Source organism: Mytilus californianus, unplaced genomic scaffold (genome assembly GCF_021869535.1).
Source record: "Mytilus californianus isolate M0D057914Y unplaced genomic scaffold, xbMytCali1.0.p SCAF_9, whole genome shotgun sequence".
Lineage (NCBI taxonomy): Eukaryota > Metazoa > Mollusca > Bivalvia > Mytilida > Mytilidae > Mytilus > Mytilus californianus.
Window position 1 is genome coordinate 31713953 of NW_026262745.1, and position 576716 is coordinate 32290668.

Sequence of the window (576716 nt, forward strand, 5' to 3'; positions counted from 1 at the left end):
TTATATATGGAGAGTTCGTATTGCTGTCTCATTGGCTTATTTCATCCACATCATTGATGTATCTTTTTAATCCTTAATTTCTAGGCCACGTCATATCATGTCGGAATGTTGATGTTTAAATCGATGCCTCATGTCGGGTTATTTACATGGTCTTTGCAGGTTTCATTGCAACAACTCGCTGAGGAGTCGGTACAAGATCTGTTGCAAGGCAAAATGTCTATCCATTTCCAACATATCCTAATTTTCTAGTGGCAGTCAAATTTTCCGGCCTTTATTCGGGTCGTCTGCCTTGCAGACTCTACGTATTGTATTGTATTAGATGTTAAACTGTTCTCGACCTTACTATGCATGAAATAATCGCTACTGGACTTTACACAAGCAACAATCAATTAATCAGTCATTGAACAAATTATTACTGGTAACTGAACAATATTGGTATAGCTTGTAAAAAATAGCAATCACTGCATAATTAAGATATTTACAATCGCACACATACACACTGAAACCACATATGCCTTGCTCCAATGTGAATGATATTAAATCAGATACAGAGGCAAATCAACGAAGGTGTTTTTACAATGCCAATTTTATTCTTTTAAGTTCACAAAAAGATGGAATATATGATTTTGTTATAACATATGTAATGTAAAATGTACATTAACTTTTATGATAACAATATAACAGTTTTTGCTATAATTGTAAACTTATCTATCATTATTTTACATTTTAATATACACATTTCTATAATTGGATTAACATTGCTAAGCTTTATAAGGTATGCCACTGCCATTATCGTAGTTGTATCCGTAGTCATTGTTAACCTGTGGTTGTCCATATGACGGCGGTCCTTGTGTATACGGCTGTGTTTTTTGATAACCGGTCATTGCAACATCCGAAAACACCTGACGCCCTTGGGCTGGCCTAGCAGCCTTGTGAAAGCAGTACATGCATCTTGTACATCTCATTATGACCCCACAAAAGATGGCTCCAAGACCACTAAAAATTTAAGAGTATGGAACGATCATTGTTATGTCTGTGTAAGTTGAAATAAATATCACACCGCTAAGCCAACGTCCGACTGCTACAACTGTAGATATTCCTGAAAAAAGATAAGAATTTGAAGATGCACTGGTAATTTTTTACTGCAATTATACTTTTGAAATTGAGAATGGAAATGGGGAATATGTCAAAGAGACAACAACGTAGCGAGAAAATCCCGCATCCGGAGGTGGTCCTCAGCTGCCCCTTAACTAAAATGGTGTACTAGTTCAGTGAAAATAGAGGCTCGAGCCATGTATGCCCATTTGCATCATGGTATCAACTGCTTGAGTCAAATAAAATATATTGGATATATAGGCTTGATCTAAAGAGACAGAAATAAGGACTTCCAGAAGTTGATATCAAAGTGTGCCTTGATCTAAATCTTGACAGAGCTAGACACGTCGGTTGCATTGTACTCACTGTGGCATTGTTTTCACATGATCAACCTCCTCCCCCATAAAACTGATTTCGTTTCCACTTTATAAACTCATGCGATAAATAGGCGTTAAAAATGATTTTTATTAAGTAAAAAAATATCATAAATGTCAAAATCAAAGTTCACGCAAACCCCAAAAAACTGCACAGACCGGAGGTTCAAAATTCGCACATTCCGAGATACTAAAAGAAAACAGAGTTATTTTAAATATTAAGTTAAATTTACCAGACATGGTATTATTTTTAATGGCATCTGGCATTTTAATAATCAGATACATAAACATAGATCGTATGCTCTATTATTATTTCTAATGATTCTCCGGAAAAAACCTTCAAAGGGGATCTGGAAAATTTCGCAAATGAGGAAGTAGTGACAAAAATACATGTGAAAAGATCAAGGATTACTTGACAGTATTGTCCTCTTTAAATACATTTATTAAATGTAACGGAGATAAACAGATTACGAAATGGTGTTTTAGACAGGTGCTGATTGTGAATGTGTCCTCTTTCATGGGTATCACTTCCCACTTACTATTTTTAAAGAAAAATCCGTATTACATAAAAAAAACATTCCCTTCATATACACTACATGTTATTCAGTGCAACATGTTGCTATTGAAACAGAATTTTGATACAGATTGCTAATTTTACACTTTCTTGTCAAATTTTCCATAGTGGGGCGTAAATGAATTGATTTGTATCCGACAGACAATGCATGGTTTTTCTTCCAGCAGTATTATGGGCTTGGTAAACAATGTCCTTATACATATTTTTTTTCAATAAATACTAAATATTTGCCATAACTCTATCAAAATATTGTTTTGGGCTATGTTAAGGCGTTTAAAATTTGACAATCTGTTATACCATAAGCCATGATATTGTTAGGACCTTAATGTACGCACATTGGGATGTGGTACTATAAATCTAAGTAAATCTTCAAAAACTTTTTCAAAATGGTCATTGCCTGAAACAAATGCAGGTGCAATTGTCCCTACATGTGCCTCTTTGTGTCTTTTGGCCACCAATTTGACGGGAAAATCAAAGTCGTTGTTAAATATGAGGCAATGATGGGAACATAAACAAATTCATTGAAGTCACAGAAATGACTTGATTAAATACAGTAAATACAGCATTTGTAAACTTTTCAGGATAAAGGATATGAAAATAAGTCCCGTGGTACAATATTGTCAAATTTTAGAGCAAACAACTGTTATACCACTTGAAACAAAACCCCTGAATGAACAGAAGTATGAAGATGTGAAAATTTTAGAGCATTATGAAAATGTGGTTGATGAACTTCATCAGAAGGCAAATGTTGATCTTAAAGATGAAATTTTTTTCCATATTGGTAAGTTTGCCCATTATTCATAATTCATCGGTCATTTTTCAAAAAATATGAATAAGTTTCTTCCTAATTTGTTTATTTTTATTTTTGCAGAGTGTCCATGTTAGGCTGATTTTTTTAGAAGTTAAATGGATATTTACCTAGTGAAAATGGTGCACATATTTGTCTTTGGGATTAATGTATGGCTAATTCTAAAGATAATTTCAACTCTGCAATATTTATGTTTTCCAGATTTTTGGTTTGTGTAATTGGGAAGGAATAGCCAATAGTGGGATTTGGAGGATGGATTTATACCACAAAGTAATGTAAACCTAGGGTGATTTATTCAGCTCTGTCAATAGACTCAGATACTTGACAAGGTGTTTTTTATATTGCCTTGCCAACTAAGCTTAATCTGTTGTAGAGCATTTGTTTCAACAAAGTTTAAAAGATGTCTGGTTTCTTTATGTACCTCATAAATAGGTTGTGACCAGTTGACAAGAGAGATGTTTTCTGGAGCCAAGAGATTAAGAGCTGGGACAGACAACATACAAGACAAGTTTGGACATCTTCATCCAATAACCTTTGAATCTTTCCATCTTCTCATGAATTTCATGATAGCATTCAACTTTTTCTTGTTTGATAAAAGCAGCATCCAGGTAGTATTTAGTAACAATAAGGATTGTCAAAAAGATACAAAATATATATTTATTTGTCTGGTATGTTGTTTCTTTCCATATATAAATGGATACAGTATTGATGGTTGATTGCTTAACTTCTAGTCGAAAATATGTCATGCATGTTCAGGATCAGATAAAAATCGTGAAAAATGACTAATTTCATATATATCATTTAAGTACTTTTGGTATTATCTGTTAATTTAAAAATAAATAAAAACATAATCACAGAGAACTAAATGCATGTAAAGAAAGTCCATTTAATCCCTATAACAACATACCGGTGTACATACAATTTATATACACTACTAGATATTAAGAGAGAGGGTTTTAGATGCATCAGAAGACACATCGTCTTCACCTTTTTACATAGAAATACACAATAGAAGATACAAAATCTAATTACATATACATATTTCATAAAAATTAACGTTTTCTTCATTTGTGCTCATAACCATATATTACACAGATACACACAATTTTGTTAAAGAGTAGAATGAAAATCAAAATGTACTAAAAGTATAGCTAAATATAAAAAATATATTTTCAACCTATGAGGAGAAAGAAAATAGATTTACAAAAATGACACTTGCTGTAGCAAAATATTTCACTTGAAACCTATTTTTACAAACTATATGAGTTGCCTTTATACTTTATTGTGCAATTTAATTATTAAGGAAGATTGAACTATGATGTGTGAAATAAGCAGAATAAAGCGGACAAACCTTAAAAAAGATGTCAACTTTGCATATGATGCAGACAGGGATTTCATTGTGAGCTTTATCGATGCACATATCATAGAAATGAGTTTTGGAATCTTTTGGAATTGAAACAATACACTCAAATCAAACACGACACATCCCTTCTGAGTGTATTACAGATGAAAACAAAGAAACTGGGTTTACTTGACAATGGGTAAAACAAATTTTGGGATGTTTAAACAAATACTTAATTCTGTTTTGATCGATTCAATCTTTCAACTTAGTCATATAAGGGGATATAACTGTTATATCAAAACATTTATAAAGGAATGTTAATGAAATTTTCATTTAACTTTCATTTAGTATTTACAGCAAAAAAATCAAGTTCATTTTCTTAAAGAATATTATAAAACATATCTTATCATATTTAATTTCAAATTCTATCTGGTCCTTTTCATTTTATTCACATAAAAATGTTTTTTTTTCAGGAATAATCTATGCAAAATGGACAATTTTACACAACTAGTTGACAAATAGCAAGGTGACCCATACTTTTTATTATGTATGTTTAAATGGAAAAAGCCACATTTTGGCAAAGAATAAGATGCCTTAATTGGTATTTTGGTTTAATTTGTATGAAAAAATTATAGTTATCTCCCTTATACCACAATGGATGTTATTCTTTCACGCAACAATTTTATATTCCTAACATGGCACATTATATATTTTTAGGAGACTTATTGGATGGATACTTGTTCAAGCTAAAGTCAGAGTCTCATTGTAGTACTGGTATCTATGCTTCAAGGGAAGTTAATAACGAAGGTGTTATTTAGTTTAAACATATTTTATTGTTCAAAAATGACAAATGGATTAGACACAAGTTTTTCAACTTAGTAACGTCTTCTCCAAGATGTTATTGGTAATGCATAGTTATTAGTTAGATTTAAGAAGATGTGGTATGAGTGCCAATGAGACAACTCTCCGTCCAAGTCACAATTTATAAAAGTAAACCATTATAGGTCAAAGTACTGTCTTCAACACAGAGACTTGGCTCACACCGCACAGCAAGCTATAAAGGTCCCCAAAAATTACTAGTGTAAAACCATTCAAATGGGAAAACCAACGGTCTAATCTATATAAAAAACGAGAAACGAGAAACACTTATGAACCACATCAACAAACGACAACTACTGAACATCAGATTCCTGACTTCGGACAGGTGCAAACAATTGCAGCGGATTTTTACGTTTAAATGGTACCAAACCTTCACCCTTATCTGATATGTACATTTTCAACAAAAAAACAGTTTCATAAAAACTGTCGAAAGAATAAATAAATATTGGATAAAGGCATCCACATTCCTGAAAAATTATTGTACTTGTCAATTTTTTTTACTCTGACATCTAATTCAAAGGAAAAACATTACCAATACTAAACAAACACAAAAACCCATAACATTCCTTAATTTCATTGAAGTAAAAAAAAATGTTTATAAAAAGTGTTTTAAATGAGTCAAAATTTTACACAATATTATTATTGATTTCTGAAAAATCACAAATTGATGTCAAGTCAACAAACACAAGTTGCATATATCTTTTCACTCCACAAAATGAAAATAACTTTTATGGTTAGGATCTTATTCAATTTTTTTTTACTAATGACTAATTTCCAATTGGCTTTTCTCAGACTTTTGATAATTTTTTTTTGGTGAATTCCCTGTTGTTACGACTAAATAGAAAATTTCTCATTAAACTTCTTAATAATTTAGAAATACACTACAGTTATGTAAATTTCTAGCAAAAGCAAGAAATTGTGTACTAGTATAAAATGTGTAAGAATAAATATTGAAACGTATCATTGAATTTTCCCTAAGAAATTTTGATTGTTTTAAATGCCTTTTTGCAGAGGAAGCTTCTGTTATCACTATCAATTTATCAGATGGAAAAAACTGTAGAGATACAAATACAGAAGGATGCAAAGAAAATCATATAATTGCCAATGAGACAACTATCCACCAGAGTTTAAATGAAGTAGATACATAAGCAATTATAGACCTGAAGCTACGATATGGCTTTCAAACATGACAAAACCCATACCAAATAGTCTGCTATAAAAAGCGCAGTCATGAAAAATGTGAAACAATGAAAAATGAGGTTGAATACCCATTCATAGCATGATTTTTCCATACAATATAAAGTTTCTGCCCGATCCCTTTTCTTACATGTAGACAAAATAGTTTTTCTGTTTGTGTGACAACGATTATCTTAGCAAAAGCCTGTCAAGGTGCTGATATGGAAGAACGGCTAAAATTACCTCAACTCTCTCAACTTTGAAAAGTCTTTCCGGAAATCCATCCCCCACTTCTCTACACAGTGAGCTTCGTCTATGACAACATGTGTCAGCAAAGACTGGTATCTTTCACGTCTCATTTCCATAAATAAGGTTTAGTTAATCATTTGCTCTGGGTGGCCAATGAGGAACATAAAGGTCCCAGTTGTAAATTGTTAAACCACACCTTGACATGTGCAAGTAGTATTTCTAGTTATATTGCATATGGACTGGTGTATTTTCAATCTATTGAGAAATTGCTCATTGACCTCAATGGCAAAATCATTATACCTGGAGACCTGCTCCATAATGATTAAATTCAACGGGGAAACTAAAATTATAGCTGACGGTAAATTTCTTGACAGAGAGACGACTCGAGGTAAACACTCGAAAATTAAACTTTTGCCATCCGGTTGGTAATATGGACAGGACGTCATTTTCTATCGAGGTCAATATCGTTCTACATTGTTGGGGTTTTAGTGCCTTTACGACGTGTTTCTTTTTTTTAATTTATAGATGATAGAGCTATTTTCAGATTTTACTGCGTTGAATCGGGTCAACGACCTCCGTTTTCTGTCAAGGTGAATTTCTGGAAAAGGCGCGAGGAGTTACGAAAAAATGTCGACTTAACGTTAATCAATCAAAGTTCAAATGGAAGTGCTGGTGACCTGGTGTTGTATTTGAATTGAAGCTTGTAAAATCGAAAATATTTCATCAGAATTCTAGGTTATACGTTTCATTATAGTACGTGATAACATTTTGTGAGGGAATTCGATGTTTGCTATACCAAGGTTCATTTCAACGCACTCTATGACAATACAACTATACCAATCAAAATTATTTTTTTGCAGTGTTTTAGGAAATGATTTTACTTTGTATCCATGAAATAATTGTGAAACATTAAATGTATGAAAAGGGCGTATTTTCTGTATAAAGTCAATAATAATATAGACTTTTGAAGCCCAAACTTTCTATTGCCTCAAATACGCAAATGAAAGTTCCGAAAACTATACCAATACAGATTCTAATGCAATCTTTATGCAACAAGCTTTCTCATTAGCTCTTGTCAAGCGTAAAATTTACAATGTATCCGTCGGAGCCGCTTCACAAAATTCCTCGCGTATGAATCTTGTGACATAAATACTTTGCATAACAATAACAATGGCTACGGCAGATGATTTTGACATGTCAGATCTCGATGACCTGGATCTTTTGGGACCGTTAATACCATATTTTAACTTAGAAGCAGATATACTGGAAGGTTTGGAGTCCACTGATTTACATGTATCTGAAGAAAATAATGGGGGAAAGTCAGACGCTGACCAACAATCGACGGCAGTGCCAGTGGAATTTACAGCAGACGATGCGCTGGACAGTGGTGTTTTTGGTGATGATACTATAACTGATGGAGCTGCTTGTAGGTTTCAAATTAACAATTTATAATCAGATTTTAATCTGCACAGCTAATCCCTAAAACCCTGCCATACTTCACCATTCTTTCTCTCTCTCGAGCATGTCACACAACATCCCTTAGCAATATACGGGAACCGTTCAGGCGTTCTATATTTTTGCAGTTCATAAATCACTTTTCGTTAAAAATGCATTATTCATGTTTTAAAATTAATCACTGTCAGTTGTTTCAACCTTTTTATTACTTTCTCTGTCGATTCAAGTTAATCTTTGGGGAGGGGGGAAAAGGGGGGGGGGTATTTAGGAGATGACTGTATTGTATTTTAAGCTTTGCCTTAGATTTTACTGTTGCAAATTGATTTTACCTAGCGACGCATAGCAGGGCTAGGTAAACAGGTATTTGTGACAGTAAAATCAAGTTTTACTGAGGCATAGCTTGAAATACAATTCCGTTATCTCCATTCAAATGCCACATATTAAAATAAAAATACTCAATAAATATTTTGGACTTAAGGGCATACGATACAGTAGAGATCCCTCGTTGATTTTTTCTTGAAATTTTGGTAGAAGGTCAATTTCGATGTGTCCTTTTGAAATGTGCAAAGAAAAATATACCTTCATGAAAAAAAAAAAAACCCTGAAATTTCATATATAAGGACTTTTAAGGAAAGTACCAATACTTTTGAACGAACAGTCATAATTTAACTGGGTTTTTTGTAAAATGTTCCCTTGATCCATGGCATCAGCATGCTGTAACAAGTTAGCTGTTGAAATAAATAATTATATCCTTAATTCTTTTAATACAAGTGAAATAAAGAAATTGAAAATATTTTTGCGTCTACACAGAAGTGCAGAAAAAATTCTATCGTTGATTTTTTCTTAAAATTTTGACGGAGCGTTCTTGAAACAGAATTTGATCGATTGCAAAAGAAAAAACTGGGGGTCCATGTACTTGTTTTTTCAATAAAAGCAATAAACCTTAATTTTTATTGCCAAACGGGACGTTTGCCAATAAGGCGCCAAACTAAATTGGAATAAGTTTTAATCGCAACAACGTCGTGAAATCTTTCCCGCCGTTCACTACTATGTTGTCAATTTCAGTGGTAGAGCCAAGGTGTTTTTTTTTAAACCAATGGTATTATTCATGAAAATTAATAAAGCTGGCTCCTCGTAAAATAGCATCATATTTGCCAAACCTTTATGAATTGTTACGAATTCAAACTTGGATAGAAAAAGTATTCTCGTAAATTACTTTTAGAGAAGAAATGTTCGGAAACAAAACAGATATATATATAATAAAAAAATTAATTTGCATCTCTGTCCGACATTAGTCATACAATTCATGTAGACAACACAGCTTGAACATAGTTTTAATTATTCAAAAGGCCCCGACATGACAAAATGTGCAACAATTATAAAGTAAGGGGGATGATATAAAAATAAGGACATTTGGTATGATTGCAAAAAAGACAACTATCAACCATAGTTCAAATGATAAACGCTACTAAAGGTCACCCTACGGCCTTCAACACACAAAAAAAAGAAACAGAAAAAGCCACACCATAGGCCTATAGTCAGCTTTAAAAAGCCCCGACATGAAAATGTGAAATAATTCAAACAAGAAAACTAACGACCTACTCTATCATGTCTATAGACATTACATGAACACAAAATCATACCCACATTAAATCGGGTCAGCTTAGTCTATTACAGTGTAGTATAACATTTCATACAGCAGTCGATATTAGAGCATGAAATTTAATGATTCTGTATCAATAGATAAGTTACCTAAGCTTGTCTTCAGGGTATTTTTTTTTATTACGGTACATAATTATAATCATTGAATTACTTGTCTGTATTATATCTTCAATCTAAGAGTGAGTGCAACCACATTGTGTGTCCGGTCCAACAAATATTTTGTTCCTTATCTGAGAAACTACTTTACAAAAAGACTTCGTATTTGGTCAGTAACTTAACATCAATTAGTTGCAACTCTGGTCTGTCAAATACCTAATTCCTGTGTGACGATTTTACTCTCTCAATATGTACATAGAGGTATGCTTAGCACATCAACGCATGCGTTTTTGTTTTTGGTCTATAATACGGGGCTTAAAACTGAGTCATTTTAACTGACAATTCTTCTTCATACACTTATATATTCCACGGGTTAAATTCTAAAATGCGGATAAACTCTTTAATGTACCTTTTCAAAGTCAGGAACAGTAAGATGCGCAGTCATTATATTTTGTCATTTTGTTGATAGTCTCTGTTTAATTTATCCGTACAATTCTCATTACGATTTAGAGTTAGCCAAATGGTGAAGTTACTATATAGATTACTTATGTTGGTTTTTTTTTTTGTGTAGTTGGGTTTCTCTCTCATCGACGTCTTATGTTTTTCATATCTCATTCATTTCCTATATGAAATAACAGACATGCAAAATTAAGAATGTGGATTTGATTTTTTTCCCATTCGAAGTTAATATTGTTGACTTCCTTATTAATGAATAAATATAACAATTCTCGTGATTTGGCCGATTTTCATTGCAGGTACTTTTTTCAAATTCGCGCAATCGGGATAATGACGTCAGTGGATTTCCACAAATGTGACTACATCTAAAGCAACGTCGCGAAATGTAATCGTTCTTATCAGAAACATCGCGAAATTACAACATTCTGATTAACAACGACGCGAAAACAACACGAAAAGTTTTGAAAACGTTATTATCTGCCCCTGCTACTGTATCGTATGCCCTTGAAAATGCCAGTGGTGGATCCAGAAATTTTCATGCCCCCACTGACTGACATAAGAGGGACCCGCTTAGTCATGCTTCAGTGATTCCCTAAATAATCAACCAAATTTTTCCCACAAAAAGGGGGGGGGGGGGCAGACACCCCCCCCCCCCCTTTCCAAATCCGCCTCTGAATGCTATAAATAAAAAAGTCTGCCAAACTGTTGCATCGTCTTTAGCATCTAAACAATGTGACGTCATATGTATACTCCGGATGTCAAATATGAACACTAGACATACATGTATATATACTTTTGTATGCTTCTGATAATTTCAATGTTGACAAAAACAAGATTTTGAGGCTTTTTTTGAGAAATTACATTCCAAACAAAAATCAGATTTCAAAATGGTGGCTTTCTTAGTTACAGATTGATTCAGTCGGAAAGCTGACCCCGGTTTGACCCCATTTCTTAAAGCAGCAATGGAAGTCATGTGACTACCATATTTTGGATCATTTTTTCTTCAACTGAAACGACTCTGTTTCCTCCAAAAAGTCATATCAAATGAAACCAAAGCATGCTGTACGTTACAAATGCCAATTGTGTATACTTTTTAGAAGTTCTCACATAAAAATTGTTTTGATTAAGCGTACTGAATTAGAATACGAAGCCTTCAAACCAAAGGTCGTCACTCGTCGCGTCAAGTTTTTTCAACACATCAGTTGAAATTTCTTTCTTAACTTCTGGGGAACCTATGCTAAATTTAAAATATGTGATGAGGCTTTTTATAAACTGGCCCGCGTCAAATTTGTGCCACTTAATACGCTGTAATACGTAAATGTGCCAGTTCGATGTGTCGATATTTCTGACGAAGCGGTGCCGATAGTAATTTACGAATTACGTCCCTGTGTTGACACTTTTCATGAACAAACCTATAAGGTACTATTATTCTGGATCACGTTATCAATTGTATTTGCTACGTCATCTATTGGATTGAATTTTCAGACATTCATATTTTCCGGAAATGATCTGGACTTATCCGTATGTTAACTACCGTTTACTTTCTCTTCCTCGCCTGTATATTACAAATGGATGTCACGACAAAACTGCTCCTGTGGATATTGTGACAAATCACCGTCAAGTACGTTTCAAATCAATTATAAACTGTTAAATATATATTCCGTTAATTCCGTTAACTTGACAAACACGTTTATTCAACAAATATGAACTGTAATTGTTTATTTCTATGAATTGAACTGAGAATTCTACTTTCGTTTTTGACTTGATATTAATATTGCCTTGAACGTTCATATATTTCTTTCGTGCATATTGTAAAATATTGTATTTTTATTTCTTTCAGTTTACCAAACAATACACACTCTGTAAAAACTCCTGTATCCCTTCTGGTGGAATTATAATCTACAATCTTCACACACAAGTTGTCATTCTTTATAATTTGCCGAGATTGCGATACAATCACATGGTTATACTAGCTGAGTCAGGCTCAGCATAGTAAATTGATGACAACCTGTCTTTACATATCCAGACAAAGAACGACAACGTAGCAACGTACATACCTTTACCCTGACAGTGGACTACATAACTTGTGTGTACTAGGCAGCAACCCAACAACAGCCATCATGGATCCCAGTCACGTGGAACAGCAAGACGAGGTTCAACCCCCAGAGGGAGATATTTCTGAAGAACTATTAGAAAATCCATCTAATACCACACATTTAGATGATAATCCCGAGACTAGGCGAGTACGTGATCTCATCGAAAAAGGACACGAAGCATTCGCAGAGAAACGTGACAAGTTCTGTCAGGAGCTAGAGGCCCTTTGGTCAGGTTTAGAATTCCAGTTATTGGAAATGACCACTCCTCCAAACGAGCTCCAACAACTGCTTACAGCAGAGGACAAAATCGTACAAGCCTGTACTCATTATCGCAAGCGCATAGATGAGTACCTGAACTTTTTGAAGAAGACCAGAACGCCGGAAAGTCTAAAGAACATAGACATATGTAATCAGTCATCAGAAATTCGACTGTCTAAAGTGGACCTGGCTCTGACAAAGGCTAAATCCACCAAAACAAAAACATCCAAGGGTAAGAAAACCTCGAATAGCGGAAGCTCCAACGTCTCCGATATGTCAAGCCTGGCACGGAGGAAGCGTGTCAAAGCAGAGGCTGCTAAGTCAAAAATAGCCTTTGCCGAAAAACATGCCTTGATCATTAAACAGGAGGCATTATTAGAGGAACAGGCTCTATTCAGACAAACTGAAATCAAATCCAAAATGGAGCAACAAGCCGTTCAAGCAGAACAAGAAGCCATTCGCAGAAAAGCTCAACTAGAACAAGAGGCTGCACGTGTACGCCGGGAAAAGGCTGAACTAAAGGCCAATTTGAACCTTCTCGAAGCACAGAAAGAAGCTGCAGCCGCAGAAGCCGAGGCTCGTATCCTGGAATACGATGGCAGCCAAGCATTTAGCCACCTCCCTGACGAAACAGAAGACCCGCTCCAGCGTGTGAAAGATTTCGTCAATAAGTATCCTGTACCAACTGCTGTACGGGAAGTAACAGGACCTCAAAAGATAAAGCAAATTCCATTTAAGATTGAGCTGAGTCATGAAGCACCAGCGTTCGTGCCATCCGTGGCACTGAACTTGCCGTCACAGACATCTGCTGTCTTGCCTTCCGATACTAAGTCACCGGAAGTTACCTTTATCCCAGATCTGAGAATAGTAACCGGCATACAAAAACTAGGCACTTCAGATGAGATCCCTGCTGAACACCAAAAACAGGGTGTTAAAGAAGAGATCCCTGTTGCACACCAGCAACAAATCAACCCTACATCGGAGATAACTAGATTTCTCTTGCGTAAGGACCTGCTTTTCTCCCGACTTACAAGCTTTAACGATCGGGCAGAATCCTTTCATACATGGAAAGCAAGTTTTAAGAACGTGACTGACGAGTTGCAAGTCTCTGACTCGGAACAGATTGATTTACTGATCAAGTGGCTCGGTCCAGAGTCTGCTAAACATGCCATTAGCATAAGAGCGTCGAACGCCAATAATCCTACAAAAGGTATACAAAGACTATGGAAGAGGCTTGACGAGCGGTATGGTGCTCCAGAAATGTTGGAGTCCTCACTCACGAGTAAACTTGCCAAATTCCCAACCTTGACGAATAAGGACAACGCACGTCTCAATGAACTGTCTGACATTCTATCAGAAATAGAATATCACAAGGAAAATCCCAAGCTGGGATGTCTGCTAGCTTATTTTGATTCACCGTCCGGAATAAACCCTGTCATTGAAAAACTACCATATGGACTTCAGGAAAAGTGGATTACAAGGACGTCTAGATACAAATCTAACCACGGCGTTGCCTTTCCTCCTTTTACAGAGTTATCTGCATTCATCAGTGAAATCAGCAGAATTAAAAACGATCCTGGATTCATCTTTGGGTCAAAAGTCAAACCAAATACAAAAGGTGCTGCGCCAAGGTTCACGTCTTACCCCAAGACTAAAGTTGGTACTCATAAAACAGCGGTTGAGCAGCAATCTGGAGACGCCAGGAAAACAAGGTCTTTGTATTCTGCACAATACAAAGCATTCCTCAAATGAATGTCGAGCGTTCCGAGCCAAATCAATAGAGGAACGCAAAGGTCTTTTGAAAGAAAACAATGTCTGTTACAAGTGTTGTGATTCTACCAAACACAGGAGCCGGGAATGCAATGCACGCATAAGTTGTAAAGAATGTGGAAGTAAACGACACACTACCGCACTTCACATAACTAGACCACAGAAACCTGAAAGTTCTCAGTCTAGCTCGCCCAAGGAAGCCTACGACGACCTTATCAACATGCTCCGGCAGAGTAGTCACTTTCGGGAAAAGAGGAAGAGGTTTCGTCATGGAATCAATAAATGGCAATGACAAATTTAACCTGCCTGTACTGATAGAATGTGATCATATTCCTAATAATAGGGACGAAATACCGACTCCTGAAGTCACAATGCATCACCCTCATTTAAAAGAACTCAGAGGTAGCATTCCACCAATAGAGGAAAATTGACAAATTCTTCTCTTAATTGGCAGAGACCTTATAGAGGCACACCACGTCCTGGATCAGTGCCTAGGACCACCCAGAACTCCATATGCACAACAGTTGAAACTGGGTTGGGTAGTGATAGGAGAAACTTGCATTAACAAGCAGCATGTGCCTCTTGAATTAAATGTCAAAATAACCAACATTTTACCTACAGGACAACCGTCAATGTTTCAACCATGTAAATTCGACATTCGGGAAAACTACACAGACCCCGTTAAGAAAGATTTACAATCGCCTCTCTTTGAAAAAACTAGGGACGATGATAAACCCGGAATGTCATTTGAAGACAAAATGTTCATTAAACAGATGGACAACGAATTTGTCAAGAGACTCGGAAGGAAGTTGGGTAGCACCGTTACCGTTCCGAGTGCCAAGACAGTCTTTGCCTAGCAACAGACCACAAGCTCTTCATCGTGCTAATATGTTAGACGCAAGCCTGAATAGAAACCTAGTAAAACGGGAACACTTCCTCACATTTATGAGTAAGATCCTAGACAATAATCATGCAGAGCTCGCTCCACCGTTGGACGAACATGAAGAGTGCTGGTATTTACCATTGTTTGGTGTTTATCACCCGAAGAAACCCGATCAGATTAGGGATGTGTTTGATTCATCCGCCAAATGTAACGGAGTTTCACTCAACAGCGTCCTGCTGACAGGTCCAGACTTGACCAATGATCTCTTGTGAGTACTGCTGCGTTTCAGGAAAGAAATGGTCGCAGTAACGGCAGACGTTCAACACATGTTTCACTGCTTTGTAGTAAGAAAAGACCACCGAAATTATCTGAGATTTTTATGGCATAAAAACAACGACCTACAAGAGAACCTTGTCGAATTCCGCATGAGAGTTCATGTTTTTGGAAATAGTCCGTCACCTGCCGTTGCTACGCTTGGACTCAGAAAAGCAGCTCAGGCATCAGAACAAGAGTTCGGCAGTCACGTGACTAGCTTTGTTACAAGAGACTTCTATGTCGACGACGGTCTTACATCATGTCCTACAAAAGAGGAAGCTGTTAAGCTCATGAAGGACACACAGCAAGCATTGGCAAAGTATGGAAACTTACGGCTTCACAAGTTCGCCTCTAATTGTGCGGAAGTTATGTCTGCGTTTCATGCCAGTGATTTGGCTTCAAATCTGAAGGATCTAGACTTAGAATCCGACAGCAAACCCCTACAACGTAGTCCTGGGCTCAGCTGGGACGTAAACACTGACAACTTCTTATTTCAATTATCATCAGAAAACAAACCGATCACTCGGAGAGGAATTTTATCAACGATAAACAGTCTCTACGATCCTCTGGGATTTTTGGCTCCGGTGATTATACAAGGGAAACTCCTATTATGGAAAATAGTATCAGAAACCGTTGATTGGGACCAACCTCTCTCTGATGAGACAGCAGCTGAGTGGAAATCTTGGAGAGATACTCTAATTGCTATCGAAACATTGCGCATTCCACGTACCTACGTGCCGTATCTCAGCAAAACCGCAACAAAGGAGTTACATGTCTTCTCTGATGCATCAGAAAAAGCCATAGCAGCTGTTGCATATCTACGCACGACCGACAGTAGTGGTGAACCAAACAGGTTTCATTCTTGGGAAAGCCAAAGTTGCAACAACAATTGGTCATACTATTCCACGACTTGAACTATCAGCTGCTGTATTATCACCCAAACCGTCATGGATAATTTAGATTTACATATAGACACCGTAAAATTCTACACAGACAGTAAAGTGGTTCTAGGTTACATCAGTAACGAGACAAGAAGGTTCTTTATCTACGTCGCCAATAGTGTAGAGAAAAAAAGGAAATTTAGCTCTCCAAGTCAATGGAATTATGTACCAACTAACCGTAATCCCGCAGACTCGGGAACAAGGTCCGTACCAGCCCATGAAATTCATAGCATCAGAACAGAAGAATTCTGAGGACATATATCAGCTTATAGATCCAGAAGATGATGGAGAAATCCGTGCAACTGTGAATGTTGCAAAAACATTTGCCACACCTGAGCATAAAGGTATCAGAACTGATAGATTCAACCGATTCTCCAACTGGACATCACTTGTGCGAGCGATAGCCTTTTTGGAACGTTTCTCCCGTTTACACGGGTCAAAACAGGCATCATCAGTGACTTCTTTGGATAGTTTTTCGAATGCCGAAAATTTCATCTTAACATCTGCACAACATGAAGTTTATGGAGATGAAATAGATTGTATAAAACGTCAGGAACAAATTAATAAGCGGAGCCCGATAGCTAACCTAAATCCGTTTTTAAAAAGAAACCATTGATCGTCCCTGGACGCCATCATATAGCGACGTTATTAGTTCGACACTACCACGACAAGATAAAACATCAAGGTCGCCATTTCACAGATGGAGCGATTCGATCCGCAGGATTCTGGATCGTCGGAGCAAAACGCTTGATCTCTTCTATTATTCACAAATGTGTAACATGCCGTAAACTCAGAGGAAAAACCGAGTATCAAATCATGTCTGATTTGCCAGAGGACCGTCTTGAACCGTCACCTCCGTTTACTAACGTTGGAATAGACACCTTTGGACCCTAGACAATTGTTTCACGTAAAACACGTGGTGGATACGCCAACTCTAAACGTTGGGCAATTTTATTCACATGTTTAGTGACAAGAGCTATTCACATCGAATTAATCGAAGAAATGAGTTCTTCAGCCTTCATAAACGCCGTCAGGAGATTCGCCGCTATAAGAGGCCAAGTTAAGATTTTCCGATCTGACCGTGGAACGAACTTTATTGGCGCAATCGACGATTTAAAGATTGACTCAATCAACGTTGAAGATGGACCCTTCAAGAACTTTCTGTATAATTCTGGTACAACTTGGATCTTCAATCCGCCGCATTCGTCCCACATGGGTGGAGCCTGGGAGAGGATGGTTGGTATTACCAGGAGAATTCTTGATTCTATGCTTCTAAACGCAGCCGGAAGAAGCCTAACACATGATGTGCTCAACACACTAATGGCAGAAGTTTCAGCAATAGTGAACTCTAGACCTCTGGTACCGGTATCAACAGATCCAGAGAATCCGTTAATATTAACTCCGGCTATGTTATTGACACAGAAAACCGACTACATTTTCACTTCAGATCATCTTGGAGAATTCGACAAACGAGATCTCTGTCTTGCCGAATGGAGGCGAGTACAGGCTCATCGAAGGAGACGTCATTCTTCTAAAGGATAAAAACCTTTGCCGTACCCAATGGCCCGTTGGAGTTATAGTGAATTCATTTAAAAGTTCAGATTACAGAACATGTCCGAAAAGCAGAAGTGCGAGTAATCGTTAATGGAAAAGCCACAACCTACACACGTCCTATCGTGGACATGATTCTTCTCGTAGAGAACAACCCTATGTAATTATGTGTATATATATATATATATATTGGATTTAGATAGGACATTCACATGTGTTATATTTTATGGAATAGTGATATCAGATAGATTTCAGACGGGGAGTAATCTGTATCACGTTATCAATTGTATTTGCTACGGCATCTATTGGATTGAATTTTCAGACATTCATATTTTCCGGAAATGATCTGGACTTATCCGTATGTTCACTACCGTTTACTTTCTCTTCCTCGCCTGTCTATTACAAATGGATGCCACGACAAAACTGCTCCTGTGGATATTGTGACAAATCACCGTCAAGTACGTTTCAAATCAATTATAAACTGTTACATATATATTCCGTTAATTCCGTTAACTTGACAAACACGTTTATTCAACAAATATGAACTGTAATTGTTTATTTCTATGAATTGAACTGAGAATTCTACTTCCGTTTTTGACTTGATATTAATATTGCCTTGAACGTTCATATATTTCTTTCGTGCATATTGTAAAATATTGTATTTTTATTTCTTTCAGTTTACCAAACAATACACACTCTGTAAAAACTCCTGTATCCCTTCTGGTGGAATTGTAATCTACAATCTTCACACACAATTTGTTATTCTTTATAATTTGCCGAGATTGCGATACAATCACATGGTTATACTAGCTGAGTCAGGCTCAGCATAACTATCAAGCACCATATGCTGTTATTTACAAGTAGATGTTATTAAAATAATTTATTGTCTTTTTACTAAATATATATTGATTTTAAAGACATATGTAAAACAATTAGGTAAACACGTTTTATCATTTTTACAACAATTTCAGTACTGAAATAGGGCTTTAATATTACAGTACAGTATATGTTATTCTGTGCCATAATATATTATTCCAAGAGTAATTTAATATTTATATTTTGGTAAATATTTTTACTGCTTTAACCAAATTATATAAACACAGAAATAAATTTCTACTACATATTTTATTTTTTGCAAAACATGAAACCCTGGCGGGTTAAAATGCAAACATAGTACATTATATACACAAGTGACAAGAAACATAATACATGATAAATATTTTAAACAAGTCAAGTTCATATTAGTAATATATATATATATATATATATAATAATTGACCAATGTGGACCTTATTTTCGCAATTCCATAGATTGTTTTATATAGTCTACAACACTAGACAAAATATCTTTATTGGGATCTAGAATAGTTTTAAGTTTAGAGTTTGAGTCAAGCTGGTTAAAATTAGGATAATGGGTTTTAATTGCATTTATAAGGGAATGTCTTACATTACTGTTAATTTGGCAATGAAGGAAAAGGTGTTCCTCATCATCTAAAATTTTACAAACTTTGCACAGTCTGTGTTCTCTTTGAATTTTTTTATAACGTCCTAATTCAATTTCCAAATTATGATCACTTACACGTAATTTTGTTAAAAGTTGACGACTATTAAAATTGTTTAGATTGTGCAAGTAGTCCTCCAATTTAATTTCATTTTTAAGTTTACTATAAAGATAAAGTTTTGAACTGTTTTCAATATTTGAAAGTTTTTCAAGAGTGATGTTATTATACTTTTCCTTCACAATATGTTTAAAAGTTTTTTTGAGTGAATTTTTTATAAGTTCAAGACTTATTTACTGCAAAAGCTTCTTTAACAAGAGGGTTTATTTCATGGCAGTTTATTCTACAAAAATATAATAAAACTTGAGTTTTAATAAAGGAGTCAAGCGGAAATCGTCCTAACTCAGACTTTGCAGCTATATTACATGAGGTTTTTTTAATTCCAAGAACAGTTTTACAAAATTTATAATGCACTTTCTCAAAGCTGAATCTATCTGTCAATGATAAAATATCACAGTTAGTTCCATGCAAAGTGGCTCTATTTATGGCTCTAAAAATTGAGTAATAATCTTCCATAAACCAGATCTCGCTATTATATAAAATTATGGGTTTAATTAGTGAATCAAATAATTTACATGATAAATCAACAGGGACATGATGAAAATTAGACATATATTGTTTAATGAAAATAACGCTTTAAGCGCTTTCTTGGATAGTTCATGTGTAGATCTCTTAAATTTTCCTTTATTATCAATAATGTTCCCAAGAAAATTATACTCTTTAAATTCAGTTAACTGATTTTGTTTATAAAAGAAATTTTCACTCAAAAGAATTTCTAGAATGAAAAATCATAATTTTTGTTTTACTTGTATTTACAGTCAGTTGCCATTTGTAGCAATATTTTTCCAGTTTATTCAAAGCAGATTGTAAACCGTTTTGTGATTTTGATAATATTAAAAGATCATCAGCAAAACTAAGACTACTTATTGATGTTTTATCTTAGGACACAGGATCACATGTCCCATCAAAATTGAATGGAGATCATTAATAAAACAATTAAACAATGTGGGGCTCAAACTGTCCCCTTGTTTGACCCCTTTATTTATTTCAAAAAATTCAGATTGTTTATTATCTATTTTAACTGAAGATTCACAATACTTATATATATCTTTAATTACTTCAAATATTTTCTTTCCAACATCATCAAGACAAGGGGTAGCCAAAATATACTTGAATACTTGACCTATTAAAAGTACTTCATAGCAGTTTCTGAGTGCTAAGTCAACAATTATGTTTTAGATCACAAGTCATGAGTAAGTCACACTTAATGTAAGTATGAAAATGCTTTGAATAAGAGTGATTAAAATGCAAGTCTGAGAGAGATTGTTTAAGTTCAAAGGACAACCCTTTTACAGGATTCCTTGATCATCACCAAAAAAAAAAGATATTCCCAACAATGAATGGTTTTTTTTTTAATCATCTTAAGGTTGTGCACAGACAGTATAAAATTTCCTTACCTTATTGTTTTAGTTAACGTCAAACATTTCACTTAAAGAGAAAAATTAATCCAGTCAAATTTACAGCTGAACTCGCCATAGCTTTTTTAAACAAACACACTAAATGACATTAAATGTGTGTACATTCTGTTCAGATGCATGTTGACATCGATGTGTTAAACCAAAAAACTACAATGTCAAAAAATGTCTTTCTTTTGGAATTTAGTTCAAACGGGGTTTCCTAAGGGGTGACAGAACGTTAGACTTGATTTTTTTTAAACTTTGAGATACGTATTATTAATTTGTTTTATAGTATAGATCTATATTATCTTTGTTTATCTGTGAAAAAAGAAGAAAAAATAACTGACAATTTCGAACAATTTATTAACGTAATTGTTAAAGGAGGGCCAATTTAGGTATTATTTTCTTTAATAATAAGACACATGCTTAAAATATAGAAAGAAATCTATTTCTGACCCCAATGGCATGTTAGAAATAGAAAATTTTAAAAAAATCCAAATTGCCGCCAAAATATTTTTTCCGCGAAACTAACGCATTTTCAGAATGGCGGGCTTTAATATCAGTCCATTGTTGTCTTCAGAAAGTAGCAACAACGGTCGTTTCTAAGGGCTTGCTTTCCGACTGAGAATGTGGAATCTTAGACTGGTACCCGCCCGTTATTGAAATTCTTGACAATACCGTCCGGTATGGGCTAATTTTACTTTTTCAAATGGCCAATATCCGAGCATGCGCATTCACCCTGATCGTTTAAATTCTTCGCTTCAAAGATGTGAGAGCACGACAGAAAGCCTTTGAACTGTTGACTGAAGTAATTTTGAGTTGCCCAAATTGAAAATAAGACACTTACAATCTTCTAAACGATTTCATTCAGTCTTTGAATATGAAAATTCAATATTCTCAGATGGGCAAGCTTTTGAAGTGGTCAATTTGTCCGTTGTTTATGTTTAACGGTGTAACCCCAGCTGCAATTATACAGATAGGAGAGGAAACGAACAATATTAACTATTAATTATCATTATGTTTTCGTTTTTTTAACTTTTGGTCATGTATGGAAATGTATAAATTTGCTACTTTAAAGGAAAATGAGTTGAAATACATTTTGCAATCGTACTGATATCTCTTTCCCTGTAGTCCTGATGTGTTTTCAAGAATTTCTTGCAATCACCTCCAGCCCACTATTTTGTTTTGCTATTTTATTGGTATGAATATTGGGTTACAATTGGGTAGTGTTGTGCTTGTACAATTATGTCCTCAGACGATGGGTTTCGTCTGATCTACTTGGAGTCAAAATAACTAAGACATAAATTGACATCATGGAAGGAGCCAAAGCAAAAAAATTAAATAGATCTTCAAGGTGTCATAATTATTTGGACTTAGGGTTCATCAAGTATTTCATAAAAGTCAGTGAGAACCGTTCTAATCCATAGGCTGACAATCATAATTATGATTGTTCCCAAAATTCTACTGCCAAAAACAAATCAAATAATTTTACCCTTGCAAATAAAAAAAATTGTTATGAAAAAAAAGACAGCAGGACAGAGGGAATAGGACAGCTAATCTAACCTCTATTTTGGGGCTCTCTTGGATACAGATATAATATAGACCCCAGTTTTATGAGTAATCCGAAATGTGAAATTACTTGGAAGAGAAAAACAAAAGCCTGACATATAATGCACATTAATTTTAAACATTACACTATATGTGTTCATTGTGTCCTGATCAGGATACAATCATGACTCTGTTATATAAACTATCACAATTGAACAGTAAAAATTTTTCAAGAATTTATTATCACTTCTAAAGTTAAGTTAAAGAATAAAAACCAACAGAATGAAAAAGGCTGTGACTACCATCACTTGACAATTAAACAAAATTTCCATTTTCCTCCAAATCATCAATCTGTGATTATCATTGCATCTTCTGGGTGTAACATTCACCAAGGTCAATGTTAGCTTAATACCCAGTCCCCAATCATGTATATCAAATAACTGAAAATGCCAAATGTGCAATCTACTGTAATAATTACATTAACTTCATGCAGGCAATGAAAACCTTACTTCTTTATTTCTTTTACCTTTGAAAGTTTTTACAATGACACTAGGCTAAACACAACTTAAACATGAAAACAATAATACATTTTTGAAAAAATCAAATTTGAACATTATTTTTTCAATACCTGTTGGTTTTTACATTTTGGAGTTGGTAGGTCCTCTAAATATTTAATTATTTCGTCGTCAATTACAATGGCTTTGTCTCCAAATCTTGTTTTTTTGTTCTTGAATAATGCTTGTGAGTCCATTAATAATGACAACAAAAGCATTTTCAACTGTCAGAAATGGAAGAGCCTGTAAACACAAGTTTTCATGTAAGAATGCACTCAAATCTTGAAAGATAAAATAACACTCATAGTCAATTTGGGGATAAGATTTTTTCAGTATTTAACTGAACACACAAATAACAAAACTCTTAATATCCAGAAACGAATTCTCTATTTCTTTTCTATTAATACCGTTGTCTTCTGACATATTGCTGTCATAAAAACAATGTTAATGAATGAAAAAAAAAAAAGAAATCAATTACTAGTAAAAAAACTACTGAGCGTTGAAGCTATCAGTTGTGAAATATTTATTATCAGAACATGTCGATTCCCTATTGAAAATTAAAATGATAGAACTTGAACAAAAAATATTCGGATTGTTTCCTTATTTAAGAATTAATAAACTAAAAGTTTGACAGCATATGAGAGTATCGGCATTTGCCTGTATAATAACGGCTTTGCCGTATCCTGTTGGCAAAACTACAAGTACATCCTTCTTCTTTTGGCATTCTGCTATTGTTGAGGTTTGTTTATCTTTTAAAAATAAATATTTAGTTGTCATTACTGAGTTCATTCTATTTAAAATCAAAGAAACAGACGCAGACGACATTTTTAACTGGTACCGTTTATCGACGTTGACACACCAGGAACCGAAACGTTCAAGTTCAAGGTCATCATTAGCTCATACCGACCGTTAATATTTGTATATTCCGAAGGCATACTGAATATTTTACGGAGGGAACCAACCTAGTGGAATCTAACCCTTCAAACGAATTGTATTAGAACGAAAATTATCGTTCCAAACAAATTGCATTAGAACATACAATAATAAAATAAAAATGTGTATAAACAAAAAATGTACATGTAAATTCACAAATAAATAGCCAGTTCATAATTTGACCACAGTCACATTCACTAGTTACAGTGGAACTAGTGAATGAACCAGAAAACGACCAAGACTTAATTGAAATGATGGAGGTTGTTGAAGGTATTACAACAGAAGAAGACAAAGAAAAGCCAATTGGGAGGTTCCCGAAACTATCATCTGATGACGAAGACAATATACTTGACGAGGCGCTTAGTAAATCAACCAAGAAACAAACAAAATATGGAGTGAAGATATTTAGGCGTATGTGTTAAAATAAAAATAAATTTAACATATAAAGATTTGTATATATTCACTTTCCCCTTAAAAATAAATAAGACGAAATTAAAGAATGAAATATAATCATAATCAAAATCTATCCGTCTATCCACTTTCACTGCTTCCTGTCCATTTTGCACATGGAATCCTTTCATTTAGACTTAGTTTTATACATTGCAAAAGCTTAATGGGTGAAATTGCAAGTGTTCATTCGTCATCATGTTATCATGTTATATTTCCACATGCATAAGATTCAAATTTCTGTTCACCAATAATTTCATGAAATTTGCTGAATAAAAAATAACGGTATATATCCCAACATCATGTTTGCTCAAGTTTCTTCCTAATGGTATTAGACGCTTTGAAATCCACAATCAATTCAACTACCAATTATAAAACTTCCTCGATCTTTTCACTGCAATTAGCATATATATACATGTACATGTATATGCATCTGTTCCATAATGCTTTATCTTGAGCAACTGGTCCATTCTATTTATACATTTTGTTGTTTCAAAAACAATATAAACATTATAATGTTTTTTTTTCTGTTCTGTCTTCCAATATTGCCTTTTGTTTGTATTTCCCGCATCCAATTTATACATGACGTACTGTAAGTGTATGTTATTCATCATTTACATGCACCTTAGTTTGACGGAGTTTTGGAGACTTCCATTACTATCTAGCACCTTATTTGTTCACCAGTACTTATGCAGATTATCTGAAAAAAACAAATTTATGATATTCTTTTTAGCTAAAGTAAATTGAATTTTGAATAAATTCTGAGGATTTTTATTCATAAATATAAGCAATTTGTTTAAGCTTAAGCAATTGTTTTATATATAGCATTTTTGACCTAAACAAATTGAAACTAGATATACACATGTAGCTGTAATTGTGAATGGAGCTTGTCTAATGCAAATAGACAGTGTTACGGTCTCAAATTGGGTTTACCTAGTGACACATAGTAGAGCTAGGTGAACAAATATTTGCCACTGCAAAACCATATTTTTATATAGGTAAAACTTCAATTCTAATGCAATTATGTTGTGTGAATGTTTCTGATTGGATGACAATAAGCGTAAAATTCTCTATCTCCCTGTCTGTAACTAAGGAAGCCGACATTTTGAATTTCGGAATGTATTGACATGTAATTTTTCCATTAATAAGCAAAAAACTCACATTTTGCACCTAGAAATCTTTTTATCATTTTTTTTTACATTTTGAAGCGGACAAGAAGCCAGAAAACGCCCGGTGTTTACATTTGATGCCGGAAGCATACATATGACGTCACCTAGCTATGGCGCCAAATAAGATAACATCATTTCACGGAATTTTCGTTTAATGAAAATTTTACACTGAAATAACGACTAAAATTGAATGATTTGTTTATTTTGGTTTAGAATAGAAATAACTGTATTGTATTTGAAGCTTTGCGCGTCGCCAGGTAAACTAAATTTGCGACAGTAAAACTACCGATGGACGTCCGCAAAGCTTCAAATACAATACAGTTATCTCTAAAGTACATTACAGTAAAAGGTCAGCTCTGTCTATTTTAATGCAAAATAAATAAAGAAGTTCATTTTAGTCATTATTTTGATGTAAAATTAAAAAAAAGAAAAGAAAATTACACTTAACAGTGCTTCAACAATTAATAGTAAAAAAGAGTGGCATAGATTTTTTGCCACATGCATATAAAGTATAACAAATACATGTATCATAGTTCTAAATTTCAGAATGGTTAACCGATAGAGAGAAAGATGCAACCTTTGAAAATTATATAGTTGAAAGATTGGATTGTGCCTTAACTGAATTCTATGCAGAGGTCCGTAATACAGACGGAGAATATTATGCCAAGAGTACTTTAGTTGGTATACGTGCATCTATTAATAGATACCTTAGGGCACAACCTTTTATTAAGACATATTCCATCATGTCTGATGATTCTTCCTTCCTAAAATCAAACAAAATGTTCCTAGCCATGATAAAGAAGGTTCAGAGGGAAGGAATGGACATGACCAAGCAACACCCATCCATTTTTGAAGGCGACTTGCATAAACTGAGGTCATCAGATGCCTTATCCACTCATAACCCAAGGACTCTTCAAAGAAAAATCTGGTTCGACTTAGTTTTGATTTTTGGAAGGAGGGGCCGAGAAAATCAAAGGGTTTTCACTGATAAAACATTTGTCTTTAAATAAGATGATTGTGGTCGTCGTTTTGTAGAAAAAGTCAGTGAGACGACAAAAAATCATAAAGGGGGATTAGATGACAACCAAAACATAATAAAACCTAGGATGTATGAAACAAAAAAGCCCGGCTGTCCTGTTTGCTGCCTTGGAAACATATCTATCCAAGAGGAATCCTACAACAAGTATCTTCTTTCAACAAGCTCGAGTAAAAGTAAGTGACAAGGACGAGATGTGGTATACATCAAGGCCTGTTGGGAAAGACTTTTGATCAACATGATGGTCGACATATCAAAAAGTGATGGACTAAGTCAGGTCTACACCAACCATTGTGTCAGAGCAACAACTGTGACTGTTTTGGCACAATCAGGTGTACCAAAGACAGATATAATGAAAATCATAGGACACAAGTCAGAGGCTAGTTTGGAATCATATTATCAGGACTCCTCCGAGAAACAAAAGAGGCAGTATTCAGCCATTCTTCTCGGCAATTCAGAAAATGACAGGGATAAATCGGGCTCAACCGCACCTGTGCCAATTTGTACGCAGCCTAATGCAATGCCCTTACCTCCAAACCCAGCCATGCTAGCCCCTTCTTTCAACATGTTTTTGAAATTATAGCAAAACTTTTGTTTGAAATTTTTTAATTCGTTATTGCAAAAATTGAACTTAAAATATCTGTCATTTTCTCCCTATCCAGTTTACCCCTATTACTAATTATGATGTGGACCGGTCATTGTTATTTAATCTTACGCAATTAGATTGGATTAAGTTATTATTAGTTTACCTTCAAACTGTTTCTATTTTTCATACACGTGTATTGATTAAATCAGAATATGCATGAATGTGTAAAGTAACTTAAACGACCTTCAAAGTGGACACTGGACGAGTCCATATTATTTTTTATCGATGAAACTAAAGGTAAGAAAGGTAAGAATTCACTCTTCTTATATTTTCATAAAATATTACAAATAAAGAGTAGATAAATTATTTTTTAATAGCCTATTCGGGAGAAAAAATAGAAAGTTTGCAAATCAGACGTTTTATTCCATTACACGAGTCATTTTTCGAAGAGAAATGCCGAAATACATTTTACGCACGGCTACGCCAGGTAAAATTATTGTTTATCTTAACAAAAAAAAAACATTTTTCAGTCTCATTATAATGTTATAGTTACAATTAATCCCAAACAAAAGTAGTCAGTAAATAAAGTCAAAATGTGTCCGATCTGCCTTTTTTTGTACATAAAAATTCAAAACGATCGTTTTAATGTCAATTTCGTCTACCTCACAAAATCTTGTTAGGCACTATAGTAACTGCTTTTTACATGCTTTATATTCCTTAATCGGTACCAAGACGGACGAAATCGTGCTTGCTTTCTATATAATCCTATATTTATGTACGTATTGAGAGCGACAGACATGATTAACCTTGAACGTTACCGACCTATTTTCTTACACGCCAGGATAAGTGTGCTTGGTGATGTAAAAAGGGGATTTCGAACTGTAAAAACGAATTTGAACTGAGGATCAGAGAATATAGGTAAATACTTTGACATACAAACACAAATACCGAAAACCGTTAAAAACATAGTGTACTTCTATTTATTGTATTGATTTAATGATAATATAATTTCTATTTCCTGAAGATAGTTTAGTTATTATTTTGTAAGAAAATATTAGCAAACGTATTTAGGCGTTGATTGAATTCATCTAAAAACTATTGTTGTCCAAAAAAAGGCAACAATTATAACAATTGTAAATAGAAAATAGCAGTAATAAAGAAAAACATATATTGTTTATAAAGTAAACATAAAAGGCAAGCATCAATTCCTGGTACCTTACTTAAAACATGTTAGAACTCAAAACTTTTCGAAAAGTCGATTCTTAATTTTGAAACTATTCTATTTTGTGTTTTCACCCCGCCCACTTTTCTTCCTCTCCCTACCTAACCCAATGTTTTTCTAGGTTTTAGGTAAAGAAATTTGACCAAGTGTTTTCCCCGGTAAAAAAGGGACGTTAAACATCGCTTGTTTAGAGTGTCATACTTGCAAGAATTCTATGAATAGTCCGTAGATGACAAAGCCAAATCAAGTAGCAGCCAAAATTTCCCATTCACTCGGACGATCCTATTTGAAGAACCTCTCTTAAAGAACTATTGCTAAATGGCGTTGTCTTGGATATGTATAATAAGTTTGCAACTGATTGATCAGCAGTCAATCAATTATATCATCAATGATCTATGATTAAACTTCTTATGTATATTTCATTAAACGAGAGGGTACACGTGATAATGCTAACACTTCTGACCCCTTGAATTTGATAAATTCAAAGCATTTTAGATGTATCAAACAACATCCTTCAGAATGCTATTCACATAACATCTATAATTTATAACAAGAGATTCATCAGAGCCTGAATCGATCAACTCTTCCACAGGGCGTCAATTTATGTATAGTTTGGAAACTGGTCATATAGTTTATAATATTTCTACGTATTTATACATCCCTGGGTTTGAGCTTTTTTGATGAAGGTAAATCCAGAAAAGCGCTTAAGGTAAATTTATAAAGAATTATTTTCATTTGATAGTTACCACTTTTGGTGGACTCTTATATTCCATTGAGATTAAATTTTCGAAGGTGTACCACAAGGTTCTATTCTTGGACATATATATTTCCAGTGTATCCCAAACTCTGTCTGATCGACAAAATGTCAGACAAAAAATCATTCGGTCAGACAGAACTTTTAAGAATTTTTTAGTTGAATATATAGGAAAAAAGTTTTTTTTTCTTTTTCGGTCAGACAAACTTTAAAACAGTTTGGCACAGACTGTATTTCTTACACAATATCTTCAACTTCACTTCACACAGTTCATTCTAAAATTATGCTGACGACAATACTCTTTCTTATGCAAATAGGGATAGGGATTTAAAAACAATTATTTTTACACTGGAAAAAGACAGTTTCCTCTGATAGACTGGTTCTCTTCTAATCAAGTGAAGGCAGATTCTGAAAAATTTCAAGCTTTGGTGATTGGGAAACAAAACAATAGACAAAACATTACATTTGACCTGGCAGGTATGTAAATGAAAATGAAATGTGAAAAAAAGGTTAAATTATTAGGCATACCTTTTGATTGTGAATTAAATCTCAACACTCATAGCCCCAATACCTGCAACAAAGCATCTAGACAGCTTAAAGTCATTTAAAGACTTGTCAAATACTTTAAATAAGTTTCTGCAGCGATACAAACACTAAAAAATATTTTAAAAATCTAGTACGAGCAGTCCGCATTATTTTCCAGGATTACAACAGCACATATGATGATTTACTTTTAAAATAAAAATGCCATGCATTTTTTTAAAGTAAGACGCCTAAGAACGATGACGAGAGAAGTATTTAGAACAGTGAATAATCAAATTCCAATATAACTACATAATTTTATATACATTACAGAAACAAAATATCAGAACTTAGCTCAAAATGCATGCAGTTAGAACCACAAGGTACATGTATGGCTTGCCATCCTTCAGATATTCTGCTGCCAAATTATGGAATGAGTTTCCAAACCATTTTAGAGAGCTGAAACATATTTTACTCAATTTAAAAGACTAGAAAACTCCTGGAAATGTAACTCATGCCATTGCGATGCATGTGCTTAGTATTTCTTTTTTATATTCAAGTTACAGCTTTGAATTATAGTAGTGCTGCTTATCATACTCCCGTTCTTATTTGTGTTTTATCTGCTTAGCGTTATTTATAATTTAGTGCTGACTTTTCTTTAGTGTTTTGTGTTGCTGCTTTTATGCTTAGTATAGTCTAGCTTAGTGCTCTTTCGTGCATGCATTTAATGTGTATTGTTGCGTTAGCCTAATTAAATCAGTTCAGCTTTGCCTAAATGTGCTTGTCTCATTGGCACTCATACCACATCTTCTTATATCTATGAAATATATGTTGAATGTCTTTTATGCTTTAATATCTGTATTGTGTATATAGAAATAAGAAGATGTGGTATGAGTGCCAATGAGACAACTCTCCATCCAAGTCACAATGTGTAAAAAGTAAACAATTATAGGTCAAAGTACGGCCTTCAACACGGAGCCTTGGCTCACACCGAACAGCAAGCTATAAAGGGCCCCAAAATGACTATTGTAAAACAATTAAAACAGGAAAACCATAGGTCTAATCTATATAAAAAACGAGAACCGAGAAACACTTAAGAACCACATCAACAAACGACAACCACTGAAATAGGTTCCTGACTTAAGACAGGTGCAAACAAATGCAGCGGGTTTAAACGTTTTAACAGGCGCCAACCTTCACCCTTACATGAAATAGTAGTGTAACATTACAACATAGAAAGATACACTATAAAATATCAATTGAAGTGGCTTAACTCAATCAAAAAGACATATTAACAAAAACAAGTAAACATACACTGAACGAAAAAAATTGATCTATAACACAATGTCAAAAAGACAATTATAACCTTGGACAAAATGGCGTTAAATAAAATAACGTACATTTAAATATAATAATTTTGTTGTTAGAAGTACGGAGACATTTTTTACAAAATAAATAAATTTCTTGTTCATAGTACGAGAACAGCAGTGAAAATGTATCAACATACTAAATACTTATCAAAGGTGGTACATATTAAAAATAGTGAGACGAGATATAACACAAAATAAGTAAACATTGAATAACAAAAATGCATTACTAATTGTGTAACATTTAAATTATATGCATGTATTTCTCGGTTATAAAAGCTAAAAAGCTTATGTAATTGTTCTATGACATGCCGACTTCAAATAAAGATTTTGATTTAATTTGAAATTAATATAAATGTGTACCATAATAAGGTTTTAATTACAATTTGCATAATTTCGAATAAATTACATTTTTGAATCATTATAATCATAATAGAAATCTGATTTTTTGGTTGTCATTATAAGGTTCATAAACACAGACAGAGGTCACAACTTTTAGAACCAATCTGATACCTTACAAGTTAATTGAGATATTTTTTTTCCAGTTATTGAAAGACATAAATCGATAGTTATTTGACGAAAACGGGATGTATAAATACGCAGCCATGACTGGTCGGAGTGGGAATAATATCTAGATGCCTCTTTAAAGTGTAAATGCCACGATTACTGCATGAGCTTGTACCTAAAAACAATGCATACAATATTTGTCTCTCTCTCAGTTACGTATATTATAGGACTGCACTAAAACATGTTAGAACTCAAAACTTATTGAATTGTCGATTCAATATAATTGAAACTATTCTATATTTGAGTTTTTTTTTTTCTCTCGCCCCTTTTTCCTCCTCTCTATCTCTCTAACCTTATGCAATCTTTGGGTATAGAAATTTAAACAAGTGGCTCCCCAATTAAAAAAGGGACCTTAAATACATCCAGAAAAGTGTTTCATTTATTAGCGATGGGTCTATACTGCTGCTGTTTAACTGGTAGTCCACTAGAGTATCATTTGCTTAGTAGTTAGTGATTTATAACCTGTATACTTATTTAAAATGTCTCGTTCATAAATTAAGAAATTATTGAAAATCAAGGTTAAAACTCCCTCATGCAAAGTTGACCTTAGATGAATTTGAGTATTCTGAATAGGTCCTAACGTTGCAACGTATTTACGCATCCCTAGCTTTTAAATGTTTAGTTTAGAGCGTTCCTGATGAAGGTTCATCCAGAAAAGCGCTCCAGGCGCTTAACCTCTATTACCTGTTTATTTCATTAAATAGTCTGCATTTGCACGCTTCCAGACGAATCAATGGTTCCCTCCAACTTTGATGAAATATAAAGCTTTTTAGGGTTTCCAGACAGCTAAAATATGACAATGCAATGTTCCATATGCCTCATACCTCTCTAGGTCATCCCTATTTGAAAAACCTGCAATTTAAATTTATTCTTAATTTGTAGCAAGCCAATTACTGTTCATGTCGTGAATATGAATGAAATATTTGCCACTGGACGTTTGCCAACAAAGAATGTACATTTATCATGACAAACTTGATATTGATATACCAATTATTGTCTACGATTTCAGTGAATATTACGATAAAATTAAATATAATAGTAACTTTGGTCAACTAAATGAATTTTCTTCTTGTAAATGTATATTCGTGTTTATAAACTTTTCCTTATACCTTTGGTATAAGTGTCATGGATGAATCAAATGAATTAAAACATTTGGATGTTCGCTACTCTGTTTCCATGGATAAAACTAGAGGATTTCGAATATCTGACAAAAAGTCAAAAACAAGAGTAGCGAACATCCTTAATAGGTTGAACGTCATTAGTGAAAATTTCTACGAGTATAGTTTTCATCAAGTCTTCATATGCTGGACTAAATTGATTGTAACCGCATTCTCCGCAATACTAGTTCTCAGTTAAACGGAATTATACTTGTCACAATCATACTAATATGTCAAAATACAACCAAAAGCTGCAAACCCTGTCAACAAAGTAGTCTGCTTTCTATAAACATATGTTATTGTCAATAAGTGTTTTGGCGCACTTCTCTTACTATGATTACACAAGAAAGTCATTTTCCTCCGAACATGTAAGAGATACTGACGGAAATGCACATTTAATTTTAAGTTATTGTATCATTCATACATACCTCACAAGAAAAGAAAAACTATTTTATTATTTTATCAAAATATTCAATCATTTAAGTCGTGCTGAACTTTCTAGAAAACAAGTTTTTCTCTTTATAAAATATAAGCAGTTGATCTCTTAAGACTCGAATATGAAAAATTCTCGAGTAAGCAATACATAAAATATTTACATCAGAACTGCATGTTATGTGTGTTTTCGTCAATTTTCACTTGCCTTGAGTTTTTTCCACCTGATTATTATTGCGATATACTGAATATTGCAGTATTTTAGGAAAGCTTGCACACTTTGATCTCTTGTGATGAAATTAACTTTATTTTGTCTTTATGGTTCACAACAGCTTGTACCATAATTTTTTCAATATATAAATTTAAGCATGGCAGTTTTAGTTACAATATATTTTTTTAATGTTGTGCATTGGTATATGTCACTTTCAGTACAAATTCTTTGCATAAAAAAACCAGTAAATTCTAAGCAATGATGTGCAAAGTGTTCTGCAGACTGCCGTTGACAGCGCTCATACCGATTATATTTGACTTTCTCAATGTTCCCTTCATATTTCATTGTGTGTTCAACAGATAGTTCATGGCTGGAGAACGATACGTTCTCTTCGTTAAGAAATTTAAAAAACCTTGCAACAAGTCTGTGAGGGGTCCGTAGTAGGCGTGTTGCAATACAGTAGCTGCAAAACGATACCATTGCAAAATTAAACAAACATTAAAAAATGACCAACGTAGATACAAATATCTTGTTTAAGGGAGGATAAATCGTACTTTGTAAAAAACAAACTCCTACTCAAAGAAAACGTTCTAAGAAACTGACATTTTCAAGATACTTGATTTATAGATTGACAACATATTATTTTACGTTTACAGGACGTGTTAAACAAACAATCGGCATCTCATTGGAATCCAACTGTGCTCCTCTTCTTGCCAACTTGTTATCTTCTACACCTATGTTTCGTTTACGGTGAACGGAAATAGAACTTCACATACGTCATTTCTAGATTTCATTTGGCTGCCTTTGTAAACATCTGATTCTAGTAGTTAGAAGCAAGAATGTTCAATTTTACCCTGGATCGACATGTTACCCTAAAATCAAGCTGAGATGGTGTCTTTTCAACAACTTTCTCGAACAAGACGCCATCTGTTTGAATAATATATTCGAACATAGTTGCAGTATTAAATAACGTCGGTTTGGTTATATGTGCGTATGTCTGTGGTGTCTTACTTCAATTGTGATATCTTCATGTTTTTGATATATGGAGAGTTCGTATTGCTGTCTCATTGGCTTATTTCATCCACATCATTGATGTATCTTTTTAATCCTTAATTTCACGGCCACGTCATATCATGTCGGAATGTTGATGTTTAAATCGATGCCTCATGTAGGGATGTTTACATGGTCTTTGCACGTTTCATTGCAACAACTCTCTGTGGAGTCGGTAGAAGATCTGTTGCAAGGCAAAATGTCTATCCATTTCTAACATATCCTAATTTTCTAGTGGCAGTCCAAATTTCCCGGCCTTTATTCGGGTCGTCTGCCTTGCAGAACCTACGTATTGTATTGTATTAGATGTTAAATTGTTCTCGACCTTACTATGCATGAAATAATTGCTACTGGACTTTACACAAGCAACAATCAATTAATCAGTCATTGAACAAATTATTACTGGTAACAGAACAATATTGGTATAGCTTGTAAAAAATAGCAATCACTGCATAATTAAGATATTTACAATTGCACACATACACACTGAAACCACATATGCCTTGCTCCAATGTGAATGGTATTAAATCAGATACAGAGGCAAATCAACGAACGTGTTTTTTCCATACCAATTTTATTCTTTTAAGATCACAAAAAGATGGAATTTATGATTTTGTTATAACATCTGTAATGTAAAATGTACATTAACTTTTATGATAACAATATTACAGTTTTTGCTATAATTGTAAACTTATCTATCATTATTTTACATTTTAATATACACATTTCTATAATTGGATTAACATTGCTAAGCTTTATAAGGTATGCCACTGGCATTATCGTAGTTGTATCCGTAGCCATTGTTAACCTGTGGTTGTCCATATGACGGTGGTCCTTGTGTATACGGCTGTGTTTGTGGATAACCGGTCATTGCAACATCCGAAAACACCTGGCCCCCTTTGGCTGGCCTAGCAGCATTGTGGTGGCAGTACATGCAACTTGTACATATCATTATGACCCCACAAAAGATGGCTCCAAGACCACTCAAAATTTAAGAGTAATGGAACGATCATTGTTATGTCTGTGTAAGTTTAGATTAATATCACACCGCTAAACCAACGTCCGACTGCTACGATTGTAGATATTCCTGAAAAAAGATGAGAATTTGAAGATGCTTTGGTAATTTTTTACTGCAATTATACTTTTAAAATTGAGAATGGAAATGGGGAATATATCAAAAAGACAACAACGTAGCGAGAAAATCCCGCACCCGGAGGTGGTCCTCAGCTGGCCCCTAAATAAAATTGTGTACTAGTTCAGTGAAAATGGACGTCACACTAAACTCCAAAACATATAAATGAACTAAAATTAAAATTAAAAAACATGTTTTGTGAGATCTCAACCCTCCCCCTATACCTCTAGCCAATGTAGAATAAGGAAACACATAGTAATACGCACAGTAAAACTCAGTTCAAACGAAGTCCGAGTCCAATGTCAGAATAGGTAACAACAGAAACCAAACCAAGCAAAATGGCAATGATACATACATGAACAAAGGATTACTAGCAGTTACTGACATGCAAGCTCCAGACCTCAATTAAACTGATTGAAAATTATGTCTTCATCATATGAAAATCAAGTACAAATGTACAATCCCTCCCGTTAGGGGTTTAGTGTCATACCATCATAGAATATATGAGAAGAACATAACCCGTATCATGCCAACTGGTTTTAGAATAAATGTGTTTATGTCTGATGCAAAGACCCTATGAGTGAATCAATATTAATACCAAAATATGCAATCCTTAATGTTCTCTCACATAATAATACAAAATTTGGTGACTATGTTTAACGAATCTATCCCATCGAACTAGAGATAAAGAATACTACAGATACAGTTAAGTCTGCCTCATATCTTGACTTACATCTAGAAATTGACAATGAGGGTCAGTTGAAAACAAAACTTTACGCCAAAGAGATGATTTCAGCTTCCCAATTGTGAACTTTCCATTTCTATGTAGCAATATAAATTTTACGGACGCCATCACGAGTTGGTTGACCGTTATGGAATAACCGTTTCACAGTTGATATCGGATATGTTCCATATGTCGTTACTACAATACCCTTCCCTTTTCACGAATGTGACCTACCGAATTAGACTATTTACCGGATTTGTAATAACATAAGCAACAAGACGGTTGCAACATGTGGAGCAGGATCTGCTTACCCTTCCGGAGCACCTGAGATCACCCCCAGTTTTTGGTGGGGTTCGTGTTGCTTAGTCTTTAGTTTTCTATGTTGTGTCATCTGTACTATTATTTGTCTGTTTGTCTTTTTATTTTTGGCCATGGCGTTGTCAGTTTGTTTTCGATCTATGAGTTTGACTGTCCGTCTGGTATCTTTCGTCCCTCTTTTCTAATGACTTGACAACAGTATTGTAACTATATCCTTTCCGAATAAATCTGTCAAAAGGTTTGGTTAGCTTTTGATGTGAATGCCGACATTTTTGTGCTTTGTAAAGAATATTACCATAAAATATTGGATGTGAAATACCTGAACGTATAAGATGTCTCCATGTTGATTTATATTTACGAATGATGTCCTTTTACCGATGATACAATTTAGTAAATGTTTTGACTAGTTTGTGATATCTAAAACTCTGGTGTAATAATTTTTCAGTAATACAGAGATTTCTTTCGTTGAAATCAAATACGTTGTTACACACACGAGCATATCGAACAATTTGAATGATAATTTCGACACGATCACCAGAAAATGTATGTCATACACTTGAAAATAGAGAGTTCGGTTTTGATGGTATATGCATTTACACTAAAAGAGTTGTGCTCCTAAATTTCTTAAAATTTTGTTTTTGTTTCTGGATGATAGTAAAAGGTCCACTTCAGAGAATTGTTTTGAATTTAAACATAATGTCATGAACCATAGAAATATACAAGTCGTGTTCGATTTTGACATTGGAGATTTACCAGTTATGGTGCCAAGGATTTTTCTGTGATTACTAGTTCAACTATATCTGGTTGGGGATAATTGGGGATTTTTTTAGGGGGAGGGTTGCATGTCGCATTCATATTCATACTAAAATTCGAGTAAGTACATACTTTCTTTTACTGGGAGTTATCTTTGACATACATGTATAGGAAATGTAAACAGATCGTTTCAGAGGATTTGCCAACATTGAACTTCAAACATAGAGGCCCGAGCCATGTATGCCCATTTGCATCATGGTATCAACTGCTTGAGTCAAATAAAATATATTGGATATATAGGCTTGATCTAAAGAGACAGAAAAAGGACTTCCCGAAGTTGATATCAAAGTGTGCCTTGATCTAAATCTTGACAGAGCTAGACACTTCGGTTGCATTGTACTCACTGTGGCATTGTTTTCACATGATCACCCTCCTCCCCAATAAAACTGAATTCGTTTCCACGTTATAAACTCGTGTGATAAAAAAGCGTTAAAAATGATTTTTATTAAGTAAACAGATATCATAAATGTCAAAATCAAAGTTAACGCAAACCCCAAAAAACTGCACAGACCGGAGGTTCAAAATGCGCACATTCCCAGATACTAAAAGAAAACAGAGTTATTTTTAATATTAAGTAAGATTTGCCAGAAATGGTATTATTTTTAATGGCATCTGGCATTTTAATAATCAGATACATAAACATAGATCGTATGCTCTATTATTAATTCTAATGATACTCCGGAAAAACCTTCAAAGGGGATCTGGAAAATTTCGCAAATGAGGAAGTAGTGACAAAAAAATACATGTGAAAAGATCAAGGATTACTAGACAGTATTGTCCTCTTTAAATACATTTATTAAATGTAACGGGGATAAACAGATTACGAAATGGTGTTTTAGACAGGTGCTGATTGTGAATGTGTCCTCTTTCATGGGTATCACTTCCCACTAACTATTTTAAAGAAAAATCCGAATTACATAAAAAGAATTTTGATACAGATTGCTAATTTTACACTTTTTTGTCAAATTTTCCATAGTGGGGCGTAAATGAATTGATTTGTATCCGACAGACAATGCATGGTTTTTCTTCCAGCAGTATTATGGGTTTGGTAAACAATGTCCTTATACATTTTTTTTTCAATAAATACTAAATATTTGCCATAACTCTATCAAAATATTGTTTTAGGCTATGTTCAGGCGTTTTAAAATTTGACAATCTGTTATAACATAAGCCATGATATTGTTAGGACCTTAATGTGCGCACATTGGGATGTGGTACTATAAATCTAAGTAAATCTTGAAAGACTTTTTCAAAATGGTCATTGCCTGAAACAAATGCAGGTGCAATTGTCCCTACATGTACCTCTTTGTATCTTTTGGTCAGCCAATTTGATGGGAAAATCAAAGTCGTTGTTAAATATGAGGCAATGATGGGAACATAAACAAATCCATTGAAGTCACAGAAATGACTTGATTAAAAACAGTAAATACAGCATTTGTAAACTTTTCAGGATACAGGATTTGAAAATAAGTCCCGTGGTACAATATTGTCAAATTTCAGAGCAAACAACTGTTATACAACATGGCGTTGTCAGTTTGTTTTCGATCTATGAGTTTGACTGTCCCTCTGGTATCTTTCTTCCCTCTTTTATACCACTTGAAACAAAACCCCTGAATGAACAGAAGTATGATGAAGATGTTGTGAAAATTTTAGAGCATTATGAAAATGTGGTTGATGAACTTCATGAGAAGGCAAATGTTGATCTTGAAGATGAAAATTGTTTCCATATTGGTAAGTTTGCCCATTATTCATAATTCATCGGTCATTATTGAGAAAATAAGAATAAGTTTCTTCCTAATTTGTTTATTTCTATTTTTGCAGACTGACCATGTTAGGCTGATTTTTTAAGAAGTTAAATGGATATTTACCTAGAGAAAATGGTGCATATATTTGTCTTTTGGATTAATTTATGGCTAATTCTAAAGATAACTTCAACTCTGCAATATTTATGTCTTCCAGATTTTTGGTTTGTGTAGTTGGGAAGGAATAGCCAATAGTGGAATTTGGAGGATGGATTTATACTACAAAGTAATATGAACCTAGGGTGATTTATTCAGCTCTGTCAATAGACTCAGATACTTGACAAGGTGCTTTTTAAATTGCCTTGCCAACTAAGCTTAATCTGTTGTAGAGCATTTGTTTCAACAAAGTTTAAAAGATGTCTGATTTCTTTATGTACCTCATAAATAGGTTGTGACCAGTTGACAAGAGAGAGGTTTTCTGGAGCCAAGAGATTAAGAGCTGGGTCAGACAACATACAAGACAAGTTTGGACATCTTCATCCAATAACCTTTGAATTTTTCCATCTTCTCATGAATTTCCTGAAAGCATTCAACTTTTTCTTGTTTGATAAAAGCAGCATCCAGGTAGTATTTAGTAACAATAAGGATTGTCAAAAAGATACAAAATATATATTCATTTTTCTAGTATGTTGTTTCTTTCCATATATAAATGGATACAGTATTGATGGTTGATTGCTTAACTTCTAGTCGAAAATATTTCATGCATGTTCCGGATCAGATAAGGTGAAAAATTACTAATTTGATATATATCATTTAAGTATTTTTGGTATTATCTGTTAATTTAAAAATAAATAAAAACATAATCACAGAGAACTAAATGAATGTAAAGAAAGTCCATTTAATCCCTATAACAACATACCGGTGTACATACAATTTATATACACTACTAGATATTAAGAGAGAGGGTTTTAGATGCATTAGAAGACAAATTGTCTTCACTTTTTTACATAGAAATACACAATAGAAGATACCAAATCTAATTACATATGCATATTTCATAAAAATTAACGTTTTCTTCATTTGTGCTCATAACCATTTATTACACAGATACAAACAATTTTGTTAAAGAGTAGAATGAAAATCAAAATGTACTAAAAGTATAGCTAAATATAAAAAAATATATTTTCATCCTATGAGGAGAAAAAAAATAGATTTACAAAAATGACACTTGCTGTAACAAAATACTTCACTTAAAACCTATTTTTACAAACTATATGAGTTGTCTTTATACTTTATTGTGCAATTTAATTATTGAGGAAGATGGAACTATGATGTGTGAAATAAGCAGAATAAAGCGGACAAACCTTAAAAAAGATGTCAACTTTGCATATGATGCAGACAGGGATTTCATTGTGAGCTTTATCGATGCACATATCATAGAAATGAGTTTTGGAATATTTTGAAATGGAAACAATACACTCAAATCAAACACGACACATCCCTCCTGAGTTTATTACAGATGAAGGCAAACACACTGGGTTTACTTGACAATGGGTAAAACAAATTTTGGGATGTTTAAACAAATACTTAATTATGTTTTGATCGATTCAATCTTTCAACTTAGTCATATAAGGGGATATAACTGTTATATCAAAACATTTATAAAGGAATGTTAATGAAATTTTCATTTAATTTTCGTTTAGTATTTACAGCAAAAAAATCAAGTTCATTTTCTTAAAGAATATTATAAAACATATCTTATCATATTTAATTTCAAAATTCTATCTGGTCCTTTTCATTTTATTCACATAAAAATTAATTTTTTTTCAGGAATAATCTATGCAAAATGGACAATTTTACACAACTAGTATCTTGACAAATAGCAAGGTGACCCATACTTTTTATTATGTATTTTTACATTTTGGCAAAGAATAAGATGCCTTAATTGGTATTTTGGTTTAATTTGTATCAAACAATTATAGTTATCTCCCTTTTACCACAATGGATGTTATTCTTTCACGCAACAATTTTATATTCCTAACATGGCACATTTCATATTTTTAGGAGACTTATTGGATGAATACTTGTTCAAGCCAAAGTCAGAGTCTCATTGTAGTACTGGTATCCATGCTTCAAGAGAAGTTCATAACGAAGATGTTATTGGTAATGCATGGTTATTAGTTAGATTTAAGAAGATGTGGTATGAATGCCCATGAGACAACTCTCCGTCTAAGTCACAATTTATAAAAGTAAACCATTATAGGTCAAAGTACGGTCTTCAACACGGAGACTTGGCTAACACCGCACAGCAAGCTATAAAGGGCCCAAAAAATTACTAGTGTAAAACCATTCAAACGGGAAAACCAACGGTCTAATGTATATAAAAAACGAGAAACGAGAAACACTTATGAACCGCATCAACAAACGACAACTACTGAACATCAGATTCCTGACTTCGGACAGGTGCAAACAATTGCAGCTGGTTTTAACGTTTAAATGGTACCAAACCTTCACCCTTATCTGATATGTACATTTAAAAAAAAAAAGTTCATAAAAACTGTCGAAAGAATAAATAAATATTGGATTAAGGCATCCACATTCCTGAAAAGTTATTGTACTTGTCAAATTTTTTTACTCTGACATCTAATTCAAAAGAAAAACATTACCAATACTAAATAACAACAAAAACAAAAACAAAAACCCATTGCATTCCTTAATTTCATTGAGGTAAAAAAAAATGTTTATAAAAAGTTTTTTAAATGAGTCAAAATTTTACACAATATTATTATTGATTTCTAAAAAAAACCACAAATTGATGTCAAGTCAACAAACACAAGTTGCATATATCTTTTCACTCCACAAAATGAAAATAACTTTTATGGTTAGGATCTTATTCAATTTTTTTTTACTAATGACCAATTTGCAATTGGCTTTTCGCAGACTTTTGATTATTTTTTTTTTGTGAATTCCCTGTTGTTACCACTAAATAGAAAATTTCTCATTAAACTTCTTAATAATTTAGAAATTCACTACAGTTATGTAAATTTCTAGCAAAAGCAAGAAATTGTGTACTAGTATAGAATGTGTAAGAATAAATATTGAAACGTATCATTGAATTTTCCCTAGAAAAATTTTGATTGTTTTAAAAAGCCTTTTTGCAGAGGAAGCTTCTGTTATCACTATCAATTTATCAGATGGAAAAATTTGTAGAGATCCAAATACAGAAGGATGCAAAGAAAAGCAAAAATGTTGAGAAAACAGGTGGGATACTAAACTGTGCTATTCTTGTGTTGAGGTTTGAGGTACAAGGAATTGCTGAGTGTTTGTATGCTTCCAGAGAGACAAAGTTTAATTCGCTTAATGAAGCAGTGTTTGATTGTTTTCAAGACTAAAAGCAATTTAAGCAAATATGCTTTAGAAGTTTTGCGTTTTTTGATGCAGCGCAAACAGTTTTGCCTGGGGGAAAAAGTGCAACTATGACAGTGTATTCCATGTTTGTAAACACTCAAGGGAAACCCGATTCCCATATTCCAGCCGATTTGCAGATGGAATACTTAGTAAAATTAACAAAGAACCATATTAAGCATATGTTCTCAAATAAATCAAGTCAGAATATTTCAAACAAAAAAAGAGCTCTGTCAAGCATTGAATCAGTCTGTGGTAATTTTTATCAAATTTCAGATGTGAAAGTACGATGTTAAAATCATTCACATGCATCATATCATGACGATGAACTTATGACGATTGTTGATTTAAGATATGTATGGCCATTTAAGAAATGTCATGAGCATCCGTCTTTTATGAATATAAAAATGGAAGCAAGTGGATATCTGGATGCAGCACATTTTCATGAGTGGATTCAAAGAAGGATAGGTCTGGATGGAACTGACCTTAGCATATAGGCGTTTTTCTTCAAAGTCTATAAATTGACACATAACAATGTGTAATGTATTTGAAATCTGTTTTTAAGGTAGCTGGGGTGTCTAAATGTTCGATAATAGATTTTTCATTAACTTCTGAAAAAGACTTCTGGGTCAATATACTTTCAAATTTCATAGAAAAACATGAGATCGTGGCCTCTTTTCTTTTGGAGTTAAAATACATTAAAATTAACGAAAATAGTTATTTTATATAAGAAACTGAATTTTTTGTTATCGAGTAAACATTAAACGATGGTATTGGTTAAAAATCAATTAGTGAAATTGCTTTTCGTAAATACCTCTGAAATATGAATTTAAATTGGAGGACCAGGACCTTATTTTGTTGAAGTATCAACAAAACACGAGTCATCCTATCAAATTCAATATAATTATCTGCCCTTGATTTTAACCCAAAAAAAATGTTTATGAACATTTTAAATGCTCTTAAAGGCACTTAATTTTTTGGATAGTTTGATCTCTAAATATCAAGTTTTAGATGTATTGTTATTTAGTGAATAATACTTAGGTAAAATATTTTTAAACCAAAAAGTATTTTTGCAACATGGCCAGAAGGGATGTGCAAAAAAGAAACCCCATCTACCTTTAAAGAATCTGATTTCTAAAATGTGCTTTATGGGCTCAAAGTACTTCCATGTCAAAAGTCAAACAATTATACAATGTATATGCTTTTTTATGGATGTTTTAAATATAAGGCCTTATGGAAACAACTCTGTAAAATGTAAACCATTTTCAGGTCTGAGAAATTGTTCATATTATTTAGGATATGTGATAAAACTCTTTAATTAACAAAATATCTTTCTACTGTACCTACATGCTGTACTGACACACTCAAAATTGTCAGTTTAAGGGCAAACGATGCAGTAACAGGGGAGGTAATGTCATTCAGACTGATTTAACTTGAAAACGACTTCATGGACCCCTCTTTTTAAAAATGACAATTACCTTGATTATGTGTGAAGATTATTTGTGCCAATTTTAATGATCAAATCAAACATGAATTTTTTTTTTAAATTAGATAGATATACAACAAGAAACGCTGTTTCTTTACTAAAACAAGGAAAATATGATACAAATAAATTACTTCCAAAGAATTGTTAAACAAATTCAAAGCAAAGTAATACGGAGAAGATATTCAAAATGTTTTTACAAAAATCCGCTTGCGTTTATCTTTTAAAACAAAAAATCGACTTTTCCAGTAAATGCTCAAAATTTCTACCCCATTTATCTCTAAAAGTAGCACATGAAGGTATATTTTTTATTACATATGTGAATTGACTAAGTGCAAAAATAGCTTGTATGCAAACTTTCGTCAAAAATTCACCGTGGGATCTAAACTGTATTGTTTGCCCTTAAGTAGAATAAGTCTGTACAATAGCTACGATATTTCAATATAATTGGAATTTAAATAGGCTAATTCATTTTTTTAAATCACGCCTTTGTTGGACAGATTTGACAACTTTTTCTGCCAGTTCAATAGAGAGTCCAGTATGCAGTACAGGATTTTGAAGGGTTAATATCCCGTTTTCAGCCTCAAAGAAGGGTAGTAAAGACTGCTTTATACACATCAGTGTTGTAGCTGATACTTCCAATGTCATGCTAACAATTGGTCTGTCATATGCAAAGTAAGCAATGCATTTAATAATACTATATATGATAAATTTAAAAAAACAATATCAATTAATTATTATGGGGTCGCTAAATCCTTACCAACATTATGTGGAGATGTGCCAAAATGGGTCTTAATTTCAAGCTGTAAATTATACATGTATGATATAATTTCCACCTTATACATTGTATATTTCATTAACTAATCATTTTAATCTACTAAAATATACATGAACCAATTGGTCATAATGCAATACAAAACAACAACTTCTATTTAATTGCTAAGAAAATATACTAGTAATATATGGTTAAAAACATATATCACGTACTGCAGCTAATGCTGGAAAATGGGTATCATTATGCAGTCTCAGTAAAACTTTATCACTGTGATATATTATTTGTCCTTAAATTACTGTATTGAGCAGGGCATATATGTCATAGCAGTGAAACTAGTAATATCTAAGCACACTCATTTTATACTGACAGAGCAGTACATTCTTTATAGAACATGCAGGAATTTTGTAAGTAATTGCATGTTAAAAATATTTGTTAAAGTGAATTATTAATTCTAATGTAATTATTTTGGCATATCTGCCCATGCAAGAACATTCTGGACAGGAACACAGTTATCAGAACACATGTGATCTCTCAATGACCTTTCTTGTGGACATTCCAAATGGTGACACCAGAAATTCCACCTGCACTCCTCTGTTCTTCCAAAATCTGGTATTTTAATGTCAAGGCCAACTACATTCTTTGCTACATCATTGTTGTTGTAGTACATGATAGCTTCTGCATAGGTTCTATCTCTGCCAGCTCTCCCTACCTCTTGGATGTATTCTAAACGTAATTGAATTTACAAGGTAGTCTGACAAACATAGACATAACATGTCAAGTTGGAACAACCTGTAGTGCAGAACAAAATATACATGTAGGTAATAGAATAATACAATTTTGCAATAATTAACGATTTCATGTGGAATGAATCTGCTATTGAATTATATTTGATTTCATTTATTTTATTTTGAAGGTTTTTATTTTAATCCAAATCAAAATATCAATCAGTAATGTCTTAACACACTTAATGTACCTCTTACCATTTTAGAAATATACAAATGGTAACAGTTTAATTTTCATAAAAACTTTATGGTTATGACTAAATTGGAGATAACCCCTTCCTTCCTTCTCTTTTCTTAGTGTGTGAATAATCTAAAGAATTTACAGGAAATATTAGATGTTGCTATTATCTATAGGGGTGAAGAAACAACAATGGTATTTTAAGTTCAGTGTGATTTTAAATTATGTATTGATGTTAGCATATATAAGTACTCATTGATTATTAGATAGACTATTACTTTATTATAGAAACTTACATTCAACAGACTTTGGAACACCAATGTGAATAGTCCTTCTTATGTTTGGGGTATCTGTACCCATACTATAAGCCTCAGTTGCAGATAAAAGTCTGGTTTTCCCAAATTCTCCCATAGAATGAACCACATAGTATTTCATCTGCAAAAAACACAATGAAACATAACTAGATGATGTTGGTGAAATATGTATGGTACATGCATACAGTAATTGAAAATTGCTCTCTTAATTACAGAATAATAGTATTGAGATATATTATATTAATATATATATATATACATTTATATGGAATATTGGTTTCATTTAACATCATTTCAACAAATATTTTGACCTGTTGACCTTTTATTCTTTTTTGCTTTCAGTAATTCAGCTGCATTTTACACACTTTATAATAAATATTGGCCTCATTCAAATACACACATTTTACATTGAAATTTCCTTTTTTTTATTTTTATTATTAATTAATATTCAATAAGACATCGTCTATTCCGGATGCTCAATAACTGCTGCAAAAGAAATAGAATTACAAAATGAAAAACATAAAAAAGAAACAATGTGACATAAAAGAAGTTTAAATTTTGAAATTAAACTGTTTTTTTAAATAAATACCGTTTAGTCATCTTCCATTATTTGTCTGTCCATGAGCATGGAGATATCATTGCATATTAATGAATCAAACATAGTGCAGAAAAATAAAACATAAAATCTGACACAATATTTAAACCAGTGAAAATGCTTGATTTGGTCTTCCTTTCTTTACAACAAACACAAACATAATCAGTACAAAATGCAAGAATATTTCAAAATAATAAGGTAATATATACACAAACTCTTTTCAAATGTTAACCTGATTTGTACAAGGAGCATGATACTGTGCTACTAGCTGCTTCGTGTCATCTATTGTCAAGTGTCTCTGACATTCTTCGAACCCTGCCCCACACCATTTCAAGTTACAATAAATTACTTTTTTGGAAAAGAATCTTTTATTTTTCTTTTAAATCCTCAACAAATGGCTCAATTGTCACCTATAACATTAGTTTTGTACATTTAATTATATTAAAAACCTAATAATTGCTAAATTTTTCATTTAAAAATATTACTTTCAGGTTTTTGGTAAAAAAAAATCACCTTGCCTTTTTCCAATTAAAAGTAAAACTTTTTCAATGATATAAAAATTTCAGAAAAAATTGTAAAGATGCAGACAAGAATTATCAAATAAATGTGCAATTGTGTTCATAGCTTAAAATTGTTTGTATTAAACAGAAAGATGAATTATACTTCATAATGTAGTTTTTTGTACTGTGTATGACATTGTATTTACCATTAGTTTAGTAATTATTATTACTGCAGCAGTGCAGTAGTTTTCAGTACTGTGTGTGACATTGTATTTACCAGTTGTTATCATTACTGCTGTATTTTTGGGTAGGAGTGAACATCTTTATTTACTTGTTAAGATAACCAAATGTACAATGTATGTGCAATACTACTAGTAAATTGATGCTGTGATATATATCACAAAACTTTCTTCAATTCCGTCCTTGTAACTTGGTCTTCTCCTTATCAATAGTTTTATATTTGTACGGGCAATACAACTTTGAAAGTAACTGCATCTTTCATAAGCATAGCTACTTTTATACTTTTCTGGGTTTCTGTACTAGCTGTGACGGTCAGAGCCAGTACTTTTGCTTTAGGTAGAATAGACCTGTTTTAAAGATACATTTACTTTTAATATAGGTGTACAAAATATGTGTGTTTCTTGTTTTGTGTAGACTAAATAAAAAACACAATATTGTTATAAAGATAACTGTGTAACATTATGGCATGTATATATTTCCAGAAAGATATTATCAAAGTAAATTGTAAAGTATACTAATGACCACATCTACTTTTGGTATATAATGAGAAGGATTCTATTATTTAATAGTCAATTATTTTTTTAAATATTATAATGAATGAGTGCTTTATTACAATGTATACAAAATAGCTATAGAACTGAAATAATTCAGTTCTGTAGACTATCTTGGATTATAAGGAACCACACAATTTTAATTGGCCTGCATATTTAATGTAGCCTATGTTGCAATTTAAAAGTTAAGTCAAGAACAAAACACTGTAGATTTTACAATAAAAATATTTATTGCTAGTCATGCTTATATCCAATTCTAATTGTTACAATTACTTGACCATATCATTTAATTATGTTAATTGCAGCTGGACATGCAATGTAAGGATTTTATGCAAAATTATATAAATAAGACAATGTCCATACAGTATCATTATGGAGTCTGGCTTTATATTTTACATGTATACTTTCCCAATGCCATGCCTCTAAGTTAACATAACACCTCAGTCAACTTGACTATGGCCTTAAGCAGTGAAGCACTATTTGACAATTACCTTGTGTCATAATTATGTTTATTTAAAAATAAGGAGATGCAATAAAATTGCCAATGAGACAACTATCCACCAGAGTTCAAATGAAGTAGATACATAAGCAATTATAGACCTGAAGCTACGATATGGTTTTCGAACTCATAGCAAATAGTCTGCTATAAAAGGCACAGTCGTGAAAAATGTGAAACAATGAAAAATGAGGTTTAATACTCATTCACAGCATGATTTTTCCATACAATAAAAAGTTTCTGCTCCATCCCTTTTCTTACATGTAGACAAAATAGTTTTGCTGTTTGTGTGACAACTGTTATCTTAGCAAAAGCCTGTCAAAGTGCTGATATGGAAGAGCGGCTAAAATTACCTCAACTTTCTTAACTTTGAAAAGTCTTTCCGGATATCCATCCCCCACTTCTCTACATAGTGAGCTTCGTCTATGACAACATGTGTCAGCAAAGACTGGTATCTTTCACGTCTCATTTCCATAAATAAGGTTTTGTTAATCATTTGCTCTGGGTGGCCAATGAAAAACATAAAGGTCCCAGTGGTAAATTGTTAAACCACACCTTGACATGATCAAGTAGTATTACTAGTTATATTGCATATGGACTGGTGTATTTTCAATCCATTGAGAAATTGTTAATTGGCCTCAATGGCAAAATCATTATACCTGGAGAGTTGCTCCATAATGATTGAATTCAATAGGGAAACTAAAATTATAGCTGACGGTAAATTTCTTGACAGAGAGACGACTCGAGGTAAACACTCGAAAATTAAACTTTTGCCATAGCCGGTTGGTAATATGGATAGGACGTCATTTTCTATCGAGGCCAATATCGTTTTATATTTAGTGCCTTTACGACGTGTTTCTTTTCAAATTTTTAGATGATAGGGCTATTTTCAGATGTTACTGCGTTGAATCGACCTCCATTTTTTGTCAAGGTGAATTTCGGGGAAAGGCGCGAGGAGTTACGAAAAATTGTCGACTTAACGTTAACCAATCAAAGTTCAAATGGAAGTGCTGGTGACCTGGTGTTATATTTGAATTGAAGCTAGCAAAATCGAAAATATTTCATCAGGATTCTAGGTTATACGTTTCATTATAGAACGTGATAACATTTTGTGAGGGAATCCGATGTTTGCTATACCAAGGTTCATTTCAATGCACTTTATGACAATACCACTATACCAATCAAAATATTTTTTTTTTTTGCAGTGTTTTAAGAAATGATTTTATTTTGTATCCATGTGATAATTGTGAAACATTAAATGTATGAAAAGGGCGTATTTTTGGTATAAAGTCAATAATTATGTAGACTGTTGAAGCCCAAACTTTCTATTGCCTTAAATACGCAAACGAAAGTCCGAAAACTATACCAATACAAAATGACAAGTTTTTGAAATTATACCAAAACTTTTGGTTGAAAATGTTTTATTCGTTATTGCAAAAAATGAACTTAAAATGTCTGTCATTTTCTCCCTATCCAGTTTACCCCTATTACTAATTATGATGTGGACTGGTCATTTTTATTGAATCTTACGCAATTTGATTGGATTAAGTTATTATTAGTTTACCTTCAAACTGTTTATATTTTTCATACACGTGTATTGATTAAATCAGAACGTGTATGAATGTGTAAAGTAACTGAAATGACCTTCAAACTGGACACTGGATGAGTCCATATTATTTTTTATCGATGAAACTAAAGGTATGAAAGGTAAGAATTGCCACTTCTTATATTTTCATAAAATTTTTCAAATATAGAGTAGATAAATTATTTTTTAATAGCCTTTTCGGGAGAAAAAATAGAAAGCTTGCAAAGCAGACGTTTTATTTCATTACACAAGACATTTCAGTAGTCAGTAAATAAAGTCAAAATGTGTCCGATCTGCCTTTTTTGTTACATAAAAATTCAAAACGATCGTTTTAAGGTCAATTTCGTCTACCTCACAAAATCTTGTTAGGCACTATAGTAACTGCTTTTTACATGATTTATATTCCTTAATCGGTACCAAGACGGACGAAATCGTGCTTGCTTTCTATATAATCCTATATTTATGTACGTATTGAAAGCGATAGACATGATTAACCTTGAACGTTAACGATCTATTTTCTTACACGCCAGGATAAGTGTGCTTGGTCATATAAAAAGGGGATTTCGAACTGGAAAAACGAATTTGAACTGAGCATCAGAGAATATAGGTAAATACTTTGACATACAAACACAAATACCGAAAACCATTAAAAACATAGTGTACTTTTATTTATTGTATTGATTTAATGATAATATAATTTCTATTTCCTGAAGATAGTTTAGTTATTTTTTTGTAAGAAAATATTGACAAATGTATTTAGGCGTTGATTGAATTTATCTAAAAACTATTGTTGTCCAAATAAAGGCAACAATTATAACAATTGTAAATAGAAAATAGCAGTAATAAAGAAAAAAATATATTGATTATAACGTTTTTCGGTCAGACAAACCCTAAAACAGTTTGGCACAGACTGTATTTCTTCAACATTTTCTAACACAATATCTTCAACTTCACTTCACACAGTTCACTCTAAAATTATGCTGAAGACAATACTCTTTCTTATGCAAATAGGGATATAAAACAGTTATTTGTACACTGGAAAAAGACAGGTTCCTCTGATAGACTGGTTCTCCTTCAATCAATTGAAGGCAGATTCTGAAAAATGTCAAGCTTTGGTGATTGGGAAAAAAAAACATTTGACAAAACATTACATTTGACCTGGCCGGTATGAAAATGAAACGTGAAAAAGAGGTTAAATTATTAGGCATACCTTTTCATTGTGAACTAAATCTCAACACTCATATCCCCGATAGAGGTAGAACAGTGAATAATCAAATTCCAATATACCTACATAAATTTATATACATTACAGAAACAAAATATCAGAACTTAGCTCAAAATGCCTGCAGTTAGAACCACAAGGTATGGCTTGCCATCCTTCGGATATTCTGCAGCCAAATTATGGAATGAGTTTCAAAACCATTTTAGAGCTGAAACATATATTACTCAATTTAAAAGACTAGAAAACTCCTGGAAATGTAACTCATGCCATTGCAGTGCATGTGCTAGGTATTAATTTTTTATGTTCAAATTACAGCTTTAAATTATAGTAGTGCTGCTTATCATACTCCCGTTCTTATTTGTGTTTTATCTGCTTAGTGTTATTTATAAATTAGTGCAGACTTTCCTTTAGTGTTTTGTGTTGCTGCTTTTATGCTTAGTATAGTCTAGCTTAGTGCTCTTTTGTGCATGCATTTAATGTGTATTATTGCGTTAGCCTAATTAACTCAGTCCAGATTTGCCTAAATGTGCTTGTCTCATTGGCACTCATACCACATCTTCTTATATCTATGAAATATATGTTGAATGTCTTTTATGCTTTAATATCTGTATTGTGTATATAGAAATAAGAAGATGTGGTATGATTGCCAATGAGACAACTCTCCATCCAAGTCACAATATGTAAAAAGTAAACAATTATAGGTCAAAGTACGGCCTTCAACACGGAGCCTTGGCTCACACCGAACAGTAAGCTATAAAGGGCCCCAAAATGACTGTTGTAAAACAATTCAAACAGGAAAACCAACAGTCTAATCTATATAAAAACGAGAAACGAGAAACACTTAAGAACCACATCAACAAACGACAACCACTGAAACAGGTTCCTGAATTAGGACAGGTGCAAACAAATGCAGCGGGTTTAAACGTTTTAACAGGCGCCAACCTTCACCCTAACCTGAAATAGTAGTGTAACATTACAACATAGAAAGACACACTATAAAATATCGATTTAAATAGCTTAACTCAATCAAAAAGACATATTAATAAAAACAAGTAAACATACACTGAACGAATAAATTTGATCTATGACACAATGTCAAAAAGACAACTATATCCTTGGACAAATGGCATTAAATAAAATAACGTACTCAAGTAAATTTAAATATAATAATTTTGTTGTTAGAAGTAAAGAGACATTTTTTAAAAAATAAATAAATTTGTTGTTCATAGTACGAGAACAGCAGTGAAAATTTATCGTCATACTAAATATTTATCAAAGGTGGTACATATTAAAATAGTGAGACGAGATATAACACAAAATAAGTAAACATTGAATAACAAAAATGCATTACTAATTGTGTAACCGGTCAAATTATATGCATGTATTTGTCGGTTATAAAAGCTAAAAAAAAAGCTTATGTAATTGTTCTATGACATGCCAACTTAAAGTAAAATAAAGCTTTTGATTTAATTTGAAATTGTTATAAATGTGGACCATAATAAGGTTTTAATTACAATTCGCATAATTTAGAATAAATTACATTTTTGAATCAGTATAATCATAATAGAAATCTGGTCCTTCGGTTGTCAGTATAAGGTTCATAAACACAGACAGAGGTCACAACTTTTAGAACCAATCTGATACCTTACAAGTTAATTGAGATATTTTTTTTCCAGTTATTGAAAGACATAAATCGATAGGTATTTGACGAAAACGGGATGCATAAATACGCAGCAATGTCTGGTCGGAGTGGGAATGATATTAAGATGCCTCTTTAAAGTGTAAATGCCACGATTACTGCACGAGCTTGTACATAAAAACAATACATACAATATGTGTCTCTCTGTATTAAAAATACCCCAATCGATTAGTAAATGGAAAATAGCAGAAACTAAGAAAAGGATAATAAAAATGAATATAAAAGGCAAGTACCACTTCCTCAGACACGTATATAATAGGACTGCACTAAAACATGTTAGAACTCAAAACTTATCGAATTGTCAATTCAATATATTCGAAACTATTCTAAATTTGAGGGTTTTTTTCTCTCGCCCCCTTTTCCCTCCTCTCTATCTCTCTTACCCAATGCAATTTTTGGGTATAGAAATTTAAACAAGTGTCTCCCCAATTAAAAAAGGAACCTTAAATACATCCAGAAAGTGTTTCGTTCATTAGCGCTGGGTCTATACCGCTACTGCTGAACTGGTAGTCCACTAGAGTATCATTTGCTTAGTAGTTAGTGATTTATAACCTGTATACTTATTTAAAATGTCTCGTTCATAAATTAAGAAATTATTGAAAATCAAGGTTACAACTCCATCATGCAAAGTTGACCTTAGATTAATTTGACTATTCTGAATAGTTCCTAACGTTGCAACGTATTTACGCATCCCTAGCTTTCAAATGTTTAGTTTTGAGCGTTCCTGATGAAGGTTCATCCAGAAAAGCGCTTCAGACGCAAAACCTTTATTACCTGTTCATTTCATTAAGTAGTCCGCATTTGCACGCTTTCAGACGAATCAATGATTCCTTCCAACTTTGATGAAATATAAAGCTTTTTAGGGTTTCCAGACAGCTAAAATATGACAATGCAATGTTCCATATGCCTCATACCTGTCTAGGTGATCCCTATTTGCAAAATCTACCGTTTAAATTTATTCTTATTTTGTAGCAAACCACTTACTGTTCATGTCGTGAATATGAATGAAATAATTGCCACTGGACGTTGCAGTACTTCAGATTGAACCATCATTTTTTCAATATATAAATTTAAGCATGGCAGCTTTAGTTACAATATTATATTTTTTTAATGTTGTGCATTGATATATGTCACTTTCAGTACAAATTCTTTGCATAAAAGAAACCCAGTAAATTCTAAGCAATGATATGCAAAGTGTTCTGTAGACTGCCGTTGACAGTGCTCATACCGATTATATTGGACTTTCTCAATGTTCCCTTCATATTTCATTGCGTGTTCATGGCTGGAGAATGATACTTTCTCTTCCTTAAAAAATAAAAACCTTTTGCAACAAGTCTGTGAGGGGTCCGTAGTAGGCGTGTTGCAATACAGTAGCTGCAGAACGATACCATTGCAAAATTGTACAAATATTTAAAAAGAATGACCAACGTAAATACAAATATCTTGTTTAAGGGAGGATAAATCGTACTGTGTAAAAGAAAAATACTCCTATTCAAGGAAAAAGTTCTAAGAAACTGACATTATCAAGCTGGTTGGTTTATAGATTGACAAAAAAAGGCAACAGTAGTATACCGCTGTTCGAAATTCATAAATCGATTGAGAAAAAAACAAATCCGGGTTACAAACTAAAACTGAGGGAAACACATCAAATACAAGAGAACTACGACATAACAGAAACACAACATTAAAATGTAACACACACAGAAACGAACTATAATATATATCAATGGCCATTTCACTGACTTGGTACAGGACATTTGAAGAAAAAATGGTGGGTTGAACCTGGTTTTGTGGCTAGCCAGACCTCCCGCTTTTATGGCAATGTTAAATATAACATTAAAATGACAACATTACATGACAGGACTACAATACAAATAAATGGGAGAACATATAGGACAGAGAAACATACGAATAATAGCTAACAAAAGGTACCAGTTTAAAATTTAATACGCAAGACGAGCGTTTCGTCAACACAAGACTAACCAGTGACGCTCAGATCAAAAAAGTTCGAAAGCCAAAACAAGTACAAAGTTGAAGAGCATTGAGGACCAAAAGTTCAAAAAAGTTGTGCCAAATACGGCTAAGGTTATATGTCTGGGATAAGAAAATCCTTAGTATTTAGGATAATTCATACTTTAGCAAACAGTAAATTTATAAAAATGACTATATAATAGATATACATGATAACACCGAAGTGGTGACTAACTATAGAATAAAATCGGATACATAAAGCAACATAAACCAGCACATAAAAATTCACAGCCGAGTTAGCCAAAGAGATCTACGCAAAAAAAGTGAAGTCACATTTGAATTTCTGAAATTTACCCAAAAAAGGATAGAATTAGGATAGAATTCAAGATTTGGTTTATAATACTCATATAACATTTATTAATAACAAAGAAAATTACAATACTAATTAATATAAAATGTGGTAGTAATTAGATAATAAATAGTATTATCTAGCTATTTCGGTGTTTCATCTAAATCAAACTGTAATCCAAATGTATCGTATTAATTTAGGTGACCCAAACTAAAATCTAATTAATGAACTGGGTGATTAATTATCTTAACCATAACACACGAATACAACAGAAAAAAATAAGATTTACAACTACAAACGATAAGACATTTGACAAAATCCGATGAGAATAACAAATATAACATCAAAACTAAATACATGAATTTGGATAGAATAGTACCGTGACACGTCTTATAGCAATGCGAATTCACACTCAGCAAAACAGTCACAATCGGAAATAAGTCACGTTCGGTAATTAAAAGATCAGACGACGTAATGTCAAACCACAATCTAACACGTGGTAAAAATGTCCTTAGTTATTTTGGACAAAGACACATCGTATGGATCGAGCAATTCGTGATGGTGTCCGTAAAATTTACGGAGTGTCATTTTTAATCTGTCCTCCTCATAACTTTGTTGGAGCAGTTTCTGCGTTAGGAGCACACTCCTGTATATGAAGTCCGTATAGTGTGAACATGCACGAGCATAACGTATCAACTGAGATATGTAAACACCATACGAAGGGGCAGAGGGTATGTTACTGCTGAGAAATGGGAAATTGATAATTGGGAAGTTGAAATCGTCCCGTTTATCATAGATTTTCGTGTGAAGTCGTCCATCTGTGTCAATATATATATGTATCTGTTGTAAATAAACATCGGTTTGGTTATATGTACGTATGTCTGTGGTGTCTTACTTCAATTGCGATATCTTAATGTTTTTGATATATGGAGAATTCGTATTGCTGTCTCATTGGCGTATTTCATCCACATCATTGATGTATCTTTGCATTCCGTAATTTCGCGGCCACGTCATATCATGTCGGAATGTTGATGTTTAAATCGATGCCTCATGTAGGGTTATTAACATGGTCTCTGCACGTTTCATTGCAACAACTCTCTGAGGAGTCGGTAGAAGATCTGTTACAAAATTATTTTATGTCTACCTGTGCGAATTTCAAACGCGCGATTTTACGCCAGTACTTAAAACCTTCCATCCTTTATGGGTTGATTTCACATAGATAAATAAAATCGTATAATAAAAAAGCAAAAGGAGGATGTTGAATTTGATGTATGCCTTTGTGTGCTTCTTCGTTACATTTTTTTGTTTTTATAGTGATTAAGATGATAACACAATGTTGACTGCTGTACCCCTATTTTTGACATTTTTACCTATTGTGTCTGTTTGTTTTGTTCACGCATCGTTGTCAATATAATGGAATTTGATGCGACTGTCATACAAGTGAGAGGTTTAGCTAGCTATAAAACCAGGTTCAATCCACCATTTTCTACATAAGAAAATGCCTGTACCAAGTCAGGAGTATGACAGTTGTTATCCATTCGTTTGATGTGTTTGAGCTTTTGATTTTGCCATTTGATTAGGGACTTTCCTTTTTGAATTTTCTTCGGAGTTCAGTATTTTTGTGATTTTACTTTTTGCAAAGCAAAATGTCTTTCCTTTTCCAACATATCTTTATTTTCCAGTGGCAGTCCAAATTTCCCGCTCTTTGTACGTGTCGTCTGTCTTGCAGAACCTACATATTTATTGAATTCAATGTTAAATTGTTCTCGACCTTAATATGTATGAAATAATTGCTACTGGACTTTACACAAGCAGCAATCAATTAATCAGTCATTGAACAAATTGTTAATGGTAATCTCAACCGTACATTATTGGTATAGCTTTTAAAGAATAGCGATCACTGCATGACGAAGATATTTACAACTACACACCTACACACTGAAACCAAATATGCCTTGCTCCAATGTGAATGGTATTAAATCAAATACAGAGGCAAATCAACGAACGTGTTTTTTCCATACCAATTTTATTCTTTTAAGTTTACAAAATGATGGAATATATGATTTTGAATATAATATCTGTGATGTAAAATGTACATTAACTTTTATGATAACAATGTTACAGTTTTTGCTATAATTGTAAACTTAATATTCATTATTTTACATTTTAATATACACATTTTTCTATGATTGGATTTACATTGCTAAGCTTTATAAGGTATGCCACTGCCATTGCCGTAGTTGTATCCGTAGCCTTTGTTATCCTGTGGTTGTCCATATGACGTCGGTCCTTGCGTATACGGCTGTGTTTGTGGATAACCGGTCATTGCAACATCTGAAAACACCTGACCCCCTTGGGCTGGTCTAGCAGCGTTGTGCTGGCAGTACATGCAACTTGTACATATCATTATGATCCCACAAAGAATGGCACCAAGACCACTTAAAATTAAAGAATATGGAACGATCATTGTTATGTTTGTGTAAGTTGAAATTAATATCACACTGCTAAGCCAACGTCCGACTGCTACAACTGTAGATATTCCTGAAAAAAAATGAGAATTTTAATATGCACTGTTAACAATTATTTACCACAATTATACTTTTGAATGATAATTTCGACACGGTCACCAGAAAATGTATGTCATACACTTGAAAAAAGAGAGTTCGGTTTTGACGGTTTTTGCATTTACATTAAAAGAGTTGTGCCCCTAAATTTCTGAAAATTTTGTTTTTGTTTCTGGATGATAGTAAAAGGTCCACTTGAGAGAACTGTTCTGAATTTAAACATAATGTCATGAACCATGAAATATACAAGTCGGGTTCGATTTTGACATTGGAGATTTACCATTTAAGGATGTACTTTGGTGAAACTTAAAAAATCTAGAATTTAGAATGATACTATAAGTCAAAAAAGCATTAGTTAAAGAACAAAATAAGCTAAAAATATTGATAGGTTATGGAGCTCCTTTTCGAGATATTTATTTTTTTTAAATGGCGGGGAAAGGCTGACTCGGACTTTTACCTTATATTTGCATTGGTATTATTTGGGTCTCAAATCGAAAGAACAGAAATCTAGAATCTGCTTGAATTTTAATAAATGACCTTTTATGAGCTATTGAAGTCTTATATGAAAAGAAAAATGGGTGTTATGAGGCAAAATATTTTACCCTGTATCGTAGGAAAAAAACCAAGCAGTCCGAACATCTGATAAAAATTCCTAAACCTTACCTATGTACATCCTTCAGAGTTATGCTGCCAAGGGATTATCTGTTATTAACTATATCTGGTTGGGGATGTATATCGCATTCATACTAAAATTCGGGTAGGTACACACATGCTTGTCCTAAGCGTTATCTTTGACATATAGGGAATGCTAACAGATCGCTTAAGACGATTTGCCAACATTGAACATCACAGCAAGAAGCTCGAGCCATGTATGCCCATTTGCATCAGGGTATCAACTGCTCGAGTCAAATAAAATATATTGGATATATAGGCTTTATCTAAGACAAGAAAAAGGACTTCCCGAAGTTGATATCAAAGTGTGCCTTGATCTAAATCTTGACAGAGCTAGACACGTCGATTGCATTGTACTCACTGCGGCATTGTTTTCACATGATCACCCTCCTCCCCCATAAAACTGATTTCGTTTCCACTTTATAAAATCGTGTGATAAATAGGCGTTAAAAATTATTTTTAATAAGTAAAAATATATTATAAATGTCAAAATCAAAGTTCACGCAAACCCCAAAAAACTGCAAATACCGCAGGTTCAAAATGTGCACATTCCGAGATACTAAAAGAAAACAGAGTTATTTTTCATATTAACTTAGATTTACCAGAAATGGTATTATTTTTAATGGCATCAGGCATTTTAATAATCAGATACATAAACATAGATCGTATGCTCTATTATTATTTCTAATGAAAACACCGGAAAAACCGTCAAAGGGATCGATCTGGAAAATTGCGCAAATGAGGAAGTAGTGACAAAAAAACATGTGAAAAGATCAAGGATTACAAGACAGTATTGTCCACTTTAAATACATTTAATAAATGTAAAGAGGATAAACAGATAAATAAATGGTGTTTTAAACAGGTGCTGATTGTGAATTTGTCCTCTTTCATAGGTAGCACTTCCCACTAACTATTTTAAAGAAAAATCCGTATTACCTAAAAAAAAAAAACATTCCCTTCATAAGTACTACATGATATTCAGTACTACATGTTGCTAATGAAAAATAAATTTGATACAGATTGGTACTTTTACATGTGTTTTGTCAAATTTTCCATAGTAGGGCGTCGTTAACCAAATGAATTGATTTGTATCCGACAGACAATACATAGTTTTATCTTCCAGCAGAATTTTGGTTTTGGTTAATAATGTCCTTATACATTTTTTTTCAATAAATACTAAAAATGTGCCTGAACTCTATCAAAATATTGTTTTGGGCTATGTTCGGGCGTTTAAAATTTGACGATCTGTTATACCATAAGCCATGATATTGTTAGGACCTTAAAGTTATACCATAAGCAATGATATTGTTAGGACCTTAAAGTTATACCATAAGCCATGATATTATTACGACCTTAAATTTATACCATAAGCCATGATATTGTTAGGACCTTAAAGTTATACCATAAGCCATGATATTGTTAGGATCTTAAAGTTATACCATAAGCCATGGTATTGTTAGGACCTTAAAGTTATGCCATAAGCCATGATATTGTTAGGACCTTAAAGTTATACCATAAGCCATGATATTGTTAGGACCTTAAAGTTATACCATAAGCCATGATATTGTTAGGACCTTAAAGTTATACCATAAGCCATGATATTGTTAGGACCTTAAAGTTATACCATAAGCCATGATATCGTTAGGACCTTAAAGTTATACCATAAGCCATGATATCGTTAGGACCTTAAAGTTATACCATAAGCCATGATATCGTTAGGACCTTAAAGTTATACCATAAGCCATGATATCATTAGGACCTTAAAGTTATACCATAAGCCATGATATCGTTAGGACCTTAAAGTTATACCATAAGCCATGATATCGTTAGGACCTTAAAGTTATACCATAAGCCATGATATCATTAGGACCTTAAAGTTATACCATAAGCCATGATATCATTAGGACCTTAAAGTTATACCATAAGCCATGATATCATTAGGACCTTAAAGTTATACCATAAGCCATGATATTATTAGGACCTTACAGTTATACCATAAGCCATGATATTATTAGGACCTTAAAGTTATACCATAAGCCATGATATTATTAGGACCTTAAAGTGCGCATATTGGGATGTGATACTATAAATTTAAGCAAATCTTGAAAGACTTTTTAAAAATTGTCATTGCCTGAAATACATGCAGGTGAAATTGCCCCTACATGTACCTCTTTGTATCTTTTGGTCAGCCAATTTGACGGGAAAATCAAAGTCGTTGTTAAATATGAGGCAATGATGGGAACATAAACAAATCCATTGAAGTTACAGAAATGACTTGATCCAATACAGTAATACAGGATGTGAAAATAAGTCCCGTGGTACAATATTGTAAATATTGATAAGAAAAGACGACCGCTAGATTCTGGAAGTGTTGAATTTTATTTTCCGAAAGCATCCCGATGTTGCTGTCTATTTTTAGATGCTTCAAACCCATTTTTGTGATAAAGCCCTTTACTACTGACCTGCTATAATGTACATTATGATAATAGCAACCAAAAATCCATTCGTCCCTTCTTTCTTGTATATAAAAGTCAGTATAACTGATATAAAACATAAGACTATTCCCAGGATAGTTTCTATCTGGTATTCAAGAAATCCCAAACCTGAAAATAAACAGAATTTATGTTTATGACAAAATTATAAATATGATTGCAATATAAAATACGATTGTCTCTGGTTGCTGCATGTTTCGTAACAGACATAGTAGCACGAATATTGTCCTCCTTTCCTCGAATGTGAGCTACCGAATTAGACTTATCACCGGATTTGTACTTGCATGGGCAACAAGAGAGGTGTCACATGGGGAGCATGGTCTGCTGACCTTCCGGAGCACCCGAGATCACGTCAGGTTTTTGGCGGGGTTCTTGTTGCTCAGTCTTTAGTTTTCTATGTTATGTTTTGTATACTGTTGTTTGTCTTTTGGTCTTCTTCGTTTTTTGCCGTGGTGTTGTCAGTTTATTTTCGACTTGTGAGTTTGAATGTCCCTTTGGTATCTTTCGCCACCCTTCAGTTTGAGTCTCATATTTGACTAACTACATCAGCATCAACTCTTCCCCGACTTGATCCAAATTATCAGTTAATTAAGATTCATTAGTGTAAAGATGACCACAAATTCAGACACTTTGTAAATCAGTGTATTACATTTGCGCGAATCACCATTACATTTGCGCGTAAAAATAATTTTTATTACAGCTTCAGCTTTTTATTACATTTGCGCGCATTCATTTTTCCAGTAAAGATAGGTCAACTATTTTTATTTATTTGTTTAATTATCTTTTTCAAGTACCCCTTTATAGTCTTAATCTGTTTCTCGCTAACGAGGAGACAGAAGTCGGATTACGAGCCGGATAAATCTGTTTAATTATGCACAAGCATTAAGTCCTGGAAATATACACAGATAGAAATGTAAAAACATATAGCAAATAAGAAGAGTAAAATTACTGAGTTCTTACATGTCGGTACGTGCTGAATATTTAGAGCCTACTGCTTTAAGAAAGTAAACTTGGTCAATATATATTCAAATAGAAGCTGCTAGAATTATTACTGGACTACGGCGTAATTCCTCAAGACAAAAACTTTATATTGAATTAGGATAAGAAGCTCTGGAGAATAGACGAAATAACATAAGCTTAAACTGTTTTATAAAATATTAAATAGGATGACACCTGCATACTTATATGAGTTAGTACAGCCATATTTTCCCGGACAAATCCCTTATACTTTGAGGAATGAAAATAATACATTTCACCCTTCTCTTGCTAGAACTAGCTCTTACTATAATAGTTTCATTCCTTCTACTATAAGACTTTGGAATAGTCTTCCTCTAAGTATACAAAAATCCCCAAGTTTGTGTATATTTAGAGGTGGACTGGAGAAGTTTTTTAGGACTGATGAAAGATTCAAACCTTTCAATTATGGGATAAGGAAACATAATATAAGTCATTGTCAACTCAGAAATAATGCTAGCAACCTAAAATCTCATTTGTTTAATCAGTTCTTATCAGAGAACACTATTTGTGCAAACTGTAATCACCCTGTTGAGGATAACCAGCATTTCTTTTTTATTTGCCCTCAGTACAATGATGTAAGACAGATTTTACTTGTTTCCATTTACTCAATTGTTGATAATGTTGACATAAATATTGACTTATTTGCTATTTTAAAATCTGTTTATAAATATATCAGTGACAATCATCGTTTTGTTTGAAATTTTCTTAATTTTTGTTGTATTTAGTGTTTACTTTATTTATTCATTTTTTTTTCTTCATTTCTTTCATTTTTTTCCCTTCAACATTAATTCATTTATTCCACTTAGGAAGCTTAGTGTCTCTTCCAAACCTTATATATATATATTTTTTTCTAATGACTTATAAAGGATATTTACATATCTCAAGTACTCGAATAAACGATGATTATTTGCATACATACTTAACTATACTTTACATTTAGTAATTAACACTGTAAATATATATATGCTTATGTGTGCTCATAAGTAGCATGCATTTTCCACTATATTGTATTATTTCAAATACAGTTGTTAATATTTGATGTATACCTTGTACATGTAATATGGAGAGAGCTTTTATAGGCTGTGCCTGTTGCTCAATCCTTTTCATATCTTTATGAATAAAATATGTTTAAAATCAAATATATATATATATATAGTCATTAAACACAGAATGACAACCTGAAATTCTAAAATAGGCCATTTCTAATAATATAAGATAGCTCTGAAGATTGGATTGTAATCAAAACTATTCGTGTTGTAATTGTAATAACTTATTAATTTTAACACGTTGTTAATGTTGACAGAGTATGTTCAATTATGCCACAGTGTAGTCTGATTTCTAGCTAAAATTGTAATGTTTTATTAGATGGCCATTGTCACAATGTATTATTGTTAAACAATGACTAAAAAGAGAAATATATGGGATTATAAAAAGTAACGTATCATCGTTAAAATGTGCACGAATGTCAATATTTATTTTGTCGCATAAACTTCATTTGCTTGATCATGCGAAACTAATGTCCTATTAAGTTTAAAGTTTCAATGTTAAAGGATTGTTGTTTTCAATGAGTACATTTGAATGTTTCATACGTAAATTGTATGTACTGCGTTGTTAAAAAATATCGTTTCTTTAGGGCATATCGCTTTGCAATGACCTTGATCTGTTTCTGTATTTCGATATTTCACATTAAATACAAGCTTCTAATGTGTATAATTTTGTGTTAGATGTAGTCTTCTAATATCTGAGAGGCGTCAGCCACAAAGATATGAGATGAGTTCATCTGATTTACATAAAGATAATTAATAATGATTTTATTTTTTCGATTGTTCTAAAAAGAGCAATTATTTTTTTTACAAAACAGGAAAAGTGTCATTATCTCAAATTATCCAGATGCAGGAACATTTTCAGAAGATGTTTGGAAGTTGGAATGGAATCTTAATTGCATCAAATTTGTACCTTATCACTGCTTTTGTATGGAAATATGAATGGCTGCACTATCTTGTCTTTTTCTAGTCTAATTTCCAAAACTTGAACTTTTTGCTAATAAATGTTAACACTTGTAGATTTTTGGGTTACATTTAAGTCTGTATGTATTATAATTGACACTTTGACTGCTTTATACGCAAGACCGTTACAGATTTATTTACACGTGTTTACAGTTTGAAATACAGGGTAAGACTGTCTAAGCAACAATTTACAAAATATATTATTCATCGGAATAACTCGTTAAAGTTGATATCAATAATCGAATTCGGCTTTTAGAATATTCAAACACATTTGAAATAAATAAATACACAATTTAAAACCATAGTAATGTTAAGCACTTTTCGAATTCTGATAAAAAGTTCCTCAACCTCACTTTTTCTCGTTTTTTTTTTTTTTGGTTCAAATGCGTAAACAGGACTAGTACCTAGGCTATAGAGAATTTTCAACATCTTGACATAATAAGGATATTAGCGGTCGGTCAATTCAAAAAGTATCCAAAGTATCAGAGACGTTGACGTATACGCATCTGGGGGAATATGCTCAAATAATTACCCTGATCGAGAGTATTACTTAAATATACCATTTTAAAGAATAACGGGGATCAAACTTTATGTCGCTGATTTATTTGCATCTGTTTATTTCTGAATGCCTCACTTCAACTTAACATATAAGATATTTATATTTAGCTTTGAAACATCAAAAGGGTACATAATCCTTAAGTCTGGGTTTCATATCAAAGATCTAAGTCTAAGTTATGTGTTATGCTTTTTAAGGGAATGAAATGTTATTCTATGAATATATGGAAATCATATCAAAGTCCTGCCTAAAATATGTTGAAATAATTTTAGCATCAAACGAGTAACTACTATTGCTCCTAACGTAATTACTATTGTTTATCTCATTTTTTTTTTCTCTCTAAAACAAATATGGTCATGTTTTTATCCAATCAAGATTGAAAAACTCTGAATACATGTACATACTTAAAACGCTAAGCCCTCTAACTTCACCATATCCCACTACTGTTGTAAAATCTTTCCCAACAACAACTAGATAAAATAATCCCATATGTACGTCAACACCGCCTGAAGTATCATGGCCCTCAACTCCACTTATGCTAGAAGTGTCACCTACAGCAATCCATCCGGGAGAGAAAGCTCCAGCACACAATAAAACTAATGTAATTATTCCAAGTATTGCTGGACACAGTTTTTCCATTTTATTTATTCTGTTGATTTATAATGAACTGGCAACGTTTAAAGTGTATATGTTATAACTGCGTTTTTAAATAACAGGTATTTCACAATATTAAAAAATATTTAACCTTAACGATTTCACCAATGTTCCGGAATGGATGATTTCATATCAATGGGACAAGAAGTTTTTCAACGTTTTACATTTAACATAAATAGGTGCAAGTTCCATTGACCTTTAATGTTGTTTATTCCCTGGGTAAAAGTAGATCTACGACTTCCTTGTGGTTAAATGGTAATGTTATATTTTTTGGAATAGGATGGTAACATGGACTTCTGTTATCCGATAGTTTTACCCGTGTTTGAATGAGTGCATTTTTGCTTAATGCGATGTATAAATACAAAATAGATATAATAACATGTCAGAAAGAGGTGGTCAATTCAATCCCCTTTGCTTGGATATGCATCACGCTCTCTATTTATGTATAGCTTTGAGCTTTGGGTTTTACTCATTGCTGAAGGCCGTACGGTGACCAATAGTTTTTAATTTCTGTGTCATTTGGTTTCTTGTGGAGAATTGTTTTATTGGCAATCATACCACATCTTCTTTTTTTTTATTTTTAGTTAAGCTTATGATGAAAACTTGGCCGCAGAAGACTACAGAACAGAACATGAGCACAATTTACAAAATATTTAATACCACATAATACATGATATTGGTAGTATATTCATCTACAATATCATAATTCAAGATATTTATTAGACATTACATTTTTATACTCCCGCAAGGGACCCATTATGGTATACCGTAGTCAGTCGGTCCGTCCATAAATAAGTCCGTATTTCAACTCAACACTTCATACATACACCAAATTTGCAGATAACAATTCACATAAAATTTTAAACTTGACGATGTTATTGTGAGTGATTAGGAATTCCCTTTTGAGTTTGATTTTTCTTTTTCTGGTAGGGCTGTCAGATTTTAGTCAACGTTGACATGTTGTAAACTAACTTGGGTGGTTCTTGGATATATGTACTTGAAATATTGAAATATTAATGGAATTGGTAAAACGTGATTTTGAAAATTTTCCGATTTATGTTCCAGAGTTATGTGACTTTAACCGTCATATTTAAAGGTGAATTTTCACCTGTCACGTACTGTCACGTACTGTCACGTACTAGCTTTAGGATAGGCGTGTGGATCAAATTACTACAAACATCATACTGTTGTTTGGATTGGTGATGAATGCAAAGTACAAAATGATTGTCCCATTGCCGACAAGCTTTTTCTGAAATTATTTTCTCAATAGACTATTTTCATATTACCGACTTTTGACTCCGGAGTATATAATTGTTCGGTATGTTACCTACTGTTTGGTAGGACATGCTGGTACTCAGTCTAGTAAGAGCAATTAATAGAAGTAAAACCTCGTTTAACAAATAACTGTTTTCCAACGATTTTGTCGAGTATAGAAAACATTAGGTCCTTTGGACTCTGATTAAGTAAATGTAAGTTAATCGGCCAATGAACTGAAAACGTTTTAAGTGCATATGTTTTTAACTGCGTTATTTAAAAATAAAAAATAATTAAAACTTTTCCATGTGGTCGGTGTTCGTTACGGTTGAATTCATTGGATTGAGGAAGGATTTTTTTAAACAATTTACATGTATTGTTCATAAGTATAGGTTCAAGTAATAATGAACTTAATTGTTGGTTATTCCATTGATAAAATAAATTGTATATCCCCTTGTGTTTTAATGTTAATGTTATATTTCATGGAATACAAACACAAACGGTATATAGACATTTGATAACATGAACTTCTCATACCCGAGAGTTGGACTCGTAATGGTATGGGTGTCTTTTGACTGTATGCAATATTCCAAATATGACATGTCAGAAAGAACTGGTTATATTCAATGTCCTTGGCTGGGAATATGTGACACTCTTTCTATTTAAGTATTTTAAAACCTTTAGGATCAGAAGGCCTTTTATAATGCAAATTAATGTTCCTATCTAACATTCATTCCTTTTTCGAACTAACTTTACAGAACTTACCTTACTGATTAATTGTCTAATTATAATAAATCTGTGGCTTCTATATATGCTAGAGATCCATATTAGGAAGGAACTCGTGTACTCACTGCAATAGATATATAGGTAAAGCAGTTGACCTATCACCTATTAACTTATTGTCAGTCTTTTCATCTGTGCAATGAAGACTTACACGGATGTGGTTAATATTAACGAATTAACTACTTCTTTTAATTGTTTTGTGTCTTTTACAGTTTAGTTTATTAGGAAAAACTCAGTCGCAGAAGACTGCTCAACAAGAGCATAATTTACATTATTTTAAATCAATACATTAGATATAACATTTGTATACGCCCGTAAGGACCGTATTATGGTATGCATTAGTCAGCCCGTCCGTATGTCAATACTTCGTACAAACACTAAATTTGTTTGAAACAATTCTCATAAAATTTTAAAACAACATTACATGAAAGCTCCCTTTCAATTTTGATTTTTATTCGGTATGTCATCTCAGAGTAACGCGACTTTAACTATATCAAACACTAATTAGGAGTTTGAATCGATCATTTTATTAAGACTACATTGTTGTTTGAATTGATAAAAGAAAGCGCCTTCCTTTACGATTTTGAATTTTGTTTTATTGGTAGTTCCAGTGTAACGGGAATTTAATTGTACGATTAAAGGCAATTTTTCACATATCGCACACTTTGTAGAGTATACTTTTAGTGATTTTAATACACGAAACTTCACGCTGTTGTTGGGATTGACAAACGGAAACTCCCTTTGATTTTTTTTCTGGTTTGTTGTTTCAAAGTAACGCGACTTACACCGTTCAAGAGACTATTTATTTTTCACGTGTTGAAACCTAGGTATGTATGCTTGAATAGATTTAGTTGAAACTTTGCACACTTGTTTGAATTGGTAAAAGTAATTAAGATACCAATTTTCCGATTTTTTTTATTCTAGAGTTATGGGACTTGAACAGTTCGATTTTATATATAGAGATGATTTTTCACATGTCACATACTAACGCTAGGATGCTTGGATCAAATTACTGTTGTTGGGATTGAAAAAAAAATAGATTAACGTTTGATTCTGAAAATTGTCTGGTCTAATGTTCGAAAGATATGGGACTGTAAACACTTATATATTTACGCAAAAGTTATTCAAGTATACTTGTCTATCGTTTGGATAAAAATTCAATGATAACCGTCCTTTATATAAAAAAAAATCATTACAAAATTTAAGCACACCTTTATCACGTTTAGATATATGGTATACTATAGAGTTATCAGTGAACTTCAACTTTAAACTATACAAGGGTTGGCGCCTTCAAACTAGTTTAACCCCGCCACATTTTGTATGTGCCTGTCCAAAGTCATTATTTCGTACATAAATAAGGCCGTTAGTTTTCTCCTTTGAATTGTTTTACATTTTGTCATTTCGGGGCCTTTTATAGCTGATTATGCGGTATGGGCTTTGCTCATTGTTGAAGACCGCACAGTGACCTATAGTTGTTAATTTCAGTGTCATTTGGTTTATTGTGGAGAGTTGTCTCATTGGCAATCATACCACATCTTCTTTTTATAACTACTTTTATATTCACATATAAAGTGATAAGAATCACAAAACCAGTTCCACAAATCGGACTAATTCTCTCATTTCTCGGTATATTTCTCTTCGCTCTCGCTCTATATAAAATTCACCGACTGCAAATATACCTTATTAGTACACTGGCGGCCTGGGTAATATAGATACTATATAAATAGTCGTTCTCAGAATCGATATGAATGACATGATACAAATATGCTCTATGCTACTGTTTGCGATTAAGTTAGTTAACAGAATTATTTGAGAACAGAGATGGGTCTACCTGTTTTTACAAAAAAAAAGAAGTTACGACGGGATAACTGTTGGGAAAAGCCGAGTGATCAGTTTATTTCCATAAACTTTAGAATAAAATGTCGTGGTCAGGAACACTCTCCTTCATATACTATATGAGATCTGACTATACAGTTGCACATTATCGATATGACTTTGCCAAAGTTCATTGGCGAATCGACCGAATAGCATCTTTGTGCACTTGTTGTTTATATAATTCTTATATGGTTTGCATATCTATACAAATACTTTAATGTGAATGGTCTTTGGTCCGTATGAAATTCCCCCTTTCGTTTACAACTCGATGACCAATGTTGCCAAAACACTTTTTTTTCTAGAGGTTATTGGTGTGTTAACTTGACCGCTGACTTACAAATTTACAAAAATGTCCTTTGGACATTTATTCAGTTTATACATCAAAAACCTCTAGAAAAAAATGTATTAATTCCTATAAGAAACCATCTGTGAGAAAAGAGTTAACTCGCTTTAACCTATTACCAGTGTTACCAGTTAAGAATACAAAATTAATCTATATATATATTAAGTGACTTTACTACAAGATTCGAATCTTAACCCTAAAAGTTTACTAAGAACGGAGTGCCCGTTTTGCTGTACAGGATGTATATATACACAGTCACACCCGGTCAGAAAGGGAATGTTAAGTCCGATGCCTCGTGTAGGAAAAGTGTTGTGGTCTCTGCAATCTTAAAGACCTTTACAAAAGAACATTAAGGGTTCTGTAGGGGGCCTGTTGAAAAATGTCTATCGCTGTCTAACATACCAAGTGGTAGTCGGTATGTCAATCCTTCAATCCAATCGACACACTTTGCTAGCGTATGTAATGGTTTTAGTGTTTATTTGTCCGCTTCCTGAAATGCATAAAATATTTGCCACCGAGCGTTTAGCAAACTACTATCATCAATCATGTAATTCATTACAATATTTTGTTAAAGATAGTAGGTTGATTCTTCTGTATCAAAAAGGTAGGTTCGGTATGCATGAATGAGACAGCAACCATAGGATACCAAAAATCAAAAAGACATAGATATCAAAATGTGGCCTAAACACAAGACCAAAAGACTGACAACAGTATACAAAACTAAACATAGAAAACTTAAACTGAACAACACGAACCCCACCAAAAACCACGGGTGACCTCAGGGAAGGCAGATCCTGCTCCACATGTTGCACCCTTCGTGTTGCTCATGTAAGTACAAACCCGGTGATAAGTCTAATTCGGTAAGTCACATTCGGGGAAAAGGAGGGCGGGATTGTGGTTAGTAAGTAAGTAAGTAGGTGCGTTTTATTTAAAGTCGGCATATATGTACATAATAACAGAGAAAACAATGGCTCTGGTGAGCTCTTTAACCGACTTTCATATAAAAATCATACAGCTTCATGCAAATACTAATAAATTTTAAAAAAAAATGGTAACGACGATTGGAACATATCCGTCGTCATCTGTGAAACAGATATTTCGTAAATATTGTCATTATCGGCTATATCGACATTGATTATTTCATGCGCGCCATCATGCAGTCATCGCCGAAATGGATATTTGCATGTTTATCTTAAAGGTGTATCAATTCATCATCGATAACAATTCGATTATGTCAATATCGACATCTTAGTACTTCTTGGACATGTATGCATATAGTTGGTATTCCCTTTCAGGATATGTGCGAAATGTCTCTTTTTATTAGAGATCGGGAGGTGGAATTCAACTTCCTCAGTTTCTCTATTTTTGCAATGAGATTTAGTTAAAGTTTTGATCAATTATGAGGGTCTGGATTGGGTTAACGGAATAGTATATTATGGGCAAAAAGTGCATAATCATAAGGGCAAAAAAAAATAATAAAGAAAAAATAGGCTAAAAAATAAAGAATAGAGAATAATGTGGTGCTACAATATAAAGAATAGAGAATAATGGGCAAAATGAATAAAGAATAGAGATAAAGAATATGAAAAATTAAAGATTTAAGAGACGAAGGACTCCCATCCAGGCCCTCAATTATGATATAGTTGATTGCAATATAGCCCCCATTTCAAGAGTTGGGATACAATTATGTTGATGTTCACAGTCGAGTAAACTGAAGTGCTCGATTGTATGCAGCGGTCCGACGGGGGCTTTTGAAAACTCCCTGAGGTTACGGTACGACTTATATTGACCTTCTTCAAAATCTGTTGTTTTGAAATGAAAATGCATATATAATTTCACAATTTATAAATAACTACTCAAACGTTTGTCATATACTTTCGATTTTAAATGCAATTATTTATTGCAATGTGTGTACCTCAATAGCTAGTTGGCTCTTCTATATGGTAAACTAAGCTATCTAGGCAAAAAAATGATTTTTATTAACAATTTTAGCCGGGGAAATTGAGAAAATAAAACAACTCTTTCTTCGGTGCTAAAATACGGTGGAAAAATTCGGACTAAGCGTAGCAATTTTCTATTATATGGAGTCAGAATTGGTATATTGGGTTGTATTCTCTTAGTGAACTCTTTATAAAGTAACCAAACATTTTTTTTTATTTATTTTTTTAAGTACAGCGAGTGCGGCGAGCGAAATCAAATTCATTTGGAACTCGGTATACTCGCAGGAACATTAATGAAACAAAAGTTAATCTGAAATAAAGGGTAAATATTTTATCTGAAATATCTTTGAAATGTATTATGCTTTAAAATTCATTGTCGACTTCATTCTGTGTTTAGTTTACAGCAATTTTTAAATCAATAATGATATTTTTTTGTATCTATTCTTTTCTTTTCTTCAAAGAATTTCAAAACAAACAAAAGTTTGTAAAATTATAAAAAGCGTGCACGTGCCATCCAGATTAAGTTATATACCATTTTATTACTATTTTCATCATTTGGGATAAATTACAAGAGTGTTTAAAGTGCTATCATCTTAATAGAAATCTGGCTCTTAGTCGTCAGGATCCGATTCATCATCACAGACAGAGTTAATAGCTTTAAAGAACCAATCTGATACCTCACCAGTAAACAAAGCTTCTTCTGTTTTATCAAGTTGTAGAAAACCATTAAATTTACAAACAGATAGGATATTTAGTGAAGACTTAGCACATCCTAGGGTAAGTTTATAATATTGTTAGTGTTAAAATATTTGAATACATTTAATTCTGTTTTACCTTTTACACATCTTTTCAAACTTGTAACATTTTTTGCCAAAAAAAAACAAAAATGACATGCAAAGGGTGTTTCCTCATTGTATAGTCCATTACCATCACAATTGCTGTTGTTTTTGTTTATGTTTGAAGTCTTTATCAGGCCTAATACTGCTTAATTGCAAAGAATTAACACGCGGTCAACGTACATGATATAATACTAGAAAATGCAAAGATGATGATTGTGTTTACATCTATTTAATGTCTAATAGATTGAAAATTATCATTAAGTTGTAAACCTGAATAAAGGTTGAAGATGTGAAGTTTATATCTCATAACAGATGGGATGCAAAGGCGGGAAATACATGTAACCCACCCTATAGTAAATTCGCGATATACCTCCTTAATTGATCATAAAACCATATGTTGTTAACTTAAATGTCTATCTAATTATTATCATGAACCGTGTAAAACGATGGTTCTGACACAATGCAACCGATATTGCAAAAAGTTAATCTATTGTTTATTAGTATCAAACTGTAACTGTAGCATCTTGCATCAATATTTTAATTTTTGAAGCTGTTTTGGCGCCATGTTGTTTTATCTGGAGATAGAAAATTGCTGTTAGCTGGTTGTAAAAATAAATCGGTTCAAATGGTGCAAACAGCGTGTGAGATGTGGCAAGATTATCAAAAGCTTTACACTCTTTTGAAAAAATACACGTAAAAAAGGTTTATTCATCAGGTGTTGCGGGTCACTAGGAAACTTAAGGAGCACCTGCTGGTTAATCGCTTTGAATATCTTCTTTTAAAAATATCATTAGGAATGAAAATTTTGAAGAAGATTATCATCTTCGCTATATGACAAAACTACGAATGGTTGATTAGGGTGAGAGGAAACGAGCAGAAAAAATGATTGGCTGTTAAGATCTGTTATGTGTTAACCATCGCATCCGAGCATGTTCACCTGTTCCCAGGCAAAATCTACGAAAACGTTAACAATATCATTATATTACCGGATCCCGTTTTTGAAAAGTACTAATTTCTATGGTCCAGATTGTTGAAACACCTTATAGATACCAAAAAAATATGGAGCCCCCCCCCCCCCCCCCCCCACCCCGGCTGAATGGGGAATAGAAATATGGTCACTTGGTCTTCTTTCGACCGGCAGTAAAACCCTTGCCATGCAAAGTGAGGCGTCCGTTTGGCTATGCTGGATGTACAAGTACGCAGTCGCGTCCGTCAGATTTGGGATATTAAATCCGATGCCTCGTGTAAAGAGAGTGATAAGCTCTCTCCACGTTAAGAACCCTTGCAACGACTCTTTGAGAGGTCCGTAGGTGGTCTGTTGCAAGATCAAGTTTCTGGCTCTATCCAATATACCATCATTTTCCAGTGGCAGTCCAAATTTCCCTAACCTACATCCATAACGGCCTTCATTGCAGGACCTAACTATTGTATTTATTATAATTTGTTCTCGTCCTGAACATGCATGAAATATTTGTCACTGGACGTTAAGCAAACAACAACCACTCAAACTTCCGCTTTTGAAGGGAATAGTCATCAGTCCAATGTCAAAAATTTACTTAATCCTATCAATGGAGAATATTAAGACACTTTGAAAATAGCCAATGGTCATGCACAGTATCTACCGATTCTCGCCATTAAAAGGACAATAGTTTAACAGCAATAAAATTGAGAATGGAAAAAGGGAATGTGTCAAAGAGACAACAACCCGACCAAAGAGCAGAATACAGCCGAAGGCCACCAATGGGTCTTCAACACAGCGAGAAAATCCCGCACCCGAAGACGTGCTTCAGCTGGCCCCTTAACAAAAATGTGTACTAGTTCAGTGATAATGGACGTCATACTAAACTCCAAAACATATAAATGAACTAAAATTAAAAATCATACAAGACTAACAAAGGCCAGAGGCTCCTGACTTGGGACAGGCGTAAAATGCGGCGGGGTTAAACGTGTTTTGTGAGATCTCAACCCTCCCCTATACCTCTAGCCAATGTAGAATAAACAAGAATAGCTGTTTAGCAGTAAGTAAAGAATTATACTAAATGTAAAACCTTTATCCTTTCAGGTATACTGATATCAATAATAAATAATTTAAGAATGGCGGTAAGTAACGTTTAAAAAAAATCTTATATTGCTAGTTGAAAAAATATGTATTGGTGCACATTTGTGATTGGACTTAATTTATTTTTTTATATATATATAGTTACAAATGTACCGCTATCGATCTTTTTCATTATAAGTATTTATACATGCAAATGAAAGTATAACATTAATTTACACACGCACCAAGATAATGGAAACAACTTGACCATGACGGTTTTTTACACTATTGCTATGGTCAGTGTGTATAATTATGTTTAATCAGCAACTCTGTGTAGGGTATTACTTCAATTCAATAATGTTAATGATCTATCTTTTATCACAAATTGCGATCGGGGAGGTAAGTGCCTTTGTTTTGGAATTTTACCAAATAACTTTAAAAATCAGATGAAGAGAAAATATGCGCAAGTACAAAATTTTTAGTGGATTATTTCAAAGTTTGTTGTATTCATTAGGTTTGGCATGCATTGAAGAAATCATTGTTACAAATGTAGAACAACAAAGTGTTTAAGTGCAATTTCTTTCCTTCGAGTATAAAAATCCACCGTTCTCTTCAATCTGTTGATCGTTCGCCAATATTTGAATAATTCAAATGTGCTTCAAACTTGTAAAAAATAAAACAGTGGTTATATACTATCTATGTATATCTTCGTCTGAACGGAAATCTTGTAAACAGTTGATTTTGTGCCAGATTTTAATGAAATGATAGCTATTTATTTTAAAATAAAAAACGTCTAAGATAGCAGAAAAATCAGTGAAATTATAAAATAATAGTAATTTAGACAAATGTTAGAATTAAGATAAATTTATCAAAGATTTATGAATATTAAGCCTTTTATTTTAAGCTAACCGTGTAACTTAAAGCTTATTACTGTAAAGTAATAAGTCACGTGTGAAAATTGCTATCTATCAGATTCATAAGGAATACACATCTTGATAATCAGCATCCTTGAAGGTATCTATTAGTCGATCAGTACATCATTACCGACAGTTGTGGTAATCCGCAAAGTCCTAAAACAGATCTCTGTGAAAACAACCTGATAAAAACTTGATATTTAAAATCTATTAATTGCTGGTGATGGTTAAACTGCATATATTTCTTAAGGATATTTAGAACAGATGTTTCACGCCAAAAGATTTTTTCTTGACGGATCTTAGAACATATGGAAAGAAGTAAAACCATCGTAAATCCATGTCCTTTCATCTGTCTTTCATTAATTATCAGAAAGAATTGTGAGATTTACGGGTTTTGTATTTTGTTTCAATAGCTGGCCATTAGAAGCGATAATTGTAATTCCGGCGAGAGATGCGTCGTTCAGGGGTTTACATTGTAAATGAACCAAAGCAAGAAGATTCTGAAGCTCTTACAGCAGGAAACGGAAGTCCGGATCACGTGTTTTTAAATAAAATGGAAGAAGAGGGAGACGATGTCCAAAATGTACTTACAGAAGAGGAAACACTACCTGTAGAAGCATCCACCCCTAAAAAGAAGAAAGAGAAAAAGAAGAGATTACCTTCAGTATACAGGTATGCATGAACAAAATGGTTACCAGTATAGTTAGCTCCTAACGTTTCTTCGTACTTATGCATCCCTCAAAAATTTAGGTTCGAGCGTTCTTGGTGAGTGTAAATCCGGGAAAGCGCATCAGTATGTAAAATTTATTAACTGTTATTTTCTTTTTCAAAACTTTCTATTGTTCAATAGCTAACAGATTAAAACGTCGATGACGATATCAATCACAAAAACTAAAATTTTTATTGTAGAAAAGTGAGCTTGATTTTTTTAAAATTGTATAGAATACTTTAGAATGTAACCAGGTAACTGTCGCATGAAAGCTAAACCTTATAATTCTTCACAATATTTATAATGGCAAAACCAATTAATAAAAACAATATTGTTAATGGCATACGTAATAATCTTAATAATAATATAACCAGTACAGACGTATATTTACTCGTATGTTTACATATGTGTTTACATAATTAAAGTATCTGATGGTGCTGATGATATCCAATTAACTCGCAATTAACAATGTAGATTGGTATTGTACATATATAAAGAACAATTATCATATAGATAATACACGCAACACGCTGCAGAACCGTCTCCTTTGGTTATTTTTGACTGATCTATTATGAATCATTGTAAAAGAAAGACATACTTTCTGGCTTTTGTACTGCAAATTCTCTAAAGCATTAACATCTTTCTATGACATTTTATAACATTATCAATGTATCCAAATTTTCTCACGGTGCATTTGACGATAATAATTGGAAAAAACTGGGTTCCATGCACCGAAGGCTTTGTTAGATCCTAGGTGAGCGGAGCATAGTTACCATACGCTGACTTTGTAGTATTGGTTTTACTTATTGTTGTTTTTAATCTGTTACGGATGGCCTATTGTTCTTCTATATCATTTTGTCTATGGTGAAAGTTGTCTCACTGGCAATCATACCACATCTTCTTGTTTTCATATTGTCGTATAAAGAAATCATTGACAGCTTACATTTATAGAAAGGTGGATGCAGAAGGCTGATAACGTTGTCTCTAATTTGTTCTGGCCTAATTGTTTCAGCTTCTTTTAACTTGTGAAATTGTTAGACCATGATACCGACATGTGTGTTTACAGGTGTTATGTGTTGTTTATCAGATACCGTAGGTTGTAGACGCTTTGTGTCAATAACATAATGTAACAATCTGAACGTTTCAATTTTATGTAATCTGCATTGTTTTTACAGTAAAAACGGAATTACTGCAAATACATCCTATTTTTAATACCTCTACTAATTTCTATGATATACAAACTGGGAAGTGCCCCTTTAAAAAGTCCCCTATTTTAATAGGAAAATATGGAAAATGGAAATGACGGTTATCCATGAACATAAACCTCTACAAAATATTTAAGTTTGCTAGTGACCATGGAACGTTTGTGTGAGTTTTCTAAAACATAATGTGCGGGTATTTTGCCGTGGTCTGTAATACATACATATACGATATAGGAATGTTTACATTCCAGGAACATGTGCTTTTAGTACAACAGCGATTTTTATATGCCCAATAACATTTATAATGAACCATAGGAAAGAATGGAATGTGCATGAAGAAGAACTTTGTAATAATGCGGTTTACATGGTATATGTAATTAGTAAAATTCAATTTTTAAAAGCGTTAATTCAATGCATTGTGTCAAGTTTCTTATCTTAAGTCTTTTAACCATGAATTTCGAAGCATTCCGTTAGTCTGTCCCTTGCTAAAATAAAATATCAATTCAAGCCCAATGAATAAAAATGTGCACCAAAATGAAGCCTTTTAACATTTATCATTTGTGTAAATAGGAGAAATCTTAAGAGCAAAATTTATTTGAGCCAAGAAAAAAATATACGCCTGTTTCGAGTAAAATTAGTTACTAAAATGGTTGGTTTGCAGTGAATATCAGTTTACGGGGTACTTGAATTATAAATACAGAAAAACTGGACTTGACGGTATTTGACCCAAAATCCTAAAAAGTGGAAAAGAAAGGGCAGGGAAATCCTACACACGCATTTTCTTTGTGGTTAAAACGAAGTCAGTTGGTATTATATTAATTAGGAATGCCACGGAATAATGACCAGTTTGGATGGTACTTTATGACGGCAGTTGGCTCCGCTTTTAATATACAACACTACAGTGGTAGTATCGTTAGCTCTCTCATTTGTTTATAATAAATCTGGAATGTCTAAGTTTGTTGATATTTAACTTATCTTTGATTGAAACATACTGGTTCGATACTGTCGTATTTATTCAAAGAAAAATGCCAGGAATTCCATGTTAACAGTATACTTGTTGTTTATTATCTGTCCAGAGAATTGAGAGATAACTTCAGATGTCAATCTGACCCCCGTACAACGTTCGATCAGCTTTATAGTACAAAGTTACAATTCGATCTATGAGTTTGACTGTCCCTCTGGTATCTTTCGTCCCTCTTTTACAAGATACCGAAACCAATTTGAGAGAGTTTATATAAAATAATGTCTCGCCAGTGATGCTCGAAATATTTTGGAAAATAGTAAATGTTGAAAAGAAAAAAACTCAAACTTTAACTAAAAAGGGGACGTCAAAACCAGCCATAAAGAGCACAATGTGCATTATAATAAATTTGATCAATTTACTTTGTGATAAGGTTAATGGTACCAATTTTAATGACCAAGATGCGCATTTCGACAATTAATATATCTTTAGTGATGATCGAAGTCAAAATATTTAAAAATCCAAAACTTAATACTAACGTTGAAAAGCTGATTGATTGATTGATTCTGTTTATTTCCTCCATTATACTGAAGATTTACATTTTCAAACACAAGTATACTAATTACAAGAAATGAACAACATATAAATACAGACTACAATTAAAGCACACACAAAAAAAATACATTTTACATATATATGTATATATGTACATGCTACATTTGTTTGATGCAAATATTTTAGTGTCCAAAATTAAGCCTATGCTCAGATAATTCGCCTTTAAATTTTCCATACAGATGAAATATATGATCTGCCAAGCAGCACATCATGTTTCTCCAGTTGTCAGAGATCACAGATTGCATAAAATCTGTAATGCCACTAAGTAAAGCTACGATTATATTGCACTATCATCTTGCTGAAAAAAGCGTACAGATTCCCGGACTGGTAAACCAAACTCGGAAAACTCCTTTACATATATGTACTGTTCATGTTGACCTCTTATTATTTTCACAGCAAATGAATGTTATTGAATATTTCCTAGCTTTTACAGTCTTCGTGTGCGCACAGTGACGTTCTAACAGCATTATGACTGGTTATTACCGAATTATCTATGCTTAAAACTGAGTTAAAACAGCATTTGTTTTAAGATTTTAGCATAAATTTATTTCACAACAGGGTCATTAGCAAAATGTCTTTCAATTAATATTATACTAAAAATCATAGTATTACAGCTTCGTGTATGTATGTTTTGGTTCATATAATTGCCTAAAGATATCTCAAACTGCAATTTTGAAAGCTTTCAGAAAATTGACTTTTTATCCAAATTTGAATGTTAGATTTTCCTATTTGGTCATATGAAAGGTTAATTCGCAATTTCTTATTTTGAGGAAGAATAAATTTGATACTGTCGATAAAAAGGTTACATCAGGTAGGTTTATGTTTTTCTATTTGGTGTGGACCTCAAATGAGTAAGTTCGGTAAGGGCCAAATTTGGCCCCGATTATTAAGTTCAATGTTTCAGGATTAAACGTGTTTTAAGTTTGCTAAAAGACCTGTGAGAAAGTTAAATAAAACTATTTTTGCCAAAGTTTTATTTTCAAGCATTGATTTTAACATCCCAAATAGGTTAAAAATAGAGATTTTTGCGATATTAGACAAAATCGTCCGGATTTCAACCAAATTAAGACCTAGGAAACATAGAGCGCAGGCGTCGACAAACAAAATATTCAAGTCAGATATGTAAAATTTCATAACAAACATCAGGCTAAAATTTCTTTGTTGTCGACGCATGCGCTGTATGTTTCCTCTCCAAAAAATCAATGTAGATTTATCCGTTTTCATCGAATTTTCGCGGAAAATCAAAATGAGTGCTATTTTTGACGTCATGAATAGAACGCAAAAACATAAATTTTCAACAAAAAGACGTTTTTCCAATCTAGTCACTATATTACCTATGATCCTTGTGACATTGGTCAATAAATCCAAATTTCAAATTTCAGCTAGAATTAGAGGCCATTTAAGGGCCTTATCGAACCTACTCCTTTCGTATTTTTATCGTTTCTTTGTTCGTTTTGTTTGACTAACTTAATATAACTAAAACATTTCATCAGTTCTTTGGTTTTTTTATGTTGTTAAGAGATTAAAGTAATCTGAACCATTATTATATAGACAGAAGCCATGGTAAACAATTAAATGAACAGAAACAGACATGAATTTTTATATTTTTCTAAGATGATGTTAAGAAACATTTATTATCAATTTTGAGAACAAGAACATTCCATTATATACTGTTAATGATTTTTGAAAAAGAATGTGTTAATTGTCTATTGCAAGTAATAGGTAGTCTCGTCGACATGATGTAATAAGTCATCTTTATAATTCTTTTTCGATTGATGATGGCGTTGTTTTTCCAGTGTCATAATTGGCTTTCATTTGGAGGTTCGCTCTTGAATTCCTTTTCCCACAAGAGTAATTATCAAAAATGATAATTCTACAAACCAGTGGAGGTCGTTTTTCTGATGATTTGTGTTGAGATAGCATGCAAAAGTTGACGCGACTCCAATTAAGGGTACCGTGCCGGCGTGCCATGCATGCTTGATATCCCGTTTTGACCCCCACAATGAGGCAATAATTTTTTTTGATGGATTTTTGATGTAGGTACGGTAAATGATTTTATAGAGTATTCCTGTTTTCTCTCTAGAGATTTGTAGATGATTTTCTTTGTAAAGTTGTTTTGCGGTTAAGTATTTAACTATTGTGGGATGTGAAACATCTTCTAAAAGCATCGCAAAGTAGGTGAAAATTAATTACACGTGCAACTTTATTGGTTTTCATTACTTTATATTCAAGTAACATTCGTAGAAATGGACGTGAATAAACACTGGAAAGCAATTGCAAAGTAAGTCTCAGAATTATATAAATAAGTTGACATACTAATAACAAATTTTAATAAACAAACGACAACATTATGACAGAACTTCAATTAAAAGTGTAGTAGTATACTTTAAAAAGATTGGGTATGAAGCATATAGATGTTCATGCAACAAAAAAGAGGCGGAATATACCAAGTGATATTCAAACGTATATAAGTCGAAGACAAACTGACCACACCATCGCAAAAAAAGAAAAACGACAGAAAGACAAACCGCATAGAAGACTGAGCAACACGAACCCCACCAAAAACCGGTGTGATCTCCGGTGATCTGGAAGGGTAAGCAGATCCTGCTCCACATGTTGCACCCGTCTTGTTGATCTGACAAAATAAGGAAATAATCAGTATATCAAAGAAATTTTTTTTTAAATAAAATTTGTTATTCTTTATCTTGACGGTAGTTGGAATCTATTGAACGACCTTAACGGTATCACACCTTACATCAAGGCCAAACGATCCCTAGCGCTGCTAGTCATGGGTCTAATTTTGGAATTGTTGGTTTCAACCCTCATCAGCTTTATAATGCATTTGGTCATCTAGCTGTTTTTATTAGAGCGCCACTAACGAGTCTTTCGTAGACGAAATGTGTATCTGGCTTGGCTTACTGAATCTCAAGCCTCATATTTTTGGTGAGTTTTTTTACTTTACATTAAATACATGCGGGGGCGTATAAAAGCAATAACAGCAACAACCTCTTCTGTAGAGCGTCTGCTCGGCTGTGGGGATATAATCTAGTGCATAGTCATGCCCTATTTCAGTTGCTAGCTACACTGTCATACACATTTGAGATGTGGTGCCGTAAACGTTCAATCATTTCCATTCATTTGAACAGTACCTGTACCAAGTCAGAAATATAAGTAGTTCTCCAATTGCTTCAATAATAAAAGTTAAGTGAAACTGTTCCCGAATTTGACCTTTATTTATATGGATTCGTTTTATACACTTTAAGGTCAAGTAATTTTGCTACTGCGTATTAATGCTTATAAAAGTGTAGATTAGTTCATATTTAAGTGGAGATTTTTTCTACAAACCTTCTTTAAACATGTTTATAGCTTTTGATGAAAATGTCGTTAAAGCCAGGATACAAACTGTACTTTTTTTATTCACAGCAAACATTAAAATTAGAATATGATATGATTTTACCTTAAAGGTAATTGAAAGTTTATATATTGAACTGTACACTTAGTTTTGAACAAATGTGTTGCAAGCTGCAAAATAGCAAAGTACAATGTATAACCAGAGACATGCATGTATATAGACTTGCTACATGTCCCTTCCTAATTTATTTATTTATTTATTTATTTTTCAATTTTACCTCTAACAATTTACTGCTAGATTGCCATTATATTGACACCTGCAGAGAAACTGGGGCATTCAGTATCATGGCAGTTTTCAGTAAACATATAAATTAGTAAGAAAGAAATAAAAGAAAGGGAATTTTAGCAAGTCTAGCATGTATAGTATTTTATGTTATTTTTGTCCTTGTTCTTTCACAGAGCATGTCTTAGGCTTCATTAATGCAAAATAGTGGTAGTTTTATTTTTAAGTGTACTTTTAAGATGTGATAATTTTTAAACTCTTTTATTTTTAGATCTGCACTTATCAAGCTTGTATGTGGAGTGTACGCCTTAATCATTATTGTGCTAGGACTTGTGTTTTCTATAGCTTCATCGTTAACGGCAGAGGAAAGGGTTCATAAATATTACCTTGAGGTATGGTTTAAGCAGCTTACTACTGTTTGTAAATTCGTTTATACTCTGTCCTACACAAGGGAATAATATGCTTGTATAGTAATAAAACAATGATCAATACAAACTAATTAAGATTCTATTTGGTTAAATCTACAGACAACGTGTCAAGATACTTTTAATTATATTTACCTTTCTTTAGTAATTTATTTCTACATTTCCTTTACTTTTTGCACTACCGGCTCGGAACGAACTTTGGAGATGTTAAATTGATATGGTTTGAGATTAAGATCTTCTATTCTATGTTGTTGCCATGTTTGTTTAAATTCTTTTTGATTTTCTTATTCAGGCCTTCCTAGTATACTTGTATGTTTTGTCCCTTGGAATAGTTATATATTTTCAACTATTTCTGTTGAGTGGAGTTAAAGTGAAAACAAACTACTTCGAACCGAACATCCGGGTAACAGTAAAACAAGATGGCAGTGCCAGTGTACAAAAGTCGCCAACAGCTTCGCCGTATCCCGGAAGAATTACAGAAAATAACCACGAAGAAAAATCATCTCTTACAGAAGATGTTGAAAGAAATGGGGACCAATTATCTGTGGGAAGTTATCACAGTCATTTCGAAATGCCACCAGTTGGAGGCGTTGCTCATGTCGGCGAAGGAATAAATTTCTATCTTCGCCTTGGTGCTTTAGGTATACATAAAGATATAATGAAGTAATATTCAGATCGCTAATTATTTATGTCTACATTTTTGTGAAGATGCTTACATTGTCAGTTGGTCCTAAGTAAAGATTACAACATTACATTTCATAGATTATTTTAAATTTTCCATAGATATTTTGTAGATTTTATTTGAAATTTTCCAAAGATATTTTGTATTTTTTCTGTCTATTAAGTATCTTCAGTGGTAAATATAAGGAACAAATTTTCTCATGCAGTTGTCATTTATATTTCAGCTTTTGCCTTCGGGAGTGTAACTCTGGATGGTCTTAACATTGCCACATATTTTGAAACACAGATGACAGAAACATGCGAGAGCCAAATATTTATCTTGGTGTATGCACTCCACCTATTATTCACCTTCGTTCAGACATTTTTCTTGTTCAAGAACCACAAGGTACAAATTTTAATGGAAACTCGTGACTGTTTATTGCTATACTACTACGGGGGTTAGGTGCTTGCTACCCATGAAGGTCTCGAACGGTCCGTTTAGTAGAACTATTAGATAAGCCATATTGTGTTATTTTTCAATGATTTAAACCAAAATAAAGAAATCAGAAGCACAGAAAAACAATGACGACCATCAAAATATCCATAAATGAGGATTACAAAAGTATCAAATCATCTTTTAAATAGTTAACATTTTAAGGGAGAAGGTTTGATAAGAGCCATTATTTGGTACAATGTACGTTAAACTGCAAACACAACAGGAACAAGTTTCAATCTTTCAAAATTGCGGCCTTGTTTTTGCTGATTTATCATATGCATATTTATATTTTTCATTTTATTTGGACAATCGACATTTATCCAATATATAAGATATGTGTTGCTTCAATGGTAATAGATCAAACGAAACAATCAATTAAAAGACATCTTTTAACCCCTTCGCCCCAATCCCGCCTGTAGTCGTGATGGCGACCACCATTCTTTGATGGCCTGTATAACCCTCCATACTTTTTCAGAACTGTCCCAGCTCAACTGCCTTTACAGCATGGACTTTAACCATGCAATTCATGGTGCATAAACTCTTCTCAGATGTGTGATTATGAAAATATGGCAGCTTTAATGGCCTTTTTAGACTTCAAAATAGGAAAAACGTGTAAAGTAGCCAAAATCAGGTGGGGTGGGAGTCTTTTTATGGCGCACTACGTAACAGGTGTGGGCTGTAGGTATCAACTATTATCATAATTACATGCATAGATGGAACAGGAACACAAGGAGGTATAATATGGCCAATAAAAATGTGGTCTGTAAAATCTAGGTCAGCGTTTTGTCAGAAATCGGTAAAAACGGACATTTAGGCATACTTGGCTAGCCAATAATAATTCCCCAGCAAGATTCTCAAGTCACATTTACTTCCATTCAGTATGGATAGACTGCTGTAACTGTAAGGTACTACTTGAATGACAAAGAAACAGTTTAGTCAATGTTCACCTCTCAAGGTCGTATTAAAATTAAAAAATAGACTGAAAATGACCTTTTTTCAGTAGGGGTGGGTTGAAACCCACCAGAAAATATACCACTTCCCACCCCATCCCCCATCCATGCCATCAATACAAGGTTTAATAGATCAGCATCAGTTACAGCATCAAGAGTCTACTAATTTGCATATAATTTGAATTAGTTTGCTAATTTTCGAAAATGCCTGATTTTCCAGAAATCTCTTGGGGTCGAATGAGTTAAATGTATATCCATATTCATAAACACCGATCGAACAACCATCAATCTGATCAGATTATTTTTCAGTTAGTATTCTAGAGTTACATCCAAATCATGGAACATATAAAACATCTGGCTTAATTATGAGTAAAACAATACATGCATTCGAATTCACGAGATCAATATTCAGATTTATGATAAAAAATGATACGAAAGCTTTGCCTAACATTGCTTAATATTACTACGGTTGATTACAATTTTAAATAACATTCTCCATAATACAGACGATACTTAACAAGTATCTTTGAGAGAAAGACAGAAACAATTTAAGCCATACACTAATTGCAAATATGTATGATTTATCACTGTATGGTCTCTAGCAATGAGTGACAGATCCTCTGGTACTGAGTTTATAAGTTTGTTTTTTCATATCTTTTGTTTGTGCTTTGAATCGTAGAATACAAATATTTTCGGATTGTGTTCTATAAAGTTAACTTACCTTCAATTTTTTAGCAGTCTTTTAACGAAAGAATCGGTAACTGTAAATCAACAACCTCTATATTCTCAAATGAAATAAACCCGAATTTCTTATTTATTTATTTTCAGCTTGTTATTGACAAGAGTAAACCAATTGTACGGTTTGGAATGATGCACTTAATGGCAACCAATATATGTGTTGTTATTGTAACTATCATTACGGAAACTGCCGAAGATTATCGATTTGATTCATTTGCTGCTCTGAATATAACATCAGGTATTTGTCACAAGTCTCATGTGATTATTCGGTTAAATTATATTTAGCAATCACAAAACAATCATACTATCTCTTGCATATTTTCACCAAGGATTTGTATAATACTATACGGGGGGGGGGGCTAGTATGATATGAAGTCGGATTCAAACATATCAATTTTGTAAAATAAGAATAAAAATATTTGAATTCCACCAGAGACTAAATGACGTCAGAATGGAATTACATTTGTTTTGATCTATAGTCAGGAAAGAGGTTGGACAAATTTCCTCTGAGTTCATTTCTCTCACAAAATCTTTCAATATTAACTTACATTCACAGTATCACAGCTAAATGTGTGTACTATGAAGTTCTCAGAATAGTTTTGCCAGAAATCAATATTATAAACGCTACAAGATAATCCAAAACCGCTAAATGATAGTGGGATTTGACATTTTAAGATGTCAGCCCTGTGTCAGGCTGTGAGTGAAACACATAAGAGGACAAATTGGCCCTACCTCTCAACGATAAATCTAAATGACCAATATAAAAATAAGAAGATGTGGTATGCAGAGGCGGATTTAGAGGGGGCAGGGGGCCCGGGTCCCCCCTTTTCTGGGAAAAAATTGGTTGATTATATATATATATATAGAATCACTGAAGCATGACCGGAGCGGGGCCCCCTCTTATGCAGTCAGTGGGCCCACACTTATGGAAATTTCTGGATCCGCCACTGGTATGATTGCCAATGAGACAACTCTACACCAGTAACTTGTTTTGTTTTCTATGAATGCATGGTTGAATATTTTAACGTAACATAAAATACATTTTAACGTTCTTGTTGTAGGTCTTGTAAAGAGCTGCTACGAGGAAGTCACACTAGCAAGATCAGCATCTCCATACTTATTTCCTTGTACAATTATTTACAGTATAATTGCTGCTGGGATAATTTATCGTTTGTATCAGTATATTGGAAAACGAGTCAAACAAAGATGGCCGAGTCATACATCCTTGACTAGCTCCGTTCCTGCTGGTGCAACGTCAATCGATTGCGAGAAAGCAAACAAAGGATTATTTCTCGGTATGCTAATTGCGGTTGTCACCCTTATTGCGATTGCCACTTTCTTTGTTTTTGAAAGTAGAATAAAGGACACCAGTACGGCCATTAAAATCCTTTTCACTACGGAAATTGTTCTCATGGTGATAACAAGTATTGGAATTATCTGGGGATATGTCCGTCTGGCCAAACTGAAATTTCTACAGAACATGTTCTTCTCTGTTGATTCAGTGCTTCTGTTGGTTGCACTATCCGGGTCGTTCATTTACCTTTTCTTCACGTTGATTTCGGTGTGTTCGATTACTCAGTCGTTCGATTCTGTTGTTATTATCAACCTGGTAACAATAATACTATCGGTGTGTCAGATAACTGTTCAGACAGTTTTCATACTTGATGGATTATGTCGCTGCTCTAAGAATGATGACCAGTGCGCAGCAAAACCTGGACGCGCTGTGGTGACATTTTTATTAATATGTAATCTGGCGCTTTGGTGTGTTAGCATGTTTGAAGTGAAGAAGACAAAAGTATTATGGTTCCATGATGAATTTTATGGAAAATTAGCTTGGAATATCATTACTCATCATTGCGTACCTACTGTAATTTTCTTCCGTTTCCATTCAGCTATCTGTCTCTCTAAAATCTGGTACAATGCTTATCAGAAAGAAAAGGCGTCTTAGCTTAGCAATAATGAATGCAAACAAAATACATAAATGGCATATGACAATTTTATAATGCCTAGAGGCAGCATTATGACATTTCTTTACTAAACATTTTACTGGAGGAAAACGGGCAAATTAAACTTTTGGATATAAAACATTTTACACATACTATCAATGCAAGAACTATTTTATTGACAATTTCTTAATTGTATGATATTGAAAACATTTCTTTGAAATTTTGTTTATATCAGTATACAGGAAAAGTGACGATTTATATGATTAACTTTGAGTTGAGAAAAATATGTATATGCTTCTCTTTTCATTGGCGCGTGTATATATTTGGTGGATTAAGATGAAAGCAAACGTTGCCTTGTTTACTTTATCCAAGAAAACTTGAGAAAAATATGCATATGTTTCTCTTTCATTGGTGCATGTCTCTATTTGTTGGATATAGATGAAAGCAAACTGTCACGTCTGTGCCTTGTTTATTTTATCAAGGAAAACTATGTATATCAACTATAAACTGTAGATTTTGTATATATAGTTGACGTTGTTTTTCATTATTTATTCCTATGTATACTGGCAAAATCTATCATGTGTGGAAGACGGAAAGACAGAAGACATTTATATGATTGCAGTCATTTCTGTGGAATAAACACTTTTGAAATGACTATTTCTTTACCGAATATCAAACATTTGTCAAATGATGGTTTAATAGAGTTCAATACATATTTTAAATTTCTTAAGTTAATTATGCAAATTGAGAATGAGTGTAACCAAAGTTCCGACGTGATTGAATGTTTAACCTGGCATCCTGGCCAAACGTCCTCTTCGTGTCAGTACTGTCGAGTAGTGAGCGAGGATCCCAGGCTATTGGATGTTTAATGAGAATGAGTAGTTCGAAGTGTTGGAATGTCCATTTTCATTTGTGTTTTGTAAAGAGCTTTTGATTGCTTGTCATTTGGATACCACCAACTTGTGTATGAATGTACTCTGTTGCATTTACCTCAAATCATGTCAACTTTAATAGTTTAGATCCATTATAAATATAAATACCGGTATTAACTGTATTTTTATGTAGTTCATAATTTGTATTTTTATAACAATAGCTTAGAATAAATTATAAATGTAGACACATTGTCCTTTAAATGCTTTTTTTTCATATATAAACAGAGTTAATCTTGAAATAAAACGAAATGTGTTTATTCATGATAATGTTCCAACAATTATGCAAAGACACGTGAAGACTATTGCAAACAATTTCACACATATGAGCTATTCTCTTGGAATTCAATCAAAAAGGGCGGAATTATGTGTGAAAAAAGGTTCAAATGTGACATAATGATACTCTTGAAATATTTTCTACCACACATCGTTAAGGGACGGCCATTTGATTTTCTGGGGATAAAGGGGGAGGAACATTTGGGATTAAATTTGTTGGCCTAGTAAAAAAAGGAATTTAATAATCTTGTCCAAGACATGATCAATAATATTCGGCCCACATCCTATAAATGTGTACAAAATCGAAAACTATAAGCCTGCCTAACAACATGTGAAAAGATTCTCCAGTCCCAATCTATGAAAAAGAAAATCATACAGTCCTACACACAGCCCTCAAATTGAAAAGTTTTACACAACTACTGTTAAGATAAAAACAACATAAAACTCTTGTGGCTGTGAACATTCATTAAATGAAATTTGTCAAATTTGTAATTTTATCAGTAAAATTAACATTACACAGGTTGGGTCGGTTCAGATATCTTGCTAGCTACAGTGATAATTTCTGCATCCTTTGTGAGGTGGACTGCATATGGTCTTCCCCTTATATGTAGTCAGCTTTAAGAAGTAGTATACATTGAATTCCATTCGTCGATTCGTCAGAATTGTAAGATTAACGCGACCATCAGCATTTGGAATTTAAAAAAAAAATCTCTCCAAAAAACCTGCAATGTTTCCTGCACGTGCTCGGTTTGACCTCACATCTGTAAGAGGTACCACACAAAGGTTTGGTGTAATTACAATTTACATTGTGGTGTCATTCTATGTTATATTGAATTGGTTTTGTCAGCTTAGATACATCAGTAATAATAATAACTTACACTAAGAAGTAATTAAGCACAGCTCTCGCGCTGTTGTAAGGTTAAGAGAGCACATTCAATTATCTATAGAAAATATCTTTTAAATGAACTGCTTAATGGAGGCAAAACCTGATTGATATATGTTCGTGATTTGTTCATTTCGAATAATTTTTCATAGCTTTATGGCACTTGAAAGACATTAAGAGCTTGCAAGAATTTCAGCAATGGTGATAGCTTTAAAGATTCATAAATTTCTTATCTGCAAAACGTGGCAGCTGTAAACATCTTCAAAGTTGTATTCCCTTGTCGGTCATCAAGGAAATGCCTGTTACAAAAACTGATAAAAACAGGCAAATTTAGAGGAAGAAATATTATCTGGACAAGATAAGCGAGCAACTTTATCAAAAACTTCATGTTAATTATGTTAGCCATAAACTATATTTTCGACATAAAATTATTTATCAATATCATATTTAGCTGTTTATCTGTGTGTATCTCTACCAGCTGAGACTGACTACGGCATCATTTTACAAGATTTTAATAAAAGATTCGACATGGTCGCTTGCTATGATTAATTAGATGATAAAGCTTCTGTTTTACACACAAAATTCTCTATTTCTGAGCTGAACTACCAAACTTTGCAAAATAATCCGATATATAACAATCTTTCAACTTTCTTTAAAACTTACGGATTAATCTGTTTTTATTTTACGTTAATTGCATCTCCTATGAACATTATATTCAGTAGAGTGAGAAACGTTTCCCTTAGTTGCTCTGACTGACGTTCTGGTGAAGTAAGAACCATACAGTCAAATAAAATACCCTATGTTTAAGACTGTGTCAATGTGAACCAACCAACCACAAATATAAGTTGAATTTATTTATGTAATGATTACAACTCATTAAATTTACAGGTAGACGACTATAGGTAAAAAGCGCAAATGCCCGGACAATTTGATACAGGTGTATCAAAATTTAAAGCGCAAATGTCCTATCGTGTTACAGGTAAAAATGCGCAACCGTCCTGTGCCCATTTTCGCATACAATATCAACAATGTAGTGTTTATACCTGTATATTCTACATTCTGTTCCAATGGGATTCCTGTTTATTAGAAAATGTGCATTGTGCTAATAGATTATGTATGATGTAGTTCACTGTGTCTAAACTACTCCGGCGAAAAATGTTTGGACTCAATAGTATCTAATGTCCGGTACGATGACGGACGATCAACAGACAGAGAAAGGTAGAAATTCTGTTTATTTATATGTTGTTTTAATTGTATTGAAGAATATACATACACATATAACTATTTTCGATAGTGTGATGTAATATTTTCTACAACCGTTCTAGATTTATGGAGAAATAAGTAAAAAGGCACATCAAAATGGTGAATTGAGTGAACCCTGCCTCGAATTTGTTTAATTTCTCTTTAAATTGAGCACATTGTACGGAAAGAAATGTACGGAAAAAAAGATATTAACTCGGCGATTTCAAGACTTGTCACTATGAACACCTCAATATTTGCATGTCTGTGCATGGAATGAAAGAAGTGGGTCATGTCAACATCGAAGCACCCGGTTTTGTCAATGTGTACGACCCGGTTTTGTCATAGAAAATAATGCATAATCGCATGACGAAAATTAAAATATGGCGTTCAACACCAGTTTGAGGGATCGTTGAAAAACATTTTCTTTTAGAGGATAACTTATAACCTTTTTGAATCCGCAAACACTTGAATTCCTGCTATATTAGAACAAAGCAAATTTCAATTTTGTTTTGTATAAAAAAAAAGGAAAAATTAAAAAGAAATGAAGGTTTTGTAACGCAATTAGATTTTTTTTTATCAACTATGTAAATTTAAGTGTTCAAACTTAAATAGTGTGCGGCCTTGAATATTTAAGGACGCACATTTGATATGTGATTTTCTGGGACAACAAGATGGTTTTCTTAGCGTTCCGCGCTCTACTTAAAGGGAGAGACAGTATGATCGTTTGAAAATAAATATTCTGAATCTAAACGTTCATTATAACGCAAGAGAATAAGAAAAATGTATATGCATGCAGAATCGCCCAAGAAAAGGAATTTCCATGCGGCGCTAAGGATCACTGACAATAATAGTGCGTTAAAAATCTGTTTACACCTCCTTGTTACAATAATTCTAAGTACAAGTTAGTATAATAGTCGTAGGCCATCCGGAAATTGCAATGATGATTATTTGATTAGTAATTTTATAAATAAACGTTGTTTTATCTCTTTTTTTTTCTTCTTTTTTTTTTTTAAACATTAACAAATTCTTTAATGCACTAGTATCAAGTTGTTAACAACTGCCCTATATGTACAACTATTATATATAGGTTTATCTCTTCATTGTATAATGAGTATCGTTCATTGACAAATGTTCTACAATTTAAGCACGTTAGTCAAGTTTAAAATTGTCAATATGCAAGGGCGGACCGAGGCCATGATTTTTGAAAGGGGCGTATTCATAAAAGGATTTTATACCGCCGAGCGTAGCAAGGGGAGCTTTTATTTAACGATGTTATGCTAAAAAAATCATATATAAATCGTAAAAAAACATGATAAAATAATTATTTCTAGCCACAAAAAAGGGGGGTCGGCGTACTCCCTCTACCCCCTGGATCCGCCACTGATATAATGTAACTATATCGTATACCATCATAAAATTTAATAAAAGACGAAAAAACAGAGACAGTCGCCAATCGCATATTTACTATAGGGGCTCTGTAATCAAATGAGTTAAGCCTTTTTCAACTCACTGATTTTTTGTTCATATGTTGTGCTGTTATACCAGTTTTTTTCTTGTTTGTTTATTTTTTTTTTTTGGGGGGGGGGGGCGCTTACACGTTCAACCCCGCCATTCTGTATGTGCCAGTACCAAATCCAGGAGCCTGTAAATCGGTGGTTGTCTTTTGTTGCTGTATATCATACATGTATTTGTTTTTCGTTTTTTATTTTGTACATAAATCAGGTCGTTAGTTTTCACATTAGTTTTTTTTTACAGTTTTCATTTCGGGGCCATTTTTAGCTTGCTATGCCGTATGGGTGTTTCTCATTGTTGGATGCCATACGGAGTTCTATATTTGTTAACTTTTACGTCATTTGGTCTCTGATGGAAAGCTGTCTAATTGTCAATTTTCACGGGCTAAATTGCCACTTAGGTTGTTCTACGAAGACGAAGACGAAGACGAAGACGAAGACGAAGACGAAGATATTGGACGTTATAATGTTGCAAACCAACTTTTTTTTATAAAAAGAAATAATTCTTTCATGCCATGCTCAATGCTCATTTTAACATAGGTAGGCATTATATTTGTAAAATTTTTTAAACCAAGCGTTAGCAAGGTATAAAATATTGACAAATATAATGCCTACCTACCCATGTTAAAATGAGCGTAGAGCATGGCATGATATAATTATTTCGTTTCTATTAAGGAAGTTTAGAACTTGTGTATTTTGAAGCGGACATAAAATACACGTTCGAAAGGCAACCATTTTGATTTGAGATATCCAAAACGTTCTAATAGATATAAGAAGATGGGGTATGAGTGCCAATGAGACAACTTTCCATCCAAGTCACAATTTGTAAAAGTAAACCATTGAATGCTATATGTATACCTTATTGAACTTATCTTCGAACTAAATTTAAATGGAAATAAATAAAAATGTCAAAGTACGGCCTTCAAAACGGAGCTTTTTCTCTCACTGTCCGTCAATGGATGAACGAATGAGTAAATATATTGTAAACATAGCGTATAGTATAGTAAAGTATACTATCCTTACTCTTTTGATAAATTGATATGGTAACATACATCATTACAGTAGTATAGAAAATAAACAAACATTTGTGAGATGTATTTTTATTTGTATCCACCTGATGAGTTAAGCCTTTTTCAACTGATCTTTATAGTTCGTTCTTATGTTGTACTGTTACACCAATTTCCCAGGTAAGGGGGAGGGTTGGGATCCCCCTAACATGTTTAACCCCGCCATATTCCGTATATATGTTACTGTCCTAAGCCAGGAGCCTGTAATTCAGTGGTTGTCGTTTGTTGCTGTGTTACATATTTGTTTTTCGTTCATTTTTTTTGTACATAATTTAGGTCGTTAGTTTCCTCGTTTGAATTGTTTTGCAAATGTCAATTCGGGGCCTTTTATAGCTGACTATGCGGTATGGGCTTTGCTCATTGTTGAAGGCCGTACGGTGACCTATAGTTGTTAATTTCTGTGTCATTTGGTCTCTTGTGAAGAGCTGTCTCATTGGCAATCACATCACATCTTCTTTTTTATATCATAAGGAATTAATGTAAGTACATGCTATAAAGTATTTATTTCAATTTAAATTTAGTTCGAAGCTAAGTTCAATAAGGTATACGTATAGCATTAAAAAATGTCTACTCTTTTTTTCGAAAAGTTTCCGTTTGAAATATATTTTAACACGACATGTTTGTATTGCAATAACATCTTTCAGGAACATATATATTGATATAGATATACTGTTCCCAGCATCTTTATAACATCTTTTTGACTCACATATTTAATTTCTGCCGATGGGCAATGTTCAGATCCGTGTTAACGTAGCTTTTCATAAATTTGTGGTTTCAAAACAAAACAAAACCGGGTCCTATACTGAGACAAAACCGAGTCCTTATGTAATAAACAACATTGACGAAACAGGGTCCTTCCATTTTGACATGACCCATTTCTTTCGTTCCATGCACAAAAATGCAAATATTGAGGTGCTCATAGTGACTAGCCATGCAATCTCTGTGTTAATATCTTTCTTTCCGTACTTTTCTTTCCGTACAATGTGCACAATTTAAAAAGAAATTAAACAAATTCGTAGCAAGGTTCACTCAATTCACCATTTTCATGTGCCTTTTTACTTATTTCTCCATTAATCTAGAACGGTTGTAGAAAATATTACATCACACAATCGAAAATAGTTATATGTGTATGTTTATTCTTCAATGTCATTAAAAAAACAAATAAACAAACAGAAATTCTACCTTTTCTCTGTCTGTTGATTGTCCGTCACCGTGCCGGACACTAGATACTATCGAGTCCAAACATTTTTTGCCGGGGTAGTTTAGACACAGTGTAGTTACACATGTTAATTAATGTTATAACGAGGAATAAATCAACCCGAACCTTTGCGTGCGTAATACTGAAATATAATTAGGACGGGGTAATTAACCTACATATATCATGACAACATCATACATTGATGCCTAATTATAAACCAAATTATCAACACTTCAGCAGAAAGTGCAGACGATTGTTTACTATAGTCTCAAAAAATGAAGCATGAAATATTCCATGAAACACCAGCACCCATTTTATTATTTTATACGAATAAAAAGAACATGTGAGGTATTTGCTCAAAGAGACATTATCAAATCAAAAAGACTGCTGTTTCAAATTTCGTAGTAATCATTTACAACATCTAATAAATTATTTCAATGTTATTGTAAGAGATTCATTCCGTGTCTCTTGTATAAAATATAATTAAAATTGAAATAACTATAACATTTGAATCAATTTCAATGTAATAATACCACGCTAATAATTGCTACACGCGGGATTGGAAATTGGCACAATTCACAAAGAGAGATTCTTTATGTGGGAAAAAAAAATCCAAAATTTTATGACACTATGATAAAAGCTGAAGGGCCGATTTTAGCTAGTACTGAGTATATGGTATAGAAACTTGTCGTTTGTTGACGACCTTAGCCACACCTCCCTCCTTTGATTGGAAAATACATAATTTTTTTGCATAAAATCGTCCAAAATATTTTTCGACTAGCTACGATCGGTGGTATTTCTTCCGTCGTTTTGCGGAAAACGCCCCTTTCAAAAATCCTGGATCCACCCCTGTTGTTTAAAAAGGATTAAATCTGCTATAATTATACGAATATACGAATACGAAAGCTTTATTTAAATTCGGTATAGTTATGAACTACAAAACATAAACTCTAGGGAGCTTTTCAACCGAATACAAATAAACATTTACAACAACATAAAAAAAAACCAATAATGCAAGCAAACTAAAAACACAATACAAACATGAATAAGCAAGATATACATGCAAGCATAAGCGATAAACTAGCACAATAATGTAAACTAAGCAGGATGAAACAAACTGAATGCTTATCTACATACAGAACAGTGACATTCCGAGCCATTCCATGAATGCTTATCTGCATACAGAACAGTATTATTCCGAGCCATTCCATGAATGCTTATCTACCTTCAGAACAGGCACATTCCGAGCAATTCCATGAATGCTTATCTACATACAGAACAGTGACATTCCGAGCCATTCCATGACTTTATAAGACTTTTTTAACTGAGGAAAAGTGTTCTCCGTCCTGAAATGGTTCCGACGACTATTCGACAATGTATAGCAGCAGGAGATTTGAAACTTTTCTTACATAAGTATAGTAGTTTATACATATGGATTATCCAATATATATCGTTATTACGATTGTTTTACCTTTAATAAGTCATGAAAACATATGCAGGTGCCAAGTTATTAGTAATTCCAAAAGTTTCAATTGCTATTGTTCTCATTCTTCTGACATGCAGAGAAAGCATCTTCGCTTTTTCTAGTTAATTCTCATAGGAGCTAGAAACGTCCTCATATATATATACAACACAGGAGTTAGTGTTCTTTCTTGCATTTTGTGAATGCTTTAATTGTTTTCCCTGTGCAGAAATGCCATGTCAAAGGGCAAAAGTATAAATTACTCAAGATGAATGAATGAAAAATGGTTAATTTACTCAGTTTATTCAAAAAAGATGCCTGAACGTTGGGGGATATTCACTTTATTTGATGGGATGCCTTCCTGCAAGTCTTACTTATATGTACATCATAATTAAATTGGTAATCTGCATCTTTACCAATTTCTAGTAGTTGAACCGTAGTTTCAAATGAAAATTCAGTGATTTTAATACGAATACAAGGACTTTTAATGTAAATGTTGTTACCAACATCCAAAATTTGAAATTTATCAGGGTTTATTTGCATCTTATTTACCCTGAAACAGTTTATAAGTTGAAGTGACTCAAATTCAAATGTTTTTCAAATTAAAGTATTATAATCAGGGCTAGAATAAAGCATGCATGTATTCAGTTAAACATCATGTATAAACGGACCGAGCGTATATTGTTGGATAACTGTTTAAAGCTGTGTCCTGATTGTATTCCCTCTTCGTTGTATATAAAAACGGCTGGATCCGCCCCTGGGACCAGAAAAGCTTCTACAAATGACAGAACACTCAGAAGATAATGCATGATGGGAGCAATAATTATGATTATAAATGACAAGTAGTCTCAAAACAGACAGCAAACAAATAATAAAACCAAAGCTGTATCTCTGGTGAATTAATTATGGGAGAAGTGAAGTAGTAATTAGCCTTATTTAGTGTACGCTTGAGGACGAGATGGATCTATATCACTTTTGGTCCTTGGCCCATTCCCTTTTTGTTTACTAGTCATTCTACCGAATTACGAGTACATCTGCGATTTATACTTCATTCTTGCATTTATTGTTCTCTGCCAAAACTTGAACACGAACAATGTGCTATTCAATCTCATGAAAGAAGTTGTGTACTTGACATTTGGAAGTTGCTTAGTCTGTATGCATCTGCATCAGGCCAAAATAAACACAAATATACATTTCTTACGAATAACTGCACCTTTCCCTGTAAACTATTTTTGAGCATTTTATGAAACCCAGATATCGTATGTTCATATCTTAAAATCAGTCCCCGATGGTATCATCAAGCGCAGTAGTCAGAACTTCGGTCTTGTTATTATTTATAACAAATAATTCCTAAATTGTCCGTTTATAAATTTAGAAATTACAAAGAAACTAAGGTTTCAACCCTCTTAAGCAAAGTTGACCTTAGAGGAATATATGGCTATTATTTATAGGTCCTTTTTGGTCATATAGCTCTTCAACTGTTAAGTTCTTATATATCCTTGGATTTCAAATATTCCGGCGGCTTTGAGCGTTCCTGATGAAGGTAAATCCATAAAAGCACTTCGGCCGCATGAAATTAATAAAGTGCTGTTTTCATTTAAAAAAAAGACTATTATAAATAAATAAACTTCTATGTAATAAGATTTTATCGCCACTTTTACACGTGCTCTTCCATGATATGGACTTCTAAAAGTATTCATGATCATTAGAACACCTATGTTACTTTTGGTTGGGTGTCAGCTTTGCAGACTTTTTTCTGTAATATATTTTGTGTCAACTGAATTGTTATGTTTTCTTGTTGTTTTCGTATTGTTTTAACCTGTGCTGATTGACCCCAACTTGCTCCTTTTATTCTGACATTGAAAATCAAGAGTCGGTTTTTTCCTATGACTAATTGAATTCTACCCAATTCTGCCTTTCAGTATATTTGTTATTGACAAGGTGTTACCTATCACCGACGAATAGATGGAGGCGGACACTAATCTTCACGCATGTTAAAAAAAAACATTTCTGTTTGCAAGAGGATGATAAATGAGAATTGTTCAATAAAGAGTCTGCATGGTGTGTGATGTGGGGGTCTTTCATTTCTGTATTCTTTAACGTTTGTCCATTGTCCTGTATTCTTTATTGTTAGGCCGTTATTCTCCAATTTCATTTTTTAGCACCCTATTTAGTCTCAATTCTAGACACCCCCTTTTCTATATTCGTTCACAGGGCCGAATATTCTCTATTCTGTAAACCCCATCCAACACCTCTTTGATTTGGTAGTGAAAAACATTCTGACAAACAGCCAAATCTAGACAATGAACAAAAGTTGTTGAATAATGCATATCACTACTACAAATTTTATAATGAATTTTGACTTTGATATGATAGTACATCATTATTACGCTACATGTTTAATTCATTTCATTACATAATAGCTGCCATCACCACCATCAGTAAAGATTACATCACGCATGAAAAAAAAATGACAGCAGTAACAATTGCATTTGTATAGAATTGTTGCATCCATGAAATGTGTAGCAGCCAATAACCCCATAGTTCTGGCAAATTGAATGAAAAAGTCATTCACATATTAAACATCTCAATGACGAAGTTGATCGACTTACTTCTACCTGTAAAAGTGCAGTTAACTTCTGCATATCAAGCCTCGTCCTTCCAAGGATTTGTATAGTAAGACCTTTCTTACTATACAATTACTATACCAATCCTTGGTCCCTCCAATCAATTACTATTCAGAACAAGATGCTACATACATGTAATAAAGATTGCAATATTAATTTGTTTAGTCAGTGACTGAGCAACAAAGACTCCTGTTTACCAATTTAAATGATCACAATGAAATCGTTCAGACGTGTAGAAAGCTTTTCAACATCAAGCACTGTACCCTGAAACTCAACCAGAGTAAGATTTGACCTGTTCTCTTCAAATCATTCCGAGTAGGGTTTGACCTGTCACTAGTACCAATGAAATCGGTCGGACTAGGTTTTGACCTGTCACTTACTAGTACAATTGAAATTGGCCGGACTAGGTTTTGACCTGTCCTCTTGAAATAGTTCTGAGTAGGTTTTGACCTGTCACTAGTACAACTGAAATCGGCCGGACTAGGTTTTGACCTGTTCTCTTGACATCATTCCGAGTAGGTTTTGACCTGTTCTCTTGAAATCATTCCGAGTAGGTTTTGACCTGTCACTAGTACCATTGAAATCGGTCGGACTAGGATTTGACCTGTTCTCTTGAAATCATTCCGAGCCGAGTAGGTTTTGACCCGTCACTAGTACTATTGAAATCGACCAGACTAGGTTTTGACCTTTCACTAGTACCATTGAAATCATTCCCAGTCGGTTTTGACCTGTCAATAGTACCATTGAAATCTACCGGACTAGGTTTTGACCTGTTCTCTGAAACTTAAACTATAAACAAAGGCAATATAGGAAGAGAAACATCCCACAAAACAAAGAAGCCCTTGTTACAGCAGAAGTAAAGTTTGAAAATGAAAAGGAGAAAGCTATGAATGATTGGAGTGAACGCTTAGTAGACCAGATCAATACATCCAGAAATTCAAAAGAGGTATGGACTACTTATAAGAAATTGACCAAAAAGAAAGATTGCAACACCATCCTACCATTAATAGAACAAGACGAACCACCAGCCTTTTCAAATCAAGAAAAATGTAAAATTTTGCAAAAAACATTTTTTGAGGGTAAACATCTAAAGACCGATGAATTTGACGAAGAGTTCTACAAACAGACTCAAGAGGAATACAAAAGAATATGTGAACTGGAGAAAAGATTGACAAAAAGAGAACATAAACTGGACTATGAGGTTACGACGGACGAAGTTGAAGCAGCAATATACCTACTAGAAATAGGTAAATCACCTGGAGCTGACAGCCACTTCCCAGAACTATTTAAGTTTGCAGGAGAAAACCTCATAGAAGCAATACGAACTATGGTGAACCTCACACTAAAACATGGCCGGTTACCACAGGAATGGAAGACAGCAAACATCAAATTCCTGATGAAACAAGGGAAAACCAACTACTACTCACCATCATCATACCGCCCTATAAGTCTAACCAGTGTCATGTGCAAAATTACCGAAAGAATTGTTCTTAACAGGCTGGTAGCGTTCATAGAAGGAATGAAGCTTATAGAAGAAAAACAAGAAGGATTCAGGAAAAAACACTCAACATCAAACTGCCTGATCAGATTTATCCAAAACACGATAGAAAAATTCAATAAAGGAGAAATCACCCTTGCATGTCTTATTGACCTAGAAAAGGCATATGATTCAATCTGGCGAGAGGGACTATTAGTGAAATTACACCATCTGGGTATTAGAGGAAAAACATGGGCCTGGATTAAAGATTTCCTAAATAACAGAATGGCAAGATGCACCTTTGAAAACTATGTAGGCGAAGAATTTGAAACAAAGATAGGGCTGCCACAAGGATCAGTTCTTGCTCCCACATTATTCAACATCTTTATCAACGACCTACTGGGAGATATTCTAGGAGACTACACAAAATTTGCTGATGATGGAACACTCTGGCAAACAGCTAAACCAGACCAGATAATAGAACTAAAGGATAGAATGAAGGATGACATCACAAAAGCAGTGAAATGGACTCAGAAATGGAGAGTAAACATCAACCTGGACAAAACTGAAATATGCATCTTCTCAAAAAAGACAATCGATGAAGAGGACAAACGTATTTTGATTCAAGGTAAAGAACTCAAATACAGCTCGACACCAAAGCTCCTTGGAATCATTATGGACGAGAAAATGACCTTTAGCAAACACATAGATGCCATTGAAAAAAGAGCAAACCGGAATTTAACTATTCTGAGAGAAGTGAGACAGATTAGCAAAGTAAAGACAGAAAAGCTATTACAATTATACTACAGTCTAGTTAGATCAGTCATGGAATACTGTAGCCCAGCATGGCAAATAGCAGATCCAAAAGACCTGCAAAAACTTGACAGAGTACAGAGAAAAGCACTAATCCTATGCATGGATATGCCTACAACATCTGGCAGAGAAGCACTAGAAGTCGAAACAGGAGTTATGCCAATAGACCTTAGGCTAGAACAAATAGCCATAAAAGAGATAGCAAAGATTAAATCCAAATCTGCACAGGAACCCATCAAACAGCAACTTGTGAGGTATGAAGATCAGGACACCTATGACAAGTACCCAACACCAATGGGCAAAGCACTAAGCCAAGCAGCAGAAATGGACAAACAGACGAAGATTAACATCAATCTCATAGAACCTGAGTTTACCTACAGACTGGGAGAAACTCAAATGACCCAATCAAAACCTTCATATTGGAGTCGACTAGGCAACTCAAAATCAAGGACAAGTGAGCAACAAGAACTTTGCCAGGAAACCATTAACCAACTCATGGGAGATTGCGCACAAGAACAAGCAATATCGTTCACAGATGGATCATGCTTAGGGAACCCAGGACCCTGTGGAGCAGGAGCAATTATTTATGCTGAACACATTAAACCTGCTGCAAGACTACACAGACCTGTGGCACAAAGAGGATCCATCCTCCTGGCGGAACTCATAGCGATTCTCATGGTCCTTGAATACTGCATTACAGAAAATATGTACAACACAATACAAAAAATCAAAATTTTCTCTGACAGTCAAAGCGCCGTGGGATTACTACCACTGAACTGGGCCCCAAATAGCTACATCTCCGTAATAAGAGAAATAAAAGAAAACATTGAGCATCCTAGGCAAAAAGGACTAAATGTAATCATATCATGGACACCAGGACATGCCAATATAGCTGGCAATGACGAGGCTGACATCCTTGCAAAAACAGCAGCACAGGAAGCAAAAGAACTACCACCGGAAAATAACGTCATAACACTACAGGACGTCAAACAGGCAGCCTATAAAAGTACAGGAGAAAAATGGCAGAGAAGATGGGAAATATCTGAGAGAGGCAGGGACCTTTACGAAAAAATACCAACTACGAAACACTCAATTATGTATGATTTTCCCACTAAAAGACATTTCAGTATATTCGCCCAACTAAGAACTGGCTATACAGAACTCAACTACTACAAGAACCGAGTAGGCCAAACCAACGGCATAGAATCATGCAACTGTGGAGCACCTGAAACACCTCACCATTTCCTTCTGGAGTGTCCCTGCTATGAGAACGAACGAGCAGATATGTTACAACAAATATCCAAAGAGGTCGGGATCAGAAACCTGAATTTAGCTACTATGCTAACGAATCTAGACGGCGAGAACACCGAAGAGACAAAAGCAAAACTACAAACAGTGGCACATTACATTGACAGAACAGGCAGATTTGATACTGCTGTTCCTCAATCCCAATCTTAACCAGCGCATACTAAATTAAAGCACAGAGAAGAAAATACGCCGAGAAAAACGCACCAAAGAGAAAACCTGTACATTGGGGGTTACACTAATGTCCTGACCAATGTCCTGACTAATGTCCTGACCGATATGAAAAATACTAATAACTTTTTTGTTCTTCAAAGGATCGACTTCAAATTTGATATCAAGGAAGATTATAACATTAAATATAGAAATATAAGAAAAAAAATTGAAAAAAATAATTTAAAGAGTTAGAAAACTTGACCTGACCAACGTCGACACTGCCCTGACTAATGTCCTGACCGATAAGAAAATGCTAATAACTTACTTTTTAATGAAAGAATTTACTTCAAATTCACTACCAAGGAAGATTATAACATTTAATATAAGAATTTAAGAAAAAAAAATGTTTTTTAGCTTTTGAAATGGTAGAAAACTTGACCTGACCGACTTGGTCTTTGCCATGACGAATGTCCTGACCGATATAAAAATGCCAATAACTTTTTTGTTGTTGAAAGGGATATTATCAAGTTTGGTATCAAGGAAGATTATAACATTTATTATAAGAATATAAAAAAAAAATGAAAAAAAATATTTAAAGGTAATAAAAAACTTGACCTGACCAATGTATACCTTGTCCTCGCCAATGTCCTGACCGATGAAAAAAGACAATTAACTGGGTTTTTTTTCTCTCAAAAGATTGATCTTTAAACTATATTAATATTTATTTTTTTTGTTAAATAGAGTTAAGAAAGAATGTGCACTTTTTATTTTTAAGCAACATGAAACTTGATCTGACCACATATTACCCCCCATCAAACTTTCACACAAACGGTTTTAATTCTTACCTTGTATAATCATGAAAATACATTTATCCAATCCCCTCAAGAAACACAACACACAAAGCAAAATATTTTTGTTAAAATGAAATGATATGATAAATATGAGTATAGGTTGCTGACGGTGAGTACTGTTTACCCCTACTTTCATAATTCTATAAATTTGATTAAGTGTAAATAATTAAACTAATTACTGATTTATTAAACCAAATTAAATAATTATAGAAGTGATTTATGATCAGATACCTTTATGAATGATGATTTAGATAACTAAGTACATGCACTATTTCCTACATTTATAAAAATTAAAATGAAAAAGATGTACAGAATGAAGTCAAAAGAATGTGATATGAACAATTAAAATTTAATCACACTTATATTAATTACCGTTATCACAAATTGGAGTGTTAACTTACCTATCTTTTTTTATTATTTCAATCAATTTTTGTTTATTTAGTTAATGTGTGATTAAACATGTCAAATAACAAGCAGGAACAGGTGAGGACGTGGTGGTAGGAACATGCACAGTGTTAGAGGTAGTTGAAGTGTTAAGAGAAGATACCAGATAACATACCCTTGGAAGAGCAGGCCACTCTTCAATCACCTGAATACCTGTCGAAGTTGGTGTTGGTGTTGGTGTTGGTAAAGTGAGTAGTGCAGTTCGGTACGGTGATTGGTCTACAGCTGGTTCAGTCGGGTCAGGCATTGGTGTAGGTGCTTTTGGTGTTGGCGTTGGTAGGTCCCAGATGCTGTCATGAGTAACCTTGGTTTTGCGTAGGTGACGAATGGCGCTCTCGATTTCTTTCACCACAGTTGATGTACCACGGTAGCTTAGATGAAGACCATCTCGACTGAGTAGGTGTCTCTGAACAGTACCTCTCTGGGCGAATGACGGGTGACCAACGTAATGGAGTCTTGGTACTCGGGTAGCTAGTGACTGTAGTTTGGTATTGAGTAGCCGAGCTCTCTGATTGAGTTCTGTTAGGTAGTTGGTGCGTAGAAGTGCCCCTGGGAATTGGTTGTCGGCTCTGGGTAGGATACCAGATATGATGATGTCTGTTGTTGGGTTGGTGTTCCAAATGTCTGATGTCAGTTGTTGATACTTCCTGAGTAAAGTCTTTACTGATGAACCACGGGAGAGGTCGTTGGCGCCCACGTGAAGTACCACGGTGTTGTAGTTGTCAATGGTTGGTTGTAGTTTGCTGAACATCTGGTCAATACGGAAACCTGAATAAGAAAGCACATTAGTTTTTGATAAAGATAAATATTGCTCAAAATACTTGGCCTGGGAATGGCCAGCAATCAGCACTGGAAATGAAGACATGATTAGAATTATAAAATTATAAAATGAACAAAAACACAGAAATATATTTACAATTTTTTTACAACTAATTACACTAAACTAAAGTAAAGAGATTTATATACAAAGAAAATTAGAACTGAATCAATATATCAATACGAATAAAAAGCACTGAGGTTGTATGTATGATAGCACTATATGAAAACTTTTGAAAGAGACTCGAAATGTGTAATATATTTATAACTGTAGGTAACCAATGTTCACCTTTGAAGAAGAGTTCAATACAGCTTGTAGAAGCCCATAAATATCAATATATTGTTTATCATAAATAATCATTCTTTAATAATAGCTGATCACAGATCACGTTCATAATTAATTAATTGGATTAACAAGCAGGTGATTAATCTAATCATGATTAGACCATAATCAGATTAACTGTTCTCTTGAAATAGTTCTGAGTAGGTTTTGACCTGTCACTAGTACAACTGAAATCGGCCGGACTAGGCTTTGACCTGTTTTATTGAAATCATTCAGAGTAGGTTTTGACCTGTCAATAGTATCATTGAAATCGGCCGGACTAGGTTTTGACCTGCACCATCAATTTCAGCTAAGATTAGTGGTGGATAGTTGTCTCATTGGCAATCATACCACATCTCCCCTTATTTTTATATTGTATAGCATTGAACTTACCATGACTATGTTTTGACCAGTACTCTTGAACTCAGTTAACTGCTGATACAGTGTATACCTTTACCCTGGGACTCAGCCTAACAATGTTTTGACCTGTACAAATGTACTCCTTCTAATCAGGTTCTGACTAGAACCATTGAAAACAGCATGATTAGGTTACGAACTATACCCTTGAACTCAGCCTTACTAGTTGCTGACCTGTACCCTTGAAGTCACTTCAGCTTAGACCGTGTATATCTTTCAAAAGAAACAATAATCAGAAGACAATATATGTACTGTAAACAAAATTATTGGCCTTGGTTTCTATCTACTCAAGAATTTACTACTATACTATGTAGGGATTATATCAGGGGCGGATCCAGCCATTTTTGAAAAGGGGGGGGGGGGGGGGGGTTCCAACCATATATCCCCATTCAAAAGCATCGATCATCAAAAAAAAACCCGCCGGAACCCACCCCTGGATCCACCACTGTATATAACACTATAACACTGTCTAAGTCTACTTAAAATGAGTTGGGAGTTGATGGTAATCCTTAACAACATTTTGTTTCAGACTGCATTTAGTCTTCAGCTGAATCATATTACATCCCCTTATTTTATATTCCATCTACAATGGTTCTTTCTGGGAACAGTATATCTAACAATATATATGTTCCTGGTTCTTGAAAATTTACTTAATACATTGATCAAGCACAGCCAGTTGTAACTAGGACTATTAGATAAATGTGTTAGTCCGAGGTTGTAAAGGTTCATCTAAAAATCAATAATATTGCATACCATTTCCATTCTGTTTAGGACCTATACCCAAAACTTTTTGGCTCATCAAAATAAAACCTTTGCCTCATAACAAATTTTAATAAATATAAGAATTTAATACATATCATTGTCTTCATAACATTTGCCCAAACATGTATACAAGTTTACATTTAAGAAAAAATGCATTTTCCAAAACATCATAAAAACACTTGTCGCCAATATATATGTTGACATGATGGGCACATATATGATTAATTATACTCGTTTGCCTTTATATGAAAGTTCCCCCCATTTTCATAAGTCTGTACCGTCCTGAATATGCATGAACTATTTGCCACTGGACATTAAGAAACAAGCACTCAATCAATCAACCATGAACAAAGGGAAAAAATTAATTAAGATGAATGTATATGACAAACACTATAGCTATTTACTCTGATTTGACATCTCTCATTGTTCATTTGTTTGTTTTTTTAGTTTTAGTTGTTTTTATTTTTTGCGTGACATAAATATTTCATAGTATTTTTTTAGCAAGATTTACTCATCTATCGAGCTATCTTCAGAAACAAGTATTTTATTAGAATGGCACTGGTTTAAAAAAACTTCAATTAACAACATCTACTTTTTCCAATGTAAAATATGATTGGTATGATAGAAAATGAAATGTGAAATGATTTAAAATGACAATATTTTGCATGGTAATGTGGACGTGACTTTCTGATACAAATTTAAAAAGTCCTAGATTTCTTCAAATACTAGCTCAAAGATGCAATTCATTTTGACAGCCAAGATATGCAACTAAAAAAAATTTGTAAGGGAACCCTGTATCTCGCCTATGATTGCTGCTGTCAGTGTAAAAGTGTAATGTTGACTTATAAAGTGAGTCCATTTATCAGTAAAGTACAGAATTCAAAAAAAATTCAAACTTTTTCTTTAGATGCTATTTCTTGGTCTTGAAGATTAGCTTCTGTCCAATTTTCATAACAGTCCATGAAGGTTTACAAACTTATCATGTCAAAAAAATTAAATCCCAGACTGTCTGTAAATGTTAACTGTAAAAAACTAAGTCCATCTATCAGAAAATACTGAAAATGAAAATATATTTTCAAAAGTTTGCTTCAGACATTATCTCTTAATCATAAAAAAGCTTCTGCCAAAGTTTCATAAAATTCTATGCAGGTTTGACAAAGTATTTGATGTGTAACAAACTTTAACCCCAGACTGTATCTACTTGTTAACTGTAAAAAAACTAAGTCCATTTATCAGTAAAATACAGAAAAATGAAGAAAAAAATTTCAAAATTTTGCTCTGGATACTGTTTTTGGTCATTAACGAGCTTCTGTCCAAATTTCATAAAATTCCATGAAGATTTGACAAAGTTATTGATGACTGAAAAAACTTTAACCTCAGACTGAATCTGAATGTTAAGTGTAAAAAAAAACAAAAAACAAGTCCATTTATCAGTAAAATAGGGAAAAACGAAAATAAATATTTTCAAAATTTTGCTCTGGATACTGTATTTTGGTCATAAACAAGCTTCTGTCCAAATTTCATAAAATTCCATGAAGGTTTGACAAAGTTATTAATGTTTTAAAATGACTACAGACTGAACCTAAATGTTGACGCTGCTGCCACTGACGTAATCTAGGATCGCTATGTCACGCTTTCTCGACAAAAATGAAATGATTAATAAATAATAATAAATTGCATGGCCATGTGTGACAGGTAAACTTTTAGATCTGTATGATACAAATTTAAAAGTCTCAGACTTCCTAAATCACTTGTTTAAAAGCTTGGGGGCAATTCAATTCTTTTGTGGTAAAGATGAGCAGCGGAGACATCCAGACACATGCTTTACATCGTGTTCAGCAAAGATATCCCACTTTAAAAAATGAAATGATTAATAAATAACAAAATCTTGCATCACCTTCTATTCGTTCTGTATGATAATGATTTTAGTCTTTGCCTTCTTCCAGCACTAGCTCAAAGATTAATAACATCTTGATCTTCCAGCACTAGCTCAAAGATTAATAACATCTTGATCTTCCAGCACTAGCTCAAAGATTAATAACATCTTGATCTTCCAGCACTAGCTCAAAGATTAATAACATCTTGATCTTCCAGCACTAGCTCAAAGATTAATAACATCTTGATCTTCCAGCTCTAGCTCAAAGATTAATAACATCTTGATCTTCCAGCACTAGCTCAAAGATTAATAACATCTTGATCTTCCAGCACTAGCTCAAAGATTAATAACATCTTGATCTTCCAGCACTAGCTCAAAGATTAATAACATCTTGATCTTCCAGCACTAGCTCAAAGATTAATAACATCTTGATCAGCATAGATATCTGACTTCTTATGTGTATAATGTACCTTTGAAGAAGCCTTTATATTAAAGTATCATTAATCATCATTTATACCTTTTTGTAAACTTAAGTTTTATTAATTGTACCAATCATACATCATAGCCATCTTACCTGACTGAAACTATATTTATAACATTCAAATAAACAGCAGTCTCTGATTAACAAGATTTCTACTAAAGTTAGAACATCACAAAAGTGTTATAGCAAATACAGTAAGAGCTATTGTATATGAAAGTGTTTTGATAAAGTAAAGAAAAATATCTTTAAAATCTACAGATGATGCATTTAAAAACAGAAACATTCATATAGGTGGAGCCACATTGTCACAAGTGAGTTAAGTAGCTGTGAGATTTTTTAACTTATTGGTTGTTTTAAAAAGTGACTCAACAGAAATTTGCTTACGAAATGTACAACACTGTTGAGCTCACTATTTATGCAAAACCTAAGGTAGTTGAAATTATGAAAACATGATGAATACATAATAAAAAAAAAAAAGCCGAAACATTGTAAACATTTCTTCTGTTATATGTTATTGACATGCAATACCATTGATAAATTATTCTTTGGATGTCAATAATCCTCTACAACAATACTTCACACAATCTTATTTCTTATAACTACATACATGAATATCTTATAATCTAGAAAATCATCATCATGGAATGCATCATATAAAAACAAATAATATGTATAAATTGTAGGAAAGGATATTGAACTTTTAAACATGGACACTAAAAATACAGCCCAATTATGAAGCACTTGTATGCATTGTGTGTATTAATGAGCTAGAAATACAACATATATGGAAAAAAACAAACATAGGATACTATATTGAAATTTTACATGGGTTATTTTTGCTTTAATATTTCCCTATCACATAAGATGCATGAAAATAGTTAGTACAAATCAACAATATGGATGTGAATGGCACACTTACTGTTCAACTTGGAAATGTAACCCAAGTACAAAAATTTTATCATTAAAATCAGGAAAAAATCAACCTGTCAAAATATCAAGGTTTACAGTCGAGACATTTTTTTCTTCAAGTAAATGATAAGTTTCAAGAAAAATACTTCATGTCATGTTTTTTTGACGTCATAATCTATAAATGTCCCAACATAAGCATTTAAGATATTACAATTTCTCTAACATTACGTTGATTAGTACATTTCAATTAAGTTCTGGTTTAATTGCAGAATAAAGACTTTTGAGAGAACATAGTACCCAAAAACCTCAATAATTTCAGCTGTACCAGGATACAAGATTGTTGAATTATGGTAAGCTGACACACCTATATTTCGTTGATTCCTTTAAGTGCAAATATAAATAGTCACACTTGAGCTATCAATGTATGCTTATGTCTTTTATGTCTAAGATCTATTAAACCATTAACCTCAGCCATTAATGACACCTGTAGTTAATGATTTTAAAACAGAAATACTCTTGTATTGAAGCATACACAAATATATTCCAATTTGCAAAATACCGTCATGAACTGTGGTCTCCGGTACCACTTAAATAAAAAAAGTACACAATGACAGTCACAGTCATTAGAAATATGGTCTTTGATGCCACTTTTAAAAAAGTAACCAGTCATTTGAACTGTGGTCTAGGTTACCACTTAAAATTATAAAAAAATCTTTCATTGACCACTTAAAAGTATATAAATAAACCATTAATTAAAAACACTTTCAGTAATACTGAAATTCAGTCATAACATATCTTTCAAAATAAAACCTTTCACCAATATCTTTTAACCCCTCAAATCTACATTTGTAGAATGCAGTAACAAATTCTGTCCACAACAATCCCTGAATAAGATCACCTCTGGTAGGTGCTTTCATTTTTATGGTCCTTCTTAACTCTCTTAGATCTGAAAGCTTCATGTAAGTCTATATGTAAACAACTGTCACAGCTCAGTATGACTCAATCTTGGTCCTTTTTTCTTCTCCTTCTTTTTCTTTGTTGATTTAGACTTTGTTTTTGACTTAGCTGTTTCCAAAACATCTTTCATTGCCTAAAAATATATAACATGGATATACATCTATATTCTTCCTTCAGAAATGTAAACATCTATTTGTTTATTAGTTATTGCTCGTTTATTATTCATGTACGTGAAATTCTAAAGATCTAAGTTTTCAGCAACCAGGAAGTAGAACATCTTAAGAACTTAAAACATTTTACATAGTATGGAATAATCAGATGGTAATCTAATTATCAAAAAGCTGTGACTTGTAGTTGCTGAGAATAAGGTGACACAAATGTTTTATGGACAAACAGACTGATGGACTGAGGTAATAATTGAACTAGTCTACGTCTCCTTTGAAGCTGGGGTATAATTATCACAAAACCTTTATCAGGAGTCATATTGGCTTACCTTTTTTATGAGTGTCAAACCTCAACTACTCTCATATTAAGATGGTTATAAGTAAAACAATATTTATCCAGGAAATGCAGGCTTTGATAACACTGGCCAATAAGGAGCCAAAGATCATTTAGATGGATAGAATCAACATTATTATGGCAATATACATTTGTCTTCATTTTCTTTTTGTATACATTAAAATTTGCTCTCAAAACAAATTTGAATCATTGATTCCCAAGGTAATGGGTTATATAACAAACTAAGGTGTTTTAAAAAAACACCAATTGACACATGAGAATTCAGGTATTTTTACTGTTTTTATTTGCTTGATCTATAAAGGATCTTCCTCTCTCCAGAGAGGCTTGAGCTACCTATGATTGGTAAACATACATATATTTTTCCTATTTAATTAAATGTTCGTTTGGTAAATCTGAATGCAAATATTTTTTATGCAACTCATTTAAAGCCTTCTTCTCTAATGAGAAAGGTAAATATTCTAAAATATTTACTGGAGGTGTGATGAGATGATTGAAGCTGTTAGTTTTCTCCTTGATAATATTTATGTACGTTTCAGCAATAAAGTTTATTGACAGGTTGTAGGTATTCCTATGGGCACCAAGTGCGCCCCTTTAATAGCAGACTTGTTCTTGTACTATTATGTATCACAGTTTATGACCAAATTCAGTAAAGACCCTTCTAAATTGCATTTAATTGATAAATTCAACAACACTTACCGTTATCTTTATGATATTTTTAGTTAAATAATCAAGAATTTTCTAAATATACTGCCGAAATTTCCCCAAAGGAACTTACTTTAAATGAATCTAATATAAATGGTAATAACTGTCCTTTCCTTGAATTAGATATTACAGTTTTACACGGGAAACTCTACACTTAAATTTACGACAAAAGGGATGAATTTTCGTTCCCTATTGTTAGTTTTCCTTTTTTGGACGGTGATGTTCCTTTGGCATCATCTTACGGTGTTTATATATCACATCTCTTTCGCTATGGCCGTGTCTGTTGTGATGTTTTGGATTTCAATGAACGTTATCTATGTATTACTGGTAAATTATTAAGTCAGTGATTTCGTTACCACAAATTACTTAAAACCTTTACTAAATTCTTCCATAGATATAAAGATTTGGTTTTGAAGTTTGGTTGTACATGTAACCTGTAGAAAACTTATTTCAAACGATAGCACATCCTAATTTTTACGGATATGTTGTTTACCGAACCCGGAAATTTAGAAATGATCAGGGTAAACTTATCGATCCTTTAAATAAACTTATTCTAAAAGGTTACCAATTCAACACTGTAATAAGATCTTTGAATATTGTTTTATTGGTATTAATATTGATTTTGTTATCAGTAAATTAAAATCAAAATAAATATTATTTTTATATACATATACGCATTCATGGCACTACAATCTGTCGATACCTGTCATTGTACAAGGTCGTGTTTTTCTCTGACTGTTAATGACGTCTTTACACTAAATCCATTGGATGTTGGATGTATACTGATTGATATTTTAATCTTAGATGCATGATTTTTTTTTATTAGTTGTTATTGGCTTTGAACAAGCTATCAGTAGCTGCGAATACCTCAGATCTGTACTTAGTGTCTTTTTGTTGTAGGGATGTATAAGTATCCTGCCACATCCACTGTATATTTGTATGACGTTGGCGTCGTCGTCCTCTTTGTAGTTCGAAGACACATTGGTTTTCGCACAATAACTTTAGTTTAAATGAATGGATCTCTATGAAATTTTACCATAAGGTTCAATACCACAAAAGGAAGGTTGGGATTGATTTCGGGGGTTATGGTACCAACAGTTATGGAATTAGGGACCAAAAAGGGGCCAAAAATAAGCATTTTTGTAACTTCCAGACAATAACTTGTGTGTTAGTGTATGGATCTCTCTGACATTGTACCACAACGTTCCATATCACATAGGGAATGCTGGGATTGATTTTTGGGGGTAATTGCCTCAAAATTTTAGGAATTAGGGGCAAAAAACAAGCATTGTTCTAGTTTCATGACAATAGCTTGTATGTAAGTGTATTGATCTTTCTGAAATTGTACTACAAGGTTTCATATCTCAAAGGGAAAGCTGGAATTGAGTTTGGGGGTAATTGCCCAAAACGTTTATGAATAAGGGGCCAAAAATAAGCATTTTTACAGTTTCCAGACATTAACTTGTGTTCAAGTGTATGGATCTCTCTGAAATTGTAATGCAAGGTACCATATCACAAAGGGAATGCTGGGATAGATTTTGGGGGTAATTGCCTCAAAATTTTAGGAATTAGGGGCCAAAAAGGGGCAAAAAACAAGCATTTTTCTAGTTTCCAGACAATAACTTATGTTCAAGTGTATGGATCTCTCTGAAATTGTACTGCAAGGTACCACACCACAAAGGGAAGGCTATTGTGGATTTTGGGTGTAACTGCCTCAAAATTTTAGAAATTAGGGGCCAAAAAGGGGCAAAAAACAAGCATTTTTTAAGTTTCCAGACAATAACTTGTGTTCAAGTGTATGGATCTCTCTGAAATTGTACTGCAAGGTACCATACCACAAAGGGAAGGCTGGGATTGATTTTGGGGGTAATTGCCTCAAAATTTTAGGAATTTTGGGCCAAAAAGGGGCAAAAAACAAGCATTTTTCTAATTTCAGGACAGTAACTTGTGTGTAAGTGTGTGTATCTTTATGAAATTGTACTACAAGGTTCCATATCACATAGAGAAAGCTGAGTTTGAGTTTGGGGGTAATTGCCCTAAATGTTTAGGAATTTGGGGCCAAAAAAGGGTAAAAAAACAAGCATTTTTACATTTTCCAGACAGTAATTTGTGTTCAAGTGTATGGATCTCTCTGAAATTGTACTGCAAGGTACCATACCACAAAGGGAAGGCTGGGATTGAGTTTGGGGTAGATGAATCATAAAGAGATTAAAAAAATAGGGGGAGGGATTTTTTTTTCCTTTTTTTTTGTTTAAAATTACCATTATAATTTAAGTTAGTTATTTTTGATTTATACATGTATATAAAAGCAAATAATAATGATATGGTTTGATTTCATCAAAAATTGAAATATTGGGGTTCTTTGATATGCTGAATCTAACCGTGTATTTAGATTCTTAATTTTTGGTCCCGTTTTCAAATTGGTCTATATTAAGGTCCAAAGGGTCCAAAATTAAACTTAGTTTAATTTTAACAAAAATTGAATTCTTGGGGTTCTTTGATATGCTGAATCTAACCGTGTATGTATTTAGATTTTGGATATTGGACCATAAAAGGTAAATTAAAAATTTTCAAGTTCTTAGACCACATTCATTCTGTGTCAGAAACCTATGTTATGTCAAATATTTAATCACAATCCAAATTCAGAGCTGTATCAAGCTTGAATGTTGTGTCCATACTTGCCCCAACTGTTCAGGGTTCGACCTCTGCGGTTGTATTAAGCTGTGCCCAGCGGAGCATTTTATTGTTATATGTATTTCTATTTGTAACCATCTGATGAGTTAAGCCTTTTTCAACTGATTTTTATAGTTTGTTCTTATGTTGTACTGTTACACCAATGTCCCAGGTTAGGGAGAGGGTTGGCGCCTTCAAACTAGTTTAACCCTGCCACGTTCTGTATGTGCCTGTCCCAAGTCAGGAGCCTGTAATTCAGTGGTTGTTGTTTGTTGCTGTGTAACATATTTGTTTTTCGTTCATTACTTTTAACATAAATTAGGCTGTTAGTTATCTTGTTTGAATTGTTTTACATTTGTCATTTCGGGGCCATTTATAGCTGACTATGCGGTATGGGCTTTGCTCATTGTTGAAGGCCGCACGGTGACCTTTAGTTGTTGATTTCTGGGTCATTTGGTCTCCTGTGGAGAGCTGTCTCATTGGCAATCATACCACATCTTCTTATTTTTATATATAAATGTTATCCTCTAACTCATTTCTCTTCATATATTACTGTCCAGAAACCTGCAGGACTTCTTCTATTTAACAAGAATATTATCTATTCTAATATGACGTGCTTCTTTCGCTTTGTAAACAACACCGTGATAAAATTCTCGATATATCTATACTTAGCGCAGACTCAGAGATGTGCATATTGGTGGCTGTTACTATGTACCTCCCATTTAAATGTTTGGGTTAAGAATTATGAGAATTGAACACATTTTTTCTACTGCTTATTTGAGAAATAATTCATGTAAGACTTAGATTTATATGAAATTTGTAGCTTTTATCTTACAGGGGGTAAAATAGAACAGCCATACACACGGCAATCTTACGTTCGCTTCAGTTTTTAAATTACCGTATTTGTCCTATTAGAATCGAAATAATTCATGGAAGCCATAGATTTGTTGGACATTTACACATGGCCTGGGCCGTGATATTCCAATTTTATCCTGAGCATTTGTTGGACATTTACACATGGCCTGGGCCGTGATATTCGTTAATTTTATCCCTCGCTAACGCTCAGGATAAAATTCGAATATCACGGCCCAGGCCATGTGTAAATGTCCAACAAATCTATGGCTTCCATGAATTATTTCTTAATTTTGTCATACCTGTTCCTTTAACTTTTGATTTTCTTCAGTGAAAGGATTTATATAATCATCTTCTTTTGGTATCAGATTTATCTCTTGAGACATCTGAAAGTACAAATAATATCTAAGGATAAGTCTTAGAAATCTACCAACTACTAACGTCTATCTTTAATGAAACAGCATTCCAGAGACGAAAATAACCAAAAGAAAGCTAGTGTGCAACATACAGTCTTCAACAATAGACAGCTGTCTATGCAAAATGTCAAGCTATCAATTGTCCAAAGTATTTTACTGGTTGTTTGCTCTTGTTGAGTCATGATCATTAACAAAGTGATAAAAGTTTATACTTTTTTATAGTTTGTATAATGTTAATTTGGAAGTTCTGAATATTAAGTGTTCTCCACAGTAACACTGATTGGGAAAATACATCCTTATCTGATAGAAACAGTAGTTAAACAGATATTAAGAGTGCCAGATGTTTGGTATCCATACCTCCTGGGTACAATAGTTAACAGTATTAGTTTTCAGAGTGCAAGATTTTCTAATAACATTGGCCATTTAAGATGATAACCATGCCTTCTGGTTACAATAGTAACTGGTATTAGTTTTCAGAATGCAAGATTTATTTCTTACATTGAGGCATATAACATAGGATACAAATTTGATAGTTTTTTAATTTGTATGACCATGGCAGGTGCATTCGACTCCAATCTTAATTGACCAGGATTGTCAGTTCTCTCCAAGCACTCCAGCTTCCTTCACCAATAAAAATTGACAGCCAAAAAATAGCGAATAGTGCTAAAAGTGGTGTTAATATCAATCAATCAATCATTCAATTGGTATGACCTGTAATGGGTTATAAATGTAGTAATTAATCTTTAAGCATGAATTACGTGATATCAAAAGTAACTTGGCAATATAAATACATAAGGGATAAAATGCTCCGCAAGGCGCAGCTTGATACGACCGCAGAGGTCGAACCCTGAACAGTTGGGGCAAGTATGGACACAACATTCAAGCTTGATACAGCTTTGCATTTGGATTGTGATTAAATATTTGACACAGCATAGGTTTCTGACACAGAATGAATGTGGTCTAAGAACTTAAAAAATTTAAATTGGACATTCACCTATTATGTTCCAATATCCAAAATCTAAATACATGGTTAGATTCAGCATATCAAAGAACCCCAAGAATTCAATTTTTGATGAAATCAAACAAAGTTTAATTTTGGACCCTTTTGACCTCAATGTGGACAAAAATGATAACGGGGCCCAAAAATCAAAAATCTAAATACATGGTTAGATTCAGCATATCAAAGAACCCCATATATTCAATTTTTGTTGAAATCAAACAAAGTTTAATTTTGGACCCCAATTTGGACCAACTTGAAAACTGGGCTTATAATCAAAAATCTAAATACATGTTTAGATTCAGCATATCAAAGAACCCCAATAATTCAATTTTTGATGAAATCAAACAAAGTTTAATTTTGGACCCTTTGGACCTCAATGTGGACCAATTTAAAAACGGGGCCCAAAATCCAAAAACTAACTACACGGTTAGATTCAGCATATTAAAGAACCCCAAGAATTCAAGAATAAAACCCCATTGAAATTGGTCAAGAAATAAGCAATTTATATGAAGTATTTTCTTTTGCACAATACTGTGCAATTAAATATTTCTTGCTATTGCGCAATACTGTACAATTGACAATTTCTTGCTATTGCGCAATATTGTGCTATTGGATATTTCTTGCTATTGCGCAATACTGTGCAATTGAAGATTTCTTGCTATTGCGCAATACTGTGCAATTGAAGATTTCTTGCAATTGTGCAATACTGTGCAATTGAAAATTTCTTGCTATTGCACAATACTTATTATATAATAATTTACACATCCTGTTTGGTGTGTATCTCCTACCATATCATTATTATTTGCTTTTAAATATAAATCAGAAATAACCAACTTAAAATGGAAAATTTTAAAAGAAAAAAAAAAGGAAACCACTCCCCCCCCCCCCCCCCCCCCCAATTTTTTGAACCCCCTTATGATTCATCACCCCCAAACTCAATCCCAGCCTTCCCTTTGTGGTATGGTACCTTGCAGTACAATTTCAGAGAGATCCATACACTTGAACACAAGTTATTGTCTGGAAACTAGAAAAATGTGTTTTTTGGCCCCTTTTTGGCCCCAAATTCCTAAACATTTAGGGCAATTACCCCAAACTCAAACCCAGCTTTCCCTTTGTGATATGGAACCTTGTAGTACAATTTCAGAAAGATCAATACACTTACACACAAGTTATTGTCATGAAACTAGAAAAATGCTTGTTTTTTGCCCCTTTTTTGGCCCCTAATTCCTAAAATTTTGAGGCAATTACCCCCAAAATCAATCCCAGCATTCCTTTTGTGATATGGAACCTTGTGGTACAATGTCAGAGAGATCCATACACTAACACATAAGTTATGTCTGGAAGTTACAAAAATGCTTATTTTTTGCCCCTTTTTAGCCCCTAATTCCTTTACTGTTGGTACCATAACCCCCAAAATCAATCCCAACCTTCCTTTTGTGGTATTGAACCTTGTGGTAAAATTTCATAGAGATCCATTCACTTAAACTAAAGTTAGAGTGCGAAAAGCAATGTGTCTTCGGACGACGCAGGACGACGACGACGACGACAACGACGCTAACGTCATACCAATATACGACCACAAAAATTTTTTTGCAGTCATATAAAAACTATCAAAGGTGTGAAAATCTAACACACTTGAGGTTCCAATAGGGAGACAGTGAAATATATATGATCTCAACTCATTTTTTCCACTGTCAATTTTGCATTATGTTTTTTTCTATGACCTACTCATAAAAAAAAAACATCATATAAAAAAATCTCATGAATAAAAACTAAAATTTCTATGAACATGTGTTAAAAGTTTGCTGTCAGCAAAATTAATGAAACCACCTGAATGGAGAATTCTAAATTATAAAAACATAAACTTTAGTGTAAAGAATGTTGAAAAGACTGGTTTCCAATTTCGTTTGAAAAGCTTAACATCATAACCACACTTTAACGTTGCAACATGTCATGCTAAACATTTTATTTATAGTTACACAACATTAAAATAGACATGAAATGCACTTAATATTATGATACAACGATGCAATTGAAATTTATTGGATCATAGAAAACATGTAACATATGCAAAAATTTACAATTACGAGTTTGTAAAATGGGTGTAAATAGGTCATAATTTAGAGATTATTTACTACTTAACCAGATGGTAAATAAATAAACAGTTATTTTTATACGACTGCAAAAATTAAAAATTTTTTGGTCGTATATTGGTATGACGTTGGCGTCGTCGTCGTCGTCGTCGTCGTTGTCGTCGTCGTCGTCGTCGTCGTCGTCCGGCGTCGTCTGGCGTCGTCCGAAGACACATTGGTTTTCGCACTCTAACTTTAGTTTAAGTGAATGGATCTCCATGAAATTTCACCATAAGGTTCAATACCACGAAAGGAAGGTTGGGATTGATTTTGGGGGTTATGGTACCAACAGTTAAGGAATTAGGGGCCAAAAAGGGGCCAAAAATAAGCATTTTTGTAATTTTCAGACAATAACTTGTGTGTAAGTGTATAGATCTCTCTGACATTGTACCACAAGGTTCCATATCACAAAGGGAAGGCTGTAATTGATTTTGGGGGTAATTGCCTCAAAATTTTAGGAATTAGGGGCCAAAAAAGGGGCAAAAAACAAGCATTTTTCTAGTTTCATGACAATAACTTGTGTGTAAGTGTTTGGATATTTCTGAAATTGTACTACAAGGTTCCATATCACAAAGGGAAAGCTGGAATTGAGTTTGGGGGTAATTGCCCGAAACGTTTAGGAATTGGGGGCCAAAAAGGGGCCAAAAATAAGCATTTTTCTAGTTTCCAGACAATAACTTGTGTTCAAGTGTATGGATCTCTCTGAAATTGTACTGCAAGGTACCATACCACAAAGGGAAGGCTGGGATTGAGTTTGGGGGTGATGAATCATAAGGGGGTTCAAAAAATTTGGGGGGGGAGATTTTTTTTTTTTTTTTTTTTCTTTTTTTCCTTTTTTTTTTCTTTTAAAATTTTCCATTTTAAGTTGATTATTTCTGATTTATATTTAAAAGCAAATAATAATGATATGGTAGGAGATACACACCAAACAGGATGTGTAAATTATTATATAATAAGTATTGTGCAATAGCAAGAAATTTTCAATTGCACAGTATTGCACAATAGCAAGAAATCTTCAATTGCACAGTATTGCGCAATAGCAAGAAATCTTCAATTGCACAGTATTGCGCAATAGCAAGAAATATCCAATAGCACAATATTGCGCAATAGCAAGAAATTGTCAATTGTACAGTATTGCGCAATAGCAAGAAATATTCAATTGCACAGTGTTGTGCAAAAGAAGATACTTCGTATAAATTGCTTATTTCTTGATCAATTTCAATGGGGTTTTATTCTTGAATTCTTGGGGTTCTTTAATATGCTGAATCTAACCGTGTATTAAGTTTTTGGATTTTGGGCCCCGTTTTTAAATTGGTCCACATTGAGGTCCAAAGGGTCCAAAATTTAACTTTGTTTGATTTCATCAAAAATTGAATTATTGGGGTTCTTTGATATGCCGAATCTAACCGTGTATTTAGATTTTTAATTTGGGGTCCCGTTTTTTAAATTGGTCTACATTAAGGTCCAAAGGGTCCAAAATTAAACTTAATTTGATTTTAACAAAAATTGAATTCTTGGGGTTCTTTGATATGCTGAATCTAAACATGTGTTTAGATTTTTGATTATGGGCCCAGTTTTCAAGTTGGTCCAAGTTGGGGTCCAAAATTAAACTTTGTTTGATTTCAACAAAAATTGAATATATGGGGTTATTTGATATGCAAAATCTAAACATGTATTTAGATTTTAGATTTTTGGCCCAGTTTTCAAGTTGGTCCAAATTGGGGTCCAAAATTAAACTTTGTTTGATTTCAACAAAAATTGAATATATGGGGTTCTTTGATATGCTGAATCTTACCATGTATTTAGATTTTTTATTTGTGGGCCTGCTATCAAATTGGTTCATATTGAGGTCAAAAGGGTCCAAAATTAAACTTTGTTTGATTTCATAAAAAATTGAATTATTGGGGTTCTTTGATATGCCAAATCTAACTGTGTATTTAGATTTTTAATTTTGGGTCCTGTTTTTTAAATTTGTCTACATTAAGGTCCAAAGGGTCCAAATTTAACTTAGTTTGATTTTAACAAAAATTGAATTTTTGGGGTTCTTTGATATGCTGAATCTAAACATGTGTTTAGATTTTTAATTATGGGACCAGTTTTCAAGTTGGTCCAAGTTGGGGTCCAAAATTAAACTTTGTTTGATTTCAACAAAAATTGAATATATGGGGTTCTTTGATATGCTGAATCTAAACATGTATTTAGATTTTAGATTTTTGGCCCAGTTTTCAAGTTGGTCCAAATTGGAGTCCAAAATTAAACTTTGTTTGATTTCAACAAAAATTGAATATATGGGGTTCTTTGATATGCTGAATCTTACCATGTATTTAGATTTTTTATTTGTGGGCCCGCTATCAAATTGGTTCATATTGAGGTCAAAAGGGTCCAAAATTAAACTTTGTTTGATTTCATCAAAAATTGAATAATTGGGGTTCTTTGATATGCCAAATCTAACCGTGTTTTTAGATTTTTAATTTTGGGTCCCGTTTTTTAAATTTGTCTACATTAAGGTCCAAAGGGTCCAAAATTAAACTTAGTTTGATTTTAACAAAAATTGAATTCTTCGGGTACTTTGATATGCTGAATCTAAACATGTGTTTAGATTTTTGATTATGGGACCAGTTTTCAAGTTTGTCCAAGTTGGGGTCCAAAATTAAACTTTGTTTGATTTCAACAAAAATTGAATATATGGGGTTCTTTGATATGCTGAATCTAACCATGTATTTTGATTTTGGACATTGGACCATAATAGGTAAATTAAAAAAATTGAAGTTCTTAGACCACATTCTTTCTGTGTCAGAAACCTATGCTGTGTCAAATATTTAATCACAATCCAAATTCAGAGCTGTATCAAGCTTGAATGTTGTGTCCATACTTGCCCCAACTCTTCAGGGTTCGACCTCTGCGGTCGTATCAAGCTGCGCCCAGCGAAGCATTTTATTTTATATGCTATAATCTTGGCTCTCTCAATGCATTGATGATTTCAGATGTTACCAACATCAAACATTGGTTATCATGTGTATTGATAATAATAAAAGTATTATTCAAGGTTAAAATTCTCATTCTTAAAGCTTAGATAGATTTTTTTTTTTTATGAACTGGATATAATACACACTTACGGTATTTTATTTATGTTTCTGCATTACAAAGAAGAAATTTTCAGATACGATTTTAATCAAAAGTTCTTATAACTCAGAAGTGCTTTACTGTAAAAGGGGGAGGGATTCACATGGTTACCACCTCTATTTTTATTCATATTATTTTATAATTAAGATTTTTTTTCATGAAAGTGAAGCTTGAAACTCCTTAATAAAATGATACTCCTTATTTTTGAAACTTTCCTGAATCTACCCATCACGTACATCAATCCTTGGAATGAGTTGTGTGCTTAAATCTGCTTTAAATTCTTTGGTTTAAGGTAGATCGGGTGTCTTTTTCTGAGCATCTCTTCTGGGCATGTTGCAAAAATACTATTTTGGTTTAAACAAAATTTACCAAGTATCATTGAATATATGAAAAATTAAGGGCAGATAAACATATTGAATTTGATAGGACAATTTGTGTTTCTGGATTTTTCAAGAAAATAAGGCCCATGACCCCCATTCTTATTTGATACTTCAGAAGTATCTATAAAAAGCAATTTTCTCATTGAACTTTAACCAATAATACCTTTAAAGTTTTCTCAATGTGGAAAAATTAAGTTTCCCCTATATAAACCATATAAAATAACTGATTTCATTAATTTCAATGTATTTTAACGAAAAAACATGTCAGTGACCCCCAGTTTTTATACTGAAATTTGAAAGAACATTGACCCAGAAGTTTTTTACAGAAATTTAAGAAAAATCTATCCTCAAACATTCAGACACCACAGCTACCTTAAACACGAAGAATGTGTTTCTTACTAAATTGAGTAGTTTTTCACTTCCACCATCAAACACTTTTGATTCTGCAGAAAACCAAACACACCATCCCATTAAGACATTCCATTCTGTATTCTTATCAAACAGACCATGGACTACATCAGGAAGTCTTAGAACTAGGTCACCAAACATTGCAGTGTTCTCAACAACCTTGGAAAATGCTGAAAATACAAAACATAATTATACAATCTACATAACTAGAAACTCCAAGGAGATGCACTGCTTGCACTGGTATTTATTCGCAGTATTTACTAATGTTCCTGTAAAATTTAAAAACTAGAGGCTCTAAAGAGCCTGTGTCGCTCACCTTGGTCTATGTGCATATTAAACAAAGGACACAGGTGGATTCATGACAAAATTGTGTTTTGGTGATGGTGATGTGTTTGTAGATCTTACTTTACTGAACATTCTTGATGCTTACAATTATCTCTATCTATAATGAACTTGGCCCTGTAGTTTCAGTGGAAATTATTTTGTAAAAATTTACAAAATTTATGAAAATTGTTAAAAATTTATTATAAAGGGCAATAACTCCTTAAGGGGTCAATTGACCATTTTGGTCATGTGACTTATTTGTAGGTCTTACTTTGCTGTACATTATTGCTCTTTACAGTTTATCTCTATCTATAAAAATATTCAAGATAATGACCAAAAGCTGAAAAAATTTCTAAAAATTACCAATTCAGGGGCAGCAACCCAACAACGAGTTGCCTGAATGGTCTGAAAATTTAAGGGCAGATAGATCTTGACCTAATGAACAATTTTGTTTTTGAAAGATTTGCTAGAAATGCTTTGGGTTTAGATATATGAGCCAAAAACTGCATTTTACCCTATGTACTATTATTAGCCATGTCGGCCATCTTGGTTTGAGGGCGGGGTCATCAAACACAATTTTTAAACTACATACCCTAATGATGATTGTTTACAACTTTAGTTAAATTCATCTTAGTAGTTTCAGAGGAGAAGATTTTTGTAAAAGATAACAAAAATTTACGAAAAATTGTTAAAAATTGACTATAAAAGAGCAATAACTCCTTAAGGGGTCAACTGACCATTTTGGTCATGTGACTTATTTGTAGAACTTACTTTGCTGAACATTATTGCTGTTTTCAGTTTATCTCTATCTATAATAATATTCAAGATAATAACCAAATAAGGCAAAATTTCCTTAAAATTACTAATTCAGGGGCAGCAACCTAACAACGGGTTGTCCGATTCATCTGAAAATTTCAGCTAATAAACATTTTTACCCTTTGTCAGATTTGCTCTCAATGCTTTGGTTTCAGAGATATAAGCCAAAATCTACATTTTATCCCTATGTTCTATTTTTAGCCATGGCCGCCATCTTGGTTAGTTGGCCAGGTCACCGGACACATTTTTTAAACTAGATACCCTAATGATGATATTGGCCAAGTTTGGTTAAATTTGGCCTAGTAGTTTCAGAGGAGAAGATTTTTGTAAAAGTTTACGGACGACGGACGACGGATGCCAAGTGATGAGAAAACTCACTTGGCCCTTTGGGCCAGGTGAGCTAAAAACTGGTGTTGTTGAAACAAACTTCATATGCAGTGAACACCTTTGTTAAGTACAATTCAGAAAAGCAGCTGTTTCCAGTCTACCTGGGTCAGCCTCATATATTCTACCAATAAAAATATGTGAAGTGTTCACACATCACAACTCACCACTACTAAATAAGCTCAGTCTTCATGATTAACTTTTAAATCTACTGGCCCGAAGCTGAATTTCACGAAAATTTTAGTTAGATTCTTTTGGCTTGTAGAGATAATTTTTACAGGCCCGTCTGTAACCTGCGGACCAAATATGAAGTCATTTATGTTTAGTAGTAAATGTACCTTATAAATGTGGATAGTGTCCACATGTGGACAAAGATGATGCCCCCGCTTGCATATCATATAGTTATAAAGGGACATAACTGAAGAACGGTAAAAGTGACGCTATCCAAATTTGAACTAAAGTTAGAGAACGGAAACAGAAAATTCAGCAATTTTTATGTTTATAAAGGGACATAACTCAAGAATGGTAAAAGTGTCGCCACCAAACTTAGTACTTAATCTGTATTATGTAGTAATAAGCATTGTGTATAAGTTTAATAACATTTGGTTGAGGCAAACTAAAGTTAGAAAACGGAAACAAAAAATTTATACTTGATCTAAGTTTTGTGGTAATGAATATTGTGTATAGGTTTCATAATGTTTGGTTGGGGCAAACTTAAGTTACAGAATGGAAACTAAAAATTTTGCAATCTTTCGATTTATAAAGGGGCAAAACTCAATAATGGTTAAAGTGACACTACCCGAATTCAACTTGATCTGTGTTTTATCAGTGGAAGTCAAAATTAATCATTGCATTGTTTAAAGCATTGACTGTTGTTGATTCAACTATTATCATGGACAGAGGAAGATAACTCCAATTTTAAAAATTACTTGATATTAAGAAGAAAATAAAAATTTTGCAATTTTTCCATTTATAAAGGGGCATTACTCTAGAACGGTTAAAGTGACGCCACCAAAATTCAAACTTGATCTGTGTTTTGTGGTAATAAGCATTGTGTATAAGTTTCATAACATTTGGTTGAGGCAAACTAAAAATAGAGAATTGAAATGAAAAATTCAGCAATTTTTCCATTTGTAAAGGGGCATAACTCTAGAACGGTAAAAGTGACGCCATCAAAATTCATACTTGATCTGTGTTTTGTGGTAATAAGCATTGTGTATAAGTTTCATAACATTTGGTTGAGGCAAACTAAAGTTAGAGAACAGAAACCAATTTTGGGACATACGTACAGACGAACAAGGGTAGAACTTAATGCCCCCTCCACTACGGTGGGGGTATAAAAACCTGAAAAAAAGTGAGACAGAAATGATTGTTTTACAGACAGAGGGACAATGTTTATGCAATACAGCCCTGTACTCCTAGAGTGGGTGTATAATATAATATCATTTAATATCTTATTACTTGTAGCTGCCATTTTGGTTGTCTGTAAAACAGTTGAGTGAAAATGCATGCTCTTTCTATGAGCAGATTTTTATTGTTTATTGTACTCCAAAAATAATTTAAGCAAAGTTACATGTAAGTCTGCCTGTCCTAAGTCAGAAACTTGTCAATGGTTAGCATTTCAACCTATCTCTTAGAGTTTTGGAAGTTACTTTTGATTGCAGATGTAGGGTACTCTCAGTGGTATATTAATTACAACTTGTCTAGACCAAGGAATTGATTGATTGATCAGTGTTTAACGCTACTTTCAACACTATTGTGCTATTTTGTAACAGTCAGTTTTTATTGATGGAGTAAGCCAAAGTGCCCAGAGAGAACCACAGACCTTTGGTAGGAAATTTGACCAGAGTGCCGGAGAGAACCACAGACCTTCGGAAGGAAATTTGACATCCTAGTTAATTAAGATTGGAGTCGTGTGCACCTGCCACATGGGGGATTCTAACTCACAACCTCAGTGTTGACAGGCTAGTGATACAGTAGTTCGACTACTTAGACTAAGGAAAATCAAGAGTTTACCAAATGTATATAGCAAGAATCTAGCTTGTGACGTTGTCTATTCTTGAAATTTGATGTACATGTATTTCTAGTTTCATTGTGTAATTGGGTTGCTGTCTCAATGTCATATACTCCATATTCCCTTTATTTGTACTGGACTCCAAGGAAAATTTTAAAAGCCTAAATCCAAAACCTTTTTCCTTACTGCTAATCTGATTAGAATACAGATCCTGTGTGAAAGCTTTGCTTACAAGGCTTGTTAGAGGGGGGGTAGGTCCTTTATCAGGACTCCGGGATCAGGTGTTTTTAAGCTCAGGATTTCAGGATTGATCCTTTCGGGATCCAGGAATTCTTTTTTAGAATTTCGGGATTTAATTTTTTTTAAATTCGGGACCTCGGGGTTCCATGTTTTTAAGCCCGAGATTTCGGGATCAGGACCCCTCCTACCCCTCCTCTGTAAGGAAATCTTAGACACAGGATATGTATTTCAATCAGAGTTCTTTTCTACCGACAATCAATAAAATAACTATTATATTCCTAATAATAAAGACAGTTAAAATGGTTAAGATTGTTTTAAACTTTAAATAGAATAGCAATAAGACTTTCAGCAAAAGGATGAGATTCTATTGAAACATATATGTGTAACAGTATTCTAAAAATACATGTATTTGAATTGGCTTGCACTACACAGTCTGCTCTACAACTTTTTTTTGTTTTATATTTTCTGGCATAGTTCAACTTGCACTGCATGAACAAGTATGATTTAGATTCTTACAAAGTTTATGCACTTTTAATGTACAGTTCTCATAGTTTAATTGAATATTCTAAAATAAAGCCCATCATATAAAGCAAACTTGTTTGTCTGGTATTATCACTTTGTCTAACATAACATGAGGTAAATCATATTATAAACAATTTCCTTGTAACATCAGTGCCTAAATCTTTTCAATGGAACTTTCAATTATTTGATGAATGCTAAAAATGCAGTAAATAAGAAAAGTTTACAGGAAAGTTATTAACCCTAATAATATATTATTTCTATGGCTATCAGATTATATGATTTAAAAAGATAAATTCATTTCCTACTTAAAATACCAGTACATTATAAATGATAAATTTTACTTTTCAAAAATAACATACTTTAGTGCATAACAATAAATGCAAGAAGTTACATGATATAATGCATTGGTTTTTTTTAATTTTTTAATTCAAAGCATAAAAAACAGCTTGGTGGTCTTTGGGTGACCTGCTAACTAAAGTGTGGAAGGTGGTGGGTTCCATCCTGGCGAGGACAATCAAAGACTTTGTATTTACTGCTTCTCTGCCAACCCTGAAGCATTTATAAGTGAAATCAGACTAAAAAACCTATCAGGAGCATATAGTTTAGTGGTTGTTGTGGTTGCTGTGTGCCAAATTCGTTTTAGTTGATTGTTTTAGCATAAATCTGGCATTCGTCTTTTGAATGCTTCACATTTTGTCATGTCAGGTATGTGTTTGGCTCATTGTTGAAGGCAATATGTGACCTATAGTTGTTTACATTCTCAACATTTGGTTCTCATTGGCAATAATACTGCATCTTCTTATTTTATATAAACAAAATGCATACACTATTAACAACTGCTTAAAAGATCAATTAAGTGTAAATATCTGTTTCCAGAGGAGGTTTTGCAGTGGTAAATCGCAGAATTGGTGGTAACACTCTTGCAAATTCTGAAAAGTTAAAATATAAAAACACTAGCCAGCAGTAAAGGGAATTCCGAATACTTGAATGTCTTCTTTCCCCAAAAAATCCATCATGATGTTCTTGTGGTTGCTTGCTTGAATACTTGTATGTGGTAGTTAATGGCATAGGTAAAGTCCCCTTTAAAGTGGTATATGCATTTTCTACACTGAAATCTGCTAAGCAAGGAACATTTAGGAGTGAGAGTTAAGAATGGTAGTCGAATGAAGATGCCTGATTCTAATGTATTTTATCTTCTATTGAATGCATATGTACTTATTCAATATTTAAGCTGCTATATATAACTGTCTTATGTATTTTATTTTGTTTGTATTTTTGTCTTTTCCATTCGTATTAATAGTTTTTGCAATCTAATTAAAATTAAATCTCCTCACTTGCTCCTCGTTGTTTATATGTCGCGCGTGGGAGATGATCTCCCACGCGCGACATATAAACAAGAGGAGCAAGTGCAGAGATTTAATTTTAATTAGATTGTAGTTTTTGAAGCCTCATGGAAGATTAACCTCAGAGATTAACATGTCATTGTTAAATGTGTTACCTTCGTTAAATAAAGAATTTTATTATTATTATTTATTCAAAAAGTCAGAGAGTATGTTTGAATGGAAGATATATCTTTATAGTTATCTAGCACATTAAAAATCAGACAAAGAATGTACAAGCAGGGCAGCACATTATAAATCTGACAAAGAATGTACAAGCAGGGCAAACTCTTCATGTTTGTTTGATATTGAGTTTTAAAGTTATATCTAAAGCTGAATATAATGCAATCATTTAATACTATCTACTCATTTGTTTAAAAAAAATAAATTTATATTAATACCTGCTTAAACTTATTTCCTCTGACAGTGCAGTTTGTTCCAGGCATGATTATTTTTTCATTAAAACCTCATTAACAAGTGTCCAACTTAATCAGTGCTAAATTTAACATGTTTCACACATAACCTTGAAACTAAAAAACTGCATAAAAAACTTTCTGGTATTTGTTAGCTGGATAAGAGATCCATTATTTGGTACAGATCAGATAAAAAGAGGCCAAAAACTCAAAGTACAAATAATTGTAAACAAATTGTAAATGAGATAATATATCAAACAAGTCTTCCCAATTAGTTTTATATGTTATCTTACATCAACAGAGCAAAGGAAGCTACTGTTTACAGAATGATGATGTCAAGTAACACTTAATAAGTTTATATATATTGCACCTGTCATGCATGATAAACTTAAAACATCAAAGAGAGGCTTCAAGTTTCTTGGAAAAAAGTAAAACATTGATAGAAAGAATCAATGTTTCAATGATGTATTTTACAATTTCTTCTTGACAGATGTTGCTGCTTATAGAATGCCATCTTGACAAGCTGAAAGAGCAAATATAAAATCAATTGTGATTTCTATTTTGCCAAGTAAAACATGCTGCTAAGTTATATTCCCTTTGTTCTTATGATTATATACCAAAAAAGTAGGGATTTTTATAATTTTAAACCAGACAAAAATTCAGTTTTTTTTTAAATTCACTAGACTCTTGTAAATCCTGAGTTGAACAAAGTTACATGCAAATGGGTGAAATTTTCTTTCATGGTCTCAAAACTTAAATTAAGTTTCCAAAATGATATATTACCTGACATTATAATAATATGAACTGTATTTTGAAAAAACAATTATTCACCCAAATTAAAAAAAATGTTAATTTCCATAGCTCTTAAATTTTAACCACATTGTACCAATTCCAGACTTGTGCATGGTTCTAAAGCTCTATTTTACCTTCCAATTATATCCCTACATGTCCACATGTTTAGTTACATATATGAATACTTAATTACTTGTAATTATAGCTATTTAATATAAATTTTCACTTATGAATACTTAATTGCTTGTAATTATAGCTAATTTAATATAAATTTTTGCTTATGAATACTTAATTGCTTGTAATTATAGCTAATTTAATATAAAATTTCACTAACTGCAACACAATTTAACCAATAAGCTCAAATTTTGAATATTGGGCCAAATTCTAGTTATAGTATGAAGTGTGTCCAGCATTGTATCCTAGTGTAGTACTAGTGATGACATTTGTTACAGGTAAATGTCACCTATAATAAATTAGATACTTATTCAAGAAAGTTATATTACGGTAAGGAGATGTGGAATGATTGACAATGAAACAACTATCTACCAGAGTTCGAATGTCATCGATGTAAACAACTATATGTCACTGTACAGCCTTCAAAAATGAGCAAATCCCATACTGTGTGGTCAACAATAAAAGGCTGGACATGAAAAATGTGAAACAACATAAACAAGAAAACAAACAATAAATGAAAAACAAATGTGACTGATAGCATCCAACGACAATCACTGAATTACAGGCTCCTGACTTGGGACAGGCACATACAGAATGTGGCTGGGTTAAACATTTTCTATAAATCATATGGCCGTCCATCATCACTCAATTATTTATATCAAATGTACCAGTCATATAAAGAATTTCAAAGTTTATCAAAGGAGTCAAGATCTTTACCTGATAATTACATTTTCTTTATATCTTAAACTTTTTAATAGAAGGGCAGCTGATCAAGATATTTATTTTTTCAAACCAGAATCAGATAAAGAATGATTCAACGTCATTAAATATTTCCTACTGGGAACTCAAGTCAAACATAATCTAAACTATAAACTTAGAATACACAAGGAAAACAAGAAGTAATTTTTGGTTCACAAATAATATTAATAAACTTCCTGTGAATAATCAGGTTTTTTTTGGCACTGCTTTGTAGGACAGATCACACCTTTACAACATAACCCACACAAGAAGACATATCACCCATGAAATACTGAGTCAACCTGTTTTTGCTCTTACCCTTAAATACTATTAAGTATTTGCTTAGGGGAAAAGCAGAACATATAAATTTTCAAGTCTTTGGTTTGACCATCCAGGGATTAAACCCGCTATCTCCCTTTCTTGAGGCGTGCACCCTTCCACTAGCTTTGACCCTGTTCGATAAAATTTATTTTTTGCTTTTTATAATTTTTAAATTTTTACTTTACATTTCATTTTTTTTTATGCAAATAAAACACAAAGTTGTAAAAAATCAAATTGTCTTTAGTAAAAATACAGTTGATTCGATAAATATATCATTTTTTTTACCGAATAAATCCTTCGTTGATGGCATTATTGTGACTTCTAGATGTGTTGTTGTGATGCAGTAATTTTTACTACCATACACCACATCTCATTTGTTCATCTAAACATAGTACTCATAAACTGATGACATATCATGACTTTTTACCAAAATTCTGATTATGGAATATGTATTAAAATACTCTAGCTTCAATAATGAATACAGAATTATAAACTGGAAAAAAAATCTTTATTTAAAACTATTTTTATACTATATTTTCTAGAAAAATTAAACGATTTTCTAACAACCTGACTCAAAATTTGTACTGACAAAAACATCAATTAAATCAACATTATCAAGGAATTTCCTTAGAAGATTAATGAGGCTTATCTGTCTTATACAATCAAATCTAAATATCTACAGAGGTGTAAGAGTCAGGATCTTTGGCATCAGTCTGTGTTATAGGATTTAAAGTTCTTAAAATTTAAATGGCTTATGGCATTTGTGAATGAAGTTAATAATAGACAGCCTCCAGAAATCCCTACACCAATCAATACTTATCTCTAAAGTATGATTTTCCTAATTTTGTTAATTTCAATATAAAGATGATGCTATTTTTTCATCCATTTATCAAGATATGAAAGATTTCCTCAATTGAAGCCCTCTTTTGTTAGGTGTTTCTTGTTCACATGAAGTCTAATAGTGGCACAACTGTCCCAAAAGTATCCCATAAACATTAGCTGTTTGCTGCTTAGTAATCATGGCTCTGATGACAAAACACAATTTTTTGCATGGACAAATGTGTAACCATAAAATTTTAAATCAGAAATAAATAACACAATTAACTGATGATTATACCTTCGAAACTCCCAAATTTTTCACAGTATTGACCATTTCTAGAAGTTTTTCACCCAAATAAAAAAAAAGCAATGGATGCCTTGAACATAAAATATCTAAGAAAGACCACAGTAGAATACAATTTTGGATATTTTATTTCGATGTGTTGGGAGAATTTTGCACATTCCATAAATCTAATTATATAACCAGGAAATGGTCTTTTTGTCATTAGTCAACAATTTAAACAAAGATAGACATCTTGCAAAAAACTATTATAACTTTACAAAAGTTATCACAACAGAAAACTCAGTCCCCTGATTATGCAAAGAAAACACTTTATATCCAAATTTATAAAAATGTGTTCTTAAAATATTGAGAAACAACTCTTTCTTACCTTCTCTGACAGTTTCATTATCTGGAAAAGGATCAATTCCTGGCACAAATCCCCATTGAGTTAAATTTTGCTTTGCTTCACTCAAAACCTTAAATGATATATATATGTATTTGTAAGTTACAATATGAAAAAAGAATGCCTTTTGTGAGTGAAAACTAATATGATACACATTTTTTATAACTAAATCCATAAATATATACAATTTCTTGTCAGGTACTAAGACCAAAATTGCTCAGGTGGCAATCCAGTCAGCAATATGGTAAATCTAGTACCAAGTCACAAATAAAATAAGCTTTTTTACCGTAGATATATTGATATAAAAATCTTACAATTGTATGAATGGCTCAATAGCAGGAACAAATTTAAATATATGTATTGTCTCAACTGTTATAAAACTGTTAAACATTATTCTTTTTTATAGAATTCAGTGATCCATATAGCCACAAAAAAACAAAAAAATCCTACATCACACATTACTGCATAAACTGGTAGCTAGCTAACAATATTTTTGTACTAAATGAAATGCTTATAAATTCCAAGGATATCAAACAATAAGAAATACATTTATATGTTTTTATTTATACAGAACCTTATATCAAATAGTGTCTTTTGTTTTTTCTCCTCATTGTGTAACACCACTAATTTGAGCCCAGTCAGAAAGAACTTACGAGAAAGTAGTACATACTTAAATGAAATAGTCCTACACATGGAGTACACTCTTATATGCAATTTAGGGTATGTTGATTTTTTTTCAGCACAATACAAGCTAAGGTAGAGCTTTGAGAGAAAATATCTGTCACTTTATTTGAATTAAGACAAAAGAGCTATGAATGATTGAAATTGAAAAATTTAACATAGAAAGCAATGGTGCCAAGAATTATTGGTGTGCTTCCTCGTGTGAAGAATAGGAGATAACTCCAGCAAACATAATACTTTCAGCAATCAAATGTTAAATTATTGGCTTCTACAATTAGATTGCATTGAAACACAATCATTTAACTTTATCCCACTGAAATTTCTCTTGCAAATTGACTTTGAAACAATGCATGTTTACTGGAGAATTTTTACCAAAATTATCTAGACAAAATAGAAAACTCAATACCTAGGAGGAATATGGAGGTAAGAAAGTACCTATATAAGACACAGATGTTTGACACTAATGTTCATATTAAAATGTTGTTAAATTTAATCACCATTCATTCAAATAATTTGAATGTGTCATATCATCAATTATATACAGGTGTATGTCAGGTGTATGTGCTATAAAATAAAATACAAACAAAAAATAGAACTGATTTCATAGACAAATTAAACTTGTTAAACAAAGAGTATTTCTGAACTGTCAGAAAACAGGAGGACTATACTGTTTTATTTGTTATTTTCGTTTCATAAAAGAAAAAAAATCATCAATCATAGCATTAAAAAGACAGATCTATCACTATGGACACTAAAAATAATCTTTTCTTACCAACCAGTAATAACCGAAAGAAATGTTCCTTTTCTGAGACAGTAACAGTAGAAGACTTCTATGGGTTTAGCTCATTGTTGAAGGCCATATGGTGTCCCATGTTATCTTCTACGTCATTTGGTCTCTAGTTGAGAGATGTCTCATTGGTAATCATACCACATCTTCTTATTTTTATACTATACCTACCAAGAATAACTTCTGTAACATAACATTGACTAGTTTATATTTTCTGGTATTGTCATCAAAACCTTGTAATGACTTCACCGCCTCTAATTGTATGTGTCTGTGTTCCACAAATAATCTTTTATCTGAAAAGGAAATAATAACAGTCATACAGAATTCAAGAAAATGGTTTTATGCACTTTAAAAATCTAAATACATTACATGGTTTCAAAGTAAATTCAAAATTGTTCTCATGGCAAATGTATCTTCTGCAATGGTAGCAATCTTGGATTTTAGATATCTATTAACATCTACATTTTTAGGACGAACTATATAATTGTTATAGTATTAATTTTTTTTTAAATTTTCTGTTGATATATATATTTTAGAATTATTTAGAAACTTAGTAGACCCAAGGTGGATTTGGCTATTCTATTTACAGTAGGTCTTTTCACCGCTGAACACCACCGCACACCAGCGAACACCGCAAAACACTGCAGAACACCCCAAAATGATCTTAAACTATGGAAAAAAAAACAATATTTTATTATGTTATCTTATCTATTTCACGTATTTATAAAATGATATTTCGATGGAGTATCATTTTTGTCCAGAATAAAAAAGACAAACTTTCCTTAAACGACATTTTACCGTAATATTATTTGAAAAAAACAGTTGCTGTCATCCAAGCTCTCGTGCTATAAAATTGTTAAGTAAAATAATATTGTACACGACTTCTCTGCACTAAACATTACCTCCAGAACAAAGTTGGAGCAGATGATAAGAAAGGACCAAGTTGATGGATGTCATTTTTAATAAATATCTATTAAGAACTATAACTTATATTTCTTTGTTAAAAAACCAAGGATTTGTATAGTAAGTACTGAGTACTCTCAGATCTATACTTTGTGTCTTACTATACAAATCCTTGAAAAAACTAAGGAAGGATCAGGAAGGAGAAATTGAACTACACAATGACAAAACAGACCCTAAAAATTACATAAATATTTATATTGAAAAAATTTAAAAAGAATTCATCTGCCCAGAACCAAAAAAATACCTTCAATAATTATATTGAAATAGACATTTAATCTGGAAAAAAAATCAATAATGACGTTGACTGGTGCACGACCAATATATATATAGTTGATTTACTGAAACAAAAGCTAAAATAAAGACTTTCATTACCACTGTGTGTATTCCCCTTTTTAATTATTCTTTGAAATTGCAATAATTAAAAATATCAACAAATTCAACAGTTTTCTGCTTTTATTGACACATTATTGTTTTTTCGTAGTGTTAATTAACTTTTAGGGTGTTCCGTGGTGTTCGGCTTTGAAAAGACAGACCCTTCTATTTAGGCCATTTCGGTCATATATAGCTGTTCAAGTATTCAAGCATTTATAAAAATCCTTGGTTTTCCCATTTTGATTTCAGCATTCCTTGTGTTCAAAGGTAAATCCAGAAAAGCGCTTGTGCTGTACCAAATCTATAATGTTTTATTTTCATACTCTGTGATAGCAGTTTTTACCTCAGATGTCAAGTGATGTTGACATGTTTAACCCCACCACATTATGTATATGCCTGTCCCAAGTCAGGAGCCCGTAATTCTGTGTTTATCGTTTGTTGATGTACATGTATATCATATTTGTTTTTCGTTGTTGTTTTGTACAATAACAGTCTGCAAAAAAATGTTTTCTAACTACTAGTCCGAAAACCAATATTCTGACATTTTTCTTATGTTTCTCAAACTTTTGAAATACTTTAGTCCGAATAAAATTAAATTAACTAGCCTTTTATAGCTTGCTATGTGGTATGGGTTTTGTTCATTGTTGAAGGAGGTATGGTGACATATAGTTGCTAACTTCAGATACAACAATCTCTTCAGTCAAGGGTCTAACTTAAATGAGTTATTAGAGAAAAATAACATACATGTGTTATTACAGTTACTTTCATGAGTTGTCTGCTCTTTATTTCTTAATCTGTAGTAACATATGTTTGTTATTAGTTAATATATCAAAATATATTTTCATTTTTAGTGGGCTCTTGGGTTTTTTTTTAAACTTTGCGCAGAAACTTAATGCATAACCTTGATAAATAATTTTCCAATTCAATTAATACATTTTTGATCAACCGTGGTAAATCAATGAGACAAGGCTTTTAAGGGATACACTAAGCTGTAACAAGAAGGCTTAGTTATTACAGGCATGTAACTTATAAAATGAGACACTTGGGAATTACTGGGAAGCTTGCTCAGAACCTCATTACATGCTCTGATCATTATTTCTTACAATGAATTAAAATACATTGTGATATATGTCTGAGAAATGGCTTTGAAGAGATGTAGAAAAGCTGTAATAACACCCTTTAGTTATTACAGGCATATATTTTCTGTAATAACATAGGTGTACTATACATGCAGTCAGAGGTACTACTTGTACAAGTAATTTTTATTTACTCGAAGAAGTAAATATTAATATACTTATATAAGTAAATTTGTAGGATACTTACACAAGTGTATTTTATTTACTTGTATAGGTAAATTATTTTATTAGCCAAGTTATGTCCCTTAGTTATTCAGATTTTTTTACTTATACAAGTAAAAAAGTCATACTATATTCTTTTCTTGAATTTCTCAGGACTTCTTTGCTCCAATAGAGTTTTTAATAGTCTGTCCTTTGCAGATGTCTTTACTAATCATTTAAGTGGTTCATGGACAATGAAAATCTCATTTGTCTGTTATCTTCAGAACACTGCTCATTTACAAGCCCCCAAGGGGCAATTTTTGAAGGCCATGTGCAAATAATTAAGATCTTTGCACAATTAGTTTCTTTGTTGAATTAATGAGATGAAACATTGAACTCTAATTAAAAATTATGAGCTAACCTGAGAAAAATTGTTAAAGGCTTGTTTTTTACATCTGAAAACTTGAGAATTTTAGGGATTGTAAAAAAAATTTACTTATACAAGTAAATTTTTGAGAAAATTAAGGGGAGATTATTCAAACATTATAAGAAAAAATGAACATAACAAAATTTACTTATATAAGTATATTATTATTAACTTCTTCAAGTAAATAAAGATTACTTGTACAAGTAGTACCCCTGACTGACATGATAGGCAAATTATAAACTGTTATATCTTTCTAAAGTTTAGTATACATAAAGACAATAATTATACCAGTAGAACTTGTATACAATTTAACAAAGTAAAGGATGTATATTGCCTCTTTGAAACATGTAACATACATATGTTATCACAGTTTTTTGATATTTTAGCCCACACTAACGACATGTATGTTCCTTTTCTCTAATAATTCTTATATGGTTTGCATATTAGGGAATACGTTAATATGATTGGCCGAGAGGGCTTCCGGTAGTGGATCTTGACGTTGTTTATTTTTCGATAGACGACGTTGACCGAACTACTTTTTGTAACCAATTTAAACAAGATGGTGGCGATGATCACACAATCTGGCTCGACGTTAAAAATATTTATGTTCACTACGCGCTAATCGTTAAATTAAACAATAAACACAAAAACATTCATTTTAATGATAACAAGTTATTTTTGTAGTTTCTTTTTTATCAGATAGCAAATTTCACGGAGTACATATTTTTGCGTTAACCAACACATATATTCATGCACCAGGCCAATTCAATAACACAAATATACAATAAACGTGTGATAGAGGTTACGAATGTGGAAAAATCAATTCTTTATCTCCAATTTTAAAGAATTATAAGGATTAAACGCCTTTTTAAAGGAATTTATTGGTGTATAAACTGGACCAAGCCACTCACAAACATATCATAAAAGTCCTTCGGACTTTTATTTGTTTGTGAGTGAATTGGTCGAGTTTATACACCAATAAATTCCTTTAAAAAAGCGTTTAATCCTATAATAACTTATTTAAATTAGACCCTTCTTCTAGACTTATGACATCAAAATTTTACAGAAATGTCTGAGATGGCCAGTAATTGCGAGAAAATAATGATAAAGTGTATAGACCAATTTCACGTTGTTTTTTTTTATGAATTAATAGATGACTTCTGAATTCGTGCAATTTCCCGTAAATTTCCTATGTCACAATACAGAAGTTTATATACATAGTAAGAACAGATATTATGATGACATCATTTACACCAATTGATCTTGGGTAAACGGGTGTAACTCATTCATAAAAAACAACTTGAGATTGGTGTATTACATCGTGGACAATAAATGACTTCAATTGTTCTTACGATGATGTAATATCAAAAGCATTGCAACATAGGAAATTTACGCAAAAAATGAGCTGAGTTGAAAATCGATTATTACAAAAAGCATTTCATGATTAAAATTAACAGATTTTTAAAATCTGTTAATTTAAAAGAGACTCAGTGAGAATTTTCTTACATCTTTCCAGTGGCATTATTTTCCCTGAGAATACTGTCTTGTCGTCATCGTTTGTGCAATATGTTAGTGTCAAAACAGACAGGAGATACACTGCAAGAAAACCACTTGTCACCATTGCTCTTTTTGCATAGTTTGAAAAATTAAAGTAATGCCAATTTTTCACGTTGTCTGTACCATATTTGCATCGGTTATCTCCCATCGGAAATTCCGGTAATTTCATTCTGTACTTCTTTAGACTGTGGTGTCACTGTCAATGATAGTTCATTATGCATCATTTATCGAAAGGCTAATTTGCTGTCATGGCTGACGTGGATTTTCATGAACAGGAGGTTAACGAAATATTAAGAGTGTTCTCAGCCCTATGAAACACGGATGACATTGCTCCTCTTTTGATGTCGTAAATGATTTCATTTCGACAATTTCAATCTATGAAATATTCCCTCGAACATTTGCCTCAACATAAAAGTCCAACACCAACACGAGACTACTATGTTTTGTCTTTTGAAAGCACTGGCTATCACTAGTATTACACCACCTGACCAAATAGACAAGTCTATACAAATTATACTTTTTTTGATTTGAAAAAAACAGCCCAACAAGTTAACCTATCGTACTTGTTTCAACATCACGGACACCATCTCAAAGGAATCCTGGTCTTTTTATCCACGAATAATATATAGACAACTCCAAATTTTTATTATTTGTGCACTTTTCCGTACATTTCCTATGTCACAACACTTATGTTATTATGTCACAGTAAGAACCGATTGTTCATTGAAGTCATTTACATCGATTGACCTCAGGTCAACCAGTGTAACTCATTCAGAAAAACAACTATAGATTGGTGTATAGACCCTACATGCCCTATCAGTATTCACTTGACCCTAGATTAAGAACTATTGTCGTTAAACAACAATCTGTTCATTGTGGCATCAGACATTTTCTCTTATGGCGTGTTAATATATTACAGGAACATTTGTTGGCCAGTAATGGGGACACATAGCTATAAGGGGTACCAGAGTTCACTAATATATTTTGTTTTGTTTGCAGTGTTGTACATGATATACTGTAAACCAACTAATGTTCACAAGTGATTTATTTTGGTGAGAAGAAAAATAACCTACTGTAGTTAGCCCAATATACATGTATGCATCAGGGATGTCATTTGAAGCCGGGAACCAGCAAATTCAGCCAGTTACTTCTGCTTTAGCGCAGGTTACTTCAAAATTATCAAAAATAGTATTTTCACAGATATTTGCCAAGTGTTGCGTCTTTAGCTTTGATCATGTTGATTTCTGGTTTGTCGGTTGTTGCTGACTTTACAACACTGTACAACACAAGATCGAAGAGCTCTTACTCTGGTTTCTGTATTTAACATAATTGCGAACAGGGAACCATAATTTCCGGACATTCTCTGTCTTGTATCTATTTTAGAAAGAAAAAAAGAGTTGTCACCCATACAAAATTCCATCATTTAAGAGTCAAGATACGAAGACGAGCAAAATTGATCCGTTCTGCCGACAGATGTCGAATTTCATTAAAATATCCGACTGCTTATAAAGAGGGATGATAGCGGAAAAGAATCATGCCCACTGACCCGAAGCAAATTAAATATTTTACAAATTTGGATTCCTCATAGAATTCATGTAGTTAAATAGGTGGTAAGGTACGAAGCGAGATACCTTCTCTCTATGTTAATCAGTGACTGCAGTGGATAATAAACTTGGAATTAATTGATTGTAAATAGCAAATACAAGTTATTTCTAATATATTTATGTTCATATGATTCAGAAAAACATGAAAATAATTGGAACTAATAGATAACAAAAAAATTGCTGATTTTGGAATTAGGCTTATTAGGGGGAGGGTTAAAAAAAATGGCCTGTCCCCAAGTACCTATGATCTTTTTGCCTGAAACATTCTAATTCACTATTTGATTTATTGTCATTAGTATGTGCAATTATGAATACTGGTATTAGAAATTAAAAAAAAATGTTTGTCTATGCGAGACAGAATTAATTGATTATAATTGCCTGACTCAAGTTAGAAAATATAACATAATCTTTTAAGATAAAGTTTTAATGAACAGGAAAGTAAATGATTCACAGAAAGAGGGGTGGTGTTGGTATGGTTGATATGTATTTTTTTGAAACTACAAATATGAAGTTGATTCATCTCATTACAATTTTTTATTTCTTTTTTAGGGGATGAATGATGTCCCCTTAGAGGGTGACATTTCAGCTCCAGGCTTGAAAACAGATGAAGATGAATTTAATACCCTTGATGAACCTGTCAAAGATACTATTGTAAGACATGCAAAAATAAGTTGATATACATTTACGGGTAAAAACATGGTAAAAAGATATATATTTTTTGTTATGCATGGTTGATTTTGGGTTTCAATTGATTTTATGTTATATTAAAGTTATTATTTTCCCATGAAGGATGTCTAAAATTGTACAGTACATTTGGACTGTAATGTATTTAAATCCTATATATGTAATAATTACAATAAGTTACATAGGTTTAGTAAGATAATATTTTATAAAGATAAAAGATAAAATTTCCTGTTTGAATTTAGAAAATAAATTTTAAAGAATGCTCACTGAAAAAACATCCTCTAACCAATTTGGATTGTGCAATCACCAGTAAAGATATTTGCAGCTGTAGCATGTCGATATCAATCTACTATTTAGTTTTGAGATCCTACAAGACTAATGATAAGACATTTTAAACTTTATCTGCTGTCTTGTGAATGTAAACTACATTGTACATGTATCTACGGTGACCTGTTGTTGTTCTTATCCTTGTCTTTTGTTTTTTGAGGAAAGCTGTCTCAATGGTAATTCTACCCTACAATGTCTCCTTACTTTTTTTTTTTATATAAATGACTTTTTATTTTTGGAAAGAAGATCTTGATTTTATCAAAAGGCTATAATTGTATGGTATACCTCCATTATACCTTTTTGTGCAAGCAAATGTTTACAACACCCACTAATTTACACATTTATGATACTCATTTTGTGGTGAAAATGATTATTAAAGTAATTGATGGTAACTGTCAGAAATTTTCTGATATATCATACCTTGAATTAAAATGTTGTGATTTAAGAAGAAACTGTTAGTGGTACAACTGACATTGTATTAGATAGTCATACATGTAACTGTATGTATTTGTGCATTTCAGTTACGAGATCTGAAAGCAGTAGGAATTAAATTTTGGCATGTGTTATATCCAAAACAGAGTAAAACATTATTAAAAGAATGTAAGTATCATTTAACTTTTCTTAATTACATTTTGTGGGAAGGTGAGGATAACATAGTTGAATCTAAAATTATTTAAAAAAAAGGACCAAGCAAATCTTTAGAAATCCAACAATCGCGAAATTTCATTATCATGATTATAGTCCTGACCCATTTTATTACAGCTAAGCTGTCAAAAAGCTGATAAAACTTCCATTTAAGGTCTCAGATCTTTCTTAAGTTTTCATTAACCGGATTTTCGAAGGAAAGATAGGTTATTGATTTGGGGATGGACGGCGGGCGGGCGGGCAATTTTCACAATTTTAGCTTTTCTCGTCGTTGAGTTGTAGACCTTTCAGTAGCCAAAAGTGATTTATTATATGATTGAGTTATTTCCCTTTGAACAGAAATGGTGTAATCAATATGTTTATGTATAGATAGTCTATCAATGATTGTATCTGTTCAATTGATTTTAGTCAGGAGCTGTCAAAAATTTCTTTATAACTATTTTTTTTAAGTCATGTGTGTTTTGAAGGTAGATGTCACAGTTATGTGGTATTTTATTTTTTTTGTGTGTGTTAATGTTTAATTTTTACTTGATCCTGTTTGGGGGTCCAGATTTGCAAATATCATTTTCATTAGATAATATTCTATTATTATAAAGGGTAAATTTCATTACATTACATGGTGTAGATAAAGTTGTTGACATTGATTGATAAGTTGCAGATCTATATTAGTTTGTGACAAATGAAAGAAAAAATATTGGGAACTATTAATTATATATATAAAGTTACATAAAGTGTTTTTAAATAATTTTCATTTGTTATCAAATAAGAAAGCATGTGGTAAATATCAATCACACAATTATAATTGGAGTGACAGATTTATTTGAAAATTTTCAGTTTCCTAAATGTTGATGATGATAAGCATGATAAGCTCTGTGGGACGGTATAAATATAATTTGAAATTTACTGTTCATTATTAGACATTTTGAAGATAATTACAGATAAGTTTTTTAAAAGACATTGTATTAACGATAAATGATATTTTGGAATGATTTTTTTCTTTTCTTTGGTAAATTGTTTGAAGAATTTTGTGGTAGGTTTGTTTGTTATTCTGTTTAAACCAATTTTCTGAATGCTATATATATATGTTTTTTTTTTATGAAGCGAACTCCTTTAAAAACTAAGCTTATATTGTCTTTTAATAAACATATATTTAGATTTCTGATTTTGGGCCCAGTTTTCAAGTTAAAACTAAGCTTATATTGTCTATTAATAAACATATATTTAGATTTCTGATTTTGGGCCCAGTTTTCAAGTTGGTCCAAATCGGGGTCCAAAATTATACTGTGTTTGATTTCTACATAAATTGAATATATATAGGGTTCTTTGAAATGCTGAATCTAAACCTGTATTTATTTGCATTATTAATTAGATAATACCACATTGAGGTCAAAAGGGTCCTAAATTAAACTTTTGTTTGATTTCATCAAAAATTGAATTCTTGGGGTTCTTTGATATGCTGAATCTAACAATGTACTTAGATTTTGGATATTGGATCATAATAGGTAAATGTCTGATTTCAAAATTTTCAGTTCTTTGACCACATTCATTTTGTGTCACAAACCTATGCTGTGTCAAATATCCACATTTATTTTGTGTCACAAACCTATGCTGTGTCAAATATCCACATTTATTTTGTGTCACAAACCTATGCTGTGTCAAATATTCAATCACAATCCAAATTCAGAGCTGTTTTAAGCTTAAATGTTGTGTCCATACTTGCTTAACTGTTCAGGGTTCGGCCTCTGCAGGAAAATCCGGTTTGCTATCACTCTGACAGCCTCTTGTTTTAATGTTGAGTTGATTGGTGAGCAGTTTTATTGAAATCTTTTATATTTGAAAAAAAAAATCTACCAGAGTATTTATTAGTTGTCCATGACTAATCCTGTCTGACAAGTCCAGCAAACCAATATGATTAAAATGAGATGTGGGTATAAGTCAACGAGACAACAACCAAACAACAAATCAAACCAAAAGACATTTTGCTATCAGTTTTCTTTATAAGACAAGTCTTTACAATATGTCAAGCTCTAAATGGCCTGGAGTTTAGAAAAGTTATGAACAAATTTAACATAGACTTTAATAAAAGCCATAAACACACAGTTCCATAAAGGACAAAAACATCAAGATATAACTAAAGAACCCACTGACAAGGTTCCTGACTTGACAGGTGCATGTGCCTCAGTTGAAATTGAAATCTGGAATAACAAAAGGTAAATAGAAGAACGTACAAAACAGATCAGTTCAGAAATAGCACTTAACTCTATGAAACAGTCAAGAATAAACAACAACTATTCTGAGCCAGTAAAACAATACAATACTAGAGAATGCACACGTTTTCCGAAAGTAAGCTTATATAAAGTATTAAACCTATTATATTAAAAAAATGCCATTGAAATCACTGAACCCTCAATTCACTTTTCTATTTGACCTAAAAAAAATCTGTGTATGGTATAAAGTTGCACTTAAGGTATTCTTCAAACAAGTATGAATTTGTTTTGGTAAAATTTAGATTCTCTTATGTTTTCATGTACCGGTATATAATAATTTGGACATTAAAATGTAAAGTATTATAATTGAATATTTGAAGTCAAAACAATGTTTTTATGTAATTATAACAAATAATTTATATTTCAGGGGATCTGTGGGGACCTCTTGTTTTATGTGTATTTATGGCAATGTAAGTATGTCAGGAGGACAACTAGTTTGATTGATATACTGAGACATTATAACTGTTGTGCAAGTTAAATGCTTTAAGACATGTTTTTGTATTATTCTACAATTCAAGTGTTTTTAACTTGACACTATAAATTTACACAATATTTAATAAATAGTTTTTTGTTTGTTTATTTGAAAACCAAAAGAATGAATTGTGCATTGACACAAATATTTTCACATTTTACTGTAGTAGTTTCATTTATAATTATTTGATAAAAAATTAAAATTAAAGTCCATAAATCTTATTTGACCATTATTGACCATCAGTGAAATGAACATAAACTTTTTGTTACTGTGACTTGACTGTAAGTGTTGCTCTCCACTTATTGCATGCAGTTTACTAAAAATTCAAACAAAATTGTTCAGCTGGTCAGAAATTTTAACAAACTACTGTAGAAAACCAGTCAAGTTGTGAGAGTGCAAGGTCGAATTGGATTGTAAATATGCTTTATTTTATCACTTTGCACTTTCATGACTACACTGTGGTTTTCTACAGCAGTTAGTTGAAATTTCTGACCAGTTGAACAGTTTGCTTTGATAAAATAAATTGCAATTTGGTCAAAATTTTGAATAAACTGCAATAGGTGGAGAGCAACACTCAAAGTCAAGTCACAGTAATTGTCCAAAAAGCATAGTAGTTAAAAATGAATTGTTAACATAAGCCCCTCAAAAGATATGTATGCTTCTTTTTCTGCAAGTTTCAGTAGTCCATCAATGTAATGGAAGATTATTAACTTTTAATTCTGTAATTATGAGGTGACAATTAAACCACATCTGTCACACTTTAACATCTAAAATACGTTTTTTGTCTTGTCTTACCAGGATGTTGGAGGGATCACATGGTAAAAATGACAAAGTATCCGACGGTGGACCTCAGTTTGCAGAAGTTTTTGTAATTTACTGGGTTGGCGCTATGGTTGTCACATTAAATACAAAATTATTAGGGGGAAATATGTAAGTAGACTATAAATATGTGTCACAGGTCACCAGGTCACTTATAAGCAAACAAACCATTTAAATAAATTGGTTTTTATACGCCGGTCAATTTTTGACGTAACTTGAGAATGACTTATCCAAATTTCATGAAACTTAACATAGTTGTTTCTTATGATGTTCAAACGATCTGTATACTTTGTGGTGAAAATAAGATTAAAACTTTTTGAGTTACGGGACTTAGTAACTAAAACAGGTGTGTGTTTTTTTTCACATGTCGCGCCGTATCTCAATAACAATTTATGATTATTGCTTAAAACTTTACACACTTCTTAGTTATATTAATCTTAAGATCTGTATACTTTTTGGTGATGATTCAAAATTTCATTTTAGAGATATTGAGTATTATGATAAAAAAGGGGGAGGGGTCTTTCACATGTCGCGCCGTATCTCAAAACAGTTTATGATTATTGCTTAAAACTTTACACACTTCTTAGTTATATTAACCTTAAGATCTGTATACTTTTTGGTAATTTCAAAATTTTATTTTTGAGTTTTTGAGTATTTTGTAAAAAAAGGGGGAGGGGTTTTTCACATGTCGCGCCGTATCTCAAAAACGATTTGTGATTATTGCTTAAAATTTTACACACTTCTTAGTTATATTAATCTAAAGATCTGTATACTTTTTGGTTTTGATTCAAAATTTTATTTTTGAGATATTGATTTTATTTTTTTAAAAGGGGGGTTTTCACATGTCACGCCGTATCTCAAAAACGATTTATGATTATTGCTTAAAATTTTACAAACTTCTTAGTTATATTAATCGTAAGATCTGTATACTTTTTGGTTTTGATTCAAAATTTTATTTTAGAGATATTGAGTTTTTGGTAAAAAAAAAATGGGGTTTTCGCATGTCACGCCGTATGTCAGAAACTATTTATGCTTATTGCATAAAAATTCACACACAAGACGACGGGCGTATCATGCGCTCATGGCGCAGCTGTTTATTTACATTATCAAAGGTCACTGATTCTTTTAAATGATACATCAAGGTTGTAAGGTCGACCGCCAAACCTGCAAGGTTTTGTTACAATTTCTGGATTAACCATAAACTCGAGGGGATAGATCAACAACACCTTGCTATTTGTTTAAATGATCAGGATGAGTCCAGACTCTTACCTTATACCATTGTGATGGTAAGCTTAAACTTAGCCTGTAGTTTAGTGGTTGTCGTTGGTTCATGTCGATCATTTTTTTGGTAAATTGTTTTGTTATAAATTTGGCCAGTAGTTTTCTCAATTGAATTGTTTCATATTTTTTATGTCTGGACCTTTTATAGCCGACTATACGGTATGGGTTTTTCTCATTGTTGAAGGCCGTACGGTTTCCTATAATTGCTTACATCCACTTCATTTGAACTTTGGTGGATAGTTGTCTCATTGGCAATCATACCTCATCTCCTTATTTTTATATTAAGGACAAGTGAATATATGTTTCATGGGAAAAAAATGCATTTCATAATTTGACTCTAGTACATGTACATGACCATTGTATGGTATAAAAGCACACCAAAAAAAGAAGAAAATTGTATCGCAACATTTGTAATATTCAAGCTAATACACTAACGTCATTTTGAGTGCTCATTGTAATAGGAGATATACATGTCAAGTAGTCCATTCCAATTAAGAGTTGGTTTACTTATAATATAATATATTTTGAAGTTGTTTTCAAAGCCTATTAAAAAATAGCTTAGTCAGTATTGTATGGTTGATTTTAGATTTAATAGGTTTTTTGCAGTAACTATAAAATGGTATATGTCATTGAATCAGACATCCAACAACAAAAATAATGGGTAAACATCTAGAAGTTTTATTTAAGAACATTGTCTTCAACAATAATCAGATCTATGCTTGTACAATATATGTCAAGCTCTGAATTGTTCAGATTCTATAAAAGATCAATTATGTGTTGGGAATATTAGATATTGTGTTGACAAATACAATTGCTTGAAAAGTCTTACTATTTTGATAAGCCATCATAAGATATTTATTCTGTAATGATTTACTTCTGTATTGATACTCTCTGAGCTTATGTTGGTGAATAAGACTTGAAAAAAAAAGAATGACACCTAAGTAAGACAACATCCAAAGAATTATCAATACATATTAAGAATTATGAGGCTACTTATATCAGAGCAGCAATCCAACATTTGACTCAAAGGTAATGGAAAAAATAAAATTTTGCGTTTAATAATATGAAGCAAGGAGAAGGGATATGATTGCCAATGAGACAACAATCCATCAAAATCATAATGACATGGATTTAAGCAACTATAGGTCATTATACAGCCTTCAACAAGGAGCAAAACCCATACTGTTAAGTCAGCTTTAAAAGGCCCAGACATGACACAATGTGAAAGGAAAAAACCAACAGCCTGATCTGACAAAACATGACAAAACTAAAAATAAATACCACCAAATCTGAAAGACGGCAACCACTCAATTACACTTGTTTTACATGGTCCTGACTTGGGACAGTCACATTTAGAATAAGTTAAATATGGTATCCTTTATAATACCTGAAGCTATTTTCTGGTTTCTACAATTGTGAAATATATTTAGTTGTCTTCAGGGATTAAGAGATTGGTGGTTTAAACAACACAGATTCACATGTAGTTACAGAAATAATATCCTTTATTTCAGATCATTTTTCCAAAGTATTTGTGTATTGGGTTACTGTGTGTGTCCATTAACTGTTTCCTTGATTATATGTCGACTTATATTAATTGCTCAGCAGACAACACCACTTTTTGTCATTAGATTTATTGTTGTGGTCGTAGCATTTGCATGGTCAACTTTTGGTAAGTATAAAATCTTATTGAAAATTAGATATGTCTGTGTTAATAATTTAATTTTGGATGTAACGCGTTTTCTGATTGGCTGACGTTGTTTTGTTTATCAGCTCATAGACATAATTTTGTCATGTGACCGTGACGTCATCAACGTTTTTTCATGGTTTACCCCGATTAAAAATGGAATTTAGAATTAAATTATAAGAAATGACTGTAATATTTTTTCTGTCTATTCGAAATAACATAAAAAATGTGATGCACACTTTAAAATAACCCGCTACGCGGGTTATTCAGTGTGCACCACATTTTTGATGTTATTTCCTCATAGACAGAAAAAATATTACAGTCATTCCTTAAATAATAATTGCAATAGTTAAAAGAAAATATATTGCTAATTTATCTTTTCAATAACTATATGCGTATAATTTAAAGTTTCCATGATCAATGTCATACAATATGATAATGAAAAAGGTTTTTCCTCAGAAATAAAGATTTTGAAGGTTAAAAAGAAATACGTTGTATGATCAATAGTTGACCATAAAAAAGGACAACCACAGAATTTCTTGATTATGACAAACTATCAAACATTATGATTAACAGAAACTTGACACTTCCAATAAAAAACATCAGCATTACACCACTGAATATAAGGAAGAGAAACTAGTTTCACACACTGATGACCATAAGCTAGCATAGGCATACTATTTTAAAATGTTTATCCCCTGTTATGGGTTATGCCTCTTAGCAGATATTAGTGATTAACCAATGGGCATCCATACTCAAAACATCATTTGTAGATTATTTACTAGAAACATAGACATACATGTGGGTTTTATCATTTTATAGGAACTACTTAATTCAGTAAGAAAAAGTGCAAATGAACAATAAAATATTTGTTTATGTGTTAATTTGAAACTAGAGAGTACCTGAAATAGTAACTAAGCAGAAGACGTCATTTACAGTGCATTTCATATGTGAAAAAAAATTGTATAACATTTCAATACTCCCTTATGTAAACCAAGGGGACATTCATAACTCAAAAGACAAAGAAAAATCGATAGTGTCATTGCAAAAAAGGGAAATGGCGTATAGAGAACTAAATCCGCAAAACACAACGTAGAAGACTATTAAAAGATTGAGCAACACAAAGTTACATGTTCGGTAGAAATTTTCACCTATAATAAGATGTTACTTTTCTTCTTTTCCAGCATCTACAGCATTTTTAGCAGAATCACAGCCTCCAAAAAGAAAAGCTTTAGCAGTATATCCAATTTTTCTGTTTTATTTTGTAATAAGTTGGTTAATTATTTCACATACATGAGGAAATATTTTATTCTATCTAACGAATATTTGTGATTCACATACTGCCATAATATGGAGATCTATAAAACATGTTGTTAGAGATTATTGTATATATGTGGGGAAACTTTGAAATATTTTGTGTGTATCTGAAAGTGTTTATTTTTGAGAAATTTGTATGGAATCTAATTGTGAAATAAATTACATTTTTTTTTATGTTTGAATTAGGACCATTCCATTAAACTAAATGTGGTATGGTAGGAAGAGAAGATAAATTTTTGGATATTGGTACATCTTTTTGTAATAGGTGTAGTATGTCCATTTAGTGTATTGAAATTTACTCAAAACTAAAATTGGTTGAAGATTATTTTCAGTGTCCCTTCCTACTTTCCCACATTCATTTAAATGGAATAGCCTATTATCATATTTTTATTATTGATCAGAGGACATGTAAAAGAGTATTTCTTAATCTTGGCAAAAGTAACTTTTTGATCCAATTGACTAAAGAAAACATAGAAGAAATATTAATCCTAAATAGGAATTAAAATGCCTTGAATAAAATCTTAGTCTTTGTCAGTTTGATTATCCATTTTTTTCCACTTTTTGTTTAAACTTTTAAATAGCTTGATACTGCTACATGTATAAGTAATCTTAATTTGATGCATAAAAAAATGATCATGTTGTTCTACAAAGGTAAATTTTTAGTAGTTAACTTTGTTAACAGTTCTGATTGTACATTGGTGGAATATTTTAATTTTTTAAAAAAGGAAAATCATTTATAATTGATTGAACAAAGTTTTCTTGTTTTATGTCATAAGAGAAGAATGTTTGTATCTATAGTTGACCGATTAATTACATGGGCGTTCATTATATTTCATTTTAAAAAGTAATAATACTTGCAATTTATTAGTCATTTCCATGTTCTTCATCTTAAATTAGCTGAGATTTCTTTAAAAAATTTCCAACAGTATGAAATGAAGATGAAATGACCTTTGACATATTTAAATTGTTAAAAAAATTGCATTATATGATTGGTTAATTTTTCTACCCTCAGTATGCAATATAGATAAATAGTCAACATGGATGGAAAGTGTTCTTTTAACATATTCCTATATGAACATGTAAAAAAGTATGTTTGTTGAATATTTCTGTACTCAAAACACACAGCATAAATTTGCATAGAAATATTTTCGTTTACCGAGAATTTTGTTGACATTTTTTTCTGTGACTAAAACCATCAAATTCAAACATCAGCCATACATTTAACACATCATTGGCTCTTTTCTACCAAAAAAATCTTTATAGTGATAAGTCATAGTGAAATGTCATTGACTTAAAGAGTAAGATATTTGTAAAGAGAATATCTGGTCTTTCTTACCAAATAGAAATATTACTCCTAGGAATATTTACAATATTTTAAAATTGAAAACATGTTTCAATAACAATAGTGTTGATTTTATTTATTACAATTAGCCTTATCTTTAACCATATACTATCTAATATACATCACAGTATTAAATATGTTTTAGATTTTCATACTTAATAATATGTTAGATGTTAGAATATTTCAATAGAAATTAAGCACATTCTATATACAAGTGTAAAATTAATATTTACAACATAAAACATGTATGTGTTAACCAACTAGCAAAGTGTCAATTCTATTTGATTTAGAATGTCCAATATTATAACCAAAATAGTACAGGTATTGATGGGGAGATACTCTGATAAATCAAATGTAAAGTCACTTGAATTGAGCTCTTTCACATAACAATATTAATTTCAATATCAAACAGTTTTTTGAAAAGCTTATAATAAAACTAGAATTGAACTGATAATTTGCAAGACAATTAGTGGACACATGAACAGGTTCTTTTTTAATTTAATGATGACATTCTGCTACTGTTAATAGACCCTTTTGGTAATATAGGTCTAAATGTATTTTTGCACTTGAAGTTTTTCGAACATTTGGCACTTAATTTTCCTGAGGAAGGTAAATCTATTTATGTTTTACTTTTATTTATTCCTTGGCCACAATACTAATCTGATGTGTCAAGTTCTTCTCTAGTTGATTTTTACTGTTTATTTCTACTGTCATTGTTGATCTTATGTCATAGAGAGGGTAAAACAATCAGAAAACTTGTACAGTCTTCCCTATTGTAATTTTGCGTCCCATGCCTAAGTGTTCAAAATCATAAATTTGAGCATTTTTTTCAGTTTTGATATAGACAGTCCCTTTTTAGAATTATATAAGAAAATTCTGGTATATACCATTGAATGCAATACATTTTAGTTATGGGAATTTCATGTTCATGAACAAAATTGAGGCTTTGGCTCCTTATTATTCTGTGAAAAATCAACAATATAGCTTGATTCATTTTGTCTCCCCTATAAAAAGAAAGTTGCCAAGTTGATATGCAAGTAACAATTCGGAAATTCCAACAGGAAATTTATTTATTTAAATGAATGTCATTAAATCTATAAAGAATGTTGTGAAAAATTAAGAGATTATGTGCAAAATTAGAGAAAAAGTTATCTCCCATTTTAGGTACTGTTATACAGAAATTTTTGAAAGCATTTATTGCAATTTTGACAAAATTCAAGATTAATTATTGGGTATTCAGACAGAGATATGCATACAGAAAAATGTATCAGAATGCAAGTTCTTATTTATATTGCAATAATCACCCAGTAGCAATATTCGCATTTATGAAAACCTTACAATAATTTCTGAATTTACAGTAACTATTCTGGATTGTCTTAAGACTAATAATAATCTTCTGTGACAATGAAAGTTAGTGCTATTTTACTAATGTGTTTTTATAGATTATGAAAATCATGCAAGAGGTTCACAGCCTGACTTGGTGTGATTAATGTATTATTGTTTATTAGTTTGTTATTTGTTTAAAAACTTAAGAATTCCATAAGACTGCTTGATCTGTTATTTTATATGAATAAGTTGTATATTTTGTACATACATGTATATCGAAATGATATGTATATAATGACAAATTTTATTTATAAATATTACAATAAATGCAATAAAATGGCATTCTCAAATAGTTTTATTTTAAATCACTAAAATCTAGGTACGTGTATTATCCATGTGAGGGTTTGTGCTTCCTTTGCCTCAGATAAAAAGTTTGATCTATTGATTTATGAATTCCTTAAGGTTTCATCAGTGCCAAGAGATTGTATTAGGATTATACAGAGAAAGATATTACTACAGATGCTGATAAATACAGAAAAATTGAGTTTCCAGGTTATTATAATCTTACAAAAAATCTTGTAAAAACTTGTTTGCTGTTTTGTCCATCTCTTTCCATTGTGAATAATTATAGTAGCCCCTTTTGTATGGCCTTTAGAGGCAAAACTCTAACATTTCTAACAGAGTCCTCATCTTGTGAAATGCCAATTTACCCAATAGAAACTTACATTTTAAGACCCTAACACTTACATGTGTGCAAGACAATCAATCTCAGAAAATTGATTGCAAGATTTCCTGTCTGTACCTCAACATATATCCTTCTGACTTTCACCTCTTTTTTACATTCAAGTGATTTGCTAAGGTCTGTACATCATTTATAATTTGACACAACTCAGTAGTAATATTTGATATGTAACTGGTCTTTTGTTGAAAACCATGTTGATGTGCAGATTTTTTTGGTGTTTTCAGTTTCATTGATGTATACCCCCCACATCTTTTATTGTCTCACCTGCAGAAAAGTTTCAGAAATTAGACATAGGAATGCTTATCAAGCCTAAACTATTTGTATAAAGATTTATACTTCAGAACAACCAAGACCTGGATGTTTCACACCTTAATAGATGAATTTCTGTTTGGCACATATCCATTGTCCATGACCTCATTTTCATGGTCCAGCGACTGCTTAATAAAGGGATTTTTTTTTTCACCTGAATTTCTTGCTAATGAGTAATAGATAATTTGGACTGCAAGGTCAACTATATTTGGTGTATTGCAAGGTACACATATATCCCAGCAAAAAATATAGAAACAGATCAGCTTTCCATCTGAACTAAATAATGGAAATCTCAAGAAGCATACAATGTAGTTGGTAATTATCTTCTTTAGATGCATCTATTGACAAATAATAAATTGCACTCCATAAAGTATCTTCAGGTCTAATGTTCGCCTCAAGTGTTGGAGGGACTGGTTCAAACCAGACTTGAGAATTTGCATTTGCTGCTTTTCCACTTTGTTCATGTCATAACGGGGTAAGAGTAGACAGGTTCCTTAAAAGTCAGAAATGAAAATAATGTGTCCAAGTACAGTTACTCGTCATCCTATGAATTGTGACCTCATGAAATAGCACCCATTTAAAAAATCTAGCTCAGCATGTCATGCTAAATAATGTACTTATTTTCTATTTTGCTGTGGAGATGTATAAATATGCTGCCACGTCAGGTCTGTGTTTTTTGTTTCGCCTGCGATGAAAGTCACAGTATGCGATTGATTGATTGTTGGCAAATATTTCATGCATATTCAGGACAATTGCAGTATGCGAGACATAGGTATTACTATCTGCTGGCAGTGGCGTAAACTATTTGTATAAAGCTTTATATTTTAGAAGGTAGAAGACCTGGAAGCTTTATATCTTGTATGCAGATACCTTATGTTACGAAGTTTCGGTCTATTATATGTCCAATGTCCTTGACCTCATTTTCATGGTTCAACAACTGCTTGAAAAAAAATTTGAGTTTTTTTGTCATGTGAATTTCTCACTTATTACGAGTAATAGGATAACCATATTTGGTATATGGGTTCCTTGCAATGTCTACATGTCCGTCAGCCAGGGTTCACCTGACCTCAACACCATTTCATGGATCAGTGATCAAGATTAAAGTTACTTGATTAGGTCCGTTTCTCAAATACTATAAGCAGCATGTCAACTATACGTGGTGTATGGAATGACTAATGGGTAAATGTCAGTCTAGCAGGTTTCATCTGACCTTGACCTCATTTTAATGGTTCATTGGTCAAGGTTAAGTTTTTGTGTTTTGGTCTTTTTTCCAAGTACTATAGACAACAGGTCAGCTATATTTGGTGTATGGAACGATTGTAAGGTGTACATGTCTGTCTGGCAGGTATCATCTGACCATGACCTCATTTCATGGTTCATTGGTCAATGTTAAGTTTAAGTGTTTTGGTCTGTTTTTCAAGTACTATAAGTGATATGTCAACTATATTTGGTGTATGGAATGACTGCAATGGATACATGTCAGTCTGGCAGGTTTCATCTGACCTTGACCTCATTTTCATGGTTCATTGGTCAATGTAAAGTTTTTGTGGTTTGGTCTGTTTTTAAAGTACTTTAATCAATAGGTCAAATATATTTCGTGTATCGAAGGATTGTAAGGTGTACATGTCTGTCTGGCAGGTTTCATCTGACCTTGACCTCAATTTTATGGTTCATTTGTCAATGTTAAGTTTTTGTGGTTTGGTCAGTTTTTCAAGTACTATAAGTAATAGGTCAAATATATTTGGTGTATGGAAAGATTGTAAGGTGTACATGTCTGTCTTGCAGGTACAATGTATCATCTCACCATGACCTTATTTCATGGTTCATTGGTAAATGTTAAGTTTTTGTGTTTTTGTCTGTTTTTTCAAGTACTATAAGCAATAGGTCAACTATATTTGGTGTATGGAATGATTGTAAGGTGTACATGTCTGTCTGGAAGGTATCATTTGACCGTGACCTAATTTTTATGGTTCAATGGTCAATGTTAAGTTTTGTGTTTTGGTTTGTTTTTCAAATACTAATAGCAATAGGTCAGCTAAATTTGGTGTATGGAATGATTGTAAGGTGTACATGTCTGTCTGACAGGTATCATCTGACCTTGACCTCATATTTATGGTTCATTGGTCAATGTTAAGTTTTTGTGTTTTGGTATGTTTTTCAATTAGCATACGCAATAGGTCAACTATATTTGGTGTATATGTCCGTCTGACACAATTTATCTGACCTTGACCTCATTGTCCTAGATTTTTAAAAATGTTAAGTTTCTGCAATGCTTTAGGTAATACCCGGTAACCTTTATCATCAAGACTTTCAACATAAAATCAATGGTCAGTAAAGCAGGCGACATTTCAGCGTGTGCACTCTTTTGTTAGATGTTTTTCTGCTTTGTATCGATCCGAGGAGTAAAACCCTTTTCAACTGATTTTTATAGTTTGTTCTTATGTTGTACTGTTACACCACTGTCCCAGGTTAGAGGGAGGGTTTGGCACCAACAAACTAGTTTAACCCTGCCACATTCTGCATGTGCCTGTCCCAAGTCAGGAGCCTGTAAATCAGTGGTTGATGTTTGTTGCTGTATATCATATCTGTTTTTTGTTCATTGTTTTGTACATAAATCAGGCAGTTAAGTTTTATGGTTTGAATTGTTTTACATTTGTCATTTCTGGGTCTTTTATAGACGACTATGCTGTATTGGTTTTGCTCATTGTTGAAGGCTGTACATTGACCTATAGTTGTAAACTTCTATGTCATTTGGTCTCTGGAAGCGAGTTGTCTCATTGTCAATCATATCAAATCTTATTTTTTTTATAGAATAAAAGAACAGAGTTCCAATGTCCAAAGTTGCATATATTTTATCAGTCCAAAGGCAATAACTGAATTTTTTTTTTCTTTAAAACTTTTTATAAATACCTTTATAGAGAAATGATGGCTTGAGAGCATATGCAATGATATTTCCGAAATAATTAATTTTTCCACAGGATATCACTCTTTTATTGGTATTGATTTTCGGATCTGTCGGAGACATTGCTGATATAAATTTGATAAAAATATGGCAAGAATTGTACACCTGAGAGCGCTAACAATGTAATTTTCCATTATATAATTGATATTTTCAAGGGCAAAACTCTTTTAAAAATAGTTGATAGGCACTGATTTTTGAACTTGTCTGAGACATTGCTGATATAAACCTCTGATACAAGTTTTATAAAAATCTGGCAAGAATTGTACATGTGAGAGCACTAACAAGACTGGACAAACAGACTGTAGGTATTTTTATGTCCCCCGCAATGCATCATGCGGGGGACAATTAAGCTGGCTTATATCACATTGACATGTTCTTGTCTGAATATGCATTTAATTTGGCATTGGAAATTAATCAGCAATTCATCATCATCAAACTGAACTTGACAGTAACTTTCAAAATTTCCTCAATGCCAGTGAACCTTAAAATAAATTGTCAAGTCACTCCCAACTTAGAACAGCCATCAGTTTATGTATTAAAGATTTCTGAGACCTACCTGTGGTTGCACACAAAGATAAACTGATAGAGATGCCAAAGGTACTCCAATGGACTACCTCTACTTCATTGAGACAAACTATGGATTCTATGGAAAACCATGTGCATAAATGTCGACACTCCAAGATTTCAATAGACTTTTTTCATATTACCGACTTTTGACTCTGGATTACATAATTTTTCTACAGGTTACTTACTCTGTGGTCGGACATCCTGATACTCAGTCAGGTAAGGGCAACCAAAAAAAGTAAAATAAAACATATAATCAGGGCAATTTTGGGGGGAAAGTTTACTGTTTTCTGATGATAGTCGTGTATAGAAAACGTAAGTTAATTTCCAAAAAAAAATTATACCGATTGTAAGCTCGATTTTACTTCTTTAAGTTGCTCTTACTTGACCAAGTACCAGGATGTCCTACCACAGAATAGAGAACCTGTCAAAAAAATATAATTTCTGTGGAGTCAAAAGTCGGTATTATGAAAATAGTCTATTCAGGACTGGAAAAAAATGGATCATCTTATTATGTTCATTTTTTTAGTTATTTAATGTGTGGAAGTATTTTTTTGAAAAAGAGAACTTTTTAAATTAAAGAGATAATGGACAATGATGGACACCAAATGATAAAACATTTGTGTGGAACTAAAATAAACATTGCTGACAGTGGAAATCACATTGCTGAACAGACTGGAAACTACTGCATTTAGACTTGTACTTCCAGTAATTCTGTAGACAAATAGCGATTAGGCAACGCATAAATCATAAACTAAACACATAACTTGGTTCCTCACAAGATTTTAATAATAGTTTTTTACTGTACTGTGGTCTTCTCTGACACATAGATTCCATCCAAGAATTTTCTGATATCCTTGTCCTTCACAGTTGTAGATTGCTGGATCAAAGCAGCTGTAAAAAATAAAAATGTTATTTTAATTTTCAATTCAATCAAGACTTTTCCACAAAATTATTAAATAGTGGGATCTGAAAGGCTTTTTTTTGACTAATTCTTATGTAATAGATCCCACCCTGATATATACATGTATATAAACAATACTTTTTTGTTTTGTTTTTGACTTTTCTCCTTTTAAGCACATCATTCCTTAAGACTTGTCAAAACTATATAATGGGAAAGAAGGTGTATGACACATAATCCTTATAGACACTCCATTAAACAAATTAAATGAACAGTGCTTTTATTGCTGTTCTTCATCTTGAAGTTTATATGAGACACATAACAGAGAGCAAAAGCTCATACCTCACAGCAACTTCAAGAAGGCCAATAAAAATGATGTTTTTTGTTATGTTGGTGTTCTACTTCTGTACACTGATTAATATATATCAAGGATATATTTGTGGATACTTTATCTAGCTGTAAGTTCTTTATAGCCGATATTGCAGCGATTCATTTTTTTTGCGATATTCTAATTTTTCTGATGTATTTATAGAAGGAAAGACTCAAGTTTTAAATATTAACTTTCATTTCTACGCGAAAAAATTGTGATAAATAAATTGCTAGCAAAAATTTGTTAGTTTACAGTATATCAATTAATAAGACTTCATCAAAGACAAAGATTATGCAACTTAATCTTAATATTTTTTCAAGAAGCTGTTTTAATAAATATTTATTAAGGGCTGTTCCATTAAAACATGGGAAGGCACTTTAAAAATAAAATGCTTCGCTGGGGCGCAGCTTGATACGACCGCAGAGGTCGAACCCTGAACAGTTGGGGCAAGTATGGACACAACATTCAAGCTTGATACAGCTCTGAATTTGGATTGTTATTAAATATTTGACACAGCATAGGTTTCTGACACAGAAAGAATGTGGTCTAAGAACTTGAATTTTTTTAATTTACCTATTATGGTCCAATGTCCAAAATCAAAATACATGGTTAGATTCAGCATATCAAAGAACCCCATATATTCAATTTTTGTTAAAATCAAACAAAGTTTAATTTTGGACCCCAACTTGGACAAACTTGAAAACTGGGCCAATAATCAAAAATCTAAACACATGTTTAGATTCAGCATATCAAAGAACCCCAAGAATTCAATTTTTGCTAAAATCAAACTAAGTTTAATTTTGGACCCTTTGGACCTTAATGTAGACCAATTTAAAAAACGGGACTTAAAATTAAAAATCTAAATACACGGTTAGATTTGGAATATCAAAGAACCCCAATAATTCAATTTTTGATGAAATCAAACAAAGTTTAATTTTGGACCCTTTTGACCTCAATATGAACCAATTTGATAGCGGGGCCCACAAATAAAAATTCTAAATTCATGGTTAGATTCAGCATATCAAAGAACCCCATATATTCAATTTTTGTTGAAATCAAAAAAAGTTTAATTTTGGACCCCAACTTGGACCAACTTGAAAACTGGGCCCATAATCAAAAATCAAGACACATGTTTAGATTCAGCATATCAAAGAACCCCAAGAATTCAATTTTTGTTAAAATCAAACTAAGTTTAATTTTGGACCCTTTGGACCTCAATGAAGACCAATTTAAATAAAATGCTCCGCTGGGGCGCAGCTTGATACGACCGCAGAGGTCGAACCCTGAACAGTTGGGGCAAGTATGGACACAACATTCAAGCTTGATACAGCACTGAATTTGGATTGTAATTAAATATTTGACACAGCATAGGTTTCTGACACAGAATGAAAGTGGTCTAAGAACTTAAAAAATTTTCAATTTACCTATTCATACATGTGATGGACTGTGAAACTCAGATCAGGAGATTGGGAAATTTTGGTCAGGAGATTAGGACTCAGATCAGGAGGTTTTTAATCGACATTAATTTTGTTGTAAATGTAACCGTGTGCTGTAAAAATGGTCTTTTAAAGTGTGTTTTCTTCAACTTTCCATCCAATTTATTATGTTTATAGTACCCTTGTACTTATAAAGTTTCTCCATCTTTATATTCTACATGTTCAATCTAACATTGTTTTTTTCCAGTATGTTCTTTAAATTTTTTACTTCATATTCTATAAAACAATCATTGCAACCAGAACATTTGTTTAGCTATCTGCAAATAGTTATTTTTTTTTTTTCTCTTGCAAATAGTTTTTATTTGCAAACTCAGAAAATCATTCTATCTGTGAAATTAGGGTCATAGTTATTATATAAATTTCAATTTAAGCCTTGAAAGGAAGTATAGAATCCTCAAATAATTTTCAAATTATTATTTTTTTATTTGTCCTAAGACATTTAAAATCATTTAATAACCATCCTTTTATGATTATTTGTTCAATTTATATTTTATTTATATTCTTTTAAAAATTTTCATTATTAAAAGGAAAGTAACTTAAAACAGGATAAATCAAGGGAAGTAACCCAATAAATACACAGTTTTTGTTACACAACGGCAGTTAGCCTGAGGTAAAAATCGTTGATTACCAGTATGTTTGACACCCAAGCTGACAAGTGAAGCCATATAATTATGCATGTTAATTGATTTACAGGTAAAATATAACTTCAGGTAATGTCAGTTACACCAGATGCCTGAGATGATATGTTGGGCAGAAATTTTTCATTCATGAAAAATTTCATACACGGGATTTTTTCCTCTTCAACGGGAGGTCGGGAGGAGACCCCTGAAAACGGGATTATTGTACTCCCGTCGGGAGGTTCACATGTATGCCTATTCAAACCATATCATTATTATTTGCTTTTATATATAAATCAGAAATAACCAATTTAAAATGGAAAATGTTAAAGAAAAAAAATGAAAAAAAAAATCCCCCCCAATTTTTTGAACCCCCTTATGATTCATCACCCCCAAACTCAATCCCAGCTTTCCCTTTGTGGTATGGTACCTTGCAGTACAATTTCAGAGAGATTCATACACTTGAACACAAGTTATTGTCTGGAAACTAGAAAAATGCTTGTTTTTTGGCCCCTTTTTGGCCCCAAATTCCTAAACGTTTAGGGCAATTACCCCCAATCTCAATTCCAGCTTTCCCTTTGTGATATGGAACCTTGCAGTACAATTTCATAAAGATCCATACACTTACACACAAGTTATTGTCCTGAAACTAGAAAAATGCATGTTTTTTTTGCCCTTTTATGGTCCCTAATTACTAAAATTTTGAGGGAAAACCCCCAAAAAAAATCCCAGCCTTCCCTTTGTGATATGGAACCTTGTAGTACAATTTCATAAAGATCCATACACTTACAAACAAGTTATTGTCATGAAACTAGAAAAATGCTTGTTTTTTGCCCCTTTTTGGCCCCTAATTCCTAAAATTTGGAGGAAATTACCCCAAAAATCAATCCCAGTATTCCCTTTGTGATATGGAACCTTGTAGTACAATTTCATAAAGATCCATACACTTACAAACAAGTTATTGTCATGAAACTAGAAAAATGCTTGTTTTTTGCCCCTTTTTGGCCCCTAATTCCTAAAATTTGGAGGCCATTACCCCCAAAATCAATCCCAGCATTCCCTTTGTGATATGGAACCTTGTGGTACAATGTCAGAGAGATCCATACACTTACACACAAGTTATGTCTGGAAGTTACAAAAATGCTTATTTTTGGCCCCTTTTGGCCCCTAATTCCTTAACTGTTAGTACCATAACCCCCAAAATCAATCCCCACCTTCCTTTTGTGGTATTGAACCTTATGGTAAAATTTCATTGAGATCCATTCACTTAAACTAAAGTTAGAGTGCGAAAACTAATGTGTATTCGGACGACGACGCCGGACGACGACGACGACGACGACGACGCCAACGTCATACCAATATACGACCACAAAAATTTTTTTGCGGTCGTATAAAAACGGGACCCAAATTAAAAATCTAAAAACACGGTTAGATTTGGCATATCAAAGAACCCCAATAATTCAATTTTCGATGAAATCAAACAAATTTTAATTTTGGACCCTTTTGACCTCAATATGAACCAATTTGATAGCGGGGCCTACAAATAAAAAATCTAAATACATGGTTAGATTCAGCATATCAAAGAACCTCATATATTCAATTTTTGTTGAAATCAAACAAAGTTTAATTTTGGACCCCAATTTGGACCAACTTGAAAATTGGGCCCATAATCAAAAATCTAAATACATGTTAAGATTCAGCATATCAAAGAACCCCATACATTCAATTTTTGTTGAAATCAAACAAAGTTTAAATACTGGACCCTATCTTGGACCAACTTGAAAACTGGGCCCATAATCAAAAATCTAAACACATGTTTAGATTCAGCAAATCAAAGAACCCCAAGAATTCAATTTTTGTTAAAATCAAACTAAGTTTAATTTTGGACCCTTTGGACCTCAATGTAGACCAATTTAAAAAACAGGACCCAAAATTAAAAACCTAAATACACGGTTAGATTTGGAATATCAAAGAACCCCAATAATTCAATTTTAGATGAAATCAAACAAAGTTTAATTTTGGACCCTTTTGACCTCAATATGAACCAATTAGATAACGGGGTCCACAAATAAAAAATCTAAATACATGGTTAGATTCAGCATATCAAAGAACCCCATATATTCAATTTTTGTTGAAATCAAACAAAGTTTAATTTTGGACCCCAATTTGGACCAACTTGAAAACTGGGCCAAAAATCAAAAATCTAAAAACATGTTTAGATTCAGCATATCAAAGAACCTCATATATTCAATTTTTGCTAAAATCAAACAAAGTTTAATTTTGGACCCTTTGGACATTAATGTAGACCAATTTGAAAACTGGACCCAAAATTAAAAATCTAAATACACTGTTAGATTCGGCATAACAAATAAATAAATGTGATCAAAGATTTTACAAATCTAATGCGCCATACTGTGCAATTAAAGATTACTTCTTGAAATTTTTCAATATTTGAAATTTGAAAAAAAAATAATATTTGAAGAATAATTCTTTTTAATTTCTGAAATCTGAAATGAGAAAAAATTGGCCCCCCACAATTTCTTTTTATCCCCCCCCCCCTTTTTCCCCCAAAAAAATTCTTTCCCTCAAGATATGGTCATAATCTCAATTCAAATTTCCAATGGAGTTGGCAACCATAATTACCCATTTAAATTTACCATAGTGCTAACTTAATCTATTTTATAATAGCATTAATAAAAATATAGTGTCAAATCTTTCATATGGATTTTTTTGTAAAAAAAAAAGATGAAAACATTTGCAGATATTTTTACTGGTCTTCCTTTATAAATATGCATTTCTTTAAACATAATTTAAAAGCAGTGTAAGGGAAGTAACCAAAACGTTGTATTTGGATTACCTCCCTTACACTGTTTTAGATTATCTTTATTGTTCATTAACCATTACTTTATACATAATTTAAAAGCAGTGTAAGGGAGATAATTTCAATGATGTATTTGATTTATCTCCCTTACACTGCTTTAAATTATGTTTTGTACTAAAGTATTTGTCCATCAACCAGGACAACCTTGTTTTTCCCCCTTTTTTGCCCCTAATTCCTAAACGGTTTGAGCCATAACCCCCCAAAGCAAATCCTAACCATCCCTTTGTGGTATGGAAACTTGTAGTATAATTTCAGAGAGATCCATACACCGTTCCACAGTTATTGTTTGGAAACTAGAAAATGCTCATTTTTGGCCCATTTTTGGCCCCTAATTCCTTAACTGTTGGTACCATAACCCCAAAAATCAATCCCAACCTTCCTTTTGTGGTATTTAACCTTATGGTCAAATTTCAAAAAGATCCATTCACTTAAACTAAAGTTAGAGTGCGAAAACCAATATGTATTCGGACGACGACGCCGGACGACGATGACGACGACGCTAACGTCATACCAATATACGACCACAAAATTTTTTTGCGGTCGTATAAAAAGGTAACCATCTATAGATTCAATTAGATTTGCACTGTAAACAACGATATTTGACAAAGACTCATACTTTTCAAAAAGTTTCCCCACTCTCTTTTAGGACAAAAAAAAAATATTGAAGATAAAAAAAAAGATGAGAGAGGACACTGACTACCTTCTAGACTATTAGACTATAGAATTTTGCTTTGCTTGTCACTTTCAGGCTACTCCTACGTCATCATATTATTCCTTTCATATTTAAGTATATATGCATGTAGAGTAGATTGAAGAAAAATAAAACATGCAACAAATTTACCGGAATGGAAATAAAACATGTGACAATCTATTTGATAGTCAAAAGCTTCTTAACTAGCTTTACACAAATATAAGTATGCATGACAGACAAACATAAAGGTTTTTTTGTATGGCATATATATATATATGTACATTTTTTATTAAATAGTCTTAATTTCTAACTGTTCATCTACCTGATCGGGAAACTAATTCAATATCATTGCCTTCCAGTAAAAATTCATCTTTCTGGGATGAGGCCTTGATGGTTACACCGCTCAACATGCTCACTTTTCGGTTGAACTTTTCACCAAGAAAGTTTCTGATTTCTACAGCTGTTCCATTGTCAAGTAAGACAACATTGATGGGGAAATGGGCATATACTGATCTCATTTTGTACAAATAGCCCTGTAATAAAAATTATTTTACTGTAAGTATCATCATGATAATAAAATAAATGAACATATACTTTCTGTTATTGTTTTATACATAAATTAGGCTTTTAGTTTTCTCGTTTGAATTGTTTTCATTTGTGATGTCAGGACCTTTTATAGCTTGCTATGTGGTATGGTTTTTTTTCATTGTTGAAGACCGTATAGTGACCAGGGATGGGCACGATTACTGACAAATGTAATCGATTAATAATCCATTACTTGGGGAATTTTTGTGTATTTGATTAATAATCGATTACTCTGATTTTTGTATGTAATTGATTGCAATCGATTACATAATCAAAAGTAATTACATTACTTTTCGATTACTGTCAATTACATGCTACAAAATTACAAAAGAATAATAAAGAAAGTTTAACACAAATATGTTGTTCAACGTATGTATAGGGGAAATTTGGAACTTTATAAAAACAGCATTTAAAGCATTGTTTTCAAATTTTAAGTTGACAGTTGTTTTCTAGATGGAAGCTCTTACTGAGGATCCGAAATATTCAAAAACTCTTGAAATTTTGGTTTTCAACAGGAGTGAGTGGTGATAAAGTTCTTGCAATGACATCACATGGATTCAGTCACTTCTTTATATTTTAGGTTATTTTCTCCATATTTTGCAATTTTTTACTGTCATACTGACTTATGTTAGGTATTTTGTATTTACTCATTTTTAACTATATTTGAATATAGCTCATTACAATGTTGGAAGTTTCCTCTGAAAAAATATTAAAAAAGTAGAATAATTAACTAGTTCAGCTTATTTCAAAGATGTAAATTTATAATTAATACATGCATGCATTAATCCTGTTGTTTGGATAACCTCCCTAATTACAGGTTATAAAACTGCCAATGGAGAACATTTTATAACCTGGGGCAATATAATGTAAATCTGTTCTTAATAAGACATAATTGAAATCAAAACAAAGTTGGCATCTCATTGATTAGAAGTCCTTGATCATCTGATTAGTAAAGACAAGAAGTTTGTTGAGAATTTTTTATGCTCTATTAAAATTATAAACAATATGTATTTTTAGTGTCAAAATGGGATACATGTATCTATTTTTGAACAAGAATTTCAATGCATAGCCATTGGTACATTGTCAAAAGGATTTTGTATACTTTCTAATTTTGTATATCATAATATTATGACGAATCAACTGTTTATCTATTCTAGCTAAAATTCCAACTCTTATTGATAAATACGCTTTAATGTCAATGTAGTACAGAACTTAACATAAGACTCATTTATTATTTTAATCTATTTTCTTTTTTCAAAATAAAAGGTCTTTAATTTATTGAAAAGCATTGAAGACAGTAAAGTCAATTGTTTCAAAAGCTGGATAAACAGTAAAATTTGGTGGGAGATCTGGTTGATCATAATCCAGCTTGAGACAATAGATACAAATAAGGCATTTGATAGACTCTGAAGTCTTATTAATACATTCTATTATATACGTACTATAAAGTGAATTCATACATATTTTCATTTGAAAAAGGTTATATTTCATCAAACTATTTTACTAAAGTAATCGAAATGTAATCGAAAAGTAATCGATGATTACATCATCATTTTTGCTGTAATCGATTAAATTACGATTACATGTAATCGAAAATGTCTTCGATTACAGATTACTGTCGATTACTGGAAAAAATGTAATCAATTACAATTGATTACGATTACAGATTACGATTACCCCATCCCTGATAGTGACCTTTAGTTGCTAACTTCTACCGTTAAAAGGCTTGTATAGTCCACGGTTTTATTCTCCAAAATTGAACCTGCCAGACAGGGTGAGGACTATAGAGTACGATAAGCAAGTAATAAGAGAAAAAATCAATTTCGCGAGGTGGTTAATTTACGTTCCGCCATGTTTGTTATTGATATTGTAGAGGGCACTCTTATCGTTTTCAAAACTAAAAATTTTACCTAATCCATAGTTATATGTTATTTTTATTCAATATCAAATATATACTGTAAGATTAAATAAAATGCTCCGCAGGGCGCAGCTTGATACGACCGCAGAACAGTTTGGGCAAGTATGGACACAACATTCAAGCTTGATACAGCTTTGCATTTGGATTGTGATTAAATATTTGACACAGCATAGGTTTCTGACACAGAATGAATGTGGTCTAAGAACTTAAAAATTTTAAATTGGACATTCACCTATTATGGTCTAATATCCAAAATCTAAATAAATGGTTAGATTCAGCATATCAAAGAACCCCAAGAATTCAATTTTTGATGAAATCAAACAAAGTTTAATTTTGGACCCTTTTGACCTCAATGTGGACAAAGTTGATAACGGGGCCCAAAAATCAAAAATCTAAATACATGGTTAGATTCAGCATATCAAAGAACCCCATATATTCAATTTTTGTTGAAATCAAACAAAGTTTAATTTTGGACCCTTTGGACCTCAATGTGGACCAATTTAAAAACGGGGCCCAAAATCCAAAATCTAAATACACGGTTAGATTCAGCATATTAAAGAACCCCAAGAATTCAAGAATAAAACCCCATTGAAATTGGTCAAGAAATAAGCAATTTATACAAAGTAAGTTCTTTTGCACAATACTGTGCAATTAAATATTTCTTGCTATTGCGCAATACTGTACAATTGACAATTTCTTGCTATTGCGCAATATTGTGCTATTGGATATTTCTTGCTATTGCGCAATACTGTGCAATTGAAGATTTCTTGCTATTGCGCAATACTGTGCAATTGAAGATTTCTTGCTATTGTGCAATACTGTGCAATTGAAAATTTCTTGCTATTGCACAATACCTATTATATAATAATTTACACATCCTGTTTGGTGTGTATCTCCTACCATATCATTATTATTTGCTTTTAAATATAAATCAGAAATAACCAACTTAAAATGGAAAATTTTAAAAGAAAAAAAAAAGGGAAAAAAAAAAATCCCCCCCCCCCAAATTTTTTGAACCCCCTTATGATTCATCACCCCCAAACTTAATCCTCACCTTCCCTTTGTGGTATGGTACCTTGCAGTACAATTTCAGAGAGATCCATACACTTGAACACAAGTTATTGTCTGGAAACTAGAAAAATGTGTTTTTTGGCCCCTTTTTGACCCCAAATTCCTAAACGTTTAGGGCAATTACCCCCAAACTCAAACCCAGCTTTCCCTTTGTGATATGGAACCTTGTGGTACAATGTCAGAGAGATCCATACACTAACACACAAGTTATGTCTGGAAGTTACAAAAAAGCTTATTTTTGGCCCCTTATTCCTTAACTGTTGCATTGGTACCATAACCCCCAAAATCAATCCCAACCTTCCTTTTGTGGTATTGAACCTTATGGTAAAATTTCATAGAGATCCATTCACTTAAACTAAAGTAAGAGTGCGAAAACCAATGTGTCTTTGACGACGACGACAACGTCATACCAATATACGACCGAAAAATTTTGCGGTCATATAAAAATGCTCATTTTGGGCCACTTTTTGGCTCCTAATTCCTAAACGGTTGGGACCATCACCCCCAAAAACAATCCCAACCTTCCTTTTGTGGTATTGAACCTTTTGTTAAATTTCATAGAGATCCATAAACTTAAACTAAAGTTATTGTCCGGAAACTAAATGTCTTTGGACGACAACGACGTGATAGCAATATACAAACGCAATTTTTTTGCGGTCGTATAAAAAAAGTATTTTCATTGTGATGAGTATATTTTCACTTCTCCATGGAAAAGGAATCAGAATTTTGAGAACTATTGAAGTTTACAGGAAAATCCACAAATTTTGAATTCGAATACATTTTTAGACTAAATTCACTTTAAAAGGTGATTGAAGTTTGGGTAATATCTGTACAGTAGTTTACTGTGAGGTGTTATATTAAGGAATTTTACACATTAACAGATATTATCAACACTAAATAAAAGTGTTTTTCCTAAAAATTTTATGTGATGATTTTATATAGTATAGGACGAGTAGATTCTTTAATTTTAAATAAAAGATAAAATGTAAATTTCATAATGAATAAATCAAGATTTAAATTCATCTTCGGCATGCCGTTAGAGATACAAAAAAATAAAACAGAGAGATGTCAAGTGATTGTACCTAATTCACAACTATCTTTTGTACCAGGTGAACTTAATATTTATCTGAATGCAAATGTGTAAAGTGCTGAGTGTCTTTTTCACACTAAAATATATGACATTGAAATTACATTCCACAGAAGAAAACATACCTTTGTTACCCCTTTTATCATGTTTTCAATATGACTGCATACAGTTCTCACAGCAGCCAACTCTTTCCTTTTGCCAAACCACTTCTCTACTTGAATTGTATTTGACTTGGGCATACTGATATCCACAGCCAGATGGCGGAATTCTCTTACGAGGGTCCCTCTTGGTCCAGTGATAGTCACCTTACGGGATCGTACCTTCCCTGTAACTGTAACAAAAATTGAAAATTAAAAGTTTTGCCATTCAAAAGACCCTGCTATCATTGTTAAATGAATTAAAAAAAAAAAAAAAGCAATTGAGGTAAAAAAAAATTCCCTGGATAAAATAGGCCCCTTTTGGCAAATGATGTACAGTTCTACCTTGGACAAACTCTGATAAAGGTGGCTATAAAAACAATGTCCACCATTATATCACCGTAATGTAAATTACATGTGTTATAAGTAATAAACTCTCATGACCTCAGTTCAATTGACTTCTCTATGAAGGAAACTGATTTTTTTTTTAATTTGATAGATTCAGGTTTTATATTTAAGTATTAATTTTAGTAAGCTTGTTTCATCTATATTATCAAAACTTTAGAAGCGTCCATTCCATATACTGTCTAAATGTTTTTTTTTTTGTTCACCATAATTTGTATACATACATGTACTTTGTCGAAAATCTAGCCCAACAAAGTTAGATCTGCAAATTATTTACAAATTTTAGTTCTTCCCTTAGCAGGATTTGAGCCCATACTTTATATCATAAATATATGCTTTGTATGATAAAACAATGATAATTATTCATTTTAAAAAACTTATGAACAATTTCCTACATTCAGGCCTTTCATAAAGAAGTGGTTCTTTTACACTTCTAAACAAGTTATTGATATATATGCCCTAATTAAGAAATTTTCATACAAGGTATCAATATTATACATACAAAAGTACCTCCTAAATTCTTAACATCTCATGCAATCCACATAAAAGATAATGGAATCCTTGTCATGCCTGTGTTACAACAATGTACAATGACCTTTTTTCATTAAAAAAAATAAAGATATAATTTCAATGGTTTTCTGTTTTGAGTTTGAATGCTAGCAAATTAATAATTCTTAATTTTGGTCCAATCAATTTTAGGGGGTCTCGGTGGCTGAGTGGTCTAAGTAGTCGAACTATTAATCAACTAGGATTGTCAGTTTTCCTACAAAGATTGGTGGTTTCCTCCACCAATAATAACTGACTGCCACAAAATAGCACAATGGTGCTGAAAGTGGTGTTTAACACCTATCAATCAATCAACTAATCCAATCAATTTTGAGACTTTCTATCTGTATACCTATATTTCTTACCACCATGAAGCCAAACGACAGATTGTTTCGTATAAATCATTGTAAATTATTTTACAGGAACAACCTATTGTATTTGTTTACTTGTTCTTTGCCCTGTGATTCCTTCTTACTGAACTTCGATTTTTAATGTGCTGCAGCACATATCTTTTCAGAGATATACTTACGTCCATCAGGAATAACGACACACTGGTTAGAGTTCAGGATCTTCATGTTGACTCCTAAAATATATATAATAACTATACATTAATGGTTGGTCACAAAGAATATAACATTTACTATCAGGTTCTCATCAGACACTTGAACCTTATGAGAACTTTATTATAAAATTAAAGCATCAATAAAATTATATATATTCAAATTATACCAATTCTTTGTTTCAAACCCAGGGCGAACAGAATCTATACCCTTACAAAAACTGGACAAACAACCAATACCACAAGTACATGTAACTTAGCCAAATCTACCATATATACAACACTTAAAAAAGATATGCCTAAAATACAGTCTCAGAGGGAAGGCAGATAAAAAAAATATTGGATTGTAGTTTGTGAAGTTTTTGACTAATTAAAACAAGGAAACAGTCAAACTTTAATAGTGCTTGTTCGAAAATGACAAAAGTCCTTATGGTACATGTATGCACTTTTTGAATTATGGAAAGAAGGGCGAGCAGAAAATTCAGTTTTTTTTCCATAGGCTGAAGGCTAAATAATTGAAGGTATTGTTGTTTTGCAAATCAGGAAATTTGGTACTGATGACAGAACATTATTTATATCTAAAATTTGTTCTTCTTATGTCTATTGCTATAGTCGTTTGTTTCTGCATCTTGTTGCAAAATGATGTGCCACTGGGCGATATTCTGTTATGTCGAATTCGTCAACACCCTCAGATTTGGTGACATTTGAAATGGTCAGAAAGTTGTGAAGCTCATACGACGGTTATAATAATACGCAGGTCTCAAGAAAACTACCGTTCAACCTATACTTTCATGCTGAAGAGTGAAACGGTTGTGAAAAGAATGCTGTATTATTCCTTCTACACATCAATTGGCGAATTTGAAGGTATGAGGTGTTACTGTATATGTGTGTGAAGATATAGGATATTCGCTATTGTCAGATGATTCATGTTATTAAGGGATATTTAAGGATAGAAATCAGTTTATTTATTCCATCGCACCTGATTTCGTTTCACGACCGGAAAAGGCAGAATAAAGGAAGTGGGATAAGAAGCGCGACTGTACGAACTTCCGGTAAAAACAAAGCACACGTTGAAGAACAAGTCAGATTTTTAAAAAATGTAAAGATATTGACGTTTTATACCATTTAAGATCGAAATGGCTTAATTGACTAGGTTAAATTTACTGTGAATCAAAATTTGGAAAGATATGCAATTTTTTTACACTATTTTCTCATTTAAACACTTCCACAAATGAGTTCTGTCACTGTCAGTGTCACTGTATTTCACTATTTGGAGATTTATGACGAGAGACCATATATCTTTATGATTGGGTACATTCATTAACATAAATGAGCAATTTATGATTAGTTAAGTGTTTATTGTGTAAAAAAAGTCATATTTTGAATGTCTTTCTTGAACTACTATAAGTGTTGGACTTTGAAATCAATTTTTTTTCTCAGGCAGGCTGATACATGTATCTTTAAATTCAAAGATTTTTGGAGTGCCTTTAAAGTGCAAAACTATATAGAAATGAAATGAATCAGAATGAATAAAAAAAATCAAAAACACGAAAAGAATAGGCCACTTAACAGCAATGCAAGACTTTTCGACTTCACTGCCAATTTGGCCAAAGTCGTATCGGCCACACAGTCCTTTCGGCCACAGTTAATTCGACCATACTGCCAGTTTGGTCATACTTTGTAAAGGTGTTACAGCCAAGGTTTTTATTGTTATAAAGGGAGGAAAATGTAATTGAAATTGAAAAAGTGTATCAAATTATGCATGCAATAAGACTATTCATTAAATGGGAATTTTTATTATAAATGAAGTTTTTAATATACCGAACAATAACGTTCATTATCATCAGAGACTTGTCATTTCTTTGATATATGTCTTAAGTATTAATCATGCTTTTGTCAGTAATTGTTGAGAAAATACAAAACAAGATAACTATAATAATAACTCTACTTCAAGCTGATACAAAATTACTGTTGATGAATATATTCTGTTAACAATACATAAGGCTTGAGTAGCTCTTTGAAGTTTTGACCTTGTGGCATAAATGGAACCCAAAATGCTTGATTAGGAATAAATAAATAATCATAAATATCCATTGAAAAAACCATAAAGTCAGCTCGCACTACATGCATTAGTGATGGCTTTAGGATTTTATGCAGTCGTTGGTGTCTATGTTTCTCATACTTGTGTTTGTTATGGAATAAATATTTACGATCATTTACATGATAATTGATTCAATTTTTCTAATCATGTGCTAATGGGAAATCTTTCTTTCGTTAAAGAATGACACAAATGACATATTGTTATTTTCTATTCTCTGTAATGAAAAAAATATATCATTCAAGCAGCAATGTCAAATTGAAACGTTAAAGTAAATGTGTGACATTATGAGGGAGCAACCATTTAACTTCAAGGGGGGTTATGGTTTTTGTCTGAGTAAATTTTTTTTTTAGTTTTTCGATGCTATCAATCAAATTATTTTTTTTTCAAAATTTAACACTATAAGGTATGGGGAAAATCTGGATTCAGAATATTTTTTTTGTCATCTGCCTGACCATAATATTTTTTTCATCAAATTGGGGATCAGAATATTTTTTAGGAAAAAACCATAACCCTTCGCTGAATTCATGTGAAATATAATATAATAATAATAATAATAAATACTTTATTTAAAGACGGTAAAATCAGTTAGTACAATACTAATCTCCCCTGATGCCCTCTGAATAACTCAAAATATAATAATATAATAAATACATATACATACATACATGTACAGATTTTTATGCAAATCAAATGGTGAAAAACATACAGAATCGTTTCATGAACATATTTTCTTAATGATTTACAAGACAAATATATGGATTTTTAAAATATAGATAAATTTCTGTGATAATCGTTATTGTTAAATAATTCACACAGATAATCAGGTGCGATACTATTTACACACTTATACATTAATACTCCTTTGTGATATGTGATTCATTTTTGAAAAGTTAACCATCCTTATTGTTTGAATAAAGTTTTTGATGGAGTATCATGTGCTTTGTTAAGAATGATTCTGGCTGCCCTTTTTTGTAATTTTAACATTTTTTCCATATTTGAATTACTTGTTTCTGTCCATATTGTACAGCAATAATCAAAAAGAGGAAGTACATATCCATTATGAAATAAACATAATCTTTTTGTGGAATATAATGCTTCAATTGATTTAGTAAACCTAGTCTGGTTGAAATTACAGTACATATCTTAATTGTTGATTCCATAAAAGACAATCATTGATTAAAATGCCAAGTAATTTTTCACTGTTTACATTTTGTAAAAGAATTCCACTGTATTCTATCTTCAATGTTTCTTGTATGCTTTGAAGCTTCCTATGTGATCCAACCAACATAGATTTTGATTTTTTAATATTTAAAATCATATCATTATATCACACCATATTTTAAAAGTTGCTATTTCGTCATTAAGTTTATCACATATATCATCAACGGAACTTGAAGAGTATTTAAGTGTTGTGTCATCCGCATACAAATCAGTCTTTGTATGATTTAGTTGAAGTGGGAGATCATTAATATATAAAAGAAATAATAAAGGGCCTAGAATACTGCCTTGCGGTACACCAAATATTACTTTTTTACCTGAAGATATGTTGGTATTTATTTTTACTTTTTGAGACCTGTTTGATAAATATGATTTGAACCATTTAAAAGAAAGAGAATCAAACTTATACATTTCTAATTTTAATAATAAAATTGAGTGATTTACAATATCAAAAGCTTTTTTAAAATCTAAGAATACAACTCCCGAATAGTTTCCTTGATCCATGTTAATAAACAATTCTTCAACAATTTTCGTTAGAGCTGAGTGACAGGAATGGCCGTGTCTAAACCCAGACTGGTACTTATAAATCAAATCAAATTCTATCAAATATTTGTATATTTGGGAATAAATAATCTTTTCAAAAATCTTCGATAAAATTGGAAGTACATTGTACAGATATTGGTCTATATTTGTTCATATCTTTTGTGTCACCACTTTTATGGATAGGTGATACCCTTGCACACTTAGATGGAAATGTACCTGAAAAAAAAAAACGGTCTTGACTTATATCTTGTACCAGATTGGCATGATGAACAAAAAAAAAAACAACAACAAAAAGACAAGAGAAGCTTCTACTTCTAAAAAAAATTGTTTCAATGGCCATGTTTGAAAATATTTTCCTTATATAATGATTTCAACTCTTAAACATGTTAAATAGACCTTATTTTTGTACATTATTGTATAACATATATAGTAATGGACTGTAGTTAATAGATTCTGCTGTAATCACATGCTGAGGCGAAGGGTTTCATTCAACCCTTCCAAATTTTATAAGCATATCTAGCCAAAAGGGTCATCTGAGCTTTTGTCATCACTTTCTGTCCCTCTGTCTGTTCAGAGTAAATTTTACACATGTTCATTTCTGCAAACTCAAGCTGAATATAAGTTAACCAAACCAGCAAGAATTCATGAATTTCAACCAATCAACAATGGGCTTAGGAAATTTAGTTGATGGAGACTTTGGTTGATTTCCTTACTCAGTCTGCCAAATGAATGTAAAAGCAGGTATGGATCTGTTAACTTTAAAAAAAATCAACATGGGTTGTGTTTTCCTTTTTCCCAGGATTCAGCAAAATCTCTAGTACCCTACAAAAAAATATGAAGACTTAAGCTTAAATTAGCATTCGTTGTATGTACTAGGACACACCCGTGACATCCCGGCTCCGTGACTGCATTTAAGTTCCTACTTGTACGCCTTATTTTTAGCCTGGATTTTTAGTATTCGTATTGTCATTTGATAAAGTCATGCTGATTATAAGGGGCACAGTTTTCTCTGCTTTCAAAATCTTTCTGTTTGAATCCCGCCCAGGGTTTAAGCCAGGATTTTGAGGGCTTTAGTCACTTTTGCGGGAGATGAAAATCAACCTTACAATTCCCGCCTGGTTTTCTTATTACAACTGGAAACTTCTTGTAGATATATTTTTTTGGTCAATGTCAGTGATTGAATTTAGTAGTGTCAATCACTATATACTGACGCAGTTCAGATGTGATTATGACCCGTGTATAGAAAATCCCAAATTCACCATTTGGTGGTGCACCTGACAGAGACGGAACATAGAGTTTAGGTAATGCCATTATGGGTAACAGTTACTATTGGTATTGGTATCGGATTCGACCCAGAACTTGTTAATTATTGGTAATATTAATTATGTGGAAAACAATAGGGACTGGAATGATGTAATTTTTAATCAACACTATTGTCCCATATTAGTTATATATAAAGTTGAATTCTTTGATTCGTTGTTTTTACGTCATCCCGCCTTACAAATTGGACCTCGTTATTTTAGTAGTATAGATATATAGAAAAGTAAATGAAATTTATTTAGCTTAGGGGTCAAATAGAGATGTTTCATTTATCTCAGGGGCCTCGGTGGCCGAGTGATCTAAGTAGTCGAACTACTGTATCACTAGCCAGTCAACACTGAGGTTGTGAGTTTGAATCCCGCACTGGGCAGGTGCACTCGACTGCAATCTTAATTGACTAGGATTGTCAGTTTTCCTACTGAAGGTCGTTGGTTCTCTCAGGGCACTCCGTCTTCCTCCACCAATAATTTGACTAGGATTGTCAGTTTTCCTACTGAAGGTCGGTGGTTCTCTCCGGGCACTCCGGCTTCCTCCACCAATAAAAACAACTGACCGCCATGGAATAGCACAATAGTGTTGAAAGTGGCGTTAAACACCAATCAATCAATCAATCAATTTATCTCATTTCTTATTTTTCAGCTTAAAATTTGGAGATGGCTGATAATTTTGGCCAGGATGAATTTTACAACTTCAACTATGATCAGCAGCAACAGTCAGCTGGTTATGATATGGGTGGCAATAATTTCGGACAAGATCCGTAAGATATTAATATGTTACATATAATATTGAATACATATAACATTTATATAACAAAAACATGAACCCCAGTGCACTTAAAGATAAGAAATTTATGAGCAGTCACATCTTACCATCTTGCAGTTGCTTATTATATTCTGTAGGTTTTATCACATACCTTAGTGTAGGGTGTAAATGTAAGTAATCCTTACTTGAATTGTTCTGTACAGTCTTGAGGAGTTCAGTTTATTCTGACCTTTCATGTCTTGTAAATGGTTAATATAATGAATAGTACTTATGAATAGTTCATTTTGAACCCTGCTTCCAGATTCATGTGCCCTTTCTTACCTCTTTGGTCTCAGTGGACATCCTGCATTTACCATTATGTATTATTACACTGAATGACACTGAGGGAACAGAGATCTAGGCAAAATTTCTTATAGAGTGAATAAGAATAAGCCAGATTCTTACCAATCACATAATAGAGTAACTGTTTGGGAGAATTTGCATTATTTATTTATTTCATGAAAGCAGAACCAATGCAGTCTCTTTCAGAGAAAGATATTTATTAAAGAAAAAATATTTATTTACTTATTCACTGCCATTGCACCCAATATTGGGTACATCTTTGCTACTAAGTATCTAGTATGAATATTTGTGATGTCACATGATTCTAGAATATAAGACAATTGGGAGAATTCCACATTCAAAAATACAAACAAAATGCATCTAAAGTATATGCCTGTAATACGTGGTTCCAAATGCGAGAACAATCTGTACAATCTTAACTAAATCTCTTTCAGTCTGACCCAGGCGTTTTCCGGAAAAAATGGTGAATTTGTTTTAAAATTTTAGATGATAATACTAAAAAGATGAAAAAACATTGAATATTTCTTTTAAGCATTTTACAAGAAAAGATTACTGTTAGTGCATTCCATAATATAAAAATGCATGATGTAGGAATTGCTTTTCATAGAAATACAACACCAAGACTTATTCAGATAGATAGTCGTTTTGGAGAGAAAAAATCCTTTGAAATAATGTTTGGATTCAATCTGATTAAAATACAGATCCTATGACCATAATTGTCTATAACGGATCGGACAAAGATCTGTTCTACTTTCTGTTTTGCTCATTTTTATGTCAACCAATGAAATATCTGCCTCCAAATTTGTTTAATGTTTGTATCATTAGATCTAGATCCCAGAACCAGGAAAAGGTACAAATAAAATCTTTTGTTACTCTGCTTCCATGTTGAGCAAACGGGAATGTGAATATTTTTTTTTGAGGTGACAGTTCATTTTGGGGTCATCTTCTTGGTCCACTTGTAAAGTATGTTAAAAAAATCAGTGACAACTATTTAGATTAAAACAACTAAACTGTAAAGTGCTGGGTGTAAGTTACAGGATAAAAACAATATATGTTCATTGTCAGAAATACAGAATTTATTTGTACTCGCTTTGAAACAGGAGAAGAGCATACAAAGTACATATATATATAAACAAGTCTAAATTGAAAACAATGTTCAGACCTATGATTGTGTTGGATATATAAGAACCGCAATTTTTATACGTGTGCATGCAAAACAAACTTCCTGGTAGAGGGGTCTAAATACAGCACAAACAACACTTTCCAAAAGACCAAAAAAGTGAAAAAGTATATTTTAACAAAACGCATTTGACTAGCAGGTCGAACAACAGATGTTCTTAAACACTGCTGACTGCCATGGCGATTGCCAAATAAATGGATCACCAGATGTAACAAAATGGATCTTAATTATTAATTTAATACCAAACATAAAAACAATAAACTTGTGGAAAAGATGGTATACGATATATATATATATATATATGTTTTAATAAATTCTTTCAATACTTTTTTAAAAATTTTTATGGAATGAGGTTCCAACTACATCAGGCAAAATTGAACTTTGATAAACTATAAGCTGTATATATGGGATCAGGATTGAAAAAAAGTATGCTTTATTTCTTTACAGACAATTTGCACAGTTTGATTATGGACAACAGCAAGGATATGGGGACCCAAATGCCTATGGAGGCAATAGAGACCAGTACTCAGGTCATATTTTGACTCCAGAGCCTGTGCAACAATATGATCCAAATGCTGGTGGCGAGAACTATGATGAGGAACCACCTTTGATGGAAGGTACACAAAAAATATAATTGCAATATTATATTCAGTGTCTTACAACCCATGACAATGTTTGCTACAAGACACTATATTTATATATCTTCACAGACCCTTTTTGGGGATAGATTAAATTGCTGTTCAAGTGTTAAACCTCATAGTCCTCTGTTGGAATTTGTATACCGGTAGAAATCAATATATATAAAAAATAAGATGTGGTAAGATTGCCAATGAGACATTATCCACCAGGTGTTAAAAGAAAGTGGATGTAAGCAATTATAGGCCACCGTATGGCCTTCAAAAATGAGAAAAACCAATACCGTATAGTCGACAATAAAAGGCCAGTGAGTGACATGAAAAATGTGAAACAATTCAAACAAGAAATCTAATGACCTAATTTATAACAAAAATTTATGAAAAACAAATATAACAGACCTGAACCAACATCAACCACTGAACTATATGCTCAGGACTTGAGACAGGCACATAAAGAATGTGGCAGGGTTAATAAACCTTTTAATTCTGAAATGTAGAGAACCAAATGATTACTCATTCATCAAACAACCCCAAATTCACAAAGAAAAAAACATCTAATTCGTAAAGAAGTCTGCAACAGTTAGCAGTCAAGATATCTTCATTGTATTGTAAAACATTGATTGTTTTATACGTAGATAGAGACAATTTTTGAATGTGAAGTGAATTACTAGACTAACAATAGTTGTATCAATGGTAATCAGTGCATTTGAAGAGACTTTTCCAGAAATTAACTAGTTTGTATGGACTTATATATTCAAAATCTATCTTAATGCTAGTACAATTATCATTTTCTACTCTAATTAGCTTTGCTTCAATTACTTAAATTACAACATGTGGCTCACAAAAACAGTATTATTGTCTCGCCTGCAACAAAAGTCACAGAAAGCGAGACATAGGGATTGCTGTCTGGCGACGGCGACGATGATGACGGTAAATTAGCAATTTTCAATGTTAAGTTTTCTGCTTAATTTGTTTGATAGGATCTACTTGTGATAGATCAATGATATTTTGTATGAAGTTGCATTACTATCAGTACATATCAGATTGATGACTAAGTCATTGTCCAGTGACTTTGAATTAATTAGCAATTTTCAATGTTAACTTAAGTTTTCTGCTTAAGTTAGTTTGATAAGTTCTACTTGTGATAGATCAATGATATTTTGTATGAAGTCACATTACTATCAGTACATATCAGGTTGATGACTATTTTGAGGCCCTGTCCCCTAGGTTATGGTCCATTCTGCTTAAGTTAGATTGATAAGAACTACTTACAAAAGACAACGATACTTTCTATAAAGTTACGTTACTATCTTTACATCTCAGTTTGTCAACCATTTTCAGTCCCTGCCCACTAGATTATGGTCCAGCGACTGAATTAATAAGCAATGTTGCTGTCCATCAGATTGTCTTCATCTGAATTTTATGCTGACAGGCAAGACATATCTCTGTGTCAACAGTTTACGTATCATGGCCTTGTTGTCATCATTTTCTAAACCAATGTGACCTGACATGCAGTAGTTAAGTTAACCCTTGATGTTGCAATCAATAAACTTTATAAAAATTATTGAAGGTATACTGATCCTTATGTCGGTTTGTCAATTCAAAGAATTTTTCATAAATAATTATAATTTTAGCACCTTCTATATTATTTTTTGAAAAAAATTACTTTTCAAGATTTCATTGTCATATTGATGTACAAAAGGGGTAGGTTAGCTGTAAAATTTCACCAACAAATGATTGGGTATCAATGAAAATATAAGAATTTTTGGTACCTCATTGCCATATATATTTCAAATGTTTTGTCCTAATTGATTTGGGTATTAACCTCAGGTAAAACATTGTCTTTGTTAATCTATTGAAAGGATGAGAACAGGTGTTTGCCAGGTCTAATCACTGCATTTATTAGTTTTAAATTAAATTAAGAGTTGTCTCCCTTTGACTAAATACTTTTTTTCCCTTTCTTTCAATTATAAACTATTTTCTGCATAAAAGTAAAAATTGAGGAACTTATGTACTATAAAAATGTATGCTTATAATGATAGATCATTTTGTGATAACTAATTATAGCATTCTAGAATATAGTATGTGAACTCAGTAAAGGTTAATAAATGCAATATTTTCAAAAAAGAAAACAGGGCAAATTTTCAAATTTACATTGAAAGGGTCTACAATAGATATTTTAAAATTATTTTTGACATCATAATTAAGGAAAGTATTGTCATTTTCTTGATTCAAACAGAAACATATTTTTTTTCAGAACTAGGAATCAACTTCGACCATATTACACAGAAGGTAGGATTTACATATTTGCATAGTACTGTGTATTTATATTATTTATGTGTGATATACCAAATTCCATGTTGACAGACAAACCACAAGCATATAAAAATGAAAGAAAATTCTGAAATTGTGTCCTAGCCTTCCTACAGGGGTAAAGATTATATAGATATTTTCATATATGGGTATAATGAAAATTAGATATTTTTGTGTGTACATGTATATTATTGAAAATATGCAGATATCTTCAAAATGTAACAACTGTGAACTTCTTTCATTATATATTGTGCTGGTATTGTGTATTTTCTCATAAATGACCAATATACATGTTCAGAATGAAATGTTCAATTTGAATATGATTTTTGGAAGTTATATTCTGATAAGGTGGAAAAGATTTAACATCAGCAAAAGCTGCAATTAGTTGCACTTTTTTTGGACAGTTGAGGAATTTTTAAGGAAAACAAATTTCATGGTACAACCAGAAGTAGTACCAGATTATCCGGGTAGATCTTTAGTATGCTCCCCCATCAATTTGCATGCTGGTAAAAAATGTCTTTAACCTGCAATGCTGTACAGTATATAAAAATATCAAGTGTACTAACTATATTTTTAACCCCTCCTATTAAAATGATTGATTAATTCATTCCAATTATCACTATTCCCTATGCTTTAGTAGCTCGGAAATATAGCATTGCCATTGGACTTTAAGTAAGCAACAATAAATCCATCAAACACAGCTAAAAGACGTCTTAAATTTTGGATCTGTATTTATTAAGTTAAACCAGCTGCTATCGATAATGTATTGACTAGTTGCTGTCTCCTATATCATAATGTCGAATTGACAAGAAAAAATATAAATTTTAGTACAAAGTGCATTTTTATGTCAGATAATACAAAATTCGCAGGAAATTGTTTGTAAATAAACAAATAAAAAACTAATTAACAAGTTTAGTATACATTACATAGATGGGTGGTACCAATATAATTTGTAATGAAAAATGTTTTTGATGTAATATATAACAATAACATTATGTAAATGACATTGTTTTTGGTTGGTAATGAATCCCTTTGAATTCTACTTGACAGGGTCATGTTTTAATTATAATATGGAAATTGTATGATTATTTATATAGGTATAGATCTATAAATTGTAAGATTGATATGGTTGTTTCATTATTTGACAGATTTTAGCAATGTCTTTATGACTACAAATGTCATATTCGGCTTTCTTTTCCCTTTAGTAAATCTGTATATCAATTTTAGCCATGGTTGTTTTAAGATTTTTACCAATGGTAGGCCAATATGGATGAATTATTTTACCTTCTGTCCTTGTGCATTGGTTTAAGCAGATGCAGCATACCCCATGATAAAATTAACATCAAAGTAGAGGAATCTATTTAATTCTTTCCTATACGACAGGACTGGTGTGACCAAATATTACCTGATAATACACTGCATAGGAAAACTTCTTTGCAAATTTCGTTAAGACTGAGATTGTGTTCTTATGAAATGGAAGGCTGTACAGTGACCCATAGTTGCTTGCACTATTTGGTATCTGTGGATAGTTTTCTCATTGACAATCATACCATGTCTCCTTACTTATATATTCAACAATAAGCAGATAGCAATACAAAAGTGGCCAATTCAGGTTGGAGTTTGAAGGACTCCGCACTATTTTTACAATTATTGTACAATTATGCTCCACTTTCCTCGAATTCCTTGGATCTTTCCCTGTACAATACAGATTATAAAATGATTTTTCCTCTGGAGAAACCTTGAATTTGTTAAAAAGGTCTGTGTTGGTCGTTACTTATTATCTTGTCTATTGCCCAGTTTCAATCTAGTGCCTGAAAATCATTTGAAAAAAATTAATGAGCTGCTTGTATCTCCATACAATGATCTAGATAGCTGTTGACTTCTCACTTCAAAAAGCAATCTATAGGTTAATTTAAATGCTTGATATTTTCTTATATGATAACATTATCAATAACGGTCAGCAATTGGCAGGAAAGTTGTAATAATTTGTCAAAAATGAATGAATTGCTTGTATCTCCTTACAATGATAAAGAATTCTGTTGACTTCTCACTTCAAAAAACAATCTATAGGTTAATTTAAATGCTTGATAATTTTTTATATGATAACATTATCATTGAGGGTCAGAAATTGGCAAGAAAATTGTAATAATTTGTCTATTGGAGCCTTATTAACTTCTGGTTATTAGTTATACTGTAGATTCTATCAGCACCTGTTTGAAGCATAAATATCAGGAATGCCTTAGGTTAAATATATTGATTTCGTTTAGCATCGTCAATATTCTGATTTACTAATTAGTTGTTTTTACCAAAGAAAATTTTGCTGATAAGCAGCATAACTTGTATTAGCAAAATATTTTTTCTTGTAACACATCTGTGGCTCATTTTGGCAAAACATTTTATGATTAATAAAGGATTTAAAAAAGATTTTTATGTGTGTGAAAAGAACTGCTGCTCTTATACCATCTTATACCAATTTTCTAACAGTATATATATTTACTGGAGTGAAATTTTTTTCATATATAGGGATGAGGACCACCTCCGGGTGCGAGATTTTCTTGCTGCGTTGAAGACCCATTGGTGGCCTTCGGCTGTTATTTGCTCTTTGGTCGGGTTGTTGTCTCTTTGACATATTCCCCATTTCCATTCTCAATTTTATGAAAATTTTAAAACCAGCCTCTTGGATTATTTGAATCTTATGAGTTTTATTTGATGGATTGTATTCTGTTAATTTGAAATTAGTTTCCAGTCTTTTGTGTCTTCTATAATAATATCTCATCACATTCTCATTATTCAACAGTATTTAATTCATGTTGTATACATACAATATGCACACTTTCTTGGTTAAATTGGCCCACATAGCAAGGTACTTTGCGATTGCCATCACTTGGCATACATTGTCTATAAAATTTATCTTTTCTCTGAACAACTCAGACAATTCTATCCTAACTTGCTCACATTTATCTGAATTATGTTTAGTTTATGTTTAAATAGGAGGCTACTGTCAATCAACCAATGTGGTTGCTATTACTTAAAATAAACATTCAGCTTATTGTTATGGGCTCTACAGTGACCTGTTATTGTTCAAATGTTTGTCACTGGCAATCTTTCCACATCTCCTTACTTTATAACTTGAATAACTCATGTATTTTAATGGTTTTTTTTGTCAGTTGAAATGAGAAATAGGACAACTATATTTGGTATATAGAATAATTGCATGGTTAAAGCTTAATCATGTCCTTCAAGTTCAGACAGGGTTCACCTGACTTGACATCATTTCATGGATCTGATCAAACTTAAGTTGTTGTAGTAAAGTCAGTTTTTATACGCCGGTCAATTTTTGACGGGACGTATTATGGTATAGAAATGTCCGGTGTCCGTCCGTCCATCTGTCTGTCTGTCCGTCCGTCTGTCTGTCCGTCTGTCTGTCCGGCGTAAACATGTCGCACCGTAACTTGAGAATGACTTATCCAAATTTCATGAAACTTAACATAGTTGTTTCTTATGATAGTCAAATGATCTGTATACTTTTTGGTGAAAATAAGATTAAAACTTTTTGAGTTACGGGACTTAGTAACTAAAACAGGTGTGTGTTTTTTTTCACATGTTGCGCTGTATCTCAAAAACAAATTATGATTATTGCTTAAAACTTTACACACTTCTTAGTTATATTAACCTTAAGATCTGTATACTTTTTGGTGATGATTCAAAATTTTATTTTTGAGTTATTGAGTATTTTGTAAAAAAAGGGGGAGGGGTTTTTCACATGTCGCACCGTATCTCAAAAACGATTTATGATTATTGCTTAAAATTTTACACACTTCTTAGTTATATTAATCTAAAGACCTGTATACTTTTTGGTTTTGATTCAAAATTTTATTTTTGAGATATTGATTTTTTTTTTTAAAAGGGGGGTTTTCTCATGTCGCGCCTTATCTCAAAAACGATTTATGATTATTGCTTAAAATTTTGCACACTTCGTAGTTATATTAATCTAAAGATCTGTATACTTTATGGTTTTGATTCAAAATTTTATTTTAGAGATATTGAGTTTTTTGTAAAAAAAAAGGGGGGGGTTTTCGCTTGTCACGCCGTATGTCAGAAACTATTTATGCTTATTGCATAAAAATTCACACACAAGACGACGGGCGTATCATGCGCTCATGACGCAGCTGTTTATTCATATTCTATAAACAAAAGGTCAAGTATTTGTGTATGGAATAATTGTCACTCTTGCAGGGTTCATCTGACATTGACATACTTTTCATGGTTCATTGGTCAATGTTCTAAGATAATGTGAGCAATAGGTGAACTTTATTTGGTGTGTGGAATAATGTACATGTCTGTCAAAAGGAATCATCAGACCTTGACCTCATTGGCATGGTTCGAATGGTCAACATTAAGTTTTCTTGGTTTATAGATCAGTTTCTCAAATACTACATGGATCTACATGGTATAAGCAAAAGGTCAAATATATAATGTGGTGTATGTAATGATTGTAAGGTGTACATTTCTCCATGGCAGAGTTTATCTGACTATGACCTCATTTGCATGGATCATTGAAAACGATAAGTTTATGTGATACCACGACTATGAAAAATAACAAACTTAATCTTAAAGACTTTCAACATACAATTCAATCAAGATCAATGAACCAGGCGAGATATTTCAGTGTGTGTACTCTTATTTATTGTTTGACATAAACCCCACACTTCCTTTTGGTAATCTTTCCTTACTTTTTATACGACCGCAAAAATTGAAAATTTTTTGGTCGTATATTGGTATGACGTTGTCGTCGTCGTCGTCGTCGTCGTCGTCTGGCGTCGTCCGGCGTCGTCCGAAGACACATTGGTTTTCGCACTCTAACTTTAGTTTAAGTGAATGGATCTCCATGAAATTTTACCATAAGGTTCAATACCACGAAAGGAAGGTTGGGATTGATTTTGGGGGTTATGGTACCAACAGTTAAGGAATTAGGGGCCAAAAAGGGGCCAAAAAGGGGCCAAAAATAAGCTTTTTGTAACTTCCAGACAATAACTTGTGTGTAAGTGTATGGATCTCTCTGACATTGTACCACAAGGTTCCATATCACAAAGGGAAGGCTGTAATTGATTTTGGGGGTAATTGCCTCAAAATTTTAGGAATTAGGGGCCAAAAAAGGGGCAAAAAACAAGCATTTTTCTAGTTTCATGACAATAACTTGTGTGTAAGTGTTTGGATATTTCTGAAATTGTACTACAAGGTTCCATATCACAAAGGGAAAGCTGGAATTGAGTTTGTGGGTAATTGCCCGAAACCTTTAGGAATAGGGGGCCAAAAAGGGGCCAAAAATAAGCATTTTTCTAGTTTCCAGACAATAACTTGTGTTCAAGTGTATGGATCTCTCTGAAATTGTACTGCAAGGTACCATACCACAAAGGGAAGGCTGGGATTGAGTTTGGGGGTGATGAATCATAAGGGGGTTCAAAAAATTTGGGGGGGGGGGATTTTTTTTTTTCTTTTTTTTTTCTTTTTTTCCTTTTTTTTTTCTTTTAAAATTTTGCATTTTAAGTTGGTTATTTCTGATTAATATTTAAAAGCAAATAATAATGATATGGTAGGAGATACACACCAAACAGGATGTGTAAATTATTATATAATAAGTATTGTGCAATAGCAAGAAATTTTCAATTGCACAGTATTGCACAATTGCAAGAAATCTTCAATTGCACAGTATTGCGCAATAGCAAGAAATCTTCAATTGCACAGTATTGCGCAATAGCAAGAAATATCCAATAGCACAATATTGCGCAATAGCAAGAAATTGTCAATTGTACAGTATTGCACAATAGCAAGAAATATTCAATTGCACAGTATTGTGCAAAAGAAGATACTTCGTATAAATTGCTTATTTCTTGATCAATTTCAATGGGGTTTTATTCTTGAATTCTTGGGGTTCTTTAATATGCTGAATCTTACCAAGTATTAAGTTTTTGGATTTTGGGCCCCGTTTTTAAATTGGTCCACATTGAGGTCCAAAGGGTCCAAAATTTAACTTTGTTTGATTTCATCAAAAATTGAATTATTGGGGTTCTTTGATATGCCGAATCTAACCGTGTATTTAGATTCTTAATTTTTGGTTCCGTTTTCAAATTGGTCTACATTAAGGTCAAAAGGGTCCAAAATTAAACTTAGTTTGATTTCAACAAAAATTGAATATATGGGGTTCTTTGATATGCTGAATCTAAACATGTATTTAGATTTTAGATTTTTGGCCCAGTTTTCAAGTTGGTCCAAATTGGGGTCCAAATTAAACTTTGTTTGATTTCATCAAAAATTGAATTCTTGGGGTTCTTTGATATGCTGAATCTAACCATGTATTTAGATTTTTTATTTGTGGACCCACTATCAAATTGGTTCATATTGAGGTCAAAAGGGTCCAAAATTAAACTTTGTTTGATTTCATCAAAAATTGAATTATTGGGGTTCTTTGATATGCCAAATCTAACCGTGTATTTAGATTTTTAATTTTGGGTCCCGTTTTTAAATTGGTCTACATTAAGGTCCAAAGGGTCCAAAATTAAACTTAGTTTGATTTTAACAAAAATTGAATTCTTGGGGTTCTTTGATATGCTGAATCTAAACATGTGTTTAGATTTTTGATTATGAGCCCAGTTTTCAAGTTTGTCCAAGTTGGGGTCCAAAATTAAACTTTGTTTGATTTCAACAAAAATTGAATATATGGGGTTCTTTGATATGCTGAATCTAAACATGTATTTAGATTTTAGATTTTTGGCCCAGTTTTCAAGTTGGTCCAAATTGGGGTCCAAAATTAAACTTTGTTTGATTTCAACAAAAATTGAATATATGGGGTTCTTTGATATGCTGAATCTTACCATGTATTTAGATTTTTTATTTGTGGGCCCGCTATCAAATTGGTTCATATTGAGGTCAAAAGGGTCCAAAATTAAACTTTGTTTGATTTCATCAAAAATTTAATTATTGGGGTTCTTTGATATGCCAAATCTAACCGTGTATTTAGATTTTTAATTTTGGGTCCCGTTTTTTAAATTGGTCTACATTAAGGTCCAAAGGGTCCAAAATTAAACTTAGTTTGATTTTAACAAAAATTGAATTTTTGGGGTTCTTTGATATGCTGAATCTAAACATGTGTTTAGATTTTTGATTATGGGACCAGTTTTCAAGTTGGTCCAAGTTGGGGTCCAAAATTAAACTTTGTTTGATTTCAACAAAAATTGAATATATGGGGTTCTTTGATATGCTGAATCTAAACATGTATTTAGATTTTAGATTTTTGGCCCAGTTTTCAAGTTGGTCCAAATTGGGGTCCAAAATTAAACTTTGTTTGATTTCAACAAAAATTGAATATATGGGGTTCTTTGATATGCTGAATCTTACCATGTATTTAGATTTTTTATTTTGTGGGCCCGCTTTCAAATTGGTTCATATTGAGGTCAAAAGGGTCCAAAATTAAACTTTGTTTGATTTCATCAAAAATTGAATTATTGGGGTTCTTTGATATGCCAAATCTAACCGTGTTTTTAGATTTTTAATTTTGGGTCCTGTTTTTTAAATTGGTCTACATTAAGGTCCAAAGGGTCCAAAATTAAACTTAGTTTGATTTTAACAAAAATTGAATTCTTGGGGTACTTTGATATGCTGAATCTAAACATGTGTTTAGATTTTTGATTATGGGACCAGTTTTCAAGTTTGTCCAAGTTGGGGTCCAAAATTAAACTTTGTTTGATTTCAACAAAAATTGAATATATGGGGTTCTTTGATATGCTGAATCTAACCATGTATTTTGATTTTGGGCATTGGACCATAATAGGTAAATTAAAAAAATTGAAGTTCTTAGACCACATTCTTTCTGTGTCAGAAACCTATGCTGTGTCAAATATTTAATCACAATCCAAATTCAGAGCTGTATCAAGCTTGAATGTTGTGTCCATACTTGCCCCAACTGTTCAGGGTTCGACCTCTGCGGTCGTATCAAGCTGCGCCCAGCGAAGCATTTTATTTCAATCTGCCTTGGACCTTTCGGCTTTTCAGTACTATACACTTTGTATACTAGTATACTTTTTCAACTAATAAACTCTTAACCTACAATGAAAACTTAGTTATAAAGTCAATTAGAATGGCATTTCCAGATGGTATGTTCATTAATTCAGCATTATATGATGCTTGATGATTTCTAGGATGTTACTTTCACATCATTAGTTTTACCTTCCATTGATACTGTTATAGATGTCAGTCAGCTGTTGAGGGATCAATCATTTATCTGAACTCAGACTTGGTAAGGAGGGATACTCCAATATCTGATTGATTAAGCAAAGTTTTAAGTTTGGAATAAAGTTTATTTTCTTAACTCTATTTTGACACTTGGTGAAAAAAGGTTAAGTTTGAATTTCTGATTTATTGACAGTTTTGATTAAAGTAATTTTGTTATCAGAATTTTGAAGTTTCCTTAGTTATCTACCCCCTGATTTAGATAACATGAAGTGGTTTATGACTGATCATGTTGAGATATTTTTTGGTACTTTGCTCTTACCTTTTCTGATTTAAAAATAATTGGATTTATATATTCCCCACATCTAGTGAATGGCTAGTACATGTTATTAGTAAATTATAGTAATTGACGCTTGGCATCAAAGATGGCCACCAGTGTATGATATTGTTCTTCAAATCATTTTCCAGATCAGTAAATCCTGGCTTCCGAAGGAGTCTTTATATGGTCTGGTTTGAACATGATTCACTAGAATTTATAGGTCAAATAATTATATTTGTATTCAGTTCTTTTGAAAAATAGAATTTGGCTCTTTTCAACATGAGTTCTGAATAGTTGAACTCACAAAAACTGTTTAGGAATGCCAGAAGAATGTCATAATAAGAATGTCATAATGAAGCCTTCTGTGACATTATCTGATTGAAGCAGAGTGATATATCTTGATTTATATATTGGTGTATGTAAGTAATATTTATAAAGTCATATTTCATATTTGATTGTCACATAAGTGCATAAATTTGTAGTTTTATGGAAAACAAATTCTAGTAACTAAGAATAGTTTGTTTTAAGGATGGCACTGATAGTTTATAGAAAAGGGATTTTTGTATAACATTGTCTTAACTTATAGATCTCTAATTGAAATACTGGATCATGATGTGTTAGCTTTTTTAGTAATTCTAATCTTATTATCTTAGTTTTTTTGTTTACTATGCTCGGTAAAATAGTGAGCAGCAGCTATCTAAGATTGTTTTAATAACGAATTCTGACTGAGAAAAAATTATCATACAGAGAAAGACCAGAAGAACAGACAAATTGAAAATGAAAAGATGAAACCCTCTCTTTGAAATAAAACCAGCTGTTTTGAGTGTATTATAATCTTATGTTTAGTTTTTTGTCATGTATTTAGATCTGATGAGGGTTTTTATAATCAAGATGTGTGAGTTCCCCTGGAGAGTCAAGATGGTAATAGAAGTTGAAAGGGAAATTAATTGAACACAGATTAATATTTCTGAAAAATACATTATAACCAGGAAATTAGATTAATTCAATTGGAGAGGTAGTGCATTAAAGTCTCATCTAAATATTTCTTGGATCAGAAAATGTGAATTATTTTTCATATTTGTATTGAAATTAGATTTTTGAGGAAAATAGACAATATGACAGGAAAGGTGATAATTAAAGTTACACATCAGTTGCCATGGTGTTGTCTAAGTTTCCCTTCAGTTTATGAGTTTTGAATGTCCCATTGGTATCTTTCACCTTCTTTTTAGGCCAGCAAACATCTTGTCTCAAGACAAAAAAAATTATTGTCTGGCCAGGGATGTCAAGTACTAGTAACTAAAAGTGTGAATTTAAATAATTTTGTAAACACCAACAATATGGTGAGATAAATTAATGTGATTTCTGTTCGTGCAGTAGAATATTTTTACTAGAAAAAATTGAAATACAGTTGTTGATTCTCTTATGATTGTGGCATGTTATCTATTTCTTGCATGAAGAGATATTTATAGTATATCACACTGCATGGAGTGTGATATGAAAAAGTGATACCAAAACTGTGTTAATTTGATTGGCTTATCCAGCATCATGAGACGGTATTACCACATTTCCATTGGCTATTCATTTTTTCATTGATGACTTTTAAGACGATGTACATTTTGTCCATTGCAACAGACATAAGTGATTTCTTCAATAATTTACAAAACACACACTTTTCACCTGAATTTCTTCGTTTTGTCAAATTTTATTGCATACTGAAGCTTACAAAAAGTTTTTAAATATCTGATGTTAAAGTTTGATGCCGGAACAGGAGATAATACGGCATACTGGTATGTACAAAAGCCTAGATCAATGATTCACAATTTTTTTTAATTCAACACAATGAGAATGTTGACCGGAAAAGAAATAGGTTTAACAGGTCGTAGAATTGGATATCACTTGATATCAACTCTAGTTATTTAATTTAAATACATGTAGTAATAATAAACTTGCCAAAGGCTCATTTATCATTATATCGAAATTAGATAACTCCAGTTGATATCAAGAATATCCAATTCTCACTGGTTATGAACCATGTCCATTTACCGGTAGTCATATTTCTGCATTAATAAAATCTTAGTATTAGTTATCTCTGGATTTATAGCAATTACTTTTTTGTGATAGGATTGATTGATTGATTGATTGGTGATTGCTTTACGCCGCATCAGCGAAAAAGGCTATATTACGTTTTTATACGACCGCAAAAAAATTTTTGTGGTCGTATATTGGTATGACGTTGGCGTCGTCGTCGTCATCGTCGTCGTCGTCGTCGACCTGCGTCGTCCGAAGACACATTGGTTTTCGCACTCTAACTTTAGTTTAAGTGAATGGATCTCTATGAAATTTTACCACAAGGTTCAATACCACAAAAGGAAGGTTGGGATTGATTTTGGGGGTTATGGTACCAACAGTAAAGGAATTAGGGGCCAAAAAGGGGCCAAAAATAAGCATTTTTGTAACTTCCAGACATAACTTGTGTGTTAGTGTATGGATCTCTCTGACATTGTACCACAAGGTTCCATATCACAAAAGGAATGCTGGGATTGATTTTGGGGGTAATGGCCTCAAAATTTTAGGAATTAGGGGCCAAAAAAGGGGCAAAACACAAGCATTTTTCTAGTTTCATGACAATAACTTGTGTGTAAGTGTATGGATCTTTCTGAAATTGTACTACAAGGTTCCATATCATAAAGGGAAAGCTGGAATTGAGTTTTGGGGTAATAGCCGAAATATTTAGGAATTGGGGGCCTAAAAGGGGCCAAAAATAAGCATTTTTCTAGTTTCCAGACAATAACTTGTGTTCAAGTGTATGGATCTCTCTGAAATTGTACTGCAAGGTACCATACCACAAAGGGAAGGCTGGGATTGATGATGGGGGTAATTGCCTCAATATTTTAGGAATAAGGGGCCAAAAAGGGGCAAAAAAACAAGCATTTTTACAGTTTCAGGACAATAACTTGTGTGTAAGTGTATGGATCTCTCTGAAATTGTACTGCAAGGTACCATACCACAAAGGGAAGGCTGGGATTGATGATGGGGGTAATTGCCTCAATATTTTAGGAATTGGGGGCCAAAAAGGGGCTAAAAAACAAGCATTTTTCTAGTTTCCAGACAATAACTTGTGTTCAAGTGTATGGATCTCTCTGAAATTGTACTGCAAGGTACCATACCACAAAGGGAGGCTGGGATTGAGTTTGGGGGTGATGAATCATAAGGGGGTTCAAAAAATTTGGGGGGGGGATTTTTTTTTTTTTCATTTTTTTTCTTTTTTTCATTTTTTAAAATTTTTCTTTTAAAATTTTCCATTTTAAGTTGGTTATTTCTGATTTATATAAAAAGCAAATAATAATGATATGGTAGGAGATACACACCAAACAGGATGTGTAAATTATTATATAATAAGTATTGTGCAATAGCAAGAAATTTTCAATTGCACAGTATTGCACAATAGCAAGAAATCTTCAATTACACAGTATTGCGCAATAGCAAGAAATCTTCAATTGCACAGTATTGCGCAAAAGCAAGAAATATCCAATAGCACAATATTGCGCAATAGCAAGAAATTGTCAATTGTACAGTATTGCGCAATAGCAAGAAATATTTAATTGCACAGTATTGTGCAAAAGAAGATACTTTGTATAAATTGCTTATTTCTTTACCAATTTCAATGGGGTTTTATTCTTGAATTCTTGGGGTTCTTTAATATGCTGAATCTAACCGTGTATTTAGTTTTTGTCGAGCCTGCGACTTTTGTCGCAGAAAGCTCGACATAGGGATAGCGATCCGGCGGCGGCGGCGGCGGCGGCGGCGTTAGCTAACTTCTTAAAAGTTTTATATTTTAGAAGGTGGAAGACCTGGATGCTTCATACTTTGTATATGGATGCCTCATGTTACGAAGTTTCCGTCAGTCACATGTCCAATATCCTTGACCTCATTTTCATGGTTCAGTGACTACTTGAAAAAAAAGTTCAGATTATTTGTAATGTTAAATTCTCTCTTATTATAAGTAATAGGATAACTATATTTAGTATGTGCGTACCTAGCAAGGTCCTCATGCCTGTCAGACAGTTTTCACTTGACCTCGACCTCATTTCATGGATCAGTGAACAAGGTTAAGTTTTGGTGGTCAAGTCCATATCTCAGATACTATAAGCAATAGGTCTAGTATATTTGGTGTATGGAAGGACTGTAAGGTGTACATGTCCAACTGGCAGGTGTCATCTGACCTTGACCTCATTTTCATGGTTCAGTGGTTATAGTTAAGTTTTTGTGTTTTGGTCTGTTTTTCTTATACTGTATGCAATAGGTCTATTATATTTGGTGTATGGAATGATTGTAAGGTGTACATGTCCAACTGGCAGGTGTCATCTGACCTTGACCTCATTTTCATGGTTCAGTGGTTATAGTTAAGTTTTTGTGTTTTGGTCTGTTTTTCTTATACTGTATGCAATAGGTCTATTATATTTGGTGTATGGAATGATTGTAAGGTGTACATGTCCAACTGGCAGGTGTCATCTGACCTTGACCTCATTTTCATGGTTCAGTGGTTATAGTTAAGTTTTTGTGTTTTGGTCCGTTTTTCTTATACTTTATCCAATAGGTCTACTATATTTGGTATATGGAATGATTGTAAGGTGTACATGTCCAGCTGGCAGGTGTCATCTGACCTTGACCTCATTTTCATGGTTCAGTGGTTATAGTTAAGTTTTTGTGTTTTGGTCCGTTTTTCTTATACTTTATCCAATAGGTCTACTATATTTGGTGTATGGAATGATTGTAAGGTGTACATGTCCAACTGGCAGGTGTCATCTGACTTTGACCTCATTTTCATGGTTCAGTGGTCAAAGTTAAGTTTTTGAGTTTTGGTCTTTTTTCTTATACTATTATGCAATAAGTCAACTATATTTGGTGTATGGAAATATTCTATGATGTACATGTCAGTCTCGCAGGTTTTATTTGACCTTGACCTCATTTTCACAGTTCATTGCTCAGTGTTAAGTTTATGTGTTTCAGTCTGTTTTTCTTAAACTATAAGCAATAGGTCAGCTATATTTGTTGTATGGAAGGATTGTAAGCTGTTCATGTCTGCCTGGCATGGTTCATCTGACTTTGACCTCATTTTCACGATTCATTGGTCAATGTTTAGTTTTCTTGGTTAAGTCTGTTTCTTAGAAACTATAAGCAATAGGTCAACTATATTTAGTGTATTGAATGATTGTAAGGTGTACATGTATTTCTTGTTTGGTTTATATGACCTTGACTTCATTTTCTTGGATCATGTTAAGTTTATGTAATAGTTGTAGTAAAGCTTTCATTTAGGACTATCAACATAATATCAATGGTTAGTAAAGAAGGCGAGACATTTCAGCGTGTCCACTCTTGTTGGATTTTGGGCCCCGTTTTTAAATTGGTCCACATTGAGGTCCAAAGGGTCCAAAATTAAACTTTGTTTGATTTCATCAAAAATTGAATTATTGGGGTTCTTTGATATGCCGAATCTAACCGTGTATTTAGATTCTTAAATTTTGGTTCCGTTTTCAAATTGGTCTACATTAAGGTCCAAAGGGTCCAAAATTAAACTTAGTTTGATTTTAACAAAAATTGAATTCTTAGGGTTCTTTGATATGCTGAATCTAAACATGTATTTAGATTTTTGATTATGGGCCCAGTTTTCAAGTTGGTCCAAATCGGGGTCCAAAATTAAATTTGTTTGATTTCAACAAAAATTGGATATATGGGGTTCTTTGATATGCTGAATCTAACCATGTATTTAGATTTTTGATTTTTGGGTCCCATTATCAACTTTGTCCACATTGAGGTCAAAAGGGTCCAAAATTAAACTTTGTTTGATTTCATCAAAAATTGAATTATTGGGGTTCTTTGATATGCCGAATCTAACCATGTATTTAGATTTTTAATTTTTGGTTCGGTTTTCAAATTGGTCTACATTAAGGTCCAAAGGGTCCAAAATTAAACTTAGTTTGATTTTAACAAAAATTGAATTCTTAGGGTTCTTTGATATGCTGAATCTAAACATATATTTAGATTTTTGATTATGGGCCCAGTTTTCAAGTTGGTCCAAATCGGGGTCCAAAATTAAACTTTGTTTGATTTCAACAAAAATTGAATATATGGGGTTCTTTGATATGCTGAATCTAACCATGTATTTAGATTTTTGATTTTTGGGCCCCGTTATCAACTTTGTCCACATTGAGGTCAAAAGGGTCCAAAATTAAACTTAGTTTGATTTTAACAAAAATTGAATTCTTAGGGTTCTTTGATATGCTGAATCTAAACATGTATTTAGATTTTTGATTATGGGCCCAGTTTTCAAGTTGGTCCAAATCGGGGTCCAAAATTAAACTTTGTTTGATTTCAACAAAAATTGAATATATGGGGTTCTTTGATATGCTGAATCTAACCATGTATTTAGATTTTTGATTTTTGGGCCCCGTTATCAACTTTGTCCACATTGAGGTCAAAAGGGTCCAAAATTAAACTTTGTTTGATTTCATCAAAAATTGAATTCTTGGGGTTCTTTGATATGCTGAATCTAACCATGTATTTAGATTTTGGATATTGGACCATAATAGGTGAATGTCCAATTTAAAATTTTTAAGTTCTTAGACCACATTCATTCTTTGTCAGAAACCTATGCTGTTTGAAATATTTAATCACAATCCAAATGCAAAGCTGTATCAAGCTTGAATGTTGTGTCCATACTTGCCCCAACTGTTCAGGGTTCGACCTCTGCGGTCGTATCAAGCTGCGCCCTGCGGAGCATTTTATTTTTTGTTTGTGATAGGATAAATAAAACATACCCAACACATAATAAAGTTAGCTTTGTCATGATTTGATACACACATTTCTAATACCTTAGCATGTTGTCAGAATACAATTGGAACTGTCTATACTTTGATAATTATGCAAAAATAAAAAGTTAAAAGCACTACGGTAAATTCCATTAAACAATGGAAACCATTTTGCCAATATAGTAATTATTAAAACTCCTGCACAATGAGGCTATTAATGAAGACAAATATAAACAGGAAGAGGACTGTATAAAACCAGGAAGATGTTTATCAAACAATGTCTGTAAAAAAGTTTACTTTGCTGCTTTTATCTTAGTCAAACAAATAAAGATAATACAGATGGCTGATTGTGATGATAGGGCAATATGTCTACTGTTTTGGTAATCTGTTTCAGAGATAGGACAGGAGTCAGGGAAGAAGACCAATTCAGTCAAAACTTCATATGTTGTTGCAGAATTTTTATATCCCTTTGAAATGGTTAGAATATCACCCCTGTAGTAATTGTTGTGTGTGTTAGCCCATTTTCAACCCCTATCCACTCTGTATCTGCTTAAGTTCTCTTTTATCATGGCATTGTGCACCTCCTTGTTTATTTTTTGCTTCAATTGATTTTTGGGGTTAAGTCTACTGCAAAGAGTCCCAGTGGAAAGGCATATTGTTTCTTTAACCATGATTTCAAAGAAACATTCACAATCACAGAATATTTCTTACACAATGGCTTTGTATGCATTGTATTTAAAGAAAAGTTTATAGGAATCTTTTAAAGAATTTCCTATGTATACAGAGTTTTTACATGTAATGGAACCTTTGAAGAGACATTGAATTGGATTTTTGCAAAATAAAACCTTGAAAATGTTTGATTATTGAAATTTGCAGAAATTCCTTGAAAATTCATGGAAATAAAGTTTGAATTTTGAAATTTGTTAATATTTAATACGATCTATCCTTCTCTTGTCTTTGATATTTTGAATTCTGAAAACTTATTGCATTTATTTATTATTTGTAGTATATGAAACCCATTCTGTGCATGTTGCCACAGAATAATACTTCATTACTTGCAAAGAAATATAGATTTCACCACTGCAACAAGTGTGTTACGATATTTCTCCACTCGAGACAGTTAAATTTTAATATTTAAAGCGCGAGGCTTGCCGTGCTTCTTAGATAATTAAAATTAAACTGTTGAGAGTGGAGAAATATCGTAATACATGAGTTATAGTGGTGGAATCTGCTCTAATGATTTTTATCCTTCCTTCTCAAAGATTTGCAGAAAGTTGTGTTCTTTATATGTGACGTCATCAGGCATGGTCTCCTTTTTTCATGACGTCACAATAAGAAATTCAGAAGAAACTAAGAAAATTTGACGTCATAATAAAATTTCGACCAATAATTTGCCGAGAACAGATTTCACTAGTGAGGAGAAATATTTTTCTCACACCGATCAAGAAATATGAAAATAGCACAAAAATTAGAGAATTAACATTTTCCAGTTTTTATTAACATGATCTTAGTAAGTACTGCTGTCAAATTATTTGCACAATAAAATTGCTGAATTTGCAGTATGTTTAAAGTTAGTACTCCTGTCAAATTGTTTGCACGTTAAAATTGCTGAATTTACAGTATTTTTAAAGTTCACATGCTTCTCTGACAGTTTGGTTTTTTCCACTACAGTTTATTTTCTACTAATTCTTTTCAAACAGTGTGTATGACACCTGCCAAATTTTGACATGGAAATACATATATACAATTAAGGTCTACATGCCCCATTGGCTATCACTAAGTACTATCTCTTAACTGAGGACTGATTACAATAAATGAATCTTTTAAGCTTGCTCAGCTAGAAGTCTACATGCAAATGGTGTTTGATTTAGTCAGATAAAAAGATAGAATGTTGCATGATGTTGCAGCTTGTAGAAAAAAGTTTTTTCTAAATTTACTGGAAGGATTTTTTAATTTGAAAATAATCAGTATATATGTATACAGCTTATTAAAGATAGTGATAATCTTGCCTGATTCTGTCAGTTTGTTAAGTTTGTTAACAACAGCTTAAATACATAAGAAGCATACACTAGCATGGTGTCAAATAAAATGAAACTTTCAAAACTTAAAAACTTTTTCTAACAATTTATCGCTTACAACAGAAATAAAGATATTGCATTCAGTACAGCAGAAGATGACTAAAGCAGTAGAAATGTATGGAAGGAAGTCAGATAAGCTATAGCTTAAAAGTTGTCTTTTTGCATCTTTAAGCAGCTGGCTGCTCTGAGTTGCCTGAGCATAAAGTGTAACCAATGTCCATCACTCTGCTCTTCCAATATTTAACAATTATCCAGACTTATCTTCTTTTAAACTAATGCTGATTTTTTGGTTTGTAAGTCTTGTAATGGTGAGCTTCAAATCAAGTTTATGATTTGTTTTTTGATCACATTTACTTTTTATGGAATTACTGCCTGTGGAATTTGGCTATAATTATGAGAGCATACATATGCCATCCTGATGCATATAATTTTAAGTGTTATGATAGCAATGCATTTCATCCCATTTTCCCTCATTATAGTCCAAACTATATTTGATTCAACTTGATAATTCACCTAAGCAGTTCAAACAAATTATTTTTTATGCCCCTGCCACACAGAAGGGGGTATTAATTGTTTCGTACGTCAGTCTTTCCATCCGTCCATACTTCCCAAAACTAGTCTCTGTTCTCTAACTTTAGTATGACTCAACCAAATGTTATGAAACTTATACACAATGCTTATTGCCACAAAACACAGATCATTGTTGAATTTCGGTTGCTGCACTTTTACCATTCTTGAATTATGTCCCTTTATAACATAATATGCAAGTGGGGACATCATCACACATTCTCAATTTATTTCAACCTGTGGCTGGAAATTTTTGTCCTGGTTATGTGGTCAAAGAAGAAATTTTTACCTTCAGGTGCTGCTTATAAGGCTTGAATAGCTACTCATGGTTACTAGAACAAAAATGTGTTACAGATACCTGCAGCTGTTCTTGTGAATATACAGATATTTGGAACCTTAAGTCATACATGTTGATATCCAAAAGCATTAATGTGATATATAGTGTTTTTATTTTCCACTTCTTTGGTTCAATTGGTCATTGTAAGAGCTATGAAAATGCAATACAAGCATGATTGCAATCAGCCTAACAGTTCAAGGTGGTCTGTTTGTTCCAATTGACTATTTCACATCATAAGTCTCATGTATAATACAAGATGTGCATTTGATTGCATCTATACAAGTTTGTACTTGGAAGTAGAGCAATTAAAAATTTGTAGCTTTCTCCTGGCACTGTTTGATGGTCTTAGAGATATTTTTATTAGCTGATTTGATTAATGATTCAGAGTTGATCAACTTGGCAGTTCTGCATATTTAAGATTTGTAAAACTAATTAGTAAAATTTGCTTGGGATTTATCCTACAGTAATTATCAAGATAACAATCTTTAGTCTGGTCAGCTTTAATAAACCATGATATCTACTAATTCTCTTGTCTGCACACTTTTACACAGTTCATTAAATTAAACATGATTTTCAGACCCATAGCCCAAATGTCTCTGAAGGGAGTTATTTGGGGTCATTATGCTTGGACTTTAATAGTCAAACTTCAATCTGAATTTTGACTTAACTAGTTTTTAATCAATCTTTTTTTATGCCCCTAACTAGTTTTTAATCAATCTTTTTTTATGCCCCTGCCATAGCGGAGGGGGCATTAAGTTTTACCCTTGTCCGTCTGTACGTACGTACGTATGTACCTCCAAATGTACCTCCAAAGTTGGTTACTGTTCTCTAACTTTAGTTTGCCTTTACCAAATGTTATGAAACTTATACACAATGCTTATTACCACAAAACACAGATCAAGTTTGAATTTTGGTGGCGTCACTTTAACCATTCTAGAGTTATGCCCCTTTACAAAAGGAAAAATTGCTGAATTTTTTCGTTTCCGTTCTCTAACTTTAGTTTGTCTCTACCAAATGTTATGAAACTTATACACAATGCTTATTACCACAAAATACAAATCAAGTTTGAATTTTGGTGGCGTCACTTTAACCATTCTAGAGTTATGCCCTCGGCTCCAGTGGGAATTTGAAAGCCTTTGTCAGCTTTAGTCACTAGAAAAAGGTACTAGAATAATGCTGACCACATGATGATTCATGCAGTCACTACATTATATAACATTAGGTTAAAAAATGCAATATCATAGCTGGTTTTATTTTTTCTCTCAACTAATCTGGGAGTGTTTTAAACCAGGTTTTCTAATGGCATGTATATTATCAGGTCAGACATATCTCCTTTGATGAAAAGCATGCAGTAACATATTTCTATATTAAACTTCTATATTGTTTAATCTGTGTTATTTGGTTATTGTCATATAGTCGTTTTCCCCTTTATCTGTATTAATCTATATTCTATTGTATTAGAACACAAAGTTACAGGTGACTTGCATATTGTTGTAAGGTATTCATGTTTTTCAGTCACATAATCAGGTGTGCCACATATTTTCAAAATAGAAATAGAAACTTTTGTCAGGCTGTATATATTTTTCATGAGTTTCTATGGGCCAAATTTTCTAGCAACAAGGAATTCTTAATTATTCCCCTTTCTTTTCAACTTGTGTACATGAGAGGATAAACATGTACATATTGTATAAGTAGTTTTATGGTTTAATGTACACATATTATCACAGAGTTTTTTATTTTAATGTTTGAAGAGCACGAAACACATACAATTTCCTGATTATAAAGAATGAAGTTCAATATATATTAAAGGTTCACTGTTGAGATATAAGATATAACCCTGCCATATGTTTATGTGTCTGTGGGAAGTCAGAAACCACATCAGAGGTCGGTTTTTGTAATACTGTATTTTTGTTATATTGAGAATTTGGTGTTTATATTAAATGTTTAATATTTTTGTTTATTTGCTCAGAAATTGGATCTCTCACTTAATTAAGAACTTTTTTACACACTAGACTTATATTGAAGACTGTTTGCTTTCCTCTAGATGCTTTTTTATCATCACTCACCAGTCTTGAAATAAAATTTAGGAGGGTACGATTTGGCATCAGTCTGTCTTTGTCTGTCTGTTTATATTTTAATGCAGTTTGTGGACACAGCTTCTCAAACATGGTATTATTCCCTTTGCAGACAGTTCAAGTTGTTATTTGTGTTGTGTGTGAGTTGGTGGCATCAGTCTGTCTTGTTTGTCTGCTTATTTTATAACATAGTTTGTGGACACAGCTTCTTGAACATGGTATTATTCCTGCTCTGCAGACAGTTCAAGTTGTTATTTGTGTTGTGTGTGAGTTGCTGTCTCATTGACCTATACCTCACATCTCTTTTCAAACTGCAACGGTGGTCTTGTGGTAGCGTGTACACCTCGAATGAGGGAGGTTGTGGGTTTGAACCACGTCAAAGCCAGGTCAAATCAAAGACTTTAAAATTGGTATTTGTTGCTACTCCACTAAGCATGCCATATTAAGGAGTTAAAGAGCATAGACTGGTTGGCTTGGAGTCAGAATAATGTGTCCGGGTAAGCTGACATGTCTTCCTGTTGAATGTTACCTTGTGAACTAGCACGTTAAAAATATGGCTCAGCGTGTCAGTCTAGTACAAAGTAGGGTTGATATTTATATTATATTAACATGATCTCGTCCTGAATATGCATATTAATTTGCTGCTGGACATTAAGCAGCCATCCATCATCATCATCATTGTTTATTTCATGTCATATATCTGTCTGCAATAAGCTCCCAAGGTAAGTTATTAAAGTTTTCATCAACTTGGTAATATTCAGTTTGACTTCATTATAACTTATAAAGCAGCTAAGAACATGATAAATCTTTTTTGAAATTAAATTGCTGGTACAGTTAAGAAAAAAAAAAAAAAAAGAAAAATAAAGAAAAAGATCTGTAATTCTGCCAAAATCTTTGCTAAATCGCATAAAATAAATGAAGTGTTGGCTTGTTTTTAGGTGTAACAACATGCCAGTTACATGTGAAACAGCCATAAAAATGATACAATTCATTTCTTTAGCATACATCTGATCTTTTCTAGTTCAAAATTTATGGCATAATGATATCACAAATCCTTTTTACAGATGGGAATTGCATAAGATAACATTTATCACTGTTCCACTTCTTGTTTATAGAGAAATTCCCTGCAGGTATATCAGATTCACTCAGTTTAATGTTTAATGTGTAAATTTCAGAACATGTACATTGTATTAATAGTTGATGAAGAAAGTAATAGGCTGCAGACTCTCCAAGGTGTTTTTTCCCAAGTTTCATTTCACAGTCATCATATTTTCTGTGAGTTTACAGAATTGTGTCAGTATATTGATTTGTGTGCATAGAAAATTGTTAGATTGATTTTTTCTCAGTAAGTCACATTCTTAAGATGATTTATTTGTAGAAGGATAGTGAAATGGTGCTCAAAGATCAGACTTTTTAAGTAATAAGTCACATCTAATGATGATTTGTAAGTTAGACTAGTGAAAGGTTGCCTGAAATCAGACCTGTTTTCTTAAATTCATTCTAACAACTCTGTGAAGGAACAGGATTTTATGATATAATGGAGTATTGGATATAATTGAAACTTGAATTTTTGAGTGAACTTACAAAAATATGTTATTTGTTGGGTTGCAATCCCAATTTGATGTTAAGGCAATCCTTTTACTCATGAATATCAAAATCTTAAACGAGGTTACAATTAGAGTTATCTCCCATTGTTGGTTGATCGATGTTATGTGTACCAAGAGGAATTAAACTCTATTCTCAATCAATCAATCCTATATCTTATTGGGAAAGGGTATACTGGTTATAACCTATTTCTGTACATTATAGATACAATGAAATATTGTCTTATTATTTTCTCATAAACTACATGTACAAATCAAAGCTTCATGAAATTTGGTAGCATGTAAGCTTTGTGTGATGTGAACCTTTACACTGTGTTATACATTTTTTCACATTCTATGCTTATCTACTTCCTGTTTACAGAATGACTCAAAAAGTCCCAACCATAAATTCCGTGTATCAAATTTTCATGGTTTTTTTATCAGGAGCTACTACCAGTAATCAGAGCTTCCTGAAATTTGGTATCAAGCTTCATGTTAGAATGCTATACTTTAAAATGCGTTTTTCACATTTATCCCACATCAACTTTCTGTTTACTGAACACATATAAATTTCCACATATGTCTGAAAGTTGCATTGTTCTCCGGGACTGACATCAGCCTCCTCTATACCTAATATTTATAGTTTGGGTATCATAAGTACGGAAGCAATAGACTGTACAGTTCATGTTGATGTTATGGGTCAGAAATATATTCATTTCATTACTACTAGTACCTGGAAGTTAATATAAGTATGATAAGAAGCTTTGTCCGTTATATATTGTGTGTGGCTTAATTAAATTTTGTGTGACTTGTATTTTGAGTGATTTCCTTGGATAAATTACATATTAAATTGAAACAAATACCCATGCTGTAGATATGAATGAAATTTCTGTCTTAAGATCAAAAGACTTACTTAGAGTTACCTGCACAAAAGTCCCATTTAACATATATGTAAGTTTTACATCATTGTTTCCTTGTTTTTATACGACCGCAAAAATTAAAAAATTTTTGGTCGTATATTGGTATGACGTCAATACCACAAAAGGAAGGTTGGGATTGATTTTGGGGGTTATGGTACCAACAGTTAAGGAATTAGGGGCCAAAAAGGGGCCAAAAATAAGCATTTTTGTAACTTTCAGACAATAACTTGTGTGTAAGTGTATGGATCTCTCTGACATTGTACCACAAGGTTCCATATCACAAAGGGAAGGCTGTAATTGATTTTGGGGGTAATTGCCTCAAAATTTTAGGAATTAGGGGCCAAAAAAGGGGCAAAAAACAAGCATTTTTCTAGTTTCATGACAATAACTTGTGTGTAAGTGTTTGGATATTTCTGAAATTGTACTACAAGGTTCCATATCACAAAGGGAAAGCTGGAATTGAGTTTGGGGGTAATTGCCCGAAACGTTTAGGAATTGGGGGCCAAAAATAAGCATTTTTCTAGTTTCCAGACAATAACTTGTGTTCAAGTGTATGGATCTCTCTGAAATTGTACTGCAAGGTACCATACCACAAAGGGAAGGCTGGGATTGAGTTTGGGGGTGATGAATCATAAGGGGGTTCAAAAAATTTGGGGGGGGGGGGTTTTTTTTTTTTTTTTTTTCTTTTTTTCCTTTTTTTTTTCTTTTAAAATTTTCCATTTTAAGTTGGTTATTTCTGATTTATATTTAAAAGCAAATAATAATGATATGGTAGGAGATACACACCAAACAGGATGTGTAAATTATTATATAATAAGTATTGTGCAATAGCAAGAAATTTTCAATTGCACAGTATTGCACAATAGCAAGAAATCTTCAATTGCACAGTATTGCGCAATAGCAAGAAATCTTCAATTTAACAGTATTGCGCAATAGCAAGAAATATCCAATAGCACAATATTGCGCAATAGCAAGAAATTGTCAATTGTACAGTATTGCGCAATAGCAAGAAATATTAAATTGCACAGTATTGTGATCAATTTCAATGGGGTTTTATTCTTGAATTCTTGGGGTTCTTTAATATGCTGAATCTAACCGTGTATTAAGTTTTTGGATTTTGGGCCCCGTTTTTAAATTGGTCCACATTGAGGTCCAAAGGGTCCAAAATTAAACTTTGTTTGATTTCATCAAAAATTGAATTATTGGGGTTCTTTGATATGCCGAATCTAACCGTGTATTTAGATTTTTAATTTTGGGTCCCGTTTTTTAAATTTGTCTACATTAAGGTCCAAAGGGTCCAAAATTAAACTTAGTTTGATTTTAACAAAAATTGAATTCTTAGGGTTCTTTGATATGCTGAATCTAAACATGTGTTTAGATTTTTGATTATGGGCCCAGTTTTCAAGTTGGTCCAAGTTGGGGTCCAAAATTAAACTTTGTTTGATTTCAACAAAAATTGAATATATGGGGTTCTTTGATATGCTGAATCTAAACATGTATTTAGATTTTAGATTTTTGGCCCAGTTTTCAAGATGGTCCAAATTGGGGTCCAAAATTAAACTTTGTTTGATTTCAACAAAAATTGAATATATGGGGTTCTTTGATATGCTGAATCTTACCATGTATTTAGATTTTTTATTTGTGGGCCCGCTATCAAATTGGTTCATATTGAGGTCAAAAGGGTCCAAAATTAAACTTTGTTTGATTTCATCAAAAATTGAATTATTGGGGTTCTTTGATATGCCAAATCTAACTGTGTTTTTAGATTTTTAATTTAGGGTCCCGTTTTTTAAATTTGTCTACATTAAGGTCCAAAGGGTCCAAAATTAAACTTAGTTTGATTTTAACAAAAATTGAATTCTTGGGGTACTTTGATATGCTGAATCTAAACATGTGTTTAGATTTTTGATTATGGGACCAGTTTTCAAGTTTGTCCAAGTTGGGGTCCAAAATTAAACTTTGTTTGATTTCAACAAAAATTGAATATATGGGGTTCTTTGATATGCTGAATCTAACCATGTATTTTGATTTTGGACATTGGACCATAATAGGTAAATTGAAAAAATTGAAGTTCTTAGACCACATTCTTTCTGTGTCAGAAACCTATGCTGTGTCAAATATTTAATCACAATCCAAATTCAGAGCTGTATCAAGCTTGAATGTTGTGTCCATACTTGCCCCAACTGTTCAGGGTTCGACCTCTGCGGTCGTATCAAGCTGCGCCCAGCGAAGCATTTTATTTCTTTTATAACACAGTGTATATACATGATATATATATCTGAACACTTTGGGGTTTATAAAAATATGTAATAAAAGGTGAAAGATTTTAACAGGTCTTCAAAGAACTTTTTAATATGACACATTTGTCTTCAATATAATATCAAGATACATCAGTAAAGTTTAAGTATTGTTTTCAGATTTTTGAGGTTATCACACTGTATGATTTCAGTTCTTATAATATGCCACAGGATACAGAGAGTAGTCTGACATCATGTCAAGACATGGAAACACTTCTTGTCATTAATAAAAAGTAACTTTTTACAAGAATGAGGTACATTTAGGGTTTTTGGTTAATTCACTGATTATTGAAAATTGTAAAATTCCATTCTAACACTCAGGATTTTTAAAACCCCAGAATACAGGCGTTTAAAAAATGTCATGTTTACCTAAGTGTTGACATGGTTGATGGCACTTTTTAAGCTAAATTAACATTGAGCACATACCTCTCCCACTATATTTGTTTTCCCCTACTAATTAGCTAAGCACAAAATACTCTTTCTTTTTTTGGGGGGCCAGAGTTGTGCTCTTATTTCCCGTTTTTATTGTATTTTTTTTAATGTCATTTTACTGAACTTCCTGTAATTTTATGGCTGTATTACATGTATATCCATAAAAAGAAGATAAAAAAATAAAAGCTAGGTTTTATTATCAAAAGTACACAGATCTGCAAATTGGAGAAATTATATTTAATTTGATAAATAAACTAAATTGCAAATTTAACTTGACATGGTACCTAATTATTATTGATTGAAGTGTACTTTAAAATTGTGTTGACTGCTTAGAATGGTAATTGAATGCTTGAAGAAATATTGAACAAAAGATGTTAATATTGTTGACTTTTAGATGTGTTTTTGTGACTTTATGTTGTTAGGTTGCTGTCCCAGAGATGCCTACACCATATGCAACAGATACAAACATGCAGCAGATTAAACTGATTCAGTTTCATGTAACTTAGAATTTGAACAATATTTTGTTTTGAATACTTTGTCTAAATTTTTTTTAACAAAACAATGGTTAGACTCATATGACCCATGCAGTTAATATTTGCTCGAGTTAACAATTTGTAGTACACTTTTCAAATGTCATAAGTAATGTTTTTCAGACATGCAAATTTTGATATTGTAAAATAAAAGCAATCTAATGCGTCAGCATTTATGCCTTCACTTTTTTCCTACAATGAAATATGTCAAATCAAAGAATGGTATAAATTGTAAAGGACCTAAATATCGCTTGGATCCCTTGTGTAAAGGGTCATCACTTAAAATATGGTAATTTGCAATGTTTTTCTTGGAAAAGGCAAGAAAATATATGATGTAATTGAATTGACAGTACCGTGAATCTTAGCCATGAAAGTCACATCTTTGAATGTCTTAAGCCTTTTATAGCCGACTTTACAGTACAAGTTTTTCTCACTGTTGAACTTGTGCATACAGTGGCCTTTAAGTGCTTACTACAACATCATTTTAAATGTAGTGGATAGTTGTCTCATTAGCAATCATACCACATCTCCTTATTTTAATATTTAAAAGCAATACAAGTAAAGTTCCAAAATTTTATTCACACACCAACATTGATGAAAAAATATATTCTTCTCTTGTCTTCTTGACATGATTCAATGTGAACACAAAAATACTGATTAAGTTGAATGAGATTTTCACTTTCATACAATATTGACAACTGTTTAACACTGAAAACAAAACTTGAATGTTAGATTCTATAAATGGCTGAAAATGCCCTATAATTTGCTTGAATTCATTTTCCTTAAAAAATATACATACTTTAGTAAAGGTTTTTTGTTCATAATGTTGTGTCGAAGCAATCGTTTATCATTACTTTGTCCCTTTAAGGGTGCTAAAGTAGAAACTATAGCCATCGCCTCTTTTATCAATTTGTCCATTTGAAACAAAGAGTTGTTTCCTTTAACCCTTAATTTGTTTGTTACAGCATGAAATCACACTTTTAAAGGATAGAAAATAAAATGTTTGTTTTCAGTGTTAATCCGTATACATGGAATGTTTCAATAAAAATAATTTGATGATAGCAAAACATACACAAAAAATTGCACTTGAAAGACTTACACCAAAATGACAACAAGCGTTTTAAAAGCTATGAACAGTAGGCATTGATCACACAATAAAAAAAATGAAGCTATGATTTATTTTGCTTATTTGATGATTTTTTGAAGAAGCTGGAATGTTAATTGAAAAGCTGGCATACTTAATATTACAATAAATGCCCACAAAATCCAGTCTATTTTTTTTTTTTTTATAAAAACCAGACTCATATGTATAAAAATAACAATGTCTTATAAAAGTTGAAATATTTGGTCCTAGCAATTAAATGCACTGAAAAAAAAAATTTAAAATAAGTTAAAAAATCTTAAAGGAATAAATGAATGAATTAATAAGTACACATAATCACTCTTTTAAGATTAATAACTTTGATGCCAAAAAAGATCAGCATTAAGACTTCCAGTCTTTGGAACAACAGAGGTGATCCTCTATGTCTTATATTCAGGGGAAAAGATTTAACAGGGACCAAGTAGCCCTGGCTACTTAATTTTGAGCTGAGTCCTAAGTTTTAGCTGAAAACAATTGTCATGATAGTACTTTTGTTAATCTACTGTATTGTGGTAGATTATTTTATTGGGCCAATACATATTACAAACCAATCAAATAAAAGTATCGACCGATTGTTCTAATTTTCTGCGGTACTTATTAAATCAAAAAGTGTAAAGTATTAAACTGCTGTCCCAAATGAATCTACTGTACCAGGTTTTGGCAACGACAGTTTCTTTGATGTATGAGTTGATTCACTACCAGCACTACTACTCGTTTGTGATAGTGACATACTGTCTCGTGAATGAAACACTCTTGGTGGTTTCTTTGGCGGTAATGGTCCTATATAACTTGTTGAAGCACTTTTGTGAGGAATTCTATTAGCACTATTTATGGGTAATGTATGTGTCCCATTCATTGGGTAATTTCCATGGTAATAGCTCCCGTTGTGAGAGCCATGAATATTGTTTCCATTGCGTGATAGAGTACTATATGGCGTACTATATGATAAGTAAGTGTCATATGTATCATATGAACTTAGCGATGGCAGGAATCGTGAGTTAAGAGTTTGAGCTCGTTGTGGAGTATGATAATATGATCCTGCACCATGTGAGGGGTCATAAAGTAGGTCATGAGATTCACATGGTATGGGAGAGCAGTCATCAAGTAATGGAGAAGTTGATTCGCACTGAGAACTATCACTTCCTTTAGTTTGATTGGTGGAGGATGAAAAGCCACCATTATCTTCAGGATCATTAAATTCTCCTTGGAATGAAACATAAGTATTATTAGGGTTCAAGTCTTTTCTGACTTGTGCATATAATGGTTCACATTCCATAATTTCAATATCCCCATTCACTGGTTGTTTTTTGTCATATTTTTCTGATTCGGTAATATCCGATTGATTCAAAACATTCGTTTTAAGATGTTCTTTGAATGTTTGACTTCGCTCTTCCAGTTTTCGTTGATGGTTCCTACGAAATCTTAGTAACATGTAAATAAACATTCCAATTAAAACTAAAAGAAGTAAAAAGCCACCAACTACAGATAAGGTAATCTTTATCGTATGATCATTTCGAGAACTTTTTTGTTCCTCTATTGGTGAAGGTTTGACTAACGATGGGTCAAATTTATGACCTTCTAAGGATAGTGTGAATTTTAAACTCCCAGAACTCCTAGCATTTTCTACAGAACACTTGTATTCTCCCATATCACTAGCACTAAAATCTAAAATTTTCAGAGTACTATATATCATAGACTCTTGCTTTGTGTCAATACTGTATTGACCATATTGCCCATCACTTGTTAATTCCATCCCATTCTTTGTCCATGTTGGTGATGAATAAGGGTCAGCATAATAATTACAGAAAAGTTCAATTTTTTCTTTTGGTTTTATAGTGAGATCTTGATTACTTGAATACATTATGATTTCACAAACGAAGTCACTTTCCTCCAGTTGTGAAAAAGATTTGTCTTTTACTAAATGTGGTCCATTGCACTGTGGCTCACCCTCAGGAAATATCCAATGAATTAGACTATGATAAGATGAATTGTGTAAATATTGCTGCAGCCATCTGATTCGACAATCACAGAACCACGGATTATCATAAAGTTTAAAAGACTTGAATTGCTTTGTAAAGAATTGCACAGATTCTTCACTTAAAGTTTTCAAGTTATTGTTTTGTAATTCCAATGTTTGTAAATAGCTCAAACCTTCAAAAGCATTGTTTCCGACATATTCTATATAGTTCCCATCAAGATATAAACTTGTCAAAGATGGCAATCCAGAAAAGGCATCATCTTGAAGATTGCTGAATTTATTCCCTTTAAGGTTAAGCACTAAGAGAGACGTAAGTCCAGGAAAAGCTGAAGTAGGCACACTCCTCAACTGATTAACTGACAAATCCAAATGCTTCAGCTGAGTGAGTTGTTCGAAAGCATTTGCTTTTATTTCTTGTAGTGAATTGTTTTGCAGATATAGTTGCGTCAGCATATCATATTTAGCAAAAGCATTAGCACCGATCACTTTCAGACCATTGTTTCGGAGATCAAGTATTTTTATATTATGATGAAGTTCAAACGGGATGTGATATAATCCAAGTCCACTACAGTTTGCAATGTGAATTTCATTTTCATAAGAAAGTGTACATCTTTTTTCACAAGAAGATAGTGAAATAACTATATAAAATATGAAAATATGAAAGATAATTCCAGTATTGGGGTGCATTTTGAAATAAAAATCAATTTCCGTAATTTTGGCAGACAACTTGAAATTAATTCCAACACTTGCTGAGAAATGATGCTGTAAAACAGTTGTTGAATGTTGTAATTTTACATCTTTTAGACACACACATCTGTTCACTAGTGATATTTCCTTAATAATGCTTCATCAATGCTGCTTTGTCATTAGCAACAACTTAGCAATATCTGATGTTATAGTTCTCTGTTATTATCAATACTGCTTAAAGTTTGAAATCCACAATGACTCATTGCACGTGCTGGTCATCAATGAAATAAAAAATCCATCTTTTCATCATTCCCACTGTAACTTGAGGTATTGATTAAAAGAAAGAACATTGATTTTTTTTCCCACAGTATCATTCCAGTAGTGTCTTCTTCATATTGACATTCATTTCTGTAGCTAAAAATAGAAAAAAGGGGAAATCTTATTAATTCTGCATTATTCATCCAAGCTAATTAATTTAACTCAAGTTGTAATATATCTGAATGTTATGTAACTGGGATCTAACAGATTTTGTAATAATAGAAGGAAAACATAATTGTAATTCCTAAGACAGAGGGGAAACCAATTTCCTTCTTAAAATAACACATATAAATGACATAATAATGAAATGGTTTGTTTGTTTCATATTTCTTTGGCATTTAAGATGAATTATTGTTTGTACAAATAAGTGTTACATACACTTTATAAACATTACTGTTTTCTCATAATTTGAATAAAAATATGGCATCAATGTTGATCAACATAGTATTTGAGCAATTGTCAGTATGTCAGTTAAATAAGACTTAATCAAAGAGATGCAAGTTTTATCATGTTTTAAATGCAACAATGTTTCAAGAGTGCAAATATCCATACTGGTTTCGGAAAATTCTTAGTCAAATAGGACGTAATTTTCAAAATCAGTATTCAGTGTAGCACTTAATAAGACTTAATAATAGAAAATTGTGTTCTGCCAAGTATGAATAAATAGGTAAATCAGAATACTAACTTTTTGTTTACCTACAAATCTATTAATTCATTTTCATCATAACATAGGGAGAATGGCCAGAATATTTTTGTAGTAAATGTTTGTAGAAATGTACATCAAATAACTGTATAATGTAAATTGAAACAGACATATCAACTGATGCCTGCCATCAGTATCTCATCTTAAAACTCTCTATGTAATGTAAAAGACCTGAAGACTGCAAGTTATGTATGCTTTTCGTTGATAGATGCATTGCTTTGTGAAACATAAAAGAATTATAGGATAGGAAAAATCAAAGTAGCCAGCCTGTTTGTAACCCATAATGAAACGGAAATAAGTTCTCTTATTTAATATTTAAGGAGGATGAAATACTTCAACTAAGAAGTGGATAAAGATTTAATACTAATATTGTTGAAGTATTCCTAATCTGTAAATGTATACTATTATACTACTGTATGCCATCATTTAGGTTTACAAATGTAAACACTCAAATTAAACTTCCAAGATACCATAGTTATATGACAGAATTTTATTTTTAATTGGAAAGATATTTTTATTTTCTCAAAAAAAGCTTGTAGAGTGATATGTGAAAAGAAAAACTATGATTATTAAAAAAAATCTTTTACTGCTTAAAGCTGGGAATAGTATACTAAACAGTCTATATATTATGTTCAAGCTTAAAGTTAAAGAATAGGAATAAGACAAGATTCCTTTAGATTGAATTAATAATTTATTGGTATAGAGCTGTTGTGTCTTTCCAATATTTTACAAACTGTTAACTATACAGTAACATCAGCGAGTTAACCAGAATTTTCCTGAGGCAAGAAATCCTATCATCAGAACATCTTGCTTCATTGACATTAAATACAGAATTTCTGTAACGGAATCCTAGAAATGATCCTCCATGATTTCCATAACAGTATTACTTCCAATTATATGAATTCCCATGGGACAATTGTCACATTATTGTCATGTGACACCCTATGATATTGAAAATGCTGTGCAGACATTTCTATATGGTATATGGTAACAATAATGTCAAAATTCAGTCCTGACACGATTTATTCAGACATCGATACTTGGTAAGGTTTCTCAGAGACAACTAATGTTTAAGTGTAGGTAGGATCAGATATCCTCAAGAGATCAACGTTGACACTAATGACTAAAGGAGAATCATTTGTAATTTTATTTCGGAGCAGACTGTCTGATGGATTTAGATGTAATCCCTGATATATAATCTATTTGTCTTTATAAAAGACAGAGAGTGAAACAGTATAAAATCTATCACTAGAAGAATTATATCATTTGTAATCCTTATTAGAAAATAGATCCTTATAAACTAGCATCATATGAGAAAAGTTTATTTTGCAATACACAATTTTTGATGAATATTATTCATTTCAGCAAGATCGAAACTTGAAGATGTGGGCATTATTTCAATTAAGCAACAAACCTGAACCAACGCAAATTGACAATAAAAGGAAAAATAAGATACCAATTAGACTAACATCAATGACTACCAAAACATTAAATGTCAAGGTCTCAATCTTTGGCTGAGTTATGAATGAAATCAACAGAGACAGTATATGTCCTACCATCAACACGGAATCAAAAACTCAAAATTGATGTAAAACAAGAACAGTGAATCCTTTATAAGTTTCCTGACTTGGGGAGAAACAAATTAAAATTGTGGAGTAAATACTACGCTCTGTGACAGAAGTAAACCCCTCTCTCCTTTTATTTTATCAGAAGAATAAAAATCAGTTCAGAAAAAAATTTAAATTTATTCATATTTGAATTAAGCACCAATACAAAAATTTTAACTCAGCTACATGTAAAACTACACTTAATAATTATATCAAAGTATGCAGACAGCAATATTCCACTCCAAATTTATTTTCAAAAGCAAGCTGCAATAGCTTTGGTTTTGTGTCAACCATAAAAATGCAATTGAAACAAAGTAAGTCACATAATAATCCCTGTACTGATAACTAAACATCTCACCTCTTTATATAAGCCCTAAGTTTTTTCGGACCAAAATTCATTGTTAAAACATATATAGTCAATGTACTTATATATATAATGGAGTGGATACAAAAAATAATCATAAATGTACAGTTCCACTGGCTATTGATTTAAGACATAATATTTTCATTATTCATCATAACAGACTTATTTGTAAACCACTGGAAAGGTTAAAAGTTCACATTATTTTACAATCAATATGTAATATAGCACAAGATGATATTATAAAAGATTTAAGATTAGATGGAACATGCATATATGATCTTTTTATTAACTGTTTTTTGAACATATATAATTAACACAGATATCAAGTTTCAAATTGCTTTGGAATTTTTACTTTAAAGTACCAGTACATGTGACTGTTTGTAAAGCTTTTTTCAATACCTGGCCATGTTGGAGATTTTTCAGTTCATGGATTTTTTGTAGAAATTGGACTTTCAGTGATGAGAGTTACAATTGTTTTTGTCATTGGGTTGCTGTCTCATTGGCATATAGATACTCCATATCTCCATTTATTTATAAAGATATACATGTATCTCACACTTAGTTGCTGGACCCTTTAAGCTGTGAGGTCTAAGACTTTTCCTGTTCAGAAGTTTTTCAAAGGAAATTCGTGATTTAATATCTGAGGAAATTTGATAGTTAATCTTATGCATATTTCTTTAGATTTTGACAGGTCTGAAGTCTGGCAAGTTCCATATTTAGACTAATTGAAATAAATTATGGTCATCTGCCAATTAGGAGGATTAATAATTCTCATTTTAGTATCACAGATGTCCTTTTGACCTCTTGATTTAATTAACTTCCTGGACTAATCACTACTGTGTATTGAGCATTGATTTAATCATATTATTAATTGGCTAATTAAAGACATTAAAAGATCAGCAGACATGACACATTCAATGTCATATATTCCTTTTGATCCAATTTCTATATTAAAATTTTCACAGTTTTGAAGCAACATCCTGTTATATATATAAATATTAATTGTCACATTGCTGCAATGTATTCAGGTAGATGTAAGATAAAACAAATTATGATTTTGATAAAAATCCTTGAGGAATAAATAATTTGTTACGTCTGTATAAACAACTTTTTCATTTTGAAAATGATTTCATTGTTCACACTGACATCAACTGAACAGCTTGAGTAAAAGTATTTGCCCCTTATTTTTTAATTGTATGTCCAAACAGACTATTATTAATGATTTTGGGCCTACATGTACAAGTTATGTTTAAGAAGCAGATATAATTTGTGACATTTGTGTGCTGAAAACTGTTGATTCGCACCATCTGAGCACAACTTGATACAAAATAGTTTGATACTTTAAGCTCCAGTTAACATTATTTAATTAATGTAGCAATATGTGATAACATTATGCTGTATATTATTTGCAGAGGGTGATTTTAATATTCTGGTTTTCTACACTAATAAAAAGTTGACATAATAAAATTTTCGAAATGTATTGAAAAGTATAAAAATTAAGTGTTAAAGAAAATTGAAACAAATTAACTTACAATAATTATCAGCAAAATATTCTTTAAGATAATGAAATACATAATAATTTCTTAATGAGCATTTACTACCCTACCTTTAAAGTTTTGTTAAAGATCACTGGTACTATCCTACTTCTGGTACCAACATTTCATGACAATTAAAAAACGTATTTTCCTATTCATCATAAAATGTCTCAAAATAAATATAATAAAATTAGCAGAAGTTATGACCACTCCTCCGTCTGACGTTGGAAATATAAGTGCATTGAGTATTGATCTGGTATCTTACAGAGTAGTGTATCTTAATCAAACATATAAATGTGTTATTTATCATATATGTGTCATAAAGGTGAAAATGTCGTCTTTCAATATTTTGATGAATTTTCTGAAAATATGATATGTTATGAAGGAGGGGGTTATAATTTTTAATCCTCATGTTTTTTCTTCTCCAGTGAGGGATTAGATAATGTTAACTGGAGGGGGAGGGGGTGTTATTCTCAAATCTCAAGTTACCCGACTCCTATACTGAAATATTAGATTTTATTTAAGTATTCAGACACACCTGACTTTGAGATGAACTTGACTGAGGCGTCTGAGGTGAAAAATTCATTCTATATTACTTTGATGATGTCTGGTAATACTATATGTTTTTGAAGGAAGGTGTATTTTAATTGTAAAGTTACTCCTTACTCAAGTGAAAGTTCAGATTACCTCAACAATTGGCCACACCTTAACTTCCGATTTTGAGATGAACTTCTGGCGGCATATTATTTGTTGAAACTAATTCATTTTCAATATGTAGTACATGTATTAATAAAACTTTGTTTTTGAGACAATCGATATTAAATATGTGAATAAGTGATATCCTAAGTTAGGTATACCAAACTCATGCAGGGCTTAAATAAAGCTTTGATTTGTCACAAAGATATTTAGAGTAAAGTGACATTTAACACCCTAATAATTCTTACAAATCAAAATGACGTAAGCCATGAAGATAATAGATTATTTGATGAGGAATAATGTATCAAAATTTAGGGACTGCATTGTAAGAAGAATATAACAAATTCCAACATGCCTCCTCGTGTTATACCCATAACGCATACATCCATCAGATAAATCTCATACAAAAACAGGTTTATTCTAACATAAACAGTCACAAGGTTGATCAGTGCAAAAAAATATCTTGAAAAAGAACACTTGGGTATATGCAAAAATATGGAATGGAAACATGACTCGGAAATTGTGTTTTGAATTAACTAAATTTCCTTTTTTTTTCCAGTCCATCATATCTTTTAGTTTCTTTTAAATAAAGATTGATTGATGTGCTTAATGCATGCCATCATTGTCAGCGTAAGTGTTACCTATACATGTGTCTTGATATACAGACTATAGCAAAAACAATTTGTTTGAATTTAACCAATGGAACTTTTTGCTAACCCAGTATTTGAAAGCTAGTCATATGCGACAGGTAGTAAGTTTAATGATTCAGAAACCCTTTAAATGTAGTATAATCTGCACAGATATAATTTATTCAATAATTGAACAATCGTAAACCTCAGTCATGGAAATTTTAAAGTGCTCTGATAGACTGCACCATCAAATAATGACAGACTTATTGCACTTCCTCGGGGCATATGGTGCAATCAAGTTCAAGCCTATCAATTTCAAATTGCGTCTTATTTAAAGGCTTGTAAAACTTTATATCAACAAAGACACGACTTTCTTTTTTTCAAAATAAAAAGAAGATTGCCATGTTATTGTGGTTTCAAGTGATAAGGCTTACTAACCACATTAGTTCAACTTCTGATAGATGACATTAGGGGCTGATTTTAGGAACTTTCATTACTGTAGACTTATAATTATTTGTTGGGTACCAATTTTCATGGATTTCATGGGTTTTAAATGAACCCAAAATTAGATATTCAGGGAAGTATAAATTTCCTATAGGACAATGAATATGCAAACTTTGGTAAAACCACGTAAATGGTACAAGGAAAATATATGAACCAACAGTTAAAAGCAAATTTATGATATTTTAGGTTTAAATGCTAGGTTAAAACTTTAAAGGTGCACCCCACCTCCACCCCTTGATGTGAATAAGTTTTCAAAGATTATATATTCATAAAAACTGAGTTATTTATCTGTTACAGTTTATAAATGTGTTTGAAAAACAAACATTTTAATCAATACACAGATGTAGCATTATCGACATCTTGCAACAAATTCCTTTCATATCAGTCATATGGGTCATCTTGAACTTGTAATGTTTCTCTCTTTAAGTTTATATCCTCACTATGACTTTGAGATGAAGAGCAGCAATAAAAGCATGGTTTATTTTAATCAGGGTTTTATTAAGTATAATCATGTCAATGATACACCATACCCCATCCTAATTTTAAATTGATGTATAGATGTGCTTGATGGACGCCATTGTCTTGAAATTTTAACTTGCGCTTAGCTTTGTTGAATAATGATATGTATATATATATAAATGAGTTTTTAGAGTAAATCAAGTTATTACCTTATAGAGAATATATAATTTTCCCTGTCTAATGTACGCTTTTTACCTGTCCGTACAATACAGGTCTCAATGAAATTATGATAAATTTGTATGCATTTATTGAACAAGGTAAATTTAGCATACAGAAGAAATAAATTTGTCTAAATGACATAATAAATTATTCAAAAATATATATGCATAACATGATATGAAATATTCTTTAACTTGTAATACATATTTAATGTGCATAAATTTTCAGAGTAAAGACATGTAACATGGAGTGTAGAAAGATACTTGTACATTTCAGAACACATCATCAGTTATCTTTTATTCCTTGAAATGTTATTTTTTCATTTGCAGATTAATTACACAAATTTTAAATAAAATGAATAGACAAAGTAATACAATACTAACAAAAATTGAATTTAAATTGAAAATGGTATTGCTTTTCTTACCTAGACTGTATATTTGTGACTACACTGTATGTAAAAGCCGTTAAAAAGGATCAACAAATTTACCTTTTTGACGCCAGAATAGAAATGTATATGTTTGCTTAGTTTTTCACTCTGATTTTAAAACATTTTAAAACTTAATACAAACTGCAAATATTGCATGATATCTTCAGATCAGTCAACCTTAGTTGTGATTGGTGACTTCAACTCTACCTCTCTTACCTTAATTTTTGTCCTGTAGGGCATGGATTATGATACACTCAAGATTTACTGATAACATTCAACATTCAATTAAAAGTTTGACATCTAATTCAGAATAAATTGTTTTGTTTTTCACAAATTGTATGTTGAATTTTATAGTCCTGTCTCTATAAACCATGCTGATGCCACGTGTGCAATACATGTATGTGCACAAAAGTATGACCAGATTAGTTCAGCAATTGTTTGTTTGTACTCAAGTTTTCTCAACACTTTGTCAGCTATTCGGAAAGCTTGAATCAACATGTTTAACTTTATATAATTCTTATATATGCATAAAGGTTACATGATCAATTTGACAACACAAGTATTTAGTTTTCCAAAGTTTGCACTGTTGATCACAGACGTCCGGTTATGTCTCGTGTGCTGACCGCAATGTCATCTGAGGTGATATCGTTGTAAGAAATGAACATATTATTGCTGTGTACATTCCATTATTGTCATTAGGTTGATTTTTCGTTGACGGGTGACAATAAAACGACCTGAATGAGATATAAATGTCCTTGTGTGATGTATTATCTCTTGAGTTGACCAAGTGGTCATCACTCATGTTTGACAGTCAAATTTTAGTTTTGAGCTTTTTTGTACTCGATTTTGCTGACTTAAGATTTAAATTTTAACGTCTGACATTTTGGTCTTTGAAATATATACAAAAGATCACAAGGTCTTTGACCAATTTTACACCCACTTTACAAGCAATTAATTGAAATAAATGATATTTAAGTCAGAATATGTTGAGATCTTTTTGTGATTCTTTCAAATACTTTTCAAAATTCAAATTTATAGGTCTTTCAAGTTGAAAATTGTCAATTCAATTTTTGGAGTTAACACCATTTATAACATTATAAGAATTTGATAAAAAGCAATGGTTTTTGTTAATAGCTTGAGGCTATTGTAAGAAATTTAATAGTATACACTGACGGTTTTACATGGTGTTATATTAGTAAATATGTCTTCTGCTTGATTTTCCTGTCAATATTTGAAAGCTTCATAAAATATGCACTTTACCTTAAAAGGGACAATATTGTTCAAGATTTAGTTTTTGCATTATTCATGCACTTGAGATTATAAAAAAACTTTGAAGTTTATTAATTTAAAACATTTTGTATGTTTTTTATTAGTAGTTAATTGGTTTACAGCTGAGTTAACTTGAATGCAAAAAGTTATGTAAAGGTTTGCAGATCAATTTAAAGATATTTGTTTTGAAGGTAAATGTATAGTATAAAAATATCATGGGGGATCATCTGGATGGAGAATAAAACTTGTTAAAATGAGTAATTTAGAATATTCTGGAATACCTTAAGGCCTGAGTCTGAAGCCCCCAAAACAGTCTGACTAAAGCCATCTGGATGGAGAATAAAACTTGTAAAAATGAGTAATTTAGAATATTCTGGAACAGCTTAAGGCCTGAGTCTGAAGCCCCCAAAACAGTCTGACTTAAGCCAGACCCCACTATCCACTTGCGCCTACAAACGCAAGTTGAAAACAAAACTTTACGACAAAAGAGATGGTTTCAGCTTCCCAATTGTGAACTTTCCATTTCTATGTAGCAACATTCCAGCAGCGCCTACATACAGAATATATATCTCCCAATTGATACAATATTCCCGGGCTTGTATTTCCTATCATGATTTCCTTGATAGAGGATTGCTGCTCACAAGGAAGCTATTAAACCAAGAGTTCCAAATGGTGAAGCTGAAATCATCCCTTCGTAAATTTTACGGACGCCATCACTAGTTGGTTGACCGTTATGGTATAACCATTTCACAGATGATATCTGATATGTTCCTTATGTCGTAACTACAATACCCTTCCCTTTTCACGAATGTGACCTACCGAATTAGACTATTTACCGTATTTGTAATAACATAAGCAAAACGACGGGTGCCACATCTGCTTACCCTTCCGGAGCATCTGAGATCACCCCCAGTTTTTGGTGGGGTTCGTGTTGCTTAGTCTTTAGTTTTCTATGTTGTGTCATCTGTGACTGTCCCTCTGGTATCTTTCGTCCCTCTTTGATAGTGGGGCTGGCTTTAGTCAGTCACTACCCCCAAAAGAAATTCGCTATTATTGCGAAGGCAATCAAATCTTTCACCAGATTCAATACAAGTATAATTCAATTTAAAGCTGCCCCAAAACAAACCCTTGGATGATGTACAAATTTTCTCTCTTGTAAAAAAGTTAAAAGTAGTATGATACATCTGTCTATATGAGCCAGTTGCTACTAAGGTAGCAGGTGTGGAGTGGATTTAGAGATCCTAGAGCAGATTGTATAATGACAATACTCCACAGATGGTTATATTCATAGCTTCAAGTGTTTTGCAGAATTACAGACTCCTAGAAAATGTTATTCAGTCAAAACATTTTTGAATTGTTAGTTTCAGTTGATTATAAATGTGGCCCTCAGGACTTATTTTTTCCAAATAACTTAGTCATAACGGCAGGATTTGTAATTGAAAAAGGGTCAGCAAATTTTGTTGTCAGTGAAATGAACTGATTGGTCCAAAAATGACCACTTGGTTGTTAATTCCACCATTTATAAAACCAATCAACAGAATGTCAACTTGATCATATAAAACATAAGCCAATTTGTGTAATCTTGCTTTTCAGCATACATTTTTCATCATTATCATGGTCAAATTAACCATACCTATAGGATTTAATGGAAGATGCTATCTTTAGCCAATATCTTTTATGGGATTTTTATTTCTCCTTCCTTAATGGCTACTTAGCCTACAACAATTACCTCCCGGTCAGTCCGAATCATGTACCACTATTGACCAGGAATGTAGTGCTATCGACTGACCATTAGAAAATTCCAGCATTCTATTTGTAAAGTTATTAACTGTATTTATTCTGGATTTTAGGGTTAATTACTTTATCTCCTATACATGAAAGTCAATTTAAGCCTTTGTCAAATATGAACTTTTGTCAACAAAGTTAGACGTTTGGCAACTTAAAGCGTCTAATAAGTCTTTAAAAGATTTGACTTGTTGCATGGTCAAGACTTGTCTGCTTGTAAAGTAAACGAATTACAAGCTTTTGCATAATTCATGATTTAAAAGCATTGACATACTGGTTTTTGGCAATCAAATTTTTTCTTACCATTTTGTCTTCAAAAAGAAAATAACACATAATGAATTGGTGCATCAGGTGCTTTTCTGGATTTACCTTCATCTGATGAGTGAGGAACACCTAAACCTTAAAGTTTGAAAGCCAAGATAACTTGCATCAACTTGAGGAGCTAATATATGATTAAAAAGGACCTAAAAAGAATAGCCAAACAACTTAGGTTAACTAATTAAAAAAGCTGAAAATTTAGTTTCTTAATAATCTGATATTCATTCCTTAGATACATATCAAAATATTATCCATGGTTCATTTGTCAATTTATCTTTATGCTTTTAATACAATAGTCACTGCCCTTTTCCCAAAATCATGTGGGAATTAAGTGCTGGTTTATTCACAAAAGTATATTTGTACCTGAATTATTGTGTATATATCTACTTTTTGGCTCTGTATGATAGATATCTTTATAGATTTGGTATTTCAGATCCTTGAACATCTTCAATCTCAATTGGCTCAACTGTTATTTTATCTGATTCAAGGTTGATGTATGGATAACTAGATACAAGCCAAAAATCTCAAGATTACTGGTCTTACATAATGTCCAGTAAGGAATGTGAATGGTCCTCAGTTTTATCCAGCATTTCTCTTATCATTGCCTTAGGAGGTATTGTTGATAATTTTAAAGTAGTGTACTGGTTTTTCTTGCTTGAGATAAGCCAAGAAAAACAAATTATAAGATCTTAACGGATTATTTCTTCCCCTCAGGTTTTAACTGAAATCAATCTTTGACACCATGAACAGTGAAATGTACATGAAACCTTTTGTCATTTTCAAAGGACTTGACACTTGCTTTTGAAGAAAATGACATACATTTGCTAATATGTCAATACCAGTATTGTACAAAGTGGGTTTGGTTCCAATTTCTTGTTTGTTGTCAGAATTAATGTGGAACTCTCTTACAATTGATTAATGACATTGGCAGCTGAAGTCTTATGTAAATTCTAAACAAATAATAAAAATATTGACCTTATCAATGGCAATGTACATTTTCTGCATTTCTTTTTAAGATTCTTCTGTATTTCTATCTGTCAGATTAAACACAATATCATTAAGAACTTATTGAATTTTTAAAATGAGTCTTATTTTCATATGGCTTTCCTTTAATCCTGATAACAGTGTTAAATATTGATAAAGCATAAATAATTATAATTGCTCACATTAAAGGATTAAGTCTGATTTTATGGATTCAGTTATCAGATTTTATTACTAAATTAACCATAAATATTCACGATTTTAGTGAATTATACAATTCCAGTTATAGAAATTCACCATAACAATTGATAAGATTGACCTAATTGTATAACTCAGCTGCTTCTAATATCCTAATTATTTTCATGAGCCAAGCATGCAAACATGGTAAATAAATATATTAAGCTCTTAGACTAAATCCCACCCTAATCCAACCCAACCGAAACCAAGAAAAAGAATTTTCTATATATATATATAAGTATTTTCAAGGATGAATCGCATGTTGGTGGTTCATGTTGTCTGTTAGATGCACTGTCTAATATGACTTTGCTAATTCCCTGTATCATTTTCATATGATGAAAAAAAAATTATCATTTTAGACATTTGTTGTCAGAGGTGACAGAATAAGTAATTTAAGTTTAAATATAAAAATTTAAGTCTTTTCTTAAATTCATTGATTTGTAAGTTTTTATTTCAAAAACTGATTTGATATAGAATTAAAGAATTCACTGTAAGAAGGTTAGTTATGGTACCCCAACAGTTTAATTACCATTCAATAATGAAACTTCAGTCTTCTGCTGGAATTCTACATAGGATGCCAGAAGTCTTAACAAATGTCCATTAAATTTGGTGTAAAAAGTTTATTCAGAGATTTATCAATGGCAATTTTCCTTTTGTAAACATTTACATAGAAATCAAGAATATTCGTAAACATGGTAATTGAATAAAATAGATAGGTGTAGGCTTAAAATCTTTTCTGGTTGTTCAACTGTTTAATGATACAATGATAATTAAATTTACCTGAAAGTTAATGTAAATAAATCCACAGGTAGCCCTCAATTATTATTGGTAAGCTGTGAAAATAAATCTGTAGGTCCTCTGGTAGACCACACAGCTAATGTTTGATTATGTAAATTGTCTCGTCATAAGACGTAAATCCACAAAAACCCAACTGAAAGTGTACTCAGTGGTCACTTGTCTTTACGTTTTAAATTTGTCGATTAAATGACTGGAGTCTTATTATGACTTATCACGAAAATAGGGAAGAAGTTTGAAGAAAAGCTAAAGATTAGGAGTATTTATATTTGAAATGATATACTTTTCTCTGTTATGATTGAATGATTATATTGTCTTGTTTCAAAACACTAGACACATTACGAAAGAAATTTTAGGTATTGTTTCCACCTTTTGTATGTTTCAATAATATTTGTAAACAGTATCATCGCAGGGATCAGTAAACCTGATCACACCCTATTTAGTTGTCTTTGTCATGTACAAATCGTCTGTCAACGACTATTATAGTCGTCTCTGATAAAGTTTGTTGAAGAATGTCCAAAAGTTAAGTCTTTAACACAATCAATTTGGGAAGAATTTCAATTTACCATTGTTTAGCTCTATTTTCTTGTAAAGAGAAAATGACCAAAGCCAGGTGTTTCAAATTTTCAGTACAATTCATAGGTGAACAAAACTGGAATGCAATGTGTTGCTATTTTCTTTACAACTTGGAAGTGTATGAATATAGATTTATTTCTTTTCAAATATTACAATGATTATTCAGAACATATTTTGCATTTCAAAATAACTTTATTTGTATTCTCTATTCAATTTCCAACAATAGATGTCACGCAAAGCATAACAAATTATTTGTTATAAAGTTTTGATATCAACAGAAAAAATCTTTTGTTATATTTCTTTTCTACTGATTTAAAGTACTTTCAGCACTTTGATTGATGAAGCTGAAAACCAATAGAAGTCGACATGACTGAATTAATTTCTGAGGTCAAATATGTAGTCTTTTCAATTTGTATTGGTACAATTGGAAAAAAAGGATTTCAATATTAGAAAAAAGAAATTTAAGGGGAAAATATAAGATTACAGGGACCCTTCATGAAATAAAATGTTGGTATCGATTAACTTCTGCATACCAGTACTATTCGTTGTTTATGTAGAGGAAACTGGAGGCGTTGATCTTTAATTTTAATGATCTGAATAAATGTCATTATACTTTTAAGGAGATGTTTAATTTCTTTTTTTATCGATTTGATAAATGGAAAGTATAATTTTGAACACTTTAGTTTGATCTTTTGGGTTTATATAACATTCTATCTAAATTAATGATGCCAGCGTCAATTCTTATTTCGAAAAAAAAATTAGGATTTTAAAATGTTATGACCGATATGTGATTAACTTTGATGATGGTAGCTGGCAAAAGGAAGGCTAACTTAATTGTCCCAGTTTGTACCCAGTGTAATACCAAATCTTTATAGAAAAGATTTTTTCACATTGAAATTCTGAGGTGACTCAAATCTTGCTTGCAGCAGACAATTTATCAATTGTTTACAATTTTCATAATTTTCTGTCAAGCTAACATTTAACTTTGAGTCTGTTTCCTTGTATCATATTACTCAATGTCACATGTGAAAAATAACAAAAAAACGAAGACTAAATATAGAAACTGCACATGTAGTGAAGCTATATCACCTGTATTATTATTCATTAGACGTTCGTTAGATCATCTATCATACAGGTATAAACTGATGATGTCATACCTAGGTTTTTACCTTGAACATTATTTTGTCACCTTTCTTATGAGTTATAAGCACAGCATGGTTTTAACCATTTGCATAAAATTTTGTAATGAAGCAGTTTATAAATGTCCATAAATATCTCAGTTTTATGTGTAATAACAAACAGTAAAAATAAAATATGTTATTTCTGTTTTGGTGTGAAAGGGGAAATATGAATGAGGCCAGTAAAAATGTCTTCTGACAATAAAAAAAAAATGTCCTTGATAATGATTTAAGATGATTTTTCCAGAATTAAATCACCTTTTTCAAAAGAGAGGTAAATTCAAGCTCTGAATGTTACGATGCTAAAAAGTTTTAAAGTTAAGGGCACAACTTATCTAAACATCTAGCCTTTGACTGATAACATGGTCATCATAATGTGAACTTTAATGCCTCTATTATGAAAATCCCCTTTTTTTTTCTCATTTATCGTTTACAAATATTTTTTCCTGATGAGCTGTTATATTTTACACCTACAAACAAATTGATTTCAACTCGCTCAGACCAGAATATTGTCATGAATTAATAATAATCTCAAAGTCACTTGAGGGTCCATTCATTATATGTACCACTTTTACAGTCTGGTGTTCTGCAATGTTAGTGTCCAAGAACTACTCCTAGACCAAAATTCATTTCATTTGACCTTTCTGTTTTTATCAGTCAAGATGTACATTTCTACATATGTTGTGTCAGGTCAAATAAATTATCTTTAATATTTCATATGAAAATTTGTCCTACCTTTTAAGCTATAAATGTTGACATTTCGTAAATATCCTACATAAAATTTGTTATTTTCTATTTAACATGATAACAAACTGCATGGATGATCTGACAACATGTAGCAGTGTTTAAATGTCTCTGAATGATCTGTAAGCCTTTATTGATTTGATTGAAGACTTCAGTGGTCACATGACCATAAATGGTTTATGGGTGTATATTATGTCTTAACACCTATTTACATGAGTGTTTTTCCTTTTGATTGCACAAGTAATTAAAAATGATTTCAGGTATATTTATTGATAGAATTAAGTATTAGACTTGCTCAGGTGACTGTTCACTTTTATGTTTTATCTTAGAACTGAAATTGTAACTATTTAATCTGTTTTCCGTAACTCATACAAAATATATCTGTTACAACACTACTATATCACAACATTGTAGTACAAAAAAATCTTGATTTATTGGAAATCATTTTTCTTAATGAAAAATCTATAAGCTAATGTATCATAAACTATGGTACATTGTATATGCTTATTCACTGCTAAACTGCTAACACCAGGCTTTAAAACCCAGTAGAGTTCCAGTATAGTGCACAAATTCTCCTCAATATCAGACATTGATTCCTCTAAAGAAAGAAAAATATAGATAAGGTAAAATAACAGCCAATTTTGTGTCAAAATAAGGTCCTCTAAGTCCTAATTTCTCCCCCCCCCCCCCCCCCTTTCGCACACCTTAATTTGAGTGAGTAAGATTGTAGGAGATATCATTATCGGAAGCATAAGTCCACCTATTTAGTCTAGATGCTATGATTGCTGATCTTGCTTATAAAACTGAAATTAACAACTAATTTTACTACAGCATTATCATCAATTCGAATATCTTAAAATATTACGTTATCTCAATTTATTTTTACAAATTACATGTATGTGAAACTTAAAGCCAAATTTTCACACAATTAACCTGTCTGAAGCTCAAACAGGTTACTAATAAAGACCATTTATAAGTTATTCTTTTCTAAAAGGGGGTATCAGGTAATATAAAGTAGTTTTATATGCAAAGGTTATATTAACTAACTGAAAATTATAGTTATCAGTTGTGTTACAATGCCTTTAATTCTGGTAATTTAAGAGCAATTTTGAAGTTTGCAAAAGTTTAAGGTTAGAAGTTATTGTGCATCTTGTATTCAATCAGGGGTCGTGAACCTTCCAAAATCTGCTACTGAAAGTTGAATTTAAAAACTTTGGATGTGTTCAAATTTGTACCCTATTGCACTTAGAAATGAAATGTAGCCTGACTTTTAAGATGGTTTAGAAAAGCTGTATTTTTCTCAGCTCTGAAAATTGTCATGTAAGCATTTTTCATATCTAATCAAATTACATATATATTGCCACTTTTATTTATCAAGCATAAAAGTGCTATCATAAAATGTTTTTGTAAAAACATAGCCATTGGGGAAAGTCTGACAAACTGACATTTTTATAAAGAAAAAAATGTATGTAGGAATTTTTATCTGATCTGGGTGAAATAGATCATTTGTAGTACCAAAGGCAGTTTTTTTTTAATTAAGTGTTCCATTTATACTGATGAAATGTAATGATAAACCAAATTTAGAGTATATTATATTGATCATATGTAGTGATACTCACTTCTACCATCATAAGGTGAGATTTTGTGTCTCCATACACAAACTGTATATGAGATTAGGAATGATTGAAGTAGTCTGTCAGATGGAACTCAGGCAATTTAGTTACATGTAATATAATACATATGGGGTTTGAACTCATACCTTCATGAAAATACCATACAAATATCTTAGTTATAAAACTCTGGTCCATTAGAGCAGGCTCCCTTCACCTTTTGGACAGAAAGAGTAAATGAGTCAATGTAATCTGAAACTTTGTATGTCCATGAAACAAAGCTTTATGGTAGTGGTTGCATAAAAGAACATGCAGGATATAACTTCATTGACAGCAACCACACAAAAAAAAGAAATACATCTTGAGGTCAACATGCAGTCTTATTATATGCCCTAACATTGTGTCAACTTGTTATTAAAATACCCAGAATCTAAGAGAGTAATGAGTAAGACAATTTTTTCACCTGACAGCAAAACTGGAGACATACAATGTTCACTAAGTCTGTTGTCTAGGGTTTTGTCATGACAATGTTTTGATACTGATATTTCAAGACCACAAGTCTGAAGTTAAGTTCTAATATGGCACAATGATAAACTTTTAAGTAAAAGTACAAACTTTGAAACATTAGAGAGGGCAACATAGGAAAGTATTATATTGCAACCAGGGAATTTCAAAATATAGAATAAACAAATATATCACAAGACTGAGACTACCCCCTTTTTCCTGCTTTTAAAAAAAATAAAAGTTCAACACTTTAAAACCATTACCCCAACAAGTCAGCTTGATAATACACACCCAAATAGGACATGTAAGAAAAGTAAGTAATTTAAATAGAGTTCAGCTTGTAAAGTAAATGCTTTGCAATTATGATAATGCACCAAACAGCGCAGCAACCCTCTGCAGTTGCAATTCCTTGTATAATGAATGGTATGGGTAAACTGCTGGAGTGGGTCACTTTTTATCATGCTTCTTAATATATGTGTATTTAATATAGTGTGAAATTCATGTGAAATATATTGACTGGTTGGTGTTTAACGCCATTTTCAGCACTATTTTGCTTTTTCATGGTGGTCAGTTTTTATTGGTTGAGGAAGCATGAGTGCCTGGAGAGAACCATGACCTTTGGTAGTAAAACTCACAATCCTAGTTAATTAAGATTGGAGTCCAGCATACCTGCCATGTGAGGGATTCGAACTGAACCTCTGAGTGTTGACAGGCTAGTAATACAATAGCCTACTTAGACCACTCGGCCTCCGAGACAATCATGTGAAATGTATAATATGGTTAATGTAATTTACTTGTAAACTTGTGTCCAAAACTAATCAGTTTTACATATCTGTTTATAAATGTCCTATATGTTATTATTTAATTCATTGATTAATTACATGGTATTGATTAATTTGATTATCTGTTGAGCTTATCCAATTTAATTATCAATATTAAAGGTTGATCAAGTTATGTAAATGTTTATTTTTTAGATAATAGAATATCAAAGGTACATTTTTTAAGATTTAAAATGTATTTTAATAGTGGGGGTATCTGATATACTGACTGCCCTGACCCCTATCACATAAACAAGATTGAATTTTAATTAAAGAACTTATACATCAATTAAGTGTTATGTAATATAAAAATGCTAAAGTGCATGCTACACATTAAAGAACAGCAGACGGTACAAAACTGTGAAAAGTAATGAGTGTTTATGCACTTATAGTGCTTCAATGACGTAATGTAAGAAGTTCTTTGTTTAACGGAACTTCAGTTTTTAAACTCCTCCCAATCTAATTACTCGACTTGATGAAAAAAAGAGGTTTTCGGTTTCAAAAATATTTACTCTAAAGGCCAAGGATTTGAACTCTCATAAAGGGAACAGTGTTTTAGAGGGTGGATTTTTAATTTCTGTTTACAATTTAAACTTGTCTAAAGATCATGTATTTATATACTTACAGAAAATTTATGATTTGTATATAATTAGGAATTGAACATTTATTTTGATAATTCTCATGTGGCCGGTTTTCCTGATCGGTTTTAATAAAGTGCAAATGCACCATATGTCTACAAAGAGTTGAACAAGAAGAAAAAGAAAAACCATAGAAATCAATTGTACTCTAAGAATATGCTTAACTATTCAGTATTTTTTCCAATGTCAACGAACATCAATGTTGATTACATTATGGAAGTATTATATTGACACTTCCATGATAATATTGAATGCACCAGTCAAGAAGGGGAATAATTCACTTATAATTATTATCATCTACTCTAGACAACTCTTTTGTATTACCTGATCAACATAAAAAAATAATTTTTCCTGCTGTACTTTTTTTTAAAATTTTCACTTGTATGATAAAGATAATATGCAAGATTTCAGAATACTAATTTCAATGGATAACTTTTTTAAAAAAAGGAAGAGCTAATTTGTGTATAAGAATAATATCAACCAAATCCTTCTCCTGGTTTTTAAAGAAATTTTACAGACAGATTTTCTTGTATAAAACGCAGATAAAAATTTACAGAAATACACAGATATATATAAATTTATTTATTTTTCATGATTTATTGCCTTATATGCATGTTTGTGTTATGAAATGCTTGACCATATTTTAGTTCAAAATCAAATGTATACTCACATTAGAATATACCCTAGCTAAACAATCCAATAGTTTCTCAATCTGCATTCTGCAAAAAAATTCTGGTATATAAGTTCAGCAGTAAACAACAATTAACCTCAATATTGATTCTATATGAGATGTAATAGTAATATTTTGATGATAAAGTGGGCGACTCTGTCAGATAGATCAATACAGACTTATTTACCATATATGTCTATGGATCGGTAATAATCAGGTGCAGAAGAATACAACAATTAACTGTATATATAGAAATAAGGAGATGTCGACTGTGGAATGATTGCCATTGAGACAACTATCCACCAGAGATGTGTGAAACAACTAGATCTCATAGCACAGTTTTCAACAATGAGAAAAACCCATACCCTGTATAGTAACCTATAAATATTAAGGCCGCAAGATGACAATGAGCAAAATGCATACTCTACATTAAGCTATATAAGTCCCCAAGATGACGATGAGCAAAACCTATACCTTATAAGTAAGCTATATAAGGCCCCAAGATGACAATGAGCAAAACCCATATGCTATAATAAGCTATATTAAAGGCCCCAAGATAATAATGAGCAAAACCTATACCCAGTATAGTAAGTTATATAAGGCCCCAAGACAACAATGAGCAAAGTCCATACCCAATTGTAAGCTTTATAAGGCCCCAAGATAATGAGCAAAACCCATACCCTATTATTAGTAAGCTATCTAAGACCTACAGATGACTTGTAATGAGCAAAACGTAAGCTTATTAAGGCCCCAAGATGACAATGAGCAAAATGTAAGCTTTATAAGGCCCCAAGATGACAATGAGCAAAAATCCAATACCCTATATAGTAAGCTATATAAGACTGCAAGATGACTAATGAACAAAACCCATAGCCTATAGTAATCTATACAAAGGCCCAAAGATGAAAAAATGCCAAACAATGCAAACGAGAAATCCAACAGACTAGTCTATGATAAAGTTTGTACAGGCTCCTGTAATGACTGCGGACAATGAGGCACATAAAGAATGTGATGAGGTTACACTTGTTTATCAGCACTAATTTCCTCCCCAGGTACCTTGGACATATTACATATCGATACATATTTGTCTTGTAATTCTTGATGCTGATTAAAAAATAAAAAAAAAAACATCCATCATATTTTCATAGTACATGCACCTGACCTTTAACAAATTTTTTTGAAAAGCCATGATAATTTTTAAAGTACAAAAGATGTACTTCAATTAAAGAATTTGTCTAAACTTCATTTTCTGAAAAAATTGCAAAAGAATCTTATTTACCAAGCCTCTAAAAGAAACCTCCTTGATTTAAAGTGTTGATTTCCTGTCCTATTCATTTCCTCCAATTATTGTCAATTACATCAAATTTAGATGTATATTTCAGCTACTGAGATAATGACACCTGTTGACACTTAGTTATAACATTTCTAGTCTTGTTTTGACACATAAGTACCTAGGTGGTCATTTACAGGGTCAAAAGGTCAATCACTGGACATTACATATTTGATTTATCCAAAAAAGATAGGTGCTATCTCTATACTGGTGTGATTATTGAGGTGTTTGGTGACTAAAAGTAAACATACTGGCTTTTGGTGTGGATATAAATTATAAAGTTAACAAATCATGGCTAGACTTGGAAGAAAATGAGGATCAAATGTTAAATGGGGGGATTAAAATAACTGATATTGGGAATTATCACATGACAGACATTTGAAAAACAGTATTTTCAGAGTTATCCATACATTGAGTCATTTCAGTCATTTGTAGACATTTTGTGAGTGATTTATTTGCCTCCCCCAGTTGGACTCAGGTCGCCATAGTCATTTTGTGGTCAGGAATGTCTTATCGTTATAAAGGTTGTCATGAACTGTGATATATGACAGTGGAATTAAAGCCCAGTGGTGATTTGAAGACATTCCACCCCTACATGTAGGTACCAAAATTATAGTGATGTATGGCTTATTGTCTTATGTCTCTAAGAAATGACAAAACATTCCCTAAAATAGATTACATTCTTAAGAAAAGAATGTTTCACAATCTGTTTTTTACAACTTGAATGATATACATTAATGGTTTTATCAAACCAGAATTTCTGGTTGAGCACACATTCACACCATATTACCATTTAAGTTTTGAAGGCTAAGAAATGAAGTATTGAACACAGGCCAGCATTATACAAGACCAGTAAATTTGGACATCAGACAGAGGGTGATTGAAATATCCAGAATCTCAGAAAAGGTGCGTCAAAATTGGGGGATCAGACTATAATTTTACCTGTTTTTCTCAAAGCTTTCAGTGTTTATATGGGTGTAAAAGTGTACCAGTACATAACAACTGGAAGTCGGGCAAATAAGTTGAGTGAGTGAGTTCCTCACCTTGGAGGTTATCTTTAAATCCATTGCAACCATGGGATTACACATGATAGATAACTAACAACAGTGTGTGAAAAAAATAATCAACTATCCTCAAGAAAACAAAAGAAATCTTAGGCAATGAACATTTTTGACTGGATCTGGCCTAGATCATAGAATGGGTTTTTCTCATTGTTGAAATGCGTAAACTTGCGTACACTTACTTATAATTGCTTTTATTTTTGTCACTTGAACTCTAGTGGATAGTTGTGTCATTGGCAAATTTACATACCACATCTCCTTTTTTTTCCCCGCGCGACGTGTTGCAGGGGACATAGAAATACCGGGTGTCCGTTCATCTGGTCCTGTTAGCACTGTCACTTGTACAATTTTTGCCAGATTTAAATAAAACTTATATCATAGTTTATATCAGCAATGTCTTGGAAGAGTTCGAAAATCAGTGCCAATCAAACATTTTTAAAAGAGTTATGCCCCTTGGAAATTATATGGAAAATTACATTGTGAGTGCTCTCATGTGTACAATTCTTGCCAGAATGTTGTGAAATTTATAGCATAGGTTTATATCAGCAATGTCTCTGACAAATTCAAAAATCAGTGCTGATCAAGTTATGCCTCTTGTAAATATTGATTATATGGAAAATTGCATTGTGAGTGCTCTCATGTGTACAATTCTTGCCAGATTTTATGAAACTAAAATCATAGGTTTAATTTAGCAATGTCTCTGACATTTTCAAAAAATAAGTGCTGATCAAATATTTTTAACGAATTATGCCCTTGGAAATATAAATTATATCAGAAATTGCATTGCATTTGCTCTCAAGCCTTCATTTCTCGATATTTTAAACAAGTTTTTAAGAACAAAAAAAAGTTTTGATTTAGTTATTGTCCTTGCCCTTGCTCCTTGGACAGATAAAATATGTGCAACGCAGGGGACATTGGAACTCTGTTCTTTTATTTTAATATCAGAATTTAAACCTTGGGTGTCTGACATTCCTTCGTCTTGTACTCCTTACGACTTGAAGAGCCTTCATGTCTCTTGTAGAATGTTAGGACACCTGACAATAAGGTATTGATACCTTAAGATTGACTGAGAAAGATGTCAAACACAAGGAAATACAATTGTGTAGTTTTTATGTTGTGTTAAATCACCCCATGCAGATGTAATAACATTTAATTGCAGGTATTTTCACCTTAGTTCACAAAATTACATATCATATCATTGATTATAATCAAATAATCTTAATTAACCATGTTTTAATTACATTCCATTGGGCTATTTAAATTTCATGGACAATTTTATTTGAAAGGTTTCAAAATGTAATCACATGTTGAATTCTGGATAAAGAATGACTTGACAATGGTTGACAATAATGAAATATTGGAACGAAAGTGGTTGACAAGTTTCAAGGCATTACATAAAAGGAACGAAATGGAGAAAATCTAGTCTATGCATTTAGATCATGTATCCATTATCATTATGATTTATCATCTTCAGTGTCATAATAAAAAGCGTAAATTTTCCTACCTCTATTCAGGAAGATTTTTCGAGATTAAATGATGTAATAATGTAATCAGCATTTTCAAATTTTTAAATTTAAATCAGTAAATCTCCCAGGGTGCATTTATCAATACTTTACATTCTTCAGTATCCATGCAAATTAAATATTGTATTGTGTTAAAGAACTAGCAGGTTTTTAACATGTGTACAAATGTATATTTTTGATCTTAAATGTCAGAATTCAGAAATATTAGGTACAATTTGGGTCCTGTCCTTTAAATTCATTTATATTTTCAAACTAACTCTGTTTTTCAAAATTAAAAGTTGAATCTGTGTACTTTGATAAATCATTACAGTTTTAATTGTCAGACTGTAATTTACATATACATGCTTAGAAATAGTACAAAGCACAACCGTTCTCCAAAATTTTTGAGCGGTGCTTGGTGCTCTATGTTAATTTAGCCTAAGTGTTCTTAAAATAAGCCTTTTTTGCCAACAATCTCAAAAATCTTGATATGTAAAGTTTTATTGTCAACTTGGTCAAATTGTGTCACACATTATGAAGCTGAAAGCCTCACTCGACTACTGAATGCTTAAAAATATTATATTAGTAATGGTATCATATATTTTTATATGTTTAACTTACAGTGAATTTACAGGGCCAATTCAAAAAAAGCCCCAAAATGTTACTAACTCTCCCTTGCACAAGTCTGCATGTACATTGTATATGCATTGTATGTGCAATTTTAAATTGAAATTACGTGTATGATTTGGCATGAAATTTGTCTCTTTGTAAAGGCGTTCCTGCATACAAAATAGTTTTATTGGCAAATATTATACTTTTGACCTCTTGAAAACACAAAAGGTGCGTTTGCGTTATCAGGATTACATGGCATGCATAATGTAGGGTTAAAAGTTTAAATGATAGGGATTAAAATTCAGCCATCGAATATAAAAACTTATCAAAATTACAGACTATAATAGGTCTGTATGTATTAAGACTTGTTCTATCAATCATCTTTTGACAAATCAAATGTTATTTGATTCTTTGGTCAATATTAGACCTAAGATTTGCATGTCTTATTTTGTCTCAAGTTGACAGATAAAGCTCTGAAAAGTAGAATGAATTATTGTTCAAATGTTGATTTGAACATTTGTATTTTGTTTTAACCGAACCTCGAAGCACTCAGCATTTAAATCACCACTATTTCTATATTCAAGAATTACAAGTTGTAATTTTCTGACAAAGATTTATATGCATAAAATGAGATGTATTAGGTTTAAGTGTCAGACAACATCCCATTAAGTATAATGTTTTGTTCCATTATTTTTGAAGCATACATTTATAGTAATGATTAAAAGTATCAGAGTAGACTTTAGATAAAAGTATTAGTATATACAATTTATATGCTATAGGGAACAAAAAGCATTTTTTGTCTACAAGAAAACCCAAATTTGTCACTCTCTATGACTAATTAATTCTTAAGTCATAAATGTTAATTTATTTATTTTGGAGATGGGGGGTGGGGGGCAAAGTTTTGGCCATCTGTCCAAGCCTTTTTATTTTCATCCCATATATCTTCTTAATATTTTTTTATGTTTGAGTCCATTTTCTTATTTTGTCAATTGTAAATAGTAGAAAAGTTTTCAGTTATTAAGCAGGCTGGCAGTATTTTTTCATGGATTAGACAACAACAATATATTCAACAGATGGCAGAAGGCATTATGATGTTGACTTGATTTATGTCTTTTACTTAACAGAATTTGGTGACATAATTTGTTGGTGATTGTTTTGTGTGTTCAAGTGGTCTCTTTTCACTGAGATGAAACATAAAACAAAAATTCTGGAATATGTTTTCTTTTTACTTCAACTAAAGTGTTAAGTGGCTTCCAAAACCTTACCAAATATGTTTGGAAGCATAAGTAAAAGATATACTGATTGTCAAGTTTGACCAAAATGATGATAGCTGGTCAAGGAACCATAATTGGAAATAAATGAACTTTGAACTTTGTACGTACATTCAAGTAATGTACCATAAAGCTCAGATACCATAAGACTCACGGTTTTATTTAGAATATATTAATCTACAAAAAAAAACTAATGTTGATACTAACAAAATGAATACTGAGTGCTGTAACCCATGATTCAGTACACAGTAATCTCTGAATGACAGATTTCAAACCTTGCTTTGTTCTGAGTTACAGAAATAAATTCCATTCTCCATACTTACTACAATTAGATAGCAGTATAATCCACAGGAAAGCAGTGAAAATTCATCAAATGTTAAACTTCCACAATAAAAAAGGCATCAAATCACACTGTAGGCAGAAATTGTCATCTCTATTAATTTCAAAGGAACATTTCATTTAGGCTCATTGAAAAGTAATTGCACTGTTATTACTCAAAGGACAGACTTCTTTTTACTTTTATATCCTTCAAAGGAAATGCACAATTATTTCCAGCAGTGGTCAGTTTTCCTTCTGACCCAAACACATGACCAGAACAATCTTTGCTTTCTTTGACTTTGTTCAATAATAAAGTGTGAACAATAATAGTGGTGAAAGTTTCCTCCTTGTTTCTAATTAAAAACCATGTTTGACAGCCCCATTCCTGCTGGCTAGACTTAATTGGTAGATTAACCATGAACAAGAGGACAATGCTGTGTCAGTTATGACCACTGGTCAGATCAAACTGACCATAAATATTATAATGACTGTTTTATTATTGTCTAGCACATCTGCTACAATCAAAGACTGTAAATTTCAGAAATATTTGTGGTGTATTTCTTATTGCAAAAATTGCAACTTCATATTTACGGTTTTTGCCATGGCATTGTCAGTTTGTTTTCGACTTACAAGTTTGAATATCCATTTTGTATCTTTTTCCCCTCTTTAATAGGTTTTGCAAAAAATAAAAACTTGCATTTAAATTTTGATATCATTTACAACATTTCCTAAAATTATAATAATTTTTAAAAATCGTATCTTGTCCGTTATTGTTCAATATTCACAATAACAAAATGTACAAAATAAAATTATGAATTTTTGACTAATTAGAATTAACCCATTAGAAAAGAATACATTACTAATTGTCATACATGTAAAATTTTGCATAACAAATTTTTTTTTATTGTCATCGAAAATGATTTTAGCAAAATGTTATTTTTTTTATTTATTTATCTGCATTCACATTTATATTTCAGAAATTCAAAATGAAAACAATCGAGGTCAATAATTGTTTTTCATTTGTTTATTTTCCCCTGTTTCTGAAAAGTTTTCTTCAGTACTGTATACTACAAATTGTCATGTTATTTAGAGGACCACATAACCTTGTTTGATTAATGAATAGTCAATAAACTAGTTACTTTTCTTTTTCTGTTGAAATTCATTCAATTTTCTTATTGATTTTTGAAAATAAATTAGATAAAAACATTCTCTAATCCAGTAAAAACATGTACAATGATTTTAAATGTCACAAATCCTTAGTGTTGAGATGCAATAAATTTAATTCTGTCTTAATTTACAGTGACTTTATTTCTATAAAACCATTCCTCAATCCTTCAGTTCCAGTAAATGAATTGAAAAATTATGTCATTACTCTCAAGATTGCATAAAATCTCAATTGATTCTGACAAAGAAACTGTGACCAAAATCTATGATGAGATATTATAGAGAAAATATAATCTAAATCCATTAGACTCACTGACAGATTATTTATGACAATGAGTTGGCCTTTTATTAAGATGCAGAACCTGGTACTTTTATCTGTCCATGCTACTAATAGTACCACCCGAATTGAGGAATTTTTATGCCCCCGCAGCGGTGGAGGGGGGCCATTAAGTGTTACCCTTGTCCGTCCGCCCCAAAATTGGGTTTGCCTAAACCAAATGTAATATGAAACTTATACACGATGCTCATTACCTCAAAACACAGATCAAGTATGAATGTGGTGGCGTCACTTTTACCATTCTGGAATTATGCCCCTTTATATATATATATAATTGTGTTGAGGCTTCCAGATGCAGATCTAGGATTTTGAAAAACTAGACAACATTTCTAGTGGAACTGGTAAAAATTCGGGATTAACCATAAATGAAGCTCCTTAAAGGGGGGCACCCCACCCCCCCCTAAATCTGCCTCTTCCTTCAGAGCAGTGGCTTTCTTATTATTGTGTAAACTTTACTGAATAGCTTGCTTGCAGTTGACATCTTTTAAAATAACTATTGATCCAAATTTTGTCAGCTGTCAATGCCAGCTGATTACGACATTAAACAATTTAAGCTCATGTTCATTTTCCTTACTTCCATTATTGTGACTTTACCATGTTTACCAGAGATTGTCAAAACCTTATGGTTCATAAATTTAATCCTGTGTTTACCTGATCAGATTCACTATCATTCTTCAGAAATTACTGCTTAAATGTTCACTCATTGGCCCTACGAGCCTCAAAATTGCAAGTGTCAAAAAGCAGTTCACTCTGCTTACTAAGTCAGTTTCATAATCATGTATGTTTGCATGGAAGCTGAGTTAACTCTATTAATACTCAGAGCATCAGAGTCGCATTTGTCGGAAAGCAGTTTACTCCTTTAAGAGCCTCAGAATTGCGCATGTCAAGAAGCAGGTTTACTAAACAGAGAGGCTCATGTTTTCTTTAATTAGAATATCAAATGACAGCGGCTGTTGAAGCCTTTAATTTATCCTAATCATTCTGTCACTAAGGAAACTAATAATTCTTGAATTTCAATAAGAGTTACATATAGGCTTCCTTAATACTGGTGTATCAGAGATATCACTCAGTTAAGACAATTATATGAACCAAAGACCAAAAGGAAAAAATACATAGATTATAACACAAGTAGACAGGTCTTCACAATGAGCAAAGACTCATGTTCATGAATTCTAATGTCAATTTTTTCTTATGCAGATGAGCTAGAAAAATGTTAGAAGTTTATAAATTGCATATTGAAGCAAGTAGAATTAAGCGTAAACATATATTTTATAGGTGTTTTTCTTGAATTTTGGTTCTGTGTCCTTGAAAATTGTGCCCTTGACTTAAGCTCTGCCAGAGAACATTTTGCCAAAAAAATCCTCAACCTCATTCCGTTTTTGCAACTAAATGTTCGAACTTTCAATATTATGTTTTTTGAAGAGCTATAAAAAAATTATTTTTAATGAATGCAGGCTAATTTGTACATGTCAAATTGTGCCAATCAACCCAATATAAGAGGAATTTGAAGACTTATTATAAGCTTTATAAACATCTTCTACAAATAAGACAAAGTGACCTTCAGAAGACTAAGACATAAAGTACATGTACAGATTAAATTGCAATAAATCTAAATTCTTAAGAATAGAGTAAATATTAGATTGACATACCATCTACAATGGAACATAATAAAAACTGTGGGAAACCAATTTCTTTAGTTACAAGACCTATCATATACAATCATATTCCCATGTACAAGTGATAGAAAGTCAATAAAATGTCCTGCAATGTAATTGCTAGTGGTCATTTAGACAGTAGCCTCAGTGAAGATTTGTAAATCTCTAATATCACTTAACTATGTAATTTGTGTGGTCAAACATTGGTATGTGATCTATGATGAGAAAAAGTCATTTACTGTGTTTACTGAAAGTGGTGAAATAATTACTATTTGATAGGGACTCACTGACTGATCAAGTGTCAGTTTTTCCAAGTGGCTTCTAAAAGTTCAAATGAAATATCATTTATATTTGTTTTTCCAAAAGGAAACTCCTTCAGTTAGATTAATAATTATTTCTAAAGCTTAACTTTAAAATTCACATTGAAAACTGACATTAGTTTCAACTGAGAATCAAATTAATAATCAAAACATCATTTATATGATAGAAATGTACCGGTATGTATACACAATATAATGTTTGATGTGCCTGAATCAACCCATAGATGTTTTTTTACATCTATGATCAACCAAAGCCATATATAAGAACTAATTTTAAGCATTTTTTATATCTTCAAAAAAATGTGGTTGTACTAGGTGTGTTCTTGAAATTTGAAATGTGCTGTACTTTCTGCATCTTAAAGAACATTTTATTTTTGTCGCAGAAAAAGTGCATTTTAATTTTAATGCCAAAAATTAAGTAGGATATACGGTACTATAGTTCCGGCTTTTATAGTAAATTTATTCGCATATGTATTCAAATTATACAATGAAAAAAAATAAATGACTGGTGAAACAGGTTGACATTATGTATTAAAAATGCAAATATATTTATGGTTGACTGGATGTCAGGTTGACAAGATGACAAGTTGACAATGTTAAAAATGTAAATACTTTTATGGTTGACTGGTCGACAGGTTGACAAGTTGACAATGTTAAAAATGTAAATACTTTTATGGTTGACTGGTCGACAGGTTGACAAGTTGACAAGTTGAAAATTTAATATAGTTAAAATTGAAGTTATGGTTGACAAGTCGACAAGTTGACAATTTGAAAGAATTTATCTAGTGTAACATTGTATTATTGGTGACTGGTAGAGAGGTCGACAAGTCGACTGGTTGACAATTTGACGGGGAGAAATGAAAACTTTAATAGTGGTTGACAGGTCGACCTGTCGACCTTTTAGTCTGTCAACTTATGTACATATAAACAGATTTACTTCATAAGTTAAACCGAATTACTTCTCTGTTCTTCCGATGGAACTACAGTACCATTTATCCTACTTGACCCTAAATGGCTCAGCCCACATTTATATTAAATTTGAAATCGAATACTGTTATAATTAGTAACTCTTAGACAGGAGAAAAGCCATATAAAGTTAGAACTTTTCAGTTCATAGTTGTGTGTTTATTTGATTTATAACAAGTTGTTTGCATTGAACAATAAATTATAAAAATGGAAAGTTAAAATAAACAGTTGAGTTAAGGATACCTTTTCCCTTCTTTGATCTTATATAAGCTGTATACAAATGTTGACATAATTGTATGAATGGAATTGTCCTTACAAACAGTTAAGGCGACCCAATAATTTGAACTTAAAGTAAATACTGAGCATGATCTGTTTTCAAAAGAAAATAAAGAAAAGCTTTGAGTTCTATAGCTTTGAATGAAAAATGAAAAGACCTATGCAAACCACCTGTTAAATATTACATGCTTATCAGGAAAATGCATCATTCAGGGTTTGCCATAAGGTCTCAAGCTTTAAACATAGGAACTTGTTACCATTAAATAATTACATTACATGTATGTTTTATTATAATATGTTATTTTGATTGGCTAACTGAGTAATCTTGTTTCATTCTGAAATTAACCTTCATTTCAAAATTAAATGTAACATTCATGATGACACGAGCTTCCACAATAAAGTGCACAGGTAAATAAAAGAAACACTTGATAGAAATCGTGTTTTCATGATCCTAGCAAAAATATATAACTACAAGTATTGAATGCTTCTTTTAGTTATTTTATAGGGTTGTAAAAGTGTTGACAGTGTGCACATTTTAGAATGCAGTGCTTCCGCGCTTCATTCAAAATGTACTTCGGTCAATGCTTTTACACCCCAATAAATTTACAAATGAAGCATTCAATTCTTAAATGAATGCTATTAACAGTATTTCACCTTTATAATTATATATTGTTCGGTATGACTGAATTGTAGCTAAAATATCAGTAATCTATGACTTCGACTGAGCCACATCTTGTAAAAGTATCTTGCAAGAGGGGGGAAATCTTTTGGATGGATGGTGACCCCTCTAATGTCCACACGGTATGAGGTCAACAGACTGACCAGCTAAGATCTGACCTGAACACCAACATTCTAAACAGACAGATTATAAGGAAAACAACAAAAATGTGCTCTTTAAAACAGGAAGTAGATGAGTGATGAATCTGAAAATACATCACACAGTTTAATATATTCTCATGTCAAGGTCTGATTTGTAGTTCCTTAGAAAAAGTCAACCAAAATTTTATTTGACAGACAGACAGACGTTAACCAGTAAACTCCTTCCTTTAGGAAAGGGGGTATATCCTTAAATCAACAACCTCTAACAAGATTTTGACTTAATTAGAACAGGTGTATGAACATTTAGTGCATTTAAATTGTAATGTTGATACTCAGCACTGACTCCTTTACAATTCCCATCTATGGAAGAGCTCATGACAACATAAAAGCACATGACGGTTATTAAATCAGAAAAAGCAAAAAAAAAACATATGAAATCAGTATAGGGAAATGAAGTTTAATACATTTAATTCCTGTGCTGTTGGAATAATAATTCTATAAAACTAAATCGGTTCAAACATTATTAAAAAGTAAATGTTGTTTTTAAAATTCTTTATAATCTTTGTTCAATCTGACCTATCCTAATGTCATTTTACTTATACTCGCCTACAGACTTATATGGGAATGTGTATCAGATCTAAGACAAGGCCAAATTAGGGGGATCTACTCTCATTATCTGGACTTAGCTTTTATCATTCTTGGCCTTCAAACAGTATCAAAGCAACAGGGTTTGTATATACCATGTCCCTTATACTGAGGGTTGCAGAATTAGCCACTAAACCTTTGCCAACACCCACAGTCAATGTCTTTTCCTTCCAAGTGGCCTTTGGAGTTTATTGATGGTTTAATATGAGATTTATATCACACACATTTAAAACCACTGAAAGGTTTAATAATGTAATAAGATTTACAGTGGTCACTTTGGAAGTAATCTTGGATTAAAATGAGGATTAACATTCTTGTTATGATAAGAACTTACTTATCAGAAAATCAATGCTTTCATTGGTCATGTCTGTGTAATCTTTTGGAATTAAGCAAGTTAAACTTTCAGCACCCAAGTAGTATTAGAATTGTTATGTAGTTTTATGCTGACCTTCTACAAGAGGGGTCTATTTGTAGAGTAACCAAAAGATTTATGTCTCCTTTTTAAAGTAACAGGGGCTTATTAATGCCTTCAGACTAAAGTTTTAAGAGTAAAAAAGATCTGTTCAAATTGTCAACTGCAAACAAGGGATACAAGTATCCTTGTTTTTTTCTTTTTCTGAGTCAGAGACTCACTCGGAAGTTAAACACAAGTCTGGTTTCAAATAGTTGACAGGTGTATCTTAAATTTGCCATTTACTGTAACCTTGGACGGTTCTACTGAAAATTAGTCACTTTATAGGTGATTATAACTGGATTTCCATTCTAATGCTATTTAGTAATTATACCCCACGGGTATAATGTTTTTGACCCATCCGTCCGTCAGTCTGTCCGTCAGTCTATCTGATAGTCTGTCTGTCTGAGTCCGTCAGTCATGTTCTTGTCATCACAACTCCTCTGAAACCACACAACAGAATTTCACAAAACTTTGTAGATAACAAGGACATACTAGGTATGTAGATGTGCTTATCGACAGGAAATTATGATTCAGTTTTTTTCTAGGAGTTATTCCCCCCTTGAACTTAGAATTTTGGCCTTAATGTACTATTGCAACAGTTTGTCATCAGAACTCCTCTGAATCCACACAACAGAATTTCATGAAACTTTGTAGATAATTAGGACATACCTGTACTAAGTAGATGTGCACATCCACAAGAACTTTTTATCAGTTGACTTTTGTAGCAGTTATGAGTCTACGAACTTAGGAATTTGGTGATATTTTTTTTGCCCTGTAACAATGTGGGGGCGTAGGGTATGTGAGCGTGCTCACAAAGGTTCTTTAATTACTCATGTTTTTTTTTCAGGGTGGTTTTATTGCATTCTTCTTTACCATTATTGTCTTTGTCCTGTAAACCCATTAGACAATATTTATTTTTGAGTTCGTTTTATATTATTCATTATAGGTGTTGACTCAAGGCAACACAAAACAACCACTGTCTGTTATATATATACTTTTAACACAGTTGAATAGGGAAAAGACATTAAAATAGAAGTAAATGATTAAAATATTACTTAACAGGTACTTTAATGTTGCATGTCAAATAAAATGTACATTTCCATCAGTACCTATATGTGATTTACATGCTGTTTCCTGTAGATCAAAGGGTTTTGTACCTGTACAGGTGATCAATACTCGTCAAAGGTAAACAGGTGTAAAATGGTGTTACATAATCTTTTGTTCAGCAAAAAAAAGGGGGAAGACATTTTAAATGAGATCACTTTGTTATACTGAAGTGATGATTAAGTTGGATATTCAATTTCCCACAATACTTTTCCAACAAAGTGTTAAATTGGGCTATTAGAATGAGATAAAAGTCAAGGTTTTATGAAGTAATTGTCAGAAATACATCATAAAATTTATTTTTTTATTTTTATGACAAAAGTGGTGTGCTTCTCATCTCTTATGTTGTTTTATTGGCATATAAAGTAGGCTCTTTAGAAAACAACATAGAGGTGGATGGATTGAGAAAAAGAAGATAAGAGAAAAAGTATAAATTTAAAAGCTGGGAGGGACAAAAACTATAGTATGAGTACTGATATCATGTGCCCTCCCCCATGAGCAGGGGAAAGGTCGGCCGGGGCAGCCATCCCCCGGCCTAGGGGAGAAATAATATCCAAGCCCCAGCTTGTCTGTAGGAAGAAAATCTTAAGGCCATGAGTCAAGTGTGTTCCACAACAGACTAACATCAGTTAAAATCTGCATTTTCATGTTTTGAAAGCTCTAACATGGTTCAACAGACGCCTCAAAAAGTTTGATATATTGCAACAAAAAAGTTTCTACAATTCTCAACAGATAAAAATAAAATGGGATGCAAGTAATGGCAGGTATATTCTTTTCAAACAAAAAAAGGAATGATTTCAAAATTCCCCTATATGAATGTTATGTAAGACACCTGATTATTACCTTTTGATCAGTTAAAAGACTGGATTTGATATTAAAATACATTGGACAATTTTCTGTCATTTTATCTTTTAATTCCATCAAAATAGTCTTTGTTTTTCTTTGATATAATGTGAATTATAATATCAGGTTTAAAAGATCAAAGGGTTTCTTACCTGTCAAGTGTTTAGTATAGGTAGACAGGTGTAAATCTGAGTTACATAATATTTAATCCCAATACATAACAGAAGTAATATATTACTGGGTAGATATGAACTGTTGCATGAAATTAATAGTTTGTAAATCTCAGATTTTAGTGTTACTTGGATGTTGAATAATTGTTGGAATTATAAAATAGTGAATTTTGCGAATTTTATAACAAGAGATTTGACCTTGGTGGTTGTAAACATGGTTATGTACAAATGCAGATTTGTGTAAAAAAAAAATCTTCAGATTTTAACTAAGCATTATCTAACTTGCATTTTTTTCTATGCAATAAACTGATTCTAGGCCACTTTTCAGGCTATGCAAATTTTTCAACATTAATTGAATAGGAAATGGTTTTGTGCAGGAGAAAAAATATGCAATTAAGCGATATGCAACTTAAAGTGGAGTTCTTTAAATTATAAATTGTACAAATCTGAGTAAAAAGCTATGACCACTAATGGGACCATTCATATGCTAAATGGTCCCAACTGTTAACTCTTAATGCACTTCCAAAGCAACTACCAGGGACATTGAATGGCAATAGTTCATTGTGTTTGGCTTTGCATGTCATTTTAAATTATTTTCTGTAGGTTTTACTTGTGGTACTCCGTACTCTGGTTTCTCCCACTGCATTGTAATCCAGTATACAAATAACCGCTAATGAAACTATTACACTGCAACTGTACAGAGCAGCATGTCTCCTTGTATTCTTATATGAAAAGAAAATGACATAGTCGCTTTGTTAATTATTAAGTTACATGTACATTTAAATATCAAATATCCATTTCAGTAGCTATTTAGAAATAATTCTCCACCCAATTTGACAGAGCGCATCCATTTGATTTCAACATTCAGTTTTGCTGCACAGTCAGCCACAAAGTGTGTGTAAGGCAAAATGAACTGTTACTGTATCAAAAGTACTGCCCTGCAAAAATAATGTCATTAATTAAACCAATAGTCACTTCTCAGAGTTAACAACCTTGATTAGAGGAAAAGGATGTAAATAGTCATGCTGGTAAAACATTGATGCATGGCTATATATAGACTTTTTATTTCGAATATCCAAGTGTAAATGAAATAAGATGGTTGTGTGATGGGATTGCTGCCCGTAGTACATGTAGTCAAGATACTTAGCCAGCTGTAAGCGGTTGTGCTAGGAAAGTATTCTTTAGCTCAGTCAGTTAAGAGCGCTGCCTTGTAACACAGAGGTCCCGGATTTGAGTCCCATTCACTCTGAGGAGACAATGTGATTTTGTAATATGAATCATGCTCTCCATTTACAGTTTCAAAGAAAACGGGTAATTTGAAACATTATACCACTTGACCTTTGCAGTGGTTTTAAATGATTAAAAATGTTATTGTCTTGAATTTTCCAAAAAAGGTCATATTTATGTGGGAAAATGTGCAGTTGTCCATCAGAACCCATTATATGAATATATAGCTACTTATATCAGTAGACACAGTCAATCAAGTATTTACCAACAGACTCAGAAAATCATTTCTTTTAAAAGACCTGAGAGTGGATAAAAGGTGTATCATTTTGAAGTCTGTCAAGTGTTTACTCACTAAATCTTAATTCTGTAAATAAACAAATTGTAATGATGGGTATGACAGTTAAAGGTCTGAAAAGTTTGTTGAAGGATTTCAATAGCTGATCCTGAATTTATATTAAGCGCACCTACTTGAAGTTTGTAACCAAAAGGTAATTTCCCAGTGCATCAATACTAATTTGCATATTGCAACAAGACTGTCTACATTTTGTTATATGAATTACATCAAAAGCCTATTTTTATGCCACTGGCTTCGCAGACGAAAACCAAGGGACATTAAGGTTTATCCCTGTACGGCTGTACGTCTGTACGTCTGTACGTCTGTACGTCTGAAAATTGATTTCTGTTCTCTTACTTCAGTTTGCCTCAACCAAATGTTATGAAACTTATCCACATTGCCTTTTTCCACCAAAAAGTCAAATCAAATTTGAATTTGGGTGGCGTCACTTACACTGTTCTTGAGTTATGTCCCTTGATAAATGGAAAAATTGCTGAATTTGCTGTATATTTTCAAGTAAGGGCATCTGTGAGTGTGTCCCAATTGGACACATTCTTCTTTTATTTTAACTGTGAGGAGCCAATTCTCTCCTAAAAAGAGTTGCCCATATACCTTCAGTCAACTAGAACTTCCTACAAGGGACAAACTATTACAGTTTGCCTATCCTTTCACAGATCTTCTGTCTGGTCATGTGGCAGCAAGTGTCACTCAATACCAAAGAAAATTTGACAGAAATAATTAATCTGAAATTTTGATTTTATCACTTGTTTTTTTTTCCCCAATAGCATCAACAGTTTGACTTTTGACTTCTGTGGTGATCATGTTTAAATGACTTCAGATTTCGTAGATATTGCAGTAAGTGTTCCTTACAAAATAAAGGTTATAGAATATTTGTTCAACTGGAACAGGTATTATGGCATTGCTTATATCAAAGTTTCCAGGGTAACTTCTGTTAGGCATAACAAATATATATTGACTCCTCAACACCTGACTTTCAATTGTTTGAGTTCTGTTGATTTCAGGCTGTCATATATAATTACCTATCAGAATGCTGGTTTAATTATAATTTTAATATCTTTCAGTTGTATTTACCATATAAGCATAATGTATATATTTCTTATAGTCACATAGTTGATAAAAGAATTTTGATATGAAAAATTAAGAATCTATTGAAGATATAAATGTCATCAAATAAATTCATAATCATAAAGACATCAGAATTAAACAGGATCAAATGTTGTTATAACAATAAAGTGAAGAATGTGGTAATTATTCCCTCACTTTTTATCCAGACCTATCACTTACCACATCTTGACAGGATAGAGAAAAACTATTAAATAAGATTTCAATCAAAAAAACAAATTTAGGGACTGTAAAAACATGACCTTGAGTCTTAATCGTAACTTTGATCCATAAAAAGAAAATTGCAAAAGTGATTTAAAGTAATTTTTGTGTTGGTGTTTTGATCTCTGTTCTGCCTAGGTGTGCATGACAACTGATAAAATACCTGGTAACCGCCTTTACACAAAGAACATTGAACTGGTTTCTTATCAGAATTCTGCCATTTGAAGTATATTGATGTCTTCATGAAAGCATAAAAAACCTACATAGTTTTTGTGTGCAACTTCATACATGTATAATTTTTTTTCACTTTGAAAATGACTATGAAAAATTGATACTTATATATATAATTATTTAAACTAAGGAACTTTACAAAGTGCTAGGATATTGAAGTAAATAACACTCTATGCCGTGCCTAAGAAATAGAAATCTTTTAGATTATTGAAGTTAGTACGGTCAAAATTTAATGCTAGATCCTTAAGATTATTATAGTCACTTTTTATGTTCCCGCTGTAGGCAATGGGGGCATTAAGTGTTTATTACCTTTGACTGTCCTTCTGTCAGTCCCTTTTTCGTTTCTGCACTCTAACTTAAGTTTACTCATCCAAATGTTATGAAACTCATACACAATGCAGAGAACCACAACACACAGACAGAGTTAAAACTTGGGCAGTGAGTCATTTACCGTTCTAAAGTTATGCCTCTTTTTAACTTGGAAAATTGCAAAACTTGAGGAGGGGGCGGGGGCATTTATGTCCTCAGACACATTCTTTTTTTTTTTTTAATTTCATGGCTCACACAGGGTCTATGAGGAAACTCAATTTCAGACCTTCTTACATCCTCCAATGGAATTTGGCATGTCTATTTATATAGTCAAGATATACAATCAAACAAAAATCTTAAGATCCAAGAATGATTTTAATTACCAGTATTTTGCATTATTATAAACTTCAGGGATTGAATGCATATCAAAATCAAAATAACTGAAATAAATTGTTCTTGTAATTCTGTAAAGTGATCTGTCATACAGAATAGGCATTTTGTCAATAATTAATTACTTGTTTGTGAATAGAAAATATTTCCACAAGGACTGTTACTTGATACAAAATTTAAACCTTAAGTACATGTACATTTTGTTCTGATGTCAGTCTATTTTAACCAAATTATAACTGAAAGCACCAAAATGTATTGTCAATGTATAAATTGTTTACAATCCATATCTTGTATACTGTAGGATTTTGCAGTAGAATACCGGTACCTTTCAAGTCCTGCTTGAATTAACAAATGTGTACTATCTTTAAGGCTTATATCCCAAAAATCATATATGTACTACTGTTTTTACCCAGGATTACTTTTAAGTAAAATCTATTTGAACCATCCTTATTGAAATGAATGTTTCTATCTTTTTCAGACATTAGCAGTCCTGAACCCGCTTAAACAAGCTGACCACACCATCATGCAGGACACAGATTTAGCTGGACCCTTGGTGTTTTGTTTAGCATTTGGTGGAACACTTATGCTCGTAAGTTCCAGTGTTGGATCCATTAAAGAGGGGCCTGGCCATGATAACCTCTTATAGCCTAATGTTTTTTTTAGTATATGTTTTTATTTCTGATTTCTGACTGCTGCCCCCTACCACTCTTATTTTGTCCTGGGATATGCCTCCACCAACAACCTTTTTGACAATCGTAGATATACTATCTAGATGTCAAGGAAAACAGTGTTTATATCTGAATTTTGTAAGAAATACCAATTTATGATATGAAAAATAATAATATATAAATAAATGTCACAAAAACCAATAGGAACAAAACAGAAAGGTTAAAACCTGTAATTTCTGCTGACAATTCAAAATCATGAAAGTCAAGGTTAAACAATTGTGCAATTGGATCATTAATGTTAAGGGTATTGTGCAATAGAATCCTGAAACTTAAGAGTTTAATAACATCCTGAAGGTTAACAAAGGGTAAACATGTGCAATATTGTATTTTGAATTGTTAACAGCTGATAAGTTTTTATACGCCTGTTTACGGGACATACTATGGTATACCTCTGTCCGCCCGTCTGTCCGTCCGTCGTCAACATGTCGGACATTAACTCAAAAACGCTTTAACTAATTTGCATAAAACTTTGGTGAATTGTTTATATCTATTGACGTGAGTTCCCTTTCGTTTTTTATAAATTTCAGATTTTACGTTTCCGAGTTTTGAGGTTTTATTCTTGGATGCTTAAATGTTTGTCCTTTTATTTTCTTGTTGGTTTATTGCTCTTTATAATTTAGTGTGATTAACTTTCAGGTTTCACATATTAGTGTTCAAACAAAACTAATGAGACAACTTTTACTGATTTCAAAGTGACTTTAGTGTGTTGTAATTTTGTATTACTGTTAGTGCTTAAATATAAAAGTTCATTGACTCCTGACTTTAATCTTATGCATGTAGATCTTAAGATGAAGATGTGCCAAACAAAACTTTGTTGTTTATAAGTCATGCATTGAATCAGCTGTTGCTTGTCATGAAATAGAAGTTCGTTTTATAATATAAGTTCCAAGTGGAAGAAATATTCTGTAATATTATTTCCTCTGGAACAAATATTTATTGCATTGTATTATGGCATTGTTTATAACAAAATTTCTTTGAGAACTTAACTGTTTGACAGAACAAATATGCTTTTCAAAATTTACCATCACAGGCAAGAAAGAGTATTATATGTAAAGCTGAATTGGATCATAATCAGGTCAATGATTTGCAAACTAGGAGTTTTTTGTATACACTCCAAGGGCACCTGACATAAAACTGATAAGTTATAACTGTGTTATCAAGTGAAAGACAATAAACAATATATGCAAATTAGCATGTGTTTTTTATGAAATTTACTACCAGAATCATGATTGAGGTTATTTTACAACTCCCTGAAGGAAGTCATGCATTTGCATTAAGCAATTTGATCAAATTAGGCAGTGATGAAAATATGGAATAAATGAATGGAATGGTTCCTGTATCAGGAGATGTTGAATTTTTTAGTTAACTAATAGCATGATTTATTTCAAGAAATTTAAAGGTATAAAATGAATAACCATTTATTAATTTCCAGATACAAGATTTTCAGTTAAAGCATTTTAAATACCTGTCAATAAATTCCTGAAAGTGGACTCCAGGATTATTGTTCCTGATAGGGCCACTAAGTGCTTGGTGCATGTAGTTTTACAAATGTCTTTACTGAAATACACCTTTTGTCTGTACTTTTTTGCATTATGGTTTTAAATATTGATATGGTTTTGTATGTTATTTTATAATGAATGATGGAGTTTGCGGTAGATATATTTCTTTCTGTCTTGGTAATAACAACATATATTTAACTTATGAAGAGTTACAGATCACACTTGTGCTTTGCTTTAGTTAATACACCTATGATGAAAGTACTTAATTTGAACATTACCAAACATATTTCCCAAATAATTTTATTTTTTCAGTGCCTGCAGTTATTGAGATAATTTCTATTTTTATATGATTATGACTATTAATGTTGTATAATGTTATGACAATTTGTTATTGTCTCTTTTGCTGTGTAAGGCTTAAACCTTCATAGATATTTAATTGTGTTATAATTATGAAGACTTACAGTTGAAGTTTGTGGTTATTTTGGTTTACCTCTTTTTTGAATGAATTATTATGTGGTTTAGACTTTTTACTTGTCCACACTAAGTTTTTTGCTATGACTGTTTTAAATATTGAACTGATTTTTGGTACCAGTATGCACAGGGTCATTGAAATTATATAATTAAGCTTTTTATAAAAGTTCTGACTTCAGAAAACATTGAAAATCTCATACATCAATCTCAAACAGGATTGCAAAAACTTTTTTTTTAAATTATGTAACCCTAAGACTTGAATACTAAAGACAATTGGAATCAACACAAATTATGATTGTTAACTGATGACACACTAAAATCAGATCAATTTATGACCTAACAGTTCACAGTGTTCTCTGCAGGGATTTACCGCAGCATGGTATCATGTTACTATCGGAATAGATTTTCTTATAGAATATATTTCAAATACAAATGTTCAATTTGAAAATACTTGGGAAAACACAAGTTTATTGAAGTGTTAGGACCTTTATATGTTAATAGCAAATATTGGGAACCTTGCCATTTCTGGTCCAAGATGCATTCCATTATTTTATACATGTCCTCTATCATGCACTTTATGTTGTTCTATGTTTGCACTCAGCATGAAGCCTAATGATATATGCAGCAAAAAACGATGACATATGAGAATGTTTGATAGCAAAGATTACAAAAACTGGTAACCATCTGGCAAACCAGATAGATAGCAGTTCTTCTGATGATGTTTTAATTCTAAAGAATGATACAACTGGGAAATGTATTGTTTTTAAGTATGCTGAAATTCTCTCACGTTTGTGAAAGGAAAATGAACTAAATTGACAAAGTGCAGACTGAAAATAAAAGAAATGAATACCCAAAATGTAAAACTGCAAATAAAGAAACCCATAAATATATATGCGTTAAATATATACAATTTATTTAAGTCATGGAAATTGGTTTTCCATGAATTGGAATTGTAGTTTAATGTCTTATCAAGTATTATTGTCATTTACTAATCACTTTTGGCATTTGGTTTTACATGTACATGTATGTATACTGGGATGTTGGGTCTCTGTAATATTTTTGTTGTTACATTGGTGTAGTTAAATGTGTGAACAGATATAAGTTTTATTTACTTTATTTTTTAGGCAGGGGAAGGAAGTCAAGTTTTAGATACATCAATGGATTTGCTGTAGCTGGATATCTCTTTATCTTAATACTTTACATTTATTTTTTTAGCCAGGACAGTTGCATTTCAGTTGCTTACAGTGGCAGATCCAGAATTTTTCATAAGGGGGGCCCACTGACTGCCCTAAGAGGGGGCTCGATCCAGTCATGCTACAGTGATTCCCCATATAATCAACCAATTTTTTTCCCACATTTTTGGCTCATACATTTAAGGAATGGCCTTGATGTCATCAGTTATCATACATACTTTACATGTTTACTTTATTTTTCAGTGAAGAAATTTTCAGTTTTGATTACATTAAATGAAATAAGTATATATATGGTAGATTCATTATTATTCCTGGGATACCAATTTTGTGGATTTCGTGGGTATAGATTATGAATTTAAATGATCAGTGAAGTACAAAGTATCGATATGTTTGTTGGAGACTTTTGCACAAACCACAAAATCAAACATATACAAAAACACATTTTTCGTCAATCGCCAAAAATTAGTATCCACGAAATATTTTAATGAATCCACAGTACATAAATGTCTATTAATGACTATGTCTATTAAAGACTCAATAATGTCTAGTAAAGACTATGCTTAATATTTACTTTATATTTTCAGTCCGGGAAGTTGAGTTTTGGTTATATCTATGGAATTGGTGTAGTCGGTTGTCTGGCCATGTATACTTTACTGAACTTGATGAGTATGACCGGAGTGTCTGTCGGCTGTATTATCAGTGTGTTAGGTTACTGTCTCCTACCAATGGTCATACTGTCATTCTCTGCTGCTTTGTTATCTTTGAAGTAAGTCTAATACTTGAAATATATCGCATTGAATTCAAGGGTATAAAAAGTCCAATTTCCCAACCCTATCTCCGTTGCAGGCCTCAACCCTAAACATTTTATTGGTGATAAATATTTTTTTTTTTTAAATCTTGCTTTTGGGTCTTACTGTTTTCAGTATTTGGTTTAGAATACTTTGATAATCAAAGCTTTTGAAAACTGTACTACACATATGTAAATCACATCAGCTACCAAGAATTTGATTAAATTATATGAAGTAACTCAACTTTGTTAGACCAAAACAGTCAGAATCGTGTTCCAGATTTAGCAGATTATATCTTGTGGAATAAATAAAATGTTTTACCTACATACTCTGTTTTATGTTTTTTGGAGTACGAAACTAACAATTTATTTATTTTGGTCTTACTCAATCTTATATTAGGTATACTGATAGACCCATTCCTGATAATTGTAATGAATGGAAAAGTTCAGTGTTGTTAAAATTCACCAATGGTAAAAAGGTATAGATCAACCCCAAAACAAATTTACTTCTTTCTAATTAAACTGCTGTAGGAGCATTAGTGTGAATGATAAAGTACGAACTTTAAAGCTTAGATATATGTAGGCTTTTCTACTGGTAATACATGTGTAGCTACTTGATATCAATGTAGACTTATCATATACATACAATAAATACAGAAAAATCAAACAGCTGACCAAATAATAGAATATAAATCTTCACACTTACTATTCCAAAGTACATATATGAAGTTGATGTCTTTAGTGACACAATATGATCACATAGTTTTGAAAGACTGAAAAATTCCAAAGATTTTACAAAATGTGAAGTTGAAAGACATTAATTATTCCATATAAAATAGATAGGTTGCATGTTTCAACCTACACTGTGGATCCATTATTAATAGTAGGTAATAACTTTTGTGGATATTGTTGGTATAGGTAAAGCACAACTTCAAATGTTCTACGAAATATAAATTTTCTGAAAGCTTGTAAACAGACAAAACAAAACCACAAAATCAATTATAAAACAATTTTTCCTCAAAACAAATTTTTTTTAGGAAAAATATAGGTTATATATTACTAAACAAAATACACATATTCAGGCTGAGTAAACTATTATATAATGAAAAAAAAATGATTCTGTCATGATAAATGACTATTACTGTAAGAAAAGTCAACCAAAACAAATTTGAAGTAAGAAAACCTTTAAGCTCTATGTGCTACATATGATGAACACACCCATTGGAAGTTAATATAATGCATGTGCTACTAGTTTAAACAAATAAAAACACAATAACTCATTAAATTAAGTAAATACTGTGCATAAAGTGTCATAATTTGTCATATTAATATGAGATAACTTGATAACTATGACATCATAACTGTCAGATGTTTTTTTAATTTCTTCAAAATTTATTTGGCAGTATTAACATGACTTTGAAAGGATTATAGATTTTTTTATATGGTAATTGTAGTGGAGCTTTTATCACAGGAGTAGGTGATGTTTAAGTTTTAACTAAAACACTGTCTCATATTTTTTCAAACAGTTCATATTGCAAGGGAGATAACTCAAAATAGTTCTGAATTTTATTATTTTATAAATTTTTTGACAGTCTTTTTCTTGTAAAATATATCCTAGGGGTGTGTAAGAATGTTGACAGATTATTATTTATAAAAGATGACCAATTTATAAATTAATATAGAAGGTGTCAGAAGTTTGGGGACATTAGGCAAAAAATACTGAAGTATAATTCTGTGTTTGAACTGTCACTACAAGGGGGTTTTTAACGACCTTGAATATCCATGAGGGTCTTGCACGATTGGCCCTGGCTTATGCCTTTTTGGGCATTTAAATAATTTATCTTTACCTTCTGGCAATTATAATTAAAGCTCTGATGCCGGGAATGAAACCTGGCTCAATTTTTTTGCATCCTCAGCTGTTTGAACTGGGACTAATATATAAATGTATTAGTCCCTGGTTTGAATAAAAAATAAAATTAAATGTCTTAAAAAAAACAAGGATTATATTATTTTCATGTTTCATTTTTCAGGGGTATGCTGGGTATTTTGTTTACAGTATTAGCCGTCATTTGGTGCAGTGCATCAGCCTCTAAACTGTTTGTATCAGCTTTATCCATGGATCATCAACAGCCACTAGTTGCCTATCCATGTGCTTTGGTTTATGGAGTATTTGCCTTGTTGACAGTGTTTTAAACATTTTATGAAAGCAAACTTTACCAAATATTTTCGTGACATTGAACAAAGTTTAACCGATTATCTGTTCAATTAAAGAAGTAAAAAATGTTCTAATGAGATAGATATTTACATGATGATTTTTTATGTAGATTTTATTATTGAACATTTATAGATTTCATTGAAAATAAGTCATTCTGTAGCATAGCAAATGTTTATTTGGAATATTTCTCCAAACATTTAAAAGGACAATGATCTTGAAAAAAACAGTCATTCTTAATATGTTCACACAGTACTTAATATATCCTCAAAATTTGTTGTGGGGTTTCGGAAGTGAGATGCCATATATTTAAAATTACTTTATTTATTCTATGACATGTATTAATTTCTAAGCATATTACTTAAATTGATTCATTAAATATATGTCTAACATAATTTTTCCTTCTTTTTTGAGTAATTTCTCCAATATCCCTAAGGATGTCTTATATAGTTTGAAAGTCATTGAGTCACTGATATGAAAAACTCAATGAAATAGGATGAATATGGAAAATGAAATTAATTTCTCTACTTCCCAAAGCGCACATACCCATTGGCTGAATATGGACATTTTAATCCTTTTCATTAACTTATGAGTGTTTAAGTCTGCCCCATATATGTGTGGCGAACATAAAGTTTTTGTGCTGTCTTGGGTTCGTTCATTTCGTCATATGGTTAAGGTTTTTAAAATTCTTGTGTAATTGAAAAAAAAACAACAATGTTGAAATTCGGCATTAAACTAGCTTTCAGTAACTGCAAGTACTGTAAGATTGGTAAATATTGTCTTCTGTTTATTTATTTTTGTGATGAGTCAATCTCTTTCCAACTGATTTTTACAGTTTTGTTTCAGATGGTTTATGGTCATAGTTGTTGATTAAAGCAGACCTATGGTTTTCTCTTTTGATTTGTTTCACATTTTGTCATACTGGAGCATATTACAGCTTACTATATGGTATGCATTTTGCTCATTGTTGAAGATGATATAGTGACCTGTATTTGTTATCCATTGATCTTTATGGGTAGTTGTCGGTCTTATTGACAATAATATCTACTACATCTCCTTATTTTTATATAACCCCCTACATCCGTTGTATGTTTTGTTATAACTTTATCAGATGATGTGGCTAAATGACGGACATAAAATGAACCAACCACCATGGATAATATTATGATCATTAGTATACACAGGGTTACAACAGGGTTACATAGGCAAAACAGTTTCTATATATGTCTATCCTAAATATTACAAGTTGATGTTTGGTGTATGTTTTTACTAATAGATTCAACACAATTTGACTAATAATATATATCACACAATCACTGACACTATAAATAAATACATACAAAAGCAAAGGATCAGCACTTTTATTGCAGTTCTTCATCTCAAAGTCACAGCACATTAAGTAATAGGTGAATAGAATCATTGCTTGCATGCATGCATACATGTCTATTCGACTGGATTTATTTAAGATTTAGTTATTTTTCATACTTTATTGATCAAAGTTAGGTTTTGTGATTAGGTCAGTGTTTTTTATCAGTTTTTTTTATTGTTGCAATAATTGGTCTATAGAATCAGAATCAATGTGAGGTGTACATGTCTGACTGACAAGGGTGGCCTGATTTTGACCTGATTTTCATGATAATTGATTAATATATCAGACTTTTCTTGAAGACTACTGTCAAAAATGTAGGCACCATATAAATGGTAGCATGAATCACCAAAATACTGGACTGTACAACAGTATAACATACCACATCAACCACACATACCTGAATCCTGCAAATAAAAAGATGTACAAACAAAGACACATACCTGAATCCTGCAAATAACAAGATGTACAAACAAAGACACATACCTGAATCCTGCAAATAAAAAGATGTACAAACAAAGACACATACCTGAATCCTGCAAATAACAAGATTTACAAACAAAGACACATACCCGAATCCTGCAAATAAAAAGATATACAAACAAAGACACATACCTGAATCCTACAAATAAAAAAAGATGTACAAGCAAAGACACATACCTGAATCCTGCAAATAAAAAGATGTACAAGCAAAGACACATACCTGAATCCTGCAAATAAAAAGATGTACAAGCAAAGACACATACCTGAATCCTGCAAATAAAAAGATGTACAAACAAAGATACATATCTGAATCCTGCAAATAAAAAGATGTACAAACAAAGACACATACCTGAATCCTGCAAACAAAAAGATGAACAAAGACACATACCTGAATCCTGCAAATAACAAGATATACAAGCAAAGACACATACCTGAATCATGCAAATAACAAGATATACAAGCAAAGACACATACCTGAATCATGCAAATAACAAGATGTACAAAGACACATACCTGAATACTGCAAATAAAAAGATGCATAAACAAAGACAAAAATAACACAGTCTGGAAAGCCTGAATTGGTTCATGTACAAAAAGTGCTGGGGTTAAAAGCAGTTTTATGTATCCTGCAAACCTCACACTTTACTTTGTATGACTGTCAAAACTGTTAACTTATAATCTGCACTAGAAAAAGTAATAGATGAGTGCTGTACATTTTTTTCTGATCTAGGTATAGACTTGGATTGAGAAGTTTGCAAATAACTTCAATTTAAAATTTCACTAGGTTTGAAGCCATTTCAAAAACAGCTAGATAAGAGGAAGAACAAGACTGCTGTTTTAAATGAAGCCAAGTCTAATTTCACATATATTTTCAAATAATACGAATTTTACTACATGTTTGTTTAACTCCTATCATGGTACAATATGCAACTCCTACCCCTTTACACCTGTACAACTAGTTACAACTTATTCAAGTCCTACCATGTTGCAACACCTGTACAACTATCATGTTACACCTGTTCAACTCCTACCCTGTCACACCTGTTCAACCCCTACCATGTCACACCTGTACAACTCCTACAATTTCACACCTGCACAAACTCCTACAATTTCACACCTGCACAGAACAAAACATGTAAATCCTCTGCATGATTACAGCACGATTAAACACTGAACATTGTGCAAGTAATATTAAATGGAAAAAGTGGGCTTCTGTGAAAAAGTTTATGTAATATGATTATGGCTGTATGATTCAGGCCTTTCATGTTATGTTCTTTTTATCTATAATTTTGTTCCCAGACTTTTGGGTTATTCTATCATCTGAGAATGTGAAGATTGTGTTAATCTGCAGCAGCATGTTTCAGTATTAAAGTCGAAGGTATGATAAGAGCTTTTATTTGTCCCCTAAAGTTGTGAAAGTACTTTACTTCTTCAAAATTATGTTAATTGTACCCATAAATAAATGAACAGCTGTTATAATCTGGGCATTATACTATGACGTTGAAATTTACCAAAACATATTTAAAGACGAAATAGATATGAGAAATGGCTTTACAACAAAAAAGATTTTGCACACAATAATATTTTTATGAAATATATATTGTAAGAAAATTAACTTAATGGGGGTACGTATTCAAGCCCATCTAAAATATTAATGACAAGATTTAAAAATTAGGCTTTTTCAGCAATTTTTATATTGCAATTACTTAGTTGTCGTCGTCGTTCGGAGACATTTGGTTTGCGGACAATAACTTTAGTTTAAGTGTTATGGATCTCTATGAAATTTAAGCAAAAGATTCAATTCAATACTACAAAAGGAAGGTTGGGATTGTTTTTGGGGGTGATGGTCCCAACGTTTAGGAATTAGGGGCCAAAAAGGGGGGCCCAAAACAAGCATTTTTCTACTTTCAGGACAATAACTTGTGTATAAGTATTTTGATTGCTTTGAAATTGTACCACAAGGTTCAATACCACAAGTAGAAGGTTGGGATTCATTTTGGGGGTAATTGCCCAAACTGTTCAGGAATTACCGGTAGGGATCAAAAAGGGTCTAAAACAAGCATTTTTCTAGTTTTCAGACAATAACTTTTAAGTGGATGGATGGATGGATGGATCTTAAATTGTACCACATTTTACAAAAAAGAAAATTTCTTCAAATATTTTCCTCAAGATTTAAGAAATTGTCAATTTTCCAAAGAAAATAATTTATTTTGCTAATTCTTTGTATATAGTCTGAAAACAGATTTACAAAGTATTGCGCAACAACACAGTGTATTGCAGAACAGCAAGAAATCTTCAATTGAATATAAATTCAAGTCATATAACCAATTTCAAGTTCTTTGACTACATTTATTCTATGTCAGAAACCTATAATGTGTCAAATATTTAATTACAATCCAAATTCAGACCTGTATCAAGCTTGAATATTGTGTCCATTTTTGCCCCAACCGTTTAGCCTTTTTGTACCTATGCGTTCGTATCCAGCTGCGCTTGGCGAAGCAGTTTATTGCAGCTTTTTTGCAAAATTCTAAATATTTGAAGCCTTAAAATAATTTAAAGATACATATAAGACTAAATTCAAAATAAATATATTGCCCTGATTATCTGAGTTATTTGGTAAATTTATGAAAAAAAAATTATTTTCCAATTAAAGGGGCCTGGTAATGCCTTTTTCTTTCAGAAGTATTGATGTGCAAAGAATTGTATATATAAATCCTGTGACTAACTAATAGTCCCAGATAAATCTGAGTTATTCCAGACACATAACAACAGTGTACGTAGTATGTGTCTCTGTGGTTACTCCTGAGTTATGTATAAACCATCTGAAACAGTTTGTATATTTTTCAATGATTCACATAAACCAATATAATAAGTGTATTCCATTGCTCGTGCCATTTTGCTTAAATTTACTCGATCGTAGGCAATGTTTTAAAATCATTAGAGTTATTATAGTAACTAAATTCTAAAATATGCACCGTTCTGGTGGTCCGTGGTGGGTTGGTGATAGACTATTCCTCTTGAAATGAATTACTTCCGGGTGCGGCTTTGATTTAATTGCATCCGGTTCGGCATCCTTAGAAATAGTTCTCAACAAAAAAGTCCTTTGATAATGTACACAGTCGTAATATTTCAACCAGTAGGCGCATATTTTTTTTTTCTGCGACATGTTTGAATCATTAAATAGAAACAATTCGTATCTGCCTTAATTTAAAAAAAAAAATTTAAGGTTTTATTTTCAACTTATTCATTTCTATTAACCTCTATTCAAAATATTGCAAAAAAAGCTTAATTTAAATATTGATAGAACAACGCGTTTCAATGAAATCAGTCGGAAGTAAAGAAATGTCCCTAAATGCGAATTCTAATTGTTTCATTGTAGGTTTTTAAATGATGTATCGGCTGACTATAACATGTTCGAATACCTCTTTCTAAATTTACTCTTGTATTACTCAAATGGGCAAATGTCAGATATCCAAGCATACTTACCTGGTACAGGGAGTACCGTGATCAAAAAGGCGGTCTCCCCAGGTCGAGGCCTTTCCATTGCACTCCGGTTAGGCTGAAGCCTGCGATTGCCCCAAATGTGGGCAACTCGGGTACGCAATTTTTTAGTGTGGGGGACTGCGTTCGCGCTATCCCCTGTTAATAAATCAAATATAAAAAAGAATTTCCCAGTAAAAAAAATACACATTGGAAATGTTATTTAACTTTTTCTTTAGTAGGCTTAGATTGTTTAACAGTTGCGTAAACTGTAAACGTCAACCGCTATACCACCATTTCGTTTCATTTCATTGTTTTTGATCTGTCTGATTATATAAAGGAAAGAAGCATTAGTTTTTTTCTCAGTCAGACCATTGGTGTTGTACACTAAACATAAGTAAGTAGTTTTTCGTTTTTAATATTTATCTCGTAATACGTAAAATTACAAGTTTTGCTTCTCCGTTTAAGTGACATTAAAAAAAATCCGCTTCTTACAAGTAAAAAAAATAAACTGATATTTGAAGCTTGTCCATTTTGCTAAACGATGGAAACTTGGTTTTGTTCGCCAAAACATTTTTTCTATTCAAAATAATATAGAATTCACCTATACCGGTCAATTTTGATAATAGGAAAAATTTACGCATGCAGCCGTTAGGCTTATTCATTTCGTGCATTTTATGAAAAGCATGACGTATTTGCTTTTCCTTGCTATATTGAAAAGCGGAAACTGCATGTGCAGCACGGAATAATATCGTCATCTTTGTCGCCGTCCCTAATTGATGTTCAATACAAACAATCGCTTTTTTGTCGATTTCTTCGTTCAAAATCAAATGACTTCTGATTTTGAAATTTTGCGCCGCGCACTTTAAACAGAGTAATTGGCTAACTACTGAATTCGAAACAGAAGCAAAATAATGTTTCATTGATTGAAACCCAATCACGAAATTAAAGCGGAAAAAGAGTAGAAAAATAATGATTTTATTGCGGGGGACTGAATATTAAACAAATATTGATGGTCAAATCAATTCCGTGGGAAAACATCATGTCGACGTGAACGTACATAGTACGTTTTTAATTAGCAGAGTTATCCTACTTTATTTGGGCCCTTTCAAAATATTGCAAAAAAAGCTTAATTTAAATATTGATAGAACAACGCGTTTCAATGAAATCAGTCGGAAGTAAAGAAATGTCCCTAAATGCGAATTCTAATTGTTTCATTGTAGGTTTTTAAATGATGTATCGGCTGACTATAACATGTTCGAATACCTCTTTCTAAATTTACTCTTGTATTACTCAAATGGGCAAATGTCAGATATCCAAGCATACTTACCTGGTACAGGGAGTACCGTGATCAAAAAGGCGGTCTCCCCAGGTCGAGGCCTTTCCATTGCACTCCGGTTAGGCTGAAGCCTGCGATTGCCCCAAATGTGGGCAACTCGGGTACGCAATTTTTTAGTGTGGGGGACTGCGTTCGCGCTATCCCCTGTTAATAAATCAAATATAAAAAAGAATTTCCCAGTAAAAAAAATACACATTGGAAATGTTATTTAACTTTTTCTTTAGTAGGCTTAGATTGTTTAACAGTTGCGTAAACTGTAAACGTCAACCGCTATACCACCATTTCGTTTCATTTCATTGTTTTTGATCTGTCTGATTATATAAAGGAAAGAAGCATTAGTTTTTTTCTCAGTCAGACCATTGGTGTTGTACACTAAACATAAGTAAGTAGTTTTTCGTTTTTAATATTTATCTCGTAATACGTAAAATTACAAGTTTTGCTTCTCCGTTTAAGTGACATTAAAAAAAATCCGCTTCTTACAAGTAAAAAAAATAAACTGATATTTGAAGCTTGTCCATTTTGCTAAACGATGGAAACTTGGTTTTGTTCGCCAAAACATTTTTTCTATTCAAAATAATATAGAATTCACCTATACCGGTCAATTTTGATAATAGGAAAAATTTACGCATGCAGCCGTTAGGCTTATTCATTTCGTGCATTTTATGAAAAGCATGACGTATTTGCTTTTCCTTGCTATATTGAAAAGCGGAAACTGCATGTGCAGCACGGAATAATATCGTCATCTTTGTCGCCGTCCCTAATTGATGTTCAATACAAACAATCGCTTTTTTGTCGATTTCTTCGTTCAAAATCAAATGACTTCTGATTTTGAAATTTTGCGCCGCGCACTTTAAACAGAGTAATTGGCTAACTACTGAATTCGAAACAGAAGCAAAATAATGTTTCATTGATTGAAACCCAATCACGAAATTAAAGCGGAAAAAGAGTAGAAAAATAATGATTTTATTGCGGGGGACTGAATATTAAACAAATATTGATGGTCAAATCAATTCCGTGGGAAAACATCATGTCGACGTGAACGTACATAGTACGTTTTTAATTAGCAGAGTTATCCTACTTTATTTGGGCCCTTTCAAAATATTGCAAAAAAAGCTTAATTTAAATATTGATAGAACAACGCGTTTCAATGAAATCAGTCGGAAGTAAAGAAATGTCCCTAAATGCGAATTCTAATTGTTTCATTGTAGGTTTTTAAATGATGTATCGGCTGACTATAACATGTTCGAATACCTCTTTCTAAATTTACTCTTGTATTACTCAAATGGGCAAATGTCAGATATCCAAGCATACTTACCTGGTACAGGGAGTACCGTGATCAAAAAGGCGGTCTCCCCAGGTCGAGGCCTTTCCATTGCACTCCGGTTAGGCTGAAGCCTGCGATTGCCCCAAATGTGGGCAACTCGGGTACGCAATTTTTTAGTGTGGGGGACTGCGTTCGCGCTATCCCCTGTTAATAAATCAAATATAAAAAAGAATTTCCCAGTAAAAAAAATACACATTGGAAATGTTATTTAACTTTTTCTTTAGTAGGCTTAGATTGTTTAACAGTTGCGTAAACTGTAAACGTCAACCGCTATACCACCATTTCGTTTCATTTCATTGTTTTTGATCTGTCTGATTATATAAAGGAAAGAAGCATTAGTTTTTTTCTCAGTCAGACCATTGGTGTTGTACACTAAACATAAGTAAGTAGTTTTTCGTTTTTAATATTTATCTCGTAATACGTAAAATTACAAGTTTTGCTTCTCCGTTTAAGTGACATTAAAAAAAATCCGCTTCTTACAAGTAAAAAAAATAAACTGATATTTGAAGCTTGTCCATTTTGCTAAACGATGGAAACTTGGTTTTGTTCGCCAAAACATTTTTTCTATTCAAAATAATATAGAATTCACCTATACCGGTCAATTTTGATAATAGGAAAAATTTACGCATGCAGCCGTTAGGCTTATTCATTTCGTGCATTTTATGAAAAGCATGACGTATTTGCTTTTCCTTGCTATATTGAAAAGCGGAAACTGCATGTGCAGCACGGAATAATATCGTCATCTTTGTCGCCGTCCCTAATTGATGTTCAATACAAACAATCGCTTTTTTGTCGATTTCTTCGTTCAAAATCAAATGACTTCTGATTTTGAAATTTTGCGCCGCGCACTTTAAACAGAGTAATTGGCTAACTACTGAATTCGAAACAGAAGCAAAATAATGTTTCATTGATTGAAACCCAATCACGAAATTAAAGCGGAAAAAGAGTAGAAAAATAATGATTTTATTGCGGGGGACTGAATATTAAACAAATATTGATGGTCAAATCAATTCCGTGGGAAAACATCATGTCGACGTGAACGTACATAGTACGTTTTTAATTAGCAGAGTTATCCTACTTTATTTGGGCCCTTTCAAAATATTGCAAAAAAAGCTTAATTTAAATATTGATAGAACAACGCGTTTCAATGAAATCAGTCGGAAGTAAAGAAATGTCCCTAAATGCGAATTCTAATTGTTTCATTGTAGGTTTTTAAATGATGTATCGGCTGACTATAACATGTTCGAATACCTCTTTCTAAATTTACTCTTGTATTACTCAAATGGGCAAATGTCAGATATCCAAGCATACTTACCTGGTACAGGGAGTACCGTGATCAAAAAGGCGGTCTCCCCAGGTCGAGGCCTTTCCATTGCACTCCGGTTAGGCTGAAGCCTGCGATTGCCCCAAATGTGGGCAACTCGGGTACGCAATTTTTTAGTGTGGGGGACTGCGTTCGCGCTATCCCCTGTTAATAAATCAAATATAAAAAAGAATTTCCCAGTAAAAAAAATACACATTGGAAATGTTATTTAACTTTTTCTTTAGTAGGCTTAGATTGTTTAACAGTTGCGTAAACTGTAAACGTCAACCGCTATACCACCATTTCGTTTCATTTCATTGTTTTTGATCTGTCTGATTATATAAAGGAAAGAAGCATTAGTTTTTTTCTCAGTCAGACCATTGGTGTTGTACACTAAACATAAGTAAGTAGTTTTTCGTTTTTAATATTTATCTCGTAATACGTAAAATTACAAGTTTTGCTTCTCCGTTTAAGTGACATTAAAAAAAATCCGCTTCTTACAAGTAAAAAAAATAAACTGATATTTGAAGCTTGTCCATTTTGCTAAACGATGGAAACTTGGTTTTGTTCGCCAAAACATTTTTTCTATTCAAAATAATATAGAATTCACCTATACCGGTCAATTTTGATAATAGGAAAAATTTACGCATGCAGCCGTTAGGCTTATTCATTTCGTGCATTTTATGAAAAGCATGACGTATTTGCTTTTCCTTGCTATATTGAAAAGCGGAAACTGCATGTGCAGCACGGAATAATATCGTCATCTTTGTCGCCGTCCCTAATTGATGTTCAATACAAACAATCGCTTTTTTGTCGATTTCTTCGTTCAAAATCAAATGACTTCTGATTTTGAAATTTTGCGCCGCGCACTTTAAACAGAGTAATTGGCTAACTACTGAATTCGAAACAGAAGCAAAATAATGTTTCATTGATTGAAACCCAATCACGAAATTAAAGCGGAAAAAGAGTAGAAAAATAATGATTTTATTGCGGGGGACTGAATATTAAACAAATATTGATGGTCAAATCAATTCCGTGGGAAAACATCATGTCGACGTGAACGTACATAGTACGTTTTTAATTAGCAGAGTTATCCTACTTTATTTGGGCCCTTTCAAAATATTGCAAAAAAAGCTTAATTTAAATATTGATAGAACAACGCGTTTCAATGAAATCAGTCGGAAGTAAAGAAATGTCCCTAAATGCGAATTCTAATTGTTTCATTGTAGGTTTTTAAATGATGTATCGGCTGACTATAACATGTTCGAATACCTCTTTCTAAATTTACTCTTGTATTACTCAAATGGGCAAATGTCAGATATCCAAGCATACTTACCTGGTACAGGGAGTACCGTGATCAAAAAGGCGGTCTCCCCAGGTCGAGGCCTTTCCATTGCACTCCGGTTAGGCTGAAGCCTGCGATTGCCCCAAATGTGGGCAACTCGGGTACGCAATTTTTTAGTGTGGGGGACTGCGTTCGCGCTATCCCCTGTTAATAAATCAAATATAAAAAAGAATTTCCCAGTAAAAAAAATACACATTGGAAATGTTATTTAACTTTTTCTTTAGTAGGCTTAGATTGTTTAACAGTTGCGTAAACTGTAAACGTCAACCGCTATACCACCATTTCGTTTCATTTCATTGTTTTTGATCTGTCTGATTATATAAAGGAAAGAAGCATTAGTTTTTTTCTCAGTCAGACCATTGGTGTTGTACACTAAACATAAGTAAGTAGTTTTTCGTTTTTAATATTTATCTCGTAATACGTAAAATTACAAGTTTTGCTTCTCCGTTTAAGTGACATTAAAAAAAATCCGCTTCTTACAAGTAAAAAAAATAAACTGATATTTGAAGCTTGTCCATTTTGCTAAACGATGGAAACTTGGTTTTGTTCGCCAAAACATTTTTTCTATTCAAAATAATATAGAATTCACCTATACCGGTCAATTTTGATAATAGGAAAAATTTACGCATGCAGCCGTTAGGCTTATTCATTTCGTGCATTTTATGAAAAGCATGACGTATTTGCTTTTCCTTGCTATATTGAAAAGCGGAAACTGCATGTGCAGCACGGAATAATATCGTCATCTTTGTCGCCGTCCCTAATTGATGTTCAATACAAACAATCGCTTTTTTGTCGATTTCTTCGTTCAAAATCAAATGACTTCTGATTTTGAAATTTTGCGCCGCGCACTTTAAACAGAGTAATTGGCTAACTACTGAATTCGAAACAGAAGCAAAATAATGTTTCATTGATTGAAACCCAATCACGAAATTAAAGCGGAAAAAGAGTAGAAAAATAATGATTTTATTGCGGGGGACTGAATATTAAACAAATATTGATGGTCAAATCAATTCCGTGGGAAAACATCATGTCGACGTGAACGTACATAGTACGTTTTTAATTAGCAGAGTTATCCTACTTTATTTGGGCCCTTTCAAAATATTGCAAAAAAAGCTTAATTTAAATATTGATAGAACAACGCGTTTCAATGAAATCAGTCGGAAGTAAAGAAATGTCCCTAAATGCGAATTCTAATTGTTTCATTGTAGGTTTTTAAATGATGTATCGGCTGACTATAACATGTTCGAATACCTCTTTCTAAATTTACTCTTGTATTACTCAAATGGGCAAATGTCAGATATCCAAGCATACTTACCTGGTACAGGGAGTACCGTGATCAAAAAGGCGGTCTCCCCAGGTCGAGGCCTTTCCATTGCACTCCGGTTAGGCTGAAGCCTGCGATTGCCCCAAATGTGGGCAACTCGGGTACGCAATTTTTTAGTGTGGGGGACTGCGTTCGCGCTATCCCCTGTTAATAAATCAAATATAAAAAAGAATTTCCCAGTAAAAAAAATACACATTGGAAATGTTATTTAACTTTTTCTTTAGTAGGCTTAGATTGTTTAACAGTTGCGTAAACTGTAAACGTCAACCGCTATACCACCATTTCGTTTCATTTCATTGTTTTTGATCTGTCTGATTATATAAAGGAAAGAAGCATTAGTTTTTTTCTCAGTCAGACCATTGGTGTTGTACACTAAACATAAGTAAGTAGTTTTTCGTTTTTAATATTTATCTCGTAATACGTAAAATTACAAGTTTTGCTTCTCCGTTTAAGTGACATTAAAAAAAATCCGCTTCTTACAAGTAAAAAAAATAAACTGATATTTGAAGCTTGTCCATTTTGCTAAACGATGGAAACTTGGTTTTGTTCGCCAAAACATTTTTTCTATTCAAAATAATATAGAATTCACCTATACCGGTCAATTTTGATAATAGGAAAAATTTACGCATGCAGCCGTTAGGCTTATTCATTTCGTGCATTTTATGAAAAGCATGACGTATTTGCTTTTCCTTGCTATATTGAAAAGCGGAAACTGCATGTGCAGCACGGAATAATATCGTCATCTTTGTCGCCGTCCCTAATTGATGTTCAATACAAACAATCGCTTTTTTGTCGATTTCTTCGTTCAAAATCAAATGACTTCTGATTTTGAAATTTTGCGCCGCGCACTTTAAACAGAGTAATTGGCTAACTACTGAATTCGAAACAGAAGCAAAATAATGTTTCATTGATTGAAACCCAATCACGAAATTAAAGCGGAAAAAGAGTAGAAAAATAATGATTTTATTGCGGGGGACTGAATATTAAACAAATATTGATGGTCAAATCAATTCCGTGGGAAAACATCATGTCGACGTGAACGTACATAGTACGTTTTTAATTAGCAGAGTTATCCTACTTTATTTGGGCCCTTTCAAAATATTGCAAAAAAAGCTTAATTTAAATATTGATAGAACAACGCGTTTCAATGAAATCAGTCGGAAGTAAAGAAATGTCCCTAAATGCGAATTCTAATTGTTTCATTGTAGGTTTTTAAATGATGTATCGGCTGACTATAACATGTTCGAATACCTCTTTCTAAATTTACTCTTGTATTACTCAAATGGGCAAATGTCAGATATCCAAGCATACTTACCTGGTACAGGGAGTACCGTGATCAAAAAGGCGGTCTCCCCAGGTCGAGGCCTTTCCATTGCACTCCGGTTAGGCTGAAGCCTGCGATTGCCCCAAATGTGGGCAACTCGGGTACGCAATTTTTTAGTGTGGGGGACTGCGTTCGCGCTATCCCCTGTTAATAAATCAAATATAAAAAAGAATTTCCCAGTAAAAAAAATACACATTGGAAATGTTATTTAACTTTTTCTTTAGTAGGCTTAGATTGTTTAACAGTTGCGTAAACTGTAAACGTCAACCGCTATACCACCATTTCGTTTCATTTCATTGTTTTTGATCTGTCTGATTATATAAAGGAAAGAAGCATTAGTTTTTTTCTCAGTCAGACCATTGGTGTTGTACACTAAACATAAGTAAGTAGTTTTTCGTTTTTAATATTTATCTCGTAATACGTAAAATTACAAGTTTTGCTTCTCCGTTTAAGTGACATTAAAAAAAATCCGCTTCTTACAAGTAAAAAAAATAAACTGATATTTGAAGCTTGTCCATTTTGCTAAACGATGGAAACTTGGTTTTGTTCGCCAAAACATTTTTTCTATTCAAAATAATATAGAATTCACCTATACCGGTCAATTTTGATAATAGGAAAAATTTACGCATGCAGCCGTTAGGCTTATTCATTTCGTGCATTTTATGAAAAGCATGACGTATTTGCTTTTCCTTGCTATATTGAAAAGCGGAAACTGCATGTGCAGCACGGAATAATATCGTCATCTTTGTCGCCGTCCCTAATTGATGTTCAATACAAACAATCGCTTTTTTGTCGATTTCTTCGTTCAAAATCAAATGACTTCTGATTTTGAAATTTTGCGCCGCGCACTTTAAACAGAGTAATTGGCTAACTACTGAATTCGAAACAGAAGCAAAATAATGTTTCATTGATTGAAACCCAATCACGAAATTAAAGCGGAAAAAGAGTAGAAAAATAATGATTTTATTGCGGGGGACTGAATATTAAACAAATATTGATGGTCAAATCAATTCCGTGGGAAAACATCATGTCGACGTGAACGTACATAGTACGTTTTTAATTAGCAGAGTTATCCTACTTTATTTGGGCCCTTTCAAAATATTGCAAAAAAAGCTTAATTTAAATATTGATAGAACAACGCGTTTCAATGAAATCAGTCGGAAGTAAAGAAATGTCCCTAAATGCGAATTCTAATTGTTTCATTGTAGGTTTTTAAATGATGTATCGGCTGACTATAACATGTTCGAATACCTCTTTCTAAATTTACTCTTGTATTACTCAAATGGGCAAATGTCAGATATCCAAGCATACTTACCTGGTACAGGGAGTACCGTGATCAAAAAGGCGGTCTCCCCAGGTCGAGGCCTTTCCATTGCACTCCGGTTAGGCTGAAGCCTGCGATTGCCCCAAATGTGGGCAACTCGGGTACGCAATTTTTTAGTGTGGGGGACTGCGTTCGCGCTATCCCCTGTTAATAAATCAAATATAAAAAAGAATTTCCCAGTAAAAAAAATACACATTGGAAATGTTATTTAACTTTTTCTTTAGTAGGCTTAGATTGTTTAACAGTTGCGTAAACTGTAAACGTCAACCGCTATACCACCATTTCGTTTCATTTCATTGTTTTTGATCTGTCTGATTATATAAAGGAAAGAAGCATTAGTTTTTTTCTCAGTCAGACCATTGGTGTTGTACACTAAACATAAGTAAGTAGTTTTTCGTTTTTAATATTTATCTCGTAATACGTAAAATTACAAGTTTTGCTTCTCCGTTTAAGTGACATTAAAAAAAATCCGCTTCTTACAAGTAAAAAAAATAAACTGATATTTGAAGCTTGTCCATTTTGCTAAACGATGGAAACTTGGTTTTGTTCGCCAAAACATTTTTTCTATTCAAAATAATATAGAATTCACCTATACCGGTCAATTTTGATAATAGGAAAAATTTACGCATGCAGCCGTTAGGCTTATTCATTTCGTGCATTTTATGAAAAGCATGACGTATTTGCTTTTCCTTGCTATATTGAAAAGCGGAAACTGCATGTGCAGCACGGAATAATATCGTCATCTTTGTCGCCGTCCCTAATTGATGTTCAATACAAACAATCGCTTTTTTGTCGATTTCTTCGTTCAAAATCAAATGACTTCTGATTTTGAAATTTTGCGCCGCGCACTTTAAACAGAGTAATTGGCTAACTACTGAATTCGAAACAGAAGCAAAATAATGTTTCATTGATTGAAACCCAATCACGAAATTAAAGCGGAAAAAGAGTAGAAAAATAATGATTTTATTGCGGGGGACTGAATATTAAACAAATATTGATGGTCAAATCAATTCCGTGGGAAAACATCATGTCGACGTGAACGTACATAGTACGTTTTTAATTAGCAGAGTTATCCTACTTTATTTGGGCCCTTTCAAAATATTGCAAAAAAAGCTTAATTTAAATATTGATAGAACAACGCGTTTCAATGAAATCAGTCGGAAGTAAAGAAATGTCCCTAAATGCGAATTCTAATTGTTTCATTGTAGGTTTTTAAATGATGTATCGGCTGACTATAACATGTTCGAATACCTCTTTCTAAATTTACTCTTGTATTACTCAAATGGGCAAATGTCAGATATCCAAGCATACTTACCTGGTACAGGGAGTACCGTGATCAAAAAGGCGGTCTCCCCAGGTCGAGGCCTTTCCATTGCACTCCGGTTAGGCTGAAGCCTGCGATTGCCCCAAATGTGGGCAACTCGGGTACGCAATTTTTTAGTGTGGGGGACTGCGTTCGCGCTATCCCCTGTTAATAAATCAAATATAAAAAAGAATTTCCCAGTAAAAAAAATACACATTGGAAATGTTATTTAACTTTTTCTTTAGTAGGCTTAGATTGTTTAACAGTTGCGTAAACTGTAAACGTCAACCGCTATACCACCATTTCGTTTCATTTCATTGTTTTTGATCTGTCTGATTATATAAAGGAAAGAAGCATTAGTTTTTTTCTCAGTCAGACCATTGGTGTTGTACACTAAACATAAGTAAGTAGTTTTTCGTTTTTAATATTTATCTCGTAATACGTAAAATTACAAGTTTTGCTTCTCCGTTTAAGTGACATTAAAAAAAATCCGCTTCTTACAAGTAAAAAAAATAAACTGATATTTGAAGCTTGTCCATTTTGCTAAACGATGGAAACTTGGTTTTGTTCGCCAAAACATTTTTTCTATTCAAAATAATATAGAATTCACCTATACCGGTCAATTTTGATAATAGGAAAAATTTACGCATGCAGCCGTTAGGCTTATTCATTTCGTGCATTTTATGAAAAGCATGACGTATTTGCTTTTCCTTGCTATATTGAAAAGCGGAAACTGCATGTGCAGCACGGAATAATATCGTCATCTTTGTCGCCGTCCCTAATTGATGTTCAATACAAACAATCGCTTTTTTGTCGATTTCTTCGTTCAAAATCAAATGACTTCTGATTTTGAAATTTTGCGCCGCGCACTTTAAACAGAGTAATTGGCTAACTACTGAATTCGAAACAGAAGCAAAATAATGTTTCATTGATTGAAACCCAATCACGAAATTAAAGCGGAAAAAGAGTAGAAAAATAATGATTTTATTGCGGGGGACTGAATATTAAACAAATATTGATGGTCAAATCAATTCCGTGGGAAAACATCATGTCGACGTGAACGTACATAGTACGTTTTTAATTAGCAGAGTTATCCTACTTTATTTGGGCCCTTTCAAAATATTGCAAAAAAAGCTTAATTTAAATATTGATAGAACAACGCGTTTCAATGAAATCAGTCGGAAGTAAAGAAATGTCCCTAAATGCGAATTCTAATTGTTTCATTGTAGGTTTTTAAATGATGTATCGGCTGACTATAACATGTTCGAATACCTCTTTCTAAATTTACTCTTGTATTACTCAAATGGGCAAATGTCAGATATCCAAGCATACTTACCTGGTACAGGGAGTACCGTGATCAAAAAGGCGGTCTCCCCAGGTCGAGGCCTTTCCATTGCACTCCGGTTAGGCTGAAGCCTGCGATTGCCCCAAATGTGGGCAACTCGGGTACGCAATTTTTTAGTGTGGGGGACTGCGTTCGCGCTATCCCCTGTTAATAAATCAAATATAAAAAAGAATTTCCCAGTAAAAAAAATACACATTGGAAATGTTATTTAACTTTTTCTTTAGTAGGCTTAGATTGTTTAACAGTTGCGTAAACTGTAAACGTCAACCGCTATACCACCATTTCGTTTCATTTCATTGTTTTTGATCTGTCTGATTATATAAAGGAAAGAAGCATTAGTTTTTTTCTCAGTCAGACCATTGGTGTTGTACACTAAACATAAGTAAGTAGTTTTTCGTTTTTAATATTTATCTCGTAATACGTAAAATTACAAGTTTTGCTTCTCCGTTTAAGTGACATTAAAAAAAATCCGCTTCTTACAAGTAAAAAAAATAAACTGATATTTGAAGCTTGTCCATTTTGCTAAACGATGGAAACTTGGTTTTGTTCGCCAAAACATTTTTTCTATTCAAAATAATATAGAATTCACCTATACCGGTCAATTTTGATAATAGGAAAAATTTACGCATGCAGCCGTTAGGCTTATTCATTTCGTGCATTTTATGAAAAGCATGACGTATTTGCTTTTCCTTGCTATATTGAAAAGCGGAAACTGCATGTGCAGCACGGAATAATATCGTCATCTTTGTCGCCGTCCCTAATTGATGTTCAATACAAACAATCGCTTTTTTGTCGATTTCTTCGTTCAAAATCAAATGACTTCTGATTTTGAAATTTTGCGCCGCGCACTTTAAACAGAGTAATTGGCTAACTACTGAATTCGAAACAGAAGCAAAATAATGTTTCATTGATTGAAACCCAATCACGAAATTAAAGCGGAAAAAGAGTAGAAAAATAATGATTTTATTGCGGGGGACTGAATATTAAACAAATATTGATGGTCAAATCAATTCCGTGGGAAAACATCATGTCGACGTGAACGTACATAGTACGTTTTTAATTAGCAGAGTTATCCTACTTTATTTGGGCCCTTTCAAAATATTGCAAAAAAAGCTTAATTTAAATATTGATAGAACAACGCGTTTCAATGAAATCAGTCGGAAGTAAAGAAATGTCCCTAAATGCGAATTCTAATTGTTTCATTGTAGGTTTTTAAATGATGTATCGGCTGACTATAACATGTTCGAATACCTCTTTCTAAATTTACTCTTGTATTACTCAAATGGGCAAATGTCAGATATCCAAGCATACTTACCTGGTACAGGGAGTACCGTGATCAAAAAGGCGGTCTCCCCAGGTCGAGGCCTTTCCATTGCACTCCGGTTAGGCTGAAGCCTGCGATTGCCCCAAATGTGGGCAACTCGGGTACGCAATTTTTTAGTGTGGGGGACTGCGTTCGCGCTATCCCCTGTTAATAAATCAAATATAAAAAAGAATTTCCCAGTAAAAAAAATACACATTGGAAATGTTATTTAACTTTTTCTTTAGTAGGCTTAGATTGTTTAACAGTTGCGTAAACTGTAAACGTCAACCGCTATACCACCATTTCGTTTCATTTCATTGTTTTTGATCTGTCTGATTATATAAAGGAAAGAAGCATTAGTTTTTTTCTCAGTCAGACCATTGGTGTTGTACACTAAACATAAGTAAGTAGTTTTTCGTTTTTAATATTTATCTCGTAATACGTAAAATTACAAGTTTTGCTTCTCCGTTTAAGTGACATTAAAAAAAATCCGCTTCTTACAAGTAAAAAAAATAAACTGATATTTGAAGCTTGTCCATTTTGCTAAACGATGGAAACTTGGTTTTGTTCGCCAAAACATTTTTTCTATTCAAAATAATATAGAATTCACCTATACCGGTCAATTTTGATAATAGGAAAAATTTACGCATGCAGCCGTTAGGCTTATTCATTTCGTGCATTTTATGAAAAGCATGACGTATTTGCTTTTCCTTGCTATATTGAAAAGCGGAAACTGCATGTGCAGCACGGAATAATATCGTCATCTTTGTCGCCGTCCCTAATTGATGTTCAATACAAACAATCGCTTTTTTGTCGATTTCTTCGTTCAAAATCAAATGACTTCTGATTTTGAAATTTTGCGCCGCGCACTTTAAACAGAGTAATTGGCTAACTACTGAATTCGAAACAGAAGCAAAATAATGTTTCATTGATTGAAACCCAATCACGAAATTAAAGCGGAAAAAGAGTAGAAAAATAATGATTTTATTGCGGGGGACTGAATATTAAACAAATATTGATGGTCAAATCAATTCCGTGGGAAAACATCATGTCGACGTGAACGTACATAGTACGTTTTTAATTAGCAGAGTTATCCTACTTTATTTGGGCCCTTTCAAAATATTGCAAAAAAAGCTTAATTTAAATATTGATAGAACAACGCGTTTCAATGAAATCAGTCGGAAGTAAAGAAATGTCCCTAAATGCGAATTCTAATTGTTTCATTGTAGGTTTTTAAATGATGTATCGGCTGACTATAACATGTTCGAATACCTCTTTCTAAATTTACTCTTGTATTACTCAAATGGGCAAATGTCAGATATCCAAGCATACTTACCTGGTACAGGGAGTACCGTGATCAAAAAGGCGGTCTCCCCAGGTCGAGGCCTTTCCATTGCACTCCGGTTAGGCTGAAGCCTGCGATTGCCCCAAATGTGGGCAACTCGGGTACGCAATTTTTTAGTGTGGGGGACTGCGTTCGCGCTATCCCCTGTTAATAAATCAAATATAAAAAAGAATTTCCCAGTAAAAAAAATACACATTGGAAATGTTATTTAACTTTTTCTTTAGTAGGCTTAGATTGTTTAACAGTTGCGTAAACTGTAAACGTCAACCGCTATACCACCATTTCGTTTCATTTCATTGTTTTTGATCTGTCTGATTATATAAAGGAAAGAAGCATTAGTTTTTTTCTCAGTCAGACCATTGGTGTTGTACACTAAACATAAGTAAGTAGTTTTTCGTTTTTAATATTTATCTCGTAATACGTAAAATTACAAGTTTTGCTTCTCCGTTTAAGTGACATTAAAAAAAATCCGCTTCTTACAAGTAAAAAAAATAAACTGATATTTGAAGCTTGTCCATTTTGCTAAACGATGGAAACTTGGTTTTGTTCGCCAAAACATTTTTTCTATTCAAAATAATATAGAATTCACCTATACCGGTCAATTTTGATAATAGGAAAAATTTACGCATGCAGCCGTTAGGCTTATTCATTTCGTGCATTTTATGAAAAGCATGACGTATTTGCTTTTCCTTGCTATATTGAAAAGCGGAAACTGCATGTGCAGCACGGAATAATATCGTCATCTTTGTCGCCGTCCCTAATTGATGTTCAATACAAACAATCGCTTTTTTGTCGATTTCTTCGTTCAAAATCAAATGACTTCTGATTTTGAAATTTTGCGCCGCGCACTTTAAACAGAGTAATTGGCTAACTACTGAATTCGAAACAGAAGCAAAATAATGTTTCATTGATTGAAACCCAATCACGAAATTAAAGCGGAAAAAGAGTAGAAAAATAATGATTTTATTGCGGGGGACTGAATATTAAACAAATATTGATGGTCAAATCAATTCCGTGGGAAAACATCATGTCGACGTGAACGTACATAGTACGTTTTTAATTAGCAGAGTTATCCTACTTTATTTGGGCCCTTTCAAAATATTGCAAAAAAAGCTTAATTTAAATATTGATAGAACAACGCGTTTCAATGAAATCAGTCGGAAGTAAAGAAATGTCCCTAAATGCGAATTCTAATTGTTTCATTGTAGGTTTTTAAATGATGTATCGGCTGACTATAACATGTTCGAATACCTCTTTCTAAATTTACTCTTGTATTACTCAAATGGGCAAATGTCAGATATCCAAGCATACTTACCTGGTACAGGGAGTACCGTGATCAAAAAGGCGGTCTCCCCAGGTCGAGGCCTTTCCATTGCACTCCGGTTAGGCTGAAGCCTGCGATTGCCCCAAATGTGGGCAACTCGGGTACGCAATTTTTTAGTGTGGGGGACTGCGTTCGCGCTATCCCCTGTTAATAAATCAAATATAAAAAAGAATTTCCCAGTAAAAAAAATACACATTGGAAATGTTATTTAACTTTTTCTTTAGTAGGCTTAGATTGTTTAACAGTTGCGTAAACTGTAAACGTCAACCGCTATACCACCATTTCGTTTCATTTCATTGTTTTTGATCTGTCTGATTATATAAAGGAAAGAAGCATTAGTTTTTTTCTCAGTCAGACCATTGGTGTTGTACACTAAACATAAGTAAGTAGTTTTTCGTTTTTAATATTTATCTCGTAATACGTAAAATTACAAGTTTTGCTTCTCCGTTTAAGTGACATTAAAAAAAATCCGCTTCTTACAAGTAAAAAAAATAAACTGATATTTGAAGCTTGTCCATTTTGCTAAACGATGGAAACTTGGTTTTGTTCGCCAAAACATTTTTTCTATTCAAAATAATATAGAATTCACCTATACCGGTCAATTTTGATAATAGGAAAAATTTACGCATGCAGCCGTTAGGCTTATTCATTTCGTGCATTTTATGAAAAGCATGACGTATTTGCTTTTCCTTGCTATATTGAAAAGCGGAAACTGCATGTGCAGCACGGAATAATATCGTCATCTTTGTCGCCGTCCCTAATTGATGTTCAATACAAACAATCGCTTTTTTGTCGATTTCTTCGTTCAAAATCAAATGACTTCTGATTTTGAAATTTTGCGCCGCGCACTTTAAACAGAGTAATTGGCTAACTACTGAATTCGAAACAGAAGCAAAATAATGTTTCATTGATTGAAACCCAATCACGAAATTAAAGCGGAAAAAGAGTAGAAAAATAATGATTTTATTGCGGGGGACTGAATATTAAACAAATATTGATGGTCAAATCAATTCCGTGGGAAAACATCATGTCGACGTGAACGTACATAGTACGTTTTTAATTAGCAGAGTTATCCTACTTTATTTGGGCCCTTTCAAAATATTGCAAAAAAAGCTTAATTTAAATATTGATAGAACAACGCGTTTCAATGAAATCAGTCGGAAGTAAAGAAATGTCCCTAAATGCGAATTCTAATTGTTTCATTGTAGGTTTTTAAATGATGTATCGGCTGACTATAACATGTTCGAATACCTCTTTCTAAATTTACTCTTGTATTACTCAAATGGGCAAATGTCAGATATCCAAGCATACTTACCTGGTACAGGGAGTACCGTGATCAAAAAGGCGGTCTCCCCAGGTCGAGGCCTTTCCATTGCACTCCGGTTAGGCTGAAGCCTGCGATTGCCCCAAATGTGGGCAACTCGGGTACGCAATTTTTTAGTGTGGGGGACTGCGTTCGCGCTATCCCCTGTTAATAAATCAAATATAAAAAAGAATTTCCCAGTAAAAAAAATACACATTGGAAATGTTATTTAACTTTTTCTTTAGTAGGCTTAGATTGTTTAACAGTTGCGTAAACTGTAAACGTCAACCGCTATACCACCATTTCGTTTCATTTCATTGTTTTTGATCTGTCTGATTATATAAAGGAAAGAAGCATTAGTTTTTTTCTCAGTCAGACCATTGGTGTTGTACACTAAACATAAGTAAGTAGTTTTTCGTTTTTAATATTTATCTCGTAATACGTAAAATTACAAGTTTTGCTTCTCCGTTTAAGTGACATTAAAAAAAATCCGCTTCTTACAAGTAAAAAAAATAAACTGATATTTGAAGCTTGTCCATTTTGCTAAACGATGGAAACTTGGTTTTGTTCGCCAAAACATTTTTTCTATTCAAAATAATATAGAATTCACCTATACCGGTCAATTTTGATAATAGGAAAAATTTACGCATGCAGCCGTTAGGCTTATTCATTTCGTGCATTTTATGAAAAGCATGACGTATTTGCTTTTCCTTGCTATATTGAAAAGCGGAAACTGCATGTGCAGCACGGAATAATATCGTCATCTTTGTCGCCGTCCCTAATTGATGTTCAATACAAACAATCGCTTTTTTGTCGATTTCTTCGTTCAAAATCAAATGACTTCTGATTTTGAAATTTTGCGCCGCGCACTTTAAACAGAGTAATTGGCTAACTACTGAATTCGAAACAGAAGCAAAATAATGTTTCATTGATTGAAACCCAATCACGAAATTAAAGCGGAAAAAGAGTAGAAAAATAATGATTTTATTGCGGGGGACTGAATATTAAACAAATATTGATGGTCAAATCAATTCCGTGGGAAAACATCATGTCGACGTGAACGTACATAGTACGTTTTTAATTAGCAGAGTTATCCTACTTTATTTGGGCCCTTTCAAAATATTGCAAAAAAAGCTTAATTTAAATATTGATAGAACAACGCGTTTCAATGAAATCAGTCGGAAGTAAAGAAATGTCCCTAAATGCGAATTCTAATTGTTTCATTGTAGGTTTTTAAATGATGTATCGGCTGACTATAACATGTTCGAATACCTCTTTCTAAATTTACTCTTGTATTACTCAAATGGGCAAATGTCAGATATCCAAGCATACTTACCTGGTACAGGGAGTACCGTGATCAAAAAGGCGGTCTCCCCAGGTCGAGGCCTTTCCATTGCACTCCGGTTAGGCTGAAGCCTGCGATTGCCCCAAATGTGGGCAACTCGGGTACGCAATTTTTTAGTGTGGGGGACTGCGTTCGCGCTATCCCCTGTTAATAAATCAAATATAAAAAAGAATTTCCCAGTAAAAAAAATACACATTGGAAATGTTATTTAACTTTTTCTTTAGTAGGCTTAGATTGTTTAACAGTTGCGTAAACTGTAAACGTCAACCGCTATACCACCATTTCGTTTCATTTCATTGTTTTTGATCTGTCTGATTATATAAAGGAAAGAAGCATTAGTTTTTTTCTCAGTCAGACCATTGGTGTTGTACACTAAACATAAGTAAGTAGTTTTTCGTTTTTAATATTTATCTCGTAATACGTAAAATTACAAGTTTTGCTTCTCCGTTTAAGTGACATTAAAAAAAATCCGCTTCTTACAAGTAAAAAAAATAAACTGATATTTGAAGCTTGTCCATTTTGCTAAACGATGGAAACTTGGTTTTGTTCGCCAAAACATTTTTTCTATTCAAAATAATATAGAATTCACCTATACCGGTCAATTTTGATAATAGGAAAAATTTACGCATGCAGCCGTTAGGCTTATTCATTTCGTGCATTTTATGAAAAGCATGACGTATTTGCTTTTCCTTGCTATATTGAAAAGCGGAAACTGCATGTGCAGCACGGAATAATATCGTCATCTTTGTCGCCGTCCCTAATTGATGTTCAATACAAACAATCGCTTTTTTGTCGATTTCTTCGTTCAAAATCAAATGACTTCTGATTTTGAAATTTTGCGCCGCGCACTTTAAACAGAGTAATTGGCTAACTACTGAATTCGAAACAGAAGCAAAATAATGTTTCATTGATTGAAACCCAATCACGAAATTAAAGCGGAAAAAGAGTAGAAAAATAATGATTTTATTGCGGGGGACTGAATATTAAACAAATATTGATGGTCAAATCAATTCCGTGGGAAAACATCATGTCGACGTGAACGTACATAGTACGTTTTTAATTAGCAGAGTTATCCTACTTTATTTGGGCCCTTTCAAAATATTGCAAAAAAAGCTTAATTTAAATATTGATAGAACAACGCGTTTCAATGAAATCAGTCGGAAGTAAAGAAATGTCCCTAAATGCGAATTCTAATTGTTTCATTGTAGGTTTTAAAATGATGTATCGGCTGACTATAACATGTTCGAATACCTCTTTCTAAATTTACTCTTGTATTACTCAAATGGGCAAATGTCAGATATCCAAGCATACTTACCTGGTACAGGGAGTACCGTGATCAAAAAGGCGGTCTCCCCAGGTCGAGGCCTTTCCATTGCACTCCGGTTAGGCTGAAGCCTGCGATTGCCCCAAATGTGGGCAACTCGGGTACGCAATTTTTTAGTGAGGGGGACTGCGTTCGCGCTATCCCCTGTTAATAAATCAAATATAAAAAAGAATTTCCCAGTAAAAAAAATACACATTGGAAATGTTATTTAACTTTTTCTTTAGTAGGCTTAGATTGTTTAACAGTTGCGTAAACTGTAAACGTCAACCGCTATACCACCATTTCGTTTCATTTCATTGTTTTTGATCTGTCTGATTATATAAAGGAAAGAAGCATTAGTTTTTTTCTCAGTCAGACCATTGGTGTTGTACACTAAACATAAGTAAGTAGTTTTTCGTTTTTAATATTTATCTCGTAATACGTAAAATTACAAGTTTTGCTTCTCCGTTTAAGTGACATTAAAAAAAATCCGCTTCTTACAAGTAAAAAAAATAAACTGATATTTGAAGCTTGTCCATTTTGCTAAACGATGGAAACTTGGTTTTGTTCGCCAAAACATTTTTTCTATTCAAAATAATATAGAATTCACCTATACCGGTCAATTTTGATAATAGGAAAAATTTACGCATGCAGCCGTTAGGCTTATTCATTTCGTGCATTTTATGAAAAGCATGACGTATTTGCTTTTCCTTGCTATATTGAAAAGCGGAAACTGCATGTGCAGCACGGAATAATATCGTCATCTTTGTCGCCGTCCCTAATTGATGTTCAATACAAACAATCGCTTTTTTGTCGATTTCTTCGTTCAAAATCAAATGACTTCTGATTTTGAAATTTTGCGCCGCGCACTTTAAACAGAGTAATTGGCTAACTACTGAATTCGAAACAGAAGCAAAATAATGTTTCATTGATTGAAACCCAATCACGAAATTAAAGCGGAAAAAGAGTAGAAAAATAATGATTTTATTGCGGGGGACTGAATATTAAACAAATATTGATGGTCAAATCAATTCCGTGGGAAAACATCATGTCGACGTGAACGTACATAGTACGTTTTTAATTAGCAGAGTTATCCTACTTTATTTGGGCCCTTTCAAAATATTGCAAAAAAAGCTTAATTTAAATATTGATAGAACAACGCGTTTCAATGAAATCAGTCGGAAGTAAAGAAATGTCCCTAAATGCGAATTCTAATTGTTTCATTGTAGGTTTTAAAATGATGTATCGGCTGACTATAACATGTTCGAATACCTCTTTCTAAATTTACTCTTGTATTACTCAAATGGGCAAATGTCAGATATCCAAGCATACTTACCTGGTACAGGGAGTACCGTGATCAAAAAGGCGGTCTCCCCAGGTCGAGGCCTTTCCATTGCACTCCGGTTAGGCTGAAGCCTGCGATTGCCCCAAATGTGGGCAACTCGGGTACGCAATTTTTTAGTGTGGGGGACTGCGTTCGCGCTATCCCCTGTTAATAAATCAAATATAAAAAAGAATTTCCCAGTAAAAAAAATACACATTGGAAATGTTATTTAACTTTTTCTTTAGTAGGCTTAGATTGTTTAACAGTTGCGTAAACTGTAAACGTCAACCGCTATACCACCATTTCGTTTCATTTCATTGTTTTTGATCTGTCTGATTATATAAAGGAAAGAAGCATTAGTTTTTTTCTCAGTCAGACCATTGGTGTTGTACACTAAACATAAGTAAGTAGTTTTTCGTTTTTAATATTTATCTCGTAATACGTAAAATTACAAGTTTTGCTTCTCCGTTTAAGTGACATTAAAAAAAATCCGCTTCTTACAAGTAAAAAAAATAAACTGATATTTGAAGCTTGTCCATTTTGCTAAACGATGGAAACTTGGTTTTGTTCGCCAAAACATTTTTTCTATTCAAAATAATATAGAATTCACCTATACCGGTCAATTTTGATAATAGGAAAAATTTACGCATGCAGCCGTTAGGCTTATTCATTTCGTGCATTTTATGAAAAGCATGACGTATTTGCTTTTCCTTGCTATATTGAAAAGCGGAAACTGCATGTGCAGCACGGAATAATATCGTCATCTTTGTCGCCGTCCCTAATTGATGTTCAATACAAACAATCGCTTTTTTGTCGATTTCTTCGTTCAAAATCAAATGACTTCTGATTTTGAAATTTTGCGCCGCGCACTTTAAACAGAGTAATTGGCTAACTACTGAATTCGAAACAGAAGCAAAATAATGTTTCATTGATTGAAACCCAATCACGAAATTAAAGCGGAAAAAGAGTAGAAAAATAATGATTTTATTGCGGGGGACTGAATATTAAACAAATATTGATGGTCAAATCAATTCCGTGGGAAAACATCATGTCGACGTGAACGTACATAGTACGTTTTTAATTAGCAGAGTTATCCTACTTTATTTGGGCCCTTTCAAAATATTGCAAAAAAAGCTTAATTTAAATATTGATAGAACAACGCGTTTCAATGAAATCAGTCGGAAGTAAAGAAATGTCCCTAAATGCGAATTCTAATTGTTTCATTGTAGGTTTTAAAATGATGTATCGGCTGACTATAACATGTTCGAATACCTCTTTCTAAATTTACTCTTGTATTACTCAAATGGGCAAATGTCAGATATCCAAGCATACTTACCTGGTACAGGGAGTACCGTGATCAAAAAGGCGGTCTCCCCAGGTCGAGGCCTTTCCATTGCACTCCGGTTAGGCTGAAGCCTGCGATTGCCCCAAATGTGGGCAACTCGGGTACGCAATTTTTTAGTGTGGGGGACTGCGTTCGCGCTATCCCCTGTTAATAAATCAAATATAAAAAAGAATTTCCCAGTAAAAAAAATACACATTGGAAATGTTATTTAACTTTTTCTTTAGTAGGCTTAGATTGTTTAACAGTTGCGTAAACTGTAAACGTCAACCGCTATACCACCATTTCGTTTCATTTCATTGTTTTTGATCTGTCTGATTATATAAAGGAAAGAAGCATTAGTTTTTTTCTCAGTCAGACCATTGGTGTTGTACACTAAACATAAGTAAGTAGTTTTTCGTTTTTAATATTTATCTCGTAATACGTAAAATTACAAGTTTTGCTTCTCCGTTTAAGTGACATTAAAAAAAATCCGCTTCTTACAAGTAAAAAAAATAAACTGATATTTGAAGCTTGTCCATTTTGCTAAACGATGGAAACTTGGTTTTGTTCGCCAAAACATTTTTTCTATTCAAAATAATATAGAATTCACCTATACCGGTCAATTTTGATAATAGGAAAAATTTACGCATGCAGCCGTTAGGCTTATTCATTTCGTGCATTTTATGAAAAGCATGACGTATTTGCTTTTCCTTGCTATATTGAAAAGCGGAAACTGCATGTGCAGCACGGAATAATATCGTCATCTTTGTCGCCGTCCCTAATTGATGTTCAATACAAACAATCGCTTTTTTGTCGATTTCTTCGTTCAAAATCAAATGACTTCTGATTTTGAAATTTTGCGCCGCGCACTTTAAACAGAGTAATTGGCTAACTACTGAATTCGAAACAGAAGCAAAATAATGTTTCATTGATTGAAACCCAATCACGAAATTAAAGCGGAAAAAGAGTAGAAAAATAATGATTTTATTGCGGGGGACTGAATATTAAACAAATATTGATGGTCAAATCAATTCCGTGGGAAAACATCATGTCGACGTGAACGTACATAGTACGTTTTTAATTAGCAGAGTTATCCTACTTTATTTGGGCCCTTTCAAAATATTGCAAAAAAAGCTTAATTTAAATATTGATAGAACAACGCGTTTCAATGAAATCAGTCGGAAGTAAAGAAATGTCCCTAAATGCGAATTCTAATTGTTTCATTGTAGGTTTTAAAATGATGTATCGGCTGACTATAACATGTTCGAATACCTCTTTCTAAATTTACTCTTGTATTACTCAAATGGGCAAATGTCAGATATCCAAGCATACTTACCTGGTACAGGGAGTACCGTGATCAAAAAGGCGGTCTCCCCAGGTCGAGGCCTTTCCATTGCACTCCGGTTAGGCTGAAGCCTGCGATTGCCCCAAATGTGGGCAACTCGGGTACGCAATTTTTTAGTGTGGGGGACTGCGTTCGCGCTATCCCCTGTTAATAAATCAAATATAAAAAAGAATTTCCCAGTAAAAAAAATACACATTGGAAATGTTATTTAACTTTTTCTTTAGTAGGCTTAGATTGTTTAACAGTTGCGTAAACTGTAAACGTCAACCGCTATACCACCATTTCGTTTCATTTCATTGTTTTTGATCTGTCTGATTATATAAAGGAAAGAAGCATTAGTTTTTTTCTCAGTCAGACCATTGGTGTTGTACACTAAACATAAGTAAGTAGTTTTTCGTTTTTAATATTTATCTCGTAATACGTAAAATTACAAGTTTTGCTTCTCCGTTTAAGTGACATTAAAAAAAATCCGCTTCTTACAAGTAAAAAAAATAAACTGATATTTGAAGCTTGTCCATTTTGCTAAACGATGGAAACTTGGTTTTGTTCGCCAAAACATTTTTTCTATTCAAAATAATATAGAATTCACCTATACCGGTCAATTTTGATAATAGGAAAAATTTACGCATGCAGCCGTTAGGCTTATTCATTTCGTGCATTTTATGAAAAGCATGACGTATTTGCTTTTCCTTGCTATATTGAAAAGCGGAAACTGCATGTGCAGCACGGAATAATATCGTCATCTTTGTCGCCGTCCCTAATTGATGTTCAATACAAACAATCGCTTTTTTGTCGATTTCTTCGTTCAAAATCAAATGACTTCTGATTTTGAAATTTTGCGCCGCGCACTTTAAACAGAGTAATTGGCTAACTACTGAATTCGAAACAGAAGCAAAATAATGTTTCATTGATTGAAACCCAATCACGAAATTAAAGCGGAAAAAGAGTAGAAAAATAATGATTTTATTGCGGGGGACTGAATATTAAACAAATATTGATGGTCAAATCAATTCCGTGGGAAAACATCATGTCGACGTGAACGTACATAGTACGTTTTTAATTAGCAGAGTTATCCTACTTTATTTGGGCCCTTTCAAAATATTGCAAAAAAAGCTTAATTTAAATATTGATAGAACAACGCGTTTCAATGAAATCAGTCGGAAGTAAAGAAATGTCCCTAAATGCGAATTCTAATTGTTTCATTGTAGGTTTTAAAATGATGTATCGGCTGACTATAACATGTTCGAATACCTCTTTCTAAATTTACTCTTGTATTACTCAAATGGGCAAATGTCAGATATCCAAGCATACTTACCTGGTACAGGGAGTACCGTGATCATAATTTGATCTATATCCCAACGTTAAATCCAGGTGTTGACGGTGTCGGCTTCGCGGCCGCCCGTCTGTCAACATGAATAGCTATTACAATGCAGATGTAATGAGAAGGACAATGAGAGCGAGATTTGCAGAACATCGATGCAACACCAGAGGCCAGGTAATCGCTGCCATTGAGGACCTGGTCGATGTTAGAAGTCTGGAAGCCATTTATAAGACGGGCGAGGGCAATGAATGGTATATCACCTTCATTACGGACAATGAGGTGGAAGCCCTAGGGGACGGAACCAGGAGAAGTTGTAAAGAGTCGGGCTCAGTTTATTTCGACAGGATTGATGCCCGACTGGTTCGCTTCAGGATCCACTGGTTCCCCCTTCACATGAAGAAAGAACTAGTAGAGGAATGGTTGAGAAACTTTGGCTCCAACGTCAAACTGGAAGAAGATTTCATGGAGTATAATGGAATGAAGCTGAAGACAGGATCTTTGTCGGGGTCAATGAGGAGTAACGAAACACAGTATAACTCGATACCCTACAGAGGATTGGTATACAACAGACCGGTTCTCATCACTGTTTTGGGCAGACAGCCAGTCTGTCTAAAATGTGGTGAGAAGGGGCACCAACGCTCGGCCTGCCCGGATAACCCTACTAGGAAGACCTACGCTAAAGCAGTCAGTATGCCAGAGACAGTGAGGAACGGTGAAAGCACTCGGGTGAGTGCCGATGTACCGACTATCAGCAGTGAAGGGTCAACAGGGCGACCTGATGTACTTTCTTGCAGTGAAGGGTCCCCTGTGAGACCCGAGGTACTGACCACCAGTAGCGGTGAAGGCACTCAACCGAGTGCTGATGTACCTTTTAGCAGTGAAGGTCCTGGGAGGGACCGATGTACTGACAGCAGTGAAGGTCCGTCCCAGGACCGATGTACTGAACAGCAGATGATGGAGGTTACAGAAGCGAGTAGAAAGAGGGGGAGAGACGAGGATGTGGATGTGGAGGAAGAAGAGGAGAATGGAAAGAAGATACTGGTGAAGGAAGACGGAAAGGAACAGACAAAAGTCCTGTCGCTGGGGATTAAACCTAAAGACGGTCTTGAGGTAGATTAACTTTGTTTTTGAATATGGACTTATGTACACTGATTACCCCCCCTGATATAACTGCCTTTTTGTCCACGGACTTTGAAAATGATTATCCTTTTATAACCTTTTGTAGGTGTATTTATTTATATTTTCATAGTAGTTCTAATTTTGATTTTGATATATTGTTTATATGTATCTATTTTCATATGGTTGTATTTAATAGTCTATTTAAGTTAAAACCTGTGTCAATATTCTTACTCACCCGTTTATTTTACTTTCTTTGTTAGAGTTTGGGAAAGTACATTTATTTTGTAAAGTTAAAAACTTCTTTTGTAATTTTTTCTTTGTTGAGACATTTAAATTCTACTCACGCTATCAGCACGATTTTCTATTTTTCACTTTACCTGTAATTAATACACTACCTTTAATTATTACTGTTTTGATTTATATATTTGTACGATAAAATTTTTACTTACCTTTAAATGGCTATATCTGAAAAAGAAAATAATATTAACGTAGCATCATTAAATGTTAATGGTCTACTTAATGTTAAGTGTCAATATGCTTTGAAAGATTTTTGTTTGAGAAATAATTTTCACATTTTATTTTTGCAAGAAACACATGTTTCAAATTCTTCTATTAGTAATGAATTAAATAACTATTTTGATATGTATAGATGTTTCTGGAACTTCGGTTCAAACTTTAGTCGAGGTACTGCTATTTTTATTTCACACTCTATTGATTTTGTTGTTGTTAAATATCATAGAGATTTAGATGGAAGATTTCAATTTATAGATCTTAAAATTGATAATGTTTTGTATCGTTTATTTAATATATACGCACCTAATGAAAGTAGCGATAGAAAACAATTTTTTGATGATATATACCCTTTTGTAATGACTCAGAGTTATAAAATATTTGGTGGTGATTTTAACTGTATAGTTAATAGTAAATTAGATAAAATTGGTGGTAATGTTAATAGAGGGTTAGACGGTGCAGATAAACTTAAAACTATTGTACTAGATTTTGAACTTTTTGATGTATATAGAAATTTAAATCCTAACCAGGTAAATGTTACCTGGCGGAGTCCTAGTGTATCTTGTCGTTTAGATAGAATTTATCTATCGACAGATTTAAAACTTCATGTGAATCGTTGTATTAATTTACCTTTTTCTTTTTCTGACCATGATTGTGTTTTTGTGTCTATTAATAAAGTGACTGAGGTCAAGAATGGGAACGGGTATTGGAAGTTAAATAACTCTATATTGTCAGATAAAGTTTTTTGTACTAAATTTAGAGAATGGTTTATAGAATTTAGTGATGGTTTAGATGTTTGTATTGAAATGTGGGATTACTTTAAAGATAATATTAAAACTTTTTGTATTGATTATTGTAAGAAGAAAAATAAAATTAAACATGCTGTAATTAAAGAATTAGAGAAGAAATATTTTAGGTTATGTAAATTGGAGAATAAGTCTCCAGGTATTTATTATGAACAAATTAGTGTTTTAAAAGATGAAATTAAACAATATTATATTAACGATTTTAGAGGTTCTCAGATTAGAGGTAAAGCCAAATTATTGGATAATAGTGAATGTGTCACAAAATATTTTTTTCATAGAGAAGTTAAGAAAGGTAAAAAGAAAAAGATTTCTGAAATTAGAAAAGATGGTGTTACTTTTAAAAAACAGTGTGATATTATGAAACAATTTGAAGAATTTTATACTGAATTATTTACTAACGAACCTATAGATAAAGATATTATGGATTTTTTTTTAGAAGATTTACCTGTATTAGACGATTTTGACATGCATTTATGTGAAACTTCTATTGATATTGATGAAATTGTAACTTCATTGAAAAATATGGAAAATAATAAGTCACCCGGTCCGGATGGCTTGTCCAAAGAATTTTACTTAACATTTATTGATATTTTTGGCCCTATGTTGTTGTCATTATATGAAAATATTTTTACTGAGAATACTTTGTCTGAATCTCAGAAACTTAGTTATATCACTTTAATTTGTAAAGATAGTACTAAACATTATGATGTTAAATTTTATCGCCCTATTAGTTTGTTAAATATTGATGTTAAAATTTTAAGTAAAATTATATGTACTAGAATGGGCCTAGTATCTGATAAAATAATAGGTATAGACCAAACTTGTGCGTTAAGAGGTCGTTCTATTTTAGATAACGCTCATTTACACAGGAATATTGTAGATTATGTTAACCAAAAAAATTTAAAATGTGCTTTTGTTTCTTTAGATCAAGAGAAAGCTTTTGATAAAATTGTACATGAATTTATGTTTAAAGTTTTAGAAAAGTTTAATTTTGGACCGAATCTAATAAAATGGGTTAAAATATTGTATAATGATTTATACTCTTGTATTCTTGTCAATAATTTTATTTCTAATCCTGTAAAGATAGCTCGCTCTGTAAAACAAGGGTGTAGTTTATCTCCTTTATTATACGTTTTATGTTTAGAACCTTTTGTTAGAAAAGTGGTAAAAGATAAAGATATTGTAGGTATTAATTTACCTGGTACATGTGATAATTGTAAAATTTCTGTTTTTGCTGATGACAGCACTGGTATTTTAACTTCTGATAAGAGTATTGATAAATTTTTGTATTTGATTGATTTATATGGTAAGGGTACTGGTTCTAAGTTAAATAAAACTAAAACCAGAGGTATATGGCTAGGGGCATGGAAAGATAGGAAAGATAATTATAGATTTGGAATTAATTTTGTTGAAAGTATGAAAATTATTGGTATTAAAATTGGTAATGATATTACACAAGATGATATTTGGCAACCTATTTATGTAAAATTTGAAAAAATGTTAAATATGTGGAGATTTAGAAGTTTATCTTTAGTAGAAAAATCATTGATTATTAATGTATTAGCTTGTTCTAAAATATGGTATGTAGGAAGTGTTTTATTTATGTCAAAATATTATATTAATAAATTTCAACGATGTATTTTTCAATTTATATGGAACGGTAAAGTAGAAATGTTGAGTAGAAGTAACATGTATTTAGATAAATCACTAGGTGGTTTAAATGTTATAAATATAAATTGTAAGCTGAAAGCGTTACGCTTGAAGCACTTAAGTGATATTATTAATAGTCGACAGGTAAAGTTTGTAAAATTTTCTATTTATTGGATTGGATTCACATTACGATTTTATAATGATGAATTCCGATCTTTAAATATCCCGCATAGTGAGTTCATTTCACCCTTTTATCAAAAATGTATTGATGTATATACGGAATTTAAACTTGTTTGTAATGACACTGATATAAGGGGAGTAACTACAAAAGTTTTATATAAATCGTTATTAGATAGTGTTGAATATATTCCTAAAATAGTGGAAAAAAATCCAGATGTAGAATTTGTATTTGTTTTTAAAAATGTATTCGATAAATTTATTGATAGATTTTCTAGGGATGTTATATTTAAAATTGTTCATGGTATTTTACCAACAAATAGTTTATTGTTCAACCATAATGTTTATAAATGTAATAGATGCACCTTTTGTGCAAGAGAACCAGAAACTTTAAAACATCTTTTTAGTGACTGTGTTCAAATTAAGGGATTGTTTTCCTTAATTAAAAATTGGATTTTTTCATTGTCTAACGGTATGTTACTGTTAGACTTTGAGCATATTTTATATAGAAATATTAATGTCATAGGTAAAAAATTAAAAAGTGTAATTCTTTTATTGATTAGTTTATTTTGTAAAACCATTTGGATTGTTCGGAATTGGAAAAAATTTGATCGTAAACATGTTTTGCCCAACGATATTTATATTTTTTATCTTCAACAGTTAAAACTTCGTATTTTGGCCGATTTTGAGCGTTTATCATTAGGAAAATTTATTGAATATTGGTGTTTAACAGATTTATTTTGTAAAATTAAGGATGATGAATTAGAAATTATTTTCTTCTAGTATAATTTATTTCTTAGCAGTACTACTGATGTTATTTTATATAACATGGTAATAATATAATTTATTTGTATATGAGTATTATTATTTCGTATTACATTGTACAATGTATTATCTGTGATATTGTTGTTTTACCATAATTGTACAATGATATATGATTTATTGAATAAAATGTTTGAAATATAAAAAAAAAAGGTCTCCCCAGGTCGAGGCCTTTCCATTGCACTCCGGTTAGGCTGAAGCCTGCGATTGCCCCAAATGTGGGCAACTCGGGTACGCAATTTTTTAGTGTGGGGGACTGCGTTCGCGCTATCCCCTGTTAATAAATCAAATATAAAAAAGAATTTCCCAGTAAAAAAAATACACATTGGAAATGTTATTTAACTTTTTCTTTAGTAGGCTTAGATTGTTTAACAGTTGCGTAAACTGTAAACGTCAACCGCTATACCACCATTTCGTTTCATTTCATTGTTTTTGATCTGTCTGATTATATAAAGGAAAGAAGCATTAGTTTTTTTCTCAGTCAGACCATTGGTGTTGTACACTAAACATAAGTAAGTAGTTTTTCGTTTTTAATATTTATCTCGTAATACGTAAAATTACAAGTTTTGCTTCTCCGTTTAAGTGACATTAAAAAAAATCCGCTTCTTACAAGTAAAAAAAATAAACTGATATTTGAAGCTTGTCCATTTTGCTAAACGATGGAAACTTGGTTTTGTTCGCCAAAACATTTTTTCTATTCAAAATAATATAGAATTCACCTATACCGGTCAATTTTGATAATAGGAAAAATTTACGCATGCAGCCGTTAGGCTTATTCATTTCGTGCATTTTATGAAAAGCATGACGTATTTGCTTTTCCTTGCTATATTGAAAAGCGGAAACTGCATGTGCAGCACGGAATAATATCGTCATCTTTGTCGCCGTCCCTAATTGATGTTCAATACAAACAATCGCTTTTTTGTCGATTTCTTCGTTCAAAATCAAATGACTTCTGATTTTGAAATTTTGCGCCGCGCACTTTAAACAGAGTAATTGGCTAACTACTGAATTCGAAACAGAAGCAAAATAATGTTTCATTGATTGAAACCCAATCACGAAATTAAAGCGGAAAAAGAGTAGAAAAATAATGATTTTATTGCGGGGGACTGAATATTAAACAAATATTGATGGTCAAATCAATTCCGTGGGAAAACATCATGTCGACGTGAACGTACATAGTACGTTTTTAATTAGCAGAGTTATCCTACTTTATTTGGGCCCTTTCAAAATATTGCAAAAAAAGCTTAATTTAAATATTGATAGAACAACGCGTTTCAATGAAATCAGTCGGAAGTAAAGAAATGTCCCTAAATGCGAATTCTAATTGTTTCATTGTAGGTTTTAAAATGATGTATCGGCTGACTATAACATGTTCGAATACCTCTTTCTAAATTTACTCTTGTATTACTCAAATGGGCAAATGTCAGATATCCAAGCATACTTACCTGGTACAGGGAGTACCGTGATCAAAAAGGCGGTCTCCCCAGGTCGAGGCCTTTCCATTGCACTCCGGTTAGGCTGAAGCCTGCGATTGCCCCAAATGTGGGCAACTCGGGTACGCAATTTTTTAGTGTGGGGGACTGCGTTCGCGCTATCCCCTGTTAATAAATCAAATATAAAAAAGAATTTCCCAGTAAAAAAAATACACATTGGAAATGTTATTTAACTTTTTCTTTAGTAGGCTTAGATTGTTTAACAGTTGCGTAAACTGTAAACGTCAACCGCTATACCACCATTTCGTTTCATTTCATTGTTTTTGATCTGTCTGATTATATAAAGGAAAGAAGCATTAGTTTTTTTCTCAGTCAGACCATTGGTGTTGTACACTAAACATAAGTAAGTAGTTTTTCGTTTTTAATATTTATCTCGTAATACGTAAAATTACAAGTTTTGCTTCTCCGTTTAAGTGACATTAAAAAAAATCCGCTTCTTACAAGTAAAAAAAATAAACTGATATTTGAAGCTTGTCCATTTTGCTAAACGATGGAAACTTGGTTTTGTTCGCCAAAACATTTTTTCTATTCAAAATAATATAGAATTCACCTATACCGGTCAATTTTGATAATAGGAAAAATTTACGCATGCAGCCGTTAGGCTTATTCATTTCGTGCATTTTATGAAAAGCATGACGTATTTGCTTTTCCTTGCTATATTGAAAAGCGGAAACTGCATGTGCAGCACGGAATAATATCGTCATCTTTGTCGCCGTCCCTAATTGATGTTCAATACAAACAATCGCTTTTTTGTCGATTTCTTCGTTCAAAATCAAATGACTTCTGATTTTGAAATTTTGCGCCGCGCACTTTAAACAGAGTAATTGGCTAACTACTGAATTCGAAACAGAAGCAAAATAATGTTTCATTGATTGAAACCCAATCACGAAATTAAAGCGGAAAAAGAGTAGAAAAATAATGATTTTATTGCGGGGGACTGAATATTAAACAAATATTGATGGTCAAATCAATTCCGTGGGAAAACATCATGTCGACGTGAACGTACATAGTACGTTTTTAATTAGCAGAGTTATCCTACTTTATTTGGGCCCTTTCAAAATATTGCAAAAAAAGCTTAATTTAAATATTGATAGAACAACGCGTTTCAATGAAATCAGTCGGAAGTAAAGAAATGTCCCTAAATGCGAATTCTAATTGTTTCATTGTAGGTTTTAAAATGATGTATCGGCTGACTATAACATGTTCGAATACCTCTTTCTAAATTTACTCTTGTTTTACTCAAATGGGAAAATGTCAGATATCCAAGCATACTTACCTGGTACAGGGAGTACCGCGATCTAATCCGGTATCCTACGCTAAATTCAGGCGTTGACGGAGTCGGCTTCGCGGCCGCCCGTCTGTCCACGAATATCAGACATGGATGCATATTATGCCACTGAGGTCATCAGCAAAACCCTGAGGGCCAAATTTAGTAGAGTCAAGGTTAACACCAGAGGACAAGTCATTAACGCTTTGAAAGATATGGTAGATGTCAACCAGCTGGAGGCTATATACAAGACCGGTGATGGTGTGGAGTGGTACCTCAGCTTTAAAACAGAGAGGGAAGCAGATACGTTGGGGACAGTAGAGAGAAGGGACATTGGAGATGAAGGTGGTGCAGTATTCCTAGACCGAATTGATAAGCGGGTGATTCGTTTGAGGGTCCATTGGTTTCCTCACCATATTAGAAAGGAGTTGGTCAGAGAATGGTTAGAGAATTATGGTGATAACATACGGTTAGAGGAGGAATCGACACTATACGAAGGGATAATGTTGAAGACGGGCACCCTTGTTGGGTCGATGAAGGTCACTGAAGCACAGTACCAGAGCATTCCTCATCGTGGGCGATGCTACAACAGAGACGTTCTGGTGACTGCAAGGCCGGCAAAGCCTTTGTCTCAGGTGCAATCAGTTTGGCCACCATAGAGCCACCTGCCCTGAGACAGAAGCACGTAAAAAGACCTACGCCCAGATGACGAGAAAGGACCCAGCAGAGTCCTGGTGGGGGCGGAGAATGTTAATGGGTCCCCCGCAAGACAAGCGCGGGTGGGGGCAGGAACAGAGGGGAGTGATACCCAAGTGGAGATGCAGGAACCCACAACAGAAGACTCAGCCCCGCAGGACATGGATATGTCAGAGTCCAGGAAGAGAAGTAGAGATGACGAAGAAGAAACAGACTTGAAAAAAGAACCGCAATGGAAAGATTGTCACAGATCAGATGTGATAGGTATCAAACTGTTAAAAGGTAGTTGTGTTGAAGTAGACTAATTGTTTTTTTGAAATATGGACTATGTAATTTGAACAACCCCTCCCCCCCCTAAAATGACTGCCTTTACATCCACTGACAATGATTTTTGATTACCCCTTTTCAACCTTTTATAGTATTTATATTTGGTATTGTTCTTGTGTTAATATTAATGGATTTGTATTTATATTTACATGTATTTATTATTATATATATATTTTGTAGAATGGTATAGAGCCCCAATGTGGTTCTTGTAAAATTTTACTCATTTTAAACCTGTGTCACAAATTCTACTCACCTGTTCATTTGATTCTTTTTGTCATAGTTTGGAAAAGTGCATTTACTTTGTATATGTAAGAGAATGATAATCCCTTTCTTCATGAATAAGTACGAGCGTTAGCGAGTACTTATCATGAAGTAAGGGATTATCATTCTCTTACAAACTTAGAATATTGTAAAGTGCTCAAGGCTCAAATGATCTAGTCAAGAATTAGTTTCATTGTCAGTGCAATGTTTATTTGATGCATGACGTGCTTTTTCGGCATGTCATTAATGGATTAGTTTTAGTGATGTGAGGACTTTCTTATCATTTGGGAAATATTTAAAAAAAAAAATGCGTTATAGATATTAGGTGACACAACAGTAGAAAGAAAAGGTAGGAATTGTATGTTTCCTGATTGTGAGTATGAATGTAAATCATGTAATATTTTAGTGAGGAATTATCCTTTTTTTTATTTACAGTTTATATCAATTAATTGATTGATTGATTGTTGGTTGCTTAACGTCCAGTGGCAAATATTTCATGCATATTCAGGACGAGAACAAGTTCACAATAAATACAATAGGTAGGTTCTGTAATAGATTAAGGGATTAAGGTCGGAGAAATTTAGACTGCCACGGAAAATGAGGGTATATTGGATAGGGACAGAAATTTAGCCTTGCAACAGGTCACCTACGGACCCCTCAAAGAGTTGTTGCAAGGGTTCTTAACGTGCAAAGAGCGTGGCACTCTCTTTACACGAGGCATCGGATTTAACGTCCCCATTCTGACCGGACGTGGCTGCAAATTTGTACATCCCGCACAGCCAAACGGACGCCCCACTTTAGCACGGGTTTTACTGCCGGTCGGAGGAAGACCAATGGTGACCATACTTCTATTCCCCAGTCACCCTTGGGGGGTATATCAATTAATACATTTGAGTTACAACTAAATTTTATTTCACAGCCAATAATTTGGTCCGGCTTTTTTCATCAAATACTGTTTCATTATGTCAGGAAAATGTTCAAAAATAATGCCCTTAAAAGTTTTTAAAAATCATGACCATACTTCACATTAATCCAGAAGTCTTGTCATATACATTTGACTGTATAATTGACCTTGTCACCACCAATATATTATTATCAGTAAAATCCATCAATATACGTGACCATGTCAACTATTTCTATATGACCGTGTCACCGCTACCCAGTAGCGTCTAACATAACCGCCAAGACTGGTGTTATGAATTGTTCTTGAGCTAATATAGAATTTGAGTTTGACCCTCTTACAAAGATACCTTCTGTATCTATAAATTCAATGACATCTGTAACATGTACCTGGTACTCTATAAGTTTTTATTGAAAATCTTAGTCCAATAGGTTGCTGATTTCCATTTAGAACAATCAAGGTACCTCTAGCTTTACAGTAAATCAAGTGTGTAATACATCGAATAACAGAATAAACAGGTGGTACTAACCAGTTATTCTCATTTGACCAATCTTGTGTGAAAGCATCTACAGCTATTGCGCATGGGTTCCAAAATAGAGAAATATATCTACACACTTTTGCATTCTGAGAATTAGCAAACCTATCTATTGTGTAAGGACCCCATAAATCATTCATAAATTGAAAAAAACTCATTTGATACACCCCAATCCTCGTAATCAACCATTCTACTGGTGTAATCAGCTTGAGAGTTTTGTGATCTAGGAATCCATTGAATGTCAATGGAAATACATCTCTGAATACAGACCGAAAATATCGACAAAGCTATCATTTGTAGTTTTTCATTCATACTACCAGCTTTTACAATTTTCACACAGTTCTGATTATCTATGTACCATTTAAGCGTTTTACCTTCAAAAGCAATTTTGAAAGATATCAAGGCTAGCTCTATAGCTTTCAACTCCCTCCATGTTGAACTTTCTTGTGCTTCAGAAAGGTCCCATGTTTCATGAAAAATTTTCTTTTCAAGTTCTAGTGAATATGCACCTGCCCCTATACCACTGGCGTCAGAGTAAATTACAACATGTGATTTTGAGTAATGACCCAACAACTTAATGTTTAAACTAGTAATGTTATCTAACCAGAAAGGCAGTTCTGATAAGACTTTGTAAGGACATGGAAACAACAGCCATTTGTCCCATTCTGTTCTACACTCTATTGCCATATAACAAAATTTTATAATTTTGTCATAATTCTAGCTACATTGCCAATGACTGGAGCCATGGAAATAATTCTACCTACAACCTGAGGTAAGGTCCTAGCAGTTATTTTTGGAAATCTTCTAATAACTGATACAAGGGATACACGCAAATCATCCACACGTCTGTCTGGAATAACAAGACTAAATTCGCTAGCATTCCAAACAATACCAAGCCATTCTAATGACTGTACAGGTGAAAAAATTTACTTTCCTTCATTTATAAGAAAACCGGCGTCTTCTAAAAGATTTCTTAACAAAATTTGAATCTTCTTTACACTTAGATTTATCAGTACACATACACATACCAAAACCATCATCAAGGTACAATACAACATCTATACCGTTTTCACGCCAATATTTTACCATGGGTCTCAGACATTTTGTAAATATGTATGGGCCCGTACATATACCAAATACTAAAACTGTAAAACAATCAAATCTATTGTTCAAGCTGAAACCTAGAAAAGTTTGTTGCTGTGGACAAATGTCCAAGTGAAAATATCCAGAACTTAAATCAAACTTATACATGTACGAATCCTTCTGAAAATACTGAACTGCTATCTTCCAATCTTCAAATTTTATCTTGTCTTTTTTGATTGATTTGTTTAAAACTGATAAATCAAGAATAAGCCGTTTTTTGCCAGATTTTTGAATCTCTATGCTTAAGGGATTGACAACATGAGGTTGAAATGGTACTTCAACTACACAACCTGTAGAAACTAACTCTGAAACAGTCTGATTGACAAATGATTCATTCAGTAATGCTGATTTGTTATTCTTAAAGAACATTTTAACCGGCGGGTCAATAAATGGAATGACATAACCGTTACGTATTGTGTCAATAACAAAAGAATTTGCTCCAATATATTCCCAAAATTTTACATGCTTCGCGTCCTTTTACACCCGTAAATTACATGCAATTATGACTAATCTTTTCAAAATAATGAATTTGAGTTAAGAAAATATCTAATTCATACTGTGACCCATATTCATATTTATAACAATCAAATTCAGTAAAATTACACTTATCATTTACATTTCTGGATGCATCTGCAGATTTACTTCTGATTGGCAACTCCTGACGATCCGACACCAACGGATCTAGATTTGAGGAGGCAATTTTTTCTCCAATGCCCGAACTGCTTACAGAAGAAGCACATGTCCCACTGGCACGGCTCACGCCGTGCGACGCTGTTACGAAAGGGCTGCCTCTGAAACTTGGTTGTAAGCGGGATTAGCATAGGTTTCGGCTGGTGGCAATCTGGGTTTATTTGAATACGGAGTGGGACGCCCTTTAGTCTTGTCTTTCATTGTGCGCATGGTTCGGCTCTCCGCCTGGCGAATTTTTTTCTCATCCTCGCTGTCGGAAGCAATATCATTAGACTCGTACTCCCGGACTGTTGACCATCCTGCCGGTGAAGAATCTGCAATCCGTATTAGCTTATTACCGCCTTTAACTTTATCTAACAAATCCAGAACAACGCGAATACTCTGTGCCTCTGTTGACGGAATTAACTTGTAAAGCTTATTGAGTTCATTCACAGTTTCTTCATTAAACTTGAACTGAATTCTGTTTCCTTCATGTTTGAACTTGATAGAAACCTCTTCCTTTATCTTCTTGGGCATCGCGTCTTGTTCGCGTACCAACTTGGATTCAAGATTGTCCATTTTCCCGTCCATGTACAGCTTAAATAGAGAGAACGTGTCGTGTAAGTCTCTATCAGAAGATGATCTGGTTGAACCATCACTGCTTTTATCAGGCAACGAGTCGTCCTGCAGAAGTAGACTTTCTTCTGTATGTTCGGCCATATTGAAGAAAAAAGGACCAGACTGGACTGTCCGAAGGCAGGCGTCGAATGACACATAATTAAACATAGATTTACCGTTACAATTCTTCCCGCTTATTTTGGCTCGTGAAATACTCAGTAATTCAGAGTAGACCTTATATCTAGTCATGTGACAAATGTCAAAACAAATACACGTGTTCATTATAACATTTATAAATACATAAATGTTTGGAGCTGGCATGTCAGTTAACTGCTAGTAGTCTGTTGTTATTTATGTATTATTGTCATTTTGTTTATTTTCTTTGGTTACATCTTCTGACATCAGACTCGGACTTCTCTTGAACTGAATTTTAATGTGCGTATTGTTATGCGTTTACTTTTCTACATTGGCTAGAGGTATAGGGGGAGGGTTGAGATCTCATAAACATGTTTAACCCCGCCGCATTTTTGCGCCTGTCCCAAGTCAGGAGCCTCTAGCCTTTGTTAGTCTTGTATTATTTTTAATTTTAGTTTCTTGTGTACAATTTGGAGTTTAGCATGGCGTTCATTATCACTGAACTAGTATATATATTTGTTTAGGGGCCAGCTGAAGGACGCCTCCGGGTGCGGGAATTTCTCGCTGCATTGAAGACCTGTTGGTGACCTTCTGCTGTTGTCTGTTCTATGGTCGGGTTGTTGTCTCTTTGACACATTCCCCATTTCCATTCTCAATTTTATTTGTATCGTTTATTTAATATATACGCACCTAATGAAAGTAGCGATAGAAAACATTTTTTTTATGATAAATATCCTTTTGTAATGACTCAGAGTTATAAAATATTTGGCGGTGTTTTTAAATGTATTGTTAATAGTAAATTAGATAAAATTGGTGGTAATGTTAATAGAGGGTTAGACGGTGAAGACAAACTTAAAACTATTGTAATAGATTTTGAACTTTTTGATGTATATAGAAAATTAAATCCTAACCAGGTAAATGTTACCTGGCGGAGTCCTAGTGTATCTTGTCGTTTAGATAGAATTTATCTATCGACAGATTTAAAACTTCATGTGAATCGTTGTATTAATTTACCTCTAAGGCCTTAGATGAGGGAAAAGATATCAGAATTGTCTTCTTTGATATAAGTAAAGCCTTTGACCGCGTATGGCATAGAGGTTTACTATTTAAACTAAAAAAGATGGATATAACTGGAAATCTTCTTTGGCTCAAAAACTATTTGGCTGACCGTAAACAAAGGGTGGTTATTAATGGGCAAGTGTCCTCCTTGGCAGACATTAACTCTGGTGTTCCTCAAGGATCTATTTTGGGTCCATTGTTATTTTTAGTTTTTATTAATGATATTGTAAATGAGGTTAATTGTCATATTAAGCTATTTGCTGACGACACAAGCATATATGCAGTTGTCAAAAATCCTCTGGTTACTTCTATTACTTTAAATTATGATTGATTGATTGATTGTTGGTTGCTTTACGCCGCATTAGCACAACAAGGCTATATCGCGGCGAGAGCTAATTCGAATATTTTTTTTACAATTTAAAGCATATTTTTAAAATCAGACAAAAGGCCCTTCAATAAACTAAAATTCTAGATTAAAGCAAATTGATTATTTACAAATAAAAATGAACATTAAGATAACGTGATAAAATTTAAAATCGTTTTAAATATAATAACATTTTTATATTTTAGAATATATTCAAACTTCTTTTAAGAATGAAACAATATTTGTAAATGGAACATTATTAAATAAATCATACATATTATTGACATTGAAATGCTTCTTGCGAATATCAGCAAAGTCAATACAATTGATTAAAACATGTTTAATAGTATACTTGCAGTTACAAGGTATACATTGTGGTTCTACTTCATTTTTTAAAAGATATTCGTGTGTTATTCTAGTATGACCAATACGACATCTAGAAATAACACACTGATCTTTTCTGCACATAAAATTATTGAAAGGTTTACCTAAATTAGGTTTAATTTCATGTAATTTATTATCATCTTTTTTACTCCATTCATTTTTCAATATATTAAAAACATATTCTCTAATATTAGATTTAAAATCGGTATATGGTATATCAGTTAGATAAAGGGTCACCCAGGGCATTCTTTGCCTCAAGGTCTACAGCTGTGTTTCCAAGGATTCCAACATGACTCGGCACCCATAGACATACTATTTCTTTAAGAAGAATTTTTAAATTCCTCATTACATATAAAATTTAGAGAATTCTTGGGTTTTTAATTTTAGTATTTTGTATAGCTTGTAAGCATGAAAGTGAATCAGAACATATAATAAATTTGGATTTATCTGAAGAAGCAATAAATTTCAAAGCCAAAATTATTGCTTCTGCTTCAGCAGTAAAGATCGATGCATCAGATGGCAAACGGAGAGTTGCAGCTCTGTCCCTGAAGACAGCAGCAGATGCAACTCTGTCACCATCTTTTGATCCATCAGTATAGACAGTTGAGAAATCTGAATAATTGGCTTTGATTTCAGCATAGTGTTGCTGAATTAAAAGAGGGTTTGTGTTATTTTTATTGTGTTCACGGAGATCAAATATCATTTTTGGTTTGAGAAGTTCCCATGGAGGACATTTGCAAGTTTCAACTCGAGCAACAGATTTTAAATCAAAAGTAGCTAAATGTGGTTTTAAACGTTTACCTAACGGAGAAATTTTTTTTTCATGTTTTGCAAAAATATCTTCATAAATTGGATTAAAAACACAGCTGTAGGCAGGATTATCTGAGTAGGCTTTTAGTTTGACAGCATATTGAAGTCCAAGCTTCAAACGTCTGTTAGAGAGTGAGTGCTCATCAGCCTCTACATACAGACTCTCAACTGGTGAGGTTTTAAATGCGCCAAGACAGAGACGCAAACCCTGATGATGCACAGCATTGAGAATCAGTATGTAGGACTTCCTTGCAGAGCCATACACTATAGAGCCATAATCTAGTTTAGATCTAACTAGAGATCTATATAAATTAAGTAAAATGTTGCGATCAGCACCCCAGTCGGTGCTGCCGACAACTTTTAAAATATCTAATGCTTTTAAACATTTCGATTATAACATTTTGATATGGGGTAGAAAGGTGAACTTTTTATCGAAAATTAACCCAAGAAATTTGGTTTCATCAACCATTTTAATTGGGTTGCCGTACAAAGTGAGTTCTGGATCAAGATGCAATTTCCTTTTGTTACAAAAATGCATCCCGACCGTTTTTGAAGTTGAAAATTTAAACCCATTTTGCCGAGGCCCATTTTTCAATTCTTCCAAGACATAACTGTAATTGTCTTTCTATGTTATTCATATTTTTGCCTCTATAACATATTAAAAAGTCATCAACATACAATGAACCTTCAATATTACTTTTTAAAACTTCAACAAGTCTGTTGATTTTAAGACTAAATAATGTAACAGATAAAATACTGCCCTGAGGGACACCCATCTCTTGATCATTCAGATCAGACATGGTTGAATTTACTCTAACATTAAATTGTCTGTTAGATAGAAAATTCGAAATAAAATTTGGCATATTGCCTTTCAACCCCATATCAAAGAGATCTTTTAAAATACCATACTTCCATGCAGTATCATAGGCTTTTTCTAGATAGAAAAAGACCGACACTACATGTTCATTTTTCGCAAAACCATTACGGACAAATGATTCGAATCGAACAAGATGGTCAAGAGTACTGCGACCTTGGCGGAATCCACACTGGATATTGGCTAAAAGCCCATTGGATTCCAGGAACCAAACAAGGCGATCATTGACCATCCGTTCTAGTGTTTTACAGACACAACTGGTAAGAGCAATTGGCCGATAATTAATAGGATCCGTGTGATCTTTACTTGGTTTTGGAATAGGCACGTCGGTTGCAAGCTTCCAGATTGATGGTAAATCACCAGATTCCCAGATGTTATTCATAAGCTGCAAAAGAGCTTCCAGCGAGGAATCTGGCAAGTGTTTTAACAGTTGGTAGTGAATATTATCAGGCCCACAAGCTGTATCATGGGCTTTTGACAGAGATGTTTTAAGTTCTTCAAGAGAAAAGAGTTTATTATAATTTTTACCATTTTTTGATTTAAAGTTTAATTTAATTTTTTCTTTTTGTTTTTTTAACTTTTTTAAAATCTTCCCTATAGTTGTTAGAAGAAGAAGATTTCGCAAAAGTTTCACCAAGCTTGTTGGCAATATCCTTTTCAGATGTTAATAAATCATTGCCATTTTTTAAATGTTTAACTGTGGCTTTAGAATTTTTACCTTTTATCTTTTGTATCATGTTCCATAATTTTGTCATCGGAGTGCGAGATGTTATCTCCGAGACAAATTTCTTCCAAGACGTTTGTCGTGCTTGCCTGCAAGTCCGCCGTGCCTTAGCGCGAAAAACACGGAAATTACTCAAGTTTTCCGTCGTTGGTTGTTGATTGAACCGTCTTTCAGATTTTTTACGGTCACCTATTGCTTGATCACACGCATCATCAAACCATGGTTTGCTGGGAAGTTTCGGATTTGCCGAGGTCTTAGGAATAGTTCTGTCAGCAATTGACGTTAAAACTGTATTAAAAGTTAAAATTGGATCTTGTACAGTCTCAAACATCTTTGACTGAAGTTCCGCTTGACAGAGATTCTCAAACAAGGACCAGTCCGCCTTGTCAAGTTTCCAACGTGGTACTCTCTGTTGGGCAGAAGTAAAAAGATGTTCAAGTACTATTGGAAAGTGATCACTTCCACATAGATCATCATGAACACGCCATGAATAATCCAGAAGAAGAGAGGGATCGCAAATAGTGATATCAATAGCAGAATAAGACCCGTTTCCAGGATGAAGATAAGTATTAGATCCATCATTAAAAATGCATAATCCTTCTTGAGAGACAAAGTCCTCAATGATCTTACCTTTGATATTATGAGACTTGCTTCCCCACAAGGGGTTGTGTGCATTGAAGTCGCCCATAAGTATAAATGGTGAGGGTAATTGATCAGTGAGGTTTTTGAGTTTAGCTTTATCTATAATTGAATTGGGTGGAATATATATAGAACATAATGTAATTGTTTTATCTAATGATAAACGAATTGCAACTGCCTGCAGATCCGTGGTGAGTTGGACTGTGCTATGAATGACGTTGTCCTTCACAAAAATGGATGATCCGCCTGCAGCACGTTCATCTACCTTAGAAAATGTGCTATACATGTTGTATCCTTTTAAAGATACATTATTACTTTCTTTTAAGCAGTAGGTAAAAATGACTTCGAGAAGATTTATTTTAAGACCTCGGCAATTCCATTGGATGATATAAGTCATGATTTGTTAATAGACGGGCGAATGCTATCGAGTTTGCCAGCATTCTTATTTCGCTCACCCTGAGATTGTAATCTTTCGGGTGGCGGAACACTTTCGATTTCCATTTCTGATTCGTCGTTAAGTGTTGAAAATCTGTTGTGGGAGGAGAGTCGTCGATCTCCAGGACCATGCGCAGCTGGTTTTACTCCGCCTCGACCCCTACCCCGCGACCTCGAATCAGAAGACTTCTGAGAGGATGTATTTGCTGGCTTCTTTGGGACATCCTTCTGTTCTGGAGAACGAAGAGGAGACGGGGCTTTAGAAGACTTTGTACTGGATGCAGAAGATAAACTAGTTTTATTAGATGCAGATGAAGGAGGACTATTGGAGATGGAAGAATCATCTATGTCACTGGGAAGATCCCAGACAGATTCACCGCCCCAACTGTCTGATTTAACTGTATCTTTTTTATTTGATTTCTTTTTTTCATTTTTTTTAGATGATGACATTGAGCTCTGTAAGGAAGATTGAGTTGACTGAGTACTGGTTTTAGAAGGTGTTGGTTTTCTTGGAATTAATATTTTATCGTTAGGTTCTGTTTCAACAGGCAGCATTGTAAATGTCTCAGCATCAATTGGCCAGGTCATGCGAGTTTGTGTATGCTCGTGACTGAATGAGCGGACAACTTTGCTGGCGTACGATGGTCTGTTCGAAATAAGGAGATCATTCGAAACAGAAGCTATCTGTTTAGCTTCTGGGTAACTGATGTTTCTTTCTGTTTTAATTTTGATAATAATTTTTTTCTTTAAGGTAAACAGGGCAGTCCCTAGATGATGAAAAATGGGATTCACCACAGTTTACGCATTTAGAAGATTCAGAGCTACAGGTTGTTCCCTCGTGTCCTTTGTCAGAACACTTGAAGCATCTCTGCGTACCACGACATTGTTTGCTTCCATGACCAAACTTTTGACAAGTGAAGCATCGAATTGGGTTAGGGATAAACCTGTCAACTCTGATTCCGAAGCAACCTAAAGTAATAGATGGAGGAGTTGGAGTTCTTAATGTCAAAAGATATGTATTTAATTTGATTATATTTCCATTTTTTTTACTTGAAATCTAACAACATCAGTTACACCTTGGCTTGAAAGTTCCTCACAGATTTCTTCCACGGTAAGGTCACCAAGGTATTGACTTCTGTCTCGAATGATCCCCTTACAGCTGTTCAAACTGTTGTGAGGAGAGGCAGAAACCGGAAAGTTTGTAATTGTTGTCAGTGTAAGCAAATTTGTTGATTGACTTTTGTTGGAACATTCAACCAACAAATTGCCTGATCTCATTTTTGAAACTTTTTTTACAGTACCAGCAACGCTTTGAATTTGTTTGTGAATCACAAAGGGAGATATTTTGGAAATTGGTTTTTCATCTGTTCCTTTCATTACAATAAATCTGGGCCAACTGTCATCTTCCTGACAGGGCACTGAGTCATCACATTTTCTTTTTTTATGTATTAAAGCTGATTTAGAGGGTTGGTTTTGTTGTGCCATAGGAAATGAGAAAGATTCACCATTCTTGTCATCCACCCACCTCGGAGTGCCTACAAGGGCGATGCTGTGTTTCCGTGGCGAGCCGGGGTCAAGTGCTAATGCTGATAACGAGCTCCAAGTATAACATGTATAACGTAGCTGGTCCCCAAAATTAGCACCCAAGATCCACTGCGGAAAGCACCAGATGTTCCAAGAATAGTATACTCAAGCAGAGCGTATCCATCAAGCGAAATAGAAAGCGTACTACTTGATTGACCCATGAGCCACTGCCTTCTTCAGTTATCCGAAATATAAATAGCTTAATTTAAAACACATGTGTATATAATGAAAATTGTTACAAGAAAGCTTATTGTTGAGGATTAACTGAAGGGCTCGACATGACCAGCCGATTGATCGAACCGGGTCCATCCGACCTCCCGTTTAGATGATATTTGAGCCAAAGCAGCTTATTGAACTATAGTCTCGTCCGTCCGGGTATTTTCTGACCGTAAGGAGTCTGGCTACAGCCCTCATCCGCAAGGATCTCGTCAACCACCGACACGGGTAGCAACCCACGGCCAACGGGTTGGAGAGCCTATTTTATTCAAAACATCGGGCAACTCGTACGATGTTCGGATCACTTTAGTCTGGTCTCTACCCTTCGACCTGTCCAGCATGGGTAACCCTACCAGGAGACGAAGCTCCAACTGGCATAGCTCTTGGGGTCACTGAGACACGCAAGCCCCCCGACCACGGCAAGGATAGCGATCCACCGGGGGGCTTTAAATTATGATATGCATCGAACTCAAAAATGGGCAGATGAATGGTTAGTGAAGTTTAACCCGAAGAAAACTGAATCAATGATAATATCTAGAAAAAAAGACCCTGATCATCATCCGTCATTAATTATGGATAGTAATGTAATAAAAACTGTCGAGTCACACAAACACCTTGGTTTACATTTTTCGAGTGACGGCAGCTGGAAAATACAAATTGATGGCATCATAGCAAATGCATCTGTCCGTCTGAATATGTTAAGAAGGCTTAAGTTCAAGGTGGACAGGAAAACGCTTGAAGTCATGTATTTTTCATATGTTCGACCTATTTTAGAGTATGCCGATGTAATCTGGGATAATTTTCCAGAATATTTGAAAGATCGACTGGAACAAATTAATTATGAGGCAGCACGTATAGTTACTGGGGCTACTAAGTTAACAAGTCTACAAATTCTTCTAAAAGAGACCGGGTGGGAAACTCTCAGGGAAAGGCGAAAAAATCACAAGCTAATTTTGTTTCATCAGATGGCTAACAATAACTCTCAAGCCTATCTTTCAAATCTAGTCCCTACCAACTTTGGCCAATCAAATTCGTATGGGACACGCAACGCAGGAAATTTGCCTCACATGCCTGCACGAACGAATTATTATCATAACAGTTTTCTTCCTTCTACTGTCCGTCTTTGGAACGAGATTCCAATTAATATCAGAAATTCTTCTTTATATATATTTAAGAAGTATTTGAAGAAAACTTGGGTTGTCCCAAAATATTTTTATAGTGGTAGTAGACTAGGACAAATTTTGCACACTAGAATTAGAACTGAGAGCAGTGGTCTGAATGACCATTTGTATAGAACAAATTTAGTTACTGATCCTTTTTGTAAATGTAGACAGATTGAAACATCTGAACACTTTTTATTGCGTTGTCCGCAATACCAATTATGTAGAGAGTTTATGCTGAGTAACTTGTCATGTCAGCCTAATATACATAACTTATTGTATGGTAATCCTTTGGTGTCCGACATTGAGAATTCTGATAACTTTCTCATTATTCAAGATTTTATTCTTAAAACAAAGAGATTCGTGTGAATTTCATATACATGCATTGAGATATATAATTATGTATAAATTAAATTGTCGTTAATTTATATTTATATTTATACCTGTGTAGTTTGATAGCACTGCAGTTCAGTTGTGGATTTGGTCAACAAATGCTTCTTATTTCAGTTAAAACATTTTTCTGACGCCATCCATCTATAATTATATCATATGGGAGAGGAATTTGTAAAAGTGAAAATTCACTTGTTTTCCAATCCTGTCATATTGTAATCTTTACGTTATTATTTTCAAAATAAAATATTGTTTACACTAATTTACCTTTTTCTTTTTCTGACCATGATTGTGTTTTTGTGTCTATTAATAAAGTGACTGAGGTCAAGAATGGGAACGGGTATTGGAAGTTAAATAACTCTGTATTGTAAGATAAAGTGTTTTGTATTAAATTTAGAGAATGGTTTATAAAATTTAGTGATGGTTTAGATGTTTGTATTGAAATGTGGGATTACTTTTAAGAAAATATTAAAAATTTTTGTATTGATTATTGTAAGAAGAAAAATAAACTTAAACATGCTGTAATTAAAGAATTAGAGAAGAAATATTTTAGGTTATGTAAGTTGGAGAATAATTCTCCATGTATTTATTATGAACAAATTAGTGTTTTAAAAAAAGAAATTAAACAATATCTCTCATATTAACGATTTTAGAGGTTCTCAGATTAGAGGTAAAGCCAAATTATTGGATAATAGTGAATGTGTCACAAAATATTTTTTCCAAAGAGAAGTTAAAAAAGGTAAAAAGAAAAAGATTTCTGAAATTAGAAAAGATGGTGTTACTTTTAAAAAACAGTGTGATATTATGAAACAATTTGAAGAATTTTATACTGAATTATTTACGAATGAACCTATAGATAAAGATATTATGAATTTTTTTTTAGAAGATTTACCTGAATTAGATGATTTTGACATGAATTTATGTGAAACTTCTATTGATATTGATGAAATTGTAACTTCATTGAAAAGTATGGAAAATAATAAGTCACCCGGTCCGGATGGCTTATCCAAAGAATTTTACTTAACATTTATTGATATTTTTGGCCCTATGTTGTTGTCATTATATGACACTATTTTTACTGAGAATACTTTGTCTGAATCTCAGAAACTTAGTTATATCACTTTAATTTGTAAAGATAGTACTAAACATTATGATGTTAAATTTTATCGCCCTATTAGTTTGTTAAATATTGATGTTAAAATTTTAAGTAAAATTATATGTACTAGAATGGGCCTAGTATCTGATAAAATAATAGGTATAGACCAAACTTGTGCGTTAAGAGGTCGTTCTATTTTAGATAACGCTCATTTACACAGAAATATTGTAGATTATGTTACCCAAAAAAATTTTAAATGTGCTTTTGTATCTTTTGATCAAGAGAAAGCTTTTGATAAAATTGTACATGAATTTATGTTTAAAGTTTTAGAAAAGTTTAATTTTGGACCGAATCTAATAAAATGGGTTAAGATATTGTATAATGATTTATATTCTTGTATTCTTGTCAATAATTTTATTTCTAATCCTGTAAAGATAGCTCGCTTTATAAAATAAGGGTGTAGTTTATCTCCTTTATTATACGTTTTATGTTTAGAACCTTTTCTTAGAAAAGTGGTAAAAGATAAAGATATTGTAGGTATTAATTTACCTGGTACTTGTGATAATTGTAAAATTTCTGTTTTTGCTGATGACAGCACTGGTATTTTAACTTCTGATAAGAGTATTAATAATTTTTTTGTATTTGATTGATTTATATGGTAAGGGTACTGGTTCTTAGTTAAATAAAACTAAAACCAGAGGTATATGGCTAGGAGCATGGAAAGATAGGAAAGATAATTATAGATTTGGAATTAATTTTGTTGAAAGTATGAAAATTATTGGTATAAAAATTGGTAATGATATTACACAAGATGATATTTGGCAACCTATTTATGTAAAATTTGAAAAAAATGTTTAATATGTGGAGATTTAGAAGTTTATCCTTAGTTGAAAAATCATTGATTATTAATGTATTAGCTTGTTCTAAAATATGGTATGTAGGAAGTGTTTTATTTATGTCAAAATATTATATTAATAAATTTCAACGATTTATTTTTCAATTTATATGGAACGGTAATGTAGAAATGTTGAGTAGAAGTAACATGTATCTCGATAAATCACTAGGTGGTTTAAATGTTATACATATAAATTGTAAGCTGAAAGCCTTACGCTTGAAGCAGTTAAGTGATATTGTTAATAGTCGACAGGTAAAGTTTGTAAAATTTTCTATTTATTGGGTTGGATTTACATTACGATTTTATAATGATGAATTCCGATCTTTAAATATCCCACATAGTGAGTTCATTTCACCTTTTATCAAAAATGTATTGATGTATATACGGAATTTAAACTTGTTTGTAATGACACTGATATAAGGGGAGTAACTACAAAAGTTTTATATAAATTGTTATTAGATAGTGTTGAATATATTCCTAAAATAGTGGGAAAAAATCCAGATATAGAATTTGTATTTGTTTTCAAAACTGTATTCTATAAATTTATTGATAGATTTTCTAGGGATGTTATATTTAAAATTGTTCATGGTATTTAACCAAAAAATAGTTTATTGTTCAACCATAATGTTTATAAATGTAATAGATGCACTTTTTGTGCAAGAGAACCAGAAACTTTAAAACATCTTTTTAGTGACTGTGTTCAAATTAAGGGATTGTTTTCCTTAATTAAAAATCGGATTTTTTCATTGTCTAACGGTATGTTACTGTTAGACTTTGAGCATATTTTATATAGAAATATTAATGTTATAGGTAAAAAATTAAAAAGTGTAATTCTTTTATTGATTGGTTTATTTTGTAAAATCATTTGGATTGTTCGTAATTGGAAAAAATTTGATTGTAAACATATTTTGCCCAACGATATTTATATTTTTTATCTTCAACAGTTAAGACTACGTATTTTGGCAGCTTTTGAGCGTTTACCATTAGAAATATTTAATGAATATTGGTGTATAACAGATTTATTTTGTAAAATTAAGGATGATGAATTAGAAATTATTTTCTTCTAGTATAATTTATTTCTTAGTAGTACTACTGATGTTATTTCATATAACATTGTAATAATATATTTAATTTGTATATGAGTATTATTATTTCGTATAACATTGTACAATGTATTATCTGTGATATTGTTGTTTTACCATAATTGTACAATGATATATGATTTATTGAATAAAATGTTTGAAATATAAAAAAAAGGTTTCCTACGTTAAATCCAGGTGTTGACGGTATTGGCTTCGCGGCCGCCCGTCTGTCATCATGAATAGTTACTACAATGCTGATGTAATGAGAAGGACAATGCGAGCGAGGTTTGCAGACCATCGATGCAATACCAGAGGCCAGGTGATCGCTGCCATTGAAGACTTGGTTGATATCAGAAGTCTAGAAGCCATTTACAAGACGGATGAAGGCAATGAGTGGTATGTGACTTTCAATACGGACAATGAGGTAGAAGCCCTTGGAGACGGAACCAGGAGAAGATGTAAAGAGTCGGGATCAGTTTACTTCGACAGAATTGATGCTTCAGGATCCACTGGTTCCCCCTTCACACGAAGAAAGAACCAGTAGAGTAGTGGTTGAAGAACTTTGGCTCCAACCTCAAACTTGAAGACGACTTTATGGAGTATAATGAAATGAAGCTTAAGACAGGATCTTTGTCGGGGTCAATGAGGAGTAATGAAACTCAATACCCTACAGAGGAATGGTATATAACAGACCGGTCCTCATCACTGTTTAAGGCAGACAGCCAGTCTGTCTAAATGCTTTCCCTTGCTATATTGCTTGCACCTGCTTGCGCCTGGAATGCTGATGGCACTCTCCACTAACTATAGCTTGAACCCACATGCATGTTGACCAGCCTCTTGATCATTATAACCTTGACAAAATTTCATTACTGCCTTTAGAAAGGTCTGTGAAGGATTGTGTTGCTAGAGACAATACACGATCCGCAAAATCCTCTGAGGATTTATCTTACTTTTGTGTTATTGTTTGGAACTGGATCCGTGTTGTTTCTGGTGGCTCCTGAAACCCAAAGCGTTTCGTTATTTTTGACACCACTGCACTAAAAGCAATCTTTATATTTGAGTCCAACAGCACTGTACAAAAATCTTTCGCCTTGTCCTCCAAGCACCAACATAGCTTTTCTCCCTTGTTTTTTCTGTCCAACCTGCATCAGCAGCATATCTAGAAAACTTAGTGAAGAATGCCTTCCAGTTGCCTTTTCCCGTATAGTTCAGGTTCTTAGGCATTGAAAAGAATTTTCTGTTATCTTATCTTCCCGTTGGAGCTGGGTTAGCTCTATGGTGGCTACTAGACGAATGATGACCATCAGTGTCGGACTAACCCTGCTTGTCCGACTTGCTTTTTGGGTACTGTCTGTCTGAACTCTTTGTATGTTCAGATGAGTGATCACTCACCTCCTCTACAGGAGAAATTTGTCTACCTGAAACACTATGTTTAGAATGTGTTCTATGATTTCGACATTTTTGTCGGCTATAACGGTATACTACATATGACGTAGCACTAGACGAATCTGAATCACCACTGGAATATTATGAAAACTTAGCTTGACTTCTGTAGTCCTGAAACTGAGCCGCTGAGTATGACTGTGGCTGCATGTTGTATCCCTGCTGGTCTGTTTGCAGAGATTTGTACCATTGAGGAGGTTACATACTAGGTAGTATCCCCGGTGGTCTTTGTGGAGGGTACACTGACACGTGTGTAGGTGCACCATAATGACATGGCGAAGCCATTACCTGAAGAAGATTTGTAGCAGCTGTAGGCTAGTGAAGCCTCTCCTGTTGTTACGGTGTATATCCCCGTGGCAGTTGAGACTGATGAATTTTGTGTAGCAGCATGTTGTAGCTGTTGCACCAGCTGTTGTCTGTAGACTTCCTGTTGACCCTGTATTATCCAAGGCGGCTGCCAACTGTGTTGTTTATGGGTTGTTGAAACCCTATCTGGTTGGTGGTGGGTTGCAGCAGACCTGACCTGAAGTGGTCATGTTGGTTGAACTTGACTACTTAAATGTGGGATAGGCACAGTTTAGTTTATCGGTTGACGGGGTTGTTGTTGACCCATCACCCTGTTGAAGTTTTGTTGTCCAGCTATCTGACAGGAATATTTTAGTTCTGTTGAGGTGCTGGCTGGCTTGTTGACCATTGGTAGGTTTGTTGAGTTGGTCTGTGGAAGGTTCGTTGAGGTGGCTGTTGTTTGCTAGACATGTGCATGAGCTGTTGTCAAAGCTGTTGATGGTTCGTATTGATTTATATTTTCACAGCCAAACCTTGGTTGATGGTTTTGCTCAAACTCTAATTTCATTCTGAAAACCAAATGACTGGTTGTTTCGATGACACTTTAAATCCTGATCTTGACCCGTATGGTCTAGTTTATCAGACTTCATATTCAACCTGTGGTTGACTGCTATATGGTGACAAATACCCGGGACCAACAATTTCTGGCTGCAATTGTTGACTGTAGGGATTCCTCACAGTAGGACCTTTGCTCCTCTGACAGTCTGCCGTCATCTATCGTTTTGGAAAAATATTCTTTCTTGTCGCAAGGGCCCTAAATATACGATGGCATGGATCTTGTTGACCTATGATCTACCTGTGAGTTCTAAACTGCTCGGTACATAGCAAATGTCAAATCCATAACCATGACTTAGTCTGAAAAAAACTTGCTGATCCAAAGTAGGTCTGGGATGTATGTCCACTCTCTGGACAGGTTTAACGGATGTTTACGTTGAGCAAAGTTGGTATAACCACCTCTGTGTTTCGGTTTCAAATTGTTGCAAATGAGCAATTTCCTGCCTGACTGCCCCAGGATTATAAGGTGTTGATTCAAAATGAGCATTTTGAGCTACCCATCCACGTATTCCAATTTTGCATACGTCTCTGTGTGCATTTCCTGTGTTCGGACGTACGACCCAGGCTTTTGCATCTCCCCCTACTATGACCCTGATCCCGTGCACCAACATTGTCCATGTCATGCAATACACACGGGGAAAAAATCATCGTATCCAACCCACCCTGAAACATTTTATTTCTTTACCAATGCCAGATACATGTAGGAAAAGAGACTTCGGACTAGAGTTGATTTTCATTTTTTATGTATCCACTCATTAAAATAAATAACGACCTTTTTGCAATGATAACTGCAATATAAATGAATGACTACGATAAATAAAAACAAGTCTTTATTGATTTATAATCCCGTATGCAAAAACTCCAGATGTGTAGTGTCTATATATATATAAATTAATCACGGAAATCACTTCCGGTTTGAACTCCAGTATTGCCGTTTCCTGGTAACGCGAACTCACGCGAAACTCAATAAAAAAAAATCAATACTTTGAACAATGTTTTTCACAGACAGTGAAAAACCTATCATAAAACGCGTAAATCAATGAGGTTTTGCTTCTAAAGCAATAATTTTGATCCTAAACTGAAGTCAAATAAATGCCACAAAAATGCCCTGACCAAAATGGCTATCCAGGTCCCACAATGGTCGTTCGAACCACCCGCAACTACCAATAATGTGGCGTTCGTCTCGTGCCAAGACTAAAAGGACCCGACCTGGACGAATTGTGTATGTAGGTGTAAAGCTCTATTATACTATAAAATTGAGAATGGAAATGGGGAATATGTCAAAGAGACAACAACCCGACCAAAGAGCATTTGGACATAGTATTCTGTGTCTTCGTTTCGTCTTTTTCACTGAAGACCACTGACAAAGAGGGCGCTGCAGGCGTGCGCAGACTCCGTCCTTAGCTTAAGATGTCAAAAGGCCCACTGATGTCGGTTATCAGGGAGAACCCCCTGACTTAGCTGTAGGATATAGATACAACACCCTCATCATATGTTGTCACATTATCAAAATCTTGATCTTTATCATTTTTAAACTTCCACATTAGTTTTCCATCTAACAAGCAGCAGTAAATTGATGTATCTATACAGACCAACATGGCTCTGCCTACCGAAATGTCGGAAATAAAGTCCGAGATTACTGGTGTTATTTGTACTGGCGACAGAACCTGTAGATATATTATTATTATCAGTATGGTTATGTAACTACAAGATACTGTTAAAGTGATACTATCTACGTCTGTCATATACCAAGGATCACAAAACAGAGGAATGTAATGCAATTCAGTTTTTCCACCAACCCTCACAACCTTACCAGTAAGGGAAAGTTACCAAGAACAAAACGTCTTTTGCCTAAGTAATATTTCTCGAAAATGTAAGTTGTTTTGTTGTCATTCATAAAATTTCAGCGTCGATCATGAACAATTAAAAAAATGCATTTAGTTGAAATCGGAATACGAAATATCATTGCACATATAACATGTATTAGACTGCAACCCCCAAGGGTGACTGGGGAGTACAAATATGGTCACTTTGATCTTCTACCGACCGGCAGTTAAACTCTCCCAAAGTGGGTCGTCCGTTTAGCTGTGCGGGATGTTTCAAGCACGCAGCAACATCCGGTCAGAATGGGGACGTTAAATTCGATGCCTCGAGTGGAGAGAGTGCCACGCTCCCGCCATGTTAAAAACCCTTGCAAAAACTATTTTTGAGGGGTCCGTTGGAGGTCTGTTGCAAGGCAAACTGTCTGTCCCTATCTAATATACCTTCATTTTCTAGTGGCAGTCGAATTTTCCCCGACCTTCATCACGGACTGCCTCTATTATAAGACCTTCCTATTGTATTTATTGTATATTTGTTTTGTCCTGACCATACATGAAATATTTGCCATTGGACGTTAAGCAACCAACAATCAATCAGTATAAGACGGCATTGTAGAAATTCTGTAAAATGAACCATAATTGATTAAGTTAAATTTGTATTTAGTAGAAAAACAAAAACAAATAAAAGCAAGTTTGAATGACGGAATGCCAATACAAATCCGAATCCGAATACGGTGAAAGAACTTTTATTCGTGAGTATCAATTCTCGTGGTTTGAGTAAAAGTTACATGTTCGTGGGTTCTTAAATTTGTGGATTTAAGTTGTTTTGTTTAAAAAATCGAGTGAAGAATTTGAAGCCATCAGAAATGAAGAATCTTGAAAATAATCATATATTGTTTTATAATGATTTGTGGGACATTGCGAAATAAGGTGTAAATTATCACTTACTTTTTGTCTTTCATTACTGACAACATTCATCATTTTTTTAATAAAATAATTGTTTTCGGAAATTAACTGATTCAGCTATGCTTACGAATTGTCCGATAGAAGCAAATTGCAAAGTAAACATTTTACTTGTTGACACGTGTACTCAGAAGTGATGACACTTATTAACCCAAAATCGAATGATCAACATATTAATGAACATCAAATGTGTTAATTGCGTCATTAATATGTCACTAAAAGAAAACGATTACATAAAAAAATGCTACAAATGGACTTTGAATTGTGCAATTAGTTCTTCCGAAATAAAAAAAAGAAACATATGATTATTTTCAAGAATCTTCAAATTCTTCAATATGAAATTATTCTATTTTTTCGTATGAGCATTATGAGGAGAAACAATGAATACTTCATAATCGTATATAATCATCACCGAAAGTCTGTCTTTCATCGATCAAAACTATTTTTGCATTAGAATTAAAAGCTTAAAAATCGTACAGTTTAGTTTTTTAAAGATTAAATGGGTAAAATCCTGTCGGAAATTGTATATATAGTTCATAGTGCGTTTGCTGATATTCGATGTATTCTCTAGATTATATGGCCGTATCCATGTAGACATACCTACATGGGGATCTTTCTATGCCTTGATTAGGACAACAGTTGTTATATTTCGATGGACAGTTAGATTCGTGGATCAAGCCATACACAAAAACCACGAAAATTGGTACCCCGACGAATAAAAGTACTTTTAACAGTATTTCATGTTAGTTTATGTATGTTTCTATTGTACGTCAAAAAGAAAAGCTATGCCGGCAAGTACATTACAAACAAGCAGAACAGTTTCTTTTTGTCAAAATAAATTCCACGCGGCCTTTGTAATCCATCTGATTTTGTATGAATTTCTCTGTATTTTTCACCATCACCGGATACTACTACTACAGTGTTTGTAAAGTCATTAGTTACATACACATTCCTCTCGTCATCTGTTGTCACACGACTTAAATCTTGATATTTATCATTTTTAAACTTCCACATTAGCTTTCCACCCAACGAGCAGCAGTATATTGATGTATCGTCCATACAGACCAACCTGCCTCTGTCTACTGAAATATCGGATATAAAGTCCGACGGTAAAGGTAGAGTACGTATTACTTTACCTGTCAGGTCCATCACCTGTATCATACTGTTACCAATAACAACGTACAAGTTATTATCATCATATGATATTCCGTAGCAACGATCACTGGTCTTGATTGTACTGGTGACAGAACCTGTAGATATATTTATTATCAGTATGGTTTTGTCAGCTAAACAGGATACTGCTATAGTGTTACTTTCTATTTCTGTTATATAATATGGTTCATAAGACAGAGGAATGTGATGTATATCAGTACCATCTATATTACAAATAATAAGTCGTTTATTCCAACACCAACCGGAAAATATTAATGTATTGCCTATTTTGATACAGCTATTAATGCTCTGATCCCTTGACTGTTGAATATATAACTGTTGACGCAAATTGACAGAAACAGGAAGGTTTAATTTGACGGGTGTTTGAGCTTGGGCGAATGCTTCTTCTGTGGTTGTTATATTTTCTGAAATAGATAATGATGCATCAATTTTAGTGTTGGTTGAATCATAGTGCAGTTAACCGTAAATAGGGATTGAATTTTGTTACATGGTTTTTGTTTTGCACACTATCCATGTTATAATGAATCTTTCATGGCCTCCACATTTTATGGAACTTCGATTTCTCCGAGTGATATTATCACTTGGAAGTTTGAATCCCGTTAAAGGTCTAAACTCAAGCATATCACGATCCGTCATAAAGGCATTCTCCTTACAAGTGAAATTATCGGTTTTATTTGACTGCAATCAATGAAATGAGTTTGTTTTATTTATCTGATTTATAAATATTTACAGATAAATTGCATATTTATAAATAATAAAATTATAATTATAAACTAGTTACCAAGACAAATAGGTAGGGGTGTTGCAGTACTAGTATTATTTGTTCCGCTTCCTTTAGAATTTTTTAAGATGGCTTCAGATAATTTTCCTAATTCCTTTTCCATTTTATCGTCGGTTTCAAATAACCCAGCTTCTATATCAAAGTCTAGGTAAACTGGTTCTTGAATAGGTTTTAATACATTGCATTGAGTGTACTCTGTAAAGTAGAAATAAAGAAAAACTAATGCATTGATGTGACGTCCATCTATTCAGTAAATGTGGTTTCTATATATTCTATAAAAAACGTTTTTCGGATTTATCACCAAATTATAATCAATTTATTTGCTTTATTTCATTATATTTAAAAAGACTAATTTACTTATTTCTGTTCACATATGGAATAGGTTTAACAATTTACCATACCCCATGGGCGACTGCAATGACCACTTGTGGTCTTCGTCCGACCAGAAGTAAGACCTTTGCCAAAATGGGGCGTCTGCTTGGTTTTGCGAGATGTAAACATACACAGCCTCGTCCGGTCAGAATGAGAACATCTAATCCGATGCCTTGTGTAGAGAAAAGGTATTACGATCCCGACACGATAAATAAAACCCTTGCAACAACTTTTTGAGGGGTACGTTTTTGGCCTGTTGCAAGGCAAAATATTTGTACCCATCTAATAAACCCTCATTTCCCAGTGCAGTCCAAAATTTCCGTCTTTCATCTGACGACCCCTTTTACAGGACCTACCTTTTGTATTTTTATTGACTTGTTCTGGTCCTGAACTTGCATACAATATTTGCCACTGGACGTAAGGCAACAAACTATCAAAAATCAATCAATGAAAAGTTTCCTTTGGATTTTGGCAGTTATGATTTGCTGTGTATATGATTTGCTGTGTGTATTGTCTATTTTGTTACGGTCAGCATCACGAATAAATGGACCGGTGCGATGGGTCTTAATTTATTTTCCGTCTTTTATTGCAGTCGATGTACTTGCACTTTTACTTGTCCGTTTTGGATGGCAAATAAAATCGTTTTAACTATTTTTATCTTCAACATTCAGTTAAGTTTCATACAAACAAGACTGCCTTGAACATTCATTTAGAATTATCGAGTATATTATATTAATAGCTATACAAATCAAGGATAAGATATTTAAAAAACATTAATGACAAACCTTCAACAGGTAACAAAACAATATCAATAGACTCAGTAGTGGAGGTCGTAATGCGTTCCAAAATATTTTCTAGAAATAAAGCCAGGGTCGATTGTAATTTTTTATCTGTTTCTAACATTTCCAGCAGTATATCTACACTCAGAACTACACTCCCCTTTTTGGCAACAATAAATTCTATTCCAGTTAAACCGTCATTTATCTCTTCTTTAAGAGAATTAAGGATATTAACATTTCTCTCGACATCCTCCTCGTTCTGAAAGATGATCTGTACACGAACCTTATGTGTTCCTACATAAATAATAACTAAATATTATAATGCTGCTCTGTATACACATATTAAACATAAATTATTACAAAGACGATGCTATCTACTTCGTCTAGACAAGTGTGACGATATGGTCAGTTCTATACATTCGTATAATTAACAGATTGCAGAACTGCTATAAGTACTCACGAGAAACGAAAACTAATTGTGTTACAATACATATGTCGTTTACAAATACTTATAGAATAACTAATCGAAGAATTCAAATAGAGAAAAATATTCAACGAGTGACCAAACAACACATTAATTCACGAATGCGCGTAGCGCATGAGTTAATTATCAGTGTTGTTCGGTCACGAGTTGAATATTTTTCGATATTTGAATTCTTTGATTAGTTATTCTTTTTATTACATTGGCAAATGGCTTTTTTTAATGAAATTAATGTAGAAAATGTAAGGAACTATATCTTTTTTCTACGCATTCACAATTTGTTTTGATCCGACGTTATCGACGTCTTGACAACGCCTATTGTTGTATGACGTCAGAGAATGAAATAACCACGTTTATTTCACATGTGAAATTATCAGTTTTTATTTGACTGGGAAATCAATGTAATTCATTGCTACCAATGTAATAATAGTAGATATTTATGATTAGGAAAAATGCATTTATTCAAAATATATTCTCATCTCCATTCAATAACGACAACAGTCATTTCTCTAGATTTCTACACATGCTAGATTATTAGTTATTTAATAAAAAATAAAAACACCTTCATAATATCTCATACAGAGCATTTTAAGATTTTAGGATATTTTTTGTTGTTGTTGTTGTTGTTTGTATTTCAAAGTAATGGAATAAACTAACATTTATTTATAAACATATTGTTTATAAAATAGTTAGTGTTCAATATAGCGCTGTTCCTTTTGTTGTTTGCTGTTGTTTTGCATGTACTGGTTTTGTGTCATGGATGGATACCCAATATCCTTTGTTTTTCTAATAGAGAAATCGGTATTGTTTACATAACTACCTCCGAATCTTACTAAATATTTTCTAAAGAAAATTGATTGCAATGACTACCCTCGACACACTTTCAAATTTGAAAACTGAATCTTGATCTTAAGTTTTATGACCTGTGTTAGTTACTGAATAGTTTGATTATATTATTTATGGCTATTTCACCTATTCTACATCTACATAATAATTTATATGTTTTTTTCGTCAATCTTTAGTTTAAATTGAAATACAAAATATAAAGACATTTTACCTTCTAATTTTTCCTCCTTCAACAAAGATCTGAGATTCTTCAAACATTTATCAAAACTTTCACCCCAGTAAAATTTTAGTGGCCTCTTCTCAAATCTCACTGAAGAAATAAAAATATTACAAAACTATTTAAGAATCCGAAATTACTGTGATGCACATTTTAACAAGGGAAATCTACAATGGAAAAACACATGAAATAATATTTCCTTTAATTTATAACCATCTTTGCTTCTTCTTTTAAGTAGAATTATATGTTTACGTGAACGATTTTCTTCTCTATCGTTTAATCATGCATGTCCTTTGTATCTCCTTTCCTACGCGTATTTGTAGTTTACAACAAGTATTTTCTACCTACCAGCAAATTTTTTAAAAGCAAACATACCATAATTCCTGAAGGTAGATCTAGTGTCTTTTGACATCTTAGATTAAACCAAATTGCAGAACACAATCGTTCTTGGTCTTAAACAAAATATGCAATTTTGTTTTAAACGAAATGCATTTTTGTTAGTCTTTTGATTTAAATAACGAAAATTACGTGATTTTTTGAATTATTAAGACAGTTGTACTTATACACAACATTTTTTATTGATTCATTTCTTAAAAAATTGTCATATTAGGGGAGATAACAAGAAATGATCAGTATATATACCTATACAAGTGAGAACCAGATTGCAGTATATATTAAATAGAGTTATATAGTTTCCATATGATAAAGATTGCTAAGCCGTAGCGAAATGTCCACCACCGCTGTGTAAATGGAAAATAGAATTATGGGTACAGAATTGAGTTGTAGATCAGGAACATAGATTGCATTATATTATTTGTTTTTAGCCAATGCATTTGTTGCTGTTATCGAATCAGCCAAACATTGTATTATTGGGATATAAATAGACGGAAAATTGGCCACGTTCCCATAATACCGTATAGAATGGCCGAAACAATATTGTTAATTGTTTTACTAAATGGTCAAAGTCCCATTACTTCCTAAAAGTAGTCAAATAATGGTGCTATAATATCGTCAACTACACATGATGGCACACAATCCTAACAATATTGTTAAATAGTTTATAAAACTGCAAAAGTCGCATAACTCCCGTAAAAATCAATATGATGTTAAAATATTGTTAATTTCACGTGATTGCAAACAAATCTTCATTATACGAGAGATTTCTGTATCAGGGGTGTTTCGTTCTTAAAACGTTATTCCTACGATACTCTAAAAAAAAATCAAAATTCATCAACTAACGTAAAACTTGTCAAATCAAACTGACAGTTTAGTATAGTCAAAAGAATATGTTGACAAATAATCAAATCAAGTATGTAAGCTTTCTGTTTAATTGTCTCTGAGGATTGTTGCATAAGGTAACGAACAGACGGGTGAAAACTAACTATATCCGGAGCGGCACGAACTGCTGGGACAATTATCAGCAGAACAAATTAAGACATATCCAGTTTATCAAAACTCGTTGGAGATACTAGTATTGAAGACGTGCGTTAGGTTTACATGAGAAACCTATTTCTCTTAAGGTAATCTATTTCTTTGCTTGACCTTTTGTATTAGTACATATCATTAGAGTTGTGTAAAAGAAACACGGCTTGACCAAAAGAAATGTTATTGACTTTGTTTAAACATATACCTGTATAAAAATAAAATTAATGAGGATTTCATGAATTCAAATTAAATGCAGAGAAGTAAATAACAACATAATTTCAATGCCTTTAGGTTAAATGCACGTCTTACGTTGTATGTTTTCTATCTCCTTCATTGCATTTTCATATTTTGCCTGCATTTCTGTATCCATTATACATGTTTTGTGCAAATTTATCTGCTCTTCATAATTCGTAATTTGGGAGAAATTGAGGTCCATTCTGTAACCAATATTACGAAACTTGTTAAAGTAACTATCAAACGCATTTCTGCCAATATTGGTGTCGCATCGATGAACAAGTTGATTTCTGTAGCATCGTATTCGTTCAATATCATCTAATGTGGTATTTACATCGTCTGGGATAGTTCCCCATCCTTGTGTAGGTGGTTGTATTGACGAAAACTGTTTTAACAGTCTATAAATCAATGTAACATCTAACGAGCTGTATGTTTTTGAAGAAGGTAGTTTCATAAGGTTTGCCTTCTGTTCGGGATTAAATGTATCAAGGAATGGAACGCACTTGCGATACAACTGGCTTGCAGAAATATTTGATTGAATTATATCTCGTAGAATGTCGGGAAAAGTTTTGATGATGGCCATTGAGAGTCTAGAATACCTTTCTCTCATCTTGCACTCAGTATCCGGAAGAAATTCTGCCACTACAAATTAAAACATTATAAACAAGAAATGATTGTAACAGGATGCTGATACGAAGTCTCCCAAACGAAGCTCCCATAATTCGTAATTCCCAGGGTCGCCTGACATTGGGCAACGTCCAGTGAAAATTGGTTTGGTCCAGTAAAGTTATATGCATTAGTGATGCCTGGGGACTAACCCTGTATATCATTCAAATCATCTTGGCATGACAAACCAGAATATATATGGTTTAGGGGTGGGGATCTCGACCATTTACAAGATACTAGAACATTGGGGGTGGGGGGAACCCCTGGGGACTGACCCTATACGTCATTCAAATGTTCGTTACATGACAAATAGGAATATATATGTTTTAGGGGTGGGGATCTCAACTATTTACAAGATATTAGAACAATGGGGGTGGGGGGAACCCCTGGGGACTGACCGTATACGTCATTCAAATGTTCGAGACATGACAAATAGGAATATATATGTTTTAGGGGTGGGGATCTCAACTATTTACAAGATATGAGAACTTTCTCAAATGGCAGGGGGTCGGGATGACCCCTGGGGACTAAACCTGTATATCATTCAAACCATCTTAGCATGACAAACCAGAATATATATGATTAAGGGGTGGGGATCTTGACCACTTACAAGATATTAGAACTTTCTTAAGTGGCATGGGGTGGGGGTGACCCCTGGGGACTAACCCTGCATTACATTTGATGTGCTTTATCATGACAAACCAGAATATATATGGTTTAGGGTGGGGATCTCGACCATTTACAAGATATTAGAACTTTCTCAAATGGCAGGGGGTCGTGATGACCCCTGGGGACTAACCCTGTATATCATTCAAACCATCTTAGCATGACAAACCAAAATATATATGTTTAGGGGTGGGGATCTTGACCATTTACAAGGTATTAGAACTTTCTTAAATGGCAGGGGGTGGGGGTGACCCCTGGGGACTACACCGTGTTTTTTATTTAATGGGCTTTATCATTTAGAACATTTTCAATTAAAAAGATTGTGTTTATCACAAACGGTTTTCAATTAATAATCATTTTGAAAATTTAAAAAAATAAAATCCCATAGGGTTCTATAGTAAAACCCTCTTTTCTTTTTGCCCCTCAAAGTACCATTTTATAAACCCCATTGCACAAACAAAACCCTGATTGCACCACTAGACATGTTAGTCTAACATATTGTGAAACCCTAAGTTAATCCTACAAGCGGTTTTGGAGAACGGATGCGGACAAGTTCAAATTTAAAAGCGGCGGAAGAAGAAGAAGAAGAAGAAGAATAACAAGTAATCCTGTGTTAGGATGCTAACACAAAAGTCGCCAAAACGGCCCCCAACCATTGTTCTGCTGTTTCCATGGTAACGGCAGTCATTTTGAAATTTCAAAGTCGGATATCACATCTACACGTGACATTCACATTACTTACAAGTTTCATAAAAATTGGACCAATTTTTTTCAAATTTAGGCATTCGTGTTTCCATGGTTACGGTGGCCATTTTGGAAATTCCAAAGTCAAAAGCCACATCTACATAAGACAGTCAACATTTGTGTAAAGTTTCATTAAGTTTGAAGCATTTTGAATTTTTTGACATTTTTGCAGTTTCCATGATAACGGCAGCCATTTTGAAAATTCCAAAGTCGAATGGCACATCTACACATGACAGGTCACATTACTGTCAAGTTTCATAAAGATTGGACCAAATCTAGATTTTTCGCATTTTTGTTGTTTCCATGGCAACGGCGGCCATTTTGGAAATTTCAAAGTCAAATTCCAAATCTACATACACTCGTTAACATCTCTGTAAAATTTCATTAAATTTGAAGCATTTAAAAAAAAAATCACATTTTTGCAGTTTCCATGGTAACGGCGGCCATTTTAAAAATTCCAAAGTTGAATTACAGCTACATATGGTGCTACCTGTTATAATCTATCATTATATAACATAAAAAGTACATAGGAATAATTCAACACTATCACATGACTAATCACATGACTATTATTCTAGAATGTTCCATGAAAATTGACCTAAAATAATGCCAAGATGACCCCGGGCTGAAATAAAAAATGTGGAATGGACACCTGGACATCGGTCTCTTGTATTACACAAAACTTAAAGGTTCTACCAGTAGCGAATCAATAGTCGAAAAATGACCCCACCCATGTTCCGGCCCCCAAATAGTGCCAAGTTGACCCCCATTTGAAATAAAAAAATAGTGAATGCACCCCTAGGGATACACCCCATCATCATACCAAATATAAAGTTTCCATCATTTAAGGCTTGGAAGAAAATGGTCGGACAAATTAGGGTTAATAATAATAATAATAATAATAATAATAAGAAACGGGACAAAAACATAAAGTCCCCAAAACTCCGTTTTGGCGACTTAATAATAAGAAATGGGACAAAAACATAAAGTCCACAAAACTCCGTTTTGGCGACTTAATAATAAGAACTGAGCAAAACAATTAGTCAAGTTTGGGAGACTTAATTATCAATTTGTATTTACGTTTAACTAATATTTTACATTCCTGAAAGCATTTCTAGCAATAAGAAAAAAAAATAAGAAAATTAGCATTGCATGACAATTTTCTAATATTTTCATGTTTTGGTATGATCACAGTTCAGTTTGGTTAAACGAAAATTCCATTTGTTTATTTCATTGGGATTGTTTTGTTAAAATTGAAATACACCTAAACTTAAATTTTATCAGATTAAATTTGTCTCTGTTAAATTGTATAAATCAGGAGTACTATTTATTTATGCAACATACAACCTCTAACCAATGGATTCAGAAGCCAGACTGTCACGCATAACAGTTTTAGTGTTTATGATACAAAGTCCTAATTTTTTGTTTTCAGATGTCAATTTTAGGTCATGTCATTGTAAATGTATTTCAGTGAACACGAAACTATCTTCGATGCACAGTCATTCATTTGTCATAAACCAAATATACAACGCATTCAAAGGGCTTGGTTATCAAATTTTAAGACAACCATTGGTACTAGTAACATGACGTTTATATCAAAAATTATCATTTAATTTAAGCAAATATCATACCACCGACAGATATTACTACCTACAGTATTGTGTATGAATATTATGCCACTTTCAGTGTGCACTGTTCGTTTATTTTATGAACCCGTATATGATATAAACGAATTATTTTTTTAAAGACAAAATGATTCGAAATGAAGCGAAAAAATCATAATCTTTTAATTGAAACTCACCTTTAATTACCTTCACCCTTGTTAGGTCTTGTAGAATGGAAATAGAATCTGTTTCATATCTCCTTAAATTGTTATGCATACTTCTTAAGGTGTCTTGTTTCAAAAACGAATCAATTCGTGTGACTATCAATTTGATTTCCCTAAGCAAATTTTCGGTGTAATTTTCGGTTACATCTTCTATGCTGATGCTTATAATTGAATTTGTTGCATTGATTAGTCGTTGGATATCATCGGCGATTTCTACTTCTGTGTCATGCGGAATTTTTCCCCATTTGCATTTAGGTTCATCTAACATATTTTCAGATCTAAGTATTTTATAGCAGATTTCAATCGTGAATTCATCTATACTTGGAAGCTTGTCCATTAGAACGACTTCATTTGCTTTCAAAACAAAATTAAAATCTTTCTGTGAATATTTTTTTTCCAATCCTCTTGGAGTAACATATTCTTTTAATATCAACTGCATAATTTTGGGAAACAATCGAAGGACCATGCAGCCTAACTTTGCATGTCGATCTTTAGATATATCGGACATGGTGCTATATTATCTTGTGTGGTCACAACTTGACTTCTCATAGACTTGACCTCACAGATGTTATGCCTGTAATATGTCACATAAAGAACTATATCTGCAAAACAATAATTTAAATGTTAATGCTTTAAGATATCAACTAGCAGATGAAATACATTACCATAAGGACATTTTTGCTGCAAAAATTAGTTGCAAATTTTTATTCACAACCTAAGGTGTCTTATACTTACAACAGTAGGCCGTAAGATAAGATAAGTTATTTTGATAAGAAATAGTACAAAATGATTCCGAACTAGTTATACTAAATGTTTGCATCAAACTTCAATAGCAATAGAAATTATTCCCAAACCTGACAAATCAAGAGCAACAAGTTGCATTTGCATATAATGAAGACTTTTTGTCATTTCTCGTTAGAAACTAAATGATAAAAGAGAGACGAAAGATACCAAAGGGACATTCAAACTCATAAGTCGAAAATAAACTGACAACGCCATGGCCTAAAAAAGAAAAAGACCAAAAAACAACAGCAACATAAATAATAAACGCATAATGAAATACATGACCTTGAATTTGAACAAAAGGTATATATTCTGGCAACATAAGAAAGTAGTTTGAAATTCCAAACCGAAGACGTTACTTTGATATTACGTTTTAAAACGGATATATGCAGGCAATATGTCGTTCAATGGATCATAATATAACCACAGTTTCAATAGCTTATATATATGTTTTATACATCATGCAATATTTTTTGCTTTTCATTTGATTACATGAAATATTTTCTGCTTTTCATTTGATTACATGCAATATTTTCTGCATTTCATTTGATTAGCTTTAATAGAAACATTAACGGATAAGGAAAAACTTGTCAATCATCGTTAATTTAGTGTATACAGAGCAATTTTGCCAACAAGAACCTTATTTATTGCAACAAAACAAGTATTTGTTAATAAAATTAACCATAACTTGCATTATATACATATATGGAGTTATTTCCTTTCAGAACGGTAGGTCATTCTTTTAAAGAAACAACCTGGTCGATACCAATTTTCAATGAAAAGTGCTTCGAGGCATAATATAATGACCTGGATAAGGTCATTATTATAATGCAAACTAGTTTGTTAAAACATTGAACTCATTGTCGACACACATAATGTGTAGTTATGTCAATATATCGGTTCGATAAGGGAACATTGTGTGAGATAAATTATATAATATTCAATCCTAAGTCAAACCTCACCGATAATGAAATACTAGATTTAGCAAAAGGTTTAAAATTCATTCCTAAACCTGGGAATAAAAATGCAAAACGAAAACTATTACATGATTTCGACGAAATGACCAGAAAATGCGATGTAAATTTCAGTTTGAGGATAGTATAACCGGGCGTTTTCCGTGTTATAGTAATTCAAAGACGGAATACCAATGCTTTAAACTTTATTAGCAAGGTCCGGACAGTACCAGACCTAAGACCTAAACTGACTACAAAATAACATACAAAAGCATATATAGAAAACAGTTACTATAGCAAAGGATTAGTGTCCAAAGGATTAACTTGTCATCGTCAGAGTGATTTCCATTACGACAAACATATATTTAACAATAGAATTAATTAAACACAAAGAAATTTAAAAGGTTTGATAAACGGATTAATAAATTGTCAATATAGCACTTAAAATATATTGTCGGAATTAGCTTTATTTCTATTTCACATTTGTCCAAATCTTCCTGGTTATATTCGCCACTACTCCACCTAAACTCGGTCTCCGAGTTTGCCGAATGAATTTTGTTATCGTCGTGGGTATCCTCCTCCTCGCCGATGACGTTGCTGCGAATTGCCACGCGAGCAAATTGCAAGGGTCGAACGCACATCTCGGTTTGAATGTTTTATATCTAGATGTTGAATCTCGTGTCTACTGTTTACGTTCTCTTCCTTAAGTGTCTGAATTTCGTCTTCCATATCATTTAAGATGCGATTGTACTGCATGTCAGAATTTTTGAACTCCATTGTTAAGCGTTGTCTGGTGTTCGTTAAATTTAGGTTTTCCTCTTTCAGTTGAACTATTACTCTTTCCAAATGTTCATTTCTATCTGTATAACCACTTATTACTTTTTCAAAATTTTTAGTTCGACTTGTATGTTCGGCTAATTCAATTTCGATCTTTTGAATTATCCGGCCATGTTCTAAACGTTCCAAATTTAATTTGTCCAAACTGTCACTCAACATTACATTATCTTTCACTACGGTATCCAATTTAGAATTTTCACACTTCAGCACAGCGATTTCTTTGATGAAGTTTCGGTTAGACACTTTCAACTTGTTAATGTGTAGTTTCGCGGATTCGTCCTGTATTGAGCACGTAAAAGCGGAGAGTTCCTTGTCCTCGAGTTCTTGAAACGGAAATTGAGACATTTGTTTCTTCTCAATAAACGTTCTCATTCGGTCGCTGTCTCTTTGAATTTTTGACTTTGATTTCTTCTTCGGTTTTGGGTTTTCACACGACTTAACGTGAAAACTACACATACGGGCAAAATGTCCATGATGTCTGCACTTGTAACAATAAGCGTTAGCTGCATAACACCGATGGTAGGTGAAAACGTTCAATGTCTTACCGCAATATTTGCACAGAAAGTCCAAATAGGTATCTGCTTTTCTCATCGGAAACGGATGTCCATTTCTGCAAGGCTGGTAATTCCAGTTTCCTTCCATATAGTTGCTTCTAGAGGTATTCATTACTAGTTTGGGGGAACTAGCTTAAGATCGTGCCGCGGGTACCTCCACCAATATATAACCGGGCGTTTTCCGTGTTATAGTAATTCAAAGACGGAATACCAATGCTTTAAACTTTATTAGCAAGGTCCGGACAGTACCAGACCTAAGACCTAAACTGACTACAAAATAACATACAAAAGCATATATAGAAAACAGTTACTATAGCAAAGGATTAGTGTCCAAAGGATTAACTTGTCATCGTCAGAGTGATTTCCATTACGACAAACATATATTTAACAATAGAATTAATTAAACACAAAGAAATTTAAAAGGTTTGATAAACGGATTAATAAATTGTCAATATAGCACTTAAAATATATTGTCGGAATTAGCTTTATTTCTATTTCACATTTGTCCAAATCTTCCTGGTTATAATAGTTCCAATACACATACATACCATCCCTTTTGGAGAAAATCGGGATATACACCGAAACTTGCAGATAAGACAATTGAAAATTATCTATTTGCTACAAAACTGGAACTCTGCAAATTAAAAATGAACAAAATGAGGGACAATCTTAGTATGATGGAAAGAATAGCATTGAACAATTTACGAGCAAATTACAATATTACAATTAAAAAAGCTGACAAAAAATCATCCACAGTCATTCTTGATAAGCAATTAAACATTAAGCAGGCAATGGTTATACTCAACAACAACATACTTAATGAACAAATCCAGGAGTGTCATACTGAAGAAATTAAAGAAACTATAAATAAGATGCTCAAAAAGTTGCATGAGGACAATTACCTTGATAACACTACATATGAATACTTAACAAAATACAAAAATAAAATATTAGGGAGGTTATATATATTACCAAAGATACACAAATTAAATCAAACTGATTAAGAAAAGATAAAAACCAAAGGGAGGGACGAAAGATACCGGAGGGACAGTCAAACTCATAGATCGAAAACAAACTGACAACGCCATGGCCAAAAAAAAAAGAGACAAACAGACAAATAATAGTACAGATGACACAACATAGAAAACTAAAGACTAAGCAACATGAACCAGACCAAAAACTGGGGGTGATCCCAGGTGCTCCGGAAGGGTAAGCAGATCCTGCTCCACATGTGGCACCCGTCGTGATGCTTATGTTATTACAAATCCGGTAAATAGTCTTATTCGGTAGGTCACATTCGTGAAAAGGGAAGGGTATTGTAGTTACGACATAAGGAACATATCCGATATCATCTGTGAAACGGTTATTCCATAACGGTCAACCAACTCGTGATGGCGTCCGTAAAATTTACGAAGGGATGATTTCAACTTCACCATTTGGAACTCTTGGTTTAAAAGCTTCCTTGTGAGCAGCAATCCTCTATCAAGGAAATCATGATAGGAAATACAAGCCCGGGTATATCGTAACCAACTGTGAATACCTAAAGGAAATTCAAATCCCTTGCAGACCAATTGTTTCATTATGCAAAAGCCCTGTTGAAAGAATTGGTCAATTCATAGACTATTTTCTCAAACAGTTCTAAGCAAACTATATGGACATATACAAAGGACACAACCTCTTTCATCAACAAAATTGAACATGTAAGAGTACCACAAAATATTATATTATGTAGCTTTGATATTTCGGGTATGTACAATTCACTCGCACACAAAGAAATAATTGAAGCAAAATATAGAGACTGGCCAAAGGTGGTTGAAATTAAATATGACAAACCTCTCTTACCTAAAGATAAAATTTTAGAACTTTTGAATTACGTACTAAGAAATAATAAATTTGAATTTAATGAAATAATATTCAAACAGAGATATGGAATTCCTATGGGAAACCCCAGGAGTCCTAGCTTAGCTGATATTAGAATTTTTGAAATAATATCAAAAATCCTAGAACTATTTCCGTTTAAGAACAATATCACTTATTTATCAATTTATCGGGACGATGGCTTCGACTTATTTGACTCCAGTATAGACAATCTTCTAGTCTTCTTCAACATTTCTAATACTTTAAACCCATTTATTAGATTTACACATTAAATATCATCTAAAAGTATCCAGTTTCTAGACATAACTGTCTTCAAAGGTAAAATATTTGAAAAAAAATTAACTTAAGACATTAAACTATATAGAAAACCAAATGATAATGTTCAAATTAAAAACTTTTTAAGTCTAAACTTCTTAAAAGAGGACATTGCGAAAATGAGATCGACAATATTATAACAATAACTTGAAAAAAGAAAGAAACTAATCTTTAAAATAAAATTATAAAAAAGAAAGCGGCTCCACTACTCGTTCTTGCAACAAGATTTAATCCGGTATTTAAAGGAATCGGCAGAGCTATAAGAAAACATTGGGAGCTAATCGAACAAAACAGAAAAGCAAAAATACTATTTCCAAAACTTCCGATTATTGCATACAGAAGACATAAAAATCTAAAAGAGTATCTAACACATTCAAAAATATAAAAAACAAAATCAAACAAAAAAAATATCATGCATAATAAATTAACGGAAAAAAGATTGATCAAAGGAAAATGAAGAAAGAAAGAAAGAAGGAAAGAAAGAAAGAAAGAAAGAAAAAAGAAGAGAAACAAATGTATAAACAGGTGTTGTATCCCCATACGTAAAAATCAAATTCGAAATATTCTTAATATTACAAAAAGGAAAATATATGGCCAGGGATACCTGATGAGGATAGGCCTAGGTCCGTCCATACGACCTTAACCGATACACCTTTAATATAATAAGGAACACAGACTCAGCTCTGTGATTCTTTTCTAAGACTACACACACTATTTAAATTACAAGCACTTGTGAGTTTCTTTAAAAGTACAAAAATAAATGCTGAAAAAAGTATTCCATAACAAAAAATTATTATCATACATTGAGGAAACCAATTCTAGATAACTCTAAATACATGTCCATAGAAAATGGAATTGATTACAAAGGATGACAATGAGATATACTGGATTGGTCCTGAACCCGACTGATTTTAATATAATTGTATTGCCAGGAAAAAAAGTTATTCACAATTTTCCAGTATGACGAAGGTCCCATCATTCTTTCCTCGTTCATCGAAACTGACCTCGACTTGGCGGTTGTCTTGCAAGAGACAGTTATCACTTACCCAAACCTTACCATCTGAATACACCCCCACCCCTTTTCGGTTTTTATGCAAGGTTCTTGTCGCTCTTTTTTAAGTTTACTTGCGTATTGCTGTCCTTGTTTTTTTCTTTTTTTTTATATTACCGAAATATATTTTTGTCCCTCGATTTGTCTTTGCAAATAACGCTTTCTTTTTTTCTTTCAAAACAGAGCGTTGTAAGTGTACATATCCTTGTTTATGTGCTTAATGTATAATCATTGTATTCAATCAAATTTTCTTTTGATATCTTATCTAAAGTGAAATGTTTGTAACTGTACATAAATACATTGGAAAGAAACAAATGTAATTCGTATTTTGACGTTATTTATATTTACGTTACGCACGTTGTTCCTACAACCCATAGGATTTAAAAAAGAATCTTCGACATTTCCTCCGCAAAACAAAAAAAAATTGTTAGCAAACACTAACCACTATAAAAACAAATTCAGTATATGTTCACAATAATGTTCTTATAGCTCTTGGTCATATGCTTAGTAATATCTAGTATATTTGAGGATTAACACAACAAAGCTATATGTGAAAAAACGGATGTCCAACGTTACATTTTTGAACAACTATTTTAACTCTTATGTATAGTGATCCTATTTCTTATTCTCTGATCTTCCTGAAACTTATCGAGAACAACGACATGTGTCGGTTCTTTGTGAGAATTAAGTCATTATTTTGTCAAATTTCATTTGACTCGGCGGCTGCATATTAAGCTGGAATAAGAAAAATGTCCAACGACGTTTTCCGTTGACTCAACGATTGAAAGTGTATTTTATAAGTAGATATAGCAGAAAATGTCTAAAAATGGTGATAATAATAACATCTACCAATAGTACAAATATTTGCCTCATTGTTCGTGAGCTCAAATATTGTAGATTCAATAAAATCTTCTCTTTACAGTCGTTTTTCAAGCGGTATAGTCATTTTGTCCAAGTTGATATTTCATTTGTCAAAGCAATTAATGCGGTTTTTTTACCTGATATTTCAATAAGTTACTTATAATTTATAAAAACAAAATTTAGATACACGAAGAGTACACAATGCCTAGATTTGTTTTTTATTAACTACATGCTTGGGTCTGAAAGGAATAAAATGCTACGAAACATTACAAAACGGTAGTCATTTTGTCCAAACGGGTGAAAACGTCGAAAAATCCGAAAAACGCTTAACTCCGATGTTGCATGTGCTAAATTTGTTTCAATTAAATGTTCCTGATAATAAAAACAAATCGTGTGGTGAAATTTGGAAAAAGATATTGAAGGCTGTCGAAAAAAGAATAGTGCATATAGATAAACTCGGAACATAGATTCGACACAGATTAAATTTTGATATCTTATAACCATTTTTAGCTTTTAGTGATTTATTGTTGCTAGAGGCAAATGTTTGATTCAGAATGCGAATGATATGTACAACTTTTGTAAAGACAATTTGGAGACACCGAAGTACCCTGAAATAGATATAGATCATTTAAAGTCGCCCCTTCAGTAAGGTACATTCACCAAATTAAAAGTACAAGTACTCGAAAAGTTTTAGTTCGCGACTTGTCCTGCTACTCATGTTATAACTGTCGTACTGAAACTAATTCATGTACTAGCGAAGCCGGACCTTTTCGTCAAAATAAACTTGTGCATGAAACGGAGGTAACTGAAAGACTAATTGCAAACATCGACGAAAACAGTTTCATTGAAATAATTCAACCCGGGATTGTATTACCCGTTTTTACGGACGATCAAGGAGAAGATTTCTAAAATTTAAAAAGTACATCAGACGTTAGAAAACTTAAGCAAGAAACTATAGATGACTGGGGAAATAATTTTGAAGCTGGGGTTCAAATAATTGAGGGGCTGTATTTCTTCAAATTGTGTGTCAAGGAAAAACAATTCATTTCAAATAAATCAAGGGTAAAAAAAAATGATTTACTTGCAGAGTGTCGGATATATTTGTATTGGGGTTGAATCAAGATATGGAAAATTTACAATGACATGATATGCACCATAAAATTTTAGCAGCCTGTGATTAAAGTTTTGTGCTTCTAAAATTATGTTTTAATTTATTTATGGAAAACTGTATATTTAATAATTCCGCCCCATTTTGCCTTCCTACATTATTTACGACAATACAGCATTTTAAGGGGAATTAAGGGTAAACATTGTTAATCGATTTCTACAACTTGAGGTAATTCATGGTAAAAATACATCACAAAAATAACAGAGACAGAATCAACTTATAACATATAAAAAAACGAATGAAACTAACAAAAATTAATCGACGTCAAAATTTCAGAAAACACTCTTTGACGTCCCATTTTTGGTGTAACGTCGTGTTGCAGGAACATCGTGCACAACGTTACTTATAACTCTTCCTTTTTCAATCAATTAAATGCAGGAAAGGATTTTATGTTCAAATGTATATAACACAATTACAAACTGTCTAAAAACCTATTTAACAAACATATAATTAATCTAGCACTTACGTTTAGTTAATTTCACGAGACTTCATCGGTTTCTGAAAAAAACTACCACTACGAACAAAGTACAAAGTGCGAATCGGACACACGATTTATTTCTTTAACCTCCGGTTACGTGTTCCTTTTTCTGTTTCTTTTATTCATCGTCGTTGATAAGCGAAGTTTTGCATTATATTCCTATACTGACAATAATATTATTTTTTTTTAAACAAAAATCTTGCAAATCAAAGCCGACACTTGAAAAAACTGTTGTAGCCCCCTAGTTCTTGAAGCAAGTTCTCGATTTGCACTTTGTACACAGAAAGAGGTTTAAAAAAAAGAAAGGCTATGGGGTACCCATCCATGACATAAAATCAGTATATGCACATAAAAAAAAACAAAAAGCCAAGGAACAGCGCTTTTATTGCTGTTCTTTATCTCAAAGTAACAGTGAGGCCTTCAACAGAGAAAATAAACTCTCAATATTAAGTTGTTAATCAAATTCTTGATAGCTATTTTGTCCAAGGAACAATTTGTGGCTCGCATATCAACACTTCAAATTAACGGGTTTCTCCTAATTATGATAATAAAGTTATTTTACTTGTGGTCCTCGTATTGCGGCATGATCTATCAAGCACTCGAAGCATTATTTTAATTTTTCATTTTCATTGTAGCTGAAAATGTTGTAAGGAAGATTGAGAGCAACACAGAGATGATTTTAATATCCAAAGACGCACGAGGATATCAAAATCCTGTGCAAAAAGAAAAATCTAAAAGCACAAAAACCAAAACTTACAACGAGCATTGTCAACAAAATTGGTGCTAACGGAGACAACCCAAAACATGAAAAAAATGGCCGTGAAATTAGTATTGACGCTGCCTGTGTTTAAATCAATTAAACAGAAATCGTCTTGATGAGTGACGAAATTATGATATTGGAAGGTGACGTTAATAAAAAAATGTTTTTGTGTAATTGTCATTTGTTCTTTCGTTGTAAATTTTTTTCAAAATGCTGAAACAAATTGTGTGATTTGATAGATTTTTTTTCAGTCATTGAACTATCTGTAAGAATCTATTATGCTACCTTCAGCTGTCCAATAATTTTAAGAAAGAGGAGAGTTTTTCTTTAAAATATTGGACAGTTAAAGATAACATAATGGTTTCTTACAGGTAAATGATAGTCCAATCACTGAAATAAAGAACGGGTACAACAATAGAATGACGTCACAGCAATGTTTTTAGTTTTATTTTACCTTATAATTGAGCTGTTGTGCGTTGTTATAAATATATATATATATATGGAAGTTTATTATGACCTTGACTGGCTATACAGCCCTTGCACGGTCGGTTCGTATATATAACGTACATACCTTCTTTATAAACGACCTTTAAATAAGTATTTAGTCCAAATTAAAAACCTCGGTCGTCACTTGTGAAGCAGGATCTGCTAGCCCTTCCGGTGCACCTGAAGTCATCCCCTCTTTTTGTTTTGGGTTATTTGACTCAGAATTTAATTTATCTAAGTTGTGTTTGGTGGACGGCTATTAGTCTTAGGTTTTCCGTTTTTAAAGTTGGCGTTGTCAGTTTGTCTTCGACTTATGAGATCTAATATCCATTCGGTATATTCTCTTTTATACAAATTTCATGTAATGTCACAACGGGACAGGAGGTGATGCATACAAGGTATATGTAAATGTACTGCTTGCTTTTATAACAACACGTTCTTCGGTACTGACATGATTTATATTATTACTTTTTTTTTTAAATTCTCTGTTGATTAATTTAAAATTATTAAGAAACTAAGGTACCATCTCCCTCAGGCAAAGTTGACCATAGATGGATTTGGCCCTTTTATGGTATAGAAACACTAATTTTGCACAGTCAGAAAAAACACAAGAAAGTAGTACATATTTTAAACAAAATAGTTCCTACGCATAGCTGTATCTTTGTCAATAGGTGAAATATTTGGGAAGTTTTAGTTTTAAATGAAAGCTTGGGGACTTGGAATCACTGTAGAGCCCTTGTTGAAAGTTTCTTTGAATAATAAAAGAAGTATATAAAATCATAATAGGAGGGGAGGGCACATTTCCCTGTTGTTCAGATTAGAAGTACCTGTTTTTGTACTATTAAACTTCCGGGAACCAATACGCTCTAATATGCAATTAAAGGTATGTTGAATTTTTCAGCACAAGTCAGGATAAGGTATAGTTTTGACATGAAATGACTGCCAATTTATTTGAACTTAAGAAAGGAGCCATTAATGCTTGAAATAGCAGAATTGAACATAGAAAGCAATAGGGCTATGAATTAGTGGTTTTATTCATTATATGGTCTTTTTTGGTTATATAGCTCTACACGTGTTGAGGCAGATATACATCATTGGCTCTCAGATGTTTGAGTTTGGGCGTTATCGAATATAGAAATGTTGTTTCGGACGCAGTAAATTTACAAATTGTAATTTTAACTTTTCAGCATCACAAAAAATATTTCTAAAAAAATAACTTACTGTAGGCACGATGGATCAGTAAATTATACATACTCAAGCATATACCTTGACAAATATTCGAATTAAGCTTATCCTTGTAAATGTCCATCTAGATTTAAAATAGGATGATTACGACTTGTTATATAATCTTTTTTTGTCAATCCCCGAGAGAAGCGCTCAACTTGGTTCGTAATATATTAAGACTGCATTTAATGTATTTGTTCCAAAATAACAAGGAACTAACTCTATAATGCAAGAAACAAATCGATTACCATTCATTTATTTCCTTATTTTATCATTTCTTAAATTGAGCCTCATGTATTAAAAATTGAATAACAGGTGACTTTCGATTAGTGATTTTGTATTAGTCAGTTTTCAGATAGTTTATGGACATGCTAAGACTAACTATAAGATAAACCTATGTAAACAATACCTTTCATGTAAGTATGTTTGTGTTACCGGAAGGTTTTAAATATTTCCCAGTCACAAATATTTGTGAAATTATACAAATTTTGACTTTTTGGTAGAAGAATACATATGATGCTATCAGCATTTCCGTGGGTATTTACAATATTTCGTAGAACTTGCAGGATTAAGATTTATACAGAGATTATAAATCTTACGTTTTTTCGCAGATAGTTAATCAATTTTAATCCTTTGGAAACATAAATGAACTAAAAAAAAACACGTTTCAATGGCCTGACACGAGATATACTAGTATTTTTAAAATGTTGAAAAACATGTCCTTTCAGGACAAAAGCAAATACCAACTTCATAGTAATTATACCGATTTTTTAATTGGATTTTGATCTTTGATTATATTTCACAAGGCCATTCTTAGACGCGCGTTTCGCCTTCAAAAGACTTAGCAGTGACGATCAAATAAAAACAGTTAAAAAGGCCAAATAAAGTACAAAGTTGAAGAGCTTTGAGGACCCAAAATAATGCCACCCCACTGTGTGCAATACACGTGTATCTTTCGTTATAGCGCTGACTAATACTTAGCCTTTTTTTTGTTTTTTTTTAAATTAAGACAAATTTTCATTGTGGCTTAATTGTACTATGTATGGAAAATTTCTTCTTAGCTTTTGCTGTGCATGAAACATTTAACTTCATTGCACAACGTTCATAAACAAGGAAAGGAATTCAACATCTTACAAGTTCATGAAAGAAACAATAACGTTAAAAACTAGTGACGCATAAGTGTGTATTCAGGGTAACCGTCTTCAAATTATTACGTAACAACAGTTAGTTCTGATTGGTTGCTAAATGATGTTATAAAATTGGGAATACATCAGAAAGGGGAGAAGAAATTAAATGCACTATAAATATTTGAGACTCGATCGATGAATATGATCAATATTGCTTGATAAACATTGATAGTCAAAATTATTACATCAGTTATTATGCATCCCATTTGAATAATCTGTATTACACGATTAGTTTTCTTCTCATTATTTCTTATGTATGATGGTTATATCATATCACCTGTCATTGATAATATACCAAATGAGATGTAACAGACAATAGCTCTGTTCACTGGTGCGTTTACTCGATGCTGACCGATATGTAATTATGAAGTATTTATTTGTTTAACAGAGAAAGTAATACATAAATGTAATTAATAATAATAAAAAAAGAATACAAAAGACGTGATGTTAACCCTAGGACACAAGCTCTTTAGAGATAAGTTTCATAGATTATTGTTGTTTGCTTAACGTCCAGTGGCAAATGTTTCATACATTTTCAGAACGAGAACAAATTTACAATCAATGCAATAGGTATGTCATGCAAGAGGGGGTCGATATATGGGTGGTAAATACTGTAAAACGGGAAGTTAGGCGGCCATTTGTAATATCAATTATAACAGCAGTGGGCGATTTTTCGAAGACCAAATTCTGGCGTCGTTTAGACATGAATTTATAAAACATGGAAGCATATGAGACACAATCGTATTAAAATATTAAATATAAGAAGATGTGGTATGATTTCCAATGACACAACTCTCCACCAGAGACAAAATCGTATTAAAAAACCTGTTTAACTGCACAAGTTTTTTAGAATCATTAATGATTTCAAATTTTAACAATACCTTATCGTGTTGCTTCAAACATGAGAATATACCCGTCTGGCTTGTATAACATAACTATATGTTTCCATTGGATTAATTGTACACAACTGAATAGTATATCATTTTACTGAACCATTGATATTGTTTGAGTTTGAAGTCAGATGAAAGGAGTTTCTTGTAATTATACGGACGTTAAGCAAGCAACAATCAATCAATCAATCTTGTAGTTATAATATTCAGGAAATTATTTACCAATGTATGCATATATACTAAACTACGTCCTCCATGCACGTTTTTGTACATTTATTACAAATATATGACCTATTATCGACAAATAAAATTGCATTCAGTGATTGTTGATCGCAAGCTTTCGAGTTTGTTGTCGAAGTTAACTGGATCATGACAGTGATAAACAATCAACACAGAAATACGGAGCACGTGCACAACAAGTGAATTTGTAGAGCGATGTAAAACAAAATCATATTTAGCACGTGTTCCCATTTGTTAATTAAACTTTTCCATTACCGTTGTAAAATGATTTGATGTTTTTAATTTGTTCTTTTAGAATAAATCATTAAAATTTATCTTCAAGTGCACGTTTGTTTACAATCTTTCACCACGGTTTTCCTTCGCATTTGCGCTCTGCGGTGGCCGAAGTTCTAAAGAGAGGTCTCGTAGATCAGGTCATTGCATACGGACAAATATCGGCGAATTAGAATGCGGAAAAAGAATAATTCAATATCACTACATTTCTGAATATTTTGATAAGATAGACGTTTTTATTATACAAGAAATTTGGCGTACGCTTGTTTTATAATAAAACTTAAACATTCAAGTATATAAAACTTATTCATTTTTTTTAATTTGAAGTGGTGTCATATGACTTTAAATTTCTGTAATTATTATTATTACCAGATTGTTTACGGCAATTACTAGGATACTCTTTTAAAGATCTGCATAACAATGAACAAAGTTGTTTTGACATAATGATTTTGAAATAATATAATTATTAAAAAAACAAGGAGATGTGGAATGATTGCCAATGAGACAACTGTCCAACAAAGTAAAAACAAATTGGATGTAAGCAATACATGTAACTGTAGGCAACCGTACGGCCTTCAACAAACCCCACACTGTGTAGTCGGTTATAAAAGGCCCCGATATGAAAAAATATGAAACAATTCAATTCAGAAAAACTAACGGCCTAATTTATAACAAAACAATATACGAAAAACAAATAGGACAGACCTGAACCAACGACAGGCATATAAAGAATATGGCGGGGTTAAACAAACCCTTTATCTCTTTTGTTTCAAACATTTTTAAAGTCTGCTGCATGTTTTTGTTTTCTAATCTTGTTTCTACTAATTTCTGAAGATTCAAAGATATGTCCACTAAAGTTGGAAGACAGTGGGAGTTAAATTATATGGAGATATTTTAAAGATGGAAGTACCTTAATGACGAAAAGAGGAGACAAATTCATTAGACATTAAAATATTTTAAAGAATATAACTACATCATTATTCAAAAACAATAAAAGAGTAAACGTATACGATAAAAAAAAAGTTTTAAGTTATCAGGTTCGTTTGATATAAAATATAATATTTTAGATTTAATTGAAGTAAACTTACCGGCTGATGAACACTTTCTTTTTGGTATCAATCACCTCGATTAGATTATTTAATCGAGTTTTCAGCAACATATAAAAGGTATATTATTCTTTTCCTTCACATTTTGAATGTTTTAAATGCCATAAAAGTAATTTAAGTCATCCGTTAAACATATGGTGACGTGAAAAGACACATATAATAAACGCCTTTTATAACTGTAACCTTGAGAAAACAATATACATCATGCAAATGAAAAATCCTATCTGAATATTTTGGGCTTCAAGGTTTTATGAGATGGTATTGTTTTGGGAAAAGTTGGCCAAAAATATTAAAAATATCGCATTCAAATTATCTTTGATTTTCAGAATTCAATGTTGAATATTTATATAAAACAGCGTTGTTTTTGTTAGTTTGTACCCTTTTCAAGACAGTATAATTAGTAAAATGGCGAAATTATGTAAACCGGACCTCATCCTTAGAAATATTATATAGTACATCTTTTGCACACACAGATATTTTAACAGTAATTATAGTTTGTGTTATTGTTGTGACGTCTCCGAAAAAGTTCTTAAACGCGTTTTTTGTGAGAAAGAAAAAAAAACATGTTATGGTATATTTTCAGATAATTAATGGATATAATCTGGTTAAGGATAAGATTAATCAATATGAACGATACCTTTCATATAAATATGTGTTTGTTACTTGTAGGTTCTTGATAGTTTTCACTCACAAATATGTATAAAATTATGTAAACTTTGATAGAAAAATCGGAATTATGCTATCTTTGAATTGTTTAATCGCCGTGAATATTCACAATATTTCGATGATCTTGTAGTTTAAACTTTGTGCAAACTTTACACAAAAAAATCATCGGATTTGAAATACTTCATTTTTCTAGGCAAAATAGGACTGTTTGTGCATTACATCCTCTGTCATTTTGATTTCAATATCTTTTAAAAATAACAATGGGCGGTTTCAAATATATTTTGGTATCAAAAGGCAAGTATCAAATGGCAAACAAACAAAGTCTTATAGTTTGCTCTTATATCGATTATGGAAGCGGAAGATGTTTTAGGGTGAGGTTTATTCCTACATCTTTTTTTTTCTAAAATCCCATTTTTATAATTACAGAAGTGAATGAATGAGAAGGAATAACCGAAACAATGATGTTAATCCGAGGGAATTTCTATCCACCACGAAATTTATAAACTTTAGAGAGTTCATTTGTTGTGGCTGCTCTGTTTTACTCTTTCTTTTTTTACAATGAAAAATGAAAACAACACGTTATTAACTTCAATCGACCAAAAGACTTTTCTGGATTTACCTTCATCGGAAAATGTATTAATTTAAAGTTTCTGTACCGTTTCAAAGGGGTATATACAAAGGAGATGAATGTTCTCTTCAAATTTTCCTGCAAGATATTTTTAAGGTATTTTTTGAAGCATCACCTGGTAATTTCAGTATGATTTCTTTGATTGGGCGGATGGAGGTTTGGTCCGATGCGAATAGAGGTATTCAATTCAAAGAGTTGTGCTAGTGGTGAATTTAGACACATGCAAGTTAACAGGTCACATACAAGCTCCTAACGAGGTACTGTATATTGTGTCATTGAAGGCCGATTTCGGATTCATTTTTGATTTATAAGACTGTTTTTTTTATGATGTTGTAGTTGTTCACTGTTCAAACATTCTCTTTTCACTACTTTTCAAACGCCCCAGGATTAATGTCATAGTGAACATTAAAATGCAAAGCAACATTACCATTCATTTATGTTTTCAGAAGATGCACATTCAGTTTGCATCTGTAATAATATTTGTTTGTTTTGTATAGTTTCGTACATTTTCTTTTCATTTTGTTTTCTTCATACATTCCTTTTAAATAATTAAAAAGCAATGAATAACTAAATAAAAGAAGAATGCCCCCGCTCAAGCTTGCTTATAAAATGTGAAAATACTTTTGGGACGGACGGACCGTGATGGACGGTCAAGGGTAACACTTAATGACCCCTTCGCCTAGCGGCGGGGGCATACAAATCATACGGATCAGTTTTTTAATTATCTTTTTATAATCATGTTTCATCCAATAGGAAGTTTATAATTCGTATACTCGTTACTTAAATGTGAGTCATTTGAAACAAATCACTATAAAAGTAAGTATCTGTTTCTATTAGAAATGAGTTTTTCAATATATACCTGGAAGTTTGTTCCATTTTCTCATAACAAATTGAGAACTGTCGAGATATTTTATAAACAAAAAAGATGAGTATTGAGGTTTTCAATCAATTTTCCGTTTCCCTTTTAATAATGCAACCACACTGGTTCTTTACGAGTAGACAGCGTGACAGTCTCTCTACATGAGGCATCGGATTTGACGTCCACATTCTGACCAGACTTGGCTGCAAATCATTACATCCCACACGGCTAAACGGATGTTCCACTTTCGCAAGAGTTTTACTGTCGATCAGGGAGGACCAAGGGATGACCATATTTCATTACCCCAGTCAACCCTTAGTGAAGAGATAATAGAAGTAACGGTTTTATATAGAAAGATCAAACCTACTTCAATTAAAGACCAAACGGGTTTCTTCTTTCACCTTAAAGATACGACCTTACGAAGGTAAAATACAGACCAAAATGCACAGGATGTCCGGTAACCATCGATAATGGGGTTTTATTTTCCAAAATTGTAATAAAATATTGACAATTTCAAGCCAAAAAAACATATTTCATGATCAACAAGAGGATGTACGTCCTCCATCCCACACTGGGTTGCGTGATCTATTTATGACATGTTGATATTTATCTTGAAACAATAAAGCTTTTCACCGAAAGCTGCTTTTTTTGTCATGAGGAAATCACGAATGCAACTGGTGAAACGGGCATTGTTTAGCCGTGCAAGCACGTTAGTTCAATTCGAAAAGTTTATTTTCATTGGTTAAACTTGTTATTTTGGCAGTTCTTTTTTATGACTTGTTGATTTTGTCTTTTCTCTTCATTCAACAAATATTTTTTTTTATCTTTTAACGCTTTAGTTCAGACGATAGGCGTTGAATTTGTAAAATCTTATGATATAAGGAAAAACGTCATAGCATATATACCATTGTGTATACTAGTGTTTGATAAAAGTAGTATTTAACTGGCCAGTACCTGTTTTTGAAACTGCATCTAATTTTAAAATGTTAAATTATGCTGCTTCAAACATGAATAAATAAACATTCCTAGCTACAATAACTCGACGTATGTTTTCATTTGCCTTATTACACTTAAATGAATAATGAATCATATTTATATTGCGAAAAAAGTCAACAAAAAAAAAACTGTTCTGTTGTCACTGAAGTAGACATTGGACTAGAAAATATATTATATTCCATCAGGTTGTTTACGCATGCTTTACATGCAATCATTTAGGGCAACGTTTCAAATGTTCTGCATAACGATAGATATTTGTTTGTAATAATGATTTTGAAATGATAAATTTGATTCAAATTGTATTTTCATACGTGTCATACTTGCCTCATACAAAGCTACCACTATGATATAAAAATCTTTTGCAATTCAACATTTATTTTTACTCTGTATGTATGTAAGCCTCAAATCTATGTCCAGCCTTAAATTTGTGATTTTTCCTTTCAAATCTATGTCCCTTTTTTCCCCAATTTTGTGTTTCCTATGTGTTGACGTCAGAATTATAAAAAACTGTGTCGTCAAAGACATCAATCAAACATTGATATCCAGGATTAATTGTTTGATGCCACGGAATGCGTGATCTGAGCTAACTTACAATTTCTCGAAATAAAAAAAAAAAAAAAAAAAAAAAAACTATGAAAAAAACTTTTACATCTCATTTATGCAGTCAGTTATAAGCTTTATTGCCAAGTTTTTATCTTTATTTTTAAATTAAGAAACAGTAGTGAAAACAATCATAATATAAAAAAAAATGTGTTTCTCTCAATATAGAAAAGGGGGGTTGTCAAATAAATAACGAAACCTTGAAAGCAAAATAGTGAGTTCTCTTAGATCGGTACTTTTCGTCTTTTGTTTTTTTGTGCATTCTTTACGTGCCTTTCCAAAATCACGTCACATTACTGAGAGTCTATCTTATAAAAAAGACACAGATTTGAATAGACAAAGATTTGAGTTTAATGACGTCACGGGACACAGATCTGAAGAAAGGTCACAGATTTGAGACTTGACAAAGGAACACAGATTTTAGTTTCATGACGTAAAGGGACACAGATCTGAAGAAAGGACACAGATTTGAGGCTCGACTAATATTTGACTCTTACATGATCATATGCGAATCTTTAGAAAACAACTAACCAGCAAGTTTAATACATATCGGACCGTCTAATGACGATCCATCAAAACTAAAAATATACAAACAAGACGAAATGAAATAATATTGGCAGATATTTCGGCACACAAATGGCATTCACTTTAATTTTAAACATTTCACAAGTGTCATCCCGTTGCAAAGTCTGTAAGAACATCTGAACGATATCATAATTTATGTTTACGTATAGTTTTCATTAACAAAGGGGTTTCTTACTTGTATCTTTACACTTGTATTGATTAAAAATAATTGCAAGTTCAATGATGAAAATAGTATTGCAACGCTCGCCCACTTATTTGACAAAACTGATTTTTAAGTTTGGCTACTGATACGATATCAGCTCATTAACTCTAAAATTAAATTATTCAAAATATAAAGCGTCATATTCACACCGGTCGACTTCTTAAGATGAGATGACAAATTCGCACGCATACACCAAAGCAGAATCATTTATAAAGTAATGGTATACTCTTCAAATCTTTTCTGGATGACATAATGTTTTACGATTAAATAGTTTTGACATGATTGTACTATAATTTTACAAAAACTATTCTTACGTTGGAGACTAACAACTGAAGTCTGACACTCATCCTTGACTAACAAAAAAGAAAAGTGTCTGTTTAAGAAATTCTTGGGGTTGAATGTTACCTCAGTTTACTGTAACCCGAGATGTGAAAAACACACAGATATCAGTGAATGTCTTCTCTAGGACCGTTGTGCTGACGACAAAAAGATGGATACCACTGAGAGCAGTCGAAAGGGAAGAGACATGATGATCTGGACGAGGAAGATGATGAAGAGAGTGGAAAGAAGATCTTAGTTAAAGACGACGAAGACTAGTTTATTGGCAGAAATAAAAGATGTGATGAACATAGGTTTGGTATGCCAGCCTATAAACATTCCTGAATTAGTTTTATTAATTATGGACTTTTGTAAACTAAATACCCCCCTGATATAACTGCCTTTTTGTCCACCCACTTTGAAAATGATCATTCCTTCATAACCTTTTATGGTATATTTTTCTATATCATTGTATTGTTACTAGTTTAAATATTGATAATTTGTCTTATATACGGTTTATGTATAATTATTTTCATGTGTTTGTTTTGTAAAGTACTAAGAAGCGCCATTATGGTCTTTATAAAGTTACATTCTATTGTTTTTGTGAGTTTAGACCGGTGTCTAGAATGGGTTTAGTTTCAGTTAAAATTATAGATATAGACCAAACTTGTGCTGTCAGAGGTCATTCTATGTTAGATAATGATCATTTACACAGAAATATTGTAGATTATGCAAATCAAAAGAAATTAAAATGTGCATTTGTTTCATTAGATCAGGAGATTATCTTTTTTTTATAAAATTGTTCATGAATTTGGCGAATGCAGTATAAAATTTTAATGTTTTGACATTATTTGATGAAATGTGTTAGATATTATACATGTTATATAATGATTTGTCTTCTTGTATTCTTGTTAATGATTTTATTTCTAATCCTATTAAGATTTCTAGATCTGTTAAACACGGGTGTAGTTAATTCTCTTTATATTATGCATTATGTTAAGAACCTTTAATTAGAAAAGTTATAAAGGATGAAGATATCGTAAGTATTGATTTACCTGGTAAAATTTATAATTGTAAAATTTCTGATTTTCTGATCAGTGCACTGGTATTTCAACTACTAATAAAAGTATTGATACATTTTTGTATTTAATTAATTTATATGGTAAAGGTTCTGGTTCTAAGTTAAATAAAACTAAAACTAGAGGTATATAGTTGGGGTGATGGAAGTATAGAAAGGATAATTATTGATTTGGTATTGAATTTGTAGATAACATGAACATTATTAGTATTAAAATTGGTAATGATATTAAACAAGATGAAATTTGGCAACCTATTTATATAAAGTTTGACAAAATGTTTAATATGTGGAAATTAAGAAAGTAGTCGTTATTAGAAATTTTTTTGATTAATAAAGTTTTAGCATGTTCTAAATACGAACATTAAACTAGAAGATGCCACCGACTGCAATGAACTAAAATGAAAACATGGTCACTTACGGGGACTGTGAAGAGTATAAAAGTCTAATTCAATGCGATACCGCATCGCGGGATGGTATACAAGAGATCCATTCTCATCATTGATTTTGGCAGACAGCCAGTCTGCCTGCAATGTGGCAAGAAGGGTCACCAGAGATCAGCCTGCCCTCAGAGCCAAGGTCAAAAGAGACATGTTTCAGAAGCCAAGATTGGGGAGACAGCATAAGAGTGTTGAAAGCACTCGGATGAGTGCCGATGTATAACTACTCACAGCAATGACGGGTTCCCTAGTCGGCCCGATGTACTGTACAGCGGTGAAGTCAGTGGACCGAGTGTTGATATACCTCCTAGCAGTGAAGGTCTTTGGGAGGGCCGAGATACTGATAGCAGTGAATGGTATTTTAACTATTATTAAAGCATTGATACATTTTTGTATTTAATTGATTTATATGGTAAAGGTTCTGGTTCTAAGTTGAATTAAACTAAAACTAGAGGTATATAGTTGGGGCCATGGAAGTATAGAAAGGATAATTATAGATTTGGTATTGAATTTGAAGTTAGCTTGAAAATTATTGGTATTAAAATGATATTAAACAAACAAGATGAAATTTGGCAACCTATTTATATTTAGTTTGGAAAAAAAAATGTTTAGTGTGTGGAAAAAAAAACGTTAGTCGTTATTAGAAAGATATTTGATCTAAAATACGAACATTAAACAAGAAGATGTGACCGACTACAATGAACTAAATATGAAAACCTAATCACATACGGGTGTAACACAATGCGGGTTAGAAAATTATCTAATTACATAACGACAAATGTGTAATGAATTAACAGACTATACAAGTGGTGTTACAATATTATTTTGACAATCGTAATAAAATAACATTTGGAAAATTTGTAACAGTATTTCATTACATATAGAAAACTGTGTATTTCAATAATCGAATGTACACTTTATTATACAATCTGTTTTGACTTTAATTACCGTGATACCTGTATCCTGCAGCAAATTAATAACCTTACACAGACAGACCAGGAAGATTGACTGTATATAAATACTAGGAAAGAAAATTAAACATTGGATTCCATCAGGTCTCCTCCTTCGTGGATATGATGGAATTCATTCACCACCACAATTCATTTTAGTCTGGATCGAAAATATAACTCTATACGATCACATGTCGGTGTGACGATTTGTAAATTTTCGAACATTTGAACTTTAAAAACATTCTTAACTTTGTAATTACATAATAAAATTTATTTACTTAAATAAAAAAATACGCAAAAAGTAGAAATGGCTTTTCAAGGGATGGCACACATATTAAGTAAAGTTGTAAATTTAAAAAGCAGGGTGGCCATAAATTTAAAAGGCTTAAAATCTGCCGTTTGTTCACAAGAAGTGGTTTCCACAATAACCTTTGAAAGTTCGTATTAGGTTTTTAAAGTAAAGGCCAATTTAAGAATTATGAATACATAAGTTTTTATTAGAAGTGAAGTTTATTTTGGGAGTTATTTTTATATGCTGTTATTTTAATAGATAGGAAAGGTTATATTTATGATACTCAAAAATAAAATAATTTTTGAAAGTTTGAAGAAGCTCATGTTTCATTTAAGAGTAAATATGGTAGAAACTAAAATAACTGATAATATAGTATTTTTTCGCATTAATGATGGTTTTAAATCATATTTGAGCTGTTTTCTGAAGAAACATTTAATTATTCTAGAATTTACAAATTGTACTGTAAAATGAGGTAAGCACCTGTATATGAAGGTTGAATTAGTACCTTTTGTAGATGAAGTTAAGGGTACATTGTGGACACATATGTTTGAGATGTGATAGCTGTTGATTATGGTTTACGTATTTGGGTAGTGCTTAAGCACGTTTGTTCAGGGAAAACAAATAGTCTATATTTTTAGAATCAAACCCCTTCTTCGGATGATTAACATACGTGATGTTAAGTAATGAAAATGGTGCAGATTGTTGTATGGTGTTAAAGTACACCTCTATTACATAATGTTTAATGAATAAGAGAGAAGTATCTTCAGAAAATAGCACATACATTATAAAAATTGATATGTTTTGCCGTAAAAGATTTTTTAAGAATTTTTATGGTAGATTGATATTTGTAACAAATGAGAGACATATTTGAACTTCATGTTTAATGACAAAATTTAAGTGAAAGGGATAATTGAAGTAAACGAAAAACTAGCATTAAAGTAAAATGGAAATGTTTGTCATAAACACTTATGAGGATTATCAACAGAGGTTAAAATAATAAGAAGAAAATAAATACTTTGGGATTTAGAAATGGGTATTAAGAAATATGTAGTATTCATAAATGAGCATGACAATAAATATGAATTGTTTTCAAGATGTGAGATTAGTTTTAAACGAACTATAATAAATAAAATTTCAACATATACATATTGCAATGTATAAAAAAAATAGGCAATAGGTAGCTAAAGTTTTAAAGTAAATTGAAAAAAATATACATAAATAAGAAAGGGAACATTATGATGAGGAAAACGATATACCATTTATGGAAATAATTAAAAGGATTGACTTTTTTTACGCAATGTTGATGCCAATAGTGAAATATAGAGTTATGAACAAATTCCGAGAAACGTAGTTAAATTTCTTTTAATGGAATCTAAAGTTTTTGATAATATTCTGTGAATAGTGTTAAGATTTAGTAATAAGAAACTAAAGTTGACAAAATAAAAGTAGCACCATTGGTAACAACGTTACAAATATAAGTTTTAGCACTTTTTTTTATAGTTATCATATAGGTGTAGGGTTACATAAAACGATTGAATTAACTTACTTGATTGTACTATTGTATAAAAATGTATATCTTAAGTCTTATATCAATAAACATATCTTGTTTTTATTATGTAGAATTCTCAAAATCGTAGAAGTTGTATACGACATTTTTTTTCTTTTTGTTCTAACCAGATAATTCGATATTTAAGAGAGCGTATTGATTTATACATGGATATTGTTTTACTAAATATTGCTAGGCTTGAAAAACCGAGTGCATTAAATGTGATTAAACAAACTATCGATACTTTAATTGATAAATTGAAAAAAAAATTAAGGGTAATTGAAAAAGATATAGATTTTCCAAATTGGGGAGTAGGCATATATAGCTACTTGGTTTGGTAACTGGTATCTATACTTATATTAAAATCGCTTGGAATTAGCGAGGGTTACTTGCTCATGTTAAAATCGTGCTGAAGACTAATCTGAATTCTCCGCAGTATTTATACTTAGGTAAACCAATTTACCGATTTGGTTTACCACTTACCATTTAGGAATTACCTAAATTACAGAAACCGGAACTGGTAATTACTAAAATTGGTAAAACGCTATTGTTCCTCAATTGAAATGAAAAGTTATAGGGTGTTCAGAATGTAAAAACAAAGGCAAGGATAATAAAAGTTTTAGAATTAACAATGTTTAAAATACTTAAACAAGAAATATACAATAACAATAGTCATTTATCGGTACAATTAAAACAACGTCGACACACAATTTTAGGGAAAACAAGTTTCATTTCAGGGAACCGACATTTCGTCACAGTATAATGATTTATCGTCTTGTATTCTTGTTGATAATTTTATTTCTGGCCGCTCGTCTGTCAAACTAGTCGCAAATTAGTGCGTACTTTGCCACAGATGTTATTAGAAAGACGCCGAAAGCCAAATTCCTTAGAAAGAAGGTCAACACAAGAGGGCAAATTATTCATGCTGTAAAGGAGATTGTAGATGTTAGCCAACTCGAGACCATTTACGAAACTGGCGAAGGAGCAGAATGGTACGTTAATTTCAAGACGGAGAAGGATGCGGATTCACTGGGAACTGATGAAAAGAGGTCCATTGATGAAGAAGGTGGGGCGATGTTCCTGGCAGGATAGACAGAAGAATCATGCGTTTGAGAATTCATTGGTTTCTGCATCATATGCGCAGTGCTTTGATTACGGAGTGGTTAGAGAACTTCGGGGAAAGCGTCAGACTACAAGAGGAGACGACCCAGAATAAAGGAATAGAGATTAAGTAGAAACCCTTGTTAGCACAATGCAAGTAACACAGGCACAGTACCAGAGCATTCCATACCCTGGGCGATGCTATAACAGAAATGTTCTGGTAACTGTGGAAGGCCGTCAAAGCCTCTGTGTCAGGTGCAACCAGTTTGGACACCATAGAACCACCTGCTCTGAGACAAAACCGAGGAGGAAAACGTTTACAAAGATGGCGAAGTTGGACCATACTGAGTCAGGGAATGGGCACCCCACAGGACAAGCACGGGAGGGGCGGAGAAAGAAAATGGACCCCGGGCAGCACAAGCGCGGGTGGGCGGACTTAAAACATGGGTCTTCTGCAAGACAAGCGCGGGTGAGTGTGGAGAAGGGTCTAAGGAGGAGACCGAAGAAACAGTTACAGAAGCGATGGATTTATCGGAGACAAGGAAGAGAGTCCGGGATGAAAACAGAGAAGATATTGAAGAAAATGACAAGAAACAATTGGTTAAAGAAGAAGGAAATTAGAATGCAGATGGTTTAAAAAAAAAGAAGTGATAAGTTTGGACATTAAGAGCGGTAGTGATAAGCCAATTGATGTAAGTCAGTTAATTTAAATATTTATTTTTGTTTGATATAAGGATTACGGAAACTGAACCCCCTGAAATGACTGCCTTTATGCCCAAGAACTATGAAATTGAAATAGTAAGACATTTTGTATTGATGATTTAAAAAGACAAATAAAATTAGACATGCTATATCAAAGTGTTAGAAAAGAAATGTTTTAGATTATGTAAGTTGGAGAATAAGTCTCCATGTAATTTTATGAACATATTAGTGCTTTAAAAGATGAAATAAAGCAATATTATAAGAATGATTTTAGAGGTTCTCAGATTAGAGTTAAAGCTAAATTGTTAGGTAAAAGTGAATGTGTCACTAAATATTTTTTTTCAAAGAGAAGTTAAAAAAAGGTAAAAAGAAAACGATTTAAGAAATTAGAAAAGATGGTGTTAGTTTTGAAAAACAGTGGGATATTAAGAAGAAATTTTAAGATTTTTATACTGAATGTTTTATATTTTGTACAGCCAACATTCATGTATCTATTTTTGATGTTTGATGGTTTCGGTTTGATAATGTGTTATCGTTTGTATTCCAAATAATTATAAAATTGTCTTTCAATACCATCATTGTCATGAAAATTGTTTGGACGAGTTTTGTAAAAATAATTGTATAAAGTTCAAGATTGCATGTTAGTTACGTAAGCGCGTCATTGTTTGTGCTATCCTGAGGTGTTTGTCGTTGATGGACTATGTTCGTTGTTGGTCTGCGGTTTGCATGTTGTGTCGACTATTATATCATTTGTTTGTGCTGTATTTCTGTCACGTAGTGTTGTCATTTTAGCGATTTTTTTTAACAATGTCATAAAGCGGGAGGTTTGGCTAGCCATTAAACTAGGTTCAACCCTCCATTTTTTCTTAAAATGTCCTGTACCAAGTCAGGAATATGGCAGTTGTTATTAAATAGTTCGTTGTTATGTATGTTGGCGTTTGTTTTTGTTGCATTTCAAATTTCCTGTCGTTCCTTTGTTTTCCACTTATAGTTGATGTGTTTCCCTCGGTTTGAGTTTGTAACCCGGATTTGTTTTCCCTCAACCGATTTATGACTTTTGAACACCGGTATACTACTGTTGCCTTTATTTATAAATGAACCTATAGTTAAAGATGCAATGAAAGTTTTCTTAGATGATTTACCTGTTTTAAATGATTTTGATATGAAAACATGTAAAACTCCAATTGTTTTTGACGATATTTTTACTTCTCTGAAAGATATGGAATATAAGTCACCCGGTCCGTATGGGTTATCAAAAGCATTTTATTTGACATCCATTGCTAATTTTGGTCCTATGTTGTTATTATTATATGAAAATAGTTTTACTGAAAATACTTTGTCTGATTCTCTGAAACTAACTATATAACTTTGATTTGTGAAGATAGTACTAAACATTATGGTATTAAATTTTACCGTCTTATTAGTTTATTGAATATTGTTGTTAAAATTTTAAGTAAAATTATATGTAATAGAATGGGCCTAGTGTCCGATAAAATTATAGGTATAGACCAAACTGGTGCGTTAAGAGATTGTTTTATTTGACATTCATTGCTATTTTTGATCATATGTTGTTATTATTATATGAAAATAGTTTTACTGAAAATACTTTGTCTGATTCTCAACAACTAACTATATAACTTTGATTTTTGAAGATAGTACTAAACATTATGGTATTAAATTTTATAGTCTTATTAGTTTATTGAATATTGTTGTTAAAATTTTAAGTAAAATTATATGTAATAGAATGGGCCTAGTGTCCGATAAAATTATAGGTATAGACCAAACTGGTGCGTTAAGAGATTGTTTTATTTTAGATAACGTTTATTTACATTGAAATGTTGTTGATTATGTAAACCAAGAGATTTTAAAATGTGCTTTTGTATCTATAAATCAAAAAAACGCTTTTGATAAAATTGTTCATAAAGTTTATGTTAAACTAAAGTTTTAGAAAAATTTAATTTTTGACCCAACTTGATAAAATGGGTTCAGATATTGTATAATGATTTATATTCTTGTATTCTTGTCAATAATTGTATTTCTAATCCTGTGATGATAGCTCGCTCTGTAAAACAAGGGTGTAGTTTATCTCCTTTATTATACGTTTTATGTTTAGAACCTTTTATTAGAAAAGTGGTAAAAGATAAAGATATTGTAGGTATTAATTTACCTGGTACTTGTGAAAATTGTAAAATTTCTGTTTTTGCTGATGACAGCACTGGTATTTTAACTTCTGACAAGAATATTAATAAATTTTTGTATTTGATTGATTTATATGGTAAGGGTATTGGTTCTAAGTTAAATAAAACTAAAACCAGAGGTATATGGCTAGGAGCATGGAAAGATAGGAAAGATAATTATAGATTTGAAATTTATTTTGTTGAAAGTATGAAAATTATTGGTATTAAAATTGGTAATGTTATTACACAAGATGATATTTGGCAACCTATTTAGGTAAAATTTGAAAAAATGTTAAATTATGGAGATTTAGAAGTTTATCTTTAGTAGAAAAATCATTGATTATTAATGTATTAGCTTGTTCTAAAATTTGGTATGTAGGAAGTGTTTTATTTATGTCAAAATATTATATATATTAATATATTTCAACGATGTATTTTTCAATTTATATGGAACGGTAAAGTAGAAATGTTGAGTAGAAGTAACATGTATTTAGATAAATCACTAGGTGGGTTAAATGTTATAAATATAAATTGTAAGCTGAAAGCGTTACGCTTGAAGCACTTAAGTGATATTGTAAATAGTCGACAGGTAAAGTTTGTAAAATATTCTATTTATTGGGTCGGATTCACATTACGATTTCATAATGATGAATTCCGATCTTTAAATATCCCACATAGTGAATTCATTTCACCCTTTTATCAAAAATGTATTGATGTATATACGGAATTTAAACTTGTTTGTAATGACACTGATATAAGGGGAGTAACTATAAAAGTTTTATATAAATTGTTATTAGATTGTGTTGAATATATTCCTAAAACAGTGGGAAAAAATCCAGATATAGAATTTGTATTTGTTTTTAAAAATGTATTCGATAAATTTATTGATAGATTTTCTAGTAATGTTATATTTAAAATTGTTCATGGTATTTTACCAACAAATAGTTTATTGTTCAATCATAATGTTTATAAATGTAATAGGTGCACTTTTTTGTAAAACCATTTGGATTGTTCGTAATTGGAAAAAAATTGATCGTAAACATGTTTTGCCCAACGATATTTATATGTTTTATGTTAAGACTACGTATTTTGGCAGATTTTGAGCGTTTACCATTATGAAATATTTTATGAATATTGTTGTATAACAGATTTATTTTGTAAAATTAAGGATGATGAATTAGAAATTATTTTCTTCTAGTATAATTTATTTCTTAGTAGTACTACTGATGATATTTCATATCACATTGGAAATGTTATTTAACTTTTTCTTTGGTAGGCTTAGATTGTTTAACAGTTGCGTAAATTGTAAACGCTAACCGCTATACCACCATTTCGTTTCATTTCATTGTTTTTGATCTGTCTGATTATATAAAGAAACGAAGCATTAGTTTTTTCTCAGTCAGACCATTGGTGTTGTACACTAAACATAAGTAAGTAGTTTTTCTTTTTAATATGTATCTCGTAACCTTTAAAATTACAAGTTTTGCTTCTCCGTTTAAGTGACATTAAAAAAAAATCCGCTTCTTACAAGTAAAAACAATAAACTGATATTGGAAGCTTGTCCATTTTGCTAAACGATGGAAAGTTGGTTTTGTTCGCCAAAACATTTTTTCTATTCAAAATAATATAAAATTCACCTATACAGGTCAATTTTGATAATAGGAAAAATTTACGCATGCAGCCGTTATGCTTATTCATTTCTGGTATTTTATGAAAAGCATGATGTATTTGCTTTCCCTTGCTATATTGAAAAGCGGAAACTGCATGTGCAGCACGGAATAATTTCGTCATTTTTGTCGCCGTCCTTAATTGATGTTCAATACAAACAATCGCTTTTTGGTCGATTTCTTCGTTCTAAATTAAATGACTTTTAATTTCGAAATTTTGCGCCGCGCACTTTAACAGAGTTATTGGCTAACTACTGAATTCGAAACAGAAGCAAAACAATGTTTCATTGATTGAAACCCAATCACGAAATTAAAGCGTAAAAAGAGTAGAAAAATAATGATTTTATTGCGGGGGACTGAATATTAAACAAATATTGATGGTCAAACCAATTCCGTGGAAAAACATCATGTCGATGTGAACGTACATAGTACGTTTTTTAATTAGCAGAGTTATCCTACTTTATTTGGGTCCTTTCACAATTTTGCAAAAAAAGCTTAATCTAAATATTGATAGAACAACGCGTTTCAATGAAATCAGTCGGAAGTTAAGAAATGTCCCTAGATGCGTTTCTAATTGTTTCATTGTATGTTTTGAAATGATGTATCGGCTGACTATAACATGTTCGAATACCTCTTTCTAAATTTACTCTTATTTACTCAAATGGGCAAATGTCAGATATCCCAGCATACTTACCTGGTATAGGGAGTATCTTAATCATAATTTGATCTATATCCCAACGTAAAATCCAGGTGTAGACGGTGTTGGATTCGCGGCCGCCCGTCTGATTACCAAATTCGCAATGGACCATTACTATGACAATGCAAGACAGTGATGGAAAGGACTATACGAGCCAAGTTTATTAATAGAAGAGTTGCCACGAGGGGCCAAGTGATTTTGCTGATGAAAGAGTTCGTCGATGTTAAGCAGTTAGAGGCCATATACAAGACTGGGGATGGTAGCGAGTGGTATCTAACATTTGCTACCCCCAGAGAGACGGAACTATAGGAAATGGACAGAAGAGAGACCTAGATGAAGAAGGTGCTGTAGTTTTCGACAGGATAGACAAAAGACAGCTAGATCCGTTTCCGTATTCATTGGTACCCGCACCATATGAAATACGATATGGTTGCAGAATGGCTGGAGAATTTCGGAACAGATATTCAACTGATGGATGAATCCACTGATTACGACGGCCTAACGTTAAAAACGGGAACATTGATAGGAACAATGAAGTGTAGAGATACACAGTATCAATCTATTCCGTATCGGCGACGTGTGTATAACAGGGATGTGTTATTGTCAGTACAAGGCAGACAAAGTTTATGTCTGAAATGTAACAAACTAGGCAACCACAGAGCAACCTGCCCTGAAACAGAAGAGAGACGGAGAACATACGCAGAGATGGCAAGAATGGAACACACTGAGGCAGGGAATCGAACCCCCGCAAGACAAGCGCGGGAGGGGATGGAAAAGCAGAATGGTAATAATTGCCCCCCCCCCCCGCAATACAAGTGCGGGTTGGGGCGGACAAGGAGAGTATCAGTAATGGGCCCCCCGCAAGACAAGCGCGGGTAGGGAATTGACAAGCGAGTGATACTTTTGAGGGTCCATTGGTTCCCTCACCATATGAAGAAGGGTTTGGTTATGGAATGGTTAGAGAACTATGGTGACAACGTTAGGTTAGAGGAGGAATCGACACTGTATGAGGGGATAATGTTGAAGACGGTTGTTGGGTCGGTGAAGGTCACTGAGGCACAGTACCAGTGCAATCCCCACCGTGAGCGATGTTACAACAGAGACGTACTGGTGAATGTGCAAGGCCGGCAAAGCCTTTGTCTCAGGTGCAACCAGTTTGGGTACCATTGAGCCACCTACCCTGAGACAGAAGCCCGTAAGAAACGTACGCCCAGATGACGAGAATGGACCCAGCAGAGTTCGGGGATGGACATCCCGCAAGTCAAACGCGGGAGGTGATAGAAGAAGTTAATGGGCCACCGCAGGACAAGCGCGGGTGGGGCCGGAGATTATTAATGGGTTCCCCGCAAGACAAGCACGGGTGGGGCAGGAACAGAGGGGAGTGAGACCCAAGTGGAGCTGCAGGAAGAACCCACACCAGAAGATTCAGCCCTGCAGGACATGGACATGCCAGACTCCAGGAAGAGAAGCAGAGAGGATGACGAAGACAGCCCTGAAAGAAGAACCAGTTTGGAAAGATGGTCACAGATCAGATGTTATAGGTGCAAAACTGTTAAAAGTTAGTAGTGAATCTATTGATGTAGACTAATTGTTATTTGAAATATGGACTATGAAATTTGAACATCCCCCCTTGAAATGTTTGTCTTTACATCCACCGACAATGAATTTGAATACACCTTTTCAACCTTTTATAGGTGTATTTATATTTGGTATTGTTCTTGTGTTGATATTAATGGATTTGTATTTATATATACATGTATTTTTTATCTTATATTTATTTTGTACAATGGTATAGAGCGCGAGTGTGGTTCTTGAAATAATTTACTCTATTGTTTCTTCCATTTAAAACCTGTGTCACAAATTATACTCAACTGTTTATTTTATTCTTTTTGTTCATTTCGTGCATTTTATGAAAAGCATGACGTATTTGCTTTCCCTTGCTATATTGAAAAGCGGAAACTGCATGTGCAGCACAGAATAATATCGTCATCTTTGTCGCCTTCTTTAATTGATGTTCAATACAAACAATCGCTTTTTAGTCGATTTCTTCGTTCAAAATCAAATGACTTCTAATTTTGAAATTTTGCGCCGCGCACTTTAAACAGAGTAATTGGCTAACTACTGAATTCGAAACAAGCAAAACAATGTTTCATTGATTGAAACCCAATCACGAAATTAAAGCGAAAAAAGAGTAGAAAAATAATGATTTTTTTGCGGGAGACTGAATATTAAACAAATATTGATGGCCAAATCAATTCCGTGGGAAAACATCATGTCGATGTGAACGTACATAGTACGTTTTTTAATTAGCAGAGTTATCCTACTTTATTTTGGCCCTTTCAAAATTTTGCAAAAAAAACTTAATTTAGATATTGATAGAACAACGCGTTTCAATGAAATTAGTCGGAAGTAAATAATTGTCCCTAAATGCGAATTCTAATTATTTCATTGTATGTTTTAAAATGATGTATCGGCTGACTATAACATGTTCGAATACCTCTTTTTAAATTATTCTTGTTTTACTCAAATGAGCAAATATCAGATATCCAAGCATACTAATCTGGTACAGGGAGTACCGCAATCTACTACGGTATCCTACGTTAAATCCAGGTGTTGACGGTGTCGGCTTCGCGGCCGCCCGTCTATTAGCGAATATCTGGTATGGATGCATATTATGCCACAGATGTCATCAGTAGAACCCTGAGAGCCAAATTTAGTAAAATCAAACTTAACACCAGGGGATAGGTCATCAACGCACTTAAATGATTGATTGATTGGTGTTTGCTTTATAGCGCAAAAAGGCTATATCGCGGCGAGAGCTTATTCAAACATTTAACAATTTAAAGTATATTTTTAAAATCAGACAAAAGGTCCTTCAACATACTAAAAGTCAAGTCTAAAGCAAAATTGTTTATTTACAAATAAAAATCAACACTAAGATAAGGTGATAAAAATTAAAATCATTTTCAATTCATACAACATTTTTATATTTTATAATATATTCCAACTTCTTTTAAGAATGAAACAATATTTGTAATTGGAACACTATCAAATAAATCATTCATATTATTGACATTGAAATGCTTCCTACGAATATCAGCAAAGTCAATACAATTAATTAAAACATGTTTAATAGTATACTTGCAGTTGCAAGGTATACATTGTGTAGAAATAACACACTGATCTTTTCTGCTCATAAAATTATCAAAAGGTTTACCTAATTTATGTTTAATTTCATGTAATTTATTATCATCCGTCATAATAATGCTAATGTTATGAAAAGAACTATGAGAGCGAGGTTTGCTGACCATAGATGCAAAACCAGAGGCCAGGTGATTGCAGCTATTGAAGACCTGGTTGATTTCAGGAGTTTAGAAGCGATATACAAGACGGGGGAAGGCAACGAGTAATACGTGACCTTCATTACAGACAATGAAGTAGAAGCCCTTGAAGACGGAACCAGGAGAAGCTGTAAGGAGTCGGGATCAGTATAATTTGACCGAATTGATGCCCGACTGGTTCTCTTCAGAATCCACTGGTTCCGCCTTCACATGAGGAAGGAACTAGTGGAGGAGTGGCTGAAGAATTATAGTTCCAACGTAAAGCTAGAAGAAGATTGTATGGAGTACAACGACATGAGGCTTAAAACAGGATCTTTGACGGGGACAATGAGAAGCAATGAAACCCAGTTCAACTCAATACCCTTCAGAGGAATGGTGTACAACAGACCGGTCCCCATCACTGTTTTAGGCAGACAGCTAGTCAAAGGGCATCAACGCTCGGCCTGCCCGGACAACCCTACCAGGAAGACTTACGCCAAGGCAGTTAGTATGCCAGAGACAGACAGAAACGGTGAAAGCACTCAAGTGAGTGCCGATGAACCGAATATCAGCGGTGAAGGGTCCTATGTGCGCCCCGAGGTACTGACCACCAGTAGCGGCGAAGGCACTCAACCGAGTGTTGATGTACCTACCAGCAGTGAAGGTTCTGGGGAGGACCGATGTACTGACAGCAGTGAAGGTCCGCCCCAGGACCGATATACTGAGGACCAGGAAATGGAGGTGAGTGAAGCTACCAAAAAGAGGATTGATTGATTGATTGATTGATGTTTGCTTTACGCCGCCTTAGCGCTCAAAGGCTATATTGCGGCGAGAGCTTGTTCAAGCATTTTTACAATTTAAAGTTCATTTTTAAAATCAGACAAAAGGTCCTTTAATACTCTAAAACTCAAGTCAATAGCAAATTACTTCATTAACAAATAAAATTCAAGATAACGTGATAAAAATTAAAATCATTTTAAATCTATACACTATTTTCATATTTTATCATATATTCCAGCTTCTTTTAAGAATGAAACAATATTTGTAATTGGAACGCTATCAAATAAATCATACATATTATTGACATTGAAATGCTTCCTACGGATATCAGCAGAGTCAATACAATTAATTAAAACATGTTTAATAGTATACTTGCAGTTGCAAGGTATGCATTGTGGTTCACGGTCATTTTTCAGAAAATACTCATGTGGTATTCTAGTATGAACAATACGGCATCTAGAAATAACACACTGATCTTTTCTGCTCATAAAATTATCAAAAGGTTTACCTAATTTATGTTTAATTTCATGTAATTTATTATCATCTTTTTTACTCCATTCATTTTTCAATATATTAAAAACATATTCTCAAATATTAGACATAATTCGGTATATGGTATATCACAGTTAGATAAAGGGTCTTCCAACGCGTTTTTTGCTTCCTGGTCTACAACCGTGTTTCCATGGATTCCAACACGACTCGGTACCCATAGAAAAATTATTTCGTTATGAAGAATTTTTAAATTCCTCATTACATATAAAATCTTGAGAATTATCGGGTTTTTAATTTTAGTATGTTGTATAGTTTGTAAGCATGAAAGTGAATCAGAACATATAATAAATTTTGATTTGTCTGAAGAAGCAATAAATTTCAAAGCCAAAATTATTGGCTTTGCTTCAGCAGTAAATATGGATGCGTCCGATGGCAAACGGAGAGTCACAGCTCTGTAGCAGCAGATGCAACTAGGTAACCATCCTTCGATCCATCTGTATAAACAGTTGAAAAATCTGAATAATTTGCCTTAATTTCAGCACAATGTTTTTGAATTCAAAGAAGGTTTGTTACAGTTTTACGGAGATCAAATATCATTTTCGACTTAGGAAGTTCCCATGGAGGGCATTTGCAAGTTTCAACTTCAGCAACAGATTTTAAATCAAAAGTGGTTAAATGTGGTTTTAAACGAATTCCTAAAGTAGGAATTTTATTTTCATGTTTTGCAAATATATCTTTATAAATGGGATTAAAAACACAGTTGTAGGCAGGATTTTCTGGATATGCTTTAAGCTTGACAGCGTATTGAAGTCCAAGCTTCAAACGTCTGTTGGAGAGTGAGTGCTCATCAACCTCTACATACAAACTCTCAACTGGTGAAGTTTTAAGACAGAGACGCAAACCCTGGTGATGCACAGCATCGATAATCTGTATGTAGGACTTCCTTGCAGAGCCATACACTATTGGGCCATAATCTAGTTTAGATCTTACAAGAGATCTATATAAATTAAGTAAAATGTTGTGATCAGCATCTCAGTCAGGTCTGTCGACAACTTTTAAAATATCTAATGCTTTTAAATATCTTGATTTTAACATTTTGATATGGGGTAGAAAGGTGAACTTTTTATCAAAAACTAACCCAAGAAATATAGTTTCATCAACCATTTTAATTGGATTTCCGTATAAGGTGAGTTCTGGATCAAGATGCAATTTCCTTTTGTTACAAAAATGCATCCCAACCGTTTTTGATGTAGAAAACTTAAAACCATTTTCCGAGGCCCATTTTTCAACTCTTCCAAGACACAATTGTAATTGTCGTTCTATATTATTCATATTTTTGCCTCTGTAGCATATAAAAAAATCATCGACGTACAATGAACCTTCAATATTACTTTTCAAAACTTCAACAAGGCTGTTGATTTTAAGACTAAATAATATGATAGATAAAATACTCCCCTGAGGGACACCCATCTCTTGATCATACAAATCAGACATTGGTTGAATTTACTCTTAACATTACATTGTCTGGTAGACAGATAATTCGTAATAAAATTTGGCATATTGCCTTTCAACCCCATATCAAAAAGATCTGTTAAAAAACCATACTTCTATGTAGCGTCATAGGCCTTTTCAAGATCGAAAAAGCACGTGGTAATTTTTCGCAAAACCATTACGGACAAATGATTCGAATCAAACAAGATGATGAAGAGTACTGCGGCCTTGTCGGAATCCACACTGGATATTGGCTAATAGCCCATTTGATTCCAAGAACTAAACAAGGCGATCATTGACCATCCGTTCTAGTGTTTTACAGACACAACTGGTAAGAGCAATTGGTCGATAGTTATTAGGATCCGTGTGATTTTTACTTGGTTTCGAAATAAGAACGACGCTTGCAAGTTTCCAGATTGATGGTAAATCACCAGATTCCCAGATGTTATTCATGAGCTGCAAAAAAGCTTCCAGCAAGGAATCTGGCAAGTGTTTTAAAAGTTGGTAGTGGATATTATCAGGCCCACAAGCTGTATCGAGGGTCTTTGACTGAGATGTTTTAAGTTCTTCCAGAGAAAAGATTTCATTATGATTTTCACCATTTTTCAATCTAAAGTTCAACTTAATTTGTTCCTTTTGTTTTTAACATTTTTGACTGAAGTTCCGCTCGACAGAGATTCTCAAACAAGGGCCAGTCCGCCTTGTCCAGTTTCCAACGTGGAACTCTCTGTTGAACAGATGTAAAAGATGTTTAAGTATTATTGGGAAGTGATCACTTCCACATAGATCATCATGGACACGCCATGAATAATCCAGAAGAAGAGACGGATCACAAATAGTGATATTAATAGCAGAATAAGATCCGTTTCCAGGGTGAAGATAAGTATTAGATCCATCATTAAAAATGCATAATCCTTCTTGAGAGACAAAAATGATCTTATCTTTGGCATTAAGAGACTTGCTTCCCCACAATGGATTGTTGGTATTAAAGTCTCCCAGAAGTATAAAAGGTGAAGGTAATAGATCAGTGAGGTTTTTGAGTTTAGCTTAAACAATATTTGAATTAGGTGGAATATATATAGAACATAATGTAATTGTTTTATCTAATGACAAACGAATTGCAACAGCCTGCAGATCTGTGGTGAGTTGGACAGTGCTATGAATGACGTTGTCCTTCACCAAAATGGTTGATCCGCCAACAGCACGTTCGTCTTCCTTAGAAAATGTGATATAGATGTTGTATCCTTTTAAAGATACATTGTCCATCTCTTTTAGGTGAGTTTCTTCAAGACAAAATGCAATAGGTAAAAAAGACTGAACTAGAAGCGTTAACTCAAGAAGATTTATTTTAAGACCTCGGCAATTCCATTGAATGATATCTGTCATAGTTTATGAATAGAAGGACGAATGCTATTGAGTTTGCCAGCATTCTTATTTCGAACACCTTGAGATTGTGATCTTTCGGGTGGCACAACACTTTCGCATTCCATTTCTGATTCATCATTAAGTGTGGCAAATCTATTTTGTGAGGAGAGTCGTCGACCTCCTTGACTAGATGCAGCTGATGTTACTCCGCCTCGACCCCTTCCCCGTGACCTATCAGAAGACTTCTGAGGGGATGGATTTGCTGGCGTTTTGGGGAGGTTCTGCTGTTGTGGAAAATGAAGAGGAGACGGGGCTTTAGTAGACTGATTACGAGATGCAGACGATAAACTAGTAGACTTTTTTTTTAGATGCAGATGTAGGAAGACTATTTACGACGAATGAATTGTCTATGTCATCGGGAAGATCCCAGATAGATCCATTGCCCCAACTGTCTGATTTATCTGCATAGTTTTTACTTGATTTTTTATTTTCATTTTTTTTAGGTGATGACATTGAGCTCTGTAAGGAAGATTGAGTTGACTGAGTACTGGTTTTGGTAGAATTTGGTTTTCTTGCTGTAATAATTCTGTCAGATGGTTTAGTTTGTGGCAACATCGTTAACGTTTCAGCATCAATGGGCCAGTTCATTCGAGTCTGTGTCGACTCGTGTCTGAATGAATGGCTAACTTTGCTGGCATACGATGGCTTATTCGTAGCTTTGAAATTACTCGAAACAGAAGCTATCTGTTTAGCTTCTGCGTAACTGATGTTTATTTCTGTTTTAATTTTAATTATATTTTTTTCTTTTAAGTAAACTGGGCAGTCCCGAGATGATGACAAATGGGATCCATCACAATTTGAGCATTTGAAAGAATCAGGGTGACAAGTTGTTCCCTCGTGTCCTTTTCCAGAACACTTGAATTATTTCTGCTTACTATGACATTGTTTGGTCCCATGACCAAATTTTTCGCATTTGAAACACCTAATTGGGTTAGGGATGAACATGTCTACCTTGATGCCAAAGCATCCCAATTTCAAAGAGGAAGGAGGAGTTGGAAGTCAAAAGATAAGTATTTATTTTAATTATATGGTCATTCTTTTTAATTTGGAATCTTAACCACATCAGTTACACCTTGGTGTGAATGTTCTTTGACAGGACATTTAAATTCTACTCACGATATCAGCACGAGTTTTTATTTTTCATTTCATACTTTACTTGTAATTAATACACTACCTTTAATTATTACTGTCTTAATCTATATATTTGTACGATTGATTTTATATTTACCTTTAAATGACTATATCTGAAAAAGAAAATAATATCAATGTAGCATCATTAAATGTTAATGTTCTACTAAACGTGAAATGTCAATATGCATTAAGAAATACATGTTTCAAATTCTACTATTAGAGGTCGGTCATTTAAAAACGTATCATATACGTTGACGTATACGCATCTGCAGATATACCAAAAAAATAGTATGTGATCCAGAGCTTAAGACTATTATACCTTGTGCTTCAAATTTTGTTATCTAAATGGAACCTGTTTAAAACAATTAAACACAAAATTTCAATATTTGCGATGTTGCTGTTTTGTCAAAAAAAAGTGGGTCTATCAACGACTTCTGCATGCTCTTGAAAAGGAGCGAATTTGGGGCAGTGTCACGAATATCGTACAAAATCCTTTTATATAACACGTAAAAATATTTCAAGATCTCATCTGGAAAAATTCAAATGTACTACTTATATACATGTAACGAACTATGAATATTGTACATTTGCGACTTTATCATAAATGAGTAATATATACATAAATTCTCTTCATATGTAATATAAATACATTTGAAAAAAACATACTGAGTATAACTCTATTTGTCAAACAGCAATTTGGTTCTACGACCGCACAAGTTAGCACACAAACAAACGATTTTACCGTATTCACTCTTATCATGCCTGTAAACTGTTCCAACTATCCGGAATATCTTTAAATGTCGGATTACATGTTTTACAAAAACTCGATATTTCCTAATTGTTTTGTTAATTTTTTCTGTACGCTGATTCCTTGGCATCCGGCTTAGTTGTGCTAGAGTAAAGGGTGTAACGATAAGATGGCCTAGAAAATAGCAATTTCTGGGAACATCAAGGGTGCGCATATCACCGATTGGTGTCATCATTTCAAAGGTGTTTGCATAATTATTGTGCCCTAAAAATCCCGATTCAACATGCAGAATAGTTTTGTTGTTATCAATAATCACTTGTGTACGTATACAATGAAAAACTCTTTTACCACTATAGTACATCCGTTGAGGTTCATTAGATAGCTTTAAAATTGCATGCAACGTGCCATCTATACAACCAACCGCTTCCTTTAGTTTATTCCATTTCCCACGTTTATGTCTCCTCTGACGTCGTGTTGGCCATATTATGTTACTGCAGAACATTGCATACAGTACTGGCCACACTTGAAATCTTGAAACTTGTCTCTGTAAAATGTCAAACATGATGGACAAAATATTATATGTTGGGTAAAACTTTAACCAGATTAGTGTCAACAAAAGCATATTGCGTCGATTAAGTCTTCGGTTAATCCCGCGAGTTTTAGGTGCTTGGTATATAAACGATGGTCAGAGTTATGGAATAAGACAAGAAAGGTTTCCGGTGTTTCACCAGTGGCGTCGTAAAACTTGAGTCGTCGTTGAGACAATTGCGTAAAAATGTCTCTCCCAAGGTGTTCATCAACATCATCGTCCATAAATAAAATGAATCTCAACCTCATAATAGAGGAAGGATATGAATTGAGTACAACAAATAAAAGCATCATCAACTAATTATCAATTTCCTCTGTTCTATTGTTTAAGTCAGGTGAAATGTCAAACAAAACATACAAGAAAATAAACAGGATTTCTCTCGAATATTAAAATAAAACTTCAAAACGCCAATTACTCTTATAGTCGGGGAAAAAGATAATACAAGTCAAAATTCAAACTCCAGAACCCCATTTGATACGTTTGGAAGATTTTAATATCCCCTTCTAAAAACGTAAAATGTTGCAGGATTTGCTTACCATTCCGGAGCACCTGAGATCACCCCCAGTTTTTGGTGGGGTTCGTGTTTCTCAGTCTTCAGTTTTATATGTTATGTTTTGTGTATTATTGCTTGTCTGTTTGTCTGTTTCTTTTTTAGCCATGGGGTTGTCAATTTATTTTTGACTTATGAGTTTGAATGTCCCTCTGGTATCTTTCGCCTCTCGACTATATGGTTTAAATCTAAACAATGTCAATGCTAACTGCATAAGTGCTTCACTGAATATTTACGGTACCCCGAATTTGTTGACAGTAAAATTGATTAATGTTAACAAGCACGATTTTCCCGAACATTAATTTTCATCAATATATAAGGTCTTAATTTTTGATTTGATATTACTGTGGATAAATAATTTTTATGGGACATAATGGATCAAGAAAAATCTAAAGGTAGGTTTTTTTAATATATATACTAAACATTACATTCAGAAATTATTGCGATGGTTTATTTATTGCGAAAAATGCACCAGGGTTGTAATCGCAATAATTTTAACTTGCATTTTGGAATTTTTTATATACGAATGAAGCGGGCTCAATATTGCCAAAATTAAACTCGCATTTTGATCTTAAATGACAAAATCGGAATAATAAATACACGCAATAAATTCTGATTATACAGTAATATTCGTTAATTGTGGATATTTAAAAGTCATACCCAAGAATTAGGAAATTGTCCCATATCTGTTTATTTTACTTTTTTTCATGTATGCATTACTCTTAAGTATAACTAGAAACATAACATTTTGGAAATTCGTGCGTAGTGGCTTAGACTTGTTCTATATTCTGCATGGTTCAACGTTAAGTGCACCCGATTCGGTTACGGTTATGTTACAAATCAAAAGTTAAGGCGGTGTTGGTTGTCACATGTCTGATAAAAGAAGAACAAAAAAATACATACACACACACACACAAACGTAACTGTAGATTGACAAATATATAATTTCGACAACTCGTACAATTTGTTATCCTCCTTAATCAAGGTTCTTGTTCATATTTTTCTGGATAAAAGGGGAAAGCATTCGCTTTAGCAGGAATGAAACTCTACTGCTTTTAAGATCATATATTGCCCATCCAGGGGACTATGATTCAATCGTGGGTGAGATCAAAGAAAATTTGAATCACATGCAGCAATCCGTGAGAGAATTCTACCTTCAAAATGTTATCAAAAAGATAAAGCAAGGGCTGCGGGAAAAATTCCATCGCAAACTGCAAACCGCCTAAAGGAAATAGATTTTGAAATCAGGTAAAACTGCATGTTGATTTATATTATATATGGTGTCCGGTTGAATGTTATATGCTTTAAAATCAATAGGAACTTAAATTCTACTGTTTAAAAGTTCTCTATATTGCGCTTTTTGTTCAAATAAATTTAACAGGCTGGGACTAAACTGCCAAATGGGACTTTACGTATAAGCTTATTTTACCCGAAAGAGATATAATTTAAATAAAAAATGAATACATGAATATTTTTCGGGAAAACAAATATTTCATCTCGCAACGAAACGGGAGAAAACCAGACAAGACATGATATTTGGCCTGTTTCTTATGCCCGTAAAGATGAAATATATACATTCCGCATCGTGAATATTCTGTACATCGGTATGTTTTAATTAAAACAAAATTTTATAGATCTTCTTGGGAAGTTGACGAGTAATTACAAGACTAGATTTCATAGGGTTTGACTGCACGATTTCACACTGTCCCAATCCTGACAAAAGATGCATATCTCTGATTTAAAGTTAGAAAACATGTTTTATATCTTTGAAAATATGCCGGTCAATAAATTTTAAGTACTAATAAATATTCTTTTTAAATTTTAGGGAAGAGTTAGATGTTCTGCACCAGATGCAAAAAGGTTTCAGGTTTGAAATTGAAAGTAATAAGTGCTGACTTCAGTGCTAACACCTGCTTAATTGAAAGTGATTCATCACTCCCAGACCCATCAATTCAAGATCACTCAAATAATTCCCCTCCAAGCCCGTGCAACACCCTTATATCCTCAAATCCTGGTTCTAAGTTGAATAAAACCAAAGGTTTATAGTTAGGAGCATGGAGGGATAGAAAAGATAACTATAGATGTGGAATTGATTTTGTAGATAGTATGAAAATTGTTGGTTATAAAACTGGTAATGATATTACGCAAGATGATATTTGGCAACCTGTTTATGTACAATTTGAAAATTGTGTTAAATTTGTGGATATTAAGAAGTTTATCTTTATTAGGAAAATCTGTGGTAATTAATGTTTTAGCATGCTCTAAAATATGGTATGCAGGAAGTGTTTTATTTATGTCAAAATATTATTTTAATAAGTTTCAACGATGTATTTTTCAATGTATATGGAATGGTAAGGAAGAAATGTTGAGTAGAAATAAAATCATTAGGTGGTTTAAATGTCAGTAAGATAAATTGTAAGGTTAAAGTGTTACGCTCAAAGCATTTAAGTGATATTATTAATAGTAGACAGGTAAAGTTTGTAAAGTTTTCAATTTATTAGATCGATTTTATAATGATGAATTTAAGTCTTTAAAAATCCCACATAGTGAATTCATTTCACCTAATTTAAACTTGTTTGTAATGATAGTGATATAAGGGGAGTAACACAAAAGTGTTGTATAAATTCTTTTTAGAGAGTGTTGAATATACTCCTCAAGTAGTTGAAAAGAATGCAGATGTAGAATTTGCATTTGTTTTTAAAAATGTATTCGATAATTTTATCGATAGATTCTCTAGAGATGATAAATTTAAAATTGTTTATCTTTATTAAAAAAATCTTTGATTATTAATGTTTAAGCTATGGTCTATGTTGTCATTATTATATGAAAATATTTTTACTGAGAATACTATGTTTGATTATAAGAAACTAAGCTATATAACTTTAATTTGAAAATATAGTACTAAACATTATGATGTCATATTTTATCGTCCTATTAGATTATCAATATTGATCAAAATTATATGCTATATAATGGGCTTAGTGTCCGTTAAAATTATAGGTATAGACCTAACTTGTGCGTTAAGATGTCGTTCTATTATAGATAATGCTCATTTACATAAAAATATTGTTGATTATGTAAACAAAAAGAATTTAAAATGTGATTTTGTATCTTTGGATAGGGAAGTTTAAGAAACGTTTCATTTTGGACCAAACATGATAAAATGAGTTATTGTATAATAATTTATCTCCTTGTATTCTTCTTAATAATTTTATTTCTGACCGCCCATCGCAAATGAACGCGTACTATGCAACATATGTTATTAGAAAGACACTGAGAGCCAAATTCCTTAAAAAGAAGGTGAACAAAAGAGGGAAAGTTATTAATGCTGTAAAGGAAATTGTAGACGTAAGCCAACCCGAGGTCATTTACAAAACCGGCGAGGGAGCAGAATGGTACCAGAGTTTCAAGACGAAGAAGGAAGACAAGATTACCTGGGAACTGGTAAAAAGACGTCCCTTGATGAAGAAGGTGGGATGTGTTCCTTAACAGGATAAGCAGAAGAATCATACGTTTTAGGATTTATCAATTTCCACATCATATACGCAGTGCTTTGGTAACGGAATGGTTGGAGAACGTCGGGGAAAGCGTCCGACTAGAGGAGGAGACGACCCAGTATGAAGGAATAGAACCCTTGTCGGCACAATGCAAGTAACAGAGGCACAGTACCAGAGCATTCCTTACCGTGGGCGATGCTTTAACGCAAGAGGCACAGTACCAGAGCATTTCCTACCGTGGGCGATGCTATAACAAAGAGGTTCCAGTCACTGTGCAAGGCCGTCGAAGTCTTTGTCTCAGGTGCAACCAGTTTGGACACCATAGAACCACATGCCCTGAGACAGAAGCGAGGAGGAAAACGTATGCACAGATGACGAGGTTGAACACTATTGAATTAGGGAATTAGGCCACCCGTTTAGTTCAGAGGGAACTACGGATGTGACAGAAGAAGCAATTACAGAAGAGAGGTACCTATCGGAGACAAGAAAGAGAGGCCGAGAAAATGAAGATAACGAAGAAAGTGGGAATAAACAACTAGTTAAAAAAGGCGAATGGAATGAGGATGGTTCAAGTAGGGAAGTGATGAAATTAGACATTAAGAACTAAAGTGATAAGCCAGCTGTTGATGTAAATTAAGTTAATTGAATTTTTTTGTTAAATATAATGACTACGGGCATTGAAAATCCCCTTCACATGTGTTCAATTGATTTTATACTTCCCCTTTAAATGATATTAATGTAGCATCATTAAATATCAATGGTTTACGAAACATTTAATGTCAAAAATGCGTAAAAAGCTTTTTTATTTGAGAAATAACATTCCTATCTATTTTTTATTTTTTTAAAATTCTATGAATTAATTTTTAAGTTTGTTATGCATGTTTTCTTTGTGATCATTTGAGACTTTATTCTGCCCATTTTCTTTTTGTTAATTTGGAATTTATTCTGATCTTTTTCGTCAAGTTACTGTAGGAGAGGACTGACTATTTTAAAAACAATAGTTGAGTTCTTCTTTAAGTGTATGTTCCAAGTTAAGAACCTCGTTATTTTTCTCATGAGAATTTGGTAATGTTTTCAAATATTTTGTTCTGTCTATGTTCAATTAAGTTATCATTATTTCAGACTATTGGGCTTCCATACACAAGCTCTTGTCGACCATTTTCGCATATTGATCTGAAAATTCTGGTTTATAGCACTGTTTGATCGGTTCCCTGTTCATGTTAAGTTTACTCATATGTTCACACAAATGGTGTACGACTGAAAATTTTTAACAAATGCCTTTCAATGTTCCTGTTAAAATTTTGCTAACAAAAATTATTATTCTTTCTTTTGCATTGTAATATTTTAGAAACACAAATGTTCCGATTATACTGGAGACTATCGTGGTGATGGCCATGTACAAACATATATCACAGATTTTGACAATATACGAAGTGATTCACTCCTCAATTTGATTGATTTATTGTTGGTTGCTTAAAGTGCAGTGGCAAATATTTCATGCATGTTCAGGACGAGAACAAATTAATAAATACAAAAGGTAGGTCCGGTAATAGAGGTCAACTGGATTGCAAAACGGGGAAATTTGGACTGCCACGGGAAAATGAGGGTCTATTGGATAGGGATAGGAATTTAGCCTTACAACAGGCCACCTACGGACCCCTCAAAGAGTTGTTGCAAGGGTTCTGAGCTTGCAAAGAGAGTGACACTCTCTCTACACGGGGCATTGGATTTAAAGTCCCCATTCTGACCGGTCGTGGCTGCGTACTTGATACAACCCGCACAGCCAAACGGGCGCCCCAGTTTGGCAAGGGTTTTACTGCGGTCGGAAGAAGACCTGTAGTGACCATATCTCTATACCCCATTCACCCTTCGGGGTTCCTCAGTTCAAAGCGTCCGCGTGATTAATACTAAACCTTACTGATAAATTAATGAACTGTGGTATAGTTTTTGACTCTTTACTGTGTTAAAACTTGAACGAAAGACAAGCTAATACATATGAGAGGACAGCTGATATAGACAAATTGCCACTCAGATATTAAAAGGAGGTCAGTATACTGTTTTTTCTTAATAAAAGCGATAAATATATTTACTATATATTTTTTTACAAAACTATAATATATAAGTAACCCCCCCCCCCCCCCCCCCCCTCCGCCCCCCCTCTATATTTTAATCAATCCCCAAATTTCAGTATTTATAATAGAAGTATGAATTTTAAAGAAAACAAATAATGCTTGCAGTTAAAAGTTGTAAATTTCATTAACGATCTAAATCTAGTTATAATAAGCGGTATTTTGCTGTCAAAAGTAGGGGAATACTCAAGGACTACCTTGCATAATATTAGTGAAAGATCATGAACAACTAGTGCTATTTGTTGGATTATTCATTCGAAATTGTTCTTAAGGTAAATCATAACAAATGGTTGGAACATGCTGTGATTACACACATTTAATTATTTTATATATCTATTGGGTGATAGGTCTTAAAATCTTTCCAACTGCACAGGTTGGTACTCAAGAGTAAAATTAAAGGATGGCAATGTTCAACCATATTTTCTGCTAGAAGCACCTTGAGAGAGATCTAAGGCTTTGGCTTTTAAAGTTGGATGGTAGGCAGTCGGACGTAGATATCTACGTAAATGATACAGAGGACCTCCTGAAATGCGAGAAATACCGGCTGTTAATGTAATGTCATAGAAGGAAAGGACGAGTCAAGCGATGGTGGAACATTTTAAGAGTTCCTCAAAAAAAAAACAACAAATTGAGCAAAATGCATGCAGATGAGTATTAGTTGATTGTTGGTTGCTTAACGTTCAGTGGCAAATATTACATGCATATTCAGGACGAGAACAAATAAAACAATAAAATACAATAGGTAGGTTCTATAATAGAGGCGTCCGGGATTAAGGTCGGAGAAATTTAGACTACCACTGGAAATGAGGGTATATTGGATAGGGACAGAAATTTAGCATTGCAACAGGTCACCTACGGACCCCTCAAAAAGTTGTTGCAAGAGTTCTTAACATGCAAGGAGCGTGGCACTCTCTTTACACGAGGCATCGGATTTAACGTCCCCATTCTGACCGGACTTGGCTGCAAATGTGTATATCCCGCACAGCCAAACGGACGACCCACTTTGACGATTGATTGATTGATTGTTGTTTGCTTTACGCCGCATTAGCACAGAAAGGCTATATCGCGGCGAGAGCTAATTGGAATATTATAACAATTTAAGGTATATTTTTAAAATCAGACAAAAGGTCTTTCAATAAACTAAAATTCTAGACTAAAGCAAATTGATTATTTACAAATAAAAATCAACACTAAGATAACGTGATAAAAATTAAAATCGTTTTAAATATAACAACATTTCTATATTTTATAATATATTCCAATTTCTTTTAAGAATGAAACAATATTTGTAAATGGAATATTATTAAATACATCATACATATTATTGACATTGAAATGCTTCTTCCGAATATCAGCAAAGTCAATACAATTGATTAAAACATGTTTAATAGTATACTTGCAGTTACAAGGTATACATTGTGGTTCTACTTCATTTTTTAAAAGATATTCGTGTGTTATTCTAGTATGACCAATACGACATCTAGAAATAACACACTGATCTTTTCTGCACATAAAATTATTGAAAGGTTTACATAAATTAGGTTTAAATTCATGTAATTTATTACCATCTTTTTTACTCCATTCATTTTTCAATATATTAAAAACATATTCTCTAATATTAGATTTAAAATCGGTATATGGTATATCACAGTTAGATAAAGGGTCACCCAGGGCATTCTTTGCCTCAAGGTCTACAGCTGTGTTTCCAAGGATTCCAACACGACACGGCACCCATAGAAATATTATTTCTTTAAGAAGAATTTTTAAATTCCTCATTACATATAAAATTTTGAGAATTGTTGGGTTTTCAATTTTAGTATTTTGTATAGCTTGTAAGCATGAAAGTGAATCAGAACATATAATAAATTTGGATTTATCTGAAGAAGCAATAAATTTCAAAGCCAAAATTATTGCTTCTGCTTCAGCAGTAAAGATCGATGCTTCAGATGGCAAACGGAGAGTTGCAGCTCTGTCCCTGAAGACAGCAGCAGATGCAACTCTGTCACCATCTTTTGATCCATCAGTATAGACAGTTGAAAAATCTGAATAATTGGCTTTGATTTCAGCATAGTGTTGATAAACGAATTGCAACTGCCTGCAGATCCGTGGTGAGTTGGACTGTGCTATGAATGACGTTGTCCTTCACAAAAATGGATGATCCGCCTGCAGCACGTTCATCTACCTTAGAAAATGTGCTATACATGTTGTATCCTTTTAAAGATACATTGTCACTTTCTTTTAAATGAGTTTCTTGAAGACAAAATGCAGTAGGTAAAAAAGACTGAACTAGAAGCGTTAACTCGAGAAGATTTATTTTAAGACCTCGGCAATTCCATTGGATGATATTAGTCATGTTTTGTTAATAGACGGGCGAATGCTATCGAGTTTGCCAGCATTCTTATTTCGCTCACCCTGAGATTGTAATCTTTCGGGTGGCGGAACACTTTCGATTTCCATTTCTGATTCGTCGTTAAGTGTTGAAAATCTGTTGTGTGAGGAGAGTCGTCGATCTCCAGGACCATGCGCAGCTGGTTTTACTCCGCCTCGACCCCTACCCCGCGACCTCGAATCAGAAGACTTCTGAGAGGATGTATTTGCTGGCTTCTTTGGGACATCCTTCTGTTCTGGAGAACGAAGAGGAGACGGGGCTTTAGAAGACTTTGTACTAGATGCAGAAGATAAACTAGTTTTATTAGATGCAGATGAAGGAGGACTATTGGAGATGGAAGAATCATCAATGTCACTGGGAAGATCCCAGACAGATTCACCGCCCCAACTGTCTGATTTAACTGTATCTTTTTTATTTGATTTCTTTTTTTCATTTTTTTTTAGATGATGACATTGAGCTCTGTAAGGAAGATTGAGTTGACTGAGTACTGGTTTTAGAAGGTGTTGGTTTTCTTGGAATTAATATTTTATCGTTAGGTTCTGTTTCAACAGGCAGCATTGTAAATGTCTCAGCATCAATTGGCCAGGTCATGCGAGTTTGTGTATGCTCGTGACTGAATGAGCGGACAACTTTGCTGGCGTACGATGGTCTGTTCGAAACAAGGAGATAATTCGAAACAGAAGCTATCTGTTTAGCTTCTGGGTAACTGATGTTTCTTTCTGTTTTAATTTTGATAATATTTTTTTTCTTTAAGGTAAACAGGGCAGTCCCTAGATGATGAAAAATGGGATTCACCACAGTTTACGCATTTAGAAGATTCAGAGCTACAGGTTGTTCCCTCGTGTCCTTCGTCAGAACACTTGAAGCATCTCTGCGTACCACGACATTGTTTGCTTCCATGACCAAACTTTTGACAAGTGAAGCATCGAATTGGGTTAGGGATAAACCTGTCAACTCTGATTCCGAAGCAACCTAAAGTAATAGATGGAGGAGGAGTTGGAGTTCTAAATGTCAAAAGATATGTATTTAATTTGATTATATTTCCATTCTTTTTTATTTGAAATCTAACAACATCAGTTACACCTTGGCTTGAAAGTTCCTCACAGATTTCTTCCACGGTAAGGTCACCAAGGTATTGACTTCTGTCTCGAATGATCCCCTTACAGCTGTTCAAACTGTTGTGAGGAGAGGCAGAAACAGGAAAATTTGTAATTGTTGTCAGTGTAAGCAAATTTGTTGATTTCAGCATAGTGTTGATAAACGAATTGCAACTGCCTGCAGATCCGTGGTGAGTTGGACTGTGCTATGAATGACGTTGTCCTTCACAAAAATGGATGATCCGCCTGCAGCACGTTCATCTACCTTAGAAAATGTGCTATACATGTTGTATCCTTTTAAAGATACATTGTCACTTTCTTTTAAATGAGTTTCTTGAAGACAAAATGCAGTAGGTAAAAAAGACTGAACTAGAAGCGTTAACTCGAGAAGATTTATTTTAAGACCTCGGCAATTCCATTGGATGATATTAGTCATGTTTTGTTAATAGACGGGCGAATGCTATCGAGTTTGCCAGCATTCTTATTTCGCTCACCCTGAGATTGTAATCTTTCGGGTGGCGGAACACTTTCGATTTCCATTTCTGATTCGTCGTTAAGTGTTGAAAATCTGTTGTGTGAGGAGAGTCGTCGATCTCCAGGACCATGCGCAGCTGGTTTTACTCCGCCTCGACCCCTACCCCGCGACCTCGAATCAGAAGACTTCTGAGAGGATGTATTTGCTGGCTTCTTTGGGACATCCTTCTGTTCTGGAGAACGAAGAGGAGACGGGGCTTTAGAAGACTTTGTACTAGATGCAGAAGATAAACTAGTTTTATTAGATGCAGATGAAGGAGGACTATTGGAGATGGAAGAATCATCAATGTCACTGGGAAGATCCCAGACAGATTCACCGCCCCAACTGTCTGATTTAACTGTATCTTTTTTATTTGATTTCTTTTTTTCATTTTTTTTTAGATGATGACATTGAGCTCTGTAAGGAAGATTGAGTTGACTGAGTACTGGTTTTAGAAGGTGTTGGTTTTCTTGGAATTAATATTTTATCGTTAGGTTCTGTTTCAACAGGCAGCATTGTAAATGTCTCAGCATCAATTGGCCAGGTCATGCGAGTTTGTGTATGCTCGTGACTGAATGAGCGGACAACTTTGCTGGCGTACGATGGTCTGTTCGAAACAAGGAGATAATTCGAAACAGAAGCTATCTGTTTAGCTTCTGGGTAACTGATGTTTCTTTCTGTTTTAATTTTGATAATATTTTTTTTCTTTAAGGTAAACAGGGCAGTCCCTAGATGATGAAAAATGGGATTCACCACAGTTTACGCATTTAGAAGATTCAGAGCTACAGGTTGTTCCCTCGTGTCCTTCGTCAGAACACTTGAAGCATCTCTGCGTACCACGACATTGTTTGCTTCCATGACCAAACTTTTGACAAGTGAAGCATCGAATTGGGTTAGGGATAAACCTGTCAACTCTGATTCCGAAGCAACCTAAAGTAATAGATGGAGGAGGAGTTGGAGTTCTAAATGTCAAAAGATATGTATTTAATTTGATTATATTTCCATTCTTTTTTATTTGAAATCTAACAACATCAGTTACACCTTGGCTTGAAAGTTCCTCACAGATTTCTTCCACGGTAAGGTCACCAAGGTATTGACTTCTGTCTCGAATGATCCCCTTACAGCTGTTCAAACTGTTGTGAGGAGAGGCAGAAACAGGAAAATTTGTAATTGTTGTCAGTGTAAGCAAATTTGTTGATTGACTTTTGTTGGAACATTCAACCAACAAATTGCCTGATCTCATTTTTGAAACTTTTTTTACAGTACCAGCAACGCTTTGAATTTGTTTGTGAATCACAAAGGGAGATATTTTGGAAATTGGTTTTTCATCTGTTCCTTTTATTACAATAAATCTGGGCCAACTGTCATCTTCCTGACAGGGCACTGAATCGTCACATTTTCTTTTTTTATGTATTAAAGCTGATTTAGAGGGTTGGTTTTGTTGTGCCATAGGAAATGAGAAAGATTCACCATTCTTGTCATCCACCCACCTCGGAGTGCCTACAAGGGCGATGCTGTGTTTCCGTGGCGAGCCGGGGTCAAGTGCTAATGCTGAAAACGAGCTCCAAGAATAACATGTATAACGTAGCTGGTCCCCAAAATTAGCACCCAAGATCCACTGCGGAAAGCACAAGATGTTCCAAGAATGGTATACTCAAGCAGAGCGTATCCATCAAGCGAAATAGAAAGCGTACCACTTGATTGACCCATGAGCCATCGCCTTCTTCAGTTATCCGAAATATAAATAGCTTAATTTAAAACACATGTGTATATAATGAAAATTGTTACAAGAAAGCTTATTGTTGAGGATTAACTGAAGGGCTCGACATGACCAGCCGATTGATCGAACCGGGTCCATCCGACCTCCCGTTTAGATGATATTGGAGCCAAAGCAGCTTATTGAACTATAGTCTTGTCCGTCCGGGTATTTTCTGACCGTAAGGAGTCTGGCTACAGCCCTCATCCGCAAGGATCTCGTCAACCACCGACACGGGTAGCAACCCACGGCCAACGGGTTGGAGAGCCTATTTTATTCAAAACATCGGGCAACTCGTACGATGTTCGGATCACTTTAGTCTGGTCTCTACCCTTCGACCTGTCCAGCATGGGTAACCCTACCAGGAGACGAAGCTCCAACTGGCATAGCTCTTGGGGTCACTGAGACACGCAAGCCCCCCGACCACGGCAAGGATAGCGATCCACCGGGGGGCCCACTTTGACGAGGTTTTTACTGCCGGTCGGAGACCAATGATGACCATACTTCTATTCCTCAGTCATCCTTGGGGTTAGATGGGTATTAGAGTCATGCAGCGTCTACAGTCCATATATATTATAGTGTAACAAGTAACAGCTCTGAAGAATTTAAAACCATCTTGACACTTGTCTGCGTGGAAAATACTTCAAACTGATGCTACAGCCTTGTCATTTTATCATCTGCAAACATATTACCCGACAGAAATTGTAAGAGGCAGGTGTGCTATAGGAAACTACAGTCTACGTCAAGTTTTCAGGGGAGCAGCTGCTGAGTTGATGCACCAGTCATTGAAGATTATTGTAATACAGACCAAATCGTTCCGTTGGTGAAAGGGGAGCATTTTAGACTAACTGCCTAAGAAGAGTCAGCAGGACCGAAGGAACCGCTATGTGAGCAGTCATTGGCAGTAGTTTGCTCGATTATTGGTTGCTTAACTTTCAGTGGCAAATAATTCATGCATGTGCAGGACGAGAACAAATTAACAATAAATACAATAAGTAGGTCTTGTAATAGAGGCAGTCCGGGATGAAGGTCGGGGAAATTTCGACTGCAACTAGAAAATAAGTGGAATATTGAATAGGGATATAAATTTGACCTTGCAACAGGCCACCTACGGACACTTCAAAGAGTTGTTGCAAGGGTTCTTAACGTGCAGAGAACGTTTGTAGTCTCTCTTAACGAGATTTGACGTCCCAATTTTCACCGGACGTGGCTGTGTACTTGATAAATCCCGCACAACCAAACCGGTCGGAAGAAGACCTGTGATGACCATATTTCTATTCCCCAGTCACCCTTGGGGTCTTCTTAAAACAAAAACGTTGAAATACAATACATTGTGTACCTTGATTTCATTTGATTAACAGTTCACACGCTTAAAATATTTAAATGCTATAGTCTATGCACATCTTGTTTGTATATAGATGTTTCGTGTTTATATTGGTGTAAATATGTGATTATTCAATTTATTTTGATACTTTTTTTTTTGATGTAACAACATTTTTGGGAAAATATTTTTTTTATTAAAATTACAAGATTCGCTACCATGTAAACATTGTTATGATATAGAAGTGTGTGTATTTTCAATTTACATATTAATTTATTTTTTTAATATTATTTCTTATTAAATGATATCATTACATTGTTTTGAAAATAAATGAAGTCACATATGCAGAATAGTATCGTTTATCATCCATGTACATATTGTTTTGAACACGCATAAAGCAAAATTAGCACTTGATTGATTGATTGATTGTTGGTTGCTTAACGTCCAGTGGCAAATATTTCATGCATATTCAGGACGAGAACAAGTTAACAATAAATACAATAGGTAGGTTCTGTAATAGGGGCTTACGGGATTAAGGTCGGAAAAATTTAGACTGCCACTGGAAATGAGGGTATATTGGATAGGGACAGAAATTTAGCCTTGCAACAGGTCACCTACGGACCCCTCAAAGAGTTGTTGCAAGGGTTCTTAACGTGCAAAGAGCGTGGCACTCTCTTTACACGAGGCATCGGATTTAACGTCCCCATTCTGACCGGACGTGGCTGCAAATTTGTACATCCCGCACAGCCAAACGGACGCCCCACTTTAGCTAGGGTTTTACTGCCGGTCGGAGGAAGACCAATGGTGACCATACTTCTATTCCCCAGTCACCCTTGGGGGTTAAATTGCCACTTGACATTAAGCAATCACTCAATCATTAAAGCATGTACATCTACTTATATAATTTGCATCCAATGAGGATATTTGTGTTATCGTTTATCATGATCTGCGTTGAATTCTTTTCTATGCGATTTTAAGGTCAACTATTCAAATCTATACTATTAAATGAGAAGACCTCATTTTGCAATTCTCCAGTCATAAAATCTTTTACAAAAAATCATTCTACAACAGTTTACATACTTTCAACCACGCTCTAAATGCCCGCGATTTCGCGGGTGTGTTCTAGTATTCTTTCATTCAGTAAGTCAGTTTTTTTACCGTTGAGTATGTTGTGTTACTATTCCGTTTTCCAACACGCTCTTTATTTCCCGATTCTTCAAACATCTTATCGTACCTAAATCGATTGTGTTTGAACACCTTTTTCCTTAATTCATATCGATATTTCAAATATGGAGTAACCGTCGTGAACAATGAGGTGGGAGTTTTGTTGCTCCGTCCTTGAAGGCCTCACTGTGACTTTAATATGATTGATTGATTGATTGTTGGTTGCTTAACGTCCAGTGGCAAATATTTCATGCATATTCAGGACGAGAACAAGTTCACAATAAATACAATAGGTAGGTTCTATAATAGATTAAGGGGTTAAGGTCGGAGAAATTTAGACTGCCACGGGAAATGAGGGTATATTGGATAGGGACAGAAATTTAGCCTTCCAACAGGTCACCTCCGGACCCCTCAAAGAGTTGTTGCAAGGGTTCTTAACTGCAAAGAGCGTGGCACTCTCTTTACACGAGGCATCGGATTTAACGTCCCCATTCTGACCGGACGTGGCTGCAAATTTGTACATCCCGCACAGCCAAACGGACGCCCCACTTTAGCACGGGTTTTACTGCCGGTCGGAGGAAGACCAATGGTGACCATACTTCTATTCCCCAGTCACCCTTTGGGGAATTTAATATGAAACAGAAATAAAAGCGTCGTTTCTTTGCTTTAAGGTGGCTGGGGCGTCTTAATTAAAACTGATGGAATTTTTTAATAATTTGTCATAATGAAGTTTTTATCATGCTTTTTTCAAAAATATAATAAAAATTATGGGTCACCGGACTTTTTTTCACACTACAGGTTGTGCAAAATTGTGAGATTTTGTATAGATTATGCATGGAAAATTCTAATTGTGTGTGATAAAAAGAAAACGACATGATAGAATTTTAAGATAAAATGTGAGAAGATAGCTCTTATAACATGCTTTCAGATAAGAAAAAGAAAAAAATGGGGTCACCGAACTTGTTTTCTTGCTACAGATTAAAAAAGGTAAATTCACAACACTTTCTATTATAAAAATTACTTTATCTGAGTTAACTCACCTTATTTGGCAAAGTTGAAAAAAATTAATCAAACACAAATAAGGTGTTTTTTTTTAGAAATTACAGCCGTAATTATGACAAAACCCACAATTTTCTATATTTACATCAAAAGTCTTAATAAATTACATACTAGTCTCAAAATTTGCACATTTCATCAAAGATCTAGACCAACGTTATCTGCTATTTCAAAATCCAAAATGGAGGAAGACTCCCGAGCCCCCTTAAGTGTGTTTCTTGTGCATTTTTTTTTTTATTTTGTGTCCTGGATGGATATCCCATATCCTTTCATTTTCTGTTACATTATCGGGGTTTGTCACTCATGCCCTCATTTGTAGAATTAATTCATACATTTGTATAATATTCAAAATTATCAGTCAATATGTGTTCTACAAGGATGACCAGTCCTTCACCTTTCATTTGATACCTTAATAACTAAAATATATTCTACATAGTTTTATATTTACCCCTATGCGTAGGGACTATATTGTTTTAAATATAGTCATGTCTTCTTTGACTGTCCATGACGTTAAAATACTAAATCCCTGGGATGTGTTTTAGTTGATTTTAGTCTCTGATGCATGATTTTTTATAATTAATTGTTTTGGCTTTTAACTAGCTGTCAGTAACTGCGAGTACTCTCAAATCGTACTTTCTTGTTTATTTGACCTGTTGATACTAATTGTATTGCTTTTTTGTTATTTAATGTTATTCAGGGTTATATCTGGTCTATATACCAGCTTTGATAAGTGTTTGGTATAACTATAAATTTTCACTTCGTACTATGAACATCAACATTATTTATTTTGTAATAATATTTCCTTTCTCTATTGGTACTGTACACGTATACCTAACAACAAAATTATTTTCATTTACCTGTGTTTAAAGTTATTGCAAATGGATGGTATTTTTGTTCGAGCATATTGTTTTTCTTTAATTGTTTAACATTTCTTACCGATATAACATGTTACTTTTATTATTCTTCCCTTAGTTTATTTATTTTGTATTCAAAATTATTTATTTTGTAAAAATATTTCCTTTCTCTATTGGTACTGTACAGGTATACCTAACAACAAAATTATTTTCATTTACCTTTGTTTAAAGTTATTGCAAATGGATGGTATTTTTGTTCGAGCATATTGTTTTTCTTTAATTGTTTAACATTTCTTACCGATATAACATGTTACTTTTATTATTCTTCCCTTAGTTTATTTATTTTGTATTTACATTGTGTCATAGGTCAAATTTATTTGTTCAGTGTATGTTCAATGGTGTTAATATGTCCTTTGATTGAGTTAAGCTATTTCAGTTGATATTTTATAGTGTTTCTATGTTGTGATGTTACACTATTGTTTCAGAAAAAGGGTGAAGGTTTGGTACCATTAAAACGTTTAAACCCGCTGCATTTGTTTGCACCTGTTCTAAGTCAGGAATCTGATGTTCAGTAGTTGTCGTTTGTTGATGTGGTTCATAAGTGTTTCTCGTTTCTCGTTTTTTATATAGATTAGACCGTTGGTTTTCCCGTTTGAATGGTTTTACACTAGTAATTTTTTGGGGCCCTTTATAGCTTACTGTTCGGTGTGAGCCAAGGCTCCGTGTTGAAAACCGTACTGTGACCTATAATAGTTTACTTTTATAAATTTTGACTTGGATGGAGAGTTGTCTCATTGGCACTCATACCACATCTTCTTATATCTAACTACTTTCCAGTATGTTATTTATCGACCGGACCCGATTTTGTGGTGATACATCTTACAAAGTCTATTCGAATCATTTTTGCAAAGAATTATTCCGCTCAAACAGGTCCTAGAGGCAGTCTTATACTTGCAGTGAGATGAAAAATTTTTTGACTCTGTTTTGAAGGTCTCACTGTGACTTTGAGATGAAGAACAGTAATACAAGAGCTGTTCCTTTGCTTTTTTTCTGTGCATTTCTTGATTTTGTGTCATGGATGAATACCACACATCCTTTGAAAAGAGACAAAAGATACCAAATGGACATTCAAACTCACAAGTCGAAAATAAACCTAAGCAGTAAATATGGATGCGTCAGATGACAAACGAAGAGTCGCAGCTCTGTCTCCAAGGACAACATGCAGCAGTTGCAACTCGGTTACCATCCTTCGATCTATCTGTATAAACAGTTGAAAAATCTGATTAATTTGCCTTAATTTCAGCAAAATGTTGCTGAATTAAAATAGGGTTTGTTTCTGTTTTTTTTTGTATTTACGGAGATCAAAAATCATTTTAGGTTTGGGGAGTTCCCATGGAGGGCATTTGCAAGTTTCTACATGTGCAACATATTTTAAATCAAAGGTGGTTAAATGTGGGTTTAAACGAACTCTTAATGGAGGAATTTTATTTTCATGTTTTGCAAATATATCTTCATAAATGGGATTAAAAACACAGTCGTAGGCAGGATTTTCTGGATATGCTTTCAGCTTGACAGTATCTTGAAGTCCTAGCTTCAAACGTCTGTTGGACAGTGAGTGCTCATCAGCCTCTACATACAGACTCTCAACTGGTGAGGTTTTAAAGGCGCTAAGACAAAGACGCAAACCCTGGTGATGAACAGCATCGAGAATCTGTATGTAGGACTTCCTTGCAGAGCCATACACTATTGCCATAATCTAGTTTAGATCTAACAAGAGATCTATATAAATTAAGTAAAATTAAGTAAAATGTTGCGATCAGCACCCCAGTCAGTGCTGCCGACAACTTTTAAAATATCTAATGCTTTTAAACATCTTGATTTTAACATTTTGATATGGGGTTTCTTAGAAAGGTTAACTTTTTATCGAAAATTAAACCAAGAAATTTGGTTTCATCAACCCTTTTAATTAGGTTTCCGTACAAAGTGAGTTCTGGGTCAAGACGCAATTTCCTTTTGTTACAAAAATGCATCCCGACCGTTTTTGCGGTAGAAAATTGAAAACCATTTTCCGTGGCCCATTTTTCAATTCTTCCAAGACATAATTGTAATTGTCTTTCAATGTAATTCATATTTTTGCCTCTGTAGCAGATTAAAAAATCATGAACGTACAATGAACCTTCAATATTACGTTTTAAAACTTCAACAATGCTGTTGATTTTAAGACTAAATAATGTTACTGATAAAATAATACCCTGAGGGACACCCATCTCTTGATCATACAGATCAGACATGGTTGAATTTACTCAACATTAAATTGTCTGTTAGACAGAAAATTCGAAATTAAATTTGGCATATTGCCTTTCAACCCCATATCAAACAGATCTTTCAAAATGCCATACTTCCATGCAGTGTCATAGGCCTTTTCAAGATCGAAAAAGACCCGACACCACATGTTCATTTTTCGCAAAACCATTACGGACAAATGATTCAAATCGAACAAGATGATCAAGAGTACTGCGACCTTGTCGGAATCCACACTGGATATTTGCTAAAAGCCCATTTGATTCCAGGAACCAAACAAGGCGATCATTAACCATCCGTTCTAGTGATTGATTGATTTTTGTTTGCTTTACGCCGCATTAGCACAGAAAGGCTATATCGCGGCGAGAGCTAATTCGAATATTATAACAATTTAATGTATATTTTTAAAATCAGACAAAAGGTCTTTCAATAAACTAAAATTCTAGACTAAAGCAAATTGATTATTTACAAATAAAAATCAACACTAAGATAACGTGATAAAAATTAAAATCGTTTTAAATATAACAACATTTTTTATATTTGATAATATATTCCAATTTCTTTTAAGAATGAAACAATATTTGTAAATGGAACATTATTAAATAAATCATACATATTATTGACATTGAAATGCTTCTTCCGAATATCAGCAAAGTCAATACAATGAATTAAAACATGTTTAATAGTATACTTGCAGTTGCAAGGTACACATTGTGGTTCATCTTCATTTTTTAAAAGATACTCGTGTGTCACTCTAGTATGACCAATTCGGCATCTAGAAATAACTCACTGATCTTTTCTGCACATTAAATTATTAAAAGGTTTACCTAAATCAGGTTTAATTTCATGTAATTTGTTATCATCTCTCTTACTCCATTCATTTTTCAAAATATTAAAAACTTATTCTCTAATATTAGATTTAAAATCGGTATATGGTATATCACAGTTAGATAAAGTGTCATCCAGGGCATTCTTTGCCTCAAGGTCTACAGCTGTGTTTCCATGGATTCCAACATGACTCGGCACCCATAGAAATATTATTTCTTTAAGAAGAATTTTTAAATTCCTCATTACATATAAAATTTTTAGAATTGTTGAGTTTTTAATTTTAGTATTTTGTATAGCTTGTAAGCATGAAATTGAATCAGAACATATAATAAATTTTGATTTATCTGAAGAAGCAATAAATTTCAAAGCCAAAATTATTGCTTCTGCTTCAGCAGTAAAGATGGATGCAGCAGATGGCAAACGAAGAGTTGCAGCTCTGTCCCTGAAGACAGCAGCAGATGCAACTCTGTCACCATCTTTTGATCCATCAGTATAGACAGTTGAAAAATCTGAATAATTGGCTTTAATTTCAGCATAGTGTTGCTGAATTAAAAGAGGATTTGTTTCATTTTTATTGTGTTTACGGAGATCAAATATCATTTTTGGTTTGGGAAGTTCCCATGAAGGACATTTGCAAGTTTCAACTTGAGCAACAGATTTTAAATCAAAAGTAGCTAAATGTGGTTTTAACCGTATACCTAACGGATGAATTTTGTTTTCATTTTGCAAAAATATCTTCATAAATTGGATTTATGTAGGCAGGATTATCTGAATAGGCTTTTAGTTTGACAGCATATTGAAGTCCAAGCTTCAAACGTCTGTCAAAAAGTTTTCAAGGAGGATTGATTGTTGGTAGCTTAACGTCCAGTGGCAAATATTTCATACATGTTCAGGACGAGAACAAATTATTAATAAATACAATAGGTAGGTCCGGTAATAGAGGTAAACTGGGTTGCAGGTCGGGAAAATGAGGGTATATTGGATATGACAGAGATTTAGCCTTGCAACATACCACATATGGACCCCTCAAAGAGTTGTTCCAAGGGTTATTAACGTACGGAGAGCGTGACACCCTCTCTACACGAGGCATCGGATTTAACGTCCCCATTCTAACCGGACGTGGCTGCGTACTTGATATATCCCGAACAGCCAAACGGGCGCCCCACTTTGGCAAGAGTTTTACTGCCGGTCGGAAGAAGACCTGTAGTGACAATATTTCTATTCTCTAGTCACCCATGGGGATTTTCAAGGAGGACATTAAGAAGTCTGAAGTTGATTGATTGATTGATTGTTGGTTGCTTAACGTCCAGTGGCAAATATTTCATGCATATTCAGGACGAGAACAAATTAACAATAAATACAATAGGTAGGTTCTGTAAGAGGGGCGTTCGGGATTAAGGTCGGAGAAATTTAGACTGCCACGGGAAATGAGGGTATATTGGATAGGGACAGAAATTTAGCCTTGCAACAGGTCACCTACGGACCCCTCAAAGAGTTGTTGCAAGGGTTCTTAACGTGCATAGAGCGTGGCACTCTCTTTACACGAGGCATCGGATTTAACGTCCCCATTCTGACCGGACGTGGCTGCAAATTTGTACATCCCGCACAGCCAAACGGACGCCCCACTTTAGCAAGGGTTTTACTGCCGGTCGGAGGAAGACCAATGGTGACCATACTTCTATTCCCCAGTCACCCTTGGGGATGTCTGAAGTTGAGCAACGTATTTTAAATCAAAGGTATGTAGATGTGGTTTTAAACGAATTCTTCACGAAGGAATTTTGTTTTTATATATTTTTCAAAAAGAATCTTCATGAATAGGATTGAAATCAAATTTAATAACCAAGTGAACATTGTGGTCGCGAATGTGTCACACTTCGGGGTTTCAATACATAAAATATAAAGAAAATTAAATCAATGCGAACATAAATCGTTGTGAAGTTGGCTGAAATGGCTCAAAGGTATCCGCAACAATAAGTTGGTTTACAGTTTTTATACATCCGAAAAGCCAATCAATACCCCTCATCACTACGGGTAGTACTGCCGGTTGAGATGGAACTCAACAGAAAAGTAACCCTGAGAGTTTCTTCAAAACTAACGGGTCAATTGATTAATGGTTGCTAAACTCCAGAGTCAAATATTTCATGCATGTTCAGGACGAGAACAAATTAAAAATAGGTAGGTCCTGTCATAGAGGCCGTCCGGGATATAGGTCGGAAACTGCCACTGAAAAATGAGGGATTATTAGATAGGGAAAAATTTTACCTTGCAACCGTCCACCTACTGACCCAACAAAAAACGGTTGTTGCAATAGTTCTTGACGTGCAGATAATGTAGCACGCTCTTTACACGAGTCATCGGATCTAACGTCCACATTCTGACTGGACATAGCTGTGGACTTGTACAATCCACACAGCCAAACAGACGCCCCACTGTCAAGGGTTTTACTGCCGTTCGGAAGACCACAGTGACCATATTCCATTCAACAGTCACAGTCACTCTTCTCTTAGGAAGGCGAGCTAAACGTTAGAAAAGACTGGACTTAAAGTCTACGTTTTTTCCTTATGTTATTTTATGCCATGGGTGTATTGGTCTCTCTTCGGAGTTGTAAATTTATATTCTACATTAGTTATTACTATTTTTTATGAAAACTTATGCAGGTTTTTATTTTCAAAGAAACGGCAATTCCATTCTATTATTTTGTTCACTCTATATCAGATTGTTTGATTATTGCTTCTAAGTAGCAACTATGTCTATGGATATCTCTGACGACAAAAATAGCCAGTTAAACCAAAATGTAAGCTTCGTAAGTGGGTCGACATGGCCGAAGGTCAGAAAATTATCACGTGCATGTACTGAAACACGATGTATGTTGGATAAGAGTAGAAATGATGCTTTGCAGTCGCCAAACGAACCCCTCAATGAGTTGTTTGAATAATTTTATAAAATACAGATAACAAGGAGCTCTCCCTCGAAGTCAGATTTAAGGTACGCATGATAACTGACTGATACGGTAATAAATTATTTCATGTATATTAAAGGCGATTACAATCAAGTAAATCTTTACATAGTTCGACCAGAATGAAGGGCGCGAAATTTTGCTACTACAGAATATTAATGAATGTCGGGTATGGCCGAATCTTTACCTTGCTATAAGTCACCAACGAACTCCATTACTAGTAATCGCAAGGGTTGTTGTACACGCTGAAAACGCGATACTTTTATGATGGTATGATACTAAAACCTTAACGGGAGGGATTGTGCTTGATTTTCACATGATGAAGTTATAATCTTTCAATCAGTTTGATTGAGGTCTGGTGCTGGCATGTCAGTAACTGCTATTGGTCCTTTATTATTCTATATATTATTGTCATTTTCCTTAGTTTCTTTTGTTACCTATTCTGACATCGGACTTCTTTTAAACTGAGTTTTACTGTGCGTATTGCTGTGTGTTTGTTTTTTCTACATTGGCTAGAGGTATAGGGGGAGGGTTGAGATCTCACAAAACATGTTTTACCCCGCCGCATAGTCTGGAGCCTTTGGCCTTTGTTAGTTTTGCATGTTTTTTTTTATTTTAGTTCATTTATATGATTTGGAGTTTAGTGTGTCGTTCATTTTTATTGAACTAATACACATTTTTGTTTAGGGGCAGCTGAAGCCCGCCTTTGGGTGCGGGATTTTCTCGCTGTGTTGAAGACCCATTGGTGGCCTTCTGTTGTTTTCTGCTCTTTGGTCGGATTGTTGTCTCTCTGACACATTCCCCATTTCCATTCTCAATTACAGTCTTTAGTAAGAACTGTTATTACATGTCCAAAAAAAAAAACGAAAGGGCGGCGTTGGTTTTGATTCGCGGGATAGAAAAATACGCCATCAATCAACAAGCATTTCCTCTTTGGGGTAGTATATTCCTTCCAAATGTTTCCCGTCAACCCTAAAATAAGAGACCGAAAAAATTTGGACGATCGCTGGAAATGTATGTTTAAACAAATACTTTTCCTGGTAATTGCAAGTGACTGCCTACGGACCCTATTTTAATTTAATGCTAGAGAGTTTGAACATGAAGAAAATAGAAAATCTTTCAATGTCTATAGGTTGCAATTCTCTAAATATAGACAATGCAATTTCCCTTGCAGCTAAAACTGTGACACTTTTACTATGAAGTTTCGTGAAAAATAATATCCCAGAACGGAAAGTTTATATGCACTACTATTTTATTCAAAGGTCAAAATATAGGGCTGTGCGGCATATTTTCAACATTTATATGCCCTGAACTTCTATGAGTTTAAACTTATACTAAAATGCTATACAACCCTTACCTTCATATTTGGACCTCCTAAGAATTAAAATTTAGGCGCTACCATGTTTTTCTGTACTGGTTACATTCCCAAGTGATGTCTCTATGAGATAAAACACAGAGATCATAAATGGGAACCAGTACATTATCAAATTAACATATCTATGAATATTATATATCTCCCCAAAAGAGACGTGGTTTGAGAAAAAAGCTGTATTTACAAAGTGCAACCTATACAATTGATTGATTGATTGTTGGTTGCTTAACGTCCAGTGGCAAATATTTCATGCATATTCAGGACGAGAACAAATTAACAATAAATACAATAGGTAGGTTCTGTAATAGAGACGTCTGGGATTGAGGTCGGAGAAATTTAGACTGCCACAGGAAATGAGGGTATATTGGATAGGGACAGAAATTTAGCCTTGCAACAGGTCACCTACGGACCCCTCAAATACTGTGAATTCATTAGTATTCGTTGGATACCAACTTTCGTTGGTTTCGAGGAAACAGATGAACCACGAATTTAAATGTTCAACGAATTACACATTTTCTTTAGGCTTTGTATGCAGAGATTGGCAAAACCACGAAATCAAATATCTACGAAAATGCAAGTTTTCCTCAATCCACGAAAATTGATACCCACGAAAATAAATGAATCCACAGTAGTTGTTGCAAGGGTTCTTAACGTGCAAAGAGCGTGGCACTCTCTTTACACGAGGCATCGGATTTAACGTCCCCATTCTGACCGGACGTGGCTGCAAATTTGTACATCCCGCACAGCCAAACGGACGCCCCACTTTGACGAGGGTTTTACCGCCGCCAATCACCCTTGGGGTAGGCAACCTATACAAACATTTATTCAAATAGATAACCTTCTAAAAACACTTTTTCTCACAACAATACTTATTTATCAGAATTATAGCCTTAAGGAAATCACTGCATATACTCTAAGTTTCCTTTTACAGTACATTTTATACCCCTACCCCTGTTTCAGTTTTTTAAAGAATTTGAAAACAAGACTTTAATTATTGCCAGCTTACCCTATGTGCATGTTTTCTGACATGAAATGTCTAAAACATGTTTGAAACTATTTTGATAACAAATTGAAATCATTTTGGAATACTATAAATGTATTGTTTAGTAGTTAATCATTCCAACATTCAAGATTATACAAAGTATCCAATCCTGCCTGTGTCTCCAGTCCACATCTTACTGTATGCCTATTTGTCAATGAAAGTTCACAATTTCTGTCTCAAATGGTCAGCAAAGAACTCGTGTCACAACAGTATCATCTCTAACCATATAACTAACATAAGTTAGTTAATGTATGAACTAGAAGTGTCTAAACAAAGCCATATTTGCAAAATTGTATATAAGAAGATATCAGTCTGGTGCATAAATTCAATAAAAGCTTGATAGAAATGACTGCTTACATCTTATTTTTGCATAACTTTCCAGCACAGTTATTGTTTTGTTTACAAAAGACCTTGAAAATAATAAAAGCATAGCATTTACAAGTTAAATTATCTGTTTTATGACCCAGGGTAGGCATTTTTTTCTGTTTTTTGCCCCCTGGGGCCTCACATTTCCTAAATATTTTCCCTGTTCTTAGCAAGGTGGAATATTTAGTATATATTTAGGATAGAACACACTATTGTAAGTTTTATTGAGGTCTTTTTGTAATTCTAGCTTGTACTTTTTAATGCCGCGGTCACAAAAAAACACATTTAGGTGTTACGGCTTACTTTTGGGTTATCGACAAGACAAAAATAACCCAACAAAATTATTTAGGAAGGATCAATGAGTTGCAATGACTGCGAAGAGTAAATATAAGCACTTCTAAACAATTCAAATCACAAATAGGCATATATTTTGAATTTATTTTGAATTCAGGGCCATAAGTAAACCATGCATACTGTAAACTGTGATTTTATGCTGAGTCATCATAGTTAAGGGTCAGGATTTTCTCAATCTTCATGAAATATTTATAAAACTTCATATTTGAGTTAAATTCTTTAAAATCTCTGCGATAAACCAGATTTTGTGAAATTCTGTATGTTCTATTTTTTTAACCCTATATAGGTTGCAATTCTCTAAATATAGACAATGCAATTTCCCGTAGGAACTCCCCTTGCAGCTAAAACTGTGACACTTTTACTATGAAGTTTCGTGAAAAATAATATCCCAGAACGGAAAGTTTATATGCACTACTTTTTTATTCAAAGGTCAAAATATAGGGCTGTGCGGCATATTTTCAACGTTTATATGCCCTGAACTTCTATGAGTTTAAACTTATACTAAAATGCTATACAACCCTTACCTTCATATTTGGACCTCCTAAGAATTAAAATTTAGGCGCTACCATGTTTTTCTGTACTGGTTACATTCCCAAGTGATGTCTCTATGAGATGAAACACAGAGATCATAAATGGGAACCAGTACATTATCAAATTAACATATCTATGAATATTATATATCTCCCCAAAAGAGGCGTTGTTTGAGAAACAGCTGTATTTACAAAGTGCAACCTATACAAACATTTATTCAAATAGATAACCTTCTAAAAACACTTTTTCTCACAACAATACTTATTTATCAGAATTATAGCCTTAAGGAAATCACTGCATATACTCTAAGTTTCCTTTTACAGTACATTTTATACCCCTACCCCTGTTTCAGTTTTTTAAAGAATTTGAAAACAAGACTTTAATTATTGCCAGCTTACCCTATGTGCATGTTTTCTGACATGAAATGTCTAAAACATGTTTGAAACTATTTTGATAACAAATTGAAATCATTTTGGAATACTATAAATGTATTGTTTAGTAGTTAATCATTCCAACATTCAAGATTATACAAAGTATCCAATCCTGCCTGTGTCTCCAGTCCACATCTTACTGTATGCCTATTTGTCAATGAAAGTTCACAATTTCTGTCTCAAATGGTCAGCAAAGAACTCGTGTCACAACAGTATCATCTCTAACCATATAACTAACATAAGTTAGTTAATGTATGAACTAGAAGTGTCTAAACAAAGCCATATTTGCAAAATTGTATATAAGAAGATATCAGTCTGGTGCATAAATTCAATAAAAGCTTGATAGAAATGACTGCTTACATCTTATTTTTGCATAACTTTCCAGCACAGTTATTGTTTTGTTTACAAAAGACCTTGAAAATAATAAAAGCATAGCATTTACAAGTTAAATTATCTGTTTTATGACCCAGGGTAGGCATTTTTTTCTGTTTTTTGCCCCCTGGGGCCTCACATTTCCTAAATATTTTCCCTGTTCTTAGCAAGGTGGAATATTTAGTATATATTTAGGATAGAACACACTATTGTAAGTTTTATTGAGGTCTTTTTGTAATTCTAGCTTGTACTTTTTAATGCCGCGGTCACAAAAAAACACATTTAGGTGTTACGGCTTACTTTTGGGTTATCGACAAGACAAAAATAACCCAACAAAATTATTTAGGAAGGATCAATGAGTTGCAATGACTGCGAAGAGTAAATATAAGCACTTCTAAACAATTCAAATCACAAATAGGCATATATTTTGAATTTATTTTGAATTCAGGGCCATAAGTAAACCATGCATACTGTAAACTGTGATTTTATGCTGAGTCATCATAGTTAAGGGTCAGGATTTTCTCAATCTTCATGAAATATTTATAAAACTTCATATTTGAGTTAAATTCTTTAAAATCTCTGCGATAAACCAGATTTTGTGAAATTCTGTATGTTCTATTTTTTTAACCCTATATAGGTTGCAATTCTCTAAATATAGACAATGCAATTTCCCGTAGGAACTCCCCTTGCAGCTAAAACTGTGACACTTTTACTATGAAGTTTCGTGAAAAATAATATCCCAGAACGGAAAGTTTATATGCACTACTTTTTTATTCAAAGGTCAAAATATAGGGCTGTGCGGCATATTTTCAACGTTTATATGCCCTGAACTTCTATGAGTTTAAACTTATACTAAAATGCTATACAACCCTTACCTTCATATTTGGACCTCCTAAGAATTAAAATTTAGGCGCTACCATGTTTTTCTGTACTGGTTACATTCCCAAGTGATGTCTCTATGAGATGAAACACAGAGATCATAAATGGGAACCAGTACATTATCAAATTAACATATCTATGAATATTATATATCTCCCCAAAAGAGGCGTTGTTTGAGAAACAGCTGTATTTACAAAGTGCAACCTATACAAACATTTATTCAAATAGATAACCTTCTAAAAACACTTTTTCTCACAACAATACTTATTTATCAGAATTATAGCCTTAAGGAAATCACTGCATATACTCTAAGTTTCCTTTTACAGTACATTTTATACCCCTACCCCTGTTTCAGTTTTTTAAAGAATTTGAAAACAAGACTTTAATTATTGCCAGCTTACCCTATGTGCATGTTTTCTGACATGAAATGTCTAAAACATGTTTGAAACTATTTTGATAACAAATTGAAATCATTTTGGAATACTATAAATGTATTGTTTAGTAGTTAATCATTCCAACATTCAAGATTATACAAAGTATCCAATCCTGCCTGTGTCTCCAGTCCACATCTTACTGTATGCCTATTTGTCAATGAAAGTTCACAATTTCTGTCTCAAATGGTCAGCAAAGAACTCGTGTCACAACAGTATCATCTCTAACCATATAACTAACATAAGTTAGTAAATGTATGAACTAGAAGTGTCTAAACAAAGCCATATTTGCAAAATTGTATATAAGAAGATATCAGTCTGGTGCATAAATTCAATAAAAGCTTGATAGAAATGACTGCTTACATCTTATTTTTGCATAACTTTCCAGCACAGTTATTGTTTTGTTTACAAAAGACCTTGAAAATAATAAAAGCATAGCATTTACAAGTTAAATTATCTGTTTTATGACCCAGGGTAGGCATTTTTTTCTGTTTTTTGCCCCCTGGGGCCTCACATTTCCTAAATATTTTCCCTGTTCTTAGCAAGGTGGAATATTTAGTATATATTTAGGATAGAACACACTATTGTAAGTTTTATTGAGGTCTTTTTGTAATTCTAGCTTGTACTTTTTAATGCCGCGGTCACAAAAAAACACATTTAGGTGTTACGGCTTACTTTTGGGTTATCGACAAGACAAAAATAACCCAACAAAATTATTTAGGAAGGATCAATGAGTTGCAATGACTGCGAAGAGTAAATATAAGCACTTCTAAACAATTCAAATCACAAATAGGCATATATTTTGAATTTATTTTGAATTCAGGGCCATAAGTAAACCATGCATACTGTAAACTGTGATTTTATGCTGAGTCATCATAGTTAAGGGTCAGGATTTTCTCAATCTTCATGAAATATTTATAAAACTTCATATTTGAGTTAAATTCTTTAAAATCTCTGCGATAAACCAGATTTTGTGAAATTCTGTATGTTCTATTTTTTTAACCCTATATAGGTTGCAATTCTCTAAATATAGACAATGCAATTTCCCGTAGGAACTCCCCTTGCAGCTAAAACTGTGACACTTTTACTATGAAGTTTCGTGAAAAATAATATCCCAGAACGGAAAGTTTATATGCACTACTTTTTTATTCAAAGGTCAAAATATAGGGCTGTGCGGCATATTTTCAACGTTTATATGCCCTGAACTTCTATGAGTTTAAACTTATACTAAAATGCTATACAACCCTTACCTTCATATTTGGACCTCCTAAGAATTAAAATTTAGGCGCTACCATGTTTTTCTGTACTGGTTACATTCCCAAGTGATGTCTCTATGAGATGAAACACAGAGATCATAAATGGGAACCAGTACATTATCAAATTAACATATCTATGAATATTATATATCTCCCCAAAAGAGGCGTTGTTTGAGAAACAGCTGTATTTACAAAGTGCAACCTATACAAACATTTATTCAAATAGATAACCTTCTAAAAACACTTTTTCTCACAACAATACTTATTTATCAGAATTATAGCCTTAAGGAAATCACTGCATATACTCTAAGTTTCCTTTTACAGTACATTTTATACCCCTACCCCTGTTTCAGTTTTTTAAAGAATTTGAAAACAAGACTTTAATTATTGCCAGCTTACCCTATGTGCATGTTTTCTGACATGAAATGTCTAAAACATGTTTGAAACTATTTTGATAACAAATTGAAATCATTTTGGAATACTATAAATGTATTGTTTAGTAGTTAATCATTCCAACATTCAAGATTATACAAAGTATCCAATCCTGCCTGTGTCTCCAGTCCACATCTTACTGTATGCCTATTTGTCAATGAAAGTTCACAATTTCTGTCTCAAATGGTCAGCAAAGAACTCGTGTCACAACAGTATCATCTCTAACCATATAACTAACATAAGTTAGTTAATGTATGAACTAGAAGTGTCTAAACAAAGCCATATTTGCAAAATTGTATATAAGAAGATATCAGTCTGGTGCATAAATTCAATAAAAGCTTGATAGAAATGACTGCTTACATCTTATTTTTGCATAACTTTCCAGCACAGTTATTGTTTTGTTTACAAAAGACCTTGAAAATAATAAAAGCATAGCATTTACAAGTTAAATTATCTGTTTTATGACCCAGGGTAGGCATTTTTTTCTGTTTTTTGCCCCCTGGGGCCTCACATTTCCTAAATATTTTCCCTGTTCTTAGCAAGGTGGAATATTTAGTATATATTTAGGATAGAACACACTATTGTAAGTTTTATTGAGGTCTTTTTGTAATTCTAGCTTGTACTTTTTAATGCCGCGGTCACAAAAAAACACATTTAGGTGTTACGGCTTACTTTTGGGTTATCGACAAGACAAAAATAACCCAACAAAATTATTTAGGAAGGATCAATGAGTTGCAATGACTGCGAAGAGTAAATATAAGCACTTCTAAACAATTCAAATCACAAATAGGCATATATTTTGAATTTATTTTGAATTCAGGGCCATAAGTAAACCATGCATACTGTAAACTGTGATTTTATGCTGAGTCATCATAGTTAAGGGTCAGGATTTTCTCAATCTTCATGAAATATTTATAAAACTTCATATTTGAGTTAAATTCTTTAAAATCTCTGCGATAAACCAGATTTTGTGAAATTCTGTATGTTCTATTTTTTTAACCCTATATAGGTTGCAATTCTCTAAATATAGACAATGCAATTTCCCGTAGGAACTCCCCTTGCAGCTAAAACTGTGACACTTTTACTATGAAGTTTCGTGAAAAATAATATCCCAGAACGGAAAGTTTATATGCACTACTTTTTTATTCAAAGGTCAAAATATAGGGCTGTGCGGCATATTTTCAACGTTTATATGCCCTGAACTTCTATGAGTTTAAACTTATACTAAAATGCTATACAACCCTTACCTTCATATTTGGACCTCCTAAGAATTAAAATTTAGGCGCTACCATGTTTTTCTGTACTGGTTACATTCCCAAGTGATGTCTCTATGAGATGAAACACAGAGATCATAAATGGGAACCAGTACATTATCAAATTAACATATCTATGAATATTATATATCTCCCCAAAAGAGGCGTTGTTTGAGAAACAGCTGTATTTACAAAGTGCAACCTATACAAACATTTATTCAAATAGATAACCTTCTAAAAACACTTTTTCTCACAACAATACTTATTTATCAGAATTATAGCCTTAAGGAAATCACTGCATATACTCTAAGTTTCCTTTTACAGTACATTTTATACCCCTACCCCTGTTTCAGTTTTTTAAAGAATTTGAAAACAAGACTTTAATTATTGCCAGCTTACCCTATGTGCATGTTTTCTGACATGAAATGTCTAAAACATGTTTGAAACTATTTTGATAACAAATTGAAATCATTTTGGAATACTATAAATGTATTGTTTAGTAGTTAATCATTCCAACATTCAAGATTATACAAAGTATCCAATCCTGCCTGTGTCTCCAGTCCACATCTTACTGTATGCCTATTTGTCAATGAAAGTTCACAATTTCTGTCTCAAATGGTCAGCAAAGAACTCGTGTCACAACAGTATCATCTCTAACCATATAACTAACATAAGTTAGTTAATGTATGAACTAGAAGTGTCTAAACAAAGCCATATTTGCAAAATTGTATATAAGAAGATATCAGTCTGGTGCATAAATTCAATAAAAGCTTGATAGAAATGACTGCTTACATCTTATTTTTGCATAACTTTCCAGCACAGTTATTGTTTTGTTTACAAAAGACCTTGAAAATAATAAAAGCATAGCATTTACAAGTTAAATTATCTGTTTTATGACCCAGGGTAGGCATTTTTTTCTGTTTTTTGCCCCCTGGGGCCTCACATTTCCTAAATATTTTCCCTGTTCTTAGCAAGGTGGAATATTTAGTATATATTTAGGATAGAACACACTATTGTAAGTTTTATTGAGGTCTTTTTGTAATTCTAGCTTGTACTTTTTAATGCCGCGGTCACAAAAAAACACATTTAGGTGTTACGGCTTACTTTTGGGTTATCGACAAGACAAAAATAACCCAACAAAATTATTTAGGAAGGATCAATGAGTTGCAATGACTGCGAAGAGTAAATATAAGCACTTTTAAACAATTCAAATCACAAATAGGCATATATTTTGAATTTATTTTGAATTCAGGGCCATAAGTAAACCATGCATACTGTAAACTGTGATTTTATGCTGAGTCATCATAGTTAAGGGTCAGGATTTTCTCAATCTTCATGAAATATTTATAAAACTTCATATTTGAGTTAAATTCTTTAAAATCTCTGCGATAAACCAGATTTTGTGAAATTCTGTATGTTCTATTTTTTTAACCCTATATAGGTTGCAATTCTCTAAATATAGACAATGCAATTTCCCGTAGGAACTCCCCTTGCAGCTAAAACTGTGACACTTTTACTATGAAGTTTCGTGAAAAATAATATCCCAGAACGGAAAGTTTATATGCACTACTTTTTTATTCAAAGGTCAAAATATAGGGCTGTGCGGCATATTTTCAACGTTTATATGCCCTGAACTTCTATGAGTTTAAACTTATACTAAAATGCTATACAACCCTTACCTTCATATTTGGACCTCCTAAGAATTAAAATTTAGGCGCTACCATGTTTTTCTGTACTGGTTACATTCCCAAGTGATGTCTCTATGAGATGAAACACAGAGATCATAAATGGGAACCAGTACATTATCAAATTAACATATCTATGAATATTATATATCTCCCCAAAAGAGGCGTTGTTTGAGAAACAGCTGTATTTACAAAGTGCAACCTATACAAACATTTATTCAAATAGATAACCTTCTAAAAACACTTTTTCTCACAACAATACTTATTTATCAGAATTATAGCCTTAAGGAAATCACTGCATATACTCTAAGTTTCCTTTTACAGTACATTTTATACCCCTACCCCTGTTTCAGTTTTTTAAAGAATTTGAAAACAAGACTTTAATTATTGCCAGCTTACCCTATGTGCATGTTTTCTGACATGAAATGTCTAAAACATGTTTGAAACTATTTTGATAACAAATTGAAATCATTTTGGAATACTATAAATGTATTGTTTAGTAGTTAATCATTCCAACATTCAAGATTATACAAAGTATCCAATCCTGCCTGTGTCTCCAGTCCACATCTTACTGTATGCCTATTTGTCAATGAAAGTTCACAATTTCTGTCTCAAATGGTCAGCAAAGAACTCGTGTCACAACAGTATCATCTCTAACCATATAACTAACATAAGTTAGTTAATGTATGAACTAGAAGTGTCTAAACAAAGCCATATTTGCAAAATTGTATATAAGAAGATATCAGTCTGGTGCATAAATTCAATAAAAGCTTGATAGAAATGACTGCTTACATCTTATTTTTGCATAACTTTCCAGCACAGTTATTGTTTTGTTTACAAAAGACCTTGAAAATAATAAAAGCATAGCATTTACAAGTTAAATTATCTGTTTTATGACCCAGGGTAGGCATTTTTTTCTGTTTTTTGCCCCCTGGGGCCTCACATTTCCTAAATATTTTCCCTGTTCTTAGCAAGGTGGAATATTTAGTATATATTTAGGATAGAACACACTATTGTAAGTTTTATTGAGGTCTTTTTGTAATTCTAGCTTGTACTTTTTAATGCCGCGGTCACAAAAAAACACATTTAGGTGTTACGGCTTACTTTTGGGTTATCGACAAGACAAAAATAACCCAACAAAATTATTTAGGAAGGATCAATGAGTTGCAATGACTGCGAAGAGTAAATATAAGCACTTCTAAACAATTCAAATCACAAATAGGCATATATTTTGAATTTATTTTGAATTCAGGGCCATAAGTAAACCATGCATACTGTAAACTGTGATTTTATGCTGAGTCATCATAGTTAAGGGTCAGGATTTTCTCAATCTTCATGAAATATTTATAAAACTTCATATTTGAGTTAAATTCTTTAAAATCTCTGCGATAAACCAGATTTTGTGAAATTCTGTATGTTCTATTTTTTTAACCCTATATAGGTTGCAATTCTCTAAATATAGACAATGCAATTTCCCGTAGGAACTCCCCTTGCAGCTAAAACTGTGACACTTTTACTATGAAGTTTCGTGAAAAATAATATCCCAGAACGGAAAGTTTATATGCACTACTTTTTTATTCAAAGGTCAAAATATAGGGCTGTGCGGCATATTTTCAACGTTTATATGCCCTGAACTTCTATGAGTTTAAACTTATACTAAAATGCTATACAACCCTTACCTTCATATTTGGACCTCCTAAGAATTAAAATTTAGGCGCTACCATGTTTTTCTGTACTGGTTACATTCCCAAGTGATGTCTCTATGAGATGAAACACAGAGATCATAAATGGGAACCAGTACATTATCAAATTAACATATCTATGAATATTATATATCTCCCCAAAAGAGGCGTTGTTTGAGAAACAGCTGTATTTACAAAGTGCAACCTATACAAACATTTATTCAAATAGATAACCTTCTAAAAACACTTTTTCTCACAACAATACTTATTTATCAGAATTATAGCCTTAAGGAAATCACTGCATATACTCTAAGTTTCCTTTTACAGTACATTTTATACCCCTACCCCTGTTTCAGTTTTTTAAAGAATTTGAAAACAAGACTTTAATTATTGCCAGCTTACCCTATGTGCATGTTTTCTGACATGAAATGTCTAAAACATGTTTGAAACTATTTTGATAACAAATTGAAATCATTTTGGAATACTATAAATGTATTGTTTAGTAGTTAATCATTCCAACATTCAAGATTATACAAAGTATCCAATCCTGCCTGTGTCTCCAGTCCACATCTTACTGTATGCCTATTTGTCAATGAAAGTTCACAATTTCTGTCTCAAATGGTCAGCAAAGAACTCGTGTCACAACAGTATCATCTCTAACCATATAACTAACATAAGTTAGTTAATGTATGAACTAGAAGTGTCTAAACAAAGCCATATTTGCAAAATTGTATATAAGAAGATATCAGTCTGGTGCATAAATTCAATAAAAGCTTGATAGAAATGACTGCTTACATCTTATTTTTGCATAACTTTCCAGCACAGTTATTGTTTTGTTTACAAAAGACCTTGAAAATAATAAAAGCATAGCATTTACAAGTTAAATTATCTGTTTTATGACCCAGGGTAGGCATTTTTTTCTGTTTTTTGCCCCCTGGGGCCTCACATTTCCTAAATATTTTCCCTGTTCTTAGCAAGGTGGAATATTTAGTATATATTTAGGATAGAACACACTATTGTAAGTTTTATTGAGGTCTTTTTGTAATTCTAGCTTGTACTTTTTAATGCCGCGGTCACAAAAAAACACATTTAGGTGTTACGGCTTACTTTTGGGTTATCGACAAGACAAAAATAACCCAACAAAATTATTTAGGAAGGATCAATGAGTTGCAATGACTGCGAAGAGTAAATATAAGCACTTCTAAACAATTCAAATCACAAATAGGCATATATTTTGAATTTATTTTGAATTCAGGGCCATAAGTAAACCATGCATACTGTAAACTGTGATTTTATGCTGAGTCATCATAGTTAAGGGTCAGGATTTTCTCAATCTTCATGAAATATTTATAAAACTTCATATTTGAGTTAAATTCTTTAAAATCTCTGCGATAAACCAGATTTTGTGAAATTCTGTATGTTCTATTTTTTTAACCCTATATAGGTTGCAATTCTCTAAATATAGACAATGCAATTTCCCGTAGGAACTCCCTTTGCAGCTAAAACTGTGACACTTTTACTATGAAGTTTCGTGAAAAATAATATCCCAGAACGGAAAGTTTATATGCACTACTTTTTTATTCAAAGGTCAAAATATAGGGCTGTGCGGCATATTTTCAACGTTTATATGCCCTGAACTTCTATGAGTTTAAACTTATACTAAAATGCTATACAACCCTTACCTTCATATTTGGACCTCCTAAGAATTAAAATTTAGGCGCTACCATGTTTTTCTGTACTGGTTACATTCCCAAGTGATGTCTCTATGAGATGAAACACAGAGATCATAAATGGGAACCAGTACATTATCAAATTAACATATCTATGAATATTATATATCTCCCCAAAAGAGGCGTTGTTTGAGAAACAGCTGTATTTACAAAGTGCAACCTATACAAACATTTATTCAAATAGATAACCTTCTAAAAACACTTTTTCTCACAACAATACTTATTTATCAGAATTATAGCCTTAAGGAAATCACTGCATATACTCTAAGTTTCCTTTTACAGTACATTTTATACCCCTACCCCTGTTTCAGTTTTTTAAAGAATTTGAAAACAAGACTTTAATTATTGCCAGCTTACCCTATGTGCATGTTTTCTGACATGAAATGTCTAAAACATGTTTGAAACTATTTTGATAACAAATTGAAATCATTTTGGAATACTATAAATGTATTGTTTAGTAGTTAATCATTCCAACATTCAAGATTATACAAAGTATCCAATCCTGCCTGTGTCTCCAGTCCACATCTTACTGTATGCCTATTTGTCAATGAAAGTTCACAATTTCTGTCTCAAATGGTCAGCAAAGAACTCGTGTCACAACAGTATCATCTCTAACCATATAACTAACATAAGTTAGTTAATGTATGAACTAGAAGTGTCTAAACAAAGCCATATTTGCAAAATTGTATATAAGAAGATATCAGTCTGGTGCATAAATTCAATAAAAGCTTGATAGAAATGACTGCTTACATCTTATTTTTGCATAACTTTCCAGCACAGTTATTGTTTTGTTTACAAAAGACCTTGAAAATAATAAAAGCATAGCATTTACAAGTTAAATTATCTGTTTTATGACCCAGGGTAGGCATTTTTTTCTGTTTTTTGCCCCCTGGGGCCTCACATTTCCTAAATATTTTCCCTGTTCTTAGCAAGGTGGAATATTTAGTATATATTTAGGATAGAACACACTATTGTAAGTTTTATTGAGGTCTTTTTGTAATTCTAGCTTGTACTTTTTAATGCCGCGGTCACAAAAAAACACATTTAGGTGTTACGGCTTACTTTTGGGTTATCGACAAGACAAAAATAACCCAACAAAATTATTTAGGAAGGATCAATGAGTTGCAATGACTGCGAAGAGTAAATATAAGCACTTCTAAACAATTCAAATCACAAATAGGCATATATTTTGAATTTATTTTGAATTCAGGGCCATAAGTAAACCATGCATACTGTAAACTGTGATTTTATGCTGAGTCATCATAGTTAAGGGTCAGGATTTTCTCAATCTTCATGAAATATTTATAAAACTTCATATTTGAGTTAAATTCTTTAAAATCTCTGCGATAAACCAGATTTTGTGAAATTCTGTATGTTCTATTTTTTTAACCCTATATAGGTTGCAATTCTCTAAATATAGACAATGCAATTTCCCGTAGGAACTCCCCTTGCAGCTAAAACTGTGACACTTTTACTATGAAGTTTCGTGAAAAATAATATCCCAGAACGGAAAGTTTATATGCACTACTTTTTTATTCAAAGGTCAAAATATAGGGCTGTGCGGCATATTTTCAACGTTTATATGCCCTGAACTTCTATGAGTTTAAACTTATACTAAAATGCTATACAACCCTTACCTTCATATTTGGACCTCCTAAGAATTAAAATTTAGGCGCTACCATGTTTTTCTGTACTGGTTACATTCCCAAGTGATGTCTCTATGAGATGAAACACAGAGATCATAAATGGGAACCAGTACATTATCAAATTAACATATCTATGAATATTATATATCTCCCCAAAAGAGGCGTTGTTTGAGAAACAGCTGTATTTACAAAGTGCAACCTATACAAACATTTATTCAAATAGATAACCTTCTAAAAACACTTTTTCTCACAACAATACTTATTTATCAGAATTATAGCCTTAAGGAAATCACTGCATATACTCTAAGTTTCCTTTTACAGTACATTTTATACCCCTACCCCTGTTTCAGTTTTTTAAAGAATTTGAAAACAAGACTTTAATTATTGCCAGCTTACCCTATGTGCATGTTTTCTGACATGAAATGTCTAAAACATGTTTGAAACTATTTTGATAACAAATTGAAATCATTTTGGAATACTATAAATGTATTGTTTAGTAGTTAATCATTCCAACATTCAAGATTATACAAAGTATCCAATCCTGCCTGTGTCTCCAGTCCACATCTTACTGTATGCCTATTTGTCAATGAAAGTTCACAATTTCTGTCTCAAATGGTCAGCAAAGAACTCGTGTCACAACAGTATCATCTCTAACCATATAACTAACATAAGTTAGTTAATGTATGAACTAGAAGTGTCTAAACAAAGCCATATTTGCAAAATTGTATATAAGAAGATATCAGTCTGGTGCATAAATTCAATAAAAGCTTGATAGAAATGACTGCTTACATCTTATTTTTGCATAACTTTCCAGCACAGTTATTGTTTTGTTTACAAAAGACCTTGAAAATAATAAAAGCATAGCATTTACAAGTTAAATTATCTGTTTTATGACCCAGGGTAGGCATTTTTTTCTGTTTTTTGCCCCCTGGGGCCTCACATTTCCTAAATATTTTCCCTGTTCTTAGCAAGGTGGAATATTTAGTATATATTTAGGATAGAACACACTATTGTAAGTTTTATTGAGGTCTTTTTGTAATTCTAGCTTGTACTTTTTAATGCCGCGGTCACAAAAAAACACATTTAGGTGTTACGGCTTACTTTTGGGTTATCGACAAGACAAAAATAACCCAACAAAATTATTTAGGAAGGATCAATGAGTTGCAATGACTGCGAAGAGTAAATATAAGCACTTCTAAACAATTCAAATCACAAATAGGCATATATTTTGAATTTATTTTGAATTCAGGGCCATAAGTAAACCATGCATACTGTAAACTGTGATTTTATGCTGAGTCATCATAGTTAAGGGTCAGGATTTTCTCAATCTTCATGAAATATTTATAAAACTTCATATTTGAGTTAAATTCTTTAAAATCTCTGCGATAAACCAGATTTTGTGAAATTCTGTATGTTCTATTTTTTTAACCCTATATAGGTTGCAATTCTCTAAATATAGACAATGCAATTTCCCGTAGGAACTCCCCTTGCAGCTAAAACTGTGACACTTTTACTATGAAGTTTCGTGAAAAATAATATCCCAGAACGGAAAGTTTATATGCACTACTTTTTTATTCAAAGGTCAAAATATAGGGCTGTGCGGCATATTTTCAACGTTTATATGCCCTGAACTACTATGAGTTTAAACTTATACTAAAATGCTATACAACCCTTACCTTCATATTTGGACCTCCTAAGAATTAAAATTTAGGCGCTACCATGTTTTTCTGTACTGGTTACATTCCCAAGTGATGTCTCTATGAGATGAAACACAGAGATCATAAATGGGAACCAGTACATTATCAAATTAACATATCTATGAATATTATATATCTCCCCAAAAGAGGCGTTGTTTGAGAAACAGCTGTATTTACAAAGTGCAACCTATACAAACATTTATTCAAATAGATAACCTTCTAAAAACACTTTTTCTCACAACAATACTTATTTATCAGAATTATAGCCTTAAGGAAATCACTGCATATACTCTAAGTTTCCTTTTACAGTACATTTTATACCCCTACCCCTGTTTCAGTTTTTTAAAGAATTTGAAAACAAGACTTTAATTATTGCCAGCTTACCCTATGTGCATGTTTTCTGACATGAAATGTCTAAAACATGTTTGAAACTATTTTGATAACAAATTGAAATCATTTTGGAATACTATAAATGTATTGTTTAGTAGTTAATCATTCCAACATTCAAGATTATACAAAGTATCCAATCCTGCCTGTGTCTCCAGTCCACATCTTACTGTATGCCTATTTGTCAATGAAAGTTCACAATTTCTGTCTCAAATGGTCAGCAAAGAACTCGTGTCACAACAGTATCATCTCTAACCATATAACTAACATAAGTTAGTTAATGTATGAACTAGAAGTGTCTAAACAAAGCCATATTTGCAAAATTGTATATAAGAAGATATCAGTCTGGTGCATAAATTCAATAAAAGCTTGATAGAAAATGACTGCTTACATCTTATTTTTGCATAACTTTCCAGCACAGTTATTGTTTTGTTTACAAAAGACCTTGAAAATAATAAAAGCATAGCATTTACAAGTTAAATTATCTGTTTTATGACCCAGGGTAGGCATTTTTTTCTGTTTTTTGCCCCCTGGGGCCTCACATTTCCTAAATATTTTCCCTGTTCTTAGCAAGGTGGAATATTTAGTATATATTTAGGATAGAACACACTATTGTAAGTTTTATTGAGGTCTTTTTGTAATTCTAGCTTGTACTTTTTAATGCCGCGGTCACAAAAAAACACATTTAGGTGTTACGGCTTACTTTTGGGTTATCGACAAGACAAAAATAACCCAACAAAATTATTTAGGAAGGATCAATGAGTTGCAATGACTGCGAAGAGTAAATATAAGCACTTTTAAACAATTCAAATCCCAAATAGGCATATATTTTGAATTTATTTTGAATTCAGGGCCATAAGTAAACCATGCATACTGTAAACTGTGATTTTATGCTGAGTCATCATAGTTAAGGGTCAGGATTTTCTCAATCTTCATGAAATATTTATAAAACTTCATATTTGAGTTAAATTCTTTAAAATCTCTGTGATAAACCAGATTTTGTGAAATTCTGTATGTTCTATTTTTTTAACCCTATATAGGTTGCAATTCTCTAAATATAGACAATGCAATTTCCCGTAGGAACTCCCCTTGCAGCTAAAACTGTGACACTTTTACTATGAAGTTTCGTGAAAAATAATATCCCAGAACGGAAAGTTTATATGCACTACTTTTTTATTCAAAGGTCAAAATATAGGGCTGTGCGGCATATTTTCAACGTTTATATGCCCTGAACTTCTATGAGTTTAAACTTATACTAAAATGCTATACAACCCTTACCTTCATATTTGGACCTCCTAAGAATTAAAATTTAGGCGCTACCATGTTTTTCTGTACTGGTTACATTCCCAAGTGATGTCTCTATGAGATGAAACACAGAGATCATAAATGGGAACCAGTACATTATCAAATTAACATATCTATGAATATTATATATCTCCCCAAAAGAGGCGTGGTTTGAGAAACAGCTGTATTTACAAAGTGCAACCTCTACACTAGACAATGAAACGGAAAGTTCTTTGTCAAATAGGAAAATCAAAAGCTCAAACACATCAAACGAATAGAAAACAACTGTCATACTCCTGACTTGGTACAGGCATTTCCTTAAGTAGAAAATGGTGGATTAAACACGGTTTTAAAGCTAGCTCAACCTCTCACTTGTATGGCAGTTATCAAACCTCAATTTATCTTAATCATTTCGTAAATTTGGAATGCAGAATAAAGCCTCATGTTTTTCAGAATGACCAAACATAAAGTTATTATTCGTAAAACATTAAACACGAAAAACTTAAATAGACCATATAATATACGGTCTATTTACGTTTTTCGTGTTTAAAATATACGGTCTATTTACGTTTTTCGTGTTTAAACAAGTGAACTGCCACATGATATCCTCATCTGTTAATTCACTTGTGCCACATGTCTGCTCTTTTAAATGACCTGTTCATGTTGTAACCTTCGATTTATCTTTATTATATTGAAAATTGTATAACTTTCAAGATTACACAATAATATATTAAGTACTGATATCTTTGAAATTACTTTATTAAGAGCAACAGTCTTACCCATCAGAAATATTATAACCTGTGGAATCCCTAAGCATATCGCGTTTTAGTGACGACACGAAGACAATAAACAAAACAAAAGACATTATTAAATGGTTATGGCATGAACACATACAACCAATAACATCGATACTTGTATAAATATTTAGGAATAACGGTGGCTTTCATTTGATCTTCATATGAGAATATAAAAAAGATAATAATAATAAATGACTACACATATTTATGTATTTTTAAATGATTATCAATGTCCTTGTTCAAAAAAGTAAACCTACTTCTTTAAATGACGGTTAATATTGCTGTGTAATCTTGAAATTCATCCAATTTTCAACCTATCATGCCTATGAAAGATTCAAATAAAAACGACAATGGAAATTGAATGTTTCAATGTGACAGAACCCCCAAGGGTGACTGGGGAATAGAAGTATGGTCATCATAGGTCTTCCTCCGACCGGCAGTAAAACCCGTGCTAAAGTGGGGCGTCCGTTTGGCTGTGCGGGATATACAAATTTGCAGCCACGTCCGGTCAGAATGGGGACGTTAAATCCGATGCCTCGTGTAAAGAGAGTGCCATGCTCTTTGCACGTTAAGAACCCTTGCAACAACTCTTTGAGGGGTCCGTAGGTGACCTGTTGCAAGGTTAAATTTCTGTCCCTATCCAATATACCCTCATTTCCCGTGGCAGTCTAAATTTCTCCGACCTTAATCCCTTAATCTATTATAGAACCTACCTATTGCATTTATTGTGAATTTGTTCTCGTCCTGAATATGCATGAAATATTTGCCACTGGACGTTAAGCAACTAACAATCAATCAATCAATCAATGTGACAGACATATGACACGAAATAATTAGCTAAGTAGCATTGTTTACGCTCACATTATATATGGTTAGACCATCATACGAAAATCGGAGTGTAGTTTTAATACTGTAATGTTGTGATCAAATTTAATCTTTTTGAATAAATCTTTTGTTGCATGGACTTTTGATGCAAGTATTAAGCATACTGCTAACGACTTCATAACATCTTTGAATCTAAAAACCATATCGTCTCAAAATCAGCTACCCCAAAGGGTGACTGGGGAATAGAAGTATGGTCACCATTGGTCTTCCTCCGACCGGCAGTAAAACCCTTGCTAAAGTGGGGCGTCCGTTTGGCTGTGCGGGATGTACAAATTTGCAGCCATGTCCGGTCAGAATGGGGACGTTAAATCCGATGCCTCGTGTAAAGAGAGTGCCACGCTCTGTGCACGTTAAGAACCCTTGCAACAACTCTTTGAGGGGTCCGTAGGTGACCTGTTACAAGGCTAAATTTCTGTCCCTGTCCAATATACCCTCATTTCCCGTAGCAGTCTAAATTTCTCCGACCTTAATCCCGGACGCCCCTATTACAGAACCTACCTATTGTATTTATTGTTAACTTGTTCTCGTCCTGCATATTCATGAAATATTTGCCACTGGACGTTAAGCAACCAACAATCAATCAATCAAATTCAGCTTATCACAGTCTTATTCGAAAGACTACATGTTATAGCCCAAGGCTAAAACTGCAACAAAGTGGGACATTTCAAGATAATTTTGTCCACATCCAATTTACACTCATTTTCCAGTGTTTCCCCGACTTCCATCCCGGATGGCCTCTATTACAGGACCTACCTTTCTTTATTATTTATTGTTTATTTGTTCTCGTCCTGAACATTAATTGTATTCTTGTCTTTTATTTTTTATTATGTGCTCTGTGTTTTGAAAGTTTGTTATTAAGGCCAATATATGAGTAAGGGAGCTACCATTTGATTTTGATTGGAAGGGGGGGGGAGGGGGGGGGGGGGGGCTAGGATGAAATTTGAAAAAAGGCAGGACAGAAGTTTTGAGTAAAAAAAAAGGCAGGATGACAAATTATGTGTAAAAAGTCAGGATAAACTAAAAAAAAAAAAAATGCAGGACCGAATAAAGTGAAAATTAAAAAGGCAGGACCGAGATTACAAAAAAAAAAACCCCTCCCATAAAAATCAAATGGTAGCTCCCTAATATAGAACGCTAAGTACAACTGTTCCTTGGTAGAATTGAAAAATGAGCGTCTGAAAATGGTTTTAATTTTCGATATTATAAACCGTCGGAATACATTTCTGCAACAAACGAATTTTGCTTCTTGATCCTAAGCTGTAGTTGCAAGGAAAACAGATTAGAATGGTTCTTGAAGCCTAATTTCTTATTACAATTTTTGATAGTAAATAGACCTTTCTTTCCATATCAAAAGTTAAAATCAAGTGTTGGCTATTGTAAAAGTTGCATTTACTGAAGTCCTATTCGGATCATTTTATTGAATTTAGATAAACCACTAGTTTGGTCTAAACTAGATAATGGATCCATAGTGTAAACTTCGCATTGAAATCATACATCCAAATTAACGATGTTGTCTAGAATCAAGGTATCAGTCTGCGTCTTGAAGCCTTAAAAACATTAGCAGTTGAATCTGGATGTAGAGACCGACGAGCCTTCACTCTCCCAACAGACATTTTAAGTTTGGTCTAACTATGTTGTCAAGCTTAATGCATTTCCAGAGAATCTTACATGCAATTTCGTGTTCAATCCCATTTACGAAGATTGTGTTGACAAATATGAAAACAGAATTCCTGCATTAGGAATTCGTTTAATACCATATCTACCTGACTTAGATTTAAAATTCGTTGTCCCCCAAGGGTGTTTAGAGACTAAATGTATGGTCACCATTGATTACGCTCACATTATATATGGTTAGACCATCATACGAAAATCGGAGTGTAGTTTTAATACTGTTATGTTGTGATCAAATTTAATCTTTTTGAATAAATCTTTTGTTGCATGGACTTTTGATGCAAGTATTAAGCATACTGCTAACGACTTCATAACATCTTTGAATCGAAAAACCATATCGTCTCAAAATCAGCTTATCACAGTCTTATTCGAAAGACTACATGTTATAGCCCAAGGCTAAAACTGCAACAAAGTGGGACATTTCAAGATAATTTTGTCCACATCCAATTTACACTCATTTTCCAGTGTTTCCCCGACTTCCATCCCGGATGGCCTCTATTACCACTGTTGACAAGCAGATGATGGTAACTGAAGTTACCACGATCCCAATATGGCGGAGGGGAATCCCCGTAAATCTTTGCCTCTTAATTTCTTTGTTTTCACATAAATGTGGATAACATTACTCAGCCGTCGTTTGGTTATTAACATTTGCAATGAGTCTGTAAAATATCAACCTTAAACAGTTGTCCGTTACTGAGAAAATTGAACACAATAAAAATGCCTTGATGATGGTAACTCCAAGATGGGATGGTGGTAACTGTCGATCAAAATAGTTTGGAGATGATGGTAACTTTTATATTACACGAGCTTTTTTACAATCATACAGTGTTTGACATCACTATACATGAAATGTAACACAATAACCCATCTTAATTGAAACCACTATATTGGAGTATAGATCAATACTAGCGCAAGAGATAAAAATGTGTTGGGGAAACAAATTAAAATGTTTATTAAAATGAAACTTTCTTTAAAGCAATACTTTCAGAATCAGTGTTGTAACTTTGTATCCGCATCTTCTCCTTTACCACTTATCAGAACGAAATGAAACTCTCAGATTATTAGTCATATAATGCTATTTTGCACCTCCTGTTTTGTTTTTGTTCAAAATCATTTTTGGGGGTTTCCATTTCAAAAACATGGACTTTGCCATTGCTGAAAATAGGGGGTACCCATGTTGTATTCGCAACTCCTCCTAAACATGCTAAACCACTTACTAGTATTATAATTTTATGAAACTTTCAATGCTCTTCAACTTCGTACTTTATTTGGCCTTTTCAACTTTTTGGATTTGAGCGTCACTGCGTAAACACAAGCACTTGTCTCAGAAAACAAATTACCTATATACCTTACGAACACAGGCACTTGTCTCAGACAGCAAGTTATCTATATACCTTAATATTAAGGTATATAGGTAATTTGTTTTCTGAGACAAGTGCCTGTGTGCGTAAATACAAAATTAAATCCTGGTACCTATGATGAGTTTTTTCACAGATTCTTTATGATATGCTGTCATTATGCACCTTTTATTTTGTTTTTGTTCAAAATGAGTTTTTTTGGTTTTTATTTTAAAAACATGTATCTGCCCCTGATTCCGATACGTAGTACACAACTGTTAGTCATAATAAAAGGTCTTAAGAATTCTAAATCAAGTGGATCTAGCATGATCTCGAATGGAATGATAAAATGTAGCCAAATCGATGGTATCCCTATAATACAAAAGCTCTTTAATTTAGTATTTTCAAGTAGTATTTACCCAAAATTATGGGGCCAAGGCTTTTTCATCCCCCTTTACACAAGTCTGGATTTAAACATGATCCAGCAAACTACAGGGGCATAACCATTGCAGATAACAAAGGCAAGTTATTTAATTTAATTCTAAATAACAGGTTGACAAAAATTTAAAAACTAGAGATATAATTAGAAGTGAGCAAATTAGTTTTACTAAAGGATGTCGCACAACAGACCATATGTTTGTGTTCAAAAAATTTGTGAAAAAATAATTCGAAGCCTCTGTATGTATGCTTTATAGATTTTAAGCGTGCATTTGATTCAGTTTCACATCTCCGCCTTTTTTATACTTAAATGTATTGGTGTTGGAACAAAGTTTTATGACATTATCATGATAATAAGAAACCTGTGTAAAAATAGCCCAACACAGGAAATACTTATTTAAATCAAAAATAGGAGTAAGACAAGGGGATAATCTTAGTCCCTGTCTCTTTAACATATATTTAAAAGATTTGCCAACCTATTTCTACCAAACATGTGAAATTATGTTTCTCTTTAAGAAGCTGATCGCATACTGTCCAGTATATGCAGTATAATTTGTTACAACTTCAAGAAGCCTAATAGTACTAAAAGTTTTGTTATTAAAGAAGCAAGTACTTATGGGATAGTATAGCATTCTATTACTATTTTCTTCATTAACAACAAAACTATTAGTACTATTAGGCTTCTTGAAGTTTGATAGCATATTTAACAATAAATTCAAAAAAAGACAGGCAAATAATTACAAGATTTAGACTGAACTAGCTGTCATGACCTTGAAATCGAAAGTGGGAGGTATATTGGTATTAAACCTGAAGACAGAAATTGTAACCTATGTAAGAACGCAGTTGAAGACGAACTACAATGTACATTTTCTTTTAAAATGTCCTGTTCTAAAAGTTACTAGATCTCAACATCTGTCTAATTTAAATTCTAAATTCAAAACATTTTCAGGCTAGGATGAAATTTGAAAAAAAGTCAGGACAGAAGTTTTGAGTAAAAAAAAAAGGCAGGATGAGCAACTTGGCAAAAGAAAAAGGCAGGATGACAAATTATGTGTAAAAAGTCAGGATAAACTAATAAAAATAAAAAGGCAGGACCGAGATTACAAAAAAAAATGCAGGACACAATTTTTCATCTTAGCACCCCCGCCCTCCCCCCTCCCATAAAAATCAAATGGTAGCTCCCCAATATAGAACGCTAAGTACAACTGTTCTTTGGTAGGATTGAAAAATGAGCGTCTGAAAATGGTTTTAATTTTCGATATTATAAACCGTCGGAATACATTTCTGCAACAAACGAATTTTGCTTCTTGATCCTAAGCTGTAGTTGCAAGGAAAACAGATTAGAATGGTTCTTGAAGCCTAATTTCTTAGTACAATTTTTGATAGTAAATAGACCTTTCTTTCCATATCAAAAGTTAAAATCAAGTGTTGGCTATTGTAAAAGTTGCATTTACTGAAGTCCTATTCGGATCATTTTATTGAATTTAAATAAACCACTAGTTTGGTCTAAACTAGATAATGGATCCATAGTGTAAACTTCGCATTGAAATCATACATCCAAATTAACGATGTTGTCTAGAATCAAGGTATCAGTCTGCGTCTTGAAGCCTTAAAAACATTAGCAGTTGAATCTGGATGTAGAGACCGACGAGCCTTCACTCTCCAACAGACATTTTATGTTTGGTCTAACTATGTTGTCAAGCTTAATGCATTTCCAGAGAATCTTACATGCAATTTCGTGTTCAATCCCATTTACGAAGATTGTGTTGACAAATATGAAAACAGAATTCCTGCATAAGGAATTCGTTTAATACCATATCAACCTGACTTAGATTTAAAATTCGTTGTCCCCCAAGGGTGTTTAGAGACTAAATGTATGGTCACCATTGATCTTCCTCCGACTGGCAGTAAAACACTTGTCAAAGTGGGGCGTCCGTTTGGCTGTGCGGGATGTACAAGTAAGCATCCGATGCCTCGTTTAAAAAGAGTGCAACGCTCTCTGCACGTTTATAGCTTTTGAGGGGTTCGAGCATTGCCTGTTTCAAAACTAAATTTCTGTCCCTATCAAATATGCCCTCATTTTCCCATGGCAGTCCAAATTTCCCCGACCTTCATTACATGACCTACCTATTGTATTTATTGTTAATTTGTTCTCGTCCTGAGCATGCATGATATATATGCCACTGGACGTTAAGCAAACAACAATCAGTCAGTCATTAAACTTCGTTGCTCTAGTAAAATATCCTTCGTTAAAATTTCTGAACTGAAAATCATTTATGATCTTCGTAAATATGATTAAGCTGAAACAAAATCTCTTTTGGTTCACCAACATTATGTTAAAATAAAAATCGAACAATTTAAATTCTTCAATTATTTATACTTTTGGAGGTAGAGTCCAATCTGCTGCAGTCTATTACTCTCCGCCTACCTCTTACTGCAGAAGCTAAGGCATTGATTATAGCCCTGCAGTTAATTGCTTCTTCAGACAGATCGCAATTTATTATATGTTCTGAATCACTTTCATGTCCGAAAGCGATTTAAAATACCAGAATGAAAACCCAGTTAATTCTAAAAATCCTTATCATATTCTCATGTAATACAGGCAGCCATTGAAACACAGTTGTAGATCAGGAAGCCAAACATGCCCTGAATGTCTAAATGTAAGATTCCCTATATCGATTTGAGATGTAATATAAGAGGATGTTTTGAGTCAAGGGTACGATAAAACATGAAGGTATATCTTTTTTTTTTTCTTTTTAAAATTTCTTTATTTCCATCAGTTGCTTGTTACATTGTCTTCAACAAGTCCAAGCTTCTTGTGAAGAATAAATATAATTTTCAATTCTATTATATTAATAAATAAAACATCAATCTAATAAATGTTTCTTAACATTAACTAAAAATTTAACTTCTTCTAACTTTTTTGAATAATACATTCGTTTTGTAAATTCTCTAATGAATAGACAAAAAACATCAAGTCTTTTCATTTTCTGATCAGATACATAGTAGGATTTATAAATTGAAAACCCAATAATAGTAATAAGATAGTTAAAGCCAAAATAATATTTATCAGATATTTTATAGCCAAAAACAATATCTTTCAATGTGATAGCTTTTTCTATATTTACTTTTGGCAATAAATTATGAATTTTTCTCCAAAAATCGTTTAAAAAAGAACATGACATAAAATAATGTTGATAATATTCCTCAGTAAAGCATTTGTTACATAAATCATTGTCTGTTACCTTCCATCTAAACAATAACTTTTTAGTAAGTAATATACTTTGTAAAAGTTTCCATCGATACATCTTCAATTTATTTTCTTCTAAATAGTGAAAAATAAAGTTGTACAATGGTTTCAAATGAAATTCTGTCTGTAATGGTAGTACATTTAACCATACATTTATACCAATCGGTTTCACAACTTTTTTCTTTACTAATCTGTTATATAATAACTTATTTGACAAAAAAGAAATGTCAATATAATTACCACTTATTGACAAACATTGTCTGTTTACATTGACTATACTTCTCGTGGAATTCTCTGATCTAAGACATTGTAACCAATCTTTTGGCATTGCTTTTTTTATGGATGTCAACTCAGCTATCCAGTTGGATTTATTTTCAATTTTTTGCAAAATTACATCTTGTGAAATTTCCCAATTTTCATCTAAAATATCATTTATATAAATCAAATTACCTTTTATCCAATTTTTGAAAAAAAGACTTTTGTTATAAAATTTAATGTATTTATTCCCCCAAATAATTTGTTTTCTAATTTCGTAAAAGGTTTTTGGTATATCTGTCTGTCCTCCTACTTTCATCCAGCATTTTAATACATTTTTATAAAATTTTGGAAAATTAGGTAGATATTGATCAACTTTATTATAATCCATATTCATATAAACTGCTAGGCAATTTTTTCCTGAGCCTTGTAAATATTTCAAAGGTATAAGTTGCCATCTGGCAATATCTTTATTTAAGATTCTACCTATCCATGATGCTTTTAGTGATTCAAAGTGACTTTCAATGTCAATCATATTCAAATCCCCGTTTTCATAACTACCAATCATCGTATTTCTTTTTAACTTTATCTGGTTTGTCATTCCAGATAAATTTAAAACATTTTCTTTCTATGTATTTTTTATATTTTTCTGGAAATACACATGAGCTAGCTAAAAAGGTGAAGAGTGGTATAATAAAAGACTTTATTATCAAAATTTTCCCTAATATAGTGAGATTTCGCTTTTTCCAAAGAGTAAGTAATTTATCCATTTTATCTATTTTATTTTCAAAATTTAATTTCTCACATTCTTCATTATCATGTCCAAAATAAATCCCTAAAGCTTTTACAGGTTTATCTGTCCAGCTTATATTTGCAATTTTGTCTTTACTATTTTTGAGTTTTCCTATCCATATCCCTTCTGTTTTATTTTTATTTATAATTAATCCCGAATAAGATCCGAAGATTTCAATTTCATTCAATGCTAGTTCGATGTCATTTTTATCATTAAAAAATAAAGTTGTGTCATCAGCTAATTGGTTTATTTTAATACAATGTGTTTTTCTGTCAAATTTTATCTGAAATCCTTTTATATCTTCGTTATTTCGAAGTCTCAGTGCCAATATTTCAATGGATATTACAAAAAGTAGAGCAGATAAAGGACACCCTTGTCTAATCCCTCTTGAATTCTTAAACATTTCTGAAATCCACCCATTATTAATAATACATGTTTGAATATCAGTATACAAAGTTTTAACCCAATTTATGAATGATTCATTAAATCCAAAGTGATATAAAGTATCTAACATAAATTTCCATTCAAGAGTGTCAAAAGCTTTTTTAAAATCGACAAAAACAATAGCCCCTTCTATATTATATATATCTGCATAATCTATAATATCTTGTATTTGTCCTAAGTTAAATCCAATGAATCTATTTTTTATGTATCCAGACTGATCTGTGTTTATGAGTGGTAAAACTTTTTTCTGTCGTTGAGCTAATACATGGGACAATATTTTAAGATCGACATTTAATAATGAAATTGGTCTATAATTTTCTAATTTTAATGGGTCCCCCTTTTTAAATATTAACGACAAAACACTAGACCTCTGCGAGTAAGTCAATAAATTATCTTCATGACTCTTATTATATACTTTAACAAGTAAATATTTAAGCTTCTCCCAAAATGTTTTGTAAAATTCTACGGTTAGACCGTCAAGTCCAGGAGACTTGTTCAATTTCATATTTTGTATTGCTTCAGAACACTCCTCAAGCGTAACTGAACCATCACACAATAGCTTTTCTTCATCATTTAATTTTTTTTCTAATTTTGTATTTTTAATGTATTCTTGAGATAATGTGTCATTCGGATTTTGTGATGAAAACAATTTTTCATAATAGTTTTTAATTTCAAGTAAAATCTTACTTTGATCCTTTAAAACATTGTTTTTTTCATCTAATAACCTCTTTATCGATTTCTTAATTTGCCTTTGTTTTTCAAGTCCCAAAAAATATGCATTATTTTTTTCTCCAAATTCAACCCATTTTTCTCTGGCTCTGATTTGTGCACCAATGGCTTTCTCATCATAAATCTTATTCAGTTCTGATTCTAAATTTTTGATATGATCATCTAAATTAGAGTAACACAAATTTAATTGGTCTCTTTCAACCATCTTTTCTTGTAATTCTTTTTCTAAGGTGCGTGTGACTTCTCTTTTGGTTTTAGCTTTTGATTTACAATATATTACAGTAGCTTCTTTAATTTCAAGTTTTAAGATATCCCAAAATATCCGACAGTCTGTATCTTTATTTTGGTATTGATTTAAAAAGTTAGTAATCACATTGGTAATTAAACTTTGATAATCTTTATTTTCTAAGACAGAATTATTTAGTTTCCAAAATCCACGTCCTTTTTCTGACGCCCCCGTTTTGAATGTTAAACAAACACTCAGATGATCAGTATACTGAATCGTTGCCGGTTTAATTTTACATGTATCTATCTGAGGTCTTAAATTGCTACCAATCAATATTAGATCTATTCTACTTGCCTGAGTTTTATCTTTTCTCCTCCAAGTAAACTGTTGTACATTTTCATTCATAACTCGCCAAATATCAATAAGATTATTTTCTTTTAAGAACGATTTCAAGCTTGATACTGGTTTATTGTTTTTGTGATTGTTACTTGCACTTATTCTGTCAATATTTTTAAATGTTTCATTAAAATCTCCCCAAATTATTGGGATTCCAATTCTATTTTCTTTCACAAAGAGATCCACCTTTTTAAAAAATGACTTTCTTGCAGTTGTGTTGTTTGGTCCATATAAACAAACTATTGAAAAAATTGTGTCATTAATTTGGATATTTAATAAAACAATCCTTCCATCTTTATCTGTAAAATGATTTATAATCTCATACTTTAATACATTGTTTACAAATATCGAGACCCCCCTGCTTGCTGATGTACCATTACTGCAAAAAACATCAAAGTTAGTTTGATTTTTGATTTCATTTTCAATATCTAAGTCTATATGAGTTTCTTGTATTAAGGCTATTGATATTTTTTGAGATTTTAACCATGTCAAAATCCTGTTACGTTTTTCTCTTGCGTGCATGCCATTTACATTAAGGTATAAAACCACTAATTCATAGCCCCATTGCTTTCTATGTTAAATTCTGCAATTTCAAGCATTAATTGCTACTTTGTCTTAAGTTCAAATAAAGTGGCAGTCATTTCATGTTAAAACTATACCTTATCCTGACTTCTGCTGAAAAATTCAACATACCTTTAATTGCATATTAGAGCGTACTGGTTCCCGGAAGTTTGATAGTACAAAAACCGGTACTTCTGATCTGAACAACAGGGAAAATGTGCCCTCCTATTATCATTTTATATACTTCTTTATTATTAAAAAAAAAATTTCAAAGAGAGTTCTACAGTGATCCCAAGTCCCAAGGCTTTCATTTGATACCAAAACTATCCAAATATTTCACCTATTGACAAAGATACAGCTATGCGGAGGAACTATTTTGTTTGAAATATGTACTACTTTCTTGTATGTTCTTTCCGACCGGGCCTGCATTAGTGGTTCTATACCTTAAGGCTGCACAATTTTACTGTGTTATCAAATAACATATTAAAAAGTTTACAATTCTATCCACAAAATAAATCATGCATTTTCTCCATACACATATATCAATTTGGTATACACACATGTTGTAAAGAAATAGCAATAATTATAAACATCACAATGCGGGATCGCATACTCATTTTAATTGTACATCCTACATGCTGATTGATACACATGGATTATTATTCTGAACATTTTTTGTGTAACTGTATTCTATGTTTCTACAACAAAGATATTCATAATATTCTCTTGTAACATACATTGTTGGATTGGATATATAAATTTCATTTACACACCTTGAATTTGTGAAACTGGTATAAAATATGTGTGTATAAATTTGCACGGAAATCATGGAAATTACTTTTGTTAACATGAAGGTATATCATTAAACCATTATACCATTAAATCTAAATACTATTTTTTTTTCTATTCTACATATCTACCTTACAATTCAATACAAATTAAAAATCTACATCGTTGAAACTTATAAATATTATATTTTGACATTTGGCAATTATCATCTTCTGTAATATCAGTGTCAATTTTAATACAAATGATTTATATACTTGACAATATCTACAAAGTTAGTTAGTCTCCTGATCACCAACGAGGAGGTGGAAGCGGGATTTCGAGCAGTACAAGTCCGCTTACTAGGCACATGAACAAAGTCTTAAAAATATATACAGATGAAAATGTAAAATCAATAGCAAAGAGAGTTAAAGTACTGATTTTACATGTCGGTACGTGCTGAATATATTTGAAGCCTACTGCTTAAGAAATGAAATTCTGTAGACTTCTCCATCCGGTTTTTTGGAAATGCTACATCAGATAATCTGGTTTTTTTTTTTTTGTTTGTTTTGTTTCACTTCTGCTGGTGTATCAGTCCTCTAACTTTGATATATGAAGTTCCCCAAAAGGTGACCTAGGAATAGAAATATGGTCACTACGGGTCGTCTTCCGACCGGCAGTAAAACCCTTACCTTAACCAGGAAGTGGCCGGTTTGGCTCTGTGGGATGTACAAATACAAATTATTCGTAATGTTAATACAAGTAGATAGATCATTATACAGTATTTTAATCCACTTTATCAAATTATGACATTTCTTTTGATCGTGTAATTTCTTCCTCCATCGTGATGTTGGTCCCAAAACACTCCATGCATTTTTCTACCAGCCGTTTCTTCAGGTGGAGGGGAAACCAATGTAATCTGAAGCGTACAACTCTTCTATAAATTCTGTCTGATAAGACAGCCCTCTTATCGTTTCGGCTCCTTGTCTGCCCATCTCCGAGGGTCTCTATTTGGCTGGTGTTGTCAAAGGGCAATACCATTCTGTGCCTTTTCCTGTCTTTACAAATAAGAGTAATACAAGTATAACCAAGTTTCTGAGAATCAGACAAACTATTCTCACTAAAAATATTTTCATATAATAACAACACTCAACCGAGTGTTTTCACCGCTTTCTACTGTTCCTGTATCTTCTAAAGCAGCTTGACCCCAAGGGTGACTGGGGTATAGAAGTATGGTCACCATTGGTCTTCCTCCGACCGGCAGTAAAACCCGTGCTAAAGTGGGGCGTCCGTTTGGCTGTGCGGGATGTACAAATTTGCAGCCACGTCCGGTCAGAATGGGGACGTTAAATCCGATGCCTCGTGTAAAGAGAGTGCCACGCTCTTTGCACGTTAAGAACCCTTGCAACAACTCTTTGAGGGGTCCGTAGGTGACCTGTTGCAAGGCTTAATTTCTGTCCCTATCCAATATTCCCTCATTTCCCGTGGCAGTCTAAATTTCTCCGACCTTAATCCCTTAATTTATTACAGATCCTACCTATTGTATTTATTGTGAACTTGTTCTCGTCCTGAATATGCATGAAATATTTGCCACTGGACGTTAAGCAACCAACAATCAATCAATCAATCTAAAGCAGCATATGTCTTCTTTTTTGCTAATATTCTGGTTTTGGGTCTTATTCTGGGGACAGGCTGATCTCTGGTGGCCTTTCTCGCCCTATTTTAGGCAGACTGGCTGTCTACCCAAAACTGTGATGAGAACCATTTCCCAGTATGGTATAGAAAGGTATTACTTCTCCGAGCTTCTCATTGATCTTTTTAACGCTCCAGTCGTTATCTTCAGTCATCATAATCCATGATTTCTTCCTCCATCGTGATGTTGTTCCCAAAACGATTGAGGCTCGTCTGTAAGGATAATTCATTAAGACATGTAAGTAAATCGTCTTTGCAAGGTTTTATTGTTTTGCAACAAAAACTAGAGGTTTACCCCTATATTTCAAGACCAATTTGTTTTTCTTTTAAGCACACATAGGTTGATGTTTGGAGTTAATTCGATTCATATACTTGTATTCTTTACTCCGACTTCATCTTGCAGTGTTACAACGGAAAATCGAAAAATTGCAATATTCAAGTTTCAAGTTTTTAAAGATATACTAACGGTTAATGGCTCAGATAAAAAGTTTTTGAGTACATGATACATTGTATGTCTTGCAATGATCCAATGACATATGTGACGTACTCCCACGTAAAAATAGACCATAACCCCCCATCCCCATTTTGTTATTATTCACGTATTTCGAGACTCGTATTTGTTTTCAACAACATAATAAATAAGGTAATTGTAAGATTGAATTTGAATAGTAAACAGTTTCGTATGGTTTGGAACAGCCAGGCGACCAGGATAAAATTCCAAAGTTGCCGACCCACGTGCACCTGGTACACGGAAAAGTATGTTCATAATACAATACAAAAATCAATGAACAATATTGCACTTAACAATATTCAATACAAAATTAATTTTATGCAAACAAAAAAAATATATTTTTACATAACAGTCACTTAAATCTTCTTGTAAAGTATGATATTCTGTCATGTTGTATACCAACTATACCATTAAAAACTCTCACAAAATAAACAAATTTTTGAAAAAAACAAACATTACTTCTAGATGACATATATCTATAGGGTCTATGTAAGTATGTCATTCTGTCATGTTGTATACTAACTATACCACCAACAACACTAACAATATAAACAAATTCTTTAAAAACAATATTTTTTTTTCTAGATGACATTAATCTATACGGTATATTTTTAAATAACAATAAAATAAATCTTCTTGTGAAGAAAGACATTCATTTTGTGATGTTGTACCACAATGTAGTCTACTGAAGTCATTAACATCCAACCACTACAAAGATCTTTATTTAGGTAAGTAGTATTATAATGAATGATTACCAAAACTTCAAGTTCGCCAATATTATCCAACTCTTGCTCTTGAATACCGAATGAATTGGGAAATGTATATTCCATATGCAGGTGAAGTTGATATATTGCTACCAAGGTGGGGGAAATTGATAATTTCAAAATTAAAATCGTCTCGTTTGTCATTGATTCTGGTAAAATTCTAGGTACAAGTCTAAAAATGAGGTAGAGGAGGCCGTATCTATTGTTTCTTTAAAATCTAGTTCTGGAGGATATATTAATGGAACCCAATCAGAAAAGTTTTAATTGTTAATGGAAAGAACATCGTCAATATATCGGAATGTAAAATTAAATGATCTGGCTTCTATGATCTTCTTGCTGTTTTTGACAAGTGTCTTAAGGAACTCAGACTCATGAAAATAAGGAGAGGCGCACAGTTCGTTCCCATAGGAATGCCGACAATTTGTTGAAAAAGTCTACCTCCAAATTCAACATACATGTTGTCAATAAGAAACTCCAGCATACTGATCACATGTTCCTCTGTGTAGCATGTTTTACCTTTTTGTTCACTATTAACAAAATATGCCGTATGGTATCCCAAAGTAATGAATTTATAGCGTATGCTACCATTTTCATATTGAAAAGCATTGTGGATTATTTCTTTTAGACTATTATTTAATTTCACATAGGGAATGGTGGTATACAGGGTTGAAAAATCTAAAGTTTTGATAGAATTAATTTCAAAAAAAAGATCGAGATTTAAAATTATCCAGAAGTTCTTTAGAGTTTTTTTTTTAGAATCCACATATTGTTAATACCACTTCGCGAGTAAACCGTTTCACAGTATTTCTGAAGACCCTCTTTCACTGCGGACAGAATGTTTGTCGATCTAATGGACAATTCCCTTGTAGAACATGCAGATGAGCCGGCAATGTACAGTTGTTTGTACGGAATTTTGTGCTTAGGTATCCAATACTAACAAGGTAAGTCCTCAAATTTGCTGTTTAATGTAATGTTCATTGAAGCCATGAAGGATTTATGATTAGCCAAAATCTCATCCTTGTCAAATGATGTTTTTGTATTTGGGATTACCTGAGTGCTCATTTATTCTCAATTCTCTTACAAGACACTCGTAATAGTACGATTTACAATATTATTTGAAGCTTTGTCCGCATGAATAACAGCATATTTACCGTGAGGAGATAATAGACATTTCACAGCTTCTTTGTCTTTGAAAACGGACTTTGGTCGATCATTCAAACAGTTTTTCAACTTATGCATTCGACGTTTTATCAGAGACCTGATTGTTCTGACAAAGTGTCCAGTTCAACTTCTTCTCGTTATTGCGCCAATATATAATTTAGATTGTTGAAAATGAAAAGTATTCACTTAAGATTTTTTGTAAATAAAGACTCAACTTATATTAACAACATTTTTGTTTAATCATTGAATACAAAAAACTAACTAACTTGTTTCACATTCATAAATAAGGTCTACTACATCCAAAATCTTTAAAATGTTCACTACCAACTCTTCTGGTAAAGTACAAAGTTCCTGTGAATAGTAGCACAACATAAAAAGTATAAATGGTTTCCACATGACTGTTCTATACTGAATAAAGAATAAAAAACCTCAAGTGTGTAATATAGTGTTATTAAATGGGTGTTTTATATTAATCTTGTAATATGTTCAAGTACAGTCGTATTGGGTGCTAGCTCTGATCGAGACCGGATTTATATGAAAACACACATTTAATGACACCTTTATTAACCAATGACTTGAGATAACCACCAAAGCTGACTGAGGATAAACACCTCTATAGAAAGACTCTTACAAGATCAATATAAACTACTTGGAGTTTATTATCATTTTAAAGTAAGGAATGTCGAATAACCCTAAAAAATAATAATGTGCGATCAATTACCTTTTTATTCACCGGCCCTCAAGGGTTACTGGGGAATAGAAATATGGTCACTACAGGTCTTCTTCCAACTGGCAGTAAAACCCTTGCCAAAGTTGAGCGTTTGTTTGGCTGTCCGGGATGTATCAAGTACGCAGCCACGTCTGGTCAGAATGGGGACGTTAAATGCAATTCCTCGTGTAGAGAGTCCCACGCTCTCTATACGTTAAGAACCCTAGGTGGCCTGTTGCAAGGCCAAATTTCTGTCCCTCTCCAATTTACCTTATTTTTCTGTGGCAAATTTCCCCAACCTTCATCCCGGACGGCCTCGATTACAGGACATACCTATTGTATTTATTGTTAACTCTTTCTCGTCCCGCCCGTACATGCATGAAATATTTGCCACTAGACGTAAAGCAACCAACAATCAAGCAATTTTATTCACCGGTAAAGAAAAAACCTTTGAGGCTCTCGATTTTACATTTTAGTTATCTCCCATCAATATGACGTCACTGACATATGTATACATAAGGGCAACGTCCAGGTAAGAGGGGGGTGGATAGCTTTTGAGTGATGGGGGTGGGGGGCTGGAGGTTGGAGAGAAAAAAGATTCTAAAAGTAGGAGGTGGAAGATACCCCCCTGTCCACCCTTTCAGGTAGGAACTGGTTCATGGACTGGAGTGACATATGTTGTACATATGAGGCATTTTTAGTCACCAAATAATTCTTTGACCTAAGTGTTTTGACAAATTATTTTTATTATAGTCGGACATGTACAAGAGCTTCTTTATCGTGTATTTTCAATTGTTCGAATGGCCCTTCGGTATTATTTAACAAATGTGGCCCATTCGAAGCGGTGCATGCCCAATATTGTTAACCCTATAAATTTCTCTCACTTCGGACTGCGCCCTCAGAGAAATAATCTTTCACAGTATATATCAACAGATGACGTATCCACTGGAAAAAGTAAAATATACCGAAACGTCGGCGTGCGATTTCCCCAATAAGACAACTTTTAAAGATGAGCGATAACAATATGTTTCATGCATCCATTTCTTAAAAAATGAATAGTAAGCATGGTACGATTTTTACGGAGGTGAATTTAAGCATGTGTATCGGTAGAATGTTGTGTAGTTCCCGTTTGTCTTTCCTAGTTTCACTGACAAACGACGATTCGTTGAATATATGGTTTATTTTGTGTTGTTAAAACATATGTGTATGAGTATTTATTTTACAATTAATAACTTAAAGATAGTCAATAAAATTGAGAATAAAAATGGGGAATATGTCAAAGAGACAACAACCCGGCTAAAGACCAGACAACAGCCGAAGGGTATTCAATGCAGTGAGAAATCCCACACCCGGAGGTGGTCCTCAGCTGGCCCTTAAAAAAAATTGTGTGCTAGTTCAGTGAAAATGGACGTCACACTAAACTCCAAAACATATAAATGAACTAAAATTAAAAAAACATACAAGACTAACAAAGGCCAGAGGCTCCTGACTTGGGACAGGCGCAAAAATGCGGTGGGGTTAAACATGTTTTGTGAGGTCTCAACCCTCCCCCTATACCTCTAGTCAATGTAGAAAAAAGAAACACATAGCAATACGCACAGTAAAACTCAGTTTAAAAGAAGTTAAGTTAGGGGTTTAGTATCATACCATCATAAAATATATGAGAAGAACATAACCCGTATCATGCCAACAACTGGTTTAAGAATAAATGTGTTTATTTCCGATGCAAAGACCCTATGAGTGAATCAATATTAATACCAAAATATGCAATCCTTAATGACTTGACAACAGTATCGTAACTATATCCTTTCCGAATAAGTTTACTTGTTCCTTACCTGGTTAGTAAGAATAAATATATAAACAATGTAATAGAATTAGCAGCTAGCGTCGTTTGTGTTCTTTAGTGCACTCCCCTCTGACCCTGAGAGCTTACGTATTTCTACCCCCCAATGACGTCATAGGCCCGGCCGAATTACAGGATCACCGGAAGTGGCCCAGCGGGGAATAGAAAATGGCCGGAACTAGAAGCAATATTAATTTTAAAAACTTAGATAAATTAATGGAGAGAAAATTAACCATATCCCTGACACATGAAAAGAGGAACAAGTAAAAGTGACTACCGTAACACTTCCTACCTCTTACGACCTAATGTTCAAAAACACATTAGTCCCAAGTGGCAAGAATATAACCTAAAATATAAGATGTATAGACACATATTAAAGGGGTTAACGATATGTATAATGTTATTGGTTTAGTATTGTTCAATGTTCATAATCTGAAATAAAGTTATAGAAAACACAAAATGCAATTAAAATTTTTAACCTACTATATAATTCAATATCAACAAATAAATATATATCTATAACAATGTTCAATGTTTATCAACCTGAAATAAATTAAGTTATTTTAAAAAAAAAATGTAACAATGATTGTAATTGACAAGTTTTCATCACAACAATCACTTTCTTAGCTCCAAGTACGACCTCCAGCAAAGAATCCTATAAAATGTTATATAATTTCGATAAATAGGATAGACGGATTTATCGTTCAAGATATAAATGTCACAGAAAGACGGTATTGACACATAATAATGGTTCCTATTACTGCTTTACAATTTCCCAAAAGAGTTCATTTCTCCACTTGCTCTCTGCTATTTGTCGATGTGACTCGCGATTTTTGGCCTCCAATTTTCTTCTTGCTTACCGTACCTGCTGCCGATAGCCCGGCTCTTCCAACGTCTGCATGGTAGATTCCTTGAGCCTACCGATCTGGTCCATAGAGTTGCACAGCAATCTTAGTAATGATGGAAGAACCAGATTGTGGCACTAACTTCATCTTGTACACCTACTTCTTTGATTTTACATTCCAGTACCCTACAACTTCTCACCCAAGTTCACTATCAACGTGCATGCCAAATTTCCAGCACCACCACTTTTACCACTGCCGGATCTTCCTATTATTCCTGATCATGATCACACACCCTTATCCGTAACAACCAGAATTTCTTTACAAGAATATAAATTGTGTGCTAGTTGAGTGAAAATGGACGTCACACTAAACTCCAAAACATATAAATGAACTAAAATTAAAAAAACATACAAGACTAACAAAGGCCAGAGGCTCCTGACTTGGGACAGGCGCAAAAATGCGGTGGGGTTAAACATGTTTTGTGAGGTCTCAACCCTCCCCCTATACCTCTAGTCAATGTAGAAAAAAGAAACACATAGCAATACGCACAGTAAAACTCAGTTTAAAAGAAGTTAAGTTAGGGGTTTAGTATCATACCATCATAAAATATATGAGAAGAACATAACCCGTATCATGCCAACAACTGGTTTAAGAATAAATGTGTTTATTTCCGATGCAAAGACCCTATGAGTGAATCAATATTAATACCAAAATATGCAATCCTTAATGACTTGACAACAGTATCGTAACTATATCCTTTCCGAATAAGTTTACTTGTTCCTTACCTGGTTAGTAAGAATAAATATATAAACAATGTAATAGAATTAGCAGCTAGCGTCGTTTGTGTTCTTTAGTGCACTCCCCTCTGACCCTGAGAGCTTACGTTTTCTACCCCAATGACGTCATAGGCCCGGCCGAATTACAGGATCACCGGAAGTGGCCCAGCGGGGAATAGAAAATGGCCGGAACTACAAGCAATATTAATTTTAAAAACTTAGATAAATTAATGGAGATAAAATTAACCATACCCCTGACACATGAAAAGCAAAAACAAGTAAAAGTGACTACCGTAACACTTCCTACCTCTAACGACCTAATGTTCAAAACCACATTAGTCCCAAGTGGCAAGAATATAACCTAAAATATAAGATTTATAGGCACATATTAAAGGGGTTAACGATATGTATAATGTTATTGGTTTAGTATTGTTCATAATCTGAAATAAAGTTATAGTTAACACAATATGCAATTAAAATTTTTAACCTACTATATAATTCAATATCAACAAATAAATATATATCTATAACAATGTTCAATGTTTATCAACCTGAAATAAATTAAGTTATTTTAAAAAACATGTAACAATGATTGTAATTGACAAGTTTTCATCACAACAATCACTTTCTTAGCTCCAAGTACGACCTCCAGCAAAGAATCCTATAAAATGTTATATAATTTCGATAAATAGGATAGACGGATTTATCGTTCAAGATATAAATGTCACAGAAAGACGGTATTGACACATAATAATGGTTCCTATTACTGCTTTGCAATTTCCAAAAAGAGTTCATTTCTCCACTTGCTCTCTGCTATTTGTCGATGTGACTCGCGATTTTTGGCCTCCAATTTTCTTCTTGCTTACCGTACCTGCTGCCGATAGCCCGGCTCTTCCAACGTCTGCATGGTAGATTCCCTGAGCCTACCGATCTGGTCCATAGAGTTGCACAGCAATCTTAGTAATATGATGGAAGAACCAGATTGTGGCACTAGCTTCATCTTGTACACCTACTTCTTTGATTTTACATTCCAGTACCCTACAACTTCTCACCCAAGTTCACTATCAACATGCATGCCAAATTTCCAGCACCACCACTTTTACCACCGCCGGATCTTCCTATTATTCCTGATCATGATCACACACCCTTATCCGTAACAACCAGAATTTCTTTACAAGAATATAAAGCAAGAAGTAAGTCTAAACATCTCTCAACTAATCAAAAACCAGAAAATGCCCACTCTGAGCATCCTGATAGCTTGATAGCTCCTGACTCAAATAACCACTCTGGTTGTAAGTCATTCTCCGACAGTGAGACAAAGACAACAGCAACAGAGTTACCACCGCTCGACATGCCATCTATCCCGGACGAGCCTCCAACTTGTAACGGGAGTATGTTGTCTAATTACCGTTTGCCTTTCCCAGGTGCAGTGGTCCGGCGTGGGATAGATAATGTCCGGAACTACAAGCAATATTAAAAACGGAAATAGAATAAGTAGAGAGAAAACTAACTCTACCCCTGAAACATGAAAGGATGAACAAGAAAAAGTGACTGCCGTCACACATGGATGCAGTTTGGGCACTTTTCATGACAGAATCATGCATCGTTTGGAGGTTGGTTCAAACCAATTTTTTCTTTGATTCAATATGGATTCAAAATTGAATTGGTGGAACTATATAGTAAAAAAAGAATACATCTACAAAAGAAACACAAAATGGAAATTTTTGTCCTGATCATAAATAAATGTAGGTGAAAAACTGTCGAATTAGGTGCATTTTGGGTACCCTCACGTTATTTACTCACAGGAAAAACAAATAGTATAACATATGAAAAATAACAACAGCTCTAACAATAAACAATCGACGATTTTGCACCTCACCCTTTAGTTCACGGACTTTACATGCAACTGAATAATGTTTCTGGTAAATTATATGTTGAATGCTTTCTTAACTTTTAATTACTCTAGATTTTTGAAGTTTATGTCCTTGTAAAGTGAATTAGAAGATTGACTATGAAGCCCTTTCGCTCTATTTGTTCAATTAAGGAAGAGGGTTAGAAACGAAATGAGTTTTAACCTTTCCATATATTGTGGTTCCTTCCGTCTTTTTTGAAATTTTCTTTTGATCATTATTAATCTTTGATGCATTGATGTTTATATTTCACTCGGATTATTTGTCTATATGACGACTTGTGGGGCCTTTTTTATTCCTTCGGTGTAACAATTAGGAAAAAAAAAACATCATATTATCGAAAGAATTTAATCCAAAAAATACGCTTCCTTTAATTTATTTTTTTTGACAATCTTTCAATTTTTGTTAGCGTGGATGCAATTGAATTCCATGATTTAAAAGTATATTTCTGAAATGATTTTCAAAGTCAACTCCCGTGATAATTAAACATATCTTCTTTATTTGAATGAATAATAAGTTTAAGTACGTCCGTTTGTCTTTTATTACAACTCCCTGCTGCGTGCCATGTGTTTTGCCCTCACATGGTGTCGTATATTTCGTTAATCTCATTTTTTCAGTTCGCCTGCCAGATGATTCTTCCCGTGTCTGTCAATCGTTTCGTCCGTAATTTTCCCAATCATGTGTAACGAAATTATATTGAGAAATTCGTTGACGGTCCATTTCCAAATTGGACCCTCTTCCTCCAGGACTGGGGATAGAAATATGGCCACCATTGGTTTTCCTCCGACCGACAGTAAAACCCTCGCCAAAGTAGGTCGTCCGTTTGGCTGTGCGGGATGTAGCTAGTACGCAGCCACGTCCGGTCAGAATGGGGACGTTAAATCCGATGATTCATGTACAGAGCTAGGGTGACACGATCTCTGCACGTTAAGAACCCTTGCTAAAACTCTTTTAGGGGTCCGTAGATGGCCTGTTGCAAGGCAAAATTTCTGTCCCTATCCAATATACCCGTAGTAGTCTAAATTTTACCGACCTTCATCACGGACGACCTTTATTACAGGACCTGCCTATTGTATTTATTGATAATTTGTTCTCGTCCTGAAAATGCATGAAATATATACCTCTGGACGCTAAGGAACCAACAATCAATCAATCCAGTATAACTGACAGGTCGGTTTCTCACTATATTCTCTCGTAATTTTGAAGCTTAAAAATCATTCGCACCAGTAAAGGAAAATCCATTTCCTTTAAGACTATCAAAGGAATATTAACCGCCTTGGTGGTCTCGTGGTAGCGTGTTTGCCTCGAATGCGCAAGGTCGATGGTTCGAACCCCGGCCTGGTCAAAAAAGACTAATTGGTATTTGCTGCTTCTTCGCTAAGGTAGCAATATAACAGTTAGGAAAAAAAATAAAAATTTATCCTAATAAATTTTACCATCCCCTTTTCCTTACTTTCTTACAAATTAAGCCTACTGTTTGTGTCAAATATGTGCATATGTATGTAATCAGTACTTTCCAAATATTTGATTTCCAGTAGTTAAAATGGTTAAATAAAATTTCTTTTTGGTGTATCCATAGCAACACTCTGTTTTTAATTGCTATAAAATATGCAAAAAGGGGGGTAAAATGTCACATATTTCCCCAAATATTGGCCAAAAAGAGAATTTCAATCTCTTGGAGTGATACCTTTTCTGAAACTGTTTACATATATCTATCAAGAGATCAAGTAAAAGTCACATGCCTTTCGTCTCATTTTTTTGTAAAACTGCGTCAAAAAGTTCGTGTGAAAAAAAAGTGTTTGTATACATTACAATAATTTCTGGACCTGTGGCCGGTCTGGCTTTGAAAATACGGACAGTCAAACAGAAAACAGCCCATAAAACATAAAAAAATAATCTTGATGTTCTTATAAACCCACTTTGAAGGTTAAATTAGTCATCAGCTGTCTAAAAATGAATTTTATTTGCACAATAACTTTCGTATTTGAAAAACCATGGCCAAAATGCGAAACTACGCTCCTAATTGTGTTGCTAACTCAGCACGCGGCATTAAGGAGTAAGAGCAAAGACTGGTCGGCTCGGAGTCCGAATAATGTGTCCGGATAAGGTGACATGTCTTCCTGTGGACTATTACCTTGGGAAATAGCACGTTAAAAATCCGGCTCAGCGTGTCGGTCTAGTACAAAGCAAGGTCAATACTCATATTACATTAACATGCTCTCGTCCATAATATGCATATTAATTTGCCGCTGGACGTTAAGCGGCCATCCATCATCATCATCAAAATAATATTTATAATTATAGTATTATTTTTTACATGCCTTTTGTAAATTTCAGTAAATGACAGGACCATAAGAAATCTCCTCATGAATTAATCATTACCCGATTATTATTATATGAACGATTTTTTACCCGATTTCTAACGGAAAATTCCGAAACTGATGTGAAAATCTCTTGTTGTGCAGATAGAAGTTGAACATTAGACTATGGTATCATCAAGTTCTAGAAACATACAAAATAAATGATCTCCTTGAGTTTTGCTTGATAAATGTCCATTGGCTAATATTTAATTATGTGACATATTCTCGATAAATTGAACAGAAATGTTGGAAGTTGTCAAAGTAGATGGAACTGTTTAAGTGTATAAAACAAATATATATGTTTATAATATTTCCCTTTTCAACTGTATCCTTTAAAAAGACAAATTGTTTTATTTCAATGTCCGGTGACAAATAGTCCATTCACCAGGACAACAGTAATTATCAAAATACTAGTAGTTGTTACATCTTTATTACTCTTTTCTTATCATAGTGGTCAAATTTAACAAATCTATTATCATTATTGTTATATCTTTGCCTTTAATTTCCAATGACCAATTAAATTAATTGACACATAATAAATACATATTATTCTTACGGTCAGTACAACTCAGTTAGGGGAGGGGAAGCCGAAGGGGAGTATGAAAATGAAAATTCTGGCCTGGCAATAGCTGATAAAAATAACTGACCACGACAGGATTAAAATGAAAATAATATCCCCCAATTTACAGGACAGTGCGAGAAATGGCAAGGGAATGAAAATCAACGATAAGGTGGCGAAGCCGCTAAAAAAAAATAATACGGCTAAGCAAAACTTGAAAATTAATTTTCAATCGGGGAAAATTACCCCTCCCACGGCAAGAAGTCTGTCGTTGGAAAAGACGACGTTGCTGTCTGTTACTCGTATGCAAGTTCTATGCATAAAAATATCACATCATCAGATGTTGTGGATATATATGGTAAAAAGCACATCATGTTTACGAAGAGCTAGTCTTGCAAATTTTGCAATTCCTGGAGTCACCTCAGTGAATCATATTGTAAATTCACGGTGCTGTTACATTTGTGACATGGATAGTCTGAAAACATTGACAGAGGAAAAATAAATTTTCTTGGGAGAATAAATATTCATATATCCTTTAGGCAAATTAAATAAGTGTATAAATACCATTAGAAATGTGTATAAATGTTCCAAATAATTTTCAATATTTTAGACAATTTTGAATACAATTATTTCAATTGAAATATTGATGTCACTATTGCTGTGTATTCATTTAAATCGGGATCGGAATTTTTATAATTTATATAAAAGATAAAGATTAATGATCGTGTGATTCAGTTGGCTGAATGGTTACCATAATTGTAAATTGGCATAGGAAATAGATAGATAACAATGTACTTGGAAAATTAAAAAGCTGTAACTGTACATATTGTAACTTGGAAGAAAGAAAAAATAATCAGTAAACCTCAACTAAACAACAGAAGGTACACATAATTTTAAGACTTTTAGATGTCATTATCTACCAGCAACATTCAGTCCGCGTACAAAAAGGATGAGATTCAAAATCGTTCATTTAACGAGTTTGAACGTTTAGAATCTTTACCGATACAAAAAATTCGTTTCGTGATAAAGCGTTACTGATGTAAACAAGATTTCCACAACTCCGACTGCAAGGGATTTCTTCCTGTTAATGTGAGTTTCCATACAGTGTACAAGTTTTTATGGTATGTTACTTGTTTATATTATAAAGTTTTGCCATTTGTTATACGTTTTTCGTATTTGCACACTCTTTACATTGTCCCAATTGTCCACGGGTAATTTACCCGGGAGCTTGCACCATTGAAGCTAATGGAGGGCGAGCTGGACTCGGTGACAAAAATAAAAAAATAAGTCACTGAGGCTGGACTATGAAACTCCTATGCAGCTTCCGATGATGATTAAATTACGCTATTAAATGTAATAAACCAAAAAGGTTCCAGGAAAAAAGTATGATTAAGACTGATAACTTATGAAAACAACTTATGGCAATTAATGAAAATAAAAATAATTAAGTTTTTTTTTTTTTTTATTTTGCTTGATCTCTTTATTTAAAATTTAAATTATTTAATGCATGAAAGTGCAATAGTATATTAAGTTAAATACCTTGTTATGATATCTGGTCATTCTTTTGCATCAGTTGTATCCATTATCTTCTCGTAGGGTTTATTCTCTAGTTTAATTTCACTCTCAGTTTCTTCTTCGTCGTCAACATCAAGATAAGCATTTCTCAAAAACAACTTTAAATAATTTCTTCTTCAGTTAAATTCCAATGAGGAATCTGAAATAGACACAACTCTATTATTTTATTACATAAATAAGGCTGTTTATTTATTTTTGTTAGGTTTTTGATAATTATTGTTTTACATTTTGTCATGACTGGAACTATTATAGTTTACTATGGTTATTTTGTTATTGTTTTTCATAGCAATACGAAACTATACAAATAAATTGTTAACTTATTGCACCTTGATGCATTAAAGTTTAAGAACTCTAAAATAATTTTCTACGTTTTAAGACATGGGGACGTTTATACGTATGAACAAAATATGCAGTGTATTGAAAAATAAAATGTATTTGTACAAAGCCTAAACACAAGTAAATTGCGAGGCTTTACAACAAGGCGTTGTACGGTAAATATTTTCAAAATATTATCTTTTATCAACATTCAAATTGAAACATTAATATAACTATGATTACAAACCTGTTCCTCCACTGGTATAGTAAAAATTGGTCTCTTAAGATGCATTAAGTAAGGTGTAAATTGCTTTGTTACTTTATTTACTCTATTGCTGTATGAATATTATAAATGAGCAAGTTCTTCAACCCAATTCTTCACGGTGCTCATTTTTACACGGAAAAAGGTGGCCATCGTCCTGTTAAATCCCTCTACTCTCCCTTGACTTTGAGGATGGTATGGTCTGTCATGTATTTGTTTGGACTTGAACTCTTCAACGACTCCTTTTAGGTTCTTATTTGTAACTTCCTTTCCGTTATCTGATTGCAAGATACGTGGAGCACCATAAAGATAAATAAAATTTAACACAACGTCAGCGATTTCCTTTGCTGTTTTCCTTTTTGTGGCACACCCAAAAAGCAAATCTGGAATAACAGTCCAGAATGTTGCATACGTAATTAAATCCTTTACAACAAGTTATTTTTTAAAGTCAATATTCCATCGAGTGTTAGGGTAGGTGGCCGGAATTGGTTTTTCAAGTCCTTGAATTTGAAAGTTCCACGGCGGCATTACAGCTCGAACAGTTAATTTCATTTTTAAATAAAATTTATGCTTTTTCGTCCTACTGAAAAACGACATATCGAAAAGTGTCATGAATGGTATAATTTTTTTCTGTGGTCTGTTTCATGATTTGTCTTTATTATCTCTATTAGTTTTAGTTCAACCTTTTACCTTTCAATGGCTTTTACTTCGTCTGTACACATGTTTTGATGTCAAAAAAAAAAATACAATTGTATATATTTTTTATCATACTTTCCTTCTACCATTTCGGAAATTTTTCTAGGTCCCAATTTTGGATTTTCTTCTCTTAACTCTGTAACTCTTTTAATTTCCGGTTATTGTGCCCAAAATACTTCAGCATTTATGTCCTTTCGAATGCGGCTTTGATCTTTTTTAAGAATCCAACCGAAACCCGACATCTTCAATTGTGTCCCAAATCATTGAATTGCCGTACACGTTATTGACCTCATTGAGGACATATTAGCGCTAAACGTTTTGAGACGTACTGGCGTTTTGCAGTACACACGTTTTGGCGAATAACAATTATCGGACACGATTACGGATTATGAAATCGGTCATCACATTTGGGTGAAATTGACACATTTGGGAGACGAACGCGTTTTGGGGGGATGGATACGTTTGGCAGTGTTACATATATATATAGATGTAAAGCTATGAAAGACAGTATTGTTCTTCACTATTAATACAAAATGGCCGTCTAAAATGGCAGCCGAGGGCAGTTTTCTTTCAAAAAATGATCACTTTTGACTGAAACTTATGATCCATTTTCCGTAAAACTTCTTGAACAGCATATCTATGTAGTTGTTAGGAAAATTAAAGACAGTGTTGATATGTTCCATGATACAAAATCTCAACAAAATGATCAGTTTTACTGAAAATGTTCTTTTTTTCTGAAACTAATAATCCATTCACCACAAAACTTCAGGACCACCATAGATATTTAGATGTTATAAAAAATTGATAGACAGAATTGACGTACTAGAATACATATAAATCCAATATGGCCATCTAAAATTGCAGCTGAGGATAGTTTTCATTTCGAGAGTAAAGTCCTTTTTTTGTTTTGTTTTTTTTTTTTCTAAACTAATAACATCAAGTCTTTCAGTTTGAATTTTGGTGATCATCAAATAAATGTCGGAGTAAGAAAAAAATCCATAGATCCAATATGGCTGTCGACATGAGAATATTCGCTTTTCATATGCATATGTCATGTGCGAAATTAATTTAGATCGGACGGTCTTTGAGCTTAAATTGTTTATTTCTTAAAATATTCATTGAATCTGAAACGGTAAACAACACATGAATTTCTCAAGATATACATATATTCCTACTTAAGGTTATCTCTACAAATGGTTCAACAAATATAATGAACAAAACTACAGGTGTTATTCTGTAAACATTTTAATAACCCGTTGTTGTTCTGGTACTACCAATAGCCTTTCATTTGTTATAGGTTCAATGTTTATTTCACAAAGAACACGTGCTTAATGTACTCTCTCAATATCTACCTTTGCAAGCCTCTTGTAGTTTTTGCCTGATGGGTGTAAAAATTCAAATAAGGCAGTTTCTTTTTCTATTTCAGAACAACTGCCTAGGTACCAACAATCAGTGAAGGCCGAAGCATAACATTTGTTTACCTGGAATGTCACTTCATAATTGATTGGATAATTTCGTTTTTAGCGACCTTGATTGTTCTTTTTAACATGTACTGTAGTTTCTGTAGCAGTATTCAAAGTGACTACTTGTTGTGGAATATTTTCTGTGAAATTACTCTAAGAAAACATTTAAGTTGTCAAAAAATATATTTGTGCACAACGTTTTTTTTTTTTTTTTTTTTTATGTCTTCAAATTTAACTAGTTTAGACGGATTTTAGAGTTAAGAACTTTTGTATCAGTTAAACCACATTTTTTTGCACTGCTTCTTCCACGCTTACACATATTTCTTCTATTTTTATTATGTCTCACGTTTTTTGCAATATAGTTGTTTGCCTTCTTTCTTTTGTTGTATTTGTTCTATCTTTTTTGTTGTAAAGCCTGTGTTTTTGTTTAAGTTCCGTCTTATTTCAGTTTACTTCTTCTGACTTCAACTTCTAAAGCAACTTCAAAATATTTTTTTCTCTCTTCTGACAAATGTTTTAAAAATTTGCTTGTTTTGTTCTTTGGATGATTAATTAAACCAGATTTTGCCACTCGGCTTTTTAGAGGTGCCTCCTTGTTTAATCTGCCAAATTCTGATTTTTTTGAAACAGATTTACACTAATCAATTAGCTGTTTTTATGAATGTAATATACACCACCAGATAACTGGTCTTTTTAATGACGTTTCAGCATTGGACAGATTTTCTGCAGACTGCCATTAAGGCTTGGATTGTGATTATTCTTAGTTTCAAATAAGCAATCATTTTAAGTACATCCATTTTAAGGATTTCGGCACCAGTCACCTGCAAAAAGGGTTTACCATTTAATATAAAAATAAGGGAAGAGGGAAGAGGTATGATTGCCAATGAGACAATTATCCATCAAAATTCAACAAAAGAAGTGGATGTTAGCAATTATAGGCAACCGTACGGCCTTCCACAATGAGAAAAACCCATACCGTAAAGTCGGCTATAAAAGGCCGCGACATTAAAAATATGAAACAATTCAATTGAGAAAACTAACTGCCAAATTTATATCAAAACAATTTTCGAAAAAAAGATATGACCGACATGAACCAACGACAACCACTGAACTACAGGCTACTGACGGGACAGACACATAAAGAATGTGGCAGGGTTAAACATGTTAGTGAGCGCTCAGCCCTCTCCTAACCTGGGACAGTGGTGAAACAGCACAACATAAGAACAAACTATTAAAATCATGTGAAAAAGGCTTAACTCATCAGGTCGATACAAAGCAGAACAATCAAACAAAAACACAGACCAGACGTGGCAGGGTAGTTATCCATTCCTCATCCCGAATAACAAATAGGACACTTAAGTACAGATCTGAGAGTACTCGCAGTTACTGACAGCTAGTTCAAAGCCAATAATAACTAATAAAAAAAAATTATGTATCATAAGACGACACCATCAATCAGTACACATCCAACATCCAATGGATTTAGTGTTAAGACGTCATTAACAGTCAGAGATCTAGAAAAACATGATCTTGTGCAATGCCAAAATAATCTTATCGACAGATTGTAGTACCGTTTAAGTGCATATGTGTGTAACAAAACTATTTAGTATAATTTCAATTTAATAATAACAAAACAATATTTATACAAATAAAAACAATATTCAAAGATCTAATTACAGTGTTAAATTGGTAACCTTTTAGAATAAGTCTATTTAAAGGATTAAGTTTACCCGGATCGTATATAAATTTCCGGGGTCGGTAAATAACATCACCGTAAAATTTAGGATGTGCTATTAGGTACAGCCAAACTTGCAAACCAAATCTTTGTATCTATGAAAAAAATTAGTAAAGGTTTTAAGTTATTTGTGGTAACGAAATCCCTGACTTAATAATTTACCAGTAATACATAGATTACGCTCATTGAAATCCAAAACGTCACTACAGACACTGGTATAACGAACGAGTTGGGATATATGAACACCGTAAGATGGTGACGGAGGAACATCACTGTCCAAAAAAGGAAAGTTAACAATAGGGAAAGAAAAATCACCCCTTTTATCGTAAATTTTTTGTGTAGAGTTTCTGATGTAAAACTGAATCTAGGAAAGGACACTTATAGCTGTTAATATTTGATTTCAGGTAAGTTCCTGTGGGTAAATTTCTGCGGTATATTTAGATAATTCTTGATTATTTAACGAAAAACTATCATCAAGAATTTAGACGGGTCTATACTGAGTTTGGCCTTAAACTATGATTCATAACAATACAGGAACAAGTCTGCTATATATTAAAAGGGCACACTTGGTGCTCATAGGAATACCTAAAATCTGTCGAAAAAATTTATTGCCGAAACGTACATAAATGTTGTCAAGGAGAAAAAGTATGGGTTTAATCATCTCATCACACCTCATCACACCTCCAGTAGGTATATCTAGCATATTAACCGTTCTTGTTTGAGGAAAAGGCTTTATATGAATTGCTTCAAATAAATTTGAAATCTCATTTATTGAACGACGATTTAACTGAATAGGATATTTTGGTTTGATTAGATTGTGTGGAAGTGTAGTGTAAAGAGTGGAAAAGTCATAACTGTCAACCGAATCAAAAGCACGTAATTTATCTAAATATCTAAAGAATTGTTTACGCTGCAAAAATGGTTATGTTTTATTGTTTTATTACAATAAAATAATGATCAGTTTTTTTTATAGTAGTTAAGGAACTGGTTAAAAGAGTTGAAAGTCTAGTAGTAGAACACTTACTAGAGGTCGAGATGAAACGATATTTTACGGGTTTTTATGTGTAGTTTAGGTAACCAATACATAGTGGGGACCTTCAAATGGTCAGAGGAGGCCTTGAGCTAAGCTGTAGTTGTGACATGAGTATTTTCTATATGACTCTTTGAAGCGTACGGCCTTGAATGAAACTGAATGTATAATTTCATTCTTAAGGACTTCCGTGTAGTATTTACGTCATACCACCACCATATTGTTGGCTGCTTTGTCGGCGGTACGAACACAAAACGCGTTCCGAGTACTTGAATTGTTTTTAATCCTAAAAATGGTCGTATTACTTATTCTATTATTTATTTCTTAATTATTTTCGAAATGTGATATGCTAATATCAACAATATTCAGACATTTATTCATATAGGAATCAAGTGACCTTTTACACCATTTTTTAAAATAGGATGAAAAGCATTTTTAATAACCTGACGGCACTCTTCCCAACTTATTTTCGACGATGGATATTTTGGTCCTTTTTTTCTGTAATTACATGGCCATATGGACCATATCTAAACTTTATTTTTTTCACAGTCTCATGTCGAAGGAGTATTATTTTCTATACTGACGTCTGATGTAACTCACGTATAATTAAAAATTAAACTTCTGCTGTTTTTTTTTATACAAATAAGAAATTATAGGTGGCTCTATGTTATCAAAATATGGAGGTATAAAGATTAAAAATGACACTCCGTAAATTTTATGGACACCATCACGAATTGGTTGATCTATACGATGTGTCTGTGTCTAAACTAACTGATGATATTGTTACCACGTCTAAGATTGTGGTTTAACATCTATGTCGTCTGTCTGCTAAGTACCGAACGTGACCTATTCCCGAATATGACTGTTATACCGAGTGTGAATTTGCATTGCTATACGACATGTCTCGGTATTTTGTACATCCAACATTCATGTATTTATTTTTTATGTTTCTGTTATGGTTTCGGTTGAATAGTGTGTTATGTCTGGTGTGTTATGTCTGATCGTTTGTTGTCCAAATAGTTATAAAATTGCCTTTCAATACCATCATTGATATATTCCCAAATATGACTGTTATACCGTGTGTGAATTTGCATTACTATACGACGTGTCTCGGTATTTTGTACATCTAACATTCATGTATTCATTTTTGTTGTTTCTGTTATGGTTTCGGTTGGATAATCTGTTATCGTTTGTAGTCCAAATATTTATAAAATTGCCTTTCCATAACATCATTTTTATGAAAATTCTTTGGACGAGTATAGTGAAAATAATTGTATAGAGTTCGCGAGATTGCATGTTAGTTACGTAAGCGCGTCACTGTTTTTTATATCCTGTGGCCCCCAAGGGTGACTGGGGAATAGAAGTATGGTCACCATTGGTCTTCCTCCGACCGGCAGTAAAACCCTTGCCAAAGTGGGGCGTCCGTTTGGCTGTGCGGGATGTACAAATTTGCAGCCACGTCCGGTCAGAATGGGGACGTTAAATCCGATGCCTCGTGTAAAGAGAGTGCCACGCTCTTTGCACGTTAAGAACCCTTGCAACAACTCTTTGAGGGGTCCGTAGGTGACCTGTTGCAAGGCTAAATTGCTGTCCCTATCCAATATACCCTAATTTCCCGTGGCAGTCTAAATTTCTCCGACCTTAATCCCGAACGCCCCTATTACAGAACCTACCTATTGTATTTATTGTTAATTTGTTCTCGTCCTGAATATGCATGAAATATTTGCCACTGGACGTTAAGCAACCAACAATCAATCAATCAATTATATCCTGTGTACCGGTGTTTGTCGTTGATGAAATATGTCCGTTGTTGTTCTACAGTTTGCATGTTGTGTCGACTATTATATTATTTGTTTGTGCGTTTCTCTGTGATGAATGTTCTTGTGTGTGTTTGTGCTGTATTTCTGTCACGTAGTGTTGTCATTTCAGCGATATTTTTTAACATTGTCATAAAGCGGCAGGTATTGCTAGCCATTAAACCAGGTTCACCCTACCATTTTTTCTTAAAATATCCTGTATCAAGTCAGGAATGTGACAGTTGTTATCAAATAGTTCGTTTCTATGTATATTAGCGGGTTTTTTTGTTCACTTCAGTGTTCCTGTTGTTCGTTTGTTTTCCTCTTATAGTTGATGTGTTTCCCTCGGTTTTAGTTTGTAACCCGGATTTGTTTTCTCTCAATCGATTTATGGCCTTTGAACGCCGGTATACTACTGTTGCCTTTATTGAATAGTAGAGAAATGAAAAATACTAGACAAATTAATAATATCAATACCTCTATTAATGTATTTTATTTTTATGAAATACTTTTTACGATCTTCAGGTTTGTCAATTTGATGGAACAGTCTTCGGTGACAAAAGGCTGTAATAACACATGTACGCTCATATTTTTGACTGAAAACGATACTGTATCACACTCGTTATAACTATTATGTAATTTAGTAATTGGTATTTTGCCCAGTTTGCATAATAATAGATGTCTACCATTGTTTTTAGATACAAATATATAGATAAAAAATCATTAAGTGTAAAATTAGAACGATGTTTAGTTCACTAGCCATCTATTTTTTCAACAAAAAGTTGCAAATATTTATTCATCTGAACGATAATAATTTTATTATCTTCTAAGAGTCGCCATAGAGGACCACAAATAAGCTTCCCAATGTTGCCTAGGGCTTTACAGTATGACAGTGTATCATTTTTAATTCTTGCTTGCCTTACTAGGTCTCCGAAAGGTAAGATATGTGTTGATGTGCTCTCTGTGGTAAAAAAAACCATCCACCATCAACTAACGGTATGTAAATATATAAAATGTAACCAGATAATTCTTTTGATTTATAGATGAAAGGTAATCATTGAAATCTAAAGCATCACCAGACTTTTGACATCCACATACTGAAATGAATGGTTTACAGATTTCATATATCATGTTAATGCTATAGAGTTCTTTTCAAACATACCATTTCTATTTCTGTTGTCCTCTGTTTCCAAATTCTGTTACCTTTTTTATGTTTCAGATACCATATAAAGTAGAACGGGAGCGCCAATAAAGAGACAACTGACAGAAGCAGCCGATTCCCTTTCTTTCACTGTAATATTTTCATTCATAACAACAAGTTTTTCAGTTTCTAGTACCTTTTTGTAACTTCTGTTAACAATATGGCGGTCTGTGATATATATTTAACAATATGGCGGTCTGTGATATTTATTTAAACACTTAGCAAAAGCTTTGCATCATTTGTTTGTTTTTCGTCAAAGTTTTCAGAAAGGTTCTTCTGGTTCTGAAAATGTCACTTTTGTTGGCAGATATTTTGAAGCCAGCATACTCGGTGAATCTTTTTTTTTTTTAAGTTGTTGTGATAATTTAGCATAGCTTCTGCTGCTTGTGCCTGTGAGAGAACATGAGCTTCAGTAGCCATGATTGAGGATAAACATTCATTTTGGTTACTTGTCAACCTCTACATTTAACTAATCATTCAGTACTGATCTCACTATCATTTAAAACCTTTCATTGGCTAAATAATTGCTCACTAAATCCATATATACCTGCCTGAATTCATTTTTGTACCTCCCCACACTAATTATATAATTTTTCTATTTTATTATCATCTGCCAGTTCTTGTAAACCTTCGACCTGCTTCTGTTAACAATTCTTTTTCACAATTCTGATCATAATTCTTAGTTTCAGTTTTTGACTCTTCTCATTTTCACTGACTGATACTAACGTCTGTGATAACTTTTCAATGCTTGTGTGTGTTTTGTTTTTGGTTGATACATTTTACCACTTGAAACTTCTCTTTTTCGAGCTCATTGGTAACATTTAACATCATTGTAATTTTATCTTTTAAAATTTTACTCTGACTCTTAGTCTGATTGTGTAAAAGAAAGGCGAAAGATTCAAGAGGGACATTCAAACTCACAAGTCGAAAACAAACTGACAATGTCATGGTACAGTAAACAAAACACGGAATAAACTCTTTTCTAGCTCAATTTTTTTTTTTTCATTTAACATCATTGTAATTTTAGCATTTAAAATTTTACCAAGACTTTTAACATGATTGTGTAAAGGATATACGAATAAAGATACCAAAGGGACATTCATACTTTTAAACCGAAAACAAACTGACAATACCATGGCAAAAAACTAATAGTAACAGCTTTTACGTTACATTGTCTACTGATAAAAATCCACTGACCATTGCAGGTTTTTTCTTCTGAATGCGCTCCCCAAGGGTGACTGGGGAATAGAAATATGGTCACTACAGGTCTTCTTCCGACCGGCAGTAAAACCCTTGCCAAAGTGGGGCGTCCGTTTAGCTGTGCGGGATGTATCAAGTACGCAGCCACGTCCGGTCAGAAAGGGAACGTTAAATCCGATGCCTCGTGTAGAGAGAGTGTCACGCTTTCTGCACGTTGAGAACCCTTGCAACAACTCTTTGAGGGGTCTGTAGGTGGCCTGTTGCAAGGCTTAATTTCTGTTCCTATCCAATATACCATGATTTTCCCGACCTGCAACCCAGTTGACCCCTCTTACCGGACCTACCTATTGTATTTATTTTTAATTTGTTCTCGTCCTGAACATGCATGAAATATTTGCCACTGGACGTTAAGCAACCAACAATCAATCAGTCAGGTAGAAAATAAAATCAGATGATGGCGGCGGCAACGGCGTAACTTATTTATAGAGCTACCTACCTCATACTTCATACCTAGTTTATAGATGCGTTGTGTTACGAAGTTTCCGTCTCTCATATGATCATTGTCCTTTACCTCATACTTATACTAAACTTACTTAAATATTTTTTGCTTTCATTATATGATAATCTTTATTCTAAGTACTATTTCAACCACCAACAAAGAGCGCAATAATCCTTTTTTCCCCGTACAAACACTAACTTTAGAAAATTGTGATCACGGGAAGTTAAAACTACAATCATAATTGTAAAATATAATGATTTTCTATAATTTGAAAATGAATTTAGCCGTGTGTTATTCCGTTAACAAGATGCCTTTATTTAAACTGGGCACCTTTCTGCTAGAATCATGTCGAGATATGAATGATACTTATATCCATTGTTAATTTCTAGATGCAAGTCAAAATATGAAGCAGACTGTACATGTTGTATCCTTTATTTCAAGTTCTAATGGATAAATGCGTTCAACATAGTCACTAAACTTTGAATTGTTTAGTGGAGAGAGGACATCATTTATATAGCGAAACGTGAAGTTGAAGGATAATGCTAGCTTCTTTGCATTCCTGCTGTATGAAGTCAGCCTCATATGAATAAGTTGGCAAGATGAGGAGAACAGTTGGTTTCCATGGGAATTCCGATTGTTTATTGAAAAACACGTCCTTCAAAGCTGTAAATACGTTATCAATCAGAAATCAAGCATCTTGATAATGTCAGTTTCAGATAATTTTTTGTTCGAAACCGGAAACCTTAAATCCGGAAATCACAGAGGGTGATTTTTTCAAAGTACGATATATCCCTCCCTAAAACAAAATACTTTTATCTACGTTGGTCATTATTTTTTATGAAACAAAGCAGGACCAATTCTTGCAGTTTATCTTTTAATCTTGAATGTGGAGTATTGTGTAAGTGTAAAAAATGCAAGAGGAAAGAGACTTAGATTGCATGTCCCCTTACAGATCTTTGTGTATCCACATCTGATTGACGACTACCCTAGAGAGTAGTTATACAATATCTTTGAAGCCCGGCTTTAACTGCTGATAAAATGATGTTAACAATTCAGAAGAGATACCATTGAAAACTTGGAAGACCAAGCAATATAACGTTGTTTGTAAAGACACTTACAGTTTAGGTATCCTGTACAGTGAAGGAAAATCCAATTCTTTATCTTTGGTTGAAATCTCAAAGAAACATGGGAAAGACCTATGATTATTCAGGATTTCCTCCTTGGTAAATGTCGTGTGGGTACATGATGATTTTCTAAGAGAATTGTCAATACCTAATTCATTTATCAAGCAGTTTAAGCAATGTGATTAACACACAAAACGATGTTTGTTTTGGGCTTTATCTGCGGACACAACAACATATTTGTAATGATGGAAAGGACCGGTGCTTAGCAAAATTTCGTTTTTTCATTCTAATTTGTATCAACGACCTCACAGCCTTTATGTATAGCATACAACCTTAGAATTGGCTGGCACAAGTTTAACTCAATATGTGAAACCTATGCCACACTCTATATTGTAAATCTAAATACATCCCTTAATATATCTGTCATTATGATCTAAATATAAATGGCCATGTGAACTCTCTACTTTTCTTGGTGTCTGCCAACATCGTAAATCAATCGAGCAGCCATTATTGTATTTAACCAATGAATAAAAAGTTATCCGGATGATTTTAATCGATTAAAAGATTTATGGAGAGGATAATGGTATTCAACCAACGGATAGTTTTCGAGCAATAATAATTAACCAGTGGTTTAAAGATAACCACTAGATAACCTGTTTACCCACAGGATAACTGTCTCCAACATTTTTGATCAATTCTGGTATCTATGATGAGTTTATTATCGACCCAGTGTTGTTAAAAAAAGTGAAAAAAAAAAAACACTTTATAAATTTCATGCATCAGATGCGCTTTTCTTGATTTACCTTCATCAGGAACGCTCAAAGCCGAATATTTGAATGCCATGGATGTATCAGGACCGAAACAGTAGTAGGGCTATATAACCAAAAAAGGACCTCAAAATAATAGCCAAATCCATCTAAGGTCAACTTTGCTTGAAGCAGTTGGAACCTTCGTTTCTAAATAATTTATAATTTATAACAGGACAGTTTTAGACAGGCTTGTTATAATTATGTCCCCCCCAAGGGTGACTGGGGAATAGAAATATGGTCACCATTGGTCTTCCTCCGACCGGCGGTAAAACCCGCGCTAAAGTGGGGCGTCCGTTTGGCTGTGCGGGATGTACAAATTCGCAGTCACGTCCGGTCAGAATGGGGACGTTAAATCCGATGCCTCGTGTAAAGAGAGTGCCACGCTCTTTGCACGTTAAGAACCCTTGCAACAACTCTTTGAGGGGTCCGTAGGTGACCTGTTGCAAGGCTAAATTTCTGTCCCTATCCAATATATCCTCATTTCCTGTGGCAGTCTAAATTTCTCCGACCTTAATCCCGGAAGCCCCTATTACAGAACCTACCTATTGTATTTATTGTTAATTTGTTCTCGTCCTGAATATGCATGAAATATTTGCCACTGGACGTTAAGCAACCAACAATCAATCAATCATATAATTATGTCGATACCGAAGTACTGACTACTGAACTGATGATACCCTCGGAGACTAATTCTGTTCAGTTTTTAGTCACTATTCATATATACCAACTTCACAGTACTGAATTTACAAGAACATATCTCTTGTCAAGACTTTTTAGATTCAGACATTTTAATATACTGTTATGATCGGTGTTTGTTTTTGTTTTTTTTATCTTATTTTCGGCCTTAGTAGCCGTGTGATCTTAGTAGTTCATAAACAGTGATCCCCAAGGGTGACTGGGGAATAGAAGTATGGTCACCATTGGTCTTCCTCCGACCGGCAGTAAAACCCTTGCTAAAGTGGGGCGTCCGTTTGGCTGTGCGGGATGTATAAATTTGCAGCCACGTCCGGTCAGAATGGGGACGTTAAATCCGATGCCTCGTGTAAAGAGAGTGCCATGCTCTGCACGTTAAGAACCCTTGCAACAACTCTTTGAGGGGTCCGTAGGTGACCTGTTGCAAGGTTAAATTTCTGTCCCTATCCAATATATCCTCATTTCCCGTGGCAGTCTAAATTTCCCCGACCTTAATCCCGGACGCCCCTATTACAGAACCTACCTATTGTATTTATTGTTAATTTGTTCTCGTCCTGAATATGCATGAAATATTTGCCACTGGACGTTAAGCAACCAACAATCAATCAATCAATCATATACAGTGATCAGTAGACTGTAAACTCTGAGGTTGTCACTTTGTAAAACCGTTTGTGACGGGTGCGGTTTTTTTTCCGATTCTTATTGACTTAGATTGGCATTTTTCTCGCTGGTTATCCCCGGGTACTCGATCTACCTCGTTCAAAATAAAAATGGCGAGTGAAAATGACGTGAAACACCAACAATTAATCAATCTTAATTAATTAATATCTAAACTTGGTACAACATTGAAAAAATATACACTAACACTGCATATTAAAAACACTTAAATATTGTATATCACAAAGTTACATAGAATCAAAGGTAAAACATGATTTACATTTGGCTTGCGGTTCAGAACAAATAGATATATAAGAGTTGGTTTGGTAAGTCCACCCAATAGGCCTCATTTCTAGCTTATCGTATCAGGGTTGACGTCACAGTTAGATGGATTTCAAAATGAAGTTAATGTTTGTCAAGAACTTCTGAACATGTGCATTTTTGCCTTAGCTGCACACATACACACACACACACACATATATATATATATATATATACAACTCGTCTAAACATCAGCCCAACAATGTTAGATCTGTAAATTTGCTTTCGCAAATTTTTTTGTTCTTCCCTCGCCGGGATCCCGGTGAGGGAAGAGACGAGTTGTATATACAGAATGTACACAGCCATGTATCACCATCACTGCTGGTGATCCGATGGATAAATCTGTTGTAGAGTTGTCACTGGTTCAGACGTACTTATTTATATATATATATATCTTGTGATCCGTTTATTTGGCAATCGCCAATGGCAGTCAGCAGGGTTTAAGAACATCAGTTGTTCGACCTGCTAGTCAAATGCGTTTTGTTAAAATATACTTTTTCACTCATTTGGTCTTTTGGAAAATGTTGTTTGTGCTGTATTTAGACCCCTCTACCAAGAAATTTGTTTTGCATGCACACGTATAAAAATTGCGGTTTTTATCCAACGCAACCATAGGTTTGAACGTTGTTTTCAATTTAGACTTGTTTATATTTTTTCGTTTGGGCTTGTATTATATTTGCCTTCGGGTTTATATGATCCGTTCATCCTATTTTGACTCTTTCAAAATTCAAGAGTCTATCCTAAATTGAGGTAAATTATATGGCCTTCCAAATACCGTTTCGATTCCTAACATCACTGAAGAGACATTAATTGTCGAAATCCGGATATGGTGTACAAATTTTTGCACCTCATGTTTGCGGTATACCATCATTTCCGCAAGTTTATTGTTTTCTGTTTGGTAATAATTTAATAATAAGATCTGTTTTGTTACATCTTGTGATCCGTTTATTTGGCAATCGCCAATGGCAGTCAGCAGGGTTTAAGAACATCAGTTGTTCGACCTGCTAGTCAAATGCATTTTGTTAAAATATACTTTTTCACTCATTTGGTCTTTTGGAAAATGTTGTTTGTGCTGTATTTAGACCCCTCTACCAAGAAATTTGTTTTGCATGCACACGTATAAAAATTGCGGTTTTTATCCAACGCAACCATAGGTTTGAACGTTGTTTTCAATTTAGACTTGTTTATATTTTTTCGTTTGGGCTTGTATTATATTTGCCTTCGGGTTTATATGATCCGTTCATCCTATTTTGACTCTTTCAAAATTCAAGAGTCTATCCTAAATTGAGGTAATTTATATGGCCTTCCAAATACCGTTTCGATTCCTAACATCACTGAAGAGACATTAATTGTCGAAATCCGGATATGGTGTACAAATTTTTGCACCTCATGTTTGCGGTATACCATCATTTCCGCAAGTTTATTGTTTTCTGTTTGGTAATAATTTAATAATAAGATCTGTTTTGTTACATCTTGTGATCCGTTTATTTGGCAATAGCCAATGGCAGTCAGCAGGGTTTAAGAACATCAGTTGTTGTTCGACCTGCTAGTCAAATGCGTTTTGTTAAAATATACTTTTTCACTCATTTGGTCTTTTGGAAAATGTTGTTTGTGCTGTATTTAGACCCCTCTACCAAGAAATTTGTTTTACATGCACACGTATAAAAATTGCGGTTTTTATCCAACGCAACCATAGGTTTGAACGTTGTTTTCAATTTAGACTTGTTTATATTTTTTCGTTTGGGCTTGTATTATATTTGCCTTCGGGTTTATATGATCCGTTCATCCTATCTTGACTCTTTCAAAATTCAAGAGTCTATCCTAAATTGAGGTAATTTATATGGCCTTCCAAATACCGTTTCGATTCCTAACATCACTGAAGAGACATTAATTGTCGAAATCCGGATATGGTGTACAAATTTTTGCACCTCATGTTTGCGGTATACCATCATTTCCGCAAGTTTATTGTTTTCTGTTTGGTAATAATTTAATAATAAGATCTGTTTTGTTACATCTTGTGATCCGTTTATTTGGCAATCGCCAATGGCAGTCAGCAGGGTTTAAGAACATCAGTTGTTCGACCTGCTAGTCAAATGCGTTTTGTTAAAATATACTTTTTCACTCATTTGGTCTTTTGGAAAATGTTGTTTGTGCTGTATTTAGACCCCTCTACCAAGAAATTTGTTTTGCATGCACACGTATAAAAATTGCGGCTTTTATCCAACGCAACCATAGGTTTGGACGTTGTTTTCAATTTAGACTTGTTTATATTTTTTCGTTTGGGCTTGTATTATATTTGCCTTCGGGTTTATATGATCCGTTCATCCTATTTTGACTCTTTCAAAATTCAAGAGTCTATTCTTAATTGAGGTAAATTATATGGCCTTCCAAATACCGTTTCGATTCCTAACATCACTGAAGATACATTAATTGTCGAAATCCGGATATGGTGTACAAATTTGTGCACCTCATGTTTGCGGTATACCATCATTTCCGCAAGTTTATTGTTTTCTGTTTGGTAATAATTTAATAATAAGATCTGTTTTGTTACATCTTGTGATCCGTTTATTTGGCAATCGCCAATGGCAGTCAGCAGGGTTTAAGAACATCAGTTGTTCGACCTGCTAGTCAAATGCGTTTTGTTAAAATATACTTTTTCACTCATTTGGTCTTTTGGAAAATGTTGTTTGTGCTGTATTTAGACCCCTATACCAAGAAATTTGTTTTGCATGCACACGTATAAAAATTGCGGTTTTTATCCAATGCAACCATAGTTTTGAACGTTGTTTTCAATTTAGACTTGTTTATGTTTTTTCGTTTGGGCTTGTATTATATTTGCCTTCGGGTTTATATGATCCGTTCATTCTATTTTGACTCTTTCAAAATTCAAGAGTCTATCCTAAATTGAGGTAAATTATATGGCCTTCCAAATACCGTTTCGATTCCTAACATCACTGAAGAGACATTAATTGTCGAAATCCGGATATGGTGTACAAATTTTTGCACCTCATGTTTGCGGTATACCATCATTTCCGCAAGTTTATTGTTTTCTGTTTGGTAATAATTTAATAATAAGATCTGTTTTGTTACATCTTGTGATCCGTTTATTTGGCAATCGCCAATGGCAGTCAGCAGGGTTTAAGAACATCAGTTGTTCGACCTGCTAGTCAAATGCGTTTTGTTAAAATATACTTTTTCACTCATTTGGTCTTTTGGAAAATGTTGTTTGTGCTGTATTTAGACCCCTCTACCAAGAAATTTGTTTTGCATGCACACATATAAAAATTGCGGTTTTTATCCAATGCAACCATAGGTTTGAACGTTGTTTTCAATTTAGAGTTCCCCCCGGTGGATCGCTATCCTTGCCGTGGTCGGGGGGGCTTGCGTGTCTCAGTGACCCCAAGAGCTATGCCAGTTGGAGCTTCGTCTCCTGGTAGGGTTACCCATGCTGGACAGGTCAAAGGGTAGAGACCAGACTAAAGTGATCCGAACATCGTACGAGTTGCCCGATGTTTTGAATAAAATAGGCTCTCCAACCCGTTGGCCGTGGGTTGCTACCCGTGTCGGTGGTTGACGAGATCCTTGCGGATGAGGGCTGTAGCCAGACTCCTTACGGTCAGAAAATACCCGGACGGACGAGACTATAGTTCAATAAGCTGCTTTGGCTCCAATATCATCTAAACGGGAGGTCGGATGGACCCGGTTTGATCAATCGGCTGGTCATGTCGAGCCCTTCAGTTAATCCTCAACAATAAGCTTTCTCGTAACAATTTTCATTATATACACATGTGTTTTAAATTAAGCTATTTATACTTCGGATAACTGAAGAAGGCGATGGCTCATGGGTCAATCAAGTGGTACGCTTTCAATTTCGCTTGATGAATACGCTCTGCTTGAGTATACTATTCTTGGAACATCTGGTGCTTTCCGCAGTGGATCTTGGGTGCTAATTTTGGGGACCAGCTACGTTATACATGTTATACTTGGAGCTTGTTTTCAGCATTAGTACTTGACCCCGGCTCGCCACGGAAACACAGCATCGCCCTTGTAGGCACTCCGAGGTGGGTGGATGACAAGAATGGTGAATCTTTCTCATTTCCTATGGCACAACAAAACCAACCCTCTAAATCAGCTTTAATACATAAAAAAAGAAAATGTGATGATTCAGTGCCCTGTCAGGAAGATGACAGTTGGCCCAGATTTATTGTAATAAAAGGAACAGATGAAAAACCAATTTCCAAAATATCTCCCTTTGTGATTCACAAACAAATTCAAAGCGTTGCTGGTACTGTAAAAAAAGTTTCAAAAATGAGATCAGGCAATTTGTTGGTTGAATGTTCCAACAAAAGTCAATCAACAAATTTGCTTACACTGACAACAATTACAAACTTTCCTGTTTCTGCCTCTCCTCACAACAGTTTGAACAGCTGTAAGGGGATCATTCGAGACAGAAGTCAATACCTTGGTGACCTTACCGTGGAAGAAATCTGTGAGGAACTTTCAAGCCAAGGTGTAACTGATGTTGTTAGATTTCAAATAAAAAAGAATGGAAATATAATCAAATTAAATACATATCTTTTGACATTTAGAACTCCAACTCCTCCTCCATCTATTACTTTAGGTTGCTTCGGAATCAGAGTTGACAGGTTTATCCCTAACCCAATTCGATGCTTCACTTGTCAAAAGTTTGGTCATGGAAGCAAACAATGTCGTGGTACGCAGAGATGCTTCAAGTGTTCTGACGAAGGACACGAGGGAACAACCTGTAGCTCTGAATCTTCTAAATGCGTAAACTGTGGTGAATCCCATTTTTCAATGAGCTCAATGTCATCATTTAAAAAAAATGAAAAAAAAAATCAAATAAAAAAGATACAGTTAAATCAGACAGTTGGGGCGGTGAATCTGTCTGGGATCTTCCCAGTGACATAGATGATTCTTCCATCTCCAATAGTCCTCCTTCATCTGCATCTAATAAAACTAGTTTATCTTCTGCATCTAGTACAAAGTCTTCTAAAGCCCCGTCTCCTCTTCGTTCTCCAGAACAGAAGGATGTCCCAAAGAAGCCAGCAAATACATCCTCTCAGAAGTCTTCTGATTCGAGGTCGCGGGGTAAGGGTCGAGGCGGAGTAAAACCAGCTGCGCATGGTCCTGGAGATCGACGACTCTCCTCACACAACAGATTTTCAACACTTAACGACGAATCAGAAATGGAAATCGAAAGTGTTCCGCCACCCGAAAGATTACAATCTCAGGGTGAGCGAAATAAGAATACTGGCAAACTCGATAGCATTCGCCCGTCTATTAACAAATCATGACTAATATCATCCAATGGAATTGCCGAGGTCTTAAAATAAATCTTTCGAGTTAACGCTTCTAGTTCAGTCATTTTTACCTACTGCATTTTGTCTTCAAGAAACTCATTTAAAAGAAAGTGACAATGTATCTTTAAAAGGATACAACATGTATAGCACATTTTCTAAGGTAGATGAACGTGCTGCAGGCGGATCATCCATTTTTGTGAAGGACAACGTCATTCATAGCACAGTCCAACTCACCACGGATCTGCAGGCAGTTGCAATTCGTTTATCATTACATAAAACAATTACATTATGTTCTATATATATTCCACCCAATTCAATTATAGATAAAGCTAAACTCAAAAACTTCACTGATCAATTACCCTCACCTTTTATACTTATGGGCGACTTCAATGCCCACAACCCCTTGTGGGGAAGCAAGTCTCATAATATCAAAGGTAAGATCATTGAGGACTTTGTCTCTCAAGAAGGATTATGCATTTTGAATGATGGATCTAATACTTATCTTCATCCTGGAAACGGGTCTTATTCTGCTATTGATATCACTATTTGCGATCCCTCTCTTCTTCTGGATTATTCATGGCGTGTTCATGATGATCTATGTGGAAGTGATCACTTTCCAATAGTACTTGAACATCTTTTTACTTCTGCCCAACAGAGAGTACCACGTTGGAAACTTGACAAGGCGGACTGGTCCTTGTTTGAGAATCTTTGTCAAGCGGAACTTCAGTCAAAGATGTTTGAGACTGTACAAGATCCAATTTTAACTTTTAATACAGTTTTAACGTCAATTGCTGACAGAACTATTCCTAAGACCTCGGCAAATCCGAAACATCCCAGCAAACCATGGTTTGATGATGCTTGTGATCATGCAATAGGATACCGTAAAAAATCTGAAAGACGGTTCAATCAACAACCAACGACGGATAACTTGAGTAATTTCCGTGTTTTTCGCGCTAAGGCACGGCGGACTTGCAGGCAAGCACGACGAACGTCTTGGAAGAAATTTGTCTCGGAGATAACATCTCGCACTCCGATGACAAAAGTATGGAACATTATACAAAAGATAAAAGGTAAAAATTCTAAAGCCACAGTTAAACATTTAAAAAATGGCAATGATTTATTAACATCTGAAACGGATATTGCCAACAAGCTTGGTGAAACTTTTGCGAAATCTTCTTCTTCTAACAACTACAGGGAAGATTTTAAAAAAGTTAAAAAACAAAAAGAAAAAATTAAATTAAACTTTAAATAAAAAAATGGTGAAAATTATAATAAACTCTTTTCTCTTGAAGAACTTAAAACATCTCTGTCAAAAGCCCATGATACAGCTTGTGGGCCTGATAATATTTACTACCAACTGTTAAAACACTTGCCAGATTCCTCGCTGGAAGCTCTTTTGCAGCTTATGAATAACATCTGGGAATCTGGTGATTTACCATCAATCTGGAAGCTTGCAACCGTCGTGCCTATTCCAAAACCAAGTAAAGATCACACGGATCCTATTAATTATCGGCCAATTGCTCTTACCAGTTGTGTCTGTAAAACACTAGAACGGATGGTCAATGATCGCCTTGTTTGGTTCCTGGAATCCAATGGGCTTTTAGCCAATATCCAGTGTGGATTCCGCCAAGGTCGCAGTACTCTTGACCATCTTGTTCGATTCGAATCATTTGTCCGTAATGGTTTTGCGAAAAATGAACATGTAGTGTCGGTCTTTTTCGATCTAGAAAAAGCCTATGATACTGCATGGAAGTATGGTATTTTAAAAGATCTCTTTGATATGGGGTTAAAAGGCAATATGCCAAATTTTATTTCGAATTTTCTATCTAACAGACAATTTAATGTTAGAGTAAATTCAACCATGTCTGATCTGTATGATCAAGAGATGGGTGTCCCTCAGGGCAGTATTTTATCTGTTACATTATTTAGTCTTAAAATCAACAGCCTTGTTGAAGTTTTAAAAAGTAATATTGAAGGTTCATTGTATGTTGATGACTTTTTAATATGTTATAGAGGCAAAAATATGAATAACATAGAAAGACAATTACAGTTATGTCTTGGAAGAATTGAAAAATGGGCCTCGGAAAATGGGTTTAAATTTTCCACTTCAAAAACGGTCGGGATGCATTTTTGTAACAAAAGGCAATTGCATCTTGATCCAGAACTCACTTTGTACGGCAACCCAATTAAAATGGTTGATGAAACCAAATTTCTTGGGTTAATTTTCGATAAAAAGTTAACCTTTCTACCCCATATCAAAATGTTAAAATCGAAATGTTTAAAAGCATTAGATATTTTAAAAGTTGTCGGCAGCACCGACTGGGGTGCTTATCGCAACATTTTACTTAATTTATATAAATCTCTAGTTAGATCTAAACTAGATTATGGCTCTATAGTGTATGGCTCTGCAAGGAAGTCCTACATACAGATTCTCGATGCTGTGCATCATCAGGGTTTGCGTCTCTGTCTTGGCGCATTTAAAACCTCACCAGTTGAGAGTCTGTATGTAGAGGCTGATGAGCACTCACTCTCTAACAGACGTTTGAAGCTTGGACTTCAGTATGCTGTCAAACTAAAAGCCTACTCAGATAATCCTGCCTACAGCTGTGTTTTTAATCCAATTTATGAAGATATTTTTGCAAAACATGAAAATAAAATTCCTCCGTTAGGTATACGTTTAAAATCACATTTAGCTTCTTTTGATTTAAAATCTGTTGCTCAAGTTGAAACTTGCAAATGTCCTCCATGGGAACTTCCCAAACCAAAAATGATATTTGATCTCCGTGAACACAATAAAAATAAAACAAATCCTCTTTTAATTCAGCAACACTATGCTGAAATCAAAGCCAATTATTCAGATTTTTCAACTGTCTATACTGATGGATCAAAAGATGGTGACAGAGTTGCATCTGCTGCTGTCTTCAGGGACAGAGCTGCAACTCTCCGTTTGCCATCTGATGCATCGATCTTTACTGCTGAAGCAGAAGCAATAATTTTGGCTTTGAAATTTATTGCTTCTTCAGATAAATCCAAATTTATTATATGTTCTGATTCACTTTCATGCTTACAAGCTATACAAAATACTAAAATTAAAAACCCAACAATTCTCAAAATTTTATATGTAATGAGGAATTTAAAAATTCTTCTTAAAGAAATATTATTTCTATGGGTGCCGAGTCATGTTGGAATCCTTGGAAACACAGCTGTAGACCTTGAGGCAAAGAATGCCTTGGGTGACCCTTTATCTAACTGTGATATACCATATACCGATTTTAAATCTAATATTAGAGAATATGTTTTTAATATATTGAAAAATGAATGGAGTAAAAAAGATGGTATTAAATTACATGAAATTAAACCTAATTTATGTAAACCTTTCAATAATTTTATGTGCAGAAAAGATCAGTGTGTTATTTCTAGATGTCGTATTGGTCATACTAGAATAACACACGAATATCTTTTAAAAAATGAAGTAGAACCACAATGTATACCTTGTAACTGCAAGTATACTATTAAACATGTTTTAATCAATTGTATTGACTTTGCTGATATTCGGAAGAAGCATTTCAATGTCAATAATATGTATGATTTATTTAATAATATTCCATTTACAAATATTGTTTCATTCTTAAAAGAAATTGGAATATATCATAAAATATAAAAATGTTGTTATATTTAAAACGATTTTAATTTTTATCACGTTATCTTAGTGTTGATTTTTATTTGTAAATAATCAATTTGCTTTAGTCTAGAATTTTAGTTTATTGAAAGACCTTTTGTCTGATTTTAAAAATATACCTTAAATTGTTATGATATTCGAATTAGCTCTCGCCGCGATATAGCCTTTCTGTGCTAATGTGGCGTAAAGCAAACAATAATCAATCAATCAATCAGATTTTTCAACTGTCTATACTGATGGATCAAAAGATGGTGACAGAGTTGCATCTGCTGCTGTTTTCAGGGACAGAGCTGCAACTCTCCGTTTGCCATCTGATGCATCGATCTTTACTGCTGAAGCAGAAGCAATAATTTTGGCTTTGAAATTTATTGCTTCTTCAGATAAATCCAAATTTATTATATGTTCTGATTCACTTTCATGCTTACAAGCTATACAAAATACTAAAATTAAAAACCCAACAATTCTCAAAATTTTATATGTAATGAGGAATTTAAAAATTCTTCTTAAAGAAATAATATTTCTATGGGTGCCGAGTCATGTTGGAATCCTTGGAAACACAGCTGTGGACCTTGAGGCAAAGAATGCCCTGGGTGATCCTTTATCTAACTGTGATATACCATATACCGATTTTAAATCTAATATTAGAGAATGTGTTTTTAATATATTGACAAATGAATGGAGTAAAAAAGATGATAATAAATTACATGAAATTAAACCTAATTTTGGTAAACCTTTCAATAATTTTATGTGCAGAAAAGATCAGTGTGTTATTTCTAGATGTCGTATTGGTCATACTAGAATAACACACGAATATCTTTTAAAAAATGAAGTAGAACCTCAATGTATACCTTGTAACTGCAAGTATACTATTAAACATGTTTTAATTCATTGTATTGACTTTGCTGATATTCGGAAGAAGCATTTCAATGTCAATAATATGTATGATTTATTTAATAATGTTCCATTTACAAATATTGTTTCATTCTTAAAAGAAATTGGAATATATTATAAAATATAAAAATTGTTGTTATATTTAAAACGATTTTAATTTTTATCACGTTATCTTAGTGTTGATTTTTATTTGTAAATAATCAATTTGCTTTAGTCTAGAATTTTAGTTTATTGAAAGACCTTTTGTCTGATTTTAAAAATATACCTTAAATTGTTATAATATTCGAATTAGCTCTCGCCGCGATATAGCCTTTCTGTGCTAATGCGGCGTAAAGCAAACAACAATCAATCAATCAATCAATCAATCGATTTAGAGTTGTATATATATATATATATATATACAATAACTTTTGCACCTTTTGTTTGCGGTATACCATCTTTTCCGCAAGTTAATTGTTTTCTGTTTAGTATTAAGTTTATAATTAAAATCCATTTATTACATCGGTGATCCGTTTATTTGGCAATCGCCAATTGTAGTCAGCAGGGTTTAAGAACATTTGTTGTTCGACCTGTTAGTCAAATGCGTTTTGTTGGTCTTTTGGAAAATGTTGTTTGTGCTGTATTTAGACCCCTCTAACAAGAAATTTGTTTTGCATGCACACGTATAAAAATTGCGGTTTTTCTCCAACGCAATCATAGGTTTGAACGTTGTTTTCGATTTCGACTTGTTTTTATTTTTTGTTTGGGCTTGTATTATATTTGCGTTCGGGTTTATATAATCCGTTCATCCTATTTTGACTCCTCAAAATTCAAGAGTTTATCCTAAATTGAGGTAAATTGTATGGCTTTTCAAGTACCGTTTCGATTCCTAACATCACTGAAGAGACATTAATTGTCGAAATCCGGATATGGTGTACAAAAACCTTTGCACCTTTTGTTTGCGGTATACCATCTTTTCCGCAAGTTAATTGTTTTCTGTTTAGTATTAAGTTTATAATTAAGATCCATTTATTACATCGGTGATCCGTTTATTTGGCAATCGCCAATGGTAGTCAGCAGAGTTTAAGAACATTTGTTGTTCGACCTGTTAGTCAAATGCGTTTTGTTAAAATATACTTTTTTGGTCTTTTGGAAAATGTTGTTTGTGCTGTATTTAGACCCCTCTAACAAGAAATTTGTTTTGCATGCAAACGTATAAAAATTGCGGTTTTTATCCAACGCAATCATAGGTTTGAACGTTGTTTTCAATTCAGACTTGTTTATATATATATTTCAGTACTCAGTTACTATTTAGCTGATCTTTATCAAGACCGTGCATTTCTGCCACAACATTTACAAAACGTCATCGCCAATGTCCTTGCTGTTTTTAATCTTTAACAAAAAAGAAATGGGCTTAAAGAATATACTTTGACTTGCAGTAGCGTTTTCGAAATATTTGTTATTAATATGAACTGACTGTCTGCACAAAGAAAATTAAAACCTTTCGATATAGTGGCAATCGGAAAAAGCACAATTATATTAGTGACTATAAAGACAGAGGCGATACGTGTTTTCTGTCTTGCAGTTTGTAGAAGTTTGTTAGAAATAACAAGTCTAATCAATGATGCGACGATTGCAGCAATTAGAAGAACGCTTACTAGAAAGTTAAAAAATATTAAATCAATATACCGTATAAAAGCCACGGGTAATGATGGATTTAAGGACATTTGTTCACATGATCGGATGCCTAAAAAGATGGATACGAACTCCCATCAAATACAACTAAAATATAAACTAACCAAAGCAATACAGATGTTTTTTGAATGGTACACACGTGCCTTGAGGGAAAACAGAGTCAAACATATACGTTGACATACCAACAGGCATAAATGAAGACTAACTGCATTTTCAATATATATAGCTATATTTTCTTTTGTACAGTCGAGAGCAATGTCATTCAAAAACTTCAGTTCATTTATAAAATCAGGACAATATGACATATTTTCAATAACTAAATACAAATCTCGAAACAAAGATACGAATGCAAACGAACGTAAGGTTATCAAACAGGTATCCGAAAGGACTTGTTTAGGGAAGGAAGAATTATAACAAGAACGTTACACTACACCCATGACTATTAAACTTATACAAACTTCCTTAATGAACATATTGGTAAATATAATGACAGATTTCAGCATTGATTGATTGATTGATTGTTGGTTGCTTAACGTCCAGTGGCAAATATTTCATGCATATTCAGGACGAGAACAAATTTACAATAAATACAATAGGTAGGTTTTGTAAAAGAGGCGTCCGGGATTACGGTCGGAGAAATTTAGACTGCCACGGGAAATGTGGATATATTGGATAGGGACAGAAATTTAGCAAATTTGTACATCCCACACAGCCAAATGGACGCCCCACTTCAGCAAGGGTTTTACTGCCGGATGGAGGAAGACCAATGGTGACCGTACTTTTATCCTCCAGTCACCCTTGGGAAAGGAGGGGGGGGGGGGAGGGGGGTCGCAAATAGATTTTGGATTTATCCTTACCAAATCATGGACGTTGCGATTTGTGGGGTATCATTTTTGTATTATGTATAACTAAAGTTCTCAAAACACAAGCTTTTGCTCCTGAGATTAATCTACTTAACTATGCATCCAACTATTTTTTAATGAAATTTTGATCGACAATTTTTTTCATTTCACAGCGAATACTTATAAAGTAATTCCAGAAAACGAGAGGAAAACTCGTAATTTTTATTGAATGTATGACCAATATCTTTTACTGTGTGAAAAAGTCAACGTTTGTCACTGATGCATTTATTTTGTAATATAAAAAAAAAATGTGTACCATGTTTTTTCAGAGATTAAGTAAAATTTTCCGCCAATACGAGACATTTTTTAATGAAAAATAGTTGTTATAATATTCGAGATTTCATCAAAACGCAAAACAATAAAAGGACGCTAATATTGTACACATAGCACGGAAATTTTAGCACTTACTCTAACAAAAAACCAGAATGAAGGTGAAATAAATATAATGTGTTCCTATTTGATACGGGACTTTCCGTTTTGAACTTTCCTTGGAGTTCGGTATTTTTGTTATTTTACTTTTAAAATAAATATGTTATAATAATAATAATAATAATAATAACACTGAGAAGAAATTCATCAAGACTATTTTATCTTATAAAACTATTTATTTGTTTCCCAGAGGGTTCTAAGGAAGAAAATGATAATCTTCGGAAGGATATGTACTGTAGAAAAAAGTTCGTACCGAATTATCTATAGGTAAGATTTGTATTCCACTGAAATTGGCTTGCGAAATATCCATCTTCAAAAATTCAGCTATGCTTGTTTGATTAATCTGTTATAATATCTCGCTATATAAAGATGGGGCATATAGTGATCGTCTGTCCGTTGGTCCCGTTTTAACCAAAGAATGAATAATCTTTATTATGTAATGTACTTGTGCACCTCCTATTTAATTTTCTTATATAAAGAAGACTTTTGGAGTTTCCCATACCAAAGCATGGACTTTTTAATTTCATATTATATTGATTGATTGATTGTTGGTTGCTTAACTTCCAGTGGCAAATATTTTATGCATATTCAGGACTAGAACAAATTAACGATAAATACAATAGGTAGGTTCTGTAATAGGGGCGTCCGGGATAAAGGTCGGAGAAATTTAGACTGCCACGGGAAATGAGGGTATATTGGATAGGAACAGAAATTTAGCCTTGCAACAGGTCACCTACGGACCCCTCAAAGAGTTGTTGCAAGGGTTCTAAACGTGCAAAGAGCGTGGCACTCTCTTTACACGAGGCATCGGATTTAACGTCCCCATTCTGACCGGACGTGGCTGCAAATTTGTACATCCCACAGAGCCAAACGGACGCCCAACTTTAGAAAGGGTTTTAATGCCGGTCGGAGGAAGACCAATGGTGACCATACTTCTATTCCCCAGTCACCCTTGGGGGTGATATCTATTTTAAAATCAACAGGAAAGGACGTTGTCGTACTAAGCATCCTCATTCCTAATTCAGATTATTGAAAAACAGGAAAGTGTTTGTCGAACAAATCCAAAAAGCGCCCACTTTTACAACTCATCATTGTTGACTGTAAATTCAGAAAATTATTGCAATATTTTAATTAATGAGAAAAATGCACGTCTAATTTTTAAAAAAAAATCCTTTACAAAAATATTGAAGTTAACTCTGCCCTCGGTATTCTTTTTGTGCTCAGAGGTCGTAAAGCAAAGACCAATCCGTAAAAGGAACAGTGTTTGAAAACTACAATTCCCAACTGTTTGAGAAAATTGTTAAAAGAAACTGAAAAAAAATCTGCAAATAATTTTATTAAAATATGTATAACCAAAAATGTATAATTTATAATTTTTCTAGTAAAATGGTTTTAAATTAAATACAAAGACACTCATTCTTCAGACCACCTCTTTAGGACGTAACGTCCCAACTATTTCACGACAAAGTTGAGAGGAAAAGGCTCTAAAGCGCATTGATGGCTAAGTAAACATAGGATGTAGATCTATATGTATGTATTTCGTAATACTGCATTTTACTAACCATACTTTGTCATGAATATGTTCGAAATTTCATTTTTTACACACTATATCACTCCGTGTTATAGAAACAAAAGGAACATCTAATATTGCATCAATGTTGTTTTTCTTTTATGTAACGTGGGATAACTCATATAATATCAAGACAGGGATCACAGTGTCCAGTAATGAACGTTGACTCCAAGTGGCCTGGGGAACATGAGTTTCATTAATCAATTACGTAACTACATGTAAAAATATAAAGTCAATACATTATTTTTGTGAAAATATAGGCGGAACTTTGTGAGCTTTTAAATAAGCATTGTCGAAAGTTAATGTTCAATCTGCAATTATCGATCAAAATAAAACAAAAGATATGCGATTGCTTTAATAATTAGCTATTGGTTAATGGCTCAAACAGAGGCTCCTATGTTGTATTTTGATAGATAACTGCAGATTCCCCTTTAATATTCAATGCGACGAAGTATACTTTTTCAGCTTAAACGGTGTTTTTTGTTTTCTTAAATTGTCATGATAAAGTTGATTTTTTGGCAGAATTATTCAACAAACGTAGGAGATGATATTGAATAAGACAGTGAAAGAGATTTTATACATAGATCTACTTCATCAGAAAGTTCTACAATTCTTAAAACGAGGAAACAACTCCCTTAAATCAACAAAATTGATTTGCTTCTAATAGGCTATTGAAACACTAAACACACCAGAAGAGGAAGATTCAAATGATTTAATTTTTGGTAAACATGTTGGAACATGTCTTACAGCCCTGACATAAAACGTTTACAAAATTCTAAATTTAGTTTGTGAAACCCAAGTTCTAAACTGAAACCAGCAGTATCACAGTTCATCTCACAGTCCGTCCGTCCACTTTTCACTCTTCTCGTATGAAACCATCGGACCAGTTGGAACCAAACTGTCGTGAATTTGTTCTTTGAAACGTTTTGACATTTGTCAAATGTTTCACTTTGAAAGTTGTCTCGCATGTTATAATCTTGGTTAATGTGAACCAGATGAGCGAGTACACACATTAACCGACTCCTGCGAGCCTCTGATTAAGTCATTATCCAAGCTCTTATCATAAAGGCAATATTGTTATGTCTTTTTAAAATTTTAGTAGATAATTGCAGATTATACGTCGTGGTATAATCGTCGTCTACATAATTTCGGACGGTACTGCGTTTCAAAACGTAACGGTGGCAAACATAGGTAATGTTGTGTTTTATGTCCTTCTGTTTGTCTTTTCGTTTTTTGCCATGGCATTGTCAGTTTATTTCGACTTATCAGTTCAAATACCCCCCAAGGGTGACTGGGGAATAGAAGTATGGTCACCATTGGTCTTCCTCCGACCGGCAGTAAAACCCGTGCTAAAGTGGGGCGTCCGTTTGGCTGTGCGGGATGTACAAATTTGCAGCCACGTCCGGTCAGAATGGGGACGTTAAATCCGATGCCTCGTGTAAAGAGAGTGCCACGCTCTTTGCACGTTAAGAACCCTTGAAACAACTCTTTGAGGGGTCCGTGGGTGACCTGTTGCAAGGCTAAATTTCTGTCCCTATCCAATATACCCTCATTTCCCGTGGCAGTCTAAATTTATCCGACCTTAATCCCTTAATCTATTATAGAACCTACCTATTGTATTTATTGTGAACTTGTTCTCGTCCTGAATATGCATGAAATATTTGCCACTGGACGTTAAGCAACCAACAATCAATCAATCAATCAGTTCAAATATCCCTTTGGTATCTTTTGCCTCTCTTTTAATGATAACAGTTTCTTCTTGATAAATTTGGAGTTTTCGTAATATCTGTATCATCAAGTTCTGAGAATTTCAACAAAACGTTCACGTTTTTTTCATCTTTTATCACATATATTGCATTATAAGGCCAAATAAGAGTAATTAATATTTCTATTATGTTTTGTATGCATTTACGTATGAAGAAAAAAAATATTTTTATTTTGATATTATTATGATTAAGCTTTTAAAATTCCCGGTCTTAAATCCTCTATTACAAGAGAAATTATGTTTTAAGATTTAAGAAATCAAGTGTACCTGTCATAAAAGACCCAAGAGTAACGTAATCTGGTTTTTTTCCCTTTGTTCGTAACAGAACAAGATTAACTCTTTTAGGAGTAAGTTACTTCTGAGAGAGGAAATAGCCTTTTTAATACCGGATAAGTTCTAAACCATTGATGTCATCGTCACATTATTAAGATAATGCTTTATAGTATCAACTAATGGTTAACATTTTTGGATTATTTTCAGGAAATAATTTGATCGTGTATTTATTATCGCGAGAAAAACAGTCGAACGTATTGTTATCCTAAACTGTCAAGATTAGTTTTCACGCCAAAGTTTATTGAGGACCATGCCAAAGACCACATAATGCAAAGAAACAAACGTAAACCAAGACAATAGACAAAATAAGAATACAAACGGAATCGCGAAGTTGCCTGGTCATCGAAAGAAAGATTGTGATGTATGTTCATACAGGAATGGTTACGGGGGTCCCAGGAGGAGAAGAACAGTTTGTCGAGTATGTAGAAAGGGTCAGCACCGCAATTGTAAAGATAATCATTTATGCGTTGAATCTAATTAAAAATATATTCGTTATTTCTTATATAAAAAAAATGTTTTTATTGCAATACCAGATTTGTTTTAGATCGATTGATTGTTGGTTGCATAACGCCCAGTGGCAAATATTTCATGCATGTTCAGGACGAGAATAAATTAACCAGAAATACAATAGGTAGGTCCTGTAATAGAGGTCGGGGAAATTTATACCGATACTGGAAAATGATGGTTATTTGGAAAGGGAAAGAAATTTTGCCTTGCAACATGCCACCTACGGAACCGTCAAAGAGTTGTTACAACGTGCACTCTCTACACGAGGCATTGGATTTAACATTCCCCATTTTGACCGGAGGTGGTTGCGTACGTTTACATCCCACACAGCAAAACAGACGCCCCACTTTGGCAAGGGTTTTACTGCTGGTCGAATTAAGACCTGTAGTGACCCTATTTCTATTCCCCAGTCATTCACCCTCCCTTAGGGATTGGAGAACCACGTATTAAGGAAATCGGTAGTGTATATCAGTATACATTAAGTTACGGATAAGAGGCATTCTTCAAAAATGATTCAAACCTTCCATTGCTGAAAGAACAAAATAACATGAAAGGTACAGGGAGTACCGTATTCAAAAATTCTGTCTGTTATACCCCGGTATCAGTATTTATTCCGTTAGGGCCAAGAAGTAGTCCTCAAAATGAAACAAAATTTTCTCTGGAATGGACAAATATCTACATGATACAGGGAGTACCGAGATCTAAAAGACGCTCTCCAAGTCAAGTAACTGGAAGTATTTAACAAGACCGATGAGAGTAGCAAGTGGTACCTAACGTTCGCAACTCTTTTTGGAGTTGGATAAAATTATTTTTTGAGAGAAAATATTCTTTAAATACCGGATAAGTTCTAAACCATTGATGTCATCGTCACTATATTAAGATACTGCTTTATAGTATCAACTAATGGTTAACATTTTTGGATTATTTTCAGGAAATAAATTGGTCGTCTATTTATTATCGCGAGAAAAACAGTCGAACGTATTTTTATCCTAAACTGTCAAGATTAGCTTTCACGCCTAAGTTTATTGAGGACCATGCCAAAGACCACATTTGAGGACCATGCCAAAGACCACATAATGCAAAGAAACAAACGTAAACCAAGACAATTGACAAAATAAGAATAAAAACGGAATCGCGAAGTTGCCTGGTCATCGAAAGAAAGATTGTGATGTATGTTCATACAGGAATGGTTACGGGGGTCCCAGGAGGAGTAGGACAGTTTGTCGAGTATGTAGAAAGGGCCAGCACCGCAATTGTAAAGATAATCACTTTTGCGTTGAATCTCATTCAAAAAATATATTCGTTATTTCGTAAAAAAAAAAAAATGTTTTTATTGCAATACCAGGTTTGTTTTAGATCAATTAATTGTTGGTTGCTTAACGTCCAGTGCAAATATTTCATGCAAGTTCAGGACGAGAATAAATTAACAATAAATACAATAGGTAGGTCCTGTAATAGAGGGCGGGGAAATTTATACCGATACTGGAAAATTATGGTAATTTGGAAAGGGAAAGAATTTTTGCCTTGCAACATGCCACCTACGAACCCGTCAAAGAGTTGTTACAACGTGCACTGTCTACACGAGGCATTGGATTTAACATTCCCCATTTTGACTGGAGGTGGTTGCGTACGTTTACATCCCGCACAGCAAAACAGACGCCCCACTTTGGCAAGGGTTTTACTGCTGGTCGAATTAAGACCTGTAGTGACCCTATTTCTATTCCCCAGTCAGTCATCCTCCCTCAGGGATTGGAAAACCTAGCATTAAGGAAATCGGTAGTGTATATCAGTATACATTTAGTTACGGATAAGAGGCATTCTTCAAAAATGATTCAAACCTTCCATTGCTGAAAGAACAAAATAACATGAAAGGTACAGGGAGTACCGTATTCAAAAATTCGGTGTTGTACCCCGGTATCAGTATTTATTCCGTTAGGGCCAAGAAGTAGTCCTCAAAAGGAAACAAATTTTCTCTGGAATAGACAAATATCTACATGATACAGGGAGTACCGAGATCTAAAAGATGCTCTCCAAGTCAAGTAACTGGAAGTATTTAACAAGACCGATGAGAGTAGCAAGTGGTACCTAACGTTCGCAACTCTTTTAGGAGTTGGGTAAAATTATTTTTTGAAAGGAAATATTCTTTAAATGCCGGATAAGTTCTAAGCCATTGCTGCCGTCGTCACATTATTAAGATACATTTATAGATACTAATTTGACCTAATCAATGATTTTAACTGTTTCAGCTTGTAACAAAAATACGGTATGAAGGTAGTGTATTGCATACGTTTGAAGATTGTATTGATAAATTTCAGATATTTTTTTTTATATTAATTTGAAATTAGTTTTATCTGAAAGGCTTAAGATTATAGTATCCTTGTGAAACAAGTATATTTTTAAAATATTGATCATATACAGTCATATTATCGTTCAATTTTAAATGGAAAGTTTCAAAGTTTTTAAACAATGTGAATATTTATTTAAAGTGTTCGGAAGTTAATAAGTGATATAAAATTTCCAGGCTCAAAACTGAGCATACCCTAAACACACATTGATATCATAATAGATCCGAAACGTAACCCTGTTCCTGCTACTTTCGGGCTACGATCTCGTTTCATAACTCTCAATGGACCAAAAGTGAATTCGTTATTTCAGTAGAATAATAGTAAAAGAAAATGACTGTTTCCAATATTCACGACATTGTCAAGAGAATTCGTCTGATAACATTTTTACAATGTTGAATTATCCCTTATATATATGTCCAAATTAAAAACATGTCTAAAATGTAGTAGGCATGGTTGCTCGCAGTAACTTATTTTCTATGCGATGCAACAGTTAATAAGAAATACAAAATATTTCAAATATCTTTACCCAAACACAAATCTAGCTATGCACTATATAAATACAATATACTGTTAATGATTGATTGATTGATTGTAGTTTGCTTAACGTCCATTGGCAACTATTTCAGGCATGGTCAAGACGAGAACAAATTAACAATAAAACTATAGTTAGGTCCTTAATAAAGGCCGTCTGGGAAATTTTTACTGCCACTGGAAAACGAGGGTATATTTGATATGAACCGAAATTTTGCCTTTCAACAGGCCACCTACGACTCCTCAAAGAGTTGTTACAAGGGTTCTTAACGTGCAGATAACATGGCACTCTCTACACAAGGCATAGGATTTAACTACCCCATTCTGACCGGACGTGGCTCCGTACTTGTACATCCCGTACAGCCAAACGAATGCCCCACTTTGGCAAGGGTTTTACTGCCGTTCGGAATCCCTGTAGTGACCATAATTCTATTCCTCAGTCACCCTTTGGGGGGTACTGATAATGATATACAATGCAGAACACGTTTTACCAAGACGTTACTGTGGGCACCTTGATACATACCATACAAGAATCGGACTTTTAGAAGACATTGGAACCCATATCCGTGCAGTACGAAGAAAACGACATATAGAATAAAGAGCTGCTCATGGAACGCATGATACACCCGTCGTTTTTTCAACGAATAAAGTTCCATAACTCCTGATTGTCAAATCAGAAATTATTAAAAAAAAATGATTGATTGATTGTTGGTTGCTTAACGTCCAGTGGCAAATATTTCATGCATATTCAAGACGAGAACAAATTAACAATAAATACAATAGGTAGGTTCTGTAATAGAGGCGTCCGGGATTAAGGTCGGAGAAATTTAGACTGCAACTGGAAATAAGGGTATATTGGATAGGGACAGAAATTAAGCCTTGCAACCGGTCACCTACGGACCCCTCAAAGAGTTGTTGCAAGGGTTCTAAACGTGCAAAGAGCGTGGCACTCTCTTTACACGAGGCATCGGATTTAACGTACCCAATCTGGCCGGAAGTGACTGCAAATTTGTACATCCCGCACAGCCAAACGGACGCCCCACTTTGGCGAGGGTTTTACTGCCGGTCGGAGGAAGACCAATGGTGACCATACTTCTATTCCCCAGTCACCCTTGGGGATTAAAAAAATAAAAAACTAATGGGATCTTATTTTAATAGATATAAACCACCCACCAAAGTTTTATCCAAGCATTGTTGAGTTATTGTACGAAAACGAAAAATCCCCCCTTTTATGAATAAAATCGCAAACTCGGCAACGTACATTCTAAAATTTATAAAAATCGAAACGGAACTTAGGCCAATAGATATAAACAATTCGCCATAGTTTCATGAACACTGCTTGAAGCATTTTCGAGTTCTTGTCCGAAAACTCGAAAATCCCCCCTTTTTTAAGAATAAAATCCCATCACTCGGAAACGTAAAATCTAAAATTGATAAAAATCTAAAAGGAGCTCGCGTCAATAGATATAAACAATTCACCAATTTTTCATGCAAATTGGTGTAATCGTTTTTGAGTTATTGTCCGACATATTGACAACGTACGGACGATATACCATAATACGTCCCGTAAACGAGCCTATAAAAATACAAACTAAACTAGCTCGACAAGTCTACATATACAATAGAAAAGGGTTCAGCACCATATGTGAATCAACCATTCAAAAATGCAATCTACAAGAAGCAAATCATACACAACAAATATCTACATGTAAGATCAAAGAAAAACTGGGAGACATGTCGCCAACAAAGAAACATGGTTACCAAACTTAGACAACAATCTATAAGAAATTATTTTATAGAGCGATGCACTGGCGGTTCAAAATGATTTTCTGGCAAACAATCAAACTGTTTTTAATTAACAAAGGTAGTTATTTTGACAACAATATTGTCTTTTGCAATGATTATAAATCATTATGATCATCAAATATTGCAGAAATTTTTAATAATTATTTAGTGAGTGTAGCCATTGGCAGTGATAGTTGTGATGTAGATGATACTCATCCAAGCATTCAAGCCATTAGAGAAAGTTGTTATATTGAAGGTTGCTGATCTTTTAATGAAATTAATGATTATGCTATAGAAAAAAATAATTAATAAGATCAATGTAAACAAACTACAAGTCTCTATGAAGTATCAGTAAAAGTTTTGAAAATAGTCAAACCAGTAATTGTTAAAACTATTACAAATATGTCAATCAATAGTTCACGAAGTTTCTTGGTCATGTAAAGGAAGCACATGTAGTACTATTATATAAGAGGAATAGTCAGTTTAAGTCAGTAAACTACAGACCTGTTATTATACTACCGGTTGTGTCAAAGTTCTTTGAAAGGAACATATACCAGCAGCTAATACACTATTTTGGTAGTATATTTTATCCTATCGTGTCAGCTTTTAGACCTGGCCATGGTTGTAAAACAGCACTTCTAAAATTCATTGAGGAATGGAATAAGCAGTCGATAAAATTTATTTGTGGCAGCTGTGTTGATAGACTTTTCTAGGCCTTTGATTACTTACTCCATAACTTACTTCTATTAAAAATGAAGACAAATGACATACTCATTCTTATTGATAACAATCTACAAACATGTTTAATCCCGCCACATTATTCAAGTGCCTGTCATAAGTCAGGAGCCTGTAGTTCAGTGGTTGTCGTTGGTTCATGTCTGTCATATTTGATTTTCGAAAATTGTTTTGTTATAAATTAGGCTGTTCATTTTCACTATTGAATTATTTCAAATTATATTATAAAGGGGCACTTTATAGCCGACTATAGGGTATGGGTTTTTCTCATTGTTGAAGGCCGTATTGTTGCCAATAATTGCTTACATCCAGTTCATTTGAACTTTGGTGGATCGTTGTCTCATTGGCAATCATACCACATCTTTTTTTTATATATTATATATAAAACAGAAAACAACTTGTAAAAGTTGTTTAATACTTTTGTACCTTTCAAAATAACCAACCTTTAGGGGCTGGGTTAAAATTTTAAAAATGGCCGAACGACAAATTATTTTCAATGTTCCTAATCCAAATGTGAAAGAGCAGCGAATATTAAGAGGAGGGGGAAATAATCTCACCAACTAGACAGAACGAGAGATGAGAGAAAATTACTGGTTTGGGAAAAAGAGTTTTTTGGTGGAGCTTCTAGGGGAAGATCTTCAACGGGGAACGCTAAAACAGACAGCACTTGTCATGGAGGAGCAATTATCCATTGCCCTTAGATTTAATGCCAGCCAGTCCTTTCTGCAGGTGATCGGAGATACATTGGAGTACGACAAGGCTATAGTTAGCAGAGAAGTGGAAAGTGTTACCAATGCCATTTTAGCCAGAAAAAAATGACTTCATTTCATGGCAAACAAGTAAAAATGACGTGAAGACAGGATTCCGCTAACTTTAGACTGTATAGACTGTAATCATGTACGGATTCAGAGACCTTCAGAGGGTGAAGCTGCATTCGTTAATAGGAAGAACTTTTCGAGTATTAACGCCAAAGCAGTGTGACAAAGAAGGTAAACCTTTCAAAATACTTTAATTTGTTCATGATTTGTAATGCTTGCTTCAACGTCCATTGTAGTGTTTACATTTTTTTCAACTTCCCTTTTCCTTTACATTTAATGGGATGTATAGTTTGTTTCAAAGTTTACCACAATTGCCAAGCACTTCAAGTATCAGCACGTTTCTTTTTAAATTCACGTGAAAATTGTCAAAAAAGGTCAAACATGTAAGCAAGGTTGCTAAATTTTGTTTAAAAGTGTTATTTTATTGTCTGAGGTAGGGGTTTCTGCCAAAAAAAGCTTTCTTGAGTTATTGTCCGAAAACTGGAAAATTACCCTTTTTTAATGAATAAAACTCCACAACTCGGAAAAAATAAAATCTAAAATTTATAAAAATCAAAAGGGAGCTTACGTCAATAGATATAAACACTTCACCAAAGTGTCATGCAAACTGGTTAAAGCGTTTTTGGGTTATGTCCGAAATGTTGACAACGGACTGACAGACGGAAAATCATCTACGTCCCGTAAACGAGCGTGTAATAAGACGCTTCCAAATGATGGCCATAGAAACTTGAAAAATATTACACAAAGAGTCACAAGTGTCATGATATTATCAATTTTAAAAATATACTTTACTCGTTTAGAAAAAAAAAGTATAACACAAATACCGAATTCGAAGGCAAATTCAAAAAGGGGAAGTCCATAAAAACTGACAAAATCAAACGCTATCAATCAACGAAACAAGTAAAAAACAACTGCCATTTTCCTGACTAGGTACAGGCATTTTTCGAAGAAAATGGTGGGTTAAACCTTGTTTTAGATTTAGTCTGCCGAAGAATCAAAGGTAAGAACGACACATTTTAGTCTTTACTCATTCAAGTATGCTGGAGCTTAACTCTGGAAGGAGTTGCCTGATGCGATCCGCGTGCAGACAAAGCTTAAGTCATTTTAGAAGTGTGATCAACAACTGTAACGGCACCTCATGCAGATGTGGCTCCTGCAGATCATAGTTTCATTCTTATTTTGAGTTTTTTCCATGCATATTGAAGCAACTAGTTTTTCGTTGTTATGTTCTTCTGTTTTGCAGGTGTCTATAATTCAGTTTGAGTGCTGTGCTTGCTTGTGCTATGTTTTTCTTTATGAACATTTTACCTAGGGGACGACCATATAATATTCTGGATTTATCATTAATATCCATCTGTTGCAACGCATGTTTATTATTTCACTTTTGTACATTAATTGATTGATGGTTGCTTAACGTTCAGTGGCAAATATTTCATGCATGTTCAGGACGAGAACAAATTAACAATTAATAAGTGTAGGTTCTGTTAAAGAGGGCATCCGGGATAAAAGTCGGGGAAATTTCTACTGCTACTGGAAAATGAGGGTATATTGGATAGGGGCAGAAAGGACAAGGTTCACTTTAGGCCAAACATGGCCTTGACATTTAACTTTATCATAAAATATCAAAATTGCCGTAATTTGATTCTTAAATGGATCTTTTTCAAAAGCCTTACTACTAGGTTTAACAAATCTCTTTATTAAAGTACACTGTAGGCTTCAAAGTCAGCACATTTTGGGTATATTGTCAAAAACCGATGATTTTGTGCAGTTTCAGGACATAAAAGCTAGAGGAATCGTTGGCCGCAACCTAGGATCCAAAACGTTCTGTAGCCAAAAGTTGCCAATGATGATATAGAATCCTTAGACACAAACATTTTCTGGTTCCTGGGTGGCGGCCAAAGTAAATTATGCTAAAAACTGTTAAGAATTATTGACTGACGTACGTTTCAACACTAATAATGCATACTTAACATGATTAAGGGGTCATTAATTCGTCATTTTCAATGTGATGTGCTACAAAGGAGTTATTTTTTACTGTTTATATCACAACTGCTTCTATATGAAATTTGTAGTATTATGACCTAATTAAAAGAGATGCCAATTTGTACATCCCGCATAGCCAAACGAATATATGTTTACAGTGTTACTTACTAAATGTAAAGTATATTTAAGTATATAGGCAATTACTCATCATTTATTCAAGTACCTTGAAACATGCAAATATCCTTTATAAGTCATTAGAAATATATATGTATGGCTTGAAAGAGACACTAAGCTTACTTAATGGAATAAATGAATAAATGTTGAAGTGGAGGAGAAAAAAATAAAAAATAAAACTAAATAAAACAAAAATTGAGTAAATTTCAAACAAAGCGTTGAGTGTCACTGATATATTTCTGAACAGATTTAAAAATAGCAATATTCATATCATATGAAAATAATCTGTTTCCAAAAAGTAATAATTCAATATTTATGTCAACATTATCAGCAATGGCGTAAATGGAATCAAGTAGGAGCTGTCTTACATCATTGTACTTAGGGCAAATAAAAAAGAAATGTTGGTTATCCTCAACAGGGTGATTACAGTTTGCACAAAAAGTGTTCTCGGATAAGAACTGATTAAACAAATGAGATTTTAGGTTGCTAGCATTATTTCTGAGTTGACATTGACTTGTATTAAGTTTCCTTATCCCATAGTTGAAAGGTTTAAATATATCATCAGTCCTATAAAACTTGTCCAGTCCACTTCTAAATATACCCAAACTTGGGGATTTTTGTAAACTCAAAGAAAGACTATTCCAAAGTCTTATAGTGGAAGGAATGAAACTATTAAAATAAGAGCTAGTTCTCGCAAGAGGCGGGTGAAAAGTGTTATTTTCATTCCTCAAAGTATAAGGGGTCTGTCTGGGAAGATATGGCTGGACTAACTCATTTAAGTTTGCAGGTGTCATCCCATTTAATATTCTATAGAATAGTATAAGCTTATGTTTATTACGTCTATTCTCCAGAGTTTCTAAACCTAATTCAATATAAAGTTTTTGTCTTGAGGAATTACGTCGTAATCCTGTAATAATTCTAGCTGCTTCTATTTGGATATTTTCAAGAAGCTCAGACTCGTGCTGGGAGCAATTGCCCTAAACAACATCACCATACTCTAATATAGGTCTAATAAAAGCATAATAAATACGTATAAGTGAACTCCTATCTAATAAATGTTTAACTTGACGAAGCACAGATAGACGAGAGCATGCTTTTTTATAAATAATATCAATATGTGTGTTCCATGAAGCTGATGACTGAAATGTTATCCGAAGATGACAGTGAATATTTATTTTCTCAACCTCTTCGCCATTTATCCCAAAAAATACAGGTGGATGCTCCCTTTCCTTTCTAGTAAATACAATATTTTTAGTTTTCTTAAGAGTTAAATTGAACAGCCCATGATTTTGCCCAATTTGAGATAACATCCAAGTCATCAGTCAAAGAAGCAGCTGCTACAGCATGATCATCATCTACTATAACAAATAAAGAGGTGTCATCTGCAAAAAGTCTAATATCATTAGCAATGTCATTTACTATATCATTTATATAAATAAGAAACAGAAAGGGTCCCAAAACTGATCCCTGAGGGACACCTGCATGTATACTTCTTAGAGTTGACGAAAAGCCTTCTGAAACTACCTTTTGTTGTCGATCTGAAAGATAACTTTCTATCCAAGATAAGAGCTGGTCATTTAAGCCAGATTGTTTAAGTTTAAATAAAAGTCCTTTATGCCAAACTTTATCAAAAGCTCTAGATACCTCCCATTATCCATATTACTAATAATTTTATGATATATTTCGATTAACTGATTAACAGTAGAGTCACCTGGCTGGAATCCAGATTGAAACTTTGACAAAAGGTTATTACTCCTCATATAATTATACAAATGTTTAAATAGAACTTTTTCCATAATCTTACAAACAATACTAGTAACAGATATTGGACGATAGTTTAGAGCTGAATGTGGACTACCTTTCCCTTTAAAAATAGGATTAACATGTGCAATTTTCCATAACAGTGGAACCTGTTTAACTGATAGGGACATATTAAATAACTTAGTTAATGGTTTAGAAATAAAGCTAGCAACCTCTTTTAAGATTCTAGGACTGATACAATCAGGTTCAGCTGGTTTGTTAACATTCAAGATTTTTAACTGGTCTAAAATTTCTTTCTCAGTGATGACAAATTTGTTTAAATGACATGGAGGAGGCTCATTATTATCAGGAATTTCTGGTTCCGTATCAATATTAGCTATATTAGCAAAATGATTGTTCAGGATCTCTGATTTGTCCAAAGGATGAATAAAAATTTGGCCATCATGTTCCAAAAAAGGGGGGGAACCTCTGTTTTTAGTACAATTTGATACAGACTTGGCAATGCGCCACCATTTACCAGGAGGAATATTTTTGTCAATAAGTTGTGATGTCAGTTTGCACTTATAGTCATCTTTTGCCTTTCTAACTAAACTGATAATTTCATTACGAATTTCTCAAATTTTTTTCCAGTGATCTGGATTATTTGAAGTTTTCGCTTTGTGGTGAATTCTATTACGATGTCTTATCTTGTTTCTTATCAAGTTGTTCATAAATGGTTTATCATTTGGTCTTACTGTAATAGTTTTAGTAGGTATATATCTATTGACAGTACTTTCAAATGTTTTAACAAAGTTCATATAAACATCATTTATATTATTTGAATTAAAAACAACATCATCCCAGTCAGTATCATTCAACTGGTTTTTAAGACCTTCATAATCTGCACGCTTAAAATCACGAATTTGTCTTTTAAACGAGTGTTGTTTAAAAGTTTTAAATGAAATTTCGACTGAAACAGGAGAATGAGAACTGCATATCGGTGTAAGTACAGTTACTGATTTAATTAAGTTTTGCGATTAGTCACACATAAATCAATACAAGTTCCAGTTTGGGTTGTAAAGTTGGTAGACTCCCAAACAAAACATTTTCTAATTTAAACGATTAAGTAACTTTTTAAAAGAGTTACTTGTGTTTGACATCATATCGCAATTAAAATCACCACAAAGGAAAATTGGCAAATTACAATCAAGTGCTTTATCTACTGACTCACTAAATAAGTCCCATATATTAGAGTTTGGAGGCCGGTATAAAACACCAACTAAAAATTTTACATTACTACAATTCCTCACATCAACCCAAGTAATTCAAGATTACTTACAGATATGTCTTTCCGTATAATAAAATGTAGACTATTTTTCACATAAATGGTCACACCTCCACCATGTCTGTTTCTATCTAACCAAATAGGTTTATGAAACCCATTTAATTTAATATGGTCATCAGTAATTGACTTGTCAAGATGAGATTCTGATATACAAATAATGTCATACTCATGAAGTTCATTGTTAATGAGATCTAACTTAGGAAGTAAACTACACACATTATTGTGTACTATTTTCAAATTCTTTTTGTTACTCTGATCTGGACCTGGATTTTGCTCAATTCCAGCAACCAATAACAAAAACTGTATAATACAACTGAGGATAAAAACATTCTTTATGATTATAGGGAGGATTATGTTTTGATTAATATTACAGTTTACAAATTTACAGATTAATGTTAAAAACATTGATCAGTCAAAACTATCAAAACTTATAATGAATATATAGTGAAACATAAGCACATGATGTACACTTTGGACAGACCTTTGAAACCAAAAGCTGACATATGTATTGATTAACAGGACACTCAAATTTAGACGAGATAAAGTACAAAACAAAACATACATGTACATAACATATATACAAAAGGAAAACATTGATAAATAACAGATGTTAACGATGTCAATTATCACTTATCTTGTGATACTGTAATACTATTGAAAAAAAAAATGAGCAAGGTCTGTGTTCATGCAATACTCTTTGTTTTAGACTTACAAAGATGTGTAGTAGTAATTGTAATGTAAAATGTAGAAAACAAAACAAAACAAAAGCAAAATAAATAAGCAAAAGAAGGATAACACTTAGCCTGAATTTCAGACAAAAATTGAATAATGCGCAGTGAAATAGACAAGACTAATCTATAGAATATGCTTGACAGAAGTTTGTAAACTTGACTTAAGTTTCAATTTACGAGTGCAGAAGTGAGAAACACATTTAGATTGTCTATTTTTTAGATTCTGGTAGTACTATATTTAGGAAGATAGATGTATGTGACATCCTTTAATAGTGCAACCATTTGTCAGTTGTTTGTGTGTAAATAGCATGTGTAAAAACGAATTACCTATGGATGTAAATAATAAAATTTATATGTTTACAATCTGCAAGCAAACCGGAAATATGAGTATTTCTATAATTAAACCAAATACGTAGGAAACGTATATTTTCCGGAAAATATTACAAAATAAAAATAGTTGAGTGGTATGAGAGACAAAGAGACAAATATCAACCCAAGGTTCAAATTTGTGTTGTAGACAATAAATAATGATAAATGAACAGGAATTATATAAAAGTACAAATGGTACGTATATATATATACTTGACAATATCAAACAAATATGGAAAGCATGTTATTGTTCAAAGTGATTTACACACATTTTATTTTATCAGTTTTTTTGGCTATGTCGTCAAATATTTCGAACCGATGTCTAGTTCCTTTCTCGTCTGATCCATATACATGACCATTAAAATACCACGAGCTTACAATATTGTCATGTTGGTACAGTCTATTTAGGAGACCCTGGTTGAGTTTTGTAATATCATCACTAATTCTAACTTTGAGTGCTTCGTTTATACTCTTCTTTTTACGCAGAAGTGTAATTTTGGTATCCATTCTGCGAAATTTTATGAGAATTGGCCTTGGACTCCCTTCTTTCCCTGGTATTCAATGCATTGCAACAATTTCAGACGGGTTGATGTCTAATTTGACTTTGTTCTTTAGTTCGTTAAGGAGGGAATGTGGTAGGTCTTCATTTCGATTTTCTGGTAATTGGTATATTTTCACATTTTTCTTACGTGAGTATTGTTCGTTCCAGTTACCAAGCCGAACACTTTCAGTGGCTTTCTTGTTGTTTTCATCAACTAGATCCCTCATTTTTCTAAGATCAGAATGCAGACTAGCATTTTTTTCTAGGAGATTCCCATTTTCAAACTCTATAGTGTTTAATTTGTCATGAAGATGAGATATTTTGGAATCTGTAATTGTTTTTTAGTTTATCGACTTCTGACTTTACTTCCGACATTATCTCTTTTTTAATTTGTTTTTTCAGGTTTTCGGATAATTGTTTAAATATCTCGGTGACAATTTCTGTTAGGTCTGATTTTTTCGGTACATTTTTCAGGGACTGTCTGATTTCGTCAAGTTCGTTTTCTATACAAAAACTATGGTCCGAGGAACTGGTGAGACAAGAGTGGAGACGTTTGGCTGGATTTGTGATATTTTGTTTATCTCCAGTTTTTTCTGTAAATGTTGATTCCTCGGCATTATTTGTGTTTTTGGCTGACAGTTTATCGACTTTAGCAGTAGAAATAAAACTGGTTATTTGTTGTTGTTGTTGAGACATATTTTATGAGGCGATTTAAACTATGTCTGCGATATTGAAAGTTCACTTTATGTGTACATCTATATGTAAACATTGGCTAATTACTACTCACTCGGTTGTCAATTTTATAACTTGCAATTTAAACTGCAATCTTTATAATTAAAGTTCTGTTTTTTTTAATATATCAATTCCAATCAATTAGTAGTAACATCGATGTAACAGAAAAGACGTAAAGAATATCTCTTAATGCATAAAAACACAAAACTTTCTGCAACAAATTCACATCAAACCTTCATGGGCGCCATCTTTCTTTTTTAAATATGGTTGTCACTATATGCAATATAGATACAGTCTATCTTATGTTGAACTTATTTTAAGTGTTGTTATTGTTAATTATGTCGGAGAAAAGCTCTACAGAATTTGTGTTTGTAATGTTCATGTAAACCCGACTTTTTTTTCCTTTCTATTTCGAAATACATGTACATTCTACTCTTGAACTTTATACAAATTACTCAAATATCGGGGTTTAAAAGTTTGAATCACAATATGTCATACGAAAAAAAGATGTGTAACATCGAATAAGATACAGTTGAAATATATGTAAGCCGAAAAAAAAGGATTATAGTCGAACAGTATTCAAAACACAACATAGGAAACGAAAGCCTGAGCAACACAAACATCACCAAGTTATTGTAGAGCATGTTACACTTTTTGTTATGGAATCATGTAAGAACATAAGTTGTATTTTAACGAGACTGATTAGAATAAGGAACTTTGCTTTTTTCTGAATCCTAATTATTTGATGTACACATATGACATTATTGTGTGACCATAGTGTTTAAACTATGATATGAAATATCACGTCAAGTAGGTTTACATGAAGTGAAACTGTATTTAATTAACGTATTCGCTTAGCTTTGCTTCGTGTTATGAGACGAAACACCGTTGAAAGGTTACGTTATCGGTGTATTATATACAATTATGGCCTCTGAGGAGATGAATAACGTTATCGGTGTATTATATGAGGAGGTGAATATCCAAAATTGCCAACCCGAGCAGGGGTTATTCCACGAGGGCTTTGGCAAAATTGTCAACCTGAGCAAGGTTCACGAGGGCTTTAGCCCGAGGGAAATAAACCCTTTTCTCGGGTTGACAACTTTGGATATTCACCGACTCATTGGGCCGTAACTATTATACCGAACAAACAATTAAGTGTAAAATATTGTAACAGATTGTGAAAACACTTACGCTAGAAAACGATTTTGTGTCTTAAGATTTCTCGTATGTACAACAAAGGAAGACTCTTTCTGTAAAATATAGATTACCCTGAAAAGGAACCTTTAAAAGAGATATCCTCGTCACTAGATGAATTTCCAAGCCTTGTTTGATCTTGTTTCTTCGTCACTTGATGGGCTTCTAAAGTGGCGTCATACTTTAAAGGGAGTTAACTCGTGATCACTGAGAGACGACAAGGGTTTTTCACCGGGGACTATTAGGGTTGTTCGATGGAGGCTTCAATTTGTCTGGATTATTCACCGCTCCTGCCAATTTTTAGAAAAAATCGAAATTCAATAAAGGCAATAGTATACCGCTGTTCAAGTCATAAATCGATTTAACTGAAACAAATTCGGGTCACAAACCAAATCCGAGGGAAACACATCAACTATAAGAGGAAAACAACGGAACAGCTACAAAAACAAACGCCAACATACATTTTCTAACCATTTCAAGCATATTAATATAGAATTGTATTAATAATTGTGTAATTATTTGTATTTTCTAACCATGTCGGCTTTTCTTCTGAATCAAACTGTAAAAACAAATAAATCCTGTGCATATAGTTGCTCCAAACTAAAAATCATATAAATGAACTAGCTGATTAATTATCTTTACTATTACATACATATAGAAAAAAATAGAATTAAAACCACAAACGATAAGACATAACACAATATCCAATAAGAATTACAATTGAAAACATCATAACTAACTACATGAATGTTGGATGTATAAATACCGAGACACGTCGAATAGCAATGCAAATTCACACTCGGCAAAACATTCATATTCGGGAATAGGTCACGTTCGGAACTTAGCAGACCAGACGACGTAGATGGTAAACCACAATCTAAGACGCGGTAAAAATGTCGTTAGTTAGTTAGACACAGACATATCGTATAGATCAACCAATTCGTGATGGTGTCCATGAAATTTACGGAGCGTCATTTTTAATATTTCCTCCTCATAACTCTATTGGAGAAGTTTATGCGTAAGGAGCACACTCCTATATATGGAGTCCGTATAGTGTGAACATGCACGAGCATAACGTATTAACTGAGATATGCAAACACCATACGATGGAGCAGAGGGTATGTTACTGCTGAGAAATGGGAAATTGATAATTGGGAAGTTAAAATCGTCCCGTTTGTCATAGATTTTAGTGTGAAGTCGTCCATCTGTGTCAATATTAGGGAAAATGTCAAGGTATGAAGCAGTCCTTCTAGTATCAGTAGTATACTTAATTTCACTGGGATATATGAGATGTAAATACTGGCTGAAATATGGGTTATTCAGTGATAGGACATCATCAATATATCTGAAAGTAAAATTAAAGGATTTCGCAAGGTGCTTTTTCTTTTTGTCTTTTATTATTATTTATTATTATTACAATTTTTCTATAGCGCTAAATCTAAAACAATATTACTCAAAGCGCTTTACATCACATGTTAAACGAAATATACACACAGACAGTGATAAAAATATAAAACATGAACACACAAAATAAATATTTAAGTGTTAAAACTTTTCTAGATAAAAGGATTAATAATGTGGAAATTTTTACAAAAAAGTGGAATATATATATCAATGAATCAAAATAAAATTATACTGAATAAAGTTGGTAAAATAAATAGCCAAAAAAGTCTAAAATAAGATTGCTATTAAAAATTATCAAATATAAGTTAAAAATTTGAAAACGTATTCAAAAGATGAAAAAGGAATATTACCATGTAAAAATATAATTACTGAAATGAAAAATATGTGTGCTACTAAAAACATACAATGTACATATTATAAATGAAACATATCTCCAGTTAAAAGAAAGGTTCGATAAATCAAAAGCAGGCTAACGTCTATGGCACAATGTATCACAGAAACGAATTTAAGGGATTAAAAATGCTTGTCGAAAAAAGTGAGTTTTTAAGTTCTTTTTGAATACAGGCACCGACTTTGCATTTTGAAGTTTTTTTGGTAATGCATTCCAAAGGATGGCCGCTGCTTGATCAAATCTTCTATTGCCGTAGGTTTTGGTTCGCACAATAGGAGTTACGAGTGTTAAGTTATTTTCAGACCTTAATGATCTTGATGGCCTGTATAAATTTACAAGTTCACTAAGATATAATGGCGCTTCATGTTTCACGGACTTGAATACATATAATAATATTTTGTATTGCACCCTGTATTGCACAGGCAGCCAGTGAAGAGACTCACGTGTCGAAGTAATGTGTTCGTATTTCTTTTTTCTTGTAACCACTCGCGCAGCAGTGTTCTGAACCCTTTGTAGTCTCTGAATCATGTAAGCTGGTTGTCCATAGAGTAAAGCGTTGCCATAATCCAATCTAGAAATGATTAACGAATTTACCAGAGTTTTACATGCATCCTCGTTGATGTACGGACGTATGCGGCCTATATTTCGTATTTGATAAAAACATGATCTCGAAACTGAACTGACTTGTTGGTGCATTGACAGAGTCTTATCAAAATGAACACCCAGATTTTTAATACACTCAGAACTTGTAATGATGTTTCCTTTAAAGGTGAGATTGCAATCCTTCAAATCTTTCACTCGGTTTTTCGGAGCAAATAGCATCAGTTCCGTTTTGTCCTCGTTCAGTTTAAGCATGTTTACACACATCCAGGAACTTATATCGGCCAAACAGTCCTCAATTCGATTCGATGTGTTTTTCCAGTTATCAAGAGGTTCGAAAACTAAATAGATCTGCGTATCATCGGCGTAGCATTGATAAGACATGTTGTGACGTCTACAGATTTCGCCGATCGGCTTCGAAAATATAGTATATAGCTTTGGGCCAAGCACGGAGCCCTGCGGCACACCGCAATTAAGACGAAATTCGTTGGAGTGGGCCGAGCCTACTGCTATACGCTGTGTCCGATCTCGGAGGTAAGAGAGTAACCATTTCAGAGCAGAACCTGAGATTCCAAAAGCATATTCTAATCTAGCTTCGATAATGTTATGGTCAATCACATCAAACGCCGCAGAAAGGTTTTGATTGAAATCTGCTTCATACGAGTATAAAAACAAATCGGCCAGTAGGGGTGCACATTTAGTACCCATTGGAATACTGAATGTCTGTTGAAATATCAATCCTCCAAACTCAACAAATACATTGTCGATCAAAAAGTCCAGCATTTTGATATTATCATCTTCAGTATATTTTCTGATAGAGTCAGTATGGTTCTTCACAAAATGAGAATTATTATAACCCAAAACAAGATATTTATATCTACGATTCCCATTTTCATGAGATGGTGAAGTCGATCTTTCAATTGAGCATGGGGAATAGTAGTGTAAAGCGTAGAAAAATTAAAAATTTTAATGTTGCTGCAAAATTGCAGAGATTGTGATTTAAGATTTAGCAGTAGATCCTTAGAATTTTTAAGAATCCACATCTGATTGACACCACTGGTGGAATATATCTCATCACAATATTTTTGAAGGCCATCCTTTACTGTAGAAAGAATAGTAGTCAGCACTTTAGAAAGATGTTTATTTGAACATCTTGATGATCCGGCTATGTATCGTTCTTTATAAGGATTTTTGTGAAGTTTTGGTATCCAGTATAATGACGGTAGATTTTCTTAGTTTTCTTTTATGTAAATAAAAAAAGAAAGAAAGACAGATTTGTGATTTTGTAAAATTTCATCCTTTGTAAATGATGTTGAAGAATATGCAGGATTACCAGTTTTGCTGTTTATTCCAAGCTCTTTTGTGAGACATTCCAAGTAATGGTTTTTACACATGAAGACAATATTACTTGAGGCTTTATTATGCTGGAATAACGACATATTTGTCATGCAAAGAGAATAATAGCTATGATCCATTCAGACAAAGTGTCCAGTTCTGGTTCATCTTGTTCTCGCTTTACCTATTTTCTGGCATAGTCTTCAACTGCATCCATCAGTATCCTGATGTTCTTTTTACAGTTGATGGGCTTGGGAATTCTATATTTTGGTCACTTGGCTAACAACTCTCTTAGTTGTTCATTGGTTACGATGCCAATGTGGCAAGTAATAACATGACCAGTTGGATTATAATTGTATTTTGACGATGCACATGACCAATCCAGAGGTTAAAGACCTCTAAACCCCTCTTGTGGTTGAAAATGCAATAGGCTTGGTGTAGGTATGTGAAATTACAGGTGTAGCTTTATTTTTGAAGTAATCGGGTATAGTTTTTTGTACAGATTTCTGGTGGAAAGTATTATACGTGATTTCGTATTAGCTAATCAAATAATTATTATATAATGTAAGGTATAATAATGTTAATTGTTGTCCTGTATAATGGTCATGTCTACTTCCCACTGAATCAGGCATAGAATCTCAGATATGCGGTCCCTATTCGGAGTAGGGTTTTTACGGTTACCAAACCGTGATATTCATTTTGAAAATCCCTCAAATATTAAAAATCAAATTGGCGTCCCCTTATATAGAATTCAATATAAAAGAAGAAAGCATTGATCTTTGATTCTATCGGACAATTTTTAACACTGAGAATGGTAAAAAATGAAGTAAAATGTAAATTCCTAGGAACTCTTGTAAAGAGCAATGGTAATCTTATTTCAAGTTTAGAAGATTTAGCGGGGAAAAAAGCAAGATTGATTGATTGTTGGTTGCTTAACGTCCAGTGGCAAATATTTCATGCATGTTCAGGACGAAAACAAATTAACAAATACAATAGGTAGGTCCTGTAATAGAGGCCGTCCGGGATGAAGGTCGGGAAAATGAGGGTATATTGGATAAGGACAGAAATTTAGCCTTGCAACATACCACCTACGGACCCCTCAAAGAGTTGTTGCAAGGGTTCTTTACGTGCAAAGAACGTGGCACTCTCTTTACACGAGGCATCGGATGTAGCGTCCACATTCTGACCGGACGTGACTGCGAACTTGTACATCCCGCACAGCCAAACGGACGCCCTACTTTAGCGAGGGTTTTAGCGCCGGTCGGAGGAAGACCAATGGTGACCATATTTCTATTCCCCAGTCACCCTTGGGGGGAAAAAAAGTAAGAAGACATGTTTTCGGTTAAAGCCAAGGTAGCTTCATTGGGAAATCTCCCATTAGAAACTTCTAGTAATCTTTTTGATAGATTAGTTCAACCAGTTTTAACTTATAACACGGAGATATTCTCTATGGATAACTATTTTTCACGATACAGAGCTATGATAAGAGCTGATCGAAATAACAAAACCTTTGATCAAATTTCATTTATTGATAAGACTCCATTCGAAAAGGTTCACCTTAATTTTTGTAAATTTTTGCTAGGCACCAGAAAAATCGCTTCACATATAACAATCCAAGCAGAACTAAGAAGACTCCCCTTGAATCTTTTATTTTTTCAGCTGTCTCTATCTTTATAACTTAGTAAGACTGAATTCAGAAAATATAAATCCTTTACTTAAAGAAGCATTTATATTGTCAATACTTCTGGACTCGCATGGTATTTATTCTTAGAATACATATGTAGGACTCGGAACTGCGATGGCAACATTGTGACGTCAACTTGTTGAAAGCTACGCTGAAGTGCGATGGTCACATTGTGACGCTAAATTGTTAAAAAATACGCTTGAGTGCGATGGTCTGTCTGTGACATTGATTAAAAAGCAAAATGTGCACGAGCTGCTTAAATAAAATAATATTATTAAGATTTGACCATGCAATGTAGCTATAGGTAGTTAAACAAAAAAATAAGACAGTTTCCATTAAAGTGCATAGCTTCATGTAATATCTTATGAATGCATATTTAATAAAGCAAATTTGGACGAATTAAGTATTTTGATACACAGTGGATTTTATTGTTCTCAAGGGCTTTCACTGTGTACACTCTGCCTTTAGCATCATCCATCTGAATGTCTATAACTATCCCTTTCCTTCAATACCTGACAGGAATACATTTGTTCCTGCACTTAGAGCTTAATTTGGTCCTGCACTTAGAGCTGAATTTGGTCGAAAATCTATTGTGTCATTAACATTTCTATAACTTGTGACTTTTTTTGGAAACAACTCAACAGGATACAATTACTTATCCCACGTTTCTCTGTTCTGTTAAAAAAAGTAACGGTATATGTATTAGCTTTAGTTTACTTCTGGAATAACCTGCAATTTAGTACTTAAAACAAATAATATTTTACTTGACATTTTCAAAATATATTTATTCTTGCAAAATTTTTGTCATCTTTTTACATCGTTCAAGGCTTTTTTTACTTAATTTGTTTTTATTGAAAATGTGCTTTGATTTAGTTTGCTGTTGTATTTTTTATACGATGCTATATTCTTGACAAAATAAAAAATGGAAATGAGGATGTGTCAAAGTGACAACAACCCAACTAAACAGCATAAAACAGCCCAAAGCAACACAAAGGTCTTTTACTCAGCGAGATTATTATGCATTGGGATGTGTTTGTTTATATTTGCATATCGTGTGTAATCATTATATGTATGCTGTTACTAAATAACTACACTGGATATATTGTACACTATGTCAAACTCATTTTATTTTGTTACCTTATTTAACAGACTTAAAATAAAACATTATTATATAAATTTACCTCAGTGATTTGATTTTGATTTTTGGTGTTTTAACGCTACTTTTAAGCACCGCTTTTGGGCTATTTCGTGGCGGCCAGTTTTTATTGGTGGAGGAAGCCGGAGTGCCCAGAGAAAACCACCGACCTTCGATAGGAAAACTGACAATCCTAGTCAATTAAGATTGAAGTCGAGTGCACCCGCACGAGCGGGGTTCGAATTCACAACCTCAGTGTTGACTGGCTAGTGATTACAATAGTAACTACTTAAACCACTCGGCCACCGAGGCCCCTTTTACCTCAGTGTATATATTGGAATCAGAATATCTCCGTTTGTTTGAAGCCCCAGTAGAATTGGTCTGCATTACATTTGGTAAAAATCTTTAAGCATATATTTTTCGGTATTACGGGCTTACTTCAGTCTTAAAATGATAAAATTTTGGTTACCAATATATATTTTTGTACCTAAAATCTCATTGTTTTGTATTTTACGTGACAAATTAAATGATGATGTTGAATTCTTTAAAAAAAAATGTTGAAACTTTAATACAGTCTCTTTCATTAAATGTAAATAAACCAAAAATTTCTTATAACAAATATCCAGCAAAATTTCAAATTTCTGTAACAAAGATACGTAATACAAAAATAAGTAATCAAGTACCTGCATCAAATCAGTGATGCGAAACATCTGTGTGTTTGTAATATCTGCAAATGGTGTTGCAAAATTACTACTTCTTTCTACAGGGACATACGTTAAGAATATGTATATAAAAACTCAGTAGTACTCACATGCACAGTTTTATAATTTTTAATCAGTTTTTATGGCTATTTATTAAAAGTAAAAATAAGAAAACAAAATTTTATTAAAAAAGTTGTAAAATATGTTATATTAAGCAATATTTAATGACGTTTTAAACCTAAACCAAAACTGGTACATTCCCCAAGGGTGACTGGGGAATAGAAATATAGTCACTACAGGTCTTCTTCCGACCGGCAGTAGAACCCTTGCCAAAGTGGGGCGTCCGTTTGGTTGTGCGGGATGTACAAGTACGCAGCCACGTCCGGTCAGAATGGGGACGTTAAATCCGATGCCTCGTGTAGAGAGAGTGCCACGCTCTTTGCACGTAAAGAACCCTTGCAACAACTCTTTGAGGGGTCCGTAGGTGACCTGTTGCAAGGCAAAATTTCTGTCCCTATCCAATTTACTCTCATTTTCCAGTGGCAGTCTAAATTTCCCCCGACCTTCTTCCCTGACGGCCTACATTACAGAACCTATCTTTTGTATTTATTGTTAATTTGATCTCGTCCTGCCCCCCGGTGGATCGCTATCCTTGCCGTGGTCGGGGGGCTTGCGTGTCTCAGTGACCCCAAGAGCTATGCCAGTTGGAGCTTCGTCTCCTGGTAGGGTTACCCATGCTGGACAGGTCGAAGGGTAGAGACCAGACTAAAGTGATCCGAACATCGTACGAGTTGCCCGATGTTTTGAATAAAATAGGCTCTCCAACCCGTTGGCCGTGGGTTGCTACCCGTGTCGGTGGTTGACGAGATCCTTGCGGATGAGGGCTGTAGCCAGACTCCTTACGGTCAGAAAATACCCGAACGGACGAGACTATAGTTCAATAAGCTGCTTTGGCTCCAATATCATCTAAACGGGAGGTCGGATGGACCCGGTTCGATCAATCGGCTGGTCATGTCGAGCCCTTCAGTTAATCCTCAACAATAAGCTTTCTTGTAACAATTTTCATTATATACACATGTGTTTTAAATTAAGCTATTTATATTTCGGATAACTGAAGAAGGCGATGGCTCATGGGTCAATCAAGTGGTACGCTTTCTATTTCGCTTGATGGATACGCTCTGCTTGAGTATACTATTCTTGGAACATCTGGTGCTTTCCGCAGTGGATCTTGGGTGCTAATTTTGGGGATCAGCTACGTTATACATGTTATACTTGGAGCTCGTTTTCAGCATTAGCACTTGACCCCGGCTCGCCACGGAAACACAGCATCGCCCTTGTAGGCACTCCGAGGTGGGTGGATGACAAGAATGGTGAATCTTTCTCATTTCCTATGGCACAACAAAACCAACCCTCTAAATCAGCTTTAATACATAAAAAAAGAAAATGTGATGATTCAGTGCCCTGTCACGAAGATGACAGTTGGCCCAGATTTATTGTAATAAAAGGAACAGATGAAAAACCAATTTCCAAAATATCTCCCTTTGTGATTCACAAACAAATTCTAAGCGTTGCTGGTACTGTAATAAAAGTTTCAAAAATGAGATCAGGCAATTTGTTGGTTGAATGTTCCAACAAAAGTCAATCAACAAATTTGCTTACACTGACAACAATTACAAACTTTCATGTTTCTGCCTCTCCTCACAACAGTTTGAACAGCTGTAAGGGGATCATTCGAGACAGAAGTCAATACCTTGGTGACCTTACCGTGGAAGAAATCTGTGAGGAACTTTCAAGCCAAGGTGTAACTGATGTTGTTAGATTTCAAATAAAAAAGAATGGAAATATAATCAAATTAAATACATATCTTTTGACATTTAGAACTCCAACTCCTCCTCCATCTATTACTTTAGGTTGCTTCGGAATCAGAGTTGACAGGTTTATCCCTAATCCAATTCGATGCTTCACTTGTCAAAAGTTTGGTCATGGAAGCAAACAATGTCGTGGTACGCAGAGATGCTTCAAGTGTTCTGACGAAGGACACGAGGGAACAACCTGTAGCTCTGAATCTTCTAAATGCGTAAACTGTGGTGAATCCCATTTTTCATCATCTAGGGACTGCCCTGTTTACCTTAAAGAAAAAAATATTATCAAAATTAAAACAGAAAGAAACATCAGTTACCCAGAAGCTAAACAGATAGCTTCTGTTTCGAATGATCTCCTTGTTTCGAACAGACCATCGTACGCCAGCAAAGTTGTCCGCTCATTTAGTCACGAGCATACACAAACTCGCATGACCTGGCCAATTGATGCTGAGACATTTACAATGCTGCCTGTTGAAACAGAACCTAACGATAAAATATTAATTCCAAGAAAACCAACACCTACTAAAACCAGTACTCAGTCAACTCAATCTTCCTTACAGAGCTCAATGTCATCTAAAAAAAATGAAAAAAAGAAATCAAATAAAAAAGATACAGTTAAATCAGACAGTTGGGGCGGTGAATCTGTCTGGGATCTTCCCAGTGACATAGATGATTCTTCCATCTCCAATAGTCCTCCTTCATCTGCATCTAATAAAACTAGTTTATCTTCTACATCCAGTACAAAGTCTTCTAAAGCCCCGTCTCCTCTTCGTTCTCCAGAACAGAAGGATGTTCCAAATAAGCCAGCAAATACATCCTCTCAGAAGTCTTCTGATTCGAGGTCGCGGGGTAGGGGTCGAGGCGGAGTAAAACCAGCTGCGCATGGTCCTGGAGATCGACGACTCTCCTCACACAACAGATTTTCAACACTTAACGACGAATCAGAAATGGAAATCGAAAGTGTTCCGCCACCCGAAAGATTACAATCTCAGGGTGAGCGAAATAAGAATGCTGGCAAACTCGATAGCATTCGCCCGTCTATTAACAAATCATGACTAATATCATCCAATGGAATTGCCGAGGTCTTAAAATAAATCTTCTCGAGTTGACGCTTCTAGTTCAGTCATTTTTACCTACTGCATTTTGTCTTCAAGAAACTCATTTAAAAGAAAGTGACAATGTATCTTGAAATATGTATGATTTATTTAATAATGTTTCATTTACAAATATTGTTTCATTTTTAAAAGAAGTTGGAATATATTCTAAAATATAAAAATGTTATTATATTTAAAACGTTTTTAAATTTTATCACGTTATCTTAATGTTCATTTTTATTTGTACATAATCAATTTGCTTTAATCTAGAATTTTAGTTTATTGAAGGACCTTTTGTCTGATTTTAAGAATATGCTTTAAATTGTAAAAAATATTCGAATTAGCTCTCGCCGCGATATAGCCTTGTTGTGCTAATGCGGCGTAAAGCAACCAACAATCAATCAATCAATCTCGTCCTGAATATGCATGAAATATTTGCCACTGGACGTTAAGCAACCAACAATCAATCAATCAAAACTGGTACATGATAATGCACTTTTAAATAAAATAAAACTAAACCAAAAAAATTAAAAAAATTAAAATTAAAAAAAAATCTTACGATGTTTTCTAGTTTTTGTCTCCACATATTTTCCATGTACTCCTGATTTGACAGTTGTCTCTCTGGTACTAGTGGCTTAAGAGATAACTCATCATTATGTTGGCGCAAGAAATAACTCAACTATATGTGCACACTCTGGGACTAGCGCAACAGATACCTCATCTCTATGTGCACATTGTGGTGTAGTGCTGCTGTCATTAACATGTTCATATAATAAAGGATTTTATTCGTATAATAAAATATTGCAACAAATAAAACAGAAAAACTTTTTTAAGTTAAGTTATTGCAATGTCAAATTCGTGGTATGCTTTTGTCAATAAATTATAACAATCCTTTTATTCAATAAACGTGTATAAAACACTTTTTACAAATTCAAGAACTTTTGGATTTTTTGTACAATTTATCCTTATTTAATAGTTTTGTAATAGTTAAACTTTATTTCAAATTGTAAGGCAGTACTTCTAAAAGTAAACGCTGTATAATGGCGACTAGACCAAAATGGCCATATTTGCATAAATATCCTTTCCCCAAGAAATATTGTCTCTTTTTTTTTCTAAAAACAAACTATATAACTTAAACTAATGAACGAACAGTTTAAAAGCATTAAATAATCAGCTACTTTGTATCATTGCGTAAAAAAATGTTGAGTACAAGAGTTATATATGTTCCCGTAAAAAAAAAATTAGAGCAAAATATTTAATACACAGTTATTTAACAACATACCGTTTGTTTTGAACTGTCAAAACTAAAACTGTTTTCCTCATTTCTTGTATCTTGTGTATTTTTCTTGTTAACTATAGTAACTTCACCATTTTGTTCATCCTATTCAGTTGCTTTTGAAAAATCTGGCTGTTTCTGCCGAAAAACAAAAGGAGACATTAACTTGATTTTCAAATGAATTTCATGTGCATACTTATTAAAAACATTTACACAGTTTAACCTAATCTGCTTAAAAACATTTTTCCTTTAAATTTCCTTTTTATTGCCTTGTAAAAGTTTCTCGTTTTCAGTTCTTCAGGAAAAAATAAGGATCAAATATAAAAATTGTGTCTCACAAAAAATTATGCATTGTAATAACATATTGATAAAAATAATTAATGTCCGTTTGCATAATTATACATTGGCATCAAATGTTGTTGTATTAAAGAGGGAAAAACTAATTTGCACATTCAAAGTGCCGTGAGTGTATTTGTTTACAAAATAAAACCAAAAAAAATACCTGAATATTTTCATTGACTGCTTGTAAATTTTCTACTGTTAATCCTTCCGTCTAAACGTTGTTTTCTACATCCAGGAGTGCACTATCCAAAAATGCTTTTTCTTCTAATGTTAACTTGCACATTGGTACCTAATGTTAAAAGATTTATAGGTAAATTATTTAAAAACAATTGTTAATTTAAATAGGTGGCTTTCTTAAATTTTTGGTTTATTAAAATAACAGTTATTTAAGAATAATTGATAGATTTTGGGCTAATATTACAGTAAAGGTAATGAGTTACTTTAAAGGACTGTAAGGGGAGGTAATAGATAGGATTTAATGTGTTAAAGAGTAACTGGTAAAAAAGAATAGGGTGGATCCGATATAAGGGAAACATTATTTCAACAACTGTAACAACAATAAAAAAAAAACCTGATGCTTGCAATTTTTTCATACCATATTTTTGTAATTAAAGATAAACTACTTCAACGGACCTATAGTGTACATTGTTAAAATGAAAAAAACAAAAATTTTATTGCATTTTGGATAAAAAAAAAATTTTAAGTAATAAGGTTCTTAATATGTATGGACTATTTACTTTTTCTTCTTTAAGTTATAATAAACCTAATAATGTTTAAAATGTGTAAAAAAAAATTATAAAAACTGAAGTGATTTACAACAACAAAAAAACACAGAAATTTGGTCTTTTGTAAAGTCTCTGATATGGCGTTAAAGGTTTTTAAACTTATTCACTCTGCTGTTGTATTTGTAATAAAACTCCTCTAGCATATTTGGCAAGTCCCGACTATCAACAAAAACTGTCCTAACATAGGCGACAACTGTTCTATTGAACCTTTCAACTCGACCTTTAAATAAAAGCATACTTATATCAAAATGTGACAGCAACAAACATATTATTTATTTAATATCCGTTATAATTTTGCATTTGTGTGTCAAGTTTTTTGTCCTATGTGCATATACAAAAAGACAGTAATAGTATTTGTAAAGTGAATGTGGTTCAAATCGAATCAAATAAGTATTATTTTAAGTTTATATTTATAGGACTCCAAACCGCGATGGTCAACGCTATTATAGTTAAGTTTTTTTTGTTGTTGTTGTAAATATTGCTTACTGATGTGTTTATAATGGTATTTAAATCGATGTTAAGATGTTTAACAATTGGAAGTGTTATATAAAGTCGCCCTAGGAAAACAACAACGATACCAAACATTTTGACTTTTATCCAGACTACACCGTCGGACAAATCCGGTGATTAATGGATCGGTTTGATTCCGGTCCGAATGTCCGGTTTTGGTTTTTTTATTATCGTATTTCCGGTAGAATGTTACTTCCGTTGTATTTTTAAATTTATATATGAAAGGATAACATTGGATTATCAAAATATACGGAAGGAGCCATTCCTGGTAAAGCTGCAAAAAAGAAAATAACGGACGATGAAAGGAAAGAAAAAAGCAAAGTATATGTGACACACAGACCATCACGAAAATGGCAAGAAAATCGGCCGTGGCTGAAGTTTGAAAATGAAGAGGAGTAGAGCACAAGTCATAAGTTTGTTGTATTTTGTCGGATAATATACAATTAGATGTAAAACAAAAATGGTCTGGTAAAATTGCATCGGTCTGGTTAAGCTAGGTTGTTTACCAGACCGAATGTCCTGTAAAAGTATTATTCATTCGTGTAGTCTGTTTATCGCTAAATTTTGTTACATATTTTATTAGTCATTATTACATCTTGTTAAAAAAAAACAGTAAATGCAAAATATAACCTTGTGATGAGGGGTGGTATAGCTATCCATTTATGTTTTCTGGTTTTAAATTCTGTCATAACTTCTGTAAAGTCTTCATTATTGAACTCCTTTCCGTTGTCTGTTTGTAAAATTCTAGGTGGTCCAAAAATGTATATAAATTTCAAAACTTCTTTTGATGTTTTATGCCTAATGCATCCCCCAAATGCAACCTGCTATAACAATCTACAATATTACAAATGTAATTAAATCCGCGTTTAAGAGGCATCTTTTTAGGTCCATTTGACATCTGCTGTTGGGGTATGTTGCTAGTATTGGTTTTCTCGTTCTGTGTGTTTTTGGCAAATCAACGACAGAAAGACACTGTTGGCATTTGACAATCTAAAAGCAAACGGACATTTTCCCGAACAACTGTTTAGTACACTGAGTCACTTTTTCGGTGATCACTTTTGTGTTTTTTTTTTATATGTATTGCTTCTTCTATGAAACTCTGTTACAGTCGTACTTCTATAAAATATACTATTGAACTCCTTGTCGTGTAAAAAGTTAGCTGCATATTTTCTAATATTTGTTTTTCCCCATCTGAAAACCAAGTGCATCTTTTATTCTTTTCGCTCCCCATGATTTGTTGTTAAATTTTATCTTGCATATTGCCAAAACTTCTTCCTGAACTGCCCAAAACTGTTCCGGACTTGGATCATTTGTAACATTTTTTTTTCTTTCGTATGTTATAATAAAGCCCTCGTGTACAAAATCTTCTTTTCCTTCCTGCAAATATGTTGCTCAGTAGGTCATACAAAGTAAACGATCTGAGATGAATGGCTGATAAATTGAGATTGCCACTGGGAAAGGATGATATGTTAGATAGGAAGAGAAATCATTGGGTTACCTACTAATTTAACATCCCAATTTCGAATGAAAAAAAAAACATTTTTAGATTACTGCTTCCATGATGAAACAGGTATAAATGTATTGAAATATTATATCGCAATACAAGTATATCGTGTTACATTTGTGTACCTTTACAAAAAAAAACTTAAGAAGTCAATCGCGGCATTTGAGCCAAACACATATTTTCCAGTTTTTTGTGATTATTCATAAGAAATGCGGTTATTGATTAAGATATTATGACTAAAAGAAACATGAAAAAAACTTTTAACAAATTTTCGAAAGTTTGCGACATTTTGCATGAAAATGACGAACTACATAATTAGTAAACACGTTAAATAAGTTGTTATTATAGTACTAACAAGCTTATGATCTTGTATCATTTGTTGACATCCGTTTTAAATATAAAAATAATGCATTTAATTCAGTTTGCTTCATTCCCGCCAAAATCGTCCTTTTGGCGCCGTCTTTTGACGTTGTCAGTGCCCCTCTGTATTGTGACGTTACCATGGACCAAGTTTTGTGTGTAGAAACCATAAATGTCCCTTTGGCAGCAAGAGGGTTAAGAAACGTTGTATTTTAAAACGTCATAACATTCAAACGTCATGGCAACTTGACCCCCAAGGGTGACTGGGGAATAGAAGTATGGTCACCATTGGTCTTTCTCCGACCGGCAGTAAAACCCTTGCTAAAGTGGGGCGTCCGTTTGTCTGTGCGGGATGTACAAATTTGCAGCCACGTCCGGTCAGAATGTACACGCCGCACAACTCATATACTCATCCTTTGCACGTTTAGAACACTTGCAACAACTCTTTGAGGGGTCCGTAGGTGACATGTTGCAAGGCAAATTTCTGTCCCTATCCAATATACCCTCATTTCCCGTGGCAGTCTAAATTTCTCCGACCTTAATCGCAGACGCCCCTATTACAGAACCTTCCTATTGTATTTATTGTTAATTTGTTCTCGTCCTGAATATGCATGAAATATTTGCCACTGGACGTTAAGCAACCAACAATCAATCAGTCATGGCAACTTGTTATAACGCGCGAATATGTAAGTTACGTCAACGCAAACGTTTGTAATTTTAAGAATAACTATATTGTAGTATTTACAATTGTTTACGCAAATTTAAGTTATAGTTTGTATTACTGCATTATTGCATTATTGTTTCCTAAATTTTATTCATTCTGCATCTTATTATTATAACAAATATCTTCCAACATGACCATCGCACCTCCAAGTTCTACTTCTATATAAACCATCGTACTTCGGCGTGAACCATCGCACTTTCGCGTCCCCATCGCACTTCAGCATGACCATCTCACTTCCGCGTCCACCTCGCAACTCCGTGTCCTTAACATATGCAAAGAATATTTTACCCATCCCAATTCCTTTTAGATAAAGTTAATAATTGTAGGGACTTGAATGAAATAAAATCTCTAAAGCCCTTGATTTAATTAAAATGAATTTAAAAGGAAAATATAAAAAAAGTTGAAAAAAGAATAATTAGTTATGATGAATATAGTAAACTTGCTTTATAAAAATCTAAAAATTAGCTTGGATAAGGAATTTTATGTGACTTCCATTGACTTTTCCAATAAGAAAATGCTTCATTAAGTTGAGAATTAGTAACCAGAAGTTAGAAATAGAAAAGGGTCGCTATTATAAAATTCATAGAAAGGATGGAATATGTAAACTGTTCCACTTGCTGGAAAATGAAAATTACTTCCTCCTTGAATGTAAAATTTAAAAAAAACTAAGGGATAATCTATTTGAAAATTGTTTACTTTCTTATAATGTTTGTCCCTTATAAAATAACGAAAAGTAGAAAAAAATGCTAGACCCCTCTATCATGAAACATATTAAGAATATTGGCTCCTTATCGCTATGTATTTCCTATCCGGATAAACAAACTTTATACAATGTATTTTGTATAAAACATTTCATAGACACATGTTTAAACCATCGTAAACACATCAAAGAAGGCATTTTCAAATCTTTTAAAAATTGCTTCTTCAGCTATCCAAATTTTCAAATGTCTATTTTCCAAACTTTTACCTCCCTCAGCTCGTTGCTTATGACCATTATTTTGATCCACTTGACGTCAACAGGAAGTTGTCTAAGAAACTTTTTTTTTTTTCGGGTTGGACTAGATAGCGATAAGGTGTATAAGCACAGCATCAACTGGATATTCCCAAGTTTATTTATCAAATAATGATTTTTCGAGTCTCATACAGTCTGCACATTTTAAAGTAGGTCAAATAGATAAACTTATAAAGTACACTTTTCTTTTTTCCTTGTTATGTTTAGTTATGGTTAACAATTTTTGAATAAACATTCATAACTGTAGCTGCTTCTACTGTATACTCAACTTTTACCTATAAAGAAGTGCCACCTGCAAGAGTTTGATTTGAGCTTGAATGTCTTCGACTATATATTTATTTATGAATATCAGAAAAAGGAGATGGCACTGAATAGACTCGACCCCGAGCGTGACTAGGGAAAAGAAATATGTTCACTCATGTTCTGCCGAGCGGAAGTAAAATATTGTCAAAGTAGGGCTAATCGGGATGTACAACTACGCAGCCACGTTCAGTCAGAAAGGGGGTGTAAAATCCGATGCCTCTTACAGAGAGAGTGCCACGCTCTCAGCACAATAGGAAAGAACCCTTGCAACAATGTTTGGCCTGTTGCAAGGCAAAATATTTATCCCTGTACTATTTACCCTCAATGTCCTGTGGCAGTCCAAATTTCCCCGTCCTTCATCCCGAACTATCTCTATTACAGGTCCCACCACCCATTGTATTTATAATTAATTTGTTCTAGTCTTGAACATGCATGAAATATTTGCCACTGGGCGTTAAGCAACCAATAATCAATCTGAATGGACTCCTGTATTTACTGATAGCCCTTAAGAGTTTGACACGTCCGATCAGAAAGGGGACCTTAATTTCGATGCCACGCGCTCTGCAAGTTAAAAACCTTTATTAACTCTTTGGGGGCTTTAAACATCCATGGAATATTTTAAAATAACTTTGAAGTCTGACTTTGATTGTGAAAAAATAATGTTCACAATTTGGCGAGATTTTATGGAGCACTCGGAAGACCCGGCAATTTAACGTTGTAAGGACACTTGTGTAGTTTTTGGTATCCAGTACATTATAGAAAGATCCAGTTCTTCATCTTTGGGTGAAATAAGAACCTAGGATTACCGTCTTGGTAAGTGTCGTAACTGTATATGTTGAGTTCTGATTGAATTGTCAATAACTAATTCTTTTATCAACAGTTCATGTAATGTGATGTATACACATGAACTATGCTGTTAGAGGTTTTCTCTGCAGGGACAACAACATATTCGTCATGGAGATAGGACAGGTATCAAGAACCTCACAGCTTTACCCCATTCTGAAAGAGTATCTTTTTTTGCGTTCAGCCCATTCCCTGGCATAAACCTCGACTGAAGACATCATGTATTTTCAATTGATGGATTGAAGCTCACGATGTTTTGAGTCTTTGGATAAGACATTTCGCATAGAAGTGTTATTAACAATTTCAGGTCACCCATTATAACGTGGTCAACCAGATTATATATGATTGGGAAACTGAAACAGGTGCAATCAGGAGGTTTAGACTTTGAAGTCGTCTATATTGAAATCATGCAACATGTGTTTGTAATTGCAAGTATGTAGCATGCATGTGGCATTCTATCGACTTTGCAGTAATTGGAACTGTGTAGAATGGTTTGATAACCATGCCCACGCTAACTGCAGTCTTATTTGATTGTAGGTTGATGACGGTTTAATCGCAGGATTCTAAAAGCCATATCCAAATTGGTAATGTATGAATATACAGGTTTTCTCTGATATTCAAGGATTCATGAACATAAATCTCTTCATTAAACATTAACATAAGTGTAAATAAATAATTATCAACAAAGAACAATTATGAATAAATGCATGGATTGTTTGATTGATTGTTAGTTGCTTAACGTCCAGTGGCAAATATTTCATGCAGAACGCCGAAGTGGGACGTCCGTTTGGCTGTGCGGGATGTATTAAGTACGCAGTCACGTCCGGTCAGAATGGGAACGTTAAATCCAATGCCTCGTGTAGAAAGAGTGCCACGCTCTCTGCAAGGTAAGAACCCTTGAAACAATTCTTCGAAGGGTCCGTAGTTGACGTGTTGCTAGGCCAAATTTCTGTCCCTATATAATGTACCCTCATTTTCCAGTGGCAGTCGAAATTTCCCCGACCTTATCCCGGAAGGCCTCTATTTATTACAATACCTACCCATTGTATTTCTTGTTAATTTGTTCTCGTTCCGAACATACATGAAATATTTGCCACTGGACGTAAAGCAACCAAAAACCAATCAATCTTTTCATTAAAAGACTAAAACATTGGTTAGTTGACACTTTGATAAACTATATCATAACCGTGAAAGCATTTTGTTTTAAATGATACCAGTAGTTTTGTTCAAATAACAAGCACTGAAGGTGTCGAGTAATAATGAATTCCACAGGAAAACGACTTGCTTATCCATCCAGAGCATCGAGTTTATTCACTGTCTTTGATGGGAATTGAGTATCCCAATCTTTAGTTTTACGCAAAGTGTTTTGTGGACTCGGTTGTTTTTCTTTTCGTCCAGTATATTTCTACTAACGCAAGTGTCTATTTTTGTTATCATCTTTGTATCTTCTCCCTTTTTTACAGACGATCGTGACCAATTGATAGAAAAGTCTTTATATTTATGATATTGAAATAAATGAAAGATGGCTACTATAAGTTATATGGTTTGCAATTGACCACCAAAGGATCCATAGGGGTTGAGGCCGAAGTGAACCGCACACGGGACTTTTCCGGTCAAATTATGTAATTGTGTATCAAAATAAACAATGAAATACAATAACAATAATAAATGACGTCTTGAACCCATACGGATCCATAGATCACCACGTGACGGCGTAAAACCAATCACAACATCACTATCTATCCGATGTGCGATAAAATATCTTATTAATAATATTAATTGTTACTGCTTTTGCTATATACTATTGCGTGCATTCGCAAATTTACTGTTGATAATTGTCTTTATAAATTTTTTAGATACTAGATTTAAATTTTCGGAGAGTATATTCCCTGATTGATTTTATAACTGGTACTTGTAAAGGGATTGGCTTATTTGAAGCATTTTTCCTCGCTGCTTTTGATACGGCCAAAACATCTTTTGAAAAAAAAAATTTAGACTATAATTAAAAGACTAGTTTTTCTATTGGTCCGGCCCCCAGGGGTGACTGGTGAATAGAAATATGGTCACCATTGGTTTTCCTCCGACCGGCAGTGAATCATCGCCTAAGTAGGGCGTCCGTTTGGTTGTGCAGGATGTACAAGTACGAAGCCACGTCCGGTCAGAATGGGGACGTTAAATCCGATGTCCCGTTTAAAAAGAGTGTCACGCTCTTTATATGTTAATACCCCTTGCAGCAACTATTAAGGGGTCTGAAGTAGACCTTTTGCATGGCTAAATTTCTATCCCTATCCAATTTACCCTCATTTTCCAGTAGCAGTCTAAATTTCCCCGACCTTCATCCCAGATGTCCTCTATTACAGGATTTACCTATTGTATTTATTGTTATTTTGTTCTCGTTCTGAACGTGCATGAAATATATGTCACTGGACGTTAAGCAACCAACAACTATCGATTGTATTTATTGTTAATTTGTTCTCGTCCTGAAGGTGCATGAAATATTTCACATTGGACGTTAAGCAACCTGGTAGTCATTGTGAGTATACTGATTGATGCTAGTCGGAATAAATGTTGATCAACAAAAATATCGGAATTTTAGTTTTAGTATATTAGTTGACACGTGTATTGGATTGGTTGAAAGCTAGACAAAATAAATAGTCTTCAATCAGTCATAATTCTCTACATCTAAACCTGTAAAATTATTTGAAATAAAAAGTTTTAATCGTGTAAAAGTAAAGTTGGTCTGTTCATGGATTTGTAGTACATGTATTTAAATCCGTGATTTGTTTCACTAATAAGCTTGCTAAATAGTCACTTCAAATTAAAGGTTGACAGGGGAATAGAAATATGGTCACTGTGGTCTTCTTTCGACCGGCAGTAAACCCCTTGCCAAAGTGAGGCGTTTGTTTGGCTGTGTAGGATGTACAGGTACGCAGCCACGTCTGAATGGGGACGTTAAACCTGACCGATCCTTTCCCTATCCAATAAATCCTCATTTTCCCGTGGCAGTCCTAATTTCCCCGACCTTCATCCCAGACAGCCTCTGTTACAGGACCTACCTATTGTATGTATTGTTAAGTTTACGTATGTTTGTTTCCAGTTTGCGTTTGTCTCTTTTGTTTTCTACTTCTTTCTTTAAATCACAAAAATTATCAGCAAGGCAAGATCTATTAAAGAGTCAAATTTTGCCGATATAGTTAGTAGACTGTCACTCTTCATTGGAGTGATTGCCCTTAAATGGGGATTTTTTTTACCCTCTTTTGTGTTTTGAGCAAAACCTAAAGAAGATAGAGAGAAACTAAACAGACTAAAAGATCAGTAATACAAGATCAACAAAATAGAGATTTTTGTCATGAAGTCTATTCTCGTCTACAATGTTGGAAAGGGTCCTTTTTTTGATATGCACATAGACCAAGGTGAGCGACACAGGCTCTTTAGAGCCTCTAGTTAAAATTTTCTAACTAAAATACATTTTTTTAAGAAAATTCAATTTTCCATTTTTTTTTTCAAATTAAAAATATGAAATATGCGCACCTTTATTTTTTCAACAACTACAAAATTCCATCTCAAGCCTATATTCATAATTTTAGAGTTGTTGTCTTTGCTAAAATTGTTCACGGACAAAGAAATAGTACTCCCGTTTGCTTGATGCAGGCCCTTGTAAACTACTGTTGCCGCTTATTCATTTAAAGAATGACTGTAATATTTTTTCTGTCTCTGAAGAAATAACATAAAAAATGTGGTGCACACTGAATAACCCGCGTAGCGTGTTATTTTAAAGTGTGCACCACATTTTTTATGTTATTTCGAATAGACAGAAAAAATATTACAGTCATTCCTTATAATTTAATTCTAAATTCCATTTTAAGCCGGAGTAAATCGTAAAAAAAACGTTGATGACGTCACGGTCACATGACAAAATTATGTCTATGGGCTGATAGACAAAACACTGTCAGCCAATCAGAAGACGTAACATCCAAAATTAAATTATTAAGGAATAACAGTGAGCAACATACATGTACTTTAGTCACCTGATACTTTTTTGTGTATGAATGAATGAATAAAAAGAACTTTAAGATCAAAGTGCTGATACAATATTATTTATTGTAAATAATGTTTACCATAGTAAACATTGTAAGACCAGGAAACACAATCATGGTCTTTCCACAAGGACAGGTTGATATCTCGAAGATTCTTACATCGACGTAGCTTACTGAAAATAAAACATACAATATCAATTTCAATTTCATATCTTGAATGCAAATATAATATCCTTGTAACACACTCACACACACACAAACAAAATTGTATGACATGCTTAATTTACAGAAATAAATAGAGATTTTGTCATAGACAGAGTTATTTTTTTGAAAAAAATACATTTTGATTTGTTGCATGATAAAAACAGAAAAAGAGGCCCTTATAGTTCCTGTATCTGATTTCTTCCTAGCTTGAGTTGCATGATATAGAGACCTATGTACGGGAAGTATTATAAATTTTATACAGTTTATATTCAATTTTACATCAAAAATGAAAATGACATTACTCAAACATTTAGGTCAGAATGTTTATGCTTTTCGAAATTCTCAGTTGTTGATGCTCTGTCAATTGGCATTTGATTTGGCCTTTCATCTGTTTTGATTCGAACGCCACTGATCAGTCTTTTGTAGACAAAACGAATGTCTGGCGTACCAAATTATAATCCTGGTATCTTTGATGGGTTTTTGTATATGTTCTTGAAAATAATGTCAAACCTGCTTTAAATTTTAAAACAACGATTTGATGAAAGAAGATAATCTTCTTTGTTTCAGATTTAGAAATAGATATGTTTATGTCTCTTATCAAATTTCAAATTTAGCTTCAAATTTTTGTTTACAGATTCTTAATTGACGTTAGCAATACCGCTGTAACTAGTAGAGCAGTAACTATGTACCCTTCAGAAACACTCGAGTTCACGCAGGTTATTTTGGTCAATCTTTAGTTTTCTTTGTAGTGTTTTGTAGACTTGTTTGTTTGTTCTTTTTTTCTTGTGACCATCCTTTAGTACAATTTTCTTCTTCGACTTAGTGATTATGTTTGTCACTTTAATATCTTCTCCTTTTGTTTATATATTGATTTCTTGTACATAATGTTGAATATCACCACAGTGTCAGCAAGTTACAAAAATATATATATCCACTATCCACTATCTTCGGAACAAGAGAGAAAAGTCGGAAAGAGATACATTTCAACCCGATTCTAAAACATGCACACATAAATGTCTGCCAAGAATGTCGACAATTTACTTACTTATATTTCCATGGCCTTATGAATATTTTCTTTTGTATCAATTCAATGCCAAAGTTTGTGCACCATATTTTCGATAATGAAGTGGCTTTTTTGATAGAGTTCAACTGATCTGGAAATACATTTTATAAATCATATTTAATAAATGGTTTATAATATTTCATTTAACAAGTTTGTATGCAGCTGTGAACATGCTGTGCATTTTAAATCAATTGTACCAACAACAACAAAACAATAATTGAAACTTATCGAAAAAAATATAGTTCCAAAATGTTCACTTGTTCTGAGCAATTTTCATTGATTTCATTTTAGTGAAAATGCAAACTGAAAATTAAAAAAAATCTGTCAGATGAATAATGTAAATATATACTATGAATCATATTATCATACTCAATTTTCTGACTTTGTTTAAATTTTCATGACACAAGTTTACCTTTTGTGAAAGCAAACTGAGGGTCATCGGATTCGTACCAAAATCGGTCGCCAACTTTAAAACGAGAATACTGTATACCCAATATACAAGCAAAAGTTGGACCAACGCTTCCACCTTTTCCTTTCTCTAAAAGACCACCGACAAACAAATCAACATCGTCGACTGACCTTTATTAAAGTAAAGTATTATATCAAATTAAAATTCTTTCACACAGATAAATATACAAATAACTCTAATACTAGTATGTCGCTCTCCAACCGCTTGGAGTGCACACCCGAATGTATCTTATGTCAGCTGGTATGACCATCTCGCTCATAAAGCTTCAGTGGAAACTAAAAATAAGTTGTCTGTTTTTGCAACAGATACATCATTAAAAGACACAAATGGTATACAAAGACCAATATATATCTGATCATACTATGGGGCGACATACATTCTAACCACGATACACCAAAATGCCTTTGTACACTACATTTTGCACTAGATAAGAAAGATGTTAAAAATAACCAGAAATCAGTAAAGTGTGATGAGTGCAAAGAGTGGACTCGCATTAAATTGACAGATTAATGAAGCCGAATAAACATTTTTCCAGAAACATGAACATCTAAGCTGGAGTCGTCGTAACTGTCTATTCACCAACATGAGTTTAACTTTTTTTTTTACTTGAGTTTAACAATTCGTTCAGTTCAATATCAAATTCTTACACTGAGGATGACACGCAAAAACAAATGAGACAACAAATATATCACCAAGTCGAAACAACAACTTGGGTCCTATTTTGGTCATATAGCTCTTCAACTGTTTCTGTTCTAATACATATTTGGCTTTCAAATATTCGGCGTTCAGCGTTCCTGATGAAGGTAAGTCCAGAAAAGCACTTCGGACGCATGACAATTATGACGTGTTGTTTTCGTTTTTTATAGCACGGGGTCGACTCTTCTGCTGGTGGATTATCAGTTTCCGAGGGTATCATCAGCTCAGTAGGCAGTACTTCGGAATTATAACAAAACTTTCTAAAATTATCCGTTTTTAGATTTTCAAATTATAAAGAACGTAAGGTTTCAACTCCCTCGGGCAAAGTTGACCTTAGATGGATTTGGCTATTTTTTTAGATCTTTTTTGGTCATTTAGCTCTTCAACTGTTTCGATTCTTATACATCCTTGGCTTTCAAATATTCGGCTTTGAGTGTTCCTGATTAAGGTAAATCCAGAAAAGCGCTTCGGAGGAATGAAATTTATAACGTGTTGTTTTAATTTTTTACAATGATAAGCTTCAACACGGCAAGTATTTACTCATCAAAACAAAGGCTTACATTCCAATTACTGGTAGACACCCATAGACCAGATATATTAGCCGGACCAACGTGGATGAAAAGTTTTAAAAGTTCATTTATCCTACCAAATAATCATAACCAAACAATGGGCCAAATTTAGTATATGTAGTTCCAGCAATTTCTTAATATTGATACGCCGAAGCTTCTTGAATAAAAACCATTCAATTTACTAAGGAAAACTTAGGCCATAGGGTTAACATGTTGGTACATCAGGAAGTCGACAGACCGACAGGTCGACATGTCAACAGGCCACAACTTAGTCCTGATAAACAGATCAGCAGGTCGACAAGTCGACCGTCTAGATGTCAATCAATTGGTTAACTAATCAACAGGTCAGGACGTCAGCAGGTCGACAGGTTAGCAGATCAACATGTTTGGAGGTCGACAAGTCGTCAGATGAGCCGTTAATAGGTTAACTTGTCGACATATCAGCTGGTTGTTAGGTCGACTGGTCGACAGGTCAGCCAGTCAACAGGACAAATATCAATAAAATTGAAAATGGAAATGGGGAATATGTCAAAGAGACAACAACCCGGCCAAAGAGCAGACAACAGCCGAAGGCCACAATGGGTCTTCAACGCAGCGAGAAAATCCCGCACCCGGAGGTGGTCCTCAGCTGGCCCCTAAATAAAAATGTGTACTAGTTCAGTGAAAATACTAAACTCCAAAACATATAAATGAACTAAAATTAAAAAAACATACAAGACTAACAAAGGCCAGAGGCTCCTGACTTGGGACAGGCGCAAAAATGCGACGGGGTTAAACATGTTTTGTGAGATCTCATCCCTCCCCCTATACCTCTAGCCAATGTAGAATAAAGAAACACACAGCGATACGCACAGTAAAACTCAGTTTAAAAGAAGTTCGAGTCCGATGTCAGAATAGGTAACAAAAGAAACTACGCAAAATGACAACGATACATAAATTAACAAAGGTTTACTAGCAGTTACTGACATGCCAGCCCAGACCTCAATTAAACTGATTGAAAGATTATGTCTTCATCATATGAAAATCAAGTACAATCCCTCCCGTTAGGGGTTTAGTATCATACAATCATAAAATATATGAGAAGAACATAACCCGTATCACGCCAACAACTGGTTTTAGAATAAATGTGTCTATTTCCGATGCAAAGACCCTATGAGTGAATCAATATTAATACCAAAATATGCAATCCTTAATGACTTGACAACAGTATTGTAACTATATCCCTTCCGAATAAGTCTGTTTAAAGGTTTGGTTAGCTTTTGAGGTGACTGCCGACATTTTTGTGCTTTGTAAAGAATATTGCCATAAAAGATTGGATGTGAAATACCTGAACGTATAAGATTTTGGCATGTTAATTTATATTTACGAATGATGTCCTTGTACCGATGATAAAATTTAGTAAATATTTTGACTATTTTGTGATATCGAAAACCTTGGTGTAATAATTTTTCAGTAATACAGAGATTTCTTTCGTTAAAATCAAATAAGTTGTTACATACACAAGCAATTCGAACAAGTTGAGATATATAAACACCATAAGATGGTGACAAGGGAACGTCACCATCTAAAAATGGATAATTAACAATAGGAAATGAAAAATCATCTCTTTTGTCATAAATTTTGGTATTAAGCTTCCCGTTAAAGATATAGATATCAAGATCCTGGAAAGGGCAGTGTTCATTGTTAGTATTAGTTTTATTTAAGGTCAGTTCGGCAGAATAAATCTCTTTAGTGTACATACTGAAGTCGTCATTATTGAGAGCCAATATATCATCTTAATATCTAAAAGTGTTATTAGATTTTTGAATCAGATGTTGTTTCGATGGGTCTTTGCTGATTTTAGTCATAAATTGTAACTCATAACAATACAGAAACAGGTCCGCAATAAGTGACGCACAGTAAGTCCCCATGGGAATTCCAATAACTTGACGATGTACGGAATCTCCATAGCGAACAAAAATGTCATCTAGTAAAAATTCAAGGGCAGTTATGGTATCAAAGCAGGTCCAATTGACATACATGTAGTTCTTTTGTTTGTTGTTACTAAAAAATGACCTAGAAGAGTTCGAACATATATATTCGCATTCTGACTTTTTAAATGCCCATTTAATCAGGTGTGTGATTTTTTTCTTAATAAGATTATGAGGCGAAGTGGTATATAGGGTAGAAAAATCAAAACTTTGAACAGATTCAAAATCACCAATATAAGCATGCAATTTATCAAGTACTTCCAACGAATTTTTGACACTCCAAAAGTAATTAATTCCACTATTTTCAAAGGCCTTATTTGAACAATTTATTACCAGGTTTTTGATTGTACGAACAATGGCTTGAGGAAGAAATAAATCTATATTTGTAAGGAGTTTTGTGCAGCTTCGAAAGCCAGTACATAGTTGGAACTTTCATTGTATTTGGTTCTGCTTGTACAGAGTTAGCTAAAAGTTTATGTTTCTTACAGATGTCATTTTCCGAAAATGGAGTCAGTTGGAATGTTGGTGAATTCTTGATTTCCTTTTTCAGAATCTCAATGTAAAATTTACGTCAAACAATAATGATATTGTTAGCAGCCTTATCAGCCGGAACAAAAATAAATTCCTTGGCGAGTTCTTTGAGCTTGTGTTTGATACGAGAAATAGGGCTATTATGGTTGTTGTTAGGAGTAAAATGTTCTTTAAAATGTTGAATACGTATATCCACTTTGTTCATTATCGAATTAAAAAAAGAATCTAATGATTTCTTGGCAGCTTTTTCTCGTTTTATCCATTTAGAGCAGTAAGTAAGGAGTGAGTCTTGGATGATGTTACGGCACTCATTCCAATTAATAATTGACGGGGGACGATATTTAGGTCCTTTACTGAGGAATGATTTTAACTCTCGGTCACGAACGATGTTAAGGTCTCCTGTTATAACATGGGAACTGGGACCATAAATGTATTCGGAATTACTGCAATTTCATGACGTAGGTGTATTGTCACTGATATTAACATCTTCACACACTTCGCTGTAATTAAACACATATTTCCGGGTAGATTTTTTGTATACATATCAAATAAGAGGGAGTTCAGTATTATCAAAATAGCCAGGAATTTGTTCTTTAACAGAATGATCATTAAAAATACCGGCAATATTTAAAAAATCAAAACCTTTATTGACATATTTAATTTTAATAAAATGTTTTTTGTGATCTTCAGGGCGATCAATTTTGGGAAACAATTTAGAATATTAATATCCAATTATAATTTAGACGATTTCATACTTAGGACTGCAATATGGAATTGTGTTGCATTCCTCCAAAATTAGATGTAATTTATTAACAGGTAAAGAACACAGCTTGGTTAATAGATAATGTCTACCGTTTTTGAAATAGAAATTAGGTCCGAAATATTTGTGTTGTTGGTACGAAATTTTCTTTGATTGCAATTTATTCTATGCCCATGAAAACGGTTTTCACGAACTGGTTCAGAAATTATATACAAAATATTAACAGAATCTGTTCTTGATATATTACCAATTCCCATGATATTGTAAGGATAAGACCGAGAGGATAGACTGTCTGTAATTTTTAATCCAATTTAATTCAATAATTTTCCGTGATCGTACAAATCTTGAATGAGATTCCCCAGGCTGCTTATTAACTACTTCTAAAGGTTGAACTGTTAAATATTTAAAAGGATGGTTGTGCTTCTTAAGGTGTTGATAAATGATACTTTTGAATTTATGGAGTCTTTTAAAACGATAAAGGTGTTCTTGCGTGCGTTTAGATAAATATCGTCTAGTTTCACCTACGTACTGAATACCGCATCCCGGTTTGTTTCATGTGAGTAAATATATAATATTGTTAGTTTTTCAATTGGTATGCAGTTGTATTAGCATTGGCACATATCATTTCCATGGAGATTATTTGGCCCTACCCCCTCAGTCAAGGTATATTGACTTTGAAACTTTGCTTAGTTTACATGTATTAGTTTATGATTAGGTCAGTTTATGGGGTACCACTAGTGGTACGTCAATGATATTTGGTATGCAGTTGTATAAGCATTGGCATATCTCATTTCCATGGAGATTATTTGGCCCCGCGCCCTCATTTATTGTCTATTGACTTTGAAACTTTTGCTTAGTTTTCATGTATTAGTTTGTGATTAGGTCAGTTTAAGGGGAACCGTTAGTGGTAGGTCAATGATAATTGGTATATAGTTGTATAAGCATTAGCACATCTCATTTCCATGGAGAATATTTGGTCCTTATCCCTCAGTCATGGTCTATTGACTTTGAAACGTTTGCTTAGTTTACATGTATAAGTTTGTGATTAGGTCAGTTTAAGATGAACCACTGATGTTAAGTCAATGATATTCGGTATGCAAATGTATTGACATTTGCAAGTTTCATTTCCATAGAGATTATATAACCCCACCCCATAATTATAGTTCATTGACTTTGAAACTTTTACATAGTTTACAAGTTAATGTTTGTGTTTAGGTTTGTTTAAAGGGAACGACTTACGAAAAGTCAATGGTATTTGGTTTGCAGTTGTATTAGCACTTGCACATCTCATTTCCATGGAGATTGTTTAGCCCTGTACCTTCAGTCATGGATCATTGACTTTGAATATTTGCATAACTTACATGTTAAAGTATTGCTATTTTAATTTCAACATTTGCATTATTAAAATAACAAATAGGCGAGACATATTTCTGTGTTAACAGTTTATTTTACCTCTTACCCTAATCCTAAACTAACCGTAACACTTAATCCAGTTAACCTACCGACCAGTCAACCTTTTGACCAGATAACCTGTCAACCTGATAACTAGTCAACCGACAACCTGTCTAATCGTAATCTTATAAAAACCTAATTACTCAATAACTTTACTTAAATACAAGATAGGAAAAAATTCAATTCTTTTAAAATGCAATTTAATTAGTATAGCTGAATTATGACTTTAGTTTTTTTACAAGGAACCCACCCACTCATCTTGTAAACCTGTTATTTAACGAATTTACTCAAATTCTGGGTGTTACACTGCCAATTGATCTACAGTTATGCATTCTATACTTAATCCGAATTATTTAGTACAGAAAAAGAGATATAGATATGTTAATTGCCAGCAAGACAACACTTGTATGCACCGAACAAACAAAAGTCAGAACTGTATATGAGATCAGATAGACAAAAGTACAGATAAAAACAACAACAATATCATATAAATAGGCGACCTCAATCTCCAGAGTATCAACTGGAAAAACGGAACAATCAAATCATCACCTCAATATGGAACAAATATAAACCAAAAGATGTTGAACGTAATAAGAAACCACAACATTAAACAAGTTGTAACAAACCCCACAAGTGAAAACAATATCTTAGATTTGTGTTTTACCAACAACCCACATCTAATACAGAACATAGAAGTGAAACCAGGAATATGTGACCATAACGTTGTTAAGATCACCGTAAATGCATTGGCAAAAATTCATAAAGAAACATAGGAAAATAGGAAAATATATCTGGTAACGGAAACAATTGAAAGGAACATATACCCTCAAAACAGACTACAACGAGATGGAATCTTCATTCGATGACAGCAAATTAAATAGATGATAAGAAGGAAACACAGACTTAACAACAACAAAAAAATCAGACAAAGAACAACATAGGGAAGATTTTAAGCTTTAAAGACAAAAAGGGGTGTTGTGAAGGCTTGGATGATTTTCTGAAAGAAAATCGTGATCCTGATTTTTACATAAATAGCTATCGCAATCGTGGTACTTAGGAAAAATATGACAATTAAAAAGTCTTAAATGGCAACACATAATTAACAGTGTCTGGTAAATTTTCAAAGCCGAGCCGGTTTGATCCTCAAAGAACCCTCTGGATAATTATCCGTTATCCGTTATTGAAAATTATGCTTACATGATTAAATTATCCGTTTATTGAAATATCCGGTGGAATTTTCAACTGTTGCTGTAAGCTTTATTTAATTGATTTTGTATGTTACATTTAACATCAAATCAGCATAATGTGAATTCATTACATGTAGTCATGCAGTCTTGATGCTTTGGCTAAAGATTTCCCGATTTATCAAATCTTATAAATGAAAGGAATATTTTAGCCGCCGATCCTTTCTTTTCAATGTAATGGTAGCTGTGAAAGTATATATAGAAATAAGAAGATGTGGTATGAGTGCCAATGAGACAACTTTCCATCCAAGTCACAATGTGTAAAAAGTAAACAATTACAGGTCAAAGTACGTATTTATCTAGTGTTAATGAGTCCAAATACCATTAGTTCGTTATCCAGGTATTAGTCATTTTTTTCAGGTTATCGCTTTGTACAAAATTTTAATCATGCATCTAAGATGAGTTTATTTGAATTCTAGTGTCAGTAGAAAATATCAGATAAGTAGTAATCTAAGAGAGGTCTTTGAACACAATAACTCTGATGAGTTTTAGTAACCAATTGTTCACCACTTTACAATAAATATACAGCCCGATTATTAGGCTTATGATAATGATAGAGATTAATTATTCCTGTTGGATACTAATAATTGCTGTTACAGTAATTTATTCGTTTCTAGAAATTATTTAGCTTCATTTTTCGACTTGTGATAACGAATGAAAAACAATTAAATGGTTGATTATTCAATTTGAATAATTGTCTACACAATTGTTTGACCCTTAAAAATCATTGTATAAACTAATTGTATGGCCTGTGATAATGATTTGGGTTAATTATATTTGTTGGATAATTGTTGATGCAGTAATTTTTTCTGTTTAAAGCAATTATCTAGCATGAAGTGTCTCTTTGGGTACACACTATAACCAGGTATATTGAAAGGAATACCTCACAATTCCGAAAAATTATCATAAGACACAAATTCAGGCAAGAGAATTTCTTTGAACAGAAAAATAACTGCATCAACAATTATCAAACATGAATAATTAATCTCAATCATTAATACAAGCCTTTAATGAATAGTCCAAATCCCCTAAAACCAACTTTTTCAAGAAATTGCAACATTATTGTTTTTTTTTTTAATAATTCAACAGATTAACAAAGAAAATTAAGCCTGGAAATTACAATAAATGTATATCGTTTAAATCATGCTATATCGAGGTACTTGCTACTAAACGTAGGTACCACTGTGAATTAAGAGTCTTCCGACAGCGGCACTTACCAAGAGGTAGTTATATACACAACAGAGTGATTGTCTACTTTTATAATGCACAGTGCTTTGCAAATAAAGAGTGCACTGTTTTCCCTTCGAGTGTATAGTGTTTACAATACAGAGTTTTTCTTTGTTGACAAATTTGTTTGTTTTTTTAGTGATTAAGATTATAACACAATGTTGACTGCTGTATCCCTATTTTTGACATTTTTACCTATTATGTCTGTTTGTTTTGTTCACACATTGTTGTCAACATAATGGAATTTTATGCGACTGTCATACAAGTGAGATGTTTAGCTAGCTATAAAACCAGGTTTAATCCACCATGTTCTAAATAAGGAAATGCCTGTACCAAGTCAGGAATATGACAGTTGTTTTCCATTCGTTTGATGTGTTTGAGCTTTTGATTTTGCCATTTGATAAGGGACTTTCCGTTTAGAATTTTCCTTGGACTTCGATATTTTTGTTAATTTACTATTTACTCTTACAACAGAATATTAATCTACTGTACAAATATAAAATTATTATTTTTTTTGTCAATACAAGCGTATACTCGCTCGTCAAGAACATATTTATTATCTACCGCAACTATAAATAGTAATTCCAGATGTATTCTAATGATACAAAGTGCTAGTATCATCTTATACAGAATGACGTTTTACTCTTAGAAAACGCATTATGTAAGTCGAAGTTCAAATATGATTTATTTTTCTGAAAGTAATGATTCTTCAACAAACACAATGATTTTCCTTTATCATTTAGGTAACTGACAGTCATACGCGCAATTGTACAATGCTGTATACATAAACAAAAACAAAACATGCCTTTTTGTTTTAAATGAGAATCCTTGTTGTTAAATGTGCCTTTTGCCTAATGACACATCATTAAAATGTGAAAATTAAACGTTTCGAAAAAAAATCTTTAATTAGAGCTTGGAAAACTATACATACTTATATACACTTGCAAGTGCGGAGCCAAATTCACCAAACTCATAAAAATATTCATATTTTCCGAGCCCACAATAGTCCCTCCACTCATTGTATGCAGGGAGCCCTTTTTCACGTCCTCGTTGTATGTTTCTTGCAAATAGATCTGTACCTGGTGGATTCTTGTTCGAGAATAGTTTATTACGAATTGCGTCTACAACAAAACTAATGAAACAACCAATTAGTGATCAAGTAAAATTTAATTGTTGATTTTATAACACGAATTCGTTTATTTTTTACTTTATTATTAATTTTTTTTTTTGGTACGCTGAAGTTGATAAATTTATCTGGGAAACGTTTCATTCATCAATACTCAGAGCATCACAACGATATATGAGAATGAACATTCAGGAAATGCTAATATAAAAGGAATGTGCCAACTGGTGCTAACGTTCGGTATAAAGATATTGAAAACTATAATACCTACCCAAGTTAAAGTGAGCATAGAGCATGACACGAAAAAATATATTTCTTAATCTTAACCTACTCGCTAAAGCTGGCATGGTGAAAAATTTTAATTTGATTATCTTAAGTTGAGTAATATTGTAATTTACTCACAACAAAATTCGTTTCATTGCTAAATTAATTTCAATGACAGATGATTGCCTTCTTGATGTTTCCAATTACTTTCCAAACATTGCGTAATCTACTATATTAGATTGAAAAACACTTAACTATTCTTAAGTAATTGTTTATATTGTCCGGCAAAGAAGTTGCCAATTTAATAACATATCAATTTGTATTCACAGATTTTTATGAGGCATTCAAGTGTATTTCAAAACAAATGCATTTATCTATAATTATTATACATTATTATTATTCGAAAAGCCCGAAACAAACCTGTGAATAACAATTATATACTACCAATGTACTTACTTATCAATTTTTTGTGATTGTTTTAGTGGAATCGATCTAGTAAGATCTTTGACATTTAATCCATAGTGTTGTTGCCATAGATATGGATTGAAAAAAGTGTCCTCAAGTTTGTGATTAATTACAGTAGTATAATCATCTTTTAACTCTGACACATCTGGCATTATTTGAGAATGACCATAACGAGCAGCAGCCCCGCTAAAGCTGCTAAAAACAGACGCATCGATTTGATCATCGTAAACATTATCATAACCCCTTTTCTTAGAGAACAAGTTAAATTTTCGCATGGTGCGTTTGTCTAGAACAACTGGTAAAAAATGGTTGTAGACAATGTGTTGAACTTGAGCTATGATGATTCTGCGAGTTTCCTGGAAAACTTTTTCGTTGCTCCAGCATGAGTTGAGCTTTCGAAGTCGCGTAGACAATCGATTATGTTCCCTGACAAATAGCAAATGGTTTAGACTAAGATATGGTACCTCAAAACTTCTGCTGTCACCTAGAAGAGTACATAAAAAGTAATAAATTCTGCAATCCACCTATTCTATAAATCAAGTTAGAAATGGATTAAATGGTATTATTATAGTTCATGTCAAAATGCCACATTTTGATGGGTTAATACGAGGGAGACAATTTACTCTATCCCATGGCACATACTCTATTACCCTTCACGGAGACGCGTGCTCAAGTGTACCTTTAATAAATACGGATAATTGTTATGTACAAGACGACATCGTTTATTACTTTGAAATAGAAATTTAATAGACAGTAATAATAGAACATTCAGTATAATAAGTTAGATTACACATAGCTGCGAGGGTGATAGAGCAGATTGTTACCCATCGAATAGACATTGTCAACCTTGGCTTCGCCTCAGTTGACAATGTTTTCTCGGGGTAACAATCTGCTCTATCGCCCTCTCAGCTATGTGTTATTTATATACGGTTATCATTACGCAATTTTGGAATTTCTAATAAAGATTTCTTAAATCTATAAGATTTAATGCTGTTTGATGTTTGCAAACGCGTGATATACTTAGTAAGACATTAATGTGTCGCAATTTGTGAAAAAATTAAAATGCCAGAAATCAATGTATAAATAGTTAGTATTATAAAAGTTAATGAGTATATAAATAAACAGTTCTCTTTATTTAGACAGAAATAGTTTATTAAGGATATTTGCTTCTCAGGATTTCGAGAAAAAGATGAAAATGATGTTTCTCATTGGTTTTCAATAGCAACTTTGTGCCCCACCAACTCTTCGATGCTTTCCATTCAATCATCATTAAAAGAGGATTGTTTGTAGATGGTCTCTAAATAGTCAGTCCTGTTAAGTTTCTTGAACATTACGCATTGTAATTTACAATTAACATTAGGGCTAAACTAAAGTGTTTTATTAAAATATAACATGAATAAGATTCAAACAAAACCCATGAAATATCAAATATGATATTGGTTCTGGTTTGAAAAGTTTTTCTAATTATTCACTTTTAATTCAAATATAAAGTTGACCAACCGCAAAGAGGGCTAGGTACGACAATTTTTTATAGTAAGGATGGTTTGAAGGTCTTTTTAGTCATAACTCTAAAGTGGTCTATTAAATGACCATACATGGAATTGAAGATACCCTATGCATATCAAGTATTGCATGTGGAAGGACAATCAACGATTGGCCAAAAGAACGGAAAGGACGAAGAGACTAACATCAAGACACTGCACAGGAAAATCTAAAAATGAGAAACAAAAACTCCACAAAAAGAAACCAGAGAAAAGGAAAAAAATGGAGCCTGTATGGGGAAGCCAGTCGTTTTACTTTTAATAAAATCTGATTATGAGTCATAATCACTGTTAATAATGCTCTTTAGCCTTGATTTTGATTTGTCCCTACGACTGTTTTGATACTGATTATTCTTATTTAGACGAAACGCGCATCTGGCGTAAAAAATGTAAGTGTACATGATGAGTTGTATTTCAGTCAACAAAAATAACTGAATGATATATCTGTTTGTTTGTTGTCTTTTGTCTAACCCTAAGCCATTTTCGTAATAGAATAAACCCGTATACAGTGGGAAATCTAGAGAACGAAAACAAAAGAAAATTCACTCTTATGATAGTGTCGAGAAAATCATTAATAAATTAATGCCGGTGACGATACTGATCGAAAGCTATTTCTAAATAACAATTGTACATTTGAAAGAAATCATTTGTTAAACTGTGGTATTAGAAATATACATGCAAATACACGATTTTTTATGTTCATTATTTATCAAGATAGTTGCATGAAAAGCTTATGAAACTGAAATCTAAAAAAAAAATAATCTTTGCAGCATATTGATAAAAAAAAATTGAATAAATCATGAACAAACAAAATCTAAAGATCTTTCGGGTACCCCCTTTCGGAGTGTTCCACAAAGTCATTAGCATGTTACAATTTCCCAAAACATGCTTATTTTTCACATCTAAGTTTTCGAGTACACCGGTCTGCTCTTGTCACATGAACATTCAAAGAAATATTGTCTTTTCGTGAATATAACAACTTAAAAGTCTTTCTGTGTAGATTTCTAAATTAAACATAAATATTTTTATGAAGATGGTATCTTTTTACTATTTTTTATACAATTTTAAGAAAAGGTCGTCTCGATTTTTGTACATTTGCGGTCTTCTCGATATATTCATTTTCAATGTTTACATCGGGATAAGGTCCGTTTGAATTTTTTTAGTAATTTAATTTCAAAAGTGTTAATCTTTGCTGCATATCAATCGATTCCTTTCGAAATTTTCCCCTGAATTTTTCTGATCTAGCTGCTTATATATACGGATAATAAGAATTTCCAGAGATGTATACAGCCAGTAGAAAAATAAGCTGAAGTTGGTACTCTAGGAATTTATTTGCATATCAACATTTTAAACCGATTTTATATCAAGCTCCTATAGCCTGCTGTACTCGTCGCTTGCTATTCAAGGAGGGAAAGATAACATTAAATGGAAGTTTTGTCTTTATTTCAACTTATTTCTATTTTAAATATTTACCAGAACGTTTTCCCATCAATTTATAATTGATAGCGTCCTTGCTAAAGCGGGACAAATATCGAAAAGATCTAGTTTTTAATGTTTACAAGGGAGGTAATATTTTGTCACTGGATTTCCCACTGTATAGGAAAATTTAAACCCTAATATAACGAGCTCTGTGCAACTGACACTAATCTCTTTTCGTATGATACCGATCCCTGTTCGCATGACACGTGTATCTTGTAATTAAAACCTCAATTGTAACAGAACAAATGTTTTAAAGATAGACTTAATTTGTTGTATGTTCTTACTGAGAAAGTTTTCACATAAGCTTTCAAATCAAGTTAAAGTTAGCAGTAAGGAACTGATTTATTTTCAAATTGCAACATTAAATTTTGTTATTGTTATTCCTACATAAGCTTATTTGGAAGGTAACTCATGATAGATAATTCAAAATTTCATTTTTATAGCTCGTAGCATCTTAAACTGATGTCATATAAAAACCAAATTGTAGAATCTTTAGACATGTCATAACATGTAATTAATAATTGCGGCAACAATGAAAACTATGACATGTAGTTGCAAGGTCAAACTCCAAAACAAATTCAAATAAACGGAATGACAACAACACAAAAGGGAAAATCAAATACTTGAATGTAGCATAGATATGAGATACTTATCCAAACCGATGATTAAAGGGACAGATTGTTAAATGCAACAAAAGCTAAAATCAAAAATGACCTGTAATTCGTTGTAAATAGTAGTTTTAAGATTACAATCTTGAAATTTTAACACATGTTTAAGTTTATACTATTTTTAAAGGGCATATCTCTAAACCGATAATTGACAAAAAAAAATTAAAAGAAATTCTTTTTATTGGAGATTTTAATGATGCAAACTTATTAGGTCGTAGTCCTTAGCGAAATATACTGAGCATATGGAAACTGTTTTGAACATTTAAGGGGAATAACTCTGAAACAGCTTTTACGGAAACCGTGAACTGCCAAATTTTTCAGTCTTACCGAAAGTAACTTAATTTCTCATTCGGAAATCAATAAATTTGAAATTTGAACGGACTGACGGGCAAAGCGGGACCTATTTTTGGAACATAACGACTAGCGACGAATTGAGGTGCCCTTAAATGGTAAACTTGGATACAACAAATTCATTGAAAATATCAGGACAATCGAAATAATCCTGGTATGAAATACATTTACGGAAATCTGGTCTATTTTATTGAACATTTAGCAAAAGAAACAGGTAACCGTCGATAAATAAAGCAAAAAATATAATTACCTGCAAACGGACAGCGGACTTTAGGGGTGTCTTTTAGACAGCCTCCACCAGAGATTGTTGGCAAAAGGTTTCCAGGATCTATCTTCATAAGGACTGTTTAAAAGAAAGAAACGGAGTTTAAAAACTTTTATTCTGCACATCTATCTGTAAGTTCCTGATTCATCGAATATAAAGAAATAAACATTTTGTACAGCGCAGAAAAAAACATGCAAAATAACATCTGCTTGCTCCAGTTCATTTGGATATTATTATACAGATATTATTTTCGTAAAGATATCTACATCATTTGTGAATCGGAAATGTCCTGTTTTCATTGAATGATAATTATAAAGATAGTATGTATATAAACTCACCATAGATACCAGGATTGAAACTTTGCACGCCTGACGCGCGTTTCGTCTACAAAAGACTCATTAGTGACGCTCGAATAAAAAAAGTAAAAAAAGTCTAATAAGGAAAGGCACTACATACATCTATTGACACGTTAGTGTTGTTTCATCAAATGTTAAGTAAATAATTTATGTAGAAAATCCTTTCAAGGAATTCAAAAATAATAAATACAATGAAAACAGACAATACCATGGCCAAAAAATAGAAACGATAACGAAACACTACATTGAAAACAAAAGACTAAACAACCCGAACCCTAACAAAACAAGTGGGTTAACTCAGGTGCTCCTGAAGGGTAATCAGTTCCTGCTCCACATGTGGCACCCGTCGTGTTGTTAAAGCTATTAAAAATCTGGTAATAAGTCGCTTTCGGTAATGTCACAATCGAGAAAAAGAGGACGGAATTATAGTTATGACAAGTAGAGCATATACTTTAAGTTATATGGTTTTCTACTGACCACCTACGGATCCATAGAGGGTTTGTAAAATCCATAGGGGTGAAGCCGAATATACATATATATAAATATAGAGAGTTAATAAAATTCGACGTCCGAATCCCTTATGGATTTTACTTAAACTCTATGAATCCGCAGGGGGTCAGTAGTGAATCGTTTAACGAACACGGGACTTTTCCTGCTAAGTAATATATAAGAATAAACAATAGACGTGACGTCATGATACCCCTATGAAATCTACTGACCACCTATGAATTCAAAAGGGGGGGGGGGGTTACCACGTGACGGCGTTAAACCAATCACAATGTCACTATTAACCCGAGGTGCGACGCATATTTATTGATGTGACACATATGCTCCATAACAGTCAACCAAACCATCATGGCGTCCATAAAACTTTCGAAGTTATTTAAAAAAAAATTCTATCGCATAAAGTGAGGCCCTAAAATACGAAATCACTGCATTATGATTTAATTGATTTTGCCATGATTTTGCCAAAATTTTTGTGATTTGCTTTAAAACACTGACGATTGTTTTAATACAATTTTCTGATGTTTCATAGCAGGAGTGCATCTTATGTTAATATCATGATTTTATACTATAGTGTTGATTTGTATGCTTAAATTTCCAATAAATGTCGCCTGTTATAAAAGAATTAGACTCTTTTCTCACCGTTGATGATATATTGAAAAATCATTGACATCAGATAAAAGATTGAACTTTTTGATATCCAGTTGGACTAAATATGTAAATGTCATTGATATTGAATCAAATGAATAACATACTTTGTAAGTGCTAATAAAAAAAACATTAACTGCTTCCATACTTATTTCAAACTATTTTTAGATTAGTATTTTAGATTGATTGTAAATGATCATAAAAGTCTTCAAAAAAAGTTAAAAAAATCTTTAAAAAAGCTATGAAGATGTATAATGACGCACTTTCGTCAGTTGTTTCCAAAATTTTGAATATGTATTAATCGTATTCTCAATAAACCTAAATATAAGGAGGTACATGATTACCAATGGGAAAATATATACCAAAGACCAAATTACATGAAATAACGAGACAGAAAATACCTTGGAGATAGTCAATTATCTCGCTGTATCTTTGAATAAAGGTATGCATGTCAACTCGCCCCACTAATGAATGATATTGATAACCTTGGAGAGGCAACTTGTTTTTTTTCCACTTCTTTCCTTTTAGTTGAAACAAAGCAGAAAGAAGTATATGTGAAAATAAATACTCTGACAGTTGAGCATCTCTGTGGCGTATGGTGTTATTGACCATTGTAATTGTTTATGACAATAGTGGGTTGAGTTGGTAGAAAGTGGGGCGAGTTGGTAGAAGGTGGGGGGATGAGTTGGTCTGGGGTGAGTTTACAGTGGGGCGAGTTGTCTTTCTTCCCCTCTAGCGTGTTGCAGATGCGACACCTGTTAGTTCTTGTATTTCGTCTGTTTTCGTTTTTGACCTCTTTTTTATATTTTTTTTAACGTCTGGTTTTTTTTTTATAATTTTATGTCTGTTTTTAGTTTATTATCGACTTATGTCTCTTTGGTATCGCCTCTCTTTTTCGTATTAGACCTCTGTTGTGTGATTTTTTTTAATTGTTTGTCTGTTATCGTTTTTTACCTCTGTTCTCAATTTTTCAACGTCTGTTTTCTAATGTTATGTCTGTTTTCGTTTTTGATGTCTGCTTTTCAATGTTATGTCTGTTTCCGTTTTTGATGTCTGGTTTTTTTAATTTAATGTCTGTTTTCGTATTTGATGTCTGTTTTTGATTTTAATGTCTGTTTTTTTTTAATTTTATGTCTGTTTTCGTTTTTTATGTCTGCTTTTTATTTACCGTCTGTCTTTTTAATTTCATGTCTGTTTTCGTTCTTTACGTCTGTTTTCGTTTTGACCTCAACTTTTAATTTTATATCTGTTTTCGTTTTTGGTGTCTGTTTTTTTTATTTTGACGTCTTTTTCCTAAATGTTGAGTCTGTTTAGTTCTTGACGTCTGTTTTCGTTTTTGACCTCTGTTTATAGTGTTTGTAACGTCTGTTTGTACATTTTTATGTCTGTTTTCGTTTTTGAAGTCTGTTTTTGGTTTTAACGTGCTTTTAATTTTTTTTTAATTTTACATGAATGGCTGCCAATAGTAGTGATTAAAACCTCATCACCTTTTATTTTACTTTTTATATACACATAAATGACTTACAACTGTTTGGTAGTCTTACTGATTCTGCTATACTCTTCTCACTGCCATACAAAAATGAACAATCAATATATGAAGTTACCAAGTTCACTTGTTCCCTGTAAGCTGCAAAAATATTTTTTCAATATATTTAAAATAACGCTATAGTTTAATGATTTTGTTAGTGTTGTTTTCATTCATTATCAATGTTAATGTTACTATTTATTTTTATGATCAATTCTGTTTGGTTTAGAAAAAAAGAACATTATGGGGGAACGCATGGCAATATTTTGCCGTTATTTTTTTGTTTGTTATTTAGCTAGAATTAGGAATTTTCTTAACATTTTCAGTTGAAAGAGCAGAATAAGCTTTAATGTCTTTTTTCATTATTTCAACATTTATTTTAAAAAACTCATCAAAGATACCAGGGTTATTATTTTGTACGCAAAACGCGCTTTTTGTCTACAAAAGACTCATCAGTGACCATTGGAAGTTGAAGAGCATTGAGGACCCAAAAAAATTAACGGTTTTGCCAAATACGGCTAAGGTAATCTATTCCTGTGGTATAAAATCCTTAGTATTTCGAACAAGTTTTGTAAACAGTTAATTTTTTAATGTGACAATATATATAATAACTTTATATTTTCAAAACAAAAGTGTTGACTTCTTGGGCTGGTGATATCCTAGGGGAGGAAACCGACATTATGAGTGTCAGTGACCCACCCAGCGGCTGTTAAAAAAAGTGATCAAAGACACTAGGCTTATAATTTTGTATGCTATACGCCCGGTTCATCTACATAAGACTGATCAGCGACCCTCGAATCCAAAAAGTTAAAAGGCCAAAAAAAGTACGAAGTTGAAGAGCATTGAGGATCTAAAATTCCGAAAGGTTTTGCCAAATACAGCTAAATTATTCTATTACTGGGGTAGACAAATCTTTATATTTCAAATAATTTATAGTTTTGTAAACAGTTAATTTGAAAATATGTCAATGACAATGATAATTCATGTCAGTATATATACCCTTGATATGTCATTTTCCTTTATTAGATACAAAGAAAAGGTGAAGACCAGTCAAAGCAGAGATTAAGTAGCTGACCATTTCTCACCCATGGAACATAAGAAAGAAGCCATTCATATAATGCTGTTTGGCTAAAATAATCAATTCTTTTTTTTTAACAAACGGAATCAGAAATCAATTATGCCTGAAATTTTTACTAATTTACTAAACTATCCATGCGTTTAGTAGAAAAACATAAAATGTAGCATTTTTGGAGAAAGAAAACATTTTTCCTTTGCTATCCATATGGATAAGTTTGTTCAAAGACGGTAACAAAATAAACACAGAACACCGATGGCAGTTGGAATATTATTAGTTCAAGTATCAACAGACAAACATATACACCCCATCGCATCTTATTCATTTACTTTGAGTGAAAGCAGTCGCACCCGCATTAAATTTCAAACGGACAGAAAACAGTAGAAAAGCACTTTGATAAATATCAAAATAAGAAGATGTGGTGTGATTGCCAATGAAACAATTCACCACCAGCGACCAAATGACATAGAGGTTACAAATATAAACCTACATTTCACGAGGACGAACGAAGAATTTTAAGTAATCATTTCAGTAGTTAGTCTTTTTTACGCTGTAATAACAATATTTTATCTACAGATAAATTATGATCACGGCTTAGTAATATTTCAAAAATTGATAATGATAACCACAGACCAAAGCATTACTTATAGATACAGTATTCCGAACAGGGTCAGAGTACTTTATACTGTGGTCTTTGATCTTTAAAAAAAAAACAAAAAAAAACAAAAAACAAAAATCATTGTTTTTATGGAATTTGGTGTGTTTTGAATTCAACATGTGTGTACGATACCTTTGACATCGGTATGGATATGAGTAGAAAGTAGTACAAATTCAAATTATATGCGAATGCTTTTCATATATTGTGTCACAAGGGTAACATCATACATACGCGGTGAGTACTTGTTCTTTGTAGCAGCTTTTGTTCTTACAAAGTTTTTACAGCTAGGTGGAAAACATGAATCCCCCAAAGGAACGTCAAAAGGAAAACAAACATCAATACTGAAACATAATTATTATTGTATGAGAAGAAGAAAAAAATGTTTATGAACAATGTGACATAATTATACATTAATGATAAATCAACCCAGTAAATTAACAAAATTAGGTAGCTGATTATACATTAATGATAAATCAACCCAGTAAATTAACAAAATTAGGTAGCTGATTATACATTAATGATACATCAACCCAGTAAATTAACAAAATTAAGTAGCTGATTATACATTAATGATACATCAACCCAGTAAATTAACAAAATTAGGTAGCTGATTATAGTATCAACCCAGTAAATTAACAAAATTAGGTAGCTGATTATACATTAATGATACATCAACCCAGTAAATTAACAAAATTAGGTAGCTGATTATATATTAATGATACATCAACCCAGTAAATTAACAAAATTAGGTAGCTGATTATAGTATCAACCCAGTAAATTAACAAAATTAGGTAGCTGATTATACATTAATGATACATCAACCCAGTAAATTAACAAAATAAGGTAGCTGATTATACATTATTATATTATCTATATGTGGCCCTGTGTGGTTTTTTTTCTGTTTAACTGTAATACAACATTCTGAAATGGTACATAAATGAAAATTAAAAAATATCATTGTCCAAAGTAGCTGGACGTCTAAAAATGCTGTTATTGTACTGGACCTAAATGGTAGTTTAGATTCATTTTTACTGAAATAGCAACATTTTATAGCAAACGTGCAATTTATTGTCTTAAAGTTTTTATTTCTATGACGCCATCTATCATTTGCAGTATGGGTTTTAAACACATACACAGAAGCTTCTTTATATCAAGGTTCTATATCTAAGTGTTCTTTTTGTTAGCATTTTGTTTTCAAAATAAGGGAAATATGCAGAATTTTCTGTTTAAAAATATTATCGGCAACTTTTACTTTTAATTATTATTTGTGACCAAGCATATTTGTGTTCTTTGCAGAATTTTAAAATCTTCCGTGTTTTTTTTAAATCCCACAAACGCCATACAAGTATAATCTCGTGAATTCATGAGACAAATTATATTACTTTTGTATCAATAATTCAACAGCCAGAAATCAAAATAAGTCTGATTATATTTTGATATCTAAGATATGGAGATTCTACATGGTTCCAAATATTACAGGATATAACTGGTCACTACTGAAAAGTTTCAAATACCTTACCTTCGAAATTTCACACGTAACAAATTAAGTGAAAATGTTGTTTTTACAAAAATAAAAATATCGTGATAATTAATTTGTTATAAGTACGTTGTATTCCCTGATCCACGGAGAGCAAAATTGCTTACATTAAGAACTGTCATTTTATATGAAGTATTATAGCTAATTTTTCCTGTTGCCAGAAGAATAAAAATAACTAGTGATTTTCGCAATGTCGCCTATAAAACAGTATAAAAAAATTTGTACTTAATTTTCTGCTTTGCAGCTTTGTGACCTATATAATTTTCTATAAAAATTAGAAGTAAGTATAAAGTAAAGATTGATTGATTGTTGGTTGCTTAACGTCCAGTGGCAAATATTTCATGCATATTCAGGACGAGAACAAGTTCACAATAAATACAATAGGTAGGTTCTGTAATAGATTAAGGGATTAAGGTCGGAGAAATTTAGACTGCCACGGGAAATGAGGGTATATTGGATAGGGACAGAAACTTAGCCTTGCAACAGGTCACCTACGGACCCCTCAAAGAGTTGTTGCAAGGGTTCTTAACGTGCAAAGAGCGTGGCATTCTCTTTACACGAGGCATCGGATTTAACGTCCCCATTCTGACCGGACGTGGCTGCAAATTTTTACATCCCGCACAGCCAAACGGACGCCCCACTTTAGCACGGGTTTTACTGCCGGTCGGAGGAAGACCAATGGTGACCATACTTCTATTCCCCAGTCACCCTTGGGGGGTATAAAGTAAAGAAAGTATTACTTACAGAATTAAAAAAACAACGAAAGGAAAGAAAAAGACTAACGTATTAGCGTCAATATTTTTAATTGCAGGATAATAGCAATAAACTTGCATCGTTGGATAAAAAGAGGAAAAAGATACTAAGGAGACATCCAAAACTCATAAGTCGAATAGAATCTGACAACGCCATGACAAAATCCGAAAGAGGATTAAAAGACGAACGTCCACAAAACACTACAAAAAAAAACATGAGGACTAAGTAACATGAACTTAATAAAACCTGGGGTTAATATCAGGTACTCCTGAAGGGTAAGCAGAATTGAAACACTAGTGACACCCGCAATGTTGCTCATGGTAGTCCAAATTCGGTGATAAGTCTCTTTCGGTAATGTCTCAATGGAGGAAAACAGGACGGGTTTGTATTTAATGTATAATATAGAATTAATATAATTAATATAGGTATGCAAATACCACTGTGTGTTTGTTAACTTGTGCTTATTTATATAATATATAAAATAGGAATATTAAAATACCAACACATTGAATTTTAATGCAGCAAAGGACACCTTTGTTAAAAAAAATAACTGAATATGTTTATTTATATATATTTGCTATATCAATGTTCATGCCAAGTAAAAATCTGCTATAAGTCGTATTCAATAATATGAAATGAACGAGGATAGAAAAAAAAGATTGACCGAAAATGCAACATACGCATTGTCACCTTCGACACTTATATTTCGTGACAATTAACAAGCATTGATGGCGTCCATAAAACGAATGAAGATATTACTTCATCTTAACTATAAAGAAACTTTGGTTCAGCGGCTTACTTGTAAGCAGCAACTATATTTTAAAGAAATCCTGTTAGACCCAAGCATTGTGGATAATCACATCAACTGAGCAATATTTACTATAAATGCAGTTGCTTTAATTAAAAGAACATTCCCAAATTAAAAACATTGAAGCCACATTTTTTATAAAGATAGGTAAAAAGGAAAATATTGGATCGTTTTTGCACTTCTATTAGATATTTTATTCTGAAATCGATCAAATTGAATATTCACAATTATTAGCAAGCGGGCATATATGATTTACATTACATATTTCATAATGGAAGATTACAGGAGATTATAAAAGTAACATCTTACTTGCCAAAATGTGGATCCATTTTATTGCAGCAGTCAACATCTATCAAAAGATCATTTTAGATATTGATAAAATAAGTTCTCATAGTTATCCCAATAATATCGAATATTTCCCCTATAATCATATCATGTTCAGGTTAATTTTATAAAACAAACAAAAAATGATGATATATTTGTAAATATGTACTTCATTGACCTGGTTGTCCATAGCGGAAAATGGTATTTATATCACATGTCCTCATTGATACAGTTTCATTATTAAAAATCAACTATTATTTCACATAAAAATTTTTTACCTACAGTGACAAAATCCGAAACCTGTTAATCATAGGCATACTATAATTTGATAATAAAAAACATAAATAATACTCATTAAAGATGTTACAATTATTTAACACATCCTTTAATTCAAATCTTATGCAGAGCTAGACTTTGTTCTCTTAGTAGAATATTGCAAATGTTGATTTGTTTTTATAAAAGTTTGCATTGAAAACAAATCCGTAACCAACATGAATTCGTAAAACTTTACTTCAAATATAATTTTGGGTTTGGTTATAAATGTCATTCTTCCTAATTTTTGCAATAATACTCAAAATTTGTCAAAATCTAATAACATCTTAGTTTTAAGCATTCTTTAGGCATTTACAGTTTGGTGATATGTTCAGAAATATGATATAAAGCTCCCATTGTGTCATGGTCGTATATGAAATAAATGCATGGGAACTTGATCTTACCTTTTGATATTTTAGTTGATTATATGGAAAGACTTCAAGGCAAAAGTTGTCTTTATATAAATACAAGAAATACCAATATCACGGGTAGTGACGTCGTCATATCGAGGAGCGTTTAGTGCAGTGACTTTGTTATAGTTTGGTTAAGTTTGTCATGGTTTAGTTAGGTTACTTCACAGGAAGATCGCCTTAGCACTTTTCAAATGAGCAAATAAAAAAGCAAGTAAGATGTTTGAATCTATATTGTAAGTCGAACGATCTGCATTGCAATTGTTGTTTTTAAGAATTTAACGCAGGATAACCAAAATATCGAAATTGATATGGTTTGGTTAAGCGATTAACATAGTTCGGTTAAGTGTCTAGAAATTCATCATGGTTTTGATCAAATTTGTCATGGTTTAGATCCAAATTAATACATATTTGTTTCACCTTAATTTTGATAGTTTGTTTGAAGGCGCTTGTGACAAAACGAAGTTACACAATTTACCAATTGACTAAGAAGAAAAAAAAGCGGTGGGCGTAATCTACAAACCGTGCAATATAGAATTTTACATTTCGTGTGTTTCCTAAGATAGAATTAATATAGAAACTGCTCTTTTTGACTGGCATTCGATAAAATAAATTACAAAAACAAAAAGCATTGCTTCTGTTTCACCTAGCATCTTTTCTCCGTATGTCCATGATGGACTCTGTCGGGGATATTGTGACCGGCATCACTTGTCAAAAAATATTTTTTGTTTTACATTTTTTTTTCTAGCACACTTAACACCTGTTGTTTTAATTTGAACCAGATTATGTCTATGATGAACAAAAGGAGATGTGGTGGTTGTACACCTATGATACAGTAACTCAACTACAAAACAAACCAAACGATATCGAGAGGGCACCTTCCAGTCTTTAATCCACCACGGGACAAAATGTTAACATGAAAACAGTTAAAACTTATTATTTTGATAAACTATACATGAAATTACTATGAAAACTACTTACAAAGTTCCGAATTTAAATATATGAAAGATCACAATTTCGAATAGAATTAGATCGATATAATGTCCATTTTATCAATTATTATTACGAATGAATAAAAATGATTATGTTTTTTGTCATATTGTACACATGCATTGTGTAGTATTACATAATCCGTTGAAGCTTTTTTCTTTTGCGCAATAAGGTTTCGATAATATCAGAAAAATCTCTGTCGATCTAGTGTTAAGTATGAAAAATTGTACATTATTAAATATGATTGAAAAATTTGATTTGAATTCCAAGATACACGTGTTATTTTGTTTGGTACAATATAAGAATAAGGAGATGTGGTATGATTGCTAATGAGACAACTATCCACAAAAGTTCAAATGAAGTTGATGTAAGCAATTATAAGCAACCGTACGGCCTTCAACAATGAGAAAAACCCATACCGTATGGTTGGCTATAAAAGGCACCGACATGAAAAATAAGAAACAATTCAATTGAGAAAACTAACTGTAGCTATTTTTCGGAATAATTGACGGCAGTTTTATCTTATAACGAAATATGTGATGTAACAGACAGTAAAAAAATAACTTTTTTTCATGCATGAGCAACGAATAAACAACTTTTAAGTTTTGACATACGCAAGCATTATTCTGTGTCAAAATATTAACTAAATGATACAAATTGTAACGTACTAAAATATTAGCTATAGACAAAGATACTTACCAGCTTGAATTTATGTTCAGAAGTTCCTTAAGCAAAAAGTCCTACTGTCTATATTTTGTCATTGTTTGTCATTAAAAACACTTAACACAATAATGTCCAATTTAACCAAACTATGACAAAATCACTGTACTAAACGCTAATCAATATGACGACGTTACTATCCGTGAATATGTCTTTCAAAAGTGTAGATTAAACCATTAAGAGTAAAACTGAATCATTTTCAAATGCCTTTAAAATTAAACGTACATGAAACTACTTTTCATTTTTATTGTGATTCGACGGAAGCGGGAAAACAATGCCATGGAATTGTTATCCCCTTATTTCCAAAAGTTAAAAACAGCATTTTATATACGGCACATTTACGATTTTTATAATTAAAAAAATCAATATTTAATAATATGCGAGAGAGAGAAAAAATAATGCATCGACGTGTCTTAAATATGAAAAAAATTAAAATGCAACAAACACTACCAGAGGGCGCAGCCGTTTCAATGACATCGTGCGCTATTAATTGACCGAAACACATGACCTCTCCAGTTCTCCATCGATCATGCTGATTCTTTGGTCCTAAAGCCGAATCTGATACCAAATTGCTGAGAGTTCTTGGGTTTGGTAGTTTGTTCGGGTAACCTTTAGGAAGACTTATTCCTGTCAAAAAGTACAAAATGGTATGTCATATATGCTGAATTAAAAACAAGAACGGATATGAACGCATAGGAAACAGAGAAGGCTACAAATTATGGCAATGTTCAAATATCATAAATCGATTAAGAAGACAAATAAAAAAAAATAAAAATAAGGGCATCGCAGGAAATCAAAAAGGAGCGAGACCTGTTGCTTCGGCAGGGTAAGCGTCTCTGGCTATGCATGCACCACTCGCCATAGGATTCCACACTCAGTCACAATCGGGAATAGGACATAATCCATAAAATAATAGATTACCCGAATATTCTTGTATCTAAACATGTCGCTAGTACATCGAGACATTGAAATTTTGTATCAGTCAACTAATTTGTGACAGAGCAAGCGATAGCGCTTTTAATATTGTGATTCATAGTGGAAGTCACTATTAGAATTCTTTGATAAAAAGAAAAATATTGGTGTAAAAGTATAAGGCGCTGCAAATAGTGGACGAGGTCTATAATGATAAATTGTTCATAAATTGGTGTATTAGATATGATTATTTGTATATGTAGATTATGAAGTTTATATAATACAAATAATAAGTTCCAAGCTAATTTGATGCACCATTTACATATGTCGAAAACGCATTGCTCAAAACCAAGTATTGAAAATCTTAAAGTATCATTTGTTAAAAAGTAATGAACTCAAAATTGAAATGACAACAAAAATAGAGACTAATTGCGTGTAGACATATTTTGTGGATAATCGGTAGAATTATACCCGTCACTGCTTTAAAATCAACTTGAAATAGCAAGCGAACTGTGCATTTGCAATTTATTTATCTTTAATAGTGCTTTACGCCAATTGTTTTAAGTCTGAATATTTCATAAGTTGGAAAGCAAAATGTAAAATTAAAACAAAAGAACACCAAAATTATATATATATTTATATAACCCTCTGCATTTGAAGGATAGCATAAACATTTAACAATTTTGTAAGGCTTATTCATAAACTAAAAATGTATGTAGTACCAATTTAAAATATCATGACATTTCAAAAGAACTAAGTGTTGTTCTAGTGATACGTTTCAAGACTTTGCAGTCAACAATTATGATATCAACCCATGTGGTTCTTGTATTCATACAAAATTACAAGATACTATGGCAATTCTGAAGCACCATTTACCGATTTCGAAAATGTATTTCCAGTCAGTAATGACTTGAAATGATACGCATACAAATATTTTCATACATTGCAAAATTAGTGTAGCAAAGACCACTAACATACATATGCAGATTTATTCAGAGAACTAGTTAAACTAGAAAATATTTTTTTCATATAAATCATATACTTTTCTTTTTTTGTTAATCCAGGAATTAAAGTTATAAACCAGGAACTGGATTTTCTACTTTGAATATATGTTCAACATGTACCATCTGAAATTAAGCATCACATTAGGTATAGTTCCATTTACTTATGTTTAAATGTTATTATCTATTTTAACTGGTAATTAAGGTCTTACCGTCCTCATATGCCACCATTGGATATCCATCCTTGTCCGTCAATCTTCTCAGTTTGGTATCACTTTTCCCCCAAGTGGGATTTCTCAAGTTATTACATGACCCATCAATTGTTCTATATCTCGCATTTTTCGGACAATCTAAATGTAGAATATTAACATTTATTTACATAAACGTTGTTTGTTTGTTTGTTTTTTTTTTAACGCTACTTTCAACTCCTTTATCATGCTTGCCGCTTTAGTTTTTTGGAGGAAGCCGGAGAATCCATAGAGATCAACCGACCTTACAAAAATGCATAACATTGAGTTACCGCTACAATGAAATAAGACACGAAAGTTAAAAACATTAATGCTTTCATTGAATTAGAGAACTGACTTCGAACAATTGACTGCTCACTTTCTATTTTCATCAGCTCGCACTTGCAGGCGGAAAGCCATTATCAAAAACAAAAATGACATTATTCTATATATTTAATTACTACTTGTTTATCTCGTAATAAAACGAGATGTTGAGTATACGTAATTGAAACTGTTGTCCAACAAAACAAAAACAAAAAGTAACAGTAAAAGCATTCAAAGAAGGTCTTCAATAATCGAACAGTGTCTACACCTTATGTCATGGTCTAAAGTATATTTCATAAAATCTTTAACTCAAGACTAGCCTGTATCATTTGTGAGGTTTAAACTAAACATTATCTATTGGGTCTTGGTACTATTCCGATGAGCTTTTTTAGAAAAATGACAAAATCATTGCTCTTAAACCTTTTGCTCGAACGCCGATCGATGTATGCTGTTTTAAGTTAATCATATTTCTATTTGCTTTTGAATATCGGAACAAATGGTTAATTAGAATTGTAATCTGCATTCTATTCATCAATTCAATTATTTTCACATATATAATTGTTATTTCAGCAAATGTTTGCGATCCGGATATTGGCATCACAGTTATTACTACAGTCATATGACGGCTTTAGAAGTCCCATTTAAGGAAAGACTTATGCTTGCTTTTATTGAGTAAAGATCTCATGATAAAGTGCATGGTAAACGAGTCATTTGTGAAAGGATTCCAAATGTTGAACCATACAAAGATAAGGATACATGTGAGATGTCTAAAACAGGTTGTTGATTTTTTTCATTTGAAATTGTCGATATGTATCGTGCTCATTCGAAACAAAGTCTTAATAAGATCTTCTGAAGGTAGGAACAAACTGAAGCAAAATAGTTTCCAGATATATATTGATTTTGTCTTTTCAATTAGTTATCCTTGATTAAGAGGTTGTTAATATTTCTTAAAACCCTGGTTAACTTAAAATTAAGGATATTCCAGAGACAATTAGGTCTGCTTTATTAGTATGCCTTGTGTCCTTAAAATATTGACTTAAATAAACGACTCGAAGCCATCCTCTTTTACAAACAAAAGGATTTTAATTTTCGTATTGCCAACTTCTAAGTCTTTCAAATCAACGTGATATTTTTCCCAGCCTTTTGTGTTCACTATTCTTACTGCTACGATATGTGAGAGGAAGTTCTCATTATATAATGTGACATGAAAAACCATTATCACAGACATATTTGGAAAAAATTGAAATCTTCACAAATTCGACGGTCAGCATCATGTTTTGTACAAGGTTTGAACTTGCATGTACTATAGTTATCCACGAAATATATTTCACATGTCAACAACCTTCAATCAGACCTGAAACACTTTTACTAATGTATCTGACCTTGAAACTGCAAGTGTGATCCGTGATGCACGCATGATCTATGATCTCTACCTTGTTAAAGCACTTGATCTCACTCCATTTAGAGTTCATGCGTTTTCAGGTACATCCACTTCTGTGCACCTTGACATTTGAAACCATAAATCAACTTATGTTTGCGTATACATTTTTGCGATTGTGAAATTTTTTTTCGCGATTTTCTTACCCTGTTGATGTTATGTAATCTTGGAGAAGATCCAAGTTCTACACATTCCTGTCAATTATATTTGCGTTGTTTTTCAACTCACCAAATCCCAAATATTAAATCCCTATGGAAATAGGTTGGTTTACAGAATTTGAACTGACGCCAATACAACTACGTGCCGGTAAATTATATAGAATGATTTTACATTTCATATGAAATAAACGTTGAATATACTCATAACTTAAAAAACCACATTCATTTTTTCAAATGTATATTTTTCATGCATGATTAGTGGCTGTACAATAAAAATAAAACCTTATGTTCATAACACTTGTTTTTTGTTTTGTTTTGGTGTTTTAATAGATGTGTTATATATACTGTTTGTTAGTATTAAATTCGAGGCAACAGTAGTTTACCGATGTTCAAATCTCTTATTTCGGTTTAGAAGATACAAATCAAGGTATTCACAAAAAGGAAGCTAGACCGGGTGAGTCGACAGTGTAAGCATATCCGGCTATGTATGTATTAACCGCCATGCAAATCCACACTCAGTCACAATGTCACGATCGGGAATAGTACGCAATCGGTTAATAAACAGATCAAACGACTATTGTATTCTAATCTAAAGATGTAGTACACGCACAGATATAGCTAGTGAGATGAGACACAGATATATAATATTGGTCGTGATGATGACCGTTAAACTTATGTAGTGTCGATATCAGTCTTTTTTTTTATCATAATATATAGATATAAGAAGATGTGGTATGAGTGCCAATGAGACAACTCTCCATCCAAGTCACAATTTATAAAAGTAAACCATTATAGATCAAAGTACGGTCTTCAACACGGAGCCTTAGCTCACACCAAACAGCAAGCTATAAAGGGCCCCAAAAATAACTAGTGTAAAACCATTCAAACGGGAAAACCAACGGTCTAATGTATATAAAAAACGAGAAACGAGAAACACTTATGCACCACATCAACAAACGACAACTACTGAACATCAGATTCCTGACTTAGGACAGGTGCGAACAACTGCAGCGGGTTTAAACGTTTTAATGGTACCAAACCTTTACCCTTATCTGAAACAATAGTGTAACATCACAACATAGAAAGACACACTATAAAATATCAATTGAAATGGCTTAACTCAATCGAAAGACATATTAACACAAGTGAACATACACTGAACGAATAAATTTGATCTATGATACAATGTAAGTACAAAATCAATAAAATAAGGGATGAATAATTAAAGTAACAGTATCATACCGCTGTGAAATGTTAAACAATTTCAGAAAAACAACAATAACATCGAACGAAAATCCGCCATTTACAATAATATCACACACAGGTAAATGAAAATAATTTTGTAGTCAGGTATACAGTTTAAATGGAGAAAGGAAATATTTTTACAAAATAAATAATTTTGATGTTCATAGTACGAAGAAGTGAAAATTTATAGTAATACCAAACACTTATCAAAGCTGGTATATAGACCAGATATAACCCTTAATAAGTAAATATTAAATAACAAAAAAGCATTACAAATAGTACCAACAGGTCAAATTAACAAGAAATTAAAGAACGATTTGAGAGTACTCGCAGTCACTGACAGCTAGTTAAAAGCCAAAATCAATTAATAATAAAAAATCATGCATCAGAGACTAAGATCAACTAAAACACATCCCAGGGATTTGGTATTTTAACGTCATGAACAGTCAAAGAAGAAGTGCAATGCCAAAAATAAATGTATCGACAGGCAGTAGGAAAGTTAGGAGTTAACCTCTTTATAGATAAAAATGAAAGTGTGTGTGTCTTTATACATCCCGTTTGAAAAGAATACAAATTTAGTTATGTTTTAATTTGCTGATGACAAAATCGATATTAGTACCAATGTAAACTATATTCAAAGATCTAATTACAACATTGGTAAGATAACCTTTACTAATAAGTTTGACTTAATGACTTAATAATTTACCAGTGATGCATTGACTACGTTCGTTAAAACTCTGTTTAAGCAATTTTTATTCACCTCTGTTAATGAAATGAAATTCATATAGCGTGACCAAGATTGAGCGCAAAGTATTAATTGAGAAACTATAAACCATACGATTGGGCAGAGGATATATTACTGCTGAGAAATGGGAAGTTGACAATTGGAAAGCTGAAATAACGTTTATCATATATTCTAGTTTTAAGTCATTATCTATATCAATTTCGAGGAAAATATCAAGATATGAAGCTGACCTTATAGTTTTGGTTGTGTCCTTAATCTCAAGTTCACTGGGACATATGAGATGCAATCACACATTAAAATATGAATTATTAAATAAAAGATATGATGTAGAATTTTTATCTGCGAAGTTAGACCACTTTTTGAGAATACATCGAATATCAGCAAACGCACTATGAACTATATATACAACTTCTGACAGGATTTTACCCATTTAATCTTCAAAAAACCTAAACTGTACGACTTTTAACCTTTTAATTCTCATGAAAAAAAATTTTGATCGATGAAACATGTGAAAGCAAGGCTTCCGGTGATGAGATTTGATTATGAAGTGTTCATTTTATCTCCTCATTATTCTGAAACGAAAAAAAAAACAGTAAAAATTTCATATTGGGATTGCTTTTTTATATCATAAGAAATAATTATTCAATTCAATAACATTTGTAGAATTTTTTTATGTTACCGTGTTCCTAATGGCACAATAAACACCTTGATCACTCGATCTAGGGTAAATTAGTGCCATCCCTTCTGTTTATATGTGAATAACAATTAAAATGTTTACTTTTTTTCAATCGAGACGATTTGTAAGCATAGATGAATCAGGTTTCCGAAAGCAATTATTTTATTAAAAATTCATAAGGGGTTCCGCAGAACCATGTGTCTCGCCTACGATTGCTGCTGTCAGTGTAAAAGTGTAATGTTGACTTAAAAAGTGAGTCCAATTATCAGTACAATACAGAATTAAAAAAAAATAATAAAACTTTCTCTTTAGAGCTATTTCTTGGTCTTGAAAGTTAGCTTCTCTCCAAGTTTCATAACAATCCATGAAGGTTAACAAACTTATCATGTCAATAAATAAAAAAAAATCTAATCCGAGATTGTCTGTAAATGTTAACTGTAAAAAAACTAAGTCCATCTATCAGAAAAATACTGAAAATGAAAATATATTTTCAAAAGTTTGCTTCTCTTAATCATAAAAAAAGTTTCATAAAATTCTATGAAGGTTTGACAAAGTATTTGATGTGTAACAAAGTTTAACCAGAGACTACATCTACTTGTTAGTTGCAAAAAAAAGGAAGTCATTTTATCAGTATGAAATACGGAAAAATGAAAATAAACATTTTCAAAATTTTGCTCTTGATACTGTATTTTGGTCATTAACAAGCTTCTGTCCAAATTTCATAAAATTCCATGAAGGTTTGACAAAGTTATTGATGACTGAAAAACTTTAACCTCAGACTAAATCTGAATGTTAAATGTGAAAAAAATTGTCCATTTATCAGTAAAATACGGAAAAATGAAAATAAATATTTTCTAAATTTTGCTCTGCATACTGCATCTTGGTCATTAACAAGCTTCTGTCCAAATTTCATTAAATTCCATGAATGTTTGACAAAGTTATTGATGACTGAAAAAATTTAACCTCAGACTGAATATGAATGTTAACTGTAAAAGAAAACTAAGTCCATTTATCAGTAAACAAAGGAAAAAATGGAAAAAAAATATTTTCAAAATTTTGCTCTGAATACTGTGTTTTTGGTCATAAACAAGCTTCTGTCCAAATTTCATATAAAATTCCATGAAGGTTTGACAAAGTAATTTTTGTCTAAAAAAAACTTTAACAACATAATGCATCTAAATGTTGACGCCGCCGACGCCGACAACGAAATCTAGGATCGCGATGTCTCTCTTTCGCGACATAAATGTCGCAGGCTTAACACAAATTTGATGATAGAAAGACGAACAAGTAAGTGAAAAAGAAAACCTTATTTTGCAATGTCCCGCAAATCATTGTAAAACAACATATGATTATTTTCAAGAATCTTAGTTTCATATGGCTTCAAATTCTTCACTCAAATTTTTTCTGAAAACTAAAATCCACGAATTCAAGAACCCAAGAACATGTAACTTTTGCTCAAACCACGAAAATTGATACCCACGAATAAAAGTAATTTCACAGTATATATTATGTTTAATCCACCATTTTCTACATAAAAGTAAAATAACAAAAATTCCGAAATCCAATTAAAATTCAAAGCGGAAAGTCCCTTATCAAATGACAAAACTAAAAGCTCAAACACATCAAACGAATGGAAAATAACTTTCATATTCCTGACTTGGTACAGGCATTTCCTAATGTATAAAATGGTGGATTATTCCTGCTTTCATAACTTTTATAGCTAGATAAACCTCTCACTTGTATGACAGTCGCATAAAATTCCGTTATATTGACAACAATGTATGAACAAAACAAACGGACATAATAGGTAAAAATGTCAAATAGGGGTACAGCAGTGAACATTGTGTGTATAATCTTAATCACTACAAAAAAAAAACATAAGGAAATGCCTGTATCAAGTCAGGAATATGACAGTTGTTTTCCATTCGTTTGATGTGTTTACGCTTTTGATTTTGCCATTTTATAAAGGACTTTCCGTTTTGAATTTCACTTGGAGTTCAGTAACAGTTTCGTAATGGCATAAGAAAACTACGCAACTTGTTTTAAAGTTCTATTGATTAATTGTAATATGTAGCTTATATTAACATTGTTTTTAAAATGACAAAGATTGATTAATTACTAAAATGCTTTTAAAAAACGTCCAATTTTCATGCAGTAGTAAATACATTTATAACATTTGCCTAGCTGAATACTTTCATTAATGGTAAACATGCTTTTATAAACAAGTCATTTAAACATCAAACAAATACATAAAATATCTAAAGAAAAGATAAATTACGGAATCAAAAAGAGGAAGTTCATTAAAACTGACAAAACCAAATGCTTGACTATCAACCACCTGGAAAACAACTGTCATATAAAAAAGAAGATGTGGTATGATTGCCAATGAGACAATTCTCCACAAGAGACCAAATGACACAGAAATTAACAACTATAGGTCACCGTACGGCCTTCAATAATGAGTAAAGCCCATACCGCACAGTCAGCTATAAAAGGCCCCGAAATGACAATGTAAAACAATTAAAACGAGAAAACTAACGGCCTAATTTATGTACAAAAAATGAACGAAAAACAAATATGTAACACATAAACAAACGACAACCACTGAATTACAGGCTCCTGACTTGAGACAGGCTCATACATACAGAATGTGGCGGGGTTAAACATGTTAGCGGGATCCCAACTCCACTACAATCCAGTAAAAGTATGAAATGGCTTATATCTGTACTCGACTGTGCTGATTTTTACTCGATATTACTCGACCCGAATCTTAACCATACTCGACTGTACTGATTTGTACTTGACCCTTATCTTTGCCACTGAAAAAAGTCAGAACTATGACTCGATTTTTTAACAAAATTTAATGCACCTAAATTCTTAAATAAAAACTACATAGGTTTCATGGTTACATACAACAGCTATAAAACTTTTTAACTGATGTAACAACAGCCAACAAAATCACTGAAATTGTTTAACCTTATTTTAGAAGTAAATCTAAAACGGTTAAAAAATTAAATAAAAGATTAAGATTGTTCTTCTGATCAGGGGTAAACTATAAAGTAATACATCCTGATTGGGGCACATTCATTAAACAGAGCACACCTGGTCAGAAAGAAATAAATTTTAAATAACATCAAAACTTAAATCACAACGCCTTTTGAATTCACTAGAAAAAAAAAACAAGTTTAAAGAAAAATATGAACTTCTTTTTACCTGTAAAACACACCTGTACTGAGGTTATTAGCCCTTATTAAGGTGCTTCTTGTATACCATGTCTTTAATTTTGATAAAACTTAATTAATCAACTTAAATTTTTACTGCAACTTTGGAACTTTATTCCTTTTTGAATAGGTTATCAAGGATTGCTATGGAAGTTCTATAATATTAAATTCTTGGTTTTACAAAAACCAATGTGTCATTTTTAAAATTTATTAAGTTGTTTTATATATAATATAAAAAAAATGCCAGTACCCATAAAATATATCTGAAACATTCAAAATAATTTCAGCATCATGTATATAAAAATTCACTTTACCGAAAAATTAATTTATTACAAGATATTTCTTTTTAATTGTAATCCGACCAAACATCACTGCCTTTGAACATCTTGTTTTTACTGCATTCAAATAAATTTGAATATCATTTAAGATTTTTAAATAATGGTCGATAGTTTTAGTATTTTTGATTAACATAATGCAATGTGAGCATCATGTATATAAACATTCATTTTATCGAAAACTTATTTTTTTTAATTGTAATCCGACCAGAAATCACTGCCTTTGAACATTTTGTTTATACTTTTTTTAGAGGTGATATACATTGTATATATATATATTTTTTTGTTAAAATATACTTTTTCACTTTTTTGGTCTTTTGGAAAATGTTGTTTGTGCTGTATTTAGACCCCTCTAACAAGAAATTTGTTTTGCATGCACACGTATAAAAATTGCAGTTTTTATCCAACGCAATCATAGGTTTGAACGTTGTTTTCAATTTAGACTTGTTTATATTTTTTCGTTTGGGCTTGAATTATATTTGCCTTCTGGTTTATATGATCTGTTCATCCTATTTTGACTCCTCAAAATTCAAGAGTCTATCCTAAAATGAGGTAAATTGTATGGCTTTCCAAATACCGTTTCGATTCCTAACATCACTGAAGAGACATTAATTGTCGAAATCCGGATATGGTGTACAAAAACCTTTGCACCTTTTGTTTGCGGTATATCATCTTTTCCGCAAGTTTATTGTTTTCTGTTTAGTATTAATTTTTTAATTAAGATCCATTTATTACATCGGTGATCCGTTTATTTGGCAATCGCCAATGGCAGTCAGCAGGGTTTAGAAACATTTGTTGTTCGACCTGTTAGTCAAATGCGTTTTGTTAAAATATACTTTTTCACATTTTTTTTTGGTCTTTTGGAAAATGTTATTTGTGCTGTATTTAGACCCCTCTAACAAGAAATTTGTTTTGCATGCACACGTATAAAAATTGCGGTTTTTGTCCAACGCAATCATAGGTTTGAACGTTGTTTTCAATTTAGACTTTTATATATAAAGTGTTGACAAATATGGTTTTGATGAATATATTATTTTTATTGTGAAATTTTGGTTTCAATGCTATATTGAATACATTTTGGATTTCAAATTGTTGTTAAAAAACGTTCCTAAATTAATGAAATACAATAGATAGATACAGAAATAGGTCTAGGTTGGTTAAGACTTTGTCGAGTATGGTTCAGACTACGTCGAGTATGGTTCAGACTAGGTCGAGCATGGTTCAAACTTGGTCGAGTATTGTTCTGACACTTAAAAAAAGGTTAAGTACTGGTCGAGTAAAAGTCAAGTACAAGTTCAGACTGTTAAGTATGGTGTAGACTACTGTCGAGAAAAATCGAGCAAATTTCAGGCCAATACAGACTAGTCGAGTACAAATCAGTACAGTTGAGTACAGATATAGGCCATTTCAGACTTTTACTGGTTTGAAGTGATTCTTGACTTGGTACAGGCATTTTCAGAAGAACTTGGTGGTAAAAACTTAGTTTCACAGCTAGCTTAACCTCCCACTTGTATGACAGTTTACTATGTTTCCGTTTTTGACAATAGTGTGAGCAACCCAAACAAACATAAAATAGAAGCGGAAAACGACCAAAGGACAAACAATAATATACAAAACACAACAAAGAAAACACAATTGATTTACATGACAACAATTTGGATCCAACTTGTGTAAACATAAATTGTATATTCTTAATCCTGGTATCTATGATGAGTTTAAAGATATGTAACATAACTAAATAAATAATAAAAATCAACAAAAAACATACTGCATATCAATAAAACATGGACGACGACCATTGGTTTTTTTTAATTGATAATAAAATATGATAAAGTATAGTAAAGAATTTCTGGTCATGGTACACAACGTCAGCACCTTTAGTCTATAACTCATCATGTATTAATTGTTAAGTTAACACTGAATATTATCTATTATGCCTTGGGACTTTTCCGATGAACTTTTTGAGAAAAAGGACAAAAAGTTCGTTACAAAATTCTGGCTCATTAACCTTTTGCTGAAACACCGATCGGTATAAGCGGTTATGAGCTTTATCAAATTTTTGGTATCTTTGATGAGGTTATCTGTGTTTATCAAAAATTAGAATATTAGTATCCGTTATTTTTGACATGAACGAATCAACCAATAAAAAAGGCAAAAATTATTCGAAAAAGATATACTTCATTACCTTCTAGCGAAGTTGCAGTTTCTATTAAAATCTGTAATGAAAAAAAATAATTAACTTGCACACATTTATTTAAATGATGATTGTTTAAAAATATTTCTCTTTGCAAATAAATATATAATATGTCACCACTATCACTATTCTTTTAAGAGAAATATCATACTAAACAGTGCTGAATTGACTGCAAGCGAATTGTCTGAGCAGTACTGCATTTACTGTCGTCGATATTTCTGACAACAGATTTAAAGACTGAACATGACTTAAAAATTAATTGTTCAGACTTTTCAGATGATGTTAAGATCAAAATGACCGTTTCAGACTAAAATTCATTAAATTTACTAGTGCTCACTATATATGTTAATGTAATTAATTAACCGAGATTAAGTATATATATGATGAATAACTAGTTTCTATATCAATAAAAAAGGAAACGAAAAGCAGCACAACGGAAAAATATAATTCCGAAACCCCTATATATTTATTATAGTCAAAAAGAGTTTGCAAAAAGGATTTGTAGTGTAAGAAAAAGACTAGTTTAAGCGACATAAATTAATGCAATTGTTTCATGGTTACTGGTAAGGATAAAATTACGATACTCACCCATATAGAAACGATAATGGTAATAAATGACATCTTTCTCATTTTACCTAAAATTATTTGATAAGTGTAAAGGTTATCTTAATTTTACATAGCAAATTACATGTTTTTGTTAAAAGGACATCATTTATGTGTCTGAAAGATTTTGCAATGCGACATGACATTACCCAAAGACATATCAGGCCATTGATGGTCATTTTATTATGTAACAATTGGATAAGTTTGGAATGATAGACTTCTTAAATTATATAAAACATTCTTCATACATGGATGTATACCTAACTATGCGATGAAAAGTATTGACGTCCAACTTTCTTTTTACACAAAAGCATATCTATCCACTGCCTGTGGTGTGTAAAGCCTAATTTTGTGTCATTATAATTTAAAAGAGATATCAATTAGTCAGGGGGCAACTATTTGATATGCTGGAAGTGTGTGTGTGTGTGTGGAAAAGGGGGGGTGCAGGTAGATCTTTTGGTAAATTCAATGTTCATTTTCATCTTTTGCTACGCATGTTTTTTTTGTATCCAAATATTTCCTGCATTTTGTGTTGCAGAATATTACCACCCCTTTACAGATACATTTTTCGAGCAGATTTCATGAGCTATTCCATATTTCACACATTCAGTTTCTGCATTAAATGTTTGCCAAAAAGGACATTGCATTTTAAATGATCTAAATAGTCTTTTAATACACCAGGGGTAAGGTTAATCAGGAACATATATATTGACGGGACTTGACACTACCTGATTGTAGTCGATTTTATCGTCGTGCCATTGTTAATAAAGATACGATACAGAAACGGATATGTGTTAAAAACGGACTCGCTATTATCCTAATAATGTCTGATATTATCAATAAAATGTCATTCAAACTAGTTTTATAGTGATGCTAGTGTATCAAACATGTATTCTGTCACTTCAAATTTGTTAAAATCGCAAGCATTTTATCACAGAATTGTGCAGAATGCAAACCAGGTAATAAAAAAATGGCGGCCATTGCCGCGATGATTTACAAATTCCCAAACTATTATAAAACACTTCACATCAAATAAATCAAACTTATTTTGGTAATTTTATATGACAAAATATATCTACTAAATGATAAAACTTGTATTTTTTTACAATTAGAGTTATGTGGTTTATTTGTTGAGCAGTTCTGATAGTTTTTCAGTCAGACGCTACCAAAATCCGTAAATCTCGGGAAGTCTCGGGGAGTCCGAGATTTTATCAATTTTATACTGAAAAGCGTATCAGATTCATTTCCCGTTAGATATACTGTTCCCAGGGTTAATTGAAAAAAAAAATGCAAATGAAAAAGGTTATAAATGTATATAATGCGAGTAAATTAGAAATAGTACAATCATTTCGCTTAAAATTACCATTTTCTTTATCTTATCCTAGGAATATCCTTTTGAAAATGGCATTTAGATTTCCATTTAAATTAGATAAAATTTGTTGGGATCCTCTAAATTCGTCTTTTTACGTGTATATTGATTCTTGTATACAATGTGCAAAATAAGCGTAATCTCGTAACAGTATCGAAATACTCTGTTTTAATGTTTTAGATATATTGCACACGTTTTAAAAATTAGCAAGAAAAAAGTCGGTGACCAAATCTATTTGATTCAACAAAATAAAATAAAAATTTCGACAGCAATAACATTTTACAAGATATTCATGGAACAGGTTTTGAAGAGACCATGATTAAAACATTCAAGTATCCCGGGTTTTTTTGTTTTACTTAATACATCCTATAGATATAAGAAGATGTGGTATGAGTGCCAATGAGACAACTCTCCATCCAAGTCAAAATTTAAAAAAGTAAACCATTATAGGTCAAAATATGGTCTTCAACACGGAGCCTTGGCTCACACCGAACAGTAAGCTATAAAGGGCCCCAAAAATTACTAGTGTAAAACCATTCAAACGGGAAAACCAACGGTTTAATCTATATAAAAAACGAGAAACGAGAAACACTTATGAACCACATCAACAAACGACAACTACTGAACATCAGATTCCTGACTTAGGACAGGTGCAAACAAATGCAGCGGGTTTACACATTTTAATGGTACCAAACCTTCACCCTTTTTCTGAAACAATAGTGTAACATCACAACATAGAAAGACACACTATAAAATATCAACTGAAATAGCTTAACTCAATTAAAGGACATATTAACACCAATGAACATACAATGAACAAATAAATTTGACCTATGATACAATGCAAATACAAAATAAATAAACTAAGGGAAGAATAATAAAAGTAACATGTTATATCGGTAGGAAATGTTAAACAATTTAAGAAAAACAATATGCTCGAACAAAAATATCAGCCATTTGCAATTATTTTAAACACAGGTAAATGAAAATAATTTTGCTGTTAGGTATACGTGTACAGTTCCAATAGAGAAAGGAAATATTTTTACAAAATAAATAATTTTGAAGTTGATAGTACGAAGTGAAAATTTATAGTAATACCAAACACTTATCAAAGCTGGTATATAGACCAGATATAACCCTGAATAACATTAAATAACAAAAAAGCATTACAATTAGTATCAACAGGTCAAATAAACAAGAAAGTACGATTTCAGAGTACTCGCAGTTACTGACAGCTAGTTAAAAGCCAAAACAATTAATAATAAAAAATCATGCATCAGAGACTAAAATCAACTAAAACACATCCCAGGGATTTAGTATTTTAACGTCATGGACAGTCAAAGAAGACATGACTTGTGCAATGCCAAAAATAAATGCATCGACAGACAGTAAGATAGTTAGGAGTTTAACCTCTTTATACATTTATACCTTTATGTTGCTTTTAATATTTATATGGCGAACTCTTGAAAGTTATTCAAATACTGATTCATCTTTTCTTGTTGATTTGCAAATTTCACTTAAATCCAAGATTCGCCCTTTTACATATCTATGACCTTAAACAGATTCCTGTTTGTCATTATTATTTGAAACTTTTGGGGATTTACATACATTTTCTTCTAAGTTTTCATACTGGGCTGGACCTATCTTGGAGTGCTAAGAAAGATAAAAATAACGTGAGTTTTTAAATAAACTATTCGTGAAGATCTTATTTCTCTCCTATATTTTTTCCTGCACATGTATAATTAATACAGGAAATAAAGGAAACAGTAGTAAACCGCTGTTCAATAGTCATAATTCGATTAAGCAAAACCAAAGCCGGGTAACAAACTAAAACCGAAGGAAACACATCAGCTATAAGAGGAGAAAAGAGAACAACAGAAACAGAAACTATAACAAAAGCAAACGCCAACATACATAGAAACGGACTGTCTGATAACAAGTGCCATATTCCTGACTAGGTACAGGACATTTTAAGAAAAGATGGTGGGTTGAACCTTGTTTTATGGATAGCCAAACCTCCCGCTTAAATGGCAAAACAATCGATGACGACATTAGGGGGTTAATGTGCAACTCCACCGCATTGAGTAATCAAGTGTTAATTTCAGTTTTTAATGTTGTAGTTTATATTGGAATTATTCATAATTGGCAACATATTTTACGGTCTTAAACATAAACAAAAAGATTATTTGCTGCTTGACATATGGTATGGACATTTTTTTTAAACCGTATGTTGACCTCTAGATGACTGCTTTAGCTTTTATTTGTGTGTGTAAATAAACGTATATCCAGCTTTATGTTAATTTCTACTATTTTTTTTTTCAAATCAAATTTCTTAAAATTTGTTTTATATAAAGTAACATTATTATGACTATCGAGCATAAAACTAAATGATAAACAATGCGACAATGCTCAAACGAGGACACACAGAATTTCTTTAGTGTGACGATACAATTTATTTTGGTTTCTTTTGTATGGTATGTGATAAATCTTTTTTTTTTCTTTTCATTTACAGACCATTATCAATGAGTTCTTTCTTTTCTTCGAAAATTGATACCTGTATTGAAATGAAAAGTGTTTCTACTTCATGATTTGATTTTTTTTTATTTTTGGTGTTTTAACGCCACTTTTAAGCACCGCTTTTGGGCTATTTCGTGGCGGCCAGTTTTTATTGGTGGAGGAAGCCGGAGTGCCCGGAGAAAACCACCGACCTTCGATAGGAAAACTGACAATCCTAGTCAATTAAGATTGGAGTTCGAGCGGGGTTCGAACTCACAACCTCAGTGTTGACTGGCTAGTGATTACAGTAGTAACTACTTAGACTCGGCCACCGAGGCCCCCTCTACTTCATGATTGATTGTATTATATAAAATGTGAACTGGTATGGGTTTTGCTCATTGTTGAAGGCCGTATGGCGACCTATGGTTGCTAACATAGGTCGCCATAGGTCGACCTATGGTTGCTAACATCTTTGTCATTTATTAGGTAGTTGTCTCATTGAAAATCATACCACATCTCCTTATTTTATAATACATTATAAATTGTACCATTTACCAAAGCTTTTGTTGACTTAATTTCCTTAAAACTTTTTTAAATAAAGTTTTGTTGTATTTTAATTTTTGGTGGTTTCATTTAACAATTGAAGGTGAAATGAACATCTAAAGTATTTTAGAGAAGTGAATTTATAGTACACGTGTTTAATATAGGGGAAACACATAGAAATATTTCAAAATTACCCATATATTTCATTTTTACAATTTTTTGTATCTTACCTATGTCCATCCGATCTGTTGAATGTCTCTATCTATTCGGGATATGCTGATTAAATAATTCACAAAAAAATAACTCCACAAGTACAAGTTTACTTACACTTGTTAATCTAACGAGTTGGGCATAGATGGTAAAAACAAGTAACTACAGTGAAATACACCATTCTTTTTAAAAAATGGGGGTAAAAACACTTTATGAATTTCATGCGTCCATGCGCTTTTCTTGATGGACCTTCAACGGGAAAGTTCAACGCCAAATATTTGAAAGCATATCATGTATAAGTATCAAAACAAGTGACGAGATATTTGACCAAAAATGATCTGATTGACATACAAAAGAGCCTTTCTGAAATGTTTTTTTTCACGGTACCTTTTGTTTTTCTGCAGGTTTATATGTAATGCTATTGTGTGTTACACTTTACTGATATTGTGTGTTGCACTTTAAAGATATTGTTAATCGTCTTCAAGATGTTTTGCGTAGTTAAATTACAATATACGCGTCCCGTCTAATAGACGGCCATAGCAAATGGGATATATTTAACACATAGACAGAATTCATATTTGATACGTTATTTTTAAATAAACAGCTTATTTTACGAGCTCTAGAAACAACAGAAGGGCCTTTTACTATTGCGTTTATTAGTTTAAGGAAAAAGAAAAAATAAGAAAAACAGGTTGTGTTTTTAGTGCTGGTTTGGTATCTCGGTAATGCTGTATTGGTATCTCGGTTTTGTTTTAATACTTTATTGTGTAACCAAATTTCTATAATTACATAATTAGTTATAACAATTTCAATTTGTGATCACGGTTCTTTCAATTCGTAACCTCGAAGTCCGATTATATTTTTTGTAGAATTGGCTTCCATAATAGAAAGGTCTAACCATAGCAGTTAAGAAGTTAAACATATCTTTTGTATAGGGGTTGGGTATCTGAATTCATTCGATACTCAACAATTTATTACATGAGGTTAAATGGGCATTAAACCCATGGCCATACCCTAATGTGCAATGGATAGGTCTTGACATGGTTAGCAAGAATATTTATTGTTTCATGGTCTCCTTTCGTCGGAGAGAGTTATATAGAATAAGAAAAAAAAATAAACCAATAATAATGTGTTTGGATGTTAGCAGATAAGTTCCCTAAACCTAATGCGTATCAACCCATTCCTACAATAGCAGTTGTTTATACGTGCTGTGATTGTGTTCTTAGCACGCATCTTATCAAGAACACATTAAATGAGTGTAATCATGTCTAGAGAGGTTAATTTTTTCCTGAATTTATTTCACACCTGCGCCATTTTCAAAAAGTATCTCAAGTTTGACCTAAATTCATAGCACTATCTCAGCCGTATTTTCTTCAAGATTCTAACAATATGTTGGCTAATTTCTGAAAAAAGGCGAAAGATACCAAAGGGATATTCTAACCAAATTGCAAAATTGTAAATGCTAGAAGAGCCAGAAGATAGTTCAAAACCAAATGTTTGACAAATTTGACAATTATTTTAGTATAATTTATCTTTAAAATGTTTAAGAAGGATACAGGTGACCAAAACTAAAATTTTGTAAATGATAAAGCGCTGTATTATCTTTTAGATTCAAATTTAATCATTTTGGTTACCAACGTCCTTCGATGTAAAATTTGTCAAACACATGTATAAGAAGCAGGTCCATTTTCAAAAAGACGTTCCATCTTCACTAAGATTCATAGTACTACAGTCCCTTATCAAATGGCAAAATCAAAAGCTCAAACGAATTGAAAACAACTGTCATATTCCTAACTTGGTACAGGCATTTCCTTATGTAGAAAATGGTGGATTAAACCTCATTTTATTGCTAGCTAAACCTATTATTTGTATGAGAGTCGCATAGACTTCCATTATATGGACAAAAAATGTGTAAAATTGTTAAATGATATTTTAATTATTTGATATACGAGCATTCAATTTCTAGTGAAATAAAGATAAATATATAACATATTTTTTTTGAATTTCAGCCGTTGAGTGAAACAAATACAGTAGAAATTGGCTTTATAGATATAAGATGAGGTATGAGTGCCAATGAGACAACTCTCCATCGAAGTCACAATTTGTAAGGGTAAACCATTATAGGTCAAAGTACGGCCTTTGTTTTCCACTTGTATGAAATTGCCTTCAACAGTATATAGCGCTGAATAACAGTTTGAATTTACTGAAATAAATAAAACTGTGACACAATATCTTACTGTATACTACATATATATAGATTTTTTGTGACCCTATTGACATAACGAAATCAGAGGTCTACATTTTAATTAGATTATTGTAACAAAAAACTTATTTTACAAAACACTAACCTGCAGCAAACATGCAAGCAGCAAAGGCGCTTAGTATTATAAAACTCTGGCTAATGATATGTTTCTGGATTGTTGTGGTATATTTCTGTTAGACAATCGTTTTGCAAATGCAATTGTAGACTATTGCTTTTATACCACAGTAAAGTGTAGCAGCTGTTCTATATCATGAGGGATGCCTTCGATTCCTACCTTATCATATTGCATTGAATTGACAGGCATGTACTTTGAATTGAAATTAATTTGATATATAACTAGATATAAACATGCGACGAAAAGTTTTGATAATACATTATTGCGATATTTGAAACTATTCACTGTTAAATAAAGTATAAACAATAGAAATAATTAAAAACTGTGTTAAAACACAACATGCAGTAGATGTATGATGCACAGTCAAAATATGTAAACGAGAAATTGATTCATATAAAAAAACTAAACTATTATTCATGTTCATATTATTATATCATTTTTTAAATTCAGGATGTCTTGTTCAGCGTTGATATAAAGTTTTGCTAAAGTCTAGCAATATGAATTAATGTATTTTGGCAGCCATTTCGAAAATAGTGGCCAATAAATAATTGTTTACCTCTGAAATCCTTTTTGAATAGCATATTCAACTGTTGTACCTATTTCGTTGAAACTCTAGCACAAAAAAATGTTTCTCAAAATTTGAGATTCTTTTAAAAACAAGAACTAAAATCTTAACGCAAATTTAACACCAGAAATCAATTTGGAATAGCATTTTATACCTTTATTTCAATTTTTGTTGAAATTCAAGCACACAAATATGATTCTATTTGTAATTTTTTTTACCACAAACCATATTTTACAATTTCACTTACCGCCAATTTTAAACTGGAAATCGATTTGGAACAGCATTTGATATCTACACATCTATTAATTTCTTTTGCTGAAATCCTTTGAAAAAAATGTTTAAAATCAATTTGACTTTTTAACAAAAATAAAGTTTTTACCGACAATTTTTCAACCAATTTCATTCAAGAAAATGTTGACACGAGTAATAAATTTGGAATAACATATTAAACCTATCAATCATTCTACTTGTGAGAAGTCTGTATTACAAAAATGTAGGGTCAATTTGGCCTGTATATGTTTAACGCAAGGGTTCAATATCTTAAATTTGTCAAATCCTATTAAAAATTTAATAGAAAAAAGTCAAAGAACAAAATCACCGCACTCCAAGGAAAATTCAAAAAGGAAAGTCACTTATCAAATAGCAAAATCAAAAGCTCAAACACATCAAACGAATGGGAAACAACTGTCATATTCCTGACTTAGTACAGAGTCTATATCATATACTTAAAATATATTTGACAATTTTGCACATTTCTATAAACCCAAAATGTTATTCAGCGCCACATATTGCTTTTGAAGGTATTTTGATACAAAATTACAAGTTTTTGTCAATTTTGCAATGAAGGACGTCGCTCACCAAAATGAGTAACTTTGTATCCGAAAAAAACAATAGATAGCTTTTCTCCCGACGGAATTTTGGTTTTGGTTAACGATGTCTTTCATTTCATTTTAAGGTTGAATACTCAAAATTCTCCAAAAATCTGCCAATATTTGCGGTTTTGATCTCTCCTCAAGCGTTTATAAATTGATGTAAAATAAATTTATGGGAAAATGGCCCTACCTCTTTAACCATCTATTTATTATCAGCCCTTTATTGCAGCAAGCCAGTTATTATTTAGTGTCAATAGAGAAATTGAAAACACCGGAGACTTGCTTATTTGTATTTGATATACAACTTTGTAAGTGTAAAGATTGTAGAAGAAATTATTTGCTTATTTTTGCTATAAGATTAATCAGTTCCATTCAAGTTTTAGTATGGACAAACATCCTTAGCTATATCCATTTGAAGAGATACCATCGTCGAAATATTTTTTTTTAAAGGTCTTCAACAAAGCCGCTTCAGATAAATTTGACAAAAATGTGTACGACTAAAGAAACGGTTGACCGTTCCTATTATTGAATTTACCTTTTTGAACGGGGATGCTCCTTTGGTTCCTTCTAACCGTGTATGTGTTTCCAAACTTGGTCGCTATGTCAGTTGCTGCATTGCATGACGTTAAAGAATGAAGTGAAAACAATGTATAATGATTTGGTTTCGAAGTTTGGCTCTATCTGTTGAAACTTTACTGCAAACGGGATGTCACGTCTTTCTAATGGTCATGTTTTTTTTATAGAATCTATAAACCTAGGTACGATGTAAACTTATTGATCCTTTAGATAAACTTAATTTATTTATAAATGTTATAAATTAATCACTGTAGTAAGATCATTTGATACGGTCTTTATCGGTTCTAACATTGGTTTTGTTTTTTTTATAAATTATATTATTACTACATATGTATTTTTACAATTATACAGCTACATAAAATAAGAAGATATGGTATGATTGCCAATGAGACAACTATCAAAATAAAGGCAACAGTATTATACCGGTGTTCAAAAGTCATAAATCGATTGAGAGAAAACAAATCCGGGTTACAAACTAAAACCGAGGGAAACACATCAACTATCAGAGGAAAACAAAGGAACAACAGGAACACTAAAGTGCAACAAAAACAAACGTCAACATACATAGAAACGAACTATTTGATAACAACTGCCATATTCCTGACTTGGTGCAGGACATTTTAAGAAAAAATGGTGGATTTAACCTGGTTTTATGGCTAGCCATACCTCCCGCTTATATGACAATGTTAAAAAATATCGCTAAATGACAACACTACGTGACAGAAATACAGCACTAACACACGCAAGAACATATCACAAACAGTGACGCACTTACGTAACGAACATGCATTCTCGAACTTTATACAATTATTTTCACAATACCAGTCCAATCAATTTTCATGGCAATGATGGTATTACAAAGCTGTTTTATAATTATTTGGACTACAAACGATAAGACATAACACATTATCCAACCGAAACCATAACAGAAACAGAATAAATAAATACATGAATGTTGCATGTACTAAATACCAAGATTCGTCCAACGGAGTCCAAATGAAGCAAATTAAAGTCACCATAAACCTTCAACAATGAGTAAAACCCGTACCGTATAGTCAGCTTTAAAAGGCCATGACATGACAAAATGTGAAACAATTCAAACGGAAAAACATACGGCCTGGCTGGCTATCGTTTCACAAAGGTTAAGACCGGTAGAAGGATAATTTACCGACCAAGTTTACAAGTGTTTCACAAACGTGCCTGAATCTTTCTGCACCGACATCTGATTACCGGCCTAGGTTCCGAGAGCTCTTTTATGTGAAGGTCTGCAAATGGAGTCAACACGCAAATGTCAGGTTATGAATAAATGATTTTGGATTTAAGAAGGTTTCTGTACAGCTGATAAAATTAGGATCTAGTTATAATATAAAAATAAAAATGAAAGCCTCAAAGGTAAATATATGGGTAATAATTCTCCATTGTATGTTGCTTAAAACTTCTGGTAAAAAATCCAGCAAAACTTGGTATCTGGATGATTCATTCCAACTCCGATTCGTACAAACCACCCGTCCCAAGATACTTGATCAATTCGTTCCAACTTAAATTTTTAGGGAGATGAGGAAAGCAGTGTTCAACCATACAAACACTTTACGAATAAGCTTATTGTATTTTCTTTGTATGCTGCACGCGAATACATGAGTACTCGGACCAAAGACAAGGCGGACCAAGACAACTCGGACCAATTTAAAGACAAGTTCGACCACTTTTAAAGACAACTCGAAGCACTTTTAGTTTGTAATCCGGATTTGTTTTCTCTCAATCGATTTATGACTTTTGAACACCGGTATACTACTGTTGCCTTTATCTAAATACAACTCGGACCAACTAAAAAACATAACTAGCATATAATATAAGGACCAGTACAAATACAATTCGGACCTCTTATTACAACTAACTGTTTTATATTTGTTTCTGTCTTCTTTAATTTTGTATACCATTTTCTCTCTTTATTCTGCACGTTTTGTCCTTATTCAATATTCTGTAACTCCCCTATCAGACCATCATAAGATATCCAAACTTCAGAGCTGACTTTTAAACTGGTAGCTGACTTTTAAACTGGTCCGTGTTGTCATTAAAAGTCGTCCGAGTTGTCTTTTCAAACTTGTCCAAGTTGTCATTAAAAGTGGTCCGAGTTGTCTTTTCCAAAGGTCCAAGTTGACTATAAAAGTGGTCAGAGTTGTCTTACGGGCCTCGATTGCCGAATTGTCTAAGTACTATTGTATCAATATAGCTGGTCAACATTGAGTTTTTGAGTTCGACAGTTGCGCTCGACTCAAATCTTAATTGACTAGGATTGCAAGTGTCTCTGCCGAAGGTCGATGGTTCTCTCCTGGCACTCCGGCTTCCTCAACCAATAAAGACAACAAAAATACAAAATAGCCGATTGTGCTGAAAGTGGCATTAAACACCAATCAACAAAATTAAATCAAATTCGAGTTGTCCTGTTTAAAGGATACTATATTTTTTAAATTCGTTTCTAAAGTTTATTTATCTATCTATTTATTAATGAATTGGTGCACCTGGGACTAACATGACTATATCACAGGTTGCCTGATCTTTAATTATCTTTTAATATCAAAGACTACTAGATAATTTTATTTTTTAAGACAGAATCCATCGATATTTTTATATCATTGCTTATTGTATTGCGAATAAAAGTCTTTAATGTGTTCATCAAAAGAAACATTTTGTTTTACGGTGTATAATAGGATTTATGAGTTATTTATATTGCACATCGTGCAAATCATTACTTTTTAACTGCAAATGTTTAGAAAATTTCGATTAAAGATTTGTTACAATAATACCAATTACATCATATAAAAGAAAAACGAACAAACAGTTATAAACTATGAAATGTAAAATTTCTTGTTAAGGGTTTTATATATATGCAATTTACTTTTATCGACAATTTTTCATAAAGAAATGTTTTCGTTTTGAATCGGATAGTATTTCTTATAGTGGTTATGTTTAAAAGAGATATATGTGTTCGAGATATGTTAGATCAGCATTACTGATCATAACTGTCCTAAATAAATTAGTTATTAGATGCGGATTAAGGGGGTTCCTGCCCCCCACCCCACCCCCCTTTATGGAGTATGTGGTTGTTGCATATACTTTTTACAAGTCCTACTCCTAGGGGTCCTATTTTCAAAGTCATGGATCCGCGCCGGTTTACGATCTTATTGAAAGGTTTATTTCCATTATACATTTTTAATACACTTTGTTTCTACTTTGGCCAAGTTTTCTACTTTTGAAAATATTAATTTTAGCTATGCAGTGGGGTTTCAGAGATTTACATTGTAATAAATAATGAAAGTCATCCTTGATTTTGTTATAATGACTTCATATTGAAAGATCATTGACTGGATAGATTTTTGTTTTGTTGACGCCGTGAGAGTAACTGGCCATGCAAATCCAGTTTGTGCCCCAGCACAAGCTTATCCGCTACTAGAAAGGATCAGAGAGCAGCCACCAAGCGATCATAGTCCAAGTTGATGGAGCTTTGGGACGAATACAGAAGTCAAAAGATCACTATGACTCAAATTATTTCGACTGAGGGATTAATCGTTCCTCCAACCCGTTGTCCAATCAAATGCACCCGTAAATTTAACTGTCTATGATTAGACTTACAATCTGTGTATTTAATGCATAATACTATTTGTGTACTTGCCACAATTGTATGTCACTGTGGAAATAAGCCATCAGCAGATACATTGATAAAGAGAAATAAGTAAAGGTAAATAATGACTGCAAGAGAAAAAAATGCCTATACACTACCAAGAATTTACTCACACTTCTATTGTACTTTCCTACCCTCTTGTAAATCAGTACTAAACGGCTACATGATAAAATTGTAATGTTGTACTTTTGTTAAATTCAGTACTGCTAAATTTTATACATATATTTGTACAGTAATTATTTTTTTATATTCAGTACTGATTTTTCAGTACTGTAATAGCACTGTGTTTTATTTAGAGTTTTTAATGAACTGATGTATTTCCCTACCGAATCAGTACTTACTTTTCAGACGTGCTCACCTTGTCAGTATCAATATTTCACTTCTGTTTACGTAAATGATGCAATCCGTTTTTTTTCAGTATCTTTTTTAATGATGTTAGTTCACATTCAATCGCTGTTTACATAACAATGAACATTTATATTCAAGAGTACGCTTTGGTTGATTTTATTACTATTTTCATAGATTGGGTTTGGCTTGTATTTTGATTTTAATGAACTAAATATATATAAGCGTGACCGATCCTGATTGACTTTGATGCATAAGTATCTATATTACTGGTCATATAATACTTTTCACATACTTACGGAGAAAAACGTGTGTGTTTTAATATGTCAGACCTACTAGTTCAAAGGATGCTCTTACTTTTAATAAGACTTAATTTCCACAATCTATTTTGATGAATATATATTCATTTTAAAGTCTGGGTGGTCTATACTTGTAAGCAGGATCCTGGATCTGGTACAATACCAGATGTACATTGATGTAAATAATGTTAATTTTTTTGCTTTACGATACATGTACCATAATATTTAACGAGCGATCTTTATGATGCATTAACATTCAGACATTATATAAATTATTCTGACGCTTGCATAATGCATGTTACATAACTTTGAGACATGTTTCAATAACCCTACAGATGCTATTTTATTTTGCAACATCAAAGAGTTGTCTTATTAGACGTGTTAGGAAAGGGATTTAAATACTACGATGGTGTTAAATACCAATACCGATACAAAGATTTAAGTGTGGATTTTCTCAAAATGCAATTGCATTGAAAAGTATCCCGGCGTAGTATAGTTGAGCTTTGGGGTGTGTTTGAAACATATGTAGCGAACGGTTTACATCAACTCCAAAAAGATGTGCATTGGCCTTACATAGATCTTCATACATTCATTTGTGTTTGTTTGATTTAAGAGTTTACATTCTGGAATTCTTCTGTTTAGTTTATTGCATTTAATTTTTCCCTTTGCAGGCTTTGTAAGAGATGAAAATGAATATTCCATTTTCAAAATATCCTCCCGACCCAAAGATAACAAAATTAACTTCTCCATATGAAAGTTTAACACCACTTTCAACAATATCTCAATTTAATCATGGGGTTCTGTTTTTTGGTGGAGGAAGCCGTGATACCAAGAAAAAACTTCCGAACCTTCACCGAAACGTAGATATAACATGCTTGGATAATGCCAAAATGTGGTAATCTTTTAAAACTTAATTCGATAACCTCTTTTGTCCGAAAAACTAACTGACAAAAGTTGATAAAAAGAAAATGACAGTTAAAATGTGAATTAGATTAATTAATTCACACATTTTAACGTTTTTTTTTTATTATGTATTGTCCCTTTTTGTCTCGCCTTGGCGGAGTCAAAAAACGAGACATAGGTATGCTGTTTCCGGCGTCGGCGGCGGCGTCAACAATTTTTTAGTTTGTGATTAGGTCTAGTTTATGGTGAATCACTAGTGCTATGTCAATGATATTTAGTATGCAGTTGTATTATCATAGGCGCTTCTTATTACCATGGAGATTATTTGGCCTTGCCCCCTCAGTCATGGTCTATTGACTTTGAAACTTTGCTTAGTTTACATGTATTAGTTTCTGATTACGTCAAGTTTATGGTAAATCACTAATGGTAGGTCAATGATATTTGGTATGCAAATGTATTGGCATTTGCAAGTTTCGTTTCCATGGAGATTATATAGCCCCATCCCCTGATTATGGTTCATCCACTTTGAAACTTTTACATAGTTTACAAGTTAATGTTTGTGTTTAGGTTTGTTTAGAGGGAACGAATTGAAAAGTCAATGGTACATGTATTTGGTATGCAGTTGTATTAGCATTGGCACATCTCATTTCCATGGTGATTGTTTAGCCCTGTACCTTCAGTCATGGTTCATTAACTTTGAATATTTCCATAACTTCTATGTTAAAGTATTGCTATTTCAATTTCAACATTTGCATTATCCAAATAACAAGTAGGCGAGACATATCTCTGTGTTTACAGTTTATTAGCATTACTTTAATTAGCCAGAGTGACCTTTCTAGAAATATAAAAAGATAAAGATAATCAAATTGAATACGCTTTTATTTCTTCCTTTTTTTTTTATTGTCAAGTACACAAATTTCTAGTTTTTTTATTAGAATTATAAGCTACATATTTCACTATTCTAGAAAATGATATAAAATAAGGAGATGTGGTATGATTGCCAAGGAAGACATCTATCTATTAAAGACCAAATGACGTAAATGTTTGCAACTATAGGTCACCGTATGGCCCCCAACAAGGCGAAAAACCCATCCCGCATTAAAGTTATGAAAAGCCCCGATATGAAAAGTATATTTTAAATTAATTTCAAATAAACGAATATTTTGAACAGTTTGATTTAAAGTAAAAAATCGGATTCGGATGAGATTGATGGCACTGTTTTTTTTTATTTTGATCACTTTGCAGATTTTCCTTGTAGTCGTTCAACAAAATAGTAAGAAAAGGGGGAACAACGATCTTAAACTTAATCGATCTCTTCTATGCAATTTTATGATAGTAATATTAATAACGATCGTGGTATTTTGATGGATCCTCGTCGGTGTATTGCGGAATAAAATTGTTTAAAAATCATCTCAGCATTATCAAACAAGCCCATACAGGTAACTACAGTGAATGATTATCAGTGCTTTTTGAGATGGTCCCCACTATAGCCTGTAGTGGTATTGGTATTTAACATCAGCGTCAAAATCGTATTGACTTTCCAAACACGTCTATTGGCAATCATACAACGAACGTCTCCTTATTTTTATTTATCATTATGGAAAGAGTTGTTGATATCAAACTTACAAATCAAACAAAAAAACTTCACAGAAAGAGTTACTTCAACAAGATGAAACATCATTAAGGAGCAGCAGTCAAAAATTGAATCACTACTGAAATAAATCAGTCTAGAAACAGTACAGATATAATACTGAAATATCAGTACTGAAACATTACTGAAAAAAACAGTACTGTTACAGTACTGCAGAAATGAGTACTGAGTGTTACAGTTCTGAAAAGCTCAGTACTGTTACAGTACTGAAAAAAAACATACAGTCACAGTACTGAAAAATTCAGTATCGAATATAAAAAATAGTTACTGTACAAATATAAGTATGAAATTCAGCAGTACTGAATATACCAAAAGTACAACATTACAATTTTATCATGTAGCTGTTCAGTACTGATTTAAAAGAGGGAAGAAAAGTAGAATAAAAATGTGAGTAAATTCTTGGTAGTGTATCTATGTTTAAAACGATTGTTGTTTTTAATCAGTACTTTTTGTATTTTTATATATACAGATGTACATATATCTATATGCCAATGATACGAATATTAAATAAAATTATAATCACAAAACTTAAGTCGTTAATGCCTAAGAAACATGATCACAATTATAAAACGAACTACCATTTTACAATCCCAAAAATAACAACTCTTGTTGCCAAGTAGACTACACCTACGCTCTGGTCTTATTTGGCATGAAACCACATTTCAACGTTTATTCTCCTTTTATATTTTCACGTAAAAGTAAAAATATAGCCATTGTGATAAGACATGACGCATATTTTCCCTGCTATTTGCAAAGTTTCCGATTTACGACTGATTTAAACCAGTCGGGAAGTTGCGGCTAATATTTTCCGTAAGTAGGAAATCGTAAATATTTGTGAAACAGTCGCGTAACGTCAACATGGCCAGACAAAAGTTTCCATTCTGTGCCGGTTTATTTTGTAGGTGTATCCTTATTTACTATATATATATATAGTTCCACCAATTTAATTTTGAATCCATATTGAATCATAGAAAAATGTGTTTGAGCCGACCACCAAATCATCCATGATTATGTAATGAAGAGTACCCAAACTACATCCATGCTTATATTCACATCCGTAAAAATCGAATAAGTGATGTTTCGTTTTAATTCTCCAAATATTTATAACAGTTTGACAATAGTCCATGTTTGCTATTAATTTTTTTAAGAAATGGATGCCTGTAACGCATTGTAATTGCTCATTTTTAAAAATCAAAATTGAGAATGGAAACGGGGAATATGTCAAAGAGACAACAACCCGACCAAAGAGCAGTTGACTTTTTATGGACATCGAATGGCGACGTTTCCGTAGATTTTACTTTTTCCAGGGAATACTTTATCTGTTGATATATACTGTGAACGTTATGTGTATATTTAAATATATTTAGCTAATTAGAAAGACCTGCATAATGTCAAATCATAAAAATACAAATTGTTTAGTTTCCGCTGCTATTTTGCTAAATGGGTGCAATGAAACTAAAAAAAAAAACAACGATCACTTTGATGTTTCCTTACATTCAACGTTGCAATTTTTTGACAAAAATAAATGCATACTAGACTATTTAGTCACAGATATTTTGTGGTTCATATGCACTTCTATTTTTGTCAAAGGTCAAAACATAGGGCTGTGCGGCATATTCTAAACATTTATATCCCTCGAACTTCTAAGAGTTTAAACTTATACTAAAACGTAAAGTAACAAAAATACCAAACTCCAAGGAAAATTCAAAGCGGAAAGTTCCTTATCAAATGGCAAAATCAAAAGCTCAAACAAATCAAACGGAGGAAAACAACTGTCATATTCCTGACTTGGTACAGGCATTTCCTTATGTAGAACATGGTGGATTAAGCCTGTTTTTGATAGCTAGCTAAACCTCTCACTTGTATGACATTCGCATAAAATTCTATTGTATTGACAACAATGTGTGAGCAAAACAAACAGACATAATAGGTAAAAAGGTCAAAAATTGGTGGTACAGCAGTTAACATTGTGTTATAATCTTAATCACTATAAAAACAAACAACTATATCAACAAATTTTAGAAATTCGGTACTACACCTCCATTCACTTTTGGTCTTCCTCAGAATTCAATTTGGCCGCTATCCATGTGTAATTAAGATCCCCAAGTTGTGTCTCTATTAGATGAAACATAGAAATCATATCTGGGAACCAGTAGGTAAACAAAACAAAATATATAAGAATATTAAATTTCTTTCGAAAAGTGGCGTGGTTTGTGAAACACCTGTATCTACAAAGTGCAACCTATAGCTCGGAATATTATTTTTATTTCTTCACAAAATTCTTGGTCTGTAAAACAAATGTTTTTCAACACAATTTGTTTTGTTCAAAATAAACGTTATCAAATATTGTGCATCCCTTCTGGCCGACTTGTTTTTGTACTCGTATGAAGCAGAATTCATTCAGAACTTTCTAAAAGACAAAAAAAAAAGCACCTTGTAAAATTCTTTAATTTTACTTTCAGATATATTGATGATGACCTATCACTGAATAACCATATTTCAGTCAGTACTTGCATCTCATATATCCCAGTGAACTTGAAATTAAGGATACTACTGGTACATGAAGGACTGCTTCATACCTTAATCTTTTCCTCAATATTGACACGGATGGACGACTTCACACTAGAATCTATGACAAACGGGATGATTTCAACTTTCCAATAATCAATTTCCCATTTCTCAGCAGTAACATACCCTCTGCTCCGTCGTATGGTGTTTACATATCTCAATTGATACGTTATGCTCGTGCATTTTCACACTATACGGACTTCATATACAGGAGTGTGCTCCTTACGCAGAAACTGCTCCAACAGAGTTATGAGGAAAAAAGATAAGAAATGACATTCCGTAAATTTTATGGACACAATCACGAATTAGTTGATCAATACGGTGTGTCTGTGTCTAAACTAACTAATGACATTTTTTTTTTGTGGTTTAACATCTATGTCGTCTGTCTGCTCAGTACCGAACGTGACCTATTCCCGAATATGACTGTTTTACTGATAGTGAATTTGCATTGCTTTACGACGTGTCTCGGTATTTTATACATCCAACATTCATGTATTTATTTATGATGTTTCTGTTGTGGTTTCAGTTGGATAATGTGTTATGTCTTATCGTTTGTAGTCCAAATAATTATAAAATAGCCTTTCAATACCGTCATTATCATGATAATTGTTTAGACTAGTATTGTGAAAATAATTGTATGAATTTCAAGATTATATATTCGTTACAAAAATACGTCACTGTTTGTGATGTCCTGTGCTGTCTGTCGTTAATGGAAGATGTTCGTTGTTATTCTGCGGTTTACATGTTGTATCGATTATTATATTATTTATTTGTGCGTTTCTCTGTGATGAGTGTGTTTGTGCTGTATTTCTGTCACACAGTGTTGTCATTTTAGCGATATTTTTTAACATTGCCATACAAGCGGGAGGTATGGCTAGCCATAAAACAAGGTTCAACGCACCATTTTTTCTTAAAATGTCTTGTACCAAGTCAGGAATATGGCAGTTGTTATCAAATAGTTCGTTTCTATGTATGTTGGCGTTTGTTTTTGTTGCATTTCAGTGTTTCTGTTGTTCCTTTGTTTTCCTCTTATAGTTGATGTGTTTTCCTCGGTTTAGTTTGTAACCCGGATTTGTTTTCTCTCATTCGATTTATGACTTTTGAACAGCGATATACTACTGTTGTCTTTATATTTTGTATCTACAATAGATATATGATATATCAAAAAGCTAGAAAAACATTATATAATAGTTAATGTTAGATTAAAACATAGTGAGATTAGTTTCGATGAAATGACATTACTATCAATAAAAACGTAAGAGATCGTTATTGCTTCATTTCTGTAAAAAAAAAAAACAAAGAAGAAGAAGAAAAAAAAAAGATTTATTTCAGTTAAGGGTAACCGAAGGGCAGAAACATTTGACATTATAATAACATTATGATTTGAGATTAAAACAAAAAAACATTTAATAAAATCAAGGAATATATTACTTTCTTAAGTAGATATTTAAGCAGCTTAAACTTTTATAATATATACACAATACAAGTGTGGCTGATTGTATTTTGGGGAAAAATAAATATATGAATAACTATACATAATTATATATATAAAGTTGTTTAGCCAAAAAGGTTCAGTATGTTTACAGTCCTTCTTGTCTCACCAGAGTATGATACCTTAAAGACTGCCTAAATATATACGTGGAAATGTCTGTAACCTACATTATGTACCTGAATCAAAAGCATAAAATGTAGCCCCATAGGTTACTTGAATGCAATTGACATCCGGGGGACGATGCCATTAGGATATAAGTACATTTTCATTTAGAGAAAAAAGGAAGAAAAAAAGAGTGTATTAATCCATATATTTCTTATATTTCCATTTTGTAAGGACATATATGTGTTTGACTTTTAAACAAATAAGTAAATACAGCCATAACTTATTAAATAATCTCAAGGAAGATGTTTATATATATATATAAATGTACATATTATTCTAAGTTAATAAACATTTTCTACACAAAAAAGCCAAATGGTTTTGTTTTTTGACTGTTAAGAAAAAAGGAAAATCGCCTGAAAAATATACCGAAAAAGGATTCTGTACTTTGTGTCTTTTGTGTTTTTTTTTTTTGGTTTTTTTTTTTGCTTTGTATCGAGCTGATGAGTTAAGCCCTTTTGAACTGCTTTTTTATAGATTGTTCTTATGTTATACTGTTACACCACTGTTCCAGTTTAGGGTAAAATTACATATGAAAAATAATTCAAACGAGAAAACTAACGCCCTGATTTATATACAAGACAATAAACGAAAAACAAAACTGATATACAGCAACAAACGACAACCACTGAATTACATGCTCTTGGTTTGGGACAGGCACATACAGAATGGGGCGGGGTAAAACGTGTCTGCTGGCGCAAAACCCTCCCCCTAAACTGAGTCAGTGGTGTAACAGTACAACATAAGAACAATCTATAAAAACCAGTTCAAAAGGCCATAACTCATCAGCTCGATACAAAGCAAAAAAAAAACACAAAAAAAACCACAAAAGACAGAATGTTACTTGGCTTCTATTAAATTTGGTCTGCAGCTTGATAATGTTGAGTTGTAGAGGAAGTAAGCAATTTGTACATCTCCCGTTTAACCAATTCCTGTTTGCCATTAGTTTGAAATTTTAGAACACTCAGTGTACAAGTTAAATTTTTGTCAAAGTTGTCTCGGCTTCTATGCAAGGGACTGATTTAATATCTGGTTTGCAGTTTGATAATGTTGAGTTGTAGAGGGAGTAAGTAATTTTTACATCTGCCATGTAGCCACTTCCTGTTAGCTGTTAATTTGAAATTTTACAAAACTCAGTGTACAAAGAACATTTTCAACAAAGTTGTCTCGGTTTCTATGGAAGAGAATGATTTAATATTTGGTCTGCAGTTTGATAATGTTAAGTTGTAGAGGGAATAAGCAATTTGTAAATCTGCCATGTAACCACTTCCTGTTTGCCATTAGTTTAAAACTTTACAGCACTCAGTGTACAAGGTAATTTTTGTCAAAGTTTTGTCGGCTTCTATGAAAGGGGATGATTTAATATCTGGTCTGCAGTTTGATAATGTTGAGTTGTAGAGGGAGTAAGTAATTTTTACATCTGCCATGTAGCCACTTTCTGTTTGCCGTAAGTTTGAAATTTTACAACACTCAGTGTACAAGGTAAATTTTTGTCTATTTTTTTTCGGCTTCTATGACAGGGGATTATTTAATATTTGGTCTGCAGTTTGATAATGTTGAGTTGTAGAGGGAGTAAGTAATTTTTACGGGGGTTACCATCGCACGAAACAAGTGCATGTGGTATTGTATTGCTATAAAAAAAAGCCTGATTGACCAATTGATTGTAACGACCCGAGAACATGAACCAACAACCTGTTGCATTTTTTATTTTATTTTGATGATGGCTGTAATTAAAACTTAGCAATCTTTGTTCAAATTTTTTTATTCAATTCTAATAATAACTATGATTGTTATCTTGCATCGAATAAGCACTTGTTACATATGAAAAATATCGTAAAATAGTAATTTGATGCAAAAAGTTTTTAAATTTTTGTTAAACACGAACTCTCCTTTCCGCCCAAGGATTTGGCTTATCTAATTACTTCGTCTTTTAAAGACTTAGAAACGATAATCAATTTTATTTGCTAATTGAAAATTAAGCTGAATAAAATAATTTAAGACAGCAGAGAAGATAATTCTGTTTTAATTGTTTATTACTAAGACTTAAATAAAGAGTGAGCTATTTATATTGTAAATTTATGATGTCTCTAGTCTGGTCAAAGGGTCAGAGTGTCCTACTTAATCAAACGATAAATTGTTGAAATTAGATAACATGTTTTCACTTATGACCAGTGCATGACTGGATTACATCTTTCTTATTGGTCAATGATCTTGCGGGGTCAGCACGAGTTCACGTGTAAGTGCGTTGTGGTCACTTCCTTTTATCATCAGCATTTGATGTGTTAACTTGTGATTCTTATCAAACAATTTGTTAAAAATTCCCACCCACATACCTCCCTTAATGGTATCTTTCGAAGTAGATATGTATGTATGTTTATTTGTGGGGCAGATTTTTCTCCCCACCTTTGCTATTCTTTGTCATTTATTCAATTGATATGATATTAGTTGATGTAATTTCGTATTAATTATGTATTATTATTTCATATTAAATATGAACTTTTATGTCAAATGTTTTATTTGCAAAATGTATTTTTTGCATTTTATGATTTTGAATAAATGACCTTTTCTCGTCAGTTTAGTTTTTATATCAAAAAGCAAATCAAGCTCAGACTCTGGCCTGTGTATACATAGTATGTTTATGATATCTAGCTGTCTGTCTTAAAATAAGGAGACAATCTCCATCACAAAGTTCATATCCGTATTGTCTTCATTTCTGCATTCTTTAATTTTTCGGCCATTTTTATCAATTTATTTTTTCCTCGCTATTCTCCGTTTTTTTTTTTTGTTTTTTTTTTTTATACTCTAGCACCCCATTATACTCTATTCTTTATATTTAAGCACCCCATTCTTCTCTATTCTTTGTGTTTTAGCATCCCATTATTCTCTTTTCTTTATATATTTTAGTAGCCAATCATTCTTTATTAATTACATTTAAGCACCTAAATATTTTCTATTCTTTATTTTTGTTACATTATTCTCTAGTATTTAAATCCCATCCCGACCCTTTTTTATAGCAATACAATACCACATGCACTTGTTTCGTGCGATGGTAACCCCCGTAAAAATTACTTACTCCCTCTACAACTCAACATTATCAAACTGCAGACCAAATATTAAATAATTCCCTGTCATAGAAGCCGAAAAAAATTAGACAAAAATTTACCTTGTACACTGAGTGTTGTAAAATTTCAAACTTACGGCAAACAGAAAGTGGCTACATGGCAGATGTAAAAATTACTTACTCCCTCTACAACTCAACATTATCAAACTGCAAACCAGATATTAAATCAGTCCCTTGCATAGAAGCCGAGACAACATTGACAAAAATTACCTTGTACACTGAGTGCTGTAAAATTTTTAAACTAATGGCAAACAGGAAGTGGTTAAACGGGAGATGTACAAATTGCTTACTCCCTCTACAACTCAACATTATCAAGCTGCAGACCAAATATCAAATCATTTCCTTTAATAGAAGCCAAGTAACATTCTGTCTTTTGTGGTCTTTTTTGTGTTTTTTTTTTTTTTGCTTTGTATCGAGCTGATGAGTTATGGCCTTTTGAACTGGTTTTTATAGATTGTTCTTATGTTGTACTGTTACACCACTGACTCAGTTTAGGGGGAGGGTTTTGCGCCAGCAGACACGTTTTACCCCGCCCCATTCTGTATGTGCCTGTCCCAAACCAAGAGCATGTAATTCAGTGGTTGTCGTTTGTTGCTGTATATAAATCAGGGCGTTAGTTTTCTCGTTTGAATTATTTTTCATTTGTAATTTTGGGAGCTTTTATAGCTTACTATACGTTATGGGTTTTGTTAATTGTTGAAGGCCTTTAGTTGACGTGACCTATAATTATAAAAAAGGAGATATGAATGCAAATGAGTTCAAATGAAGTGGATGCAAGTGGAAGTTGTTAACTTCTACGTCATTTGGTCTCTGGTGGCGAGTTGTCTCATTGGCAATCATACCACATCTTCTTATTTGTACATTATATAACCGGAAATCTAGACGGGATAATTCAAGATCTGTCATGGACTTTCCAAATGAATAACGACAACGAAAGCGATGAGAAACCTTATCTTTACATGATAGTCTGTATGTTGCTGAGAACTCAAAGTGACCCTGGGATAAAGGGCCATTCCAGTTAATTTCTGACAGGTGGGGACGGATGGGGAGAATTGTTTTGATACGTATCAGAAAAAACATCATGAAAAACTACCTATCAGATCTAAAAATTAAGACCTATCAGATGTAGAGTTTCTGTTCATATTGGGTGGATGGGCTTTCATGGGGAAAATTGACCTATCAGAATTTTTTACTGCAAGGGGTGTACCCATCAGAATTTTGCTGACACTTCAACCTGTCAGAAGATACCTTTCCATCCCTGGTAAACTTTCATTTAGTACATAATATATGACAAGTGAGTGTATCTTCTTTATTAGGCAAAAATGTAGTAACTACTTTTTTGGACTTGGGTTAATTTAGAACTTTGCATACGGTTTAAACATCTGCCTATTATGGAAGATAGTATGTTGACTGTCATACAAGTGAGAGGTTAAGCTACCTATACAACCAGGTTTATCCACTATTTTCTACATAAGAAAATGCCAGTACCAAGTCAGGAATATGACAATTGTTATCCATTCGTTTGATGTGTTTGAGCTTTTGATTTTGCCATTGGATTAGGGACTTTCCGTTTTGAATTTTCCTCGGTATTCTGTATTTTTGTTATTTAACTTTTGACTTCTAGATATTTTTTTGGTTGCTGTCATATTTACGTTTATCCCACACCACCTTTTATTCATATTTGTATCAATTGAAACTATTTACAGACATAAGGCAAAACAAAATACTGTGCCTGGTTCATTAAATTTTAATTCTATAGTTTTCACTGGATTTTCAATAGGAAATTGTTTTAGAGTCGCAGGGATGTAAACAAAGGATATATTAAATAAATTAACTGAATACTGCATTTGTATTTGCCTTCTTTTGCATGGTTAAAGGGAAGAAGACAAACACAATAATTATTTATTAATTGAAATGAGATCTTTGAGTACTGAAATTATATAAGTTTTTCCATGTGCATGCATGCATGTGTGGGGAATGGAAAAAGAGTGGACAATTTGTAATCATTTAATATTAATAACACTTATCAATGGATATAAATCAGAAATAGAATGAGAATTAAGAGGATGTATTAAACTTCTCCTATCCGATATCTAAATTCAAATAACATTCTTTAAGCTGACTTAGAAAAGACTTGAATTCTTATGTTGTACTGTTACACCACTGTCCCAGGTTAGGGGGGGGGGGATCCCGCTTACATGTTTAACCCCGCCACATTCTTGATGTATGTGCCTGTCCCAAGTCAGGAGCCTGTAATTCAGTGGTTGTCGTTTGTTGATGTGTTAAATATTTGTTTTTCCTTCATTTTTTGTACATAAATAAGGCCGTTAGTTTTTTCGTTTGAAATGTTTTACATTTGTCATTTCGGGGCCTTTTATAGCTGACTATGCGGTATGGGCTTTGCTCATTGTTGAAGGCCGTACGGTGACCTATAGTTGTTAATTTCTGTATCATTTAGTCTTTTGTGGAGAGTTGTCTCATTGGCAATCATACCACATCTTCTTTTTTATATTGAATACTGCAGATTTGCAAATAACAACCTGTGTAAATATCTGCAGTATCAGACATTCTCATTTAGAATCCCCCTTTTTGTACACTTACAGCTGACTGAAAAAGATTTCCAATAATGTCTTTTTGAAGGAATCATAAAACCCCATGTATATATAGTGCTTTGATTTTCAGGGGAAAGAGTTATTCCTAACACTCTGATCCACAGGAAATCAAATGAACATGTAATATCCACTGAAGTTTAAAACTTGGTTAAATAACAGCTTTTGATAGTTGATATTTCCTCTTTTCGTTAATGTAAAACACCTATACAGCCACACATGTTTACACTTGTTTTAATGTGTCTTCACAGCAGGAGTTGTCCTATGATCATGCTATCCCAGATGACTGATAAGAAAATGACCATGCAGCTTTGTTTTGTGGATTACTTTTATACATAAATAGTTCATTACATAAAATAGATTGGCAAGAACCAGTGGCAAACTGTCTTCTGACTTTTGAATTGACAAACACAGAATATACAAGTTTTTTTTTCCAATTGATTTAATACTACAATGCAGAAATTTAAAATAGGATTTTTTTAATTTTAAACAATATTACTAAAAGAAGTTAGAAATGATAAAAAAAAAAAAGGAATATGACTAATCTTACAAATTGACAATTTTTTTTTTATTTATTGTGAACTGGAATAAAAATATTAAGAACATATTGAGTCAAAATTTGCTTACCTCAGGCCGCGGAATTATTTGTTTACCTGTAAAGGTTTATTGTTTATTTTTATTTTTTTGAAAATAGTGACCGTGTCTCCAGCATATTTTGGAAATTCATTCTTTTAATAAAGGAAGCAAAATCAGATACATTTTGAGTATTAGCAATGAAAAATGATACACAATCCGAGGTCTTTCACAAAAAGACAATTTAAAACCTAGAAATTTTTCATATATGACAAGACATAACAATCCTATATTCCTGAGATACCTTGTGAAGTATGTGAATTTTATCCATCATTCTTTCATTATTTTACCACTAAGTTGGCATAGTTTATTTTGCAGTTAACATTTAAGTATAGTCGGTGATTATAAGATTTCACAACCTAAATGATTTTTTTAATCTTCATGGTATTTTTTTTTTAAACATGGACAAGAGTTCATTCGGTGATAAGAGGTTAACCATGAGAAAAGTTTTGTACATTTTTTGGCAGTCGGCATTACACTTTCATACTGGCAACAACATTTTCGGGAAAGAAACATGGTTTTCGGGGGAACCCTTTATGACTCTATAACAAATCAAATTCAATATGATTAATTGGCAGTTCAAGATTCTTTAAAACACACCATAAAGTTTAAGAAATTCCTTACTTCAAGAAAAGTTTCATATTTTTGTGTCGCTTTCATTTATTAATTTCTGTAACTAAATTTTTTGAAATAAGTATTTCTTCTAAAAAACAGGTATCTAAAACTTATTTATATTCTAAAAATACATCGGGGTATTCCTAGCACAAATAATTTTCACTCTATGCAGATCTCCAAAAGTGTGTTCTTATACAAATGTGAATGATACATGTGTCTTCTTTAGTTGATTTTTATCTGTGGTCTATGGTCCGGTTACCATGGTTACAGATAAAAAATTTCATTCCAAGTCATCAGTCTATCCTTAATATCTCTAACCACAACAGCAAGGATGCTAACAAGTGGTTGTCATTAGCCCTGTCTATAACTTTACTTTAATTGTGTATTAATTTGACACGGTCACTTGTGTTTCTTATCTGCTGTAATTATGATAATGCTTCTGAGTGCGCCTCTTATAAATCATTAGAATGCATGCTGTGAGGGACAAGACATTGTGAGATAGATAAAAGAATATTTTCCTTCCAATGTATTTTCAAGGTCAAGAATGTCAGGTTGTAAATCTTTAACCTTTGATGACATTAAAATCCAAGAAAGATGTATTTCTAAATTATGTAAGCTTCAATAAAGGGTTATTATAATTTGTTTGCCAGATAAAACAAATTCTTGAATTTCATATGATTATGAATTCAATGTCCCTGTGTATCTGCCATGATAAAATATTTTGTCTTAAAAATATGCTGAAATGCAGAAAATATTTTAGTCATTATTTCAAACATAAATGCTGTATCTATTATTTGTTTATATATCATCCAATCAAACTGAAATACATTTTTTCTATAATGAGTTTTAACAAATGTAATAATACATTGATTGGCGGGAAAACATAGGTGTTTTTCACAGGCACTTGTCTCAGAAAAAAATTTCCTGTTATATTAAAGTATATAGGAAATTTTTTTCTGAAACAAATGCATGTGGTGTTTTTGTATAAATATCCATTCACTGTATTGTGGACAAAATTAAATTCAGTCATAAATACAATACCAGATAATGTATGATACGAAACTGTCTAGATACCAAAGCACCCCTAAGATCTGACATAGGCATTTTTGTAACCCCTAAGATGTAATTATATGTACCTTGCAAACTATTGACTGCTGCAAGACCCTCAGAAGTTTTTTGCGTATAATTGTACGTGTCAGATGAAAAAACCCAAAATTACACCCCCTTAGATGTATAAATTTTACACCCCTCAGAAAGGACCATCCATCCCCCTTTAGCAGACATTAACTGGAATGGCCCAAAGTAAATGCCCCTTCTTGAGGGAAATAATAAAATTCGGCCTGAACTCGTATGCTTCGGAGCGGTAAACCGATCCTGCTCCACAAGTGTCAACGGGGTTAGTTGTTAATCGTGTCGTGGTAATATACGACAAAGATACTTGTATCCTGTGACATCATCTTGTCGAAAAGTATCTTTTTATTGAAGTTGTTACGCATATCTAAATATTAATGACAAGATCTCAAAATGAAGTTATTATGGCTGTTTATACAGTTTTGCAAAAAAGATTTGAAGACGTAATGCATATATGCAAGACAAAATTCAAAATTATAAATACTGATGTCTGATAAACTAATGTCTTATGATCATCTGACGGGTGTTATTTTGTAGATTTATGACATTTTTTTGATTTTCGAATGCAAAAAATGGACCTTCACTCTTTCTTCATTGCCAAAAAACATTTTAATTTTAAAGTCCGTACTTCGTCATTATAACAGGAGATGATTAATATTGTTATAAATGGGTATTGATAATTATCACAAAGAAACAACACATTTTATATTTCAAAATTTTATTTGGATCAATATCTGAAAACCTGAAAAATAACGGTCTTAGATGATTTTTATACACTAAGACAACTTTGGCAAACTCAATTTGGGGAGATCAAATTACATATTTTCATAACTTGTACCACTTTTATCAGATAACATAACATTTAACATAACGTCTATCAAGTTATCAAGTTGACATAGCGGTAAAATTCAAACTGTCAGTGAACAGGCACTTCGATCACGATTTTCACGGGTCTACATTAATTTCACACTTTCAGGGGGTAAGGGGTTTATAAAACATCTTTGTTGTTACCTATTTATTCATTCTGAATGTTATTTGACACATCGTTGGGGTAGTTTTCCCTTTAAATTCCATCGTGGCGAGTGCTTGTTTACGTACTAGAAGTTGCCATTCCAATGATTTGTCACTTCCGGTACTTCTTTATAAAGTTATAATAATACATAAAAGTATTATTAAGATATGATCAAATTACTTGCTGGCCTTCCTTTTATTGTTTAGGATACTGAATAATATGATATTGTTACGTTAAGTACGTTTTTGTGAAGCGCCGTTAAGGAACTATTTTGTGATTTCAATGACGTCAGATAGAAACGTAGGTGATAAGGCTACGAGTATTGAATTTTAAGGTTTATATTTAATATGTCACTTGTCTTTTGGAAATAAAGGCAAACTTTCGCGATTTTATGGATTTATAACGCCTTTTCGTGTCATGAGCCATAGTTTTCGTTTTCATTTCAAAGTTATAATAGATTTTCAGTTCTGTGAGTCGCGCATGTATTTCACCGTCAAGTATAAATACAGCGTCGCACTAGCACTTCGGCATATCGTATCTGGCTGTCAAGCTGAGCAGAACGTAAAACCAAACAAACCTTCAAGTTAACAAATCTATCTAGGTACAGGATGCATTTCGATATGAAGCTATTTTCCCTTAAGCTATGCGATAGCATTTCAAGTTCTATATTAAGCTATTATTAATCTTTTTACATCTTTCGGAATATTGAACCAAAATCTTGATCAAAGACTTCCAGGAACCAAATACCGTTTTACAAATATTCCCGCTTACGCAGGTCTTCAACGGGAAGTGGCTTCATATTTAGACAAGATGCGGAACCAGTTCAATGTTTACAAATTCCAATAGTAGTTTTTGGCAAATTATAACAATTATTAAAGATGTATAGATACGATATCCCACCACGTTGACAACTTTCTATAATTCCGTAATTTAATGAAATAAGTATATTTCATTTTCTCATTATTGAACTAGTATGATTGATAGGATAAAGTCTTGCAGATATATATATTAAGTTACATTTGGGGTTCGGAAGGCCAGCATCTTACTATTCAAATTTATACTAACTATGTTATTGCTGTTATATGAGTTATTTATTGAGATAAATACATACTGGACAAGAATAAAAGTCATTCTTTTACGCTGGATTCATTTATATATGATCATGCTGGAGTCAACCAACTACACTTAAAACAAGTCTATCTAGAGGAACACTATCGATAATCTATACTGAATTAAAAGAACACACGACCCCTACTCGCCCGCCTGTAACAATATAATCATTGACCAATTGATTCCAACGACCTGGAAACATGAACCAACAACCTGTTACAGTTTTAACTTTATTTTGATAATAACTGTAATTAAAATTTGGTTCATTTTTTTTTAATTAATTTTAATAATAACTATGAATGTTATCTTGTATCGAATTAGCACTGGTTACATATGAAAAAGATCATTAAATGGTAATTTGATGCAAAAAGCATTTAATTTTTTGTTAAACACGAACTAATCATATTATTAAGGGGGATTTACATACAAAACTGATCCTATTATTCAAGGAGAAAAACAAAACATTCTCCTTTTCGCCCAATGATTTGGCTTATCTAATTACTTTTACAGACTTAGAAACGATAATAAGGAGACAATCTCCACCACAGAGTTCATATCCGCATCGTCTACATTTCTGTATTCTTTAATTTTTCGGCCATTTTCATCAATTCATTTTTTCCTCGTTATTCTCCTTTTTTTGTTATATTCTAGCACCCCATTATACTCTATTCTTTATATTTTAGCCCCCCATTATTCTCTATTCTTTGTGTTTTAGCACCCCATTATTCTCTATTCTTTATATATTTTAGTAACCCATCATTCTTAATTGATTGTATTTAAGCACCCAATTATTTTCTATTCTTTATTTTTGTTCCATTATTCTCTAGTATGTAAATCCCATCCCGACCCTTTTTTTTATAGCAATACAATACCACATGCACTTGTTTCATGCGATGGTTATCCCCCTTCTTTGGTAAAAGGGGCTTAAACTTCGCATATAACAAGTATATGTAAGAGAATGATAATCCCTTTCTTCATGATTAATTACGAGAGTTAGCGAGTACTTATCATGAAGTAAGGGATTATCATTTTCTTACAAACTTAGAATATTGTAAAGTGCTCAAGGCTCAAATGGTCTCTTGATTGGTTGCATTCAAGAATTAGTTTCATTGTCAGTGTAAATTAAATGTTTATAATTGATGCATGACTTCATTTTTCAGCATTTCATTTATGGGCTAGTTTTAGTGATATAAGGACTTCCTAATAATTTGGGAAATATTTTTTAAAATGCGTTATAGACATTAGGTGACACAACAGTACGAAGAAAAGGTAGGAATTGTATATGTTTCCTGATTGTGAGTATGAATGTAAATCATGTAATGTTTTATTGAGGAATTATCCTTTTTTACAGTTTAAATCAATAAATGCATTTGAGTTACAACTAATTTAATTTCACAGCCAATATTTTGGTCCGGCTTTTTAAATCAAATACTATTTCATTATGTCAGGAAAATGTTCTAATAAAATGCCTTTAAAAGTTTTAAATATATTAAAAACTTAAATCAAATTCCTGGTTTTTTTTTTTTTTTATTTTATCGGAATATTGGAAATAACTATTCTTCCAAACCTCTGGTTCAGTAATCAGAGTTTCGGAAAGCTAAAGATTTAGGTTATTTTTTATTTTAAAACTTTTTTTCTTTTTTTTTTTTTGCATTGCTGTGATATCGTTTTTTTTTTTAGTAATTTGAAGTAATATTAATATTGTCATAACATTAAAGGTACAAATTTTCAACTTATATTGTTTTTTTTTGTTTGTTTCACAATTCAACTTTTAGTCAGTTTCAATCACAAATTCTTTCAATCTGATAAATGTGCTTCGGGGTAGTTATAAATCATTTATAGAAACTCTTTGTTTTGAAATGTAAATAGACCCAAATAATAGGATAATCTCTTACTAAGAACATGATTTACATTCATTCTTCACAATTAAGAGACACCACATCCTACAATGTCATTGGTCGAGAGCACTTTGCTATATTCTAATTGCCTATGCAAAATACCATGTAAAACGGGACTGAACTAAAATGCTCTGACAGGAAAAGCAACCCACTACCAGTTTCACTAGTGTTAAGCCATTTCACTGACGTCAGTCTATTGTTCTTACTGTAGATTATTTTTCAAGACCACAGTATTAACTTAAGAGAACTTATATGATGACTTTAAACTTTTAACTTACGATCTTTTATCCTCTCAAAAACGAGTGGCATGTCTAGGATTCGACCCCGCGCGTATTTTCTTCATAATCAATTATAGAGTCTTCAGACTATGCTTGATACCACTAGACCACGATGGCTGACATCAATCAATATATGAATAGTACTCTTAAAGCGCTTAATTGTCAATACATGTCATTTAACTGTATTTCTGTCTCATTGATAATTCGCTTTTGTAATCTAATGAAATATATATATCTTGGTTTGTTCATGTTTATTGAATTTGTTTTATTTTGGGTGTTATTTTTTTTTAAAGAAATGGGTTAAAACTACCTTTTTGACAGTAAAAACAGAAACAAAATCATCGCCATTATATGAAAATGAAATATATAATACTTCTACATGTTCTAGGATTAAAACAATATTTTGGTCTAGAAAAAAATTACAATAAAAAAATTTCATTCCGGATACAAGGTTTGAACTTTGCACTGTTAATATCACCGTTATGACTTTCGTTACCAACGACTATAGACGATCACGGCTATGAACAGCTGGATAGTAAGTTTATGAAATCAACATAATTATTCATCCGTAGCAAGAGCAATTCTGATGGGGATTCAGAATGCGTACCACAGATAAAACTAGTTTATTGACCGGTGAACGATATATGCCAAATGTAATAACGTTAAAATAATCTTAACTTAATAAAACGGAAGCAGTTCAAGTTAAAAATAATTGTTCAATTTAAATCGTAAGCACATAATTTTAATACTTTAGGAAAGCAACATGAATTTGAGCATTCTGAAATGGCAGATTTATGTCATCAACGCTAATAATATTTATTTGACTAAGAACGGCTTAACGGTGTTTAGTCTTCAATATACCCAACTTCCCAACTTCCTAGCAAGGACCGAAGCTCATAAACTCGGCAATCCACTACTTCTTATCAATTCAGTCTACTACATAACCTTCGTTTTATCATATCATAATTTTTATTCCAATTGTAAGTAAATAACATCACGGTTTTTTTTAAAGGCATTTAATATTGTGACAACAAACTTGATATCACAGATATATGCCGTGGTGGACTCCTCGAGGTTATCATCAGCTGAGAAGTCAGTGTTTCGGTACTGATATGATTTATAACATACTTTTGTGATTA

The 576716-nt window shown here is 33.1% G+C and overlaps 8 protein-coding genes, 1 long non-coding RNA gene, 20 other non-coding genes and 1 pseudogene across 81 annotated transcripts; 25 read left to right on the forward strand and 5 right to left on the reverse strand.

Moving 5' to 3' along the window:
- Nucleotides 1-2330: 2330 nt before the first annotated feature.
- LOC127715125 (uncharacterized) lies at nucleotides 2331-65517 on the reverse strand. 48 transcript variants are annotated; one of them, XR_007988138.1, is made up of 6 exons: nucleotides 65136-65515; nucleotides 60679-61263; nucleotides 60568-60641; nucleotides 60161-60456; nucleotides 59976-60123; nucleotides 55452-59938 (listed from the first exon to the last, which is right to left on the reverse strand). It is a non-coding gene; the product is annotated as an uncharacterized LOC127715125 (long non-coding RNA). The 48 variants fall into 48 exon arrangements; XR_007988162.1 differs by having other exon boundaries at nucleotides 60161-60271; nucleotides 60383-60419; nucleotides 60494-61263; nucleotides 65136-65514; XR_007988153.1 differs by having other exon boundaries at nucleotides 60161-60345; nucleotides 65136-65513.
- On the forward strand, nucleotides 14541-18993 carry LOC127715111 (uncharacterized). Its single transcript, XM_052221155.1, has 2 exons — nucleotides 14541-18438; nucleotides 18658-18993. The coding sequence occupies exon 1, from the start codon at nucleotides 15470-15472 to the stop codon at nucleotides 16400-16402; it is 933 nt and encodes a 310-aa protein (XP_052077115.1). The 5' UTR covers nucleotides 14541-15469; the 3' UTR covers nucleotides 16403-18438; nucleotides 18658-18993.
- A 6635-nt stretch (nucleotides 65518-72152) lies between the features above and the next one.
- On the forward strand, nucleotides 72153-88824 carry LOC127715079 (proton channel OtopLc-like). 2 transcript variants are annotated; one of them, XM_052221108.1, is made up of 8 exons: nucleotides 72153-72357; nucleotides 74482-74519; nucleotides 75785-76043; nucleotides 82764-82884; nucleotides 83210-83558; nucleotides 83823-83983; nucleotides 85852-85999; nucleotides 86823-88824. In XM_052221108.1, exons 3-8 carry the CDS (start codon nucleotides 75823-75825, stop codon nucleotides 87707-87709), a joined length of 1887 nt encoding a protein of 628 aa, XP_052077068.1. In that variant the 5' UTR covers nucleotides 72153-72357; nucleotides 74482-74519; nucleotides 75785-75822; the 3' UTR covers nucleotides 87710-88824. The 2 variants fall into 2 exon arrangements, with proteins under 2 accessions (XP_052077068.1, XP_052077069.1); XM_052221109.1 differs by lacking the exons at nucleotides 72153-72357; nucleotides 74482-74519; nucleotides 75785-76043 and adding an exon at nucleotides 80888-81139.
- Nucleotides 88825-106311: 17487 nt separating this feature from the next.
- Nucleotides 106312-138531, reverse strand: LOC127715114 (coiled-coil domain-containing protein 134-like). Its single transcript, XM_052221158.1, has 6 exons — nucleotides 138326-138531; nucleotides 133952-134073; nucleotides 132298-132385; nucleotides 122682-122860; nucleotides 115534-115617; nucleotides 106312-110618 (listed from the first exon to the last, which is right to left on the reverse strand). The coding sequence occupies exons 1-6, from the start codon at nucleotides 138522-138524 to the stop codon at nucleotides 110511-110513; spliced, it is 780 nt and encodes a 259-aa protein (XP_052077118.1). The 5' UTR covers nucleotides 138525-138531; the 3' UTR covers nucleotides 106312-110510.
- A 52-nt stretch (nucleotides 138532-138583) lies between these two features.
- LOC127715116 (protein YIPF6-like) lies at nucleotides 138584-152486 on the forward strand. The gene is made up of 7 exons (XM_052221160.1): nucleotides 138584-138654; nucleotides 140530-140631; nucleotides 141513-141591; nucleotides 144271-144313; nucleotides 145174-145305; nucleotides 147987-148144; nucleotides 149344-152486. The coding sequence occupies exons 1-7, from the start codon at nucleotides 138625-138627 to the stop codon at nucleotides 149454-149456; spliced, it is 657 nt and encodes a 218-aa protein (XP_052077120.1). The 5' UTR covers nucleotides 138584-138624; the 3' UTR covers nucleotides 149457-152486.
- Nucleotides 152487-157488: 5002 nt separating this feature from the next.
- LOC127715119 (60S ribosomal protein L9-like) lies at nucleotides 157489-485381 on the reverse strand. Of its 2 annotated transcripts, none has more exons than XM_052221163.1 (5): nucleotides 485376-485381; nucleotides 169956-170009; nucleotides 168464-168669; nucleotides 164000-164210; nucleotides 157489-157615 (listed from the first exon to the last, which is right to left on the reverse strand). In XM_052221163.1, the coding sequence occupies exons 2-5, from the start codon at nucleotides 169999-170001 to the stop codon at nucleotides 157521-157523; spliced, it is 558 nt and encodes a 185-aa protein (XP_052077123.1). In that variant the 5' UTR covers nucleotides 170002-170009; nucleotides 485376-485381; the 3' UTR covers nucleotides 157489-157520. The 2 variants fall into 2 exon arrangements, with proteins under 2 accessions (XP_052077123.1, XP_052077122.1); XM_052221162.1 differs by lacking the exon at nucleotides 485376-485381 and adding an exon at nucleotides 170965-171003.
- On the forward strand, nucleotides 171024-255929 carry LOC127715115 (protein YIPF5-like). The gene is made up of 7 exons (XM_052221159.1): nucleotides 171024-171084; nucleotides 175807-175924; nucleotides 177899-178068; nucleotides 180344-180378; nucleotides 249123-249233; nucleotides 253120-253301; nucleotides 255353-255929. Exons 2-7 carry the CDS (start codon nucleotides 175821-175823, stop codon nucleotides 255513-255515), a joined length of 765 nt encoding a protein of 254 aa, XP_052077119.1. The 5' UTR covers nucleotides 171024-171084; nucleotides 175807-175820; the 3' UTR covers nucleotides 255516-255929.
- On the reverse strand, nucleotides 207132-225865 carry LOC127715076 (leucine-rich repeat-containing protein 24-like). 4 transcript variants are annotated; one of them, XM_052221102.1, is made up of 2 exons: nucleotides 225714-225865; nucleotides 207132-210792 (listed from the first exon to the last, which is right to left on the reverse strand). In XM_052221102.1, exon 2 carries the CDS (start codon nucleotides 210376-210378, stop codon nucleotides 208333-208335), a length of 2046 nt encoding a protein of 681 aa, XP_052077062.1. In that variant the 5' UTR covers nucleotides 210379-210792; nucleotides 225714-225865; the 3' UTR covers nucleotides 207132-208332. The 4 variants fall into 4 exon arrangements, with proteins under 4 accessions (XP_052077062.1, XP_052077063.1, XP_052077065.1 ...); XM_052221103.1 differs by lacking the exon at nucleotides 225714-225865 and adding an exon at nucleotides 223210-223458; XM_052221105.1 differs by lacking the exon at nucleotides 225714-225865 and adding an exon at nucleotides 217403-217506.
- Nucleotides 260862-261025, forward strand: LOC127716744 (U1 spliceosomal RNA). The gene has a single exon (XR_007989114.1). It is a non-coding gene; the product is annotated as a U1 spliceosomal RNA (small nuclear RNA).
- On the forward strand, nucleotides 262186-262349 carry LOC127716754 (U1 spliceosomal RNA). The gene has a single exon (XR_007989123.1). It is a non-coding gene; the product is annotated as a U1 spliceosomal RNA (small nuclear RNA).
- LOC127716756 (U1 spliceosomal RNA) lies at nucleotides 263510-263673 on the forward strand. Its single transcript, XR_007989124.1, has one exon. It is a non-coding gene; the product is annotated as a U1 spliceosomal RNA (small nuclear RNA).
- LOC127716757 (U1 spliceosomal RNA) lies at nucleotides 264834-264997 on the forward strand. The gene has a single exon (XR_007989125.1). It is a non-coding gene; the product is annotated as a U1 spliceosomal RNA (small nuclear RNA).
- LOC127716733 (U1 spliceosomal RNA) lies at nucleotides 266158-266321 on the forward strand. The gene has a single exon (XR_007989103.1). It is a non-coding gene; the product is annotated as a U1 spliceosomal RNA (small nuclear RNA).
- On the forward strand, nucleotides 267482-267645 carry LOC127716734 (U1 spliceosomal RNA). Its single transcript, XR_007989104.1, has one exon. It is a non-coding gene; the product is annotated as a U1 spliceosomal RNA (small nuclear RNA).
- On the forward strand, nucleotides 268806-268969 carry LOC127716735 (U1 spliceosomal RNA). The gene has a single exon (XR_007989105.1). It is a non-coding gene; the product is annotated as a U1 spliceosomal RNA (small nuclear RNA).
- Nucleotides 270130-270293, forward strand: LOC127716736 (U1 spliceosomal RNA). The gene has a single exon (XR_007989107.1). It is a non-coding gene; the product is annotated as a U1 spliceosomal RNA (small nuclear RNA).
- Nucleotides 271454-271617, forward strand: LOC127716737 (U1 spliceosomal RNA). Its single transcript, XR_007989108.1, has one exon. It is a non-coding gene; the product is annotated as a U1 spliceosomal RNA (small nuclear RNA).
- On the forward strand, nucleotides 272778-272941 carry LOC127716738 (U1 spliceosomal RNA). The gene has a single exon (XR_007989109.1). It is a non-coding gene; the product is annotated as a U1 spliceosomal RNA (small nuclear RNA).
- Nucleotides 274102-274265, forward strand: LOC127716739 (U1 spliceosomal RNA). The gene has a single exon (XR_007989110.1). It is a non-coding gene; the product is annotated as a U1 spliceosomal RNA (small nuclear RNA).
- Nucleotides 275426-275589, forward strand: LOC127716740 (U1 spliceosomal RNA). Its single transcript, XR_007989111.1, has one exon. It is a non-coding gene; the product is annotated as a U1 spliceosomal RNA (small nuclear RNA).
- On the forward strand, nucleotides 276750-276913 carry LOC127716742 (U1 spliceosomal RNA). Its single transcript, XR_007989112.1, has one exon. It is a non-coding gene; the product is annotated as a U1 spliceosomal RNA (small nuclear RNA).
- Nucleotides 278074-278237, forward strand: LOC127716743 (U1 spliceosomal RNA). The gene has a single exon (XR_007989113.1). It is a non-coding gene; the product is annotated as a U1 spliceosomal RNA (small nuclear RNA).
- On the forward strand, nucleotides 279398-279561 carry LOC127716745 (U1 spliceosomal RNA). Its single transcript, XR_007989115.1, has one exon. It is a non-coding gene; the product is annotated as a U1 spliceosomal RNA (small nuclear RNA).
- LOC127716750 (U1 spliceosomal RNA) lies at nucleotides 280722-280885 on the forward strand. The gene has a single exon (XR_007989121.1). It is a non-coding gene; the product is annotated as a U1 spliceosomal RNA (small nuclear RNA).
- LOC127716746 (U1 spliceosomal RNA) lies at nucleotides 282046-282209 on the forward strand. Its single transcript, XR_007989116.1, has one exon. It is a non-coding gene; the product is annotated as a U1 spliceosomal RNA (small nuclear RNA).
- LOC127716747 (U1 spliceosomal RNA) lies at nucleotides 283370-283533 on the forward strand. The gene has a single exon (XR_007989118.1). It is a non-coding gene; the product is annotated as a U1 spliceosomal RNA (small nuclear RNA).
- On the forward strand, nucleotides 284694-284857 carry LOC127716748 (U1 spliceosomal RNA). Its single transcript, XR_007989119.1, has one exon. It is a non-coding gene; the product is annotated as a U1 spliceosomal RNA (small nuclear RNA).
- On the forward strand, nucleotides 291258-291392 carry LOC127716751 (U1 spliceosomal RNA; annotated as a pseudogene).
- Nucleotides 292553-292716, forward strand: LOC127716749 (U1 spliceosomal RNA). The gene has a single exon (XR_007989120.1). It is a non-coding gene; the product is annotated as a U1 spliceosomal RNA (small nuclear RNA).
- Nucleotides 485382-503060: 17679 nt separating the features above from the next.
- Nucleotides 503061-550129, reverse strand: LOC127715080 (chorion peroxidase-like). The gene is made up of 14 exons (XM_052221110.1): nucleotides 550029-550129; nucleotides 543048-543094; nucleotides 542451-542481; nucleotides 532109-532246; nucleotides 530434-530610; nucleotides 527537-527576; nucleotides 524361-524470; nucleotides 522397-522498; nucleotides 519349-519441; nucleotides 515051-515543; nucleotides 514139-514339; nucleotides 504702-504868; nucleotides 504272-504380; nucleotides 503061-503195 (listed from the first exon to the last, which is right to left on the reverse strand). The coding sequence occupies exons 1-14, from the start codon at nucleotides 550039-550041 to the stop codon at nucleotides 503084-503086; spliced, it is 1833 nt and encodes a 610-aa protein (XP_052077070.1). The 5' UTR covers nucleotides 550042-550129; the 3' UTR covers nucleotides 503061-503083.
- Nucleotides 550130-576716: the final 26587 nt, after the last annotated feature.

What these genes read in the sequence shown, in the direction of transcription:
- LOC127715111 (XM_052221155.1), top strand. Translation starts at nt 15,470, where the DNA reads ATGGTCGCAGTAACGGCAGACGTTCAACACATGTTTCACTGCTTTGTA.
- LOC127715079 (XM_052221108.1), top strand. Translation starts at nt 75,823, where the DNA reads ATGCGTCGTTCAGGGGTTTACATTGTAAATGAACCAAAGCAAGAAGAT. An exon ending in TCTTCGCCTTGGTGCTTTAG is followed by an intron (nt 83,559 to 83,822) that starts GTATACATAAAG and finishes TTTATATTTCAG; the next exon opens with CTTTTGCCTTCGGGAGTGTA. An exon ending in TGCTCTGAATATAACATCAG is followed by an intron (nt 86,000 to 86,822) that starts GTATTTGTCACA and finishes TTCTTGTTGTAG; the next exon opens with GTCTTGTAAAGAGCTGCTAC.
- LOC127715114 (XM_052221158.1), bottom strand. Translation starts at nt 138,524, where the DNA reads ATGGGAGATAACCGATGCAAATATGGTACAGACAACGTGAAAAATTGG. An exon ending in TGTTACAGAAGTTATTCTTG is followed by an intron (nt 132,386 to 133,951) that starts GTAGGTATAGTA and finishes ATATCATTTAAG; the next exon opens with GTTTTGAGTGAAGCAAAGCA. An exon ending in GTGAAAAACTACTCAATTTA is followed by an intron (nt 115,618 to 122,681) that starts GTAAGAAACACA and finishes TTGTACTTTCAG; the next exon opens with ATGTCTCAAGAGATAAATCT.
- LOC127715116 (XM_052221160.1), top strand. Translation starts at nt 138,625, where the DNA reads ATGGCTGACGTGGATTTTCATGAACAGGAG. An exon ending in TGGATTTTCATGAACAGGAG is followed by an intron (nt 138,655 to 140,529) that starts GTTAACGAAATA and finishes TTTCTTTTTTAG; the next exon opens with GGGATGAATGATGTCCCCTT. An exon ending in TTATGTGTATTTATGGCAAT is followed by an intron (nt 144,314 to 145,173) that starts GTAAGTATGTCA and finishes TTGTCTTACCAG; the next exon opens with GATGTTGGAGGGATCACATG.
- LOC127715119 (XM_052221163.1), bottom strand. Translation starts at nt 170,001, where the DNA reads ATGAAGATCCTGAACTCTAACCAGTGTGTCGTTATTCCTGATGGAC. An exon ending in TGTCGTTATTCCTGATGGAC is followed by an intron (nt 168,670 to 169,955) that starts GTAAGTATATCT and finishes TTTTTGTTACAG; the next exon opens with TTACAGGGAAGGTACGATCC. An exon ending in TGATAAAAGGGGTAACAAAG is followed by an intron (nt 164,211 to 168,463) that starts GTATGTTTTCTT and finishes TTTTTATTACAG; the next exon opens with GGCTATTTGTACAAAATGAG.
- LOC127715115 (XM_052221159.1), top strand. Translation starts at nt 175,821, where the DNA reads ATGGCTGATAATTTTGGCCAGGATGAATTTTACAACTTCAACTATGAT. An exon ending in GGAACCACCTTTGATGGAAG is followed by an intron (nt 178,069 to 180,343) that starts GTACACAAAAAA and finishes ATTTTTTTTCAG; the next exon opens with AACTAGGAATCAACTTCGAC. An exon ending in GCTGCTTTGTTATCTTTGAA is followed by an intron (nt 253,302 to 255,352) that starts GTAAGTCTAATA and finishes TTCATTTTTCAG; the next exon opens with GGGTATGCTGGGTATTTTGT.
- LOC127715076 (XM_052221102.1), bottom strand. Translation starts at nt 210,378, where the DNA reads ATGCACCCCAATACTGGAATTATCTTTCATATTTTCATATTTTATATA.
- LOC127715080 (XM_052221110.1), bottom strand. An exon ending in CCATTATCGTTTCTATATGG is followed by an intron (nt 542,482 to 543,047) that starts GTGAGTATCGTA and finishes TTTTCATTACAG; the next exon opens with ATTTTAATAGAAACTGCAAC. An exon ending in AATGGTGGCATATGAGGACG is followed by an intron (nt 530,611 to 532,108) that starts GTAAGACCTTAA and finishes ACTTTTTGACAG; the next exon opens with GAATAAGTCTTCCTAAAGGT.